General features: G+C 44.4%; 15 protein-coding genes across 43 annotated transcripts; 6 read left to right on the top strand and 9 right to left on the bottom strand.

The window, feature by feature from the left end:
* Nucleotides 1–4,383: 4,383 nt before the first annotated feature.
* On the bottom strand, nt 4,384–34,575 carry AGBL2 (AGBL carboxypeptidase 2). 6 transcript variants are annotated; one of them, XM_060277876.1, is made up of 20 exons: nt 34,442–34,574; nt 34,050–34,115; nt 33,483–33,543; nt 32,330–32,455; nt 32,000–32,188; nt 30,628–30,735; nt 30,183–30,333; nt 28,523–29,302; nt 26,992–27,151; nt 25,967–26,093; nt 25,344–25,444; nt 24,732–24,862; nt 23,626–23,692; nt 20,326–20,445; nt 13,692–13,835; nt 12,385–12,501; nt 10,152–10,218; nt 7,934–8,125; nt 7,170–7,221; nt 4,384–5,648 (listed from the first exon to the last, which is right to left on the bottom strand). In XM_060277876.1, exons 2-20 carry the CDS (start codon nt 34,074–34,076, stop codon nt 5,315–5,317), a joined length of 3,054 nt encoding a protein of 1,017 aa, XP_060133859.1. In that variant the 5' UTR covers nt 34,077–34,115; nt 34,442–34,574; the 3' UTR covers nt 4,384–5,314. The 6 variants fall into 6 exon arrangements, with proteins under 6 accessions (XP_060133859.1, XP_060133861.1, XP_060133857.1 ...); XM_060277874.1 differs by having other exon boundaries at nt 4,385–5,648; nt 33,483–33,546; XM_060277878.1 differs by lacking the exon at nt 32,330–32,455 and having other exon boundaries at nt 33,483–33,546; nt 34,442–34,575.
* A 2,914-nt stretch (nt 34,576–37,489) lies between these two features.
* Nucleotides 37,490–64,816, bottom strand: FNBP4 (formin binding protein 4). 3 transcript variants are annotated; one of them, XM_035126388.2, is made up of 17 exons: nt 64,566–64,816; nt 52,428–52,520; nt 50,425–50,561; nt 49,985–50,168; nt 49,522–49,669; nt 49,318–49,447; nt 48,213–48,554; nt 47,140–47,338; nt 46,416–46,540; nt 45,363–45,467; nt 44,648–44,781; nt 43,516–43,691; nt 42,559–42,872; nt 41,505–41,649; nt 41,155–41,411; nt 40,502–40,659; nt 37,490–38,832 (listed from the first exon to the last, which is right to left on the bottom strand). In XM_035126388.2, exons 1-17 carry the CDS (start codon nt 64,687–64,689, stop codon nt 38,742–38,744), a joined length of 2,862 nt encoding a protein of 953 aa, XP_034982279.2. In that variant the 5' UTR covers nt 64,690–64,816; the 3' UTR covers nt 37,490–38,741. The 3 variants fall into 3 exon arrangements, with proteins under 3 accessions (XP_034982279.2, XP_034982288.2, XP_034982295.2); XM_035126397.2 differs by having other exon boundaries at nt 46,416–46,537; XM_035126404.2 differs by lacking the exon at nt 45,363–45,467.
* A 2,338-nt stretch (nt 64,817–67,154) lies between these two features.
* NUP160 (nucleoporin 160) lies at nt 67,155–104,834 on the bottom strand. 2 transcript variants are annotated; one of them, XM_035126263.2, is made up of 36 exons: nt 97,851–104,834; nt 97,594–97,702; nt 95,963–96,173; nt 94,795–95,017; nt 94,329–94,413; nt 93,227–93,341; nt 92,804–92,962; nt 91,220–91,297; nt 90,734–90,831; nt 89,579–89,663; nt 88,802–88,870; nt 88,407–88,490; nt 87,881–88,051; nt 87,298–87,397; nt 86,132–86,297; nt 85,254–85,381; nt 84,988–85,148; nt 84,210–84,340; nt 83,958–84,028; nt 82,669–82,825; nt 81,162–81,231; nt 80,194–80,292; nt 79,377–79,496; nt 79,165–79,260; nt 78,950–79,044; nt 78,205–78,301; nt 78,018–78,123; nt 77,613–77,773; nt 73,621–73,681; nt 72,689–72,799; nt 71,934–72,057; nt 70,909–71,010; nt 70,262–70,403; nt 69,348–69,473; nt 68,703–68,807; nt 67,155–67,713 (listed from the first exon to the last, which is right to left on the bottom strand). In XM_035126263.2, exons 1-36 carry the CDS (start codon nt 97,951–97,953, stop codon nt 67,627–67,629), a joined length of 4,206 nt encoding a protein of 1,401 aa, XP_034982154.2. In that variant the 5' UTR covers nt 97,954–104,834; the 3' UTR covers nt 67,155–67,626. The 2 variants fall into 2 exon arrangements, with proteins under 2 accessions (XP_034982154.2, XP_034982163.1); XM_035126272.2 differs by having other exon boundaries at nt 104,312–104,390.
* Nucleotides 104,835–125,251: 20,417 nt separating this feature from the next.
* Nucleotides 125,252–158,814, top strand: PLEKHG3 (pleckstrin homology and RhoGEF domain containing G3). The gene is made up of 18 exons (XM_060277859.1): nt 125,252–127,823; nt 129,043–129,407; nt 130,215–130,315; nt 131,723–131,792; nt 132,057–132,103; nt 133,268–133,418; nt 135,134–135,265; nt 137,871–138,053; nt 143,289–143,381; nt 143,887–143,973; nt 144,651–144,684; nt 145,152–145,256; nt 147,849–147,920; nt 149,649–149,695; nt 150,738–151,037; nt 151,942–152,043; nt 153,374–154,829; nt 156,643–158,814. The coding sequence occupies exons 1-18, from the start codon at nt 127,760–127,762 to the stop codon at nt 157,452–157,454; spliced, it is 4,221 nt and encodes a 1,406-aa protein (XP_060133842.1). The 5' UTR covers nt 125,252–127,759; the 3' UTR covers nt 157,455–158,814.
* Nucleotides 158,815–159,503: 689 nt separating this feature from the next.
* SPTB (spectrin beta, erythrocytic) lies at nt 159,504–261,487 on the bottom strand. 8 transcript variants are annotated; one of them, XM_060277819.1, is made up of 37 exons: nt 261,314–261,487; nt 258,267–258,335; nt 223,470–223,668; nt 219,285–219,436; nt 218,220–218,393; nt 215,415–215,506; nt 213,454–213,534; nt 212,693–212,808; nt 210,172–210,284; nt 209,167–209,354; nt 208,181–208,298; nt 206,902–207,060; nt 206,366–206,668; nt 205,815–205,965; nt 201,897–202,767; nt 201,135–201,272; nt 200,262–201,018; nt 199,537–199,739; nt 198,121–198,211; nt 197,336–197,486; nt 196,765–197,024; nt 195,684–195,899; nt 195,113–195,202; nt 194,286–194,570; nt 193,993–194,123; nt 193,551–193,755; nt 191,753–192,127; nt 190,843–191,087; nt 190,302–190,461; nt 189,142–189,226; nt 188,779–188,975; nt 187,873–187,982; nt 186,591–186,669; nt 175,961–176,223; nt 173,166–173,339; nt 165,825–165,867; nt 159,504–164,567 (listed from the first exon to the last, which is right to left on the bottom strand). In XM_060277819.1, exons 3-37 carry the CDS (start codon nt 223,615–223,617, stop codon nt 164,400–164,402), a joined length of 7,092 nt encoding a protein of 2,363 aa, XP_060133802.1. In that variant the 5' UTR covers nt 223,618–223,668; nt 258,267–258,335; nt 261,314–261,487; the 3' UTR covers nt 159,504–164,399. The 8 variants fall into 8 exon arrangements, with proteins under 8 accessions (XP_060133802.1, XP_060133827.1, XP_060133808.1 ...); XM_060277844.1 differs by having other exon boundaries at nt 190,323–190,461; XM_060277825.1 differs by lacking the exon at nt 261,314–261,487 and adding an exon at nt 260,820–261,199.
* Nucleotides 261,488–272,742: 11,255 nt separating this feature from the next.
* On the top strand, nt 272,743–283,794 carry CHURC1 (churchill domain containing 1). Its single transcript, XM_035126138.2, has 4 exons — nt 272,743–272,892; nt 274,154–274,289; nt 275,596–275,666; nt 278,062–283,794. Exons 1-4 carry the CDS (start codon nt 272,854–272,856, stop codon nt 278,152–278,154), a joined length of 339 nt encoding a protein of 112 aa, XP_034982029.1. The 5' UTR covers nt 272,743–272,853; the 3' UTR covers nt 278,155–283,794.
* GPX2 (glutathione peroxidase 2) lies at nt 283,658–286,957 on the bottom strand. Its single transcript, XM_035126149.1, has 2 exons — nt 286,724–286,957; nt 283,658–284,018 (listed from the first exon to the last, which is right to left on the bottom strand). Exons 1-2 carry the CDS (start codon nt 286,946–286,948, stop codon nt 283,668–283,670), a joined length of 576 nt encoding a protein of 191 aa, XP_034982040.1. The 5' UTR covers nt 286,949–286,957; the 3' UTR covers nt 283,658–283,667.
* Nucleotides 286,958–293,833: 6,876 nt separating this feature from the next.
* Nucleotides 293,834–316,031, bottom strand: RAB15 (RAB15, member RAS oncogene family). Its single transcript, XM_035126126.2, has 7 exons — nt 315,332–316,031; nt 307,240–307,300; nt 302,974–303,034; nt 300,836–300,913; nt 299,475–299,564; nt 298,552–298,617; nt 293,834–297,792 (listed from the first exon to the last, which is right to left on the bottom strand). Exons 1-7 carry the CDS (start codon nt 315,489–315,491, stop codon nt 297,634–297,636), a joined length of 675 nt encoding a protein of 224 aa, XP_034982017.1. The 5' UTR covers nt 315,492–316,031; the 3' UTR covers nt 293,834–297,633.
* Nucleotides 316,032–324,927: 8,896 nt separating this feature from the next.
* On the top strand, nt 324,928–347,253 carry FNTB (farnesyltransferase, CAAX box, beta). Its single transcript, XM_035126113.2, has 12 exons — nt 324,928–325,125; nt 332,350–332,414; nt 334,680–334,752; nt 335,266–335,357; nt 338,163–338,309; nt 339,244–339,327; nt 340,338–340,424; nt 340,561–340,690; nt 341,638–341,770; nt 343,384–343,495; nt 344,015–344,129; nt 346,305–347,253. Exons 1-12 carry the CDS (start codon nt 325,003–325,005, stop codon nt 346,413–346,415), a joined length of 1,272 nt encoding a protein of 423 aa, XP_034982004.1. The 5' UTR covers nt 324,928–325,002; the 3' UTR covers nt 346,416–347,253.
* A 3,564-nt stretch (nt 347,254–350,817) lies between these two features.
* MAX (MYC associated factor X) lies at nt 350,818–369,259 on the bottom strand. 2 transcript variants are annotated; one of them, XM_035126098.2, is made up of 4 exons: nt 368,979–369,259; nt 360,500–360,607; nt 353,980–354,103; nt 350,818–352,085 (listed from the first exon to the last, which is right to left on the bottom strand). In XM_035126098.2, the coding sequence occupies exons 1-4, from the start codon at nt 369,012–369,014 to the stop codon at nt 351,898–351,900; spliced, it is 456 nt and encodes a 151-aa protein (XP_034981989.1). In that variant the 5' UTR covers nt 369,015–369,259; the 3' UTR covers nt 350,818–351,897. The 2 variants fall into 2 exon arrangements, with proteins under 2 accessions (XP_034981989.1, XP_060133774.1); XM_060277791.1 differs by having other exon boundaries at nt 353,980–354,110; nt 360,501–360,607.
* A 2,888-nt stretch (nt 369,260–372,147) lies between these two features.
* UNC93B1 (unc-93 homolog B1, TLR signaling regulator) lies at nt 372,148–387,712 on the bottom strand. The gene is made up of 12 exons (XM_035126079.2): nt 387,634–387,712; nt 386,959–387,059; nt 384,029–384,170; nt 381,118–381,271; nt 380,540–380,701; nt 379,583–379,712; nt 379,246–379,339; nt 378,590–378,714; nt 377,005–377,187; nt 376,637–376,910; nt 375,077–375,195; nt 372,148–374,576 (listed from the first exon to the last, which is right to left on the bottom strand). Exons 1-12 carry the CDS (start codon nt 387,641–387,643, stop codon nt 374,256–374,258), a joined length of 1,815 nt encoding a protein of 604 aa, XP_034981970.1. The 5' UTR covers nt 387,644–387,712; the 3' UTR covers nt 372,148–374,255.
* A 25,353-nt stretch (nt 387,713–413,065) lies between these two features.
* ALDH3B1 (aldehyde dehydrogenase 3 family member B1) lies at nt 413,066–442,388 on the top strand. 3 transcript variants are annotated; one of them, XM_035126030.2, is made up of 11 exons: nt 413,066–413,207; nt 424,886–426,113; nt 431,543–431,705; nt 431,817–431,927; nt 432,709–432,829; nt 433,230–433,315; nt 433,751–433,832; nt 434,189–434,575; nt 435,325–435,491; nt 439,443–439,542; nt 441,086–442,388. In XM_035126030.2, the coding sequence occupies exons 1-11, from the start codon at nt 413,198–413,200 to the stop codon at nt 441,277–441,279; spliced, it is 2,649 nt and encodes an 882-aa protein (XP_034981921.2). In that variant the 5' UTR covers nt 413,066–413,197; the 3' UTR covers nt 441,280–442,388. The 3 variants fall into 3 exon arrangements, with proteins under 3 accessions (XP_034981921.2, XP_034981913.2, XP_060133735.1); XM_035126022.2 differs by lacking the exon at nt 413,066–413,207 and adding an exon at nt 413,229–414,654; XM_060277752.1 differs by lacking the exons at nt 413,066–413,207; nt 424,886–426,113 and adding an exon at nt 427,256–427,339.
* Nucleotides 442,389–445,030: 2,642 nt separating this feature from the next.
* Nucleotides 445,031–452,777, top strand: NDUFS8 (NADH:ubiquinone oxidoreductase core subunit S8). 3 transcript variants are annotated; one of them, XM_035126009.2, is made up of 7 exons: nt 445,031–445,111; nt 446,717–446,780; nt 447,728–447,790; nt 448,085–448,174; nt 448,755–448,927; nt 449,559–449,687; nt 449,863–452,777. In XM_035126009.2, exons 2-7 carry the CDS (start codon nt 446,741–446,743, stop codon nt 449,992–449,994), a joined length of 627 nt encoding a protein of 208 aa, XP_034981900.1. In that variant the 5' UTR covers nt 445,031–445,111; nt 446,717–446,740; the 3' UTR covers nt 449,995–452,777. The 3 variants fall into 3 exon arrangements, with proteins under 3 accessions (XP_034981900.1, XP_034981879.1, XP_060133757.1); XM_035125988.2 differs by lacking the exon at nt 445,031–445,111 and adding an exon at nt 445,141–445,518; XM_060277774.1 differs by lacking the exon at nt 445,031–445,111 and adding an exon at nt 445,952–446,291.
* A 3,444-nt stretch (nt 452,778–456,221) lies between these two features.
* On the top strand, nt 456,222–481,506 carry TCIRG1 (T cell immune regulator 1, ATPase H+ transporting V0 subunit a3). Of its 9 annotated transcripts, none has more exons than XM_060277739.1 (21): nt 456,222–456,340; nt 459,708–460,287; nt 460,836–460,964; nt 461,840–461,918; nt 465,337–465,566; nt 466,720–466,817; nt 467,644–467,770; nt 468,023–468,105; nt 468,531–468,624; nt 469,749–469,961; nt 470,913–471,063; nt 471,661–471,800; nt 472,298–472,455; nt 472,557–472,647; nt 473,681–473,799; nt 474,192–474,405; nt 476,647–476,760; nt 477,092–477,208; nt 478,720–478,837; nt 479,556–479,727; nt 480,133–481,506. In XM_060277739.1, exons 3-21 carry the CDS (start codon nt 460,848–460,850, stop codon nt 480,212–480,214), a joined length of 2,517 nt encoding a protein of 838 aa, XP_060133722.1. In that variant the 5' UTR covers nt 456,222–456,340; nt 459,708–460,287; nt 460,836–460,847; the 3' UTR covers nt 480,215–481,506. The 9 variants fall into 9 exon arrangements, with proteins under 9 accessions (XP_060133722.1, XP_060133725.1, XP_060133716.1 ...); XM_060277742.1 differs by having other exon boundaries at nt 456,227–456,340; nt 459,950–460,287; XM_060277733.1 differs by lacking the exon at nt 456,222–456,340 and adding an exon at nt 456,348–456,462.
* Nucleotides 481,507–482,058: 552 nt separating this feature from the next.
* TBX10 (T-box transcription factor 10) lies at nt 482,059–491,831 on the bottom strand. Its single transcript, XM_060282136.1, has 9 exons — nt 491,733–491,831; nt 491,622–491,634; nt 489,877–490,138; nt 488,437–488,559; nt 486,465–486,621; nt 485,797–485,952; nt 484,486–484,553; nt 483,441–483,529; nt 482,059–482,333 (listed from the first exon to the last, which is right to left on the bottom strand). Exons 1-9 carry the CDS (start codon nt 491,829–491,831, stop codon nt 482,059–482,061), a joined length of 1,242 nt encoding a protein of 413 aa, XP_060138119.1.
* Nucleotides 491,832–494,543: the final 2,712 nt, after the last annotated feature.

Genomic DNA, 494,543 nt, shown 5'->3' with positions numbered 1-494,543 from the left:
CAGGCACTCCTGTCTTGCACTGCCTCCCGCAGTTTGGTCAAACTCATGTTCGTAGCTTCGAGAACACTGTCCAACCATCTCGTCCTCTGTCGTCCCCTTCTCCTAGTGCCCTCCATCTTTCCCAACATCAGGGTCTTTTCCAAGGATTCTTCTCTTCTCATGAGGTGGCCAAAGTATTGGAGCCTCAGCTTCACGATCTGTCCTTCCAGGGAGCACTCAGGGCTGATTTCCTTAAGAATGGATAGGTTTGATCTTCTAGCAGTCCATGGGACTCTCAAGAGTCTCCTCCAGCACCATAATTCAAAAGCATCAATTCTTCGGCGATCAGCCTTCTTTATGGTCCAGCTCTCACTTCCATACATCACTACTGGGAAAACCATAGCTTTAACTATACGGACCTTTGTCGGCAAAGTGATGTCTCTGCTTTTTAAGATGCTGTCTAGGTTTGTCATTGCTTTTCTCCCAAGAAGCAGGCGTCTTTTAATTTCGTGACTGCTGTCACCATCTGCAGTGATCAAGGAGCCCAAGAAAGTAAAATCTCTCACTGCCTCCATTTCTTCCCCTTCTATTTGCCAGGAGGTGATGGGACCAGTGGCCATGATCTTGGTTTTTTTGATGTTGAGCTTCAGACCATATTTTGCGCTCTCCTCTTTCACCCTCATTAAAAGGTTCTTTAATTCCTCCTCGCTTTCTGCCATCAAGGTTGTGTCATCTGCATATCTGAGGTTGTTGATATTTCTTCCGGCAATCTTAATTCCGGCTTGGGATTCATCTAGTCCAGCCTTTCGCATGATGAATTCTGCATATAAGTTAAATAAGCAGGGAGACAATATACAACCTTGTCGTACTCCTTTCCCAATTTTGAACCAATCAGTTGTTCCATATCCAGTTCTAACTGTAGCTTCTTGTCCCACATAGAGATTTCTCAGGAGACAGATGAGGTGATCAGGCACTCCCATGTCTTTAAGAACTTGCCATAGTTTGCTGTGGTCGACACAGTCGAAGGCTTTTGCATAGTCAATGAAGCAGAAGTAGACGTTTTTCTGGAACTCTCTAGCTTTCTCCATAATCCAGCGCATGTTTGCTATTTGGTCTCTGGTTCCTCTGCCCTTTCGAAATCCAGCTTGCACTTCTGGGAGTTCTCGGTCCACATACTGCCTAAGCCTGCCTTGTAGAATTTTAAGCATAACCTTGCTAGCGTGTGAAATGAGCGCAATTGTGCGGTAGTTGGAGCATTCTTTGGCACTGCCCTTCTTTGGAATTGGGATGTAGACTGATCTTCTCCAATCCTCTGGCCATTGCTGAGTTTTCCAAACTTGCTGGCATATTGGGTGTAGCACCTTAACAGCATCATCTTTTAAAATTTTAAATAGTTCAGCTGGAATATCATCACTTCCACTGGCCTTGTTATTAGCAGTGCTTTCTAAGGCCCATTTGACTTCACTCTCCAAGATGTCTGGCTCAAGGTCAGCAACCACACTACCTGGGGTGTACGAGACCTCCATATCTTTCTGGTATAATTCCTCTGTGTATTCCTGCCACCTCTTCTTGATGTCTTCTGCTTCTGTTAGGTCCTTACCACTTTTGTCCTTGATTATGGTAATCTTTGTACAAAATGTTCCTTTCATTTCTCCAATTTTCTTGAACAGATCTCTGGTTTTCCCCATTCTATTGTTTTCCTCTATTTCTTTGCATTGCTCATTTAAGAAGACCCTCTTGTCTCTCCTTGCTGTTTTTTGGAAATCTGCATTCAGTTTCCTGTATCTTTCCCTATCTCCCTTGCATTTTGCTTGCCTCCTCTCCTCCGCTATTTGTAAGGCCTCGTTGGATAGCCATTTTGCTTTCTTGCATTTCCTTTTCCTTGGGATGGTTTTCGTTGCTGCCTCCTGTATAATGTTACGAGCCTCCATCCATAGTTCTTCAGGCACTCTGTCCACCAAATCTAAATCCTTAAACCTGTTCCTCACTTCCACTGTGTATTCATAAGGGATTTGATTCAGATTGTATCTTACTGGCCCAGTGCTTTTTCCTACTTTCTTCAGTTTAAGCTGGAATTTTGCAATAAGAAGCTGATGATCTGAGTTACAGTCAGCTCCAGGTCTTGTTTTTGCTGACTGTATAGAGCTTCTCCATCTTTGGCTGCAGAGAATATAATCAATCTGATTTCGATGCTGCCCATTTGGTGATATCCATGTGTAGAGTCGTCTCTTGTGTTGTTGGAAGAGAGTGTTTGTGATGACCAGCTTGTTCTCTTGACAGAACTCTATTAGCCTTTGCCCTGCTTCATTTTGAACTCCAAGGCCAAACTTGCCAGTTGTTCCTTTTATCTCTTGATTCCCTACTTTAGCATTCCAATCCCCTGTAATGAGAAGAACATCCTTCTTTGGTGTCATTTCTAGAAGTTGTTGTAGGTCTTCATAGAATTGGTCAATTTCACTTTCTTCAGCACCGGTAGTTGGTGCATAAACTTGGATTACTGTGATGTTAAAAGGTCTGCCTTGGATTCGTATCGAGATCATTCTGTCATTTTTGAGATTGCATCCCATTACAGCTTTTGCCACTCTTTTGTTGACTATGAGGGCCACTCCATTTCTGCTACAGGATTCTTGCCCACAGTAGTAGATATGATAGTCACCCGAACTGAATTCGCCCATTCCCTTCCATTTTAGTTCACTGATGCCCAGGATGTCGATATTTATTCTTGTCATCTCATTTTTGACCACATCCAGCTTACCTCCACTCATGGTTCCTACATTCCAGGTTCCTATGCAATATTTTTCTTTACAGCATCGGACTTTCCTTTCGCTTCCAGGCATATCCGCAACTGAGCATCCTTTCGGCTTTGGCCCAGCCGCTTCATCAGCTCTGAATCTACTTGTACTTGTCCTCCGCTCTTCCTCAGTAGCATGTTGGACGCCTTCCGACCTGAGGGGCTCATCTTCCAGCGTCATAACTTTTATATGCCTGTTGTCTTTGTCCATGGAGTTTTCTTGGCAGGGATACTAGAGTGGCTTGCCAGTTCCTTCTCCAGGTGGATCACGTTTAGTCAAAACTCTCCACTATGACCTGTCCATCTTGGGTGGCCCTGCATGGCATAGCTCATAGCTTCTCCGAGTTATTCAAGCCCCTTCGCCACGACAAGGCATTGATCCATGAAGGGGAGGCATTGATCCATGAAGGATCAATTGATTACATTGATTACAAAGGACTTATTTCAGGCCTGCTCTTCAGTAAGCATTTGCAAGATCACTTTCCTAGTAGCAAGTCACTAACTACCAAAGCAAGTGCCGCCGCCGCCACTCTATTTAGTTTGCAATTCAAGTCTCATCTTACTTTGGACATCCTTGCTCTCAGGGAAACTGCCTAGACAAATATCAAGCATTCATTTTAAAGTGCTTTAATTATTATACCTGTACAGGAATTTTCCACATTCGGTTGATATGCAATACTACCAAAGCAAGTTATGCTTCTAGCATTTCAAAACTTCTAGCTTGTGTTAGAGAAGAGCTTATGCATTGTTGCTCAGCAGCTAGACTCTTGTGCAGTCTCAAAATGTAATATCCTTTCAGCCCATACCCAGTGTAATTTTCCCTTCATCATTTCTCCCTTTCCCACTTTCCAGAAAACAAGCCTTGTCTGTTTAATTTTATTAAATGTTGCTGATGCATATGCCTGCCCTTTTACAGAAAAAAACAACTAGTTCCCTCTCATTCTCAGAACAGCAGCAGCAATAGCAACAAGGAAAATGGAGTGGACAGGTGAAGTATTGAAACCAATACATCCCTCCCATTACTGAAGGAAATTTCCAAGGCACTTACATATAGGGAAAAGAGACAGGAGCTGACAGGGGACAAGGTAAAATTATAGCTGCATACAAGATGCATTTTAGTTCAAATACACTTTCCTGCCAGAATAATTGATTAAAAATATATGAAATTGTACTTTTCCTAGATTTTGTGTATTTTGGGACAAAAATAGGTAGTGAAAGAGTTACTTGACAGAAATAAATAGTAGCAGATGCTAAACTAGCAGATGCTAGTTTAATACTAAAGAGAGGAAGAGGGAAATGCATGTAGATTTGCCAGTCTGTTTCTCATTTGCAGGTTCAGACACATATTTAATGTGAGATTTCTTTGTTCCTTCCTGGATTATAATCCAAAATCTTCATAGTGAGAATTATAGCTGTATGGTAACACAACTGACTTGTTTATAACAGGTCATCAAAGTACATCCGAGTCCAGGATATAGTTTTGATGGATTCTCTACTACAGAAATAGTTTTTAGCTACATTATGCAAAATGAAATATCATTCAGTAGATTTCTACATAAATATGTTCCATTTGGCTGTGTTTTAGAACACTTAACAATTATTTTATGATAATTGGAAACTTAAAAAAATAGAGCTGCAACTTCAGTACCTTTACTATACTGTTTAATGTTCCACAAGACATACTTTTCACTCACAAAGAGTAACAGTACCACTTTAGAGGTAAAAATGCAACAAAACGTGTACCTGAGTATTGCATTTTTTCCTTGTGTAGTTCCAACATTACAGCAACAGAATTGTTTCTGTTATTATTGTGCGCACTGCTACACAATCATCTATTATTAATTCACATAGCATTTTTCAGATATTTACCCTTCATCATTAAAATAATAATTCATGTACACATTTGATAGGAAACTTTTTGTGGGGGCGGGGGTTTACTAAAAGAAAAAAATGGTGGAATGACATGCAACCTCAGTAAATGTGAAGTTGGGAAGTAATGGTGGAGGGTTGGGGAATGCGTGTCTGATGGTGGAAGTGGAATTTATAGAGAATTAGCATGAGGGAAAGGCTGTTTAACCCCTCACACTCACTGAGTCATCCTGTGCCCACTGGATCTTTCCCCTAAGCTAATTTTTGACCCTGATTTGGTGGGGAATAATTAAAAATAGCCATGTGAGGCATCTGCAGAGCAGAAGCTGCGGGCAAGAAGGTTAAGCACATCCCACCTGCCAATACTTCCTTGCAAGTACTTCCTACATATTTACCTTATGAATAAAATATAGGGGTGGAAATTATGTGTTCTCCCTGAAATGCATTGTACTAACCAAAGGTCTTAACGGGGGGAAAGCTTTGCCCTTTCAAATTAGTTAATCTCAGCTACAGACCTATAAAAATAAGACAACTGAAATCTCCCATCATCTTTGCCAATACTCCAAATTCTCTCTCATCATCAAAATACAGTAGACTTTGTGCCAAACATTTGTAATATGCCTGCAACAGGAGAGTGCCAGCTTTCCTTCTAACAAGTTAACTCTTTGTGAGTTATTAAAAGTTTATGGCTTCATAGGAGGGCACAAGATGTTCCTTGTGCACAAATTTTGCCTTTGGATTAGCCTCTCTGTTCTTCCGTAATGAATATTTTTGTTTAATCATGTTTGGATTTCCCCTGACTTTGGCATGATGTTCATTTTCAGACTTCAGAACCACGTGGTCAATTTTGAGTGGTTTCCATTTGTATTCTCGGTAGGGAATAATCTGTGACCTGCTTTGGTTCAGATTCCATAGGTTTTTGTTGTCAATAAGGCTATGAGATTTCAAAGAAAGACTTCGACGCAGCATTAAAGTCACAGAAGGCACTTCAGGATTCCACCACATGGACCTAAAAAGACGGTTGGGGGAGAAAAACAGTTATTTTAAATAATTAAATTTCGAATACTATATTGTAGATAAAAAGTGGTATACAAGCACTTGTAATTAATTAATAAATTGAGAGTGAAAGAAATTCATTTCACAAAGACATAGCAGGGACCAAGGCTTATCCACAACCTAAAGGTATTAGCATTTCATGCAGGAAAATGTCAGTTATGAGGGTTAGACTCTTAACTTGAGCAATTGTATTTAACATGTCTGGGGGGCATTGTTTGTTTAACACTTGCAAGGACCCCTGAATAGAATCAGGACCACGGTATACAGGGAGGGGAGGACCTTCTCCCTAACAACAGAAGCAGTTTCCAGGAGCAAATTTCATTTAGATTGCAACCCAGTAGAAAAAGGGCCCTGCCATGGTCCTGATCCAAACAAGTTTCCAGTGGCCATTTAACAAAAATCCTGAGACAAATGCAATAAAGCATAATAAAGCATGTAGTTTGGCATTGATTTCTGATTTTCATTCATGTTCTAACAGGTGAAAGAATACAGTACAGTGGCGGTTGTTTTACCAAGCAGGATTAGCAATCACTTGAGTGCTGACAGAGATTACTTTTGTGTGTCTCAACGAAGTAGCCTTTTATTTGTTGAATTATCATATAGCTCAAAGATAAATGAAGAGCAACTGGCCAAGGTTACTTTCAAAGTTTCACATTGCATTAAATAGAAACTACATCACACCACTTCCTCTTATCAGACCAAAATGACCAAATAACAGCAAATGTTGCTAGATACATTGATGGTGCAAGTAGATTAAGGGCCACCAACTGACTGATAATTTAGGATACTAAAACGTGCCTTTTATCCAATGTTTTTATTTGTACATATTGTATTGTTCTATCGTTGCTATGGCTGTTGGCTAATGTGAATAAAGTTTATTACTACTACATCGCACCACACATTAGCCACCCAGCCTCAATTCACCTAGTTTAACCTGATTATAATATTTATAATATTATAACACACAAACCAGGCAACAGTCACTGAGTACTGTACAGAAGATGCCCTTTACACAGCCTCAGCATGTACGTAAAGAGCATTCACATACACATAACTGTAAACCTAACACCATAAGTGTCTTGTGGCCTCTTAAACACTAAACAATTAATTATGGGAACAATGCATACACATGGTTTTCTTGGGGTGGGAGCGGGGGTTGTATACATGATGGTGGCTGTAAATGAGGTCCAAAAACATACAGATGAAATATTTATATGCAGTGTACTGTATTCCACAAAAGCTTATGCCACAATAAATATACAGTATTTGCCTTTAAGGTGCCACAAGACACTTTGTTGTTTTTGATGCAAAAGACTAATCCACCTTGCTTTCTGGAAGTACACGTAATATTTTCCTGCACATGTATCATCATGTAAGTAAACTGTTAGTGAAAAGGCCTGAAGTTAGACAATTAAATCAATGCCATTTCAAGAGGCTGTCATGGTGCCCAGGAGTTGTTCTGATCCGGTAGTACCTGTGTCGTTTGACTCCAAGATCACGAGGACATTTGGATGGAACACAAGTGCCTGTAAAGAAGTAAAGGGAAACACAAATGCCAGATCAAAACTAAATAGCAGTAGTGCATTTCTTAAGGGACACGGGTGGCGCTGTGGGTTAAACCAGAGCCTAGGGCTTGCCAATCAGAAGGTCGGCAGTTCAAATCCCCGCAACAGAGTGAGCTCCTGTTGCTCGGTCCCAGCTCCTGCCAACCTAGCAGTTCAAAAGGAGGTCAAAGTGCAAGTAGATAAATAGGTAAATAAGTTTACCTTCGGTGGGAAGGTAAACGGCGTTTCCGTGTGCTGCTCTGGTTTGCCAGAAGCGGCTTAGTCATACTGGCCACATGACCTGGAAGCTGTACGCCGACTCCCTCGGCCAATAGAGCAAGATGAGCGAAACAACCCGAGTCATCCGCGACTGGACCTAATGGTCAGGGGCCCCTTTACCTTTACCTATTTCTGGCTGGACTAAAGTCAGCAATGATGTCAATTTTCCTCAATGTCTTGGCTGATGAGAAGATTGTCTGTTTGTGATGGGTGAAATGTTTCACTTAATACAATGGTTTAGATTTGGTGTCTGACAGACATTCCAATTAAAGAGAACAAGTACCCATCTTGTCCAGCTTCACACCTAAATTTGTCGTCTTCATCTGGCAGAATTTTCTTATTAGGATCCTAAATGCTCATTCTGTCCCTTAACCTCACAGGTAAATTTGTCTGCTTAACTACCCCAGTCCCGTACCTGCATTCTGTTTCTCATGAAGTTCTCCATCAGGCTGTAAATGGAAGGAAAATGGGTGCTGTTTGATGGGTGACTTTGTGAGGCTCCGTCGCTGTTCTATTGATGGAATCATAGCTACCAGGAGCGGCTGGGGATCCTTGATCTTGATCTCACGTTCTATTGTTGGGGTGTTCTGCTTAACCAGAGTGAGTTCTACACAGTGGAAAGACACAGGTAAGATGAAGGAACCTGTCTTCAAAATATCCTCTGCAACCAAAAAGCCTATATCCTGCTACGAATTCAGTGCACTGCAAGATAAATGTTTGTGACAAATACTCTGATGTAGCTCAATATTGCCCCCTGGAGTGTCTGCAAAGAAAGATACGGGCAAAATCCAATTGTGGCATCCTGCTTCCACAACTGCCAAGTGGACTGAATAGCCCTGTTTTTTCAGTCACAATTTTAATTGCGATTCCATACCAATGGGTAGAGCTTGGTAGAATGCATATGGGCTGCCTGGGTTTCTTGCCCCTCCCTATACTCACTACTCCCATACCCTCCACTATCTTTTTCTTTTCTGGGCATGGGGTGGTGGTGGTCTGCATACCGTAAAAAAAAGAAAAAAACCCAGAAAGTGTACAAAAGCACAACAGCAAATATTGCCAGGCTTATTATCAAGTGGATGCCAATTCCCATTTTCTTTTTTGAATTTTTAAAATACCACTATCTTTCAAAATTGGTAAATGGGTCCTGAAAGTGCTGTACTGGCTATAAGTGAATGATGGCACCTAGAGACCCATGTTCCTAAAAGAGCACCTCTCCCACTATCAACCATCTTAGGCCCTACAACCAGTAGTATAAACTCTGTTTGTGGTTACACCTCTGGCTAGTGCCCAGTTGGTTGAGACCCATGTTGGAGCCTTGGTGGCAGTTCAGTATTTGTGAAATGCCCTTCTGAGTGGCATGCATCTGTCGCCCTCCCAGTACATTTCCGAGCACAATTCAAAGTGATGCTACTGACATTTAAAGCCCTATACAGCCTCAGCCCAGTATACCTGAAGGAGTGTCTCCACCCCCATCATTCAGCCCCTATCATTCACTGAGGTCCAACTCCAAGGCCCTTCTGGCGGTCCCTTAACTGCGAGAAGTTAACCAGGCAGTGGCACCCTTCCTGTGGAACGTCCTCCCATCAGATGTCAAGGAGATAAAAAACTACACAACTTTTAGAAGACATATGAAGGCAGTCCTGTTTAGGGAAGTTTTTAATGTTTGATGTTTTGTTTTTAATATTCAGTTGGGAGCCGCACAGAGTTGCTGGGGAAATCCAGTCAGACGGGTGGGGTATTATTAATTATTAACTTTCAGGTGGAACTTTAAAAAAGTTTCTGTATATCCAGGTATTTGATGGCTGAAAGACACTTTTTGGTAACCTTGAAATTATTAACTGAAAAGCAGCAACATGGTCACATCCACACTATACATTTTAAGGCACATTCAACAGACATTTAAGGCACAAAACATCCTCCAAAGAATTCTGGAAACTGTTGTTGACCCCTCAAGAGAGCTACAGATCCCAGCACCCTTAACAAACTACAGATGCCACTCCCCTGCTAGAAATATATGCCATCCTCTGCCTTGTACTTGGGAGTATACAGAAACTATTTTAAAATTCCTATTTATATATACATTACAGGCAATCCTCATTTTGCACAGGGGTTACATTCTGGATCCCCTGTATGTTAGTGGGACCTGCATAAAGTTTTTCACCCCATCCCCATTCCACTGTGATAATGATAGTTTAGTGACATTTTTGGGTCACATCTGGGTTCGGCATTGTGTGCTTGTGTGCAATCGCATGTCAGTTGGCCGTTGCCTGTACATGAAAAAACAGGTGCATTTCCATATATGTGCTCATGTACACCACTTACAAGTTTCCCTTAGATGAGAATTGGACTAGACTTTGATTATAATGTAATCCAGAGAAATTTATCACTTGATTTATATGGGCCTAGGTACAGTTGTGATTTGGAAATTAGGGAAAAGGAGTAAACTTTTGCCTTCTGTCCCCATCATGTTTATATATTTATAAAGCAATAATAGTTAATCATGGTGGCATGGTAGTGGCTCCTGTCTGCCACAACTTAAACAGTCTTTCGCCATAACACAGACATGTATACACACACACCCCCCCAAAAAATAAAGCAATTTTCTGCAATATGTGTAAGGATAGATTCCTCACCTTGATACTTCTTATCTATGTTTTCTTCTTGTACGGATGGAGAGTGTGACTTTTCTAGATTTCTGTTCTGTATTTAAAAAATGTAGAGAATAAATCAGTATCTGAATTTCTTATTTTTATATATGCCTCATATTAAAGTGCACCCTATATCTTTTTCCCCCACCATGTATGCACATTCATTGCCCATGTGTGTCCAGGCGTTGCTCACCAAAACATTTCAATACCCTATTTTACCTTTCCCGTTGATAAACAGACTTTCTTCTCTTCAGTCAACCAGGAAGATTGCCTTTGTCCTTTGCAAGGGTCTGTGTTCTGCTTTTGATCATGTATTTGTTTTATTCAATTCAAAAACTAACCTAAGCAATGCTGAAAAGGCTACTTTTCAGTATGGACTGATACTTACCTCAAACACCACTTTATTTTAGATCTGCCTTATGGGCAGCATTTTTTCTTATATTGGTTTGCATAAGTATAGGAAAGAGTATAGTACACTTGTGTACAACTATCATGTGAAAATCACACATATGTATGTTTTGCTGCATGTTGGGAAGCAGTGATCCCTTCTTTATCCTTTTCTAAGTGTTTTCATATTAGAAGTATGCACTCAAACCCAAGGGACTTCCATTGTAAGTGTTCCTACCCCATTATTTCCCTCCAGATATAGTTCAAGGGCATTTACTGGAGAATATGTTAGGTGCTAAGGTTTCTAGTACCCTTGACAGTAATGTATGGTTATTTTTATATCTTCTCATCTCTCTTTGGTGTGTCCAAAGTGTATTGATATATAACTGTAGGATTTTTCCAAAGCATTTTCAGCCCTCTATTCTTGTTAAATTTCCTTGGCAATATTAAAAGAGCTCTTGGTTCAACTTTGTAGTTTCTTATATGCTGTGATGTCAGTCATCTTTGTGATACCCTGTATCAGTGGTTTTCAACCTTTCTGAGTTCACGGCTCCCTTGACCAACCATGTTCTTTCTGCTGCTCCCCTGTGGAAGTCACTTACACTGGGGTTCCATTAAACGACATGCATAAGTGGGGGGTTTCCCCATTCTGCCCCCACCCCAATCCACCCTGCCCCTTTTTGGTGCCATTTTTGGGGCACGTGTAAGTGGAAACGCATGTGTCAACGGGAAACCAAGCAATGCCACTGCTCTGCAGGGCCAAGCTGATGCAACCCACAAGGCATCCCCAGCATGCCTTTTCCTAAATTAGTGTGCAAATGGGGGGAGGGAGGGCAAAACAAGATTAACATCAGAAGCAGAAATATTTTGTTATTGCAGGGAAGGAAAGCAAGAAACACAGCACAGGACACACATGCAGACATTGTCCTTTTCTGCAACATTCTCCCTGTCCTGATAAAGTTTGGTGACTGTCAAGGAAGAGGGGGTGTGCCTGTGGCGAGAGGTAGAGAAGAAGAGCAGGGAGGGATGTTGGAGGTAGGAAAGGGAAGCCAGAAGACACTTTCAGGGTTATTTTTAAATCCCTCCTTATAGAGTATACACACATCTAGGCACACACACCAGCAAGCTGTTTTGCTATTTTCTTGCATTGCTCAAGTCCTCTGTGTAAAACTAAGGAACTGTTAGTTAGTGAAGCTGAGGAGGATTTTTGTTGGGGGGGAGATTTTAAGAAGATAAACAGTCATGCAAAATTGTTTGCCCACTTTTTTGCTGTTGTTTTATTTCGGGAAGATAATGGGCTGTAAGTTAAAGCTGCCGGCTCCCCTGAATGTTCCTAAGGAGAGAGAGAATGCAGGAAGATATGAGTTACAAGTTAATGAAAGGGCAGCCCCCCAGGCTCTCCTGAATGTTCCTCAAGTCACCCCAGGGTGCCATGGCACACTGGTTGAAAACCAATGCCCTATATTAAATTCTTGTTATAGCTCTCTGAATGTATGGTCGCCAAGTAACCATTGAAATGGTCCACTGCCCAAATGTTATTTTGGTAATTAAGGTAAAACGTTATGCCCAGTGTGGCAAAAGCCACCTACAACATATGCACTCAAAAGGGAACAAGTTTATGCTTCAACACTTTATCCAATCTAACATTTCATTAAAGTATTTTTCAAAGATTTATTTCAAGCACATTCCTTTATTATTCGTATCATGGGTGAGTCTCCAAGATGAATTGTGTAATGCAGTTCTTTAGTGTACCGAGACACTTATAAATTTCATCCGAAAGGCACTGAGCATATGGTGAACTGTAACAGAAAATCAGATTCCACAAACCAACCTGACACACACAGAATAGTTGATTCATTTGCTTCTTCTTCTGTTCTGAACTGTTGTCTCTCCATGATCTCTGGGAAAGGCTATGATTTTTTTCAACACTTGGAGAAATTGTGCTTTCCTAAAGGAATTTAATAGAGAGATGGTATCTTGGCTCACTCTGAAATCACAGTGAAATGATTCAATGGGAAGCTGTCCAAGGTCTCTTAACAGAGACTCCTTATTCCACTCAAACAGGAAAAGCAGAGGAGAGTCGAGAAATTCAGAGGAGGAAACGGTCACACAGAGAGAGTCCCATTCAGCACAAGATACTTCGCACATGGTTGAAGGTTCAATAGCCTCTGCAGTTACAGAAGTGAACATATATCAATTTAATATTGTACATATAGGCAAATATGTATGCCTGCCATCTGATCAATATAATAAACATGAGTTCTGGAACATCATGCATTCTAAATCAACTCAAATAGTTGGATATGGGTGGTCTATTGATATAATATGCCTTGACAATTAGAGTTCTTCAAACACAATCCTTGCTAATGGTCTTAAAATGCAAAATAATAATGAAAATGTCCTTTCACCAATATCTTTTTAATAAAGTCCTTTCAGTGATTACTCATCCATTAATCAGATCAGGATGACCAACCAGCAGTTGGTGAAGAACATCAGCATGGTTTTGTCTGGGCCTCACAAGCTGCTACTAATGCTAACAGATTTGGAGTACAAGTCAGGGTGACACAATGGTGAAAGTTCATTGGCTTCCTCTTTCACAAGCAGAGATACAATAAAAGAAGTCATAATTATCTAATGCTATTTATGCTATTGCAGCAAGAAGCTAGTACCCTCCACTCCCCCCCCCTCAGTGGAACTTATTTGAATCCAAAAACTCCTTGTAGGTCACATCCACTCAAAACAACTCTTTCACACCTGCAGGGAAGGTTTGCCCCTTCCTATCATCTGACAATAAAGTCAAAGAAATTGATTTCCACCCCTGGTCCCATCTCCCTGTGCCATTGGCAAATGCTAATTATCAAATTGTCTTTGTCTATGTGATGAATCTCAGGCATGCCAAGCTGAGCGGGCTACAGAACAGGCTGATTGCCTTCCTATCTAATTACACCCTTCCACAATCTTCAGGAAATAAGAAAGCAGATGCCTCTTTTTGCTGACCTACAATGTGCCATTTAGTTGCCTTGTTTCAGTAGCATATTTAGGGAGGGTTACAGGGGGCAGGCCACCGCAGGAGGTGCTTGGCCGGTGGGGTGGATGTGTGCTCCTTCAGTCATCCTCCCTCGCTGTGCCTCCTCTCACCTGGCAACTAACTGTAGCTGCACTTTGCTGGCAGGATGGTGCCTGGTGCCCCGTAGCGATTCTGCTTCCCCTTTCCTTTGAAGATCCTCCTTCCCCTTTCCCCGTGAAGCAGAAGGTGGGCTGCTGCCCTGTCTGGTTTTGCAACTGTGTGAGAGAGAAAACCTGGAGAGAGGAAGGGGTGGGGGAAGGCTTCCCTCCAAGCAAAGTTGGAGTAAGCAGTAATGTGCACACAGCCCAGCCAACCCCCTTATTATTTTCCTCCCCTCGTCTCAGAGATCAATTAAAAGTGATGAAGAGATCAGATTACAATCTCCTGTCCTTTTTGGAAACAGGATATTTTATCAGGATTAAACCATTTAAATGGCAAGGTTAAAAGGTTAAAAGATAAGCACTTTGTATTGCTTCCTTATTGTGTGTGTGTGTGTGTGTGTGTGTGTGTGTGTGTGTGTGTGTGGAGAGGGCACCCTACATGTTTGCCATGTGAATACATAAAGAGGGCACTGTTGTATACAATCAGCTACAAAAGCAGACTCTCATTTACACTGAAATTAAAATACCATTGACCATTGGATAAGCTGAGAAATAGTGACTGGCCCAAGGTCAGATGGTCAATTTGTGCCTGATTGAATATCTGAAATTACATCTCTCCAGTCCTACAGAACAATGCTAACCCTGCCCTGAAGGATGATAAGAGTGGGAGCTCCACTGTCAATCTGAATTCCTTCTGGTTCCTGCAGTGAAGGGTGGATGGTAGGAAGGGCTATTTTCTTGAGGTTTTGCTGCACCAAGCTGGCACAGTAGAGAAACACAAATTGGATCTCTAATCTTAGTGTGCCTGTGTAGGATCCAATGGATTCTTTGGTTGCCCAGTTCAGCCTCCACTGGGCCCCATTCTGGAACTCTTAATGTGGTCTGTTGCTGGTCTTGAGTCGCTGGTCTCATCAATGGCTCCTCTTCATCTGGAGAGAAGTGACTAGTGAGGTGCCACAGAGTTCTGTCTTGGGCCCAGTCTTATTAAACATATTTATCAATGACTTGGATGATGGGCTTGAGGGCATCCTGAGCAAGTTTGCAGATGACACCAAATTGGGAGGGGTGGCTAATACCCCCCCCCCCCCAGGACAGGATCACACTTCAAAATGAGCTTAACAGATTAGACAACTGGGCCAAAGCAAACAAGATGAATTTTAACAGGGATAAATGTAAAGTACTACACTTGGGCAAAATAATAATAATGAAAGGCACAAATACAGGATGGGTGACACCTGGCTTGAGAGCAGTGAAAAGGATCTAGGAGTCTTGGATCTAGGAGATCTAGACCACAAACTTGACATGAGTCAACAGTGTGATGCAGCAGCTAAAAAAGCCAATGCAATTCTGGGCTGCATCAATAGGAGTATAGCATCTAGATCAAGAGAAGTAATAGTACCACTGCATTCCGCTCTGGTCAGTCCTCACCTGGAATACTGTGTCCACTTCTGGTCACCACAGTTCAAGAAGGATACAGTGGTACCTCGGTTTATTAACACAATTGGTTCCGGAAGTCTGTTCATAAACTGAAGCATTCATAAACTGAAGCGAACTTTCCCACTGAAAGTAATGGAAAGTGGATTAATCCTTTCCAGACGGGTCCATGGAGTACTCAACCTGAAGCGTACTTAACCCGAAGCATGGGTGTAATGGGTTCCGGAAGTCTGTTCATAAACTGAAGCGTTCATAAACTGAAGCGAACTTTCCCATTTAAAGTAATGGAAAGTGAATTAATCCGTTCCAGATGGGTCTGTGGCGTTTGTAACCTGAAAATTCATAAACCGAGGTGTTAATAAACCGAGGTTCCACTGTACTGACAAGCTGGGACGTGTCCAGAGGAGGGCAACCAAAATGGTCAAAGGCCTGGAAACAATGCCTTATGAGGAACGGCTTAGGGAGCTGGGCATGTTTAGCCTGGAGAAGAGAAGGTTAAGGGGTGATATGATAACCATGTTCAAATATATAAAAGGATGTCATATGGAGGAGGGAGAAAGATTGTTTTCTGTTGCTCCAGAGAAGCGGACACAGAGCAATGGATTCAAACTACAAGAAATAAGATTCCACCTAAACATTAGGAAGAACTTCCTGACAGTAAGAGCTGTTTGGCAGTGGAATTTGCTGCCAAGGATTGTGGTCGAGTCTCCTTCTTTGGAGGTCTTTAAGCGGAGGCTTGACAGCCATCTGTCAGGAATGCTTTGATGGTGTTTCCTGCTTGGCAGGGGGTTGGACGGGATGGCCCTTGTTGTCTCTTCCAACTCTATGATTCTATGGAAGTCAGGCTTCAGCTGCACTGAAGCTGATGGTGGAGAGGAGTCAGCTGCCAGGCTCTGTAGCTGATGGAGGTAGAGCTCCCAGATGATGAACAGTGAGAGAGGCAGCAAACTCAGTGACTGCCCTGGGCAGCAAAAGCCCTAGCTACACCACTGCCTTGTTTTGCATTCTTTCTGTATTGTCTTTTAAGAAAATGCATGTCTTTGAGTTTACAAATCATTTTTGTATGATATATTCTTAATTTAAAATATTTATTGCCTGCCCTTCATCAATGCTTAGAAAAGGACAGGCTGCAGCAGAAAATAAACTATAATCACCATATCAAGAAAACAATGAACAAACTCATAAAAAATGCAGAGGTAGCAAAAAACAAACAAAGAGAAAGAAAGAAAGCAGAGAAAGACATTAAACAAAACCAAAAAAAATTAAAATGCCTGAGCAAACAAATACATCTTAGCTTAGTGCCAAAATGATAGCAGTATCAGTGCATGTCATACTTATGAACAGTGTGAAAGCATGTGAATGAAGGCACACACAACACAAACATGGGAACAGTGCCCCATATATATATTGACACCCTAGTGTAGACACAACTATAAATGGAACACTTTGTGAAAGAATACTCCTGTTTTTTGTTTGACTTATGTATTTATTTTATTTGGTGTATCTAGTTGAAAATATGCGCCTTCTTAAACTGAGTCAGGCCTGTTTACTCTGATTGGAAGCAACTTTTCCTGGTCTCAGGCAGATCTTTCTTTCAGCCTTGCCTTGCTATGAGATTATTTTGCTGAAGATAATCAGGGATTAAATATGGAACTCTTCACATCCAAAGTAGATTGTAGTGATTTTCAGTCTACAAAATGCAATTATCCCCCATGCTTTTCTGTAGGGAGGGGGGATTATGACAGAATCTTAGGGTCATATCCAACTGTGTCACTCCTGCTGATGGAAAGCTCTTTGATTCAGTGGCTACTTCTGTCAAAGGAATGAGGATAGAACCAATTTAGGCTGATTCTACCTTCTTCCTGCAGATCCCTACATGCCTCAAAAATCTGTTCCAGTGGATTAGATGACCCTTTCAAACACTGTGTGCAGGTGGCATGGGTACTGTAGTGAAGGAATTGACAAAAAATCTCCCCCCTCCTCACTTGGCTAAAGCAAGCCTCCACTGAATTAAATAATCTTCTGTTATTGTAAGATATACCATTGAATACAACCTTTAGGTATGCATTGGATGGCATTGCTATATGTGCAACTGAACTATCTCCTGTCTAGGAAAAGAGTAGGCAGCCATTTATCAACAGTTGAAGAGAAACAGCATATCCACCATCCATTTTGAAATATGGCAACCCTTGCTACTATTATCATTACTACCACTACTAATTAATCACAATCTAGTTAATTAGACCACAGCATATAAGAAATGTTAACAGCTGTGTGCTGGACAGATGGATGATAAGGAACTATGATTAACCTGCTGGTGGTGCAAGGGTATAGTGGATAGTGCCCATAACATCAATGATGATAAGGAACAACTACCTTCATCCCCACTCTGCTTTGTAACCTTTAAAAATGTCACATTTATAATTGTGTGTTGTATTTTTTTTATAAAAAATAGGTGTAAGGTCTCCTACTGTACCCTTTATGTACAGATCATTCATATGACCCCTTAAAAAGAAAAATAATTATGTGTCAGACACTAACAAGGCTACTTGCTTCCTCACAGCAATCCTGTGCCATTAACAAACTTTTGTATTTCATACAGTTGAACTTTGAACAGTATTTGCTGTTGAAAAATGGGGGAGACACAGATGATCTCTGCTGTCACCTTGCCCTCAGTGCTTTACAATAAGGAAATACTTTTTGGAATAACTCAGCACTGCAGAGGCAAAGCAGGGAAGTTCCTAAAATGCTAGGTAGTGGGTGCCACTGGCTGCTGCACAGTAGACAACAGGAGGGTACCTGGAAGCTGGGCAGGCTGCCGGCAGCAGGCAAAATGGTGGTGGGTGGGTGGCCAGGCCAGAGGGAGCATGTATATTCTCTACTCCCAATCCACCTCCTGAGATAAAGGGCTCAGTGTGGCTAATAGGTGGGCTGCCTTACAAATCACAAACAAATTATAACAAAACAGTGATTGTTTCTGCAGAATACTGAGGCCCTGCCCAATACATTTTGCTACCTGAGGCAGAACAGTAAATGGTGCCTCTGCCACATTCATGGTGCTCTCATACACCTCTCATTCATAAACAGAGAGAGATAAGCCATCACTCCTACACACTGCTTAATTTCCAACATTATCTATTGTCCTGCCCTCATATTCTCTCTCACACACTAGATGCTTAAAAAAAAAAGATAAAGGACCCCTGGATGGTTAAGTCCAGTCAAAGGCAACTATGGGGTTGTGGCGCTCATCTCGCTTTCAGACCAAGGGAGTCCACAGACAGTTTTCTGGGTCATGTGGCCAGCATGACTAAACTGCATCTGGCGCAACGGAACACCGTGACGGAAACCAGAGTGCATGGAAACGCCGTTTACCTTTCTGCCACAGCAGTACCTACTTATCTACTTGCACTGGCATGTTTTCAAACTGCTAGGTTGGCAGGAGCTGGGACAGAGCAACAGGAGCTCACCCCGTGATGGGGATTCAAACCGCTGACCTTCTGATCGGCAGGCCCAAGAGGCTCAGTGGTACCCCTCTACAGCTGGGTTATGCATGCCCCACTGTTCACAGATACAATGTGAAAGATACAGAGCATGGCATATTGCCATACCCACACTCACTGACTTATGTTAACCACTGCCAAAGTCCTTCATGGTATTGTTTGACAACAGCAGCTCTCTCGCTCTCTTATTCCTCATACACTAAATTTCCAGAGGGGGAGTCTTGTGGCACCTTCAAGACTGCATCTGATGAAGCTGACTATGATCTATGAAAGCTCTATTCTGGTGCACGACAAGACTGAAGCTGGTCTGTAGGAACTGGCTGAGTGTGTGATTATATATAGTCTGCTATTGGGATAGGCACAGCTATGAAACATCATTGTCTGTATTTTGGCACACACACGTCCTCTCTCATTCCCTTCTTCCCTTTCACCTCTCAGCAGTTTCCTTATTTGGACAATGTTGCAAGGTCAAATGGCTTCAAGAGGAGGAGGAGTACAGGTAGGAAAGAAGAAGAGGAATAAGGAGTAAGAAAGAAGCGTTTTCTCTCAGTCTCCTTCTGCCACTAGGTCAGACTGGGGTAGGTAGGTGTATAGGCATGGGAACACACACTTCCCACCACTGCTGCCATGGACTTGCAGAAAACACAGCGATAAACCTGCTCATTCACTCCCTTCTGCTGCTCAGTTGAACTAGCACACTCTACCTGGAGGAGTGAATTGTAGGAAAACCAAAGGAACAGACAGAGGCAGGATGCTGCCAGCACCTCCACATTTTTCTCACAGGCACTCCCTCCCAGCTAGCAGAAAGTGGGAAAGGAGTGTTCAAAGCAGGAAGCAAGCTGGCTGTCGAGCCAAAAACTGACAAAGTGAGGTAGCTGGCTGAACAGCCAGATTTTGGGGCATGTAGGACCTCAAAAATCTTCCACTCTAAAAAGTGCACCTCCCAAACCACTACATGTCTTGCCCAGGCTAGTTAGTGCAGTCATGTCAATGATGAAGGACTGAGGAAGATGAGACGCTTCTGCTTGTCTTTCTAACAATGCAGCTCTACTAAGTTGTGTCAGTAGACAGTACCAGACAGCCAACCCAGCAAGCACTGGCAACCCCTGGCAGCCCAAGAAAGCCAGACCTTTCCATGAGACAATGAGTGACTCACCTAGATTTCTCAAGGGATAGCAGCACTGACCAGGCTTGCTGCAGGACAGTAGTGTGGTAAGTGACCAGTCAGTCAGTGGAGGCCTGGCTATGGCCAGTAACAGGGGAGTAGGAGGAGCGGCACCAAACTTAAAAGACGTATGGAGGCAGCGCACCACCAATTTACTGTGTAGGACAATAAAAAAAATGAGGGTGATGTGAGCAAAACTGGGGAGGTAAGAGTAATAACTTTGGGGAGGGGGGGGCTGTGAGGGAGGAGAAAAGGCACTGATATGTCACCCACGTCCTGAGGCAAGTGTCTCATTCAGCCCCATAAAAGTGTCAGTCATGAGGATAACCTAGACCATTTCAATAATAAAGGAATAATAATAAAAAACAACAACAGCAACACTCACTAGACAGAAAACTAGTGAAATATCCAAACAGTTGAATTGCATTCCATTGGGAAACATTTCTAGCTGGCTGTCCTCCTCCAGCAAAGGCACTTATCTGGTCTGTTTTAATTTGCCTCTTACCAGGATATCTTTCTTATGTTTTGGTGTTTGACTCAGAGTAAGTTTCTGATGCAACTCATTCCTTTCCTTCCTTGTTCTCAGTTGTTTCTTTTTCTTCTTTTTCTTCTTCTCATTAAAATCCTTCAGAGAATTAAAAAATAACAACAACACAATTGTGAAAGTATTCCCAATTACCACCTAAATGCGGTAAAACAATGGTTCTGTTTGCATGCTAAACTAAACTAAACAAGCATAAAGATTCTGAGAGGAGATTTCAGCAACTTTGCTTCTCCCTAGTCATTCTGCTAATAATAATAATAATAATAATAATAATAATAATAATAATAATAATAATAATAATAATATACCCCGCCCATCTGGCTGGGTTTCCCCAGCCACTCTGGACGGCTTCCAACCGAATATTAAAAACAGTACAGCATCAAATATTAAAAACTTCCCTAAACAGGGCCGCCTTCAGTTGTCTTCTAAAAGTAAAATAGTTGCTTATTGCTTTGACATCTGCTGGGAGGGCGTTCCACAGGGCGGGTGCCACTACCGAGAAGGCCCTCTGTCTGGTTCCCTGTAACCTCACTTCTTGCAATGAGGGAATCGCCAGAAGGCCCTCGGTGCTGGATCTCAGTGTCCGGGCTGAATGATGGGGGTGGAGATGCTCCTTCAGGTATACCGGACCGAGGCCGTTTAGGGCTTTAAAGGTCAGTACCAACACTTTGAATTGTGCTCGGAAACGTACTGGGAGCCAGTGTAGATCTCTCAGGACCGGTGTTATGTGGTCCCGGCGGCCACTCCCAGTCACTAGTCTAGCTGCCGCATTCTGGATTAACTGCAGTTTCCGGGTCACCTTCAAAGGTAGCCCCACGTAGAGCGCATTGCAGTAATCTAAGCGGGAGATAACCAGAGCATGCACCACTCTGGCGACACAGTCTGTGGGCAGGTAGGGTCTCAGCCTGTGTACCAGATGGAGCTGGTAGACAGCCACCCTGGACACAGAATTAACCTGTGCCTCCATGGACAGCTGTGAGTCCAAAATGACTCCCAGGCTGCGCAGCTGGTCCTTCAGGGGCACAGTTACCCCATTCAGGACCAGGGAGTCCTCCACACCTGCCCGCCTCCTGTCCCCCCAAAACAGTACTTCTGTCTTGTCAGGATTCAACCTCAATCCGTTAGCCGCCTTCCATCCTCCAACCGCCTCCAGGCACTCACACAGGACCTTCACCGCCTTCACTGGTTCTGATTTAAAAGAGAGGTAGAGCTGGGTGTCATCTGCATACTGATGGCTTGGCATAACATTTTGCCAAATCCAGGCTTGTGGTTTAGTTCTCTCCAGACTAACACATACCCTCCAACATTTGTCCAGTGAAAATAAGGGCATCCCATTCCATAATGATAATTTTACTATTTATACCTCATACATCTTACTGGGTTGCACCAGCCTCTCTGGGCTGCTTCCAACATATATAAAAACATAGTCAACATTAAACATTAAAAAACCTTCCCTATACAGGATTGCCTTCAGATGGCTCAGGAAACAGATAACTCCATACCCTCCAACATTTCTCCACTGAAAATAGGGACATCCTGCGGAAAAGTGGGACATTCCAGGATCAAATCAGAACCCAGGACGGTTTCTCTAAATCAGGGACGTCCCTGGAAAACAAGGACACTTGGAGGGTCTGCTAACCACAAGCTGCAACTAATTGTCTTATGGCTTGTCTGAGAGAGCTAAGGCATGAGCCTGGGTTCAAACAGCATGCTAAACCAAACTGCAGCTTAGCACAGCAGCAGAATGACCAGGGAGCAGCAAAGTAGCCATGGTTTCCCCTCAAACAGCTTGTACACCTGCATGTTCATGCTAAGCTATGGTATGGTTTAGTGTGATGTGTGCAAACCAGGCCTTAAAGTCCATTTCTGTTTCCTTCAGTGACCAAAGTATTCCTAAATTCCAAATAAATAATAATTTAGAAATTATTGAGATTGCTCTGTGGCATTTAGGCTGTAATCTTGTGCATACTTACATTTGAGCAAGTTCTGTTGAATTCAGTTGTATTTACTTCTGAGTCAACAAGCATAGGAAATACAGCTTATCTCCCAGTGTTTGTTGTATTTTTCTGCTCAGTTCTTAAGTCCCACAGTATAATTCTTGTTCTTTTGCACAGCATAGTCCTAATAAGTTACCTATCCAGGCTCCAATAGCAACCAGTACCAAGTTTTCTTAGGACTTGTACAAATTGTCATCTTCCAGAAGAAGACTGTTGCAGGCAGTCCAGATATCTTCATCCAAAATATAAGTTCGGCGGCTGCATTCTCCCAGGACTAAAACCACGCTACATTATTGGCAGGAAAATGCAATTCTCCTTCCAGTTCATGCATGTTTTACTCATAACAACTGCTATGTGGAAACAGGTCTCAAAGGCACCTCACAGAAAACAACTGACAAAATCAACTCAACTATGGTGTTTGTGTGTGTGTGATTTTTTAAATATTTAGAAACTGAACACTCCTTACTACCATGTTTTCCCGAAAATAAGACACTGTCTTAGATTTATTTTTCCTCAAGAAGACACACTATGGCTTATTTTCAGGGGATGTATTATTTTTATTACGCGTCCAGCCTCGCCTCTTCCATGGCACCCTCCAGAACTGCGCCTATCACTATGTCTTATTTTCGGGGTATGGCTTATATTGCGCAAATGCTTAGAAATCCTGCCACAGCTTATTTTATGGGTATTTCTTATTTTGGGGAAAACAGGGTATATCACTGAAGAACTAGGATATTAACGGTTTCCTTTAAACAGAAGAAGACAAATGGAAAGCACCTCCTTCTCTGGCAGAAATGCCTAGCCTTTTAAGGCATGCTTAAAAGAACTTGCTGAAATGTGTTTTCCAAAGACAGCCAGTGTGACTATACAATGTAGAATTTCAATTGCTAGTATCAAAACAAGCTTAGTATTGAAAAAACCATCTTTGCATAGATTACCAAACCACTAGCATACATTTCATTGACAATAAATTAGTACAAAAAGCATGAGAAAAATAAACTATAGAAAACAGATACAGCAACAAAATAAAAAAGCCTCATCATTTTTTCCATTTTTCATTAAGTCCTTTGAAATATGTGCATTTTTTTCTTTCAAGTAACAGAATTCACATCTCCTGTAATGATCTCTTTCTAAGCCACTGATATCAATAGCAACCCACTCTGTAGTAAGGTTAGTGTCCCCATTCCATTACAAGGGACCTGGATATTGAAGTTTTTATATTTCTCCAGGTAGATTTATTCACCAAAAAATGAATAGCTCTCACCTTCTCATCCATGTTGAACAAATGTGCAGGGGGGCCATCTGATGGGGAACTGTCTGAGCCACTTGTGCTAATTAAAGGAAAAGAAAACCATTGGTGTGATGCAGGGCAACATATGAAATAAGAAGGACCTCCAGGATCAGGCTTATCTAGTCCAGTATCTTGTTTTCACAGTGGCTGAACAGTGGCTGGGAAACAAGCAAGCAGGATTCAAGCACAAGAGCACTTTTTCCTCCTGTGGTTTCCAGCAACTGCTATTCTGCCTCCTGTGCGATATATGTGAAATAGAGATGATCCAGTTGACATTGTGTAGTTAGAATTTGAAAAAGCTTTTCATAGAATCCTACACCAAGGTTTCCTGGGTAAACTTAGCAGGCATGGAATAAGAGGAAAGATCCTCTTATGAGTCAGTAATTAGTTAAGAAACAGGAAGCAGAGAGTAGGAATCAGTTACCAGTACTCTCAATGGAGGGGCAAAGAAAGTGAAGTCCCCAAGGACTGGTATTGGAACCTGGTCTTTTTAACTTTTCCATAAATGACCCGGAATTAGGGTGAAAAGTGATGTAGCCAGCTTTGCTGATACCACCACATTGTTCAGGATGGTTAAAGAAAAAGGGATTGCATGGAGCTCCAAAAGGGTCTCTCCAGAGTGGATGAATGGGCAGTAAAACAGAAAATGCCCATTCAGAAAATTTTAAGCAAGAGTAAAGTGATGCACACAAAAGCCATGTTTGTGACACTAAAAGAACTCTTAAAAGGTTAGTGGCATTGCAAAGCCATGCTGATTCTACTTCAGATTTTTTTTTTTACTTATTCTTGTAACTTAACCATTTTTCCACCAGTTTTCATGGAACAGATGGTAAGCTAACTGGCCTGTAATATCCCAAATCACTTCTGATCCTTTAAAAAAAACTGGTATTACATCTGATCCTCGGGTATGGGGACTGATTTTAGGGACAAGTTACATATTTTTAAGAAAATTAGCAATTTCACATTCAGGTTTTAATTTGTCAATAAAGCCTGGAATGTCACCTGTTGTCATGTCAGCACTATTTCCTTGTCATTTCTCTAAGGTTCAGAGTCAGTAAAAGCTTGCAGATTTGAGTTACCTGGATTCAACATCTGATAGAGAGATGTCACTCCAAGTACCATCTATGTTTTGTACATGGCCCAGCTCTGAGAGCTTTCTCTGGATTTTTTGCTTCAGTAGTTCCTTAAGTTCAGATAGGCATTGCTGAAACTAAGAGAAAGGGTAGAAAGCATGAGCAAACTGCTGATTAAAAACTTACATAATGCAGTTTTTTGGTTGGCAAATATCTCATCTGAGCAGAATTGAAGCACTCAGGGTAGTATAGATTTGCTAACCATTTTGAGGTTTTTAAAACCACTTTCATGTTTTTTCTTACAATCAAGCAGTATATAAATTTATGAAATAAATAATAACTACTTGAAAATATTTGTTATTTCTTGCACATCTCAGATATACGAGCAGCCAAGAGGAAACTAGGAGCTTTGCTAAATGCATGTCTCAGATTTGTATCCGACCATGCTTCCATTACAAATCCAAATATCTCTGGCTTTCGATAGACACCTTTTCAAAATGTGAAAAGTAAAAAAGGCAGTATCAGAGGCTGGTCTCAGAAAAACAGGAAATAGTTAAAGACACTGGCTGGTCCATCATTGTCCTTTGATCCTGCTTATCAGTAACAGGAAACTCTCACCTTAGAACGGTCAGGGTCACAAAAGTCCAATAAGGTGTCACAGACATGGTAGCCCAGAGATTTGAGATCCTCATAGGTAAAATGAGAGTTATTATTATTGCCTGAGAAAGACAAACAGACAAGTAGTTCTTCAATCTTTAGCAAATTACTCTCCAGTGCACAACATCCAGCATGGGAAAAATTATATGCTGAATGTCTTTTAAAAACTATTAAATAGATTGATGATTGAAACAGAGGTTATAACTTAACCTCTTTCTTCCTACCTTTCTACCCATTGTTACGACAAGCCAGAAATTACACAGCATGATAATGGAAAAATAGATGTGATGGAGGTGATAATGGATAATGGATCAGCTGAGGGGAAAGGCTCTGTGTGCCTCTGTGAGCATTCTGCATGCATGTGTATGTATGTGTCCTGTGGTTGCAATAATGTGGGGGGGGGGGGGCAGCTACACTCACAGCTGCTATGTGATCCCTAGAAGGCTGGCCAAAAGTGAATGTTGACCCTTGGCCCCCAAAAAGTTAGTCACTCCTGTGCTACATCCCACTACTGTACAGCGGTATACCACCAGCTTCTCATTGACAGATGTCTACTTTGGTCTTGGACAAAAATGTACACTTACCCAGAGTTGTCCCACTGAACGTAGATTCCATAGTATAACTATTCACTATCCCCATTCGCCACATCACAACCCGTCCTGTTCCTTCTTTGCACTTTTGGACTTGAAACTTGCAGCTGTTGAAAGAAAACTAAACATCCAGATTGGTAAAAATAGATTGTATTTTTAGAACTAATTTATTATCTCTCTTTAGAACATAAGACGAGCCTCAAGGGCCCATCTAACCCGCAGTAGCCAAGCAGACACATCTTGAAATACTAGAACATCTTCTCTATTTACATTACTATATAGGGCAGTTCTTAGTATTTTAAAAATTCCTGTATATTCAACATATATTACTTCCCAGTCAATTCCTAAATTATCATCACCCAAGCCCATTTTATGTATACATTAACTAATCTGAACATCTAATGTTAGTCTTCAGACAGACAAACTTACATCAATGGACTTAAGCCCACTGATTTTAGTGAGTCTATTTGGAGTATGATTTAGCTGGATATCACCCAATGTTTTACTAATCTCATATTGGAACAAAATGAAGAGTTTGTTTGAAATTATATTTATATGCTGGGTCGTATTTCTTATATGGTGAGTATATCCCAAACTCTATATTTTAACTGGAAAAGTTGGGGATCGTCTTATACGCCGGAATATACGGTAGCTCAAAGCAGAAAAAAACAATCTAGATTCAATATGCATCATCTGCTGTCATATCACTTCAAGTGTGGAATGACTGAATCTAAATAATATAAGCCAGAATGTTTACTTCAGCTAAGTGATGAAAAATCAGTGCATTATAATGTAAATTGTCAGGAAGATAAAGCATCTTCCTATCATGAGAAGAATAGTAGGCCAAATATAATAGTCAGCTTTAAGGTAATTTATAGACACTCTCATTTAAAAACCCAGGACATGCTTTACTCAGAACTGAGTAAAGAAACTGAAATAGGAAAACACATTGCAACAAAAGGTAATTTCCAGCACATAATTCATAATGAACTAAGATATCCCTATAAATCATGCCCCACCTTGTCAGGAATATTCTTGCTTAGCATAAGAGGAAATATTCGTTCATGGAATAATCGCTCCTGTGCATATTTGTTGTTACAGCCATACATGAATATATTATTCTTCCGGCTGTGCCCATGGAAGTCACAGTACAACAGAACTTCACGTTCCTCAAGGACCCTTGCAGAGAAAAGGTATAAGCAAAGAAATCAAAACCAATTAAACATATAAATGGCTAGTTGGCTGCACACAAATAACCATACTGTTCTGTTTCTTTCCCACTGATGTGGAAGAATTATGTAGTTGGAACAAGTTCTAGAAGCATTCGTGAATGAATGAAATCCCTTAAGCTAGATCTCTACTTGATGCCTCATTATACAGTACTGTATAAGGTAAATAGGCAACCTGATCCTATGTTCCCAGTATTCCAAGCTAATGCCGCATTAATGTACAGTAGTTGCAATACCATGGAGTTGCAACAACTAAGCAGAAAGCACAGTAACAGCTGTAGGAACAAAAGAAACCACAGCAACACTGGCAGACATTCCCACAGCTTTCTGGGCAACTCTATCACCATTCATCAGTCACAATGTTGCCCACCAGTGTCATTCACACATTAGCCAGGCATGAAAAACACCATACAGCATGTGGTACTGGCACAAATGGCAAAATAACGTCATTTCCCTTCATTTCCTCACCCATCTTTCCATATGTGAATATTATACCCTCTTGGGCAAACTGTATGTGCTATGACATTCTTTCCTCCTCCAACAGCAGAAAGCTGTGTCCTACACACAGGAGGTACTCAGCCCCATACACAGGTAAACTCCCTTTTGGCAAAGGCCAGGCACTGCACTGCAACCATTGCCACTATTGGCCAAACACTCACGAGCACTATTGCCTTGCAGGATCACAGATACACAAGGAAGATCAGCCACCGCATCCACAGAGCTCCCCTGGGACCCCCAAGAGAAAAGGGGTAAATAGTTACTGCAGTCTCCCCCTTTCTCCCATGTTGAGGGAGAAGGGACTGAAACATGAACACTACTGTGCAGGTTTAGAGAACATGTGCTTCAATCTGATTATTGCTCTTTACTCTCCTTAGTTATAATGGAAGTAAGGAATGCTCTGTTGGACTATCATTGCATACACTACACAAAACTGCCATGGAAATTGTCCATGGACAGATCTCTGTTCATGCACAGCATTCCCCCTCATGTTCCCTATTTATGTTTCCCAGAAAAGACAAGTACTCAGTCTTTACAGTTGTCTCAAGAACTATTTCTTTTCCTTCCTGATCTGTATTTGCCAGCATTTCCAATACAAGAGCAGCAAACCATGATAAAACAATAAAAACAGATTAAAACACAATTCCAGTGCAGATTCTTAAACCAATGTACATAATCTTTTCAATTTGAAAAATATATATACAGATTACTAAAAATGCACAGTCACAAAGGCTCTATAATGGTTTCCTTTATGTGGTTCTGTATTTCACCCACTCTGCTCCCAGGTATTGAGATCCAGTTCATAAAATGGTTTGTCACGCACCTTTTGATCATGGCTCGAGTGTGCCAAATGCAAGGAAAGGATTCCTTCAGTACTGTTCTGTAGTTCCTGTTCAAGTCCCTTCCTGCCAGTGAGCAGCGGTAATTTCCAACAATTACTCCATCTGGGTTTAGCATGGGCACAACCTTGAATATGAAGAGATCCCGAAGGAGTCGAGCATCAGGGGAATCACTTAAGATGAAATCAAGGAATCCTCTCATCACCCACGAACTGTTTGTTTCCCCAGGATGAACTCTGGCACTTAGTACAATAGCTTTCTTTGCAGCAGCAGCAATGGCACTTTTGGATGGATTGGTAATAGTGAGGAGGTAGACTGTGTTCCCAGCAAGACTGCGGCACAGAGGGCGAAGTTTGCAATACTGAGAATAGAGTGGATTATTTACCAAAGTCATGAGGTAGTGCTGTAGATCTGTATAGGTGTAGGGATAGAAGTGAGCAAAATAACATGTATCATGGCTATGTGGAAAACGAAATGTCCAGGTGAGGCAATATAGGGTCTGACCATCTTCTGTGTTATATTTATAATATTTAATATCACTGCCCTCTCTCCTCCAGCCAATACCATGAGACTTGGCATCCTTTTCAGAGTACAGGAGAGGCTTCATCCCTACACTGTAGAGACTCTTGGCTTTCATCAGATTAACAATAGTGAAGCGATAGGTGACATCCTTTCTAGTATTTTGTACTCTGAAATAGTACCATTGCGTGTACTTGCTGGTATAAAGATCTGTCCGCAATGTGAGTTCATATTCATACTCGCCTCTGAAATGCAGAAATCAAGAAAAAATGCATAAGAAGCCATCAGAAACTTTCCCATACATGAAGGGAAATGTTACATATCATCAAAATTCTACAGACTAAGGATGATTCCAGACTATCACTATTTCCAGGTGGGGTTCAATCACATACAAAAAAAATTCAGGTTGCACAATTACAATTGATTGGGTGGTATATCACAAAAAGTGATATACCAATGCAAGATTATAGGAAAAGCTAAAGAGAACTGTCAGTTGATGACCCAGACTCAGGGTGGGGAATCTTTTCAGTCTAAGAGTAGGCAAGTCTAGAGGCAAAAATTGGCAAAACAAAAAAATGTGACTTACCTTTGTACAATACAGTGGTACCTTGGTTCTCGATCTTAATCCATTCCGGAAGTCCGTTCAACTCCCGAAACAGCTCAAAAACCAAGGCGCTGCTTCCGATTGGTTGCAGGAGCTTCCTGCACTCAAGCAGAAGCTGCATAGGATGTTCGGCTTGAGAAAAATGTTTGCAACCCGGAATACTTACTTCTGGGTTTGCGGGGTTTGGGAGCCGATTTGTTTGGCAACTAAACCATTTGAGAACCAAGGTACCACTGTACGCTACATTCCACCTGTAGAAAAGTTTCTACACCCGCCCCCCATCTCTCTCCAGCCAAGCAAGCAAGACAAATAATCAAAGTCTAAGGACACAGTTCAAACAAAAGCACTTGAGGAGGAAGCAGTGCAGGACCAGTGAAGGGTGGGACCAAAGAAGAGTGCCAGGGCCAGTTAGAGTCCTGGAGGGCTCTATGTGGCCCCAGGTTTGAGATTCCACACCCATCATAACCGTAATATTAAAAAGTTTTCCCCTTTTTTAGTTCCAGATAGTTCCTCTTACTCACACCCTGATGGCTTTCTGGAGATTCCCACTCTCAAAGCGTGATTCAAACAACAGCATGGTGTCTTCTGGATCTCTTAAGCTAACTGCAGCTGACTTGATAGGCTCTTTCGACCCTCCAACTCGGGAACCAGTGAAACAGGTACCCTTGGTTGCTGCAGAAGAGGAAGCATGGCTATCACTGACTTAGCACTGCAGTTTTGTCTCAATTAGCAGTATGTGTGCCAATTCTGCAAAACCAATTGTTAAACTTTACAAATTTGAGGCAGCTACTATTTTTATGATTAAATTGTTCACTATTTACAGTATAATAATTTCAGGCTGTTTAAAAAATCAGACTTCTGAGTTTACATTTTTCACACCTGCATTCTTGTTTACTGGAACAGACACTATATGCAATGTACTATATATTTTATTACAGTTTATTGTCAGTGCATGTATGCAAATACCTGGATCTATGACATAGACAACAATTCCATGATCCTCTCCCATTACTTCTGGAGCGATTTCATTTTCTGTTGGCTGATAGAAAGGTTCAGGTTCAGGAGGAACCCACTCTAACAAAATACACAATGACATATTTTCATTGAGGCCTTATTTGTACTTTTAGAAGAAAAAAATAAGACATTAAATAAGAATTGAAGTATTTCCCCTCAATCTCTAGTTGTATGGCAAGGAAAACAAATAAGTAGGAAGAATGGAATACAAATAAAATTACTTAATTACTTAAACTGAAAACTATATGTGCTGTAACATGAATTAGAGTAGTGATAGGAAAACCTTGGCCTACAAGCCAAATTAGGTCCTGCAGTGGTCCTAATTTGGTCTGTGTGGTTTGTCACCTGATGCCATGGTGAAGTCATGAGATTAACAGATGGGTGGCCCTGCCCACCTATCAAAGTAGCCATGGGAGATGTCAGGATTTGGCCCACTGGCTGGATCAAGTTCTCCAGCCCTGAGACTCTGGAGAAAGGAAAGCATACAAAATAAGAGCCAAATCAATGAAGGTTCTAAGAGATCGGACTCTTGGGGCTTATTTTATAAACATTTTCATTAGAGACCATTTGTTGATGTTTAGTCGTTTAGTCGTGTCCGACTCTTCGTGACCCCATGGACCATAGCACGCCAGGCACTCCTGTCTTCCACTGCCTCCCGCAGTTTGGTGAAACTCATGTTCATAGCTTCAAGAACACTTAGAGACCATAGTAATGATAAATCTGCAGATAATGCCAAGTTATGAGTCACAGCTAAGACATAGATTTCCCCCCACAATATTAATTTTATGACCTCATTAACTCATCTTATTAAATAAAAAGTGAGTGACATTCAATATTAAACTTACACTCGGCCATCTGGTGACAAACACTGAAATGGCAGTGTATTTGGCATCTTAAATACACTGATACCACTATTCACACATTATATTTTACATATTTTCCTAACGTAAGTATTGATTTCCTTGCTATAACAAGGGAGTGTGAGAAATGGTCTTAATTAAATCCTGCAAACATAATGGTTATTTAATCCACAATATGTTTATAACAACAAAATTGGGAATCTTATCTCCATAGAGCCAACTGAAATAATGGTTTGTTTGTTTGTTTTAGTATGGAAGCACTATGAAAACTGATTGAATATTATATATTCACATTTTTTAAAACTGCCCAAGAGAATCTTAAATTTACATTGTTCATTTTGGAGTGGGTTATTTGGATTTGTGCAAATGAAAAGGTATTCAGTCACAGTCCTTGAATAGCCAGAAAGCTTTAAAGCAAAACATTATCAACCTTGTAAAACATTGATTTCAATCCAAGAAATTACCAATGTGGTGGATATAATCCTTGATCACTTCGCATTCTACTGGCCAGAGTGGAGCCAACAGTGAATCTATATCATTGGGAACAGAAAAAAGATTCCGAGGTTCTCTCAAGCGTGGAATACCAGGCCCCTCTGGATGGTCAAACATAAGTTGGTTGCTTTTAAGAAGTGCAGGCTCCATCATAAGTGAACCTGAAACGGAAAAATAAATAATACAAAAGAAATTTATTTACAGATACCCAGGAGCCTTCAAGCTATGAGGCCACAATCATACATTTCATTCACAGCAAATCAATCAATATATTTCTCATATCAGGCTTACAGCTTACTTACAGAATGAGTTCTTGCTTGAATTATTTTCTGCTCTACCTTTCTTGTGGAAGTTGCCCGGCTTCGACACAGGGCAAGAACTCTTCCAGCTTTCAAGAGGCAAACTGGGGCTCTGAGGAACATTTTCATCTGGGGGGAAAAAACTACTATTAATGAGAAAAACTAGCTCAAACTAATATAGGCAAAATCAATTTATTTCTGAGCTGATCGTTATTGTAGTGAGCTACTATACTGGCAGGAAAAACCCATTGAATAAACATTTAAAACTAACATTATAGTATGAGGGCTACTTTTTATATGCTAGCAGCATAGCTTGTATGCATAGCTATCAGTGTCATCCAAATAATGAGGGACTATGGGATGCGGGTGGCGCTGTGGGTTAAACCACAGAGCCTAGGGCTTGCCAATCAGAAGGTCGGCAGTTTGAATCCCCGCGACGGGGTTGCTCGGTCCCAGCTCCTGCCAACCTAGCAGTTCGAAAGCACGTCAAAGTGCAAGTAGATAAATAGGTACCGCTCCAAGCGGGAAGGTAAACGGCGTTTCCGTGTGCTGCTCTGGTTCACCAGAAGCGGCTTTGTCATGCTGGCCACATGATCTGGAAGCTGTACGCCAGCTCCCTCGGCCAATAATGCGAGATGAGCGCCGCAACCCCAGAGTCAGTCACGACTGGACCTAATGGTCAGGGGTCCCTTTACCTTTAAATAAATAGGGTAAATAGGGTGAGGATTGTAGCCTAGAATGGCTACCCTTCCGAAAAAAAGTTTTTAATAAGACTTCTGTGTTTTACAGTCTGCATCACTAAATTACAAAGTTAATGCTGCTATTTCCCCAGCATAGTATCCCTCACTGCTTTTTTTAAAAGCTAACTAGAGACCAGACACTATTTCTTTTTACAACTAAAATTATTCATAAATGTTCAAAACATAAAATGAAGCAGTAGAGGTTCTGCTGGCTCAGAAAAATTGTTCCATTTATTACATTTCTATGCCACACTTCCTCTCAGAGTCCAGGGAAGCAAACAGCAAAACAATTAAAAACATTTAGAAATGTCTGAAAATTTTTCATAACAATCAATTACAGAACCTGATAATGGTAGATAAAATAAAACCAACCCACCCGTTTGGGACCCAATCCCAGATTGGGATCAGATTCTTACCTTTGAAATAGCCATAGTATTGAAGATGCTGATATATGAACCTTTCATATGGCTCTTTAAACTGCTAAGGAAGGGAAAATGAGCAATGAGCAAAATGAGCCTACTTTACCAAAACCACTGCACCCATAGCTATTTTATTTACTACATTTACACCCCACCTTTCCTCCAAGGAGCTTGAGGCAGCACACATGGTTCTCACCTCTCCCATTTTATCCTCACAACAACCCTGTGAGGTAGGTAAGGCTGAGAAAGTGACTGGCCCAAGGTCACTCAGCAAGTTGCATGGCAGAGTTGGGATTCGAACCCTGATCTCACAGGTCCTTGTCCGACACTCTCTAACCACTAAGCTACCCTGTTAAGTTACAATGCTGAGATAAAGAATAAATTCTCTGAGTGCATAGTATCTCAAAATGAACCAGACACAATCAAAGCGTATCATTCTAATCTCTGCTAAAGAGATCTGAAAGGTTTTCTAGCATTCCCACCAATCCTTACAACCAGTTCAGAACTACGAGGTGACTGACACCATCCAGCCCCGTACATTTTTGGATTGACTTTTGTACTGACCTCAGATGCTGGATCTGCCGGACACATGTCATTCAGCACAACAGCACAACTATCTGATGATGCCTCCTACAGAGAAACCGGGGGGGGGGGGAAGCGTTAATAATAATAATAATAATAATAATAAGCCTTTATGAAGTAGCCTCCTCTTCCACTTGACAAGAACAACAAAGGCTGGTTATTCTGCCAGTCTCCACCCATGAGATTTCCCGTGAAGTCGGTCTGGCGTTGTGTGTTTGTGAGAGAGGATAATTATGACAAAGAAGGGACGGGGGTATTATTGGTGGGGGGGGGAATGGGGGATGGATAAATACGGAAGAGGCTTCAAAGCAGGCTTTTATAAAGGTGACCTGCGCTTCCACGGACTAAGGCCAAAAAAAAAAAAGATATTCTACCTCAAGCGCCCGGCAACCCTTTCCGCTGACCGATACGAAGCTGAAAGGCTTCTATGGCGACACAGCTTTGGTCACTCACAACAAAACGCCCGCAGACGCACACGGGACCGGCGCGCGCGCCTGCTTTTCATAACCGTCGACGGGCTGAGCCAATAACATTCGCCCAATCTCGGGACGGGGGGGCAGGGAGTGGCAGGACTTGCTGCCTACCAGATATGTGACTCTTGCGCCTGCCCCCTGCCCGCCCCTCAGTGCTCTCAGGAGCGTTCCCGCCGCCCCGGCCGCCTTCTTCCCCTTTTCAGTCTTAACTACCACTACTCAGAGGAGGGAGGGGGCAGGGTATCCTAGCTACCAGCCACGCCAGAACCAGACCGGTTGGGGGTGGGACTAGCCGTTCATTGGTCCGTCAGTGCGGAGTGGCAGCGGTACGAGCCATTGGTTGAACTAGGACAGCGGCTCGCCTGGTGGTGTTGGGGGCTTTTTTCGTGCAGGTGGGGAGGGACCTCTTGCTTCTGCACGATCATTGTCGTTTCAGTCTTATGTCTCAGTCCGGGGTAGGTTGGGGCTATTTTGCGGGGTGGGGGCATCTGTTTGTCTCGAGAGACAATGGACCAGGTGTGTCAACTTGAATACTTGAGACCTCCGGATATAGAGCGGTATATTAATTAAATTTAATTAATTAAAAATAAAATAATGATGATAATAATAATATATGGGAGATAGTTAAGCCCCGCTCCACATAATCAATCACAATAGCGCGCGCACACACCATTTGAATGGCAATGCCCATCAACTTTTTTGTGTGTGGGGGGGGGGGGGAGCTGGCCCCCTCAAATATTTTACTGGGGAGCCTGAAGGGACCTCGGCCCCTAGGAGTTGGCTCCAATGCAATGAAGTGCATTGCTGGGAGTGAAGTCACACCGTTGGAGAAGCATAGCATTAGCAGCACCGAAGTGACTTCCCCCAGGGGAGCAAGCCTGGACAGTGTGTATAGAGGTCCTGGTCTGCCCAGACAAAACTTTGCTGCTGTAGTCCAATGGAAAGTTGAGCAATGTGTTTGGCACCAGCTTGGCTGCAAGAGTTGTAAGGAGGTTTACAAGGCACCATTCTACTGCCTTGGAGACTCCACGCCGGATAGAAACACTAGAATTGCAGATTTGGAAGGGACCTAGATGGTCATCTAGTCCAACCCCCTGCAATGCAGGCATCTCAATGAAAGCATCCACGGGAGAGAACCATTTTTTTATTGTTTTTTGGGGGGGCAACTGCTTCCCTGCCCACATTTGGTTACACCCATGCACTGAGCAAAATAAAGGCAATTACTGAGCAACAGATAAAGGAAATCTGCAGAGAATCATTTAAAAATAGATGCAGGAAATACTTAAACACTCTAATTTTATTCTGAGTGTTGTTTATTTACATTTCCCTTCCTATTACCCTGCAATTATGGAAACTTGCAGCAGAGTGTAGATTAAAGTGAGGAGCAGCAATTATGGTTAGATTGTATTTCTAATTGTAAAAAGACTACCTTCCCTTGAGACAGAATCATCCAGGTTTGAACTGCTGTATTACAGAAAAGAGCATTCAGACAGCATGAGCGAAAAAGTCAGGACTTTTTGACAAAATCTTGGGAGTCCTTTCTTCCTATGGGTTAGCTTCTATTGAAAAGTTTATTTCCTTCCTTTAAAAAATGAACTTGTAAGAAATTAGTTGTTAGATGACAGTAGAATGAATTTTAAATCAATTTCTTTGTATACTTGTACACTATGCTTTTTGATAAAAAGAGGAAACAATTTATGTGATTAAAATCACAACATTTAAGCATCATGCTATCATAACTACAGTTTTAAGCAGAAAAATAGAAAGAGATGGAATGCAGGGAGTGGGGAGTCAGTTACTTGGTATGCCACTGTCCTCCAGGACTACTCCTAATTTCCTGCCAACAAAAGCTAGTGGGAGCTCTAGAAATGATGGACCTTAGACAAGCCACTCTCTTTCAGCCTCAGCTCTCAATCTAAAAAATGGGGTTAACATTAATCTACTTTACAGGACTGTCTGTAAGTTTAGACTATGCGAAGTTTAAAGGTAAAGGGCCCCCTGACCATCAGGTCCAGTCGTGTCCGACTCTGGGGTTGCGGCGCTCATCTCGCTCTATAGGCCAAGGGAGCCAGCGTTTGTCCGCAGACAGCTTCAGGGTCATGCGGCCAGCATGACAAAGCCGCTTCTGGCGAACCAGAGCAGCGCACGGAAATGCCGTTTACCTTCCCGCTGTACCTTCCTATTTATCTACTTGCACTTTGACATGCAGGAGCTGGGACTGAGGAACGGGAGCTCACCCCGTCGCAGGGATTCAAATCGCCAACCTTCTGATCAGCAAGCTCTAGGCTCTGTGGTTTAACCCACAGCGCCACCTTCAAAACAAAAACAAGCCTTCAAAAAGTCTTCCATCAGATAACTTTAAATCCCTTCTGTTTACTACTGCCCTCCCTTTTAAAAATATTATTGGAATCAGGGAATTTAATTTCTATAATTCTATGTTTTTACTGAGCAGAGCAGTAGCATGTTTTTGGTATCAACTATTCCCCAACCAAGGGACCCAGGTGGCGCTGTGGGTTAAACCACTGAGCCTAGGGCTTGCTGATCAGAAGGTCAGCAGTTCGAATCCCTGTGACGGGGTGAGCTCCCGTTGCTTGGTCCCAGCTCCTGCCAACCTAGCAGTTCGAAAGCACGTCAAAATGCAAGTAGATAAATAGGAACCGCTACAGCGGGAAGGTAAACGGCGTTTCCGTGTGCTGCTCTGGTTCGCCAGAAGTGGCTTTGTCATGCTGGCCACATGACCTGGAAGCTATACGCCGGCTCCCTCAGCCAATAATGCAAGATGAGCGCGCAACCCCAGAGTCGGTCACGACTGGACCTAATGGTCAGGGGTCCCTTTACCTTTACCTTATTCCCCAACCACCTCTGTGGTATGTAACATCACATTCCCAAGCATATGTCATTGAACTTTACAATTAATACTGCCAATAGAGTAAAAAAAAATAAGGAAGGTTCTGAAGTATAAAAAGTGATTTTATTAATGTATATGTACAAATTTACAAAGCCAGAAACTGGAGAAATACAAACAGCGTTCAACCATAAATTGCCTTTTCTTTCATTTACAGAAAATCAATACCACTTGATTCCATTTTTAAAAAAAGTAAACAAGGGAAAAGACGTAATACATTTGACAGGTTGGATAAATATTAAGCCTGGCTTTAAATGTAGACAAGACCCTACTTTTGCTGGAACCTGACAAGAGGGGCTCAGAACTGAGTAACAGAGAAATGCTAATTTCCCCTCTCCTCACTGCTAATGGCTTCTAGTACGCATCCACCAAGCAGCAGTTATTGAGATGGGGAACAGTGCTGGATAGTGAGCAAGGGAGAACATATCCACCCCATGCCTTCACCAGTGAGCATTCAGAGAAGGAGCAGCTGATGCAGCAATGTGCAGCCACACAGCTGCTGACTGGCTCATGCTGAGCCAGCTACCCCCTACCTCTCTTTGCCCACCAATGAAGGCATTAGGACCAACCCACCAATCAGTGCTCAAGTGCTCAGTGGAGGAGGCTGAAAACTGCTTTCTGTCCCACCTCACTATAGCCACACCAATGAAACTATTAGCATGTTACAGCACCAAAATTATATTCTAGGGTAACATTACAGGAAAAATAGCTAGTCTGATACAGGTTCTAGGACAGAAACAAGAATTGATTCTATGAAATCTAGCAAGAAGAGCAATGCTACCAAATCCAAGGTGCTGGCAAACATTAGGAATGGAACAAGGGGTTCAAATCATGCAGAACTGTGTCTGTTGTGAAAAGAATGTGCATCTTTAATTTGCATGTTCTGTAATACCCAATTGCAAATGGTCATTATCTTGTAGGAATATTTCCAGGAAGTGGAAGAACACTTTTGGGCTTAGCAAGGAAGAGTCAAAATGGCAGGTTCCATTTCCAACTCCACAAAGTGCATTAATAAATTATGGTACCAGCTCTACCCAGGAACTGGACATAATGGTATTCCACCTTTGTGTGAACTGGGATTAGGAGGAGTTTACGACAGGAGTGGTCAAGCCTATTCATTATTTCATAAGCCTATTTGCCAAATACACCTCTAAAAGGATTCACAAGTCCACGCAATTTCTCTGTCAGGTCGTTCAACTGAAAAATATGTATCCTCAAAAAGTTACATTTATCCAACAGTAAAAGTTTCTGAACTGTACATGTGTGGTTAAAAAACAAAATAACAATGAAGTTGACTCATGTGCTTGAAGTAGCTTTCCGCTTCTTGAGTCGAGATCGCCAGTCATCAGGCAAAGCCTCAAAATTTGCATTTCTCTCTGCCATACCACTGTGAAGAACAAAACATTAGGATTGTCAGTCAGCAATGGGAGAACTAAAGAAATCAAGTTACAGGTAGGTAGCCGTGTTGGTCTGACGCAGTCAAAATAAAAATAAAAAATCATTCCAGTAGCACCTTAGAGACCAACTAAGTTTGTCATAGGTATAAGCTTTCGTGTGCATGCACACTTCTTCAGATACAGTACACTGAAACAGAAGTCACCAGACCCTTATGTATAATCGGGGGGGGGGGAGATGGGAATGGGTGATGGGCTGATAGGAGTGGTAAACCTGTTGATGACTGTTAACGACTGCAATTGGTCTGCAGGAAAAAGCAAGGCCTGAGGTGCTAAAGAAAGCTTGATCATGTATAATGAGATAGGAATCCTATGTCTCTGTTCATACCAGGTCTCTTCATGGTTTTAAGCTTGGTAATGAGTTGCAATTCAGCAACTTCTCTTCCAGTCTGTTTCTGAAATTTTTCTGTAATAAAACAGCTGCTTTGAGATCTTGTATAGAATGTCCTGGGAGATTGAAGTGTTCTCCTACTGGTTTCTCTGTCTTGTGATTCCTGATGTCAGATTTATGTCCATTTATCCTTTGGCGTAGGGTTTGGCCTGTTTGTCCAATATAGAGCTGAAGGGCACTAGTTGGCATTTGACAACAGCATCACTGGCCCCAACAACATCAAACATACCATCTCAGGACTATTTAATTGCTCATCTTCTAACATTGTGTATGCCATCAAATGCCAGTGTATCTGAAGAAGTGTGCATGCACACGAAAGCTCATAACTATAACAAACTTAGTTCTTCTCTAAGGTGCTACTGGAAGGATTTTTTATTTTTATTTTAAAGAAATAAAGATTTCTGATAATAGTTATTTTCCAGACTGTGCCCATTTGTGAATGCAACGGATCCCTCAAAGAACTTGCTTTCATATTTATGCGATACCCTCTTACAAAGTGCAGTATCCAACTAGCATGTCTTGCCAGTGCAAGATTTATGTTTGTACAATGGAAATGTTTCCTCCTGTCCCTGTCCTCTCCAAATCTTTCTGGAGGGTTGAGTGAACCCTAGAACAAATTTAGCAGGCACATGGGGGGAGGAAGAGGGGAGTTCTGTTATGCAAACATAAATCCTTGCAATGATGGGATGTGTTACATACCACCCACATTCACTATTATAACAATACATAGTATGATATAGCACATTAAATCCATTCTGCATATAAGGAATGTCACAGAATTAATAAATCACTTCATATGCAAGAGGAAACTCACTCTTTAAACGAATGCTGCAAGTACATAATATTTCTTTCTCTTCTGCCTCACATACAAGATTTCCCCCAAGGTTGTGCTGTGACTTCTGGAAATTAAGCCTACAAGGTTGCCTACTGAAACCCCCATATCCACTGTTCTGCGTGTGTTACATTCCCCATCTTCAATTTTGCCCAGTGCCCCTGAAAACATGACAAGACTCTCCAATCTTCCTTTAAAAAGGAACAGCTACAATTAGACCAACCTAAACCGTGCAGTGGCACAAGTCACTTAAACCAGCAACCATGGGCTGACAGTTCACACTGCACAGAAATCTGGAATCATTTACCTAAAGCAAATCACACTGGGCGATGCAAGGAGTGGGGTGCTATCAGACCGTATCTTGCAGTCTCTCTCATACCTGATTAACTGCTGCTGTTTCCATTCCTCAATTCTCTTCTGTGAGATCACGTCCCGATCCTCATCACTTGAGCTGGAGTTTTCTTCCTCATCCAGTTCCCGCTGAATGCTCTGCCACTTCTTTACGAGAGAGGGCATCTTTGTCTTTGTTTTTTTTTTCTGTGAGGAAATATTTAGCATGTTACCCTGGTGACTAGAGTTAGGCCTCCGTGAACTCTTCATTCTCACTCTCGTTTGGGATAAGGTAGGCAAGGCAGGAAGGAAAACAATGATTTTGCCCATTCTTTTTGCTTAATCTCACATTAGAGTAGATCATAAAAAGTGTTCTGGCCAGCAGAGGACAAATCCCAGCACAAAAGCCACAATGGCCCCCCCAAAAGAAAACAAACAGAACCAGCTTGGTATCTCCAAGGTGATATGGGGAGTTTGTAGACTCAAGAATCTAAAAAGAGCACCTCCTTCTCTAATGTGTTTCTGAAATCCCATCAGCTTCCAGTTTTGAAGCTGCCAAGTTACTCATTCCGTACCTATTGTCATACAAGATGTATCAGTTCTAAAGTCTAGCAGAGTAAAATAATATACATTTCAACCTGTATGAAGCTCGTCCAGTTTTTGGCATGTACAATGACAGGAAGTACAAATTTAAATACTCACCTTACCAGCTCTCCTAAGCTTTTTTGACTTCTCTGGAGGTAGTGTTTTGGGTGGCGGTGGAGACAGTGGAGGAGGTGGTGGAGGTGGTGGCAGCTGTTCTGTAGTGCTAGTGGCAGGAGCGGCTCCTTGTGTAGGAACTGGCTGTGTGGTGCTGGCAGAAAGACCAACAGGCACACTACACTCAGAATAGTTCATGAGTGCCGGCTGCGTTACTCCAAGGTAACTCTGTTGCAAACTCACCCCTGGGGTCTGAGGGCCTGTATACACAAAGGGGGGAAATGGGAATTATTTCGAAAACACTTTACCAGGGATATCAAGCAGCTAAGCAGAAGGATGTGGATGTTACTCACCCACACCTATGACTGACTGCCCGTAAAGCACTGGACAGCTTCCAATGGTTGCTGCTCGTTGCACCAGTCCAGCACTAATTTCAGAAGCTTTTCTCTTCAGAGATTTAGTGGAGAGAGGTGCAGATACGTTGGTCTCAGAGCTGGCCTGGAAGCAGACAGATGTCAGTTAGTTTGGTTCTTTTAAATAGCTTCTGTACATTTTTGGAACATGCATGTCTTTTCTTATAAAATTCCATGTAGTTTCAGGGAAATTGTCTTGGATGTGTAGGAGCTTTTACACTAACAAATCAAATCACTGCAAATTATCTGATGGGCAATTTTAGTTCTTGTGAAAAAGCAACATTCATTTCCTCTATCTGAAATCATTCTGTTGGCTTCTCACTTTGCAACATCACTATCACAGCATGTACAGGTGAAACTCGGAAAATTAGAATATCATCGAAAAGTGCATTTATTTCAGTAACGCAACTTAAAAGGTGAAATCAATACATGAGATAGATGCATGATATGCAAAGCAAGATATGTCAGGCCTATGTCAAGCCTTTACTGTAATTATTTGTCGTTAGGCGGGTCAATTATAAATGGAATCTAATTAATGAAATGTAATAGCGAGGTTTATTTTTGTTTTATTGTAACTATTTGTTTTATTACTGTGGAATTTCCAAAAGAAAGCATTTGTAAAAATTAAAAGAAAAATAAATAATAATAAGTTGTATTACTGAAATAAATGCACTTTCAATGATATTCTAATTTTCTGAGTTTCACCTCTATTTCCATATTGTATATGGGTCACACAAATCCGTTTTCTGACACACATTTTACAAGGGACTTTGGCACAAAACTTTAATGGCAGAAACAAACTACTTTTCATTTACCGACTGCTATAGAAGATTGTAGTGGAAAGTTTATGCTACAGGCGGCAAAGAGGGCAAGATGGTTTTACAATATAAAACACAAGAATTCAGCAGAAGATTCACAGGTCAAAACTGCATACAATCCATGCCTGATACTAGCTTTTATAGAACTGCTAGAGGGTCCATATGCACTAACTTACTTGGCTGTTGGCAACCGCTGGTCGGATAAGAGGTTTCAGTACAGCATCTTCCTCTGTTCCTGGTGCTGGTGGTTCCTCATCTCCGTCATCCTCCATCTCTACTTCCTGTATTTCCCCATCTTCCCCTGGTGGTGGTGGCGGTGGTGGTGGCGGAGGGGGTGACTCTGGAGGAGGGGGTGGCGGTGGTGGCATTTCCAAAGGTAAAGGGGGCTGAAGTACAGGGACAGAGGGCTGAAGCACAGTCCAAAATGGACTGAGAGGCACAAGAGAGGTAGCTGCAGCTTGACTAGAAAGAGGCTCTTTAAGAAGAGACCCTAAAATGAAAAGGGAAAAAAAAATAGAACATGTAGGGTTTTTTTAATTACCCCATACCTGCAAGAACTATTCACCCATCTTATAACTTTCCTTCCACCTGTTATGCTTCTTTCACAGGAGACAAACTTCCTTGGGAAAGTATTATAATGATCCTACTAACCAGCCCCCAATTTTAAAAACCAAATTGGAAAAACAATACAAGCAGAAAGAAATTATACTTCCCATGTCAATATGGCATAGCGGGTATGCTATATGAACCACATGCATAACAATTGGCAGAGATATCTCTAAAGTTGGATAAAGATGAGAGTGAGGAACTTGTGGCACTAGGAATATTGCTAAACACAGGGCCACAGGTCCTAACACATGACCACAGGGCTTGCTGGCTGTGGCTGATGGGCACTTAACACCTGGAGGCCAGCAGGTTCCCCATCATAGTACAGAAAAATGTTTTGCAAGTAATGCACTAATTTCAGTTCATCTCCACCTGGCTGAATACTGCAATACAAAGAAGGATTTCTGAGCAACTGCCTTTGGGCATTGAATATACTTACGAGAAGTAAAAACAAGGAGCCTACCTTCTTAAAAACATTATTCCAAATTGGGCTAACTTTCTTTTAGCAAACCCTCAAGGTCCAGTACCTGTAGTATTATCAGACGATTCTGCACCAGACTCCATTTTCTCCTTTAGTCCTTGTTTAGGAAGAGCTTCCATTTTATTCTCTAGGATTTGCCCCTCCTCTTCCTCCTCCCCATCTGGGAACTCCCATTGGGATTCGCCTGATTGTTCGTTAACATAGAAATAGCGTCTATGATCCCTAAATCACAAGAAAGAAAACAAGGTTTTATGCTCTCGCCCCTGCACTGACACAATGATATAGTCCTCTCCCGCGACAGCGGAGTGCTCTCACAGGAAGAACCTCTTACAGTAGGACTGCTGTTCACAAAGGCAACAAACAGCTTTGAGGAAGGATTTGCAAAATGGGCTTACTCCAAACTGTTTGCGCTGCTGGCTCTGTGATCACAGCCCTGACCCTCCACTCTAAAAGTAGAGGGTTACTGAAGCAGCTTGTGGCTGGTGTGCAATTAAAGGTTCAAGGATGCATTTTTAGGTAGTCTCAGGATTCATTTCCTTCCAGAATAGCAAAAAGAGAAACAGCCCAATTTATGAAAGATGGCTGCTCCCCCATGGACTGCTGCAGTCACATTTATGATACTCTTGGTGTCAGACATAGTGAATTGCTACTGAGAGGGAGAGGATCTGGGAGCTGAAAAACAAAAGAGCAAAGATTTCAAATAAACAAAAATAATCAAGAAAGCCAAATATAAGAAGAAATAGTTTGGTCTGACCTGCTGGCAGGAGACAGTTATCTTGTTCTTCGTTGAGATCCTCAGTGAGGGAGCTTTCCATAAGGACACAGGCGTTACTTGGGAGCGGAGTTCCTGAGATCCTGCAATGTGCACAGAGCTCTCGCATGCGCGACCCCCCAAGCCCGCCCTCCTTAGCGCATTTACACTCAAGAGTAAACACCAGCTCTGTCCAATCGCGGAATCAAATCCATTTCAACACACTTAACACAGACTTTATATTTCTCCAATTTTTGTGGCTGGCTGAAACTCTGTATGTGCCAGAGGCTCTCTGCCCGCTCAGCACCGCTAAGTGCAGCTGCTCTCAGTCTCCAGACAGATGACGGCACGTCGGCAGGTGGTGATGGTCACAAATCATGTCTGAGATGTCAAAGGTGAAAGGTGAAAAGGGGAGAAGAGTGCGTACCTGTCCCAGTGGCAGGACCAGCCTTTAGGGGCGGCGTTTATTTCATACTGTTTTAGCTGTTCAGCTGCATCTTGCAATTTGCGTTTGAGGTAGTTTCCTTGGAGAGCTCCTTCCCGCCAGTCTGCAATACGGGTCTATACCAAGCAGGCAAAGGAAAATAATGAAAAACATGTAGAGACAATTGGCCTCATGCATATCACTTTCCACTGAACTTTGCAGTTCTACACAGTGGGTGGAATTCAATGTCAGTTGTTGTATTTGCACACACATGACAGCCTGCCAGATGGAACCATCTCCTCCTCTCCTACCCCAATGTATGCTATTCTGTGGGTTCTACAGACCCCCCCCCCTGTGCCAATTTTGGGGGGCACAGGGGACATGCAAGGGAGAGGGCTGGGAAGCCCAGTTGCACAAGGAAAAAATCAGACTGGTTAGATGAATCTCACCCAATGTTAGAAGCACTAATACAAGAGTCAGCACTAATGACAGAGAACATGATGAGAACTACATATAGATCAAGAAAGCCTCAGATACGTTACTAGACTAAAGCATTCCGCTTGGGGGCCAAGGGGGAGGGAGCGGGAAGGAACGAGGAAGAGGAAGCCTGTTATCCATGCATAATACTTAAAACTTCCTAGATTCCTATCACACTGCAATGCTGCCAGTTGTTTGGCTCCCTATGATTAATTTTCAATAAAAGGTAAACTTTTGTTACCTCAGTCTGCAACAGTAGCATGTGGAAGTTAGAGATGGATTGTCTACTGATGCCCAAGAACTCCAGCTTGCTTATCAACATGTTGGCCAGCTCTCCAATCTGAAACTGCCAGAAGTAAAGCAAGCAAGGGGTCAATAATTTTGTGCTAGTCACAATGCACAAGGCAATTGCCATGCTGAAGTGTACAAGACACCATCTGTTTTAACAAAAAGAGGTGTGATCAGACCAGTGACTTACAATTGGCAAAAAAATGTGCCAAATTCTGAAAGTATGCTCTACCCACAGCATTAGCAGCCATTTTGCGGGAATACGTTGAGGCTATCTAATATTTTCTCTACCTTTAACTCAAGTGTTACACATGGAAAATCCTTATGGCCAATGCAACAATTTTCAATTTATTCTCACACAAGAAGAGACTATCCCATTTCCCAGTGTCAACATCTTCTAAACAGCAACACTTAATACAGGGATAATAGGTACAGGGAACACACAAAGAACTGAATGGCTGAATGTTATTTCCAACTAAATATTTCTGACAGACATTAACAACTGCATTTAAGTGCCACACTTTCCAAATTCCCATCAAGAAATACATTATTAGCTAGTAATACCTGACACACGTCACTAAAAAGCAGTATCAGAAGCACCCCTACGGAATAATAACCTAGAAGAATTTCAAAACTACTCTGCACAATAAAGCTACACAGCTTTGAAGTCTGATAGGGATCTAAAGGCCAATATAACCCACAAGAAGGGTGGCAGTTTCAAACTGAGTTGAACTACAAACTTCATGTGTACACATTCATTGTGTGCTCAAATTCCAGACAGTCCATATTCAATTGCATACTTTAGGTATCTCCAATCGGCGCAGCACCACCTAATCATGCCATGAAAAGGACCAATCCCTGTGTGGCAATTTCAACTGACTGAAGAAAAGATAAAGTAAAAAGGAGACAGAACAGAAGCCAACTCAATTTGAAGACATTTGGAACTGTGTGAACTGCCTCAAGTAATACTGCTTAGCTTTCACAGCAGAACCATAAACCCACATACCTTTAAGTCCTGCTCCTCATCTTCTGCTTTGAAAGTCCCTTGTGTTTTCCCTTTGTCTTGCAATTCCTCTGTGTCTGGCTCATTGTCAGAGTTCTGCTCAGCCACCTCTGGCTCTTCTTTCACTGCTGAACAGAAAACAAGAGGGGGTGGGGAGTGTTTGTAAGTCATTCTCCATTTAGTGCCCAGTATATCTTCCCTTTTACAATGGACTGGCATAGATAAAATGAATGATAGGCAACTTACTTAGGTAAAGGTGGGGAGGAGAATCCTGCCTTTTCAACCTACTACCGGTATGTTGTATTATTTTTTTCTTTAACACAAGAGGAGACCATTTCAGACACTGGATTGGAATTATTGGTGTGACCAATATCTTCCTACCTCAATCTTGGGGAGACACACCTAATACCCCCTTAAAAAACTTAAGGGTGGGATTAAACTAAGGAGCCCATCAGCAGAAGCTCTGGGCAAGGGTTTTTGCTCATGCAACGAGGCTTCCCTCTCCCCCTTGTCCCCTCAAATTGGCTCAGGGACGGGGCTCTGGAGAACGTGCAAAACAGCACACAGGGGGAGGAGAGGAGGGATTGTTCCATCTAACAAGCTGAAATGGTTGCACAAACAGAATGTTCATAATAGTGCAATGCTAAATTCCACCAATAGTTTCCCTCCTTAGTAGCACTAGAAATAACTGAAGAGCCAAAAAGGGTCCTAAGCAGGAGACTCTTACCTGCTTGTCCAGGTTCAGGACTCTCTTGACCTGTCTTGCTAGATCCTCGGCTGGTAGATTCTGGGCTGGCAACCCCAAAGAGCTTCCATTTTCCTTGGTTGGGTAGCAAACGTCGTGCTAACTCTGACTGACTTCCATCAGAAAGTGGACTGGAACCCGAAATACTCCCATCACCTTCTTCTAAAGCACGTAGCTCTGCCTATAAAGCAAAACATTATTTCAGTGCTGAGGAACAACTTATCTGTTTCTCTTCCTATTCCTCTGCATTTGTCTACATGTCGATTCTCCCCCTTCTATTTTACACAGCTAGTACAACTTCTCTGGACAGAGATTACTTCAGAGGCAGTAGGCTTCAGCATTGCAGAAAAATAAGACATTTATCTTTTTCATGAAGTTATCCTGTTAAATGCAAAGGTTCCTCCTGCCCAGAGCCTGCACTTGTTTAGAGACAAACTCAGGCTGCTTGTATAGTTTTAAGAGGTTGCAGATGTAGGATTTCTACTTGTGCACCTTTCTTAAACCGTCATATATTGAAAAGGAAGAATCAAGATGAGGAGGCAGGCAAGCAAAGATAGGATCAGGGCCTACTCCAGTTGAGCTGTCCACTCCCCACCGCAGGACCAACTTTACATTTTATATAATTCATTTGTTTAAGTATTTTAAAACTACTTTGAATGCTTTGGCAGAAAGGTGGTGCATAACTGCAATTGATCAATCTAAATTAAAGACCAACGGCAGGCCAGACACTACCTCGGAAAGAGAAACAAAAACACACACACACACACACACAATATAAAAAGTATGTCTTCTCAAAGGGTTACACTACTCAAACCACAATACGTTGTGACTAGAAAAGGCAACACCTCCTTAAGACAGCTAATGACTGTTGAAGGAAACAACATGCCTTGCCCCCTGCTGTTCTCAAAATTTCTGCATCATTTCATTGATTTGTTAAAAAATCCTGCATAGCCCTCAGTGAAGTTTCAATGGTGGACCATTTATCAAATCGACAGCAGAGAGAGAGGCAAATTGCTCATAGAAGAGTTCCCACAACTTCACTGCAAATGACCTACCTTCTTCCTCTCCAATACCATTTCTAGCTCAAGAGTATCCTGCTCCTCTTCCTCCTCTGCACTCTCCCCTGATTGCACCACACTACACAGGTCCTCCTGAGAAGGGTCTTCCCCAATATCTCGGTTGCCTTCCAGTTGCTGATCAGCAACAGTTGCTACTTGCTCTGGTGCCACATCATCTTCCACCAATGGATCCACCTCCTCCTTACAGATAACCTTCCGCCTCCAGCGCTCCTCTTCCTCCTTCACCACCTCAGGAAGTAGTGGAGCCAGCAGTGTTGCAGCCACTCCCTTTTTCTCTTCCTCGTTACTTGAAAGGGCCTGGATACCTTCATTCACTTCCTGTGAAGGCAATATGATTTTGCAACAAATCATTAGCTTCCTGGAGTCAGTCACAGGGAACACTAATAACCTACTTCAAAAACAAAACAAAACAAAACAACAGGTTTCTAGTTCTCATTCTGCAAAGTTTGTTAGTGTGTGTGCCCAGCATTTAACAAAGGCCCTGGAATCAGAGCTTCCAATGAGCAGGTGATGAGAATTGCTCAGATCATAAAGGTCCTGTTTTCCAGACTTCGTAATTGAAATCCTTTTAAATAGAAATGCCAGAAACTAATCGAGGAACTTATACATGCAAACTCTGTGCTCTTGGACTGAGCTATCCCAGTGTTTCTCAACCAGTGTGCCTCCAGATGTTTTGGGACTACAACTCCCATCATTCCTGACCACTGGTCTTGCTAGCTAGGGATGATGGGAGTTGTAGTCCCAAAACATCTGGAGGCACACTGGTTGAGAAACACTGAGCTATCCAATCCCTCCCATGCTTTTATGACTCTTTTGAATTATCCATATGCAACAAGACAGATCTGTCTATAATTTATTTATAAAACCCTGATAATATGACTTATGCTGTGAACATGCTCTGCACAAGAATTCTTGCTCTAAAGTGCATGCAGTTCATTCTTACTATCTTGCCATCTGGAAAAATAAATCAGATGCCTACACAGTACAAAACAAATATAATAGAGAAAGTGGGGTTGCTGTTCTTTATTCTTAAATTTTCATTAAAAAACAAGTATTTCAAGCCAGTCAGGCAAATACTAACCTTCTTCAATTCACGCTTCACAAGAGCCGCCCTACGTCCAGCACTGCTAGCAGCTGTAGCAACACCACATTTTCCCTGGGAGCTTAGGTCTGCAACCACTTGGCAGTTTTCTTCAGCCTCTGTCACAGAACTAAGAGAAAAGCAAATTCAGCAAGGGAAACTCAAGGAGCATCAATTCAGTCTCCTCTTCAGTGCCATTCTTACCTGTGCTGGTAATGCTCGATGCCCTGAACTTGTGTTGCAAGGTACTGGGGCAGCTCCCAGGTAACCTCATTAGTCTGAGTATTCCAGTAATAATAGCAGCCTGTGTTTTCATCCCAAACTTCTTGCCAGTCTCCCATTTCCACTCCAACTATAGGAAGAAAGCAAGACTTCAGTGAACATCCTCTCCAATCTGAGTATCCTCAGCTCTGCTCTATGTACCTAGAGAAGATGGCAATTATATCTTCTCTCATCACTCTCAATTGTTATCCCACCCAACATTCAGCAGCTGCCTTTAATAGTCCTTTGAAGGCATAGACCTGGACAGATTAGCCAGAAAAGGCTCCCAACTTTCATCTTCACACCACAACCAAATTACTTTCAGTTAAATAGATAAGACATGGGAATTCATGGAATATCTACCTTTGCAATGCCTCTAGTATACAAGCTATTACATGGAGCTCACCTCCTGACAGGGAACACTGAGTGTCATACTGCCACTCAGCCACCTGGTCTGTTCCATTTGCAGTTGCCAAAACTTGACTGGAAGCAGACTCCTTGGGTTCTGGGCGTGGAGGAGTTGGAGGTGGAGCAGTGGCGGGAACAGTGTTTGCAGCAGGCTGTGAAGGTGCTGTAATTGCATCTATTTCCTTTAAAAATACAAATAAGATAAAACAAGACATCATTTGACTGAAAAAATTAAGAGCATTTAAATATTTATCAATAACGTAGAAAGAGAAATTGTTCAACTCATACATCAAAGATTTAAAACATCTATCCATCAGTCTAATGTTGTACACATTTTCATGGAAATTGTAATGTATTGCTGTGAATATCTGTATATTCTACCCACGTTGAAACAACAGGATTAATTATTTAATGAACCAAAACACAATTCCTACTAACCGCTAGGAAGTTGGCCAGGGTACTGTCAATGTCTGTTGAGTTGTTGCCATTTGCATCTGTAGACTGTGCTGGTTTCTCAGACATCTCACTGTCTTCTTCATCGCTGTCTTCATAAGCACCAAGTAAACATAAGCCACCTAGAACAAAAAGTCAATGTGACCATAACTGAGATAATTTATTAAAATAACCTACACGTGATCTTAGCCAAAAGGCCAAGCCCTGAAAATTTGCTCCAGAGAGTCCTCCAGTTTTTGACGATGTAGGGGATAGGAGGAGAAAGTTTCATTGTGCAAGTGGAAGTCAGCTGTGCTACTGGAACAGCAAAGTTGGATACAACCAGTCTTGCAGACACTGGCACTAGTGTTGCTTTCCCAAGTTTCACCTCACTGCACAGAATACATTATCTGTCAGATACATCAGAGTGCCTTGCACTAGTGTCAAAATTCTTTTTTATCCACAAAAGCCAGTCCTGTTGTCTTTGCTTTATCACTAGTATGTGAAATAAACACTGGAAAGATGATTCCCAGGTTTTTCTTGTAAGAATAAACAGCTCATCTGCCCCAATTTTCAATGAATGGTTGCATGGAAAAATCTGAAAAAGCAGGCAGTAGTCCCATAGTCCTAAAATGACAAGTTCAGTCAAACATAAGTAGACTGAGTTTTTTTTCATATTAAAGATGGCAATGAGGCCAATATTCTTAATAGTTACAACCTTCTATATTAGGAAATCAGCCCTGAGTGCTCACTGGAAGGACAGATCCTGAAGCACTGGAAGGACAGATCCAATACTTTGGCCACCTCATGAGAAGAGAAGACTCCCTGGAAAAGACCCTGATGCTGGGAAAGATTGAGGGCACAAGAAGAAGGGGACAACAGAGGACAAGATTGTTGGACAGTGTTCTCGAAGCTACCAACATGAGTTTGACCAAACTGCGGGAGGCAGTGGAAAACAGGAGTGCCTGGCGTACTTTGGTCCATGGGGTCACGAAGAGTCAACATAGAATCACAGAGTTGGAAGGGACCTTGAGGATCATATAGTCCAACCGGCTGCAATATGCTGTTGTCCCATAAGGGGATCAAACCTGCAACCTTGGCATAATCAGCACCAAGCTCTAACCAACTGAGCTACGACTAAACAACAACAATGTTAGCTGTAATCTCTAAATCCAATCAGCCCCCTGTAAAAATGAGCAACAAGCCACAGTAAAGCACCCCTGATATTTCTAAGGTAAAACACAAGACAAAATGTCTGTTAATAAACAACTCTAAAGGCATCTGTCAGGCAGAGGTCAGCAATAAAACAGTATAGCAAATTATGTCAGTGAAGTTAACTCTATTGAAAGTAACAAAAAAAATTCAGTCCTTGTGGTCACAGCTACCCTTTCCAGTAAGTCTTGCCCCAATGAAGCAGTTGCGAGGATTGAGGATCTGTCTTCCCACCGCTCTCTAAAGTTCCTCCTCCCACTTCCTTCCCCAGCAGCCTAAAGCTTCATCATCTTATCTCTCGTTGCTCTGCTTTCCTAAATTCTCTGCATGTTCTGGGAGACCAAGGGGGAAGGGAGCTGCTTGCAGCAGGCAGGGGAAACTGCCTGCATTCTTCAGCAGCCTGCCTCATCTCTGTCTCCTGGTCCCCCTCCTTTCCTGCCTCTGAGTCTGAACTGCACTCTGCCACAGCCTCTTCCTGCTCACTAAACCCTGCTGCCTCTTCAGCTTCCGACACCTCCTCTTCTCAGTCTGCTCCCTTTTCTCCCTCAGACCACTCGTCATTGTCCCACCACCAAGAAGGCTCTGAGCCTTCTTCCCCTGGGGGTTCCCCAGCTGGTGCCTCCCACCATGGCTCTGCATCCAGCTAGTCCATGACAGTATCCTTCTCTCACAAGGATTTGTTTGTTGCTTTCACATTGTTCTTAAGATTGGTACACATCCACTGTATACCAATAACTTGACCTTTGTAACTGCAGGTTAAGTTAGTATTAAATGGGGAATTGAGAAAGGTATACTACCTGTTGGTTTGACAGCTACAGGCCCAAGAGGCATGCTAGCTTGAGGCGGGTTTGGGGCTGTCCTTGGAGCCTCTTCAGTCACTTCAAATTCGTCTGGAAAAATCAAATGCAAAGAAACAGATAAAATTGGAAACTATAGCTGATGCCTTCTTGGTTTGCTCATACCATGAAGAGAGTAGAAAAAGGGTCACAGGAGTGGGCAAAAGCTTTCTTTATATCTCAGCTCACTAAACTAAGATATGATGATCTGAATACAACCATTCTTAGAAAGGCCACCCGTAACACTTTATTTTAAATTTTCTATTACTGTAACATTTGTGAATCAAAAAACTTCCAAAAACAAAGCCCTACTTTTATCCCACAGGTCCAGCAATTAAAGTTCCCCCTTACAAATTCATTAACTAATTTAAAAAACTTTAAATCAGCAATTTGTTTATTGAACTGTGTTATAAGAATTTTGAGGTCATATCTATATATATATAATAATTGTTCATAAAACATGTACATGAATGTACAGGCACATGTCTGAAGCAGCACAGGAAGACAGGCCTTTCTGACACCATTTTGACTCTCTCTCTGACCAGGTGTTCCTCTGCAAGGAAGAAGTGGGGTGGGGGGAACCTTCTCATTGTCTCAGGAATTAAAGTGATAATCCCTGGCATCCTGATACCTGACTGCCAGACAAAAGGGTGTGATTAACTTGGCTGGGAAACAGGGAAATGTAAATATCTCTCAATTTTGTTGATTAGGTTTTGGGGGGCAGGGGGCAGGGTCCAGACTGCTCAGATTACTGCCACCAGACCTCCCCTTTCATGATGTACCTATGATGAATCTAGGGAGGGGGGTCTTGGGCTACACCCCTTCTGTGACATATGGATGATGCTTCTGGGGGGTGGGCTGAAACCAATTTCAAATTTCTTTTTAAGGGCAAGACATCTTTGTTTGGGGTTCCTTCCTTGTTCTCCTGTGTGAGAGGAAGGACCCTGTTGCAACAGCAAAAATAAAAGTGCCTTGCTTCGTACGTCCTGGTTTGGTCTCTGTTATTTGGTGGGCAGGAGACGCTTAAATTCGTCTGCTTGCCTGGATCCTTGAGCTCTCCCTGGGTCAAGATCCATTTCTCTGGGTTCATAGGAACCAGCTTAAATTTTACAACAATTTGGCGACCACTTCGGGGACCCAGTTTTGCCTTGAGCTCCGGGTTCACTGAGGAAGGGGAGCCCAGCGCGCCCTTGCCTCTTTTGCAGGGGGGTAAACCAACCTCAGGACCCGAGGCACTTGGTAGTAATTGAGAGTCCAAGCGGGACCCCCAGGACGAAGCAACGTTTAAAGGGACAAGGCTGTTTTTTTTTCAGGAACCAGTTGGAAGCTGGAGACAACGGGATTCGACTGAAAGGATCGGTCGTGAGTATTAAAAGGGGACACCTTGGGTGAGCTAAGAACCACAGCAACTAAAAATCTATTTCTCCACTTGGACTATCCTTTTCTACTCTCCTCTTTGGACCTTAGTTGCAGCAAGGCTGCCAGGCACAGTTACAAGGTAGAACTGAGGTCCAGGGCAACAGTCTTTACGTTAAACGCAGAGCTCAGAAAGACTGTCCCAGCTCCCTTCTGCCAAACTGAGCAGAAGTCTGAGCAAACTGTCGCTTTTCTACCAATCTGGGAATCTGGCTATCCCAGCTCTGTTTCCTATTCCTCTGCTCTTAATCTTCGGGTGAAGACGCCCCCCTGCCATGGCGACCTTTGTTAGGTATGACCCATGACCAGAGATTGCAAGTGCGCCCGTTCCTTTCCTACTACTCTGTATCTCTGTATTCCTCAGTTCCGACCTGACATTGCGTAGGCAAGCGTTCAGTAGGATATGAGTCTAGTGTGTAAGAGGCAGGGAAGTTGCTGTGGAACCCTCAGGCAATTGATGACCAGTGGGAGGGTTCCAATAGGGTTTTAGCTGCACCAGGCCGCCTAGTAGTTAGTGCACGCGAACGGCAGGCAGGAACACCACTAGGACGTGGGGGTGAGTCATAGACTCGGGAAGTTAAGAGTGTCCAGGAACAGGGTCGGGGACCCGAACTGCAGTATAAAAAGGCTTAAGTAAAATGGGTGCAACCCACTCTAAGGAATTCCTTTCCCAGACTCCCAACCGAGGCAAAGCACAACTGAGGCTTGGCTCCGGTAAGGACTTTGAGGATGAAAGTCCACTCCAATTCGTTCTCTTAAATTGGCACGAAATCCCCGGGGCGGACAAGCTTGAAGGGAACCAATTGCAAAAACTTTGTAAGAAAAAAACACTGGGTCCGCTTTACTATGGACCACCCAGATGAGGGGAAATGGCTACCAGGAGGTTCCTTTAACATACAGTGAATCTCCGCTTTAAAATTAACCCTGGTGAACTCTGAATGAGAAAAGTTTTGTGAGGAATCCTACAAAGTATGTTATGGTATAAAATTATATATGTTTGCATGTTACATGTTGTCTGTGTTGTCTGTGAAGTGTATGTGCGTCTGATCCTTGTGTCTGCTATAGTTCATTGTTCCCCTTAAAGTAAATGAGAGATATAATCCAGGTTTAGGAAATTAGGGGTTTGTGTAAAATTTGGCCATGACACCCACAGACTGCCTTTTTTAAAGCATGCATAGTTTAAAATAATATAATAATAAGGCAAGCTTGCTTAAATAATCTTATGTAAGGGCTTGATCAACCCAAAAACAATGGCAAATATTTAAAAGAGTGGAGGTAGTGTGTAAAGGTTTGTTTTAAAGAGGCTGTAGAAGGCCATTTTTTCCTCTCCAAAAGTAAAAAGAGGGGGCAGGATGAAGGAAAATAAGAGTAGTAAGTTTGAAAATGCTTGCTCAATGCTTTGAAAATATTTTGAAACTTGAAAATGTTCACTTCATGAGGTGTGCAAATGTTTGTTATTGAGAGAGGCTCTAAAAGGGAGTCTTCCTCCAAGTGACTAGAGGAATATTGACTAAAGGAAAATTGAACAGCTATTCCTATAAAGGTGAATTGTTTGTCAAAAGTAGAGCTTCCTTAGCCAGGAATTGTCTATCTGAGTCTAGTTTTAACTTCAATTGTGTTGGGCTCCTGATATCACCTCTTAAGGAAAAAAACTCATCTGCTAAAGGGTTCTATATAAAGTTGGTATTTTCATTCAAATCTTGTGAATCCTGTATCTTAGAGGGTTAGACTAAATGACCTCAGGGTCCCTTCTAACCCCCATTTTAGAGCTATGTGAAAGGCAATGTGTCTGATGTGGTGATGGGTTGAAATTCAGCCCAGCTCTGCTTTCTGGCAAGGAAAGATTATTGGTTTTCAGAGTTGGAACAAGAGTGTAATTGTTGTTTTTGTGGAGTGATTATATAAGTTTTTATCACTTTCTCTATTAAGGGTTAAAGTTTAAGCACATATGAAAGTCTTGAACATTTCCCAATCTTTCTCTAGAGAGTAAAAGTGGGGTGTATGTGCATACCTACCCCTTTCTGTACAGAAAGGGGGAGCGGGAAGGGAAAAGGGAGATTGTAACCTTGAAAATGTTTGTTTGTGAACTCACAATATTTAAGGTCTGTGTCACAAGGGAGCCATGTGCTCTGTATGTAATGTTTCACCATGTGACTATGGAATATGGTGTTCCTTCTAGGGAAATGTTATTAAAAGTAGAGGATCCATAGCCAGCAAATGTCTATCTGAGTCACTTTAACCTTGATTCAAATGGACAGAATGGTTTTAGTAAGGAAGTAAATTCCCTCTTAAACTGTTTATCCAATCTTAAGGTTTGCTAAAGGCTTCTATATAACGTTGGTACTTTTAATCTTCCCCTTCCTTATTTTTCCCTTAGTACACACATGTGCTTCCGTGATAGGGCATAGCCTGTGTTTCCTTCCCAGTCAGGCGTCTGTACTCAAATGTATGTGTATCCTAAGGGCAGTGATAGTGTTGAGATCCCCATATTTCAGAAGGGGTGGACTAGATTACTCAAGATCCCTTCCAACCCTTTCCAAACTTGCAAAAAGGAGGGAGAGAAAATGTGTTTGTAAGCACTGAAAAGTGAGTTTCTGTGTAAAATCTAACCCTATTTTAAAATCTACTCTTTCCCCTTCCCTTCCTTTATTCAGATGGTAATTTTGTCAAGAGGTGCAGCACTTTAAAAAATGGTACAATAGTCTGCCGAATCATGAACTCTGTACATGCACAGAGGCTATGTCAGCTTGAAGAGGAAAATAGAGGAGAAAAATGAGGTTTTAACTAAGGGGCGAAAAGGTTATAATCTGCTCATGAAATATTATTCAAATTTCTTAATGTAAAGCTTTGAACCACTGAGGGAAAACAACCTCATGTGTGTTACTGGTCCATCAAGGTTAAGTGGTTGCCAAGTTCCAAAAATCTTAACATGCCAGATTCTTTCCACAGGTATAAATAGCAGAGTACTACTATAAGTCTGTCTCTTGAGTAGTTTATAAATTAATTAAGAGGTTCAAGGTTATGCTTTGCACATGAAACTTAAATTTAAATTTCCTTATGTAAAAATAAATAGATAAAGAACCATTGAGAACCATCAACTGTTTAGAAGCTGCCAATTCCAGTTCAACATGCAAAACTCTGTACATTTTAGGAACATTTCCTGACTGATTTTCACATGAAATAATTTTCCCTTTCCAGCAGAATACTGAGATTCAGGGTGTGGAGAAATTCTTTCAGAACCTTAATGCAAAATTATCTCCCAATGGGGGGGGGGACGCCACCTAAACAAGCCCCTCCACACTTGGAAATTCATAGAAAATTGCTGTCTACCAGTTGACAGACTATGCAAACAAAAGGCTCCATTTCTTTCCTAGCAGGTACTCAGGATGGATACTTATCTCTCATTTGCATTTCACCCCGAAGCATTACCCTATGTTAATATAACCCTCCCTTTTCTAATGTAGCAATGATTGAGTGTTTTGCCAATTCTTTTCTTCCACAGCAAAAAAAAAAAAAAAAAAAGTGAGGAGTGAGGAGATACAAACAGTAATTTCATTTCTCTTTGGCGCTTCTCTTTAGCTTATAAATAATCTGCTTCCATTTATTATATCAGTTTTTCCATTATGTCTATGAAATTAATCTAACCATACTTGTACAACTTTAGATTGCTACTCTTTATTTTCATTTGAGATGCTCATTATTAGACTGATGTTTATTCAGGTACCATCTGTGTTTTTCCCCATAGAGTTCTCTTTTCTCAGATAGCACATGATGACTTTTAAGGTTTTTTTTTCCATTATTTTACCATTCACCTTCAAATCTTTAGGTTACAGTCCAATATTAACCTGTATGGTCTTTATAATGTCTTCATATTATTTGATAATAATTCTTTTTTTTTAATCTGAGATTTTTGTGTCAAGTCCATCTGAAAAAATTGTTGTTTGAGTGGTAATCTAAATATTATTTTGTTCTTATTTTTGATTTATTTTGCATTTCTACTTTTTTGTATTTCTACTCTTTATTTCTGTACATGTGAATGTAACATCTAAGTCATTCTTTCCGTAGTAGTAGTAGTAGTAATAATAATAATAATGATAATGATAATAATAAACCCCTAGGTAAAGGAAAACAGACTTAGCAGCTAACAACAGTAGTAATTATATAGAAATGTGATGAATAAAATACTTAATGCACCAAGATTTTATTGTTTGCAGCTTCCCAAAAAACTCCAGGAGATATTTCCACCCCCTTTTTCCCTCTTCTTCCCTTTGGCTTTTGCCCTTTCCTTCTTCTAACTGTGCCCTTAAGTACCCAAACCCTGCCCCTTACAGCATTCTCCTTCTACAGATGTTACTACAGACGCAATGATGGAAAAAAAAAAACCTTGAACCCAAATCCTCCGGACCACAAGACTTTTACCTGCAACAACAGACACCAGAGTTTTCAAACTGGCCACAACTATCTCATTCCAAAAGGATATGGGCTGATAAAGGGGGGAAAGTGAATTGCAAGGACATATGCTCTCTTTTGACTTCAGGACTCTGTGCCCTGTTAAGAGTTGGCCTCAGGATATGCAACTGATATATAATTATGTTTTATGTTACGTGATATTATGCAGAAACGTTGACCTATGCCTGACAAGTATATGTTATTTCCACAAAGGGGGGGGCATTTTTGTGTGTAATTGTTTTCATGTTTAATGTATAGTAAGTTATTGTATGGTGGTATTATTCCTTATACGCCCAATGGAGGACTCATGTTTTCTAAAAGATCAGGCTATTGCATAGTCCATTATTGAGATTTAGATCAATTTATGACCACATTTCCTTATCTCACCTGGCACTTTGTAGTGTGCCAGCCTTCTTTTTACCAAGAAGCAGTTTCAGGATCCATGAAAACAGCAGATACAAGAAGGTGTATATGCCTTGATTTACCAGGAATGATTCCTTATAGAATTAAATTGACCAATTTGGACATGTGCCCTTTTCAGAATGGTTTTTATGGGGCTGTATAAATTTTAATTTGGCTTCAGTTCTAATTGGGCAAGTGTATCCAAGGTGCAAGTAGCTTTCTTCCTTTAAGAGCAACTGGGCAACTCCCTACAGTGCAAGGCCAGAGCCTATAATAAAGGCCCATAGAAAGCCCAAGGCAAAGGCATCTCTCTCATGACATGTCCAAACCTGTGGCAGCTATGGTGAGTGCCAGGCGACATGGTCAATATGAAAGCCCTAAGGGGATTCACCAGGGATTGTTGCTGTTGTGCCACGTTGGAGGTGTGCAACCAGAGGAGAGCTAGCTTTTGACACCTGAGAACACACAAAAGGGTAAACAAGCAAACTGCACTTTCCAGTCAATATTGGTGGACCATCCTGTTAAGTGTAATACATAGACCATTTTTGAGAAATGCTTCTCCCAAAGTACTAAAACAACACATCTGGTTATTCTTTTGTGGGGCAACAATTTTTAAGAAAAATTATAGCCCCAAATGGGGAATTGTTATAAGAATTTTGAGGTCATATCTATATATATATAATAATTGTTCATAAAACATGTACATGAATGTACAGGCACATGTCTGAAGCAGCACAGGAAGACAGGCCTTTCTGACACCATTTTGACTCTCTCTCTGACCAGGTGTTCCTCTGCAAGGAAGAAGTGGGGTGGGGGGAACCTTCTCATTGTCTCAGGAATTAAAGTGATAATCCCTGGCATCCTGATACCTGACTGCCAGACAAAAGGGTGTGATTAACTTGGCTGGGAAACAGGGAAATGTAAATATCTCTCAATTTTGTTGATTAGGTTTTGGGGGGCAGGGGGCAGGGTCCAGACTGCTCAGATTACTGCCACCAGACCTCCCCTTTCATGATGTACCTATGATGAATCTAGGGAGGGGGGTCTTGGGCTACACCCCTTCTGTGACATATGGATGATGCTTCTGGGGGGTGGGCTGAAACCAATTTCAAATTTCTTTTTAAGGGCAAGACATCTTTGTTTGGGGTTCCTTCCTTGTTCTCCTGTGTGAGAGGAAGGACCCTGTTGCAACAGCAAAAATAAAAGTGCCTTGCTTCGTACGTCCTGGTTTGGTCTCTGTTATTTGGTGGGCAGGAGACGCTTAAATTCGTCTGCTTGCCTGGATCCTTGAGCTCTCCCTGGGTCAAGATCCATTTCTCTGGGTTCATAGGAACCAGCTTAAATTTTACAACAACTGAATAAAGCACTACACTAGTTGCTGTGGGCCCCCACTTGTATTTTTCAATTCAAAACAAACCTCTAAAAGTGGCTAACAGCATTTAATTGTTAAAATAAGCATTAAATACAAAATTTTAAAAACTAAAACAAAGGTAGCACAAGTTCAAAAATTCAGTTCTACAGCAGCAACATATGACAGTAAATACAACACCGTTAGATATTTGCCATAATTTGAATAGCAAAAATTCTACCATAACGAAAACAAAAGCAACATTTAAAGAGAGTAATTAGTATACCTATTTAACTAGCAATCCCAGGGGATAGGGAAAAATACTTAAGACACACTGGAATGAGATATAGATATAGATATAGGGAAACACTCTATTTAAGGCACAAGCCCCTATGCTAATTAGCTTTTTATTGCTTTTAATCAGTTTTAGAGACAGCAGCATGCTGCTAGAAAGAGCAAAACTATATCTTCAGTTTTGGCCAATTACAATCATAACATCATTTTTGGTAGAGGCATCTTTACACCACTCTAATAATTTCTTAGCAACTTGCCAGAAGATTAATTTTACTGTGCAATATATAAACAGCTGCACGACATCTAGTCACCTTCTCTCATTTTCATAGCACTTGAGTCACAACACTTTATTGTGGGAAAGCACAATCTTTGCCCCCAGTTAGAGTAATCATTGTTACTGAACGCTATGTAGAACCTGGTTGCCTGAGTGTTAAGACATTCCACCTTGGTAATTCCTGTGCTGTTGCAAGTGAGAAGACACAAATTCAATGTAGTGTTTTAATTATTGTGCCTGACCTTAAATGTGCTACTACAGAACAAAATCACTCATCTGATTCTATTCGTCTAATTCATCCCCTTACCCCCTACCCTACAAAACAGCAAGTCCTTCCTTCTGGACCCCATTAGCTGGGTTTTAACACAATCAACTTGACATTTTTCTTATGAGTTACTGGTTTATAAATACCCTTAAAAGGTAAAGGGACCCCTGACCATTAGGTTCAGTTGTGACCGACTCTGGGGTTGCAGCGCTCATCTCGTGTTATTGGCCAAGGGAACCGGAGTACAGCTTCCAGGTCATGTGGCCAGCATGACAAAGATGCTTATCTACTTGCACTTTGACGTGCTTTCGAACTCCTAGCTTGGCAGGTGCTGGGACCAAGCAATGGGAGCTCACCTCATTGCAGGGATTCGAACCGCCGCAGGAGCTGAGACCAAGCAACGGGAGCTCACCCCATCACGGGGATTCGAACCGCTGACCTTCTGATCAGCAAGCCCTAGGCTCAGTGGTTTAACCCACAGCACCACCTGTGTCCCATAAATACCCTTACAGACAGATAAATAAAATCAGTATCAGAGAAAGGTTACAGCAAATAAATAAGCAAGAATTCACAAGGCCTTTTCAGCTCAACACAATCATTTGGAATTCCCACTTCAGGAAAACCATTGAGGCAGTGAAAACCTGGTTCTTTATTAAGCTTTTTGAATAGTAATGCTATACTGTTTTTATACTGTAATGTATTTTTCTGCTAAGTATTTTATGGAATTTTACAGTTGTCCACTGCTTTATATTTGCTGCTTTTATTCATAAGCTGCCTGGAAAGCCTTCAGGGCTAAAAATTGCAGGGTATGAAGCAGAGTAAATAAATAAGAAAACCATTCTTACATGCACCTGGGAAAATCCTAAAAGAGTTTTCAAATAGGCTTTCGCTCTTGGGAAAATATATTATCAGTTCCTCCCAGCATTGTTTGCATAGCAGCTACTCTCTGTGGACGGCTGCTGCAAAACATTCTGCTCACATTGGTGTTTAAAGCCCTAAATGACTTAGGCTCCAAATACCTGAAAGGCAGCTTCCCAACAGACTATACTGAATATTAAGATTAGCAAGGGGGGCTCTCTTGGAAGTTCCGCTACCCTCAGAAGTGTGGGGAATAACAGTCCAGGAGAGGGCTTTCCCTGTGGCAGCCTCTAACTGTGGAACTTGCTTCCCAGAGGTTTTTCTCATATTGTTTCTGCCATATGCTGAAAACACACCACTTCACCCTAGGCTCTAACAGTAAAGTTATCTTGTTTTGTGGCACCCCCCTCTTTTGGTGAAGCTATGCTGTTTTGGTTGGAACAGTTTTCCTGTTCTACGTTTTATAACCATAAACATTTTACTTTGTTTTAATAACTACAGTATATAATTATATTGTTGTAACCAACCCTGGGTGTTTCTGGTGATGGGTTGGTAAGAAAACTTATAAATGTCTACACCCACAAATCAGTGTACATTGTGCTTTACAAAACAACACCCCCAACAGAAACAAATATAAATCTATTTAAGCTTGCAGGCTAAATAGCAATGGGGTGCATAACAATAGAAATTTTAACAAATAAATAAATAAGCTAAAAGATGCAGATTTAACTATAAAGATGCGGATGTTTCTATACGTGCCTACAACATCCATTTTAGATATCCCATAGCATATTCTGAAGCTACAGGGTACATACTAAAGCACATCTGGGTCTGGTTAGTGCTTGGCTGGAATGCCACCTGGGAAGTTGGCAAGATATAAATACAATACCGTATATATTACATAAATAAAAATAAGAACACCCAAGATTAAGGGGTTGTACATAATATGAACTATACTACACTGTACTGGTACCAGGATTGCTGTAGAGCACAAAGGAAAATGCATCCAGTCACCTGTCCAGATCACTCCCTCTCCTACCCACTCCACAGGCCACATTTGACAGGTGGGTGGGGCTGCCTACCTGTCAATCACCAGGCATCACAATTACATCAGATGACCCATTTTTGCCTACATAGTTTAGTGATGATCAGCTGATCATTGAGCCTTGTGGAGCACTATGCATAATGCTTGGCAGGCTCACAGCTGATTGTGTACAACCTGTGCACAGAATTTCCCAAGCTCTGACAATCCATTGATAGCCAGTGCCTGTGCAAGGAATATTGTAGGAAAAGCTCCTTTAAACCAAGCTCTGTATGTAATAGACATCAGATGTAGGGCAGGTGGGTGGCTTGGCTGAAAGGATCTGGTGGGCCTAACTGAGCCTGTGGACCAGAGATTTCCCACTAATGCAGTGGAGTAACATGGAGTCAGCATCCTCCTCCATCATACACCAAAACCCCTCACAATAAACCTGCTATACGAATATGCACAAGAGCACTACACTAATACCTATTGAAATGGCAGCATCAGCCCAAGCTAAAGTTGCACAGGAACCAAGCAGTCTAGGTAGAACAGCAGACTGAACAGGAACTCAAACATTGTGTCTCCTGTTCGGTAGGCAAATCCCACAGGCACAGGCCGGATCAAGAGAAAAAAAGGAAGCATCTATGTGGGTATTTTGTGTACAGGATAGAGCAGGGGTCAGCAAGGTTTGCCGGCCATGGGCCAGATCATTCCCACGGACAATCGTCTGTGGGCCGGAAATGCATGGACATGCACAGTACGATTCCGGAAATCGCTTCTGCGCATGCCCCAAAGCCGAAAATCGCACCTGCACAGAAGCGATTTTCGGCGTCAGGGCATGTGCAGACTCGGTTTCTGGTATCTGTGCATGCGTAGATGCCATTTCCGGCACCACTCTGTGAGTCCCCGTGCCGCACCAGTTTAGCGCAGCACGCAGGGGATTTGCCGAGCAGGCGGCTTGTGGGCCGGTTAAACTACGTGGGCCGGAGGTTGCCGACCTCTGGGATAGAGCAATCATCACCTTGGAGAACGAGAGGGTCATGACTAGAAATACAGCACAATCCTATGGGAATTTATCTGGAAGTTTAATTCCATTGTGCTCAATGATGCTAACTTCCAGGTAAGCACGCACAGGATTTCAGCTTTATTTATTTACACAGCTTTTGCTAACTAGATTAAAGGGACAATAGAATTAAGCTAAACGTATCGAACAACAAGAGCCCGGGAAAGGGGGGCGGGGTCTGAGGAAGCACAGTGAGTACCAACAAACCAGGCAAACCGACTAGGAGGCCTGGAACAAGTTAGGATCTCTCAGACTCAGGCTTCCCGTCTGCAAAATGGGCAAATGCAACGGCCCAGCTCATTCAATAGTGGGAAGGGCGACCGAGATTAAGAATGGAAAGAGCCCTTGGGAACCTCGTAAGATAAACAACGAGGACTAGGACAATGGTGTTGACAGAGTGGAAACGATGCGCCAGTGCAAGGAACGGGACCAGAAGGCGGCAAGCCGGACACACCCGGGTGACACGATCAACCACAGAGACTAAACTACTGCGGCGAAGGCGCCGGGGGTGGGAGGGGGGCTGACAGGCAGGCCTTATAAACTTAAGCGCCCCCCCCAAAAGCCCTGTGCTCTCGCGGTGGGGAAGCGCCCCAATGAGCGTCACAAGGCCTAGTATCTCTTTCAGCGGAAGCCCCGAAGGGATACGAAGCCCCCCGCCAAGCGCCTAGGCCGCGCGGCCTGCCTGCCTGTCTGCCTGCGCCCTCACCCGCTTCCGACGCCGAGTCCCCATCGCCCGGTGCCGCTTCTTCCCGGCCTCCGCGAGGCCCAGGCGGCGACAGCTGGAGGATAGGCCTGCGCCCGGCTGGCGCCGCCCGCGACTTCTTCCCCATGGCAGCTGCTCCGAGCCTCACTCCGCGCGAAGGAGGCGCCGCCAGAGAAGGGAGAGAGAAGACGCCGGACGAGGCGGAGAGAAGCGAGCGGCGCCTGGGCCTGCCTGTCCGCCGAGGGTGGGGCGGGGCGCAAAGGGTGTCGGGATGCCGGGGCGGGGCCTGCGCCCTGCGCCCACCCGCCTTGCCAGGCGCGACGTCTGTTTCCCTGACAAGGGCCCAGAGCGAGGGCAGGCGAGCGAGGGCGGCGCTCGCCGCTGAGACATTTCTTAGCGCATCCCTTCGGCATCCTTCCAAAGCAACTACTGTACTCTATTCCGAATTTAAAAATGGAAATCGTAATGCTGGTGGTCAACAAAAGAAGACTGTCTTAAATATTAAAAAGTGCAGTATAAACACCGACAATTGGGAAACACTTGCCTGGGAGCGCTCCACTCCAGTTGAAGAACAGCCTTTACCAAAGGTGTCATAGGCTTTCAAGACACCCAAACTCAGGACGCAAGGGAGAAAAGTGCTAAGAGGAAGGCACGCCGCTTGGCAAATCCACACCGCGATCAACTCCTGCCCGGAAACCAATGTCCCCCCCTCAGAAGGACGTGCGGATCCAGAATTGGCCTCCACAGTCACTTATGGACTCATTGTTAAAACTGTTTATGGAAGACAATGTTATTCGGCTACGAGTGATCGCCAAAGTAGCTACCGTACTTGCAAGGCAGCCCCAGATGCACCTACTCCTCATGGGTCTCACGAGGCTCCGATTACAGCCCCGGACATTGCTTAACAGTCAAAAAGAGTTAAAACTTCATTTTCAGGGTTCGTTGCATCCAAGCTTGAGCAAAATTGAGTGCACAAGAAGAGGGTATGGGCAATGGCGGTTCAAAAGAGGACAAGAATCACCCCTTAAAAATATATATACTTGAGTGTCAGCGATGGGACCTGTTGGGCTATTACCAAGGCTGTCACTTACACTGATGGGAGGTGGAACCCAACGTTTGGATGCCTACAGGTTCCTCCCCACTCTGATTTATATTCTTCCTTTTCTCCAAGTAGCATAGGGATAGAGGATGCCACCACTCTCATTTTGTCCTCTTATTGAAGTAGTGACTGCCTCGGGTCACCCAATGAGCCTCGTGGTTTTTTTCAGAGGTGAGGGTTGAACCTAGGCAACACAGCCCAACTCTCTTAAGCCTCTGCAGCACTCAGCAACATTGCCATTGTCCGTTTGCATTTGTAAAAATTAGCTACTTTTCAGGATAAAATACAATTGCATTTAGATGTTTGAGACTATGCATTGACATGTATGCATTCTTTTGCTGGGATTGCTACACAATTAACAGAACAGATAAAGGGAAAACTTTTTATTTAAGTAACAAACTTTTTAAAAAAGCGTTTGGAGAAAATGGAAGGTGATACGTGGGAGTGGCTGACTTAAATACACATCTTTTATTTCCGTGGAAATTAGCTCTGTGATAAGGATGTATGATTGTGTCAAGCCTCGCCCACTACTGCAGCATGGCATTCTATAGCAGGGTGGTTAACCTTGTGCCCTCCAGATGTTGCTGAGCTCTCATCATCTCTGTCCCTCAGGTATGCTGGCTAGGGCTGATGGGAGGTGTAGCTGAGCACAGGTAATCCACCCCTGCGCTATGACTTTGCCCCAGGGTAATGTAGCCCTTGGTCTGAAAACAGTTCTTCATGTTATACACTTTGAATTCCATTCTAGTTTTTACTGGTAAGAAACCAGCTAGAAAATGAGGCCCACATCCATGCTCAAATGCTATCTCAGTTGCCCAGGGGTCTAACTGCTTTCTTTGTTTTCTGAGCCGGACAAGCATATTGACAAGGCAGCTCCAGCAATGGTTCTCCAAAAAGTATGTGTATATGTAATTCTTAACATATTAGCACCTTGCAAAACAAGTCATAACAACTGCTTGCTGCTTTGGCGTCCATTCAGAGTCTATAAAAGCAGCAGGGCTCTGCTGGCTGTGATGCAAGATCACTTTTATTTAATAAAGCACTGGAAGTGGCTATTTTTGCATTTTTTACATCCTCCTTTGGTATCCCTCCATCAAGCAGGCACTCCTTTGGGCCTGCAGAGAAGGACAGTGGCCTCAATGTCACTTGAGAGAGCATGTTCATAACCCATACCACCAATACAATGACATCTTACCATTTGAAACTCAGATAATGCTAGCACCTAGTTTTTGTGTTGGTGATGATGGCATTTATACTCAAAGTTGCAAAAGAAATATTACACAAGTATGAAGCATTGACATTACTTCAGTAAATTTTCCACTGGAACAAAATTGTCAGTACAGTCAGGAATAGAAACGTCCAATGAGAACTAGTAAATAACTGATCATTATCTGTTCCCATTTCCTCCTTCAATGGAAATATCAGATCACACTTTCTATTTGTCTCCTATGGAAAGATGCACTGCAATATGCTATTGTGAAAAACGACACTGGATTTTTAAACAAAGTTTTCATTTTATTAAAGATAATTCAAAAAACTGTGACAATAAATACGACCACCATTAGCTCCCATATATAGTACAGTATAAGGAATAATTCAGTAGAAAGATGGTAGGAACATGCAATGTACAACCATGGTTTCATTGCTGGAAATGATTAGCACCCAGTTCGGCACAGGCTTAAAAGCTTAAATTTAACTCATCGTCCCCAACATATTTATTTTAAAAAGTCTATCATTCCCTGGTAGGGAATGTTTGGTTCATTGTGAAAAAATAGAATTTGTAATAATAGCACCACCAGCAGCGCACAGGGTTCCCTATGACTCTAGCCTATCCATGCAAAGCAAATGCTTCACACATACTTCATGCCAGTTATTTACATTAGCACAGTCTTTTTTTGTAGCTTTGTCTGAAGGGCCACCAGGCACAAGGTGATTAAGTAAAGTCACACAATCCAGGTCTATCTGCTAGTTCCGACGATACAGAAGATCCCGAGTTGCCTTATCAACCTGGTTTTGGTAGACTTCTAATTTCTCATGCACCTTCTGATATAGCTGGAAAGGAACAGAAGTACAATTGTTTCTCTGTTAATAGGTATAGCTGAGAGATTGAGGATGCAAGACATACAACTGCCCTTTATTGCCTTATACCAAATTTGCAGCCTGTACTGACTCCCAAAGCAGCTGATAACAATTTACTTTCAACAGAAAATGCTAAAGATTCCTGCAGTATTTTCTGACCCCCAGCAGTTGATTACACAGTTCAGGTTTCAACCTCTTCCCTTCAGAAAGCATTAGGGCAGCAGATGGAATTGAGGTCTAGCTCATGATAAACACATAAGCTTTATAAACTCCGATAGTCATGAAATGAGGGAAGAAAACCTGCAGCAGGTAAGTTTTATTATAGCATTTTGCGTCTTCCCAAGTGAAACTTAATTTGTGGTAAAAAAAATTGCTGGAGGATAGACATTTCTCTGTGCTGGTTCTTATACCTTTTTCAGGAGACTGAGTGCACAAACTGTTGTAATAAACAGTAACCAAAGGCATGGAGACAGATATAATTAATTTATATATGAAAACATTTTACTACATTCTGGTTCAACAAAAATCTTCATATGCCTCTTGACCTAAGGCACAATATTTGTAATCATATCCTATATATTAATATCAAACACATTCAGTATCAAGAAAGCTTGTAGTTGCCCCACTTTAACCTTATCCACCACCTTTTCTAAGAAGAGTGCATTTGCAGCTGCTTGGTAGCTAGTCAAAGCAATGACTCCAGGCCTGGTTTCTTGAGGAGTATCCACACCACTGCATTTTCATGATAGCAGAGACCATCCCTTACACCATGAAGTCACACCCTGGACCTAATCTGTCAGCCCAACCCCCCTAGGTTATATTTAATAAGCCAAGGATCAAAAGGCATATGGTCAAGCACAGAGCTGAAAGCACCTTGTGCACATCACCAGGTTACATACATTCAAAGTGATACAGTAAGATCCATAGCATGTTGATTTCTATTTTCCATCAGATATACTTACCACTGTGTTATGGCGATTGGTTGCATTTTCTTTTAGCACTTGAAGAAGCTGGTCAATTGCAGAATATGGAAGCCAAACTATTGGAGTTGTAGCTGATAATGGGAACTAAAAAGAAAATGAAATACAGCTGAATGTGACATTATCTAAATGAGAAACATCCCAAGTGCAAAACATGTAAAACCATTGTACATGGCAGTGGTGGGGGAGCTGGATACAGCATATAGTGATACTCCAGTCTGGAGTAACTAGGGCATGAGTCACTTTGGCCAGGTCTCTAGGCTGCCACATGGTCATCCAGGAGTACTCCTTGTCTGTGAACCTGTTTTTTTTCTTAGTTTTTCCATAATTCTTCAAGCTAGCTGCATTCCATCAACTTTCCTCATTTGTAAAAATATATACAGTAATACCTCGGGTTACGAACGCGATCCGTTCCGGATCGCAGTTCGTAACCCGAATAGTTCGCAAACCGAACGCGATGGGCGCCGCCATTTTGCGCATGCGCAAATCGCACGATCGCGCGGCTTATGCGCGCGGTGAAAACACTTCCGGGTTTGCGCAGTTCGTAACCCGAACTGTTCGCAAACCGAGGTGGTCGTAACCCGAGGTACGACTGTATAGTGGAATGAACTGAACAACCAATTGTACCTCAATGCCAAAGTAATGAGGTCCTTTCCCAAGTAAGGCATCCACATATTCCAGCACCAAATCCACAGCTTCTTCCAAGAGGTCATAGTTCAAATAGAGGCGGAGAAGTTCAGCAGCATCTACCATCTGTAGAGAAACAAATGAAACTGAGCAGACACTTACTGGAAAGTCTTTTTATATTTAAGAAGCTTAGTAGATGACAGGTAGCCCTCATTACTGGTGAGATTTATAGGAACCCAACACAAGACACACATAGCATACTGAAACATAACCCATTGCAGAGACTCTTGTAAAATTCTGGACTGATTTGTTTATTTCTTGCACTCAAAGCCAAGGCTAGCTTGCTTCCCTATCTTTTAGATCCCTGCGTTGCTTCCGATTTCTACTCCCTTAAACATTTGCAAATTATTTCCTTTATTTAAACAAAGGCTTAAAATGAAGAATCCAAATTGTTTACTCAGGTTGAAATGACTGGGCACCAAGGTAGATGTCCTACACCAGACAGATGGAGTGTGTTGCTGTTGGTTCTCTCAGAGGCTTTTGTTATCTGAAATGTTGGGCTGATATTTATTTTATTACACAAATTCATAAACCACTTCACAGCCTGTGGGCATCAAAGCAGTGTACAATAAAGTAAAATGCTATAAAATAAAAATAAGGTAAAATGCAAAAGTCACAAATTGTAACATCAAAGTTCCCGTTTCATTTACATTAAGAACATGCAATTTACTCACCACAGTGCAGATTTTAGCGCCTGAATTACTATTATTTGACAATTACTCAAGCTACAAACAAGTGTCACTGAAACTTATTTATCTCACTTTTTAAGCAGTCATCTAGGAAGTAATGAGCCAGCATTGTACATTTATCCTCCACTGAACACCAGCTTAATTTTGCACAGATCAGGTATTTACTTTGTAACTGTTGATAAGCCAGTTAGGCAAGGGCACTCCATGAGACAGCAACTTGTTGATTACACAGCGATGGTATGGACAGTTCTGAGACTTATATCTGTCCAGGTAGGAGGACAAAAGACGCCATGCTTCATCTGTTGCACTGCAACACAATTGGAATACCATTAACTACGTTACACAGATGGGTAGATACATGCATGTTTCTGGCTGCTCGTGAAATTCTCCATTCCTGAATCTATTGATGGTTCACAGGGGAGTCTATACATCCCCTCTTTCCACAATCTTGCTCAACTTTTTATATGTGAACTTGTGTTTTCTTCTGTTCTTAATTCAGTTAAGCCAAAGTTTCTGGACCCCTAGAAAGTGTTGCCATGTGGTTTTATCTGAAGTACAAGAGCCACTACAGGTTGTCCTTAACATCTGCACTTAAACCATCCGTCAAAATATACAAAGCAAAAAAGAAAGCATGAACGAACACTTTACTACTGCTGCTTCAAGATGGTTTGTTGAAGACTAAATGAAGCAGGACAACCACAACCCTGAAGTGCAATTTCTGGTATTTTATTAGCAAGAAATATTTATTTCCATGCAGATTTCTTGGACCACAAAGTACTTGCTTTCTTTTCCTGCAAAATATATCACAGTACCTGGTCTCCTTGGTTGTGATGACTGATGACAACTGATTTGCAGCTAGCCAATCCCATGCTTCTGTTAATGCTGTTTCCCCTCCAAACTGGAGTTTAATGCATCTGGAATACAAATAACCAGGCACACTTCAGATACTGTATGTACAATAGTAATTCTAATCCATTTTTTATTTTAAAAAACCTGATTGAATTCTTCCCACCCATCCCTGCTTTGTTCTAACAACTTTATTCTCTGGATTCTCTGGATGAGAAACAATCAAGTTCACCTGAGCAGGAAACTGAACCCTGGTCTTACTTTTCCAAACATTCCATCTTACAATTGCTCTGTGCTTCAGTTACAGATGCTGAAGTTAATGGCTGTGCTCTAGAACCCTACATATGCACCTGCCTGTGCTTGATAAGGAGATCAGTGAGCTTACTGAATGCTTCTACTATTCATGGAACATCTTTGCTTATTCAGGACTGTATCAGTGACTGTCACCCATCTTTAAAACATCCTGCCACAACTTTAGCCGCCAGCACAAGTGTCACTGGTTTAGTTGCTACCAAGATAGTTGGAATCAAACTGATACTTATGAAAATGATAACATCAACACAACAGGAAATGATTGAGAGGTTGTACAAACCAACCACAGAAGCTCAAGTGAAAGTGAAAATGTGTACTGGTGATAAAATAATACTGATGTACTTTGTCACATCTTGTTGTTACTGGACAAGTTTCAGGCCTTGATTACCCAGCAGTGTTTTCCAAGGATATCTGAGACCTTCAAGCAAGAGTTGGCAAAGGCAAAATGTGAGGTTATGAGCAAGGATACACCAAATGCTCTAGCCTCAATGCTGTCATAATCACTCCCACTTCATATTACATTCTCATATTACTCAGGCTTTGACATAGTTTTAAAGCAAGAGTGTATTCTTTCACTTAAAAAGTACGTACTTTCAAATCTGAATATACTTTTTCCAAAAGATCAATAAATATTTCACTACTCACATTATGTACTTAAGTCCAATAATATGTTACATACTTGAAAGTAAGACCCTCAAACACAGGTGTTAAGGGAAAGTTGTAGGTCTGGCAGAGAGAAATGGCAGTGTCAAAGAGACCAGCCTGCACCAACAGGGTTACCAGCTCCTTGGGGGATGAGTTTCCTGGGTAGATAACATAATAGAATAACATCATCTCAGCTGCACATATTCATGTTTCCTAATTAATAAATATGACATACAATTATACACTTATGTATATAAGTTGGCGATATTCAAATAACTTTTTGTACAAGCACAAGGATTAGCATGCACACAAAGGGATTTCCCCTTCTCCTCCCCCACATGTGTGCTGCCACCCCCAAATCCGCTCTGGAGTGCTGAGTGAACCCACAGAAAAGATTAAGGGGCACTTATGGAACTTTAACATTAGCACTCTGTTTAATACAACTCTCTCTATCTGCCACGATTGTATACAGAATAATTGCAGCATTCAGTTCTTATAGATGCAAAGCCACACACCCTGTCTCTCACAATTGAGTAGACCATGCCTGCTGTGGATAGGGGATCACAGAACACTAGCAGAATCTCCTCTTGCTGCACATGTAGCAGCAGCATAATAACAGTAGTGAGTGTGTGACAAATTAAGATTGGATTCCACATCCCACAAACAGCAACAGAGGAGGATGTGGAAATACATTTCTTGTGGGTTACTGATCTCCCACACACAGATTAAATTACTCACCCTCTGTACAGTTATTAAGCCAAGTAGTATGAACGTAAATCCTGAGCTTACCTGTAATAGCTGTTGTTGTTGAATCATGTTGTGCTAAAGTTAGCCGTATGCGAGCCAGCACACATTCTTTTTCCAAATCCTGCAGCTCCAAGATTTCAATCCGACTTCCCGCTGTACCAAAACAATCATTTATTTACAATGTGGCAACTTCAAGAGTTTACTATTTAGAATTTAAAGTAAAACCAGACAACATAAAGGCAAAATTCTGCTCTCAAGTGATGAACAGCTACTATACTAGCTTTCTTTTAGTCAACCCCAACATTTTACACATAAAAGATTTCCCACTAATCATCAACTTTATAAGGAGGCAGCTGATTAGCTGAATGTATTAAAGTCATCTGCAAATTAATATTTATATTTATCCTGATTTCCTATTTGAACAAGGACATCAGAATTTCCTTTGGTATTATCATGAATAGGATTGTTGGACCCTTACCATGAATGTTCTTTCTAACTAGGGCAAGACATCAAATATGCTGGATTATATCCACTTCAGCACTAATGAAAATACAGGAGTCTTCTTAACTTGGCAATCCTGTGCCCTTTTGGCCCTTCAGAATAGTGGTTGTATTTTCACAGCTCATACCTGCTCTGCCCCCAACAACAGCTCAGAGAACACTGTCTACTGCACAATTATTGCGATCAATTCAAAATACTGAGCTATGTGGGTAAGAAACCAGTGCACCAGACTCTCGCATCTCAAGGAGACATCCCAGATAACTAGCGTAACACAGATAAAAATATGTAGATAAGATATTGGAGGACAGGAAGGAACAAGACTAAAGGCAAACACCCTGCAAACATGAATCAAAACTACCGAAACATAAACTGGAAAGCAAGCAAGTCAGAAAAATTAAGCTGGTTGATCGGAATTTAAGAGTAGAAATTTGGAATTGTCTGCATTTGAGAAAATAAAACAGCAGAAGACTCACTTGGGGCAGCAGCACACTCTCCATCATGACTTCTCTTGGGGGATGCTCCTGGACGTTCATACTAGTGAGAGATATGATAAGCACTCTAAACAATTGGATATACAAATCTTCAGTCTCTACAACATCTTCACTAGTGTTTAAGCACCACCAGGATTCCGTCTATTTCCCCCAAGATTTCAGTGCAGAAACATGCAAAGTGACACCCTCAGTTTGACTTGCAAGAAAATGGCAAATTCTGTAGCTGGAATAAATTAAGCAAAGGAAGCAAACTTGCATATCTGCTTATTCTGCATATTTTTATTCATTGAACATTACTATGGGCAGAATTAAACTAAATACCGTGTTTCTCATATTATAAGACATGTCTTATATTAATTTTTTCCTCAAAAAAACACGACATGGCTTATTTTCGAGGGATGTCTTATTTTTTAATAAAGTGCACGCGGGCGCTGTTTGCCGGGCTTGTCAAGCCCAGCAAACAGCGCCCGCCGATCTTTGGTGACAGGCGGGGGTGGGGGGAGAGCGGAGCACAATCTCCGCTTCCCCCCCACCCCCGCCTGTCACACAGGACAGGTCCGAAGATCGGCGGGCGCTGTTTGCCGGGCTTGTCAAGCCCAGCAAGGAGCGCCCGCCGATCGTTGGTGACAGGCGGGGGTGGGGGGAGAGCGGAGAACGATCTCCGCTTCCCCCCCCCCGCCTGTCACACAGGACAGGTCCGAAGATCGGCGGGCGCTGTTTGCCGGGCTTGTCAAGCCCAGCAAGGAGCGCCCGCCGATCTTTGGTGACAGGCGGGGGTGGGGGGAGAGCGGAGCACGATCTCCGCTTCCCCCCCACCCCCGCCTGTCACACAGCACAGGGCCGAAGATCGGCGGGCGCTGTTTGCCGGGCTTGTCAAGCCCAGCAAGGAGCGCCCGCCGATCTTTGGTGACAGGCGGGGGTGGGGGGAGAGCGGAGAACGATCTCCGCTTCCCCCCCATCCCCGCCTGTCACACAGGACAGGTCCGAAGATCGGCGGGCGCTGTTTGCCGGGCTTGTCAAGCCCAGCAAACAGCGCCCGCCGATCTTCGGTGACAGGCAGGGGTGGGGGGAGAGTGGAGCACGATCTCCGCTTCCCCCCCACCCCCGCCCGTCATACAGCACAGGGCCGAAGATCGGCGGGCGCTGTTTGCCGGGCTTGTCAAGCCCAGCAAGGAGCGCCCGCCGATCTTTGGTGACAGGCGGGGGTGGGGGGAGAGCGGAGAACGATCTCCGCTTCCCCCCCACCCCCGCCTGTCACACAGGACAGGTCCAAAGATCGGCGGGCGCTGTTTGCCGGGCTTGTCAAGCCCAGCAAACAGCGCCCGCCGATCTTCGGTGACAGGCGGGGGTGGGGGGAGAGCGGAGCACGATCTCCGCTTCCCCCCCACCCCCGCCTGTCACACAGCACAGGGCCGAAGATCGGCGGGCGCTGTTTGCCGGGCTTGTCAAGCCCAGCAAGGAGCGCCCGCCGATCTTTGGTGACAGGCGGGGGTGGGGGGAGAGCGGAGAACGATCTCCGCTTCCCCCCCATCCCCGCCTGTCACACAGGACAGGTCCGAAGATCGGCGGGCGCTGTTTGCCGGGCTTGTCAAGCCCAGCAAACAGCGCCCGCCGATCTTCGGTGACAGGCAGGGGTGGGGGGAGAGTGGAGCACGATCTCCGCTTCCCCCCCACCCCCGCCCGTCATACAGCACAGGGCCGAAGATCGGCGGGCGCTGTTTGCCGGGCTTGTCAAGCCCAGCAAGGAGCGCCCGCCGATCTTTGGTGACAGGCGGGGGTGGGGGGAGAGCGGAGAACGATCTCCGCTTCCCCCCCACCCCCGCCTGTCACACAGGACAGGTCCAAAGATCGGCGGGCGCTGTTTGCCGGGCTTGTCAAGCCCAGCAAACAGCGCCCGCCGATCTTCGGTGACAGGCGGGGGTGGGGGGAGAGCGGAGAACGATCTCCGCTTCCCCCCCACCCCCGCCTGTCACACAGCACAGGGCCGAAGATCGGCGGGCGCTGTTTGCCGGGCTTGTCAAGCCCAGCAAGGAGCGCCCGCCGATCTTTGGTGACAGGCGGGGGTGGGGGGAGAGCGGAGAACGATCTCCGCTTCCCCCCACCCCTGCCTGTCACACAGCACAGGTCCGAAGATCGGCGGGCGCTGTTTCCCGGGCTTGTCAAGCCCAGCAAGGAGCGCCCGCCGATCTTCGGCTCTGTCCCCCGATGCGCTACGGCTCGGGGAAGCAGGCAGGGAGCTCCTGCTGGGTCCCGCGCCTTCGCCTCTCGCTCGGTCGGGGCTTTGCGATAGTGCTTATTTTCGGGGTATGTCTTATTTTTCACCAACCCTTAGAAATCCTGTCATGGCTTATTTTTTTGGGATGCCTTAAAATATGAGAAACACGGTAGTTGTGCTAGTGCAAAGATTAGTGCTAGTGCAATGTGATTCCCCTCTCTCCCTGTCCCCAAATCTGCTCTAGGAGGTTTGGGGAAACCTCAGAACAGACCTAGGGGTCATGTGGGGGGGGGCCGACGGGGGGATCAAGTTCAGTTGCACAAGGAGAAATCCTTGAGCTGATGGAACATTTTGCTGCATGCTACATTGAATATAACACCATGAATATTTATAATAGCTGTGTAACCATTTGCCTGCATCCAGGCATCACTTCTGGTTTTCGATCGTTCGGGAGTTGAAACGTTCGAGTTTACAGGCGTTCGGCTTCCAAGGTTCCACTGTACTAGACACGCTACATTATTTGTTACTGGGATGTCAGCAAAAGAATTAGCAGTGGACATACTGGCTGTGTTTGCACATTATGTTAAACCAATTTATGTTTAATAACTGTTTAATGTGAACAAGCTGCATTGTAGTGAACACTGCTTTAAAATTGCCACCGCTCCTCCCCCACCATACTGGGTGAGAGCAACAAACCACAAACATTGGCTTTTCATCTCACCTGAAGCTGGGCATATCGTTTGTTTCCACCAAATAAACCATGAGCAGTAAACAAAGAATTTTTATTTATTTATTGCTACTGCTTGTGGTTTGTTTAGAGCAGCCTTTCTCAATTGTGGGTCCACAACTCACATCCCTAGCTAGCAAGTCAGAGATGATAGATAGGAGTTGTAGTTCAACATCATTTGGGGAACCCAAGGCTGAGAAAGGCTGGTTTGGGGAGAATCACATCAGGGGGCTGGGTTTGAATGACATGACAAGTCAAAGTTTTCACTTTGCTGCTCCCAGGGCAGAATGACTAGGAGTGTGGGAGAAGCAAAGCAGGGATATCTGAGTACTTCTGTATGAGGACACTGCAAATCTGTGTCAAACTAGAGTTAAAAATGATTTAATGTGATCTGTGAACCAGGCAGTGTGACAGATGTTGCTGCTATCTTAAACAGACTTGCAAACAGCAGCCAAGGTCTTCATGAAATCCAGAATGTGGTAGCTAGACTGGTCACTGGGAGTGGCCGCCGGAACCACATAACACCGGTCCTGAGAGATCTACATTGGCTCCCAGTACGTTTCCGAGCACAATTCAAAGTGTTGGTGTTGACCTTTAAAGCCCTAAACGTCCTCGGTCCTGTATACCTGAAGGAGCGTCTCCACCCCCATCATTCAGCCCGCACACTGAGATCCAGCGCCGAGGGCCTTCTGGCGGTTCCCTCATTGTGAGAAATGAGGTTACAGGGAACCAGACAGAGGGCCTTCTCGGTAGTGGCACCCGCCCTGAGGAACGCCCTTCCAACAGATGTCAAGGAAATAAGCAGCTATCCTATTTTTAAAAGACATCTGAAGGCAGCCCTGTTTAGGGAAGTTTTTAATATTTAATGCTATATTGTTTTAATATTCGATTGGAAGCCACCCAGTGTGGCTGGGGAGACTCAGGCAGATGGGCGGAGTACAAATAATAAATTGTTATATTATTATTATTATGAAAGAGGGACTGCTAAAAATCAAAGTGAGATCAAATCTTGAAAAAGGGGGTGTTTCATACCACTGCACCAGAAGCTGGCTGAACTATCCATGCATATTCAGGGCGAATGAGCCGCAAACAATTAAGAGCTGCAAGATAACAGTTTGCTTGCTTCTGCAGTCCAGAGCGGGTACGGACTTCTCTGCCAAGGCGCATTCCATATTCAAACATCACTGTTCCCGCTGAGGAAAGAAATAAGACAATACAACAGTCACCTCTTCCCCAACTGAAATATAACAGCTTCAGGTCAGAACAGGCTTACAGTAGGAACTGCACGTGGGCGTGAGAGTTCTTCTTGGTACTGCACTCTTTCACCACATGCACAGACTGCTCATTAATGGGGAAAAAATCATCATCTGATTAATGCCACACGAATTGATATTTGAACAGGTGGGGCAATTTTCTCTTTTATATAATCTGTCATACCTTTCCGGTAATTATGGCGATATACATGGAAAGCATATAGCAGCTCATAGTAATTGTGTGTCATCAGATCTACTGCCCGAGCACGATATTCAATTATTCCCACAACCTATAATACAAATAACAGTTAGACATAGCTGAAGATTTCCTTATACCACTACCATACTGCTAACAAAAGCAGACCTTTTACCTCATTGTGGAGATTCACATAGGGGAACTCCACAAGATCCTGGAGCTGGGAGCGTTCACAGAGAACTACCACCAACTGCCGTAAACAATCCAGCTGCCTAGAAGGGAGAAAGAAAGAGGTAACTCTTTACTATCATGCACTGTGAATTCCGTGGACTGGATTTTCACATTTTAAAGCAGTGTACACATTTCAACAGTATATAAATGTCTTAAATTAGAAAAAAGACAGCTCTTCTTCCAGGTCATGTAGCCAGCATGACAGAGCCGCTTCTGGTGAACCAGAGCAGCACATGGAAACGCCGTTTACCTTCCCGCCGGAGCGGTACCTATTTATCTACTTGCACTTTGACGTGCTTTCGAACTGCTAGGTGGGCAGGAGCTGGGACCGAGCAACGGGAGCTCACCCCGTCGCGGGGATTCAAACCACCGACCTTCTGATCAACAAGTCCTAGGCTCTGTGGTTTAACTCACAGAGTTTTTTAAAGAGAAAAAAAAAAACCCAACCAGCACTAGATTAATAAAAATAATGTACCATATATTCCGGCGTATAAGACGACTAGGCGTATAAGACGACCCTCCAACTTTTCCAGTCAAAATATAGAGTTTGGGATATACTCGCCATATAAGAAATACGACCCGGCGTATAAGACAACCCCCGACTTTTGAGAAGATTTTCCTGGGTTAAAAAGTAGTCTGATACGCAGGAATATACAGTATATTAATGCCTAAAATACATGAAGTATTACCTGCTAGAATCTGGGTTATGGGTCATGGCTTCATATGCTTGACTGTTATGTCCTAAATCCAAGTGGTGTTTGAAAATGCATGTCCTCAGGGTAGCCTGCAATACAAATATGGTAGTTAAGCCATCTATAACCAGCTGGAAAATTAGTGTGGTGGCACAAACAAATGCTAGAGGAGAAGGGCACCCATCCCATAACAGGAAAACTTAATTCCTTACTTGGCTTCTCCAATCATCAGCTGCTTCTGTGATTGCTAAGGTAGCCAACTGAATGATCAGTTCAGGTAGACCCATGGTATCCAGAAGACGCAGAACCTAGGGAGGGGAATATACAGCCAAGAATGTTTTACTTGAACTAAATGTGAAAATGTTAAGTACATGTTATGCCACACCTTCTACAAGAAACGCTAAAAGCTTGGAAACAAAAATACCTTGTCATAGTACTGTAGCCGTGGGGTTGAAGCCATTTCAACATCCTCTGATCTAATTAGTCTATCCAAAAACTCCTCTTTTCCAACTTCTGAGGCTGCTTCACAGAAACAGTCCAGAGCCTGAAAGAAAAAAAAGCACTTAAACCAAGGCTTGGGACGAAGTTAGTCCGAAGCACAGAATAAACTGGGATAACTTCCATATTGTTTTGCTACAGTTATCAATTCTATACTGTATGTCAGGTTGCCAAACTTTTTAGGCCAGTGGTCACCATAGCTGCCATTTTTCCCTTTTCTCACGAGGAAGCCTATTCAGCATAAGGGAATTTCCCTTAAAAAAAGTGTTAGCTATGGTGGTCACATCTGGAATTCTAAGGAACTGTCAATAGCACCTGTCACAAAATGGCACGCAGGTGCATGCTATGGTTATCAAGTCATTACACATTATAACTCAACATGGATACCACTAAAAACTATTACTAGGAACGGTCCATGCAAGCACACACACCCCGCCAGAAGCTGCCACTGAAGGCCGGAAATTAACAGCAGAGCATCTGACTCTAGGGAAGCAGTAGACAGATTCATCTGAACAATGCCTAGATTGGTAACACTATTAACACACTTGATGCTTATTTTATATTTTGCTCCTTTTTTAGAACAAAGCTGTCAAATCTACACCACTCTGCAGACATCAAGCTCCTCAAAAGTAACTGAGAATCTCTCACTCCTAGCTATGACCACTGTCTAACTAACTTCTCTCCTCTTGTTTCTCAACTCAAACAATAAAATGTTTATGTGTTTTAGAGAAATAAGAATTTACCTTGTGTCCTTCTCCCATAACAAGGTAGCAGCGTCCCATCATAAAACAGCATGACCCCATATTCACATGGCACCAAGGTCCCAGAAAACGAATATATTCCTAATATACAAACATCCACTAATCAGACAAATTAATGTTATGTCTTACTTCCCACTATACTCAGACAGACACTGTTTAATGCACACCAATTAAAAAAGATGAACAGGCACGCAGCTAGGCTGGATTCTGATCTAGACTTCTAGGCTTGAAGCCTCTGTTCCTGTGAGATTAACTCTCTTCAAAGGATACTCCCAGTGGTATAGTGGGGAGAGAAGAGAGGCATTTTCAAACACCCCTGCCCCGCCAAAAAACCCTCTGCTCCATACCTTTGGGGGACCCTATAGAAAAACATGGGAGGTTGTGCTGTAACTGCAGGTGAGGGGGGTGAGTAAAAATGGCCTCTCCAATTCAGCCAGTGGGAACCTCTACTGGATTGAGAATCCCTTCCATAATATCCAGTTTTGATCCTTTTGCCTGATTTATATGGAACTTTGTTCTTACCACAAAATCTGGGCTACCTTTGAGTGAAGATTTTACTTTTTTTTTTATAGAGCAGCATGCTCACAGCATCCTTACCCGCAACTAATCCATTGCTTTGAACCAGTGCTAGTTTTCTTTTTCCAATTATTTTTTATAAATTTTCAAAATTATTATAAATATTGCCAATTTAATTTAATACAATGTTCCAAAACCGGCTTCCTACTCTCCTTATAAGACATGCCCAAGATGAACCAGTTACTGCTCATATTCTCAGTTAATCTCTAGATAACATCCCACCGTATGTACCAAATATTCATCAGCTGCCCCTTTACATCCCTGCGTACAAAACCAGGGCTAGCTTTCAACCAGGCTCCCACCTGATCTACTTAACTATTTTCCTTCTATCCTTTAAATATTAATGTAAAGAATTTCACAAATAAGGATCTTACCTGCAATTGAGCATACTGACAAGCCCCCATCAAACATTCTGGAAAGAGGAAGTTAGGATTGCTTGGCCACCTGAAGACTGTATAAGGAATATAGGTTCTTGAATGGATGACAAGACCATGGCTTAATTTTATGAACTTCTATCATATCACGTCTTCCTCGCCTTCTCTCTTCTAACTAAAGTCCCAAACACCACAATCTTTCTTCCTAGGGGAGTCACTCCACCCCCCTTGATCATTTTGGTTGTCCCTTGACTGTGCTGCAGTCTTTTGGATGAATCAACACCGCAAACAGCAGCTCCTCACATGTACAATCATAGGGATGCATGGGAACAGGAGCTGGTTGGAGAGCGAGGCTGTAGCATGCAGAGTTGGAGGGCAGGAACAGAAAGGGAGAAGATGAAATAGACAAGAGATGGGCAGTGCGGCAGGCTTAGTGTGAGGGAAGGAAGAGGAAGAACAGGAAGACAGGAGGCAAAAGGCAGACAGAGGGAGAAGTGCTTGGGGCTTCTCTTGTGCCTTCTGGTCCCTCCACTTCTCTCTCACACAGTCTCATACCTCAGTCCTCTTTCCTTGCTGCCCACCCTCTGAAAGGAAAGGGAGGGAGGGGGGATTAGCAAGTAAGATGAGACCTTTTTTTTAAAAAAAACAACCCAATAAACTGGAAAGAAAGGAATGGGGAAAAAGAGGGAAACTCACATAGGAGTGAAAAGTGAATGTAAAAAGAGCAAGGAGGAGCCTCTAGATCAGGGGTTGTCAACCTGGTCCCTACCACCCACTAGTGCGCATTTCAGGATTCTAGGTGGGAGGTAGGGGGTTGTACGGCACAAGCTGAATCCTTCCATCGAGCGCTGGTGGGCGGTAAGGAAATTTTACCATCAAGAAAGATGCATTAGTGGATGGTAGGTATAAAAAGGTTGACTACTCCTGCTCTAGATCATAAAATTGTGCCTAAAGTGAGGAAGCCAAGTCATGCCTCTGGAGCTATGGGCAGGATTTGGCTATCCAGCCCCATGAGTGGATGCCCTGCACAAAGACTTCACGCCTTGCCAACGGGGCTCCCCCCACAGGCACCCTCACAATTGGTTGGGGGGGGCGGGTCCTAGAGAACCCCCAGAAGAGCATGCAGGGAGGGAGGATACATCTGGCAAGCTGGAATGCTTGCGCAGGAAGAACTGAACGAGCACAATGATGAATTCTACCCAACGTCTGTACTTTACTTGAATAAAACTGAACTGTAACGCCCTGCAATAGAGGAATCACTGGAGCAAAGAATTTCAGAAATTTGCAAAGGAGAAGATTAGTATAAAATGTCAGTAATTGTCAGCTGGTTATGCCAAACTGTGCCACTGTCTGCTGATTCCGCCCCTATACTGCAACATTGTGTTTGGGGGCCCCCAGTTAATTTTTATCCCAGGGGTAGAAAGTTTAAGAATCCCCACACCAGAGGAACAGAAGAAAGCATAGCTTCTGTCCACCGTTTCAAGCAGAAGCTGCAACTGAAGGATACAAGAACTGCAGGAGATAACTGGAAATTGCAGAAAACATTTGAGGCCAACTCAAACTTGATTCATCCAAGGCTGTGTTAGGTGGAAACAGTTGAGATATTATGTGTTTTCGGGCTACTTCCTGAAAGAACAGCTCCACGATAGTTTGAGGGCTGGACACTAAAACAGATTAAAAGATGTTGTATGCATCAATATCTCCAAACAATGAGAAAATGCCATAAACATGTTTCTTACATGGCGTTTCAATTAATGGTTTCCCTAATACTAACTTCTATCCCTAATACTAACTTCTATCTTCCACTTCTAATAAATCCAAGTGGGGTGTAGGGAAGAAAGGCTGTAAGAGTGAGATGAGTGCCGCAACCCCAGAGTCGTCTGCGACTGGACCTAACGGTCAGGGGTACCTTTACCTTTATGGGCTGTGGGTGGCGCTGTGGTATATACCACTGAGCCTAGGGCTTGCTGATCAGAAGGTCAGCAGTTCGAATCCCCACGACAGGGTGAGCTCCCGTTGTTCGGTCCGAGCTCCTGCCCACCTAGCAGTTGGAAAGCATGACAAAGTTCAAATAGATAAATAGGTACCGCTCCGGCGGGAAGGTAAATGGCGTTTCTGTGCACTGCTCTGGTTCGCCAGAAGCAGCTTTGTCATGCTGGCCACATGACCCAGAAGCTGTCTGCGGACAAACGCCGGCTCCCTCGGCCTACAGAGCGAGATGAGCGCTGCAACCCCAGAGTCGTCTGCGACTGGACCTAATGGTCAGGGGTACCTTTACCTAATACTAACTTCTATCTTCCCCTTTTAATAAATCCAAGTGGGGTGCAGGGAAGAAAGGCTGTATACTTAAATGCCAATTTTTAGATTTTGCTTAAGATGTACAGTACTTTGCATTTTTAGACACACCAACTGTTCTGACAGCTAAAGACTAGATTTTCTAGCTATCTATATGATAATTTTCGAGTTTGAAAAATCTAGGCATAGGAAATAGGGCACGTAGGATACTTAAAATCTGGAATATCCCAACAAATTTAAAATAAAAAAAATCTAGCCTATGACTGCAGGTAAAGGTGGGTGGGTTAATGGTAAAAACGGCCCCTGAGCTATAGCAGTTTTGGTTCTGTGAGCAACGATTTCAGCACTATCTTGCTTTAAAGTATTTTAAGCTGAGCACTGGAGAACTGATGTCTATAAGCATGATTAACCTTTTAGCAAAGCTTTGTATTGTCACTTTTAAAAAACAGTAACTGAACATACTTACAACCAAAAAGAGACAAAAAGCTTTTAATTTCTTACCTAGCTTGAGTGGTGTTATAGCCGTAGAATCTGTCAGTTTTAATACAGAAAGATGCTGTAGGTTACATTCCCTGAAGAAACCAAGAAAAAATACTTATCAGACAGAAAAGTCCTGACCAGAACCTGCCCAAATTAGCTGCTTGCTATTGTCAAACAAAATGCCTATTTTTTGCTAATGGAAAAGAGAATGGCCAAGCCTACTTCATCCATCATTTTTATTACAAACTAGAAGTAAAGAAGTAAAGAACTTACAGTTCATCAACTGGAACATCTGATGCCAAGCGTTGACTTGCCCACCTGATCAGGTAATATGATAATATCAAATGAGATGTGCGATGCAGCAAGTTCTGTTGAGTATGGTATAGTTGGCCTCCGCCCAATACCTAAAAACACAACGTAAGTATTAGTAGTCTTTCAATAGCTGTCAGTGGCCAAGTACTTTCACATCATTCAGAAAAGATGCAAAAATCCTTGTGGTATTATCCTCCCCATCTCCATATAGACATTTATACCCCTGTTTTGATTTTTCTATAGCAATATCTTCAGGGCTGTCCCTAAGCAGTTGCTAGAAAGGAGAGGAATGAAGCCAACGAATATTGAAAGCAAGACAGCCAAAGACAGGAGTGCTATTTTAAGTGGATTGAATGGGACTGAAGGAAAATCAACCCAGAGCCTATCTAACTGAAGTAAGCAGCTGGTGGTTTATGTTGGAAACATGACATTACTATCTGATCTGAATCAACTTAAGCTCCTTCTTGTTAATAAGGATAATGACTTGGATTCAGATGTGCTGCTCTGTGACAAGACATGTTTTGGCCCCCAAGTTCTTTCCTGGCTGCCAAGAAAATAGTGCCAGCAACACAGTGCAGCCTGACAGCCAAGGAGTAATGTCCATTTAGCAACAATTGTAACCATTCCATTATTATTCAACACCCATTTTCTCTGGCAAGAATATGTATGCTGTTCAGTTAATGATGTAAGGATTGTACTGCTTGAGGTCATACAGTAAACTTTGTTCCAATATACTCACAGTATCTCCAAGCCGTAGCAAGAGCTGCTGTAAAATCAACAAGTCCCGACAAAGCAAAAAGCGAGTCATGGACATCTTGTACACACACCGACACACCATGTTTACTGTTGTGCTACTACCATAGAGCTGTGAGAGATGCATGCGCACATTTAGGGGTTGGACTGTAGAAAGAAAGGTGAGAAAAGGCAAATATATATGCACCTACCGACAGCTTTCACTTAATCAAAATGTTAGGGGGAGGTAGAGTAGAGCCACTGATCTCTCACCAATATTGAGTCCTCTTTCCATTTCCGCATCTGTCTCATAGTCCATTTCCCGGATAAGCATGCCAATAGCATCAATTGGGTTTTTGATCTCTTGCAATTTACTGTGAATATCCTCCATTAGATTCTCTCTTCAAGGAAACCAGCAAAATGTGTTAGGCTTAATAAAATATATTGAGAATTTATTCAGTTATGACGAAGTACACATGATACAGAAGACACACTATCCACCCTATTAAGAATGATATGTGGCATCCAACAACTAATTTTTCCACACATGGTCTCATGGGCTATGACACCCTAGGGTTGAGGGGACATGAAATTGTAAGATACAAGTAATCTGGAACAAGCTATTGCAATCAGCTAACTGTAATTTGCACACTACCTTGAAACAGATTTTAATAGGTAGTATTTTAATAGGTAGGATCTCAATCCAGCCTTGCAATTTATCCATTTGCCAGCTGACATGAAGCAAGTGCTTCGAGGATTTTAATAGGTAGTATATAAAAACTTTTTGTAGAAAAATGTGAGATTGAGGACATTTTTAACAAAAAAAGAAATTGAAGCACAAATCTCTCAGCTCTGACAGAAAAACAACTTAGGCCTTGGTGTGTAAGACCTCTTGAAGAAGGCAGGGCCTAAAATCTGGAAGGACATTTCTTCACAGGAAGGGTTATCAACTGTGCTTCCTCTGCCTTCTGAGGGGAAAGAATAGTTAGCCCAATTTTCTGAGAATTACAGCTACTAGAGCTTTGTGGCTAGAAATCACACACACACACACACACAAACACACACACATTCAATCAGCTAAATGCTGTAGAGGGAATGAGAAAATCATTTTTTTAAATAAATGGCCTACTTTGCTCATAGCCCATGCTTACGTGTCATTAGCAATCAAGTCATGAAGGATCTGTCCTGCAGCTCTCTCTGGCGGCTGGGAACGGCAGCAAGCCATTTCCATGGTTAGTGCCATCTCCACAGAAATTGATTCACCAATTAACCGAAGACACTGAACAAGACTCACAAGATCATGAGAAAATTCAGATTCTACAATAAAAAGGTGGTGTTTAGAACTTATTTCAGAGTATAAATATATATATTAATCACATTAAAAAAGCCAACTAAGTTGGAAAAGCAGGGAGAAAACCAGTTAATAGTATACTTTATTCTTGCTTGCACATTCTATCCAGGGGCAAAACACACACAAAAATGTTTAATTAGTGTCTAAAGTCAACAGGACACCTAAGAAGCACGAAGAATGAACTTCCCTAGTTATGTTACTCTCCCACAGTGCATGATTTTGAAACATCAATAGGTTTTGCAACTCTCAATCCAGCCTTGCAATTTATTTATTTGCCAGCTGACATGAAGCAAGTGCTTCTAGGAAAGTGTTCAGAAGGTTGGCGGTTCGAATCCCCGCGACATGGTGAGCTCCCGTTGTTCGGTCCCTGCTCCTGCCAACCTAGCAGTTTGAAAGCACATCAAAGTGCAAGTAGATAAATAGGTACCACTCCGGCAGGAAGGTAAACAGTGTTTCCGTGTGCTGCTCGGTTCGCCAGAATGACCCCGAAGCTGTCTGTAGCCAAACGCCGACTCCCTTGGCCAGTAAAGTGAGACAAACACCGGAACCCCAGAGTCGTCCGCAACTGGACTTAATGGTCAGGGGTCCCTTTACCTTTACCTAGGATATAACTAACTGAAAAGAACCAACATGGGCAGGAATCCAAAGAGGTGAGAAATTAGATCCATGAGCCCAGAAACCCTTTATGCTTACACTTCTTGAGCAAAAGCTCCACATGCTAGCATGGTAAAATGCTTTTAAAATAGAGGAGGGTTACCAAAGCAGTTTATTTTACATGTAAGTAAAGTTTTGTTTTGAGAACTTGGAAGTTCCACTTCACTAGTGCAAGCCTGATGTGAGTGGCTTTCTGGATCCTGGCTATTTATCAGAAAAATAAAACACTTTTTTTAAAAAAATGTAAAGACTATGTTCTAAATTCTGCTCTGCCGACAACATATTATAGTAGGTTTGTGCACTCTCTCTTACCATCTAAGCCAGTGCTCTCAACTTCATTCACCAGTTGTTCATCAAGTGAAAGGTAAAGGTGATCCATTAGGGAGCAGGGCACAAGAAAAGACAGGTGTCCCTGTGTGGGGAGAAGATACATTCATTGTTTGTTTTCAAACATCACAAAAAGATGATTTACTTACATGGAAAGCTCAAAGCAACATTCTGAAGGGGGGGGGGGAAATGCCCATAGCCAGAGTGGTCCACATTCTCAGCATCATAAATATTCAAAGATACAATGGCAAAATGTACTATAATTTAGGAAAAGCTCAAATTAGCTATCTTTTAGCAGCTTTCATTATTTTCAGATCCTTATTGAAACTACGGACCATCTGAATTTCTAACCAACATTTGCTCAGGAAAAAGTCCCATGTAAAACAAGTAAACCATATAAATTTGTATCTGTCACATTTATTGTATAAAATTATAATTACACACTACTGAGAGCTCTTGAACCTTAAGTCCAAAATAGGTAGGGTCATTGCCTGCCAGAGTTGGACAGGCCCATTTTGCTCTATGAAAGAAATATCTGAAATTTGCCTCTTTGTAACCTGATTCTCACCTTTTTAAGCAGGCACACCATGCTAGTGCATTGATTCAAGAGAAGTGCAAGTGGGTGTGAGAGTTCTTCTTGGTACTGAACACAGTAAGCATAGAATTTAGACCAAAATTCTATTTGCAGCTGTCTAAATACTTCTTGTGAGAATTCATACTCAGTCACATTTCCTTGGAACTGGAAAACAAGAACAAAAACACAGACCGAAGGTTAGCTATCCAAATAAGCACTTCTGCTAAATCAAGGATGTTGGCTGCTAATGGTATTTTCATCCCTCTCCTCTCCCCCATGTGCCCCCATAATTTGTTCTAGGGAGACACATGGAAATCCTAACCCTAGCAGAAGTACTTCATTGGATTGGATACCACCCTAAAAACTAGCATTACAACAGTCGAGCATTGTTTGAGCTATCTTAAAACAAACACATAAATATAAGCACAATTATTACAAAGAACCAATGAAATAAGATTCCAAGAATGAAGGTAATCTTGTTGAAGCGACAAGAGGGGCAAAGACTAAATGGACATCTTACCTCATTTTCCAGAGCTATTGTAATTTCTTTTTTCAGCTCATCCCAGGACAGGTCTGTGAGGTGCTCAGCTCTTTGAGAAAATATCTAAGGGAAAATTAAAAGATGTTTCTCACCATTAAACCCAAAAGCACACAGTGCCAGGGCTTACCAGATCTCATACTTGAATTCTAACAGCATGCCAAGCAGTGTCAAAAAGAATGTTCTATGTAGATGACTGCTGACAGTAGGCCACTGTAACTGTGAACTGGCAGAGCAGAGCAGAGCAGTGCTCTGCCCTTCTGTCTCAAATGCCAATCTTGCCATTTTGTGCAAAGTGAAAATCTTAATTGACTTGTTAGTGTAAGTTGTAATGGTTTTGCAGAAACTCCCCAACAAATGATGATGTTCCTGCTCACCTGTAAAGCTTTAAGCAAAGCCGCATTTGTGAACTGTCCAGGCATGAAGATGGCCTCTGTAAATGTTTCCTGTAAGAGTCAGCAGAATTTATTATTTCCCAAGCAGATAATGTGATTCATTTTATTCCCTTCCACTGATAGCTACGTCCAAATATTATCCCATGACTTATGTTCTAGCAACTGCTCAACTTCAGTTTAAATTACAATTTCCAATGTGCACTATATATAAACTATGTGAAATTGTTAATACATTAGAGCTCCACACATGCTGCCTAAACTTTGAAAGAAATAACAAATCAACCTTGAAACTAAGAGTAAAATGAAGTGTAGAAATTGTTGCACTGTTCATTTCTGAAACACAAAGTTTTGAACCAAAAAAAAATGAGCTTAACAAAACAAGGCATACTTCTGGTGGCCAAAGGAATCTTGCTTTCAGACACTTTGGGACACAAGAAGCACCAAGAGTAATATCAAGCGCGCGCGCACACACACACACAGAACAAAATTTACACATCAATTAGTCAAAGCCAAAAGTCTTGCACTTCAGACCAAACAAAATGCATGTTTGACACTACTAATCTAACATTTTTTTTAAAAAAAGGACAATGCCTTTTTTCAAAGATCCATCATTTCACTGGTCTTCCTTCTTAGCATCTGAGCACACAGATTTGTTTTTTTGATATATATGCAATGTTCATACTTTTAGGGATTCATACAAATGCTACTCATCTGTGTTTTGCCATTCAAATTCATAATTAATTAATTTGAAGAACACACCCTTGGGTCCTGGTCATCTCTAATATCCACTTCTTCAGGTGGCAGGGGCTGCACAGAGACTTGGTTCCACTGACCTGCAACATTGCTAAAACAAGACTGGACCATTTTAGCAAACTTTACATTTATAGTTCAAAAAATATTACTTCCAAGTAGAATAAATAAATATATATAACTATAAACCATTAAACATAACCAACGTCTTCCAGATTTTTGACCCATGACACCACAAACCTACAATTATAAACTAAAAACAGATGAATGGAAGTTTGTTGATGCAGGTTTCCCCTACATCAGGCACCCCCAAACTGCGGCCCTCCAGATGTTTTGGCCTACAACTCCCATGATCCCTAGCTAACAGGACCAGTGGTCAGGGGTGATGGGAATTGTAGTCCAAAACATCTGGAGGGCCAAAGTTTGGGGATGCCTGCCCTACATGGACAGGTGTGTATGCACACACAGAGACTATCATCGTCCCCTCCCCTCAATGCCAAGTGGGATATCTAAGGGACTGTATTTCAGCAGCTCTGCAGCTTTCCAAATCCAGTCGTTTCCCTCCCACCTACAAAATGGAGGGAAGTCTTCCTGTTTCTGTGATGTTGGCCCTGCCAGTCCAGTGTATGACCCTTCAAAACCACAACATCCCCAGACAACGTAGCTTCTGTCCATTTCTCCAAGACGGCTGACACATATAATTGCTGGCTGTTTCAACAAATAGCCTAAGAGCTCCTGTGACATGTCAAGTCTACCAGGAGACAGAGAAATCTCCTTTCCAATTTTCACCTTGCGTCACCACCTCTTAGCTTAAGCAGGTGTGAAGCATGAAACTAATTGCTTGAGCAAGCCTGCATGCTGCTCACAGCCCATCCTAAGTATAAACATGGCTCCCCTGATCTTTTGTCAACCTCCTTAGCCATCCAGAAATGCCTTACGCAGAACTATATGGTAACTCCATGCTTCATCAATAGGTATCAAATCCTTGTTAGAAGTGTCAGCATAGGTTATAGTTATTTTCTTTTAAGTATCTTTCTGCTATCTCTTAGTGTTGAGAGAATCTCATTTTAATGTGGATTCAGGGCTTAAAGTAACTTTTTGACAATTACTTTTTCCTCACCCACTTTACTGCTCATGGTTACACTATGGGTGGACAAAACTTACTGCTCAAAATTGATGTATTTCACAGTGGTCCTATTTTCATCATCTTGCCAGAGTGCCCAGATCTCAGCAGTAGTTAAGGAAAAGTCAACAAGGGTCTCCTAAGTTAAAAACATACCGCAATGACTGGATTGGAACAATGAATATGATTTTCAAACCTAAATGTACTCAAGGGAATAAAACTAAATAATAACAGTACAATGAAGAGAACTTAAATTTTGTTGAACCTATAAAAACTAATTTTTCTTTATTTATTGGTTGCAGACAAATACTGGGGCTACACACAGAAGATCCCATGGATCAGAAGTAATTGAATATACAGGAGGCAGATACACACATCCCTCTCTCTCCAATATCACATCATGTTGCTTGATCTCATATAGGATGGAAGATGGAATGGAAGACAGTACTCTACTGACCCCTATCAGTGCAGAGTGGATGTTTCTTGACAGACACATTCATTTTAATATAAATCTTATTCATTCCCACCTGAGAAGTGAACAGTGACGATATGTGATCAAGACTGTAGCGTTGACTCTCTGTGCTGACCAACTGGAAGACACAGAACTGCAAAAAATGATTCTGTCATTAGTGAAAATAAAGCTGTAAACTATTTTATCCCAGCCTTATATTCCAGTTCTCTAATTATAAACAGTTGGGCCGATGAGCACTTATTGTTCCCAACCCTAACCCTGCGGAAAGCCATCTAATTAGACTTTAATTTGATTTTGACTGGGTTTTAGGAGGTAATTTGATTATTGTTTGATTTTATACTAATGTTATATATCTGATGTTAGCCGCCCTGAGCCCGACTTCGCCCAGGAGGGCAGGATATAAATAAAATTTGTTTAATAATAATAATAATACCCAGTAATCATTAATGATGTAGTAATGACACTAGACTGTGAAAATCAAGTTGAACAGATGCTATTTAAGTTGGTTGTTTTGGACCCAGGTGGCGCTGTGGGTTAATCCACAGAGTCTAGGGCTTGCTGATCAGAAGGTCGGCGGTTCGAATCCCTGCAACGGGGTGAGCTCCCGTTGCTCGGTCCCAGCTCCTGCCCACCTAGCAGTTCGAAAGCACATCAAAGTGCAAGTAGATAAATAGGGACCGCTCCGGCGGGAAGGTAAACGGCGTTTCTGTGTGCTGCTCTGGTTCGCCAGAAGCAGCTTTGTCATGCTGGCCACATGACCCGGAAGCTGTCTGCGGACAAACGCCGGCTCCCTCGGCCTATAGAGCGAGATGAGCGCCGCAACCCCAGAGTCGGACACGACTGGACCTGATGGTCAGGGGCCCCTTTACCTTTAATGACACTAGACTGTGAAAATCAAGTTGAACAGATGCTATTTAAGTTGGTTGTTTTAGCACTTGTAGAGAAGAGGACAGCCTTAGCAATTAATTCACTTTTCATACTTTCTTTTTCTGAGGAGCAACAGGTTCCCTATGGAGATATCACAGGTGCATTTGAATTGGAATGCCTCCATGCTCCAGGCATAGGAGACATAGAACCCCTTTATGTAAGGTGTAATTTTGTCCTCTGCAAACACCTACATAGTGCTTTCCATTTCCTTTTTTCTATAGCCTTCTTCCCCTTACTTTCTTGTTTGCAAAGCTTGGAGAGCTAAGAAAACTGATACAGAAAACTGGGTTTGCGGCTCATCTCCAGAAAATAGTCTCCACGTTCCCCCCACCCCCCAAAAAAGAAAAAAAACTACACCAATGAAATATCTGCCATAGAAGGAAATGAGAAATTGTTCTTCCCTGGAACAATATATTTGAGAAGTCCTTCTGAAAGCACTCATCAAAATACATCTTATCAAGTATCAAGGAGCTATTATTTCCCCGTTTTTAAAGCAAAATACATTTGAAATTGTCAGCAAGCTCTCTTAATCCAGGATCAAAAGCTATGCCATTTTGTAAACGTCCAGGACTGGACAAAACATGCTAAAAATTATTGAAGAAAACTTTTCTTATCCACATAAACTCTGAAACTGATGGGTCATCCTAGTAGTTCCCTGACTCTCAACTTAACAGCAAATTAATATTCTACAAATATAAGACAATTCAAGTACCTGTCCTTGTCTGGGTGCATGCAAGTATACACCAATGTAAAGCCCCAGGGTTTCAGAATATGCCAGCTGTAATCTGTGTCCAGTCCCAGCAGCAAGTCTTAGGTCCTTATTTACAGGCACAAATTCCAACATATCAGCCACCATCAGGCACATTTGATCCTACCAAGATAAGAAGCCAGATAAGTAACACAATCTGCAAATGGGACAAATGTTTTAAACACGCCTGCCAAAACAGCAGCTTGATATACTAGACAGATACTTTACTGTGTGTTCCTTTACAGTAAAGGATACAGATCTGAAGGTTGTGCATGTTCACAGCAGACCACAGAAAAGGTAATTAATATAGCTTGCATATTCAAAGGGACATGTTGCCGAAAACCAACATTTGGAAAGTATCATTAGTCATTAGCATTTCACACTCACTTTGTAAGACCACATTCGAAGTTTATGATCCTGGTACAGTGCAAAGAGGAGGGCATCATGCTCACGACAGTGGACAGACAAGCTAACAGGAAGCTCCGAAGGACCTTGGTCTCCTCTGGAAAAAAATTAAACTAAAGTATATATATAATAAACAAAAAACAAGCACAGAATTTAAAAGTTAGAAGTGCCAAATCTTCACCTGATGTCATGGTAACATCATATGATTTGAGAGGTGGATATCACCACCCACCTTGTCAAATATGTCCCATGAGGTATAGGGAAGATAAGAATCTGGCGCACCAGTCACATTAGGTTCCCCATTCCTGGTTTATGGTGAAGCACCACCTTTTAATATAAAACCATACCCCTTTTAAGATAAAAGTTACAACATTTGCTCTTCTAAATATTCCAAGCAACCATCAATCACAATGCAGCCATTTAGCCTCCAAATTTTGATAGCATGAATTTGTCAGATTTTCGTTCCACACTTCCTCAGTGTATCAGAATTATCTCTTCACAACTCTTCGTTAGGCTAAGAGATAATGATGACCACCTGCTGAGTCACCTGGCTTAGTAGAGAATTTCTTACTTCCAGACCTAACACTAGCCACACAGGCTTTCTGAAGTAGCCATCATGTCTGGAAATAAAAAGGATGCAACCTTCTTACTAAAAAGTAGGGAACTGTGAAAAACAGTCAAATGTACATACTTTCTAACCACTGGACTATGGGCAGATTTGGAACACCTCTGCTACATGCATCCCTGGCCTTCATATGGAAAAGAAAAGGCTGACTCAAAACATGTTTATTCATTTTGCTTTGTCCAGATCTGAGACAACAGGAGCACTTTCAAGATTAACTTAATATGCTTATTTAGGAAAGAGAGCCACCTAAGAAAAAGCACATTACACTTCCAATAATTAATTACACTTCTAGACCTGACTGAAAAGCTAGGTACAAATGATTTTAGATAGCTCATTTGGTTGCTGAAAAGAAATATCCTCCAATGAATAATAGGCAGAGTGCTCATTCAAGCCTGTTCCAACTCTGCCACTGGCTACTGTAGAGACTTCAAGAGCTCTGTTTGCCATCAAAATACTAGCCTCATAGCTGTTGGCATCCAACCTGTAAGCAAGCGCTGCATGACTGAACTCTGTTTCAACTCCACGACTAGAGTTGAAACCATCCCTAAAAACAAAACAAAAATGATTTATTAATAATGCATGCATATATGGCACACAACAGTAACTAAATCAGATGAACAATCTTTCAGAAGTCCCATGTGGAAACATTCAAGATAAAATGACTACTGATTTGAGACATCAATTGACAATGTCCAAAATTGCAAAAGCAGGTTCTGCTGCTGTCTTTGTTCCCTTAGTTTAATCAATTAGTACAACACACACTTCTTGAAACAGTTTTGCGGATATGGGGAGTCAATTGCCTGATGCACATTAGAAAATATTTTAAACCTGCTTTAAATTCTTCTTCGATGTGTAATTTCTGAGATTTATAACTGAAAAGCAAAGCAACTTTAAATAAATTATCTAGATGAGCTTCTATACTTACCATGAGTATTGTGAGGTGGCAGATTAAGGACAAAAATCCCACCAGATGCAGATGGCAAAGCAAAGAGTGCTCCTCCATCACTGGTAAGCCAAGCTGCTGAAGCAGTGGAATGAGTTGACAGACCAGGGATTGCAGGAATCACGCAATAGTTAAAAGGATCTCTTAAATGAACTTTTCCAACATCTGTGAAAACTGACTGCACATGACTTTCTGTGATCAGCTCCTATTAAGAAAATCCCCAATAAGTTTAGTTATCAATAAGAAAAATAAATTTGAAGTACAAACATGGAAAAGTCAAATAGGAAATGCCTTTTCTATTCAAATTCCTCTTGTAACATATGACCTAGAAGTATCTGAAAAATGGTATCAAAGGAAACATTAGGCAAAAGCAGCTTATTCAGAGCAATCAACGGAACATAGGAAGATGCCTTATACCATGTCAGACTGTTTGTTCAGCTAATCCAGTATTGTGTATTTTGGTGGCTCTCTAAGATCTCAGGAACAGGACTTTTACATGATCTGCTCCTGTAATTCTTTTAATGGGAGACACCAGGGATTTAAGCCTGGTGATGCCAACAAGGGCTCTGTCAATGACCTATCACCCTTCTCAGTGCATTTTATCTTGGACAGATTACTTTCCACTATCTATATGTTTTGCTCCGTACCAAAATTTTACCCAGCAAATTGTTCAACATGAATTTGCAACAATAAAACATTTGAGAATTAGATTTTCTTTAATTTTCTATATAAAAAATGCAACCAAACATGGGGCCAAAAATACATTACAAAAAAAATAAATTACAGAATATTTCACAGCCCATTTCCAGAAAGGGTCAGTTTAGAATCTATAAAACCATATGTCCAAATCAGCAGCCTGCAGTTAGTGATTGCCCTTCAAACCAGAATCAACCCCTACACCATGAATGAGTTGGGTTCAAGGGTTAGCCATAGTTTTCCAGTTCAGACATCACAATCATCTATGATTAACATTAAATGAGAAAGAACCTAAACACAAGGTGAGAGACAAACCTGGGGCTCGTTTCTGACACTCCAAATCATAGTTTGGTGTATTACCTGAACTGAACATGTTATACAGTACTGTATATGCAATCACAATCCAAAATGATAAATTCGCACTCTTAGAATAGTTTGAAAAAAGGTTACTTACACTCCTGTACATCCGAGTGGGGTGTGGTAAAATCAACCTATGTACTGTCTGATTGGTTGAAATCAAGATAACAACATTATTCTGGGTCTCAAATATATGTACTCCTCCAGGTAAGAGGCTACAATTCTGAAATTTGAGCTGAACAGCATTGTTCAAAAGGTTTATATCAAGGGATTCCTCTACCAGTTCCAAGGTTGTACCTGATGTAGCCCTGCAAAAGAAAACAAATAAATACATATAGGAATTATAGGTTTACAGAGTACAATTCAACCCAGTATTTGCATGGTGGAAAGACAATGGCACCAAGAAGCAAATCTGAAGAGCCAGATATATGTGCTACCTGTTTTTCTATATGCCTTAGATTTTGCAAGCATACAAAGAGCATGCAGTGCACAACAGTGTACAGTGGTACACAAGAAGGTAAAGCAGTAGGTTGCCCTTCAGGGCAGTCTCGAGCCCGTCGCGTGCCTTGGTGCTGAGGGGCGGAGATCGCTCTGGCGCCCTCACAGGGTGCAGCATGGTTTCCGCCCGGCGCCCTGGAACACCACGCCACCGGGGGTCTACCTAGAGCCGGCCCTGTTGCCCTTCCTCTTCTGGAGGTCCAGGGAGGTTTACAGCACAATCATACTAAAACATCTCAATCAAACTATTTTAATACTGCAGCAAACACAAAATACAACTATGAGATTCAACATCACTTTAATCTTCTCCCCCTTTACAAAGCCAGAATGGGGAATATTTGAATAACTATACAAGACTGGGAATGAACCTAGTGCCAAAAGGCACAAACAGCTGGAGGAGTTGCTAGGAGGCAGAGATAGACACCATTGGGAACATAATTGTGTGATGCTACTGAGCTCCATGGTTAGATACATAGCTTCCTGTTGACCTAGCCCTGTATTTCACAAAGACAGTAAAACACTATAGCTCTATAGTGTGGTTCAAGAAATTTTGTGGGCCATTGCTCCTCAGTACAGCTTCATTTGCTAATTCATCCTTCTCACTTCCTACATAATCATCCAGCTGTTTCTTCAAACTGGTTCCCCATGCCCTAACTGTAATCCATATGACTTTCCATACACTACTGAGGTACCCATTCACACTTACAGAACTCTCTAATTTCAACTTCAATGGCCATTTTGCTGTCACATACAGTTACAAAGATTACTGCTCAGGTCACCTGTCATTCACTTTAATGCCTTAACGTTTTTTGTTCTTGACCTTTTCTCTGCATGCTTTCCTTAGCATACATCCCAAGTTTAGAATTCTATTCCCATAGAGCTACAACTGGTGCTGTCATACCATTCTGTTCTTAACTGCACTAGATTAATGTGCTTATTAAAGAGGCATTTTAAACTGTTAGCTTGCTTTAGTTTTGCTCTGGAAGAGCCAACGGCTCAAAACCAAAAGAAAAAGATCATCTGGTTTATTTGGGTATAGCACCCTAGTTACAGGCTAAACGGGATCAGGCATCAGAAGAAGATGCCTGAAGGGGAAGCCCGGCCAAAGCGGATGTCAGCTCCTCTTCACTCTCCCAACCTCTCCCAGCGGAGTGAGCGGGCAGGATCCGATCCATGGCACTGACTGGCGGATGAGCTGCAGAAGCAAGGCCACGTCCTCTGACCACTCACCAGTGGATGAAACGGTTCCTGGTCACAGACCCCAGCTGCGCATTCTCTTGGTACCAGAATCCTCCGGCGCTGTCGGCGTAGCGAACGGGCGTGACGGACGAGCCGCCGCCTGCGAGGGACAAGGCAAAGGAGGCACGTCAAACAGGCGGCTGGCAGGCAGGAGCAGCAGAAGCGTGACTTTTACCATGCGTGCAACAGCAACGACACCCGCCCAGCAACCCACGTCCGCCGCCCGCTCCCTGGCCGGGCGCCGCTACCTGCGAGGCTGAACACGAGCTCGCGAACCCGGCGCCGCGCTCCCCGCTCAGCGCCCACCAGCTCCAAATATCCCCGCTCCGGGAGCCCGACAGCCGCCGCCATCTTCCCTTCCCGCGCGCGGAGCCGCAGTGGATCACGGGATAGTGGTAAGGGGGCGCGGCCGAACTGAGTCTACGTTCGCGGTGCATCATGGGAAGCAGAGGTTGTCTGAGGGGTCTCTGTCCAGCGAAGAGCTTAGAAGGAGCGACTCCCGGGGAAGCAGCGCGGCCAGACGCCCGTCCAGTTAGACTCGGCCCGCGCTTCGTTTTCTGTTTTCCCCCTGGAGAGGTCTTTGTTATCATGTAAGGACTTACCGTAATCCTCAGGCTGCTTGTTGCAGGCGCAATAGGGAAGGGGTAATTTATGGAGCAAGTTTGGCCAACCTGGTGCCCCTCCAGACGTTTTGGACTGCATTTCCCGCCGAAACATCTGCTGGCTGGGCCTGATGGGAATTGTAGTCCAAGACCTCTGGAAGGCACCAGGTCGCCAAAGAATGGCAGCCAGGCAGACTTGGGTGAAAAATTAATTCAGTGGTGTAAGCTACCGAAGGGGGAAATGCAAGGAATGGCTTCACGGAGACGCGGGTCTCGTTCCTTCCGTATGTTGATTTGCAAGGTGTGCCGAGACACTTTTACCTGATAACGGCCTTTTTTGTATTCCACCTTAATGTAACCAATGCAAGTCTGCTTAGAGGCATTGTTGTTAGAAGTATCACAGTTTCTCACTGTAATAAGAGTTTCAATGTTGTTTTATTGTTAATTTTTTATTTAAAAAAATTACACAGGAAAAAGGAGAAACTCAGGTAGTTTAGGACATTCACAAAAAAGGGCCCTTGAGTTACCTATGACAGCAGAGAAGAGGACCATTCATTTCCTATCTAAAGTTTGCTATAGTTTGTTTAGGTCACAAAATGGTAGGGCACAATCCAGCCAAAGTTAAGCAGTTTTTTATTTCTTTAAAAAATTCAAATACATTTTAGAATTAAAAGAGAGAGTTTTGATTGAGGAAGGGTATCTTTGCAGGTAAGAAGCAGTAGGGCTGGACCTGCAGTGGTGCTGCCCGCCATGGCCGTCTGTGCCAGACATGGGGCAACACAAAGTTGAGGGCCTGAACAATTGCCCCTGTCCACCCCCACAACCATCCAGCCTTCTCCCCATGTTTGCTGTGACTGAGCATTAAGGACAGTGCCTATTGCTAAATATGTTCAGCAGGGTATATAGGCTTTCTAATACATCTAGACCCAGGTGGCGCTGTGGGTTAAACCACTGAGCCTAGGGCTTGCCAATCAGAAGGTCGACGGCTCGAATCCCTGTGACGGGGTGAGCTCCCGTTGCTTGGTCCCAGCTCCTGCCAACCTAGCAGTTCGAAAGCACGTCAAAATGCAAGTAGATAAATAGGAACCGCTACAGACAGCGGGAAGGTAAACGGTGTTTCCATGTGCTGCTCTGGTTTGCCAGAAGCGGCTTTGTCATGCTGGCCACATGACTTGGAAGCTATACGCCGGTTGCGAGATGAGCGCGCAACCCCAGAGTCGGTCACGACCGGACCTAATGGTCAGGGGTCCCTTTACCTTAATACATCTTAGGTGTGACCTCTGTATCCTTGGTAATCCTATGTTTTTAGGGACATTTATGAGAAATCTACATGACAGCGGTGTATATCAGGAAGTAGTATGATAGAACCAGCCAGTTGGTTTTAGAAATGCAGAAAATTAGTTCCCATTCATTCTACTATTCTACTAGTGTTCTAGAGCACTTCTTTCAATTCTGTTTTCTGCCGTTTCTGCTGTTTGCTCTGTTCACAGGAACAGCAGCCAGCCTGGGATATGTTCACCAGCAACATAGCTCCCATTGGCATGGTTATTGCCAAAAGTTATTGTGCCTAACAGCATGTAATGGGCATGACAGATGACATTAAGAAGGTGTGGAAGAATGATTTGAGTAGAGTTTGAAGATAGTGAATCCGAGAGTGTGTGGACTAACTCCTCCTCCCAGTTTATACACTGTCTTTGTGAGAATCCAGGAAGCCAACATTTAGAATTCCTCTAAATCTGCCCTACATGGCAAATAATGTGTTGCCATCATGCAGGTGGGGATGTGCTGAGACAGGATCACTGTTCTACATGTGGTGGAGCTATCCTTTTGCGAACAAGTTTTCAGAGGAAGCGTTCTTAGAGCTGGTTAAGATTACTAGCAAAAGACTTCAGTTGGACCAGTATTGGCACTCTAGTCAATTAAAAGTGAGCTCAATGAGGAAATTAAGCATAAAAAATTACTAGCAGTGGTATTGGCAGTGGCTCAATTAGAATTAACAGGCTGTTGAAAAGGGAATACACCTCCTACAAAACATGGTTTGTATGTTAAAATGTAGCACTGCCTGAGTGCTTCACACAGGACAGAGGGATTATTCAAGGTAAAGCAAAAAAGGGAACGTTTTGATACTATTTTTTATGGCTTCACTTCCATTTATTAGCTGTATTAATAAATGGACACCCTCCTTGCCCTCTGGTGCCTAATCCAACTTTGTGGCAGGGTTATCTCCATTCTTCAACATGATACATGTGGAAATATATTGTGCTGATAAAACCCCCTCATTATCTTCTGTAATTAGTAAACAAGTGTTGTTTGTTTTTGGTTGCTTTGTTTGTTATTAAATAACTATAAAACTCAATTAAAAGCAGTTTCCCCACCTTACCCAGTGCTTCGCTTCTGCTATTCTGGGAGCTGTTTCTCAGAACCAGGCTTCATAGCTGCCAAGTTCTCCCTTTTTTTAAGGGAAATTCCCTTATGCTGAATAGGCTTCCTCGCGAGAAAAGGGAAAACTTGGCAGCTATGCCAGGCTTTGGTTCTGGATGGTCCCTAAACTGCATGACACACATTCCAGACAGCACTACCATGAGCCAGTACAATCCCTCAGTCCTGACAAGAGTAATCTCTGGCTGGAACTAGGCACAAAACCAGCAGCTGGCACTTAGATTATTTCATCCTCCTTCCTTCTGCTGTGTGTTCCATGGCTGAAGATGTAGCTTTCAGTGGCATGGTCCAGCATGCCCTGCCTCCCTAAGTCCTTGTTGTTTTGGGCCTCACATCACCAAGATAGGCCAGGGCCACCAGCAGCTGCTGTGGGATGGAGATGTGGAGGACTCTGAATGGCGCTGTTCTGTCTGCTGGGAGCAGCTCTGCCTCCCTGGTGTTGGGGAGAGGTTGAAGGGCTGGGTCATCTCAAACAATACTTCCTTTCAAGCAGAAGAGTTGCATGAACAGCTCTTAGGCGGCTGTGGCTGTACAATGCACCCTGTCTTCCTATACAGAATGGCAGCATTATTGTGCCAGTCAGGTGGCTGACGAAGGCCTGCTTCTGGGAACGTAGGCACTAGCTAGAACAGTCCCTGGGCTGGAACAGAGACACAATGGTGGACCAGGACAGCTTCTAAGTGGACCACCTGTATTTCACATATCCTCAGGGAGAGGCAAAGGCAACCTTACCACTGGCTATCTCTGTACCTGACCAACCCTTTCTAGTTCCATGCTTCTCAAGGCCTGACTATCCATTGGACTAATGGGATAGGAAATCAGGTCTACAAGGGAAGCTGAGCTGCCAATGGCACACATAGTTTGCCCTACAGCATTTCAGCCTTTTTTCTCTGACATCCGTTCTGCCGGTCGTGATGAATGGGCACAAGTAGGTAGTGTTAAAAACTGAGATATGGAAGCTAGGAGCTAAATGGCACCTTAAACCTAGGTTATGGGCGCAACAATGGAATGTCTCAGCTCACTTTTTTATGGCAAGAATACAAATCTGGAAATGAATAAACTGCAGCTAAAATATTATGTTGCATTTTTCATATGGCCTAGTCCTTCCCCTGTCCTCCTCCTAATATTCTTAAGAGGGATTATGCTCCAGTCTTCAGAGTAGCTGGAAGTGAAGAGGCAGAAAAAGGTCCTTTCCTTCCACTCTGCAGTTTTAATCTGAAATCTTAGACAGTACTAAGAAATTGCCTGTTGCAAAATGCACCTAGACCTAGAACAATGGGAGTTTCGAACACTGCATACATGTTAAAGTTATCTGATGGCTGCAGGAGATACCTTCCAACTGAAAGTCACTTTCAGAGATGCAGAATCTGAAACAGTGGGTTTGCATTGCCTCTAACTTCAAGTCCTCCTCCCCTGCTGTTGTTTCCTCCTGGGTGGTATTGGGAGGATGGGAAAGAGATTATGGTGTGTATGGGGCTGTCTCCTTCTGCCCTGCCCCCTGCCTAGTGAGAGGGGATGCTCGCTTATGAATCAGAGTTTCCACTCTTGAAACTTCACTGTCACTACCCAATTCTATGCATGTGTATTCAAGGAGGCTTATACTCAGGTAATGGGGGGCCCTCACCTACTAACTTTTTGCTTGTTATGTACCTATTTATGTGAGCTTTTAGCTTTCCTCTAAGGAGCTCAGGGTTCTTCCACTCCCCAATTTATCCTCACAACAACTCTGTGAGGGAGGCTAGGCTGAGCAAGTGACTGGCCCAGGGATCTTCCTGGCTGAGTGAGGATTCTAATCTTTTTCTCTCAGGTCCGACCTAATATCCTTCCATCTTAGTCCACGACTCCGCATTCTTGAAAAAAAGCTGTATAAGTGAACAAGCTAGTGGGGCGGGTGGGGCAGATATACAATTTCCCCTGAGGGACATATTCCATTTCTTGCTGTGTAATTAGAATCTTAGGGACGCGGGTGGCGCTGTGGATTAAACAACAGAGCCATGGGCTTGCCGATCAGAAGGTCAGTGGTTCAAATCCCTGCGATGGGGTGAGCTCCCGTTGCTCAGTCCCAGCTCCTACCAACCTAGCAGTTCGAAAGCATGTCAAAGTGCAAGTAGATAAATAGGTACCGCTCTGGCGGGAAGGTAAACATCATTTCCGTGCTCTGCTCTGGTTTGCCAGAAGCGGCTTAGTCATGCTGGCCACATGACCCGGGAAAACTGTCTGCGGACAAATGCCGGCCCCCGCGGCCAGTAAAGCAAGATGAGCATTGCAACCCCAGAGTCGTTCGCGAGTGAACTTATCTGTCAGGGGTCCTTTACCTTTTAACAACTTCAGACCACTTGATAAGCTCACATCATGTGCCTTAAAGAGGCATTTTTAGCATTACAACATCTTTCTGTATTAGACAGTACAATCTTATACAGAAGTTGTGGAATCCAATACTCAAAATATTAATTTTTGCTGAATCAATCTCGGGTCCCAGGAAATATTCTGTATAGACTCTAAAGCAATTTTCTATTGTTTAGGCTATGTAATACCTTCTAATTCACTGTTCCACACTTCTCTAAGTTCCTGAATTTCTGCCTTACCAAAATCCATTAAGCATTTATAAGCATTGGTTATAGGTTTAGTTTTCTGTTTCTTCCATAGCCGTGGAGTCCGTTGTTTGACAGGCATTGCATCTCTGAGTTTTGTGCCAAACACAACAAAAGATGGATGTGAATGAGTGAAGTGGCAGCTGGCAGCTGTAATTAAAATAAATACTACAAGGTGAATATTCTGGTCTTCTATTGAAGTGGTTAACTCTGCATTCTCAGCTGAAATTGTATAAATGGTCAATAATAAGTAACAGGTTTTCCAAAGCAGTTCCCTTTGTCTATGTGACATTACTATAGTTTGGAAATGCTTGTGGAAACATAACATTTTCCAGCCCAATCCTAAGCATGCTTGGCTGGAAAAAGTCCCACTGATTCTAATGGGATTTACATTAAATTCCTGTTTCCTTTTTATTTTTAAATGAAGATTTAAAAACATACCTTATTCAAGTGAATGTACAGAGTCTATATCCAGCCACAGACATAGAACCATAACATCCAGATCAAGACATAAGGTCAAGCACATTATTATCCTCACTCAAAGTCCTGCCCATCTACTGTGTTGCCATTACTGTATTGACAGCAACGTATCTTGTAGCACAGGTGAAGTCTGACAAATTTCTTCTAGAACCAGTTTTTATGGACAATTGTTCATCGGACGAAATCTCTTGCAGCAAAAACGGATTTTTTCTAGCCACCTAAAAGGCTAAGAATTTTTTTTACAGCATATGCTTTCAAAGACTCCCATCCATTGAACCAGATACATGAAATGTTATATATGTACAACATGGTTTGAAGGGGGGTAATTATACACCGTGAGTTTAGAGTGAAAGGAAATACAGAAGAGTGCAATCATGCAATTAGCTGTGGTAACTCACAAAACAGTTGTTGACAACACAGGCGTCCTGTAATTGGTAAGCCAATTAACCCATATAATGGTTAAAAATTCGTCCTCTGGATTCAATCCACAAATTATAACATTTGATATATGGTTCGTTACGGCTAGTTTACTACATCCCGGCAGTTTATGTACTACTGTTATGCTAACGGAAGCTTGGCCCAACATAAAAACATCACCTTTGTTCCCCTTTTTTGGTGTGGCGTTCCATATGGAGGCGATCGTTAGCAGGTGCCTCCAAGTCCGACACCAGCAGGGTCAAGCCAGGGGAGCGTCTCCCCTCACCACCACCTTGTCCTAAATCTGGCACGGGGAGGGCAAGGCAGGCGGGAGTTTCGGGGCGGTGCCATTGCCCCGAGGTATAGCTCAGCAACTCCGACTTGCTCCGCCCGGCCTAGTGGCGCGCCCTCCCCGGGAGAGGAGAAACTGCGCGTGGCGGCGGCGGCCCAGGTAGCTCTGGGTTAATAATTACTAGGAAGAGGGAAGAGCCGCTTCGCTTCCTCCGACCGCGGCCCCTCCTTGCGGCTCCGGAGTCTCCACCTACCCGGAGCGTTGGTGACCCGCCCGCTCTTTCTTTCCCCCTTCCTTCCCTAAAAGCGTCCTTCGGCGGGGAGCTTCCTGCCTAGCCAGCTCTAATCTCAGCGGAGTCTTTCGTCGCGTGGATCTCGGACTGCTGAGCGCCGAAGCGGCTTGCACGGCTTTACGGAGCCCGGGTCAGTTTTTTTTTATAAAAAATAATAATAATCGGGTGGCTAAACTCTTGGAGGACTTTTTTGGGGTGGGTGGGGGGAGTGGGAATCGCTGGCTGCATTAAGTGGCTCTGGATCCAAACCCCTGGGACGGGGGTTCTCGAGTTTCTCTCTTGCACCGGAGACAGGATTAAGGACCGTGTGCATGCTCCGGACTGGGATTTGGCGACGCTCCTTCAGTCCCTTGTCTCTCGCTCCGCGTTTCCCTTGACACGGCCCCGGACGGATGGGCTCATCCGGACGCAGGTGCCTTCCTGCCGTCAGGGTTCCCACCTCGCCAGGGGATTATTTGGAATCGCTTATCCTCTAAAAAGCTTTGCCCGCCCACGCGGAAATTGGCTTGTGCTGCTACATATAATCGCGCGCTTCCCGAGTTGTTAAGGGAGGCGTGGACCTACGTTTGGTGCTCTCGCACGGCCATCTGTAAATAAGAGTTATTTCTCTCTCTCTCATGTCTCACCCACACCCGGGAATTCTGTGTAGACGGCTCTTGGGATCCTGCTGAGCCTGGGAAACGCGCGCGCGGGCGCAGTTGCGCCTTTCTTGATGCGCCTTTTGAGTTAGGCAAGTCAGTATCCATCCTCCTCCCTAAAGTACCACTGAAGGAAATCGCGGGTGTTTGCTTTTTCCCTTTCCTTAAGGTCCCTTGAGGCACGATAGTTTTCCATCCCGTACGTGCCTGGCTCAAAAGTAAGACCCGTTTTGCTCCGACGGTTTACTTCCAAGAAAGCAGATAGGGAAAGATTGCCGTTTAAATCGCTTTTAGTTACTCTTCGGTTGTACAACTGAGGTGAATTTTCCGACCCCTCCAAGCGAATTCTCATGGGTGGAATAGTGGACTGGAAAGGCGGGACTGGAGAATCTGAGGAATTTTGGAGCAATTCGCCAGAAATAATGTGGCCTAGCGGTGTATATGTGCCCTCAGCCACCGGGAGTGGTGAGTTTTTAACCGCAAATGGGAAATAATTGGGTTTGAGGCTTAAACTGTGTGTGTGCCCCCCTCCAGGGGAAACCTGATGGCCGTGTGTGAACCTGAAGAGAATGTGAATGGCTTTGGAATAGGAGGGAATTCGAGGCTGCCAGTGACCCCAGGGGGCTATTAGAGTGAAAACTGTAGCTCTCCATCCCCTGCTGTTCAGGAATGTTGTTATATCAGGAGATCGGTGCAGACATGTGAGTTGTTTCCCTAAAGCACACTGAACTGTAGCCTCACCCCTCACCTGACTCCTGCCTTGCTTCCCTCCTGCCCCTCCTCCCTCTGTGGGGGTGTGGGGGTGTCTGCTTGCTTAGGTTGGGCAACTCCCATTGTAAATTATTTAAGTCTCTGGCTTTTCAGAAATTTTAAAGCATGATTGTGTAGTAGCAGGTAGGGAACCTGTAGCCCAGCAGCATATATAGGGCCACAACTCCCACCAGTTGTCACCAGCATGGCTTGATGGTGAGGGATGATGGGAGCTGGAGTCCAACAGGATATGGAGGGCTGACCCCTGTTGCATAATAAAGGGGGGGGGGATGACCTCTCAGTACTGGGAGATTTTTGAGGACCTATACATAGGGAAAGCAATAACTACCACTGAACCAATAGAGGTCTGTGTGGTTTTTAAGTTCTTCCTTACACATATAATTTAGTCTAATAAGAGAAGTCCTTTTTTGCCTTTATTCTCTGAGACTGACATCTCAAATACTGTGGTGTTTTTTTTTACAGCGTTTCATTGAAATTATTTGGGACACCCCTCAATATGGTGCCTGAGTGTGCCCTTGTGGGTTGTAGTATGCAGGGTTTTCCTTTAGGTTCTGTTCCTGTGGGCTTCTCTTCCTGCTTTGCCGTTGTTATCATTATCGTTATTGCTCCTTTTATTGCGCCTTTCCTCCTGAAGCAGCCATGTTTGGCTGAGGCAGCAATGATTTAAAAAAATTCTAAAAATAGTTCAAAATAATATCTCAATCGGTTAACTCTGGGTTGCAACAAAACTTTATTTCAAAATGTGAGAAAGTAGCCAGAAAACCCTCCATGGTTTTTTTTAACCACTTGTGGTCTATGGGAATGAGAGGTCTTGCTTTTAGGTGCAGTTGTTTTAAAATGTTTTGATTGTCAGCCAACCCACTAACATCATGTACTACCCAATGTGTGAATTTCAACCTTGGAGGTTTTTGAGCTGTGTAAATGATGCACTGAGAATGCTAAAACTTGGGGGAGGGAAGTAATGCAATGAATGTAAACACATGCATGTGGAAGTAAGTCCTACTTCAAAGGCTCAAAGGAAAACTATGCATTCTGAAATATCACATGGTGCATCATTATTTGGGCCATGTCATTTCAGGCTGCAGATAAGGGGGTAATTTGTTTAAATGCTCTCCCATTTAAAGCACCTTCCTGTGTGCCTAAAGCTAGCATAGTGTGAATTCTCAACTGGCAGGGCATTCTTGGACATTTATAGCTTGGCTCTTAACTTCATGCTTCCATCCAGTATGTTTAGTCATAGGAATTGGTTATTATTATCCAAAGGGAAAGAGGCAACCCAAAATTCTTGTTTCACCGGTATTATTGCAACCTGTGGCCCAGGCCTACTTTACACTTTCCTTTTCACAGATATGCTGTTGTAACAGATAAGGAGCCGGTAAATTCATGTTTAGTTGATGTGTCTCCAGCAGGGAAGGCCTTTCCCAGCTTGTGGTGTTTATTGAAGTACATATTATTGACATGCACTGTGCAAACTGACACAGAGGCATTCTGCCACATGGTACAGCTTCAATCAGGTTTATGTCAAACACTGAAAATTCAAAGTATCCAAGGCTCCTTTTGCACATTCCTGGAGAGATGTGGTTGCCTTGGTTGCTCACAATAATGATAAAAAAAAACTTCTGCCCACATCATTGGGTTTTCTTGTTGAAACAGGGCAGAACTTGTCCCTGATAACCCAGCCTGAGAAAGGTAATGACAGAGGATGTCATTATGTGCTTGGCCATGTTGACTGATAAACCATAATTTGCCTTTGTTTCGCAACGGCTACATTTGCAATGGAGGTAAATGGCAGTAGGCTATTTTGATGTAACACGGTGCAGCGGCAATGGTATTGGGTACGGATATGAATAGAAAACATAATATTCATATTCTGAGTGAACTAACCAAGTCACATACCCATAAGAGAGCAATCCAATACACAAGAAGCTGCTATAAAGCATGCTGGTGTAAGTGAAGACAGAGTAAAGTTACATCAGATTGAAACGGTTCAGCAGTGGGGCTGCTGCTGAATGAGGTGGCCTAATGCTGGCAGAGGGAAAATGAACCTTTAAAATAGTTCTTGAATTACACCACCCTTTTTAGCTTTACCGGGTACATCACATTACCAGGTTATGTGACTGATCTGAACAGGCTTAGGATCCAACCTAATTTTCCCCTTTATGGTTCTGCCCATGTCCTGCCCCCAGAGCACCCCTTTTTCAGAGCATATGCCAGATTAAACTCCACTGGGTCAGCTGGGCCCTGGCTGAGATGAGATGGGGGAGATATAGCTGAGGATGAGGAAGTTAAGCTGATATAGCTTATCGGAACTTCCTTGCACAGCTGGATATCCACTGGATCCTCACCTGCTCATCTTGCTATGGGATTCCTTCCTAAATGACGAGAATATAATATATGTATATTCAACCTTTTCAGACCCAGGACACACTTTTAACCCAAATTTTCATTTCGGGACCCATTTCTTGATCTTTTACCATATATTTGCATAGTGGTCATGTTCCTATTGCAACCCACCTTAGTTCAGGTAGTGACCCACTAGTGCGTCCCGACCCACCAGTTGAAGAGCAAGTGATATGCTATTAATACAGATAGCAGCCAATAAACAATAAGAGATGTTGCTGATTCCAAATAGTTGAGGATGGTTAAAGTAAAAAGTTACTGTGAAGAGCTCCAAAGGGGTGTCTCCTAAATTAGGGGTTGTCCACACTTTTCTGCTTGTCCTGCTGCTTTCCCCTGGGAAAACCTGCTGTTTACCACTGAAGCAAATGTCCATCGATTGACGTCGGCAGATTGATGTTTGTTCCAATTCAGTGGTAGTAGTGGGTTTTCCTGGGGAAAGCAATGGGATAAATGAAAGGCTGTTTGGACCCATGCCTAGAAAGCATGGGGCAAGCGGAAGTGTGGATGAACCCTTGGTGGAATGGGCAGTAAAATGACCAATGGAATTCACTGTAAACAAGTGCAAAATGATGCACATGGGGGCAATAATAATAATAATAATAATAATAATAATAATAATAATAATAATATATGCTCATGGGGTCTGAACTGGAGGTGACTGATCATGAACGAGAACTTAGGCAGGTAGTGGATTGCTCAGTGAAGATGTCGATCCCATGTGTGGCGGTTGTGGAAAATAGAAATCTCATGGTGGAGATCATTAGGAAAGGAACTGAAAATAAAACTGCCATTATATAAATCTATGGTGCACCTACCTTTGGAATACTGCGTACTTGCCTCTTTCCCTCACCTCAGAAATGATATTGTAGAGCTGGAAAAGCGTTCCGAAAGGGGCAACCAAAATGATCAAGGAGACAGAGCAACTCGCCCATGAGGAAAGGCTACAGCACATGGAGCTTTTCAGTTTTGAGAAAAGGCAAGTAAAATTATGCATCTTGCGGAGAATGTGGCCACAGGAAGCTTTTCTTACTCTCTCATAATACCGCAACTCATGGACATCCATGGAAGCCGTATGTTGGAAGATTCGTGACAGCCCCCCCCCCAAAAGTACTTCCTCCCACACTCATAGATAACTATGGAATTCGTTCTCACAGGAAGCAATGATGACTACCAACTTGGATGACTTTTGAAGAGAGAGAAATTCATGAAGGATAAGGCTACCAGTGGCTACTAGCCACATTGTCCACTGTTGGAGGCAGCTTGCCCCTGAATTCCAGTTGCTTGAATTCATGAAGATGCGGTTGTGCTCAGGTTCTGCATTTAGGCTTACCTTAGGCGTCTGGTTGGCCACTGTGATGCTGAACCAGATGGGCCTTTGCCCTGTTCTAGCAGGCCCTTGTGCTCTTACATTAATGGCTATGTTGCATTTCCTTGCAAGGTCCTTCTTGCATACAAAGAGAATGCCCAAGTTAACAAAGGTGTGTTTGACAATTTAGAATCTCCTAGTTAAATGTTTTTTTCTTTCTCTCTCAATGAGCAGCCCATGAAAGTCCCTGGACTTCTCAAGAGACACAGATCTTAACTGACCCCAGTTAAGTTAGCAAAGATGTACCACACACATGATAATAAGTGTTGGAAATGCAAAGAAAGAGAAGGGACGTTTTATCATATGTGGTGGACTTGCCCCAAGGTAAAAGACTTCTGGGATAAGATTTATAATGAATTAAAGAAAATGTTTAAAGATACGTTCACTAAGAAACCAGAGGCCTTTTTGTTGGGGATTTTGGGGGGGGAGATACCAAAGAAAGAGGTTACTGTTTTCTTGTATGCCACAACAGCAGCGAGAATGCTGATAGCACAGAAGTGGAAGACGCAGGAGATACCTTCAGTGGAAGAATGGCAAATGAAAATGTTGGACTATATGGAACTGGCTGATCTGACCGGAAGACTCCGTGACCAGGGGGAGAAAGCGACAGAAGAAGAATGGTCAAGTTTTAAAAGTTATTTGAAGAAATGTAGTATTATAATTGATTAAGAAGATAGGGATTTTGAATGTTATTAGGAATTGTAGCGTAGTATGAAAGTAAAGTGAAGAAAGATAGAGGACGAATATAATTATAGATTATTAGAAAAGAGGAGTGAGATACAGTAATTTTAGAAATGGATAATGAGCTAGAATTGCTATTTGTGATTAATAGTGAATCGCAGTGAGTAGGGAGCAGAGGAAGTCGAAGTAAGAAGATTAGAATAAAGATTTAGAATTGTGATATTTTTCTTTTCTTTCTGTTTTGTATTTGTGTGTATATGTATTCCTTTATTTGTTTTTGTTACTGTATTGTTATTCTATTAATGCTAAAAGAATAAAATTTTTGGGCAAGAGACACAGATCTTCTTTCTCCTTCCCAGGTTGTAGATTCAGCTCTCAATGCAATGCAATTGGCTTTTGTGTACAAAGGCAGTACGGAACCCCTTCCGTTATATGGTTTATAAACCCTTTTCTTCTTCCACAGTGTGATTTGCATAGGCAAACACGGTACGAGCACCGAATCTCCAAGAATGAACTGGATTCAGAAATGTTAACTTGGCAAAAACAATAACTCCCGCTGCAGCTAGCTAGTAGGAGTGTGTGTGTGTGCTTGTGCATATGTAAGTGTGTGTAGGGGAGCTGGCACTGGAATTCCAGACAGGCTGGTGGCGGCGGCTGCTACAGCTGCAGGAATGACATTTTGGCCTCTGCTGCCCTTTGATTTCAAACTCTCTGCTCCATCATACTTTTCTATTCAGCTCCTTATCCCCTCCTCACTCCCTCCCTCACTCATGGGTACTGAGGAGTCAGAGTGGAAGAATGAGTTCTATGAAACCACCTTTGGCAGTGCTGTTTTTCAGAATTTCTTATGCAATAATGTGATTTGATACTTGGGGGCCCCTTCCCCCACAACGCTCATTTGGTACAGCATGGCTTGAGCTGTGCACTGTTGCTTATGCTGTGGTAAACTGAGATATAGTGGGCTATCCCATTATTGACCATTATTTTATTTTATATTTTTATTCCCGTAATTATCTGTTACAGAATCAGTGACAAAACCTTCACAAAGCAATTATTATAATTTCTGCGTACAAACATAAATAATAAAACATGACAAGACTAACAAAGAGCAGGTCATGGGTGGGGGCGGGAATGCAAAACACGAGCCTTCTTTTTATTTTAATTCCTTGGTTCTTTGCAAAGTCTCAAAGAAGTAACAGGCAAGAAGTGAAAGGTGTCTTCTGAAGAGTGATTGTGGGCAGTGCTAGAAGCTATCTGGACTTTCATCCATGCCCTGAACAGTGGAAATCATCTAGAAATGAATGTACATCTGAAAAGAGAGATCCTGAAACCTGTGTGATATTCTCTCTCTCTCTCTCTCTCTCTTTTTTTTTTTGCAACACACAAGCATATAGTATATGTTTAGCCCAGAGATGAGCCAGAACAGTGCAAGGAGGAAGAGATGATTAATGGGCAATGATAATATGATGGATAATGAAGACAATCTCTGAGGTTGGAGGTAATCCCTGGTGTGACTGTTAAAATCCTGCCCTCAAGTGTAGGATGTAGTAGGAGGGGCAGATCCTTAGTCTCTTAGTACTGTATTGATCATATAATTTGCCTTTCTTGCCCAGCTGCACAGTTATGAATTGGACACTTCCCTTCCTTTATTCCTAGTGTTCATCCTCTGCAGATGGGAATGGGCCTCCACTGTGGGACCGCTCTGGGGATCCGTTCTTCACACAGAGTCTTTGGGTGACTCCTGATGAGCTCATTTGGCTTTTGCAAGCAGCTGCCTCACAAAAATACCAGCTGTGCCATTAAAAGAGCCTAGCAGACAAGCCTCATTGAGTCAACAGTCACACCCAGCGCATTACCAGTCTGCAAGCGTGAGCATGCTCCCATTACTACGCTGCTTTGCACAGAAACATCCACAATCCCCAACTCATACACACACAGACGTAGGTTATTTGTAACACACTGCGGAGACCTGACAATTGCACAGCTTGTCTCCAACAGTTGATATTTGTTGATATTTCTTATATATCAAAATAATGTTATCAAAATAATGTTATGAAATATCAACAACCTCAGATATGCAGATGACACAACCTTGATGGCAGAAAGCGAGGAGGAATTAAAGAACCTTTTAATGAGGGTGAAAGAGGAGAGCGCAAAATATGGTCTGAAGCTCAACATCAAAAAAACCAAGATCATGGCCACTGGTCCCATCACCTCCTGGCAAATAGAAGGGGAAGAAATGGAGGCAGTGAGAGATTTTACTTTCTTGGGCTCCTTGATCACTGCAGATGGTGACAGCAGTCACGAAATTAAAAGATGCCTGCTTCTTGGGAGAAAAGCAATGACAAACCTAGACAGCTTCTTAAAAAGCAGAGACATCACCTTGTCGACAAAGGTCCGTATAGTTAAAGCTATGGTTTTCCCAGTAGTGATGTATGGAAGTGAGAGCTGGACCATAAAGAAGGCTGATCTCCGAAGAATTGATGCTTTTGAATTATGGTGCTGGAGGAGACTCTTGAGAGTCCCATGGACTGCTAGAAGATCAAACCTATCCATTCTTAAGGAAATCAGCCCTGAGTGCTCCCTGGAAGGACAGATCGTGAAGCTGAGGCTCCAATACTTTGGCCACCTCATGAGAAGAGAAGAATCCTTGGAAAAGACCCTGATGTTGGGAAAGATTGAGGGCACTAGGAGAAGGGGACGACAGAGGACAAGATGGTTGGACAGTGTTCTCGAAGCTACGAACATGAGTTTGACCAAACTGCGGGAGGCAGTGCAAGACAGGAGTGCCTGGCGTGCTATGGTCCGTGGGGTCACGAAGAGTCGGACACGACTAAACGACTAAACAACAACAAAGTCTCCAACAGTAATAGGTAAAGCGGAAGGTGTGTTGTGTTTGCTTTTAATTAGGGAGGCATTTACCGTGCATGAGAATTTAAGAGCCAAATTATTTCATGATAAAATGGGTGATCTTGATAGTGAGATCTAGTGTTATTATCTTTCCCTGGCAGGTATGGGATGATAGATGTGTTAAACGGACTGACAACCAGATCGCAAACAAGTTAAGCTGGTGGACTTGGATTTAGCACTGCTTAATCCTAATGCAGTATTTTGAATATACTTGTTTATTGATAGAATTGTTCAGGGCCATTCCACTCCCCAACCCAAACTGGGGATCCTAGGCCCAGAAGTGCCCCCACTATGTAAAAAAAATGAGGATGTGCAGACTTGCACTGGGCACAGATTGTATAAAACTGCTGACTGCAAGTATGGTGTTGAACAATATACAAATAGCTTAGAACATTCTAACAAAGCCTTTTAGAAGTTGTGGCAATGAAGTTCAATGATGCTTAAAAATAAGCTAGACTTGTCCAAGGGCCCAAAGGGGTAGCATCAGACTTCTGATGACCTGCTTCTTGAGAACACCTTTGTGCCATTCATAATTTTCTCCATTGTTATGTAACTGAAGAGGTAGACTGGAGATGATGCATTCAAACAGGGCCACCCTTGATTTTGTACATCAACTTCCACATATACATGGAAGTTGTTTCTTGTAGGTCATAGTAGATCACAGTGCACACAGCAGTAAAAGCTGCAATTTGCTGACAGAGCTAAATGGGCAAAGTACCAAAGTGAGATTTTGCAGAGTTGGTTTTTAAAAGGAGAGATCCCTTTGAATATACTGGATCTAGAGAAGTCCCCCTGAAAAGGTCACATTCCATGTCTGTTGTGCCTTTGAACTCATGTTGTTATGGGCTAATGTTCATAGACTGGTCTAACAGATGCAACTTTCACCTCAACTAAGAATTTTTCTGCTTTGTAATTTAAGGGTAGTTGCAGCTGTCAGTCTCTGCAAAATAATGGATCACTTGTTTGAGACAGGATCTTATGGTTAACAGGTACCAGAGCATCTTGCAGTTCACCTCCTGCCTTAAGGCAGGAATGATCACCCATCCACTCCTTGCATAATCCAGACCACAGTGTGCCACAAGCTTAGTGCCAGGGTGACTGAGGTGTCTTATGTAGACTGTGTAAAATTATCCAGATGCTTCAAGTTAGTGAGCCAAAGCACATATTGCAAGGCCTTCTAGTTAAATGTGATGTGGACTAATATTCCTTCCAAACAAAAGGATAAGATGTTCTTTAGTGTTTCAATAGGTTGTACATTTCTGTAAGTTTCCTTGGTATTTTGGTTGCTAAACAGAAAAATTTAACCTGGGGCTTCTCCATTCTGCTGATATCCTTTAGGGATGCATAGCAAAAGCTGAAATTGTTCCATGTGAAGCTCATTCTGCAGGGAAATGGAGAAATCTAGCTGCAAAGCCGGACTATTCAGCCTCCCCCTGAGATATAGGGAGTATAAAATTGAAGGCACTGACCATTCAAATCTTCCAGTGAAATCAGCAACAGAAGCAACAACCCCATCAGACTTCTTCTTTTTTTAAGAGGTTCTTGTTCATGGATCTTTGGAAATGCAGTTATCATTTCTGCACAAAGATCTCTTCAGTGGTGCCAGTAGCATTTGACAAAAAGAAAAAAGATTTTCATTGTGGTGCTGGTTTGACTTGGTGTACCATAGCAAAGGAGAACAGTGATGCCATCTGTCATCCTTGACTGAGGTGGGAATAGTAAGGGGGGTTGGGCTGGGCTGGAGTTTCCGCTGCTCCTTGCCAATAACTCTGACCAAGCTGGTTGTGTCCTGGAAAGGTTGCACACTGCTCTTAAGGGTAAAGTTAGATCTAATCTGGCTGGCTGCTTCCAAAGTAGCAGAGAGATTGAAATCTGCAGATTTTGACAGCCTGCCGGGAAAGGAGCAATGGCATTCTCTTCTCACGGGATGGATTTAGATGCAAGGGATCAGAGCTAACTAAAAGGAAGGAATGTGCATGAGGTATACAGATGGATAAGCAGAACCGGTATGCTGCGTAACTTTCCAGCAATCAAGCGGTCTCTGCGGGGGTGTAATCCTGGGTGGGTTGCTAATCTGCTCAGTGTATCTCAAAAGGTCAGGAAGAGCTCAGTGGATGTAGTGTCATGGGTGGCGCTTAAAGGTGACATGAAAAGGATTCTAAAAATTCCACAAAGGCATTTATTCTTGGTTGGGCAGCAGTGTCTTAGGAACATAATCAAGGTTTAAGCTCCCATGGTCACAGATCACAACCCACTGATAAAAGCATCTGCTTCAAAAAAAACACACAAACTTGTACCAGCAAAGGGTCTCCCTGCGCTTACAATAAGTCCATGAACCCACACCACTTATCAGCCTTTCTCCTCTCCCCTCCCCTCCCCTCCTGCTCCCTCACACTGGCCCAGTGAAGGATCAGTGGAAATATTTGGTTTGAATTCCAGTGCAAATATTTGTTTGAGACTCTAAACAAGCCTCTGGAAAGGTCTGTCTGCTGCTACTGTGCAAGCATGGAAAAGTAAAACTGGCCATAATCATCAAAGAAAAAGGAATTTCTTTAAACGCTTAAGATGAAAGGGCCCTTCAGACGAACATGGAGACCATTTTACAAAGCGGCAACATGCCAATATCTGCCTGGCTGCCACATGGGGACGTGGATGAGAAAGTTATTGCACTTTCTCACTCTGTGTTAGAGAGCTGGGAAAGCCAGGTAGTGATGTAATTCTCAGCTTCCTTTGGCAGTATGGTATGCAACCATCTTCCTTCCTGGTTACATGCACACTGTAGTAATTTACATAGTAACACAATTAGTGAAGTATGAACTCAGGATGAATTTAGAGTGCAGAAGGTGGGTGTCTGGCTGATGGAGGGGGGTGATTGTAGCAGGGGCCTGACCCCTGCCTGCTAAAGGGGAGGTTTAGCTAAATGGCTATAGTGAGGTTCTCCTCCCCAGTCATTCCAAACATGTCTTCAGAAGCAGTGTTGGCTGGTGCCTCTTGGGACTGGTAGTGAGGAGGCAGAGAGGCCAACAAAAGGTGCAGGCAGAGTCAGTGGACAGGCAGAAACAGCTAGTTCTGATTTTGCCCCCTAGATTCATTCCAGTTGAGTTCCACAAAGGTAATGCTGACTAAGCAGGAGGGAGCTGGCAAGCAGTGCCACCCCCTGGGCTGGTTGTAAGTACGAAGGGAGGCAGGCAGGTGGGAGCTGGCCAAGAGCAGTTTCTTTATTTCACAAAATTTATGTATCCCATGAATGTAAGAGAACCTCTAAGCGAATTACAAAAGTATAAAACATAACATGAAAATTATTGATAAACAGGTAAAAATAGGCATTTAAGGTACTCAAAAGATGATTGACATCACCAGTAGCTAAAACTAAATAAAACACATGTTGCTTCTGCATGTCTGGAAGTTGGGAGGCTGCTGGTGCAGTGCCCCGTTTGCCTTAGTAGGCCAGCCAAAAGAGTTGGGAACGTTTCCTGCCAGCCAGAATGGAGTCTGGAATTGGGAGCTGCAGGCAGGAAAAACAGTTGGCTTTTTTGTTGTTGTTCAGTGAGGGGCTTGGAGACCCTTGGTTCTTTCTGTCTGGAGACTACACCATTTCCATTCAGGCGACTGTAGTGGCTGGTTTAGAAACTTAGTTCAGATTGTGCCCCTAAGAAAATAAAAAGTAAGAGATGTGTGAGCAAAGGCCAGATGGAACGTCCACAACATGCCCTTCATCTGTGGCGTTGGTTCCATCCAGTTCTGGCAGGGATTTGATAAACATTAGCCTGCTGTTTGTGGTGAATTTCAGAACTGGTGAAAGCTGCTAAACTGGCTCTGGAAACGCTTAGTTTTTAGCAAAAAACAACAAGTAAAGGCCTTGATGGCTTTTCAATTTGTCCGCCTCATTGCAATAAAGGTCAAGCTGGGAACTGAAACCCTGTAGCCCAAAGAGGCTAGTGTAATCCAGGTTGGAAAAGCAGATATATATCTGGTTTATTTGTCCTCTCTGAAGGCTTCTGAAACTGTGAGTTTCAAGGGATAGGAGGGGGGAAGTATTAGTTGTGGCCGCTATTGCATAGAGCAGGCATGTCCAACAGGTAGATCGTGATCTACCGGTAGATCACTGGACGTCTGTGGTAGATCACCAGTAGATCAGTGGCTCCCCCCAAAGAAGCTAAAAATCTTTGTCTCCCCTAAAAAAAGCTCAACATCTTTGCCCTGCACCCCTAAAATGACCTGAACCACCAAAAAACAGGGTTTTCCTTCCTAAAAAAAAGCTCAGCGCTGCGTTCCTCTTCCCTAAAGAAGTTCAATAACTTCTATGTGAACCCCCCAAAACAGGGCTTTCCTTCCTAGAAGAAGCTCAACAACTTTGACCTGAACCCCAAAAAAGGGGGTAGATCACTGCCAATTGTTAACTCTGTGAGTAGATCGCAGTCTCTTGGAAGTTGGGCACCCCTGGCATAGAGTTTTGAAACTGCATTTGAACGGGAAGGTATTAAGAGTATATAATTGGAAGGATCAGTAGATGAATTGTTTCTTAATATGTCTTAACTGCCTTCTGGTATTCACAATTCAGGCAGGGACTTGTAGAGTGGTTATTATAAAATTAGCATAGGGTAACAGCATAAGGTGGAAGGCAGGAAAGTAGCAGGCATCTCTGCAACCAAATGAAGATATGGAGCAGTGGGGATGTAGTTACACTTAATCCCTCCCATTGCTGTTTATAACGTTTTAAAAAAGAATTAGCAAAAAACTCACCTTGGAGATCTAATCATGGATCTCTTGCCATCTCATCTAGTTTGGCCCTTGGATATGCATCTAGGAATGTAAACTGTGAATGTAACAAGTGTTTCAAAGAGGTACAGTCATACCTCGGGTTACAGATGTTTCAGGTTGCGCATTTTCGGGTTGTGCACCGCGCCGAAACCGGAAGTACCGGAATGGGTTACTTCCGGGTTTCGACGCTCACGCATGCACAGAAGTACTAAATCGCGCTTTGCACAGAAGTGCAGAATTGCGACCTGTGCGTGCGCAAATGCGGCGCTGCGGGTTGCGAACGTGCCTCCCGCACGGATCACGTTCGCAACCCGAGCGTCCAGTGTATATGAAAAGAGAACCTGAGATAGAATGGAATAGACCACATGTTAATATAAATGAAATTAATACAAGAATGAATTTTAAAATGTTGGGTTAATGTTACATGAATAAAATAGTACAGTTATATAGTTAAAGATAACTGTACTATTTTATTCATGTAACATTAACCTAACATTTTATTATTATATGTATAGTAATTCATTCTTTTTTAAAAATTGTCTACAATGCAAAGCTTATAAACAATTTATAAATATATTTTAAGAAAGAGGTACACCTGTTGGGGATGGGCTGCAGCTACCTGTTGAGTGTCTGCCTGGTTTTGCCCCTGTGACATGCATGAAACAGTCCTCAGGTGGTTGGCAGGCAGTGACTGAACACTTCTACTTCTGGTCCCATTACAGACAGGGCTCTCTTTGAATGTGAGTCCCAAAGTTTTTCTTTTTGAATATCTTTGCCTCTATTTGCAAATATTCTGGGGAACGTTGAAGCCAAAGGATTCCACCCTTCATCACAATACATATCCCACTGAAGCAAATAACTAAGCAACCTAGAATCTTTTGGCTCACTGGCAAATCTTGGTCTTTGATCCTGATTCCATGTTCTTAGCGCTGGAGAAATGTGGAGAATCTGACATGCTGGCAGAACCGGTTTCAAAAGTTTCTTATGAAACAATAACCCCCCCCCCCTCCCGGGTGTCTGCTGCCCTTTATCTTCCAAGTCTATGGCCGCTTTCATGTTAACGAAAATTATGGCTTCACTGCTGATTGGCAATTCAGGAGAAGAGTTCCATGTCCACATGTAAGATAAGGTGTGGCAGGTGCAGTTATAAGAAGAGAGGCCTCCAGGTACATTCCATGTTGTTTCAGTCATTATTAGCTGTTCTTCCTGTGAGTCAATACTGAACCCTGGACAACTGAGCTCTGTACACATCCTGCCCCCCATCCACAATCTTGTGGTTAGTCCCTTTCTTTCATACTGTTTTCCTGAAACCTACCTTCCCATTTCCTGCTTAAGTTAAACTGCACAGTTAGCCATTGCAGTGCTTTACAATAGGTACTTGATATTACGGTATTTGGATTTTACATTACTGTTATCCTTGCTATAGAGCTTGGATGATCCTAAACCTTAAAGGGAAAGGGACCCCTGACCATTGGGTCCAGTCATGACCGACTCTGGGGTTTGTGACGCTCATCTCGCTTTATTGGCCGAGGGAGCCAGCGTATAGCTTCCAGGTCATGTGGCCAGCATGACTAAGCCGCTTCTGGCGAACCAGAGCAGCACATGGAAATGCCATTTACCTTTCTGCCAGAGAGGTAACTATTTATCTACTTTCACTTTGACATGCTTTCGAACTGCTAGGTGGACAGGAGCAGGGACCAAGCAACGGGAGGTCACCCCGTGGCGGGGACTCGAACCGCCGACCTTCTGATTGGCAAGCCCTAGGCGATCTGGTTTAACCCACAGGGAAATTATCCATAACCCTTACATTTATCCTATTGTATTGGCTAGCTTATTAGGACTCTTTCGGCACAGAAGTTCTAGCTTCGGTATATGAAATAAGGGTAGATTAGAAATCCCATCTGACTCCAAAAATTCAGATTCCTGCCTGATTGACAAAATGAAAGTCATGCACAGTGATGTGGGGTTTTTTTTTTTAAGGAGACAGTTTTCTGGATAATTTTCAGATGCACTAAATTGATTGATTTAGAATGTGTATTTGACTTCTTTTTAACGTTTTGTTTACTAAACGTGTGCTATGTTGATTTACATGCCTACAAACATCTCAGCCGATTTTACCAGTAGCTAAAAGTATTTGAACTGTAATATTTTGATTAAGAAAAATATAACTGAAGGACACTTAGCAGTGCAATCTTATGAATGTTTGCTCAGAAATAGGTCCCCTAGTATTCAAGGGGGCACATTGCCAGGCTAAGTGTGCATAGGATTGCTGCCAGAAATGAGGTTCAAATGAATTAAAACTAATGCAAGGATGTACTTGGAAATTATTTTTATTAGAATACTGTACTTAAATATTTTTTACTAAACACATATGTTTAAGATACAACAACTCAATAGTGTATATACTTACATTGTTTAAGTTTTAAGGGAAAGGTTAAAGCACTGAGAGCTGCTAACATACTAATCTTAATACATTCAAAGAGCCATGCATCTTTATTTGCTGGGTTGTCTTTCTGTGATAATCCTACAGAGGCTCTTGTGGGGTGGCAGGGTGGGGGAAGGATCCCCCCAATTCACTCCCTTCCTGGCACAACCCCTAGTGCCATCTCCCAAGCTGGTCTGGGGGGTCCTGGCTTGAGGAAGGGGGAATTAGCAAAATTCTCTCTCCCCCACCCTTCAGCAGAAACATCTTGTGAGCTGAACTCTGCTGGCAGGAAGTCTGGAAACAAAACACACAGACATTTTTCCTAGGGGTCGTCACTTGGAAAAGAAAGTTAATTACCCCCTTGAATGTGCCTCATTTGACTGGTACTACAGTATATCCATTAACTATATTTGTAATGTTATGAAATAATGTAGTTTTAGAAATGGAAAATGTGTCACTGAAAAAATATAGGAGTGGGATATTTGCCACAATGGAAACTTTTCTGCCCAACATCCATGGATAGGTGTAGTATTACAGTGGAGTCTTGCACATTTTTGCAGAACTCGTAGATCCAACTTATTTAAGTTTCACATTCTGGTAATGTGGGTGACATCAGTAGCAATGAAAACTAGATAATACAGTTTTACAACCCAATGCAACTTCCTGGATTAAGTATTTATCTAGATATCTAAGAAAAAGAGATATTCCTGGTTGTTGTATTACTGGAAGTGTAAGAAAGGGAAGTTTCACATGCTGTGTACCCAATCTGAGGTGTGACCTGGCTTACTATCTGCTATAATGCTGGCTGTTATAATGAGATAGACCTATGAACTGAGAGGCATAAAAATTGCTGTTGGATTTTTTATTGACATATTGGACTTTGATACCACTGTGAATAAAGGAGCATATCCTGCTTCTTCTAAGCAGATGACAATGCTGCAACCTTCACTGTGGCCACAACTGGTATGAGAATATGCTATACATCATATACTCACTGTGAGATTGTCTGCACACACTGCTCCTAGCAATACTGTATCAGACGTCATCATGATCTTTGGGTTCAACAGGTTGGTTGTATGATCAGTGACCACAAAAACTTTATAGTGAAGCCACAAAAAGAATTGCTTCTTACATAATTCCTAGCCACTTGAAAACAAAACAATGGATTCACTAATCGGAAGTTTCGAGTCTGGCTTGGTGGGGGTGACTGCTAATCTTACATTATATCTTATCCACTGGGTGGTGCTGTGGCCTTTGTCTGGCTCTGAACCTCCTAAGCAAAAGGCAACAGAATTAGATGAAAGTGAGACTGGTATTTTTAAGGTCATGGGCACGTTCTTGCTTAAAATGTATGTGGATAAAGGATAGATGATTTATATAGTGCATCACCAGTTCGTGATAACTTGTAAGTTAGATTTGAATGGTGTTCAGCAGCTTATCGTGAGGAGTGAACCAGGCTATCAAGTACTTAGGCTTTCAACAAGTTTTGATAAATTCCCTCACCAAGGACTCCTAAGTATTGGCTTATATGTGGGAATGTTTGTTGAACATCTAAAGATGTTGTCGCATGTTTGTTTCATCTTTCATATACAACTTCACAAATTACATCATGTTGTTGGTGTGGCTGTGGAGGCACAAGGGTTGTTTTTCTGTTTATGATGGGAGTGTCCTCTTGTACAGAACTATGAGTGTATCTGGGAATTTCTGCTGTTTGTAGGACTCCTGTTCAAATAACTCAGCAACTTTCACTTTTCAATGTATGGGATGAGACACAATAAGAACAAAACGTGGCTGTTGGCAGCAGCCAGGATCTCTATTTGCACGAAAATGGAAGACAAGGATTACAGATTTCCCTATGGCATAAAAATGTATGGAACATTGAGATAGTGGGGGAAATAGTGCATAATTGGAATGTTTCCAAGGGATTGAAAACGCCAGAACATTTCCATCCTGTGTGAGGAGAGTTCATTTCTTACACTGCTACAAATAGCCTTCAGAACATTGTAGCGATACCAACACCTAAAATATGGCATACTGTATGTAAGGGTGTGTGAATGTTTTATATATTGTTTCTCTCTATTGTGATTTTGTATCAACTGAGAAAATTTGTTTATAGTCCCTGTCATCCCTGGTTAGGTTGCACTGTATGGTGTGTGTGTGTGTGTGTGTGTGTGTGTGTGTGTGTCAATAACAATGATAAGACAATGGGATTGATATTGGCTCCAGTGCTTCGGCAACTTGCTCATAAGTGACTTGGAGTTTGGAGTGAGCAGTGTGGTGGCCAAATTTGCTGAGGAAAACAAATTGTTCAGTGTGGTATAACAAGGGATTGTGAGATCCAAAAGGGTATATCCAAACTAGCTGAATGGGCATTAAATTTGCAACTGCAATTCAGTGTAAGCAAATGTAAAGTGATTTGCATTGGGGCAAAAAAAATCCTAACTTCACATATGGGCTGTGACCTGTTGGTTCCTGACCAGGAAAGAGATTTTCGGGTCGTGGAGCACAGCTCAACAAAAATGCTCCCAGTATGTGGCAGAAGTGAAAAAAGTGGATTCAGTGTTGAGGATTGTGAGGAAAGGGTTTCAAGATAAAACTGCTACTATCATATAATTTTAGCTAGGAGTATAAATCAGTTGGATGTATTATATGTTCTAAGATTGTTCTTTGAACAATCAGATACCATTTAACTTTAAAGATGAGAATTTTGCTCTACTTAGGTGTGGTTAAGTAAGACTAACCTGATATTTCTTCAGACATATTTCAAATGAGGAATGATTTTACTTTTTCAGTCAGCAGTATCCAACCTATTCAGTAATTGTTATTGAGTTACTCTGCAAAGTATCTAGAGAATTCCTGGAAACAAGACCTTTGGACAAATCAATGTTTACAAACTTCTTGCCTTACCTGGACTTGCTTTTTTTAAAAAAAACCTGTGAGCTTTATCTCAGCAAAAGTGAAAATAAAGATGCAAATGTTTTTGCTAGATAAAGTCAAGGTCTTGCAAGTTCAGCTTTCTGTTTCTATCAGCTCTCTTAATCAAATGCCTCTGAAAATTAATAAGGGGAAAATTTGCCTGCAGCATCTGGCTCTGGGATAGTTACTGCCTATGACCATGGAGGTTTCATTTAGCTGCCTTAGCTAATGGCTTCTGATTTATTCTTTCTGAATTTCTCCAGTCCTTCAAAAAAGTCACCTGAGGTAAAAGTTCATACAACAGGGTTCCATCTTCAGACAGTACATACACTGGTCAGACTTGAACCTACTGCCAATCAACTTCAGGGGTGTTCCAAGTTCTGGCATTACGAGAGTGTGAGAAACATTTATCTTAGTGTTGCGTTCTCACTCATATTTTATGGAACTCTTATTATCCCCCCTCCCCCCCCTTGAGTTTGTTGGTTTAGAAAAACAGACTTTCCTTGTAGGAAGGTGTTAGATGCCTTTGGTTTTAGCCCACAATCTGGTGCACACTTCCTTGGAAGGAAATCCCCTAGCAGAAATTGGGACTAACTGAGCAATCCTTTTGTTGAGTAATGCTCGCTGAGGGGCTTTAGCATATGGAAGAAACCCCACTATGCTAGTGGAACGCAATATATGCTGGCAGATCATTTCACTGGCCTATCTGAAGTATTCTGCCCGTGAACATGCTCTAAGAATGGGTAAAATGGGGTGAAGCCATGGGCAGGACAGAACAGCAGCAAAGGAACACAATTACAGTGGTACCTCTCAAGACGAATGCCTTGCAAGACGAATTTTTTGCAAGACGAATGCATCTTGCGATCTGATGGTGACTCGCAAGACGAATTCGTTTTGTGAAAAATGCGTCTTGCGAATTGCGGTTTCCCATAGGAATGTATTGAAATTTAATTAATGCGTTCCTATGGGCAAAAAAAAAAGAAATTCCAGTGCATTCCTATGGGAAACCGTGATTCGGAAGACGAATTTTTCGCAAAACGAATTGACTCGCGGAACAAATTAAATTTGTCTTGCGAGGCACCACTGTGTGCCATATTATGCAGTCCTCCAGGCCACACCCACACTCCCATCAATGGTGTAACTTTACACTAGCCTGGCTCAGGGGCGTAGCCAGGATCAAAATTAGGGGGTAAGGGGAAGGGCCAAGGCATGGGGGGAGGGGCCACAGTGGGGCAAGGAAAGCCATGGTCGTTCAGGGGTGAGGGGGCGCCAGGATCGGGCTGCTCCGACCCCCTCCTCCCCCTCCTCGACAGGCAGGATCAGCCTGAAATCGGGCTGCTCCGACCCCCTCCTCTCCCTCCGCGATCGCCGGGGCGGGTGGAGGGAAAGCCAGCCAAACGCTTTGCGCGGCTCTGGGGCTTTCCCTCCACCTGCTCCACAGCCAGTCAGCTAGAAGGGACGTCTCCCTTCTCCCTGGCTGGCTGTGGGGCGAGCGGAGGGAAAGCCAGCCAAACGCTTTGCGTGGCTCTGGGGCTTTCCCTCCACCCGCCCCACAGCCAGCCAGGGAGAAGGGAGGCGGCGGGCAGCGGGGCAGGCTGGCCAGCGGCCCTGCTTCTAGGGGGGGCAACTGCCCCTCCTGCCCCCCCTGCCCCCCCTGCCTACACCCATGGCCTGGCTCAAGAAATTTCCTTCTCATTAAGTTGAGTGGGAGGAGGGGAAATACCTTTCCCCACATTGACTCCTCCTACCCCAAAACACCATGTGCTATGCTTATTCGTGGTATCTGAGCTCTCAGTCTCAGCACATCACTGTAGATGTATAAATTCCACACAGGGAGACCATCTCTGGTGATAGGCCATGTAAGGTGGGGCTATATTTGCCTGGTTGTGTACACTTAGGGCTCATAAAAGGGAACCTTAGGGAGCGGAATTATGGGGAAAGGGCACATTGTGCAAACACCCTTTTTCCAGGACACACACATGGGGACTGGAGCACATGACTATCACTTCTCCTATCACCCCAACATGTTCCTCTCCTTTGATATATTAAAAATTGCAGAACAGCAGTAGAAATCAGAACTCTGCTAGATAAATTAAATAACGAAATAATACAGAAACCAGAAAAAAATCAGGGCAGCAGTTAAATTGTAAAAAAGGAAAGGGAGGGGAACCTTGTCTGGCTCTCAGATGAACAATAAATATGGGGCACAATTTTTCACACATTCAAAGGCTGAGCCCTTGGCATTTGGAATGGGGTTCTAGAGTGCAGCACTGGCAAAATGGAAGCCCTCCCTTCCAAGAGGATCTGCAGCTCTCTGCCCCAACAAATACCCTCTTCTATCTCTTGAGGCTCCCACTTTTGGATTGTCCTGCTCTGAAAAGTAATAGACACTATAGGCGTTGGTCCTTCAGAATGTGGGCTTTCCTATAAAGTTGTGCACATTTTCTGTTTAGTCAGTCATATGAGCTCCTCCAGCTAGTCTGCAAACTGTTGTCAGGTTAAGTGGTTCTTAAATAAACAGCACTTTAGCAGGGAAACTCAGGCCAAGCAGGTTCCCAGATACTTGGCCAGAAACACTTCCTTTTCTTTGGTTTTCACTGGTCTGCCTTTCAAGACAGCATCCATCCCTTTTGCATCCAGTCTCATGGCTTCAGCCTGCCCTTCTTGGATAGAATTTCTGCAGCTGTTAACCAGCCTTATGCCCTATGACAGGCACCCCCAAACTTCCAGGGCCGTCTTGAGCAGATCGCGCGCCCTGGTGCTGAGGGGCGGAGATCGCTCCGCCGCCCGCCCCGCCCTTGCAGGGCGCAATTGGTTTCCATGCGGCTTTGCCGCGCGGCGCCCTCCTTGCCAGGCCGGTGCCCAGCTTACCAGCCCCCCGCCGTGGTGCACTGCGCCACCGGCGGTCTATGTAGAGCCAGCCCTGCAAACTTCAGCCCGCCAGATGTTTTGGACTACAATTCCCATCTTCCCTGACCACTGGTCCTATTAGCTAGGGATCATGGGAGTTGTAGGCCAAAACATCTGGAGGGCCGCACTTTGGGGATGCCTGCCCTATGATATGAGCAAAGGCTCATGTCTTCCAAGTCATAAAATGAGAGGCCTTGGATTTTTTGTTGAGGAAAGCTTGTTGCTTCTAGTGTGGAATCAAATGAGGACGTCAATATTATGTCACCACATTCCAGTGCGTCCCTCTACACAAGGAACCCTTAATTGAAGGTAGAAGGTGTGTTGCCTGTCAGTGATGAGCTTCGGGGATGATGGGTAATATGTATGTTGGTGCATACAATTGGGTGCCCCGTGTCAGAGGGAAATAGGTCCACCGTGAAATCATGGGAACTCAAGGGCATGTTAAGAGTTAAGGAATTGTTGAAACTGTTCATGGCAGTGTTGTCGTGGTGTCTGCTAGCAGTGTGGACATCCAGCTCTCATGGTTTTTGCAATTGCAATGAACCAACTTTTTGCAGTTGGACCCCCAGTGTGTTTTTTAAAACTACTTTTAATTTTGGGTGTATTTTTTAAAAATCCAAAAGAGAAGCCTTTTCAAAAGAATTAGAAACTGAGATTTAAAAGAGCACCCCATTCTTGTGCATGTGTGACATTTAGTGGCAAACATAACAAGCATACTATTTATTTGAGTAGATAAGTTTGAGTAGTACACAATGCAGAAGTATGCAGTTACCTCTTAGAGGCAATTTTTATTGTTCTAAGTCTTCAGAAAGTCCCTACGAGGTTCCCGATTTCAGAGTCACTCAGTGTCAAATTTGGTAAAATCCCTTGGGATGAATGGCTTTATAATGCCATGGCTCCTAGGACACTTTGAGGGATGGGGAAATCCATGATTAGAGTCGGTGCTATTTTAGCAGCTTGCCAGCACGCAAAAGTGTTTCCGGACACTTCCAAGCCAGACCAGCTGTGTCCTCTTTCCTCCCTCTCTTGTTTATGTGGGAGGAAGTGTGTGTGTCTCAGCTGAAGTCCTCAGTGGGAAATGAGGAGCCAGATTTTGTTCTGGGCGTGGTGTTCATATGTAGGAGTGTTGGGGGGTGGGGGAGAAAGACGTCAGCAGCCTCCATACCTTCAGGGTTCAGAGGCCGTCGCCGCCTTCATTTGGCAGATTTGCCACCTGCAGCAGCAGCAGCAGCAGCACAGACAGCCTGGCAGACAAACGAGTGAGGGATGTTGATCTGGGAGGAGAAGAACACGCTGGAATGGCTTCCATCGCAGATTGTTAAGCTGTTTGGTGAGGAGTTGGGTTTTCCTTAATGAAAAAGTGACACACACAGCCCTCGTTCAGGTACTAGGACTTTGTGAAATGGGTCTAGGAGCAGGGAATGTTTCCTCCTGGCAGCCAGAAGGAATCTGGATAGAGATGGAAGTTACAGCGGCTGACAGAACACGGGCTTGTTGCCACTCGCTTGTCTACCTGCTTGGAGCTAGTGGAGAATGCCAGGCAGAGTTACGCTATACCTTTGAAGGACACTCAAAGTGCATTCCTGCCCTCCAATGAATTCTGGGCAATGTAGTTTGTTCAGAGTTGTTATAACTCTGTGAAGGGTAAATGACAGTGCCCAGAATTCGTTGAGGGAATGAATATGTTTCAAATAAGCTTTAAAAGTATAGTGTGTAGGAAGAGGCTGTGGCAGAGAGCAGGTCAGAGTCAGAAGTGGAGGCTGGAAAGGAGGGAGGCCCAGAGGCAGAGTGGAGGCAGGCTGCTGAAGATGCCAAGGGGTCTCCCCTTCCTGCTGTGATCAGCTCTCCTCCCTCCTGGTCTTCCAGAACATGCAGAGGAATGAAGAGGTCAGATCAAAGAGAGACAAGACATAGGACCCTCAGGACAGGAGGAGCCTTAGAGAGCGGTGGAGAAGCAAAGATCCTTCAGTCCTTGCAGCTGCCTCATTTGGGCAAGACCTGCTGGGAACAGTTGCTGTGACCACTAGGGCTGAGATGTTTTGTTTCTTTGAATAAAGAGTTAACCTCACAGACGCTTTGTGAGTTATTGCTGAACTGCTCTCGGCTTCCGCCTTGAGAACACCTCACTTGTGGAGTGTTCTGGGCACTTAGTCTTCAAGAACATGTTTATCATCCTTTCATATGTATAGTGAAAACCTAGCAGAAATCATTCATTTCATGAGTGCTTCCGTAAATATACATAACATTTATAGAGCAAAAGATACATGAACTATATGTCTCCTTGGAACATACTCCTAGATAGTACAAAAACTCTGCTGATATGTTTTTGCACCAGTTAATAGACATGCTTTATTTAGGAAATAGCTGAATTAGAAAGCTGGAAAATGTTTAAATCAATTATGAACAGCAGCCCTTTCATCCTGGTGGTTTTCACTTTGATTAAAATTGCTGTTCCCAGCAACTCCCTCTAATTTATGTGTCAGGTATAATTTGTGTAAGATGAACCTTAACATTTCAGGATTCCCTGACAAAACTTTCTCTCCATGCAGACTTCCCTCGGTTCCTGCTTACCCCATCTCTTGGCAGAGATGACGTGGTTCCAACTTCTGCTGCCTCAGCCATGAGCTCTTCAGAGCACCCTCTGAACTATCCGCCTGCAGCCCTGACCAATGCTAGCCACATTATGGAGGACTGGAGCGATGTGGCCCAAACTCCTTCGGATGCTACCTCACTGAGGGCTGGACTGCTGCACAATGCCAACAACAATGCCTCCTCAGGGTCCTGGCGAGGCCTGAAGAGCCCTTCCCTTTCTTCTTCTGTCTCCCATTCCAAACTAAGCTACCTGGAGCGTGTGGTCTTGGAGATTGTGGAGTCGGAACGCATGTACGTGCGGGATTTGCGAAGTATCATAGAGGTGAGCGTGCCCATAATGCTTGCCTGCCTGAGAGGATTGAGTTAATTCAGTTCACTGCCGCAGTGTGTTCTGTCATATAAGGGCCTCCCATCTTCTGATCTGGGCATTAAAGATGTCTTCTATCTAACCGTAGGAAAACCTGGCCTGGGCAGAAGATTAGGAGCAGGTGCCTGCAGGCCTTCCATCAGCCTTCAGGCCAAGAAAACCCCTCAGTATTTTACTGTGCAGAGTCCTTGTGCTTTGCCCTCAGCAGCGAACTTCACACACTGTTTCCCAAGTGGGAATGCACTGATCAATTTTTTTCCAGACACTTCCTGCCTGCCACGTTGCAGTGTGTGAATGCAGCGCATTGTGTGCACTGCTAGGGACCCTGTTTATTTGCATGCTATGGCTGAAGGGCCAGGTAGTTCTGGTGCTAATTATTTCCTGGTTTAGAGTATAGAAAGGGCTGTTGGGACACTGTTTAGGCTGAGTGTAGGGAACAGAGAGTGTATGGTGGGAGCTGTGGACTGTGGATTATATTGGGGGTGGGGGTCTGAGGCCCTCTTGATGTTGGTGGCCTCCACTCCCAATTAGCCCCAACCAACAAAGTCAACTGTCAGGTATGATGGGAGTTGCAGTCCAACAAGATATGGAGGGACCCAGGTTCCCCACACCTGGGTAATATGGGAATTCCCTAGAACATTGCTTAGGTTGCCATTCCCACCACCACCACATGTTTAGGTGGCTGGAGCTTGGGGCAGTCTGTCTTATTTGCTTGCTTATTTTGCTACGTGGCAATACTTATGACACAATGTGACTTGGCAGAATTACTTGGCGAAGATCATAGACACTCAAGAGCTGCTTCTACGGCCAGAACAAGTTAGTGCGCTCTTTGGGAACATCGAGGATATCTATGAACTGAACAGGTGAGTGCGATGTTTGATCCCTATGGCTTCACTGGCAACTGCCCCTGCCCCACCCCTTATCTTTGTATTTGCCAGAGAGGACTGAAAATCTGTAAGCACAGCAGAAGGTACCCCCTCCCTAAATGGTCACAGTCCTATCATGACAGTGGGACAGGTTGGCGGGTGGCAGGAGACTCACTTGCTTTGCTCTCCCTTGCCTTCCTGCTTTCTCCCTGTCTGCATAAGCTCCACTGACACATCTTAGGCTGCAGTCATAGAATCGTAGAATTGTGGAGTTGGAAGGGACCTTGAGGGTCATATAGTCCAACTCCCTACAATGAAGGAATCTCAACAGTCTCCCATCCAATTAGAAACTATACTGGACCCCTTATCCCAATATCCCACTTACCTGGGATAATCAGTAGAACTTCTAAGTAGACGTCATTTAGGATTGCATTGTTGTTCATGAGAAGCCAGCCCTGTGTTTTGCACATTGTTGAAGTCTGCCTTGGGACAGGCATTTTCCTGTCACCTCTTTGCCTTGAACTTGAAATGCTTTATACATTTTATGGAAGCTGCTAGATGCAGATTAGTGCCTACTGATTGTGTTATCAAGCTGATGTTGGCTGGAGGGTTGGATAGTGTGGGTGGCAAGCTTCTGATAAGTTCTGTTCCTCCCTTGACCCAGCTTCCCCATTGCTGGAAAGCAGGAGCCAACATTTTTTCACATTTAGCCAGAAGGTTTGTCTCATTCTGAAAGTCTGCAAAATAACAGCATGGATGTTTGACCCTTGGGGTTTATTTCAACAGTCCTGGGCAGACATGGCTGTGGAGAGGAAAGTGGAGAGACAGTGTTGGTCTCAGAGCAGGGAAGCAACATCCTTCCCTATATGATGAAGCACTAAGGAGAGGAGAGGTCACAGGGGCAGACTGAGTTCAAATTGCTCCCGGCTTACTGGGCGTTCTTGGTTTTGTTGCTTGTCTGTTATGTGAATTAGCTTCCCCTACCGAAATTAAAAAGTTCCTTGGGGCAGAAATGAGCTCATAGCTTGTCTCTGCGAGACACTTTGGACAGTGGGGGAATAGTTGCTGGAGCAGCTAGTTGGCCATTTTAACCAATGAGTGCCCCTCTTTCTGTGTAACTGCTGCCTTGTGTTTTTGGCTCCCTGGCAACAGTGGAAGGGCTTCCCCTGTGCAGGTGGGTGCTGTGAGTACTGTTCCCAAATCTTTGCATGCCTTGAATTTTGCTTCTATGTTTGGGACTTGGAGGGGAGGGAAATGTTTGCATTTTGCCTCCCGCATGTACCCATCCTGTCCCTTGAGTGCCTATGCTACTGATATGCTGTGCTTAGAATATGTGACACATGAGGCTTCACCATGTGTGTCTGTCTGACTCACTGATTCTTCCTTTTCTCAATTTCTGCTCAGTGAGCTTCTGCAGGATCTGGACAGCTGCCACAATGACCCTGTTGCCGTGGCAAGATGTTTTGTGGACAGGGTAAGGAGATGAGCAGATACTGTGTTGTGGTAATCTCTGACTGTATAATGGAGTGTCACAATTCTGCTGCACAAGCCCTTTCGACACCCTTATTGGGTGCTTCCATTGAAGGTATGAGGGCTTAAACCAACAGTACATAGGGTGAGGTTGGCATTTCTTTTATACAGCTGTACTGGGCATGTTTTGAGAGGCAAGCTGAGATTATTGCTAAGTGAATATCCAGCCATCTCTTACTGATTGCTCTTTCTCTCTCTCCCACAACAGAGTCAGGATTTTGATATCTACACTCAATACTGTAATAACTACCCTAAGTGAGTATCCTTTGCAATGAAGGGAGAGCTGGTTTCACGGGGCCTTGGGTGACCCTTTCTTCCCTAATAACTTAATCTTTTTACAAATAGAAACCTCTGGTCAGCCTTTGTGGAGCACAGAATAGTTTGTAGGTCCTTTTTTTTAAAGGCAGCGTTCAGTGACAAGATAACCCAAATCTTGCACTAAAAGCAGCTGAATTCTTTAGACTGTACGTTTTATATTGGGAATAGCCACTGTGGTACCCCCCACATGTTATGGGATTACAAGTCCCTTCAGCCTCAGTCAGCATAGCCTATGGTCCGGGCTGATGGGACCTGTAGTCCAGCAACATCTGAAGGGCAACATGTTGTTGTTTGTATTACAATGGTATCTTGGTTCTCAAACCCCCAGGGGTCCATTCGACTCCTGAAATGGTTCAAAAACCAAGGCATGGCTCCCAATTGGCTGCAGGAGCTTCCTGCACTCAATTGGAAGCCGTGGAAGCCACGTCAGGTGTTCGGCTTCCAAAAAACATTCACAAACCGGAACACTCGATTCCAGGTTTGCGGCATTCGGGATCCAAGCTGTTCGGGAACCAAGGTACCACTGTATTATTAACTAACTTTGTATACTCCCTTCATCCAAAGATCTCAGGGCAGTTCACAGCATAAAAATACAGAATAAAACCACAAAGCACCTAATGTTGGCTGCCCTTGATTTATATAGTCTAGTAGAAACAGAACATGTTTATGAAAACTAAGCAAATTTGCGTGATTTATATACATCTGCTTATTTTTCACAAAAGTTTCTGCAAGTCATAGCAAGAGGCAAAGAACCAGGCAAGATAATGAAGCCCCACACCCGTCCTCAAAGTTCTGCTCCAGGGGTCTTCCTCTTCTTTCCCTCTAACAGGCTGACTTTCCAGGTTTCCCCACATTCATCAAAGAAAATTCCCTGTAGGAGAAACAGGATGTGCTATGTTGCCAAAGTCTGATTGCTTCTCTCTGTTAGCCAGTGTGGCTGTCAGTAGCTTCCAGATCTTGTTTTTAGACCCTTGCATTGCAGTCCCTTGTCAGGGTGTTTGAACATGCCTGTCCATCAACTTATCTTCAAGGGAAGGTGGGAGGTTCTCTGCTTTGATTTTCAGTGCTATTCATTATACCATGATGGGTTTGACCCTCTAGCTCTGTGGCGGCTCTGACAGAATGCATGAGGAACAAACAGCTGGCCAAGTTCTTTCGCGAGCGGCAAGAGCAAATCCGTCACTCGTTGCCCCTTGGCTCCTACCTTCTCAAGCCTGTCCAGCGCATTCTCAAATACCACCTGCTCCTTCAGGTAATATAGCAGAAAGCTAGTTGTGTTGTCTGACTTTGCAGCTTTGGGATCTGTGCGTTTCACAATCTACCCATTTTGTCTAAAATTCAACCATAAAAAATTATGTGTTCAAGCAAGTATCACCTGTCTCTTAGAAGATGTATTGACCAGCAGTTAAGTGGGAACAGTCGAGAACTAATAAAAGAGTCTGAGTATTTGCAACTATACAAATATCCTCTGTGGGTCACACATGAGTAAATATAGATTGTAGGAATTAGCTATACAAGAAAATGGTTTCTCAAAAATCTCTGCATTTCAAAACCAACTTTATTTCTGTGACGGAATCAGATTTGTATGTTACAGTACCAGTGTTTATCTGCTTATGCAGAGATAGGAGACTTTCCCCACTTGCATTATATTTTTCATAATTCAAATACATAAATAACAACAAAATTAATGTAAAAAGAGCCCATCTGTCCCAGCACCCTGTAATTGGCACTTAGCCTGTCAGAAGCATATAGGCAATTCATCATACCACTAAAGCCTATATCTTCCTATGCTGATTTTCATAAAACGATCTTGATACTGTCATATTTTAACAACAATAGACATAACATTTGAGTAACTTAATGGGTGTGCTTTTTAAAAATATAACCACTGAAATGATTCCACCCCTGATCTTTTCTCCAATTAATATGGCCATAATGGGGTCACGAAGAGTCGGACACGACTAAACAACAACAACAACAATGGCCAAATCCCACACAATCCTTTGTGTAAATTAAACTTGTTGCAGTAAGTTACGATTTCTTACTCGTATTTATCCAATGGACTGATCCTTCAATATGGTTCGGAGGGAAAAGACCAGGTCTAATTGAATTAGACCTAGAATCTACCGAGCAATCCCACCATAGATGATAATAGTCACCTTTTTGTACTTCCATAGGTGAGTGACCTTTGTTGTTGTTGTTGCTGCAATCATATGGCATCTTGCCACCATGTTGAAAAAGTTTATTGCATTGTTATTTTTAAAGAAAGCATGGGACTTTGGTTCCAAAGATTCTCCCCAAAAACCTATGGAAATTTCACTGATCCAGCAGAAGTTTCCATGAAAGGGTGAAGTGAGCCGCTTCTACCTACAGCTCCCGTGCCATCTTCCTAATCTGTTCCAGACGGTTTCCCAACCCTCTGGAGTAGAGTTTTGAGGACTCACAGTGTTGCATAGGGGGAAGAGGGATCAACAGACATTGTCTCATACAACCCAAGTGTTCACAGAAGCTTCCCCTGGGATCAGGAAGCCTTTTTCATGAATGGAAAGGGCTCCAGTGGAGACAACCAGTATTTATGTCATGAGATTTATGCTTCTTAAGGCTTTGGGGAAGGGCCATAGTTCAGTGATATGAGTATCAACTTCAAAAGCAGAAGGTCGCGGGTCTAATCCCTGGCATTTCCATGTAGGGTTGGAATGTCCTACCTACCGGTAACTCGAGAGACCTGCTGCCAATCACTGTGGACAGTTCTGAACTAGGTTGACCAATGATCTGACTCACTCAGCACAATGGGTTTTTAAAAATGGCTTTAAGTTATTACTTGGCCTGACCCTTGTGTACTTTCCTGGGCCCCAGAGGTTAGTAAACTGGGAAGTGGTCAAGAGACAACAAACTGATGAAATGGATAGGTGTTGGAGAGCCTTACAACTCTTGGCTTACCTTCTTGGCTGTGTGGTTTTGTCCTAGGAGATAGCAAAGCACTTCGACATAGAAGAGGATGGCTATGAAGTGGTGGAAGAGGCGATTGACACCATGACCTGTGTGGCTTGGTATATCAATGACATGAAACGGAAGCACGAGCATGCTGTGCGCCTGCAGGTAATTTGAAAGGGGAAAGTTGTCCCAGGTGTGGCATTAAACATAGAGAGCTGTGGCAATTCACAAGTAAGTGTTGCGCATTCACACTGGCTGATGCACCAGGCAGTGGCACCTTTCACAACCCATAAAGGGAAATTCAAATTCCCTTAAATACGTATATGCAAAATGAAACTGACTTGCAAAACACGATGGCAACCATGTGTGTTATTACTATCTTTAGTGGTTTGCTCTCTTTCCTGCTGCTTCCTAGCACTACAACATTCCTTACCATGAAATGTTGCTAGCTAAAGGGATTTTTAAGATAGACCGAGAGATAAAAGGCATTTTTGGTGCAGATTCCCTTTTCCGCATTCCAGTTTGCAATGGCTAATTTCCCCCTTTTTTCAGACCTCAGTACACACATACACTGTGTTGTTTTTGCTGTGCTGTATCCCCCCCAATTATTTCAGTCACATCACAACAGCACACTTTTCAATGTCTTGTGCCATTCATTTAAGCCCTTTCATAAAATGTTTCACTTCATGACCCTTCCAACAATACCCATGGAGCTTAACATCAAGGAGATGTGACAAGACTCAAGCCTGGAAATCCCAGATGAGGAAGTGATTATCTGCATTTCTTTCCTGATGCTTAACAAGTTCAGGGACTGACCTCTAGTACTGAAAATCAATTTTTGGTTTGAGCCTTAACACAGAGTCCTGCAAATAGCCTCAAAATATCACCCCAGCAGGTTTTAAGTGCATTCCCAGTTTCCTTGCACTTCCTTATCCTCTCATCATTCCAGATTTTATTTACAGTATTCAGTCTTGCAAACACCCTTGTGAGGACTCCACCCTTATCAGCATTAGTGTCATGGAAATTTAATGAAAGTTTCCAAACATTGAATTTAATTTTTTCTCCCCTTGAGGTTTTAGAAGTGCATGAAGGTTGCTGCAGGTGGTGTTAGGCCTTACCTTTGTTTTCAGCCAATTAATTTATTTCTGCAGGGAATTTGAGCAAGGTGATGGTGGCACCCTATGGAAACAATAGGCAAGCTTTAAAATAAATACAGAAGTAATTTGAACTGGGGCAATCAATTCTTTAGTCATCTGCAATATACAGCGGTACCTCGGTTTAAGAACAGTCCTGTTTACAAACAAATCAGTTTACAGACTCCGCAAAACTGGAAGTAGTGTTCCGGTTTGCAAACTTTACCCCTGTCTACAAATGGAAACCAAACAGTGGAAGGGCACCGGATTTGGTTTAAGAATGGACTTCAGGAACGGATTAAGTTTGTAAACCGAGGCACCACTGTATTGGCATGAAAACACCCACAAATTGGAAACTACATAAGGATTAGAAAGAAAGAGCAAGTTACTAAAAATGAAGGGTTGCCACCTGTAGCGATTTGTCCAGAGCGAAGGAAGATGGTGGGAGCAAAATTCTTTCTAAATGACTATTTTTATGGGTTGGTGGTTTATATTACACAAGCTGTGGATCAGATTCTGATCTGTGGGGGCTGTGTAGCAAATCCTCCTTTACTAGGCTTCAGGCAAGATGCAGGAATTGCTGATGGAATGTCCTGTAATAATACCAGAGCTCTGGCTGAATGATTTGTCATGATGCCCCTTCTGGCTTCAACCTGTAACACTAGAACCCTCTGACTCAGGAACAGGGAATCTGTGCCCACGCTAAGATGTTGCTGGACTATAACTCCCATCATCCCTGAACATTGGCTGTGCTGACGGGGCTGATGGGAATTGGAATCCAGTTTGAAGGTGTACATGTCCTCAGAGGGAACATTGAGGCAGAGAGAGAAGCAGCCTTGAATAGTTCATTAGAAGACTGGTATAAATGACAGAAATATATAAAAATAGGGACTTGTGTTCCCTAGCTGCTTTGGTTCAGCCTCACAGAGTGACTTTATACAGGACTAATCTACCTTTCCACTGTCTCATTTGGAAGATCCTTCAAACCTTTCAATCTAAGTAGAAGAAAGGGACTAATATTTAGAATACTTAAGATTCCCTTCTTTAACTTTTGCAGATGAAAGAGACCCTCTGGGTATGAAACCATTCAGATCATTTTGTTTTTTGTAATGCTAGGCATTTATTTTCAAGACTGCTGTCAGATTTTGAAAATATTTTGAATGTTTGTGAAGGTTAAACAGTGGACACATTGGGGGGAAACTTATATTCTGAGTTGTGTTGAAATGAATGTATTCTGCAGGCTAAACGTATAGCATTGTATCCAATGCTGTCATTCCTCTTGTACAATGGGACTTCCCCCCACTCTGCTCTTATCTCCCCTCAAGCTTTCTGCACACACTCAAAATCTGCTCCAGAGGATAGGGATACCTCCTGGAGCAACTTTTGGGGACATGTGGGGGAGAGGAAGCCCTGTTGCCACTAGTGGAACACTTCTTGTGTGGCATTGGGTACTACCCACATACCATAAAACATTTCCCCCCAAAAAAATTCTCAAGTGGCTGTAATTCTGTCACAGCACAGACTACAACCAATGCTGGCATCTTCGTGACTCTGGGGTTGCCTTGAAATGGCTCCTAATAGGGATGGAAATATTTTACCTTTTTTCTGACCTCCCCCCCCCCTTTGCTGTTTTACAGGAGATTCAGTCATTGCTTATAAACTGGAAGGGTCCTGACCTGACCACTTATGGAGAGCTTGTGCTGGAGGGCACTTTCCGTGTCCATCGGGTCAGAAATGAGAGAACTTTCTTCTTGTTTGACAAAATCTTGCTGATAACAAAGAAACGGGGCGATCATTATATATACAAAAGCCACATTCCAGTAAGTACCGGTAGTCCCAACCTTGCAATTCTGTTCATTCACAGGGATGAGCGAATCTTTTCAGTTTTGGTTTCTGTCAATTTTCCAATCTTATGTTCAGTCATCCACATTTCCACATCAGTTTGTTTGTTTGTTTGTTTGATTGATTGATCGTTTACACTCCATGAAAATTCACCAGCATTTTAGTGTGAATTTCTCCTGATACATACGCATTTATGCAAAGCAATTTCCCCTGACCTAACATATTTTTATGTTATTTACCCTGATGTGTGTACTTTTATGCACACTTTGCCCTAATATTTGCATTTTTGTACACGTTACTTGGCCGGAGAACTGCACTGCAACATTCAGAGAAATGCGAATTCCAAAGGCTGGCTGAGTTTCGTTTATTTTTCAAGTGCAAAATAAGTAGATTCACTATTAAATGTGAACTGAAAAGAAGTTCATCTCCCCCTCCTCCCTATGAGTAGGCAGTGTGATTCATTCTCCCTCCCTGTTTTCGAGGGACCAGGAGGGCATCTTGGGTATCAGGGTAGGAGGGGGTGTGAGCATGAATCATTCTTTGTCACTTTGGAACTCATACCTGACAGCTGAAACAGATGTGAATTTATGATCCAGTGTAGAAGGCCCCAAGGCAAACTTTTCTCTACCTGACCTGACTCTCCCACTGCTGCTGCTGCTTTCCATCTTCCAGCACAATCCTAGGCATAACCCAGGAGGGGAGAGGGATGATAAGGGCATCTCTCAAAGGACACATACATGAGAGCAACAGTGTGAATTTGTTACCCTTCAAATACCCAGCTGCAAGAAAACGAGGAGGATTGTTCCACGGACACATTTGCATTAGTGAATGCAAAATCAAAGGAGTGGTGGCTTTTCCAGACTAATTAAGAGGAAAAGGGTATCAATGGGTGTGCTACTATTTCCACACAGCCAAAAGGGAGTGGGGGTGGGATACATTTTTCGTGCTACTGGCTTGTATATTGCCAGTAGTGCCTGCTGACCCCACAATGTGATGGTGTGAAGTGACTCTGCCCCAAATTTCACCCCTGTCTCCTCTCTCTTTAAAATAAAAAAAATTCCTTCAGTAGCACCTTAAAGACCAACTAAGTTTTTATTTTGGTATGAGCTTTCGTGTGCATGCACACTTCTTCAGATACAGTGAAATGGAAGTTTCCAGGCACTTATGTAGAGAAGGGGTGGGGAGGGGTGGGGATGGGGAGGGGGGATCACTCAGAAGGGTGGTGGAAATGGGTGATTGACTGACTGATAGCTGTTGATGACCGCAAACGACTGCAAATGGTTTTGCATGAAAAAGCAAGGGTTGAGATGGCTGAAGATCGCTTATCATGTATAATGAGATAAGAACCCGATATCTCTGTTCAAACCAGGTCCCTCCATGGTTTTGAGCTTGGTGATAAGTTGCAATTCAGCAACTTCTCTTTCCAGTCTATTTCTGAAATTCTTTTGTAGTAAGACAGCTACTTTGAGATCTTGTATAGAATGTCCTGGGAGATTGAAGTGTTCTCCTACTGGTTTTTCTGTCTTCTGGTTCCTGATGTCAGATTTATGTCCATTTATCCTTTGGCGTAGGGTTTGGCCTGTTTGTCCAATATAGAGAGCTGAAGGGCACTGTTGGCATTTGATGGCATACACAATGTTAGAGGATGAGCAATTAAATAGTCCTGAGATGGTATGTTGGATGTTGTTGGGGCCAGTAATGGTGATGTCTGGGTGTATGTGGCAGCAAAGTTGGCATCTGGGTTTATTGCAGGCTCTGGTACCAGTGTCCATGTTAAGTCTGGTGGTTGTATTATTGTGGGTGAGGAGTTGTTTAAGATTGGGTGGCTGTCTGTAGGCAATGAAAGGTCTTCCTCCCAGAGCTTGAGAAAGGGAGCGGTCATTGTCCAGGAGAGGCTGTAGATCTCTGATGATGCGTTGTACTGTTTTAGCTTGGGAGCTGTATGTGATGACTAGTGGTGTTCTGTTATTTTCTTTTTGGGGTCTGTCTTGCAGCAGGTTCTCTCTAGGTATCTGTCTGGCTCTGTTGATCTGTTGTTTAACTTCATCAGGTGGATATTTTAGTTCTAAAAAGGTTTGCTGTAGATCTCTTAGGTGAGATTCTCTGTCTGTAGAGTTGGAACAGATGCGGTTGTAACGTAAGGCCTGGCTGTATACGATGGATTGTTTGGTATGTTTGGGATGGTAGCTAGAAGCATGTAGATATGTTTGTCGGTCAGTTGGTTTTCTGTATAAGGTGGTGTCTATACGTCCATCCTGTATTTTTATAGTAGTGTCCAAAAAATGTATTTCTTGCATAGATTGGTTCATTGTTAGGTTGATGGTGGGGTGAAAGTCATTGAATGTCTGGTGGAAGGTTTCCAGGGTCTGTTGTCCATGTGTCCAGATAATAAAAATATCGTCAATGTATCGCAGGTACAGGAGAGGTTTGAGTGGGTAGGAGTTAAGGAAACGTTGTTCTAAATCTGCCATGAAGATGTTGGCATACTGTGGGGCCATGCGGGTGCCCATGGCTGTGCCGCTGATCTGGAGGAACAGGTCATCACCAAATTTGAAGTGGTTGTGGGTAAGGACAAAGTGGCAGAGTTTGGTAGCAAAGTCCGCTGTGGTTTTATCTGAAATGGTGTTCCTTATGGCTTGTAAACCATCATTGTGTGGGATGTTGGTATATAGAGATTCCACATCCATAGTGGCTAGTATAGTATTGTTAGGAAGATTGTTCAAATATTGTATTTTCCTCAGAAAATCTGTGGTGTCACGTACGTAGCTGGGAGCACTGATAGCATATGGTTTCAGAACAGAGTCCATATAGCCGGAAACACCCACTGTAATGGTGCCAATACCTGAGATGATGGGGCGTCCTGGGTTTCCTGGTTTGTGTATTTTGGGTAGAAGATAGAAAGTTCCTGGCCGAGGTTCCGCTGGTGTGTTTGTGAGGATCTGTTCTTGGATGTGTAGGGGTAGCTCCTTAATAATCTTGTTCAGTTCTTTTTTGTATGTTTGTGTGGGGTCTGAGTCCAATTTCATGTAAAAGGCAGTATTGGAAAGTTGTCTGTGGGCCTCTTGGATGTAATCAGTTTTGTTCATGATGACGACAGCTCCACCCTTGTCTGCCTCTTTAATTATAATGTCTGGGTTGTTCCTGAGATTTTCTATGGCTCTCCTTTCAGCATGGTTTAGATTTTGTTGTAAGCGATGGTGTTTTCTGGTCACATCCGTTTGGATTCTGTGGCGGAAGCATTCGATGTACAGATCTAGTGTGGTATTGCGTCCATCAGGAGGGGTCCATGTGGACCGCTCCCTTTCTCAAGCTCTGGGAGGAAGACCTTTCATTGCCTACAGACAGCCACCCAATCTTAAACAACTCCTCACCCACAATAATACAACCACCAGACTTAACATGGACACTGGTACCAGAGCCTGCAATAAACCCAGATGCCAACTTTGCTGCCACATACACCCAGACATCACCATTACTGGCCCCAACAACATCCAACATACCATCTCAGGACTATTTAATTGCTCATCCTCTAACATTGTGTATGCCATCAAATGCCAACAGTGCCCTTCAGCTCTCTATATTGGACAAACAGGCCAAACCCTACGCCAAAGGATAAATGGACATAAATCTGACATCAGGAACCAGAAGACAGAAAAACCAGTAGGAGAACACTTCAATCTCCCAGGACATTCTATACAAGATCTCAAAGTAGCTGTCTTACTACAAAAGAATTTCAGAAATAGACTGGAAAGAGAAGTTGCTGAATTGCAACTTATCACCAAGCTCAAAACCATGGAGGGACCTGGTTTGAACAGAGATATCGGGTTCTTATCTCATTATACATGATAAGCGATCTTCAGCCATCTCAACCCTTGCTTTTTCATGCAAAACCATTTGCAGTCGTTTGCGGTCATCAACAGCTATCAGTCAGTCAATCACCCATTTCCACCACCCTTCTGAGTGATCCCCCCTCCCCATCCCCACCCCTCCCCACCCCTTCTCTACATAAGTGCCTGGAAACTTCCATTTCACTGTATCTGAAGAAGTGTGCATGCACACGAAAGCTCATACCAAAATAAAAACTTAGTTGGTCTTTAAGGTGCTACTGAAGGAATTTTTTTTATTTTACTTCGATCCAGACCAACACGGCTACCTACCTGTAATCCTCTCTCTTTGTTTCACTCTTGCCAAGAAAGGCTACCCTTAATCATAGCTGCCAAGTTTTCCCTTTTCTCGCGAGGAAGCCTATTCAGCATAAGGGAAAATCCCTTTAAAAAAGGGATAACTTGGCAGCTATGCCCTTAATCTTTCTGTACATCAAACATTTATATATTTATATGTGCCACTCTAAAAGGTAAAGGTAAAGGGACCCCTGACCATTAGGTCCAGTCGTGACCGACTCTGGGGTTGCGCGCTCATCTCGCATTATTGGCCGAGGGAGCCGGCGTATAGCTTCCAGGTCATGTGGCCAGCATGACAAAGCCGCTTCTGGCAAACCAGAACAGCGCACGGAAACGCCGTTTACCTTCCCACTGTAGCGGTTCCTATTTATCTACTTGCATTTTGACGTGCTTTCGAACTGCTAGGTTGGCAGATGTGCCACTCTAGCCCATCTCAAAAGCACAGGAACTGATGACAACAACAACATGTACATTTGCAAGGTGGTAATAGATCTGTTCCAACCCAGTACAATTCCATTTGGCTGTTTTAAGCCTGAGAGGTGTATGCAATGGGTACTTTTTCTTTACTTGAATCTGTGTTCCTACCATAACCAAGTATGAAGATGCTTTGGATGTGCTGATGGGATCAAATTCTCTGGGGAAGGAGTGGGGAGAGAGGGTCAGTGGATGCTGGGGTGGGAGGGGGGGAGTGATGTTCTTTAGTTCTGAATACACTATGTTTTTCTTCTTTGTATTTTTATGTCTGTTCTAAAATTCAGTAGACTGCATTGTTTTTAAAAAGGAACTGACAACAACACAAGAATTGACAAACACGCCCTTATAAATATTATAACAAACCTTATAGTGTCTCCCCCTGTCCTTGGCCACCCAAAGTTGGTCAATTTAGAAGGTCTTTGTCGTACTTCTGAGGATGCCTCTCTGTTTATCCTGGCAGCCCTCGGATGATTCAGAGAGATGGCAGATTTGGGGAACTTTTGTTGTTGACGTTGTAATGGGTACATTGGTTTGACATCTCTCCCTCTGCTCCTCCAGTGCTCCTCCCTGATGCTGATTGAGAGTACACGAGACTCACTGTGCTTCACCGTCACCCATTACAAGCACAGCAAACAGCAGTACAACATCCAGGTGAGATAAGCCACTGTCCTTTATAAGGGGGTTCAAAAGTGATTTGGGGGTAAGGTGCGGAGATAGTTGGAAATGTGTGTTGGTGGCGTGCCTGAATAAGGGCAGGCGCTGAGTTGGGAATAAGAGGGCCTGTAACAGGACCTGAGAAAATGGGTCTTGATGGGTTTTAGTGCAGAGAATGCAAGTGTCAGGTTGTGTGTTTTGGAAGGAAGAGGATGTGAATGAGGGGTTAGGACAGTTTGGTGGTGCGTTGCAGTGCCAAGCTTTGTCAGTGTGTGGAGATACTGGTGATAAGAATGCCAGTTGGGGATTATCATAAGAGTGTGAGTTGTTAAGTGTCCGCAGAAGGTGGGGCTGGTGGCAAGGTTTGGGAAGGAGCCCTGGTGTGTGCATTTGCATGGTAACAGCAGAAAGAGTGGCAGCACTCAAAAAATAGCTGAGGTGTAGCTGAGGCAGGTGAGTAGTCCTGGCTTCCAAGCTGCATAAGGTGTACTTTTGTTCCCAGGCCAAATCGGGGGAGGAGAAGCGGGTTTGGACTCACCACATCAAGCGCCTGATTCTGGAGAACCACCATGCCATCATCCCTCAGAAAGTAAGTGGAAGCTCTCCTTCCTTCTCCTTGGAATGGATGCTGGAGACCCCATGGAGTTCTCTGCCTTTCGTTAAAACTTAGTCTGAGCCATGTCTCAAGAAATGTTCTTTTTCTTTTTTTGAATCAGAGGGGTGCTCTTGGAGGTGTTCTTTCTTCTATACCAGGCACCCCCAAACTTTGGCCCTCCAGATGTTTTGGACTACAATTCCCATCTTCCCCGACCACTGGTCCTGTTAGCTAGGGATCATGGGAGTTGTAGGCCAAAACATCTGGAGGGCCGCAGTTTGGGGATGCCTGTTCTATACACCTTTGCCTTTTCTTTACTCTTGAGTATGCTTGATTGGTTCTCTTTACTGAATCCTACCAAGCCCAGCCATATCAAGCTGGGCCTCGGCCTAGCAGCTTCCATAACGTGGGTAGGAGAGTTTTGGTGTTTGGAATTTTGCCTGCTCTTTTGTCCAACTGAGAAAGGGGCAACCATTGTGGTGGAATTTGTTCCTAGTGTTTGTTCCAGGGATGATGGGGCTGAGGGGAACCTCCTTCCTCCTTTCCTATCTCTCTGCTATTCTTTGGGGGAGGGAAGAGAGGTGGGAACTCCCCATTGCCTCAGGTTTCAGGATCCTGGATTTCCATTTCCTTTTCAGTTTAGCGCTAAGCCAATACCTTCTTTTCTTCAGGCCAAGGAAGCTATCTTGGAAATGGACTCATACTGTAAGTTTCCATTATTTTCTTTAAAAAAATAATTAAATTGTCCCAGTAGTTTGTTTTTAGAAATGCTCCTCCTGCTTACTGTGTCCTCAGCAGGGCAAGAAAGCAGATATGTCAGAATTTCCCAACCCAAGTCTAAGAATGTACTCTGCCTCGTGGGGTTAGGTTCTTTCACCTGGTTGCAGGAAGATTACACAACACAGAAATGAACAATAAGCGGAATGTCATTCTGAGATGCGATGCTGTATTGATGATCCAATTCTCTGTCTCCTGTAATTAATATAATTATTCACCTCCTTGGATTGCGAATTGAGCCTGAGTTTGCTTGCGGGAGCCTCTGCTGCTAAATGTAATATTCAGGGGATTAGAATGGTAAGGTGGTGTTAGCTTGGTTCATGCATGAGGGGGGTTGGTCATACCAAGGTGGGGGCAGGTAACAGGTTCTCAAACACTCCTGCTGCTTCCTTTAGATCCTTCTCGCTACAAATACAGTCCAGAGAGGCTGAAGAAGTCCTGGTCATACCAACCTACAGAAGACATTCCTCAGTATGGCCGGCAGGGGCGCCGGCAATCAGGTAAACAGGGGAGGGTATAGGGATGTACCTATCCAAGCAGTGGTGTGTGTGTGTGTAGCTGTTGTTACTGTATCCTGATGGCATACCTTGTGTGTACTGTTGCTGTTGACTATAGGGCAGAAGTTTTTGTTTTCTGTAGTGGCTTGTCCAGTATTCTGTTGATAGAAATTAATATTTGGCCTTGGAGCTTAGTGCAGCTGACAGGTGCTGGAGCATTTACTCTGCCAAGGCCTAATGACCTCTGGCACACCACAAGCACACACAGAATGTTCAGAGAACATACCTTTGTTTGTTCTGGACAGTTCTATGGGAATTTTTCTTCCAGTGTCACTGTGAACTTGTCACCTTTACTTCAGCAATACAGGAAGCACCATGAAGAATCAAAACAGAAAGGAGAACGGGTCCAGTGCTTACTGGTAGAATACTGTTTCATTTTCGTTCTACGCATTTTGGAGTGAAATACTCCCCCTTCAGGAGCTGTAGATCAGGTATAGGGAACCTTTGGCCCTCCAGATGTTTCTGCATTACAGCTTCCATCAACCTCAGAAACTATGTCCGATGGCAAGGGATGTTGAGAGTTATAGTTCAGCAACATCTGTTGGACTAAAGATTCCCCATACCTGCTATAAATGGAGTTAATGGACATTGAAATACTGATTCTTAAACATAGGATAATATTCATTTATACCATATACATTTTTACATACATAAATGCAAAATAAAAACTACAAAACATTGGTTGTCATAGACCATATTGAACTTTTGTTTTAAAAAACACACTATTCAACAACACACATAGAGCTAAAAAGAGGTCTTGTTTCAAGTAAGTAATAGAGCCTGTTCTCCTTCCTGTTTTGAACCTCCGCTTCAGAAATAGGTAATTCAGAGTTGGAACATGCCAGTAAACATCTCTGTACTCTCCCCTCACCTACCGTAGTCCCTCTTGCATCTGCCATCAGTAGCCTAAACTGTGGAAAAACTGTGGCAATGGCAACCTGACTCTTTCTTGGCAGCAAGGTGATGAATTGGTTCAGCCTTTTGATCTAATCAATCAGTGCTGCTGTTAGGACAAGTCTTCGCTGGCCTGGGGCTGATGGGAATTGTAGTCAAAAACATATGGCGGCAAACGTTTGGTAAATGCTATCCTATGCAATTTCCACACTTCCAAGAAGTATTTACCATTCTCTCACAACATTCAGGCCAATCTGCTTCCAAATTCAGGAGGCAGGGATAGGTGGACACACTGCCTTGAACACACGTAGCTGAGAAACTTTAACCGGGCTAGTCCTCCATCCGCAGCCTTGATCTGAGTCAGTATCCCAGGGTGTCCTTTCCCATTCCTTCTACCTGAAATCCAGGCTGGAAGCTGAACTGGGAAGTCTCCCACTGCTCCCTCTGACTGCTCTTCAGATTGTTGTGTAGAACAACCACCTTTCACCAATGTGTCAGGCAAGCTTGTGCAAGTCAGGGCAGGCAGGTTCCATTTCATTGACTCTCCTGGGTGTTGTACTTTCATACCAAAACATGGAAGCCATTCCGAATTCCTTTTGTTCCTACTTGACTTCTTATCCATTCCTAACAAAGGTGCTCTTGCTGTCAACAACTCCTTACACGGCATAGGTTTGGTTTTTTTGGGGGGGGGGGCACACACATCATGGCCTGCTTTTGCAACTCACAACTCTAGTAGATACCTGTTGGTTTCTGTGTGCTGGGCTGAGTTTGTGGCATGTAAAAGTGTGCTGAGGTCCTGTGTGCATTGTTTGATTCTTGATTACTGTGCCAAGAGAGAACTGCTGAGCTCAAGTCTTGGGTGCTGCAAGCCTAGACAGCTTCTAAAGAGAACTCACTAGAGGATCTTCTGAAGGGCACCTGCTTGTTAAAAGCAGATCGTTAAAAGGTTTTATCCAGGAGTGTTGAGAAAATGGGCCTCTTAAATAGCTATTGGGTGGTATTATGGACCTAATGTAGTCATGTTCATTAATTTCAACAGGTCTGCTCTGAGTAAAACGCAACGCAATATTCATGCCTGCAACAAGAGTGTCAAAACAACATGCTCTTTGTGCCCTGAAAATAATTTAGAATGGCCCAGAGAGCTGGAAGGAGACCCTACAAACAATCTAGTTCACACTGCCATTGGCAGCAGTATAGGACCGTACAGCATAGGTTCCTCTTACGCACCCCCCAGCAGCAGACAGTTCTTCTCTCCTAGCATCACCACCTCCTCCTCCTCCGTTTCCAATGGTACGCTTACCAAAGGAGGAAGGCAAGGGCAGTGGTAGCAGCATCTCTCTGGGTACCAAGCAGTTGCCATTGTACTTGCCCCCAGTGCACTGTTCTGGGACATTGTGGGCAATTCAGCATTGTGTTCATCCAAGTGGCAAACAAGGGAATCTGGGGCAGCAGAGGTGGCAGCGATGGATCCCCAGCAGGTGCCCAAGGATGCCGACTGCTGGCGCTGGTCCAGGTGCACCGCTGCACTGAGTCACAGCATCCCTAGTGTGGTGCAGGCCCCAGCAAGGCAGGGCTTTAGCAACGTCCACAGCAGAATGGTATTGACTCTAACAGGTATCTTATCTGTTATCCTATCCTTAGAGCCTTTCCGTGGCAAAAACACTGCTGAGAGGCTCCTAGATGGACTCGAGCGTAAAGGCCGCAGGAAATCTGGTGCGGGCTCCACTGATTTAGCATGTGGCATGAAAGGGCTCTGCCATCTGGTGTTGTGGGGCTGGGAGCAAGCAAGTGGAGCTCTTTGGGTCAAACCTTACTGCGGAGTAGCTTATGGGCTTTGCCTCCTGGACACGATGCTGGCTGAACATGCCTCTCAGTCTCCAGCAAACGTAATACAGTAGATGATGCTGGCTTTTAAAGCTCTATAGGCAGGGCTGTGTTCATTCCATGCGTTCACAAATTGGTATCTGACACAGAATTGCGAGAATCCCATTTTTCCCCTCCTCTTTTTCTTTTATCAACTATACTGCTACTGTAATTATATAACCTACATAGTTAATTTCATTTAGCAAAGTCAGCATAGAAAATAAATCACGTTCTACAAGGAGAACAATAATTCGATTAATTTGCACATGTGTCAAAGGAATGATACTAATTACAGCATACAGTCAACTCAATATTCAAAAATCTGATCACACCCATATGTTACACATCACCATTCCCTCTTCATAGTTGCTTATTTAGATTAATTCTACATTAGTGCATTAGTTAAATCAGGGGTGGGGAACCCTTTTAGCTCAGGGGCTGCATTCCCTTTTGGACAATCTTCCAGGGGCCGCATTTGATGGGCAGGACCAGAGGCAAAAGTGGGTGGAACAATGGCCGAACGTTACGTTTGTATAGTAGGCCAGTTTTGACGCACACTCCAGGCAAGCAAAGGGGCATTAGCATAGTTCAAGGACACAATAGCACCAGACACAGTAAATATGAAGTTCTTGTGGCTTCTGAAAATATGTGGGAAATGTCTTTCGAAATCATAGACGCCTAAGAAGGGCAAATAGGGCTTCAGGCACCTGGAAAATGGGACACCCTGTTTCCTGCCTGGGTTTTTGGCCTCCTTTCATCTTATTTGCTGCCCCCCTGCAGTCCAACTTGGATTGTCAAAGTGGAATAAATCCTGCATAATAAGAAACTGCTGAGTTTGCAGGGGGGAGGGGTTTGATTCTGGGCAGCAGAATCTGGATTTTTATTTTTATTTGCTGATGGGAGTATACACAGCCCCTTCTGTACAAGAGTGGGTGAGAGACAGGGCTCACTTTTTTAAAAAATGTGCTGGTTTATTTGGCCTCCTAGTTCCTTCAGTCTTGGTTGCTTACAAGCACAGATTTATTTATTTAAATTTAAACAATTTATATACTGCTTAACTACAATAATCTTTAAGCAGTATGCAAGGAACAGGATACAGAAAAGGTAAAAACCTGGTTAAAACTAGAAAATCAAACTTCAGTTAAATGCCTGTTGGAATAAAAATTTTAAAAGTCGTCTGTAGGCACTGGAAGTCCAAAAGGGAGGGCATTCCATAAAATTGGGTCCACAATACTGGACACACTGCTCTTTGTGGACAAGAGCCACACATCTGACCCATGGAGAACTACTAACTGGGACTCCCCTGAAGGCCTGTGATTGGGCAGGGATGGAGGGATTAGGTGGTCCTTGACAGATGAAAGACCGGTGATGCTGTTCTCTGAGAGGCTTGTTCTGCATAGCACAGAGGAGGCTAGTGCTGTTCTGCACTTCACTCAGATGCTTCAAGGTGTTTCCTTCTGGAGGGGCAGAGGTGGCGGGCTGAGGCTGGTGCTGGGGTTCTCCCCACCTTTCCTGGTATTTCTGGGCTCTGAACCAGCATTTCAAGAACTGATCTTGCAAACTTTCCTTTCATTGCAGAACCAACGAAACAGATTCTCAAGCAACTGAGCAACAGAGGTGAGTGGGTGTCCCCCTTTCCCACATTCCCCCAGCCTAGGTGGAAGAAGCTCTGTACTGTCCAGATTCCCCTGCCCCACGTTTACTTGACCAGTGTGGGTGGGATTTGACAGGTGCCCATCCTTATGCCAATGGTCACTCCTATCTCAGATTTATTACAGCTAGCAGTTTGGAGCACAGGGCAATTCTATATTGCTAAACAAGGCACCTTAGATGCTGAAAGGCAGGGATGGGGGAACTTGGAGCCCTCCAGATGTTGTCGGAATATGACTCCCACCAGCCCCAGAGAGCAAGGCTGGCGAAGGGTTGACGTTTCCCCACCCCTGCTCAAAGTGTGTGAGCCTGAATTGTTCCTTTACTCAGCCACCTCTTCAGCAGTGACTTCTTCCTGTTGCCTTGTGGCTGCCCCACTGCCTTCTCAGGGGAACCACAGTCGCTGGAAGGAACTGTAATAAGATATGTGATGTAAAAATGGCTCTCCGCCAGCATGTTTGTTGTGTCTGCTGCTTATATAGAGTAAGAGTGTGCCTGAAATGGAGATTGGGAAATAGGGAGGAAGACTACCTGGGCAGGGAAATGAGACCCCCCACCTTTTTCCTAATGGTCTCTTTTTCCCCCCTTCTTCTTTCTGTGCTACAAATCTGGCAATAGGACTAAAGGTAAGAGACAGAAATTCTGGAAGACAAAATAAATGAGGGAAAGGAAGAAGGGTCTTCCCTTTTTAAGGAAATCAAAGTCTGGGGTGACATGCGATGGGCTTTGGGTCCCTTACAAAAACGCCACCTTAAAGGTAAACTGCTCTGGGGTAAATGTTGGTGCAGGGGCCATTATTCATTTTAATAACAAAATGGCATTTCCCTCTGACCACTCCCATCTCCCATAGGGTTGCCAGTAAGCTTCCCACAGCTCTGAGCTGTGTGCTTCTGCTCCCATGTTGAGCAGGCAGTGATTGAACGCAGGTTGAGGAAAGGGCGCCCCAAGCGGTGTCTCTGCTGGTGCCCCAGCACTGGGGCCTTTCTAAAAGCCCCTGCTTGCCCTCACTTCACGTAGCATGCAGGCAGTGACGGAGCCCTTTTGGAGTTTGGGGAGCCCTCGCACCCCACCAACAGCTTGCCGCAGAAGCAGCAGCAGGATCGGCAGGCCCTTCCCCAGGAATCTCTGGAAGAGTTGGCTGAAAGCGATGGCAGCGAGAAGGATATGGGGCTGGAGGAAGAAGACGAAGAGGAGGAGGAAGAAGAGGAGAGGCTGGTAGGAACAGAGCAGGTGGCAGACTTTGCAAGCTCCTTGATGGCCGTCCTCCACTGCTGGCACTATCGGGCCAACGCTTTGCTTTTCTCCTGGGGCAGCACGGTGAGGTGCCCGTTCAACCCCTGCTGCATCTCCCTCCTGCATGCTGGCTTGGTGCATGGCTCGCGGCTGCCCTCTGTTCCTTCTGTGCCATCTTCCCATTAATCAGATGTGGGGCAGCCCTAGAGGTTCCCGTGTGGTTTCTTTTGCAGCTGTTTTAACCCTTCGGTGATACTACTGACTGACTTGGTGCTTTTGTGCAGTCCTTCATGAGGGCTAACAAGATTTGTGGCTTGATAACAAAAGAGGCTCGTTGGGTCTTACCATCTCTGTATCTGTGGGAGGTCCTTTTCCTGCCATTCCCTGTCCTCTTGCCAGGAAGGTTCTTCCACGTTAGCAGCTTGATAATGAGACAAAGCTAATGTTAAGCAGGATCCTCTTCCAAGTCCTGCTGCCTGTGCCATTGGACCATCCCTGGATCCAGCACTAACTGCGCACCTTCCAAATAGTTTATCAGCCTGCAGTTTTTAACCTGTGCACTCCGCCGGCCACACCAAAGTGCTGCAAGATGTGTATTTCATCCAGGAGCACTGCTCAGGAAAGCTGTGTTCCTGGATGAAATTGGGACTGGCTTAAGCAACTGCAAGGCTCCTCTGTGCCAGGGCAGCAAGGGAACCACAGGCACCAGCACCTGCGTTCACCTGCTGCTTGCAAGGCTGATGGATGCGACATCAGGTGGTTTTTGTTGCTGTGTCCAATGGCTAGAATATTGGACTTGGACCTGTGTGGGTACTTGTGATGCATTTCAGCTGTCTGGGACAAGCTACGATTTCTGACTTCCTCTGTAAAGTCATATGGTGTTTCAGAATGACAAATAACAATGGCTAGGGATGTTTGGCTGCTCTTGTCCAATGGCTCCTTCCCAGTAGCATGTACTCAACTCTCTAATGTTTCTGTTTCGGTTCAGGCCAAGAGCCACAAGGCACAGGAAAGGCCCAAGCAATACCAGTCGCCAGGCAGCAGTGGTGAGAAAATCAGGGTCGGGGATAATGTCTCATCTGTCCCAAAGGTGAGTGGTTGGCGGTTGGCAGAGGTGCTGTTTGGGGAAGTGCCGTTGCTCGGTGGGTAGAGCTCCCAGGTTCAGTCGCTGGCATCTCCAGGGAGGGGCTGGGAATGTCCCTTCTGAAACCCTGGAGAACCTTAACCAGTGAGATCACAGGTCCATCTAGGTCAGGACTGTCTGCTCTGTAAGGCAGTTTCTTACATTCCTTGGGGAGAATGGAATTTCTGCTCATGCCAATTTTGAGACAGGGAAACTCTTGGCCCTTCACACTAAAAATAGGATTCAAAGCCAAAGGCTCCTGGACATTCCACTTCCCAGAATACTCAGTTCACATACTGGGTATTCTATGCCATTGTCCTTTCCAATGGATGGTCCACGTTGTCCCCAGAAGATACGACATTAAAAACTAGCAATATTTCTGTCTGCTGTTCAGTCAACTTAGTGGTTGGTGTGTTCCCTGCCTTAGAAGCCAAACATATTTGCTGGGTTCAAGAGTTGGTTGCATTTGAGTAGTAACTATTAACTTAGCCCTTAAACTGTTTATCTGCAAGACCACCATTTTTTGGGTTGTGCGTTGTTGTAAAAATTTTGCAGAGCTACACGGCCCTAGAATTAAGTGGATCCTTGACCCAGGAAGAGTCCAGGTATCCTGGCAAGCAGACAAAGTTTAAGCGTCTCCTGCCCACCAAATAACAGAGACCAAACCAGGACGTGCGAAGCAAGGCACTTTTATTTTTGCTGTTGCAACAGGGTCCTTCCTCTCACACAGGAGAACAAGGAAGGAACCCCAAACAAAGATGTCTTGCCCTTAAAAAGAGATTTGAAATTGGTTTCAGCCCACCCCCCAGAAGCATCATCCATATGTCACAGAAGGGGTGCAGCCCAAGACCCCCCCTCCCTAGATTCATCATAGGTACATCATGAAAGGGGAGGTCTGGTGGCAGTAATCTGAGCACCCTGGACCCTGCCCCCTGCCCCCAGAACCTAATCAACAAAATTGAGAGATATTTACATTTCCCTGTTTCCCAGCCAAGTTAATCACACCCTTTTGTCTGGCAGTCAGGTATCAGGATGCCAGGGATTATCACTTTAATTCCTGAGACAATGAGAAGGTTCCCCCCACCCCCCTTCTTCCTTGCAGAGGAACACCTGGTCAGAGAGAGTCAAAATGGTGTCAGTCAGGCCTGTTTTCCTGTGCTGCTTCAGACATGTTTCTGTACATTCATGTACATGTTTTATGAACAATTATTATATATATATATATGACCTCAAAATTCTTATAACAGCGTTAAGTGTGCAAAACTTTTTTTCTCTTTTTGGGGGGCACGTTTTCTAGGCGCGATCAGCTCTCGAACTCAGCATGGTCTTAGAAGCTTCTCCCCTTAAGGAAGAGTACCTGGAAGAGGGTCCTTCAGACCCCGAGTCTGTGGGCAACCCAGAGCCAGTCCTGGCAGGCCAGTGGGGGACCCTGAATCAACAGCGTTCAGATGGCCTGGAGCCCACTGAAAATACCGAACTAAAGCCGCTTAGTAGTGAGGAGGAGGAGGAAGAAGAGGAGGAGGAAGAGGAGGACAGACGTGCACCCCAGACCAGAAGCATCCTCCCTTTCTCCGTGCTGGATCAGGCCAGCGTCATTGCAGAGCGCTTTGCCAGCAGCCTCTCTCGCCGCAGCAGCCTGGCACTCGAGGAGGGCAAGGGCCACTTGACTCCAAAGCAGGCTAGCCGCAGTGGCAGCGTCTTGAGCCTGGACGGCAGTGAGAAGGCCGGATGTCGCACGAACAGCACCACGGACTCCCTGCCGCAAGAGCCCCTGGGTGAGCCCAGCAGTGCCTGCAGCGGGGCTGCCTCGCCTGGACTGCTTGAGATGGACCATGCCTCCTGCAAGCGGAAGGAGTCCATGCTCTCCCATCAGGACCGGCTGCTGCTAGACAAGATCAAGAGCTACTACGATTATGCGGAGCACCAGGATGCCGGCTTCAGCGTCCGGCGACGGGAGAGCCTGTCCTATATCCCCAAAGGGATGGTGAGGAATTCCGTCTTCAGGATCAACAGCCTTCCCCAACCAGAGCCTGAGCAGGAGGGGCTGAAGCACAAGAGGCCGGGGGGCCCTGCCAGTGGTGGGGCTGGCCCCACGGCAGCCTGGGTGTTGTCAAATAGGCCCGCGGCTGGGCTACAGGCCCCCCGCTCCGAGGCAGCCTCTGTTGGAAGCCCCCTGCCCATCACGGAAGTGGAGTTCAGGCCACCGGCTGAGATGATTAAAATCTGGGAGGAGATGGAGAAGCCCAGCAGAGAGGGCCGGAGTAGGAGGCTTGAAGATGTCACTCGGCCAGGCACAGCGAACGGTCAAGTGCCCGGGGGCTCCTCTCTGCGGCACGCGGAGAGGCTCCGGGGCCAGGAGAACGGCTTTGACCTCCACGAGCCGCTTCTCATCCTGGAGGACGAGGACCTTGGGTCCATCACAGAGGAGTCGGTGGTGCCCTCGCCTGAGAGCAAGTCTCCCTTGGAGCGGGCTGTGCCTTCTAGGAAGCCCTGGAAGCTGGGCCATGAGCTAGGGGGCTCTGAGCAAGATCGGCATCTCCCCCGCTTGCACCCCCGGATAATGCAGCTGGCCCACCTGACGGAGGCAGAGCTGGCGGAGAAGGTGAAGAACAAGGTCTACCAGCTGGCCCGCCAGTACAGCCTCCGAATCAAGGGCCAGAAGCCTGCAGCACATAGGAGGCTTGCTGAGCTGGAGGAGGAGATGAAAGGCAATACTTTGACTGTCCAGCAGGAGGCAGATAAGAAAAGCAAGGGTATGTATTGGCCAGAGGGCACTGTGCTATCACAGGCAGGACCTCATTGTTCATATTATATGAATTTCAGCAGTGCCTAGAAACCACAGCTGTGAGCATAAATATAGGAGATTCATTGTGATTTATATTTTAAAGTTTTAGAATGATTAATGACTTGGCCTTTCCTCTTGGGCTCGTAGGAGGTAGTAACCTTCATTAAAAACACCCCGCCAGCAACATCCACCAAAAATAAAGATTCACAAAGTGTCAGATATAAAACAGTTGTAAAATATAATATATTGAATGTTTTAAGAGCCACGTTTTTTAAAAAATACTGAAATGTGCTTTTTACAATAGCAGTACAGTCATACCTTTGGGTTATGTACTTTCGGGTTGCGTACTCCGCAAACCCGGAAGTATTTTTCGCCGTGCGCACGATCTGCGCATGCACAGAAGCGTTCTGCACAGTTCGTGCATGCGCAGAAGCGTGCTTTCGCACTTGTTCGGGTTACGTACTTTTCGGGTTACGAACTGCACCCTGGAATGCATCGGGTACATAACCCGAGGTACCACTGTAGTGGATTCTGTTTCCAGAGGAGTTTATAATCTAGAGCAGAACTCTTTGACAGCCGGAGCCAAGTACCACTTGCTGGGCCAGAGCAATATCACCTGGGCAGGGAGGACACAAGAGGCAGTGCACACACCACATTTTTGTGGCTGCTCAAAATCACGAACCTGTGCTACTTTAACGGCAAAAGCCCAAGTGGATGGCCTGTTTTTCATACCTCCCAGCATCCTCAAGACAGCTTTCCATGCTCCTGTTTCTTTCCCTGGGGCAGCTGTGTTTGGTGAGTACTGTCCAACCCCTAAACCAGGAAAAAGCACAATTTGTAAACATCGTGCAAAGGGAGCAGATTTGCAGATCTGCAGATTATGGAGATAGAAAGAGACGTTCTGGGGAGAAAACTCTCTTTCCTGGCATCTAGGAGAAAGTTGAAATGGCCTGAACTGAAGGAAGGGGGCTCCGTCTCTCCATTCTGTTCCTACATTGGGCTGCACTTACTGCTGAACTCTGCCTTTTTCTCAGTGCTGGGGGAACTCTTGTCCCAGTGTATCCAGTCTCCTCAGAGCTCTCTCTGTCCTAGCCACACACAGCTTTCTCCTTCCCCTGGCCGCAGCCCTTATCCAGGCCTCCTCCACACCTTCCTCAGGTGCTCTTTCCTGACCGGAATGTGCCCTTGAAGTGTAATAATGCCTCTTTTCTTGCCTGGCTAGAGAGGGCAGGGGGGATTATAACAACCTCTGAAATGTAGTTTACAGTGCAAAGGTAGGAGTCGTTTCTGGCCCTGCATAGGAATGTTGCCCTTGAGCCGAAAAAGGTTTTCCACCCTGCTTTAGCTTAATTCAATTAATTCCATTGCTTCTCCCTCTATTGGAGAAGCCCTTGGTGCCCCATCCAGCTACTGTATATCTCTGAGATGGAATTGATGGAGGGGGTTGCAGAGGTGAACAGGGAGGGCTCTTTCTGGCTTGGATATATCTGAATACGAAAGGTTTCCACCAGGACAAACCTCCATCTCTAGGATATTTTAACAAGGGTCCTCACCAAAGTGCCCAAGAACTTGGCAATTCTCGGCTCCTCAAGCTGAACAGCCTCTGGGAGCCTCCTTCCCTCCTTGCTGTTTTAAAGGGAAACAGCATGGCTGCTGTTCAGCCGACAAAAATGGAGCTGCTGAGATTGGGGAGTGAGGGGAACCACCTTTGCAGCCCACCCACCCAGCAAACTCCTTGCCTCATTGCTGCCTCACTCATTCCTTGTTGGTTTTTCTTCTAGGCAAACGGAAGCCAGCCTTGACCCTCCCCAATACTTACGAGCAAGTATTGTTGCAGGAGGCCAGCCCACTGGCTCTCACCCCATCATCATCCTTGTCTCTGGAGAAGTCCCCCAAGCGCTTCTCTTTCAGCCCCTCCTCCAGCAGCCCGCGGCTTACCTCCCCCACCAGCAGCACCCTGTCTTGCAGCCCCCTCAGCCCCGTCGTAGCTGAGAAGTTCAACTGGCCAGACGTGCGGGAGCTCAGGTCCAAATATTCCTGTCCATCAGGGAATCAGAAGTGCAGGCCGCAACCCGTCAACAGGAGCCGCTCAGCCCCTGAAAAAATGGTGGACACAGCTGGTAGAGCTCTGGAGGAGCACCAGTGCTCCAAGAGGATTGTGAAGGCAGCGGACAAACCCCAGCAAGGGGGCATGCCAGGCTGCAAAAGGGAAGCTCCACTGGACTCCATCCCCCAGGGCCACGCCTGCCACGCGCACAAGGAATTGAGCGTTACGGCCGAGACCTCTCTAGAGGAGAACCGTCAGCGAGTGGTTGTCATGGAAAAGCTGCTGGATGTGACTGTCGATCCGGACGAGAGCTATGTGCAGATTCGCTCCCCTACTTCCCGGGAGAAGATCTCTCTCAAGGCCGTGGTGGAGAGGTGCAAGGCCTACCAGGACTCGGAAGAATACCGCAGGCGTGAGGAGGACCTCCAGGAAGCAGCTCCCCACAAAGCACTTCAGCAGGTTTGCCGGGAGAAAACAGACAGCAGCCAGCAGAGCCTGGTAAAGAACCTGAGGGAGAAATTCCAGACCCTCAATTCCAACAGTTGAGCTCCTATGCCTGTTGCTCCCATGCTGCTAAGCCCTCTTTTATGAACTAGGATGGTTCTGGAGTTGACGTCATTTTTCTCCCCCAGCTTCTTGAGAGGAGAAAGGATGGGTGACAGTCTCTTCTTCCTCCTCCTCCGGCCTGGATTTCCACCTGGCTCATTGTGCTCCAACCTTCATGTCCAGCTGCCTCTACCCTCTGGGAAGTTGCTGAGCTCATGGCTGTGCATTCTGAGCCAGGTGGTTGCTGTCCTTCGTTGGCCGCGCTGTTGGGAAGTACTCTTCACACGTTTCCTGGAAGCACTGAGAAGCTTCCCATCAGGACAGGCATACCACAAATCAGAGACTCCTTTGCAGCTACCCATACGGTCCACCGAGAAAAGGTGTGTCCTTTCCCTTCAGGACCAAATCCTAGCTTTGCCAAGCCAGAGCAGAAATGAATGAGCCTTCTGTTGCTCAGCCTCATAGGATAACCATAAGTTATTGTTCCAAATTATGTTTTGTCTTTACTTTTTTTATTTTTAAAAGCGTGATTTTACTGTGGCCGGCAGAGGGTTGATCTGTTCTAAGACTCCAAGTTTGATAGTATATAATCTTAATAATACTGGTTGTGTACACATTTCAGTCTGTACGCATTGTGCAATAACCACTTTTGACCAGAAAATGTGGCTGTGGTTTCTTCACTTGGAGGGTGGGGGGAAGGGGGGGGATTGCAGCCCATGATTTTTTACTGCAGAAGTAAGATTGAGAAGAGTCTTGAGCATCACATAGCTCTCTTAAGTTCACCAGTGGCATGGGCTAACACTAGTGTGGTTCTGATCCACTATAGTGCCAGGAGGTCTTAAAAGACCTGCACATCCCTTGGTAGAAGATTTATTCTGTTCACTGGTGAGGCTGGAAAGATCACTTCCCCCACCCCAACTACTGGATGTTTTTAGATCAAATTTCTCAAAGATAGGACACTTTGCCAAAGGAAGCAATGCAGCTCCACTAGAGGAGAGCTCTGTATGGAGAAATAGGAAGGTGCTGCACTTGCCCAGTCTTATTATCAAATGTTGGGTTGAAGGGTAGGCAGTGGCGGTTGAGAGATGGGGAGCACAAACACATTCTGGATTTCGGGGGCAGGATTCAGGGTGCAATGGTGAGGTTTTCATCAGCTGGGTTGGGGAGTATTTGAGGTTATTTCTCCACCAAACAGCAGAGAAACAATGCCCACCTTCTTAGGGGTGAGTTTCAAACAACAGAAAATGTCGAGGGCCTGCTCCATTCCTCTCTCTACCTGCCAAAGAATATCCCAGAGGTGCTTAGGCATAATCTCTGGACATGTTCAAGGATACTTTGCATTAAAGGCTATTCAAGATAACTTTTCGGGGTGCTCCCTTTTCTTCTCTAAGCTTGAAACGGTGGGTGTTCCAGGCAGCAAAATGACTGCATGGTGTTTTGTTTTTCCTTGATTTTGACAAAATGTATATATTGCTTTATTGTAAGAACACCTCTGAGGGGTTTACAAAAATATAAACATTTAAATTCTCAATATGGGGATTTTAAAACATTCAGAGCATTATTAAATACAACAGTAGCTGAAGAGAGATAAAACACATGTACCAGTAACCGCTCCATGTCTGGGTAGGCTTGCCTAAACAGAAATCTTTTAAGCAAGCGCCAAAATAAAATAATATAGCAAAGGTGCCTGCCTGATGTCAATAGGAAGGGAGTTTCAAAGTGCAGGTGCTGCAATATGAAAAGGTGGATTTCTTAAAAGTGCAGAAAAGGTCTTATGTTGCACCTGTAACAGCGGCAGTTCCGCAGATCCAAGCCATCAAGAGGACACATGTGGGGTAAGGTGATCCCGCAAGTAAACTGGTCCCAATCCGGTAAGGGCTTTACATACCAATAGTAACACTTTGAACTTGGCAAATGGACATCTAGAGTTTTGAGCAGAGGCGTTAAATGCAGACCCCTAGGCTCTCACACGTGTCTTTAACCATACTGCAGGTAACTGTGGTTGAGCCCTTAACAAACAGAAATTGCACACAAAATCCAGGAGCCAAGAAAGGTTTATTTGTTCATTTATTAGAAAAATGTTATTAAATTGCTTCTGAAGCACATTCTGAAGCTTTAGCTCTTTTCTTTGGACAGTGGAAGCACATTGGAGCAGGTGGAACTTGGTGCCTAGCTGTTTTTAAAAGAGTATGAGCCCCCAAACCCTATAAACCTGTAGGAGAGGTCCTGGGCTACTTTAGCTGTTCTCCGGATCTCCAAGAAACAGCCCTTGCTCTTCTGAAGCAAACATGTTCTGGGCCTGGTGCATGTGGAGCTCCCTTCTGACAGGTCCTGACCTCTGCATTAGTAGTGGGGTCTTGGAGAGCTAAGCCTGATGGAGGAGCCGCTTGACGGAAGTGAAGTTGCTTTAGATCAAGCTCTAAGAAGGAAGAGTTAGGCGCAGCCAGGCATGGGAAGACTGCAAGTTGCCAGACAGCAAATGGTTCCTACTTGGGAAATGATAACACTCCCTGGGTCTGTAATGGGTAGGAGCACAATGCAGCGAGACATAATGGCACACAGACGACGACTGCACTCGAAACGTGCCAAGCTGAAACCAAACAGAGGTTTGGGAGCACAGTTTATGGTGCTGTGCCCAAGCAAAAGGTTAAAGAAACGGGAGCAGAACAAGTACACATAAGGTCTGAAGCAACTTCCTTATTTAGCACGTAGCCTAGTATAGGGCAGTGGTCATACAGCAGGAATAGTCTCAAATAACATTTCAGCCTAGCTTTGTGTGTTTTCAGCTTTCTGAAAAGGAGCATTTTACCATACCTGAAACTCAGGAGTTGACAGGTGAAAATATCCTCCAGGAAGAGAAGGGATGACTGAACTTGCTAAAGCCAGAATGCTTATGAGGTCCCAAAGGTATATTCGTTGTACAATTGCAGTCGGGTAGCATGTTTAGTAAATATTTCTCTTCCTAGTGGCATTTGCTGGAGAATCGGCTCCTCCTAATTCTCATGTGCTTTGTTGCCTTAAAGAAAACGGTCCTCCTAAAGTTGCAGGATCCTTACTATTCCTTGCCTGCCTCACGAGAGATTTTCTTTTTTTAAAAAATCCCACAATGAAGTCAAAACCACCTGCCTTTTTTCTTTCTTAGTTGAGCCATTCTGTGCTCACTTCAGCAGGCTGATAAAGTATATCTCTCCTCTGTAAGTATGGATTGGAAGAGTGGAGAAAATACCACTTTGGGGGCATTCGGATTGGAAGAGTGGCAGGCAGTGCTTTCTTTTCTAGAAAAAAAGGTGTCAGTACTGCTCAGCTGCAAGTGGGGAGGCAGGCGGGGGGGGAACCCTCTGCATGTTCTCAGAGACATACTGCTCTTTCCCAATGCTGGCATCATCATTTGGGCGCCAATGAACAGGCTGACGATAAGCAGCCCGCAGGTTTTGGGCACAGCTTTGCAAGGTCACCAGAAGAATGCCGATTCCAAGCAGGCTGGGGGCTCTTGTTCTAAGAGTGCCCATCATTTTTGCCAGAGAAGAGTTTCCCCTCCCTTTTGCACCTTTGAGCTCTTCCTAGTAATAATCATCAGTACCCTGGTGGAGAGAATACTTCCATGTTTTAGCCTTGAAATGGAGCATAAAGGCATTCTGCTTAAATAGGCCTTGTTTCACGTGTGCCTAGCTAACTGCTTTCAGTGAGCGTAAAGGTAAAGGGACCTCTGACCATTAGGTCCAGTCGCAGATGACTCTGGGGTTGCAGCGCTCATCTTGCTTTACTGGCTGAGGGAGCCGCCGTACAGCTTCCGGGTCATGACTAAGCCGCTTCTGGCGAACCAGAGCAGCACATGGAAATGCCGTTTACCTTCCCGCTGGAGCGGTACCTATTTATCTACTTGCACTTTGACGTGCTTTCGAACTGCTAGGTGGGAAGGAGCAGGGACCGAACAGCAGGAGCTCACCCCTTCACGGGGATTCAAACCGCCAACCACCTGATCGGCAAGCCCTAGGCTCTGTGGTTTAACCCACAGTGCCACCCACGTCTTTATCTGCACTTTATCTACACCCCTTTATCTGCACAGGCTAGGGCAACATGCCTTGAGGATCAGTGCTGTGGCAAATTATCCACAATATTTAAATCTTTGTTGTAATATGCATGCTATATCACTGGCTAGTATCCTAACTGTGCAGCAACAGAGAAGTATTAGTGGGTTGACTCCTCTGACTGAGGGTCTTTATGGGCACTGCTTGCTCTTCCTCTGGAAGCAAGAAAGGCTTGTGGAAGCTTCTCCATTAGAACTAATGGGGCTCTCATGGCTACCTGCCTTCCCATCTAGAACCAGTCAAGAGTGTGGCACTGCTCCTCAGTCTTGGTGTTGCACTTGTGGCAAAACCAGTGGCAAAACCAGATTTAGTTGGCTCTAGCTAAGCCTACTGCAGGTCTCCTTGCCTTTTGCCCTATCAGCCCCCAATTGGCACCAGTTACCAGCATCATTGAGGGATGCTTAATTAGTAAGGCTGCCTGCTATACTTTTCAACTGTCTTCTCCACCTCCCCTTGCAATCAGCCCTGCACCTATTGATTAATTTCTTATTTTAAAACCCAATTTTGCAATATGTGGGTTATGGTACAATCTGCTGTTCAGCAGTCACCTACTTGTGCATCCTACTCTGAACATAAAAGGGGGAAGATCATCCTTTATGGCAGTGATGTTTTATAATGGCAGAAAGAAGGAGAAGGCTGCCAGCTAAGCTGTTTTATAACTGCACCGGTAATGTTTAGTGGGGTTAATGCTACCAGACTCCACAACCCGGAACAATTTAATTCAAAACCATTTAGCTGTATTGGATTTTCGAATGTAGCATTGTGGAAGAATCTGCTCTGCTCATCACAATAGTGAGGGAGCCTATTGTCAGCTACCCATTACAGCCCAGGAGATCTGGAAAAGTTTAGCACTTTTGAGACTTGACAAAAGGTAACATGTGGGAGAACCTCAAGCCTGAGCTGTTGGTACCTGCATCTATGACAGTAAGTGTCAAGCCAAGCCCTGCTTTTTCCCACAGCTGTGGGTGTGAGGCAAAGACAGCCCCCCCCCAATCCCCATCTCTTTTGCTTAAAGAGACAGTTTCGTAGCTTCCTTTTCGAGCAAGGAGAATCCGAACCAATCTGTGCATGGTGTTTACAGAGCCTGCACACTCCTGGAGTGATGATAATGGGATGCCCCTAGGTTAAGGCACTTTTTGTATGGTATATGGCACCCACAAAGAAAACATGATTTAGAAATTGCAATGAGCCCTAGGGGTGGGGTGCTCAAAAGACAACTGAAGAATGGGAGCCTGCTGTTTTCAGAATCCTTAGTATTACTATCGCTGCGAAGAGGCCGTTGCAGGAAAGGCAATCTCCAGGCTCTACTCAATGTCAAAAGCAATTAGCTCTCCAACAATATGTTCCAAAAGAGCAATACAGCTGAGCAGCCATCTGTCTTTGGGAGTGGGGGATGATGAATTCCTTCCTTGGATAAGGGGCTTGTGAACTTTATCATAAAGTCAGAGCTAGATGTGCCTGTATATATTTTAAACAGCCATTCAGACACCCACACATCACAGGCAGAGGTCTCTGCAGAAGGGAGCAGTTGGGATTAAGACTGCATTTACAGTAACTGAGAAAGCCACACTCCATTCTACAGAAGTGTAAGCAGTGCAGTGGATTACCAAAGGCCATGCTCGGGCACAGTGCATCCTCGGAGGGCTAAGAGAGGAGCCGTTTGCTTCTGGAGAGCTGAGCCAACACAGAACAGATGATTACAGAAAGCTCAGGGGAGGGGAGGGCACCTGGATTCAGCCTAGTCACAAAGTTAACCCCGGCATAAATATAGTGGGGCTGATAAAAATCTCAGTAATAAGTAATGTGGGGCACAATCCAGCAAAAGTTAATGGTGGCTAAAGTCCACTGAAACCCAACAGGCTGCTTCTCAGTGGGGCGTAGCTGCAACTAACTTCAGCTTCATTGTATTCCTAGTGCTTGCAGCGGGTGAGCAAATTTCCTCTCTTTCACACACACACATTTCTAACACGTCTCCATTCTAACCAACTTAGTGCAGAAGTCTGAATACGAATCATGTTCTCCTCTTTGGTTGCAACCCTGATTCATTTATAATATAACCGAGCAAGGATTCCGCCACCAACGCAGTGGACTCTGGGTGGAAGCTTTTGGTGAGAAAGTTCTGTGCTTTGTGACACGGTATTGTGCATGTGTGTGCGCGTACGTCGCAGATGCCCCTGCAAAGAAGAGCATCAGACCTGCTGAAAAGTGAAAACTGACTTCCGGCATGAGGGTTGGATCTTGATGCATGGTGTCCCTGTGCTATAGATGATGGTGAAATTCCATGTGACGGTTCTATTCCAACAGACGATTTGGGAAAGCAGCTTCTGGGAACCAGGGCTTTTGGCAATGAGCTGAGGACGTATTTTTTCCCAAGCTCCGAGATAAGCAGAATTGCTCCAAAGCCATCATGGTTTTTCATTCAGTTCCCTTTTGGGGTGGGCTAGGTTCCTGCTTCACTCCTTTCTTCCATAAAAAAGCCCCTGAAATCGACACGGTGTCTTCTCCCCTGAAGCAGTTCTTTGTTCACAGAGAGGTGTGCAAAGCATGATCACGCGCAAGGTCAGCCTTGCTGAACACTGCATTCCCAATGAACCAACCGAGGACACAACTCGCAGCTCTGCTTGCAGCAGGGATGTTGCCTTGTTACCTGAAACACTGGATTGATGCCCTGGGTTGGGGGGGGGGGAGAGAGAGAGATGGGGATGTGGTGGGAAATGAGAAGCAAGGCTGTGTTGTGGAGATGAGAACAGTGTTTTGAGTGGTGCCACGAGTGCCCAGGGACACTCAGACATGCAGGTTTCCCCCCGTTATGCACATTAGAACATAGGCATCTGGCTGGACCAAGCCACCTGTCTGGCTATTTCTTTTTGGGAAAGAAGCTGAATCTCTTCTCTTTGTCTTTCTTGGTCAGACTCACGTCCATGGTAGTGATGGAAGGCAGAGGCAGGCTTTGGGCCTTGGTTTTAATGCTTTGGGATTCGATTATTGCTGTGCTGAAGCCCTGAAGCCAGGTGTGCATCTCATCCTGTCAACAACAAAATCCGGTTTACACACACTTCAGTTGCCAATTGCTACCCAAAGCAAATGTTGCCAAAAGAAAGAAAAAAGACATTTCGGCAGTTTTGACTATGTACTTTCTACATTTTTAAATGTTTCTTCAAAGATATCCAAAATATTGGCTGATTGTGGCTAGCTGCCCAAGAGAAAAGCTGAGGGGCAGGAACACATTGAACTAAGGAAGGGAAAAAATGTTAACAGAACAATTCAAAATAGATTAAGAAGCCAGTAAATTCAATTACCAAGAGAATGATCAGTTCATACAAAAAGATTTATACGTCTGAGTAGACATGTATATTCAGCTGCAGTGCTCCCCCCCCCCTAAAAAATATGTTTAGGGGTACTCTCATTTTCCTTCTCATATTGAATTACTGCCACTTAATGAGGCCAAACTTAGATTCACAAAATGTTTAGGGTATGCATACCCCTGTGTCCCCTCAGAAAAAAAGCACTGCCTATATGTATCTGCTTAGAAGTGAGCCCCATTAAGTTCACTGGTGCTTACTCCCAAGTAAGTGGGCATACGATTGCAGCCTCAATCTCCTTATTTAAAAAAAGGTTGCGCATTAATTCTACTCACGGAACTCTACCTAGAGACCCATTTTATTTTGCTTCCCTTTCTATTAGAAATCAATATTAGTTGCTTTCCACACGGCATTTCAACCATCTAATGCTAGTATTTCTATATATGGCTGCAGCCATTCAGTTGGCTCTGAATAGAATGTTGAACTTTCCTGACTTCCCCAAAGTTCCAGGAACAGTCATTTAAAGGCCATTTCCCTTATGCGGAGAGAATACAGGAGACTCAAGGAGTTTTCCCTCTAATATCTGGTAATTCAAATATATACGTAGGAAGGGCAGTTGAGATGCAAGCAGACACACATGTGCTACTAGTCTTAATACACTCAGTCCTCAAAAAACAACCGCAAGCCCCAAGGTGGCATTTTGCTAGCCAGCTTTAGTAACTTAAAATCGTTATTTGATGAAATACAAACTCATTTTCTCCTACCCTATGAAAACCTAAATATATTCCAGCTCCTTCCCACACCGTCAAGTGGGTGTGACCCTAGCTGTCCTTGACTGCTGATTTAATGAGCAGTCATGGTTAGTGGCCCAGCCATGCCAAAGCTTTGATTAGCAAAACAGTATGATGCAAAGTGGTACATGGAAACAGTGACACATTTACGGTTCATTCCATAAGCCCAGGATTCACTACAACACCTACCTCATCTTTGCCATGGAAGAGCCATTCACTCCCGTTGCTGAGTCTGCAAAGTACAAGAACCTGTAGTCATTATATAATACACTTTTTAAAAAAGTCACCTGGCCCTAAGGGTGACTTTAAAAGGGTGACTCGAAGAGTTTGCTTTTATTGTCAGGAGGTCCACACAGTGGCGGGGCCAAGCCAACTGGGCGCCTGGGGCGGCGTGCGTGTCCCTGTGCCCAGGGGCGGGGCCAGCTAGGGCAGGACGCTCCACGGGGGCTCCGAGGAATCTGCCTGCCTCCTCCCACTCAGCCACCCTACAGCTGAGGGGGAGGCGGAGGGCAGACTGTTTGGGGCAGCGTGGAGCCTGTGGGTGCCCAAGCCACTAAGTCACTCCCAGGAGAGACGCGTGGCTCAGGCACGCTGCAGGAACCACGGTGAGTGCCACCTGGCATTTTGTCACATATCCCCAGTGGTGACACCCAGGGTGGCCCGCACCCACCGCACCCCCCTTCCTCCGCCCCTGGGTCCACACAGAGTGTTGGAAGGGACTTCAAAAGGTCATCTAGTGTAACCTGACATTGCAGAAAATCCACTGCTATAGCATCCTTGATAGGTGGTGAAATATACTCGGAGTCAAGAGTGAATTTCATGCTCTTTATTCAGCTCATAGTCATCAAGGAGGAGAAGAGAAGACGAATGGCTCTTTTCCCAAAACCATCTGCTTATATACATTATTTACACAATGGGCCTTGCGTGATTGGCTACTTCAGGGCTACACCTGTGGGCCAATTATATTGTGGATTGACTTTTGCCTGCAGCCTGATTGGCTGCTCCTACAGGCCAATCAGGTAGCAGATTCACTTCTGCCAGCCGCCTGATTGGCTGCTCCAGCAGGCCAATCAGGTTGCGGATTCACTTCCACCTGGAGTTGGATTGGGTAGCTCCCGCTGATTCTGAATCCTATTGTTCTAGGATTCAGCTCAGTACATAACACCCCTCCCCTCTAAGTTCCAGTCCTGCCCGGGAAGTTGCATTCGTAGTCCCCAAGGTCTGCTGGCCGCCTCCGTGTGCGTTGTGGCCTGGGGTGTTCCTTGGTCAGGGGTTCTGGTTCTGGCTCGTGTTCCGAGGCTGCTGGCTGTGCCGGGGCTGTCTGGTCTGGCGCCACTGAACCACTAGGTTGTAGCTCTGGTTCCGGTGTCCTTCCAGCCTCGGGGCGCCCCTCTGTGCCTACTGCTTCTGCTTCCTCTGCCCACCCCTCTCGCTCTACAGGCCTCACTGCCCTGCTGTCCCCTTGGGACCCCTCTGTCCCGCTCTCCTCCCGGGTTCCTCCTGGGAATCGTCGCCGTATCTGGTCGCAGTGGCGGCGCCAACATTGCCCCCCTTCCGTTAGTACCTCGTACGACACGGGACCGGTCACCTTGGTGACTGTGGCGGGTACCCATGCTGGGCCTGCCCCAAAATTCTTTGCATACACTGGGTCCTGGGCCACAAATGTCCGGGGGTTCCTGCCTTTCCCCACCACTACCTCATCCTGAGCTCTGTCGGGGTGAAGTCGGTCCAGTCTAGTTGCAAGGCGCCGGCCCATTAGTAATTCAGCTGGGCTCCGGCCCGTCGTTGTGCTTGGGGTGCTGTGCTGTGCTAGAAGAAATGCGGCAAGGCGGTATTCCCAGTCCCCTTGTGTCATGCGGCGGAGGCTGTCCTTGGTGGTCCGCACCATGCGCTCCGCTTGGCCATTGGTGGCAGGGTGGAATGGTGCTGAGCGGATGTGGCGGATGGCGTTCTGCGCTGTGAAGGTCTGGAACTCCTCTGACGTGAATGCGGTTCCATTGTCCAAGACGAGGGTGTCAGGGAGCCCGTGGGTCGCAAACAGCTTACGTAGTACCCGGATGGCTGCCGCCGTAGAAGTGGATGGTACCAGTGCGACCTCCAGCCATTTGGTGTAGGAATCCACCACTATGAAGAATGTTTTTCCCTGGAAGGGGCCAGCGAAGTCCACGTGCAAGCGTGACCATGGATGTCGGGCGGACTCCCAGGGCTGGACTGGGGCCCTTGGGGGATCCGGGCGGGATTCTTGGCAGGTCTGGCAGTGTTGGACCCAGGCCTCTATCTCTCTGTCAATCCCCGGCCACCACACATCACTCCTGGCAAGGGCCTTCATCCTCACTACCCCTGGGTGTGTCTCGTGTAGGGCTGTGAGGACCCTTTTGCGGAGGGGCTGGGGAACAACAACCCTGCTTCCCCATAACAGGCACCCCTTGTGGGCCGACAGTTCATGTTTGCGGTTTGTGTAGCCAGCGAATTCTGGCCCGGGGCTGCTGCTGGGCCATCCTCGCCACACCCAGTCCAGGACCCGGGAGATGACCCTATCTTTTGTGGAATGGTGCGCAACTTCTTGTGCCTGAATGGGTCGGTCGGGAAGCAGCTCCAGGGTCATAACCTCTTGCGCAGGCGCTGGGTCGGGGCCTGTTTCTGGTAGTGGTAGCCTGCTGAGGGCGTCTGCGTGGCCCATCGCCTTCCCAGGGCGGTGGATTAGTGCATACTGGTAGCCGGCAAGGAAAATTGACCACCTGAGGACACGTGGAGACAACACTTGGGGGGTCTGCTTCTCAGGGGCAAACAGGCCAAGCAACGGCTTGTGGTCAGTCACTATGGTAAAGGGCCGCCCGTACAAGAAATCATGGAATTTTTTTACGCCCTTCACGATTGCCAGACCCTCCTTGTCAATCTGTGAGTAGTTTCGTTCGGCTGCAGCAAGCGTCTGGGAGAAGTATGCCACCGGCACCTCTCTTCCATCCGGGAGTTGGTGTCCCAGGACAGCGCCGATGCCATAGGGAGAGGCGTCGCATGCCAGCACCACTGGCAGCCTCTCGTCGAAGTGTGCCAAGACCGAGTTCGAGACGAGCAAGTCCTTGACTGCCTGGAATGCGGCCCTTTGTCGCTGGCCCCACACCCAAGGGGCCCTTTTATCTAGGAGTCTGTGTAGGGGCTCCGCTACCGCTGCCTTATGGGGAAGGAAGGCATGGTAAAAGTTCAATAGTCCCAAGAATGACTGAAGTTCGGGCTTGCTCTTGGGCGCTGGGGCCTCACAAATGGCCCGTACCTTGTCACCGGTTGGATGGACCCCTTCTGCGTCCACCTTAAATCCCAGAAAGTCCACCTGCGGCACTCCCAGTAAACACTTTTCCCGCTTCACCTTGAGGCCCGCCGTCTGGAAACGGTGCAGGACGGAGCGGAGGCGGTCCTCAAATTCCTCTGGTGTGGGCCCGGCGATCAGTACATCATCAAAGAAGGGGGTGACACCAGGAATCCCTTTAAGGAGAGAGTCCATTAGATTCTGGAATATGCCTGGTGCCACGCTAACGCCAAATTGCAGCCGCTTTACTCTGAATGCCCCTCTGTGCGTCACAATCGTCTGAGCCTCTGCTGTGGCTTCGTCCACAGGCAACTGTTGATACGCTTGGGCCAAGTCCAGTTTGCCAAAGATTTTTGACCCAGCCAGGGTGGCGAGGACATGGCTGACCACTGGCACTGGGTATGCATGGGCCGTGAGAGCCTTGTTTATGGTGCATTTGTAGTCTGCACAGATGCGGACCGAACCGTTAGGCTTGACGGGTGTGACAATTGGAGTTTCCCAGGGGGCGTTGGGCACCGGCTCCAGCACTCCTTGCTCCACGAGCCGGTCCAATTCCTCGTCTATGCGGGGTTTCAGGGCAAACGGGACCCGGCGGGCCTTGTGCCTGATGGGTCGTACAGCGGGGTCTAGCTGTAGGGCAATGGGGGGTCCTGTATATCGTCCCAATGCCCCATCGAAAACCCCTGGAAACTCTTTGCATATGGCGTCCACGTCCACTTGTAAGCTAGTGCGGTTCACCCCGGTAACGGCTAGCCCCAGAGGTCCAAACCATGCCAGTCCCAGTAAGCTAACGTAGGGGCCCTTAACTACCAGCAAGTCCAATTGTTGCTTTCGCCCTCGATATTGCACCCTGAAGGTCCCCACCCCCATAGTAGGGACCTTACGTTTCTGGAAGTCCCGGAGGGTGAATGGGGCCGGCCTTAGTTTGGGACCCCCATTAGGGCACAGTTCCCTTAATGTTCGGGCCGAGATTATGGATAGAGTTGAACCCGTGTCCAGCTCCATGCGGCATGGGGCTCCCTCTATCTGTACCTCTATATAAATTTTCTCTGTGCTGGGATGGGGCAACTGGAATACCTGGTAGTCCGTGATCTCCGTCGAGTTGCCTTGGTGCATGGTGCCGTGTGACCTGGGGCTCCTGGGTCGGTCATCTGATGCTTGTCGACGGGTGAGTCGAGCCCGACACACCCGGGCGATGTGTCCCAATTTTCTGCACTGCCTGCACTCTGCGTTGCGGAAACGACAGGTCCTCCTCTCGTGGTTCTCCCCGCAGCTTGCACAGTTCCCTCCTTCTCGTCGAGGCTGCTGTGGTGTGTGTGCTGCTTGAGTGCGCCGCTGTACTCGGTGTACTTCCTCCCTGTCAGATTCGGATTCGTCGGTGAGGTCTTCGTGGTAGACCCTCGGTTGGGATGGCGGGGCCGGTCGTGCCTCTTGCGTTGACCTCTCGGCGGCTTCGGTTGCCAGGGCTTCCTCCAGAGCAATCTGGAACGTGAGGTCTTTTTTGGCGTAGAGGCGTCGTTGCAACATCTCGTCCCTCAGGCCACCGACGAGGCAGTCACGAAGCATGTTCTCCAATTCTGAGAAGTTGCATAACCGGGCGGCTTGGCGGAGGGAGGTCACAAACCCAGTTATGGTTTCCCCCGGGGCTTGCCGTTTTGCGTAGAAGGCATTTCGGCAAGCTACCACCGAGGGCTGTGGTGAGAAGTGCTCCTTCAGCCGTTCCATTATTGTTTTGTAAGAGACGGTAGCGACATCTCTAGGTGCAAGGAGAGCCCGGGCGATTTCAAACGTCTCCTCTCCACAGACGCTGAAGAATGTCGCCCTCTTCATGGCATCGTTGGTGACTTCTTTCGCTTGCAGGAGGAAGTTGAAACGGGCGGCGTACCCTTCCCAGTCTCCTGATGCTGGTTTGAATGGCGAGAAGCTGCTGTCGGTTGCCATTCTGGGTTCCTTGGGTCCTGGAGCTGAAGCCTGGATGCACGGTGCGATGCAGCGGTGCAGCAGGTGGCGGTGCTGCGGTGCAGTGCGTGGTGGCGGTCAGCTCAGCAGGATCCCACCTTCGTCGCCAGTGAAATATACTCGGAGTCAAGAGTGAATTTCATGCTCTTTATTCAGCTCATAGTCATCAAGGAGGAGAAGAGAAGACGAATGGCTCTTTTCCCAAAACCATCTGCTTATATACATTATTTACACAATGGGCCTTGCGTGATTGGCTACTTCAGGGCTACACCTGTGGGCCAATTATATTGTGGATTGACTTTTGCCTGCAGCCTGATTGGCTGCTCCTACAGGCCAATCAGGTAGCAGATTCACTTCTGCCAGCCGCCTGATTGGCTGCTCCAGCAGGCCAATCAGGTTGCGGATTCACTTCCACCTGGAGTTGGATTGGGTAGCTCCCGCTGATTCTGAATCCTATTGTTCTAGGATTCAGCTCAGTACATAACAGGTGGCTATCTAGTTTCTGCTTAAAAACATTTAATGAAGGAGAGTCCACACCTTCCAAGCTAGTCCGTGCCATTGTTTCAACAGCTTGTACTGTCTGGAAGTTTCTTCCTAATGTTTTGTCAAAAATTCCTTTAATGAATCATTGGTTCAGATCCTACTCTGGATCTAACTGGAGTTAACTGGGGAGCGGGAATCTACTCTATCCTTTATGTGTTGTTGTTTAGTCGTTTAGTCGTGTCCGACTCTTCGTGACCCCATGGACCATAGCACGCCTTTATGTGACAGCCCTTCAAATATCTGAAGGTGGTTATCATTTCACCTCTCAATCATCTCTTCTCCCGGCTAAACTCCTTTAACCTTTCTACAAAGATGACCCCTCAACATCTTTGTCACCCTTCTCTGAATACAGTGAGAAATGCAAATATGTGCTACTGCATGCTTTAAGAACCAAATCATTACAGAGTTGGAAGGTACCAAAACATCACCTCGTTTAACTCCCTTGCCCTGTCTCACAATCCAGTACAGTATGTGCAATTTGTGAAGAGGAAATGCAATGCATACAAACTGCTCAATGAACTAACTCTGCCCTGGGCTCATTTGGGAGGAAGGGCAGGTTATAAAGGTCATCATAAGCAAACAAACAGTTTGAGAAACAAAATAAAAAAATTCCTTCCAGCAGCACCTTAGAGACCAACTAAGTTTGTCATTGGTATGAGCTTTCGTGTCCATGCACACTTCTTCAGTTTGAGGTGACTCTGGCAAATAAGTGTTTTAATTATTGTACCAAAGTGCACTAAAAAGATCTGAGGCAACAAGAGAAGCGCACAATTAATAAAAGGGGGAAATGCTAGTGTCTGGAGGGCTTTCTTGTGTAACAGGCTGAGATGGGTTAACTAAAGAACATCTCAGTAACTCAAGCGGGGAAAGCTGCAGGAAAGCGGATTCAAAATTATCAAGGGGTTAGAGGGACACCCTAGAAGGAAAGGTTACAACATTTGGGGTCTTGGATGTAGTGGGGAGGGAGGGGGCAGCTGCCCCACCCTAGATCAAGTAAAACAATAGAAATACTTAACTGACCAATCACGTCAGTTCTGCCCCGCCAACAAAAATCCTAGCTGCACCCATGTTTGGGGTGGTGCATAAAAGACAAAGTGACGTGTGGTCCCCCCCCCCCATGATACTAGAAACCCAGGATCATTCAGTGAAACTGGATGGTGTTAGATATAGGACAGACAAAAGGAAGCACTTCTTCACACAATGCGTAGTTAAACTATGGAACTCACAGCTACAAGAGCTGTTGGTGGCTATCAACCTAATCTTTGATGTAAATCCCATGATGCACATGGGATAAGGCACACTGGCTGTATGCTGCCTCCAGGATCAGAGGCAGGAATTAGCTATTGTGCACATGCCTTGTTTGTGGGCTTCCCATAGGCATCTTGGATTCTTGGTTGCATTGTGGGAAACAGGATGTTGGGCTGGATGGGCCTGTGGTTTGATGCAATGGAGAGTTCTCTTATGTGTTCATCACTTTGGACTCAGTAAACATTTTCCAGGTTTCATGACCTTAAAATATGTGTTCCACTCTGACCCACACCTTGAAAGGCACCATTTCCCCAGATAACCTCTAGGTTGTTCAGACGGAAGATTGCCTATACTCAGAAAGCTTATCTTGCTAAAGGATCTACAGCAATGTTATGGCCAGAGACTGTCTGCCTTAGAGTTTGACCCAAACTGGCTCACGCTTGAACAAAGTTTTGGAAAGCTGTTAGGGGCCTTGCCTCAACTTGAAGACATGTTTTTTCTTCTTGTAACCAGCAGCTACTTCACAGAAGGCATTCTTCAGCCGGAAAGGCTCCTCTCCATGGTAAGGCACACCCAAGGCCAAACTTTTGGCATCCTTAAAGAAGGTCAGCTCACTGTTTCTGAGCACACAGTATAACGTATTCCAGGACCTGCCAAGAAGAAACACGGCTCAATAGGGGACACAAACTCTTCTGAGGCTGCATGCCACACTCCGTAACACAGCCCATTAAACACAACAGGACTCACTTCTGAGTAAACTTTTATAGGACTGTGTTGCATGACTCTTCCCCCCCCCCCCCAATCAGACTCAAAAGATTTTTTTGTTCATTCCTACCTCATTTTCTAAAATCAGAAAAATCTCTTAACTAGAATTTGCTATTAGTGTCTTTGGTAAAACTAGTTTTTTAAAATATCAGATTTAACTTTTGGTGTCGGAACAACATTGTTATTATTGTTGTATTCCCCAGGAGAGACAAAAGTTATATATACCTGAAGATGTTTTTTTAAAAATGATTTTTTTGTAGTAGGCAAAACCAAACCAAAGATCTTTCAGAGAAAGAAAAGCAAGAGAGACTTATTCCTAAGGATCTTTGTTCAGGAGTGTCTATTAAGGGAACAAAATGATACAGAACATGCCAAGACCAGCTTCGGATGCTTCTGTTCCACTAAAAATATCCTCTAGAGCAGATTGTGTGTTTGGCCATCTTTTTTTATCACTGTAAGTGGTCAGAGAATTTAACAAAAGAAACTCTATGGCCCTTACAAAGAATGACTAGAATCCAATGTTTGGTATGCAATGGTTTCACCGTTTGAAGGTGATACCCTCCAGAGAAAAGGAAACAGTTTTGGGCCCAGTTTGCAGTTTGAAATAGACCCACAATTTCTAGAAAATGAGGTGCAGTTTAATGGGAGGGGGCTGCATAAGTTGCCCCCTGGAAAATTGATGCAGTGTTAGGCAATGTTCTGCTTGCTTCAGAAGGGTCAGTTTGCTTCCAATATGTTCTACTTGTATATTTGTAAATACAACAAATATTACAAGTATGGCTATAAGTCTTCAGTGCTCTCTCTTCCAAAGAAAACTAAACTCTCTAGTACTAATCCCATAAGTTTCCACCAGCTGGGGAAGTGAAGAGTGAACGTTTAACAATAGCCATTCCACTTCTTTCCAGGGAAGGGAATAAACTGGGGGTACATTTCCAAACTAAAGAAACTGTTGAGGGCAGAGAGAGCAGCTTATTCTATTGGTTACAATAGATCGTTTCTTTCAAACCTAATTTTGGTAGACAGAGGGGACCCTGAGGCACATTGAATCATTGGTTCACATTGGGGCACATTGGCAACCTTGATAGCAAACCATCAGATCTGAGGAGAAAGTACAGAAAGCAGTACCAGAGTACTATTTTTTCAATGCCGTAATTGTAGAAAGAAAAATACATTTATGTATTCTGAACTGTGAGGGGAGGAATAAATTTTAGATCAGAAAGCATTAAAAAAGTTTATTCATTCCATGTGGAAGACAAAGCCTTTGTGTAACCTGGCGGGAAGGGATTGCAAAATACATGTGGTAAAAGAAGGGTCAGAGGAGTCTGCAGACAGAGTCAGTGATACCATGGATTGGTCTTCTCTTCCAACCTGTTACTCAATATGCTTGTTGGCTACTCGACACAAAGATGTGATGTACTCACCCTGCAGCTTTTTCTGATGATGCGGCACAAGTATATTACAGAGGCCACAGCATATTCCAACTATGAGACAGCGGCAGAACCAGCCAATAAGTGCCAGATCCCACCTGTTGGGCTAAAATAGCTCAAGATACTTGTAAGGACTTACAGCAGGGGTCGGCAATCTGCGGCCCGTGGGCTACAAGCGACCCACGGGGTCGTTTAAATAGCCCACAAGCCACCTCCGAACTGAGTCGCCCGCTTAGTGAGTCTCTATGCACGGGGGGCTCGCTTCCACGGCACCGGAAATCGCGTCTGCGCATGCTCAGGTGCCGAAAATCTCGTCTGCACAGACGCAGATGCTGAAAATCGCGTCTGTGCAGACGTGATCCAGCCCACAGAGCAATCTCTGTGGGAGTGAACCGACCCAGACAAGGTAAACCTTGCCGACCCTTTACTTACAGGCACTGTGGACCACACTTTGTTCTTGAATTTAAGGATATGCAGGGCTGACCTGTTCTTGCCTTTCTGAGCTGACCAGACTGGGCTCCTGCAGTGCTGTGCTTCTGCATTTGTATGCCACAAATGCTACAGTAATGCTAAGAAAAGTCTCACAACAACCACACTCGCTTTGGCCCCAATCTCCTCTGGAGCACAAAGGCTTTGCCAGTATGGGCCTTACACTGCAAGAAAGCTTTTCACTTCTCCTTTCCATAAAGCCCAACGTGCCAAGAACCTTTCACACATGCAGGGGTGGCAATGCTGGTGCCACCACCTATATAATCTCCATCATTTGCCTCGATCTGTTGTGAACTCATAGGATTTGACTTTATTTCATTTGTCCTGCAGCGGAGAACTACCTGCCTGTGGCCCCCAGCAATAGCAACTCTGTAAAGCAGCCTTTGTCAATGTGGTACCCTCCAGAAATTTTGTACTGTACTGCAAGTCTCACCAGCCTAGCCAATGGTCATGGATCATGGGAGTTGTAGTTCCAAACAATCAGAAGGCACCAGGTAGGCAATGGCTGCTGTGTATGTTAATTAGGGAAGCTGTTGCCAATTCTTCATACGAGAGACAAGCCCAGAAGCCATGCAAACATTCAACTGTACCTGTTCGAAGCCCTCTTGTTAGGTGCCTCTATATCGTGCTTCCGTCCTAGGTAGCCCTCAAGCTGTACGCTGTGAGATCTATCCAGCTGTGCAGGAAGGGTGGCTGTCTCATCGATCTCACTCACAGGGGTCTGGACCACTTTGAACAGGGATTCCTTTGTGGAAGTTTCCTCACCAACCACTCTGATCTCCATCTCAGGCAGTTTTTCCTCGGGCAGCTCTTCCGAAACCAATTCGTGATGTGGTTTCTCATTTTCTTGCATCTGCACGAGAGAGACAACTTGTTTAACCAAAAACAGAGCAATTCAAGATGGTGTGTGTTTCTGGCTTTTGCTCCATTCCACAGAAGGAACTGAGGGTCATAGACAGAGGCAGTTGACTGTAGTGAACAAATGCTGTACCATACCACTTCAGAGGGCAGGAGGGAAGCATATATTGGAATGCCCAACACCCCACACGTTCCCCTAGCACAGTAGTGGGGATTGCTTTGTATAGCCCACTCTCTTACTACATGCAGGGAGCTTTTTCAGAGGGGAAGGAATCAAAATATATTCTACCACGCCTATCACCTCAATGCTTTTACTCAAATTATGTTTGTAAAAAAGAGATGCCACTGCAGCCAAGTTCCTTCCTGTACTATTTGGGTACATGGAGAAGTGTGTGTGTGTGTGTGTGTGTGTGTGTGTGTGTGTGTGTGTGTGTGTGTTTTATTGCTTTATTTCTAAAACCAACACCTAAAATTTGATTGTAGATGCAGTGATCTCAGTGGATAACCTGAACACTGGGCTTTAAACAGCAATGCTAAAGTCACAGAGAATAAGTAGTTTGAACCTCACCCATCACACACACACACACACACACACACACACACACACACACACACTTTCCCAGTCCATGTCTGAGTGCTTTCCCCAGGAAAACCCACTCTTTGACACCGAATAGGAGCAAATGGCAATTTGGGCTTTCAGCAGATTGCTGTTTGTTCCAATTCAGCGGGAAAGAGAGGGGTTTGCAAGGAAAGTGTGGGGCAAAAAACCCAAAGAGTTCAGATCTGGATCTGGAAAGCTTGAACCTGTGCCTACAAATGCAAAGCAAAGGTAAGTGTGGATGAGCCCTAAAATCCTGCTGGCACATCATAAAGCAGCCTTTCCCAACCTTGTGCCTCCAGATGTTTTGCAACGCAAATCCTAACAGCCTGAGCCAGCAGGACCGTGCTGCCTGGGGCTAATGGGAGCTCTAGTCCAAAACATCTGGAAGGTACAAGGTTGGGGAAAGCCATCTTAGAGGATCTACAACTACTCCTGGGAAATGACCATTATTTCAAAGAAGGTTAAGTTTGTAATAGTCTACAGAAAGCAATATATTTTATGCATTGATTTACGTAGCTCCATCAGTGTGTATGGTATTTTAGAGAATATGAAAGGAAAAGCTGCAGAAGTTAGCAGAGAAGGAATATATGGTTGTTTCAGATACACATGGTTAGGCTTAATTAGCCGACAGGCTACATTATGACATATAATCATAGAGTTGGAAGGGACCGCAAAGGCCATCCAAGTCCTCCACCCCCCCCTGCAATGCTGGAATCTCAACACGCGGTCATCCATCCAACTTGAAACCATACTAGACCCTGCTGAGCTTTGCAAATGTGCTAGCAGTTTTGTTGCTGCACCACTAGGTGGAATACATAGGAAATAATATGTTTGTGCTAATGACTGTGGGCAGAAAATACTACTTCTGATGAGAGATTTCAAGTAAGAGAGGTGTCACCATGTACGCGTTATGGGAGGCAGTTCTGAGCATACAGGGCAGCAAGGCGGAGAGTCTTTTGAAGCAGGAGACCACCTTTGGATGATAGATTGTTGGGAAGCTGGACAGCTACTCATGCAATCCCTACTCATGACCAGCAGTCAACCACAAACCAAAGGACTGAGCCTGAGACAGATCCTAGTGCCCTCTCTTTTTCATCAACAATAACACCAGCCAGGCACATTATCAATTCACAGACAAGTCCTCCAACCATCATCCACCACCAGTACTTTTCAGTAATTTACCCTAGCTAAGTGGAAATCCGTAATGAAAAGGATGAATGGGCACAACTCAAACATTAATCCTGCAGAAACCGGTGGGCTCAGCTCTCCCACATATCCTATGTCCAGTTTTTCAGTACCAAACTACATGCCTGGGGAAACGATATAATGCAGCCTCCCTGGTATCAGACGTCAGGGCACCAGTGGAGTTTGCCTCTTTAAATATTTCCCTGACATACAAAATCTCTGATGCAGCATGTCTAGCTAACCAGCATGCCAGACAGGTTTAGATCCTGTCTTCCTTACACGATAGCACTCTTTGTGTAAGCAGTGTTTTTGCCACAAGGAAACACTTCATTGTGGAATTTCCATACCAGTATTATAGTGCCTTACAGGCTGTGCCATGCGATTTTTCTGAATGTGTAGATTGGCATTTACTTGCAAGGACCCTCATTCCAGATGCACAATGATGCTTTGGTTTGCAATGGTCCACACAACTGATGATCCTGGCTTGGAATCATCATAGGCTTGTCCGGCGTTTTAGATGTTCCACAAGATGTAGTGGTGGCCAACTTGGATAACCTTAAAAGAGGATTGGCTACATTCATTGAGGATCAGGCTATCAATGGCCATGTTCTACCTCCTCTGTCAGAGGCAGTGTATCTCTTGAATACCACTTGCTGGGCATCACAAGTGGGGAGGTTGCTCTTGTGCTCAGGTCCTGCTTGTGGGCTTCCCAAAGGCATCTGGGTGGCTACTGTGAGAGCATCCAGATGGGCCTTTGACCTGATTCAACAGGCTCTTCTTGTGTTCTTACGATTCCAAGCTGCCTAAATGGATCAGCTGTTACAGCGCAAGAGGGACAGAGAAGTGCTTTGTGTCAGTAGGGGCATATAAAGCCAGCGACATTAGGCACTTCTTGAGGCTTATATTTGCATCTCATACTGCCTCCACTTCAGTGGGTCAGAGGAAGCAAAAGGAACTGAGGTCAATAGTCCACAGCTCAGCTAAGAAGAGAGAACATATTGTAATGTCTCTGTTTTGCATGTGTGATCCCATAGAAGAGTTTAGTAGCTGGCAGGGAATGCAGAGATAAGCACCCTGCCCAAAGTCACTTTAGAAACAAGTTGACTGCAAATCTGTTCAGCCTGGTATTGCCTAGAAGTGATAATTCCATGGAGGACATTGTAGACCTACATCAGAATGTTAAGGGCCAACTAAATATTACAGGGGACAGGTAGATGTTGCTGACCCATCTCATTCCTGCCTCATCTTCCTGGTAATATTTGGTAAAGAACATAAGAGATGATGCCAATGTGTTCTTCTGCATATCCCTGCTCTCTACAAGTGAAAGTCTAAGTAAGGGCAGGGAAATAGTGACATCACTTTTCTTTTAACAAACATTACCGGGAGTTGTATGTTGGCAGGGAGTTGTCCTTGACATCCCAGTATTTTCTGCAATATATAGTTGGAAACCTAAAGTGGCTTCAGTTGTCATCCCACCTCTCCACTGAGCTGAGGTTTTGTTTGGGGGTGGGGGACAGTGGCTAGGGATCTCTTAATAGCTTATTCTCAGCAGCAACCACAATTCCCAGGATTCCTTTGGGGGAAGCCATGACCGCTAAACTGATATAATACTGCTACAAAGGTGTAGCACAGATATGCAGGGTGAGTCTCAGGGTTGTTCCTGCCCAATAAACTTCCAGCACCACACAAGTTACCAACATAGCTACACAATGTTGAAAGACTGAATAGAGGATGTTGAAAAGGGTCCTTCTTCCAGGTCACATCCGAAGTCCAGTTTACGCAGTTGTTTCATTCCTGTGGAAACTGCAGCTGCCGGTTTCACACAAAATCTATGGTGGATGCAATCTGAGCTCATGAGGCAACTTGTAAGCTGGTTTGTAATACCTGACTGCAATATTGCTCCCAGTTTAACATAAAATTTAAACCAGATGAGATAGAGTTCTTATATAGGTGAAACTCAGAAAATTAGAATATCATCGGAAAGTGCATTTATTTCAGTAATGCAACTTAAAAGGTGAAACCAATATATGAGATAGATGCATGACATGCAAAGCAAAATATGTCAAGCCTTTATTTGTTGTAATTATTTGTCGTTAGGCAGGTCAATTATAAATGGAGTGTAATTAATGAAATGTAATAGTGATGTTTATTTTTGTATTATTGTAACTATTTGTTTTATTACTGTGGAATTTCCAAAAGAAAGCATTTGTAAAAATTAAAAGAAAAATAAATAATAATAAGTTGCATTACAGAAATAAATGCACTTTTAGACAATATTCTAATTTTCCGAGTTTCACGTGTATTCAGCTGGAAAGCTAACCTGAGAGTGATTATTCAGTTTGCTAGCGCTTGGAGGGGCATGGTTCAGCCGTGGCCAGGAGCTTCACTTAGTGTGCCAGAAGCAGTCACTTCCAGAAAAGGGGGTATCTGGCCACTACCACACATACTTGGGACCACTCTATGGGAGGGTGCCTTTGAAAACTGTTCAGTAACTATAGCTGGCTCAGAATACCAGGCAATTACTAGAGGTCTTTATTTGGAGCATTTGACTGTATTGCTTCTTGCACTGGCTTGAGGCGTGTGTCCAAGCCCAATTCAGCCCTGGCTATAACCTCTAAAGCCACATATACTGTAGTTTAGGTCTGGGAAATCTGAAGGGCTATCTGCTCCCCACTCATGATTCTGCCCTCCTTTTAAGATCCTCTGGAATGCTCTGCTGTTCACCCTACTATCATCTAAGTTTGCTTGATGAGTACCTTCGTGGTTGTGCTGCCCAGGCTCACAGACTCCCTTCCCAGCCTTCAGACAGATAATTAAAACTCTTTTGGTTAAGATTTGCTTTTGTTACCGCAGAATAGGTTTATGATGGTGCTGTTGTTTGCAAGTATATAAGCCCCATTGAGGCCTAGTGGACTTACCTTTGCATAACTGGTAGAAGAATTTCCTTATCAACTGCATTTCCTTTGTGTTTGCAACATTGAGAACTGCAAGTGCATTGTGTGATTGTGGGTTTAAGTGCAGAGTATAATCATAGAACCACAAAGCTGGAACGAACCCCAAGGTAAGCAATGGCTCTAAACACGAGACTCAGGAGCCAACAGCATCCTTAAAAAGGTAAATGTAAAGGACCTCTGACAGTTAAGTCCAGTCACAGACAACTCTGGAGTTGCGGCGCTCATCTCACTTTACTGGCCGAGGGAGCAGACGTTTGTCCGCAGACAGTTTTTTGAGATCATGTGGCCAGCATGACTAAGCCGCTTCTGGCAAAACCAGAGCAGCGCATGGAAATGCCATTTACCTTCCTGCTGGAGCAGTACCTATTTATCTACTTGCACTTTGATGTGCTTTTGAACTGCTAGGTTGGCAGAAGCTGGGACCAAGCAACAGGAGCTCACCCTGTTGCGGGGATTAAAACTGCCAACCTTCCAATCGGCAAGCCCTAGGCTCAGTGGTTTAGACCACAGCACCACCGGCGTCCCTTAACAGCACCCTTAAGTGCCAGGAAAATATTGACAGTTTTATCTTATGCGTGTCTAAGTTCCATTAACTTCAATAGAACATTGCCAGGTGTGGCCAGGAGTGCAGCCTAAGGCATCTGTACTTGGACCACACAGCGTAACTACCCCTCAGCATGCATGCAACATTCAACCAGCTGTGCAGAGTAGTGCAGGTCAGCCTTCACCAACTTGGTGCCCACTGGTTGGGGTTGATGAGAGTTGTAGTCCAAACATCTGGCGGGTACCAGGTTGGCCAAAGGCTCTTTAGGTTATACTGGCTAATTCTGCATTGGCATCACACATTGAATGTAAAGCACACTGGTAGATCTGTGCTTGCGCCAGGTCAGAGAAATTACTGGCCTGATGCCAGAGGTAGGATTCTATTCTTCTTGTCTTCCTACCAATGCTGACTTCTAATGGAGCAGTGCTAAGGCCAGAACTTATTTTGTTGAGATCTTCAATAACTGCGTGGTATTTACCTTTCAGAATGTCAAAAGCTTGCCTTTGGGGTGGGGGGAGTATTTTCCTCACCATTTGTTGTGTGAATAAATTCTGTGATAAAAGAGCACAGGTGCCTATTTTACCACGTAAGCACGCTGTAGGAAACCACTGCTAATCAAGGCTTCCTGCCATGAGCACAACAACAGTGAAAGCTGTCTTGTCATAACATGGCAAGTTATAGGAATGATACAGTACATTCATTTAATCAGTTGTGACATGGCTTTTATGGCTATGGTGGAGACCCTGTGGTCCAATGCCTTGTCCTTTCGTGCTGTCATCTGCTGGCTGGCTGGGATTCCCGAGTGCATTTATTTTTCAGTGCTGTGACAGAAACACCTGAAAAATCTAAACCGTTTGACTATATAAACTACAGCTGTGCTTCCTTTTCCTGGTACCCTCTGCCCTCCTTATCTCATTGCAACAGGCCTTTTTGATACACCACAGTGAACAAGACAAGGTATGGAACAAGCTGCCCCAATGCCTGCTGGAATCCATAGAAACTCAACTTTGTGAACAGCTCCACAAAGACTTGTTTTCTCAAAAGTAGTTACTCTTTTGCAGGGCACCTTATCCAGACACTTGGCCTTTGCCACTGTGACAGTGATCAGCTATTCCACAGGGAGGAGCAAAGCTCCAAGACCTTAAATACCTGCAGAGAGTGGATGGTCACAATAAACCGGTCCCAGAAGAAAACTGATATTACAGAATAGTCAGTCCCCAGGGGACTTAAGAAAAATGGCTTCTGAATCGCCTGCGGGGGGGGGGAAATGCTTACAAGTGAGGGTTTGTTGCAAGCGTGTGTACTGAGAAAACAGTGGCTTCAAGTTGCTGCCTTCTTTTGTGATTAGCCACAACTTACTTTGCAGTGTGCAGCATGCATACCCAATTGCCACAAATGTCAAGGCCAGTAATTGTCACCAAGTTAGTAGAAAAGGCTGGATGGAAGCAGATATGAGAGACAAGCAGCAACAGCAGCAGAGATTCCCTTCTCTCTTTTTTGGGCAGGATGGCCTCCTTCAAAACACTCCTCCAGGATTTATCCTTAACAGCGAACCTGTGAGGTGCAAAATGGCTTGACTACTGGAGAGGCTGTTTCAGACAGGCACTTACTGCAGAGGTGGAGGCTTGGCATCAACTGATCTAAACAAAGGTTCAGAGAAGACACCAGTGCTGCTTGGCACCCTACTCCCAAGTATGGCCCAAAGCCTGCGGGGCAAGAATGGAAGGAGGCTCATGTATTCTGGGAAGAAAGAAGCAAGTATGCATGGGAAGAAGCATAAGAGGGGACGACAGGCACAGATTAAGCCCAGGAATAGTAGTAGTAGTAGTAGTAGTAGTAGTAGTACCCTGTTTCTCATATTTTAAGACATACCCATAAAATAAGCCATAGCAGGATTTTTAAGCATTCAAGGAATATAAGCCATACCCCGAAAATAAGACATAGTGATAGGAGCAGCAGCAATGCCGGCCGCGGCAGGAGGAGGAGGAAAAAAATAAGACATCCCTTGAAAATAAGCCATAGTGTGTTTTTTTGAGGAAAAAATAAATATAAGACATGTCTTATAATATGAGAAACACGGTAGTAGTAGTTGTTGTTGTTGTTGTTACTCCCAAGGAGTACTTTGGATGACTTGTCCATTAAAGGCACATTGAGGTTTTGTCCTCAGATATTAAGCTGGCGGCAACAGGACACAAAGAAAATTTTCAAGATATTGTAAGCAAGCTGCTTAAGGGGGAAAAAGAGCAGTAAGACTAAGAAGAAGGGGGAAAGTGAAAGAAGGCTGAGAGAAACAACGGCACAGAGAAGCGCAAAGGCTTACAGAAAGCAACAAAAGTGTTGGCAGAGTTGTGGATATTTTGGTGGACAGTGCAGGGATGAGTAAGAGTAGTGGAAAGAAGTTGGCAGCAAGAAGGGCCTGGCTGCAGATTATCTGATGAGCTGTGTGTCTTGCACTGTTAATGAGGAAGCACCTATCAATCATCATGTAGGAGGAAAGACCTGATTAGTGTATGTGGCGAAGACCGATCCTCTTGAAATGATGGCTTGTGCTTTCCAATGTAGATACTTGTGGAGTTTCTAGATGTTCAGATACACAACTGCCTTGGATAAATACAAAATGAAAACGGATGCGGATGCACACATGTGGGTGAGTGTGCAGGACTGAGATTACTGTGCCTTAATACTGTGTCTTCACACTCCAACAAATGAGCCTTTTTAGAACAAAGTAGAACATTTATTGGCTGCATTGTGCTTCTGTTGCTTAGGAAAACTTTAACTGCGTGTTTGGGGCTTATTTTGTGAAGCCACGGTGCCTCTGAATCACGTCGAGAAGTACATGTGGAAGGAGAGCTACTACCACATCTATCTGCAGTAACAAGCATCCATTTACAGAAGGGGTGGGGAACCCGTGGGCCTCTAGATGTCACTGGCCAATGGGTCAGTTTGAAAGGAGATGTGGTTTGGCAACATCTGAGGGCCATAGGTTCTTCAGACCTGATTTATAGCAAAAGTGAAATGCAACCAAAGAACTGCTTTTTGTTGGCATGTTATGCTGAGGTGCATTGCCACAGGTCTTCCTTTGTACCTGTGTGCCAGGGGGCACCATGCATAATAAAGTAAGCCCAACTTTTTAAAAAAAGAAGAATTAAGAGTTTCCATGAGTTTGGGCGCCTCTGATATAGCAGGGATTGTCCTAACAATTCATTTTGATGTTTCTGGAAGCACCTGTAAGATTAATAATATCACAGCTACATAGGAAGAAATCTTTTAGGTATGGTTCTTTCTTAGTTGATTTTAAGAAATGTCATAATCACAGCACCTTCACCATCATCCATTCGTTGCCCATGATCTTCCGTTTTATAAGCACAAAAAGCAGCCCACTTTTCCAGGAAGGCCATGGTCACTCTATAAATTGCTAACAAAGGCAGCAATGCAGACATGAATTCCATCTTGTGATTTCTCTTCACTAACTATAAGTGTATTTTACGCATTTCTGTAGGTTCAATCACTCCACTCTTCTTCTCACCAGGCCATTGCATTGCACCTACTCATTAGCGTTAAAATGTATTCTGATTTACGCATCAATACACCTGACACATTCTTCCCTTGCAAGAGAATGAAACTCGGATCCTAAGACGATAGAGCAACCTGGGATGTGGGCCTGAGTAGCCCATGCTGGAATTTTGCTCATCACTTTCTTTTCACCATGAGTACAACAAGGCCTATCTTGATTCCTTAAAAGGGCAGAATGGAATAAAGAAGAAAGCAAATGCTTATTAAAAACAATGTACAAAAAAAATACGTTGTTGGAGTGGCCAAGTTGGATACAAAGTCCCCAGACAGATCAGATCTTCTTTTCAAAAGGGTTTCCCAAATGCCTGAAAATATATATATATACATAAAACAACCCTCTCTTCTGGATACAGTTGGGTTTCAAATAAACATTTGACTTCTTGATCCATACAGCATTCGGAGCTGTGGGTAGGGAACAGGAAATACTCCACAGGAACAGCAGGGAGATCAGGTGGTGAATATCTTTGAAACATTCATTCATTTGATGCGGCTGGACTAATTAAAATCACTTGGAAGCCAGGAGTTTCTTTGGCTTCATATAGAGCTCAGGATCAGGCCTGCAAAGAGGAAAGTGCCTCAGGAATCACTCCAGAGAAGGTGGGTCAATGATTAAGCTAAGAGTGTTTGTACTCTTCCTCCACCTGACTTCACACTTTTTCTACAAGAACTATCAGATACTGTACTGTACCTACATCCAGAGCTCTAAACCCAATGTACTTCTGCACAAATGCCTTCCTCTACACCACTATTAAATGACCAGAAATCTTGTCTTCTTTTCCATCTAGCCACACTACTTATGATACCCTGGGTTTAAGGTATCTGACACCGAAACTATTTCAAAAAGCACACTGCTGGGCTTGTGTGTTGTTGCCAGGATCCTAACTGAGAAATGTGTGTAGTTAACAGACTAATCATGTACGGTCAAAACTGTGCACCTGCTATAAGTATTAGACACTGTCAGATACAGTAGCTCCTTCAATGAGAATACAGCAGCTCTCCAGTTCAAAATATATATGCAAGTGAGTCTATGAAGGACCTGTTACAGCAAAAATATAATTTGGGGGAACTCTAGAACAGCCTTTCCCAACCTTAGGTTCCCAGACGCTGCTGGACTCCAACTAACTATCAGCTCTACCCAGCATGGCCAATAACCAGGGATGATGGGAGCTGCAGTCCAGCAACATCTGAAGAGCATCAGGTTGAGAAAGTACATATTAAAATAGTAACATTAATCTTTATTTAACAGATCCATTTTGCAGATATACATATTGGCTCCAAATTTCCCGATGGCTCCAAATTTCCCAATGTTTACTCTATCAAAGAAGAAGACTGTGAAGAGCACTGCAAGTTAAAGTTCTAAATAACTGAACATAAGAGAATCCTTTTTCTCTTTCTTTTGCCAGAAAGATACATTTTGTGTATTTTTACAAAGATGCAACAAAACTGGATAACTGAATTAAGCTGTGGAGGTTTCCAGGAAGGAGGAACTAAAACTGATAACTGACCAGTGACGAGTCTTCTGCATCAGGAGAAATGGCATCTTCTAAACTTAACTCCTCCTTCTTCTCCCCCTCTTCTTCAGGCCTAAAGTAAACACAGAAGAACATAGTCCAGTATATAAAATGGAAACAACATGGAGCAGAATAAGTCATCCTCCCTGTACTATTGCTTGAGCAGAGATGCCCACTAATAGAGGAGGAGGTACCTTCCAGAACAGATGGGGGGGGGCTGCAGGATTACAGCGGTGCAGAGTGTGGAGCTGATGTTTCCAGTTGTGTAAATAATGTGCATGCAAAACCCAGAACTCAACCCCATACAACCAAACTCAGTAAGGAACAACAGCAACAAAGACACTAGGAATCTCAGCCCTAGGTTAAGTAGGATAGTTTTCACAGCCACAAGAGGGCAGCATCTCAGTCCTTTTTTTTCCTTTCCAACTCAGCAAAGATCAACTCTACATTCAGGAGATAGCTGTTGCCTCTGCCAATACACCAGACTCAAAAAAATAGTCTCAGGTTGCACTCCAGCATAGGACAGAAATGTTAATCCTAATTGTGGAATTACACCCCTGGGACATCAATTGATATTGTTCATCTTGAGAGCACCATCTTATTCAGTGTTATGAGAGGAGTTTCACTTATTGTGAGCCAAAGATGTGGATAAGGCAGTGTTGAAGAGGTCCAGCAAGCTAAATAATAATAATAATAATAATAATAATAATAATAATAATAATAATAATAATATATTATTTATACCCCGCCCATCTGGCTGGGTTTCCCCAGCCACTCTGGGCGGCTTACAACAGAAAAATGAAATAAAACAATTAAACATTAAAAGCCTCCCTAAACAGGGCTGCCTTCAGATGTCTTCTAAAAATCTGGTAGCTGTTTTTCTCTTTGACATCTGATGAGAGGGCGTTCCACAGGACAGGCGCCACCACCAAGAAGGCCCTCTGCCTGGTTCCCTGCAACTTGGCTTCTCGCAACGAGGGAACCGTCAGAAGGCCCTCGGTACTGGACCTCAGTATCCGGGCAGAACGATGGGGGTGGAGACGCTCCTTCAGGTATACTGGACCGGGGCCCTACATGATCTCTGGATCAGTGTCTGGAGGCAGTAATGGACTGGATGAGAGCCAACAAACTGAAACTGAATCCTAACAAAATGGAGATGCTGTTGGTGGGTGGTTCTTGTGTCTGGGAATTGAGGATGTGGCCTGTTTTTGATGGAGTTCTGCTGACGCTCGGGGAAATAACAGCCCAAAGGGCAACTTACATACATGTAACCTACCCCATCTCAAGTTCTGGCTCTGTCTCAAAGTCAAACTCCAGGTCTGTGGTCCTAGACACTTTGTGCTGCGAAAGGTCTTCTGGAATTGTTCTATTCCTTAGTAATTCAAGCTGAAAAAGAATATTTTTGAGAGATATTAAAGAACACACAGGGTGGGGTTTTTTTTTGTATAGGTAGATGTGAAAGAGGACACTCCCCATTCCCAGTTGCACCTGTGACCTCATTTTCATCTACCCCAGCCCTTCAGGGGTCAGTTTTGCCTTTCCTACACCTACACATTTTCTCCATCTTGCACTTCACTGTGCTATTTGCCTTTTATGTTGCCATATCACTGCTCTAGGGTCTAGCACTGAGAGGGTTACTGAGAGAGTTACTACCGGTAGCAGCCGTTAGGGTGCTATAACAAGCATTGAAACCAATGTTTCGGCCAATAATTCATTTACTGACAAATATACATATATTCATCTCCAAATTATTAATTTTTCAGCCTAATACTCTCTGCAGAAATATTCAAGAAAGAGCTTTATGAAAAGCTTCACATGAAAATAAAATGAAACACAAACTAGGCTTTCTAATAATACAGTGGTACCTCAGTTTTCGAGCAACTCGGAAGCCGAATGTTTCAGAACCCGAAGGCCGAAAACTAATTGCTTGCATTTTCAAATGTGCCTTGGAAGTCGAATGGTTTCCACTGCGCTCCCCCCCCCCCCAACTGACTTTGCCAACCACCCTTTGCAACTCAGTTGTCGAACGTTTTGGAAGTAATACGGTCTTCAGGAATGGATTACGTTCGACAACCGAGGCAACAGTTGGATCCCTGTATTCCCAACCAGCTTGGTTAGTAGGTTTCCATTATTGTTAACCATACAAAGTGCTGGCAGGCTCTTCCTTCTATGGGCTACTTACTGTGGTCAGACGCTGCAAGGCAGCAAAACGTTCTTCCCATGTGGCTGTGGATTTCTCAAAGGCTTCATGTCTTTTCAGTAGCTTCTCCACAGCATCCACAGTTTGCCCATAATCACCGCTGGAGAGATAGGGCTCCTGGGCAATGAGCCACGCCTCGGCCACTGAGGCATCCCTGGAAAACTGGCATACCTCGAGCACTGGTGTGTGAAGAGGAGAAGGGAAACCAGAGAGAGGGCCATGACACAGCATGTAGGATGCACACACATTGATGGCTGGGCCTTGCCCTACATGGAAAAGGGCCCACTTGTGTGGAAAAGCCTCATTCGAGTCAGCCCACCTAGGAAACACTCGTGGGATACTTACACAAGCGAAGCCAGTCCCAACGCCTGTCCCACTTCTCCACCATCTCCCTCCTCTTCTCTGCCAGCTGCATCAATTTTTCTTTTATCTAAAAGGAGAGGGAGGAAAGTTTTCTCTCTCCCTCCCTGCCACAGGTTTCATGGCAGTTAGGTTAAGTGCACAGAGTTTCCTGCTCTAATTATGTATAATGCTTACATGAATTCTGCTTTTCTTTCTTACAAGAAAAAACCCCAAGACAGCACACGCAGACAGCAATGATGACATGGGCAGATGCTCAAAGCTAAGCACACCTAAGCACACCACAGATTTCCCTCTGTGCTGGGTTGTGGACAGAAGGCATGGAATACCTATTAGATATTCACATAATATAGATGAAGTGTGGGGATTATTCACTCTGTAGTTCCTTGGGACAATTAAAACTATTGTGCATGAGCAAAAACACAGGCAAAATAGGGAGCAGCTCAGGCCCACTTATGCCATGGCAGCAGACCCTGTCTTTAAATGATAATTTGCTCCATGCATGTGGTAGGCACTGAACTGTCCTTCCTATTCAAGCTTTTTCCACCCTCCACAGCTCCTCTTCCCCCTCTTGGAGCAATGCACACACACACCATGAGGTTGCAGGCATGCACTGTGCAATGGAGAACTCCCTTCCACAACTGATGCCTACAAAAAGCTGGCTGCATTTTCTCCCTTACACTTTCCCCATCAGCTGATGGGCAGGAGAAAGAAGTGCTTTGCCAGCCTTTCCAAAGTGCCAAGCATAGGGTTGACAATGCCCCATGTTCTAAGGTTCCCAACTGGCTCTCAGGTGCTTGGGAAACTCACATAAGGGATTTTAACAGGTGGATGGGACAAACCACCCGTCACTCATATGATGACATAATGACTGTCAGGCAGGCTGTCCTGCTCATCTGTCACAGATGTTCATGGGAAAGGCTCCCCTTCCCCTAAACAGAATTCTGAATGGGTTGCTGAAAATGTCAGAAGGGGAGAGTGGCTGCTCTGTCATAAATGCCACTTGGACTCAGGGCTGAAGGAGGAAGCACCTTAGTTCCAGAAAGCCACTGCCTCCACCAACACCCGCAGGAACCTAAGGTGGGGGGCAGCCATGCTTAATGCAATCTTGCATATGTATGTATTAGTCATCTGTCACAACAAACCTTGTGCTGGGGAGCCCTCACCTCATCTGCAGCATGGTGTCTGCGCTGCAGCAGGGCTTTGCCAAGATCAAAGCAAGTGGTGAAGCTTTTCTGCCTGGTGTCTATCTCGGACTTTATGCCCTGGTGGTGTTTCATCAGAAGCTCCACAGACGAAACATCCCTTTAAACGGGGAAGATAATGGAAGAATAAACAAGCAGCAGAACATTACTAACACTGAGCGATCCTCAGCGGTGCTGAAAAGCCCAAGGACTGCTTCTCAAGTTGTAGGAGATCTCCTGAAAACCAGTCTCAAAAGGCATTCAAAGCCTGAATCAGCAAATATGATGTGCAACTGGCTTTCAGCCAGGATGGTTCCCAGAATGTTACAGCTCACAGGGCTGATTTTTTTTTAAAGGGGGGAAAAGATTATGAACTTGGTAAGCAGCTCTTGAGGCTTGCACCAGCATGCCAGGAACTGCAGTGCATATGGTTTCTCTAGCATCTGGGTGGGAAAAGAAAAAGTGGGGGGGGGGAGAGTCCATTCCCATTCCATCTTATTACCTGGGCTTCTCCTGTGTTTCAATCTGCCGGATCACACTCTCCATCCAAGATATGAGGTCCCGGACCATGCTGAAGAAGCGGAACTTCTCTGCCGTGTCAACCAGCTGAGCCCGCCGCCCCTCACAGGCAGTCAGCAGGGCCTTCCAGGCCTTCACCACCTCCTGCTCTTGCTTCTGAATAGCAACGGCCCTTTCCCCAGCATAGGCTGCCTGCAGGCGTACTGCCACCTCCTGGAAATGCTGAACCTGCCAGAGAAGAGGGAACTTTATATTGCAACCCAAGAGTGTATATGGTACTTCACACCTAAGACTAGGGTGACTTCCAGAAAACCTGTTTAATGGGCATTCAGCCTGATTTGTCTGCATCATTATCTAACACTTTCCTTACTATAAAAAGTCTCGGCTTTTGGGGAAATTTCTTTCAGAGGGTCCACATCAAGCGTCTGTTGTGCAGCCTGAATTTGTTAGATGCAGCAGAAGCCTGCTCAAAAATACCAGCAGTATGGAAGCATGCTGGCTATCAAGTCTCTCCCAGACATGGTTTCCTAATTTTAAAATGGAAGCACAAAGGACCAGTTTCTTAGGGAAACGAAAACATTGAGAATCTGGTTTGGGCTCCATAGCGCAATAAATCAAGTATGCCAGTTAAGCCAGAAGAGACTGTTTTCCTTATGTTCCAAAATCTTCCAAGGCAGGATGCTAACTTCAATCAGATCTGGAAAACGCCACTTAGACCTGTTCAATTTCCCTTTAGCCAAGACACACAGATGGCAGAAAAATGTGGAAGGTCAAGGACGAGTATCCCTGGAGTGCTCAAACACATATATTTCTTATCTATACCAGGGATTATACCAATACAGTTCCCCATGTCTTCCAGTAGTGAGCTATAGACCTGTAAGGTATGTGGTTACCTGCTGTCCCAACAAGTGTATGTCTCGCTCAAACGCTGTGTGCATCCTGTGGAAAGACTCTGCTGTGTTGACGTCCCGGCCCAACTCCTCCGGCAGCTCCTTGTGCTTCTCCTCAATGAGAACCAGGATCTCACCACCATCATAGAAGAACTTGTGCAGTTCATAGGAGGCAGCCAGCAGCTGTATCCTGGTATCAATCAACTCTAACAAGTCAGCCCAGCTCTCATTCAGACTGTCCTTCCACTCCGCAATCGTGGCAGCTTCCGGGTGGCCAGCATCAATCAGCTGCTCAATTATGAGATTGACACCGTCCACCCGCTCCTGCCCGATGTTTCCTGTTTCCCGGGTGAAGTCACGGAACTTATCTCGCAGTAGCTAGCCAAGAAACAAACCAGAAAGAACATGAGCATTCTAATAGGTCTAATCTCATTCAACAATGGATGCAATGTCACTTTCTGTAGATCCAGAAGCCATGTTCAGTCCCAAAGTACAACACGAGACTTACTTGAACACACACACGGGGGGGGGGGGGGAGAAAATCTGCCAATTTTCTCCTTTTTCTCTCTAGGATACCATATGCAAAGGAGGGTAGGGCTCTTTTATTTTGCATAGTGGTGTAAAAGAGTGCTTTTATTTTTCTGTTGGAGGATGTCATCCAAAATTGAAAAAGCCACATATGAAAGCTTATGCCACAAGACATTTGTTGGCCTTTAAGCTACCACAATGTTCTTTCTTGTTTTTTCTGCAGCACACTAGTGTGGCTGCTCTTCTGAAAACAGCTTACAACAGCCACTCTCGTCATAACAGACGCTCTCTTCAGACCTTAGCCAAGTGCAGGTATGTTGGAGTGACAGCGTCATGTGCTCCAGCCTGTCCCTGACTATCACATAGAAACATGGTCTGAAGGGGACTCCTAAGCAAGTTTGTTTGAGCATGCTTACAAGTCCCCCATGTGGCTGGGAAGCCTGCATGATCAGGGCTCCCAAGGACAGGGAGGCTTGTAAGCATGTTCAAGGGAACACATTTGCAAGCCCAATTGTGACCTTGCTGCTGAATGTGGTAAGGTCAGGAGTAGAGGTGGCAAGGTTGGCGGACACAGCACCATGTCTCCAACACACTTTTACTTTCCTAATATTTGAAGAAAACTATAGTGATTTCTGCACTCCAAGCTGCATGTTTTTTGTTATAAAAAAAGGTAGTGCCTATACATGAAAATACAAAAATATATATTAAACACAGGATCATTTTAACAGTTAAAAGGGAAAAAAGAAAAAAAGAGAGAATTAATATGTAAATATATATGTAATCAAGAGGACAAAATAAGAAAATTAAATTATCCTTTAAATTACTAAATAGTTTGCAACAGCCTATGTGGTTACTTATTTTCTTGTGCCTTATTGCACCAGTACATAGCAAGATTATTCCACTTTTTTAAAAAAATACTTGTTTGTTTGTGCCTTTACTCAATCTTACAACATTAGTTAACTATGCCATGTGGGCTGATTCCCATACCCTAACAATCCAGAGTCTTCCAGCATAAGAATAAATGATAAATTCCACTTGTAAACATGCAGTGGTTAAACCCTGCATACACCGGGGGTTCCCTGTATGTTAAATGCAATTGAATTTTAACACACCCTGTACCACCTAGCAGCAATGTTTCATCTGGCCACCACTGGACCGTGTGCAGTCAAATAACACCACTCACCACCCATTGTCCTCATCCACATGAGATGGGAGACTAAGACACCTGGCCACAATGGGCTGCCTAATGCACATTCTGACAGTGCTTGCTCACAGTGACATGGTCGAGGTCTTGGCCCATCTCTGGGGATGATGCCACTACATCTCTCTCCGCGATCCACTGCTCCAGGTCATCCACTTCTCGCTTCAGCTTGAAGAGGTGGCACATGTGCTCCAGCTTACGCCTGCGCTCCTCAGACTGGTCTTTCAAGCCCGCATACTGCTTGTCTACTTGCCCCTGCAGCCGGATTATCTCCTCCCTGAAAAACACCAAAGGAGCCATATCCTTGCCTGAGCCATATCGCCTGCCAAAGGAAGAAAGACACAATCCAGCAGATATGCAGTGGGCTGCCTTTCCGGAGAGCAAATGACAAGATATGGGATCTATGATGGGGTCAGTTGATACCACGCTCCACAGAACTTTTTTTTAAAAAATCTCCTCTCTGTTCTCTTCCAAAACTTTGAGAGACTGGGAAACAGCAACCAAACATACTTACCCTTCCGGGTGTCCAGCAGAGAGCAGCTTCTGAGCCCGGCCAGCCAGCTGCTTGATGTTTTTCCCGTACTCTTCTATGGACCTCTGCTGGCGAAGGTGTCTCTTCAGCATCACAATGCCGCTCTCTTCATCCTGGGAAAAGAAAACTCCTCCAGTTACTGATGGGATCTTCTCCTGCTCCGGAGTGGAGCCAACCCAGGAGTGGCCGGTCCCATTTCACTGTGCTGCCCCACCACTGCCCCACCCCCGACTTGGGGTTGTGGTAGTGGCTTCCAGCAATATTAGCACCTTTACCTTTGGCTTCTCATCAGTCCCCATATAGAGCTCCTGCTCGCTTATCCAGGCCTCTGCTTCACCAGCATCTAAGTAATATCGCTGGGCCTCACTTGCTTCTTCCAGGCGCTGCAACCTCTTTGACGTTTCCTCTTGCAAAGTGCTCCAGGAATCCCTCAGCTGCTTCAGGCGCTCTTCAGTATCCCGGAAGTCTCCATCCCCCTCCGCTCCAGCCAGCATGGCCTCCCCTCTGAAAAGGACGTCCTCAATGCGTGGGGCATGGCCAGCAATTTCTTTCTGCAGTGTCTAGCAAGGGACAGAGGCACTTTTAAGGAGGTTTGGATAAGATCAGAAACCCATTTGAAGGTTTCTGAGTAGTCATTAATAGGGGCTACTGACAACAATGTCTAACATGATGGCAATATTCAGGTCTTGCAGACTGCTGCAGAGGGAAGCATTTTGGCATCTACCTGCATCCCCACCCTACCCCCCGGGAACCCCTTTGACTCAGGGTTTGTACACACCAGTGTTTAGTGTGGGCTAGAGTCTGCCTGTGTCACCATTTATGAAGCATTGTCCACACAACATCACTCTCAAATCAAGCTGTAAGGGGAGGAGGCTTGGCAAGAGGGTGAGGCATCTGGCAGAGAGTGGTGAGTAGGCAAAGCTGGAGAGCTCCTGGTACATGCATATTTGAGAAATCCTCCCACTCCATTTGCTAACAGCTATTATACAGACACCACTGAACTTTTGGATGTTTGCAGCCACAGCCTATGTGTTCATTCCAAAATGCAATTATATTAAATTGGGGGGGGGGGACAAAACTCAGAGGTGGTGGACAGACTCACCTGCGTTTTCTTCGTAAGCATCTGTACTGACAGGAGGTTTGTGCCATGGTCAGTGGATTGAGCAAGAGGCAATCGCTCTTGTACCCAAAGCTGGAATACAGAAGAATGACTAAAGTGCAGGTACAGAAAAGTCAGGCTATATATGTGTATACCAGTGGGATGGGTGGGAGATGAAGTAACACTCGTATCTTGGATCCCGAACACCCTGGAACTTGGATGTTTTGGCTCCTGAACACCACAACCCGGAAGAGATTGTTCCGGTTTGTGAACTTTCTTCTGGAACCCAAATGTCCGATGGGGCTTTCACAGCTTCTGATTGGCTGCAGGAGCTTCCTGAAGCCAATCAGAAGCCACAATTTGGTTTTTGAATGTTTTGAAAGTCGAATGGACTTCTGGAACGGATTCTGTTTGACTTCCAAGGTACAACTGTATTACTCTGTTTATCTAACACAGACTGCCTATGTGTCTCATGGGGACCAGTTGTACTGTAACAGAGCCACCTGCCCTCTAAATTAAAGTAATAAGGTTGACTAGAAGCCTTTCCTATTAGCACATTCAGATGATTGCTCACCAGTTCATCATCCAGATCCCGGTCCAACTGGTATCGAGCCTTGGTTGTCTCCAGCTCCTTCCTCCTCTTACCCAATGGCTGCAGAAGATCCTGGAACCTTCTCTCAATGATCTCATGCTTGCCATCTACTTCATGCAGGTCTCCTCTGGATGGAGGGGCGTGAGACAGCAAGTCTTCCATCTCTTTCTTCCTCACATTTACTTGCTCATCTAGTCGCTGAAATTAGAAAGCCTCTATTAACTCGGCCATCTTGTCAAAATTTATATTTTTTGGCCATAGGCTTTGGGCTTGGTCACATATTTACAAGTTCCACCCTGACTTTCCATTCCCATTTCATTTCCTAGAAAAACAAGGACACCTTTTTTATTCACACCTGAGACTTGAGAGACTTGAAGAGAACCATCATGAAAACAGTAATTGAGGAGGGTTGGGCCTTTTTTTGTGAGGGAAAGAAAATGGTGGTCTCTGCAAAAAATGGAGAGCCCCTGTTCTGATAGCAAAGGTGATAGAATACACTGGAATCAGGGTGAAAAGGGATTATTGCGATATCTAAGGTCTTAACCACACTTAGATTCTGCCCTGCTCTTTCCAGGCACAAGTCCTAAGCTCCATGTCTGAGTGCTGGTTGGGGTTTTGGGATTTTTTTTGTCCTGGAGCTTTCCCCACCGAAACCCACTCTTTAGCACTCAATTGGAGCAAATGTCAAGTCAGGCTTTTCGTGGATTGCTGTTTGCTCCGAATGAACTTTAAAGAGGTGCTTTAACAAGGAAAGTTCTGAAGCAAAAAATGGGGGGGGGCAGTTCAAAAGCTGGTGGACAGCCCTGCCACACCCCCTAGTGGGGGCAGGGGGGTTGTTAACAGATAACCACCCCCACCCCCGCTGCCTGGCAGCAGGGATTTGCACTGACTTTCCAGATCCCGCTCTCTCCCCCTTGGCAATGGGTATCTGCATCGACTCCTCCCTCCACCCTGGAAGTGGTATTTGATTAAGTTTTTATCAGACTAGACCCACTGAAAATAATGTACTGTACCTAATTTAGTCAGGTTCGTTAATTGGCGAATGCCACCCCCTGTGACTTACTTTCAGGTTCTTCAGTAGGATGTTGACACTGGTGAGATCTTTCCCTTGGGCATCAGATTTCAGCTGCTCCTCCATCTCACTAATCCATGCACCAAGATCAGCACAGCTCTGTGCATAAAGGTCAGAGCGGTTGGCATCAAACAGGTGCTGAGCCTTCTCATCTGTAGTTGCTTGCAGCTTGTCCCAAAGCTGGTGCAGCTCCACTAGCCTCTGGGAAACAATTTGTTCATACTGGGGCTTCTGCTCTGCTAGCTTCCGCCCTTCCTGGAGAAAAGAGATAGGGGATGGGGGGAAGACACGGAAGCACTTGTCAGAGCAAAGGACTGGCTAAGAGGAAGGCCATCTATTTCTCATCAAGAAAATACAGAGTAAGAAATACAGGGTTGGCAGGAGATGGGTCTTTCTAGTCAACTACATGCAGTGCTCCAAGTGGTTGCAGGCGACACAACATTAGGTGGTGGCTGGATGAGGACAGGATAATGCTCCAAAATATCAGGAGTCACTAAGCTATAGAGACAATGGGAGAAAATTGCTGGGAGAGATGTCACACTACTCCAAGTCTTGCAAGAACTTGCCTCATCTATATTCTCTAGCCATCCTTGGTTAGAAGCAAGTTCTGCCATGAAAGACTGGTGCTTCAACCATTTGCTGTGCAGGTTCCGGGCTTCGTCGTAGGATATGTCTTGCGCTGTGAGCATCTTCTCATCAATCCAGATAGTAAGCTACAAACAAAGGAAGTTAATTACTGCAAAGGGAGGTTATAGACTCCCTTAACATTTTGCTAGTACTCGAAGCTAAGTGATAAATGCAGGTAAAATAATTAGCTAAACAAACTCAAGACTGTTTTGCTCATATTCTTACTTAATTCTCTCCCCACCCACCCACTTTTTAATGACTGGTTGTGCTTCTCCGAAGTACTTGGAATCATAGGGCTGAGATAGGGAATTTCTTTTTCCTGCTCCAGAGGCTAGGATCCAAGCCAATGGATTCAAGTTACAAGAAAAGAGTTTCCGACTAAACATCAAGAATAACTTTTGGACAGTAAGAGCTGTTTGACAATGGAATAGACTCCCATGAGAGGTGGTGGACTCTCCTTCACTGGAGGTTTTCAAGCAGAGGTTGGATGGCTAACTGTCATGTACGATTTAGTTGAGATTCCTGCATTGCAGGGGGCTGGACTAGATGTCCCTCAGGGTCCCTTCCAACAGTACAATTCTATGTTTCTAGGAACTGAAAGGTGCAGTGAGGAGTATTACTGCAGGCATAATCCAAAGTTATAACCACCATTTGGAGAAGGATAAATGCAGATGCACCTTAGATTGGTGGTAGCAGGAGTGGTAGGCCTAGCATCCTTACCTCCTGGCAATTCTGTAGGAAGTTCCGCAGTTCATGATTATCCTTCAGCAGCACCAAGGCCTCTTGAGATTTTGCAGTGTTTCTATTGTACCTAGAAACGACAATAGTGCCATTGTTAAATGGCTATTCTTTATTCAATTTATATCCTGGCCTTCCTCTCATTTCATATCTCAAGCACAGAGGCAGAAAATAAGAATCACACATCAATGGGGCTCAAGCCTTGTATGTGGTCAAAAACAGAATGCTGCTATGCAGGCTAGAAATGGGACAGCTCCGTCGATAGAGCATGAGACACTTAATCTCAGGGTTGTGGGTTCGAGCACCACATTGGGCAAAAGATTCCTGCATTCTCAGGGGTTGGACTAGATGACCCTTGGGGTGCCTTTCCAACTCTTCAGTTGTATGATTCTGTACAGTAATCACTGCAAGGTAAACAGGGCACAGCACAAACCAGGTAAACTGACTTCTCCATCCCTGCCTTATCTACATTTTTGCTCCTCCTCAAATGGCAGCTTTCAGTTTGGAACTGCAAGTTCAGACTGTTGTCATGCTTGTCTTTTATTATCCTGGTTAAAGATGTATGAATTTTCCTTTTTAATAGGACTTGTGGGGAGGGGAGGGTTTGCAGCTCAGAAAAGGCCTCCCCAGATCTCCTCATAAGCATCTCTTGTTTGGGGCTATTATTGCCTCAGAACAAAAATCTGGGTGATGGTTTTGCTCTGTTTGAAGATTTAACCAAATTAGTCCCTTTCTCTCTCCCCACACACCTTCCACACACCTTCTCCAGAGTGCTGTTCACTGTGATATCAGAGTACAGTGCAGTATCTTGTAATTTCAGGTAGGTGTTGGTCTAACGCAGTCAAAATATATTTTTAAAAATTTAAAAAATTAAATAATTGTCCAGTAGCACTTAAGAGATCAACTAAGTTTGTTCTTGGTATAAGCTTTCGTGTGCATGCACACTTCTTCAGATGCACTGAAACAGAAGTCATCAGGCCCTTATATATAGTGGGAGGGTTGGGTGGGGTTTTTCTCAGGAGGGTAGTAGGAGATGGGTGATTGACTCAATGGGTATGGTAAACCTGTTAGAGACTGTTAAAAACTGCAATTTGTCCTACAGGAAAAAGCCGGGGATAGTATGCAGATGATTAGCATATGTAATGAGACAGGAATCCAGTATCTCTATTAAGACCAGGTCTCTCCATAGTTTTCAGTTTAGTGATAAGTTGTAATTCAGCAACTTTTCAGTGTATCTGAAGAAGTGTGCATGCACATGAAAGCTTATACCAAGAACAAACTTGGTTGGTCTCTAAGGTGCTACTGGAAAAAAAGTTTTTTTAACAAATATTATTTTGTATCTTGTAATATAAGCAATAGTCCTGAGCTGTCCCGTTGAAACTCTTCTACGGAAATTACCTCTCTTGAATCAGCTGCACCTTTTCCTTGATTTTATCAGAGTAAATATTTCCTTCAGCCACCAGCTTGTTCCCACTGGCCACCAGCCCAGCAATTTTTTCCTCGTTTGCTTCCATAGTAGCAAGGAAATCTTCAAATTTTCGGATAGCAGCCTCAGATGCTTCCAAGGTGTCCGGGGGCTCGATGTGAGCCAGAGTGTATTCCTAAAGCAGATATTGAGGAAGAAAACAAGTCAATTATTTAGGAACACAGCACAGGAAGTTTTTTTTTTATAAAAAAACCCCTCTCTTCTGCAAGGCCTAAGGCCAATTCTAGTCCACAACAATCTGCAGCAACCATATGCATGTCAGCTAAATAGAAAGCACTTGAAATGCCTACATAAAATAGAGTCCAACTTTTGTAAACTGCTTGTATCAACTTGCCGCTAAGCACAGGATTCGGCTTTCAGCATACGTCAGGAAGACTTGTTTCTCTAATATTTCTCAATATGTGCTGAAATGCAGCTCTTGTACAGGAGAGGGTGCACAGCATGGGCAGGATTTTTCTGTGGCTGCCACATGCCAGCTGACAAGCTTTGTAAGACATCCAAGTGCTCAGATGGCAAATTCAACTACTGCTTCTCTGTAGAGCACAACACTTACGACACTCAAGCACCAGGATGCAATCTTGAGACACTAATGTAACATACATAAAAGTTATAAGATGCATGTTCCCTGCTGCCATACCTGATTGGTAAGAATGATTTCCACTTGCTTTGCATCTTTAAGAAATTCCTGGAAACCAAGACACTTGTTGAGGAATTTCTCCCTGCTACCCCACATTTTACATAAGGCGTTCCAGCCTGTATCCATCCCCTGAAGCCGCTGCTCTAGCTGCTGATACTCAACATCTGTCTGTCCTTGGGTCACTCTGTTTCCTATCCCCTTGACACTGTGGTAATCATCCTTGTGTTGATCAATTTCTTCCTTAATGGCAGCATGCTGCTGCAGGAGGTGCTCAGCTTCTACCAGTGAGTTGGGCGCCTCTTCTGAAGCAACAGCTTTTTGCGCCTTGAAGAGCCATGCCTGGAAGTCATCTAAGTCCTGCAAGAATTTGTGCAGCTTGCTAGCTTCTCCAAGAGAGGCCTCCTGGCTCTGCAACGTATTCTGCAGGTCCAGCCAGACTCCAGTGACAACTGTCAGTCGACTGTAGATGTCGTCAGCTAGGTCAGGGTGCTCTTCGGCTAGCCGGTGTGCTTCCTGCTGCAGGGATGCAAGCCGGGCTTGGATAGCCGCTAGGTCACGCTCAATGCCATATAACTTCCTCTGCATGGCAATCATGCCTGCCAGGTTTTTGCCAAGGTCCTGAGTAGATTCAATGACTTTGTTTTTTTCCAGGATCCATTTCCTTGTCTCCTCGCAATCCACACAGTAGTTGTGGAGGCTAAGGGCAAAGTCCACAGCTTTCCGCCTCTGAGCTACCATCTCCTGGAAGACTTTCCACCTAAAAGAAGCAAAGCAAAATGAATGAATGAATCATTGCATTGAATGCAGCAGAGATCTTTTCTTTAGCTCCTTCTTCTTCATGCATCTGTTTTGGTCCTTTTAAGGGGAACTTACCTGGCATTCAGACGCTGCTGACACTGCCTCACACTCACACTGCGTGGATGCCCACTTTCTATTAGTCCAAAGGCAGCTTGATTGACCCCTTCAATCTGAGAAGCCAAGTTGTTCATTTCTTGATCCAGAATATCAAACCTGAAATCAAGATCAGTTAATTAATTGAAAACTCAACATTTCCCAAAGATGCACAGTGGATAACTTCTAAAGTCCCACTTAGAATGTGTTGTCTTGGTCCTATTCCTCCAAAACCCAATTTGAATTATAAGGTCTCATGCCACATTTAGAAAACACATAAACTCGGGTATTGGGGAATGGAAATCCAGAGTAAAAAAGCCTCTCCCCATGCCCTTGTGGCCCTGAGTCTTGCATACATGGTAATTTTGCTTCCAGTCTATCTTCATATAGTACAGTATTGCAACACAGGAATACAATGGAGGAGGTTCAGGGCTCAGGCTGCTAAGGACTAGGCCTGACACACTGAACCTTGAATTAAGCCCTTCATCTGCACTTTAGTGCTATATTTTTGAGGTCATTTCATGCATAAGAAATCATGTTTGCCAGGGTAATGTGTAGTTCTTTACAAAGTGGACTGCAACCCACAAAAATGTGTTCCACAATTACTGTAGATCCTACAGTTGCTCCTTAATTGTCCCAGTTAATGTATGAAGCACTCCCTCCACACCCTTAACTTGTTTAGCTTGAGACAAATGTTCCAGACATCCAACACACACTGCCCAGGGAACAATCTCAGACATTTACCTGTGTTGCACGACATCCAGGTCCTCCAAGGTATCAGGAATCTCCATTTGCTCCAACCACTTCTCCTTCTCACTCATCCAAAGCTCACATGCATCTGTCTCACTGAAAACTTTGTAGAGATCCAAGGCATCCTGCAGCTTCTGCCTACGCAGATCTGCTAGGGACACAACTTCATTGTACATTGCCTGGATGGCCTTCAGTCTGTTCTCAAATCCTGGATCATCCCGAAACTCCATGGGGAAGTTCTGTGCTTGCCTGTTCAGGTTGTCCATGACTCTCTTGTTGTCTGCTACATCGTCTAAAAGGTCCCTGTGCTTTTTAACAAGGGCTAGAGTGGAATATTCATCATGCCCTACATCCTCACTTGACACCAGACGGTGGGCATCTTGCAGCCAGGCCATCAAGTCATCCGCATCAACCTGGAACTGGAAGAAGCTCTCAGCATCCTGCAAGTTTTTCTTGTGGAAAGCTGCCAGTTCCTGCAGCTGGGCCCAGAGGGCTTTCACTTCCTCAATCCTTCTGCGGATTTTAAGTGCACCAAAATGATTCTGAGCAATCATAGTTTCTCCCTCTTTGATGGTGTGCTGCAGGTGGGTTTCCTGAACACGCAGCTCATCCTCGAAAGCCTTGTGTTTCCTCTGCAAGATGAGAACGCTGGTCAGGTCTTTCCCATAATCCAAGGAGGAATAGATTTGATCTTTCTCTTTGATCCAGCTTTCAGCTTCATCCAGTTCCCAAAAGAATTTCCAAAGGCGCTTGGACTGCTCCAGGCGAGCTTTCCTTTCCTCAGCCAAAGCCATCAGCTCTCGATGGCACAGCTGCAGGTGGTTCACCCGATCCTGTATCACCTTTGGGTCACAAGGCCGATAACCTGCACAAGCATGTGTGGACAGAAAGCTACTATCAGCAGAGATGCATAATGCATTTTCCTTTAAGTCAGAAAGGGAAAAGGCACAACATCTATAAGGCGCTTTCTGGTGGTTTTTAAAAAAATGCTAGAGACAGCCCACCTAAAAGGTGGTTAAGTCATAGCTGCCAAGTTTTCCCTTTTCTCGCGAGGAAGCCTATTCAGCATAAGGGAAAATCCCTTTAAAAAAGGGATAACTTGGCAGCTATGGGTTAAGTAGCTGTGACATGAAGACAGGCAGCTATGTAGGGGATAACTATAATTGTGCTTTCCATTTGTTCATTGATTCTAACAAAAAAGCAAAAGCAGAGATATGTGCTTTGCAGAGCTTCAGAGGGACAATGCACACCACCCAAAAAATTAAAAAGGAATCGTTGCATGAAATGGTGGAGTACAGATCTGATTGGAGAAATGATGGAATTTGCTACTGAATTTTATTTTAAAGGGTTACATGAGTGCTTTCAAGCTTTAGATGCACAGTGGACAGACTCTAAATAGTTTAAAGTGGACTTTTAAAAAATGCCACATAGACCCTGGAGTGTAGGAACTGTGTCATTCTTCATTAGCGCCACCCAACAAACAGAAACAGATGAATTTATCAGTTTTGGTTTCTCTAAGTTTTTCATTCCCCCCCCCCCTTCTAAGTTTAGTTCTACAAATTTCCAAACACTTTGTGGAAAACTCACCAGCATTTTAGTGTGAATTTCTCCTAACATAGAACATATTTTCTTATTATGCACATATTTACAAAGCAATGTTCCCTAATAAAATGCATTTTTGCATGTTATTTTCACCAATACATGCATTTTTGTGCACGTTTTTCCCTAGTGCATGCATTTAAAAATTCTTCTTCTTCTTCTTTTTTTACAAAGTACTTGGCTGAAGAACTGCCTTGCAAAATTGGGAAAAGTTAGAATTCTAAAGGATGGCTATGTTTCAGCTTGCCTATAGCTTCAGAAAGTATGAATTATGTAGGTTCACCTTTAAACATGAACTGAATCAGTTTTCTTCCCCATCCCCAGTCACAAATACTATCCAGTAAGCTGCTGGGGTACTGGCACACACCCACATTTCAGCCAGCACTCCAACCCACACTAGTCAACCAGTAGAGGTGAGAATTGCATTTCTGCCACACACAATACATTGACATTCACATCCTGAGTAAATGTAATATTCCCTAAAGAGAAGCGCATCTTTTGAGGGAAGACAATGGGAAGCAGTACAACAAATGAGCAACAACTGTGTTTCTTGCACTGAAAATCATTATCTGGAAAAGCCTCCAATATCACCCGGACTCCACCTCCCAATCCTTCTTTCTACTATCACACCAGCTAGGGCCAAAAGGTAGCCGTGTGAAACCCCAGGACCCTGCAGTTTTCAAGGCAACAAGTGCTATAGTTTCTAGCTGAACTTAAGGGTCCTACTTATGAATTAATTTGTGCACCTTGGACCCGTTTTACTATGAATTCAGTCAATTTAAGGTGGAACAGGAGATGACTGGGATATGAAATATTTATTATTACGGTCGAGGACCAGTTCATAGAAAAATATAAAATACAGATAAAAATAAAATACTGTGAGTCCCTTTTGAAAGAACAGTTTCAGGGAGCATAACGTATAGATGACGCTTTGTGGAACATTTAAAATACATTGTTAATTATATATACAATGCTGAAAGTTTAACCCTTAAAATAGAAGCTGCAGAAAACTGAGCCTAACTCGCTCGGGTACCATATGTTGGGAAATTCAGACGGACTCGGGAGAAGGTCTGTGTCTGCATAGTTGGGCACAGAATCTGGCGACCACCCTGGTTATCTCCTGGTCTTTGCCTAGCAGGAGCATGTTGTAGAATTGCTTTTCCGGGAGGCTTACTAACCTCACCAGTATGGGATCCAGGATCTCCCTTCGAGCTTCTTCATAGAGGGGGCATCTGAAGAGGAAGTGCTCTGGACTTCCTATTTCCCCTAGAGGGCATACGCAGAGTCTTTGGGCGTATGGGATTTTTTTGTAAAGCCCCTCCAGCACAGGCGTGGGCAATGCCGCACTTCTGGCAAGTGTAAAAGCCCTTCTTGCGTTTTTTGACAGGAGAAAGGAGAAATAGGGTGCCGGGGCGGCTATGTATCTCTCAATTTCTCCAGATCTATATTCAGGACAACTTGGATGACTGGGATAGCTCCATCGGCAGAGCATGAGACTCCTAATCTCAGGGTCGCAAGTTCGAGCCTCACGTTGGGCAAAAGGACAAGACAACCCTTGCGGTCCTTTCCAACTCTATGATTCTAAGAGGACAGAGGCATTTTCTTTAAACCATTTTTTAAAAGGAAGAGGCAAGGATACAGATTGTCTCCCCTCACTCCTTCCCCTTTTATACTGAGGGCTTCTCACTATTTGGATATGTAGATTTAGCAAAATTAACTAGTAATTCAATCAGAGGCGGTAGCAAACAATATTTTGAACAAAATTGGGGGAAATTCGGAAATTATATGAAGCAACAATGTCCCACATTAAAATCCTGGATTCATTTCTAAAGCTCTGTACTGTATGTAAGGATCATAAAACAAAAGGGAACACAGGTGAAGTATAGAATGATGAGGAAGCAGTAACCAGCTAAAAACTTAAAGAGACCAAGATGAAGACCCGTAGAAGTATGAAAGGAGAGGAAATTTTTGTTTGTTTGACATGTTTATGAGATATATTTGGTGTACGTTTTATTTTAGTTGAATTTGATTGAGAAAAGAGACTAGACAGGAAGGTCTAGCTGAATTCTGTATTAGATATTAGTTATTTTTCAGATGAAAATTTGGAAGTATGATGATTTGTATGCAGTCTTATGTTTTGATTTGATACGTTTTAATTTGTTCTGTCTTGATTTGATATGTTCTGATTTAAATCTCAATAAAGTATGATAAAAAAACACTTAGGGCTTCTCAACTCAGAAATTATCATTTATCATTCACTCACTCACTCACGCACGGAAGTCATAAAATTCTTCTTGGAAAACAAACACCTACCATCTCCATTGGCAAATCTAAGGGCAGCTGCACTGACATCACGAACCTTCTCAGCCTGGATGACCATGTCCGCCTCCATCAGCTTATGCTTCTGAAGAAGGTATTCCACTTCCAACAGGTGCTTCCCAAATTCAGGAGACAGGAGTTTAGCCTGTAGGAGCACAAAGGAAGAATGTACCGTACCCTTTTCTCTGCCTCTGCTAGGGGCAGGCTACACATTATGTACAACCACATGTAGTGCAGCCTGATGGCAATTGTTATTTTAAGAAAAAGCAGCTTCAGAATGAATTGATTTTGAGCAGAAAAGTAGCAGAAATAAAGCTTAATCCTTTTCCTGCCTGCCATTTCTTCATTCCAAATTACCACACACAGCTTGCCTCCCTAGGGTTTATAATGCTGCATTTTGAACCCAGGGGGGCAGGGGGGAGTCACTTGGGAAGATAATCTGTCTTGGGGAAATGGCAGGCAAGGGGAGCACAGGATGAGCCTCCACCTCAATTTGCTGGCTTCTTTCTACCAACCTGCAGTGTTCCACCCAAGCCCTTCCTTACTTTCATCTCATCTATCCAGTCAATACTGTGCAGCATGTCTTGGAACAGCTGCTGCAGCTTAAGGTTCATCTCCAGCCGCCGCCGCCGGGCCTGCAGCAACTCCAGCAGGTACTCCCAGAGCTGCAGGATGTTGTCCTTGCGAGCATTGATGCGCTTGATGTCGTGGTAATTCTCCATCTCCAGTTCCTTGGCCACCTCCTCTATGGCCTGGACCCGTTCCTTGTAGGCTGCTGTATCAGTTTCAATGGCTTCATGCTTCTTCTTTGCTGCCTCCACAGCTGGCAAGTCATTTCCAAAGTTATCCTGCCCAAATTAAATTCGCCTTTGGTTAGCAACTGTGTGGCGGCATGTTGCCTTTTCTTGTGCATGCAATAGAGCAGAGGGTGTCGGGAGGGGGGCATGCAAAATTCCCCAGAAGGGATCTGGGTACCATTTTAAGCTGGTGCCAACTGAGTGCTTGTGTCCGTCCGTCCCCCAACATCCCCTGCTGTTTCTGTTGCCACCAGGCAGATCAGAGACTGGAAGCAGCACATTACCTGTGCAACAAGGCGCTGGTTTTCATTAAGCCACGTCTCCCGCATTGCTGCCTTGCGATCAAAGCGCCGGGCGAGCTGCTCCAGCTTCTCCTGCCTAATAAGCTCGTTCCTCAGCGCCAGCTCCCGTTCATGCTCTGCCTTCTCCAGCTTCTCCCAGGCCTGTGGAAATGTGTGCACACAGGAGAACGAGAATTCAGTACACAGGTACAGAATATACAATCAAGAGGCCGCAGCAATTCCTATGTAATGCCGCATCGTACATTCTACAAAGCATTCCATTCATATACAGGCTGCGCTAACCAACCTCACATCAGCAAAATGTTGCTTGGCCAGATAAAGAGCTATTGTTCCTCCTTGTATTTTTCTCTAAGGGATTGTTCTCACAACACTTTTCTCGTTTATGCAAGTAGCCCTGTTTTTTTTCCAGGCCCCTGCTCATGTGAACACACACACACACACACACACACACACACACACACACAGTGTGGCGAACTGAACAATAACAGATACTAGTTGGTAACAACTCTTATGGTTCCATCAAAACTCCCCCCCCCAAAAAAATACTACATTCATGGAAAATGCTGCAGACTATATATGTGAAAACCTCATTCACGTTTTATCATTGTCCATGTGAGCATTTATTCAGTGTTGCTAGAATGAATAGGAAAAGTATTGTACAAAGCAGATCTAAGGTACTTGATGGGAAACATATTCAGCTTGTGGTGTGGGATCACACCCAGCTGTCCCTGTAGCTTCCTCCTTGGTTTCCACATTAGCTGCTGATCACCTCTCTAATCTTGATGTATCGGGTTTTTTTGCTATGCAGTAGTAGGGATTGAACCATGGGTGATATGAGTCCAAATTATGTGCCCTGTTACTAACATAAGGCACTTTCCCAACCAGCCAAATTAATTAAACAAGAATTTTTAAAAGTTCTAGAAGAAAAGTCCTAACACTGAAATTCTCAATCTATCACATTACAGGTAGGTAGCCGTGTTGGTCAAAACAAAATTTAAAAATTTAAAAAAATCCTTCCAGTAGCACCTTAGAGACCAACTAAGTTTGTCATTGTTATGAGCTTTTGTGTGCATACCAATGACAAACTTAGTTGGTCTCTAAGGTGCTACTGGAAGGATTATGAACTTTTGTGTGCATGCACACGAAAGCTCATACCAATGACAAACTTAGTTGGTCTCCAAGGTGCTACTGGAAGGATTTTTTTAAAAAAAATTATTTTATCCCATTTCTGTTAACCATTTTAAGCAACTGCATTAGGTACCCTGTTGATGTCAGACACTAATTTTCCTTCATGAGGCGTATACACTTTCTGATTGTTGGCTCGCATTCTTGACTGGATGGTAAACAGCAGGACTTCCAGGTTCCCCTTCTCCTGAAACCTGCCCAAGAACACAGCAAAAAATGCGAAAACATACCTTTAAGTGAAGAAGGCACAATGAGCAACACAAGCAATGTCTATTAGTGTCACTGAGTATTAGTATGTTCTGAGCTCAGGCCATAGAAGCTTAATGGTAAAAAGTAGTGATATAAACTAATCATCTATCCAGAAGTCTAACTTATCAGCGTTTAGGGCAGTTATTGCAATTTGCATGCAGATGAATAATAAATAAAAATAAATAAAAAAGAATGACAGTGACAAAAGTTCTTTTAAGAAACTGGAACACAAACACCTTATAGCTAGTTGGCGTTGATTCCAACCTACACATATGCAATAGGGTCTTTGGGGTTGCAGCCTCTAAAACATAACACCGGCACTACGTGGTATCTTTTTCAAGCTACCACCAAGTTGTCACCTTTATGTTTAGAAACCCTTGCTTAATAGTTATAGAAGGGGAGGCATTTTTTCCCCTTTTCCTCTCTTTGAAACTCAAGGTCAGGGGATCGCTAGGCATTCACAAAGCAACATTTGCCAAATTCCTCCTGTCTGAAAGAAGAAGGAAGGCAGCAGAACTGCACCAAAAGAACCCACTGAAGCTGCATTTTATTTTGGCATCGTGACAAAATGTAATTCAGGGTGCATCAACTGCCTTGTTCCCCTTCAGCTTGGCTCCTCACTGTTATTTGTTACAGTATCATTAACATCATCATCACAATGTGCCAATCTGTACAGAAAGCCTCGGACCACAACCGAATGAGTCACAATGCAGATGGGGACAGTTTAAGCTACTGGGTGGGTGGGGGAAATGGTAAACATCAGCAAAAAGCTGGGGGGGGGAGATATCCTCCTTCCAGTTGACAGGTGCTTACTTGGGTGGTTTTTCCACTGTGCGGTATGTACTGAAGGACTGGAGCTGCTGCTGCACGCCTGCCAGAGAATTAGCAAACTTGCGGCTGTTGAGAATGGTAATGGTCTGTTCTATCCACGTCAGCAGGTCTGAAGCCAGTCCACTGTACTTATCGATCATTTTCTCAGTCTCCATCGCATGGTCCATTACCTGAGGAAAGGAATAAACAAAGTGTTGCTCCCCTGGCGCCTGCTGCTCGAGGAAATATGTCAAGCCCTGTTGTCAACCTACAGATCCTGCACATGGGAATCTTCCGCACTGTCAACAAGCCTGACGTTAGAAATTCTGGGCTGCAAGGCAGGCTGGAAGTCTCAGGCCTGTCAGGGGAGATTAACAAGAACCACCTGTCCAGCTGTAAAAGGAAGTGTGAAAATAGCAAGATGCCACCAAATGTTAAGGCAGAGGAACTAAAACCGAGTTATCACACACAAACTTCTTTATAACCATACTACTCCCTTATGAAGGCTCCTAAGGTTTGAGGGCGGGGCAAGGCAGATGGAAAAGCCACTCCCTGGTAGTTAACAGAGAGTCTCTCACCCCTCACTGGGAATCAAAGAGTAAAGCGGAATGGGGTATTTTTTTATACATTTGCTTTTAAATTATTGTAATGCTTTTGTGTGTTTGATGGATTTTTAAGTAATTTAGAGGCATTTTTATGGAAAGGGATGGCTATGTCGAATAAACAATAATACAATATTGTTCGTATTCAGTAATAACAAGTTCAAACTAGAATAGCTATGAAGAAGAGCTATTGAATGGACTAGCCTATACAGTATGTGAAGAAAGCCAGCCTAGCAGAAGAAGAGGTTGAGAAGTGGCAGGGCTGCCATTGCAGCAAATTACTGGCCGTAGTTGCTTTTCAGTCATTATGGCTTAGTAAGGAAGTACTGTAGTAAAGGAACTGTTTTCTGTGAGTGGAAAGGGGACTTGCCTGCTGTATGGTGGTATTATGTGACCATGCCCTTACCTTTCCAACTCTCTTCCCCTCCACAGCAAGCACCTTCATCTTGGAGAAGTAGTGGTAGAAAGCAACTACGTAGGTGATGATGGATTTCTCATCCGGGTTCTCCGTGAAGACATCTGAATAGAAAACAGAATGTCAAGAGAGCTCTGCACTGTGCCCAAGAGCTTTGTTTTCCAATTTGTAGCAGGACATCACAATGTAGCAGAGCGAGCCACCTCACCGCCCAGCCAACCTCAGATAAGAAAACAATGGAATGCATGGGAGGAAAGATAGAGGCATAAGAACTTGTTTTCCTAAATGGAATAATGCATGTAGCAGCCCTGACGCTCTAATAAGCAAACAAAAGCAAAATAATTACGACCTCAACTGTACTGAATTCCATGGAGAGGATATGTGATATGTCTAAAGGAAAGAGGTATGTGCCTTCTAACAGTACAACAACTTACTGAGGAGCAGGAACACTTCCCACAATTTCTAGGGGCAGGTGTGTCATCTAAACTGGATCATGGGGTTCAGCACCACTGTATTCTGATTTTAAGAAAGCCCTGCTTGGTAATTAATTAGCTGACTCATGGGCGTACCCAGCATGGGGCAGGGGGGCAGCTGCCCCCCCCCCAGAAGCAAAAAAATTTTTTTTTTAATCGTCCTGCTTCACAGTGGCTGCAGCTGAGCTGGAGACGCGTCAGGGTCCCGCACGAAGAGCCTGAAGCGGCTCAGCAAGGCGCAGTGGTGTCATTAGCTTTCTGGCTGCCCGGGGCGGCAAATCAGAAAGCATGCATAAAGGCTAGCGACGCCGCTGGGAGGAAGGGACCCGCGTGAAGGGAAAGGAGGAGCAATGGAGACAGGGAAGCGGCTTCCTCCTCCTCTCCGTTTTTCCCTCCCCTCCTCGAGCTCCAGCGTGAGGGCAGCATGGGAGCTGCGTCCCTAACCAGCCCAGCCACGGCAGCGCCACCACTTACTGCTCCTGCCGGCCACGACCCGACGCCGTGCCCAACCCCACTGGCCCCGACTCCGAGGGCTGCACATGGACCGCGCCTGGCAGCTGCAACAATAGCCCACGACGGCGCAACGCCTCAACAGCTCCCAGGTCAGCGCGCCCTCGGAGCGTGCAGCAGACGCCGCCACTGCTTCTGCTTGGGCTGCAGTGGCAGCAGGAGCCGCGGAAAGGGGAGGGGGCTTCGCAGCAGGAGGCAGAGAAGGCGGAGGGGCTCTAAGCCGCAGAGCCAAGCCTTGCCCCCGGGGAGGGACGGAGGGAAAGGAGGGCGGGCCTCAGCTCGCGCCCCCGCCGGGTCTGTGGGAAGCGGAGGCAACTCGAGCGCGCAGCTGCTCGGCTGCTCGGCCAGCCCTCCCTCTCTCCCTCCCTCTCCTCCTACTCAGGGGGGGCGGCCGTCGGTGGAGCTGCTCCCCACAAAGTGGAGCCCGGGGCCCCCCACCTCCCTGCGGCATGACAGGGTCTATTCGGGGGTGGATCCATTGCAAAACGCAGGTTTACGTGGATGGTCCCCCAACGCTGAGGGAAGCTCTATGGCCCACTGGCCCTATGCAACTGGCTCTTTGGACAGAGACTTCCCTCCAGACCCTTCTAACCGGGTACCCTGTTATTGCTGCTGCAGAGACCACCACCCAATTGAATGAAGACTATAGGATTCTGCCCAAGGCCTAAACCACAAAAGTTGTGACTAGTGCTAAGGGGATTTTTTTTAATGTACTCCACAGCTGTCAAACCAGGAGGAATCTGTGCTCCTCTCTGCTGTTGGGTCTACAACTCCCATCACTCCTAACCATTAGCTATGCTGGCTTTACAGAAAAACATTCATGGAGCACAACTGGAGGAATGACTTCCACCAAGAACTTTTTCATACTGTATGAAGCATGGCTGATTTGTGTCTATGTGCAGGGCTTAAATTATTTATTTGGACTTTTATAGCTTTCCTTTCTATTATTAAAAAATCAGACTGAATGCGGCTCATAAATAAAAATATAGGAAAGAAGGAAAACAATCTCAACAACAAAACACACATAACACATCATCATAAAACCCATGATCAGGAACAGCAGGCTAAAAATATAGCATCAAAGGCTCTGATTAAAAAAGGCATGCACCAGAATACAGAAATATTTAGAATAAAAGAATCATGGAGATGGGAGGCAGGAATCTTTGTCCCAACATGGGACTTGAACCCACAACAAAGAGATGAGGAGCCTCATGCTCTGCTGACTGAGCTATCCCTGTAACTCCCTTTCATTTCAGAGAAATGCAGCAACAGAAGAGTTTTTTGGTGGATTGTGCTGTGAGAGAGCTTACAGCTGCAAAAAAACCTCAGAGCTTTGCATCCAGCTTTATGTATACATAACTTCATGATATTCTATAGTCAGACATTCTGCAGCCAATTCAGAGGCTTCCTCAGGTGAAACACCATTTCCTTAGCACTTACGGACACTTCTTCTGTATAATTCTCATCTGCCTCGTCAGCTCAATTCTCAATTTTAAAAGGGCAGGCACAGAGCCAAACAACAAACTCACCTTCTGGGTCAAGAAGCTGGGTGATGCCAAGTTGCCGTTCTGCCACAATGAAAGCATGCTCCAAGTTGTGCCTGGCGTTCGAGTGCTTCAGCTTTTCAAAGTCAATCAAGTCAGGCCTAAAAATTAAGAGGACAGTGGGAAAGTTAAAGCACGCAGTTTGGTAAGGCCAACTTGACCATGCAAAAGGAAGTGAAAGCTAAGTTTACCAGCGAGGCCTGCAACAAAATGCTGCAGTGTGGTCTGCTCCTCTTCGGTGTCTCTGTCAGTGAGGTACTCCATTCTGTTCCTCCTCACATACAATTTCCCCCTCCTCCCCAACATTCAGAGTTATAGTCAACTAACTTTTATTCAGAATAGACCCATGGGAATTAATGGCCACAAATAACCTAGGACTTTTCATTTCAATGGGTCTACCAAAAAGTTGGTAGAATGCAAGTCTATTTCAGCATTCCATGATTGCTAGGCATGCTCAGTCCTCATTGGCCTGGGTTTTTTTGTGTGTGTGTTCATGGATCATGACGTTTTGGACACATAAGAAATGGCACTCACCTCTCAAATAGCAGAAATAGCAAGAATGATAACTGAGACTTATAGCAGACCAGTGGAGGAAAGGAGGCAGAGTTCATGGAGGAAAGATGAGGCCAAATGTGTGCACATACACTCACCATTACAAGGCTACCTCAGGCACACCAGCAAAACATTCAGGTGTCCATCAACCCACTGCACTTAAGTTCTCTGAAGGGCTTTCCCCCAGTCCTTACCTGTGCTTGTGAATAAGGGCATTGAATGCCAAGCCATCCTTCCAGCTGGATGTAAAATTGGTGACGTTAACATGGGGATAGCTGCAATACAAAGGGAAATAGGAGGGAAGAAAAAAGGATTTATAATTCAGTCCAAGAGATTACAAAATGGTAATCCAGTTGCAGACATTATTTTATATGAGGAAAAGCCTTTCTATAATAAGAAGAGAAAACAACTGATGCACAATTTGATTGGCACAAGTTACCTTTTCAAGCCACATTTTGTACTTTGGAAAACACCAGAATTAACTTTTAATTAAAAGGCAGATGTGGAAAATACTACCAGGCGCAGTTTGCATTTCAAAGTGCAGGTGCTGCTCCATAAAAAGAAGGATGTTTGGTCTGGATGGACAATTCTGACCATCCAGGTTTGGGGTAGCTCACATGGTTACCTCTGGATGTTGTTGGACTCCAGTTCCCATCAGCACCAGTTAGCATGGCCAATGGTCAGGTATGGTGGGAGTTGTAGTCCAACAACTTCTGGAAGGCACCATGTTGGCGGCTCCTGAATTCTGATCTAAGACCAGCAAAGACCAATTAGCATTCCATGGGATAGACAAGCTCAACCTTCCTTAACCTGGTGCCTTCTATATTTTTTTCCCAAATAATATTTATTGATTTTCTAACATTCTAAATTACAAAAATCCACAAAAACAAAAACAAGAAGAAAAAAAAACATTAAAAGGAATAAAAACATAAAAAAGATAAACATATCAAATCTAACATTTTAATTAACATTGTAGACTTCCTCGATTCCCCTCGCACTGGGTTCATTTTTAACTCCAAATTAAGCAATTTTCATTTATTATTTTACATCATTCAAGCATATTTTTTCATTATCTCACAACTATTTCTATTCTTCAATGCATCAACTATATTCCTGATGCCTTCTAGTTGCTTTGGACCATAACTCCCATTAGCCCCAACCAACATAGCTAGGAATAACAGGAGTTGTAGCTCAGAATATCTGAATGGCACTGGGTTGGGGAATGCTGACTGTGACACACAGGCTGTTTCCATCCTTTCTAGCTACTTCCTTCTATGCACTCCAAGAAATACACAGATATATGCTCCCTTAATCATATTGGAAGCAGATTTCCCATTTTTAAACGATATAATAATGACGAGGATCAGAGGTGCTACTCCTGCAATTGATTCCCCTCACTGTGAAAATGGAAATGTTCTGGCTCCTAGTTTCATCTGCACTGAGACAGTCATGTCAAGGTCAACATATCATGGGATGTTTTGGCTTTTTGCACCCTCCTGAAGTAGATTTTCAAGCATATAAAGTGATAAATAAAAAAAGCCCTATAGAGAGTTCTACATGCATTATCAGTCTACCCACAAATGACTCAGTTCATGGCACTTGAAACAAGACGTCAGCATGTGCAGTGGCTACATTACAGATAGAGCTGTAAGAGATGCCCTGCCTGGGATTCTTGCTCCCCTCCACTGCAATCATTTGTATACCCACCAAAGTGCAATGTTGCAAGACACTTTAAATATTTTCACCTTGTCCCAAACATAGGACAATCCAAAGGAGATTCCTTCAAAAATATAAGGAATCAATTACAAGGCCTAAGCCTTCATGAAAAGCGAAAGATACCAGGGTAATGGTGGTGGAGGGGAGAAAAGCTGTGCTTGGATTCTTTACAGAGAAAGGGGTCGTTGTGGCACAGAGGACAATTATAAAAACAGTCATATGTCCCATTTTAAAACAACCTTATGACACAGCCCTGAAAGATCTCTGTCCTTTGTGGTATACTTTGATGGAGAGTTTTAGTTATATCATTGGTTAAGAACTGAGTAGGAACATGGCCCAACCTCCTGGACCCATCCAGGTTTCCCTAGCTGGTTTTGCAGGCTTAAGCCAACTGGTTACAGTACATTTACTGAGTCATAAATATTAGCAGTCATCATACCCAGCAGTTTTCATTTGACACCAGAGTAACAATGCATCCTTCGCGGAACGAGTTTCCCGGCCTTCTTGAGTCTGAACAATGATGTCCTGGATCTAAATTGAAATAAAAAAATATTCCACTCTAAAGGCCTATCACTACAGATGCTTTGTGTATTAGTATGTGCATCTCAGGTTCTTAGCACACACAACTTAGTAAAGGTAACAGTTATCAGCTTTATTTCCTTTCACATCATTACAGCATGGGGGAGGGGGAATCTGCTGAATTTGCACAGTAAATGGATTATGATGCCTCTTCTGTTTTAACAATATTGCTATTCCAATGTGTACTTTGCACAGCACCATTTCCACTCCACCTTGAACACTATTATTTGTTCCAGGGACTCCTCTTTATTACCTTTTATTGACCACCCTGCTTCCCACTTTCAAGATAAATATGCTCCATATCAGGGGTGGAAGGAAAAAGGGTTGTACAAAATTAGAGATTTAATGGCTAGAGGGAGACCTATACAAGGAATGTCTTACATGACAAGTTTCAGGGTGTTAAACACACCTGGCTTAAGTTGTTACAGATTAGGTCGTTCCTTAAAAGGTTATTCAAGGAAGTGACTAGTCTGTGCTTCACCACGGTTTTTGAACATTCTGTTTCATACTCAAAGGGTTCTGCTTCTTTTATTTATAAACTGCGTGCTGATTGACTGCAAGAGGGGAAATGCAGATGGATTGCACTAGGTATGAGAATACGACCTAGGCACAACACTATATGAAGACCGCTGGAGTAAAATATGGGCAAAGCCTCCTATAAAGACCATTTGGGCCAGAGTCCAGGAGGCAGTGCTGAAGTGCTCTGCTGGCACTAGACTCTGGTCAAGCTCTCTCCCATCACCTTTGCAACTTCATCCCAATGTTGGTGGGACCGCAACAAGAGAGTGAGCTTTATACATTTAGGGTGGGAGTGTGATGAGCTTCTTGGCAAAACATTTCTGATGTCATTTCCAGAATTATTAGTCAACCTCTGAATCCAAGCCCAGCTTTGGCCCTTCTGTCACTAAGACACTGATCTAGACCCTACCCTTATTCATAAGGATCTAACCGCCATGCTGTATACCACTGCCCATTTAGAGATCAGCTCCTACTAAAAAGACTCCAAGGGACCATCTCCAAGGGGAAGTTCAGGATCTGGCTGTTTCTGCACATCTAACGCATCACATAAGGGTGGTTAGATTATCCACCACCGCACACTAAAGTTAAATTCTCAAAATTATTTATAACGTAAAGTTGACAATCCAATATAAATGTTATAATACAATGTAAAACTGTAAGACAGGCACACTTCAGGGCACCTATTTCTGGTAATACACCTAACGAAGAAGAAAAAACCCACCCTACCCTCAGTCACTGGTCTCCCAGTGATTCAAGCTGCAATCCTATGTAGCCCTAACGAACATAGTGAGACTTACTTCTGAGTAAACATGCATAGGTTTGCACTGAACAAGTTGCAAACATACCAAACATTTCATTCTTCTCCTGCCATCTTATTTGCAGTGTTAAAAAAAAAAGATGGATTCTCAGCTAGGGTGTTATTAACATTGCTGTTGCAAGAGAAGTAAGTATAAACTGCTGCATGTCATCTTTTGTTCTGGACAGTGCAGAAAGGCACAGTCTTGCTCCAAAAAGGCTTACACTTGAACTGCTTTGAAAACCACCAGCATCCTTTCATATCACAATGGGTCAGATTAGTACAACCAAAAAGGGATTAGCTGCTGCCCACAGCAGCAGTTGTATGCGTAACTTGTTTGCACAAGCCCCAGAACAAATAGACATGATCCAGCCTAAAATGACACCTGGGAGCAATTCTAGCACTCATACTCAGATTATGGGAGAGCCTTATCTCTGGCACAATGGTCAATGCAGCAGAAGTTGCAATACTATGGAAGCAACATTTCATACTTGAAGAAATTGTCATTGAGAGTTTCACTGAAACCTTCCAGTGGAGCTTGGGCTTCTGACAGTGATGGGGCTGCTGCTTTTATAATCAAAAAAGAGAGAAAAATTTCATGCTTTGGGAGCTCAAGAGTTGAGGAGTGTGTTTGCTCTTCCTTCTTCCAAGCCTCACAGCAGACTTTCCCATCCCTGGGTGGCGAGATCTCCCTGCTCCTTTCTCTGCTTTCTTTATGTCCTTTAGTGAAGTCAAAGAGTGCTAATGGCTACAATTCAATGGAGCAACATTTATTAACATACAATAAAAGACATGGCTTTTCCCAGTGTCTCAACAAATGTAACTGATTTGCAAAAAATGATACATGTAAAAATATGAGAGAGAGACACTGCACATACCTTTGTATATCAAGAAATCTTTAATAAAAATACTTCAAAAAATAAAAATAAAAGACATGGCTTCATCCATTCTGTAAAAACTCTACACTGGCAACTTGCTCCAGCCTGGAAGAATTAATTCTCAGCATATGACAAGCATAGGGTTGGCATATGTCTGAAATTTCCTGGACATTCCTAGAATACAGTCCGGGCGAAATCTGAATGTATGGCAACCAATGTCAACATTTCCCTTTAAAATAGCTCAAAAACATCATATATATTTTTTACCGATTTTGCAAAAAAATGTTCATCGACTTTGGACAAAACTGAAAAAAACATTTCTGTCCAGATTTTCACTTTCTGAAATATTGCAGCCCTAGACAAGCAAGAGTGTGGATCTGAAAAGCCCAACAGATATCACTGCTGTCAGAACATGATATCCTACTGATAACATCCTCTTTGTTTTTTCGTGGGGTTCTGGCCTAGCACTCACCTGGAAGCGCAGGATGATTGTCCAGATAAGGCCTAGCACCAGACGGTGATTGCCATCAACAATGTCATGAGAGCCCATGTTCTCCAGGTGTACCCGTTGCTCCTTGAGAAACTGCAGGGCCTTGTCTACGTTCTCCAGGCAGTGGATCCTCATGCGCCCCTTGGTGGGTTTGGGCTATGAAGTGAGGAAAAGGTGGTATTTAGTCTTCTAGGAGTGTTCGGCCATCACCCAATTCCCTGAAGGGAGAACACCCACATTGCATCTACTCTCTTTTAAGACACAAATTTTAATTCTTACAATAGCAAAAGGGGATCTCATCAATAGCGCAGACTCTAAACCTTTGCTAAAATAATGACAAATAGAAGGTTTCCAAATACTGTACGCAGAACATCCATACATTTCAGCTACATATTACAAAGTTGCCTACTAATTCTTCTCACCTACTTAAATGTGCAGCCTACTTTTTGTTCTCAAAAGCAAAAAATGCAAAATATAGTATGTGTATACGATATCTGATATTATACAACCATGGAACCAGAACAAAGCTCACTTTTGTGAGACCCAGTCCACAACACCAAAGAACAATCTTCCATTTATCTTGTTCTCCAATGGTCATCTTATCTCATCTAGATTACAATGTGCCATGTGCTGAAAGAAGGAGAAGATGAAGGCCAGCACACAAGGGATGGCTGTTGAAAAATGGCTTCCCAGTGCCAGTATATGCTGTGAAAAACCTGTAATCACAATCATTACTCCAGATGCTCTACACCAGGCATGTCAAACCTGCGGCCCTCCAGATGTTTTGGACTACAATTCCCATTTTCCCCAACCACTGGTCCTGCTAGCTAGGGATCATGGGAGTTGTAGGCCAAAACATCTGGAGGGCCGCAGGTTTGACATGCCTGCTCTACACACAATTTGCACCTTGTTTTCTATGCAGAAGAATAATTTTGTACTCCAAAAAGTATACTTAGGAAGAGCATGATTATTTTCCTTAGGGCAAGAATTCATGTATCTTATGCACTGTTGGTTCTATAGAAGAGCGAAAGTAAGAGGGAACTCTACCAGCAGCTCTCCAGAAAGAACCTCCAGCAGTTTGATTAACATCCTTCCATCTCTGAGGTCCATGTAGAGATCAGAAATGCGACAGGTCACACGTGCCAGGTGGGAATTCACCCATTTGGTGAAGGTTTTCTTCTGCACGGCTTCCCGCTCATCTGAAAACAAGAGAAGACTATCTTAATCACTGAACTCAAACACTCATAATAAAAATGCACACCCACATGAATTCTGTAAAGCTGCTGCATATGTGCAAACTCTGTTATGCGGTGGGAAATTTTGTATTCTGATAATCTCAATGATTTGTTTTTGTTTTAAAACTAGTCAGTTTCTAGGCCTTACAGAATCCAAGGAAAGTTTAAATGTTTGGACAGTATTTGGTAAGATCCCCAAAGCCAGACAGGAGCTTTATAAAGGTCAGAATTTAGTGCCCTGCACAATTCCTTGTACCTCCCCTATAACTATTATTCTCTAGCACTCAAGTTCCAAAGCCCAACTATCACTACTCTCCAGAATACCATTCTGGAGTTACAACATTTCAGCAGGCAGCTACTGGAGATGCACTTATTAGAAACAAAGCAGTATGGCTGCCCTGGGGGGGGGGGTTGCCAACACTGGAGTCTACTCTGTGACTGCAGCTGTTTGCATTTCCATTTAAGTTGTGTGGTGCATGTGACCCTCAAGGGCCCACTCTGTCACAGGGACATGAAGCCTTGAACTGGGAATCACATTGGCTGAGGCTGAGCCAATCAAGACTGCATGTGCTGACGAATCAGAACCACCTTAAGGCAAAGTAGAGAACAAGGCTCTGAAAAACTGGCAAATGTGACTTTCAGGCAGTGTGAAGCTCTCGATTGGCCAGGTCTGATATGAATATTAGGATTTCAGTATTAGGATATTGAACTTTGGTCCTTGCTTGATCAATAGTACAGTATCTTTTGCCTCCTGCCCTTCACACTTAAAAATACGTTGTCTGCAGTAAGAACAAGAGCTGTTTAAGTTATGTTCCTGAACTTGGCTTCTTCACTATTATACTTTTATAGACTTCTTGAAGCTGAGTTACACAGATCAATTAAAGAGAGAGTCCGAATTTGTTCTGAGAACTTTTTATTAGGTGCAGCATGTCAACAATTTGGCACTTACTCTGATGCTAATTGCATTTCCCAGGACCAGAAAACTAAATGAACAATACACAGCTCATCTAATTGCATCACCACTGTAATTTAATTTAATTTAAACTATCCTAGCCTTTCCCCTCACTCTGCCTCCCCCTCCTTTGTGTAAAGCAAGGAATGGAAGGCAAGAACCAGCCATGAAAGAGAAAGAAGCTAAGGTGCATCCCATTTGAAAATCAGGCAGCTTTTAGAAAGCTAGCTACTGGATACAGGGCTTGTGATGTGTCAAGCATCCAAGACTGGAATTTCCAAAATGTAATTCTCAAGTCATGTGTCAGAGTGACTAAAATAGCTATGGCAGTTACCAGAATCACTGATAACAGCAGGGTACTGTTTGAACCCATCTGAAGAAGGGACAAGCAGTGCTTTGGGGCACAGTAATACGCAGGGCTTATTGGACACAGTGTTTTAAATCATGGACCATGCCTAGAAATAGTGGAGGAAAGGTGAGTGTGGATAGATAAGCCTTCAGGCACTTCCTTGGCCTTTAAGCATTCTGACAAATACAAGGCACACCTGCCTGCCACTCAAAGAAAAATCCATCCCTTTCACCACTCTTTTGTCCTCACAGTCATGGTACATCATGATCACTTCCAGGCTGTCACTATCTTCTGGTTGGATCCAATCACATACTGGCAAATTCATATTGTGAAATTGCAGTTGATTGGGAGGTCTTGTTCAACAAACTCACTTCCCTAAAAGATGAGGGAGGGGTGGGGAGGTTGTGCTAAGGAAAGTGATGGGGAAATATACTGGAAAGTGCAGGATAATGGTTTGACACATCATCTAACATCCCTGCAAACAAACTGGAATGCCTGTTCATTAGATAGCCAACATTGTCTAATCTCCATGAGAAGAAATCAGGATAAATGTTCAATAAAAGAAGCACCCAATGTAGGTTCAGAAATAATTAACCCACGTCATTTGAACTTGCTGTGAAGCCACGCAGAAGGCATGCTTAAAGAAAACTTGTTTCTTAGGACCATTTTCAAAGTTATGATATGGCCAACTGGGTTTACCAAATGGTGTATTGTCAACAGGAAGCTTGTAGGCAATTCCAAATTATTGAGGAGCGTACCTGCAGTAAGCTATCACTGCTTCATTCTCCCATTTCCCCCAGAATCCCCCAACGCAGAATTCATTTCCCCTATTCCTCAACATATCTCCCAAGTTGTGCTAAGGAAACATTACTGCCTGTTTATTGCACGTTTCCCCTGCAGGGAGAAAGTGCATTTGACTAGGGACCCCCTCTAATTGCAGTAGATTCTTCCTCCCATCCACCCAACTTAATTGGATGAGCTCCAAGCTCCCAAGGGCTTAAAATTCTATTTAGCCAAACTGATGGATTCAAATACAAAAGTGAACTGGGGAGTGAGTAATATTTAGACAATATGATCTCAGTTTATTGTTCAGCTAATTCAGATTTTGTTAAGAGTCGTGACTTGAGGCACATGGCAGATTCAAGCCTTCATTAGAGGACCGAGGCTGCACATAAAGCATTAAAACACAGGCTGGGAACTATTATCCTGCACCCCAGTTATTAACTGAACAATTCACATGAAAATACAGCAGGTGGTTCATTGTATGGATTTCTTGAGCTGTGTTTCTACACTGCAAATGTGAGCTGTTTTGAGGATCATTTGTTAAAGCTTCATTGCCACTTCCAAGATCTACAAGCCTTAAAGATCTTAGGCCAGAAGCTGCAATAGTTAAACAAGTCTGAAGCTTGTTTAGATTTGTACTGGTGTGAAATTAGCATTTCGTATCAAGGCTGAAAAGGTGGGGTTTTTTTGCTAAAAATTAGAGATTTCAGGTCAGATATATGAATGACATGGGGAGAGCTTCTTGCTTTCATCCAGAAGGCTACCAAGTTAAGTGGCCACTCTTCTGCCCTTGCAATCTGGCCTGTAATATACAGCAATATCCCTTTAAATAAAGAACCCCTGTAGATTCAGAAACAGAATCTCCCACTGTTTCTGCCTCCTCTCTCAGTGAACTGGAAGGCCTTTCCTTGGCCAAAACATAAATTCCTACCACTTTCATCTGTCTACACTCAGCTTTTCATTCATTCTACACAGCTGTGTTGTGCCCAAAGTTATGCAGTTCAGTAAGTAATGTATATGTCACCTCACTTTCTCCCAAGTGCAAAGAAGCCTGTTAAAAACACTTAACAGTCTTGTTCTGCAAGCACTGGCTTTCCAGTTGCAAGACAAAGCTGTTAGTGGGTGGCTGACTTGACAAACCCACTTGTCTGTTCACCTTTCCCATTGCCACCTGCCTACTCAGACCTCTCTGCAACTGATTATTGGCCACAAAGGAAACACAATACAGCAATATGTTTGCTGCATACACCTTGTCTCTTGTTTTCCTTCCAAGTGCATGTGTGTAAGTATGTGAGTATGTGCTTGCAGGGTCTTGTAGCCATATTTCCCCAGCTGGGGGAAAACAGCAGCCTGCTATATAGCTACTTGTGTGTGTGAACTCTCTCCCCTTCACTCTGAGAGACTGCCCTTGATATGATGGTAGCAAAAGGGAGTGATGGATGAGAGAGGGGCAGATGGCCACAGCAGGTGAAATGTGGCCTCATTACTTATTTGCAAAGCTACATTAAAGCCTCCAAGATGCTCCGACACTAGCCTATGGTGAAGAATCATATAAGCACCACCTAACATAATATTAGGCTCTAAGGCAATCCCAGACAACCTGACCAACCCAAGCCAAATGCAACCTACCAGCCACATACATTAGGCTGCCAGAGTCTTAACAAAGCTCTTGTTTTTTCCTGCCTGCCTGCGACTACAAAAACAGAGAAGCCATCAATAACTTGGCAGACTGGTGCTTGGCAATTGGGCTGGCGGCATGCAGGTTGTGCAGAGCTCTTAAGAGGGCTGTTTGAAAAATGAAGGGATAGCAGCAAATAACAGACCCTACCAATGTGTGCTACTACTCAGTGAGGAGAGAAAAGTTAGGGATCAGCATATAAAGAAATGTCTCCATGAGGCAATGCCGTGGGTACCTGCCAGAGCTTTGATCCGAGATCTCTCGAACAGCCTAGCAGAACTGTTGTCATTGTCCAACTCATCGTCAGATGCGTCCCAGCGAGCGTTGATCCGACTGTACTGCTGCTGAATCTCCAAGTGATCAAAATCAGTGGCCGATGTCATAGTTCTGGGCGTTTGGCTGCTGTTCTTGTTTTAGTTAGCATGAAAAGGCCCCTGAAGGGAAGCAAAGCAAAGTGTTACCTCTCCCAGGAAAACATGTTCAGTCTCCCACTGCCACCAAAACCCACACACACACACACATCTAAAAGCAAAACAAGACACCTCAAGATAATTCAAGGAAGCTGCAAGCCACAATTGCCATTTACATATTTTTCTAACTCCCCGCTTCTGCACGTTATGAAATATTGCAGCAGCCACCAGCAGGATATTTGAATGCATCAGAGTTAACTGTGCCCAGTAGGTGGGGATATAACTTACAGAAAGATTGCATTTCGCATAGCACAGCCTGCCTTTGTGTGGAGGTTTCAGAAGGCTGAAAAACATTCTGCTAGTCTCAGGATTTACTTTGAAGTGGAATCGATGCATCCCATGTTGTATATTTTTCATGTTGTCCACACGAAATTGTCCTTATTCAAGTGGCAGCCTGTACTGGCGTTGTTCTCCGTCCTCCCAGCTTTAATTAAGATTCTCGGGGGGGGGGGGGATCTAACATGTTTTTCATTCATGTTACACAACTGTGGACGTACTGAAGCATATTGTGTGGGTTCTTTCAATGTGTGTGGGGACTATCCTCCCTACTTTCATTGGTGGACTGTTTGTGCATCTAGGCATAAGACACACACTTTCTTATTTTGTAACCTACTGTTTTGTTTGTGCAAGTCTGTTATATTGGAAAACTTATAGCTCGTTTTTTGTTTTTGTTTTAAATGGCAATGGACAGGTAAACAAATGCCTGTGTGCGTGCCTAAAATGGAACTCCTGTTTCTGGAACAGGGTAGGTGGGCTACTAGCGGGCTTGGCACGACACAGAAATGGAGTTGTGGACACTATCTTCTCCCAAAGGGGGAAATGAATTCACACTGGGAAGAACACAGGAAGGGGCTAGAGGGACTGGTCCTCTCTCTTTCTGACAATTCACATTTTCTGTCCTTTTTTTGGGGGGGGGGAGACGTAACATGAATACTGACTGCCTTCTTCAACCTTCTAAAAGAGCAGAAAGAAAGACTCAGACGATGCACACAAGCTCAAGCTATTTTGCAATCCTAGGCAAAATTTAAAACTTGATTTTCACCCTATACAATCTGCCATATCTTGTTGTATGCAAGGGTAGGAATTGTTTTCCTGCTGAAGGGATTTTCCTGCTTCAGCCCCCTTTCCCTACTCCAAGCGAATGGAGAAAACTTTGTTCCATTTGCTATGAAGCAACAGAAAATAAGCTATAATAATAATAATAATAATAATAATAATAATAATAATAATAATAATAAATTATTTATACCCCGCCCATCTGGCTGGGTTTCCCCAGCCACTCTGGGCGGCTTCCAACAGAAAAATAAAATAATTGATTAAACATTTAAAGCCTCCCTAAACAGGGCTGCCTTCAGATGTCTTCTAAAAATCTGGTAGCTGTTTTTCTCTTTGACATCTGATGGTAGGGCATTCCACAGGGCAGGCGCCAATACCAAGAAGGCCCTCTGCCTGGTTCCCTGCTACAACCAGCAAACCCAGGAAGGAGGGGTAAGGCAGAGGGAAGGATAACCAAGTACCAAATATTGTCACCCAGAGGAACAGAGCCTCTGTCTTATCTGCACTGAATTTGTTCACCCACATTAATTCCTCAGGTTTGTTGCTTATGTTGAAAGGTAGAACTGCATGCCATTCTCAGTAGTTTCACACAGATATTAAAAAGCAATGGGAACAAGATGAAATATTGTGGCACCCTGAATGCCAAAGGCTAGAAAGTCTATAGTCTCCCAGCACCACCTTCTAGGAACAATCCTTCACAATGATCCTACCACCACAATCCTACCACCACAAAGTACCCAGAAATATACCATAGTAAATTGCACTGAAAGTTATGTGAGAGGCCCAGGACAATCAACAAGGTCACACTCATTATGTCTATTTACTGATATATGTTGCCCACTAACACAGGGGTAGCCATCTGATGTTCTCAAGTTGTTGTTGAGCTGCAACACCCATCAGCCCCAGCCAACATGGTCAGGGATAATGGGAGTTGTAGTATAACAACACTTTGAAGGTATTACATTAGCTACCTATGCACTAATGCAATCAATACAGTTTTTATTCCAAAACCAGGCATAAAACCAATCCAGAAAGGATCTTAAATATCAGTTTAATCCATAAATGCATAGAGTAGAGATGCCACAATACGCTAAAATATGTTGCATAAAAAGGCATGTTCAATAACAGGAAACAGTTATGCTCACTCAATTCCAAATTGGATTCCTACCCCCTTTTCTCCAGGAATCAGATCAGCATTTCCTTTCAGGGTGTTGGCACTACATTCCCCCTCCAAAAAAATAAAAGCAAAACCACCACCGACTGTCGGAAAGAATGAAACCAAAACACCTGCTCTGGTAGCTCTAATCCGTCAAGGTGGACTAGATGCTTCTGATTATGCATTGCCAAATCAAACTGAAAATTTTGGAGAGGGGATGCAAATTTATGAGCCTTTAAATCCCTAATTTATAGCTGCTGACATTATAGTGAAAGCAGGGCAGCTCAAGAAATCCCTGTATCCCCAACAGTCTACAGTGTTACAGATAAACTGTCCTTATAGCATTACAATCTATACAAGGCCTTATACAGGAGAATGGACATACTGTACTCAAAACTTCCTCTTTCCTGAAACATCTGTAAAGACTGCAATCCTGGACCAAACATGCTCTTTTAGGTTTTCAAAACAAAACCAAACCAAAACATGCCACCAATGCTAAAATAGCAGCACAGCTAGCTGTTATTGAAGATTTGCTTCTCTCCCTTGGCACTACTGTTTCTTGTAATACCTGTGATAAACTGAGGGAAGATAGGACACAAAAACTGCATTATCTACTGTTACACTGCGTAGTTTATCAGAATTCATTTTTTCCACTTTTTCTGTTCAGTTTCTTTGGGATTTCCTTTGGTCATGGTAAGTGATGGAAAAATTTAAGAAAACTAAACTAATATGGCTAATTAATTTCTGTCCAAGTTCAACTCATAGTTCTGTACAATCCCAACTAATACAATCGACTGAAATCAGCATGATCTAAGCACAGTGTTATTTTATTTTTTATTACAGTGAGACTTAAAGTATGTTTCACTTTCTCTTAACTGTATCTTTTTTCTGCATGATGCTTCAAGCCAGGGGCTTTGCAGAACACAAGTAACACACATTTAATTGATCAGATCTTCTTAAGTGGAGAAATTGGCCCAGCAAACCTAAATGTGAAATTATGGCTAAGAGGCTATGTTTAAGCTGCTAATAAGGATTTAATGTCTCACACAATTTAGTAAGTGCTCATATGATCCACATTGCTGAGAGTATGGCCAAAAGACTAAAAAATTCTGCTGGTGTGTTAGTGTTCTTCAATATTCACCAGACAAGACCCACATTCCCAATGTATCAGACTGAAGGAAAAGTTACCTTTCAGCTTGCCTATAAGAGGATGTTCTCCCCCATTTTATCTGTTTACTAGCCAGATTCCCAGCAAACAATGGGAACCTGTAAGGGTGGGAGACTCCACGAATAATGCTTTATTTTCACAGTTGCCTCTTCCTCTGGGACAATAATTCTCAAGGTCTGCTCACAGCCGCACTGTGGATAACCACCTTGTTCTCCTACATCTACTGCTCTCTTCTCCCACTCTGGTTCGAGCATCCCATGGTTGCTCTCTACAGCTTCTATTTATCTAGTCTACATATGCACATATTCATGTGTACATGCACATGTACAGACATACTCCATGGCCCATATTCCAGGGGTTGGGGACCCGTGGCTCTCAACATCTCTGTGCCGGCTGGGGGATTGGAGCCCAACAACAGATTGAAGGCAATAGGTTCCTCACCCCTGACACACACATTTAGGTTGAAATTGCACTAGCATAATCTAGCACAGGCATATCACAGTGCACTTGGGGATCTTCCTTTGTTTCAGTGAGTGTGCATTATCACCACTTAGAAATCATGGGTCTCCTACTTTAAATGTCTAGCTGCTTGAGCAAAATATGTTAACCTTAACTTGCCTCTCTCAGATGCTGGTCCATATGACCAGACTCCAATATAACCCTACCGCTTATTGTAGTTGCCACAGCCAAACACTGTGTATTGCCCTTTCTTCATTGCCTGTCCCGTTCTCCTCCCCATCTTCCCACCATTTCTTTCACTATTACCTGTTCCACAATGCAGTTTCCTTCACCTTTTCTCTGCCCCTCAGGTGTAACTAAACAAGACTGAGAGGAAAACAACCGATTTCACCAATGAGAATTCCTACAACTCTCGCCACTCTCTGGTCATCCCTGAAGCGAACACAGTCTGGAAAAGCCTTCTGGGGATTTGCAAATCATCTTGGAGGAAACAAATGCTAGCACAACTGGCAAAGCTTCACCCCAGATTGTCAAGTTTCACTGAAGACCAGGCGGAGGGGAGAAATACCAAAGGGGATGGTATGAAGCAGACAACCCTGGGGAAGGAGAGGGAACTGGGCAAGAGAGCTATGCCTGCTAACTGTGACATAAGGAGGCCCTTCCACAAGGTTAAAATGTGTGTGTGTGTGGGGGGGAGAATTCCCAAATACATATAGTAACATGAGGGAAATGATGGGTGGGGTACTAAAAAGCAGATAGAATGTGTCTTTTCACAGGTGACATAAAAATAAGATTATAAATCCACCTTCCTTCATTAGTCATCAATCAATTAACCCCCCCCCCATACAATCACATTTAAAGCTGCATTTTTGCATTTCACACATTCACACCAACAGATGGAAAGAAGCTCAAAAATACTTTAAGTGGCAGGTATAAAATTTGTCTGACAGTCACTCTGTGTATTTCCCTCAGCCAGACCTCACAGGCAGCATAATAAAGCATAAACTGTTCTAACCCTATAAGGTGGCACGTACATTTTAATGCACGTACAATTTACTACAACCTGTCCTGTGATTATGTTTGGGAGAAAGGAATGAGAGACTGGACCTATGATAGCCTGAACCTATTACACTTATAATTGCTCCTCGGCTTTTGTTACACATGACATATATTTCCTTTTGACCATAACTCCTTTGAACACACAGCCTAAGGTGAGAGCCACAACAGTTTGAAATATCTCAGAAGTTCCATGTCACTTGATGGCAGCAGAATTGTAAACATATGAACAGGTGTGCAAAGGAGGAGGAGATGTGTGAGGTTGTCATGAAGACATTCATGCCAGCTTATAAACTATTGTCTCAAGTATTTGCTTTACTGTAGTTTTCCCCACTGCAGCTTTAAAGATGAAGGCAATACCCAACCGGTAGGGCTTGTTTCTCCTAGAACAGTGATGGCGAACCTATGACACGCGTGTCAGATGTGACACACGGAGCCCTCACTGCTGGCACGCGCCCCATCGGCCCATTCGAGCTCCCCCATTTGTTCTCCCGCTTGTCTCCGCTAGAGCTTGTCTCCGCTGTTAAAACCCGGGGTTCCTTTGTTGTTGTTGTTGTTGTTGCTCTAGCCAGAGATTGGTTTTTAACCCTTTCTGTGCTGTTTTTTTTTTGCGCTTTGGCAGACTATGATTGGGTGTAACAGTGTTCATCTTTTAACCCGTTCTGTGCTGGGTTTTTGGCGCTTTGGCAGACTATGTCGGTGCTGCATGTTAGTTCCAACAAAGGTATTATTCGTCATTTATTTCTGTTCCCTCCCCCCCAAAAAAGCGCAGCAGCTTTGGGGCATCCCCCCAAAAAAGCAAAGCAACTTTTGCACCCCCAAAAAACTTTGGTCAGCAGCTCCCCCAAAAAAGCTCAACAACCCTGGGCACTTTGTGATAAATAAGGGTTTTTTTGTTTGGTTTGGTTAAATAATTAGTTTTTGGTTTATTAAATACAGTTATATATTACAATTATACATTTTTGTTATTTAAACTATAAATATTGTGAAATTGTGGGGGGTTTTCTCGAAGTGACACATCACCCGAGTTATGCTCGGGTTTTTGGGCGAATTTTGACACACCAAGCTCAAAAGGTTGCCCATCACTGTCCTAGAAAATAAGTTGATGACTAAGCCGCTTTTTACATTCTCCATCACTTCCCATGTCAGCAAAGTGAGTCCAGGAGGAAAAGGTGGACACACAGACAGATGTATAAATATGGAAAATTGTGTAGATAGGTAAGTTATTTTTGCAAGATTCTCTCTGTCTGGTCAGCAGTTATGTATAGGCAGCTGTTCCCTGCTGTTGAGCTGTGTCTTCCTGTTAAACTTTTCTAGGCCATGTCCCCTGAAGTGGAGATTTTTCTGTCTTATGAAACGGACCAAAAATTCCCACCAGATAGAGATTATTTATATAACCACCTTTTCTGCCATCTTAAGTACTTTCTCTCCACCTTCTCTTATCTGTTTGCAGATCTTCAAGCATTTTAATGCCTTTGGCCTGGGCACAAAGCTCTCTAGTAAACACGCTCCCTGCTCTGACTTCCTTGCCAAACACTATTCTAATAATACCATCCCAGCTCCAACATTCCTGTCATCAGAGGATACCCGAGTGTTCAGATATTTCTGTGTACTGGAACTGCTTCTATGATCACTGAAACAGGACCCTAGAGCAGCCCTGAACAGGAAGTGAACTAGGATGAAATGTAGGACAAAACAGCCACCTGTGCAGTAAGGAAGAGGAAAGGTTTGCTGTCTCCACAGCAATTTATCAGAGCCCGAAGAGGAGTGATTTTCAGGGCCTCAACTTCAGGAAGGAAGGAAAGAAGCCAGGCGAGGGAATTCAATATGCTGCGAGCTGCTAGGCACTTAGTACTATCCGAGGATGTTGGGCCAAATAGCAACCCTCAGGCCAGCATTATAATTCCATATTAAGATGGCTGGCTGGCCCAAGAGATCTACTTATAAAAGTAAAGTAGGGGTAGGGAACTGGATCTGGCCAGCAAGCCAGATGGTTATCTCCCCCATCCATAGTGGGCCAAGTCTGACAGGTGGGGAGGGTCACCCACCCATCTTTGACCTGATGTCAGGTGACCTCTTTGGTTTTTTGCCCACACAAGTATTGTGGAGTACTTTGCAAAGAATTTCACTAGACCCTTGCAATACCCAACCATTAGTTGACAGTTAGGGCTTGTGGAGCACTGTTAACAGGGATTTGCGGGCACTGCCATTTAGCTGCAAAGTCCCTTTTGGTTAAGCTAGATCATTTAGTCCCACATCTGCTGTCACATATGACATCAGGTGTAGGGCGGATGGGCTTGGCTTGGTTTAGCAAAAATGACCTTGTGAGTCAAATGGGCATCCTCTACCTGAAGTAGAGCAAAGGTTCCTCCATATGGTCACTATTTGGGGGGAATGCATTTAATGTGGATTAAAGGGCTCTGTCATCCTGGTGCAACTAATTCACTTTTTAAAAAAGAACCTGACTTTTTGCAGTTTGGAAAGTGATGAGAAATGTGTTGAGAAGTGTGGGATGAACAAATGGCTAAAGGAAGACACGTGAACACCCACCCCCTCCCAAGCAGAAATGAATTATATAATTTTGCCTAAGAAAATGGTTCAGAAAATGCACCTGCTGTAGAATTCGGCAGCCAGATTGTTGACCAACGCAAGAAGATCTGAACATGTAACACCAATTCTGGCACAACTGCACTAGCTTCCAATTATCTCCACACTCAATTAAAGGTGCTGGTTTAACCTATAAAGCCTTATGTGGCTCAGGGTCCCAATAGAGTCTGCTGCAGGTTGCGTCTTTTCACGATATGAACACGGCAGACCTGGAAGTGTTTACTTCTGGGTTTCGCCGCACGCACACGCGCAGAAGCACTCTATTGAGTTGTTGCGCATGTGCGAAAGCGGCACTCGGGTTGTGGACTTTTCGGGGTGCGAACGGCACCCTGGAATGGATCGGGTCCGCAAACCGAGGTACTACTGTACCCTGAAAACTTCATCTCTTCACATGCACCAGCCCAGACCCTGTATTTGTCATCCCTGGGAGGCCCTTCTTTGTCTGCCCCTTCCGAGTGGTTGCTCCCCGTTGTGATTATCATGGCAAACTATTGGACAGTGGAAAAATCACTTTCCCATGTAGAGAAAGTTTTGAATTAGTTTTAAAGGATTTTAATGTTTTGTAGGAAGTATAGAACATGTGAGAGGATGAATACACGAACATTCAATTCTCAAGCTGGAGCCAGGCACACATACCCTCGAACATTTCTCCGATGAAAATAGGGACGTCCCATTTCATAATGATAATTTTCCTATTTTATACCCCACATATCTTATTGGTTTGCCCCAGCACTCTGGGCAGCTTCCAACATAAATAAAAACATAATAAAACATTTTAATAAAAACTATCCTATACATACAGGATTGCCTTCAGATAGCTCGGGGATTAGATAACTCCATACCCTCCAACATTTCTCCAATGAAAATAGGGACATCCTAAGGAAAACCAGGACATTCCAGGATCAAATCAGAAACCAAGACAGGAATGTCCCTGGAAAATAGGGACACTTGAAGGGTCTGAGGCAGTAGTTTTGGAGGAAACTGGATGCCTTGAGAGAGGCATTATTTACTTTGTCCCATTGTTACCTATGGTCAATCAGGTTTTTGAAAGAATCTAAAACCCTGCAAAACCTGTTTACCAGAAGTAAAAATGGGATGAACATTAGTCCCTCTCTTACTTTCGCTTCTTTGAGAAACCTATCCAGTAGAAAGAAAAGATTCTCAATAATCCAAAAAGTCAGTTGAAGAACTGAGCCACACCCACTCAAGGCATAACCTTGCAACTTAACCCAGCAGTGTTATCTGGGTTTTTATGCCTGGTCTAGCCTCTCCTCTAACCCCACCCATGTACATCCATGTGCAGGCATTGATAGTAGCACTTTGTGACTAGCTGTTGTCACGGGCAATGTACAGAAGTATAATTAATGTGCATTGGGAATGCTTCCTGCACTATGAAATTAAACTAATTAACTAGTGCTAATTAAATGGGGTATTAAAAAAACACGTTTCACTAAGTACACAGATCTCCATTCAGGATCCAGTGTCTCTTGGCTCCTTTTGCTGGGTGAGCAAATGGAGCCAAGAGGCACTAGATCCCGAGTGAATAACTTTGTATTCCAAATTGTCCCCTTTTCCTTCTTGCATCAATGGTGTCTCCAATATCCATATACTGCATTTTATTTTATTTTAGGGGTGACAGTGGAATCTTTACTGTTGATAGTCATGGAAGGTAGAGGGATACAAAGACAGGGGAGCTATGCACCACAGGGCCAGTGGTGGGAAGAATCCAAGAGTGCCCAGGACTAGCAAGGGAGGAACTCTTCCTGATCCAGATTTACTAGAATTGAGACATGAGAACATAAAATCACAATACAATCTTCAGAAATGTATTGCATTCTGTCCTTGAACCCAGCCAAGTTCTTTATTCCCAGTCAGGTCAGACCAGAGTTTCATAGCTCTTTAAGTTTAAAGAAACAAATTATTTTCCCATCTAAACTTATGACTTTCCAATATGTAATTCAGTCTGCTGGGTTCTCACAATCCATTGTTCCCCTTAAGAAAATTCAGATCAAATTATCTTTTGGAGAAAAGCAGCCTCCACCTATTCTCTTTAGGACATCTTTCTCAGTACTTTTGGATCGTGCACACGTTCCTGGCTGGCTCCAACCCATACTTTCAGTGGAATGCATTTATGCTACATCACTGATATGCAGGATCTGTGCAAGGCAGCTGTTTCATTCCTAGTACTGTACACACTGCACACACAGTGAGGCAGACAGGCACTGATACTCCTACCCTACGGGTTCCAACTATACAGTGTTCTACTTTTTACTACCAGTCTCCTTTGAAGACATCCTGTCTGCAACTTCTCTTTATTCAGAACCATATTTTCATTACCAGATCAGAGGTGAATCATGCCAGCCACTTGCCTTTCAAAGGCAGCTATGTTGTCAGAAATGAACAATGAAAGCCACACTCTCCAATGCATTTAAAGAGGAAAACTCTAGCTAAGATCACCTAGTCTATCATGCTTCTGTTCCTTTCAAGCGTGTCAGGACTTTGAATGTTGGACACCATGCTGAAAGCATCAAATACCACTGCCTCAAGCGAAGTAATTCCAAGGTACATGCAAGGCCCATAACATGATCACGTTTACTGAAGAGGTTCAGTGTTACATCACTCCAATCAGCTGCTGTTGGTGGACTACAGTTGCACAAGCACACAAAATGAACTACACAGAAAGGCTGCTTACCTCAAGCTCTCTTTCAGCCCAGAATTAGTTAAAGAAGTTTGTAGTATGCCTCTTGCAAACAATTCTCGGCTCCGTATACTTGGGTAAAGGCAGCAACAATGAATGACAACTGTCAAGTCTCTCTCCCCCCCTCTCTCTCTTTCTCTTTCTCTGTCTCTCCAGGCTGGCACGATAGAGAGGGTGGGGGAAGTATGTGCATGCCAGTGCAGGTCATTTGAAAGATATAGATAGCAAGTGTGTGCACATATATCTAAAATTGTCTGCAAGCAGCTGTTAGTTCAGAACAGCTCTAAGAGGATCAGGTTTTCTCCTGCAGCCCCAGCATGTATCTGTGGAGTACGAGCAGCAACAAAGACACTGTTAGTTTATACAGCATCTTTCAGCATGTGAAGTCTTGTACAACTGCCATGTCTATCCCAAAATAATCCAGTGAGGTGGGTTAGACTGCAACACAGCAACTTGCCCAAGGCAAGCTTAGTAACTCAGTGGTAATTTGCACTTTGATCTTCTACACTCAAATTCCAACTCTCCACCCACTTCACCAAATTTGAGTTAAGTAGTATAGGGCGGCCATTGTTGCTAGCAACAACAGGAAGAATAGGTTACCAGAAGCATCATAATAAGAATGATCTGCCGTTTTGGAGATAAAGCTTGAGATAAATAAAACTGAATGGCAACACATTAAAGAGTGGGTATTGCTAATTGGGACCCAGGTGGCGCTGTGGTTAAACCACTGAGCCTAGGGCTTGCCGATCAGAAGGTCAGCGGTTCGAATCCCTGTGACGGGGTGAGCTCCTGTTGCTTGGTCCCAGCTTCTGCCAACCTAGCAGTTCAAAAGCACGTCAAAATGCAAGTAGATAAATAGGAACCGCTACAGCGGGAAGGTAAACGGTGTTTCCAAGTGCTGCTCTGGTTTGCCAGAAGCGGCTTTGCCATGCTGGCCACATGACCTGGAAGCTATACGCCGGCTCCCTCGGCCAATAATGCGAGATGAGCGCGCAACCCCAGAGTCGGTCACGACTGGACCTAATGGTCAGGGGTCCCTTTACCTTTACCTTTATTGCTAACATAATGCTTCCACCATCCATATAACTATGCTAATATGAGGCTGATGGAAGTTGGAGTCAAACACATCTGGACGGCTACAGGTTCCTCACCTCTGGGTTCAACTTTTGGAAAGAAAGAACCAGAAATATAGAAGTCAAAGTTGGGAAGAAGGGCAGTGGAGCCTCAGGAGTGTTAGTCCAACATTTTAATTTTTTCTATTCAGCAAAGAAGTTGCCTATTCCCTCCCTTCAGCCTATCTATTAAATAGATTCTAATTCACGGGAGAGGAAAATTCTGCAGTGCCTCTTCTGTGTTGTGTTTGTAGCTCCTGCCAAGGGTTATTGCAGCCAGTGGTTACTTTTACCCTAGTAATCACTTTACTACTGCTGTATGAGAAAAGTTCAAGGCCATCTTTGCAGCAAATTTTGTTAAAGAAAGCCAGCTCTTCACCACCACTCTCAGCTGTCAGGGGGGCAGGGGGACCCAGATGGCAATGTAACACTTTTTTGTTGTTACCTGTGCCATAATTATAGCACGCAAAATGTCTGCACAATACAGTACTGTAAACTGGGGAAATGCACACCATGCCAACACAATTAGATGGGCAAGGCTAAGGCAGGCACAGGGGGCTCCAAAATGTGGGCAGAAGTGACTCCCATTGCCCATCCTGAATAGCATGCTCACAGTCTGAATAGGGGCTTCTGGATATACATGTGCAAGTCTCCCTAGCTGAGATTCCTGGAGCTAAGTGAGGTGAGGGAAAACATGCCTATTTCACAAAATGTGGAAGAAACATATTTCTAGGAAATTAATTGCCTTTTCTGTAGAAGAGACCTGATTTCCTGCCAGGTCATGTAAATCACTCCAATGGATTATACCAGTTATGGCTGCTTGGGGACAGAGCCTAAACCAAATAACTTCCATCTGCCTGCTGAATGGGTAGAAAGCAAGAAGCTCCACATTGCAGAAGGCTGGCAAATATAATCCCTCTTATGTACATGCATATAGCAGCAGCCTTCACATCATTGTTCCATTCATGGCAACATGTTCAGGGGTTAATTCCATGTCAAGTACTGCAGGCATCATTTTCTGAAGTGCACTGAAGAAATTTTCATACAAAATTTAAGCGGCAGCTATGTCAGCTATTTCAGAGCAGTTAATGAGAACAAAAGCCAAGGTTTTCAGCCACTCTGCTTGAAGAAGTGGGAATGCACATCATTTTCCATTGCAGGCTGACTGGGAGGTGCTACATCCTGTGCATAAGAATGTGGAAGGCTGTTTTCTCTTCTCGGCCACCATCCTGCACACAGTTACTAACAAGCTAACCCTACTGATTTCCAATGAAACTCGTGCATGGGTATCGGTTGAGAAGCATTATTACTTTGCTTTTACATAATCACATGAATGCCAGGAAAACACCAGGCAAGTACAAACATTTTTGTGCCCTATTTCTGTTTTGACAGATGTTCAATAAAACTTGTGAACTGCTTTGGGCTCAACATCCCTGGAGCATAGGAGCTCACAGTTGATATTTTAAACAGTTGCCAGCCACTCTTGGACGTTAAACTCCCTCCATCCCTCCTGACAACCCTTAGCACAATCCCATTAGCATGAAGGCTTTTCCATGTTGGCACCTGAAGCCTCTCTCCTAGCTCAATGCTTTTCTGAATGCAGACAGATACCATTAAGCACTCTACCATTTGTGCTGGCTCATCTAAAATCTGTGTTCAAATTTATTCCGCTTTCAATAACAATAAAAAAACATTATTCTGCTAAGCTGCACATTGCTGTTTTACAATTGTCAGCCCTTAATGAAGATTGAGCAAAACAAACAGCCAAAAATGCTTAAGTCCCTAGAAAGACTGGAATTAATTTTGAAACTCAAAAAGAAAGAAAGAAGAAGCATATACTACGTGCACAGTACGATCAGCGTCCCTTGATTTAAATATATCTGCTGTTGGTTTTCTCTTCCTCCCTTCCAAAACAAATATATTTAATGAACCAGTGCTAGAACATCATGTGGGGCCAAGGCAGCAGTACATAGCTTCCTGTGGGTGAGACCTAGAACCAGCCCTTCCTTCCCAGATCCTGTGCAGCACAGGTGTGGCATTCAAAAGCTGAAGTGCAACAGTGGAAAAGGCAACAATAATGTCCCTTTACATGCCCCCCTGTGAACTTTTTTTGATCCACGAAAGCCATTTCTCAAGTTAATGGAATAATTCAGCCACAAGACCAGCAGTAGCAGCAGCATAAATCACCACGGCTGCTATGCAGCTACATCTTAAGCCAATCTCATAGCATCATCAAGGACAGTAACTGTTTACAAGGCTAATGAAATGTAACAAAGGCTGGAGATAGAGAATAGTTTCATCAGAGAACTGAAGGCATTCTTAAAGAAGGGTCATTGCTTCTGGTGAAGATGCTAATTCTAGTTTTTGCTTCTAGTAAATAGTTTTGCATTGTTTCGTAAGCATTCTAGAAGTTACAGGGAACAAAATAAATGCATTTCGAGCCCCACATTGGGCGAACATTGCAGGGGGATTGGACTAGCTGACCCTTGCAGATTCTTCCAACTCTACAATTCTGTGAATCTATGTACCAAGGAAAGTGATGTCTATCTCAACCACTTCCAGCTGTTTAAAAACATTGTATTTTTAAAAGTTGGAGATAGCTATAGCTTGTAAGTCACATATTGCTTTGAAACAATTCACAATATATTTCAATAAGCCCTAAATTAGGGGTCAGCAACCTTTCTGGGCTAGTGGGCACATTTCAAATTTTGAGAGAGGGCTAGGGCGCTATTCACAAGATGCCTGCCGTGTGTGTGTAGCATAACACAAAATGGCTGCCAAGGGGAGCATGACAGAACACAAAATTAGAGAGACAACCATATGCTTACCATGGGAAGTCAGCTATGTCCCACTGGTCTTTTGGAGACTCTCTCTCTCTCTCTCTCTCTCACACACACACACACACACAGAGAGAGAGAGAGAGAGAGAGAGAGAGAGAGAGAGAGAGAGAGAGAGAGAGAGAGAGAGATTGTTGCTGCCAAATAATGACAGGGAGTATTCCCAATTCCAGGAAATATATACAAAGTAGCACACTACTCTCATTTTACAGAAATTGTTTAGAAATTATAGCATCATTCAGAAGGTACCTGCACATTTTATCCCACAAGGAGGGCTGGAGACTTCTGCCCTGAGGAAGCTCTATTTTGCACCTTCAGTTCTGCCAGTTTGGAACATGCGAACAGCAAAACCCCTCCATTACAGGGTTGTTGAAAGTCGGCACAAGAAAAAGCCTATAAAGCACTTTTTGCATACTTATATATTAATTAATAGGAATGTGAATGCGATTGCGAATGTGAAAATACCATGAGTAGTTTTAGAAGACTGCATTTTTCATTTGTATAATTCCAGGAATTAAGAACCACTGGCTGGCAGCAGGTTAGACAAATTCATATTCAACATAAAATATTAATTATCAGTAATACAGGTTCATTCAAACAAGGAGATGCTTGCCATAGTCATTCTACAGAGGTCAGCCCACCATTTCAAGGGTTGAGCAGTCCAAGCAGGGTTTAAAGATAAGAAGGGGCAGCAGGAGTAACCTATCAAAAATGAGCACCTGAATCAGCATATGCACATTTTATGCAAATCTGTCTTCTTTAGTTGTTGTTTTCATGAAGTGTAAATGGCTACACCATATAGGATTGCATGGCAAATCATGAACTGATATGTTCCCTTAAAAAGTTATACACAGCAAAATTCCACAGCCTTGGCATGCTGCATACTGAGTTTAAATACTTATGATCAGATGAAGTCTTTTCATTTCTGTCACAATCTTGAGTTTGTGGTTATCATTGGTATTGTTTTATTTCTTTGTTTTACTGGGCTGCTACCCAACCAAATTCTAACAGGATCCAAGTACTGTTGGCACTTTGGCTAAGACTTGGCATGGTATGCACTAGCTTTGATTGGATCCCCAAATTAACAGGGCCAATACAAGAACACTGTGCCACCTCAAGATTAACTAAACTCTTACTTCCTCAAATATTTTTGAAGGGCTTTAGTTAACGGCACAGATTAGTAGTAGTGATAGATTATTGTTAATTCCAGACTGCCTGTTTATTTAGCATCAATCCTGATTTGTGGGGCTCTTCTATGACATCAGCTATTTTTTTACTGTGTTCACTCTGATTTTTTTGCAGGGAGGTTATAAAGTATGACATAGCACCTAGCATGTGTTATTCCATATTTTCCAGTGCAGTTTCCCGGCACCTTCATTATTACAGAATTGTGTGTGTGTGTGTGTGTGTGTGTGTGTGTGTGTGTGTGTGTGTGTCTAGACAGGTTTATTGTGCAAGAATGCCAAATCAACTTTAATTATGCAACCCAAATATGTTTGTATGTAATTGAATTCCACCCAAAATAGTGACAGTCTGGAGCCAGGAAAGAGCAACCTTGATAGGTGTGTGATACACAGAGGGAGGCAAGATTGGAAGTAAATGTGTCAGTATTGTAATAGAGCAGGCATAGGCAAACTCGGCTCTCCAGATGTTTTGGGACTACAACTCCCATCATCCCTGACTACTGGTCCTGTTAGCTAGGGATGATGGGAATTGTAGTCCCAAAACATCTGGAGAGCCGAGTTTGCCTATGCCTGTAATAGAGCAACACACAAGTCACAAAGAGATGGAGAGTAAGCTTCCTGAGGATGAATGAATATCTGTTGTAGGACTGCTGATGCAGGGCTGGCCATTGCAAAAGCCTGACTGTCTAAAATAATTTTATCAAATACTTATCTATATATATAAAAATGTAAAAAGGACATGTGGGTGTGTTTCCACTTTTCACCAAAACCGCTCGACCGATTGAGGTGAAATTTTGACACATCACATGCAAATGTCTGAAGGATATAGGACAGGCATGTCAAACCTGCGGCCCTCCAGATGTTTTGGCCTACAACTCCCATGATCCCTAGCTAGCAGGACCAGTGGTTGGGGAAGATGGGAATTGTAGTCCAAAACATCTGGAGGGCCGCAGGTTTGACATGCCTGATATAGGAAAACAAAATTTAAAAATTCTTATTCTTCCAGTAGCACCTAAGGTTTCGACTACACCAGACCAACACAGCTACCTACCTGTAACTAGGATATAGGAAAGTTTGCTAAGACAGATGTCACACCTCCGCCAGATAAAAAACCCCGAAAACCCTGTTCCAGAATGCACCACTCAGCCAAAAGTGCATGCTGGGGAAAGAACCAGGTTACAAACCAGTGCCCTCTAGCGGCAGCTACACTGGTACTGCACCTATAAAACATTCCCTCTCAACAGCACCTTGGCTCCCATTTACATACTAGGCCAAAGCCTTTACAGACTAGGCCGAATGAAGGTACTGACTCGCCTGAGTGGGGGTTGGGGGGAGGAGGGGACGAGATAGGTCAGGACACGGTGGGACCAGTCACAGGGATGAGCCAGGGGTGGGGGGAGAAGGGGGCATGATACGTCATGAGTCAGGACAGAGCGGGGAATCACAGGGATGTCGGGGGTGGGGGAGGACACAGGGATAAGCCAGGGTGGGGGGGAGGGGATCATGGATCGGCACAGGGTGGGGGAAATCAGAGGGATGAGCCACAGCAACGCGTGGCAGGGCCAGCTAGTATTTTATATAAGCAGAGGCAAATCTGCAAAGTTAATGTCTAAATTTTGTTCGTCTTACTTTTAGTTCAACGTGGGTAGGACTCATCCTATTCTCCTTGCCCAGGAAAAAAAAAGGCAAGAGCAGCTTTTCCTCAGCTCTTTTTCAATGGGGAGGGGATTGTGCCTTTATTTGAGTAATAAGATTGCGTAAGAGATGCCAAGGGGATAGGTTGCAGCTGTATTATATATGCATACCATCTCCTTGAATAGAATCCAACTTTCAGAGCCTACCTCTTTCTTCCCTTGGATTAGAGAAACCCTGTTTCAGACATGTGTTTTATAATCTTAATAGGGACTTGTACTGTAACTCTTTTTAAGAAACCTGCATGAAGCTTTTTCTGAAACACACCAAGGTGGTTCATACGTCAAGATAAACCATGTTTTATTGCAATTGGAATGAGCTGCAGCAAGACTCAGGTTTGCACTCTCCCCCTTCCATCTCCTCTGTGGCTTTCAGTTTTGGTTAACCGTAGTGCAGCATTGTAATCTGTAAACTGTAACCTGCAGTTAATCTTAATCAGGCATAGGCAAACTCGGCTCTCCAGATGTTTTTGGCCTACGACTCCCATGATCCCTAGCTAACAGGACCCAGTGGTCGGGGATGATGGGAATTGTAGTCCCAAAACATCTGGAGGGCCGAGTTTGCCTATGCCTGATCTTAATTATGGTTTGTTGCAACAAACCAGTTCCATTATTCATGGTTTGAAGTTAAAGGCTCGCTACAAACAAACGATAGTTAAGATTAAACACAATTTTGCTTTGGATGAAATGACAAGCTATGGTGAATGTAAAGCAAGCAAAAGCTTCCTGAATCCTCCTTACAACTGTAACTGGACATTCAATTCTGATGGAAATCATTAAATAGCTCATACTGGTAAGAGAATTGGGACCAAACTAGAGAAGACATCATTTATGCAATTAGTAATAATGTGAATGGCGTTTTAATGTGAAAAGCTGATGTGAGGGCACAACACGGATTGAGAACATAGCACGGGGAATAGCGGGTCTCGCTTTGCTACCCCCATCCGCAGCTGAGATCCTGATCTAGTGCTGGCTCCCTGTGTCTGCTATTTTTATTGGTGGGATCTTCCATTTGCATAATGGAAGCTGTTATTCCTATGCACCCAATGCATGCCCCCATGATAAGGACTACTGTACAACATAAGGACTATGAGGAGTAAACAGCTAAAGCTACCCATAGGCCAGGGGTTTCCTGTCACTTGTTGTTTATTTTTAAGCCATTCACTCAGTTGCTAATTGCAGGAATGGTGTCTCATTTAGTTTGGCCCTTAAGTAGATCTCTGTTGGAAAACTATGCAAGTCAAACAGGTCTGTTACTTTCTCCACTTTGCTTTTCAAACCAATACTGTTCAATTAAGGATTCTCTTTGAAAATGTTTTTTCCTATTATTAGTATACTTCTTATAGAGCTTGACAGGGACTGAGAGGAGTGCGTTCCTTTGTACCTGACAGTTCTCTGAGAATGTTCAATGCACCATTTCCATTTAATATAGCTTGGGTTTCCCACAGAGCAAAAAAGGAAAACATTCTTTAGCACAAGAAAAATGGATGGTCAAACCATAAAATAGACAAAAAGTATTGGGACAGGGAGTAAGATTCTTCTAATGCAATTCCTTCAACTCATTAGATTTAATTTATGATCAAAATAAAATGAAAACAGGGATTTTAAATGCAACATTATTATGACAACACTCATATTGTAATTTATTAGTTGCTTTCTTTAGGTATGAAGATTAAAATACCCAGTTTTTAATTTATGGAACAATACAACACTATAAGATAAACTGCAATTTATCTTACTTGTTGTTTTTCTAATTCTTTTTTTATTTGAACATGATTTTTAATATGAATGCTTTAAAAAAAATGCTATTGCATACTCTGTGTTGAGAATGTGAAACGCACACTGTAAATTAAAGGGTAGCTTATGGTAGTTAATGAAAAGTTGCATAAGCTGCTAGTTGAAAGATAGAAAAGGTCAGGGACTAATTTGAACAATTTTAATCCACTTGGTTCTTCATATGCATAAATGAATAGCTTTCAGAAGGATCTCACACATTTCTCTAAACTTAAATACAATATGAAACTTTCTCACGGTAGTAATGGACCTAAGCATGCAGAAACAGCTCAGTCTTGAAGCCAGAGAAATTCATCTCACCTGTGAAAATAGTGCATACAAAGAGAACAATAACCATACTCTGGTATTATGCATAACATATAGCCTAGGAATCTCATACGGCAAACTCACACAGCAATTCCAGTACCAAAGCCTGTCATTTCTCATTGTTTACAGAAGGAGGTGTAGATTTAGAACTCTGGCATCATGCAGTAACCTGACAATATGCTTTAATCTCCACTGCATCCTTTCATCCCAGAGCACTTTACTTGCTAATGCATGTTGCACAAAGGGACCGCTTCATCCAGCTATAAGTATGTCTTCATCTTTAAGAAGACAGCATTCTAACTGCAGAGGAATATTTTATTATAGATCAAAATAGGAAACTATTATTATTATTATTATTATTATTATTATTATTATTCATCCTGAGGTCCCCGGGCAGGCAAAAAAACCTGAAGACTTATTTCACATAATCAGTATACAACCATAACTCTCAAATTATGATGGGGAGGAAGATGCACCACCCTTGCACTGGTAGAATGAACACTGCATCAAATGTGTGCTCAGACATGGAGGAAAAGAGACAAACATAGAACATGGAAAATCTATCTAAAAATATAAAAATTACAGACATGTCCACATTGTCAGGTTGCTCACCAGGACAAGTTGGTTTGAGCATTTCTCAGTGACCCTTGCCAGACTGCACTGGCTGCCAATCAATTTCCAGGCTCAATTCAAAGTGCTAGTTCTGACCTATAAAGCCTTAAAGGGCTCAGGACCACAATACCTCAAGGACCAACTCTGCTCATATCAACCAACTCAAACCCTGTGATCATCATCTGAAGCACTTCTTCATCTGTCTCCTCCACTAGAGGTCTAGAGGCTAGCAACACAAGAAGGGGCCTTTTCTGTGTTGGCTCCCTGTTTGTGGAATGCTCTCCCCAGGGAGGCTTACCCAATGCCTTATTACATATCTTTAGGCACCAGGCAAATATGTTTTTCTATAACCAGGTCTTTTGGCTGATTAAACAATCTACGGCCTTTTAAATATGTATGTATGTATGCCAGGGGGAGGGTTATTGGTTCAATTTTGTTCCTTTTGTTATGTATTTTGGGTTCTCTTCAGATGATATATTCTCAGTGTGCAAGATACACAAAAGTCTAAGCAGCAGCCGAAAGTGCAGCCAAGTCCTCAGAAGACTGCTTGTTCAAATCTTCCACTAGCAGAACACATTAGCTGAATTCGACCCATTACCTTTCCCCTAAACCAAAATAAATCTTATACAGTAGTTTTGTACAAAGTGTCTTCTTTGCATAAAGAAGTGTCTTTGCATACAAAGTGTCCTTTCTTTTCATTCCCCCCCCAAAAAAAACCCTCCCCCATGCAGAGCTGAAGTGTACATGACATGGGGCCAGGCAGACCCTATAATCTGAGTTATGATATTCACATGTGGGCGCTATGTACGGATGGTGCCAATTGTGCTGTGACAGCCTGAGCTGGGCAGTCATTAACACAGGAGGGAAATTTGTGCCAGGTTTGGGGTTTCATATCAATGTGGCTCTGAACTGAATGGATATGCAATCTGGCGTGTGTGTTCCTTGACTGTCAGAGTCACTCACAACTCCACCACATTTTAGTCATTCCACAGGCCTCTTTCCACTGGGAAAACAGCTCCACTGTCCGGATACTCTACCTTTTCACTAGCTTACTTATCATGGCATCAGCCTATCTAGTGTTTGCCAGTGTAGTGAGGTTTCTGCAGCCGGCAGATATTCAGTATAAGATTGCTCACAAAGCCTCTGAGTCATTTTGTTAATTTTTATAAGTTCTAAATATGGATATGTTTTTACAAAATTTATTAATTGCAGCAAAATCATAATAGCAAAGCACTGAAAACCTGCTGCCCTATCTCCTGTTTCAGGGCAGCCAAGAAATTTATTTGATATAACAGAAGTACAAAACATTTTATGGCTCTTGTACATTTGCAACTAATTATTTCACAGATAAGAAGCAACCCATTCATAAAAGACTGGAACGCGAATTCAATTTAACATTCATATTTCTTTTAAAAGGGGGGGAACTAAGGGAGAACAGTGTTCTTATACCCATGTCCTGGGAAATAGGTATCTGCGCAAATAATTCCTCAAACTGTGACCCTTTTATGACATTCATAAAATCAGAGTGACAAGCAAGCTCCAGAATGGTGCCCTCCAGATGTTGTTGAACTACAACTCCCATAATCCCTGGCTGTAGCTCATGGGAGTTAGAGTCCAACAGCTTCTGGAGGGCATCATGCTGGCTCACTCTGCTCTAGTTCAATCCAACTGGGAATATTCCAAATAACCCCACCTGGATTCAGGAGTTAGTAGACTTTGGAATTGGCCACAATATATACTGTATTGGTTTTAAGTACTGTACTGAGAAACAGCTACCTTTTGCCCACAAATACAAACACTTTCATCTGGCTCCCTTTCCCTCATTCTCTGATGCAGAGTTCCTAAGTGTTTCTCATGCAGAATCTTCAGACAGCATGCAATTCCATAAATAGCAACCAGCTCTGACCCAGGCCTCCACAGCATGCAAGGGAGAGACTAAGTGGTTTGATAATACGGTACCAGCGCAAATATAAAACACCAATCTTGGCAAAGCACCAGAAAGTTAAAGCCCATAAAAGTGCCGATTTCTTGGACATTCTCAGAGTTAAAGCCTGCGAGACAGACTCTACAAAATAACAGGCAGTTTTCAAATGTATGTTAAAATTGGCATGTACAAATGAGCAATCAGAGGCTTTGCTCCTTTTGGGAAAGGTAGCAGTTTTGGCATGCAACGTTCTCTTTGACCTCTTCCCCACACACGCCTGGATACTATGTCTCTGCACCATCTCAAGGTTTCTATCACAGCTCCACTTTCTCTTTTGCCACTCTACCATCATGCTACACTGCTATCATTTGATTGCATCAATAATGCTTGATTCAAGCCCAGTCCTGTTATAAATGATGTATACAACCTCAGAGGTTTGCTTTTAGGCAGGAGCGGGAAGCAGAGAACTGCTGTAATATCCCCTTGCGGCCTTTAGAATCAACATCTAGAAGCATGTCCCTATCTAGTTTCTGAAATACTTCAGCTCATTATTTAGGTTAACTTTTGTCAGCAATTCTCTGAGGACTAACAGCAGGTTTGGCCTTGGGAACAATAAATGCATTTTGGCTCAATGACAGCTGGTTCTCTTTATTTTTGGAGGAGGGGACAAGGTTGGGCTGGCAGTTTCAGCTTGTGTCCTAGACTCTGAGAAAGCCTTAGCCAGCAAATTACCCCTGACAAAGAAGTTAATATTGCCACCTCAGCAAGATGTCCCTACCCCTTCACCTCCCTGAGAAATCTCTACATTCCATAATTCTAGAGGCAGAAAGCCTCAACAATAGATATGTGGCAGCACACAGGAAGGTAACAAGAAATCAAGACGAGTGGATGTGAAAGCTGCCTGGGATAAAGTGTTTGCTATGCTCCCTCTGTCTTATCATCATCTCTCACAAACACAGTAGAAAAAGGAAAGCAAACTGTCCATCTGATAGTGATAATACGAAGCAAGATTACAAAATTCAATAGTGCAACAGGCTCAGGGATGGCACCTCAATTACATGCCTATGTTTCCTCATCTTGCATATAATGAAGTAGGCCCTTGGATATCTGTTTTATAATGATATTTGTGAGGATGAGAGACAGTTTGGTACTGCAGGGTGGCAACTTCCACCTGCCATCATTCCACCCTCCTGCCCATTGGAGCTAGGGAGCTGCAGAGAGGAGTTTATAGCCTTTGGGGTCTTGGTATGAATAGGAAATTGCTAGGTACTAACTTTGGAGATAATACGGAATATTATATACTGATCTATTGGTGTGCTTTACGCTCAATTAATTTTATTTACCTGTGTTTTAAATGAATTGTTAACTGTTCAATTGTTAGTGTTATGCTGTAGCAATATTATAGTTTTAATTTTGCATGATTGTCCTTGTACTTATGCACCCTCTACCTTCCACTCTGGCTAGAACAGCTGCGGCAGAAGACCCACTGTGCTGTGCCCAGCCCACAGCCCCTCTTGGGATTCCTCTACCCAACTACGACTATTAGGATTGGAGCTGCAGTTATATTTGGATTAGCATTTTCAGATATGCTGCTATTTGTTTTGTGGCACATGTACCTCAAAAAATAAATTAAAAATACTTTGAATAATGATTCTGTGATGAAATACAATGTGGTCATAGTAAACCCTCGGGGATTTGTCTTGCTTTTGACTCCTGGACAGGAATATGAATGATGTCCATTCTTTTTCCTTCATGACAACTCAATTTTTCTGTGGGCGCAGTGGGTATTGTTATTGTTTCCTGAATTACATTAACATACTTGTTGTATCATTTCTCCAAATATTTAAACTGCTTTAACTTCAGCTTAATAATACAAGTTACAGGTATTATCAGGGTATCTGAAGAAGTGTGCATGCACACAAAAGCTTATACCAAAATAAAAACTTAGTTGGTCTTTAAGGTGCTACTGAAGGAATTTTTTATTTTAATAATACAATGTATGTTTCCTCACAGTTCAGTCAAAGCTAGCAGTAATGAGGCACCATAAACCTTCTCCCTGAACATACCACAGTCTGCCATATCTTATTATATGCATGGAAATTTAGTCTCAATAGACAAGTATGCTAAGATGCATATCCCAGTGCTTCCCTGTATGTTAAGAAATACCGTTTTAAAGCGAATCTAATGTGCCCTTGAATCTAATGCACACCTCAGTTTCAAAACCTTGAAACCAATAAAGTATTTGCAGGCAAATGTAAGTGTGGCATCAAATCTAATGTGCACCCTAATTTAGCCAAATTAGGTCATTTGGCCCAAAAAGTGTGCATTAGGTAAAAGGACCCCTGACCATTAGGTCCAGTCGCAGATGACTTTGGAGTTGCAGCACTCATCTTGCTTTATTGGCCAAGGGAACCGGCATACAGCTTCTGGGTCATGTGGCCAGCATGACTAAGCAGCTTCTGGCGAACCAGAGCAGTGCATGGAAACACCATTTACCTTCCCGCCGGAGCGGTACCTATTTATCTACTTGCACTTCATGCTAGGTTGGCAGGAGCAGGGACCAAGCAATGGGAGCTCACCCCGTCACAGGGATTCAAATTTGATTAAAGGTAAAGGTAAAGGGACCCCTGACCATTAGGTCCAGTTGTGACCGACTCTGGGGTTGCGCGCTCATCTCACATTATTGGCCGAGGGAGCCGGTGTATAGCTTCCAGGTCATGTGGCCAGCATGACAAAGCCGCTTCTGGCAAACCAGAGCAGCACATAGAAACACCGTTTACCTTCCCGCTGTAGCAGTTCCTATTTACCGTGTTTCTCATATTATAAGACATGTCTTATATTTATTTTTTTCCCTCAAAAAACACACTATGGCTTATTTTCAAGGGGTGTCTTATTTTTTTCCTCCTCCTCCTGCCGCGGCCCACATTGCTGCTGCGCCTATCACTATGTCTTATTTTTGGGGTATGGCTTATATTCCTTGAATGCTTAAAATCCTGCTATGGCTTATTTTATGGGTATGTCTTAAAATATGAGAAACAGGGTATCTACTTGCATTTTGACGTGCTTTTGAACTGCTAGGTTGGCAGGAGCTGGGACCAAGCAACGGGAGCTCACCCCATCACAGGTATTCGAACTGCCAACCTTCTCATCAGCAAGCCCTAGGCTCAGTGGTTTAACCACAGCGCCACCTGGGTCCCTTTTGAATTTGATTACATTTGAGTAAATATGGTAAATATTCATATATATCACAGATACCAACTTGAAGGTATCCTTACAATTAATAAATATGCCCCAAAACCAAGATACTAGTTTACCTTTTGATAATGCTTTCCAACTTAATAATTGCTTAAGATTCTTTTAGTATATTTGGGCTAGCAGTAAACAGCATGGCAACTGGCACAACCCTTGCAGGTGTCAGGCATGCCAATTTGATGTGTGCGAAGCTCACAAATCCTTTCATTGTTTAGAGTGCAGACCATGGACAAGAATCCATGCAAAAAAACAGACACACAGAGAAGTGTTGGTTTTACCATTTGGCATGACAACAATTCTAGTCCACACATTCTTGTCCTTGAGAAATGCCTTGTGTATAACAAACTTTCAGATACAAGACAGCTGTTTCTTTGAATAGCCAGCTACATATGAAGCGTCTATTGCTCTCCATGAAGGGCATTCTCTTCCCCACATTTTTACATTATCATATTATGTTTACAGGAGCTAGAGATAAGTAGACAGCATATCTGTAAATTCCCAGGCTTTTTATTTATTTAATAGATTTAAATAAATAAATAAGCAGGTGGAGTCAAAATCTATTTATTAAAAAAAACGATACAAGTGATTATCCCAATCTTGAGGTTCTTTAGAAATCATAACCTAAGAAAGTGGGTTAAAGTCTTTTAGGTTAAAAAAAATGAAGTCAACTTAAGTGATTATGCAAATCACAAAACTATTTCAAAATCATTTCCAAACAATAACCTGAGTAGAATGTCAAAATATGAGGACAGAGTAAAATAGAACAAAATCTGCAAGGCACAAGTTTTGTGTCTTTTCTTATATCACAACAGGCACCTGATTTTCTTAATGCAGTGTCAGGGTTCAACTCTGACCAGAGCTCATACCAAGGTCTCTTCAGCTGGGGAGCAGATCTCTACAATGCTGATGATCCTGAGGAGCCACTGAATCTGGACATCCCTGACTGGATGTCCACCCCACAACACTGCCTGGATTCCTACACAGCTCTCAGACTCGCCCACCATCTCCCCCAAGGTCCACAGGAACAGAGAAGATGGTGAGCTAGGCAGGAACTTCAGAAATGCTGCTGCCAAAGTGCCCATATACCGTAATTTTCTGAGACATTACATGGAAGCACCTGCATGGATCATGGCCTAAGAGCCTGGAAAGGGTGAGCCTCCAGCTCCTATAAAAATTTCAAGGCTGAACTACTTCATTGCTGCAAAAGCAGATCCAGTCTTCCAGATCCGGAGCAACAACACTTGGCTGGATCTCATTATTCAAACATATGTTTGTTGTTAACACTGAAATACAAAATGATTGATTTCATTATGAAAGCGTAAATCATTTGAGCTGTGCATGTTAAATTGCCCTAGGATGGCTAGTGATGGTAAAGAGCATTCATTCTTTTGTTTTCTTTACCACTTAGTGCAAATACTCCTTTGTTTTGCTTTAAAATGAATGAATGCTTGTATATTTTAAAATACATTTTATTGAGAGTTGGGATTCAATAGATTTCTGCCACCTTCTTAAGAATTGTCTTAGAAAATTGGTTCATGCTTTAAAAGATATTTGGGCCTATCTGAGCAGCTGATGAGTCCAAGGAGGCTTAAGCCAGAAAGGACTTTGGGTTCTTCATAGGCCCTAGCTTCCAGATGGAGGTCATATATTGCAATTTTTGCTTGTGTGCATTTTAAGATTTGAAACCTTTCCAACCCAATGGGTCATTAGAAGAACTTGTAACTAAGAACTTTCACCAGTGTTTGATTATTTCCTCTTCCCTCACAATCCATTTTCACTTTGTACCATTTTAGGCTCTACACCTAAGGGTATAAACAGCCTTGTTTATAGTGATCTGGAAGCTGCCCTGGGAATCAGTTTTGGATGGAGAGTGGGATTTTTTATTAAAAAATAAATATTTTTAAAGACAAATCTTTAAATAACTAATTGGGCTCAAGAGCTACAAAATGACTAAACAGGATCTCAACCACACTAACTGATTGCCATTGTGTGCTGGTACAGCCTGTTTGTACCACTAGCAAGAGTAGCTCTCACAACGAAAGAAAAATGGGGTTTGGAAGATTGGTTCATACATGTGTCACACTTTTTCTATTCCATGAAAGCAGTTTATGGACCTGCTTCCCCAAAGAGATATTAAAAGTTTTGGTCTTTCTTTCTGAGAGGGAAAACCTGGCTAAATGTAAGTGTGCCACTTCTAATACATTTGAACTCAAAAGGTCTGAAAAACATTTATTTTATACTTTTTTAAAAAAGCAACTTCAGACAGCCTCAGATGGAAGATGCAACCTGTATACAATGACTTTATTTTATGGGGATTAGTATATGGAATCATTAAAAAGAAAATTGAATTCTAAGCACCTTTTGTGCTCACTGTGGCTAAGACTATTCAGTTCAGCTGTAAAGTGCAACCCTTTTTCCGATCTTTACTACAGTCTTATAATTGTCCAATGATGTTATGTAGCTCTTGCCTCTGCACTTTCCTTGCACAAATGGAAGAGAATAACTAGTATGCCTGAAATCCTACACACACTTATCTGGAAGAAAATCCCATAGAGTTTCTGAATAGTATAGGATTTGCACTGTATACCTGCTTACCTGGGAGTATGGCCTGCTTCACTGAATGGCGCTTATTTCTGCATAGGATTGCACTGTGCATTATTGTCATTCACAGCAATTTATACCTTCTGGGATCATGCTGGGCATGAAAGCTCATTGTAGCAGAGTTTCTGTGTGCATGTGTAACAGAATTCCATAGCACCACAGGCTATACTACAGGCACTTGCACCCCAAGGGGCACATTTGACTCCCATCTGGCATTAAAAGTTTTATTGAGCAAAATTAAGCTGGGAATTAATTAAGACTATGTCAAGACTTTCTTGTCCTGCAGAGCTTGTGTCTTTAAATTTGACAGGCGCTGGTCTAGAAGTGTTGTCATGCTGTTTGGTGCTGCCATCCCTCCCTCTTTGCATTAGTGTATAGTTTCATACCAAAGCCACATGCTACATTTACTACATCAATATAAATGCACTATTAGACCAACATCTCCTCTGGAGTACAGGGCTCCCTCTCTTTTCAGCCAAAAGGAAGTGCAGAAAAGTGAATAGAGTATTATTCTCATCTCTGCTCAGCTATCAAGCTCCCTAGGTGGCCTTGGGCAAGTCTCTTTCAACCAAAATCAGCGGGCAGTTTAAAGTTTTAAAAATGCCATCCAGAGTTCCTTGGAGGAAGGAAAGGTTATAAATGAAACAAACAAATTAATTAACAGACACATAGCTTGGTCAGACAGGGCAAGCAGGAACATAGGTAAAGCAATTAATCCATGGTGAAGGGTTGGATGAAACAAAGGTAGTCTCAAAACTCCTCTGAACTACTAAGCTCTCCCCTGTCCTATTAAAAATCAGTTAATTTTTCCTGACTATATTAACTCATCCATCATGGCAGTGACACTGCCCTACTGCAAAGTAAAGCCAAGGGGAGCAGTAATTTAGCAAACAATCCCTCTTGAGCTGCAGGAGTAGTGAGCAAAGGAAGCATTGGGCTAAGACCTGTTAATACACAAAACAGTTTCTCAGGAGCAAACAAACTGCAAAGCGGATATTGTAATTCTAACCTACATTCAGTACATTCCAAAAAGGCACACAGACTGGAGTGTCCTGTGTCAATTAATCTGCAACAGCATGGAACAAACACAAATGCTCCGCATACATCTTACACTAAAAATAGATAGTTACATAAAACAAAACAGCATCTCTCACACACATACACAAAATGCCTTGAAAATTTCCCCTTACACATACAACCGTCTCAGAAATTTCAGTGCTGCCATCTCTCATAATTTATATTACATGTCCAAATCTCTTTAGGAGAGGCTAGTAGAATTCCATTCCTGGAATCAAGTGTGCCTGCCTTCTTTTAATTTAGGGTCCACATGCATCAAGGTCAACAGATTCCATAGCACAGAATGATACGAACAACTGGTGAGACCTAGGCCGGTGTCAGTATGCTCAAAAACTCCACCCCGATGTCTCACTATGATTTTTAAAATCAGTCAAACACACCTCCTAGGTTTACCACCCGTATACTAAGCTAGAATTGCAAGAGCACATCAAGAGGTATTTTGGGTGGCTGCTCTTCAACTTCATCTGAAAAAGAAAATCCAAGTCTGGTTCTTTCAAGAATAGTGTTTTTCTTTCGTTCTTAGTATCAGCTCATTTCAGATAGTCAAGGGTTAGACTAATCAGCGAAAGTAGCTAGTTGATTTAATTGGATGGTTTTATAAACCTATTTTTACTTTTATATGTTGCTACCTGCAGTGAACCTTTGGCATGAGGTGAGCTACAATTCAATAGAAGGATTTTTATTATTTAAAAGTCCCTAACTTCACAGCATGTGGTATCGTACTTGCTTTGACGCAATGTAATTTCACCTCCCATAAATGATTCAGGATGAATACTCAACATACATAATAATGTATCTCAATTCTGTAAAGGAATTTAACTTCTATGTTCAAAATAAATTATGCAAACTAATATGACTCATACAACTTTTAACTTGCAACTCTGCTGCAGGATTTAATTTGAAACTGATTATTAAAAAAATTGATCCTGGATTTGTCTTTTCAAGAAACATATACTTTGGGTCCAAAGAACCATGATCAGAAGGAGAAAATATTGATAGTGGTGTTCTGAAAACTCTTGAACAAGTGCTAGCAGACTCCTCACGGTGTAGTGCCACAATGTATTGAGGGTTGTGTTACAGTATGAGCAACATGGTGAAGAATACAGGATGTAAACTCTACAGTGAGCCGTAACAAGGTCTGAAGAAAGAGCTTGTGCAACGTCACACAGACTTCTGATCTCATGCCATGTTCTTCATTAAGGCTGGAAATAGTGCTTCTGATTTCAGAAGAGAACTTTAAATTCATGTTCATGTGTGGTATCAGAACAGATAGGTGATGCTGATAGAAATGTGGCTTTAAAAAAATCGCTCTATAAGAGGAACCCATGAAGAGAACAGAAGCTCCAGATTGTGAACCCTTTGGGGATATTGCTAAGTAATGCCCAAAAGAATCCTTAACCAGAAGAGCTGCATTTAAAAAGAATAAATTTTGATTCCCGTGAATCCAAAACCTGTTTCAAGATAGAAAATGCTACACCAAATTCACCTTATGAGGAATGACTTAAGATTAAGAACTCAAGGTTTACCTTTCCATTTGTCTCTTTATTGGGCTAGACATAACAGTTAAGAGAATCATGTGTGCGCACATATGCACAAACAAAAACCTGCAAAACGACATAGTTGTGTTGCAGCAAATCATCAATAAGATCCACAAAGATGATTAATTAAGGAAGGGTAGCATCAGGGAATTTACAACACCAGAGGTAATTCTTCAAATGATTTTACAGTGGACAAGCAATTTAATGCAAGTTTCCAGTGCTGTGGTATAGTCAAAGAGACTAATGTGGTCTCTGGTTGTATTAACATCGAGTAATGAGAACATAAAACAATTTACCCCTGTTAATTGTTTACACCAGTGGCAAGATTCCATCTAGAATATTGCACAAAGTTCTGCGTTCCACATTTAAAAGAAACTGGAGAGATTACAGAAGATGCGCTAAAATAGTTAAGTCTGACAACAGCAAATGAAAAAAACTTTATTTTGCCTGTCCAACGCAAAACCACTTTTCTCTCTCATAAATATAGTAAATTGGATTAATCTATGACCCATCAAACCACACATTGACACAGGTCAATATCTATGTATGCCATCCCACCAGATGTTTTTGCAGCCTGTCTGGGGATGTAGAAGAGGAGTGTTGCCAAACATTTGGCAGGACACAATTCAAGGCTGGTGGGCTGTGTTTGACCTTATGGAACACAAGTTATGCTGGGCTCCATTAGGAAGCTCAGCCCGTTGATGAGATTAATGTGTATTTTCTGTACTCAAGTTCTACCAAGGGAAGTGATATCTAGTGCTTACAGATTAGAAATCTTACATGAGGCTCATGAAAGCTAGCAGTTAAAATATGTATATTATGATACATGAAGGTTCTGTGGCTGCAGTTTCCCTCAAAAACCCCCCCCCCATTTCTTAAAAAGTAGTCACAGGGTGTGGGGCAATTTGGATTTGGGATGTGGTAGGGGGGAAGTGAACTATTTAAACCTGTATTTATTCTAACCTCTTCCCAAGAATGCTATTGACTATAAAGAGGGAAACATATGAACACTGTGTACTTGTTAAGGCTTCCTCTTTGCACCCAACAGCACTTTCAGAGGGAAATTTGGATTGGGGCTGCAGCACACACACACAAACTGAAGTCCTAATCTTGCCATTGGTCACTCTCCCCTCCATTTTCCTCAAGTAAGGCCAGCACGTATATTGCTAGCTCCTGAATCCACCAACCTCTTGAAAACCATGGTCTGGCAATAAATTTGGAAAAGCTCAGGACAGATTTCCACCAAGATAGCCATCTATGCCTGCTCCAATGTCTAGCAACACACGTGCCCCCCCAAAGGTGTCACACTAGGTACCTTCCAAATATCACATGGGTGCTGATTAATCAAAAGGAGCAATGCATGAGGCATCCCTTTCAGATCGGGGTACATTTGATCCCCCACTGACCCCTGGAAAACCTGCAACTGACTTTCCTTACAGCTTTACTCTTGAGAAGATGAAAACACCTTGTTGTGAGTAATTCACATAGAAGCAGACAGGCTTGAGTCACCCAGCTCCATTTGTTTTCATTCTGTTTTGTTCAATTGTCTTCTTACCTTCTCTTGTTTATTCTTAATAAAAAGTCTAATATAATTTGACTGCTGGGGTTTAAAGTGTGTTTTTGCCAAACACGATGATTCTGGTAATTTCCCACATGTAGGGAAGAAGAGTGGGTTTCATGGGAAGGCAGTTGGAGGTGGATGCTAACAGAGGGAACTGGCTCGGAAATACAGGGTGTTTGTCTCAGGACAGCAGGCAGGCACCAATACTTCTTTGAGCACCCCAGGTTTCCCTCCCATGTGGAGCTGTAAGTCTGAAACAGCAGTGGGAGCAGCAACTATTGGGATATTAAGAGACAACCGGCCAACCCTTTAGGGCTGTTATGCAGCAGTTGCGCAAGGAAGGTTGCCAGCAGTTCTTCCTAGCCTTCTCCCCTTTTGTTACAACCACAAAAACACAGCTCAATATCAGAGGGAACACTTTGCACACAGATGGTCCCATGTTAAATCTCCAGGTAAGGTTTGGAGTGTCTGAAACCTTGGGCAGCCGCTGCCAGTCAGTGTAGACCAGGCATGTCAAACCTGCGGCCCTCCAGATGTTTTGGACTACAATTCCCATCTTCCCCAACCACTGGTCCTGCTAGCTAGGGATCATGGGAGTTGTAGGCCAAAACATCTGGAGGGCCGCAGGTTTGACATGCCTGGTGTAGACAGTAATGAGCTATATGGAGTGACAGTCTGACTTGGCATAAGGCACTTCCTATGTTCTGATGGGATACCCCAAGTTTGTTGTAGAAAAATTTTATTGCTCTGATAATAACTCAAGAGTTTGGCCCATGCTGGAAAGGGCTCCCCTGCTTTTAAGATTATTATTATTTTACATGCCCCTGAATGCCAAAACAGCTCTACAATGGACAGAGTGCATCAGGTGTGGATTCTCCAGTAAGAAAAAGCACACAGCACTTAAAGGAATGGATGTGTTGGCTAGCATCAGATTGGGCAACTTTGAAAACCAAATACTGTACAACAGTGAGCCAATAATGAAGGGCTTCTAGCTTTATCACACTAAATATGTTGGGTTGAGTTCAGACCACTTTTTGATTTACCTTAGTGTAACCTCAGCCTTATCTTTTTTTTTCTATTCCAAATACTTGTATCAACTCACTAAGAATTCAAAATTTCAAACAATACAGCTTCACAATCCTTTTGTACTGTACAATTCTTCTTTGAAAGCAGAAGAAAAGGTAACATTATTTGCCCAGCCATTTCACAGTTTCAGTAAAAGTTCACACTGTAGCATCTGTGAAGGAGTTCCAGCTTAGACAGGAGGCTCCAGCACATGGATCAGTATGGAAACATAAGGTTTTGGGGCCAGTCTCCTGAACCCTAAGATCAGGAGACAAAAGAAAACAACCTGAGCAGACCAAGCGATATCCAGATACAACTCTTCAACCAGAGTTTGCATATTCTACAACTCTAATTTCAGTATAAACCATATTGGCTAGAACCTGTGTTTGGTCTGAAAATGTATTTCCTCCTGATTTTCCCCCTGCGTTAACAACATTTCACAAGTTGATGCATTCCATATGAAAAGAACACCCACTTGCAAGAACGTCCAGCTGGGGAAACAGTGACATAGTCTGTCAAATTCAGGTTCAGTTCCTTCAATGCTTTTCAGGGCTAGCCTGGGAATCAAACTGCATAGTAACTTCTAATTATTTAATCTAGATTGTCCACTAATTTATGAAAAACAGTATTCAGAATATTTCCGTAAAATAATGTATTTATGGAGTACTATTATAGCAACAAATGTGATCTCCCCACCGCTACCAGCACCAATAACATACAAATTTAAGACATAACAAAATCAAAGGAAAGCCATAAGCATATGCTTTCATGTCCCGGTTCAGGAAATATTCGCCAAGGTTACATAAAACAGAACAGACACAAATCGCATCTACTTGTATGAAACATACTATTATATTAGCATGCCAGTTATCTCCAACTTTGGGGAAATAGTTCCTTGATAGATGGTTGCATGGCAGCTCAAAGCTAAAGTATGAGACTAGACTACAAACAGGCCTTAAAAGAGTTTCAACATGTTCAGTACAAAATAAAAAATTAGAAAGCAAGCCAACTCCTCCCCTCAAAAAGCCGATACGAGTTGGTATCTAACCAATATGGTTTTAGACTGATATGGTAGTAAACTACAGTACAGTATATGCATTGTACTAAGCTTCTTAAAGGAAGGGGAGGAGCCTCAACTCAATGGGAAGGACACATGCTTTGCCTGCAGATGATCTCCAGGTACAATCCCTGACATCTTCTGTTAAGAAACCTCAGGTGGCAGAGTCTGCCTGAAGCCCTGGAGAGCCACTGCAGCCTATGCTGAACCAGATGGACAAATAGTCTGCCCTGATATAAAGCAGCTCCCTATCTTATTTGAGAATGTGATGCTGCTGACCAACCCTAACCTACATACCTGAGTACTTTCTTATTTAAGGATACTTTATATGGAACATTTTCTCCTGAGTAGAGGATAAGTCACATACGAAATGGACCTTAGTCCCATCTCAATCTTCTAATACCAATAACTCCCTCCGGTCACAACAGCCACCAGTCAGGGAAAGAATGCCACAGAATTTGTCAAAATTGCTCCACTTCCCAGTTACAGCAGCACCACTGGAAGAAGCAAGGCTGTGTGATTGCTCAACTCCTGATGTGCCTGCCGTTTGCAAGGGGCCATGGATAGTGTCAGCACAGCACCACGTCTGGCACAGGGCAGTTGTGGGTCAGTCCTTTAGATTATACACAAACAGTGGTGGCACAAATGGAAAAGCAGAAGATAAGGATGAAAAATCCCAGGCTAATTTTGAGGTAGCTTATTGAGGCAGTGCCAAAAGACAGATGGGATCACAGGCAGATTTGATGCTTACTGTGGAGGGAGCACAAGATGGGCTGGCGAAGGAGGTTGATCTGGGCACTGCGAATGGCTTGTAGAGAGACTGCAGATACAACACAATGAAGAACAAAGCATAAGAACTAAGAATAGGATGTTTTTAGGCACATTATACACAATTGGTTGGTGAAAGAGAGAGAGAGAGAGAAAAATAAGCTAATAATAGCACAGCCCACAACGGTTAACAGATATTTAAGCTAAGAAAAGCAAGGGTATTTTTTGTAAGTCCCATATCTTTTGTCTCTATATTTCTACCCGTTCTCTATATTTCTGACACATCAGAGAAGATGCACAATTTGCAGAGATAGCAAGGAGTCAAATCGGTTTTTTAAACGTATTACCAAACAATAACAGTTGTCTTCTCCACAGACAGATAGTGTAGAAGATTATACATAAATCAGGCACTGAATGTCACACAAACCTTTTTCTTTATCAATATAGCAACAGCCTTGCTACTGGACCTTTCCTCCCTCAACAGAAGAAACATGTTTTTGGAGACTGGGAGAGAAACACTTACATTGCCCTTTTCAGTATAGATATTTGACTAAGTCCCAGACCAAAGATTTATTTTATAAGTTTTATGATAACAATAATTTATGACTCTGACCACCGATAATGAAAAGGTATGCAATGTGTGTGGGGGTGTGGGTGTGTGTTGGAAAAGGATACCTATATAATGCAGCCATAAAACTGAGTTAATGCTAACAGGCAGGCAGGCAGGCAGAAAGACTTCGTTCATCCCTGCTTTTACAGATTATTTTGTATGTTGTTATGAATTGTACACACACACACACACCACAAAAATAACAAGCAGAAGCTCAATTAATACAATGCATTAAATGGTGTATGCCTAAACTATTCTCCCTAATCACATTTACATGGGAACAAGTTGTCCTCCTCAATGTCACTGATGATTTCCCCTATGACATCACAGTCCAAGGCTGCAATCCTAAACTTGTTCTCTGGAATTACTTTGAAGTAAACATGCATAGTGAAATCCCTGAAACATCCACAAAGTGTATCACACAATTCTCTCATATTCAAGGTTTCTGCATACATTATTTATAACCACAGATATACTATTTTTATATCAATAGTTATTAATATATATTTTTCTAATTACCTTTACTTAAGAGAAAGAAGGAAGGCAATCCTAGGGTGGAAGATGACTATATTAAGAAATAGGAATTGCAATACCATTTGCAGACTGAGAACTGCTTGGCATCTAAACTGATACAGCCTTATAGTATAGTCACACCAATAAATATGAGCAAACAAAAGTTGCAGCCCAAGGTTCCCCTGCAGGCCAAGCAAGTAAAATACTGTGCTCTTCGCCCATTATTTGTCAGTTTCAAGCCTCTGCTGTTCTGAACACTGAAGGTGCCAAACCGAAGCCTAAAGCCGTTCGGAACAAACAAGCCCACATCTATATACAGATAGGTAGGTACAGCAACCACATTAACCAACATAAACAATGCAGATCACAATATGACGTTTAAGGCTTCAGCCTCATGCATCATTATGCATCTCTTTATTTATTTCTCTCATAGTATTTATATACCACTTGATGGGGGGTTTTCTACGAAGCAGTGACATAACAAAGTGCATTTTAAAAAAAATCTAGAAAAATGGTAAAAACTTTAAAATCAGATTTGGTTCATGACATCTTTGCTATGCCCTTGTGACAGAATGTATGAGTTATGGAATGATTTCTGTAGAATGTGGAGGGAGATAATTTGCAACTTCAGTTTGCTTACACATGCTTATTGTGAGGACAAACAAATTCCAAGGCTAAAAAAATCCAGCACATGAAATGCTAGCTCCTATTTAGGTAAGAAGTTCAATGGAGAGTCCTGCCCTGTGCAAAAAAAACCACAGGCTAATCGTTACTGGTTTTATGTAACATCAGCACAGAAGGCTCTGTCCTTACCTTGTCTTTACTCCTGTAAACACAAACACACTTTATCTAAAATTGAATGACGGAAGAAAGCCATATTTACAACATAAAAAAATGTCTTGCCTGCACCCAACAAATGATACAAATCTACTACAAAACCCATGCGACTCACACAACTCCTCTATGGATCTCCCCAAAACAAATAAGAGATGCTCCAATGCTGAATTCCACTAACTGAGTATTACAAATGTGTGAGACTATATAATATTGCATCACCTAGTGCTCCTTTCCAGGTTTGGGACATACATCTATACAGAGTGAAGCACGAGCAAAGCCATAAATCACATGTCTAAAGAGGTTCCAGGGAGCAAGTGTGCAAGAGGCAAATCCGGGAAGGGGGGGGGCTCTTATTCTGCTGTACGCAGCAAAAGCAACAAAGTCTTGTAGCACAAGACATTTATTGTCTTGAAGGCACTACAAGACACCTTGCAGGGGGGGGGGGGACGGTAGGAGCACAGTTGAATTCAAGCAGGCATGTTGTCTCCCAAGTCCTGAATCAATCACACATCGACGGCCGTAACATAACAGTGTGTGGGAGGAGACATGGTTAGGTGTCTGGCAAAGGTTACCCACCACAAAGGCTCCCTTTCGAGATTCCACTTCCAGGTGCGCTGCTGGGAATGGGACAGTTCCAAAATCTTGTAAGAGGCAGATTCACACGCTCACGCAAACTCCTAACTTTGCCTTCTCCTCAGCCCCATCGCTCCCGCGCCTTTCCCGTCAGCAACCTTGGCTCAGATCTAGTGGGCAGCCGAGAATCTTAACTTCTCTTCTCAGTGGGCCAACGCCAACCCCCTGGCTGTCAGCCTCGGAGAAGGTGGGGGGCGGCGGCAATAAGGAACTGCAAACCTTCCCCTCTCCTTAATTTCCCCCTCGGTGTTCCTCACCGCCACAACATCCGTTCGCTCGTATAAAAATCCCACCTGCTTGGGGTGGCAGATGCCTGCGACATCGCGACCTCCCCCTCCCCACCTTCTCCTCCAGCAGCCCGACCCACCACCTGCCCGACTCCATCCCTCGCCGTGCGCTCCAGGTGCCAAGCGGCGTCTCTCCTTGGTCAGACTCACCTGCTTAGGGCACCAGCAGCACAGAGCGCGGGGCGGCGGCGAGACCGAGACCCGCGGGGGCCCGGGTGGTCCTGGGAGCGCTAAGCGGAGCCGCCCTGCCAGCCGGCGATATAAATAACATTATCTGGGCCAGCAGGGACATTCCTGCCCAGGGACAGCTCTGCTGCCCGGCCCAGATAGCCCTGCTCCCTCCGGGGGAGGGAACAGAGGGAAGGGGGGGGAGGCAGGCAGGCGGAAAGGCGGGCGGGCGGGGGAGGAGGCGCCTGCCCTGCAATGCAGCACAGCGGCCCCCCCAGGCCAGCGCCAGCAGCGGCACCTGGCGATACCCAGCACAGCAGCCGCCGCCGCTGGTACCTGCCTCTTGCTGCTGTTGCCCAGAGAGGCTGAGAGGGAGTCCCTCTCCGTTCCTCCCCCCCACCCGAAAAAAAACACACCACCCTCACCCGCTCCCCTAAGCCGGGCGGTGCTCGGTGCAAGGCGAGTGTGTGTGAGGTCGCTTTCTCCTCAGTCACAGCAAGCCCTTGCACGAGGCGCTCCAGGGAGAAGAAGGAGTAGGGAAGGCGTCGCGCGCGCTCCAGACCGAAGAGCCACAAGCAAAGGCAGAAAGGGGCGGGGGGGGGCACAAATGGGAAAAGGCGCCAGAACCTCCTCTTTCTCGAGGCGCGAGCGTGAATGCCAATCTGTGAGGGAGATCTGCCACAGGCAGGCTGGCAGCGTGCTGCTTTGGCGAGGCGGGAGTCGCCTGGGATGCCCCGGGCAAATGACTGGGAGGGAGCGGGAGGGAAGCCGGTCTTGGCTCCTCCCGCCTCTCGCAAAAACGCGCGCCGCTCCATTAGGCGACTGACGGGAAAACGCCGCGGTGTGTCGCTCCCCCCCCTTCGCCTGCCCCACCACGCGCGGCTAAAAGGCCAGCTAGGGCGCTGGCTGGGGCCGTGTCCACGGCTGCTCGGTGGCCGTATGCCAGAAAAATAGCCTCACTGTTTAAAAATAATTGGCAGTTTTCCTCACGCACACCTGCCCCGCCCGCCCGGCTGTATCTCTGCTTCCCGCTTTTTTCTCAGCGAGTGGAAAATGGGAAGTTTACAGGTTCCAAGCCTCGCGCGCACCCCCGTGGGCTTTTGTGTGCGTTTTTTCGCGTTGCCCACCGAGCAAGTTGTCTCGAGAGGAGCTTCTTCCTTCCTTCACTTGCAGCAGAAACCCCAAGTCACGGCGATCGATCAAGCTGCGCTTCAGCCTTCAGATTGCTGGCTCTGCTGCCCTCAACAATCTGTTCCGCATAAGAACCAAAACGCGGCAGGCGGCAGAGGCAGCAATAGCTGGATCCCCAACGGTCCCTGCTGTACTACCACGAGCGCAGCAGCATTTTTCTGCGCGGCGAAACTGCAAGGGAAAGGCACACCGAGGACTGAAACGCTCCTTGACTCAACACGCGAGGCAAGAATTTAAGCAGGCGGAGGGACGCGATTGACTCACAGCTCGTAAGAGCTGCAGAGACGCTCGCGGGGATCGGACGAAGACTGAATCCGCTTTTCAGGTCCCGGCTGCAGCAGGATTGTTGCAATGCAAACTCCTGCTTCTCCCAAGTCAACAAATCCCGTTCGCCAAAAGAAAGTTGCTTGTGTGGCAGGCGGTTACCATTGACACAAACACATGGTTTGGTCCCATTCATGTCCTGTCGCTAAGACATGCTAGAGGAGGTTGTGCCTGCAGGAATTAACGTTCTTGATTTAGACGCTTTTCAAAAGTAAGAAACAAAAATTAAGGTAGTTATGTGCATAACAAAAATACTGGAATATTTTAAATGGAAACCACTGGAGCATCTTGACGCCTATTCAGGACCAACAAGCAGAGGAAAAGTCTAGGAGGAGTGGGCAAAAGATAGGCGGGGATCTGCCAGAACTCTGAGTGATTAGTAGAGGATCAGCAAGGATTCTGACTCCCAGTTGTTTAGGAATAAATAACTCAAGCAAAAAATTATCTCCCTTGCTCTCATCTAAATTAGGCTACTAATATGAAGAAAGCTTGGAGATTGGGTTTAAGAACTAGGTTTTTACAGGGGTTTTATAATTTACTCCGATGTGCCCTGTTCTCCAATCCTAAGGGTATGTTGTCCCACACTCAATACTATTTTGCACTTGGCTGCAGTGCAAAGATATTGTCAAGGCTGAAGTTTGCCTGCTCGTGGTCTGGAACACATCTTAAAAACACAAGACAAGCCCTCCTGGATCAGGCTAAAGTCCCATTTTTTTTCACATCTGCTTTTCTGGTGCTTATGGGAAGTCTGAAAACTGGCCATGAGCACAACAGCATCCCCCCATTTGCAATTCCCAGGAATTGGTAATCAGAAGGCTACAAGCTCAGATCCTGGAAACAATACACAGCAATAATAATAATAATAATAATAATAATAATAATAATAATACTTATAATTGTATTTATACCCTACCTTTTCCCCAAGAAAAACAAGAATTGCTAAAAACAAAAATATAAACAATTAAACATTAACAGAATTAAAACTATATACATATATAAAATCTGTTCAAAACATACAAATAATTATGATAAAAACAGCACAACACCAGCCCTTTCATTAAAAGCAGTCACTTTCCTAAATCTCGTTGGAGCAAGGAGGTCTTCACCTGCCAGTGGAAGGACAACAAGGAGGGAGCCAGTCAATTTTTTTAAGGGAAGGGGTTCCACAATCTGGGAGCAGTGACCAAGAAGGCCCTTCCCTGTGTCCCCACAAAAATGCCTAGTAACCATTTATGGCTGTGTCCACCATTAATTTGTCTAAACTCCTTTTAAATGTGATGTCTCCTCCTGATGCCTTCTCAAGTTCATAGGAGTCACTGCTCTGCCTCTTTGTTACTTCCAGTGTAAGGTGTTATTATACTCCTGGGTCTTGAGCAGGGTGGGAATCCAACAGAAGCACTGTTTTGGACCTCAAAACATTATCAGCATTCCCTCTGCATTTTGTAGGTGAATTAAACCAATTTTAGGGTATACTGTAATAATACAGTAATAACTATTTTAAAATGATTACTTGCTAATTTAAAAACCAAAGAAAGAAAAAATTAACGCCACAGCCTGATCACATTTAGTCAAACATTCAATTTCTGACTGAAAGAGTTGCCCAGAAGCAAGAAAAATCTGAATCAGTTTCTAATTTATTGTGGATAAGCTGCTATGGGGGCTTTGGAATTAGGTCGCTGGCAACTTACAGGCATTTACAAATACTGTATACAATATAGTCTGAGCACAGGTCGAGATTGACATTTTAAGAATACAACATGTGCTCCAAAAACTTATGCAGCTCCATTCCAGCTCTTTAACCCTCTGTCTCTCCAAATCTCAGGGGACACGGGTGGCGCTGTGGTCTAAACCACAGAGCCTAGGGCAGGGGTCCCCAAACTAAGGCCTGGGGGCCAGATGCGGCCCAATCACCTTCTCAATCCGGCCCACAGACGGTCCAGGAATCAGTGTGTTTTTATATGAGTAGAATGTGTGCTTTTATTTAAAATGCACCTCTGGGTTATTTGTGGGGCATAGGAATTCATTCATTATTTTTTTCAAAATATAGTCCAGCCCTACACAAAGTCTGAGGGACAGGGGACTGGCCCCCTGCTGAAAATGTTTGCTGACCCCTGGCCTAGGGTTTGCCGATCAGAAAGTCAGCAGTTCGAATCCCCGTGACAGGGTGAGCTCCTGTTGCTCGGTCCCTGCTCCTGCCAACCTAGCAGTTCGAAAGCACATCAAAGTGCAAGTAGATAAATAGGTACCACTCCGGTGGGAAGATGAATGGCATTTCTGTGAGCTGTTCTGGTTTGCCAGAAGCGGCTTAGTCATGCTGGCCACATAACCCGGAAGCTGTACGCCGGCTCCCTTGGCCAGTAAAGCGAGATGAGCGCTGCAACCCCAGAGTCGTCCACGACTGGGCCTAATGGTCAGGGGTCCCTTTACCTTTACCTCTCCAAATCTATTGTCCACCCTTCCCCTTGCTTACACCAATCACACCCCACCCCCATGAGTGAGGTGTAAAAGAGGCTTCCTTCTTTCCAGACTCAGAACAGGCTAGGGCTATTGACCAGCCATCATTATAAGAAAGGAGTTACTTGCCTGGGTCATTAACACAATCTCCAGCAGTCCAACTGGTTTAATCAGTTTAAAAGACCTCAGTCTTACAATGATAGAACCATGGAGTTGAAAGGGAAACCCCAGGAGATCATTTAGCTCAAGCTTCACTCCATTAACACTATTTGTAATCACTCCATAATTTCCTCATTAAATCCTTTGCAGCATTTTCTTTGCTTCAGTCATTTAGGTCATCAAAAAGAAAAAGTGTACAGTGCTCATATTGTCCCAATTCAGATTCAAACTTGTCTCGTTTCTACTAATGTCTCATTTTTGTTTGTTACATTGTCCAATTGTTCTATCTTAATGCAGGATTATCTCATAGCATAAAGAATCATTCATTCACAGATGACTGTCCGTCTTTCCATTCTTAGTTTTATAGGAACTTAAATAGACTTTCCAAGACTGGAGTCAGCCACCACTGGTCAAGATCATATAGACAGCATCTTAGTATCCTGCAGCCAAAGTAGTCCCATTTGTGTTCCTATCTACACCAGTATCCAGGACATGAGCTTGTGGACTGTGTGAGTGCCTTGCCCCACAAGATCAATCAAGAAGAGGCACATCTTTATCTAGCAACCAGCAATCTCATAATACCAAAATATTTTCTTTCAGATTAGTACAACAGTGTGATTGAGGCAAAAAAGTCATACACTATATATTTGCAATAAGTAGACAATAAATCTTGATAAGGAACTATGAATAGATTCAGATAGGTAGCCATGTTGATCTGACACAGTCAAAATAAATTTAAAAATTTAAAAATTGTCCAGTAGCACCTTATACCCAGAACAAACTTAGTTGGTCTCTATGGGACGCAGATGGCGCTGTAGGTTAAACTATAGAGCCTAGAGCTTGCCGATCAGAAGGTCGGCGGTTCAAATCCCCACGACGGGGCAGTTCGAAAGCATGTCAAAGTGCAAGTAGATAAATAGGTACCGGGAAGGTAAACGGCGTTTCCGTGCACTGCTCTGGTTCACCAGAAGCGGCTTTGTCATGCTGGCAACATGACCTGGAAGCTGTACGCCGGCTCCCTTGGCCAATAATGCTAGATGAGCACCACAACCCCAGAGTCGGTCATGACTGGACCTAATGGTCAGGGGTCCCTTTACCTTTAAGGTGCTACAGGACAAATTTTTATTAATTTTTTTATTTATTTGAACTATGATTAGATACTCCTCTTCAGAATATTTGTAGTTGTGGTCTATAGGCACTGATTCTAAACCCAGTGCTACCTTTATTAGCATTCTAGAATTGAAAACATACAAAATCATGGACAAATAAGCTTGTGGATAGGATAAATCAGGGCAGTTCAATGCATGCACCCCACAAGACCTTTTTTGGCAGTACTCTGGCAACATTGGGCTGCCTTCCTAAAGCTGATTAAGTGAGGCTCTGAGCTTTGGGAAGGAAGTGTGAGGCCTCTGACAGGGTCCCAGAGTCCTCCCTCCTCCTTCCCAAAGCCTAATTGGCTCTTTTCCAACTTTGGGAAGGAGGTATGAGGGCTCTAGGGGCCCTGCCAGAGCCTTGTGCCTCTTTCCCCAAGCCTGGTGCCTGGCTGGCTTAGCTGACTTTGGAAAGGCAGCGCTATGTGGGGGTGTTCATTTTTAGCCTCACCATATGACAAGGCAGTGTGTGGCCTGTGGGTTCCGTGTCAAAGTACTCTAGCAGCCCACTTAGTATGAAAAGTTGGATAGATTGCCCCAAGATAAATAGTGGCAAGAGCTTTTGCTAGCTAGCTAGCTATTTCAGACCTGTAGAACTGTGTGAGCTATTTGGTGAATGAGGCCCACTCCAGTATAGCAAGGACTTTCATAATGGGACAGCCATTTACATCTGATGTTTAATTGGGGGGTGTTCCTGTTTATTAGGAGAAGCAAGATCTATGGCTGTTTTATTTGTTATTATAGGCATATTCTCCTCCCCTTCAAGCAAATTCCCAGGGCAGTTGATCCATTTGTTGGAAGACAGTTTGAGCCTTCGGGTGCACTCCATTAACTGGAAGTAAACCCCACTAAACTTAGTAGGTCTTAATTCTGAGTAGACACTATAGGCTTGCACTACTAGACTCTCACTTTTTTTCCTTCAGAGTAAAAAAGAACAAAACCGTTGCACAGCTGCACTTGCTCTCAGGTAGAACTTATTTTTGTTACAGGTAGGTAGCCGTGTTGGTCTGACGCAGTCTCAACAAAATTTAAAAATTCCTTCCAGTAGCACCTTAGAGACCAACTAAGTTTGTCATTGGTATGAGCTTTCGTGTGCTACTGGAATGAGTTTTTTAATTTTATTTTTGTTAATGGCCCGAGCAGATGGTTGAAGGTAACAAATATGGTAAGGCTAGAGATAGTTTGTAACATGTACTTAAGTTAGTTATATTTGTACTCTACCCTTACTTTGTCAAAGGAGCTGATTATCTTCTTCTTCTTCTTCTTCTTCTTCTTCTTCTTCTTCTTCTTCTTCTTCTTCTTCTTCTTCTTCTTCTTCTTCTTCTACGATCACTCGTAGCCAAGTAGGATTGTCTTCCATAAACACGGTTTTAACAATGGGTCCGTAAGTGACTGTGGAGGCCAATTCTGGATCCACACATCCTTCCACAGTGGGGACATTGGTTTCCAGGCGGGAGTTGATCATGGTGTGGATTTGCCAAGCGTGCCTTCCTCTTAGCACGTTTCTCCATTGCGTCCTGAGATCAAGTTTCTTCAAAGCCCATGACACCTTTGATAAAGGCTGTTCTCCAACTGGAGCGCTCTCAGGCCAGGGTTTCCCAGATGTCAGTGTTTATACTACATTTTTAAAGATTTGCCTTGAGACAGTTTTTAAACCTCTTTTGTTGACCATCAGCATTACGCTTTCCATTTTTAAGTTTGGAATAGAGTAGTTGCTTTGGAAGATGATCATCAGGCATCCGCACAACATGACCATTCCAACGAAGTTGATGTTGAAGAATCATTGCTGCAGCAATGATGAAGGCTGCAGCATATAGGAATCTACCGGTTTGTTGTGGAGCTGATTATATTGTACTTCTGGCTGCTCTGTAAACTGAAGGTGCTATGGGAGCTGTAGCGAGCTGAGAGGTTGCTCCAGATGTTTTTAATAAAAAATATAACTTGTATGACTTATGATTTGCTGCTGCACAGTAACAAGGGGTGGAAACAGGCTATTTGCTAATATTGATGTCTCTGTCCTCTTCTATATAGCCTGGAGTCAAAAGCACAAAATGTCAGAAATGCTTCAAATATGACATTTAGTACTGTATAGCTTTTTTCCTTGAAGATATATTTCAGAACAGCACTGCAGAATGACTCAAAAACAATTTGCCTAGCCCTAAGGAAGCACAGACATTTTCAATTAAATAATGGACAGAATGGGAAGGCTATACTTTGTCAAAACTTCTTTCACTTTTATAATGAAAAGAGGGCTGCAGTTCTGTGCACTGTTACTTTGAGAGAAGTCTCATTAAACAATAGCTGCAATCTGAATCATGTCTCTTCAGAAGAAGTAAGTAGGACTTAATTCAACTGGATTTACTTCCAGGTAAATGGGATTAAGATTGCAGCCTTAGTTCTTAGTAAACATGCATAGAATTGGATTGTGCCTAAATTGATAGCCCTCAAAGTGACCCTCTTAGTACACTAGTTTCTGATACCTACTCAAAGTAAGTACCCAAAACTCAATGCACAATGAAGTTAAACAAAACAATGTTGATTTAAACAGATTTATATGGCAATATTAAAGTCAGTCAAGATGCTATCATCAAACATTTTCTTCAGCAACAGTCCCACTGACTTAAATTGGCTTATTCCAGGGCTGCGTATGCACCATACCTTTAAAGCACTTTCTCCCCCCCCCCTCTTGGGACCTGTAGTTGCTGGGAAGTGTAGCTCTGTGAAGGGTAAATTACAGTTCCCAGGATTCTGGGTGTGCGTATGTGCTTGGGAAATAGTTATTTTGATTTCCTGTAATTAATTTTTTTGTACTTCTAGCTGTGATCCTACTCTTTAATTTCTGTTGCTTTTATTTATTGTAATATTAATAAATAGCTTACCTTGAACCTTTGAGTTTGAAGAAACAGGCCTGTTGTCATGGCATGTCACTCCAACCATATCTGTGTTAATTTAAATCAAACAAGATCACCATTAAATCCATATATTTTTATTTAACTTGAATGTGAACAGGAATCCATGCATTCAAGATCTAACTGCAGGAATCTCGAGTGTTTTGCCACACACACCCCATCCTCACAGTTTTGGGACCAGTTCACAATTTGAAATGGATTAACATTAGTGCATACTTTCCTTCCATTTTAAGAGGTGTGGATGTGGAAGATAAAAGTCTCAAACTTTAGGTAACGTGCAGAGACCCTATGTCCACCAGATTAGTCCACAATATGTTGCACATCTGACAACTGGGCCCCAGTGCTGATGGGAATGTTAGACTGCCTTGTTCTGTTCTATCATGTCACTTTCTGCATTATTCACTCATAGATAGCAAATCCTTCAGGAAAACTAATGTGCTACTACATAATTATCAAAATAATTTAATGTGAGCTACAGGATAGAATTGCCCCTAAGAAATAACTACTGTGACCAACCAACCTCAAACGCAAGCATTTGGAAGCCTAAAATCTCAGCATTTTTATTTGCTTGACTTGTTTTTGCTTAATTAACATCTGGCAGTGAATGTCTATTAGCCAAACTCTGTGAAACTCATCAGCAGACAACAGCTCTGGCTGAAGCACTGCAATTGCTCCAGGAAACTCCACTTAAACTAACACTCAAACAATGTGTGGGAGAAGGGTAATTAAAAGCAGGGGTGGGGAAAACTGGGAATAAGTTAGTACCGGTAGGTCTTCAGAAGAAGAGCACAAAGTTAACCACCTTCATTTTTTTCAGTATTGGCATTTATGAAACAGACATTTTGTAATACAAACCTTGAGCAGAATGCACCATAAGACCATTTGATTTCCTATGAAAAGCTAACAGAGGCAGGTGTTAAATTTTATTATGCCTGGATTATGTTTCCCTGGAAGTAAGACCTGTGCAGTAGGTCTACCACAGGGGTGGGGAACCTCCAGCCCAGGACTAGACTTGGCCCACCAGAAGTCCCAATTTGGCTCATGAGGTAATTTTCTGTGGGATAACATTTGCTTGATGCAACCTCATATTAAGTTCCCATAAATAAATTGGAATGATTTCTCAATAAATCTAATCTACCCCTAAATAAATCCGGATTAATCCTCAATAAATATATCATTTGGAAGCGACTTTAGTTTATAAGCATGACGACAAGCACATTCTCTAGTTCTCTCTTTTAAATTAATAAAACCCAATTTGAGAGACAATAATTGTCTAAAAGTTGAGATAAAAATATGATAAATAGAAAGTATTTAAAAGATTTAAAAGATAAGCCACACCATGGCTTCTCCTCTGAGCCTGGTAATGTTGCTTAGGTATTTGGAGTGTGCATGGAGACAAATGCCTCATAATGTGTCTGATTACAGTGGTTGGAGTGTTAGGGAGCTAGCCTTTGATGCTTGTAGTACTGTATGATTATTTGGAGTGCTGGGAGCACCCCTTCTTTTGTCTTGGCATTACATTGTTTAAGAGGCTGTGGAAGAGGGTAATGGGAGCATGTTACCCATATTCTTCTGGTCGGGATTAAACTTTTATATCCTACTTCCCAGATCTGTGCTTTATCCTTTTTGAGCCAGGGCCACATTGACCCAGTTATAAATTTATGGTGTACATAGTTGGTACATAGTTGGGTGTTTGTGTGTGTGTGTGTGTGTGTGTGACAGATACAGCTTGTGGACCATAGGTTAGCCACTCCTGGTCTATCCTATGGAGCAAACCCCACAGCTGCGGCTGCCATTGTGTATCCTGGCCTCTCCCATTGGCTGCATGTCAAAGAGTGTTTTGCTTGTGTGGGACTTGAATCCTTGTCCCAGGGAGGTCTCTTTGCAGGCATTCCATCCAGGAATCTCTGTGGATGCTGTTTTGTGCACCTTCTTCTATATCCTCTTTGTGGTTTGCTTGCAAAACAGTGGCCATGTGAGGAGCATTAAGGGGATTTGAACCTGTGTGTAGGAATGCCTAGGGACTGTCAATTGTAGGGTCATTGAAGGCTGTGCACCACCAGAGTTGATAAAGTGGGGTACTGTGGCGTCGCACCATCTTGTGTGTTGTGATGCTGGGGTGTGTGCTGGGGGCATGTCTCCACCACCACCCCTGTGAATGAATAGGCTATGTGTAGTGTCACTGGCACAGTCCCAAAGTATTATTATCCATTTGTCCTGTTTTTATGTGCTTGTTCTTTGAAGTACCGGTATGTACATTGGAAGTATATTTACATGTTTTGTGGGTCTTATTGCAGGTTGTGTATATTATATAGGGACCGCACTGCATATGGTACTGCAGTATTAGCCAACATGGTACACACCAGATTAGTTGGACTCCCATTCCCACTAGCCCTGACCATCGCAACCAGTGGTCAGGGACGATGGAAACTGTAGTCTCAACAACATCTGAAGAGCGCTATGTTGGCTACCCCTGTTGTACTGTATCCCTTTTTTTGTGTGTGTGTGGGGGGGGGAATCACAAAACTATCCTCTTCTATTCATCACAGAGTTCAGTGGGACTTTTTCTGAGGTAAATGCATAGGATTGCTGTCTCACAGTCCGTGTTAAGTCTGTACTGGATAGAATTAATGAACTGATACATTCTCGTTCAGCAGTTTAGTGCTGGACTGGAACCAACTTTCTGAAGACTTTTTATATTTTTTAAGACATGGGGACTTAAATAAAATAAAATAAAATAAAATAAACGTATCAGCAACGGACTCGCCATCGGATGTTGGTTATCTAGATGTTGCCATTTGTTGATGTCAGGTTTGTGACTGAAAGCCTCCAACAGTTCCCTTTTTACAAAAGAGGGAAAACACTGAGGCGCGCGCCGTGGTTACCTATAAGAAATACCGGTACGTAACCCTTGGGCGAGTCAGTTATTTTATCTGCAGCAGTACATACACCTAGGTCCCATTTAAGCTCCATTATATATATTTTACTCGAGTTACGAGCGGGTAGTAAAGAAAACATAGTTCGCAAAAAGGCTGCGCGGCGCAAGGGTGGGGTTGGGGATATCAGGGTCTGCTGTTAAGACGCCACCTTCGCACCGCCGCCAGGCACCGCACAACGTTCCGCGCCCGAAAGATGACCTCACCTCCTCCTCAGCTCCGCGCACCTGCAAACCCCGCCTCCCCTCTCAACCACAGGCCCCGCCCACAGCCCAGACTCCTCCAGAGAGGAACGTTCGCAGTCGGGCCGAGGAAGTCTCGTTTGTTTCCTTCTTGTCTCTCGCGTGGACTGTGACGTCAGGGGACGCGCGGAACAAGGAAGCAGCTGCAGAGGCAACATGTGCGGGGGCTGCGTGAAGACCGAGTACCCGTCGAGGGTAAGGAGCGGGCGGAGGCAGGGGCGGGCAGCAGGCGCCCTCTCTTTAATGGCGTCTCTCTCCACAGGTTCACGAAAATGACACGCCCCCGGCTTGCTCCTGATCAGCTTGGCACCCGCCCCTCTACAGGCTGCCATGAAACCATCGTGTCCCTTTTCTTCCTTTATTGGCTTAATATAAGGCGGGCCTCGCCTCTTGAGCCCGTCGGAAGTGCTGCTCCGTTAGATCTGGGCAGCTACAGCCCACTCTCGCACACGGGGGTTTAGCGGGGGCTTCCAGGTCAAAAGGTGTGACTTGCAGCCGACAGTCCTAACCTCTACCCACTTTTTACAAAGTAAGGCCTGTTCCGCGCCCCCTCCTCGGTGCTATACTGTTCCCACCCAATATCTTCACCTTGGTAATGATTTGTTCGCTTTTAATTGGGACATCCGATGCCCCAGGCAGCTGCAGGAAGTCAGATTCAGAGTAGGTGGGTGGAATTGCGTTGAGAATGACTACTGTAATCATATTCGTGCAGAATACTGAATGGCGGTATTTTGGGTGGTGGCTGCACCCCAGTTTCCTGTCAGCAGGGTACAACTAAGTTAGCCTTTCCAGCTGTTTGCCATCACCCCAGCCACAGGGCCAGTGGTCATGGATGATGGAAATTGTAGTCCAAAATGTCTGGAGAGTGACAGTTTGAGAACATTTGAAATTCCAGAAAAGCCTCACCGCAGAACCCAGTAAGTGTCTAGGGTTGTGGTTTACAGGTGACAGAGTGGTTTTAGGTTATAATTTATGAATATATTTACATATATTATGTTAGGATAATTGAGAATATGTGTGCAAAGTAATTCAGTATTACTAGCCCCATATGATCTATGTGGATGGCTGGAGGGAAACAGACAGGCATTGGCACTGAAAGTCAGTGGCTTGCCTAAGACCACTAAATGTTTGCGGTTAGCCTAAAACTAGAATTGGAGAGGCCCAGTCATGCTATTAACAACTTTTACATCCTCTGTTAGAGCAAAACTAGATTTTACTCCTAGCATATAAATTGTGTCTGTTAAGTTCCAACTTCATTGCTAATGAAGGGATTTATATATGGGAAACTGTGTAGCCCTGAATCAAATCACCCCATTGCTGGTTTTTAAAAAAGAAAAAAACACATTTTCTAGTTGCAGAACTCCCATGTATTGCATAATTTGATGATTAAATGAAGCTGTTATAAGAAGAGAGCATTGGTTTCACAATAATAATTTTGTTCTTCTGAATGCCTTAGGGTAACACCTGCTTGGAGAATGGTTCCTATTTGATGAACTACGTGGGTTGCATTGAATGTAAAAAAAAGGATTTCGTGTTGATAACAAACAAAGTAGCAGAAGATGATGATGGAGAGGAAATTATCACTTATGATCGTAAGGAGGCTGAACTTTTATCAACTGTACAGACGTGCTCAGGGCTTAAGAGGCCCATTCCAGAAGCCTGTGTGTTGAAGAAGCACTTTTTATGATGGTTACATTTTCAAATAGGTGGTAGTGATCCACTGTGACATGGTGCTCACCAGGATACATTTTGCAGCTGATGGAGGTAGTCATTCTCAGTTGTAAGCGTAACTACATGACCAGATTCTCTCAGAATTGTGGCTGCTGCTGAAAGAAAACCTATGTTCCCATTTCTTTCTATCTGGCTCTTGGGGGAAATCTGTCTCTTGCAGTGCCATTCTGGCTACCAGCCCTCCTCTTATTTATTTCCTCTAGCTTCCTAGAATAGTTTCTATCCCCATCTCTTTCACCATGCTTGAAAGCTGCTTATTTATTTTGTTTCTTTATTTTGTTATTGAATTTATATACTGCCCTATATAATCTGTCTTAGGACAATTCACAGACTGAAATCAAAATATAAAACCACAAAATACATAATCAAAATAAAAACAACAACAACCCAATAACTCCCCCCCCCTTCAGTGAAATTGCTTGGAAATGTAATGCATGCATCTTTTGGTGATGATTGAATGAATGAACCAGTATTTCTCTTGTGTTATCTGGCTAGTGCCACTCTATAGAAACCAAATCAGCCATCTTCGAGTCATGTAGAGATGTAAAATTTTCTAAATAAATTTGTCATAAAATTGTGATGGCAGTGAAAGATTTAAGTTGTGATTAAATTAATTACCTAACTGCAAAGGCTGTAAAAAGCAACCGTGTTCAGCAGCCGTGGCAGTGAAAAGAAACTTGTTCTTTTGGAACATCATTCTAAGATTAGATGTATCTTTCTGGATTTTGCCACTTGGCTATTTAAACAATTTTAAATGAGCAACCAAGTGTCAAACTGCACTGTTTCCCCCTCCCAACTTCTCTGTATACCTCTGTGTTCCTACTCTCCTTTTTCGTAGCTACTGCTGCTACAATGGTTGCTTCTAGCTGGATGGGTGTTGTTATAGTAGCTACGTATGTGCAGCTTCTCTCCTGTCAGTTTGGACAGTGGTAGTGATAGAAAAAGCAAAGTAAACACAGTATGAGAAAGCATAAATAATGGATGTGCACCCCCACATCCTTATGTGTGTGGCTGGACTAACAAATGTCTTCCTTTGGATTCCTGTCTAACTGGGCGAATATATTTTTGAAACGAGGGATTGATTCAGAGCATGAGCATGATTGGGGCCTAAGTGGTCCTGCTAGCCAAGCTAATGATCTTTTCTAAATCTGTTGTTTTTCCTTTCAGATGTATGTAAGAACTGTCACCATGTGATAGCCAGGCACGAATATACTTTCAGTGTAGTGGACGATTACCAGGTAAAACGCTTGTGACATTCATTAGTCTCCTATAACTTGTTTGCTTGTTTTTGTTTTATGTTTCTGTGTCACTAAGATGCAAGAAGTACAGTCATACCTCAGTTTTAAGTACGCCTCGGTTTGAGTACTTTCAGTTTAAGTACGCCACGGACCCGTCTGGAACAGATTAATCCACTTTCCATTACTTTCAATGGGAAAGTTCGCTTCACATTAAGTACGCTTCAGGTTAAGTACGGACTTCCAGAACCAATTACACTCATACTTCGGGTTAAGTACTCTTCAGGTTGAGTACTCCGTGGACCCGTCTGGAACGGATTAATCCACTTTCCATTACTTTCAATGGGAAAGTTCGCTCCAGGTTAAGTACGCTTCAGTTTAAGTACTCCGCGGACTGTCTGGGACGGATTAATCCACTTTCCATTACTTTCAATGGGAAGTACAGACTTCCGGAACCAATTGTGTACTTAAACTGAGGTACCACTGTATTGGGATCCAAGGTTGCAGTCCTGTGCGTACAGATCTGGGAGTATGCCTCATTGAACATACCAGGATGTATTTTGAATACATAAGCACAAAATTGTGTTGTGTATAGTTCTAATATAAAATTTCCATCTCTTTGGGGTGGGGGGGAGGAATCTAAAGACCATGTGTGCTTTGGCTGACATGCTCCTGGTTTGTACCAGCTGCAGAATATGTTGCAGCTGCTACACTGCTTAGAGTTATTCATTCTTTCTGTGTGTGTTTTAACAGTCTTTCATTTGAGAAATATGTCAAGGCACTATGAGGTCCATATCAAATGACAGACTATCCAACAGATACTACCAAACTTCTTTGTCAGTTATGTTTTGCTGATAGCCTCTAATATAAAGATAGCTCTTCATGTTTTACATCATGTTCAGTGGTGATAAGTGCTATTGCTGTCGCTGTCCACATCCCCTCTTATAGCTGTATTTTTTTCCTTTTGGTCTTTTGTTTGCTTATGTAAACAATGTGTTTTCAAAATGTGTGCCGATGGCAGATGGCATAATTGCTTACATTCTGCATGATGTGCATAGCAGTATTTAGCATCTAGTACAGACTGTTGCTTTTTAGAATATCTGCTTTCATTGTATATGCAGACATGCAAGTTTCTAGCCCTCAACCAGTTGAAAGAAAAGCAAGGGGGTAAAGTCGTAGGTTTTTCCCCTGTGTTGGCCCAGGCCCACTCCGCACCCACTCACCCACACTGAAAGCCAGACTTTAGAAGAGTTGGTCAGCTTCTGAGCTGTATGTTCCTGAGTGCAACTTCCCAGACTGAATACAATGCTGTATCTCTGTCTCCCTCTGCTGGGTGGATATTGGATCTTTGTTAACATTCTCTCAGATAATTCATTAGTCCTTATGACTCGTGCACAACTGGTAGTGCTTATTAAATTTTCAACTGGATGGTTACACAACCCACTACTACTCCTGGGTCGCTCCCTGTACATGCTCCTCCCAGTAACAGCCACCACAGTTTCCTTTATAATACAATCCTCTCACATAGGCATATTTCTCTCTTTTTCTTAAATGCTGTCACCCAAAGCAGATGATAAAAAGATACGATCAGAAGTGGTGAGGGTGGGGATAGTGGGGAGAATGCAGATTAAAGAGCACTGATTATAAAGAGTCTTGGAAGATCTGGTGTGACTCATAAGGGCTTCCATTGTGGCTCCTTGCTTTAAGTGAAAAGTCTTGTGTTCAGTTTCTGCAGTTATTCTGCATTACCATGCCTATGTGCTCTCCATGGTTAAAAAACAAATAATAGAACTGTGGGTCAAGAACTGTTGAATTCTGCACTCTAGTTCTTGCAACAGTCAAGCAAATATGCGTATACTTACTTTTTTGTATACCTGGGTCTGGTATAATTCTGAGAAGGGACGGAAATATAGAAGCCTGCTTTTTTTTGTCTACTCTCCCCCTATTCTGGCATTGCCTGCAAATTTTAAAGATTGTATTTGTGACCATATGGAGAAGAAACTCAACAGGTTTTTTTTTTAAAAAAAACGAGATTTGAGGTTTTTCAGATGCTAAAGTCTACACCCAGTACTTCACTTCATTTTCATAGTGTCGCACCGTTTCTGAGCAGCTGGAATTGTACAGGCATGTCTTCACAATAAAAAAGAAAAAGAAGTATTGTCTCATGTGGAAGCAAGTTCTAACAAACACGGCTTCAATATGATGTGACATGGGCAAACTGCACATTAAAGGTCTTGGTTTGTAAAACAGCAGCATTCTTTGACGACCTGGAGACTTTCCATTGTAGTTTTCAACTAGGTAGATGCTAGATTAGCCTGATGTGGCCTGGCCCGTGTTATGGGCAGCAAGTGTTCTCTCTCACTCTCCCAACGTAAGTGTGTTTTGTCTCTTGTTCTAGGAATACACCATGCTGTGCATGCTCTGTGGCAGGGCAGAAGATTCTATCAGTGTCTTGCCAGACGATCCTCATCTGATGACTCCATTGTTCTGAGCCTCTTGTTTTTAGCCGATTGTATCATGTTAATTTTTTAACAGCAAGTCATGAAATATGGAATTTTTTTGGAGGGGGGATCCTGTTCAGCCCATGCAGAGTCAAGTGATATAACCCCCCTCCATGTTTTTAAGTTACAATACAAGCTGCTTACCTGTCCTCCTCTCCACGATAGGTACATACTGCTTCCTAAACTTGTAGGTGATAAAGAAGCCAATTTCCTCTGTGCTGGCTTTAGGGCCTAATTTTTAGGACTCATTGTCAGCTGGCTTTGGTAGGAGAAACAAAAATAATAATTCTGAGAGGGGGTGTTCTGCAGTTGGCTTCATGCAGAAATGATAACAGCATCTGAGGGATAATAGAAAATCTTCAGGAAAGAAAGTTGATGGGCAAGAACTGTTCAGAGTTTTCGCCATTTCTGTCTACGAGCTGAACTGTGTTTTGCTAGATGAATAAAGATGTTAACTGCTAGCCACCAGTGTGGAAGCATTTGTCCGATTTTGGAACTGCCCAGATTATTTCCTTTTCTGTGTCAGGAAAAGTCTTTATCAGTGTTATATATTTAGTGAATTGGCTCAAGTATGGCAGGTGTTGGGTTCCTTTGGCCTTTCTGATGTTGCTGTACTACAACTTCCATTATCTCTGGCCATTGGCCATGCTAGATGGGGCTGATGGGAGTTGTAGCTCAGCAACATCTGACGGGCCAAAGGTTCCCCACACAAAGGTTCCCCTAGTCTCTCTCAGGAGTTGTCATCTTTTCGTAGGGCCTGCAAGATGGAGCTGTTCCGCTTGGCCTTTGGACTGACTCAGTTTGACCCCGGTGTTACCCTCCCCTAAGGCTTTATCCTACAGATATTTAAATGAGGTTGCACTTGTAGATTCCTAATTTTAAAATTGAATTTTAACATTGTATTTAATCTGCATTTTAATTGAATTGTTTCTTTTATGCTTGCTTTGATATTCTTGTTGTTAGCCGTCTTGACTGGGAAGGGCGGGGGTATAAATAAAATTATTATTATTATTATTATTATTATTATTATTATTATTATTATTATTATTACTACTACTACTACTACTACTACTTAACACCTGAAGTGTGTTAGTGTTTTAGGTTAACACAGTTCTGTCCTGATTCAGTACCAGCCTGTGGTCCTTGTCTAGTTCTACCTGGCTTTGGTTGGGTTGTGAAATTAGGCGGGGGGTGGGGAGGATCTGGTGTGAGGCTGAGTAAAATGTGAAGTTGCCCTTCAAGAACAAAGCCAAGTGCTGTAACTTTTCAGCCACTGCTTCTGATAACTCTTGAGTATCAGCCTCTGGATTGCCCATTTTGGAAGTGTAATGTACTATATATTTTGGAAAGTTGTTTTGTTCGCTATGCATTTTGACATCAAATTTTGCATGGTGGTTTCTGAGATCAAGGAGCAGGTTTTCATCTGTGTTTGAAAACTATTGGATGCCACTTTGAATCGCGATAGTGGACTGAGCCTTTCAAAACTCTGCTGATTTTAAACACTGATTTCAAAGCAAGCAACTCTGAGGACAAAGGCTGCTAGTGCTTGATGAGATGGGTCTTTGGTGTGATCCAGCAAGACAGTTCCTGCATTCGGAATTAAAGCTTTCTTTAAACCCATGGTGATGGAACTATTTCTTTCCTAAATGGCTAACCGGACACACTAGAAAATTGCAAGGGTACACTGACAAGCTTCATGGCGAAAATAAAGCATATTTTAGCCATCTTGTTGGACAGCATAGTAGGTACAATACAGCTTATGCTTCTGTCCCATTGAAATAAATGAGGCAAATGAGCCTGAGCTACACCCATTGTGTGGGATTCAACCTTGCGCTATTAGGATTATCCCATCAGCACAAGAATTTTTTGCTTGCCAGATCGAACAATCCCCTCTCTTCTTTCCCTGTGTACTGTTCTGGTGGTTCTCCCAACCCCACAGTGCTGATTTTGGGGGAGGGAGGTGTAGAAGCCTTGTTGTGTTAGCAGGACTTCTTGTGCTGGCTCCTGCAAAAGCAACTTTTTAAAGAATGTGCCCCATTTTTAAATAAAGTGTTACACTAGCCAGCACTTCCTTGAGCAGAATTGCACATTGCTCTCCCTGCTCTGAAGGAAACCCTCTGTTCTTGCCACTTAGTGTTAGTTTCTTGGACCTGTATTGATTTTCATTCCTGGAAGGCCTGGCTAAATGGAGTCTGTAATGCGCTTCATAGATTTATTTATATTTTAGACTAAAAGGGGGGAGGGGTCTAGCAGGCCCTGACTCATTAGATGTCTGTGTTTCTTTCCTCTTGCACTTAAAGCACTTCAGGGGAAGTGCAACCAGTAAAAAATGTGATAGTGGCAGGCCCCTGTCTCCTCATTCCTGCTGAAGGACTTGCCATGAAATGCGGTGCTGTAAATACAGTAAACAGGCCTTGATTTTCTGAAGTGCACGAAGAAAACTACAGCAGCCACCTCATTCAATCAACAGCGCAAGGGATGCATTGGAAATAATGACCCTGCAAAGAACCGGGGCTGTGTTGATGTGCAAAATGCCCATCCTTTCTTTGTGGTCCGCAGCATACTTTTATTATTGACTAGCTGGCCAGGCCATGCGTTGCTGTGTCTCATCCCTGTGGTTCCCCCCACTCTGTCCCAATCCATGACCTATCCCGTCCCCTTCTGCCCCCAACCCACACCCAGGCGAGTCCCTACCTCCATTTGGCCTAGTAGCTGCAGTACGAGTGTAGCCTCCAATAGAGGGCCAAGGTTTTCTAGCTGTAGTACCAGTGTAGCCACCGCTAGAGGGCGCTGTATTGCAACCTCTTCTGCCTTCTACTGTATTTCCCAGCTTCCCCGGATATCCACTGGAGGGAGCACTTTTTTGTACAGAAATCCAGGTTTCTACGGTACCTGTGCTTGGTGTGTCATCTGGTCAATGTAAGTGGGTGGTTACACCCCCACATGTGACTTCGGTTTTTGTGGGCAAAGTTGAGCCCGATTGGGCAAGCGGTTGTGGAGAAAGGTGTGGAATAACAAACACGCACCTTCTACATTTTAAAATATATATAGATTTTTATGATTATGCGATACCTGAAGAGCATAGACTCTCCTAGGGTCATCCAGGTGGACAGCGGCAAGACATGGCGAGCGTTGAATCTCCCTCTTCATCCATCTGGCATTGTGACTCCTGTTAAGACCAGGCCTTGCTTTAAATGGAAGTCATGTTGCATTGTACAGCTGACCCAGTTTGCAAAAGCTGGTCTTGTTCCATACAGCATATTAAGATAAGCTGTATTGTGACGGGGGGGGGGGCATCTCTACTTTATAGTTTGTGCTGTGGCAAGCCCAGGTGCAGGGAAGCAGGGCTTATTTAAATGATCATAATGAATCTCAGCAATTAAATCTCCTGTGCAGGTCTGGCATACATCAGACTAGCCTCTCCTTAACTCTCCTTAAGCAAAAGGCATTTTGTCAAGACATACTCAGGTTTACCATTTCCTAACTCAGACATCTCCTTTTGCACCTGCTTCGTGCCCTCTCATTTACCTTGACTGTTTTTGGAGTGATTCTGCACTCCAAAATTCTGCTTTACCTGTGTGGCCACCTCTCCCTGGCTGTTTGGACAGAGTGCCAGCGATGGGGAGTGCTGCAGTCTGCCACTGTCAGATGAAAGCGGAGGGTGGTGGTGGTGGAGGAATGATAAACAGAACTGCAGACATTTCATCCGCCTGCAGAATTCATGAGACCAGGTCAGCGTTTCTGCAGTGGGTCCCAGGTGCATGCCCCTCAAACCCAAATCCTAGATTGGGACACTTCGCATTTTATTTGCCCTAGGTTAAACAGAGTAAATTATGATATAAAGAATGTTCTTATGAGATGGCAGAGGCTGATGGATGTTTCCTGAGATGTGCATAAGAGTATGGTAAAGAGTAGAGCAGGTTCTAATGAGTTGGATGTGAACAGGAAAAGCATATAAAGAGAAATAGCAGTGACTTAAATGGCTCACCTGAGTTCAGCCGGCAGGACAGAAGCAGGAGGTTTGGTACCGCTGAAAGCGATATAATCAGAAGTAGAGGTGGTAGATTCTATAAAATTAGAATCATAATTGCCTGATTTTCCCCTGGATTAGGAAGAGTTTCTGCCACCTGCATTGAGTGATAATGAGAACATAAGAGCTTTCTGGATCGAGTCTAGCCTTCTGATCTCACATTGCCGACAGATGCTTATGGAAAGCCTGTAAGCAGGAGCTGAGCATCAGAGCATTCTCCTCCTGTGGTTTCCAGCAACTGGTATTATGGTTTACTTTGGTTAGGAGCAAAACTCAATTTATTTGTGCTGCTCTTGCAATATGTGTTAACAAAGCTGGGCATTTTAATACTTCCTGCGTGGAGCTGGGGCAGCATGTAAATTTTCTAACCAGGTATAGTCCCAATACAGTATCTTAAGACAAAGGGGGCTGATAGAATACTGCAAGTCATATTTGTTAAGTCTATACTCTCACGGGGAGAAATCATGAATTGTGGCAGGGAATGCTTTTACCTAGCAGAGTTTAGGGTCATTTTTCATTTGAATGGTTGGAGCCATTGGGGGATGTGGAAGGACAGAAATATTAAGCTAATAAATGGCCCCCAGTGCCTGGTATTGTACACATACTGCTTTGTTTAATGCCACGATTTATGGGAAATGGGAATAAAAAGGACATCGAAGGCCAGAAATGGGAAAGAGTTGTGGTTTTTGGTTTTTTCAGCCTAGGAAGCAAAAGCAACCATTTTAAAAGTGTGTGATAAGAAAACAAGGGATTCTTCAACTCATTTATTGGACTTATGAAACAAGGAGTGCCCAGCAAGCAAAGGCCAGGGGATCAGCACCTTTACACCTTTCAGGCCCCCTCCATGGAGCTTTAGGAGGGCACCGTCACTCAGTAAAAGTCTGATGTTGGCTCTGTCAGGAGCTGGGAGGAAGCACCTGATATACCCAGAAAGAAGATGAGGGAGTTGGGGCGTGGGGGTATTTCTACAGGTGGGCAGGGAGGAGACACCCATGATCACAGCGCAGTGAACGTCAAGCCATTCTTATGACCCGCCTTGCTCCATCAAGACACTTAGAATAATCCAGTGGTGTCTGGTGCCCATTGGGGCCAAATGCGGGGAGATCGACAGTTAAGTGGGGCCAGGGCCAATGACAGACAGAGCCCACTAACTCTAGTTTTGCCTCCTTCCTTCTGAGTTCTACAAGAGCAAAACGGAGAAGGAAGAGGAGGAAGCTGACGGGCCGTGCCACCTCTCGGGGCATTTGTAAGAAATAAGGTGAAGGCAGGCTGAGGTTGCCCTAACGCAGTGTTTCTCAACCAGTGTGCCTCCAGATGTTTTGGGACTACAACTCCCATCATCCCTAGCTAGCAAGACCAGTGGTCAGAAATGATGGGAGTTGTAGTCCCAAAACATCTGGAGGCACACTGGTTGAGAAACACTGCCCTAACGGACCAGTCTCCACTGGAATAATCTTGGGAATGCTTGTTCTCTTATTTGGCAAGCTTCAGGAGGCGCTGGATGTCAGGCTCGATGTTGGTGGTGAGGAATCGGGGGCTGTAGCGCTTGAAAGGCTCGCCTTCGGGCCCCACCAGGAACTTCTCAAAGTTCCAGGAGATGTCATGGCGGTGCACCGGGCTCCAAATGATGAACTTAGGCTCCATCATGAAACAGGAAGGGTTGTCATCTGGGTAAGGAAGTTTGTCCTTCAAGTAGGCAAAGACGGAGTGGGTGTTCTTGCCGTTCACCTCGCATTTCTGGCAAAGGGTAAAGTTGGGTTCGAATCCGGACCCAGGCCGCACATACTTCAGGCTGTTGAGGATCTCTTCATTCGTGCAGTTCTCCTGATGGAGAGAAGTGGGAAGCACAATGAACATTGGGATGCCCTGTACAGATCAAGCTCAGTCTATTCCCTGCTGCACTTAGCGGAACCAGCAGAGCACTTTGGACGCAATCTTGCTTTGGTTCCTGCTATGCTCAAATGCATGGCTGGTTTGACTTATGTGAAAGGGTCTTCCTTGCAGGGGCTGAAGCTCATACAAGAGGATATTGCACAACATTCTGGGGCAGGCTCCCTAGAACAGATGTAAGAAACAAGGACTCTCGTTGCTTTCAAGGCAAGAGTTTCATATATGTGTTTATAAGCAATAATTGGTTTCAAATCATCTTACTGACAGTAAGAGCTGTTCGACAGTGGAATTTGCTGCCAAGGAGTGTGGTGGAGTCTCCTTCTTTGGGGGTCTTTAAGCAGAGGCTTGGCAGCCATCTGTCAGGAATGCTTTGATGGTGTTTCCTGCTTGGCAGGGGGTTGGACTGGATGGCCCTTGTGGTCTCTTCCAACTCTATGATTCATTTTGACCGGTGAGATGATTTTCCTGTTCTTTTAGCATATTGCAGTATCCCCCTCCCACAGATGCTACTAGACTCTAGAAGTATTTCTGGAATTGTAGAATACTGACTCTCAAGTTGGCTGGATTCTGTCAAGTGCTACGTGCAGTGAACTTTTTTTTTAAAAAAAAGTCTTTTGTTTTCAAACCTTCTTATATGGATCCTATCTGGGGTGACGAGGAGTGTGGGTTGCATGTGTGGCAGAGGAGCGGCTTGCCCCTCTGCAGCATGAGGCCACCAGATGATTGGCCAAGAGTGACTGTGGCTCGGGGGGGGGGGGATAACTAGTTATCTCTATTCTAGGGTGTTAGGTTTCCACAACTGGAAATAAGTGTGGTGCATTTGTGGTTCAGTGCCAAGAATATTTTCTCCTTGGGTAGGCTGGCCAATGGCATTTGTTTTATATTCAGGTCCTTTGTGTTCAGTGTTTGGCACTGAGGAAGGAGCTGCCTGCTGGAGACAGCACAGAGACAGTTTGAGAGTGTTGATTGGCAATGACCTTAGGTCTTTCTCAGTTCTGTCATTCTAATCAGGGCTACCTATTTTAGGTTTGCAATTTATAGAGCAATCCTGTGCCTGTTTACTCAGCAGGAATTCCTTGTTCAGGGGGATTTACACTCAAGTAGCAGCAGCCTTGGCGAGACAAACGGTCCTGTTGCAAATTGCTCCCATGTCTGCAAACATCCTTACAAAATCCTCATAGCTGGCTGCTAGACTGATGAGAGCTACTTCTACCATCTTCTCTGCTGCCTGCAGTGAAAGGGACTCGTGTTTAGTGTGCTAGCGCAAGCAAAGCAAAGTTTATCCCAGTACAAACAAGTGACGATGAGTAATTTCCTTCCTGGGCACCTGGCATGATGGGCAACAGAAATCTTCATATGGATTAAGGGCAAGCTCAGGAACTGATGCAAGTGCCAGGATGACAAATGGTGACCGAATTAAACTCTTGACTGATCCCTAATGAAAAAATAGATGCCTACAATGAAGCAGCTAAAAAAAACTGAAAAAGTAAAAATAAATAAATCAGTGTATCTAAGTTGATAGCAGAAGAAAGTATAAGTCAATCTTCGGATGGTACACACCTTCTTGAATCAAGCATTCCCCCCCCTTTTTAAAAAGGAAAATGGCCTTTAATATTTATAATGCAGAAGATTGGAAATCTAAATATAACATAAGTGATTGTATGAGCTTTTGTTACTGTTTATTAGTTTTTATAATTGCATTTTTTGTAATAGTAAGTTTAAACTGTTTTTAACACCACCCTGAGACTGTAGGGTGGGTAGAGTGTCATAAATGAAATAATAATAGGAATAGTAAAGACAATGTAACTGGCATAGATAATAATGGCTTTCTGGAATCATGGAGTGACCCAGTTTCCTCTAGCAGAGCTACACTTCCCTAAACCCTTAACAAACTACAGTTCCCATGATTCTTTGGGAGAAGTCATGTGCTTTAAATGTATGATGTGTACACAGACATTTTCTTATAAATTTCTACATTTTTGCTCCAAATAAAGCCTTTGTGATGCCTTTAAAAGTGACAATATTATAGGGTCATAAATATGCTAAATTACATGTGCATCTCTTAACAGGAGAGCCAGAATAAGTCTCAATTTATAGCAGTTGAATTGTTTGAATTGAATTTGAATTTTATTCACCTGGCACTTTGCTGCTCTCTTCTCCTGAGAATCCTGCAGGATTGAACAGTTATTCAGAAGTCACAGTCCAGAACTCTTTCAGATAAGTAAAATTATCCCTCCTACGCAATACACATGTATCTTGACCCTCCTGTGTGTAATATCTGCTTGGGAGCAAAGCCCCATTAAATTAACAGGAGCTGCAATCCCTCACTTCTCAAACCAGTGCGTATAGGATCCACAAAGAAATAATGATAGTGTATTGAAGAGAATGGGCTTACTTGATGGAGGAGCTGTAGCTCAGCAGAAGAGCATCTGCGTTGCATGCAAAAGGTCCCAGGTTCAATCCCTGGCATCTCCAGGTAGGGCTGGGAAACACCTGTCTAAAGATTTGGACTGCCGCCATGCCACCAGTCAGTGTCAACAATACTGAGCCAGATGGTCTGACTTTGTATAAGGCTGAGAGATGGAGCCATCTTTTGCCAGTCAAGGCTGGCCAAAGAGAGAATGAACCAGGTCACTTACCTGGTAGCCAAACTGGTTGCAAGGGAAACCCAGCACAACCAACCGTCGAGGGTATTTGCTCTGCAGCTGGTTCATCTGGGTGTAATCCCTCACCGTTGTGCCTCAGAGGGAGGCCACGTTTTCTATCAAGACCACCCTCCCTCTGAAGTTGTTGAAATCCACCTTCTCCCCTTGGAGGTCGGTGGCGTTGAGATCGTAGAAAGATTTGGCTATGGGAGTCATCATGGCTGCAAGCAACAGGGTAGCAGTGAGCCCCTTGCAGATACAGTGACTTGCTTAAAATGCTCCTCTGTGGGTTCACGCGATTGGCTGCACCCAGGTCCTGCTGGGATGGGCGGAAAGTGGAGCCAATGCCTGTTATTGATCCACCTCTTCACTGATTCGGAACAAAAGGCGCAGGTCAGGCCACGGTGTGTTCCATTGCAAGCATGTAGCTCAGGAAGGATATCCAAGCCACGGTGATACTTAGGCCAGCTCTCAATAATTCATGTTGCTTAAGACAAAGGAGTTTGCCTCGGAGAATGCCAGTGTGATCCTCAGGAGTAAGTCCCAGTGTGCTCAGTGGAGCTTATTCCCTCGAAAACGTGCTTAGCATTGCAGCCTGGGCTGGGAGGGCAAGAATTGAAAATGCAGCGGCTTGTTGCTTTTGTAGTAGCACTTCGGGATCATTAACAGAGGTCAGGACATAGTTAGGCTGGGCAAAACTATATAGGCTTGGTGCTGTATAAGTTCATTATGCAGAGTTCTCTGTGGAGCCCAGTGAAGGCACATTTGCAGTACAATATCAGAGTGTGAAAAATTGATGTGTTGTAAGAAATTGCTGCTGTTTTGAACCATTTATAGCAGGGCCTGATACCGTAATTGTTTCCTGTTGAATCTGCAACAAAGTGTTGCTGCGTGGAGTGCTTCTCTTCTGGGTTCCAGACACTCCATCTCTCCCACAGTTTTCCATCCCCACCCCCAACAGCCTATGAGCATGTCCACTGAGGTGTAGTGTGTGTGTTTTGAGTAATGTCTGCGTTTAGAGCAGTGGTTCCCAATTAGCTAATTACTGAGGACCTCCTATTTTTTCAAAAGCCAAGCCACGGACCCTTTTGAAAATTTTGTAGTGTAGCTAGGGAGCAGGGGGGCGGGAATCCCGGGTGGCACTTACATTGGGGGTGGCATGCCAGATCCTAAGGTGAAGAGCAAGTCCAGGCACCCCAGAGCCCGGTGCGCTGCTCCCGAAAGCAGCATAGCCTGGGGCTGGGCTCTTAGTGCGCTGAGCTGCTGCATCTCCCCCCACCCACCCAGCCTCCAAATAGCAGCTGAGAAGGATGCAACTGGCATGCACTGGCACCGGGAGTGGGGCTGGGCCTGCAGTGTGCCCAAGCCATGGCATCTCTCCTGGGAGTGAAAAAGCAGCATGGGGCTGGCATCCGCCTGCCACCTCCCCCTCAGCTGCCCTCCAGCAGGAGGGTGACTGTGAGTGACTGCAGGGTATCAGAGCTGCCTGTTTTCGCAGGCAGTGGTTGGCTGGCGCATGCACACTGCATCCTACTCAGCGGCCCTCCACGTGGAGGGCGCTGGGAGGGACACAGTTCTGGCAACTTGCCCCACCCCGGGGGCTTGCTACGCTGCTAACTCTATGGTAGTGACCTCTGCAAAGCAATTTTTTTTTAACAATTATGGGGTGGTAGCCCTTAGTAAGCAGAGGATTGTTGTTGTTTAGTCATGTCCGACTCTTCGTGACCCCATGGACCACAGCATGCCAGGCACTCCTGTCTTCCACTGCCTCCTGCAGAGGATTTTAAAGGTAAAGGTAAAGGTAAAGGGACCCCTGACCATTAGGTCCAGTCGTGACCAACTCTGGGGTTGCGCGCTCATCTCGTATTATTGGCCGAGGGAGCCGGCGTACAGCATCCAGGTCATGTGGCCAGCATGACAAAGCCGCTTCTGGCAAACCAGAGCAGCACATGGAAACGCCGTTTACTTTCCCGCTGTAGCGGTTCCTATTTATCTACTTGCATTTTGACGTGCTTTCGTATACTTAAAAAAACAAACTTGGGCTGAGCAATATCTCATTTTCAACATTGTGATATATCAGCAGCTAAACACGGTGATATTCTGAAATATCACAAGGTCTGAAATTGGGGATCAGGCGTGGGGATAAGGGAAAGAGCATTCATGGAGATTGGGCAGGTGGGGTGGGTGCAGATCAGGCGTGGGGATGAGGGGAAGAACAGCTGCAGAGATCGAATGGGTAGGGGGAGGAAAGGAAGCAGAGTCACCTCCACTGCATGGGTTGAGTGGGAGGGGGAGGGGATGGGGATCAAGCTGCCACTGTGGCTGCTGCTTTCCTGCTGACTTAAAAAAGCTGTTCCGCCTCACTCAGTGCCAGGGGAAGGTAGTGCCATGGTGCCTTGAAGCGAAGGCAATCACCTTTCCTGTTTTCCCTCAGCATGAGGGAAGGCAGCTCAAATCAGTAGCAATATCATGCTAGGAGCGATATATTGCTGTGAATTGCCAGGTCAAAATCGTTATCATGGTGTGATTTCAAAACCAATATAACTGATTTGTAAGAAAGACTGTACAACCTGAAAAAAAGAGACAAGGCATGTACTTTTGTAAACCAAGAAAATCTTTAATTAAAATATTTTTTTAATTTAAAAAAACCAGTTTTGGCCAATATATTGAAAAATCACACGGCACTAAAACAGACCATAAAATTTGTGATATTACCATGCAAAAATGACCAAAAAATAATTGGGGGGGAGCAAGGGATGGGGCCATGGACCCCCTGGGTGCATTCTGCGGACCCCCAGGGGTCCCCGGACCTCTAATTGGTAACCACTTGTTTAAAGAAAGGAAAATCAACCAGTCTTTTTGGAATAATAAGCTGCATCCAAACGTAAGTTTTATAAGACTTAGAATCATAGAGTTGGAAGAGACCACAAGGGCCATCCAGTCCAACCCCCTGCCAAGCAGGAAACACCATCAAAGCATTCTTGACATATGCCTGTCAAGCCTCTGCTTAAAGACCTCCAAAGAAGGAGACTCCACCACACTTCTTGGCAGCAAATTCCACTGTTGAAAAGCTCTTACTGGCAGGAAGTTCTTCCTAATGTTTAGGTGGAATCTTCTTTCTTGTAGTTTGAATCCATTGCTCCGTGTCTGCTTCTCTGAAGCAGCAGAAAACAACCTTTCTCCCTCCTCTATATGACATCCTTTTATATATTTGAATAGGTAGAGGGAGCACTATGCGGAGTGTCTGAAGCAAGCAGGAATTAGCATTGGAAGCCATGTGTCATGTCTTCTTTTTCTTTCTGAACCACCTCTCTGAGGTGTACTATTGAGATAGTCCATTTGATACAGTCTGCTGAAGATGTCTATGAAAGGGCCCCAGATAACAGTCACATTTGTCAGCCTTCCTGCAGCTGATGATACAGTTAATCACCACTCTCTCCCTATTCAAACGCTAATGATGATGAAGAACCTGCGTTTTGCAGATAGAACAAATACTGGGGGAGGAAGCAGCAGATTCTTTCTGAGCCTTTATGGCAAAAAGGAGCCATTGAAGTTGACTGCAAATTGGTCTCCCACAAGGCAACAGACTGGCAACTGGGCTAGTGAATTGACCCAACTCGGTAAGGACTACTAGCCTTTTCCTTGATGCTTATAATTACCAGGATAACTATCTATCAAAAGTAATAACTCTGCATTTGAAAGGGTGTGCAAACTGCCCCTTTGGACATACTGAGGGCACACACACAGTGTATGGTATATCATTCAGCTAAGCATAACGGATTAAAAAATATATTGTGAAGTAACAAGCTTTGCTATCTTGTTATGCGAGCAAAGAACATTTCCCCACATATATTCCATATGCAATTTGTATTGCTACAGGATTGAATAAATGAGCTGGGCTGGGGGTGGTTTCCAATTCTTTGATTGTAAAGAGAGGCTAATTGGGTGCTTCAGACCTGGCAGAGTAGATACAGTTTAGCAGATCCCCATACAGTAGTTAGTGAATTGCAAGCCAATGGCTCTTAATGGGTGTCTGCATTAATGGTTGGCAGAGATCAAAATGGGTTGCTCTTTTCCTTTCCTTTTCCAGCTTTCTCGATGTAAAGGGTAAAGGGACCCCTGACCATTAAGTCCAGTCGTGGATGACTCTGGGGTTGCAGCGCTCATCTCGCTTTACTGGCCGAGGGAGCTGGCATTTTGTCCACAGTTTTTCCAGGTCATGTGGCCAGCATGACTAAGCTGCTTCTGGCAAACCAGAGCAGCGCACAGAAACACCGTTTACCTTCCCGCCGGAGCGGTACCTATTTATCTACTTGCACTTTGACGTGCTTTCGAACTGCTAGGTGGGCAGGAGCTGGGACCGAAAAACTGGAGCTCACCCTGTTGCAGGGATTTGAACCGCCAACCTTCTGATCAGCAAGCCCTAGGCTTTGTGGTTTAGACCACAGCGCCACCCGCTGTGGTGTTCTCTATATATGCAGGAACAAATAAGACAAGAGAGCTTGGGAGAGTCTGAGAGCTCAGCCTGGACTCTGCAAATAGTATCCCTACCTGCTGCAGGCTCTCTGTAGGCACCATGTGGGTGCAGCATTAATATTGCTTGACACTGGTGTCACTTGCTTACCTGGATGGGGAGGGAACAAGACGTTTGGGGCCATGCAGTTGCACCACTGGGAACATCAGATTGGCTGGTGGTCAGCCCATAGCTCTGGCCTCACCATTGTCCCGCCCCAGCCCCAACCAGGTAAGCAGCAGCAACATCGGTGTCAGAAGGGGCAGTTTCACCCACCACAAACATGGCTGGGGTACAGTGAACTTCAGTATTTGTTGGAGTGGTTTAACTCTGTATCTATGCTCAACACATATGTTTGCAAATAAGAACAAGTATTATTACAAAACAATGGCATGCCTCCAGTACCCTCGTCCCAAAATGAGGCCCGGCCCAGTTAAGGACAACCCCCCTGAAACGTCTCATGGTTCAATGAAGTAGGGGTGTGCATAACAATATTTATCACGTCTTGTGTCAACCTAGAATAGATGCAAACCTTTCCCATAATAGTTTTTTTATTGACTGCTGAGGTCTGTTCTGAGAATTATAGCAGTGTTTTGAAAGGAAAAAAGAAAAATTACTTCCACTGCTGCAATGCACGTCCCCTTTCCAAAAACAGCTTGATAATGAAAACCTCTAATGAGAATCCTGCTTCTCCTGCCACGAGGAGGAGCAGGCTGAATTATTAACAGCTGGATCAGATTCCCTGTAAGCTCAAGTAGAGGAAGCTGGGGCATGTAACCAAAGTACAGAGATCAGATAATTTTCTGTAGCAGAGGAGGGAAGGGATACAGGGCCACTCCACCAGCACAGCTCAGACACCAGCAGCTCCTTCTTGGCTCCTTCCAGTAAAGTGTATCTATCCTAGCTGGCCCTTAGAAGAACGGGTACTTGAGCTTGCTTATTTCCTTCTCCCTCCTGATCAATTTTCATTTTGTGTTGTGCCTTTTAGAGTGTAAGCTTGAGGGCAGGGATTGTCTTGTTTTTATGGATCTGCAAGATGCGCTCTGGGAGCTTATTATTACTATTTTGCTGATAGCAGAGTAATAATAAAAAAGAATATAGGATGGAGGATCTATCTTAATGCAAGTTACCTCAGTGCCTCAGCAAAGCAGGCTAAGGATATGAAAAGCACAAAGAGCTGTTTTGTCTGACTCCAAACAGCTACATCAACCATGTGAAATCTGTCTATACTACAGACTACAAAACCAGATTCACATACCCCCTGCCTGAATTGAATGCATCAAATAGGGCAGACAGCAATACAGGCTTAGGGCCAGCTCAACATTCTTGTCTACACCTAGCTAAAACATAGCCTAAGAGCCGGCTGGGTGAGGCCAAAGGCCCATCCTGTTCTCACACTAGCCAACCAGATGCCTATAGGAAGCCCATGCACAGGTCCTGAGTGTTATGGGATTCTTCCCACTTGCGATTCCCTGCAGCTGGTATTCAAAGGCACATTGCCTCCACCAGAGGAGGTAGAACATCCACTGTCCAACAGCAGATGAAGCTACTGTAGGAAAACCTACAACATGCTTTCACTCTATTGAGAGAATATGGGGTGTGGAGGAAAAACTGGATGATGACTTGTTTGCTCTTCCTTCCTCTAAATTTGTAGTGTTGCAGGATTTAAAGATAGAGAGAGATAGGGTTTAACAACATGCCATTATGCTGCGCCATCTGTTCGAAAACATCTAAGCCGTGGTTCTCCTGTGGACCCAAAACTTCCATCACCCCTGGAGACTGACTATGCAGACTAGGGCCCAAAAGGTGTTCAGAAACATATAGACTAGATTCCCCACCCGAGTACAGTGGTACCTTGACTTACGAACGACTCGACAACTGAATTTGTCGACTTACAAATGGGGGTAATAACCACACGCTTACGAATGTCTTGACATCCCCAAAAAACCGCGGCGGTTTTACATAGGGATTTTTCAACTTATGAATTTTTAGATAGGGTTGCTTCGACTTACGAATTTTTCCCTTTCCAATGCATTCCTATGGGAAATCGCGTTTCCAATGGTGTTTTTCGGCTTACGAATTTTTCAACTTACGAAGGTGCCTTTGGAACGGATTAAATTTGTAAGTCGAAGCACCACTGTAAATTGATGCAGAGAGTAGCAGGTAGCTTGAGCTCTTTCAGTCTCCTTTTGAAGGAGGTATTTTATATTCCTCGCCACAGTACAAAAATAGCTGCAAATACATATATTGTTAACTCCAGGACTCTGCCAATTCCAGGTGGTCCCATGTGGGCAGAACTAATCCTTGCTTGTCACAATTTTTCTGGACAAAAGCTGGTTGCACTGGTGCATGTGCCAAGCTACATCCGTTCCACCCCCGGTTTGCTTCTTTGGCTCCTTTCTTGTGCAACTGAGCTGGTTTGCAGCATGAATTAAACATACCTCTATTCTGAATGTGTTCTCTACATAGGGAAGCGTTTGCTGTTTGACCTCCTGGATTTCACTTCAAGTGAGATTCTTAGCAGCAACACAGCTTCTTCGTTGCAGAGGACCGGGTTAGCCACCCAGCAAGGAACTAAAGCAACCACCAACCACTTTGAGAATCTTTATTTTTGTAAAGATCTTTCTTGTTTAAAACCATTACAATGACAGGTCATACAAGGAAACCCAGTCAGAGTGCAAAGTCCACAAATTACAGACACAGCAGAGGATTCAGAAAGTTCTAAGTTTGGCTGGATCCCATGACAAGTTTATATGCAACGGTTTCCGCTACAGACAGAATGATCCGTGACTCAACAGGACGGAGGGAGCCTCAGAATACTGAAGAGTACTAGATTCCCAGACTCATCCTCCCTTCCCCAAGCACTGGCCTGAAACCAAGAAGCACTTTGTGGCCTCCTGAGAGCACCACTCCAATCTGCACAGAGAAAAATCAGCATTGATTAGGGAGCTTTTCTTGCACTGAGTTGTCTTAATGACCCAGAATGCACACTATTAGCGTGGCTCATTTTGCTCAGTGTTGTGGAGCCAGAGGCTTCGTCAACCACTTGTTTGTGAGTTCAACCCAGTAAGAGGCCATTGCTGACTCTACATAATAAGGACTCCAGCTAATGCCATAAGCAGGGCAAAGAGCTTCTCACCTGCTCCCCTTTCTGGTCTTGTGTGTTGTGAAGATTACATTGGAGTCTAGTTTGTGCGTTATAGTTAACAGCATCAGCAGCCCAGCTTCTATTATATTGGTGGGATGTGGTCTTAGATCCTAGTTGGAGCAAGCGGCGCTGATGTGATGCTGAATTGCAGCAGGCAAGGAAGAGCTACAGTGGGGACATCTCTTTCAGCCCTCCTAGCTTGCAGAGCCAGAGATACTGGGAAGCCTCCTGTGCTCATTTCAGGAACAGAATGACATTCCTTCCAGACAGACCACCTTGAGGGCAGCTCTAGCAACAGAGCTTTAAAGAACAGAGTGCAAGAGACAGCCAGGTACCAGCTAAGACAACCACTCTCTGCAGGCAGCTAGCTAGCCACTGTTTTTTGTTTCCCAGTTGCACTGAGAACATGCCAAGTGAGTTATTCCAAGTTTCTCATCACACACATGTCTTAGCATGGCAGTTCTGCATGCTGCCACAGGCCTTCCACACTGTAAGTTTAAGTGGTCGTGCAAACCTGCTTTCTGCACTCACAGCATGCCCATTCACCTTGGGTGCAGTGCAATCCTGTCAGAAAACAAGAGTGGGTGGTGGGGGTGGGGAGAGAAGACAACACAGGCCACATAGACTCTCTGTGCAAGGATTGGCCCTCAGTCTTCATTCCAACCTCCTAACAAGCTAGGCAGACCAAAGCCAGTGAAAGCCAACAAGGCCTCAACCAGTCAGCACAACAGAGTTTGGGCTTACAAAAAAGCTCTTCCTTTGCTGTGGCCGACCCATTTCCCTCAGTCTCTACATGCCTTCTCTCTCAGGGCAAAGATGCCTAGTTCCCCACCTGCACAAGTCCTCATTTCATTGCATTTCCACCTGTTCTTACAGAATTTGGGTCCTACTACATCATGGCTGGGAGGAAGCTTTGGTCCTCCAGGTGTTGTTTGATTCCAGCTCCCCTCACACCATCACAGCCAGCACGGCCCTTAGGTCAGGGACGGTGGGAGTTGTAGTTCAAAAACTAAACAGGCTACCAGCTACGTGTGTCTCTTATTAGTGTCTACAATATCTCCAGCTTCACACTAGGTCTTGCAGGAAGCGGTCCCTTGTGGTCAAGCCGTTTCGTGCCTCTTTCTTCCCAGACCCTGGGACTGGGGTCTTCCCAGGGGACTGTGGCTACAGGAGAGCTGCTCCTGCCAACAGCAGGCACTGTGTGTAGAACTTCACTGTTTCCCCCTTACATTTCCAGTGGCTTGATACCTGTTCAAACCCACCCAGCACAAAGAAAGAGGTAAAACTGGTGGTTTTGAGAGTGGAGACTTTTTTTGGAAAAGCAAGGCACCCTTGCTTTCAGAACAAGCATCACAGTGCAGCCAACTTCATTCCCGCTACATGCTACTCCCCTTCCTCTTCTTCACCGGGTAAAAAGATTTTTCATCTGCTCCGAGAGAGAAAGTCAACAACCAACTGGAAGAGGAAGAGGGGAAATGAGCAGGGAAATGTAAATCAGTCTGCTCTCTGGTATGACCTGGCTAGGGAAGGGCAGATCATCACATTTTCTATCACTCAAATGGATTGTGCCTAAGCCCCACCCCCTCCACCAAAGGCAGCCTCTCTAGGCAGCAGGAGGACTTATGCACCACCATCCCACCCAGAAAGCCTCTGGTTGACACCCACCCTTTCTAGATCTGCAAATGTAGCCCATTGCTGGCACATACATAGGAAGGGAAAGGAGTCTTAGCCTCCCCAAGGTGTTGGCACGCAGGGAGCAGCTACTCTGGAGCAGGCAGGCGCATATAGATTAGAATTACCATGGCATGCTGCCAAGTGTCTTTAGGCCTCCCCCACCAAGCATGTCAAGGTGAGAGGGGGATGCTGGTACAACATGCAGGCAGGCAGGCTGGTTTCAGTTTGCTCGGATCAAGCCATGTTAAGCAGCACATGGCAAAAGAACCAAATAAATTGGATACCCTGGAATCTACCAGGCTGAGCTTCCAAGGAAATTCCTTCTGTGGAGGAACTTCTAAAAAGAGCCCACGAAAGGGTCTTGAGCAACCTCTTACAGGTTGGACCTCAAGAGTGAGAAGAAACAAATGAGGGGAGGCTCTATGCACAGATTACAGTGTGTTTCCGTATCAGCGCTTTGGTGAATAGTTGGGAAAGTCATTCCAAGTTCTACACAGGTGACACACAGATAGGGTGGGCTCTCTGCCTCCATTGGTGCAGGGATATAAGCTAAGCGGGTGCCTGATGTACCTGCACCACCAAAGATACCCAAGGGGAGCCAAGCGAAGATGCCCTACAAAATTTTCGAGTAAATGTAGAAGGCAAGGATTTTGCTTGGTGTGCAACACAAGGCTCCAAGAAGTTACAAAACAGGAGACTAGTTTGGCCCAGGAAGAAGCAAACATTCTTTGCAACTGGTAAGGCGAGTCTGAATTTAAAGCCCCAAATTTCCATCATCTTACCCCTTTCCCAGCAGGGCTAGACTCTTGCTGCTCCCAGCAGCTTACACTTAGCAGGGCAAGAGATGCCGCTGCGCACTTTGGAACAAGCCCCAATTTGGCGAGGTGCCGTGATGAGAGGTTGTTTTTTCAAAACAACAACCTCCAGGCAGCCAGGTATGTACAAGACACTGTATCCAACACAGCCGCAAAGCCCCAACCCTGCACAAAGCTGTGCAGGAATTGGGGCAGATGCTGAAATGGCAAGGCAATGTATGGGTGGAGGGGGGGTGGCGGGCAGATACAAACGGACAAGCCTTCAGCAGGCCTGCTATTGAGGGTGTGCAAGCAAACGGTCTGTCTGGAGGAGAGTGAAGGAAGCGGGACATTCCTCCCTCCTTGAGCGCCCTGTTCTCAGAGGACAGGCCTAGTTGCAGCCAGGCACAGAACCCAACCGGCTCAGCTGCCCCCTGGAAAAGGGCAAGGCTGCAGAGCACCTGGAGGTTGAGAGGCTGCTGAATAGGCCTCGGCTGCTGCGATCGCCAACCACAGCTCTTCCGCAAAGGTGGCGGGGTGATGTTCTGCGTATTGTGAGCCCCCCCCAAAGAGAGATTTGGATCCAGGGAGTTTGGGGGAACAACAGAAATCACCAATCAAGGAGAAACACCAGGAAATCCATAGAGGATCCAGCAGGGCAGAGAGTGGGCAGGCAGGCAGGCAACCAGAGACCAAAGAGATGGAGCCCTCTCTAGGTGGCAGCCTCTCTGCCTGCACTGGGGGACAGAAGAAAAGGAAGAGCACTGGGAGGCTTTCAGCACCAGCAGGTCTTGGGGGAGTGCTCTGTGCCCTCTGGCTTGCTTGCCTCTTCCTCCAGCTCAACCAGGTTCAGTTCATCAGTCGCATACGTGCGGAGTCCATCCAGCTCCTTCTTGTGGGCCTGCAGGACCAGCTCTGTCAGACGAGTGAAAGACTGAAAGAGATGAGGGTTGGGTTTTTTTTTTAAAAAAAGTGGGGTTTAGTACATAGCTTCAGATCAGCAAACAAGTCCACACAAGTTACTAGTCCACAACGTATTTACTAGAGTGCTTGGGTGCACATGTCTAAATGTTTAAGACATTTAAGGTACTTTTTTTAAAAAAAGACTACTTCTCAAACTTTCAGTTTGCAATTTTTATTTGCTACATGCATGTGTCAATTTACAATCCAGTTTTAAGCAGGAGAGTTACATGCATGCTTAAATATGCCCCACTGAGATCAACAGTGGGCTCCTGCTCCATCTATGTGTGAGTTTTGACACTAACTGCTAACATTATAACACATAGGGGCGTATCCAACGGACTCTATTTTCGCCAATTCTGCTGCCCACTGTAGTCCACTGCAAAGCCACTCTTGAGGGTATAGAGACCATCCAGAACAGGTATGGGATATGGCAAGAAAGGCTACAGTAGATGGGTGTGTGTGAATCCAGATACACCACCGTACGTAAGTGTGAGTACTTCTGAGATTAAATAAAATATATATGCTACATTTGCAACAATATATAGTGCAACATTGTTTTCTCTCCCAAAGGTGAGGTGCCTACTGGCTGCTATGGTCAAAAACTACAGGTGAGACCAAGGATTTTCCACCATGGTCTCTCTTTTGTTCTGTATCTCCACTTGCTCTGCAAAGGTGATACACTGGCTGCAAAGCACCAGACACCTGGATGTTCCATATGCAAAGTTCTTACCTCTTTGATGTTTAAGTTGGTGCAAGCACTTGTTTCATAGAAATCCATGCCATACTCCTTGGCCAGCTGGAAGACAGAAGTTCCGACAGCTTTACATACAGGTATAATAGTGACTGTCAACAGATTGTACAGATAGATCTGAAGAAACTAGAACATTCTTACATCACCACCTCAAAGACTGAGAAGATAACTTGTATTATTATTATTATTTTAAAAACAGGCTAGGTAACATTTGAAGTTTCTGAATTGGGAAAAAGAGCACTGTTACAGGCATAGCGTGTCTCTCTGATTAACCAGGGCTGGAAAAACTAGTAGAATGAAGTCCAGCTCCATACCCCAGTGCCACCTCTAATATAAACCCAGGAACACTGCAAAACAAAGCTTGTCTGTGCCAGAAGGAAACCAGCTCCCAGAACCCATTTCCACAAGTTCCTGGACCTTGACAAAATTTAACTGCTCCTACCATCTAGTTTTCTAGATCAGACTCTGCCCTGGTTCACACCCACAGCAGATGAGGCAATCAACCTGTTCCTGTCTATACCAGACTATGTGGGGGGGCTCACACAACTGCATGTGTTTCTGAACAACAACAACAGCGGAACCTATCATATAGCAAGAAGGGTTCCCGACAATGCCATTGTCTTATATAGAGGAATTCGGTTGTGGAGGTGTATGGGCCAAGATCCAAGCACAATGAAAGCAGAACTCACTGCACCGCCAAAGTTAAAACAGATTTAAAAAATGGAGAAGCCCAGACCACATTGTTATTTACAAGGCTGAGTGAACAGAATCAGCTCAGTGGCAGAGCACCTGCTTTGTAGATGGTCTGACCCACCTGGCACTGTCAGTTTTACTATATCATCTGCTATGAGTGAGGCTTAGGTCTCAAAGGAGAACAACTAGCAGCTACCCAAGATGCTTACCTGGAGGCCTTGCTCTTTGCCTACTTGCCTCTTCTCCTCCTCGTCTGCTTTATTCCCAATAAGGATCTTCTGGACGCCATCTGGGGCATACTGGAGAGAAGGGAGAGACTTTAGCCCATCCCAATCAGCATAGATTAGAAGCAGCATGCAGTAGTTAAAAACTGAGCTGTACGGCACTATTCAGACTTGGGATTGTCAAATGTACCATTCCTGTTGCCTTTTAACTGTTGCACAGGGCAGAGAATTTTCATAGCAATTGGCTTCTTCCCCCACTGCAACACAAACATCTGGAAAATGGCACCGCCCAACACATTTCTGATCTTAACAAAGCAATTAAAAGAATCACAGGATGGTCTTACAGAAAACAGAGCTTCCACAGACCAAAGCCAATCAAAGAAAAAGGGCAGCTAGAAAATCCCCCCAAACCCAGGGGCCAACAGAGTTGATTGCACATGCCCAACAGCATCTTCTTCAGTCCAAACCTGTTCATCTCGCTGTTAAGTTCACTGCAAAAGCAGATTACTTCAGTGCCAGTTGTGGCAGAGTGTTAAGAGTCACCATGTAAAAATATGCAACACCTTCACCAGCCCAGTGCCTCCAGGTGTTCTGGACCACAACTCTCATCAGCCCCAGGACTGGCTAAAGCTGATGGGAGTTGTAGTCTCAACACATTTGGAGGGCACCAACCTGGCAAAGGCTAATCTATAAAAAATTCCCTAACAGTGTAAAGGCAGAAAGTATGTGCACAAGGACACAAAGTTAGCACTCTGGCAGTATCCAAGATGCCTCCATCAGTTATTCAACAGCAGTGTATTTTATTTATTATTACATTTATATAGCCACTTATCAATAAATATTCACTGGATGTTTTACATGCAAAACAATATAATAGTTATTATCAAAAAAATAAACAGCAGCCTTTTGTGGCAGCAGAGATGGCATAATACAGCTCAGATTTAAAACACGGTTAAGGTTTATTAGATGTTCCTCTAGTTCCTGCATAATCTTCTAGTTAGCACTTGCTAAATACTGAGGAGCTTACACAAGGTAGAAGCCCTTTCACAGGAAATAAGGACACCCCAATAGTGTTATGCCTTTTTCAAGGACATCCGGATTGTCTGTTGAATTCCCAAGGCTATTTTAATCCTACAATCTCTAGATAAACCAAGCACCTAAGCCAAACGTGCTATTTCTCTGTTTGAACAAGGCTTCTCAAGACAAGAGAGTGCATGTATATATATATATACACACAGACCTTGAGCAGGAGCAGTTCATCCGATTTTGCCATGGCAACTTCTCCCACACTGGGGCCAACAGTCCCCAACAATAGGGGGAAGAAGAAGGGAGGCCCCCTTGCTTACCTCATCTACATCACTGGCCCATTTCATGATGTGCTGGTATGAGCGCTCACTGCTGATGTCGTACACCAAGAATATCCCCTGGGGAGAGAACCAGGTCAAGAAAACAGGATGGAGTATAACGTGCAACATAAACCCAAAGGTGAAATGACTTCTACTTAAAGGGAAGGTAGGTGTGTGTAATTGTTAATTTAATAGGACATTCCCTATGCACCCTCTGCCCAAGAATTATGCTGGAGGGTTGAAGAAGAGGAACTAGACATTTGGGGATTATTCTTTCTTCTGTCCTGTTAGATTCTGCATGCATCTGCATGTAGGCCAAACTCACTGTGAAACCTTCATGGCAGATGTGGCCTTTAACTACGACCGATAAACCAAAAGCATTCGTGTTTTGACAGTTGTTCCTACAAGATTGTTACAGAGCAGGCTGCCACCATGCTAGATAACAGACAACTGTTTAATGAATATGTCAGTCTTTCCCCCTGGGGACCTGGCTAATCAGTCTGCATTCCCTGCAGAAATACAGCAGGCTTCTTTGGCTGCAGTTTTACTGAACGCTCCTTATACGCTAGGCTTCATGTCTCAGAGATCTAGCACCACTATGGCTCAGGGCATCAAGTGGCAGGCAACAGGTGATCTCCAGGCAGCAGTCGGGGCAAAACATTTACCGTATTTTTCCGTCTATAAGACAAGGTTTTTTACCCAATTTTTTAGGTCTAAAAACGTGGGTCTTCTTATTCACAGAATATAGCACAGAATATATGCACAAATGGAGCTGCGCAAAGACACTGTACTGCGGTGCAACATTACACAGGAGGAGCTCGGCAATTGAAATAATATCCCACCTCCTGCGCCTTTAACATCAGTGAAACATCGCACCTTGCACTCCTCCTGTGCAACCTTGCGCCACCCGCACACAAATGGAGCCGTGCGAAGACGCCACACAGAAAAAACAGATCACACATGCAGCCACTGCCTGTAGGGCGGGCAGAGTGGGAGGAGGCAAGCAGACTGAGAATGTCCTGTGGGAAAGGCGCTGCCTCTCCAGTTGGCCGCAGCAATAGAAGATATCTCTCCCCTCCGCGCCTTTCCCGAAATTACTTTTGCCGAACAGGTCTGTGAGTGACTGGCTCTCTGAATCAACACGCTTGTTACTTTGGAACCACACGTTCTGGGGAATTATCAAGATGCAGACTTGCAGCTAGACCAGATGGATTAGTAGGAGGCAGAACTATCATTGCCTCTTTGCTCCAGTATCCTATGTGTGTAAGCTGATAGCTACAGCATATAGCAGAGACCTATTCAGTCTGCAATCTCCCATCTTTAAGCCGGGGCCAAAATCTGACCTGATGGCTAGAACATCCAACGTATTTTTATTTTTCCTCATCTCCTGCTTTGTGTACAGTTCTGGAGAATTTCAAAGCTTGCCAGTGTTTTGTGACATTCTGATAGGTCCTAAGAAAGGTATTGCACAAATGTGGATTTTTGGATTGCTTTCTCATGGGCCAACACCACTGCATTTTATGCACCAGTAACACTAAATTCCTAAAGTATGCAGATTGTCTTCAGCCCTTGAGGCCAGCTGGACTGCTGGCTTGCTGCCTTTCAATTTAGCTGAGGTTTAATGTTGGGACCCTTTCTGTGTTCCAGTGCTAACCTTTGTCAGCGTTAGCCCCAAAGTTGTGTGTGTCTCTGTCTGTCTCCAAGTAGGAACCTATGGTCTGGATTCAACTAAGTTGCTGCACTTGCGGAAGCTACTGCAACAAGATCCACTGGTGCAACAATACTACCCTTCCTCTCCCTGTGAACCCCCCCCCCCCCAAAAAAAATCTGCTTCGGAGGGTAGGGAGAACCCCAGAATGGGTGAAAGAGGGGAGATTCAATTCAGCAGGACGATCTCCTTAGCACGATGTTTAATTCTACTCAATATAAAAAAAATGGAGAGATTCCAGAGCTGTCCACCTCTGTCAGGCCACTTCCATGAATTTTGGTTACACTCTGCTTACATCTCTGGCAACAAATGAATTATGTCAGAGAAATAGCACCGAGGCAAATGCTGGGACAATTCCTGCAAAAGCCAGCTAGTCCTTTCCTGGTCTCTCCATGCTTTTTGTACTAAGTCTAGGAGAAAACAGTTTTACCTGGGCTCGCCTGTAGTACTGCTTCGTGATGGTCTGGTATCGCTCCTGACCTGCAGTGTCCCTGGAACAAAAGCAGACGTCTTTAGAGTTGCTCCAAGTTACACACAGACTGAGGGCCATGCACTGCAATTTTTATCCACATGATCCATCTGGACTGCAGCAGAGTTGGCGCTCACATGGACAAGGGAATTATTATCATCAGCTATTGGACTGTATCCAGCGCTGCCCATGAGCGAGTGGAAGAGACTTCTGCTTATGAAACAGGACTTCACCATCCTCTCCTACCTGCTGCAGCCCCTCAAAATCAGCACTGGAGCGTTGGGATAAGCTCCAGAGCAGATTTTGGCATGGGGAATGGGGGGGGGGAGAAGGGGCTGCAAGGAGAGGAAGGTGAAATCCTGTTGTGCAAGCTGAGGTCTCCTTGTGCAGTGTTGGGATTCTGCTAATCGTTTACAAAGTGCTTAGAATTTACTAAAGCACTGTCCAGAGATTAAAGAACAAAAGAGCCACTACCCACAGACTTACAAACTAAGATCCATGATGCAAGAGGGAAAAGGAAAAGTTGGGCATCAGTTCTTTAAGAGTTACATGGTAGTTCTTAGAGTGACTAGCTGGAACAGAAATAGTTCAGGGAGAAAAGGAGCCAAATGGTAACTGGCCTCAGCTGATGTAATGGACTGGGCCCCGTTATTCCAGATCGCCCTCTGCATTATGCAAAGTGAGCGATTGGATAGCCAGGAGCAGTTCTCATCATCATTACACAAATTCCTCCTCCTCACCCCTGCTAACGTAGCTGCCAAACACACTTCCTAACATGCAGCCTTGACTTTCTGCCACGTCAGAAGATGAACCCAAACTGTAGATTTGTGCTAAACTGCAGTCACGTCGTCATAAAGCATGATTAATTGTTGCTCTGCAGTATCATCTTATGACCGACTTGCTCTTTAATCCACAAATGGTCATCGTCACTAATATTGTCACAGTACAGGAACACACAGGATCACTTCAGCTATGGAGGTTTATGCAATTTGACTGCTCCCTGCTGGGCTGTTTTAAATCTACTCCTGTGAAGGCAATCGCATCTAGGGTCTTCCCAGAAAAGATATATCATTATTCTCATGCTGACATACAAGCATCCATGTCCTATTTTTAAAAGACTTATTTTTTGTTTTTAATTAGTTCTTAGAATGCTATCTAATACCCCCACCCCAGTATTTCACACACACACACCCCATTATACCTCCGTCCTCCACCAGTCCTCCACCAGTCACGGACTGTGGGTCGGGGGGGAGGGGTGGCGTTGTTAATCCGGGAGGATTGCTCTTTCAGGGCTCTGCCATCACCATCAATCACCGGCATTGAATGTGTTGGCCTAGTGTGGGGCACCAAGGAGGGCTTGGCTGTCTGGCTGGTGTACCGACCACCCAGCGCACCAGCAGCCACCCTGTCGGACCTGTTGGAGGTGGTGGCCGGCTGGGCCTTGGAGTTCCCTAACTTATTGGTTTTGGGGGACTTCAACATCCATGCCGATGCCACCCCCTCCTCACGGGTTCCGGACCTGGTGTCTTCCATGGCGACATTAGGGCTCTCCCAGTTTGTTTTGGGTCCCACACACCAAGCAGGCCACACGCTGGATTTGATTTTTGGTGCAGGTATAGATGTGATCATGTCCCCAATTATGGAAGTGCCATGGTCTGATCACTACGCTCTGAAAGCCAGGATTGACTTACCGCCTCTGCCCCGCTTGGGTGGTGAGCCGATTTGGGCTCGTCCGCGAAGGCTGATGGATCCTGATAGATTCCGTCAGGCTTTACGGGACCCTGCTCCCCCTGGTGGCTCGTTAAATGAGCTGGTCGAGAACTGGAATAACCGGCTCTTGGCGGCCATTGATGAGATCGCACCTAAGCGCCCTCTGCAACCCCGCCGAAACCGGGCCCCTTGGTTCACCGAGGAACTTCGGAAAATGAAGCGGGACCTCAGACGGCTTGAGCGAGTATGGCGGCATACTCGCGACGGAGCCTCAAGAACATCTTATAGGTCGCTTATGAAAACCTACGAGATGGCGGTGAAAGCCACAAAGAAGTCTTACTTCTCAGCTTCCATCGCATCCGCTAGCTCTCGCCCGGCACAACTTTTTCGAACAATCAGGTCTCTAACAACCCTTGAGGATCAGTCAAATTTAAGCACAAATTCGACCCATAGCTGTGAGGCATTTGCGAGCTTTTTTGCGGAGAAAGTCTTGACACTTTGACACTTCGCCGTGACCTTTCTGCCAATTTTGACCTCTGTAAACAGCTGGATCAAGGCGGGTCGGGGCTGCTGATTCTTCTAGATCTGTCAGCCGCCTTCGACATGGTCGATTATGAGCTTTTAGACCACCGCCTTGCCGACGTGGGGATTCAGGGTACAGTCCAACAATGGCTGCGTTCCTTTATCTCAGGTCGGGGACAGAGGGTGGCGCTAGGGAGGGGGTTGTCACCGCGGCACTCCTTGGTGTGTGGAGTCCCGCAAGGTGCAATCCTTTCCCCAATGCTTTTTAATATCTTCATGCGCCCCCTTGCCCAGATTGTCCGGAGTTTTGGACTGGGTTGTCATCAATATGCTGATGACACCCAGATTTATCTGTTGATGGATGACCGTCCTGCCTCGGCCCCGGACACATTGACCAAGTGCCTGGAAGCTGTGGCTGGATGGCTACGTGGGAGTCGGCTGAAGCTAAATCCTTCGAAGACAGAGGTCCTCTGGCTGGGTCGGGATGACATGGGGCGGGGGGGCCAACTTCCATCTTTCGCTGGGGCCCAATTAGTGTCAGCCCCTTCTGTCAAGAGCTTGGGGGTAACCTTGGATGCCTCCCTTTCCATGGAGGCACAGGTTGCAACCACAGCCAAGGTGGCATTTTTTCCATCTCCGCCGCATTAAGCAGTTGGTCCCCTATCTCTCTCAACCTGATCTAGCCACAGTGATCCATGCGATGGTCACCTCTAGGCTTGATTATTGTAATTCGCTCTACGCGGGGCTGCCCTTGAAACTGACCCAGAAACTCCAGCGGGTGCAGAATGCCGCGGCGAGGCTCCTTACGGGGTCCCGGCTGCGGGATCATATTCATCCAGTGCTTTACCAACTGCACTGGCTCCCGGTGGAGTACAGGATCAGGTTCAAGGTGCTGGTTTTGACCTTTAAAGCCTTATGCGGCTTAGGACCCTCGTACCTACGGGACCGCCTCTCCCGGTATGACCCACAGAGGACATTGCGGTCCACAAATAATAACATATTGGAGATCCCGAGTCACAAGGTGGCTAGGCTGGCCTCGACCAGGACCAGGGCCTTCTCAGTACTGGCCCCGACCTGGTGGAACGCTCTGTCCCATCTTTTCGTAGGGCCTGCAAGACAGAGCTGTTTTGTTTGGCCTTCGGACTGACGCAGTCTGACCCCACGGTTACCCTCCCCTAAGGTTTTATCTATAATGGTTTTATCTTATTCGTAGATTTTTAATTTTAAAATTGAATTTTAACATTGTATTATTCTGTTGTTTTAACTGAATTGTTTCTTTTATATTTGTGTTGATATTATTTGTTGTTAGCCGCCCTGAGCCCGGTCTTGACTGGGAAGGGCGGGGTATAAATAAAAATTATTATTATTATTATTATTATTAGAAACCAACACAATAAAGTGGAAAACTTATTGGGTCAAAGCCACTCCTATTGCATGAAAACAGAATAAAGCACCAGTGGTGCTGGGTAGGTACTAACACTACCTAAAAGAGAGAAGCATGTTTTTCTAAATAACAATAATAGTTTGAAATGGCCTGGAGCTTTAATCCACACCCTGAAAAACAGCCCCAGTCCCTATTCAGGCAACCACAGGAAGGCTACACTACACACATGGTATATAACAGCTTGTTACATTACTGCCCAGGAACCCAAATGGCCTCTCCCTCTCAGTCCTACTGGACCTCTTTGCAGATGATGTTCAATAACCACTTATTGATTCCCTGCTACTTTTGATAATTTACCAAGCACTTCATTTGGAGAGTGCTTTATAGTGTCTCTGCATGCTTCACTTTATGGCAATCTTGCCATTCACTTTATGGCTGAGTTACTTGCCATTCCCATTTTACAGATAAAAGAACTGAGGCTGAGAATGGGCAATTCGCCAAAGTTCTCACAATGTATTCACAACAAGGAACTCTTACAGTATCTGGTCTCCCAGATCCAGAGTTCAGCTCTCTGTCCGAAGATCTATATTGCAATAGCTAAAATCACTTACCAGATCTGTATTCGGACCTTAATGCCATCTACTTCTATAGTCTTCATTTTAAAATCGACTCCTGTGAATAACAAAAGCAAAAGATTAGAAGGGCAACGCCATCCCTACCCAGTAGATTCTGCTGAGTGCTATTAGATAATGTGATGTTTAGAACATATATATATAGACCCACAAATATCCATGTACGCGTTTCTCATGTGCAGCATGTTCCTTGGCAGGGCCGGCCCTACGGCCAGGCTGGGTGGCGCCGGGCCGCCAGGGGGGGCGGAAACGGGGGGGGGGGCAGAGGGATCCGTCGCACCACGGTGCTAGATATACTTAAGACAGCCCTGTTCCTTGGGAGTCCTGCTAGCAGAAGATTGTGCAAGTCCTTCCACTAGCGCAACACTTCTTCTCCCCATCCAAAAATTGGCTGCAAGTTGAAATGCTTGCACTGATGGAACAAATGTCATGGTGCTACATTGAATTTCTTCCCCAATATCTATCTCCTCTTCAATCTACTGCACAACCACCCAACTATGTGAATAAGCAAACAACATATTCTCTCTCTCACACACACACACAATCTAATAGTACATCACCATTGTTAAGGAGCTGGATCCTCCCTTCTCTGCTGAACTCCTCACCAGCAGCCCAACCTGTCTCTGGCCTTGCTATACAGCGCTTCTGAACTTCTGAGCAGTTGACATATTCATACAAACTCCGTAACACTACAGCAGTTGAGTCAGTAGCTAGGAAGAGCTCATTTTAATCAACTCAAGCTAGTGCTCTCACTCTGATGGTCACCAATCTCACAGAACTACGGGGTGAACACACCAAGCAGGCCTCTGGTTGAGGTCTCAGTGTGTGGGCAAGATATCACAGGTGCTGCCAGACAGCTCATAGCCTAAACCTTTTAGAGCAGGCATCCCCAGACTTCAGCCCTCCAGATGTTTTGGACTACAATTCCCATCTTCCCCGACCACTGGTCCTGTTAGCTAGGGATCATGGGAGTTGTAGGCCAAAACATCTGGAGGGCCGCAGTTTGGAGATGCCTGTTCTAGACACTATTTAAAGGCAGCCCCGTGCAGAGTGCCTTATCTGTGTCTAGTCTGGAAATACCTGTGTTTCTCCAAAAATAAGACACCATCTTATATTTATTTTTTCTCAAAAGAACACACTATGTCTTATTTTCGGGGTATGGCTTATATTCTTTGAATGCTTAAAAATCCTGCTACGGCTTATTTTATGGCTACGTCTTATTTTTTGGAGAAACAGGATAGATCACTGCGGCAAATTTTGTCCTGTGCAGAAATGGTCACCATTGGCATACCAGCTGAAATGGATGAAACACACCCCTAGCTTAAGGTTACCAGATTTTTTCCAATGAATCCGGGGACACTTTTCAACTTCCTACTAAATAGATGGATTTTGTCAGGGGACTGATTTGTAAATCTGGGGACTGTCCCCAGAAACGGGGACATCTGGTAACCTTACCCTAGCTACCGACACTACTTGGGCTTCACTATTCAGCACCCAAGCCAGCAGCATTTGCAATGCAGACTTGGGTTTTTTAGGGGAAGTGGAACCTCATCTGGCAGATATCCCAGCTCACAGCACCTCCACCTTGCCTGGATTTAACCTCTGCTTGTTCGCTCTCATCCATCTCAGAATGGCCTCAAGGCACCAGTTTAGAGTTTCTAAAACCTGATATCAGAAGATGGAAAAGAAAGACATAGAGTTCCATGTCATCAACCTTTGGATGACTTCCCCCAGTAGCTTCATGCAGCTCTTAAAATGCACGGAAGACAAAACAGAGCCCTGGGGCACCCTGAAAGTCATAGGGCACAGGGCAAGACTTGCCCAACATTATCACCCAAGAACTTCCATCATGGAACAACAAGAACAAATGTAAAAAAGTGTCCACTAAGTCCAATACCCAATAGTTGACCCAGAAGGATATTATGGTTGACAGATTTCCTGGACTTCTCAGTGGCTTTCAATACTAACAGGGTAGCACTCCTTCTATCCTTCCTCCAGAGCACATCATCCACCAGGGTGACCAAGGCTATTTCCATCCCAGAGCTGGGCCTGGCCATTGGTGGGGTTGATGACAGTTGGGAGTCCAACAACAAATGGAGGGATGCTGGCTGTCCACCTCTGGTCTAGGCCAATGTGGGTCATAAAGGAATAGTTTACTATACGATCTAACATACGTTGCCTTTGCATGCTCAGCCATGGTGTGTGTGTGTGTGTGGAGAGAGAAAGAGAGAGATTAAATAGTATAAAAACAGGACAAGAAAATCTTACTGGAGTAGGGAACATACCATGAAAGGAACCATGGGAAAGTACTAGTGAATTCACCTTAATTTTGTCAGAGGGAGATCTGACCTTGGTAGGCTGTGCAGCTTCAACTTATCTGTGATCCGGTCTAGATTCTTTTGAAGCCTGTTCTCCTCATATAAGAACAACAGCCCAACTCCCCAGTTCTCTGCAGGAGAGCCAGCAAAAGCAGAAAAGACCAAAGACTCTGTGTTTCTTTGAAGCTTCTACTGCAGCTGCTTGCCCACACCGCTGAAGAAGCAGGTACCTTTCAGCAACACGGGGGACTGCAAGATAAATGCCACCAAAGCGGCACACAGCTTCCTACGCAACCTGTCTTTCCAAGGTGGTGTGCCACAGCGCGATAAAGCTTGGCTGACAAGACACCTCAGCAGTAACGCTTATACGCAAACCAAGCAGCACCTACCTGCTGCCTTGCAGTATTTCTCTTCTGAGTTTGCCCTTCTTCTTGTTGCAGGGCAGGGTAGAGCTGCTTGAGTGTACCAGCTTTATAAGCCTTGCATGAGGCCTTCCTCATGTCAGCCATAGCTTACGAAACTGTGGCAATCAAACCCAGAAGTGAATCCATAAGACAACAGTTTTTAGATCCATGATTGGGCAGGTTAGAGGCTACAAAACAGGCAGTGGGAAAGCAGGTGCTTTGCATGGAAAAGGCCCCAGGTCCCCAGCCTGGAAAGGTGCTGCCTATCAGGGTAGAGAAGGCAAGACCAAGGTAGGTGGACCAGTGGTCCGCCTTGGTGTGAGACAGGTTCCTACATCTACCAGTGGTTGTTAACTATGAGAAATAAAGGTTAAGAGGCAGTATAGTTCCAATTATCAGAAACTGATTGCAAACCAAAAGGGATGGTGACCGTCATGCCTTGCTTATGAATTTCCTCCAGGAACCCAGCTAGCTTCTGTTGGGAGACAGATTGCTGAACTAGATGGACACTTGGCCTGATCCAGCAAAACAAAGCCTTGCATCCTGCACAAAAAGCTCCCTGATCCAAGATTAAGTTTATTTTCTCCTCAGAAAATTGTGTAGCTTTCTGAGGGTGACTCACATATCGTGCACGATTCACCAAGCAGGAACAAGTTGAAAGTGATCCTTTGTACTCCGCAAGGCATTTTCTACTCGCTCTGTGGTCACAATGAGAACTTCATTAACTTAACGCAGATGAGGACTGTGTGCTTGCGTCACCGTGTGGGAGAACAGGACCGTTTTGGAAATGGTCCACTGCTGGAGAAAATATAAACTCTAGGAGGAACATATCCCATTACATAGCTATTCATACATACAAGCTACCTGGCTAAAACCGGCTATGGTCAACCTGAGTGGGTTTACGTTCAAGCAGATCTATGCAGCAGGTCACACGAAGAAGAAGCTGTTCAAGAGAGGTGGCACTTCTGTTAACTAATCCAGAATGCGGCAGCTAGACTGGTGACTGGGAGCGGCCGCCGAGATCACATAACACCGGTCCTAAAAGACCTACATTGGCTCCCAGTACGTTTCCGAGCACAATTCAAAGTGTTGGTGTTGACCTTTAAAGCCCTAAACGGCCTCGGTCCGGTATACCTGAAGGAGCGTCTCCACCCCCATCGTTCTGCCCGGACACTGAGGTCCAGCTCCGAGGGCCTTCTGGCGGTTCCCTCATTACGAGAAGCCAAGTTACAGGGAACCAGGCAGAGGGCCTTCTCGGTAGTGGCACCCACCCTGTGGAATGCCCTCCCACTAGAGGTCAAAGAGAACAATTACCAGACCTTTAGAAGGCATCTCAAGGCAGCCCTGTTTAGGGAAGCTTTTAATGTTTGATGGATTTCTGTATTTTAGAATTTCTGTTTTTTTTTTGGAAGCCGCCCAGAGTGGCTGGGGGAACCCGGCCAGATGGGCGGGGTATAAATAATAAATTATTATTATTATTATTATTATAACTCCACTCTTCCACAACCTTCCTAATGTCCCATCTCAGGAGAATAGGGAAGTGGGGGCTGAAAACCCAACCTAGTGATAGTCTTCACTGCATACTCACCTGAATGAAGACCATTTAATACCTGATTTTCCCCCTATAAAGCAGAGTGGGGGCCTGTGGTCCTCCAGATGTTGATGGACTACAACTCCTATCATTCCTTACCATTGGCCATGTTGGCTGGGACTGATGGGAGTTGGCGTCCTACAAATATCTGGTGGATCCACCCCTGCTAAAAGGAGGTAATCTCCTTGTGTAACCACCATTGTGAGTAGTATATTTTGCTACAAGCCTACAAATGGGGTAGTTAGGGCACACACTGGAAGTGGAAGTGGCTCAGCCATTCTTTGTTTACTACCATTGTTCCCTTGGTACATTGGAAGGCAGCAGCATTAGCCAGAAGGTAGGCCACGATCTACTTGGTAGATCTCTGGGTGTTTTGCAGTAGATCATAAGTGTTTCTCAATTGTTTGATGATAGCAACAACTAAAAGGCTTCCCTCACTAAATTAAAGGGCTTGAACAAAGAAACCTTGTGGAGAAACCAGGAATGGATTTTTGCCCTGGACTGAATATGTGCTTGATTCTTAATGTGTGTCTGCCTTCCTGAAGCACTATTTTACACTTGGCTTCAGTTGGTGACCCTCAGATTCTACAAATTGTAATAAAGCTTAAAGCCTGTTCACTGGCCAGATAAGTTACTGGAAGAATCAGTGACTTATTGGAGGATATTAAACAACTGGAGGGGTAGAAGAGAGGAGAGACTCTGTAGCATATGGATGCAAATACATATCACGAGTGATGAATCGGGTGAAATTTGGAAAAGCATGATTTACAAGAAATCATGGGGCTAAGCAGAAAACCTTGCTTTCTTAGTACCAGAAGTTCCAAGAAAGCTTTTGAAAATCACAGCTTTATTTCTGTATGGACAATTTTCCTTTGCATAAGTTTGCTAGTAACAATGGGTGCCAACTGCAAACAAATATTATGCAAGCTTGGCAGTGTCAATGATTTTAGGTTGGTTTACTAAATATAAGAAATATAAACTTGCTAAATTAGACCACTCTCTAGAGCAAATGAACCTCCACCCCAATGCTACTGAACTTCAACACCCATCAGTCCCAAACAAATGGGATGACGGAGGAAGTTGGGAACTTCTCACTTTCCAGATGGATTCCATCATAAGTTTGCAAATACTCAAATCTGAAAATAACAGCTTCAATACACTCCACTAATAGCACTAATGCCCAACCCCCCACATGTGTGTTGGCCTTACTTGCAAGTCCTGTGCCTGATTAGGGCTACAGAGCTCTTTCAGATGGAGCAGTGTCAATATGGACATGCCCCAAAGCAGCTTTCTTCTCAAGCTGCCAGCCGCTGAATGCAAGCCTGAGGAATCAAGCCATAGCTGGGGAGTTTCAGGCCCAGAGGTCAAATGCAGCCAATCACACCTCTCTATATGGCACCATCTCTCCCCAGGCCACACCCCTAACCCTCCCAGCTTCACACTTTCCTTGAATACTTTTGACTGCCTGGAATGTGTCCTTGAAAACCTGCATTGCCTTTTGCTTGCCTGGATGGAGGATAGAGAAGTGTGTGCATGAGTGTGACAAACTAACTTATTGTATAGATGTAAAATTTGCATTCGTTGCTCCACCCACCTTGGCCCCACCCACTGCCATGTGTCGCCTGGACAGTTGCCCAGAAGGGAATGTGGCCCTTGGACTGAAAAAAAAATGTTCCCAACCCCTGCTATAGGTTATGCATGGCTAGCAAAATGGTAGAAACGAATGGTTTCAACAGGAAAACATCAACATGTTGCCCTCGGCAGGCAAAGTCAGAGGCAGGTGGGGAAGCTCAGCCACAGCCTTCTTTTACCACATTTCAAGCAACACTTCATTATCTCACCACCACCCAAAAAATCCTGCACAATCTGCAAGTTATTTTTGGACGTTCGCTACATTTCTTAAAATGAAAGGCATGCTAGTAGTCACACCTTCTGAGATGAAAGCTTTGTGCCTAATTTCAGAACTGTGGGGCCTGACTGAGGTCATGCTCTGGGAACCTCCATTCATGTTTTAAACGGTCCCTTTTTTTTATTTAATGTGTTTCATGACCAAGAGAGCTAACAGAAGAAGAGCTCTGCTGGATCAGGCCAAGGCCCATTTAGTCCAGCACTCTGTTTTCACAGTGGACAACCAGATCACCATAGGAAGCCAACAAGCAGGACCCGGGTGCAAGAGCATTTGCACCTGCAGTTTCTGGCAACTGGTATCCAGAGGCACACTGCATCCCACAGTGAAGGCAAGCCATTGGAGCTAGTGTGGTGCAGCTGTTGTGGCAGGGGTCCCCAACCTTGTGGGGCGCCAGGGTGTATTCTGGAAATCTAAGAAACTGTCAAACGCACCATAAAGTACCCATTTCACAGAAGAAAAACTGGTGATGCTCAGAACTGCCCCTCAACTGGCCAAACACCTACACTCCCAATAAATAAAATGAGGGCGGGTCGAGAGGGGGGGGAGCAGGCAATGTCTTTCCCAACCAACTAAACCCCCTTGCAAAAGCAAAGAGAAACCACCCAAAAATCTCTACTGCCTTGAGCTCATTGGAGAAAAGGTGGAATATAAATGCAAAATATAAAGGCCTGGTACTACAAACAGCTAAAACACCTGCTCTTGGCCACTTCAGATATGCCCTGCACATCACTCAGAAAAACGGGGCACATCCAATGTTTAGTCTCTCTTAAGGATGCTTTGCGTGTTATGTTCTGAGCTCACCAGCATGCTCCCACAAGTCACTCCTGTGTCTAAAAATAGAATGGGCTCATACAGTAGCTGCTTCCAGATTCTCAGCACACATATGTGGCTGCTAACACCCACAAAAAAGCAGATGCTCCAAAGAAGCAGGCATATTCCAAGTAATGGGTTTAGGCTCAGGTCGGACTTATCAGAGGGCTGTTTTTTTAAGAGCCCATGAGGAGCTGACATTATTCCCTGGGACCAGCATAGCCACTACTGAGGATTTCAGAAAGCAAAGCAAAGCAGGTCTGCCTTCCCTCTGGCTTTCTCTCTTCCATCCGCCCCCCCCACCTCCATATGACTCATGGTGCTATGCCTACCTCATATTTTCGAACAATGACGTCACATTTATTTTCACCTTTGAGGTGAGCTGGCATTACTGCATTTAGCAGCAGCAGCAGCAGCAGCAGCAGCAGCAACATGTACAGTGGACCGGAGAGCCGGGCGGTTATTGAACAAAAACTGGCTCCCAACACACAGGCAACGCAGGAGCCAAGGCCCGGTATTGGTGCAGCATCTAACAACAGGTAACTGGAAGCTAAGGCACTGAAAGGGGGGCGGGATTTCAGGGAGAAGGGGGTGCTTTTAGCGACCCCTGCCTTAGTATAGGGTGTCAGCTTTGCTTCAGGGAGCCTGAGCCTCAGATCTGAATCGCCCGCTCCCCCGGTTCCCTCTCGGGGCTTGCTATGGGCAACTGTGCAGGTACACTCTCATGTTAATCCGTGCCAAAGACGCAGTGTCTTTACGCGCGATGCAACTCAGCCACCCCTCCCCTCCTCCCCAGTCCAGCAGCGAAGCCCCCAAGGCCGCAAGTGTGTCCCACGGGGTCTCCCGCCTCTCTCGAGCCGGGCCCCAGAGGATGCCCTATGAAGGAGTCGCCGCGGCTTCCTCTTGTTCGAGGGCGAATCTCGTCGGCCCTCCTCAGCCTTTGTCCCCGCTCCCGGTGGAGACGGTGGAAGAGGCCGGGCTGGCAGATCCCCCCCCCCGCGACTTCTCTTCCTTCCCCACCCTACCAGCCCCGGCGTACCGATGGTGGAGATGTGCGAAGGGTGGAACTCGTTGTCGGTGAAGCGGCACAGCAAGCAGGTCTTGCCCACGCCCGAGTCCCCGATGAGCAGCAGGCGAAAGAGCACGTCGTACTGCTTGGCCATGGCGGGCGCCGCTCCGGCTTCAGCCCCGCGCGGCATCCGCTGCCATCCCAGCTAAGCGCGCTCTCCTCCGCCCGCGGCGTCCGTGCGCGTCTGGGGAGAGGCAGCCTCAGCTGCAAGACCCGGCGGGCGAAGCGAGGTGGAAGGAAGGAAAGAACGGTGGGAAGGAGGGAGAACCGACGCCGACGCCTCGGCTGCTGAGATCCGCCGGGGGTGGATCTCCAGAAGAGCGGGAGAAATTGAAGGCTGCCGAGGCGCTGGCGCCGGGGAGGGAATCACTTCCCCGCTCACGGAGCGACAAGCGGGGAGGTCTGCAAAGGTGCTCCTACTGCTCCCTATTGGAGAGCGCAGGGGAAACAGGGACGCGCAAGGCGGGCTCCTCGGACGCGCAAAGTCAGGACGCAGCGGCCGGCGCTTTTCGGGCTCATTTGCGCTCGCCAGCCAGCCGGCGTGCTCGCTTTGAACCACGTGCCTAACAACTAACAGAAGGGGCGGAGAAGAAGGGAAGGCGGCCAGCTCAAATGAAGGCGAGCAGGCCAAGCTGCGGCGCCTGTTGGCAAAGCCGGGTTGTGACCCTGGAACATACGGTATGCCGAGTAAGATGGGATGAAAAGCTCGGGAGCGGGCGCAGAATCACAAGTTTCCATCGCCATCAGTGCCGGATTTACGTTGAAGCTAAACAAGTTAAAGGGAAAAAAATTAAAGGAAAAAACCTGGATGTACATTTCCAAAATATAAGATAAAAAACAAATAAAATAAAACCTACATACAGCAACAGTGTTTTGTGTTGTGTAGGCTCCTATGATGTAAGTAATGGGCCCCACCTGCTGGCCTGCTCCACTGGTACCAGTAATTATTTCACTATTAACATACTTCTTAATTGTATTTCACCATTAATATACTTCTTCTTAATTGTATTTCAGTTCAACAATTACTTTGATAGAATACATATTTTGTTATGTGCAAATGCCTTCAAATCCCTATTAGGTCCATAAATTACCATATAGCATATATTCAACACTAAAAGGTGACAATTTGTTGTTGACAAAGGACAGCTGGACATATAAAGGGCCCCATTACCTTCAGTAGCTTAGGACTTCATCAAACCTACTGATAAATCCGGCCCTGGTTGCCATGGAAAACTAAAGAGAAATCCAGTTTGCAGGTATCGGGGATAAACGAGGGACTAAATTTCTCTGTGGTTATCTGCTCAGGATACACATTGTTTGCATGAAATTAAGGTTAGAGAGCTCTGTAACTTCTCAGTAGAATGTGTCCTTTTATTTAAAATAGAATGTGTCCTTTTATTTAAAATGCATCTCTGGGTTATTTGTGGGGCATAGGAATTCGTTCATTTTTTTCCCTTCAAAATATAGTCCGCCCCCCCCCTCCAAGGTCTGAGGGACAGTGGACTGGCCCCCTGCTGAAAAAGTTTGCTGACCCCTGGGCTATGGGATGCTGGCAGTTTAGGGGGTGGGGTGGAAAAACAGGTAGATGGAATGGAAGATTTTGGAAGAGAGCATGGCTAGCTGACTGGAACCTGAACAGCAGCACTCCACACTTGTAAAATTATGATTGCCATAGAAATATGAGTGTTGGCAATGATGATGGTGATGTTTGTTTGTTTGTTTGTTTATACATACATACATACATACATACATACATACATACATACATACATACATACCCTGCCCATCTGGCTAGGTTTCTCCAGCCACTCTGGGTGGCTTCCAACAAAATATTAAAAATACAATAAAACATCAGACATTAAAAGCTTCCCTAAACAGGGCTGCCGTGTGTGTGTGTGTGTGTGTGTGTGTGTGCACGCGCACTATATAATGAGTAGCATATAAACCACATACATACCCATTTAAATGAAAGGTAACTTGCAAGGGAGTGGGGAGAAGGAAGCATAAGCAGTTTGTTATGCCAAGACTATAATTCAGAAATCATTTATTAAAACCCTATGGATTGTCAAATGTTAAATGGTGTCTTTCCTGAACGATTGATTTCCCTGCCCAAATCAATGGCCAATCAATTATATAAGCAGTTACCCAAAGCTCTTGCTAGAAGAGATGTGAAATCCAACTTAATTTCACACTTACTGAAACATTTACGATCAGCAAGACAGCAGCCTTAAAATCTGTGCAATCCTGTAGCTTGTGAATGTCAAGGGAACTAGTTGACATTTCATGCTTTAGGAAATGTAAATATTTTATGTACATTGAGCACCTTGAGACGAAGGTCTGAGATTGGTTAGAACTGATGTCACCCATTTTGCACCTTTGCTTTTGTTTCCTTCTTTTCTTCTCTTAGGTTTGCCCCAGGTCCTTGAACTGACAGATCTGGTTTTTCAGTATCTTAATTCTATGCAAGCCGCCTTCTTAGGACAAAAGGAGAAAGAAACTTTTCTGTATGTGGCTAAAGTGCTGTAGCCTGTTTGACTAGGGGTGTATGTAAATTATAATTCCCAGGCAATGCATGTGAATGTAACCCATTCTAAGCCAACATTCTGCTTGAATTTTATTCCTTTTGCTTCCTGATTGATCTCTGTGCCTGTGATTATTTTTCTGTTAAAAGCACTGAGTATTGAAGTACTTTCCCTTAAAAGTACTGATTATTTTTATTTTTTGGCCTAGAGGTGGTGAATACACCCTGCGTGTATTCTAAGCAGGATGGGGTCTTCACGAAATATGCCATACAACAGGCATGTCCAAAGACCATTTTGGGGGCCTAATCCGGCTTGCCGGTCGATTTAATTCGGCCCCTGTGACAGTTTATTTCCTGGGGTAAAATCCAAAAAAAGCTCAAGAACTTTGGGGTAAAATCATAAAAAAGCTCAACAACTTCAATCCTAAAAAAAATGTTAACAGGTTGGTCCTTTGGTTGGCCCTCACGGCCCTCCACTTCATCAAATCTGGCCCTCTTTGAAAAAAGTTTGGACACCACTGCATAGAACAGGGGTCCCCAGACTTACCCGCCTTCGGGCCGGTGCCCGCCGCACCGATCACGTGGCGGGCCAGAGGGCGGGAGAGTGCGCGCGCAGTGGGCCTGAGGGTGGGGGAGTGCGCGCCAGTGCGCATGCGCACACCCATTTACTGGCGCGGTGGCGCGCTTCCAGGCCGGAAAAATCGCCGAAAATTGTTTGTGCGCATGCATATGGCCTCCCCCGACCCGGAAGTGCACCTCCCCCGACCCGGAAGTGCACCGGAAATGACCTCTTCTGGGTCGGGAGAGGCCCATACACATGCGCAGAAACGATTTTCGGCAATTTTTTTCCAATCTGGAAGTGCGCCGCCGCGCAGCGTGCCGCAAAAGCGGGCGGCGGCAGTGGTCGTCGCGGGCCAGATTGGGAGGCCAATTGGGCCGCATCCGGCCCGGGGGCTGTAGTCTGGGGACCCCTGGCATAGAACATCAAGGAGTGGGGAGAGAATTGGGCACTGTGGCAATAGAAAAAATAGATAATGACTTAAAATGTGGAAAAGTGGAATGAACAGTCTGGATGGGAGGGAGGGTTTTACAACACAGGTAAAGCCAAAGGGACCCTGGATGGTTAAGTCCAGTCAAAGGCGACTATGGGATGCACTGCTCACCTCGCTTTTCAGGTCGAGGGAGCCGGCGTTTGACAGGCAGCTTTCCGGGTCATGTCATATGCAGGACTACACAAAAGTAGGTCACATTGAGTTCAGTGGGGCTTGCTCCCAGAAAGTGTGAACAGAATTGTGGCCAAATTCAGTTGAAAGAAGTGGGGTTTTCTTCTGAGTTAACAGGATTTTGCTACATATGTAATCCGCTAGGTATGTGCTCTGCTAGCCAAGCATGAAGTTAGCAGCAGTGAATGATTGCTGATTTCAAGAGGATTCGGAATAAGTGTGTGATAATCAACATATTTTCTCCCCTTGACAAGTTCTTCCCATCCTGAGCTGCTCGTGGTGTTACTCCCAAAACAGCATCCTAAAGCAGAGGATCAGAGCTGCTAATCTACAAGTTACAGATGGAGAGCAGAGGCAGAGAAAAGGTGCAATATTTTATCAAGGCTGCACAATACATAGCCTGATAAACACATTTCTCTGTTTGTCATAGATCAACTTCAAGGCAACAAGGCCCGCCTTTCTCAGTACATATTTGTAAGAAGATTAAAAGGCAAGCAAACTCAAAATGACATCATTGCATTACATGATGCAAGCAAGTATTGGCTTACGCCTTAAGAAGATAGGGTTATATATCGGCAAAATTATGAGCATGGAGTCGTTGAAAATTATGAGCATGGAGTCATTGAATTGGCTGAAACTCTATGCACACATAGCTGGGAGTAAGACCTATTGCAAACAATGGAGCTTACTTTAGAATAAGTATGTTTAGGATTTCACTAGTGCAAATACATCTCTCTTTGGCATCTTAAGCTCCATAATGACTGACATGAGTGTTCCTTCTTTGAATCTGTCAGTACCCACGTCGGTTGCTATGGCAGATCACTATGACAGTGACCTCACTTCTGCCAAAAGCAGGAGTGTTCTCTGAGCTGCTCAATGTACACAGGAAGACTTTTATTTCTGTAGTTCAAGCAATATTGCATATGCATGAGCCCTCAGAAAATATACAGAGGATCAGCTTCATGTGACTAACAAGGTGTATGAGAACAAGTGACACCTTCCTTACATTGCTGTTCTATTTTGAATGAATGAATCCTTTCAGATTGTTGACAGGGGAGGAAACAAAGCAGATGGAGACTGCATGACAATACCTGTAATGCTTAAGGAGACTAGCAGGCCAAGGATACACTTTTATCTCAAACATTACATAATTGGGAAAGTTCCAGCCACTCTTGAGAAAACTATTAATGGGTTTATTTCAGATTATGCCACCAAACTTGAATGTAATCTATTCACTTTACTTACCGCATCTAGAACACTTGGTTCATCTTAGTCACCTGCTCTAGAAATGGAGACTATAGAAATAGAGAACATCAAGGCTCCTAAATGAAAATGCTAAATAAACTTGCATAGAAACACTAAAGTAGTCATGATTATGATTACTGCTTTGCTTTCTACACTATCATTCAGTTTGTAGGCATGTAATAACAAACCTGGCTGCGTGCTCACAGTCTGCACCTGCATTCGACATCCCTCTCATGTAATAGGCGCTTCTCATGCAATATGACACAAAACATCAACATTAAGGATAGCATGAAAGGAAGCGTCTTATTTTAACACTGAATTGCTAAATGGGTTGGTCAAATTTTATGCTATGCTGTGAAGAACAAACATGTCTGTCCAATACACATTAGTGTTGGGGGCGGATTTCTTAATTTTATTTTAAAACGGGGCAATTGTGTATAAACAAATAAATCTGTCACAGCTACTTAGGCTCTTTTTTACCACTACTTTAAGCTACTGTACATTTCATAAGCTTTTTTAAAAGTGGAATTTCACTATCGCTGATAAATTGTGTCAAGATGAGAAAATCTGTAACTGCTGAATAATCTCAGCCAGAGGAATTTCTATAATTACTTCATATTCACTTACCATAGGGCAGCGAAGGCTATCAGTGTCACTCATGTTGTAAATGTAAACAAAATTTGCCCTTATTCCCTTATGGGGTACACAAGAGCCCTTACAGAGTCCTTTGTAGGTTCTCCATTGGTAGGAGAAGATAACAGAGGCCAACCAGAGAATATTGAGAAGCAAAGCAGCTAGTAAGCCTGATCTTTATTAAAGCTGTTGCAACAGGGTGCTCCCCACACACACATGCACACAAAAGCTCATAACAATGACAAACTTACCGGTAGTTGGTATCTAAGGTACTAGTGGAAGGAAGATTTTTATTTTGTTTTGAATACCAATAATGTTAGTTACACCACCCATTTTTACATAAAACAGTGAATACCTTTCAACTGAACAACATTCATGGCATTTCTAAGCTTCTTGTTCTCCATGTTAAAGCAATGAGTTTGGCAAGATTATTGCACCTGGTCTGTCCCATCCTTCTGCTCTTGCTTAAGGATCTTTATATTCTCCAAAGTTTGTGTTATCAGTCTAAAAATAGAACACCATCTCTTACAGATTTCAAAATAAATGATTTTACCTTAGTCTACACTTTCCAATAAATTTTAGAATTTCCTCCTGTCCTGCTGCTCCAAAGTGCAGAAGTCACTGACAGGTAGGTGGCCCCAATAATCTGTCAAATTTGGCCCTTCAGGAGTGGGAAGATAAGAATCTGGCCTGCCAGCCAGAAAATGTTTCCCACCTCTTCTTTGAACTGTGGAGCAAAAGCTTCATAAACAGAACAAAACCTCTTTTGTTTTTCTTGAATTGCATGACAGCAGCCTGAATATGGACACCTTTAACTTGCTCAGCAATTTGGATCCACAACACATAAATAAGATCCTTTTGGATTGCAGGTCTATGGATTTATCCTCTGAGCCTTTCAAAACAATATTTGGTCCAGTTGTGTCCACTACTACACACTTCCTATTGATTGAATTGTACTTCCTGTGTCCCATTCTGTGAGAGTTAGCTCATTACAAGTCTAGATTATGCCTGTGCTTCTTTTGGGAGCTGTTGTCTCTGAGGCAGCGGTCAAGTGAATAATTTCCTGTACCATTGGGTTTATTGCAACATGGTAGGGGCATGCAGATATAAAGGAAATTAAAATATTGATTTGTATTTTTGTTGTAAACATGGCTTGAGCAAGTACAGGAGACTAAAATGTCTACCTACTTTAATGCAGACAGCAACACTTAAAGAACACATTTCTAATAAATACGGCTATTTCATCCTCAACACAGCGTTTTATTGGAGGAATTTAAAGACAAACAATTTATAGTTGGGTAGAACATAAACAAAAATGTTGATTTAAATATGATCTTCATGATTTAATGTATCTTAAGTGTACTCCTCACCATCTGTATGAACAAACTGGAGCACCATAAGATTTTCCTGGACTGTGCTTATACATTACATTGAAAAGATAATTCTTACTCTAATACCACTAATCAGTCATATGTTGGGAGGGGTGGATTAGGGATTTTGTTGTAGTAGTTTGTGTTGTATGTTTAAAAAGCACACTAATTCAAACATTAAAAGAGAAAGAAAATATGTTGATTTAAATGCACCACCTGCTTTTCCATTTCTACTATTCTGCCTTGAAATCCTTGTGCTGTACATCAATCAGTTTCTCACATGTCTGCAGCTATTTGCTCTGCCTGTTGGATTACAGTTCTACAAAAGGCTTCAAATTGTTCTGAGGGGATAATCAAATAGCCCTCCTTGTTTGTTTTGCAGCAACCATGTCTGTGGTCTTTAGCATCTTCTTCAATAACAGCCAAGAGCCTTGTGGCACCTTAAAACTCACATTTGCATTATAACACAAGCTTTTGTGGAATAGTCACTACGGTAGCAGTGCTTTTTTCTGGGGGGGACACAGGGGTACGCATACCCCTAAACATTTTGTGAATCTAAGTTTGTCCTCATTGAGGGGCAGTATTTCAATATAAGTAGGAAAAGGACATACATATTTTTTTAAGAAAAAAAGCACGTGTCACTAGAGAACACTTCATGAGATATGTGTAAGTGTTACCCTAAGTTGCAGTTTCCATCTGAATCTTGGAGAAGATGGGTTAAACTTACGGTATTTTGAAGCAATTTTTAAATTTCTCCACCTCTTTGTTTCTTTGGTTTGTTGCATAGGTTCTCCTCCCAGGTTTTCTGAACTGAGAGCTTGATTTGGTGTCTCAAATGAAGACCTTTATGCGCATCCCATGAAGACTGGTTCATTAGGGCAGATGGGGCACTGCAGTTGTAAAGCTTTCCTGTTCATAGAAAAAGGAAAATGCAGCTATTTTAAAGCTAATGCTATCACACAAGCTGGCCTGATTTTAGTCCCTTCATTTTCAGGAGAGGAAAAATTGGGAGGCAGATTTTCTTAAACGAGAGATGAATGTCAGCCCACACACAATGCCTATTTTTTTTGGGGGGGGAGGGCAAAAAGAGAGAGAAATAAACCAAGAACTAGCCTGAAGAGAACCACTCAGGACCCTAGGCTCCACTGCAATGAACTCAGGTTAGAACCCTACTCCCTTGTCCGCCTCAGTTTTTATCAATCTATTTCTCTCCAAGCGCACAATAATTCCCCTTTGTTGAGCAAAATCTCCCCTCCTCACATTTGAATGATCATAGCTAGTTTTAAATACGGGAAATGCAAGATAGGCATAAAAGGGGCAGAGCCATAGCTATAGGGGGGGCTAGCCAGGTTTTTTGTCCCGGGTGAAACCTCCAGAGGGGCGCCATTGAGGCTCCCAGCTTGTGATGTGTGTACGCAGATGCACGTGGGGTGTGTGTATGCCAAACTGGGTCTTTGACCTGGGTGAAAATGAGCCTAGTTTCACCCCTGAAAAGGGATTATTTAGCCCTCTAGCAGCTGGATCCACAACTAATACTGAGCTGCCCAGAGTGGCTGGGGAAACCCTGCCAGATGGGCGGGGTATAAACTATTATTATTATTATTATTATTATTATTATTATTATTATTATACAGTACCTGCTGATCTCTGCAGCATTGCTCAAATCTGAAGAGAACCTGTGCATGTGTGTGTGTGTGTGTGTGTGTGTGAGAGAGAGAGAGAGAGAGAGAGAGAGAGAGAGAGAGAGAGGAAGGGAGGGAGGGAGGGAGGGAGAGAAGGGAAATATAATGTATACTTTTGAAGCCACTACAGCAAGGATGGGGTAACCTGTGACCAGGTATTGTTAGGCTCCTATTCCCATCAGCCCCAGCCAGCGTGGCCAATGGTCAGGGATAACAGGAGTGAAAAAAACTGGGAGGCCACAGGTTCCCTAGGCCTATTGAAGTCGCGAGCAATGCAGCACTCTTAAACCGGCAAGGAGACTGGGAACAAAGCACAGTCATTGTAAGTAGGAGTTCAGTTTTCCATCTGGAGAGCAACTCTTCCCACACACCACCTGTCCACGCTGGAAAGGGAGAATTGCCTTACAACAAGCAGCCTGCCTAGAGATTTCCAGGAGCTGTTGTCTGCTCAGCTCACTCACGCGCTAACGCAAGCAAAAGCGGGCTAAAAAGCAGGGCAAGTAACTTGGGAACCCACTTCCCCTTTAAATAAACTGGTCTGTGAAGAGGGAGGAGAACTCCCTTTTCATGCCGCATGGAAAGCTCCAGTACCTGTAGTTACCGGTAAACTGGTTTGAGGGATCCCTCCTGTGCTTTTCCCAGCCCTTAAGCAGGGCGCATTGCGTCAGAGAGAGAGGATTCCCGCCTGGGATCACAGCGCCTAGCAGTCGCTTGCCGCATCAGAGGCCACATTTTAAGATTATAAACTGAAACTGGCGGGTTAAAATAGGCGCCACGTGGGGGCGGCAGTGAGTTACCGACTGTGCCGCCGGCGCTTCCCAGCGCGTTTGGGCGAAGCTGCTACAGTATAATAGAGCAGCGCGCTCGGACCTTTCTTGCCTTCAGCGAGCCGCCGTAGCCGGGCTAGAGCACACTGCCTCTCGGGCTGCCAGCCTCAGTCGCGCGGGCTGAGCGGTTTTGTGGGATCATGGCGGCCGCCGCTTCTACCCAGCCCGTCGCTGACAGGAGACGCTACCGGCGGGGCAGCACGGAAGCGGGCCGGGAGAGGCTGGAGGACGACGGAGTTCGGACCCTCACTTCAGCTGAGCAGGTGGGGCTGGGAGCCGCCCCCTCTTTCCAGGGACAGGGACTACAACTCCCAGGGTGCATTTCGCGGACGTGCGGTTTCAGGGGTCCGGTCTGTTTCTGTGCACGGGCGGAGAGAGAGCGATGCCCCGTGGCCGCTCTGTAGATCCATTGTGTTCAGTACAGTGGGAATCTCCAGGGTTGTGGGGTGGGGCTTTTTTGAGGTATATTATCTTGTTAAGATTTGGTTTAGCTTCTACTTCTCCATGTGCCGTCTTAAGTCCGTTTCAGGTAGTCCATTGCCCATGGAAGCTGATGCATTAATATGCTTAAGTCGCTTCTGGAGGCTCGCCTAGTCCTCCGCTCCTATGTTTTTTGCCATTTGTCTCCAGAGCTGTCCGCTTCCCATCTCACACGATGGAGTTCCTTGTCGGCACACCTTGGAGAACCGCTTTGCATCTCCTCTTTTCTTGTTTGAAATTTTGTTAGAGAAGAACTGTTTGTGGGGAAACAGGAGAAAAACGTGGTGTGCTGCTGGTGTTCCTCGCATTTTGTGAATTTGGACCCCACTTCAAAACTCGCCCTACCTTTGGGGAATCTATAGATTGGGACAAATGGAGATTCAGGGTGGTTTTAATAGTGGTGCTTCCCCATATCCATCAGCCAAACTTTCCCACTTCCAGCTCACACCTATTTGTAGTTACAGGCACACATCCTATTCATATCCAGAGCTTACTATATCCCTGCAACTTTCAAGTCTGCCTATTTGTATGCTAACAGAAGTGGTCTTAGAAAAATGTATTACTGTATCTATTTTTTAAAAAAATACAAGCAAGGTAACAATGGTTATACAAAGTGTTGGGTTCAAATGATAAGGGGTTCCATCCCACACCAGTTCCCTTTCCACTAGCTGCTATCTCTCACCATCCTTCTCACCCAGTTTTGTCATGGTCACTTTTATCAGGTTCGCCAATCGTGCAGACAGATCAAGTAATCACAAGTAGAATCCCTATGTGGTTCTTTCTTACGTAAGGTCAGAGACTGAATTGAGGGGTGCACAGTGACAATGATGTGCCTGTCTCTGTCCTCCTACACAGTTGGGTCTTCCAGTACCGGTACTTCAATTTAGAAATTCAGTGGTAGTGAAGAACACTGAATTTCTAAATTTAGGTACTGGAACACCGAACTGTGTAGGAGGACATTGCTTCCATAACCTTAAACAAAAAAGTTGTGAGGACTGATACATTTGGAACCAGGCAAAGCTTTTAACATCTTTGGAGATAAAAGGACTAGAATACTAATATAGTGCTTCCCAAGCTTTTCTATCTACAGTATTCCTTTAACAATTCAGACAGAGAAGTGGGTATTTTATACTACATCAATATTATAAACCTTAGTGATTAAGCATTTATTCCTGCCAGTGCCTAATTACTGTGACGCTTAGTAACTTTATGCCTTTATAAAACCTGTTTGAAATTTGCAAGTAAGCAGTTCCTGAGCCGTCTGACTGTTAGGTTTGATTACGGAGCATTGTTTGCAATGTTCAGGGGGAAGGTAGCCATAGAACTATGTGACCTTTGAAAAGTTGGTACTCTGTGGAGGATGATGCTTCTAAAACAGCAGATGATGGGAAGGCATCATCCTGATGTACATGTTTTGAGTGCTCACGGACAACAAGAGGTGAAGAGATAAAAGGCTTGAACTCACAGGAACAAGGGCATAGGCTTGGAATTCAGAGGTTGGGGGCAGAAGAGCTGCAATAAACTATCAGGACTCAGAGAGGATTCTGGTGATCAGCAAGTTACAAGGCTCCATAATATGGTGGGTGTGTTTTTAAACACAACTAAATGTAAGGCTACATCTTTCTCAATATATAGTGAAACACTCAGCAGTTTTGTTCTATGTATGCTGCTGCTGTGGTATTATATTGAGGAACTGTGTTTAAGAACGGTCAAGCAACAAACATAGCTGATTCACCAACAAACATGGCTACCCCTGTGGAATCAATCAAAGGCGTCCTTTCAATCACATCACAATTTTGTTGTGTTAGTGAAACGTGTGGATCAATTTACTGATATATTTTAAGCATTCAAGTTACCTGCTGAAAGGTCTCTGTAATTCAGTGATTATATCCTGTGGTTTGTTCTCTGTGGAAGACATCTTAATTATTGGCCAGGAGGGGATAAAGGGGGTTGAGCTTTAGTTAGTAGGGCATATCCAAGTTCTTCTCAGTTTCTGGAATTAATCAGTGAGAGGAAAGGCCTCTACCTGCATTTGGGCTGACTGTTCTTCAATGCTGGTTGGACGGTCATCTGACTTTGTGTAAGGTGACACATATTTTTAAGTGGGAAATGTGATAGGTATTGGTAGACCTGCTTCCTATGGTGATTGTGTGGTAAGACCTGCATATACTTTCCCTCAGACATATAGATAGCAAAATGGTAGTAATCCAGTATATTTTTATGTTCTTATGTTGTACACCACCTTGTTGCATATGTTTTATGTAGTATTCAGCTCACAATATTCACCAAGTCCACTGATAAACAGGACAGTTAAAAGTATTCCAAAGCTGCAAGTCTCAAACCACTTGTTATGTTAACTCCATTAGGTTAAAGCCTGTCTCTTTTACCATAACAAACATTTTCATTCATATTTCTGACATTGTGTTTTTTAATTGTGCAAAAGTTGGATGGGCGTGGCCAGGTATGCCCCTTCATAAGAATTGAGCTTTTTGGCCGAGGAAGACAGGCTATAGAAGACTGAGATTTAACAAACTTGTGTAAAATCAGAGCATAAATGGATAAGTAGTGTTAGATAGACACAGCTGAGTAGAGCACTTCCTTTGGTTTGCTTGGTTGTGTAAAAGAATTACACAGTAAATCATTTCCAGTTAAATCATGGAAATGACTATCCTAGAGTTTATAAGATTTAAATTATCCTTCTACAGTTGTTGTTGTTTAGTCGTTTAGTCGTGTCCGACTCTTCGTGACCCCATGGACCATAGCATGCCAGGCACTCCTGTCTCCCAATTTTGAACCAATCAGTTGATCCATATCCAGTTCTAACTGTAGCTTCTTGTCCCACATAGAGATTTCTCAGGAGACAGGTGAGGTGATCAGGCACTCCCATTTCTTTAAGAACTTGCCATAGTTTGCTGTGGTCGACACAGTCAAAGGCTTTTGCATAGTCAATGAAGCAGAAGTAGACGTTTTTCTGGAACTCTCTAGGTTTCTCCATAATCCAGCGCATGTTTGCTATTTGGTCTCTGGTTCCTCTGCCCCTTCTACAGTACTGGTTTTAATTAAGTCCTGTTAGTCATGGAAATACTTCATTCTTTGAAGTTCAACTGGCTGGACAATGAACAAATTATGATTATTTATAAATCTTGCTTAACTGATAGTGTCTGACCATCTTTTTCTTGATGGTCATGGTTTCTACAGCTGCAAAGCTGAGCAAAAGGAAGTTATGTAAAGTTTGACCCTTCCCTTCCAAATAGTACTCAACCCTTGAGAGAAGCTCTGAAATTGAGGAGAAGCCAACTGCCTTTCCTAAGGTTCTGGAAAGAAATTTGCTAAAGTCAAAGCATATGTGGCTGGCAAAATAGTTCTTTGTATTAGAAACTGAATGCATTTGATGTGCTGTACAAGGCTGTATTCACACCATACATTTAAGGCACATGAGCTACCCCAAATAATCCTGTGAACCGTAGTTAAAAGTGTTGTGAATTGTAGCTCCATGAGAGGTAAATCAGAGTTCTCAGGATTCTTTGCCGAGATGTCATTTGCTTTAAACATATTGTGTGGATGTAGTCTTGGATTTTGTGGCATAGCTGCCAAGTTATCCCTTTTTTTAAGGGATTTTCCCTTATGCTGAATAGGCTTCCTCGCGATAAAAGGGAAAACTTGGCAGCTATGTTTTGTGGCCTACTTCTGATTTTAGTTGCGCTTGCCACTTTCCACTGTTAAGACCAAAGCAGCTGAAATTACAGTCATCCAGTAAACATGATTACTAGTTGGATTTGCTTCCTTGCTGGAGGCCTGAGACATCCCTAAGGGGCGATTGCTGCTCATTGTCTCTCCCTAGAATCTGACCTTTAATGGAGAAGGGAGCACTTCTCAAATCCCAGACAGTGAGAAAACATTAGATACCAGGGCAAAAGAGCAGGAAAGTGTCAATTGAGGCTTTGAGGCCCCAATTAAGGTGAGCTGTGGAATAAGGATGTGAATGCTGATGTGAATTTCTTTGTTCATGTAGCCATAGAGTAGGAACACAGCATGAGCTGGTCAGAGACCTCACAAATTTCCCTGTTCTGTTGCTGTTTAAATACCCTGCTACCATACTTCACTCCTTCTTGCACTTCTTCCTCATTGTCTGTCTTTCAGTAATTCATTTACAGTGGTACCTCGACATCCGAATGCCTCGACTTCCGAAGGTTTCGACTTAGGAAGCCGGCAAACCTGGAAGTATTTTCGCCACGCGTGCGTTCTGCGCATGCGCAGAAGCGCAAAATTGCGCATGTGCAAAATGGACGCTTCGACACCCGAAGGTTTCGACTTACAAAGAGCGCCGCAGAATGGATCACCTTCATAAGTCGAGATACCACTGTATTATATTTCTATGCCTCTTTTCACACACACGAATCACAAAGCGGCATACAAATACAGTGGTACCTCGGTTTTCAGACGTCTCCGTTGATGAACATTTCGGTTTACAAACGCCATAATCCCGGAAGTAAATGCTTCGGTTTTCGAACACGCCTCAGAAGTCGAACATGCCACGTGGCTTCTGCTGAGTGCAAGATCCTGAGGCCTAGCTGTTGGCTGTTGAGTCCTCGGTTTTCAAACGTTTTAGAACTCGAATGGTCTTCCGGAACGGATTACATTTGAAAACCGAGGTAGCACTGTAATAGCGTAGTAAAACATCCCAGTTACAACATAAATCATACAAAATTATTTAACAAATCATCAGTAAAACAACCACAAGAAAAGTTGTATTATAGAATTCACAAAGCATTGCAGCACTCATAATCCACAAAACAATGTGAACATTAACAAACTAACAACCAAAAACAAAACTAAGCACTGTTGAATTCACACATACACTTTCTCCATCCCCATGACTCAGACTTCCACTCAGTTCATCAAAAGACGCATACATATAATGCCCGTGGCAGCAACTAGGGCTCTGAGGGTTGGAGGGTGGGGCAAGGCAGGTGGAATAAGTCCTTGCCTTGTCAGCAGAAAATCGCATCACCTTTAAGGTGCTCCTTACTGAAGTGGTGGTGTCTCACAAATAATATAGCAATGCACAGTGTTGGCAGACATTTAGTTATGGCAAAGGCGGCGGGCAAACTAAGGCAGAGCGTAAAGGTAAAGGGACCCCTGACCATTAGGTCCAGTCGTGACTGACTCTGGGGTTGTGGCGCTCATATCGCTTTACTGGCCGAGGGAGCCGGCGTACAGCTTCCAGGTCATGTGGCCAGCATGACAAAGCCGCTTCTGGCGAACCAGAGCAGCGCATGGAAATGCCGTTTACCTTCCCGCCGGAGCGGTACCTATTTATCTACTTGCACTTTGATGTGCTTTCGAACTGCTAGGTTGGCAGGAGCTGGGACCGAGCAATGGGAGCTCACCTTGTCGCGGGGATTCGAAGAGCTTAGCTTAATATATATTAGCATGGCAGCAGTAGGTTATTGGCCTGCAAGTTTCTCATTCCACAGCGAAACGCTCTCCACTCACTGTTGCCAGTTACGGTACTCTCTCTTTCTCCATATATATATATATTTATAGATGGAACAATGCACTAAAAATGACTCCATTCTATCCAAATGGAGTGCCTCACAACAAGATTTTGCAAGTGTTGTGTCCTCTGCTGCCTAAATATATATGTAATCTAAGCTAAGAAGGTGCTTAGTCATGCTGGCCACATGATCCGGAAGCTGTACACCGGCTCCCTCGGCCAATAATGCGAGATGAGCGCCGCAACCCCAGAGTCGTCCGCGACTGGACCTAATGGTCAGGGGTCCCTTTACCTTTACCTTTAATCTAATGTCTCCTATCATACCAACTATTGATTTTGCTCCCATGCATTCTGTTTGATGGTATGTTTCACTGAGGAGATGGGTGGAGGGCTTCATTATGTGTCTTGATTCTAGCTATGTGCTCTCAAAGGTGCTGAAACCCACAGTGATTCTTGGAAAGTGCTTGTGGTCACACACACACACACACACTGGATCAACCTGGGTTGTGCATACTGTACCGTGCTACATGGGTTGGGATGTCCTGGGAACAGAAGAGCCTTTTTGATTGTGTGCTGCAACACTGAACCATAGGCACATAAGAAGTTGCCTTAGACCAGGTCAAACCATTGACCCATCTATCTCAGTGCTGCCTATCTTAATTTTGGACTAGAGTCTTTTTCCTGGTCATACCTGGAGATGCCAGGGATTGAACGTGGGACATTCTGCCTTTCATCTGTGGCCTTTCCTCATGGGCAGCAGTTGTGTAGATGTGATATACTAAAAGAGCTATAGCTTGTTATTTATTACCATCCACTTCTTTTATGAGCCTCTGTGTTGTTTTTTTAAAACTGGAGCAGCAGCAGCCCTCTTGAACTCAGACACCCTTTTAACAATTACTTGCAGCTGCTGTAGACACTTTTCTTCTTGGCATGCCATGCCATATTGCTCCATTTGTGCTGTGATGGTTGTTTCTTAGTACAGTGGTACCTCTGGTTACGAACTTAATTCGTTCCGGAGGTCTGTTTTTAACCTGAAACCGTTCTTAACCTGAGGTACCACTTTAGCTAATGGGGCCTCCCACTGCCGCGGCGCAATTTCTGTTCTCATCCTGGGGCAAAGTTCTCAACCGAGGTACTACTTCCGGGTTAGCGGAATTTGTAACCTGAAGTGTTTGTAACCCGAGGTATCACTGTAGTGCTGTCTTCTGAGTGCAGAGGGGTTCTTGCATTCTGATTTTTACCTGCCATGTTTTTATGTTTCAGAAAATATTTTGCATACCTGTTACATATGCTGCATTAAATGTGTCCCTCTCTAATGTTTTATTTTGATATTTTGCAATGTTTTGTCTTACATGTTAATTTACATAGTAAATTGCTTTAAGACCTTTGAAAGTAGTGGTGTAGAAATTATTTTAACAATAGTAATAATAAATGCTAGCATATAGTGTTCTCTGCATCCTCCCCACCCATAATTATTATACCTCTTCTTTGTCCCTTTAACTTGTTGCAGACAAAAGTAGAAGATATAGTCCAAGAGGTCTTTGATGCTTATAAGACAAATCATCATGATGCGCAGTAAGTTATTGTGTCCATGCAATCTTTCCTCCACCTGCTCCATATTCTTGTTTGACTGCTGATTTATATACCCCATCTCAAGTTGTTCAGGAGGACTCCCAACTTTCTGGAGAGGCTTTTGGGGAATGGGGTGTGCGTGCAGGTAGCTGCAATAGTGAGGAAGTGCTGGAAGACTTTCTTGTGAAATGCCTTTCTTTCTCTTAGGATTCAAGCAATGCCTTCATACAGAGTTATGGTACACTCATGTTTACAATACTTTAGATGTTTCTGGTCATTCCATCACAAAATGGATATTGCTGAGGTGGCCCCCATGCCTTGCCTGCAGGTTAGCATTGGAAGGAAAGCTTCGACTGGCACAAATGGGAGCTTTTCTTCCAATACACACTGCTAGGGTTGCCATATTTCAAAATCCAGACAGAAGAGTTGTTGAGCTTTTTTTTTAGTTTTGCCCAAAGTTGAGCTTTTTTTGGCATATGACAAAAAAGTTTTCCAGACATATGGCAACCCTACCCACAGCAGATGCAGGGGCCTGATCCCCTTGCCAGGTCCAAATTGACTCCTTGGTTCTGCTGTTTACCTAATAAAAAATAAATAAAAACCACACAATTGCTATTGTGTGAATGATGTCGCTTCAATTTTGGCCCTTAATTTTGATAAAAGATGTCTCAGGAGGGACATGAGCACAGGTTTATGAAATTATGAACAGCGACTTCCTCTCTCTTCTCATCTTTGCTTAAATGGTCTTGCGTGTTCTCCCTGGTCCTCCCTGCTCTCATCTTTATCAGCTCCTCCTGGAGTCCTTTGCTCTACAGGTATCATTCTTCTAGGAATAACTTAAGAATACTTCCTCTATCAATCCTATCTGCGCGGTTTCCCTCCTGTCTCTCTCTGCACTATTACCATATGGAATTCAGATGAGATGCCCACTGTCTTGGATGGTTGTAAAGGAGGGTTAAACAAACACACATGGCTGTAGAGCAGTGTTTCTCAACATTTTTTGGGCCAAGGCACACTTGTTCCATGAAAAAAATCACGAGGCACACCACCATTAAAAAAGTTAAAAAATTTAACTCTGTGCCTATATTGACTATATATAAGGGTAGGAACAGAGATAACAATTGTGACTGGGGATGGTAGCCTTATTGTGGAATTATTATTGGTGTTGTTGAGTTGAGAGCTATAATCTTGCAATCACACACTTATCTATATTTTCACAGAGGGAGGCAGAGGGGAAGTGAAGGCAGTGAAAGTAAGGGGAGAGGGCAAAATAAGGTAGTGGGTGGGAGGGAGAAGGAAAGTTTTTCCTGGGGAGGGAGATATTGATGGGGAAGCGGAAGGGTTCTTCTGGTTTTGGCTTTTTGTTGCTTGTTTTCCTTTTTTCTTTATCTTTGTCCTGGGGGGGTGTCGGGGGTTTCCCTCTGGGGGGGGAGAGGTTCCCTACCCTCTCACCTGGGTTGGGGGGTGGGAGGGGCCCTCTCCTCCCTATCTTTCCCTTTTTCCTTTCTTCTCTTCCCTACTCCTCTTTGGGGGTGGTTGTTTCGGCGGCAGCAACGGCGCCAGCGGAATCGGGGCGTCCCTTGGCTCCCGGTGCCCCGGTTCTCCACGTGGCTCCCCGATGCGGTGATCCCTCACCTGGGGGGGGCTCCCTCCTTTTCCTCTTCTCCTGGGGCGGCTGGGGTGGCGACGGCTGCGGCGACGAGGCAGGGCTGTCGCGTGGTGGGAGGTCCCGGTCTTCGGAGCTCTTCCCGGCCACAGGCCGGGCGCCTTTGGGTTAGGTCCGGCGGGCTCGCTGGGGGGCTTTAGCGGCTCCCCGCTTGATCCGCCGGGCGATTCCGACGCCCACGCGGCTGCCGCGGAGTCTGCGGCCGCCGCGGAGTCCGCAGCCCGGCGAGTGTTCTCGGGCCTTGAGGCCAAGGGGTCCGTCGATCCTCCGGCCGGGCGCTTTCGGTGTCGCTCCGGTGGGGTCGCCGGGGGGGGCCTCCAGCGGCTCCCCGGTCGATCCGCCGGGCTCGCTTGGTGCCCGTGTACCGGCGGCGGGCTTGCTTGGTGCATGTGTACCGGCGGCGGCGGGTCCGGAGGCTAGTCTGGCGGCACGGGCACGCTGGTCGCTCTCAGGAGCTTCGCGCTGCTGTGCCGCGCGCCATCTTGCCTCGCCAGAAGTCTGTCAGTGTGCCGCGGAACAGCGGTTGAGAAACGCTGCTGTAGAGCACCTCCATGGCTTTATGACTCTCTGATCGTTTGTATATCTTTTGGCCTATCCTTCAGGTTTGTTTTGCAGCGAGAGAAACACTTCCACTACCTGAAGAGAGGACTGAGACAACTGACAGATGCCTATGAGGTAATCCCTTCTGGCTGAAGGAGTTTGTACTGTTTCCTTCCTGCTTATATTCTGTTAGTGGAAAAATATTTGATGATGGGTTAACATGATTATGGCTCATTATCCTTCTTGCTTTTTCTACCACTGGGGTTTCTTTACCTTTTCTCTGGAATCTGAGGTATCAGGGGACTTCCTTTACTTTTATAGGCCATAGAAATCCATTTTCCAGGAGCCACTTCAGTTGTAGTGCTGGCTCCTCTGGGGTTGAAAGCTAAATATTTGTTACCCATGTCTTTTGCTCTGTCCATTTGGGGATAATTGAAAAGAGGTTCTCATGTTAGCTCGGGATTGTTCGAATAATGAAGCTATTCTTAAAGAGGTATGTAAATTCCCTTCAAAAATTGGTGTCCTTTATCCTTCTAAACCTCTTACTTTCCAGTTCTGATTCGCCTTCTTTGCCTTCCTTTTGTTGGGGTATGGCAAATGCAGCTGTGTCAGCCATGGATTTTAACAGCTGTCGTTTTCTCTCCCAAGTGTTTAGATGCCAGCCGCCCATGGTTGTGCTACTGGATCTTGCACAGCCTTGAACTGCTTGAGGAACCCATCCCGGAATCTGTAACTTCAGAGTAAGATTTGTTTTATATTTCACTTCTGTTCCTGCAAAACACTTTGCCATTCATTCCGAGCATTGTTATTATGTAACTGCTGTGAGTCGTTGTTGAGAAGCTCAAAAATTATGCAGGCGGCTTCTGTTGATGTCTCAGAAACCAAAGATGATCTTTGGGCAGAGCTTTGAATTAGGTGTTTTCAGAGTTTCTCTTTTGTTAGCAAGCTACTTAGTAAAGTTGCCTATCTAGGCATTTGGAGGTAAATTCAGAACTCAAAAGCTTAGAGAAATAAGGACTAAGTATAACCTGAAAAAAACTTTCTGCTCCACTTTCTGACTTATAAATTATAGGAGAAATTAACTTCCATAAGTCTTCCTTATCTTTGCACAGTGTGTTGCCTCTCTGGGCTAACCTCCCAATGTCCCTGCATGATGCATAAGAGCATTTATTGAAATACAACAGTGCATTGTCTTGTTCGTCTTGCTCCAACAATGACCTCTCAATAGCTTTTTCCTCGAGTAGAAGCTTTTGGTGCATCTTGTGATCAGCAAAGATGGTGGCGGTAAGAGATCAGCTTCAGCCACTAGGAGAAAGAAACCCATTCCCTCTAGGGCAGGGGTTCCCAACAAAATTTTCTCGAGGACCCCTCATCGAGCCGCTATTGTGACAAGGACCCCCATTAATTCCTAATCCTAAAATTAAAAAGTGAGAGCCAAATTAAGAGTCTTTTTATATTTTATATTTATACGTTTTTTACAGTTACAACAGAGTACTCCATCAGTATACAGTTAGTTTTAATTTTCAGTTCTTAATGAGATGAACCACTTTTTAACCAACGGTCCATTTTTAACTACGCGAACTGTAGCTTCCGCGAAAAACAACGCTTTGTTTACAAACACTACTGTACTATTTTGCAAAGAGGCAGCGCGCGCCAGGGAGGAGGGAGGGGAATGGAGAAGACAGGGTATCTGCGCAGTAGTGCACAAATGAAGCCGACGCACGCAAAGCATCTTGGGGAAGTGAGCGTTAGTAGAATGCGCGCGCTGCCTCTTTGCAAAACAGTAGTGTTTGTAAAGCGCCACCTAACGGCATACAGCAGAACTACTGCCTCCATCTAATTCTAGTTTTGCGCTAGACTCTGCTCATGCAGGAAGCGGCCAAAACAAAAAATCTGTTATCATACGAAATATATTTAATATATTTTTTATTCTAATAGCATCTTGCGGACCCCTCTGGCATAGCTCGCGGACCCCTGGGGGTCCGCGGACCACCTGTTGGGAACCACTGCTCTAGGGTTTGAAAATCTGTATCTGCAGAAAGGGTGGTGGTGGTCAGGAGAGAGAAGGTTTATTGCATTTGAAAGAAGTATTGGTTGCAAATTGTTTTTCAAAGAAGAGAAGTTTTGCAATTTGTAAGGAGAGAGAGGGAAAATTAGTAAGCTTGAGTTCCTTTCTGCAGCCAAGGAATGATGTGTATAATGAACGGAATAGCAGGATGGTCACTGGATTGTAGTGGAGACAGACATTTTCACCCAGGAGGAGTTGGGTTGAGCAGAATTTGAATGGCAAAATTTTGGGAAATGTTGAAAAAAACCCTCATTTTGGGGGGGGGGGGCGGGAGTGGAATGATTTTTTGGGGGGAAATTGTAATATTTGTAATACTTTTTAACACCCTTTACAGATTTCAATTCACTTTGTTACTTTAGGAACATAAAATGTGTTCTGTATAACTTGGTTATACATTAAATTATCCTGGTTGGTATTTCAAAAGTTCAGATCCGTATCCAGGAGCTACTGTTGCTGCGAAATATAACCATCACAGAAAGGAGTTTCGTTCCTTTAATCAGCATGTCCAGAAGGCACTCTGGATGCTGTTTTGCAATGTTGTTGCCACCTACAACAAGATTTGTTGTAGATGAGTAGATTAGCACTTTCTATGACCTGCCCCCTTTGGTCTGGGGCTGGATGTGTTGCATTTCAACGTGTGACTACTGCAGTTACATTGCAAACATTTCCATATACACATATATTGCGTGTACGTTGATCTTAAATTAAAAGACTTGGTGGGGGGGATTCTTCTCAGTGTTACTTGTTTCTTAATACAGTAAGTAAAATGCAAATTACAGTACAGTACATCATTAAACAATGCCCCAAATCAATATTTTAAGGGTGGGGAGAGACAAACCCTAATTGATCGCCAAGGCAGCTTCTGTCCCAAAATAGATCAGGGGGAGAGCCTGGGAAAGGGCGCCTGTAACCGACCTTTGTGTATATTGGGATTGAAACAATAACAAACAATGGAATAGCATGGCAAAAGCGGAGGAGAATGCTTGTTCTGCTGTTGAGATTCAGCTAGATGGCTCTGGTGAGAGAGAACCTTCCAAATAGAGTCCAGGGGGTCCTTCGTGCAAGTGCAAGGCCTCCCTCGCTTTCTGCTGATATTTTCCTCTCCCGCTGCAGTTCTCCTGTACCTCATCCCACTTGTGATTATTGGGAGCAACTTCTGGTGTGTTGGGGGATGTATGTGGACCCGGCTGCCAAGGGAAGTGTGAGAGCCTCATTATTTGACTGGACTCCAGCTTCTCCAGATCCAACCCAATTCGTTTAGTGTCCGAGTGGTACATTCGCTTCAATTTCCCCCTTCCTCCTGCGCTATGTGGCAATGGACTGTGGTGTCACTGGCGCAGTGTCAAACACTGCTGCTAGTATAAGAGCTGCGGTCCTTATTTCTTAGCCCGGGAAGGCCCTGTGCTGCTTGTTTTGTGTTTAAATGCTTCTTGCTTATAAAAACTAATCTTGCCCTTGCTCTTTCATCTGTGCCTAGTGTGTGCCAGTTCCTGAGCCGCTGTCAGAGCCCCAGTGGAGGCTTTGGAGGGGGACCGAACCAATACCCACATCTTGCTCCAACGTACGCAGCCGTCAATGCTCTCTGCATTATTGGGACTGAAGAGGCATACAGTGTTATCAACAGGTAAAAGCGTAGGAGGGACCCCCTCCCCTCTACTCAGATCCAAGATATTAGGTGAAGCCTGAAGCATTCTTGACCAATGTCTGCGAGTACAGTCCCCCCCCCCTCAGCCTTCCTACTTGCTGAAGAAGAAAGGTTATCTGGTAAGCTGGGCAGGTGGCCCTTTCCCAACACAGCCTTTGCCACAATGTGCTGCTTGGTGTCTACATCCACCCCACCGCCTCCCGTCCACTTGTTGGTAGCTTCCTTTGCTTTGAATCAAGGAGAGCAAAGCTCTTCTTGGCGCTCAGGCCTCTCTTGCACTCCAGGACCTGAGAAGGGTTAGCTCTATATTTAGAAAAAAAGGAGTCTGGGTGGTTAGTCCAGGTTCATGTTTTTATTCTGGGTTCTGCGGTTCCACTTTCACCGTTAGGCATTCCAACGTACACCTCAGGCACGTCACCTTCCCATCTTGCACCAGCCAGGCATCCCCACTCAAAGAGTGGCAGTGGCCACAAGTCACACGTGGCCTGATCTAGTCCCATAGCGCACCATGGGACATTCGGTGCTGAAATGGTCAAAATCAGTCTCTGTCTGTGAGCTGTGGGTCCAAACATGCAGGTTGTGTGAGATGATGTATTTCTTTTATTTAGGCTTGTACAGCAGGGCAATGGAATAGCAGGTTTTACCTTGACATGAAAACACAGTGGTGGGGACAAAGTCAGAAGAAGTTGTGGAACCTACTTTTTGGGTGGGAAAGTTGGCGGGGGGCTCTTATTGGCTGGGTTGCTATAGGATATTATGACATGTTGGAGGGGTTCCTCAGCCAGCAAAGAACTGAAACCCCCTGGCCTAGATGATCCTGCAGCCCGTTTTCACTCATGTGGGTTGGCTCTTCAAGCATCTCATTTGTTTTTTTCCTCTTAATAGGGATAAATGTTCTCTATTGTTTTTTCAGAGAGAAGCTTCTGGACTATTTGTATTCCCTGAAGCAGCCTGATGGCTCCTTCATCATGCACATAGGGGGAGAGGTGGATGTCAGGTGTGTTGGAAATGTTTCAAGTATTTCTTTCATGTGATGCTAAGCAGCAGCTTAGGGCTCTGATGAAATTTTTGTGGCAAGGGTGTTCATAGAGAGTTTTGTCTTAGCACAGCAAGCATTCATCCTGTTTTGTAATAGTGCAGCTAAACTTCAGTGGAGGAATAAGATCCTGGCTTCTAATGTTAGGAAGATTATGGGAGCCATTATTTGCTTCTTTCAGCTGTAAGTGATGTTAAATATCCCTGGCTTCTCCCTCTAGGGGGCAGGAAAAGGCAGTCCTTGGCTGCTGTTCAAGAGAAGTGCTTGCATGTGGAAAGAATGGCAGACATGGCCAGAGTTTGTTTTGGTGCAGCAGATTCTAAAGCTGAAGGAGAAAATCTTTTTCAACTTGTACAGTGGCTTGCTGTGACAAAACCATTTTAAATGAAGCTCTGGCTCTTCTTTCGGGGAAGAATGTAATATTTATTTTTCTTCCCCTGGGATTCCAATGAATAATGTTGTGAGCAAGGCTTTTTCTGTCTTAATTAACAATATTGAAAGCCGCTCGGTATCTTTCCGTGGCTACTAATATAAATCTAGGATACCAGTCCCTTGGTACATCAAGGAAGGGAAGAAATGGATGCACTGGGATAAACTCTTCTGAATTTAGCTTCTGGTGTACCTTCCATTCTAATAACCTCATCCAGAGTAATTTTATTTAAAAACAAACCAAACATGGTCTCTCTCTCTCTCTCCCTCTTTCTCTTCTTCCCTCTCCTCCCACCCTCGCCAACATGCTGATTGAGTGCATTGAGCAAATGCCTTCTCATGGTTGCTCAGATATTAAAACCAAGTCTTGAGTATACAATGACTTAACTTCCAAGTGCTCTCTTTGTGACATTTCTACGGTCATGGCTGGGTGGTAGATTGTGCAGTTTAATATGACTGGTGTTTCCCTGACAGCAGTAGCTCGGCTTGCATCATTCTTCAGCCATGTTTAGAAGTTAAATAGTCTCATATTTAAATCTCAGGAGTGCGTATTGTGCTGCATCAGTGGCCTCGCTTACCAACATCATCACACCGACTCTCTTTGAAGGGACAGCGGACTGGATAGCAAGGTAGGAGAACACGTAGCTCTTGTTTGGCCTTGGACACCCAGTGCTTCTTTGGTTGCCTAGAGAACGAGCAGGAAGATATTTGTTGTATTGGGGACAAGAAAACATCCTGTGTTTTTGTATTTTATTTTTGAACTAGATGTCAGAACTGGGAGGGTGGGATTGGTGGCGTCCCTGGCATGGAGGCCCACGGAGGGTACACTTTCTGTGGACTGGCGGCGCTGGTCATTCTGAAAAGTGAGCACGTCTTGAATCTGAAAAGCTTATTGGTAAGTAACCATTTGTCAGCTTCGTTCAAATTCTCTCTGTGCTGCTGTTTCACCATTTGCTTATGGTTCAGATCCAGAGCTCCATTGAGCAGACCGCTGCTCATGGGCGGAGAAGTGAATTTTAGCATTCCCCGTAAAGCTGCTCCAGAGCGTCAGGGTACCCTTCAGAGCAGAACTGCGGGTGGCAGAGTAACCAGTGAAAATCCATTGCCTCTTCTTCTGCAAATGAAGGAACCCTTTGTGGAAGAGGCACTCTAGATGGAGTGCAGAAGGCACTGTCATGGGCATCTCAATGCCAAAACATAGGATCCCACTGGATTTCAGTATCTGGAATTGGGATTCCCCCTTTGCCCTGCCCCTTCTGTTCTTGCGCTCTCCCTAAAATGTCTGTCTGTACATTCACAGCACATATTCATAATCATTCCTTTGAGCTCTGCGTTAATTGATTAAAAGGAAACATGTACCATTTCTGACATTGTTTTATAAACTTGTGAAACCCCATTTTGTCTGTAACTGCCTTTCAATACGGGCATCCCCCCACTGATACGTGATTAGCTTGCATGTGACCATGCAGCACCGGGAAATAAATGAATAAATATTTGATTCAAACCTGAAATGGCAGGCTCTCGGGGCTATTCATAAGATAGAAACACGACCTCTTGATGTTCACCAACGCAATTTTTATCGGTTTGCTTGGTTGCCTCCTTGAGTTTAATTATCGAAAACCTCTTCATATTTTCCGTGGCATCCTGGGTATGTTAGATTTTGCTGCAGGAAGCACATGAAGCATGTAGGGGACGGGGGGACGGGTGTGTGCCCTCAGACTCCCCAAACTGTGCTAGGGGACTGCTGTTCTCTGTGGCTCCCTCCGTTGATATGTCTTCTGGGTGTAGCAGGCCCTGTGGCTGCACTGAGCAATAGTGATGTTTGCTTTCTCTCCCTGCTAGCACTGGGTTACAAGCCGCCAGATGCGTTTTGAAGGAGGGTTTCAGGGCCGTTGCAACAAGCTGGTAGATGGCTGCTACTCATTCTGGCAGGCTGGCTTGCTGCCTCTCTTACATCGAGCCCTGCATGCCAAAGGTGAGTCTGAGCACCACAAGCTTGTCCACGATTCCCCAGGTGTGCTGCCCCTGTCACTTGTTTCCTCTCACCCCCAAACTGTTAGATGTGGAGACTTTTGTTTGAGGAGCCTAGCGTGAGCAAAAGGCACAGAGACACAAGATGTGCTTCAGTGCAGCATTTGTATTCTCTGTCCTTGTGTAAACTAAAAAAATAATAAGAATACCTCCCTTTCAATGTTATAGTAGAACCGGCATCAACATGTCATAGGACTGAAAATAACAAAGCTGTTGGGGGACCCATGAAAAATGTCATTGTATCAAAGAGTGTCACGCCATTCTTCCTCAGTACTTGCCCTCCACTCCCCCCCCCCCATGTCCCTCATTCACCTGCTTTTTTCATGCTTACCTCCCTGCACCTTTATAGCCAAACTTTCCAACTCCACTTAACTGCTGTCCTTGAAGAGATTTTGCGAAGCTGATGGGCTGTTGATGTGACAGCTGCACTCTGAGAGGCAAAGGGGACCCAAGCAATAACTGCACTTTAAGGCAAAACCGTCACCCTCAACTGGGGTGGGTTTTTTTGGGGAGGGGGTTCCTGGGAGGGCTATTTATGAGCAGAAGTAGTGGATGCCCTCCTTTCTTGCCTCTCTCTCCACTAGATGCAAGAGGGCAATGTAATAGGTGAGATTTTAAAATATTATAATGGACAGTTGCTCCACAGAACTCTCTGTTTACAGATGTATCAGGGTATAATTTGATTTTAAAAGGACCTACTCATCTATGGAAAAATAGGGTTGTGGTTAGTTACTAAGCAGTATAGTCATGGCATCCATATGTACAAGGAAATCTCCAACGCTTTCCTCGCTTATTGAACGAACAGTGCTTGCTTGATGCTCTGTGATTTTAAAACTTCCTGAAATCTCTGGATGTGGCCAGCGGTCAGAGGACCAATCTGAAGCGATGTGGGGCATAATGGTTTGTTTATAAGCATATTTGTGCAGGGTTACCGGTTCCTTTGGCATACCAGCCCAGAATGCAGCTAAATATCCCTGTTGCGCTAACACTGTAGGAATTGGCAATGGTTTAAAAGTGACAATAGCGGGGAGCAGGGGTTATGTTGCTTTTAAAAGCAAAATGAAAGCACACTCTGCAACCTTCTTCTGTTGGACTTCAGAGATGGAATACTAGCCAGATAAACCATTTTGCACCGATGTAGGATAGTGTTTAAACACACAGAGAGGAGAGTTCTATTCGCAGGATGCAATGAATTTCTATTATTACGTTAACTGCCTCAGATGAACTCTGCCAGCGCATGCTCCTTGCGTGCTTCCCTTCCACCTTTCCTTGTCCCATCCCCTCCACAAGCTCCTGCTTGTTATCTGCTTGCTGTCCTCTTGAGAACACTTGCTTTCTCTCATTAGAGTAAGGAACAAGGAAATGACTGCCTGATAGCGAAAATGGAAGGCTTCGGTGAGGACAAGGCCAGGAAGTGGGTGGCCATAGCTCCTTCCTTGCGAAGCAGAAGAAGGGAGGGAGGGAGGGAATGCAGTCTTCCATTTGGTGTCTTCCTGTTGCCCTGCTCTTTCTCCAGTGGAAGTGTTAGCCTCTTACTGGGGTTTTTGTTCCTTTTAGGTGACTCTGCCCTCAGTATGACACACTGGATGTTTGACCAGGAAGCGCTTCAAGAGTACATCCTACTATGCTGCCAGTGCCCTGCAGGGGGCCTCTTGGACAAGCCGGGCAAGTGCGTGTTGGTCACCCTGAGGAAATTTCAACTTGTGGCTCAGCATACAGCAGGAATACCCATGACTGGGATTAAATTGACAAGCAGTTTTTTAAACAACAGAAGTACAGTGGTACCTTGGTTCCCGAACTCAATCCGTTCTGGAAGTCCGTTCGACTGCCAAAACGTTCGCAAACCAAGGCGCAGCTTCTGATTGGCTGATTTGCCCCGGAAACAATGCCGACAGCTGAAACGGACGTTCGGCTTCCAAAAAAAGTTTGCAAGCCGGAACACTTACTTCCAGGTTTGTGGCGTTCGGGAGCCAATTTGTTCAGGAGCCAAGCCGTTCAGGAACAAAGGTACCACTGTACTATAAGGTGAAAGAATATCACAAAGAAGAAGAGTACGGGAAACTAATCTGGCACCCAACTTGGGGCTTTGCGTACCCTGCACTGAAACAAATGGAGATTTTGCCCCAGAGGGTGGCTGAGTGGAACAGCTGGGCTTTCAGTTTCTCATTGTGTATGTTTCTACCGCCAGGTTCCGGGATTTTTACCATACCTGCTATTGCCTCAGTGGGCTGTCGATAGCACAGCATTTTGGCAGTGGGGACCTTCTCCATGAAGTAGTGCTAGGAGTGCCAGAGAACCGCCTGGTAAGCTATGCCAGGATGTGGCTGTGTGTGTCCTGTGTGTGTCTTAGGAATGAACCCAAGTAAAAGTGACACAGACCAGGAAGATGCTGCTCCGATCCATCCCTAAATCTGTTCTATCACATTTCCCATATTTCATCAATGGGTTTTTAAAGGAAATCAAATGAAATTTGCATTTATTTGCGTGTTTAAATATGGAAATTGCGACATAATTTGTTATTTCTGACCATATTTTCTCTCAAAATGCACGCCTTTGAACAATTTTCTCCTAAAACACAAATGCTTTCATATTGCCATTTAAGCAGAGACGTGCATAACAAAATTGGAGAACTGCAGAATCCAAAGGATAACTGTGTTCTGATCTGCATCTTAGTCCAAGTGGTGCAGAACAAGTCAGTTCATAACAGAATTTCCAATCACATACTTTTGAATAGGTAGAAAGTAGGCTAGTGCTTTTGAGGATGCCATTCGGCTGCAAGTAAATCCTGTCTGCAACTCATAATCCTGGAGATACTATGTGTGTTACAGCGGTGAATTGATTTCATTCACTTTTTTCGCCGCCTCACTGTGCACTGGTAATGGCAGCCTTCATTGGCTCCATGCCTTGGCATGAAGGCTGCTTTCAGACACTCCTGCTGCTGCTACTGCTGCTGCTAAGACTAGTGGGATAGGGCAGGGACTCTGAATCCCCTCCCTTCCCTACCCAGAGCCATGTTAAAAAGGTCTTCAGACAGAGCTGCCTCTGCTACTGAGGAAGGCAGGTGGTGACATTCCACAACCAACAGGCCTCAAGATCCTGTTGCCTCTGCATCTCCATAGGCCTGCCTCTTAAAGATTAGGGTAGAAACGTCTCAAATTTGGTGTGTGGTAGTTTTGGGTTTCCTTTATATTTTAACTCTTCTCATCAGGAAAGTGTTGCAGAAATTTGGCATAAAACCTTCGCTCTCTGTGACAGCCAAAGGCAGAAAAGGATACCACACAGTGGTTAGACACTGAACCACCCATACCTCCAGGTATAGGGCAGTATATAAATTCTAATAATAATAATAATAATAATAATAATAATAATAATAATAATCAGGCAGGACCAGAAATGGCGTTTACAGAGTGTGTGTGTTTGGTGGATCTGAGTAGCACACTTGCCACACCAAATAGTTTGCTGTTGTTGCAAGTTGCATGGTGGCTATGGATGCTTAATTTCACAGTGTTTGAGATAACAGGACTTGATGGGTTAGGAGGAAGGAGGTTTGGGATAGAGAGCAATGTGGATAAGGCAGAATAGGAAGTATAGTGAAAGAGGGGTGCTTGCTGAGGCTCTTGTGTCTTTCTGCGTAGGCAGTGTGAGCTCCAGATATGATTTCCTTTGGTTTGTGAGCTTTCAACAGGCATAGCCTTCCCGTTCTCTTCTATGACCCTCCATCCCAAGCCAGATTCTCCTGCTGTGTGGTATGCGTCAAGCATGATTACAGCCTTGAACTATGAACTTTGCTTCTCATTGTGCATTCCTTATTCCTCTCATGGGGAAAAGTCCCTCTTGCACTGGGAACATTTTGAAGAGAAGCATTTCCTTGTGAGATTCCCCCTGTGCTGCTGTGATGATGACGATGATGCAGTGAATATCTCCTCAGAGAAGCTTGAACAAGGCCAGCTCCAGGTTTGGGAGGTGGGGCTTGGCAAGATGCCCTTTCTGTGAAACCACCCCTTTCCTTTGTTGTGTCACTGCAACAGCTGGTAGGCAGGCAGTGATAAGGAACAATCCTTACCTCCAGCTAGAGGAGAGGGCAGGGAGAAAGGGTTTTGTGGGTTCCTTGCTGCTGTTGCTGCTTGCCCACTTGGGAGGCAGGTGGGCTGGCAAGCAAGTGGTGGCACAATGGGAAGGAGCGTGGGGTTGGTGCGGAGGCCTTGGCAACTGCTCAAGGATAATGACCCTTCAGAGTTGAAAATATGTGGATAACGTCTAGTAAACTCTCAAAAGCAGAGCTGAGAAAAACTTCAGTGGTCAGGATGCTGGGCTTCAGACTCCTGTAACTCCATACATACTGCCATGAAATATGTCCTTAAATAACCTGCTTTCATTAACTTACCTAAGTTGACAGACTTGGCTTCTCTTGCTATGGCACTGGTGAGAGTAGACACAGTTTCAACTTTAATTCCTGTTTGTTTCCTTCCCTCCAACAGCAGCCTACGCACCCTGTGTACAACATCTCCCCTGACAAAGTGGTGCAAGCCGTGATGCACTTCCTGAAGAAGCCTGTTCCAAGTACAAAGGAGGAGCCTGTTGCTAACTGAGAGGGGCTGCTGCCCGGGTGGACCCTGTGCAGTGCCTTGTCCTGCCGTTCAACGCATGGCACTGCAAGTCGTCTTGGTCATTGTGGGGGGGCCCTGGCCCTGGAGCTAACTTTTTGATTATTTTCAAACTGGGCTCAACTTTTGTGTGTGCATCTTTTGAGAGTTCTGCTAGCCATACCAAAACCTGATCAGTTTTCAGGACCTAGTAGCAGATTGGCTGTGTGGTGGCATACGGTTAGACATGCTGGCTGCTCATTTGTGTGGGACGCTCTCTCACCTTGCAAGCAGGAGCAGTTTTGGTTTTGAAACAATGCAGCATGTTAGTATCTTAAGCATTTGGCAAACCAGTTCTGTTGTTTCATTTGCACTATGCTAAGTATCTTGGGGGTGGTGGGGCCAGCTTCCTAATAGGCTGATTACTGGCCTAGCCAGAGTTGGTGCCCTGATCCCATACCCTTACAGGCAATATCTTCTGTCCATTTATACTCCCTGAAGCTATTCCAAGTACACTGCTAACCAAGACATGGGACTCTGGCTTTAAAATGTAAGCATATTCTGAGTTAATAGTGTGCACATCAACACTGTATTCGTTGTGTCAGCTGCTGGAACACATCCCAGGGGTGTTGTCTTGGATACCCCCCTTGTGTTAAGCTCTTTTCCATTATGTAAGGGGTGGTGAAGGTCTCACTCTGCATCGAGCAAAAAAGAGGCCACCGGCAAGATTCTGTGCAAAATTCTTCCCCTCTCTTGCATATTGGTACTAGCCTGCCTAGTGGCAGGACTGACAATGTAATAATGTTTGTGCATTTTATTAAACATAAACTAATTCCTTTCTTATTATCTGTCCAGTTGTGACCGTTCATAAAACTTTTTGATGCAATTGTATTTAAGGCTTTAATTTGTATGTCTGCTAGGAGGGCCCTTTGGTACTCGTCTGCATGTTTGGGAGGGAAATCACAACATTTTCCTTTTGGGACTGTACCGTTTGCAATGCTTTCTCAAGGCATGCTTATTAGCGCTTACTTCTAACCAGTGGTCTTGAAGCTGCACAACACTTCTGTTGAAGCTAAGCAGCCCTGATATTGAACCCTTCCTGAAAACTATATGTAAACTGAACTCTTGGAGGAATCAAAGAGGTAAACAATCCTAGCCTTTCGTAAGCAGAACAGACTAATACATAACCTGTAGAACCACTGTCATCCTTAATGAGTACCATAGTAGCCTCAACAACAGGGCTTGTGAGATTTTAGCTCCATGCAAGTAACCATGTGCGGTGAGAGTGGGGCTGTGTGCTTGCCCTGTGGTTGTCCCCTTGCATGGAGGGAAAGTCTGAAGCAGGGAAGGAAGCTGGTTTAATGGTCATAGGCTGTTTTTCTCAGCTGGAACCCTGAATACCCAGGGTGGCAGCTCTCACCGAGACAGCCTATATGTGCTCAAACATGCTTCAAACCTCCCCACAACATGTAGATAGCATGGGGCAGGGTGATATTGCTTGGAGATATAACACCTGGAAATTATAATTTACTTTTCAAGCAGCTGCTATTGTCTCCTTATTTTGGGATGAATATAGATAACTGTTAAGTGGTATCGCCACTGGAGGAAGGCGGGAACAACATATTGGAAGGTATTTTTCCTTTGTTTGCTCCTGGCTCCTCTTTCTGCTCTCTTCCTCTGTCCTTACCAGGTTTCTAACTCTCTCCTGGTTCCATATCTCTCTTTTCCCTCCTCCCAGCTTCCATTTTCAGCCTTTGGGAGGCTGGTGCATTCCAATGACATTTCTCTTTTTCTTTGGCACACCTGTACCTTGAGCTGCCAAGCCAGGCCAGGCCCTGCTAAAATAAACACGACACTTTTATACATGTGCTCAGGCAACAATCCTGAGCACATGTATAAAAGCAGCTTTGTGGGCCAAACTGGTACTTTGAGAGGAGAATTAAAGTGTGTTTAAACTGCTGAATGAAAATTTCAATCCAAGTTCAAGTTGCCAGTAGCTTGCAAAATTGCCAGGATGATTCTGTGTTATGTGCTTTGATTCCATGCAAACACGGAAAAGCTTTAGAATTTGGCGTTGGGTGGGTGCACAAATGAAGGCTGCAAGGATAGGTGGTAAAATGGCTGGACAATGCTTGGTGATATTTCTTAAGGCAGAAGGATACGAAGAGAATTTCTGGACATCAAGTGGATTTAAAGCTTTAGCAGTGTGTGCCCTACCTCTGATGCCTGAAAGTGGCATAAATCACAGCTGGAGGTGTTAGATGCACATTGATTTGGGCAATACACTACAAGTGTGTTCTCAATCCAGCTTTGTGGACTCTAAATTTGAGTTTCTTTGGTGCAAAACTTAGCCCTGCCTACCTCTTCTCTTGAAGGGATCATGGCTTCTTCATTAAGTCTTCAAAATCTTGACCAATCTGAACAGAAGACACGCTGCAAGCTGCTTCCGTGAGGGTGGAGGGGGAAGGCACTGAACAATATAACTTCCTAGGTAGTAGTGAAAAGGGTGCTTGGGAGGCAGGGTTGTTAAAAGCAACTTCATTCCCCTTGTGGGAAATGTGATTTCCAGGGAGATGTTTATGCATAAATAGCAGAGGTATGCTCTTATTGAAGAACTGCTGACTAGATGACAATTACTAGAGCAGTGTTGCCATCCACTGCAAATTAGGGTAATAATAGGTTTAATTGGTAGAAAGCTGTAGAACAGGAATGGGAAACCTGTATGTATCTTACCAAATGTTGAACTACAACTCCCATTATCCCTAACCATTGGCTCTGCTGGCTGAGGCTGATGGGAGTCCAACAACAGCGAGCGAGTCACAGTTCCCCATCCCTGTTGCAAATGTGACAAAGGGCAACTGGCTGCTATATAGGTAGCTTTGTTTGCACAATCAGCAATAGTGGGGTGGACTATAACCACAGCCATAAAGCTGCACTGATCTTTCTGTTCGGCAAAACCGCAGAGTGGTGTCTTCTTACTACTCCTTAATGAAGAAAATTGTAACATATTTTCATTGCATCTCAAGATGGCTAAACTTGCATGCAAGATGCTGTTGTCATAGGAACTTTTAAAATGGGATTGTCCCCATCTGCACTATGAAAAAGTACAGCCTCCTCTCTAGTGTAGCTTTTGGTCAGAGACTGGCCTGCATTCTAGGTTAGAACCTAAGGGACTTTTTGAGAGTCTTGAGTTCTACATGGTTTAAAGGGGGGAGGGGGAGAGAGCTTTAAACCAAGTCAAGAGCGAACCAGAGAATTCTGCCTGTAAAAAAAACAAAACATTAACCTTCCTTGCATGGCTGAGGTCACAGGGCGTTAAAGCTGGTCCTCTGCTGATCTGATTGTTACAGATCAAGGCCAGTTTCCAGCTACCAAGGAGTTGAGCTGCAAGAGGAAGTGCTTCCTGGATCCCTCTTCCTGCTTAACTATTGTTCTAGATGCCCCACCCCCCCACCCCTCTTGCATACGCCATCAGAAGCGCCATCAGAAGCGTGTGCAGAGATGGTGACACTGCTGCCCTGCAGCCAAAAGCCTGTCACCTTCTGAATTTCAAGAGGTGGGAAACTGCTAGCACCCATTTTGTGGCTTTTAGAACTGCACCAACAAGCCAGATGCTCTACCTTGTACAAAGCTTGTGTATGTCCAAAAATTGAGCAAAATCCTAGCAATGCCTCCAGTATGTCCTGTGCACATGGGGCTGTTGCTGAGAGTGCTGCCGCCCAAAAGGAGGAAGCACACAGGACCAGAAATGTTGCAATATTTTACATTGAAACTAGGAAGCAACCATTGCCATTTCCTGTTACATATGTGTGTGTGACATAGGACCACTTTAGCACCTGCTTGTTTTTTTTATCAGAATCTTTCTGCAAAGGTTTCTACTCATTTGGCCCAAAGAACCATTTCGAGATAGCACCATTCACTCCATCTTTCTTAGCTGTAGAAAGATATTTCTCACCATTATGTGGCAAGCTGCAGCTGCATAGATCGGGACACATGCTGCCCTCAAAACAAAGGGAAGCAGCCATTACACACACACCCATTGGTTTTAGGGTAGTATGTGCAATTGGAAACATGTAGCAGAGGCGATCTTTCTTATCCAACTAGAAGAGATATACCTGCAAAGCTCTTCCTTTATTTGATCAACTTACTAAAAGTATAGAAGCACTTTATAGTAACTCCCATGTATCAGCACATCGGAGAAGTGTGAGATTTAGAGATCTTAAATAAATGTTGAGTTTGCCTGTGAAGCCTTGCTCATAATTCTATTTCCTGTTATTCAACAGGTTAAGCCTTTTCTCACGTGGGAATAGAAATTCTTCTGTCCCTAACGTCAGAAAAGTAGAAGCAAAACTGCCAAGAGGCATACCCACCCCATCACTGTTTTCACAAAGACACCAGTACCACTCAAAAGGATAAAATACTTTTTTATTTATAGTCTTATAGTAAAGGGAAGCCTTAACTTGCAAGACAATTCTTGGGCAGTATGTACAACATACTTCAGTTCATGGAATAGACTCACACCTGGACAGAGACCAAGCTACACTTGTATACACTAAATTCAGAAAACATCACAAACAAGAGTGGGAAGAAGACAAAAATATAAGGTCACACGCACCGACACACACGCACACACACACGCAAATGCACACTCATGCACATGTGCGTGCACATGCACACATACACACAGTGGCCTTTGCTCACTCACAGCCTGTGCCCATTTAAGTCGTTATGGGGTAACTGGCTCATTTGCCAGAGGGCAGGAGGTCCACGCTTTGATGCAGTTATTAGTACCAAGTAACAAAGCTTGTGGTGTGTATTTACATTATAAAAGCTGGCTCTAATTCTGAGAAATTCATTAAGAGGGAAGAATTGATCATGGTATGAATCTGTAGCTTCACGTCACCAATGTCCGTAGCAAGAGAAGGAATCTGATCGGATTGAGTTTCCATAGAAGGAAATAAATACCAATTAATCACTTGCCAAAGTACAAAAAGGAAATCCATCTCCCTGCTTCACCCTGAATCCTGCACCATCCCTCAGGAGACTAGGGACATGCACTCGCATGGATCTGCATGATTCCCTTCCCCCACCAAGATCCTTCAGGGGACATTTGGCTTTGTTGTCATAAATAAACATATTTTGATGAGATAGTGACTGGTACAGCTCTAGTGAAAGGATGGAGGGGTCATTGTCACCACAGAGTCCAGGCAACCATAGACTCATGAGTTCATCGAATGGCCTGGGCGTTCCTGACACTAGAACTTGCAGCCATGAGGCAGGACAAGACAAAACTACATCCTGCTCCAAGCTATGGCCGATGTCTTCCAGAAGGTAAGCTGCCAAGCCAAGGGGTTGGGTTAACTCAAAAGGGGCCACATAGGGGCAAGGAACAGGGGAAGCTGCAGTCCGAGAGCCTCTACTAAAGAAAAAAAGGAAAGTCCTTAAGCAGCCAGCGAGTGTCTAATGGCAGCGGGAACAGGGGCCTCTTCTAGCTGGCCTCCATACGAAGCTTCTTCCGGCTCTGTGGCTCTTCCAGCTCAGACTCTGAACTGGAGTCGGAGCCTCCATCAAAGGCGGAGATGGTACTGCCCTTGGGATTGGTGTAGAGGCTGTTGTCTGAAGAGGAATAGTTGGCCTGCAGCTGAGCACTTGACCTTGCCTTCTCCAGGGCACGAACTAAAAGGCAAGAACAAGGATATGGAAATAGGCAGGGGAAAAGTAGATAACTAAGCTAACTATAACTAAGATTGGTACCTCTAAAGATGTTAAGGCCCAACCTGGGGGAAGATTGAGAAAGTTTTGGAAATATATCACTTTCTCCTAAGGTCTCATTAAAAAAACAGTTATAAGTTTGGGGAATATTATGGGAAATAAATTACATTTTTTCAGAAAGATTAGTGAAAGTAGTTAATTGCATTATGGGGAAATTCATTTGCGTTCTCCCTCTTTTGTTTGTCTGATAGGACTGAACTGAGTTCTACTCTGAGTAAACCCACTGAAATTAATGGACCTAAATTAGCCATATACAGTAATTCCAGTTTTTGCCATACTGTTGACAACTCAGCCCATGGCCCATATGTATGTCCTAGCCAGGACATTTAAGTCATCAATGCACAAGAGAGAGCCTTCTGGTTACACACAGAATGTAGAACTCTGTCTTGTTGAATGGTTTCTTTAAATATTAAGGTTCATTATTGTTTCACAAGATGTGTAACTCTTTAAAGGACAGAGTAAATATCACCGAGTTTTATAGCTGTGAAGCAGTATAGCAGGTGCTATTAAGTTGTGTTAATTAAGCTGTGTCAGCAATTGGGTATAGTATATAAAGAGCAGCATGTACCTCTCTCAGTACCCTGGTGAATGGGTCATAGATTTAATGTAAGAGGAGTTTTTGTTTTTGTAATTAAAGCCAAGCAAAATAAATTTTTGCGTTTCTTCATTGTTTCCTGAACGTGTGGTCTTCCCAGCACGCTTTCTGCAGCGCAATTAATCTGCTAAATACGCAACATGTCTTGGGAAGTTTGGTTCCATTTTTAAATTATTCTGCTGCCCATCAAAAACATTCATTTTTTCAGCAAGCTTTCAAGCTGCCTGCAAATTAGCAATGGCTGTTGGTTCACTGGCTCTTTAATTGTTTGTCTGTTGCTCTTTTACTCAATTGTTTCCATAACTGAATTTTGATTGTATATTTAGTTTTAGTTATGTAAGCTGCCTTGTGTTTCCTTTTGGAACAGGAGAAGTGGAGTAAAAAAAAAAAAATCGCAACAAATACCTGCTGCACTCTGAAATGAACCAGTGTAGTTCAGTGCTAGACTATGAGTCTTCCATCAATACACCTTTGCAATTAACTACCTGTTCCCGGTATCAGAAGCAGAGGTGCAGTGGAGTTGGGCTTTAAGATTTGTTAAATCCTGTGCTTGCATGTGTGTGTGTGTGTGTGTGCGCACACACACATCCCACACAAACCCCAGCATGGTGAAACTTGCTACTTATACTTCTGCTCAGTGGCAACCATTAGTCCTCCCTTGTGAGCAGCAACTTACCAGTCTGCTTTAAATATGTCTTTAATTATTCTGCTCGAGAAAACTTTGTATGCTTCAAAACAGGAACATGCCACTCACTTACTCACTGTTCCATCAAACGGTCCCACCATTATCACCATCCTGGCAAAAACCGTACATCTTAGGCAAGGGAGAAAGACTCCTCAGAGCAAAGCCCAATACTTGGGCTGTTTTGAATGACTGGATTCAATGGCTTCATTGCCAATGTGCAAAATTTTGGATCTTCTCACTCCAACCACAGCCTTACTTCATGGGTTCCCGATCACTGGACACCTTACAGCAGTCTTCCCCAACTTGGTTTCCTTCAGGTTTCTTGGACTAACTCCCATCAGCCCCAGCCAGCAAAGATAAGCAGGCTGGGAGTTGTAGACCAAGACATCTTGAAGGCACCAGGTTGGGAAAGATTCCCTGGCAGAGAAACACGGATAGCAGAGGGTTTTGTTGAGAGGTGGCACAATATCCTTACCCATGAGATGGCATATGGAGTGCCCTAATGCAGCCCCACTCACCTTGCTGCTCCAGCAGAGCGTTCTGGCGTTTTAAGTCATCAATGTCCTGCTGGTGTGTGTGGTTTTTCCGACGCATGTACTGGATGTACTCTGTGGCTTTATCTAGGATTTGGGCCCGGGATGCCTGTTGCAATAGTAGAAAAAAACACACACCAGATAAAGTCCTAGTTCACGTAGGCAGCAAGTCTGATATTCCCTTCTGCAGGGAGGCTAGAGAACTGATTCCTCAACCCAGTCCACATTTGACTTAGGTACAATCTTGAAGTCCATGTACTTGCAAAAAGTTCAGCACTAGTGAGAGGAGCTTTGAGACTCAGAATATGTTAACTGTTTTCCAATCCCACTAGACTGAGCTCCTGATTATATAGAATCAACTGTACTAATGACACCTGTTCCCAGTACTAAAGCAACAGCAGATGGACCAATCAATGAAACTCCTACAGGGAGCTATAGACTTGGATCATTCCCCATGCCAGCAATTCTGCAAACAAATCCTTCTGCTCACAAGAACTCCTTCAGTAAAGTAGAGTCTTCCAACTGCTATTCAGTATCCACAGAACAATCTGCTGTTTTCCTCCACAGAGATAAAGCAAAATGCAAATTATTCCCACATTATTGGCACCTGAGCTTAATGTTCCCCGACCACCAAAACAGACACTCAGATCACTTAACAGCAAAATTCAACACTGTGCTACCAAATCTTTGCTCACACAGTGGGACCCCTTGTTACCCATCCTCTAAATGGGTCCAGGGGGTCCCCGTAGCCCCCAAAGAAGATTTTGGGGCATGTAGGTGGAAGGAGAGGAACAGGAACGGGAAGGCCCATGGCATGAGCAGAAGTCCACTCTACTCTTGTATGGACACCACTGGATACCATCCTAAATTAATAATGCTGTGCTCTGCTGCACCTATACTTCTCCCGGCTTACGCTGGCCATAAAACTTGGCAGCAGCCTGAAGCTATACAAGGCAATTGCTTACCTGCTCTCGTAAATACTCAGGTTCGTAAAATGTTCTTGGAAAGTTTTTCAAAGCTGCATGTAGACTATATATGCATGCATATTTTTAATGCAGTACTCATATCTATACTGAAGTTACTGACTGGAAGACTAAAGTGGGATGAGAAATAAGGGCTGCTGATGGCTTCAACTGCAGACTGGAAAGAAAAGGAAGGAAGAAGAACCTAGCCTGAAGGCATTTTTGAGGGAAGGCTCTCTTCGTTACTGGATGCTGCTGGATCAGACAAACCTGCCCAATGGAAGGTCAAGGAGGCAGGCTGTACTGTCCAAAGGACTGGCTGGAACTGCTTTGTTTTGATGGGCTTCAATTTCCCCTTGTAAGTAGGACTAAAATTATATCATGTGCTCTTTATCTGAAGATGTTTTATGAAAGACATCATGGCTCTCATTAAAATATGTGAAGCTCAAACCTGGATAAGCAGCTATGGCAGATTTTAGAGGGCCAGGGTCCCTTGCACAGAAAGTTGCATCTATTTTACAAGATTTGTATACTGCTTAATTGTAATAACCTCTAAGTGGTCTACAGATTTGGACAGCAATACTTGAGCTCAGTTAGGTATTCAGTAGCTTCACACTGTTCCTGAGTGGAAGGAGCAAGGTTGGCAAAGCACCCCCCATCACCTGTAAAAAACTGTTTATTAAAGAAAGAAAACGGAGAAAGAAAACACAAACAAGGCCTATTTTAAAGCACCATTGTTAGCTAAACAGCTGCAAAACACAAAAACAAGGCTGATATGCAGTTAAGTTTTAGTTTCATTTTCAAATTGCAAACATTTAAAGGAGGATATTTATAGTGGTGCAAAAAGATGGCAGACAAGACGCAATAATACATACCGTATATTTATATTTAATTTTTGAATAGTCACAATTGTATTCGCCAACAGAAATTCCTGTTTTTAACTTTTTTCTGGTTTTTATAACAGGAACACACAGCTCTAAACTAAAGAATAATGCAAGCACAGAGAAATATAGTTAGGCAGTCATAAGCTCTGTGGTTGGGTTTGGTTTTTTTTAAAGTAAAAATTCTCATGTGGCACCAATGACAATGTTCTTTCTCAGTTTTAAAAAGGATCTATTCCAAAAGGTTGAAAGTATTCTATATTGCCATCTTGGCTGGACAGTGTTGTATGCCAAAACAAAAACCACTAGTTCTATACTGTCCACATAACTTTGTTGTCAATTTAGCTATAGTCTACTTTTCAGAATTATATCTGGTACCTGCCACCGTCAAGCTATTTCCCCTCCGAGACTTTCATCATGTGAGTTTTGTGAACAACCCTGCTTATATGTAGATCTCGCCCAGCTTCACTATGTTCTCATCCTGCCACTAAATGTGTTGTCCCTCTCTACCAGTGCTCCATCATAAATACATGAATATATCATAAAATGTGCAGCATATATATTGACCCACATCTATCATTTTCTTTCTTAATATTTCCTGACACTGTGTATAACCTGGCAAAAGTTAGCTATTATATGTCCCACTGAGTTTGGTGGACAAGTTAAGTGTGTCCTTAACCCTCTCATTAAAGTTAATGGGACTTGGAAATACCTTTTTTTTTACTGGAATTTGCCCATTTCTTCTTCTATTGATGGCTGCAGCATTTCTTCAGAATGCAATTAAGGTTGGGCAAGACAGTCTCTACAATTAGCAAATGAGAAACAGTAGCAAATATGTCACTTTTAGTAATTAATCCAAGTGACTCTACTTCCCCCAGCACCTGCATGCATCAACTTGGTACTTTATGGTTCATGGTCCCAGTATAATGAAACATTTCTTCATTGTCCAGCCTGCCCTACTAAGTTAATTTTGCTTGCAAAAATGCCACTCTCCAAGCCAGTCAGAAGATCTTGGTATGACTTTCACTATGTGGCTCTGCCTCATTCCCCATATTGCAGATGTGGGGTTGGGTGGTGGGGGACATACCAACTGTTGTAAATATGAAAATTTGATAATGCATATGAAGTGCTTTAAACACTTGAAAACATTATGTAAATGTTATTTGTTATTATTGCTACTCAGTTCAAATTTTAATGCAATTTGCTTTTTAATTCTCAAACCACTGCATGTGCCATTTCCTAAGTTCTTTCTAATGAACTACTGTTGTCAACATGAAAAGCATATTCTTCTACAAGTGTTTATGAATTCTAACCTAGGAGACAATAAGCTCCCATTATTGTTTATTTGATTGCTCTTAGCATTTTGGAGGAAATTTATCACAAGCTTATACAGCAATAGCATATTTTCACTTAGTTTATAGCTGGTTTTCAGCTAACCTGGTTGCTGAATCTCCTATTTGCTTCCAGGTTGTTCATTAAACTTGAATTGCTTACATCTTCTACAATAACCTGCTTTTTCGCTTTCTAAAAAATAAATAAATAGAAGTGTAATACAGATTTTCATCAAATTGCATTCCAGTGAAGTATCCTTCCACTGGAGTCAAGCTGGAATGAAGAAAGATTTAAACACAGACAGGTTTAAATCTTTCAGATTACCCTTTCAGATCCCAGTCAAAGAATATGGATTTGAGAGTTATTCATTGTAATGCAAAGTTTAAGAGCCTTGCCTTATTAGCAGCAAGAGCTTTTCTGCTCTTGAAAACAGAAGCTTGCCAAAAGCTTCAACATAGCAGGCTGCCCTCAACTAGAGACAGTCAACTCCTCTGCTCCTTCTTTGATCAGTGGTGGGACCTTTTTAATTATATCTTTTTTTTTAATTATATCTGTGTGTCAAGTTGAAACAGCAAAGGTGCAGACACAAAACCATAATGTTAAACCCTGAACAGTTTATCAAAAGCAATGTAGGACCCCAAGCTAGACTTACTTTTAGAGGTTGGGTTAAGCTGGCAGGCAGACCATTATCCCTTACTGAAATCTAGACAGGCTTTAAAATGATTATTTATGCCCAACTAGTAGCACTAGAATGGGGCTTGCCAACGTGACACCAACAAGCGCACATGTGTCTGAAGAAGTCTTCCCTGACACCCACAGGGCTCCTTTGATTTTCCCCTTCCCACACGGAAAATAGGCTTGAAAGAAGCATCCTATTTTGATCAACAGTATAGGTTCCAACATATGTACAGTGTGTGAGATATTCCCTTCAACAGTTTATCGAATTTGCAAATAAACCCAAACCCCACATGTTTAGTAGGCTTTATACTAGAATGTGGATGTGCATTAGAAAATGCAGTCAGATGTTCATCAAATAAATTGTAACTAAAGTGTTGAAGTGGTAAGATACCACTGTTAGGGTTCAATAATAGGCTTACGTCATTGTTATGTATTAAACAGAAACTGGTGTTGACCCCGTGCTGTCACTGCATCCCAGATACGCAGAACAATATAAGCAGCACGGCTTTCAAATATTTTGAACTCCAATGGAGTTGACATCACCATAAAGAAGCCCTGCCTATCAATCTCCCCAAATAGGGCATAAAATTCCAGGTGCTTTACTCAGAAGCTTGCACTAACCTCAAAGGCGAATTCAAAAAGCAGGGCACATATTTTAACTAACATTCATTTATTTATTATTTAGAAACATTTATAGGCCACCTTTATGAGTCAAAGTCACAACAATTTAGGCTGTGTACATGCCATACATTTGAAGCACATGACTTTGAATCCCCCCAAAATGCTGGCAACTATAGTTTGTTAAGGGTGCTGGGAATTGTAGCTCTGGGAGGGGTAAACTACAGTTCCCAGCATTTGGGTGGGGAACCCTGTCCTTAAGTGTACATAGCCTTATAGAGTAACACATTAAATACAGAAATGTATCCAACATTAGTCATACTTGAGTAAACCCACTGAAATTCACAAACATGCCCAAAAAGGTTGAGCGATGTCTGGTTTTCAAAATGATTTATCACCAGCTAAGCATTGCGATACACCATGGGTAGACAAACTAAGGCCTGGGGGCAAGATCTGGCCCAATCGCCTTCTAAATCCGGCCCGCGGATGGTCCGGGTATCAGCATGTTTTTACATGAGTAGAATGTGCCCTTTTATGTAAAATGCATCTCTGGGTTATTTGTAGGGCCTGCCTGGTGTTTTTACAGGAGTAGAATGTGTGCTTTTAGTAGAATGTGTGCTTTTATTTCAAATGCATCTCTGGGTTATTTGTGGGGCATAGGAATTAGTTCATTTCCCCCCCAAAAAAACACACAGTCCGGCCCCCCACAAGGTCTGAGGGACAGTGGACCGGCCCCCTGCTGAAATAAGGGTGGAATTATGTAGAAGTGAATGGGGTAATGTCCTGGGAACTGCTACTAACTGATACATTTAGTTACCTTTAACATACTGTTGCAACTGTTATTTTAGGGTACAGAGCAACAAGGGGTGGCAGACATCATGAGAGAAGCAATGACAGGCTTCACAATTTTCCATACATCACAATTTTTTACATAGCACACACACGCATCGTGATTTGTGCTATGTCGCCATGTTCAATATTATGAAACTTTTACCATAATGCGGACTTCCAACCAATTTTGGACAATGTATTGATAAATCACCCAGCCCTAATAACCAATTTAGACCAATTAATTTCAGTGGGTCTACTCCAAGTAAAAGTTAAGCTGGATACCATAGTAAAATAATAAAATACCATATAAACAGACTATACCACAGCATTAATAAAAACCTGAGTTATGGCAGCTTTGCCTACATAACCCGAGTACTAAATGGGTGTGTCTTGACAATGTCTAGGACAGCGTCATCAGAGGTGACTGCACATAAAAAATGTTGCCCATCAAGCTCAGTACCTTGTACTGAGCTTCTGCAGAAAACCCTGTAGGTATTCTAACCAATGGTGATTAACAGAGCACAATTTCCTCATTCCTTTTTCGAACAGCCACTTTAGCACTAAGGAAAGCTAAAGAAGGGCAAGGAAGTCAACCTTCACACATTCTCTGCACACCTAGGGCTAATTCACACAATCACTCTACTCATGGGTCTTTGCTTGTTCTCAAGACTGAAGGACGCCAGTCTCAACTGTTTGCCACAAGCCTAAACTGAAATTCTACATGCCAATATTTCTAAGCACAGATTGGGGGCTCATGGCAAATAACTGAAAACATCCCTACACTAAAAGCAAATTTTAATGTGGGTGAAGCCAACACAGATGACTAATCACAAGCTGAGATCCAATGAAATGGTCCTACATCACCCTCATAAAGAAAGAGGTAGATGGATCAGGAAGAAGCGCCATCTCTTCAGGTCTGTGAAGCCACGTGGTAAAAGACTTTCCATTATTTAGAAATGCTTGATGGAAGGGTAAGTTACTTCTCACAACAATATTTCATCTTCATTTTACTATTAGCTTTCTGAAGCAGCAGAAACATTTCTATATGCAAACTCTCTGGGACCTTTGCAGAAGTACCTCCTAAAGCTGTGTGGCACTGGCTCCTTCCTGCTCAGAAACTTAATGCAAAATGGGACTGGGATGCAAATCCTTTGTGATTGACAGAACCCAGGGGAAGGCCATCACTTCTCTCAATAAACTCACCTTCTCTCCCTGAAGTGATGGCACAGAGTCCCGCAGGCTGTGGAAACTGTCCTTAATGTGGTCCCTACGTTTGCGTTCCAGTGCATTGTGGTGAGCACGTTTGTCAGCCTAAGAGACAAAACAGAGAACAAGTACAGTATTAGAATAATCACTGTCCCAGTGGGCAACAGGGCATGTGGCTGCCATTGAACACCAGCCCCATAGATTACGGAGTACAGAACAAAAGTTTTGAATCAAAACTCTGCTAAGAGGGAAAGAAACAAACAAAGGGTCAGCAGAAGAAGCATTCAAGCCTGTTCAAGTCCAGAGCAAGCACACAAAACAAGTATGATTAGTAAAGAGGAGGGTGGGCTTTTGCCTTGCAGCAAGCTGCTTGGTCAAACTCATCTGCACATGATTGGTCAGAAAGACCTATGTGACACCTCCTGGACTAGAGATTATCTGTCCCCAAAGAAACCACTAAGAATTCAAAATATGCTCCATGATTCACTAAGGACGGGAGTCAGAAGACCGTTCCCAGTAACTGCACTACAGAGAGTCTTCAAGGGTAATTGCCAAAGCACTGCAGGAAACATATGGAATATCACCTTATCTGTTCATAGTAAAAAAGAAAAGATAGGACTACTTTGTTTCGCTATAGCACCATAGCTGAACATTTAAAATTCAATGTCGTTCAAAATCCAAAGCTAAAAATCCAAAGCAAAATCCAAAATCCTTCAGGAAAAACACTCATTTCTGTTTAATTTAATCCCTCTCTAATTATGAAGACTGATTAAAGAAAAATAAGGTATGTCGGGAAATGCAGTGTTTTCACAGTGTGCTTTTTGGATAGCTTTTTAAAGTATTTCTGAAGCACATCACATTTACGCCATCTCTGGCTTCCTCTTCCTCTTTTCTGGACTGACTACTGATACCCTTTTGTTCTCATTGCCTTTTAAAGGCAATTCCGGTGGCACACTAAACTCAAACTATGATTAATGGAACCCCACCTTTCAAATGTCAAGGCAGCCTCCAGTCACACAGGTTTGGCAATGATCCCACACCCAGCTCCAGAAATTGTCTGCCAGATGTAAACAGACACTCTGGGTGTGGCTGGACCCCAAATCCAAAGCACAAAGAACTTCTTTCTGTCTGTCATAGTTCCCTTTAGGTCACCTTGTTAGAGGAAGAGCTTGACCAACAAGGAGTGGTCCAATCTTTTCCTCTGACACAGGTCACTATAAAGTCCCAAAACTTTGTGGTGGAAAAGTAGGAGACACACAGGTCACTTGGCTCTGCCAGACAGTTGCTACTTTAAAAAACGAAAGGAAAGCAATAACAAGTTCAAGGGATACCGATGATATTTGTTGTCAGCCCATCTACAGTTATTAAACTGTGTGCATCAAGAGTGCAAGTGGCAAGCTAGCTATGGTGAAAAGGCAGACTAAACTCCAAGTTCACATACACTATCTTCAGAGATCTCAAGCCAAGAACTGGCCAGCAGCAAAATGCTTCAAGGTTAGCCAAAGAAGAAAGTGACTCAAATCATACCAACATGTAGAAAAGAAAAAAACCATCATCCTGGAAAAGGACTAGGACCCAAACTCGCTAGTGTCCTATGGTGTTACTTAAGGCTACACCAGAAAAGAAAATGTGCAATTTAGTTAAGGTGTTGAGTAATGTGAAAAAAACCACCAAATTGTTGTAAATATAAGTCCCTATGTTATTAATATGCCCAATGATGCAATTTAAGAAGATGATCTTCCATAGCTGCCAGCTTTGTGGGCATCTGAAAAGTTAATGCAAAGCAGTTGCATATGTATAAAGTGCTGCCCAAATGACTTTAAGGAGATCAGGGAAGTAGAGGAAACTAGAAGAGCCTCAAATCTGCTCACACTAGTTGCCAAGTGGCTGCACTGGTCTCTAAGATTACATAAGAAGCCATGAATATGACCACGGTAAAAATAGGGTAAAGAAAAATATACTGGTGATATTATCTGCATCCAGAGGAATAAAATAGAGGAGGTTTAACTCTACCTGACACACTGCACTGTAGTCAAGTTACCAAAGTGCTAGTTGCAGACACTCTCCCATACAGGAGTTAATTCCGAGGTGGTGTGATAATGATTACTGGTTGCATATATAACACCACTTTCTTCCAACCAGTCCAGCAAAGTAGCCACAGAATCTTCCCATGGACCACAGTAGTTATAACTATTTCCAGCTACCCTTTAATGGCCATGTGTGTGCTTATAACAAGAATCTACATCAGTGTAATAACTAGGATTTTAATTTTTTTAAAAGAATTTTATAGAAGCCTAAACAAATAGACATAAAAAGGTTGCAAAATAGCTGGAGAGTGCCCAACACAGAGTCATAAACAGATATGATAGAAGGCCACTGCCTAATTGTCCGCGGTTCATGGGGCAGTACTGCTAAAATTATTAGTGCCACTACAAATGTTAATTCTAGTTACATCAATGCTGAGATATTCTAAAATTTATGTTATCACATGTCCATTCTGGCAATTTTATTGCATGCTGAGCAGTGTTAGAAATTAGGCAGGTGCATTTTGCTACTGGTGCAGGTCCAATTGTGACCATGTGGAGATCTCCGGATGCCAGGTTGGTGACGTAACATCTCCATCTGGTTGGCCTCTCCAGCTTTCTTAAGCAGGTAAGCAAAAAAGCTTATTTATTGCATTTATATCCCACCTTTTTCTCCAAGGAGTACATGATTCAGCCCCCTCTCATCAATTCATCCCTACAACAACAATGTGAGAATCATAGAACTGTAGAGTTGGAAGGAATCCTGAGGATCATCTAGTCCAACCCCCTGCAATGCAGGAATATACAGCTGTCCCATATGGGGATCAAACCTGCAACTCTGGTAGTATCAGCACCATGCTCTAACCAACTGGTGAGGTAGGTTAGGAGGCTGTGACTGGCCCAAGGTTATGTAGTGAGCTTTATGATTGAGTGGTGATTTGAACCCTGATCTCCCAGGTCCTAGTCTGACATTCCAACCATTACACCTAGGGTACTTCTACTATGGGGCAGCTATATAAATTAAGTACCCGTATATTCCAGCGTATAAGACGACCCCCAACTATTCCAGTTAAAATATAGAGTTTGGGATATACCCACCGTATAAAAAATACGACCCGGCGTATAAGACAACCCCAGTCTTTTGAGAATATTTTCCTGGGTTAAAAAGTAGTCTTATACGCAGGAATATACAGTAGGTAAATAAATATGCAGAAAGCAAAATATCACTTGGAGGAGGATCTGAAATATTTTTCTTGAAGCTTGAATTTGTTTTATTCTGGATTGTTGTATTTGATGTTTTAGTGTGTTGTAAACTGCTTTGAGATTTTTTCTTTAAAATATAAAGCGGTATAGAAATGAAATGAAGAAGAAATTCCTTGCGGGTGAAATGGTGCCTAGATATTGAGTTGTGGCAACTGTAACGTAAGTTTAAGGTGCCATCTGGCTTATATATGTGAGTTTCTAACATTGATGCTGATCTCAAAAGCGAATTCAACTAGCTAATTTCACCAAGCCTAAACAAGTATGTATTGCCATATTTAGGAACTATTACATTAATTTAAAGGCAAACTATAAAAACATTGACCATTGAAAATATAACCCTGCTCCCCATTTCATAGCTGGTACATTTCATTGGTTGTTGTTGTTGTTTAGTCGTGTCCGACTCTTTGTGACCCCATGGACCAGAGCACGCCAGGCACTCCTGTCTTCCACTGCCTCCCACAGTTTGGTCAGTTTCATTGGTAGTTCTGGGGAATTCTAAGGAACTTAGAAAACCAATGTAATGCACGTGAGCTATCCTTTTTCTATTAAGAGAAGCCCAATATCACAACTATGGCCAAGGTGACACAGATACCATTGGTTGTAGTATGCTAAACGTCGCATTTCCTCAAATCGCTTTGTAACAACGAGCCCAGTTAACAGTGGATATAGCACCTGGCCCTACTGTAACGTACTACTGGCAATAATTCAAAGCAAGTGAATTGCATTTAGGAAAGACTGCCAAATCTAATCCAATGAGTTCTGGCTGGCACATGCCAGACTAAATGCCGAATAAGGATAGCAAGAAAACACTAGCCTCCATTCATCAGAGTACGGTGGCCCACTGCCATGCCACTCTCCATTACTACCTCATCAGCTACTTTCAAAACCATTGGACTGTCCAGGAAAATATCAGCTCCTGGCAAGGAAAGAGGGCTGGGGAGAAGGAGGAAACCAATATTCTTCTGTCTTAATAGAGAGTCTCACAGTTAGAACTGTGTGTAATGTACATGAACTCATGGATAGGAACCCATTCAAACCAGAAAAGAAACAGTGGAATTTAGCTCTGAAAAGCCAATCTTGGTTTTATAACTTGTCTGGAGTCAGGCAGCTGAATATAAAGGAGGGAATCTCAGTCTTTTATTCAGGTAGGTATGTTAAGACAGATCATGAGTTTGACAGCAACTAGGCCCACACTGAACCAAATGCTGGGGAAAGTCCTTTGAAATCTAGCCATAATGCTGCACATTGAAGGCTCAGTCGTTGGCAGCTGAAAATATGTATTTATCACATCACAATGGGCATTTGGTAGCCTCACAACATTCTGCTTTATCTCAACCTGAAGAGACAGTTCTCAGAAGAAGCAACTCTTACAGGCAGCCACAGCAGCACAATAGGCTTTGAACCACATGCGACAATTGTGGCACACAGTAATTTTACCCTGTTCTTCTAAGTAGACAAGACTCAAGGCATCAAACAGTCACCCATCCAAAAACTTACAGATTAACATAGTGAGCTGGATGTGACTTCATAGTTTGTTTTCCATACTGCCCTAAAACAGGACTCTTTGGTCTTTACAACAGGGTGGGCTAGCCTATGGCCTTTGAGATGTTGTTTAAGTCCAACCCACATAAGCCAGAGCAAGCATAACCAATGGTCAGGAATTATGGAAGATACTGTGCAACAACATGGAGGCCTACTTCTGCTTTATAGTGCCCCAGTTATCCCCATAAAATATAAAATGCTAGAGAAAATATAGGTAGCCACTAGGGCTGGGCGATGTAGCAATACATGGTCCAAAATCAGTTCAAAGTACTCAGATAATGCAGGCAAAGCTGCCAGAACTCAGGTTTTTATCAATGCTGTGGTATAGTCAGTTTTTATGGTATTTTATTATTTTACTGTTGTATCCAACTTAACTTTTACTTAGAGTAGCCCCACTGAAATTAATTGGCCTAAGTTGATCATTAGGGCTAGGCAAGGTATCAATAAATTGTCCAAAATCAGTTGGAAGTCCATATTATGGTAACAGTTTCATAATATTCGGCATGATGATATATCACAAATTATGATGTGTGCATGTGCTATGTAAAAAATCGTGATGTGGGAAAAGTTGTGGTCTTGGTCATCGCTTCTTCCATGTTTCCAGTCTTCCCTGTTTCTTTATACAGTCGTACCTTATAAGTCGAACGGAATCAGTTTTGGAAGTCCGTTCGACTTCCAAAACCAAATTGTGGCTTCTGATTGGCTGCAGGAAGCTCCTGCAGCCAATCAGAAGCCGCGTAAGCCCCATCGCATGTCCGGGTTCCAAAAGAACATTCGAAAACTGAAACAATCACTTTCAGGTTTGTAGCATTCGGGAGCCAAAATGCCTGAGTCCCAGGGCGTTTGGGATCCAAGGTACAACTGTACTATAAAATAACAGCTGTAACAATATGTTAAAAGTAAATAAAACTGTATGTTTTAGATTCCTAAGTAGTAGCAGTTGCCAGAGCATTATCCCATTCACCTCTACTGTACAATAGTTCCATCCTTATTTCAGACATCGCTCAGCCCTACTAGCAACTGAAAGCATGTTTCTCAGAAACATGACTTTTTGGGACAATATTCCCAAATTTCTATATGGTAGGTATGTTTTCCTGTTTAGCACAACAAGGAGGAAAAGCGTCTTACACCTTGATTTGTTAAACTGAGTAAATATTAAGCTGGACCTCTGTACATTCTCTAAAGCCAGGCAATTTGAACTGGACAGGCATGTACAACAGCAACTTAGTTTTTCTCAAGGCGGATTAGTATTCATTATTAAAAACCAGATTTTATATAACATCCTTTAAAACTGAATCCTAATTTAATACAAATGTTAAGCTCTACACTTACAATCTCTTAAAACTAAATCATGGCAATCTTTTAAACACATTTACTGTTAAAAAGGATGCTTTTCTATTTAAAGTGCATGGAAGAATACATATAAAGGGAAATACCTGTATGTATTTTGGCAACAAAAACAACAACAAAAACCTGATACCAATCATTATAAATACATGACTTTTTTGTGGCATCCTAAGGGGCACGGGTTTGAATGGTTCCAGCATAGGAGTTACTCCTGTTTGTGGAAGGAACTGAGATTTACTGGAGGCTCCTGCTGGAAGGTGGGGTCACAAAGCCTGGTCCCCAATCCTCTGGAGGAGCTTTTCAGGGGAACAGAGGAAGTTGCAGGAAGTAAGAGCCTCCCCATCCTTCTTCTAATGGGAGTTTTCATATTATGGATATTTTTGACAATCAGCATGGACATTCACTTTTCAGTGAAGTTTCCTTTTTGCCCAATAACTAATGTTTAATGGAGCAGGTGCAAGTTTGCAGCCAACCTGCACTGCATGGCTGAAGGTTTTGGATTATACTGCTGGTTTGTATAAAAGCTGTGTTTAGCTTCAAGTCAATATGCTTTGCTATAGAAACTAGTCGGTATGTATGCTTGTTCAGTAGACATGTGGATTTCAAATAGCAAACGTGACTTAAGTTTGACATTTTTTCTTTACAATTTAATTAGAAATCAATCCACCCTTTTTCTAAAATGCTGACTATACATTAAACACTACTCTCCTTTGCACTTTTATCCACACTCAACAAGCAAAGTTACTTAATTAAATTCCTATAGAGGCTGTAGTATACCAGCATCCTCAAGTTTCTAGTGCTACAGTACAATACATTACAAGAAACTCCAACAAGCAAAGGCAACACAGAAACCCCCTATCACTGGCTGTTCTGCATAGTCACAAACAAAGCTGTGCATCATAGTGTAGATTTCAAGAAGAAGGCTTTAACCCTGAAATTCGCTTTTATTATAAATTGCTAGGGATGCTAGAAAGCACATCCAAGTAGCATGCACACACACACACACACACAAATTAAATATTCAACAACTGAGTCAGAGTAAGCTGCTTTGTGGAAGTTTTCTGTAGAGGCCAGCATTTCCACTATAATCCACTAAGGAGATTAAACACCAAAATAAGAGAATTCCCAGCTTCTCGCTCATTAAATCCCCTGGCAGCAGCAGAAGGAGGGGGGCTCTTCCACAACCCTCTTGGAACCTTCAGCATCCTGCAAGCAGAAAACCCTTCAAACGTGAAGCCCCAACCAAGTCTTTCAAAGACAGAGCACTTTGCTGCCCTAAAAGGTAAGGCTACATACCAGGGATATACATTTTAAAACACCCACCCCTGATTATTTGTGGATGTGTTTTCTCCAAAGCCCCTGCTCCTCCAGACAGTGTGTATTCGTCTCCTCCAGTCCCCCAAGGAAATAAATAGTGCTACAGGTATATGCTTTCTGCCAATGTAGGCAATTCCCCTCTACAGTATACGACTCCATCACATGCTGACCTGGGAGGCGGGATGCAGCTCAAGGGTGAAACTGCCAGGGCTCCCATCACAGCCACCCCTCCTCACCCCACTGCAAAATTGTGGTTTCGGCCTTTGCTGCGAACCATCTATATTAAACACGACAATGGCTTCTCCCTGCCCCAGATTTTCTTGGCCTTCAGCCCATAGTGCCCCCCCAAAAAACTCGGAACACCTCGTCCTTTGCTTCCCCCTCTAATCCCTTCGCCTCCCCCCACCTCCAACCACCACCATCACTACCCAGCCAGGCTGCACGAGGCCTAGATAAAAGTCTCCTCCCCTGGAGCCCAGCCCAGGAGCAGCTCCAGCCTCGCCACCGCCACAATCTCTCCCAAACAGGTGTCTGTCTGTCTGTCCGACCCCAGACGCAGACGCCCCCCGCCCCTCTTCCTCCCCCTTCAGGCGAGACTGCGGGCCAGGACGAGGCGCCTGCCAACAACACACACAAACACCCCACACACACCCCGCTGCTGCTGCTCCTCCTCCTCCCCGTCAACTCGGGCAGGGGCTCCGGCCGCCGGGCCTCTCTCTCTGCCTGAGGAGCCGGGTGGGAGAAAGGCCGCGGGTGGGGACCGGGAAGCGGGGCCTGTGAAGAGATAAGCACCGGGGGCTGATACCTCGGTTGCTCTTCCTGCAAAGAGAACGGAGGACAGAGAGACCCGTCCTGCACAGACGGACAGAGACCCGCGCGGGTGTCCCTGTCGGCGCACCGACTGGCCTACCGAGCAAACGCCAGGAAGGGAAAGAGGGAGACCGGGGAAGGGGAGCGGGGAGGAAACGCCGCGAGAGACTCACGTCGCTCTCCACCTCGATGTCATCGTTGTCGCTCATGCTGCCGATGGTGCTGCCGTCGCCCGGCCGAGCGGCTCGGGGGCTTCCCTGGCGCGCGCTGCGGGCCGAGCCGCGGAGAGCGACGAAAACAGCCCCCGCGCAGCGCAGCCAGAGCAACAGCGGCGGAAACAGCGGCGGCGACAGAAACAGCGGCAGCCTCCGCCTCCACCGTCGTCGTCTTCGTCTCCGTCTCCTCCTCCTCCAGCATCAACGGCACACGCACCTCGTACTGCACGTGACTGGCTGACCCCGCGCCGTCGGCTCGCCCTCACGCCGTCGCCTCCGATTCGCAGAGCATGCTGGGGGATGGAGTCCGCCTCGACGTACTGCGCCGCAGACGCCACGCAGCTCCGAACTATACTTCCCGGAAGCCTCTAGGCAGCAGAGGGCCTTTGAGGTCACTGCTTGCGCTTGCGCAGTGCCGGCCGAAGTGCATTGTGGAGGCCGTAGTCCTCAGCAAGAGGAAGGACTCTGCTTCCCGGCAGCCTAAGGAGGGGACACGTGGATGGGAGGAAAGCGAGCACGGTCTATTTAAGCATCATCTGTCTCCTCCCTCCCCCCGCCTCCTATTGACTTTTTTTTTCTTTAAAGAGCGAATAGTGTTATTCTTAGGAAGAGGAAACACCACAGAAGGCCACTTCTGGTAGTTATCTACATAAGCCATACTGGGTTGTTTCAAGGCAAGATATCAGTCAATACATGGAAGGAAACGAACCAAACGTTTTAAAAATGGTGACACTCAGAAATCACCGAGGGAGAATTTTGGTCTCCCTGGATATTCTGTAACAAACTGGAAAAAGGAGATACAGTACTTCAAAAAGGAGATTCCAACAGAATGGCTGAGTTTAAATTCATTTGTAGATCTGACACTCTGGCCCAATTGACTGAGAATGGCCATTTCATTGCTGAAGGTCACTCTTGTTTCTAAGTGTTTACGATTTTTGTTTTCAGTTGTGTGTTTTGGGGTATTTTCATATTTTTTAGGAAGGCTCTTCTACTCCATTACATTTGTGTAGCTGAGATTAGTACATTGGCAGGATCTGGGCTGCCCAGATGTAGAATGTTACCTGTAGTACTAAAAGCCTCACATAAAACATAGTAGACAAATGTACACTCACACATTTGTTGGCAAACCCTAAACCGCCAAACAAAAGTGTTTCATACAGTTAGTCTTCATAACCAGGGTTGACTTTTGCACAAAAATATGAGTCACATTGCTCCACTCCACCTGACCCTTAACCACCACTCCCATGCAACACTCTTCAGGGAGATGTGGCCTCTGTGCTGAAAAAGATCCCCTGCAATAATTTTAAAGTTCGTTCCCACATGGTATCAGTACAGATGAAGGCTAGTCTATAAATATTCTTAATAATAAACAAGCCCATAGATAAATCGCTGCTGAGCTGCCCCTACAATTGTGAAATGGCAAAAAAGACAATCACGGGAATGTATAATCGGAGCAAAAACAAAAACAAAACTATGCCGTGATAAATCCCTGAAACGAGATTGATGAAGTGAATAATACTAAAACTCAACTAATGATTACTCAAAGAAACATAATAGGTTTAAACTTCCCAAAAGAAACTTGATATAGAAAAGACATGAATTTCCCAAAGTAACCTCTAAATAAAGTAAACCTTGATGAGGGGCCGTCTAAGTGACTCGTTTCACTGGAAAATTTCTATCTGTTTCCTCAGAATGAAAATGTTTAGGGGCTGAGGTTTCCTTATAATCAAAAGTAAACAGGAGCAGTAAGCTCTGAAAAGAATTGAAAATTACATAGCAGTCAGGGATAAACTTCCCCAAGATAAGACTATAGTTGTTTAAACTAAAGGTTAGCTAACCTATGGAACAATTCAACTAATGAATATAATTGCGCTTAGGAAAAGATTAAGTAAAGGGCTGTAAAAGCTCTCCTAGTTGTGATGCCATTGTTCAGACTGCTGGAGGGTGTTTCTGATTCTTGGCTTATATACTGAGTGGAGCTCCATTTCTTAAAGGGCTAGGAACAATTAATTGTCTTAGGGCATGTCAAAGTACACTTACAATAGTAAAATGCAACAAACTTACATAGTGCTGGTTCTAAAATGCTCTTAACATAGAGAGACTTCTAGAGGCCTGAGATTAAGATGCAGCATCCTCAGCTGTTGCCATTGGCTACAGACTATCTGTGACAACCCAAAGAACGTGGCAACCTAGTGAATTTAAATGTGGACCTTTTACTCTTTCCCAACAGAACACAGAAAGCAACAGCTGTGACATTCAGCATTGCCCAGTCTTTTCCACATGGAGGATGTGAATTGGCAGATGGACAAATGTGATCATCTGGCTGTGGGATGCTATGGAGTGATAAGGCAGCCCTGTTTAGGGAAGCTTTTAATCTTTAAGAAATTAGTGTATTTTAATATTTCTGTTGGAAGCCGCCCAGAGTGGCTGGGGAAGCCCAGCCAAATGGGCAGGGTATAAATAATAATAATTATTATTACTTGATGAGAAGGATCACAGGTTGAAAGTGGCTGATATCCATGGTAAGGAACTGGCTGATGTCTGGTGATCTACGTAGCAAAAGCTGGCAGATATTGGTGGATGTAAGCTGGTGGAGTTCACATTCGGAAGCCCATGGGTGTCGGAAGGCTGAAGGAGGCTGATATTTGGGGATGTAAGTTGGTTGAAATTCACCTTCAGAAGCTGGTCAACTAAAGCTGGTGGACGTTTGTGGATTAAAGGCAGGGCATGAACGTGAATGAACGCAGAGTGAAATATGAGTGAATGTGTCTGCTGGAATTATTTATGGATGTTGGTTGGCTTATGCCTGTGTGTGTGTGAGAATGGAAGGTTTCAAATATGGTCACGTGAGTGTACGCATGTGAAAGGAAACTGGTGGATATTCATGAACAGATGAAACCTGTGGAAGTTGGTAGGTAAATATTTTTCTATATACATTGACTTGTAGTGTCTATTCTATCTTTTTATTCAAAGACAGATAATGGAAGATCAAATACTTGAGTGTATTATGAGACTTGCCTCACCCATATCAGCAAACATGAAAGGTGGGTTGCAAATATTTTTAATAATTGAAAAAATTTACGGCTGAGGTGCCCCCAGAATTTTCACTCAGGGAGGCTGTGCTGATGTCTTGTCAGCTGTTGCTGTTAGCTACAGACTGCCTCTGATGCCACAAAAGGACACGGGGCAGTTAATAGGGAAGGGAAGGGGAGGGAAGAACTCCAAGAGAATGCGGCTGAAGGAAAGCTGGGGTAGGACCAGCTGGAGGAACAGAAGGGAAATCAGGGTTGGCTCCTTCCTGTTTACTTGAGTTGCCAACTTTTTGGTCTCAGGATTCCCATGCGTGTCACACCTACACAGATGTAAAACATAGACGTGCCTTTCAATGAGAATTCCTCGATCCCAAATAATTTTATAAGGATCCCTAGGGTTGGAAAAGTTCTCCTTTCATTGAAATATATTTGCTGCATCTCTTAAGGTGTTTGCTTCAAGTGAACCTTTATTAATGTATTTTATTTAAAATCATTTAGAAAGAGTTTCACCATTCAAAAAAATATACAGTGTTGAATTATACAATGTAGAAACACTATAAACAACTAAAACAAAAATACAAAACCAGTAAAACAGTAGTATAAAGGCATATTAAAAATGATAAAAACGGGCTTTGAGGGATCTGAAGCATATAAAAATAGGATCCGATCTTAAGGATCAGGAAAAGTGTAAAGTGATCCTTTACAATAATGAATATTCCTGGTGTAATACAGTGACTCACTGTCTGAGGCACGATGAGCAATGAAGATTTGCGTTTGAATCTCACCTCTCACTCAAGAGATTGCCTTGGGGAGGATGTTCTTTCCACAGTGCCCCTACTTCTTCCCTGCCCCAAATATTTACAGTATTGCCTGATTTCCTTTCAGCTGTCAGTGTTATGCTGAGGATTAAACTTGGGTCATGCACCAAGAGGACAGGACACTGTCTTGCATCCCTTCAGGCCACTGGACTATCTAGCTCTGTGTTGCCTTCATCTGGCATTGCCAACATGGTCCCTGCAGATGCCATGGTGCCCACAATACCCTGCCAAGCTCCCCTCTGCCCCCCAGTTCAGGATTCAAAGTCTAAGCTTGAGGAAGCCACCGAAGATCCTCTCCTTACCAGGGTCGTCAAACCCATAAGGCAACCTGAAATCTCGAGATGACTGACTCAAAGCCTCCTTGCACTTCCCAAGCACCTGGCAGCCAGTCAGTGATGTGCAAAGTGCTTCCCATGTCCTGCACTCAACGCTTCCCAAGCACAAAGATGGAAAAGCTGCCCTCTGCAGAGTGTGACTGTATAAGTTCCTCATGGAGAACCCAAGTCATACAGCCAATCATGTCGCATCTTTACCTGCCCTGCAGCTGACATCAGGTGTGGGGCAGGTGAGTACAGTTTGGGGAAAATAGGCCTCATGGGGAGAAATTGGGCCCTGGCTTGCAACCAAAGAGCAATCACTGCATAGTGCTCAGGAACTGTGCAGTTGGAAGTTCCTGCTAAGTCAGACAGCTGACACACAGCTGCTGCCAGTCAACTTTTATGCCGAGTACAATTTATCAACGGTTGAAGACAAGGTTCTTTATTGGTTTATCATGTGAACACTGGGTGTCAAATGAGCAGGATCAATTTTGTTGCAAGGTGGATAAACTTGCATATTATCAGAGAGAGAGAGACAATACCCACCAGCAATGGGGCCAACTGTGATAGGCCACAGAAACATCTTCAGGAGCCAACCTACACAGCAAAAGAACTTTTGAAAATGTACCAAGACTTTACTGCCATTTGTTTCTGAAGACTAATAAAAGTAATCCCCCTTCTCCCGACCTCCAAGGGCTTAAGCATCTTAAGCGTTGACATTTCGTACCTTGTACTTATTTCTCACAATCCACCTAAACTGTTCCATAGGGAGATGCCTGGATGTACTGTACCACCCACAGTCTGAAGTTGGAGATTACGAATCCTGCCACATATTAGGCAGGGGAGGCATGAAGAACTTTTGTCAGGAAGTGTGCCTTTGAAGCTTCCTTCTCTTCCAACTGGAGCTGAAGTGTCAGGAGCAAGGTAAGGAAATGGCTCAAACACAGCCTGTGGTCCCAACAAAGTTGAAACATGGCAGAAAGGGGATTCAAGCAATGTAAATAGGGCTGATGCCTAAGGCACCTGAGATTCGTGTCCCAACCCAGACAGGTGAGAAAAGGGCAGGCACTAACCCACATTCTCTCCCCCTTCCCCTCCCAAGGCCTGCTCATAGGAACATCTGTTCCTTCGGCGAGGTCGATCACGGAGGCCACTGGGTTCCTCTCCTTCTGTCTCTTCCTCAGAGGAGTCACTCTCCTTATCCTCTTCCTTCTCAGAGCCAGTCTCATCAGAGTTGTCATCGTCCATGTAGCGGTAGCCCCGCACCTTGTGACGGGGCTTGGGAATTTTGGGGAGGCGATAAGGGATCATCTGGGCTACTTTACGCTCCATCCACAGGTAAGATAATACTGCAGCTACCAGAGTAGCGAGCAGGATGGATAACTTTGCCTAGAAGGAAGAGAGACTCCATCAGTTCTGCAAGTTTGACCTAGGTAAAGGAGAACTGTCACCTAGGCTCCTTCTATTATCCTTTTCTGCTTATTCCTTCAAGTTCCTTCACAACACTACTGGCTTTATATTTATTCTCTTATTATCCCCAGGCCAGACGAACTCTCCTTTCAAATTACAGGTAGGTAGCCATGTTGGTCTGACGTAGTCGAAACAAAATTAAAAAAAATACCTTCCAGCAGCATCTTAGAGACCAACTAAGTTTGTCATTGGTATGAACTTTCATGTGCATGCACACTTCTTCAGATACTTCTGTTTCAGTGTATCTGAAGAAGTGTGCATGCACACGAAAGCTCATACCAATGACAAACTTAGTTGGTCTCTAAGGTGCTGCTAGAAGGAATTTTTTTATTTTGTTTCTCCTTCCAAAGTCATCTTCATACCCCCACCAAGAGCCAGAGAGGTCAAAGAATTCATGCAATGCCAGGCTTCCCACTCACCTTCATGGGCAGTCCAGACCAAAGATAAACAACAAAGATGGCTATGGCTTGCCACCAGTGATATATGGTGAAGACGAAGTCCTGACGCTCCTTGTCTTCATAAAGTATCCCCAGGAGTGCTGTAGGGAAAGGGAAGGGGACAGGGATGCAGCAACTAGATTCAGAGACTATTAGCTTTCATTGCCTATCTTATTCTTCACAATCGCCCTTCACCCATATGGACCTGATAACCCTTCATGATTCTGAAGAAGCAGACTGTAATCCAAGAAATCTTATGGCATAATACCGTGTTTCTCATATTATAAGACACGTCTTATATTTATTTTTTCCTCAAAAAAACACACTATGGCTTATTTTCAAGGGATGTCTTATTTTTTTCCTCCTCCTCCTGCCGCGGCCAGCATTGCTGCTGCTCCTATCACTATGTCTTATTTTCGGGGTATGGCTTATATTCCTTGAATGCTTAAAAATCCTGCTATGGCTTATTTTATGGGGATGCCTTAAAATATGAGAAACAGGGTAAATGTGTTAAGCCTTCTAAGGTGCTACAAGACACCACTGCATTATTTCTGCTGGTCTCAGTACAGACTGATTTGAAAGGAAAATAATGCATCTTATAAAATGCTCCCCTCCAAAATGTGTAACAAACCATGGAAAAATCTCTTTGGGGCAGTTACTAGGGGTGCTCACGCATGACCAGTCTGTAATGCGTGTACACAAATGAGCTGTACACTCACACAGTTGTTGACATGTAATGTTCAGCTGTGTACACAATAGATCAACAAGCATACAGTGTTTCACATAGACACTTGGACAGATGGAGAAACCACTTGCATCTGTGTTGAGTGCCATGTGTGAACAAGTCCATTATTTTGCTCTACTAGTGATCAATGACGCGGTCAAGGGAGACTGAAGTTCACAGAAGACACTACCTGCCATTCAAGCAGTTAGAATCGTGCCTCTTGCAGGTAACCAGCATCTATCACACCATTTCAGAGAGTTGTTGTTACCATGGTATTGTCCAGCACAGCTTGCTGTACCTCCTAGTCCAGAGGAAGCCAAGGTGATGTCCTCCAGATGTCATTGGACTCCCAACTCCTATCATCCCTGGCCATTGACCATGCTGGCTGGGGCTGATGGGAGTTGAGAGTCCAACAGCAGGGCACAGCATTGGCTACTCCTGTCCTAGTCTATGGAAGGTACAACAGCTACTACCCCAGGTGCAGGCACTGTTTGCAGCCTCTGCTTCGCATGCAGAAGGTCCCAGGTTCAATTCAAAGCATCTCCAGGTAGGATGGGAGAGAACTGTGGCTGAAAGCCTTGGGAGTTGCTGCCAGTCCCTGTAGACCAGGGTTTCCCAAACTTGGGTCTCCTGCTATTTTTGGACTACAACTCCCACCATCCCTGGCTAGCAGGAACAGCGGTCAGGGATGGTGGGAATTGTAGTTAAAAAAAACAGCCAAATTTGGGAAACACTGCCATAGACAATAGTGATGTAGACAGACTGATGATCTGACTTGGTATAAGGCTCCGACACAAAAGGGGTATTGTTTTACTCACAGCTGAGGCCTGTCTTGTTGAGGGCACTACCAAGACCCCAGAGTGCAGCTACCAGATAGAGCAAGGCTTCTTCACCCAAGCTATGGGCCTGAGGTGCCCAACAGAAGAGGCCGATCAAGAGGATGGCATGGACCGATGCTCCGGCAAGCAGGGGAACTTGGCGAGGCAGACACAGCATAGAGAGACCCAGGATGGAGCAGACAGCAGAGGAGAGTCCATAAGCGGTGAGGATGTACGCCATGCGCTCCAGGCCAATGGAGCAGACACCATAGTTCTGGGAAGTGGAGAGGAAGGACCTTTTGGTTAGCACGGAGGAACTTGGGTGCCCAGCCCTTCCTGTCTCCAAACCGAGGAGGACTTTGCATTACCAGGGTGAAGCCAGTGCAGAAGAAGACCACCTCAAATCCACTGTAGATGAAGAAGACAATGAGGTGGCGCAGGCGGTAGTCCCGCATGTGCTTGAAAGGCAGCTGGAAGATGTTGCCCCAGCCAATGCTGCGCAAATCTATCTCCTCTGTGGGGCGATAGGCTGAGCCACACAGAAGCAACACCTGCGGAAACAGAAAGGTGTGGCGCTGAGATATCAGAAGCTGGGCAAAAATGACCAGGGCTCTCCCTATACTCTCCTTGTTAAAATGAGGAATGGGGGCACCTGTGACCTTCCACATGATAGCAGAACTCCAACTCAGCCCCAGCCAGCATGGCCAATGGTCAGGGATGATGGAAGCTGCAGTCCACAAATTATAAGGAGGGCCACAGATCCCCCATCTCTTCTGGGAATGTTTAAGCATAATTTTCTGCATTGTCCCATCACCTCCCCTGCCAAACTTAGACATTGGCGGCAGCCTGTGATGTGAGGCAGAGAAATATGCAACAAGATGACATCAGAAGTATTACAGATGGGGCAAAGAGAGCTCGACATGGGACTGCTGTTTTCAAAGGCAACCCAGTACAGTGGTACCTCGGGTTACAAACGCTTCAGGTTACAAACTCCGCTAACCCAGAAATAGTACCTCAGGTTAAGAACTTTGCTTCAGGATGAGAACAGAAATTGTGCTCCGGCGGCGCAGCGGCAGCGGGAGGCCCCATTAGCTAAAGTGGTGCTTCAGGTTAAGAACAGTTTCAGGTTAAGAACGGACCTCTGGAACGAATTAAGTTCTTAACCAGCGGTACCACTGTATCCTTATTAATTCTGCCCCTTGCAAGGTAAAATAAAGAAATGCATCACATTTACAGAGACCAGAGATTTTGTTCATTCTTCTCCTTTAACCTCATTTCCCTCTATATTAAGGGACAGTTTTGGTATGGCTGCATCTTTGTGTGGTACCACCTGAAAGCTCTTACCTGGGTCCACAATCCAGGTGGCTACAGTAGTAGTAGCAGCAGCAGCAGCAGCAATGCTTACCCTATGCTCCAACCCATACAGGTGGAGCACCCATACCCAGCTAGGTAAAGACAGAGGCAATCCTAGTGTGTGGCTGCTGCAGATATACAGGTCAACACACTGATCCATAGTTATGTTTCCGGCTGCGACATATTCCTCAACCTGCCTGGAATGCAGCCACACAACCTTCACTGTCAAGAGACAATATCCTTCTGAATACCAGCTGCTAGAAACAGCAGGAGGGGACCGTTTGTTATGTCCATGCCCTGCTTGCAGGCTTTCATAGGTTAGCGTATGTGAGAACAGGATGCTAGACTAGATGGGCCACTGGCCTGATCCAGCAGGCTCTTCTTACGTACGTAGGGGGTTCAAGAGGATTGCACCATCACGTGCACAATGAACACATTTGCTTTGTATGTGATTTACCTGCCAACTGTGTACACATTTTAGGGGCAGAGGAATCTGGGTTGCAGAATGTATTGCTTTTACTACCGATTTCAGGATGACCACAAGCATGGCGAGTTAATCCATGCCTTTGCCCTTGTGCTTTTTTGTCCCTAGCTTCATACCAGGAGCATGGAGAGGAAGGCCACTCCCATGAGCACACTCTCCACTGTGATGAGCTCATTGCTGCGTGGCAGCTTCTGCAGAACTGTGGTGTTGAGCCCTGTGAGAATCCCATGGCTCTTGGTCCCTGTAAGGGGGAAAAACAGCACTTTCAGAGACCACAGGCCTAGTTGGGAGAGGTTTCCCAAAGATTAGGATCATGGGTATAAAGGGCAGGGGTGGGAACACTTATTGCCCAGAGGTGGCTGTGTATGGACAGCTGGAAGTTGCATGCCAGTGGATGAGGATATAGACACAAGTTGGTAAGGCCTAGACCATTCAATGACTCACTTGCTCCAAGACACTCCCAAAGAAATTTCTCCAAATCCCTCCATCGCCCTATTTTCCCCATTCATTTTTTTCATTAACTGCACAGGTGATTTTGTCTGGTAACCCAATCTCCTCCCAACACATAGGTAACTTTACAACAAATTCCTCCTTCAATCTGCCCCACCCCCAAGATCTCCGAGAGGCAACTTACATTAAGCTCCATTTGCTCAAGGAATGGGGGTGGAGGTAAATGGCTACCTTACAGCAAGTCAGCCAGCAAAACACCTCTTCTGCATGCAAGACAGATGCTCTACCCATTGAGCTACAGCCCCTCAGCCAGGATACTCACCGCAGTGCTGTACGCTGGAGAGCGTGTGGTTCAAATCAGAGAGGTGCCCCTTTATGAAGAAAAACATGGGAAACTGGGCACAGACAAAGCTCAGCTGGAAAACAGGGCGAGAGAGAATGTAAGATAAACCAACCATGGGCAGGACAGAGAGAGAAACCCAACATGTGCAGAGAGTGAGAGGGCACCCCCTCACTGAACTATATCACCGATGGCCGCCATTTCCCAACAGACAAGGAGAGACAATGGGAATACACACACACACACACACACACACACACACACACACCCTGCTCCACCCCAAAGGTGCATAAAAAAAACCTTTTAATAGAGCTCTCACATAGAAGATGGCATAAAAGACAGTCTGGAAGCCAACAATGTAGGAGTTGTAGGCCCCACGTGGTGCCCTTTGCTGCTCCTGGACATGTTCCAACTTGTAGTTCGCATATTCATAGTACTTCTGTGCCATCCTGTTGAGGCAAGTCAAACATATCAGATGACCAGGTGAGTGCAACTAGCTGCCCACCTGCTCTCTCCAGGACACACTCTGGGCCAGGGTAGGGAGCCTGTGGCGCTCCAGATCTATTTGTTTTATTCATTTTTAAAAATATATATATATATACACTGCTACACCACAAAAATACATCAAAGCACGACCGAATGAAAACCATACAATAAAAGCATAACAAGTCAAAAACGAAGGTCAGTACAGTCGTACCTCAGAAGTTGAATGGGATCTGTTCCAGAAAATGTTCGGCAACCAAGGCACGGCTTCTGATTGGCTGCAGGAAGCTCCTGCAGCCAATAGGAAGCTGCGGAAACCACAACAGACATTCAGGTTCCAAAGAACGTTCACAAACTGGAACAATCACTTCCAGGTTTGCAGCATTCGGGAGCCAAAACGTACGTCTTGCAAGGTGTTTGACTTCCGAGGTACGACTGTATATTTATTTATGCTGTGAGATGCTCCCACCACCCCTATGCTGGCTGTGGATGACGGGAGCAAGAGTCTAAGGACATCTGGAGGGCCACATGCTCCCTATACCTGCTGCAACATTCCTCCTCCCATGGAAGCTGCCAAGAAATGCTTCTGCAGGTGGGTGCAACCAAAACACCCGAAACCCATTTACCACACTGATGATGGAACACCTCAATGCCAACACCAGTTGGGAATTCACAATATTGATAGGGAGAGTCACTGAGTGACCAGAATGGTACTTATGTATGCTAAGGGCCATGCAAAGATACTCGGGGAGGTCTTTCAATCTAGTGTCTTTCCCTTCTGCAACAGGCTCACCGGGTGACATAATTGCCCATGGAGGCCCAGAGAGGTATAATGGTAGCCCCGATGGCCACGGCCGATGGCACCAAGGTATAGTAGCGTTCCCAGTAGTTGGTGGAGACAAAGAGTGTGTAGACACCCACGGCCAAGAACAGCATCCATTTGGTGCCAAAGAATCTGGAAAGACAAAAAAAAAAGAGGTCTGTGTTCTGGGCAGAACGAAATGTTTTAACAACTGTGAGATTACTCAGTGTTCCAGCTACCTCAGGACACAGGGTTCAGGTTTTTTCACCCCTTCCAAAAGAATGGCGCATCCACACTGAGGGTTTTTAGCACTGCCCACTGATTGTTCTCCCACTATAAGCTACATAATCTTCCATGCTTCAGAAGGTGCATTCCCCCCATCTCTTGTCATGTTTTTGCTCACTTTGGGCAGGGTAAAGTGTGAGAAGTCTACAAGAAAACCCCTAGCATGGGCGCACGCAAAATTTGCATTCCAGGCCCAGCTCTCCCCCACCCCCAACAACAACAAAAAATGAATAGCATGAAGAGTATTCCGAGGGGGTGGTCAGGAAGTCAGACCAGAGGAATACCTGATGAGCATCGGAGTGTAGAACAGGGAAACAATAGGTGTGACATTGATGCCCATCAGCATCTTGCTGTCAATGTTCTGTAGTTCCAGGTTGCTGTATTTCACCTCTCGATACGTCTCGTCATAGTGCAGGATGAGCTGCATCTGCAGCAAGCCTAGGGGGGATCGCAGGGACACTTAAGAGTCGGCACAAGCTTGTTCACTACAGGTACCAGACTGCTAAACTAGCTCCCCACCCACCCAAGGGGGGGAAAGCTAACAGGGGCTGATGAAGGCTCTCCTCTCCAAGCGGCAGCGAATATTCAGAGATTGCACCAGGGCTGCAAGATATAGTCATGTTCAGAAACAGAGCTGACTTGTCCCTCTGCTTACTTCCTCAAAGAGTTCAACACCAAACTGAGACCCACACCATCCAACAGGACCAAGTGGGTGAAATTGTTAAAAAGACATCCGTTTTAAAATACTCTCGGAAGCTGAGGCAGAGGCCCAGGTTTCATCAGGATGTCAACCATCATAAGCTGCTTCTCCTCCCTGCCACTGGATCTGCTCCTGTTAGATTGGTAGGATGGTGCTATTCTGTTATTCTGCTGCAGAGGAATAGTAGGATGCAACTTGCACATCCTGCTCCTTCACAACAAGGTAAGGTCCAAAATCTTTGGATCTGAATCAAATGTGCAAAATGAAAATGAAAACGGATAGTGCTTCCTCTGGGACTATGCCACAAGGATGCCCTTGTGAGGAAGACAATATATATTTTAGGGCTCCCACATAAAGATATACATTCAGTTCCCTAAACATCAGTGTCACCTCCATTAATTAACATGTACAAGGACCATGGAAGTGAAGAGAGGTTTCAAAACAGTGTTGTTTAGTGGACTGAGCCCCTAAAAACCAAGCAAATCAACACCTGTAATCCTAAAGGGTCTTTATGAACTACAAAGTAGCACTTTCCTCCATTTTATGAACTAACGGGTGTGCTACATGCAATGAATCACCACTAGAGATTTAAGTTTGCAACAGGTCACCATTTCGGATTCAATTTTATCACAGCAAACCAACACTTTTCTGTTGGGTTTTGACTTCTGCAACTTCATCTTGAACTGAAAGAGGAAATAAAGATTTCACCCAAGCAGATGTTGCAATCCTGGCTTAGAGACCAGAAATATTGCAGTCGTAACGATTGTGGCACTATGTAAGGAACCCACGGCATCATGTCCTGGGCTGGTATGAAATAGCTGTGGCCAGAACAACAGGAAAAGTACTGAGTGGTCACAGGACTGGATCAGCTGCTGAAAACAAAGATAGGGAACCGAACCACAAGAAACAGGCAGGCAAGAACACAAAAAGAGCTCATCTGGATCAGACCGAAGGCTCATCTAGTCCACCATCCCCTTTCCTGTAGTGGCCTCTGGGAAGGCCATGAGCAGAACATAAAGCACAACAGCACTTCTCTACTCATGTACCCTGAAACGCTATTCAGAAACAGGCTGCTTCTAGTCCTGGAGGTAGTTATGTAGCCATCATGGCTAGTTGCAACAGATACATTTATCCTCCATTCATGTGTTTAATCACCTTTGAAAGCCATTCAATATGGTGGCCATCACTACATCTTGCGGTAGCAAATTCCAGAGTTTAATTATACATAGTGTGAGGAAGTACTTCCTTTTGTCTTCCAATATTCAACTTCCTTGGATGGCTCCAGCTTCTAGTATTGAGAGATGCAGAAACACCTGTCCGTTCCAAATGGTTGTCTACCTGTATCTGCTCTACACCTCAGCAGGCTATAACCTCCCTATGGTGGTGGAGTCCTGCTAATCATCCACTTTAGCCAACAGATCCTGGAATTTCCCATCCAGCTGCCTGGTCCTTCCATGCCTCACTACCCTGTTTCTCATATTTTAAGACATACCCATAAAATAAGCCATAGCAGGATTTTTAAGCATTCAAGGAATATAAGCCATACCCCGAAAATAAGACATAGTGATAGGCGCAGCAGCAATGCCGGCCACGGCAGGAGGAGGAGGGAAAAAAATAAGACATCCCTTGAAAATAAGCCATAGTGTGTTTTTTTGAGGAAAAAATAAATATAAGACATGTCTTATAATATGAGAAACACGGTATACCACTAAGTTTGGAAGCTGCAAGTTGCCTTGAGACATCATTATTTCATCATTTATATACCGCTTAATTGCAATGACTTCTAAGTGATGTACAAGAAGCTCAATATAAGGCAAACATAAATCTTGTTAAAATGATAAAACCAGAATTCAGCTAAAATGCCCGATGCAGTATATTTTTTGAAAAAGTCTTCAGTCAGCACAGGAAGTTCAAAAGGGCGGGATCCTGCCTGATCTCAACTCTGCAAAATTAGGTCCACAATGTTGGATGCACAGTTCCTAGTGGATACAAGCCATGTATCTGAACCATAGGGGATAACTAATAGTTACTCCCCTTGAAGATCATAGAATAATAAAATTGTAGAGTTGGAAGGGGCACCAAGGGTCATCTAGTCCAACCCCCTGCAATGCAGGAATCTCAGCTAAACCATGCATGACAGATAACCACCCAACCTCTGCTTAAAAACCTCCAATGAAGCAGTGTCTACAACCTCCCAAGGGAGTCCATTCCATGTCAGTGATCAGGCAGGGATATCAGGGATCAAATTATTTCAAAAATAAGTATAAAATAGCTGTTGGGAAAGTCTTTTCGGAAGGCAGCCCTGGGAGCTGCAGTTTTCAGGACACCCACTTTTACATTTTGCCCCAGAATCTTGGCAATGGATCAATATGACCAGAAAAAAGTTAGCCACACCTGACCTAGAGGTATAGCTGGACTTGCAGGTAGATGAGCATCTGATGCAGACTAGGCTATGAGTAGCAGCAGGAGATGAAGACGATGAAAGTGTAGCATACCTAGAAAGACCCCGTAGGTCAGCATTCCCCCCAAGCTGGCCGCCAAGAGGTTCTTGATCACACCAAAGCGCTTGCGGCGGAAGTATTTGCTCTCCTCCTCCTCTTCGTCATACTCGGCGTGAGCCCCCACAAAGTCATCCAGCTAAAGACAGAAGCATCACATGGGGGTTAAGAGAAACACCCTGGTAACCCCCTCCCCCCGCCCATGGCCAGCATGCCACATATCTCAGAGGGAGAGAGAAAGAAATGAGGGTCACTGTGATGTAGTGGCTAGAGTGCCAGACTAGGAGCTGGGAGACCAGGTTTCGAAGCCCCACTTAGCCGTGAAGCTCACTGGGTTAGTCCCTGCCTCTCAGTCTAACCAACCTTGCAGGGCTGTTGTGGGGGTTAAATGAGGAGGCAGGCAACCGTGTTCACCACCTTGAGCTCCCTGGGCAAGAAAGCAGGATATAAACGCAATAAATATGTTTAGGGAAATTTTTAATGTTTGATGTTTTAACGTGTTTTAATATTCTGTTGGGAGCTGCCCAGAGTGGCTGGGGAGGCCCGGCCAGATGGTCAGGGTATAAGTATTTTTTTATTAATAACATGCATGCATGCATGTTGAAGAGCCAGCATATACAGCAAAAATAAAATAAAAAAAATTTAGCATGTTGATTTGGAAGGGCTTCCCCCCCCACACACACACATCAAAGAAAGCAAGCCCCTGTTCTTTTGCTCAAGGACAATGCTCATCCAGGTTGTGTGGTGGTGTTTTTCTCCACCAAAAGAAACAGTGGATCTGTATTTAGCTTCCATGCAACGGACAAGGAGAAGAGAATTTTGCTGCAGAAGGAAGGACTGCACACGACTCCCTGCCCTTTTGTTTTTAATCATGAGAGACGAGCAACTCTAATTTGAAAGAACATCTGCAGAGGAAGGATTGCAGTTACCTCTCCCGCTCCCGCCCCCCGCCCCCTTCTTTTTTAATCAAAGGAGATGAGCAATTCTGAAAGAACATCAGCAAACGTGATGGGGCTGCTTCTTTTTCATGGTAGGCTATTATTGCTGCACAGGGTGGGTTTGCTGGTATTTCCCTTTTTTGTGGTTGTTTCTTTATGTGCAACACAAATACTCCAGTTACTTGCATTGGGAATGCTGGTCCTACAAACAGGTTCACAGAGCAAGCATCAATGGGGCTGGTGAGGACCAGAGTGGCACACACAGCCAGGCAAAGCAGAAGGTGGTGGCTAACTTCTTGAGCTGAGGGGCTCAATGACTGCATCCCTTGGGGGATCCCCAGGGCTTTGGATCCATTATTGCATTTTGCTGCTGGTGGTGCTGTGGTCTAAACCACAGAGCCTAGGGCTTGCCAATCAGAAGGTTGGCAGTTTGAATCTCCGTGACGGGGTGAGCTCCCGTTGCTCGGTCCCTGCTCCTGCCCACCTAGCAATTCCAAAGCACGTCAAAGTGCAAGTAGATAAATAGGTACCGCTCCGGCGGAAAGGTAAATGGCATTTCCGTGCGCTGCTCTGGTTTGCCAGAAGTGGCTTAGTCTTGCTGGCCACATGACCTGGAAAAACTGTCTGTGGACAAACGCCGGCTCCCTCGTCCAGTAAAGTGAGATGAGCGCTGCAACCCCAGAGTCGTCCGTGATTGGACCTAATGGTCAGGGGTCCCTTTGCCTTTACCACAGCAGAACAAATCTCTCTCCCTTCCCTCCAGCAGTGACAACAACCCTTTCCACTGGCAGAGGCGAGTGCAATGCATCCTAACCACCACCACCAGCAGCGTTTATAAACAAACCAAACTGTTTAATTCTTTCATGAAACAACATGGGCATTCAGGTGCAATAGGGGTGTGTCTTTTATCATCTTTGACATCAGGTGTGTTTGCCAGCGAATGCCCATTAACACTTGCAAATGATATTCCGCTCATAAGATCCAAGGGCAGAAGCACCTACTGGGTGAACATGTCTTTTCTCAAAATGACAGAATATTGCAGCTCAAGTGTTGGGGGAAAGACAACATCACTGTGGCAAAGCACTTTATTGGAAGGGAAGGAAGCCAGAGATCTTTGCAACCACTGAGGGGAAAACTGCACACGCATGGTCCTAAGAAACAGCTGTGAAGCAAAGTCCTCCCAACTATATTACTGAAGTCAACAACATTCCTTCACTCTATTCTTGTGAAGGGAAGCCCAACAAATATTATTCCCTAACAACAACAAGAACAAATTACTTATACCCTGCCCTGCCCATCTGACTGGCTTGCCCCAACAACAACAGCAACAACAACAAATTACTTATACCCTGCCCTGCCCATCTGACTGGCTTGCCCCAGCCACTCTGGGCAGCTTCCAACTTAATATAAAAAGACAGCAAGACATCAAACATTACAAACTTCCCGATATAGGGCTGATTTCAGATGTCTTCGGAGCATGCCACTACTGAGAAGATTCCCTGTAACTTCACTTCCCTGCATATGAAGCTGAAGGATCTATCACTGTGCATGAGTTCAGGAATAAGTTCTTGACAACCAAGGACGTACAGTATTTTATTGTTTCATTAAAAAAAAAAAACCTTAAACAAGCACATCCAGCTCAAACTTGCCAGAAAGCTGACTACAAAAGTAACCCAGGCTGCAGATTCTACAGCGCTTCTCTAGAGAAAGCCCCATTTCATTCTGCAGGACTTCATGCGGACCATTTATTTATTTATTTACTTTTCATTTCACTTATATCCCACCTTTCCCCATCTTATCCTCACAACAACCCTGGGAGGTAGGCTAGGCTAAGTGAGCGAGCTCCGTGGCCCTGTGAGGACGCAAAACCTGGTCCTAGTCTGACACTCTCTTAACCACTGTGCAGAACTGATTGCATTCTTAAACGCATTGAAAGACAATTTCCATCCCTTATGAATACTTTGCTGGGGAGTGGGAGGGTCCTCTTACCTGAACCTCTGGGCCATTCAGGATAGGGCCATTTATGACGTCGATCCCCTGGCCGTCGGGGGGCGGCCCGTGGCCCGGCGCCTCTTCGTACACATTGCCACCTGCAGGGAACACACGGCGAGGGGGAAACGAAAGCTAAACACTCCGCGCCTCCCTCTCCCTTCCCTCGGGGCTGCAAACACCGTCGCAGACTCGGGGGTCCCGGAGCAGACCAGCAGCTCCCCCCTTTTTTAAAGAGAGAGAGAGAGAGAGAGAGAGAGAGAGAGAGAGAGAGAGAGAGAGAGAGAGAGAGAGAGAGAGAGACGCCCTCCACGTCTAGACCACGTCAAGTTTTCTGCTTGCACCGTTTTACGGCTTACCGGGCAAAGAGAAATACACGAATATACAAACGGAACTAAAAAAAATAACTAGATCTTTCCTTCATCGGCACTGACACCGATTTCGCGCCGAGACAGGTGGCGGTTATGACGCTCGCTCCACTTTGGGAGAAAGCCAGGGTGCTAAGATAAGGAAAGTCAGAAAGTTGTGCTAGGATAAAACGAGATTGTAGGAAAGAGAAGGCGCTTCTACAAGCATGCGAAGGGGAAGCGGCGCAAATTCCCGGGTTGTTTTCCCCACCCCCACCCCTCCCGGGTCCTGATCCAGCTTCCCCTCCCACGCAAGGATCAATTATACCTGGTTCCATGGCAGCTCCAGAGGCGTCGCTGCTTCTCAAAAAGTGGATGGTTCGCTGCGCTTTTCCGGCTCCACTGGGGTGGGCGGGGTGGAGAAAGGGAGGGGGCGAGCTCTTAAAGAGGTAGGAGTATCAGAAAGGCAAGCTAGGAGAGTGGATTCTATATGTATGTCATATTATACACAAAATAAAAAATTCCTTCAGTAGCACCTTAAAGACCAACTAAGTTTATATTTTGGTATGAGCTTTCGTGTGCATGCACACTTGTGCATGCACACGAAAGCTCATACCAAAATATAAACTTAGTCGGTCTTTAAGGTGCTACTGAAGGAATTTTTTATTTTGCTTCGACTCAGACCAACACGGCTACCTACCTGTAACTAATATTATACACAGTAAGCGTGTGTGCAAAGCGGTTTCTGTGCTTACTTACTTAAAAGGCTGCATTAAAACATTGAAATAGTTCGCCTAAAATACTCTTGATAAATTGGGGGCAGATTACTACTACTACTACTTTTAATACTCCTGCCAACCTACCGTAGCAGTTCAAAAGCACGTCAAAGTGCAAGTAGATAAATAAGTACCGCTCCAGCAGGAAGGTAAATGGTGTTTCTGTGCGCTGCTCTGGTTCACCAGAAGCGGCTTAGTCATGCTGACCACATAACCCGGAAGCTGTCTGTGGACAAACGCCAGCTCCCTCGGCCATTAAAGCAAGATGAGCGCCACAACCCCAGAGTCGTCCGCGACTGGACTTAACTGTCAGGGGTCCCTTTACTTTAAATACAAGTAATTACAACAACAACAACAACAAAATTTTATTGCATTAGCCAGTTGGCCATAGCACATAAAGGATCCAGGCGGTAACCTATTATACAGAGAATGTATCAAATACACTTGCAAAGCAACGAATACAAAATCATGCTATATAAAACAGGGTTTGGTAAAAACTATGACACATCATGTGTGTTTTGTCCTTTGCAAAATATTTAGAGAGATCCGAGTCTAGAGAAAGTTAGCCTGTCAAAATAGCCCGACCTTTGACTCTGCCCGTGTAATAAGGGAAAGATAGAGGTACTTACAAAAACCGATTTTAAAAAGGCACCTATTATTCTTTCCCATCCATTTCTGCAGCCTAGATATGCAATGCAAATATAGATACGTATATAGATACATGAAATAGATATGATTAGAATGGTCATAAAATTAAAACACTAACAACGCAGGAGGCATGGGATGGAGGAAGAATGGGAGGAGAGTAAGATGTTGCAGTGTAGTCAGTTGCTGCACCCTGGAGTTGTGTATCTCCCTCTCCTTTATCACAGTACAGTACCTTGACTACTGCAGCAACTCAGCCCCACTAATCTTCAGGAACAGTGTAACTCAGCCTTTCTCAACCTAGGGGGACTACAACTTCCATCATCCCTGACCTCTGGTCCTGCTAGCGAGGGATGATAGGAGTTGTATTCCAACAACACCTGGGGCTAGATTCTAACCCATTCTTTTCCCCTGATCCAGGGTCCCTGCTCACAGTCCAACATCCCTACTTTGCAGTAGGCAAAGCAGCGTGGGCATCTCCCAGGGCAGGATAATTCCTACCCCATTCTATATCAAACATTTTACTGTGGAGATGAGCACATATTAAAGCAGGAGTAAGACATCTAACTGGCTAGCAGCTGTCAACACGGTGCCCTACAGATGATGTCGGGATCCAACTCCCCTCTGCACCAGCAAGTATGGCCAATGGCCAGGGATTATGGGATCTGGAGTCTAGCAATATCAGAAAGGCACAACATTTGCTTTCTCTGTAATAGAGAGATGTATGCTGCAAGGCTCAACCATTTTTCTCAAAGTGAGGCTCAGCAATAAAGCTTTGTTTTCTCCTTCATCTCTCAATTCCTAACCCCTCCACACACACACACTCAAAAAGCCAAATCTTTCATTCATTGTACACATGTAATGCAGGAGCCCAAGCAATTGGGATTTGTCCATCACTGGGGTTCCTAGAAGAGTTACTGTAGCTTTAACAAGCAAAAATCCAACTGGCTAAATTCTCTCCAGTCTTGCTTTATACCAAACGAAAATTTTGCCTATAGAGTATCTCACTATCATATTCAAGCATGGGAGTCCATGCCAGAAAACAAAGGTGCCCGCTAATCTGGCATGCTCGCTTCTGCACTTGGCTTGTAACACATAAGGACTATTACCACAGAGAATGGCTGTAGCTTTCTCTTCTTCCCTAAACCTTTGCTTCTGCCTTCTGCTCCATGTGCACCTGATCATGGCTCCTTCCTTCCCCCTTTTCCTTGCTGGGCATGCAAATAGGTCTGAAAGGGGACAGGGGTGCTGATGCAATGGCTGCTGATGACATGGTCTATTTTCTTCCCCAAACTTTCTGTTTTCAAAAGAAAGCTGCAAAAGGTGAAGAAGAGGAGGCAGAGATGTGAGGCATTATTTAAGATGCTGCAGTCTTATTATATATCAGTTGTGGGGTGAGCGGGTCCAGTAAGGCCCAGCAGCAGGCCTCCCTGCTTAGCCCCTGAGCCATTTCAGTCAAGCCACACCCACCTGCCCTACATCAGACATCATGTATGACATATGTGTGGGGCAGGCAAAGACATGGCTCCCTGCTGAAAAGGGAGGTCTCCACGCACCACTGATCATCTGATTGTTGGTATTGGCAAAGCCCTGCCAACAATCAGATGATAAGTGCTAGCAAAACCCTGTGCCTTTGCTAGGGTGGTTTGATTTCAAGTCACATAGGCAAAGGGAAACATCATGGGGATGTCAGGGGGTTGATAAATGGGCATCCCTGCCCACCTATCAAAAGTGGTCAGTGGGGTTTGGGGGACCTAAGAGTCCAGCCCACTGAGTGTTCCCCACCCCAGTAAGGACAGTACAGACAAAGGATTCTTCCAGGGTCGTCTTAAGCATACCTGGCGCGCTGGCGCCGTGGTGCGGCGGATCCCTCTGGCGCCCCCGCCCCATTTCCCAGCGCAGCGGGTGGGCGGGCACAGCGCAGCTGCCGCCTGGAGGGCCAGAGCCCTGTGCAACCCAGCCTGGCCGTAGGGCCAGCCCTGGGCCAGGGGGCACTGCCCGCCCCCTGTTGCGACGCCCCTGCGCGCGGCGGAGGCAGCCCCAGCCCCGCGCGCCTCTGGAGAGCGGCCTGAAGCCGCTGAACAGCTGAAAGACATGCCTGGGGTGGCCTCCGCCGCGCCTCTCAGCGGGCGCAGCGGCGCCCCTGGTGGCCTGGCACAGCGGCGCCCCCGGACGCAGGCCTAGAGACGGCCCTGGATTCTTCTTCGACACAAATGATTCAACTAAAGTTTCTTCTGCATTCCATCTGCCCTTACATTCAGCTATCATAAATCCCAGGATAATATGAATGAAATTTGATTTTTTTAACAAGGGAAAGCAAATGGTTATCTGATGCATGTCTCTCACAGCGATCCTGAGTGAGTTCACCACAGTGAATAATGACACTTCTGCACAAGTGGAGCTCAGCTTTTTGCGGACACTTCAGCCACCTGCAAGGGTGAGTAGGTGGAAATGGTTCATATAGGTTTCATTTTCTCCAAGTTCCATTTCTCCTGTGTGTGCTGCACACTCTCCAAGTTCCCTTTTAACTTCTGCTTTTAAGCACAGTCATTCTGAAACTTTCATTTTCAGTTCTGTATACTTTGTAGGCAATGTGATAAAAGGCTTTTGTGGACATTTTATTTCAACACATTTTTTTTTATTTGTAAGTTGCACTTCCTCTGAAGGATACCAGGGTGATGTACACCAAACATATGAACAAAATACAATAGAATAGTGTTAAGCACACAAACATAAACAAGTTGCAGATCATTTAAAACAGCAATTCATATACTGTATTGTATTGCAGATGAGGAGTACACCTCTTGTCTATCAACTTGTGAAACCCTGGACAAATAAGCATTATTACGGTTGGTGTCTGAAACCCAACAATGTGAAAGACAGACATACCATGGCAGCCTGGGGTGCCTTGAATGAGGTTGTCACAGGAAACACTGGCCTCTGTCCCTCTTTCCTTCCCTCCTTGTTTCTCTGCCTCCCAAAGACTTGCACAGCTGTTTGTTGCAGCAGCCCTGGCTACAAGCTCCTCGGGCAAATGGTACCTCTGGGGCTGGCCAGGGGGTGCTTCCCAGGCCCCTGAGGGACAGTGTGAGGAGGAACCTCTCTTGGGGTCAGGAGGGGGCAGGTTAGAGACCAGGGGTGGCAGCAGTGGCTGCCCAGAGAACTCCCAAAGAGACGGGAGAGGAGGCTGAGAGAACACTCCGCAAGGGAGGGTGTTTGAAAAGGGGTGAGGGGCTCCTGGCTCTGCAGGCAAACAGGATGACATAACTGGGTTCCTGAGCCCCACAGGGGTACCGCAGAAAGAATATAGTTGGTCAAGGGTGCCTTGGACTGAAAAAGGTTGAAAACCTCTGCAAGGGGAAACCATGGAGAAGACCCTTCTATGCATCCTCTCACCTCAAATCCTGATAGGATCATGAGCAGAGTTTCCAGCTTCCCTGCTGATCTTGAGATCAAATTGGCTGGTTTTTGGAGGAGGTATTCTGCAGGTATTTAGGACCCAAGGTTTGTAGAGCATCACAAATCCCCAGTAGCCAGTGCAAAGCTTTGAGGAAAAGTGTTGCACAATTCCATCCCACTGCCCCAGTTAATAACCTGGCATCTGCATTCTGCCCTAGCTGAAGCCTCTGACCATTTTCATAGGCACATAGACAAGCATACAGTGGTACTTCGGGTTCCAGACGCTTCAGGTTCCAGACGCTTCAGGTTACAGACTCCGCTAACCCGGAAGTAGTACCTCGGGTTAAGAACTTTGCTACAGGATGAGAACAAAAATCATGGTGCGGCAGTGTGGTGGCAGTGGGAGGCCCCATTAGCTAAAGTGGTGCCTCAGGTTAAGAACAGTTTCAGGTTGGACCTCCAGAACGAATTAAGTTCTTAACCTGAGGTACCACTGTATTGCAAAAATCCAAGCAATAGATCACCAGAACTTGAGTTATTGACAGCAGGCTATCCCAGTCCATGAATGACTAGCTGGTGAACCAGACATAGCTGGAAATAGGCCCTGAGCCTCCAGTGACAATTGTGGATAAAGAAGTACCTCCAAGCTGCAAATCTGCTCCATCAAGGGAATGCTACCCCATCCAAAATGGCCTGTTTCTCCAATTCATTGATGAAGGAACTGCCTATCCACAGTACCTCTGTTTTATTGTGATTATTCAGCTGGGATTCTGCCAGCTCACCCACCCAGGTCTTCATTAAGTGCCTAGTTAAACTATGGAACTATGAGTCTCTGCTTTCATATGTAACCAGAACAGTATAGAGCAGGACACATGGAAGTATCTCTCCCCATGCAAAACTTAAAATTTAATCCTTCCTTAAAAAGGAATACTAATTTTGCAAATTTGTTTAGAAGTAGGCTTCATTTGAATACTCAGGACCAGGGTTTTAATGTCCTATTTAAACCTAGTGCATCACTGTAAGAGAAGGGAGATAGGCAGACAATTCATTAATTGACAAATGGAGCAACTCTATTATATACTGGTGCAACAAGGCGCAGGAAAACAATCACCCATACATATTACTAGAAACCATTGATCAGGCTATAGGCTAATATAATTTGCTTCTCCTAAATTAAAATAATTAAAATGAACTTAGCATTTCACAAATGTTGTGCTTCTTCCACCCTAGGCTTTGGTAACAGCATGCTTGAGATTCCACAGGTGCAATGTGCATAAGGTAACAACTCTAGCAGTTGTAGCAATTAGCAGGATTAGTGCAACCATTCAGGAGACCTAGTACAGTACAGTACTACAGAAATTCATATGTAAACCAGCCACTAGAGGGAGTAAGTGTGCCACATAAATTTTAGCCTTGTTTATGCATGCTCTTTGGGACGCTGCGAGTTAAACCACAGAGCCTAGGACTTGCCGATCAGAAGGTTGGCAGTTTGAATTCCCGCGACTGGAGTGAGCTCCCATTGCTCGGTCCCAGCTCCTGCCAACCTAGCAGTTTGAAAGCACCTCAAAGTGCACGTAGATAAATAGGTACTGCTACAGCGGGAAAGTAAACAGCGTTTCCGTGTGCTGCTCTGGTTCGCCAGAAGCGGCTTTGTCATTTGTATGCCGGCTCCCTTGGCCAATAACGTGAGATGAGCACCGCAACCCCCGAGTCGGTCACAGCTGGACCTAATGGTCAGGGGTCCCTTTACCTTTACCTTTATGCATGCTCTTAGAAAGGACATGTGATGAGTCTTATCTTCTAGTGCAGTATATCTCCCCAACCTCCTAAATCTAGCATAAGGGTTTACCTGAGGCACCTGCCAAAGCCCGTATCCCAGTAGAGACCCCACTGCCAATCCTGGGAGCCTCCTGGTCTGCTGCTTCTCCTCCGTGCTGTTGCCTAATTCACCTGGTCTACATGAGTAGGTAAGCAGTGAGGGGAAGGAGCAGTAACCTCTATGTCCCTTGTCCCTTCCCTCTGGCAGGGGATTTGGACTGGGCCCAGAGGCAGATGCAAGCGGATCAGCAGAGACAGCAGTGACAAGATGCGGTCTCACTCAGGGGTCCCTGAAAATGTGGAAACAATTACAGGCTCTGCTCCATAGTAAGTGTCCAATCTATGTTTTTGGACCTTTACAGGCTACATTTAGGGCAGGCATCATAGCTGCCAAGTTTTCCCTTTTCTTTCGAGGAAGCCTATTCAGCATAAGGGAATTTCCCTTAAAAAAAGGGAGAACTTGGCAGCTATGGCAGGCATCCCCAAACTTCGGCCCTCCAGATGTTTTGGACTACAATCCCCATCTTCCCCGACCACTGGTCCTGTTAGCTAGGGATCATGGGAGTTGTAGGCCAAAACATCTGGAGGGCCGCAGTTTGGGGATGCCTGATTTAGGGCTTAAAGGCAGCTGCAGAGCAGGAAAAACATTCATACTTTTTGTGCTTTCAGAAGAGTTTCACTTCTGATTGCCCCAGGATTTGTCGGAAGTCTCTTCAGAGGATTACCTTATATTGAACCCTGGGGAACAGAGTAGATTAAAGAAAAAAAATCTGATGATCAAAACATGTTTGCTTCCACAAATATGCCTATGTCCCTGCACCCCAAAGCTTTCCTAAGTACTTTGCAAAAAGGGTGAACAATTGTCTCGGCATTAAAAACCGCATTGGCAATATAGCCGAGGGCGGGCCGCCTGCTGCAAAAGTCTGCACGTTTGACTTCCATGTCATAAAAGCAAACTGGATAACACTTGCATGAATGTGAGGATTGCCAGGTCACTACCGGTGGGTGTTCTCAGTTCATTTTTTCTGTGCTGCTGTTTGTGAATTTCCTGTGCCTGGCTTAAAGCAGCAGTTTATAGGATCCTTTGTCGTTCGTCATCACTTAAACACAGGCACAGTGTAAACATATGGCTTAAGCTTTATGATTATGCTTTTGCAATTAAGGTGTTAAGACCTGTTCCAGAGAGATGTGGGTTCTAATGTAATATGCAAAATATGCACCTTGTTGTGTGCCTCCCTAATCTCTGAGCTGTGCGAAATTCGAGGGGTTTCAGGCTCTTACCCAGGGTTCAGTTCGTGTTTCCTCTTGGAATGAAGGGCAGTGGAGACTGTGGTGTCTTTGGGATATATGGTTTATTCACACATATCTGCAACCTGAGCCTTCTGTGATGTAGGGCATGCACTCTCCGAAAGGATCTTGTTTCTCCCATGGATTCAGACAAAATCAAACATTGCTCTCAGGAGTTGTTCTGAACGAATCACCAGCTTGCTGCTTTACCTCCAGGTCATATCACTGCCACTTTCAACTCTAAACTCAGGCTTTGTCCTTCTAAGTATCTCTTGAGTTGAGGCAGGGCCCCCACTTATTTGTCTTCTTTTATATATATATAATAATTTTTATTCAATTTTTCCAAATCAACAAACAAAACAACAATTTTTTATACAATTCATCTTAAATTCACCCATCTCATTTTGCTCTGCCGAGCTGTGACTTCCCTCCCTCCCTTCACACGGTTTTCTTATTTACTCATATCTTGCAGTTCTTTATTTCCCTTACTTTAGTCAGTTTGTAGGATTTATTTCAATCCTGCAAGTGTTTTTAAACTTCTACAGTTCTTCTCTATATAATCCACAAATTTACTCCAGTCTTTTTGGAACTTTGTCTCTCCCTGGTTTCGGATCTTGCAAGTCAGTCTTGCTAAGTCTGCATAGTCTATCATTTTCATCTGCCACTCATCAATCATTGGTAATTCCTGAGTTTTCCATTTTGGGGCCAACAATGTCCTAGCCGTGGTTGTCGCATACATAAACAGTACTTGATCTTCTTTCACAATCTCCCCTCCCATAATTCCTAACAAAAATGCCTCTGGTTTTTTGGGAAAGGTGTATTTAAATATCTTTTTCAATTCATTATATATCATTTCCCAAAATCTTTTCACTTTATCGCATGTCCACCACATATGATAAAATTCACCATCTTTTTCTTTACATTTCCAGCATGATTTACTACTCATTCTGTACATCTTAGCCAATTTTACTGGTGTTAAATACCATCTATACATCATCTTCAAAACATTTTCTTTCAGGGCTGTACATGCTGTAAACTTCAGTGTTTGATTCCACAATTTCAACCACGCATCATATTCAATATTATGCCCAAAGTCTTTTGCCCATTTTATCATCACATCTTTTGTCCACTTATTTGTCTTCTCACACAGTCCCTTTTGTACCTTTTTTCCATTAATGCCTTATATTTAAACACTTGCTGGGTCCAAGGGATAGAAGGATCTTCCTTCCTTCCTTCCTTCCTTCCTTCCTTCCTTCCTTCCTTCCTTCCTTCCTTCCTTCCTTCCTTTCTTATTAAAGATTTTCTTGATTTACAGAAATATATGCAATGTCTCTCATAACATTTTTACAAATCGGTAATAAAAGGACCCCTGACTGTTAGGTCCATTTGCAGACGACTCTGGGGTTACGGCGCTCATCTCGCTTTACTGGCTGAGGGAGCTGGCGTACAGCTTCTGGGTCATGTGGCCAGCATGACTAAGCCGCTTATGGCGAACCAGAGCAGCGCACGGAAATGCCGTTTACCTTCCCACCAGAGCGGTACCTATTTATCTACTTGCACTTTGACTTTCGACCTGTTAGGTTGGCAGGAACTGGGACCGAGCAACAGGAGCTCACCCCATCGCAGGGGTGCTGCTGACCTTCTGATCGGCAAGCCCTAGGCTCTGTGGTTTAACCCACAGCACCACCTGCATCCCTTGCCTAAGAGGTAATACAAGACAATCATTTATTAAAAAATGGGATACGTATAAGAGATATCTACAGAATAATAACAGCGGTACAATATTTCAGGCAGCATTTGAATGACCCTTGTCTAAACGAACTGTTAAGAAACAAGCAAAAAGGTGCAAATTGTTGTAGGAAAGTATTTGAAAATACAGAAAGAATAAGGTAATAATGATAAGTACATTTATCACCAGGAAGGTTACATGCATCAGGAAATGATATGAAGTCTATTCTATGTTAGCAAAAAGATAGGAAAAAAGAGATTGCATAAATTTAATTTAAATTCAATTTTTGTAAACATATTTAAGATTATTAGTATATGATTGTTTTCATCTTGGTATATTCTGTATGTTATCTATTAATTCCAATAAATTATTTAAACTGGGGGGAGGGAGAGAATTAAAAAAATACATCTTATTTATTTACTTTTTATGGTTAGTCTGAAAACCCCATACTTGGTAGCTGAAGTGGTCTGTTGATGACTCAGTCTTTAGATTGACCTCTTCTAAGTTTTCCAGGTGGTGGAATGGTAGGTATTTTAAAGGCGCTACTAAAACTTCTCTGGTCATGAGTCACTATACAATTGCCGGAATTGGCAACCTGATAATAGTGCTCTGTAAGTGCAGAATTATGGTAATGTCTTCAGGTGGGTGTGGATTAACATGCATCAGTCTATGACTACTGCATATTAATGTTTATTGTAATTGGCAGCCAGCACTTACTCAGCTATTTGACACAGAAGCTGTTGTACATTTCCACTGCTACTGAATGTGAAAGTTTTTTAGGATAGGTTAGGTGACAAGGTGGTGCCAGGGGGAAGGACTGCTGCAAAGCTACAAACCAACAGAAATTCGTATGATGGCAATTTTTACTCATGGTGATGGCAACAACAGTGGTTAAATGGCTGAAACGTGGCTGTTTCATCTCTCCTGTAAGTCCCCTACCATGGGCTGAATAGCTGTGATGTCATGGAATGCATCTCAACACATGATGCATGTGTCATTGACAGAATGTTGGAATTGAAACAGTGAAGATCCTGTGAACTACAAGAGAGCAAAGGGGCTAGGATAACAAGAAAGTGGTGTGGAAGTAAAATTCAGCATACTGTAGTTTATTCCAGGATCAGACATCACAGAAACTGAAACATAAAACTATTAGAGCTCAGATTTGAATTTAGCATTGCCCACCCACCACACTCACAAGGCATCTTTTCCAAGTAAAAGTATATAAGTGAGTATGTATCACACAAAGTGGAGACCAGTGATCATTCATAAGGGATACAAGTGGACTTTTTCCTTGTGATCGCAGTGGTGTGATTAATTGCAAATGGACAGTTCTTCATCATTGCCAAAAGGATCTTGAGGGGGTGGGATGGGGAGAAGTTATCGTGAAGAAGAAGAAGAAGAAGAAGAAGAAGAAGAAGAAGAAGAAGAAGAAGAAGAGGAGGAGGAGGAGGAGGAGGAGGAGGAGGAGGAGGAGGAGGAGTTTGGATTCGATATCCCGCTTTATCACTAGAACAGGGGTCTGCAACCTTTAAGACAAAAAGAGCCACTTGGACCCGTTTCCGAAGAAAAAAAATAAACTGGGAGCTGCAAAACAGGGACATAATTAGAAATCAGAGGGCCCCATAGCAAAATTTGCTATGCCCAATAATCAATGCCCCAAAATGCCATAGAAAATTATTCAGGGCCCCAGTGTACCATAAATCATAATCAGTGCCTGATGTAAATAATAATTAATAATGAGGGTCCAATGTCATCCTCGTCATTATAAAAATAACTTTGAGTTTGGGCTGCCTTGATTACTGGGAACATAGCTGCCAAGTTCTCCCTTTTTTTAAGGGAAATTCCCTTATGCTGAATAGGCTTCCTCGTGAGAAAAGGGAAAACTTGGCAGCTATGACTGGGAATGGGCACCAGCAACCACTGCCTTATGAGTTTGGGCTGCCTTGATTACAGTGGTACCTCGGTTTATGAACACAATTGGTTCCGGAAGTCTGTTTATAAACTGAAGCGTTCATAAACTGAAGCGAACTTTCCCATGGAAAGTAATGGAAAGTGGATTAATCCGTTCCAGATGGGTCCGCGGAGTACTTAAACTGAAGCGTACTTAACCCGAAGCATGGGTGTAATTGGTTCCGGAAGTCTGTTCATAAACTGAAGCGTTCATAAACTGAAGCGAACTTTCCCATTGAAAGTAATGGAAAATGAATTAATCCGTTCCAGAGGGGTCTGCGGCGTTCGTAAACCGAAAATTCATAAACCGAGGTGTTCATAAACCGAGGTTCCACTGTACTGGGAATGGGCACCAGCAACCACTGCCTTATGAGTTTGGGCTGCCTTGTTTACTGGGAATGGGCAAAACTCTGACTCCCTTATTAGGACACCTGTATGGTTTCATGTGTGTTGCTCCCATCAAGTGAACTTATAAAATTTCCTCATATTGAATCAACCCATTGATTAATACATCTACCTCAATCTCCTGACCAGGCCGGCAGGAGGCCACAGGCAGGCCGCAGGCAGGAGCAGCAGCAGCAGCAGCAAACACGTGCTCCGAGCCCGCAAGCCTTTTCTGCTGCTGGGCGGGAAGAAGCGCGCCCGTTTTAAAAAATAAATAACTCTGCCCCCGCCACCCGTGAGCCTATTGGCTGCAGAAATGCGGCGGGGAGGGGCTGATGCAGGGAGGGGGCCGACCACGCTCCCCGGGCTGCTAACGTCACCTTGCGTCCTTTTTGCACAGCGCACGTGCACAGAGGAGTTGTGGACTCCGGCGGGCGCTGTGTGGGGCGCAGGCGCACAGCGCGCCGCCGCAGCTGTGTGCTCCGGCGGCGGTGGGCACCGCGCAAGTGTCTGGCGGGCATGGTGGGTGCCGCCACATGGCTCAGGCGGCGCATGGCTCGGACGCCTCCTCCCCTCGTATCCGCTCCGGAGCCGCAGCAAAGGTGTAAAAGAGCCACATGCGGCTCCGGAGCCGCAGGTTGCAGACCCCTGCACTAGAAGGTAAATGGCGTTTCCATGTGCTGCTCTGGTTCGCCAGAAGCGGCTTTGTCATGCTGGCCACATGACCTGGAAGCTGTACGCCGGCTCCCTTGGCCAATAGAGCGAGATGAGCGTCGCAACCCCAGAGTCAGTCATGACTGGACCTAATAGTCGGGGGTCCCTTTACCTTTAAGGAGTCTCAAAGCGGCTAACATTCTCCTTTCCCTTCCTCCCCCAAAACAAACACTCTGTGAGGTGAGTGAGGCTGAGAGACTTCAGAGAAGTGTGACTAGCCCAAGGTCACCCAGCAGCTGCACGTGGAGGAGCGGGGATGCAAACCCGGTTCACCAGATTACGAGTCTACTGCTCTTAACCACTACACCACATTTCTTCCATGTCCTTGCAGATGGCAGTGAACATGGGGGTGATGTGCATGTGCAACCCTTACCTTTGTCTTTGTGAACTACAACTCCCATCAGGCCCATCCAACACAGCTGGAGATGGTGGCTGGAGATGGTGGAAGTTGTACTCAAAGACATATTCTGGGCATCAAGCTGACAAAGTTGACTCCCCCACCCTGAACCTCACAATATTAATGTAGTGCTGCATCACAATCCTGGATTTACAAGAAATTTGAGGATGGGGGTAGGGGAGCAAAAGAGAAGGCAGGTTGTGCAACACCAGTAGCCATGGCATGGGAGCGAGAAGTGGGCGGGGGGGGCACAAAAAGCAGAAATGTAGTTTTAAATAAAAGGATACATTCGACTCATGTAAAAACACGCTGATTCCCGGACCGTCCGTGGGCCAGATTTAGAAGACGATTGGGCCGGATCCGGCCCCCGGGCCTTAGTTTGCTTACCCAGGCAGTAGAGGTTTGAATAAAGCAGGGATGGAGTTTCATGCAAAAACACTGAGTGAGTGTACTGTTTATTTCAGGTTCTCATTTCACCTGATTAGATGCTTTTCTTTGTATTATGGATCACATATGTAATTGCCCACTATTTCTCTTTTGAGGGGGCGGGTGTGTTCCTTTAGCCCACCAGTTTCAAGATGGGTCACACTTGAAATGTACTGTGTCTAAAGGGACTGCATATTTGTACCTTTGGTTCTAAAATCTGTATTTTTATATTTGAAAATAAATATCAAGCAAAGAAAAAGGGGGATGGAGGAACCCAGGGCAATGTTATTTTAAACAATAGAACAGGTTTGTGTAGAGTGAGCAGTGGGAAACACTGACATGGGGAGTGGCAGTTTAAAACAAGATTCGTGTGCAGTAAAACGGGAGTTTGGAAAGGCTTTGTTATGTTAGCTTTTTGATGTTAGGTTCTGTACTGTATCCACCTCTGCTATTTCTCCCTGTTAAAACTGGTTTGTTTTTGTTTTTTAAACAACAACAACAACTCGGTGTTCCTCTATCCCTGCTTTTTTCAAAACTCTGTCATTGTTTAAAACCACAGTTTTCATTTCAGTGCTCCTCCATCCCTGCTTTATTCAAACTTCTGCTGTTATTTGATTACAATGAGAAGGGAGTGATACTGAAAGGAAACAATTGGCTGTTTTAAACTTCTGCCTCTCCCATTCCTCAGTTGCCTCATGTGAGAGAGGTAAAGCATGCCAAGACCCCAAATATTCTATAGTTGTTGTTGTTGTTTAGTCATTTAGTCGTGTCCGACTCTTCGTGACCCCATGGACCATAGCACGCCAGGCACTCCTGTCTTGCACTGCCTCTCGCAGTTTGGTCAAACTCATGTTCGTAGCTTCGAGAACACTGTCCAACCATCTTGTCCTCTGTCGTCCCCATATTCTATAGTACCATCCCACAATCATGTATTTCACTCCTGGTACCATATGTTGTCTTCAACATGAAGTTCTAGATTCAGTTTCAGACTTCAGAATATATACTTTTACAAGCAAACACTCATGTACTGTATATACAACATCCATCAGCTGAACTTAACATTCTCTAACTGAATAAGTTGACAGGCTTGCTCCTTAAGATTCTATTCAACTTTAAGATACAGTAGGATGTATCAGTATGGTGTGTTTGTGCAGAGGGGGCTGCAGAATAGGACAGAGGTGGAATAAAATGGGGGGGTCTGTGTGCAACAGAAAGTTGGGGGAAAGGGGCGAAGGTGATAATGCAGAAGCGGCTGCGCCATAGAAGAGAGGATAAAGCATGGAAATGGGGGGGTGATCTGTGTGCAAGGAAAAGTTGAGAAAAATGAGGAGCATGGAGGGAAAGGGGCCCCTACCATTTAGATCAGGGGTCAGCAACCTTTTTCAGCCGTGGGCTGGTCCACCGTCCCTCAGACCATGTGGTGGGCCAGACTATATTTTGGGGGGGAAAAGAATGAACACATTCCTATGCCCCACAAATAATCCAGAGATGCATTTTAAATACGCAAAAGGACATATTCTACTCATGTAAAAACACGCTGATTCCTGGGCTGGATTGAGAAGGCGATTGGGCCGCATCTGGCCTGAGGTTCCCTACCCCTGAATTAGATCAAGTGAGTTTGCTGCTCCAGGCAGCAGATTCTGAGTGTTCTGAAAGGACAATGAATCATTATTTACTTTGTCATTATTATAATAAAAAGAAAATATATGAAAGAGGTGCCGAATGGAATGGAAAAGCAAACATAGCAGAGCTTTCTAAAGGATCTTCAAGAGCACTCTGATAACTGAAGGCAGCCTGAAGGGAGGCTTTTAATAGATTACGGTATTTTATTTTTCTGTTGGAAACCCAGCCAGATGGGCGTGGTATAAATAAAATAAATTATTATTATTATTATTATTATTATTAAACTGAACTTGGGATACCTAAGAGAGAGAAATATTTGCATTAGGATGGAATGATGGTCCAGGGCCCATATGTCACTTAAACTGTAGCAAGCTCCATGACATCAGTAAGACGTCCACAGCAAGAATAAGGACTAAGCATTAAATATAAAGACTTAATTATTCACAATGAGGACAAATGAGAGCATCAGAATAACTTGCATTAATCATCACATGAGTAGTAAATCATCTGCTCAGAGAATGTGGTGTAGCCAGCCGACAAATTTTAGCAAAGGGATGTGGTATGTTAAACTGCACAGGATCTCCTGGAGTTTCTTTGCTTTCCAGCATTCAGAACTTCCTTCTCACTCCCTGGCCCCTGTCAGACCCAACTCCCTGGATATTTATTTGCATGTTCATTTCACCAAAGCACAAAAAAGATTGTGTGTGCACGCCTGTGCGTACACACACACACACACACACACACACACACACACACACACACAGAGCTCTCATTCACTGATCCCCCCTACCTAACCAAATATTCTCATGTAGCTTACACAGATACATTATTGCAACCAAGGCAAATTTAATTCAAGCCAGACCTTGCCACAGTTTAGCCCAGGATACAGGAATCACTACCGAGGGTAAGGGTGAAGGATATGTAAATTCAAATTTTCAGGTTTTTTGTCCCCCCCCCCCCAATCTTAAATCCAGTTCTTCACATTTCTGAAGTTTTGGCATTTTAAAAAAAATCTTCATGAAAATTCATCTTAATTTTAGTGTGAAATTATCCTAATAAATCAATTTTTAGATGCAGTTTTGAGATTATGTGCACAGGTTGGTAAGCAATTCCCCCTAGCATAATGCATTCTTGCAAGCAATGTAAATGATCAGATTATTTTTTATGCAAACTCTCTCATAATATAATGCATTTTTGTAAATTCAGATAAAGTTAAATTTTGAAGGGCGCCTGTGCTTCAGTTCCCATACTATTTTGAATTTGATAGATTTGCCTTTAAATGCAATCTGAACTGAATTTCTCCTCTATCCTTACTGAGGGGGTAGAGATTCTTCCATTATCAAGGGGGTTGTGTCTGGAATTCCAGCTGTCAAACAAGAATACAAATGTTCTACATCTCCTCCACTTAGGTTCTGATGGAGCAGCCACATCTATTTTGCCCCCCCCCCATTTTTTGCCTCCAAATATTTTGATGCCAGCCTGGGCACCAGAAACAGTATCTTGGGAAGAAACAAGGAAGAGAGCATATTTCTTTTCCTACTGACAGTGCTTCCCGTCTATCACCATTCTGTAGGGTGGATTCAAGTGCAGAGTACACATTTAGGTTTGTGCAATAAAGCAGTGTGGCTGGGGGCGGGCACACTGGGCACCACTCACCCAGGGGGGAGGCACTTACCATAGGGCCTGCAGCGCACCTAAGCCATGCATCCATCTCTCCTGGGAGTGGCACAGTGGTTCGGGTGCCTGCAGCCACCACACTGCCTTTTCAGGCAGTGTGGGGTTCGTGTCAGCCCACTGCCTCCCCCTCAGCTGGAGGGTGGCTGAGACGGGGAGGCGGTGGGCAGACTGCATGCAGCCTCTGCCCAGAGTGCCCTGCCCGGCTCACCCCGCCCCCATGAACAGCTTGCCCCGCCCCTGGGTGCCCAAGTAGGTAGCTATGCCACTGGTGCAATAGAAGTGAATTAAAACACTATTTCACCTTAGCACAGCAAATCTTCTTTTCTGGAAAAAAGAGAGACTTTTTGCAGTTGGGGTGAAAAATATGGGGTGAATGAATGAACAGTGGGAAGATGTATCAAACAAACAAACAAAACAAGAATAGAACCACTGCTCAAGCGAATAAGGATTAATTCAGAAAAAGATGTTCATTGTCATGTTATCTTCCCACAAATAAATCAAAACGAAAGCTCAGTTAAGACTGGACATAGTCTAACCATAAGGTTTGTGACACAAAATCAGGAGGAATGCTGAATAAACAGATGGCCCTTAGTTGGGGTGTCTGATTTTGACAGAAAAAAAACACCCTTTAGGGAAAGGTAAGTGCCTCTTCCCACATGCAAGCTCTCACAGATGTCAGTTTCTTCCCACACTGCAGCACTGGATTACAAAAGCAGCGGGGAGGAAGAACAAATATTGATGCCAATGAGTTTCACATAAATTGGGGATCATCCACCTCAAACCAGAGAAAATGTCATGGGCATCCCCACCCCAGATGTTTCCTCCCAACCTGAAATTGCTCCTGCGCCATAATTAGGCTTGATTTGTTTAAAAAAATCCTTTGGCCAAAGGAGGGTTTATCCAAGCCTAATTTCAACGGAAAGATTGTCCCTGTTGGTTTCAGGGAAGGCATTTGTGGGCACATGTGCACCACACTGGCCACCTATGATGTACAGGGTGCAAAACAGGAATAATAATGGCCTTGTTGTGAGGTTGGAAGCGATAAGAGTCAGAAAAACACTTTGAACAATTCAAAGCTGGCCAATGATTAATGATTTTAATCCATGGGTAGAGGCTAAACCCAAGCGTACACTGAGCCAAACACCAGTAGCTTCTTTCTTTCAGGTGACTTAGCTTTCCCAGGTTATGTACTGAGTCATGCTCGATAGCATCTATATGGTTACGGTCATGAACAAACCTTTAAGAGATGCTGTGTGTGTGTAAGATCGTGGGGCCATTGGCTCTCACCATGCCCTCAGCAATTACCTAAACCAAAGTTGGGATGAGCCCTCATGAGTCAGCTCCTCCTCCTTTTTTTAATATAGGTATGTATATCTTAAATTTTTTAGACCACACCTTCATCCACACATGGATTTCATGGTAGCATCCACAAAAACAGCCATACAATATTAAAACGAAGAATCAAAACCAAAGCAACACAGTAAAGACAAAAGTAATATAGCAGAAGCTAAAACTACACAGCACATTTCTCTAGTTGCTCTAACTAAGGGTGGTATAGATCCTTCCTTCCCCCCCCCCCCTTCCCAGCAACACCCATCCAAAAAGAGGTTTTGCGTAAGTCATCTCTAAAATTATCAATGCTGTGTTATCCATAGAAAAAGAAACCTGTCACTCGTTTGTACATGTTAACAGGAGGGAAATGCTTGACTTTTGCACAAGTGGGGCTTTAACAGATTTGCAAATGTCTGTAGCAATTTCTGAGCCCCATGTGTTTTTTTAAAAATACTTACAGAATGTATGCCTGCCACTGTTACAGCCCTGTTTAGGGAAGCTTTTAATGTTTGATGGATTTCTGTATTTTAATGTTTTGTTGGAAGCCGCCCAGAGTGGCTGGGGGAACCCGGCCAGATGGGCGGGGTATAAATAATATATTATTATTATTATTATTATTATTATTATTATTATTATTATTATTATTATTAAATAGCTGTTCTGCGTTTCAGCCATCTTGTTGTTGGCACCCGTGGACCTCCTGGGGTTAAGTCAAACCACTGTGTTAGCAGCACCTGTATTTTTAAGCAATTTATGACAAAAGTCCAGTGCTTTTTAAAGGGGGGGTACTCAATGGTACACAGTACCAGCACCTTTTGTTTGTTTTTGTTGTTTAAAAGTATGGCACTTACTGTAGCATGGTAAGTACTGGCACATATTTTTTCTAGGAAAAAAACACACTGCAAAAGCCAAAACTAGTACTGTGCAAATACAGACTAGATATGAAGTGACTGCTACTATTAGTGTCATAGTAAGTAAGTAAATAAATATAATAATTTTACCCCAGTCACCTCCCTGTACAGTGCTGCCTTCACATGTAAACTCCCATAGTCTATAACTGCAACCCCACTTTTGTTTACAGCTTTCTTTTCAGACATACGTAGAAGCATTCTTTTTATACTGTGAAATCCTTTACCTGCTTTACCACATGTTCATAAAATAATTTAATCTCTCCCCCCCCCCACAAAACCCCCCTAACATAAATGAGGATCAACGTATGTGGTATGAAGACAAGTCAAATGGACAAAAAAGCAGGGGAACTATCATGGTTGCTTAAAGACTACAAGAAGGAATTATTTCAAGCTGAGTGAGCCAACCCATTTTTCATGCAGGAGAAAGCAAATTGCAAGAAGGTGTTATTACTGAGGGAAGTGTGGGGTGATGAAAAAGCTTTGCTCGGAAAAGAACAAAGACTGTGCAAGACCCTGGGGGCACAAATTAACCTAAGGAGATGGCAGCCAACTATTAACATCCGTAGACCTGAAGTTGCAACAAACAGTTGCAAAAGTTGGAACAGAAAAGGAATAAAAACAACTTGCATCGGTTTGCAGAACACAATGTCAACTTAAAAGGCATTTTGTAAACCAAGTTACGGTACTTTATGAGCAGATTTTGTGCAAGGTAATTCTGAAAACAAATTAATGCAAAAATTACTGTGAGTTCAGTCCCTAGTTAAAAGATATGCTTTATGGTATGGACTGATCTCTAGAAAATAAAGTCAATTGTCCTTCCAATATATTTGATTCACTTGCATAGTGTTTACAAGCCTTTCTCTTAATCATTTGTTTATCCCATGTTTCCCTGTCAGTTTCCTAACTGCAAAAAGCCCTGGACTCCTTTGGGAGGAAGGGTGGGATATAAATTTAATAAACAAACAAACAAACAAACAACATTTTTAAGGGGGGATTTGTTGTGTTAGTGTGACAGAGTGCCTTATTCCACTTTAGAGATCCTTATGTCATAATTATTCCCAGGGCTTTTTTTTTCAGCCGGAACACACTGGAACTCAGCTCTAACACCCATCAGGTGGGTGCCATTGCCATTCTAAGAGAACAAGGGAGGTGTTGATGGTGAGTTTCAGCGCCTCTTTTTTTGGAAAAATAGCACTGATTATTCCATTTTCAGTACTGTTTGCAGCTGCAAAGGTTTGGGTTTAGCAACTCTGCTTCATCTTCAATCAGTGCATAAACTGAAATCCAGTAACTTTTTATACCACAAATGTTATGACTTATTACTGTCCTGCTTTTGTTGCACTATATCCTGTCCAGATGGCAATAATGTGTTAGCATTGGGGAAGCATCATAAAACAACTGCTAAAGTGGAATAAATCCAGCACGAATGCATTAATCTTTTGTCGAGAACATCTTTCAGAATACACCTGCTTTAAACTCCAGTTAGGAGGCCCCGCTAAAGTCTTGCCTTCGAATGAGTCATGCAAAATACTGGCAGTCTTGAGGTGACCATCAAGGCTTAGCACCTCATGTTTGCATGAAATGTGCAGTTAGTCCACAGACCTGAAGGGGCAAAGGTATGGAGCAGACCCTGCTGTGTTATTACCTCAGTGCAGAAATGCACTATGGATAGCATGAGGTGGACTTCCTTGAAGGGGTGTGACTAGGGACAGGATGTTTATGCATCTATATTTATATCCCTTTACTCATCATGCATACATGATATGTGGCATTTCCTCAATGAGCTTCAGAACTCCTGAGTTACAAGAATCACATAACCTTTCTTTGGTGGCAGTGGTATAAATTTTCTCTACAGAGAACTTCTGTAAAAAGAAATGAATGATAATTTTATTATTTATACCCCACCCATCTGGCTGGGTTGTGTGGCTTCCAACATAATAAAAACACAGCAAACTTCAAACACTTAAGACTTCCTGATACAGGTGTTCAGGTGTTTTCAGAAAGTTTTTTTAGTTGTTTATCTGTTTGTCATTTGATAGGAGGGCATTCCAAAGGGCGGGCACCACTACTGAGAAAGGCTGCAAAGGGCCTAAACCATAAAGTTTGTGAACAAATAAAATGCATTAAGTGCCACAGAAAAAGTAAGAGGTTCATGGTGAAATTCTCTCCAATGCCCAATACCCTGAGCAGCTATTATTATTGTTCCATAAAGCAGCATGAGAATAGCACACTTGGCCAGCCCAGTTTTACATTCTACAAAGTCCAGTTCTTAAGTTTATTGTTCTACCCAATCCCAAGATATGCTTGTAGCAATAATATTAATAAAATACAAAACATCCACCCATAATAAAAGCCAACCTCCATGATGTAAGAGAGAGAGAAGATACCACAGACACAAACAAGCTAGCTTAATTTCAAATTAAACCTCCGAATCTCCCAGCCTGAGAGTTCTTGATGCTACCCAGTTATTGCTGTTTTGTAACACTGCAATTGGCTTCCCACTGGGTCACATTATTTCTCAATGCACATCCTGCTGTTTCATCCACATCTTTGGGCTCCTCCAAAAGGCATATTTATTCAGCATTCATCCTGATTTGCTTAAAGAAAGACTACTCAGATGTTACACAATTGCAGTTGATGGGGAGGTCTTGCACAGCAAACTCACTTCCCCATAATACTGATTTTTTGTGTGTAATAAGGACAGGAAAATGCACTGGAAAGTATGGGATAACACTTGTTTTTGATGCAACATCATCTGGTGCAACACCATCTAACCTCCCTAACCTCATTAAACAGCCGACATAATCTAATTACCCTGCCATCAATGAAGGATGAATGCTCAGTAAGCAGGTGGTCTGGAATTGACCATGGAAAGAGAAACACAACAGAGACCTGTAAGTTGCTTGCATTCTTTCACTGCTGCTCCTCGATGGAGAGGAGAGTCAATACTGTGTAGTTTGCAAAGCCCATTTTTGCTATGGTCCTGAATTTTCCAAGCCCAGTGTTGAGGTGTGCATTTGTGGGTACACAGATAAACAACAGGCAGCACAGCAGTGGCCATATTTAATGCTGTATCCTGCCCTGGAACCTTCTAGTGAAGGTTAAGCTATAATTCTGATAATAATAAAGGACTCATCATCATCATCTTGCTGAGAGCAACAGATCAAGCTGCTTGCCACTCTTTGTTTATTGGATACAAAGTTTAAATTGTATTTTAATTTTTATAGGGCGATAGCTTTATTTCTTGTCTGCTTGTGAATTTTTATGAATCATTTACAGTAATAAAATACTGACTGAGGCCAATTGCTTTAAGCTGTTTTGAGCTGCTGTGAAAAAAGCTGGGACATAATCTCTAAAACAGATTGATAAATAGGGTTTCCAGACTCAATAGTGGACAGGACTTCTGTGCCTTTAATTGCCCTGCTCTCTTTTGAGTCTGGAAACCTTAAAGAGAAACCAGCAGACCCTTTGTTTAATTTCCAAGCAAAGGGTCTGCTGGTTTCTCTTTAAGGTTTCCAGACTCAAAAGAGAGCAGGGCAATTAAAGGCACAGAAGTCCTGTCCACTGTTGAGTCTGGCAACCCTGTTGATAAAATGCAGTTCACATCTTTTTCCCATTGCCTGTAGTAAAAAGGAAATGTACTTGAAGGAAATGTGCAACATGTGTACTTCATAAACCATAATTAAACCCACTTCAGTAACCATAATTTGAACCTTGCCTTTCAAGATTGTTTAATCAACAATAACCCGCTAAGGCTACAAAAGCAGCTTTTAATGCCTTTATTTCTGCCAGTACTGCAGGACATCATAAATCATCCAAGGCACTGAATACATACCCTGCTGTTATAGAAAAGCTATGTAGGCTGTCTGGTGAGTGCAGCAGTCTTCTGCCTTTTCAGGTCTGGGAACCATTTTCAACCCAAAAATGTATTTGGAGACCAATGTTTTTCTTTCTTTCTTTACCATATGCTGTTATACTAGTAGTGTTGCAGTTGTGACCCACTGTAGATCAGGCATTGACCCAGTGGTGCATTCTGACCCACCTAAAAAAGACCACTTTTATTTAAACAGTAGTCAGTTGACTCAAGGGACCTATTACACAGAAAGCAATAAGCTGGTCTGAGTCAGTGTTTTGAAATTTGAAAGCATTTGCTCCCTGATAAGCATGTACAGGCTAGGCTGCTTAGTTGGCTAAGGATCATTTTGGAATGAAATACTGATCTATTCGATTTGGAAGGATATAATAATGCATTTGGCTGGCATGCTTACTTGTGGTATGATAAGGTGAAGGCTTTAAGAACCATATAATTAGAAAGTCATTGTATAATGTATGGACTTGATATAAAGATTTATTAGAAAGAAAAACACCTAAATGGATTTCACCTTTGGAGGCTAAAGCACATAAAAGATTGAAAATTGGTTTTCAATTAGAGAAGTCAAAGTTGGAAACAGAATTGTTGGAACCAAAAACAAAAATACTTTCCAGAATGTATAAGTTATTGCTTGAGTGGCATACGAAAGATGAACAAACAAAGAATGTTATGATACTGTGGGCAAAGGATGTTGGACATAATATTTTGATGGAGGATTGGGAAAAATTGTGGAAACAGAATTTAAAATTTACTGCGTGTAGTCTTTTAAGAGAAAATATAATGAAAATGATGTATAGATAGTATCTTATACCAGTAAAATTAGCTAAAATGTATCATAACCAAGATAACAAATGTTGGAAATGCAAGAAAGAGGAAGGATCTTTTTATCATATGTGGTGGACTTGCCCACTAGTAAGGGATTTCTGGGAGAAGATTTATAATGAACTGAAGAGAGTGTTGAAAAATACATTCACTAAGAAACCAGAATCCTTTCTATTTGGTATAGTTGGGAAAGAGATTCCTAAGAAAAATGTTAATTTTTTCATGTATGCCACAACGGCGGCAAGAGTGTTACTGGCCAAGAACTGGAAGACTCATGAATTACCGACAGTGGACGATTGGCAAATGAAGATGATGGAGTATATGGAACTGGCTGAGATGACCGGGAGAATTCGCGACCGAGGAGAAGAAGCGACTGAGGAAGAGTGGAAAGACTTTAAAATCTACTTTAAAAAATATGCTAAAATTGTATATTAAGATTAGATTTAGAAGTGTATAGAAACTGTGGATTTAGGAATTATGTGAATATAAACAGACGCATGAGAGATTTGAAATTGTAAGAAATTTTTAACAATGAATTGGAAATTGCTAAAGATAAGGAGAAATGAACCGCAGATGGAGGGAATGTGTCCTGTCCCCACTCTTCAATGTCATTATATTTTAGAAATATTCCTCTAGGGGATTCCTAACTTTTCCACAGAGAGGAGTTGAATATTTTTTTTGAATTTTCAGTGGCTAAGGGCAAGAAACAGAGTGGTCTTGGGAAGCTGTTCTATTGCTGTGTACACATCATACATTTAATCCACATTCTCCCCTCTCACAAGCATTCTAGGAACTATAGCCCTTTGAGGGGTAAACTACAGTTCCCAGGATTCTTTGGAAGAGAAATGTGTTTTTAATGGGTTTTACATGTATGGTGCGTCTGAAACCTGTAATATGCACACATGTATTGATGTGCAGGAAAAACATTCTATAAGATACTGCTGCTTAATCTTATAATAAGAATGAAGTTTTCTTGGGGAGGAAGATGGATTGGAGCTGTACTAAAATGAATGAAAAGAACAGCCATGGAAATACATTGATTCCTTACACCCCAGTCACAGGAATACACTGTTCTGTAGTGACTTCAGATTATCTGGAAAGCGTGACCCTGCTTTTTTCCAGGCATTCCAGAACTGAGACACCATACCCATCATGTGCTGTCCAAGTGCCACATATACCTGAATCAGCCACGATAAGATTATTGTGGTTTCTAAGTATACAGCAAAAGTGTCACAGGGTTTCCAGCCCTGCCTGTTGCCTGCAGCACAGGATGCTCATTAAGAGTCCTCTTCAAGCAGATTAAGACCAAAACTCTCATTATGTGCTGAGAGATGACACCATCTAGCAGATGAAATATTTTCAGGTGTGCAAAGAGCAGGCAGGGCTCCTGTGCAACGTGTAGGCTTATGCCTCAAAATAACAATTAATGATGACAGTGATGATAATCCAAGAATCTCTGCTTGCCAGTAGGGGTGTCTGCTCCAGAATGCATCTCAAGGAATAGAGAGAGAGAGAGAGTAAAATAAAGTAACTTCCAGGCCAGAGGTCCACAAAAGGGGTACCACTATTACCTGGGCAACAATGAGAAATGGGCAAAGAAAGCTACGTTCCAACTTTGCTTTGTGTGGGGGGAGAAGAAGAGACATGTCCTTCTCTTACATTCAGGTCACCTCCTTCAGGATTGTTCTGCAAAGGAAACAATAGTGTCTGAGGGAAAGGGGGTCTTTCTTACACTTAGGGTCCTATTGCCTTCACGTGAATTCTCCTGCCTTCTAGGATGTGTCCATGCAGTTCCATAAGACCAGCACAGCCTCCACGTGCCCTTTTATGTGTTATCCCCACCCTTCCAGTCATATCCTTTGCACCACTTATTCTTGTGGTTTGGGCAGAGGCCCCGCCCCTTTCTCCTCCAGCCCCAATCAGCTGCTAGGTGGCTTGGCCAGCACCCAATCACCTCCACTAGAGATGAAGGGCAGGAAAAACAAAGAAGCAAAAATGCGCTGAGTCAAAGATAGTTCCCAGAGAAACAAATAAGGTCCTGAGGCTTCCTCCCATCAGTAGCACCCAGAGCCAGCCAAGCATAAAGAAGCAGGAAGACAGGCTGAGGATTGCAGCAACAGTAGCAGCAGCAATGGAAAGAGGTACAGTACTACTATGAATGTTGGTTGGATGAGATCCAGATTTGTCCCTCTAGGGGGTGCTAGTTCCATCCCATCTTCAAGGAATTGGATAGCTGAGAGGGCAAGGATAACAACATGTTCTGCCTGCATGTTCAGATCGGCACATCCCTAGTGTTGTCAATGCCTGAGGGGATGTTGTGTACAGAATGAGTTAGCGAAAAGCTACAGATAGCGTATTGGTGCTCTTGCATCGGATCTGAGAAACGCAGGGTGCAACCCTGGTTCTAGACCAGGCATCCCCAAACTGTGGCCCTCCAGATGTTTTGGCCTACAACTCTCATGATCCCTAGCTAACAGGACCAGTGGTCAGGGATGATGGGAATTGTAGTCCAAAACATCTGGAGGGCTGAAGTTTGGGGGTGGGTGTTCTAGACACTGCAAGGCCCCGAATGTTGCTGTATCTCAGCTTCTGGTTTCCATCTGTAAAATGGAAATAAGAAGCTTTCCTCATAGGATCATTGTGAAAAGAAGCTTCACAAGGAAATGTTGATGTGTGACCTGTGCCTTTGGCTGAACTGTATAGCTAAGAAAGTGTTGAAGATGTTTGGCCAGCAGGACATTTGACAATGACAGCTATTTTAGCAACCGTTTTTACAAAGCCATATAGGGAGTCTGAAGGGCCTTTTCAGTGGTGGCTCCCAGCTTGTAGAATGCGCTCTCCAGGGATCTGGCACCATCTTTATCCAGTTTTAGGCGCCAAGCAAACCCTTTTCTCTATTCCTGGCCTTTTGGCCTTAATTTGAAGAATAGCACTGTGGTGTCTTTTAGTGGGGCAGGGCCCGTAGTCCTACCTTTTCGTTCAGCTGTGCTTTTAGGCTTTTTAATATGTATTGCTTGAATTGTAGGTTTTTATTGTTGCTTTGAATTGGTTTTAATGTTAGTCCCCTTGAATTAATTTGCAAGAAAATAAACTGGCAAATATTAACATTAAAAATAATAAAGTGTCTGGCCTGTATTAGGATTGAGGCAAGTAGCAACCTACTCTATCAGAGATCATGGTAGTTCACAGCATTGAGTGCACTCTTCAAACCCTCTGGCTATGCAGGGGTTCTGGGCAACCTATCACTAATAGTGGCTTTTATTCTCATGCTATGGAAGTTACTTGAACAAAGGAAAATTCAAAAATCTACTGAGCAACAGCGACTTTGAGTCACATGATGGATTTTGCTGCTGTGATGTCCCTTAGCTTCTCCCTCAGAAAACATCACTGGGACTCCTTTATCCAAGACACGGTGGAAAACTTTGTCTGTGAAACGTTTGGGGCTCCTGGGATGAATGTTGCTTGAGCCCCACGAGGGATGAATGCTGTTATTCTCTGTCTACCAGAAAAAGACAAATCTAGAACCAGACCAAAAGTCCATTGTTAGAAGGAAAGCTTCCACTGTGAGCAAGAACAGCGATTTCTGGGGTAAGGGAACTAGTAATTACAGTATCTGTCTTCCGCTCCCTGTATTTACCAGGGAAATGGTATAATCAAAATTAAAGGCAAGATTTGACTAAACAGTTGCGCTAGCAAGAACCAGCACAACAAGCGCCACTAGTACAGTGGGATTTTCTCCCCACTCCTTCCCCACATCAGATCTGGGGGGTCAGGATAATAGTGTGAAAGGGGAGGATAGGGGAGATTCCCCCATCAGGGAAACAGAGATAGAATCATAGAATCATAGAGTTGGAAGAGACCACAAGGGCCATCCAGTCCAACCCCCTGCCAAGCAGGAAACACCATCAAAGCATTCCTGACATATTGCTTGCAGTGACTGAGCAATTTCCTAGCACTTGTTTTGATTCTACCCAATAGTATTTCCCTGCAAAGGATGTTGCAGTTTTATAGAATTTTTTCAGAATTTGATCTCCTTACTAAAAACAGAGAGTGTGTGTGTAAGCATACAGCAAAGGCAGAGAACTTGTTGCCCTCCAGGTGTTGCTGGACTCCAACTCCCATTAACCCCAGTTGAAGGATGAAGGATGATGGGAATTTTAGTCTAACAACATGTTGGAGGGGGCATACGTCTCTCCTTCCTGCTATAATAGGTTCAATGGAATCTGTATACTAGGGAGGACAACTGAAGTCCCATTGGCCAAATCTGGCCTCCTGGGTGGTGTTATGAGGGAAAGAGGTGTGTGAAGGAGCATTGTGTGTGGCAAGGGGATGTGGCAACCTGCCACATTTAGGAGGGGAAGTTTGGGCTTTGGCCTGCCCCTCTCTTGCCTGAAGTAGTCTTAAATTGACAAAAAGCTCGCTGTATACATTGGGAACAGGATTATTGCATTGCAGGTGGTTGGACTAGATGACCCTCGGGGTCCCTTCCAACTCTTCAATTCTATGGTTCTGTAAGTTATATGGATTCCCAGACAGCTCCCTGTTTCTGAAACAGTCTGGTTCGACAGCAGTAGAAAAACATACAATCAGAATACAATACAATTATATTATCTGTCTTATTAATCTCTGTAACTAAAATGCAGGGTGTAGATCAGGTGTCAGCAAACTTTTTCAGGCATGGCCCGGTCCACCGTCCCTCAGACCATATTTTTTTGGGGGAAATATGAACGAATTCCTATGCCCCACAAATAACCCAGATATGCATTTTAAATAAAAGGGCACATTCTACTCATGTAAAAACACGCTGATTCCCGGACCATCCACGGGCCGGATTGAGAAGGCGATTGGGCCGCATCCAGCCCGTGGGCCTTAGGTTGCCTACCCCTGGTTTAGATACATTTAAACAGATAACCAAATGGTAGCAACTGAGTTTGACAAGTCCAATTAACCACATGAAGTATTTTCATTTCCAGCAAAGGCAAAGGTGGAAGACAGCTAATTTGAGCTAATTCACGGGAGATTTGAGACCTGATGTAAATAGTAAAGACACTGAAGGCTATCACATGACATTTTGCCCTTGCCACAGTTCCCCAACTACAAAGCAGATGTGTATCTGACATTTTCTTTCAGAGATGTTGAATTTCTGGGAGGAATTCAATATCACATTTTCCCAGTTGTTCTGTCAGCTTGCCAAGTGGAACAATCTCCCCTCTCCTCCCCCATCATGTGCTGCTTTAGGGGTTCCCTTGACCCCCCAAGTCATATTTGTGGGGGGCACATGAGGGGAGACAGTGAGGAAACCCCATTGTATTAGAGGATACTCTTGCAGTCCTCTGTTTTTGTTTAAAATACTTTTAAAATGGATTGAGTCTGTACTTGCATGCATTTTAAAAGGGATGCTGTCAATGGTGGCAGTTTCCATACATGCCTATATTACATTTGTTGCAACAAGAACACAGTTCTGTACTTACGTATTGGCAATACAGGGGTACCTCGGGTTACCGACGCTTCAGGTTATAGACTCCGCTAACCCAGAAATAGTACCTCAGGTTAAGAACTTTGCTTCAGGATGAGAACAGTTAATCGTGCGGCGGCAGCAGGAGGCCCCATTAGCTAAAGTGGTACCTCAGGTTAAGAACAGTTTCAGGTTAAGAACGAACCTTCAGAACGACTTAAGTTCTTAACCCTGAGGTACCACTGTACTGAGGTAACCTTGAAACAATTTCTGATTCCAAGGAAATGTTTAGATTCTGGATACCTAGCTTCCAGTTAAGCAGCTGGTTGTTGTTGTTTTTACCGACTTGGTCAACAACATATGTCAGTAAACTCTTAGGTCATATTATGTAACAGGTCAATTTTATATTGGAGTACGACTAAGCTTTAAAAAAGGTTTCTGAAACTGTCCGTTACAAAAAATACTGCATTGTCCAGAAAATTTGATTTGATTGGGGTTTGTTTTTGTTTATAGTAAAATAGCAATATGTAACCCTTCTCCCCAATTTAAATAAATGTTTATATAGATAGCCAGATGTGAACTGCACAGTAGCCATACAGTTTCATTTCTACTAGTTTATTTTTTTTTTAAAAAAAAACCCTTGAGTTTAACGTATGAATTTATTGTTTTATACAATCACAATTTGAAGACATAACTAGAACAGTACTAAAAATGTGACATAGGAACTGATACGAACAGAATTAAAACAGAAAGTATGAATGCCTTAAATTGGGGTGTCATTTTTTACCAGAGTGGCAAGAACTGCTCAGGTAGATACAGTACAATGCCAGCTTTGTGGATCACACTGCTCTATGAACCAAGGTACAAGCTTTATTTGCCATGGCCCCGCCGAGGCTGCAGACAACACCCACAACCTGCTAGATTATTAGGTAGCATGGTGTGAAAAAAAGAATACTATTTTAGCTCCTAAATGGAACAAAATAGCACAGTAAGCTAGCACTGTACAGGGGAAAACCTGTTGAGTCACTTCTGACAAGGCATAAGGAGGTAATCTGAGTAAAGACATTTACAGAAGGAAAGGTATGATGATGCTTCCCAAAAATGACTTCGGTTCATTTAATTATCTCTGCACCACTATGCATGCTATTTATGCTACTTTACAATAGTTTTGTATGGTGAGGCTGTTTTGACATGTAGGTTGTATAAACCAGAATGCCCTTGATTTTCAGAGGAAGCTTCACTTGTTGTCATTTTATTTATTTACCTAAGTTTTTCCAAACCACCTTTCACACTGAACCTTCCTTGCACAAAGAAAAACCACCAAAATTGATTAGCATACATAAAAACACAGACACTCCCTATCATTAAGGCTGAGCCAAAAACAAGTTGTAATTAATCATAAATGCTATGAGCCGGAGGAAATTTGGAGCACGGTGAATTATGCCCGCCCTTTGATAGCCTACATTATTTGCACTTAGAAAATCAGATAACATGGCAACCACCAATCTTGATATATTATCAGATATGCATCGGCACAAACTCACCCACATCAGGGAGAGAGAGAGAGAGAGAGAGAGAGAGAGAGAGAGAGAGAGAGAGAGAGAGAGAGAGAGAGAGAGAGAGAGAGAGAGAACCAGACCCAGTTATAGGGGAAAATGGGCAGTTTGAAAACTCAAGCCATGGAAAAGTTATGTTAGATGATGTAAAAAGTGACAGATAACAACATGAAAAGTGGTTTCATCCAATACTAGTTATATTCAGAGGAGACCCATTGAAGTTAATTCAGATGTCGTAGGTTCATTCATGTCCATCTGCCCTGAGCAAAACTTAGTACTGTAGGAAAGAACTCAAATAAATTAAGTAGATTAGGCTCCCCTATAATTCCAGACTCTGATCAAGCAGACCCATTTCTTCCTCTGCCACTTCCTACGGTACTATTTTGCACAGAGTATTCACCAATGTTTCTAAAAGGAAATAATAATTCTAAAACACGGAGACCCTATTCGTGACAAGTCATATGAAGTTGTCAGTGATTCCATAAATATCCCTGACGACATTCTTAGCAGGGAACTGATTGGAGAAGTTGCATGAAACATTTGTGCCTGAAGGCATCATCACAGCACAAAATCACTGAATTTTAGCTTCAAAAACAGATAAACCCTCTATCTAGGTTAGAGATAGATGATCTGTTAATGTGAGTTTTCTGAGTTTCTCATCTTAAATTCGGTTCTCCATATTTTAAAATAACATGAAAATTTGTCAGCATTTTAGTATGAGTTTCTTTTCTATACACATTAATTAATTAAATTTATTAGTCACTTGTTTTGCCACAGCAACTCAAAGTGACTTACAATATTTTAAGGAAAAAACACATACATTGAAACTAGCATTTAACAACTCTGTAAGCAGTTTAAAATAATATACACCTTTTGCAAGCAATTTCCCCATATATAATGCAATTTTGTTTGTTCTTTTCATAAATATATTCATTTTTATGCATACTTTGCCCTAATATATGATTTTTTTGTAAAAAAAAAAACCTGGTTGAAAAACTGCACCATCAAGTTCAGAAAACTGCGAATTCCAAAGGATACCTGGTGTTGCGGCTTTCACATTTTTTCAGAAAGTACAAATTTGGTTAGTTCTCCTTTAAATGTGAACTGAATCAGATTTCTTCCCCATGCCACATCTAGATGTAGGACTGCAATGAGAGTCAGACACATACTAACCTCAAAGAGCTACATGGGAAGGATGAGTGCTTAGCCAAAAGTCACCTGTGTCCAAGAACCACCCTCCCCTCAAGTGGTTTCTCTTTTAAAACAAACAACTTTACAATCTAAATCCATTTTTCCTTTACAAACCAACCATCCATTGAACAAAAACTCAGTAGTGAAGAACCACTGCCAGTCAGTACAGACAGTGCAGAGCTAGATGGACCACTGGTCGGACTCAGTACAAGACAGCTTTCTATATGTCCCTTGTGTTTGTTTGACTGAATGGATGCCTCTGGTAGGAGAAAAAGAAAGGCAGTTTTTGTCTATCCCCCTCCTTCTATAGTCCCCAGCGCCCTCTGAAAATTAGTCTCAGAGGGTTGGGTGAGAGCCAGTGTGGTGCAGTGGTTAAGAGCAGTGGACTCATAATCTGGGGAACCGGGTTCGATTCCCTGCTCCTCCACATGCAGCTGCTGGGTGATCTTGGATCAGTCACACTTCTTTGAAGTCTCTCAGCCCCACTCACCTCACAGAGTGTCTGTTGAGGGTGAGGAAGGGAAAGGAGATTGTTAGCCACTTTGAGACTCCTTAGGGTAGTGATAAAGCGGGATATCAAATCCAAACTACTACTCTTCTTCCTCTTCTTCTTCTTCTTCTTCTTCTTCTTCTTCTTCTTCTTCTTCTTCTTCTTCTTCTTCTTCTTCTTCCTCCGGAATATGGTGGAAGGTGACGTTGGGGCCTCAAGGGGGAAGAACAAATCATCACCAGCAGCAAAATTGTTTCCCTTTTTCATTAGCATAAAAATCTGCAGGATCAAAAGTCCATTTGTGAGCACAAGCTCACTGGATTCCAACAAAGAGCAGCAACTGGATTTCACTCATAGGGAACAGCATGCCAGAAAGCACAGTATGAGGAGGACACTAAGGGGGCTAGCAGCAGATGACATGAGAGGAAGCAATGACTATGCTGAAAATGAAGGCCAGGGAGTAGCATTAATTCATCCAGGCATATTCATTGCCTGTTTACTCTTGCTTTGCTGGATCAGATTAATGTCAACCTGCTCCAGTACTCTACTTCCAACAGCAGCTAACCAAACACCTATGGAAGCTCACACAGAAGAAGCATGGAGGTGATGTCATTGTTTAGAACCAGGTTGTATCCAGCCACTGGTACAGACCAGAAGCTACACCATCTTTGAACCATCAAGGCTCCATTTAGTGAACATAACATCGACAAGACTTGACCTCCATGAATTTGTTTTGTCCTGGTTTTTTTTGAAGTTGCTTTTCAAAGCCATCCAAGCTAAGGGCCAACATGATGTTTTGTGGCAATGAATTACACAAGTTAATTATGCTTCTTACCATCTGTTTTGTAGCACTTCCTTCCATGTGTTTTTAACACCAGGTGATTACTTGCTTCCATGTGTGAATCAGCCACCCTGAAATTTCAGTGAAGACAGTTCATGTATTTAGTTGAATTATTGATTGAACATACATATTGGAGCCTTATATTTCTTTCTCTTTGTATTTGTATACCACCCCAGTATGCCTGCAGATGAAGGTGCAACCAGGAGGCATTTTCACTGGAGTAAATAATGATAAATATGTGAATCAGTTCAAAGAAAACTTCCAAAGGAAGGAGGGCAGGTTAGATGCAAAACCTGTTAAGGGGAAATGTTTAATGCAGAGATGGGGATCCTCTGGCCCTCCAGATGTTGTTGAATTCCAGTTTTCATTAGATCCAGACAGCACCATCAGTGGTCAAGGATGCTGGGAGCTGTGGTTCAACATCTGGAGGACCACAGGCTCCCTGTCCCTGATTTAAGAAGAGAATTGACAGGGTCATAACATTTGAAGGAAAACATGGTTTTAGCCAATGCATTAACAACCAACTAGAGCAGGCATGCACAACTTGCGGCCCTCCAGATGTTTTGGCCTACAACTCCCATGATCCCTAGCTAACAGGACCAGTGGTCAGGGATGGTGGGAATTGTAGTCCAAAACATCTAGAGGGCCGCAAGTTGGGCATGCCTGAACTAGAGGAAGATACAGTAGGAAGAAGGCCCATGGCACTGTATCGTGTTTTCAGGTTATCAGAAGCAGTGTTTAAAAACATTTAAAACATTGGTCTAGGGGAGAGACTACCAGAAGGATGGGCAAAGGCTTTAGCAGGAGATCCAGAAAAGAAAGAGTAGATATTGAAAAGGAAGACATGATGTTATTGTTGTGACAGCACATGAGAGATAGGCAAATGGAAGAAGGGAGTCAAGAGATGACCTCAGTCTATTGCATGAGTTCCCTCCACTACTTTAATGCAGAATGATGAGACCAATTACATCAATTTATGGATCATAGAAGTCTCAGATTCAAGGAAGGGACCCAGTCTCTCCTAGTTAGACACTTCCTTCATACTCATGCTTTGTTTCCTCAAGACAAGTTCGGCCAGTTCTAGGGCAGTTCTAGCCAGAAAATCTGAGTCAGCTGCGACACATTATGCAGACAGTGATCTTGTTTTAAACACAGAGTTAGGACACTCATTGCTCACTGCCAGCCCAATAAACAAACAGATTCCTGAGGGGTCATTAAGGCCCCACTGTTTTTCAATAAGTGTCCTTCACATATTACAGTTTTTATGTGTAGAAGTAAACACACACACACACACACACACACACACACACACACACACCCTGTGTCAAAGGCAGGGGTCTCTGAATTCAGAGCTCAAACCCCCACTTAAGAGCCCATGGAGTCAGGCTCCAAATCCCAAACCCTCATGCTCCAACTGCAGGCGAGTGGAGGAGAGTACCCAGTTATGAGCCAGCTCTAATTAAACCAGGAATGAATTCCAGAATACTCTGATTAACCTAGGATACCGACTCATACAAGGGACTTCATCCTAGGCTGAACACGTTGCATGCACTTCCTCCAGGTGACCATTCTGTGTGTTTCCTATGTTCACTAGCAACCAGTAAACATTGTAACAGGCACACTTATTTCTTGCCGAAATGAACTGCAAGGCAGGAATTCACCAAATCGTAAAATTGAAATGTAGCTCAGAGAGGGCCTGAGTCAACAGTGCAAGGGTGGGCAGGGAAAGAAAGAGAAATTGGCTCATTTTATGTATCCTTTGCTTTTTGAGCTGTTTTGGGAGTACCAGACTTTTGTGTGAAGGGAATTCGTGCTCAAGAAGACACTTGAAGGGGCAAACACGCTCAACAGAATGACTTTTATATAATCACAACCTGCTAATAGTGGAGGCTGGCTAATGGGAGTTCCCTCAAGTTGTGAAATTCCCTTTTTTCCTCCCTACGGTATATAGAGGAAAAAAGAGAGGCTCAAACAGTGTCCACATTAATGGCTGTCCAGTGCCAGGGAAAGACCTTTCTTTTCTTCTAGGGATTGTAATGTTGTTTTAGCATCATTTCCAGACCTTGTATTGATATTCATTATGCAAGTCTCGGCTGTTATGCTGATTAATTTATTTTGCCCTGTGCAGTGAGTTAACCCTCTGTCATTTTGATTAAAATAAAAAAAATTCCTTCAGTAGCACCTTAAAGACCAACTAAGTTTATATTTTGGTATGAGCTTTCGTGTGCATGCACACTTCTTCAGATACCCATGCACATGAAGTGTCCATGCACACGAAAGCTCATACCAAAATATAAACTTAGTTGGTCTTTAAGGTGCTACTGAAGGAATTTTTTTATTCTGCTTCGACCCAGACCAACACGGCTACCTACCTGTAACTCATTTTGATTAGTTCACCTCCATCATTTTAGTGTTGTGCTATGGTTTTTAGGTTTGATTAAGTCAGTGGTTCTCAAAGGATGTGGTGCGCCACACTGGTGTGGCAGGAGAGGATGGCAAGTGTGGTGGGAAGATTCAAGGATAATCAAAGAAACGTTTAAACATTTCAGTGAAGTATAGTATTGAATCAAAATGTTCAAATATATTAAAGGATGCCATATAGAGGAGGGAGAAAGGTTGTTTTTTGCTGCTCCAGAGAAGCGGACAAAGAGCAATGGATTCAAGCTACAAGAAAGAACAGGCCCGGCTCTATGTGTAGTCCCGGTGGTGTGGGGTGCCAGGGTGCCGGGCCGGCAGGGGGGGGGGCGCTCGCGGCAAAGTCGCGCGGAAGCCGTGCTGCGCGCTGCGAGGGCGCGGGAGTGATCTCCGCGCCTCAACGCCAGGGCGCCCGACCTGCTTGAGACGGCCCTGAGAAAGAAGATTCCACCTAAACATTAGGAAGAACTTCCTGACAGTAAGAGCTGTTCGGCAGTGGAATTTGCTGCCAAGGAGTGTGGTGGAATCTCCTTCTTTGGAGGTCTTTAAATAGAGGCTTGACAGCCATCTGTCAGGAATGCTTTGATGGTGTTTCCTGCTTGGCAGGGGGTTGGACTGGATGGCCCTTGTGGTCTCTTCCAACTCTTCCAACTGGAGAGCCAGTGTGGTGTAGTGGTTAAGAGCAGTAGACTCGTAATCTGGGGAACCGGGTTCGTGTCTCCGCTCCTCCACATGCAGCTACTGGGTGACCTTGGGCTAGTCACACTTCTCTGAAGTCCCTCAGCCCCACCCACCTCACAGGGTGTCTGTTGTGGGGGAGGAGGGGAAAGGAGATTGTTAGCCGCTTTGAGACTCCTTCGGGTAGTGATAAAGCGGGATATCAAATCCAAACTCTTCTCTTCTTCTTCCAACTCTATGATTCTATTTTTCTATGATTCTATGAAAATAATATTTTTTTATTTGCTGAATATGGATAAATCTTCTCAAAATGGGAGCAAATGATATTGATGACAATCCTAGTTGTGTTTCCCAATGATCTTTCTTTCTATCTTTTTTATTATAAATATATTTCATTGATTTTAAATATTGTATCACAAGAGTACAAAAAAAGCAAACACCACCCGCGAGTTAGCAAAAATATATTATATAGAAATAAGAATAATTACCCAAAAATAAATATTAGTTATAAATAAAATACAGTTCTTCCATACTTTAGGACTCCCATCTCTCTCCGCATGGGTCCTTCATTTCCTCATTAACTGCATTATATTATAACAATTAACTTAGGCTATATTGTCTATATTCTTTATAATATATTATATTGCGGAATGTATATTGTCCCAATGTACAGTATTTCTTTCTTATCAGTAAAAAAAAATGATGTGGCATGAAGTAAATTTTTATTCTGAAACAAAAAATTAAAAAAAATCCTTCCAGTAGCACTTTAGAGACCAACTAAGTTTGTCATAGGTATGAGCTTTCATGTACATGCACACTTCTTCAGATACCATACTTTATTCTGAAAGTATGGCCCAGATAAAAAAGTTTGAGAACTTCTGGATTAAGTTTGTTTTAAAACAATAAATGCTGTTATTTAAATAAACTGCACTACCCAGAGAACTCTGGTTATGGGGTGACTCAGAAACACCATAAATAAATAAATTGAGGCACTGAGCAAGACAAGCTGCAAATGTCTCCTGAGAATTTAGAATTATTTTGAGTCCATAGACATAACACCAACGCAAGCTAAGAACCACCTGAGCCAGCCCTGCACCTTTCCTTGGGAAGGTTCAATCATACCCAAAGCCAATAGGAATTTCTGCCAGTCAGAGAGCACACTTGACTTACTCTATTTTCTTCTCTCTTTTCAGCTGGAGAAATAGTGCAAAGTGTATTCTCAGGACAGTGGGACCTAAGACAACAGCGCAAAGTTACAGAAATTACCAAACAAATTGAAGGTATGCAGAGCACAGAAGGTGCAGGGGCGCAACCACAACAACACAAATTCCAGGAAATTCCTCTCCAAAGTGATGCAGGACAAGCAGGGAGCTCTGGCGCTTCAGGACAACAATGGGGCTTTCCACGACAGTCAAAGAGCTCTGGTTCTTCAGGTCAACCAGGGAGCTCTGGCTCTTCAGGACAACAACGAGGGTCTTCAGGACAAGCAGGGAGCTCTGGCTCTTCAGGACAACAATGGGGTTTTCCAGGACAGTCAAAGAGCTCTGGCTCTTCAGGTCAACCAGGGAGCTCTGGCTCTTCAGGAGAACAACGGGGCTCTATGGGGCAAGCAGGGAGCTCTGACTCTTCAGGACGAGGGTCTTCAGGGCAAGCAGGGAGCTCTGGCTCTTCAGGAAGAGGGTCTTCAGGGCAAACAGGGAGCTCTGACTCTTCAGGACGAGGCTCTTCGGGACAAGCAGGGAGCTCTGGATCTTCATGCCAAGCAGGGAACTCTGGCTCTTCAGGACGAGGGTCTTCAGGGCAAGCAGGGAGCTCTGGCTCTTCAGGACAAGGGTCTTCAGGGCAAGCAGGGAGCTCTGGCTCTTCAGGACGAGGCTCTTCGGGACAAGCAGGGAGCTCTGGATCTTCATGCCAAGCAGGGAGCTCTGGCTCTTCAGGACGAGGCTCTTCGGGACAAGCAGGGAGCTCTGGATCTTCAGGCCAAGCAGGGAGCTCTGGCTCTTCAGGACGAGGGTCTTCAGGGCAAGCAGGGAGCTCTGGCTCTTCAGGACGAGGCTCTTCGGGACAAGCAGGGAGCTCTGGATCTTCAGGCCAAGCAGGGAGCTCTGGCTCTTCAGGACGAGGGTCTTCAGGGCAAGCAGGGAGCTCTGACTCTTCAGGACGAGGCTCTTCGGGACAAGCAGGGAGCTCTGGATCTTCAGGCCAAGCAGGGAGCTCTGGCTCTTCAGGACGAGGGTCTTCAGGGCAAGCAGGGAGCTCTGACTCTTCAGGACGAGGCTCTTCGGGACAAGCAGGGAGCTCTGGATCTTCAGGACGAGGCTCTTCGGGACAAGCAGGGAGCTCTTCAGGACAACAACAACAACAAAAAATCCAGGACCTTCCTAGTCCAAGCCAAGACAACAAGGGCGGTGAATTATCTAGGTAAGGAATGGGCACTGAGAGGACAAGTTGTAAAGAATATCTTATGTTTACTGGACTCTTTTTTCTGTTCAGTTCAGGTATGTGTACAGTACATAGTGACAACTTCAGAGTCTGAAGAGGATACACAAATATGTCACACTGCACCTGGATTCTGTGCATATTTACCTTACGTACCCGAAAATTGTTTTTTTAAGGAAAACCCAAAAGTTGGAAAATCTGGATGTATAACAGCCCTATCTTAACAGCATACCGGTAGCATTGCATCCCACAAAGGGGTTGGAAAGAGGGAGAGAGAGCCAAGTGTCGGATTGGGACTCAGTTAATACAACCACCTCTCCCAAAAGAGACTCTGTACCTTTAACTGTGATATAAGAGGCATCGTTATCATCACCAACAAATGCAACTTCCTCCTTTTACTCTATCTGTGTACTTGTAGAAGTTGCTCATGCTTAGTTCCTATACATGCAGCTTTTGCCAAGAAAAACTGTAGCAACCCGGCTGCTCAGTTAGGCACTCACTAGAATAGTCCTATGAGCATCACTTTCTCACACCCTTATTTTCCCATCTGTAAAAATGAGAATAATAACAACTAAGTTCATAGTTCAGTTGTGAAGATAAGCAGAATAACAATTGTAGAAGCACTTTGCATTTTAAAGGCGTCATTGTTAGTGTGAACTTGTCCCACTCAATGGAAAACTACTAAAAAATAATTTACAGCACCTAAAATAATTTACAGCACCTAAATGCATGCTAATTATGTATAAAACAGCATTATATGCAGAGCTACTCATAGGGAACCATACCATGAAATACACAATCTAGACTAGACCCTAAAATAGAACTTGGCTCTCTGGAAATCTTAATATTTCTTAAGGTAGGTTTTTGATCCTTGCGGCTTGGGAAAACATTTGAAAATTGGTGATTAATGCCCATGAAAGATTCAGGCTGCATATGTACATTTGAAACACACGGCCCATGAAAAAGTTTTTTCCTGGGAACTGTGGTTTAAGCTTCACAGAGCTACAATACCCTGCTTCCTTCACAAACTCCAGTTCCTAAGAAAATAAAAAAATCCTTCCAGTAGCACCTTAGAGACCAACTAAGTTTGTCATAGTCTCTAAGTTTGTTGGTCTCTAAGGTGCTACTGGAAGGATTTTTTTATTTTGTTTTGACTGCGTCAGACCAACACGGCTACCTACCTGTATCCAGTTCCTAAGATTATTGGGGTGAGTGTGTGCCTCATAGTTCATTTAAAAAAGAAAACGAAAAGGTGGACTTTCAAAACTGCATTCCCTATGCCTTGCTGAGTTCCCTTCTCTCCACCTTTCTCACCTGCTGCCCTAGCCAACATTTTCCTTCTTTTTGTGTCCTGCACCATCTAAATCCATGCCAAAATATTTCTAATGGATTTGTGTGTTTGAATACTATGGAATACTACTGTAAGAGCACAGAATGCAAGCTTACCCATTCATTTTAACAAAAACGTAGAGTTTTTTGCGCAGTCTACATGCTGAGTTTTGCATTTTATTCATGTGCTTTGAGAAATGGGGTTGCATCCAACTGCATTTTGCTCAGAATAGGCCCATTGAAATTATGGCAATGGACCTAAGTTAGTCATGGTTATTGAATTCAATGGGTCACACCACAATGCAGGTCATTTGGGCACGTATATAATTTGTTTGCAACGTATGCACTTTTTACATATGGTAGTTGCCTGTTGTTTTCTATCCATGCCCAGTGCTCCAATTCTATACAAGAAGCATAATAGGTTGCTGCCTTCCTATTATAAGTGAACCAACAACAGGACTGTAGGAGTCACTACAAATTTTGGCATAGCAAAGAAGCCACACTGTTTATCTACCCAGGCACACTGTTCTAGTTGTTCCAGCCAGTTTCTACAACCATCCCCAGTGTAGTTGTAGTAGTTGTTGTTGTTAATTGAATTTCTATACCACCCTTCATCCAAGGATCACAGGGCAGTTTACAATATGAAAACACAAAAATACATAATGCAATATTGGGTTGCCATGGCATGGGTGATTTGTTGAGACTTCTTCCAATGCAATTTGTTCTTCTCCACAACCATCATGAAAAAACTATTCAGATGAATTGATTCAGAGTGGACCCATTGAAATGAATGAACATAACTGTTAGGTCCCTTTATTTCTACTCTATGTAAAACTCAGCTGAATACCACGTGAAAGGTTTATTTACGCAATCAAAGGTTTGCAATGGGGACGTGTCCTGCAGTTTGCTCAATAATTGCATTGCATTTGCCTTACCTGGGTCAGCTAGTTCCTCTATGTGTCAGTCAGCTGATCTGCTGAGATACACACAATTTGTGTCAACCAGGGCATGATTTCCCTTTGAGCATGGACACAGCCCTGGAATACATGCAATCATGTTAAAACTAGTGAGCACCTGCATCTGGAAACAGGTACAAAGGGTTTTTTAAACTCTCTGTACTAAGTATCAGGGAAGGGTTTCCAAGGGTGACAATGTGATCTGAAGCCTGGTTTAAATTTAAAGCGCACGTTGCTTCGGTCCACAGAGAGATTATAGTATGTGTTTGGTCAAAGGACTTAAAAGGAAGGAAGAAAGAACAGGCAGATCAAGACTGCTAGCTCAGCTGCCCACGCCTGGAAGCGTGAAGCCAGCCGCAAATCAGGCACAATGAAAGTGGACTGGCAAAACTGGTTTATGGATAAGCACTAAGAAAATCGCCACAAACTGGAAGATAAACCAAAACCCAGGAGATCCATGTGACACTTTTCAATTAGGTCAGCGCAAAGGATTATTTAAAAGCAGTTTGATTACAATGATGAACCTGAGCCAGGAATCTAAAGCACGTATTGTCCTCGAACCACAACAACTTGTTCTGCTCTCCAGCATTTAAGGAATTAAAAGTTCAATGAGATTCCCACACCAAAAAAATCCCAAGAATCCCCAGTAATCTTACCTCCTCATTTCCTGTATTGCACAACTGCCCTGCAAGAAACTTTCTGGGATAATCAGAGGGGAAAGCTGGGATGGAGATTTTCCCCATTCCTCTTTCACTTCTCCACTCACCTTTTTAGGGTTCAAACTGGCAGTCTTCCTGTCAGCAAAAGCTGTCCAATCAGCTGCCGGGAAGCTGAGACAAGGCCAATGCTACTCAGCATGACAGGACCGCATCCATGCGACCTATACGTCTCCAAAGATGTTGCAGCAGCAAGTGCCAGGCCAGGTCTCAGGGTGGAGCCTATTCAATGGGAAACGTCAGAGATGGAAATAGCTCAGGAAACAGGATTTGTCTTTTTAAAACGTTGTGCATTTGGACATTCAGGGATAGATAGGGTTGTTGCTTTGCTCTGTGCACTGGGTTAGGTTTTTGGAGGTTGGTCAACATCTGTTATTCACAGGTTATGATACTCCTCCAGAAGTCAGACCGGTCCTGGATCACAGGGTGCTAAACTTTTTGCTTTGCTTTATCCTGCAGAAAGTTACAGTTCACCGCACCCTTAACAAACTAGGATTCATGGGATATGTATGTGCTTTAAATGTTCTGTTCTCTATTCTAGTCCTTCCACACCGTCTTGTGCCACCTACATCTCCTTTCTTACAGAATAATAAAATCACAGAATTGTAGAGTTGGAAGGGTTCCTGAGGGTTATCTAGTCCAACCCTCCTGCAATGCAGGCATCTCAGCACACTGTTTCCCATCCTGTTTGAAACCATACTGTACCCTGCTTAGCTTTGAAATGTGCCAGCATTTTTATTACTGAGCCATTACTGTTGGAGTCTGTCCAATCAGACAAGAAGGGAGTGGGTGCAGGCAGTGAAGGTGGACCATTTGATGAACAAATCCAGCATGGAAAATTCAGCTCAACCGATGGGCAACATGGTGTGCCTGTTGCAGTGTTGTAGTGTCTGTGCACACCCCATTGATAACCCCCAAAGTAGCTGAGAACATGCTGTAGAGTAGACAGATTCCTTTACTTCTTGTTGCAGTGAGTGGCATTGAATGCTAGTCCTACACAGAGTAGACCCACTGAAGTGAACAAACATGACTCCCATTCATTCATTTCAGTGGCTCTGCTCTGTTGTTGTTGTTTAGTCATTTAGTTGTGTCCGACTCTTCGTGACCCCATGGACCATAGCACGCCAGGCACTCCTGTCTTCCACTGCCTCCCGCAGCTTGGTCAAACTCATGTTCGTAGCTTCCAACCATCTCGTCCTCTGTCATCCCCTTCTCCTTGTGACCTCAATCTTTCCCAACATCAGGGTCTTTTCCAAGGATTCTTCTCTTCTCATGAGGTGGCCAAAGTATTGGAGCCTCAGTTTCACGATCTGTCCTTCCAGTGAGCACTCAGGGCTGATTTCATTAAGAATGGATCTTGCAGTCCATGGGACTCTCAAAAGTCTCCTCCAGCACCATAATTCAAAAGCATCAATTCTTCGGCGATCAGCCTTCTTTATGGTCCAGCTCTCACTTCCATACATCACTACTGGGAAAACCATATCTTTAACTATATGGACTTTTGTCAGCAAGGTGATGTCTCTGCTTTTTAAGATGCTGTCTAGGTTTGTCACTGCTTTTCTCCCAAGAAGCAGGCGTCTTTTAATTTCGTGACTGCTGTCACCATCTGCAGTGATCAAGGAGCCCAAGAAAGTAAAATCTCTTACTGCATCCATTTCTTCGCCTTCTTTTTGCTAGGAGGTGATGGGACCAGTGGCCATGATCTTGGTTTTTTTGATGTTGAGCTTCGGACCATATTTTGCGCTCTCCTCTTTCACCCTCATTAAAAGGTTCTTTAATTCCTCCTCACTTTCTGCCATCAAGGTTCTGCCATCTAAGTCTGCTCTGGACTTAGCCCAATACAATCCAGTGCAACCCAAAGTTATTTTGACTTGGAACAGATGAAGCAACTATTGCTAATGTGTGGTCTGTCCAATGAGCAGCCAGTTCTTAGTGGGACTCCTTTGATTCTCTGAATGTCACCCTTATCAGCTGAGTTTGTGAGGTACCCGGTAGTTCCTAAATACCAGTCCCTATTGTGTGTGTGGAATATGCATACCAGCCCCAACGTGACCCACACCCCACTCCAGAACACGAAGGAAAAACATTTCATTGACCCTTTCCTGATGTACAATAGGGTTTTGTGCATCTTGTTCCTCCTACATTAATAGGACGAGAAGCTGTTGAGCAGGAGATGATTCTTCCCAGGTAGGCACACAATAATAAACAAAATAAGGAAAGCAGACACCCATCAAGGATGATACAATTCTGGGGCATCCTGCTTTAGGGGGTGGTGTTTTCATAAATGATCCATGACATGGGGGTCTTGCAGCAGCTCTTCAATCTGCTTTGGGTCCATACAATGAAAAGTGATATACACAAGCCTCAAATAAGTAAAATAAATAAATGAGAGCACCTGCTTTCTCTCCAGAATGAACCCCTACGCTGGCCTTGTGGACTGCCTGCGTGCCACCTGGCTGACGGGAAAGACACGTCCCATGGAGTATCGGAAAGGGCAGCTGGAGGCACTGAACCGCTTCCTGGAAGAGAGGAGGTCAGATCTTCTGCATGCCCTGAACCAAGACATGCGAAGGGTGAGTGTGGTCATCCAGGTCAGAGGAACCACAAGGGTTATGGCATGGTGTGGCTCTTCAGCCCAGAATGGACTCTGCTCATGTATTTTCTTTCTTGTGTCCTCTGTACAGCCCCATTTCGAAGGGGATGTCGCTGAGGTTGCCTTCACAAGGAGTGAGGTGAACAATGCCCTTAACAACCTGTGCTGCTGGATGAAGGATGAGAACGTGAGCAAGAACTTGGTAAGGAGGCCGAGTTGAGAAAAGAGGAAAGATGACCTCGTGTGTTAAATGGGGAGAAAAGCCTAGAAGCTGTGCTCATTAAACTGGGGGTGGATCTTGTATCTGTGCAGTGTCCTTTCAAAATGGTTATATGGATGTTCTATTCGAAGGAGTCATTTAACTGATTCTCTATTATCTATCTCTCTATCTCTCTATCTAATCTAGTTACAGGTAGGTAGCCGTATTGGTCTGCCATAGTCGAAACAAACAAACAAAAAAAATCCTTCCAGTAGCACCTTAGAGACCAACTAAGTTTGTTATTGGTATGAGCTTTCATGTGCATGCACACTTCTTCAGATACCAGGTATATGAAGAAGTGTGCATGTACACAAAAGCTCATACCAATAACAAACTTAGTTGGTCTCTAAGGTGCTACTGGAATGGATTTTTTTATTTTGTTTTATATATCTATCATCTATCTATCTATCAATCATCTATCTATCTATCTATTATCTATCATCTCGATCTATTTATTTGTATGTAAGATCTCAAACTGGGGCCTCCAGCAGCTGGTCTCCTAGTGCTTAGTTCCTGTGCCAGCAGCACTCACATTCCCACTGGTTTAGTAAGATCACGTACATTGCCCCATTTTAGCTATGTTGACCGAGTTCATTTTCACACTAAAAATCAGCAGTGGCTGAAATGCACATTTCAGGCTTTCATTTCTACAACTCGCTTCGCTCTTCTTCACTCTGCTCCACTTGCTTCATAGATTTTTGTGTGTGCCTTCACTTCCCTATAGGCCACCCAGCTTGACTGTGCCTTCATTCGCAAGGACCCGTACGGTGTGGCCGTCATCATTGCACCCTATAACTACCCCATCCATCTTCTCTTGGTGCCTCTTGTGGGGGCCATCGCAGCTGGTGAGTGAAAAACCATCAGAGGTCGTCCATCTAGTGCTTCACAGCAGAATCCCCACTGGCATGTCCCTTTTTCCACTGGTCTCTCTACAGAGGCAGCGGCTGCCGCTGCTTGTTTCCAGGCATGCTGTAGTCTTTCTGTCTCATGTCATTATGGCAGTGGTGTCCAAACTTTTTTCAAAGAGGGCCAGATTTGATGAAGTGAAGGGCCGTGGGGGATTACCAAAAGGCCAACCAAAAGTCGTTGAGCTTTTTTTTTAGGATTATGATTTTACCCCAGAGTTGTTGAGCTTTTTTTAAAGGTAGTAAACTGCCACAGGGGCCGGATTAAACCAGATTATGCCCCTGTAACGGACTTTGGACCTGCCTGCATTATGGTAATGTATCCCTTCTCTCCCACCAGGGAATTGCGTGATTGTCAAACCCGCAGAGCTAGCCCGCCACACCGAAAGGCTTCTTGCCGAAGCGCTGCCTTGCTATCTTGACCCGGTGAGTTCCTCAGTTCCATCTTGTTTTCTCGGAGCATAACCAATGCCAACTTACATGCCTTCTTCCTGCTCCTGAGTATTACAGTTGTCTTCCTTCCCCGGTGTGATGGGTATTGTCAAGTGGCGGCACAGGGGTCACCACTGAACTATCTCTCAGGAGGATGGTGGTGATGATGGTAAACTGAATTGCATAAGAGGAGCTGTGCTGGATCTAGTCCAGGACTCTGTTTTCCACAGTAGCCAACCTGATACCTATGGGAGGTCTGCAAGGGAGGAATGAGCACACCATCACTTTCCTGCCGTTGTTCCACAGCAACTGGTATTCAGAGGTTCACTATCACTGATCTTGAAGAGCAGCACTCTTCATAACAATAGCCACTGGTAGCCTTATCCTGCATGAATTTGTCTAACGTGAACCTTCTCTTTATTTTAACAGGAAACCTTTGCTGTAGTGACAGGTGGCACTGAAGAGGTAACCAAACTACTGGAGAACCAGTTTGATTACATCTTTTTCACAGGTGATCTCTTTTTTTATTAAAAACAAAAACAAAACACACCTCAATTTTTATTACCATCACCCTTTATATAGTGCTTATAAAATTAAAGTATTCTCATAAGCCACATCCCAACAGAATGTCAGATTTCCACTTTTTTTTAATAAAAAAAAAGCATACCTTGATCTTGGAAACTGCAGTAAATTATAAAAATTAAATATGGGCTATGTTACTTATTTCCATAATTCATTTTTACACGGATTCTTTCTTTAAGCACAAGATTTGGGGTTCCTTGGTGCAGAATGTGAGGTGGGAGTTTGGGAAGTAGCGACCTGCGTATCTCTCTCGTGACTCCCCTAAATCTTGCCATCCCTCTGCAGGGAGTCCCCGTGTGGGAAAGATTATCATGACTGCAGCAGCCAAACACCTGACCCCATTGACTCTGGAGCTGGGGGGCAAAAACCCCTGCTATGTGGATAAATGCTGCAATTTCCAGAACGCGGCCAACCGAATTGTCTGGGGAAAGTTCTTCAACGCTGGCCAGACTTGCATTGCGCCAGACTATGTGATCTGCACCATTGAGACGCAGGAGAGGCTGATGCCCTGCTTGCGCCAAGCTATCCGTGAGTTCTACGGCGAGTGCCCCCAGGATTCGCCCGACTTTGGCCGTCTGATTGACGATAAGCACTTCCGCCGTCTTCGAGCATTCCTGGAATGTGGCCGAGTGGCCATTGGTGGAGAGTCTGATGAAAGTGACCGTTACATTGGTGAGCAAGTGACCTGCTGATGGGGAGCCTGGGGTGGGGAAAATACCGGGAGACCCTCTTTGATATCTCCCCCCCCCCCGTTTTATTTTTGACATTTACAGTGGTGCCTCGCTTAACGAATGCCCTGCTTAACGAAATTTCCGCTTAACGAAAGGTTTTTTCCAGTGGAGGTTGCCTCGCTAGATGAATTCGTTTTACGAAAAATTCTTCTAGCGAATCGCGGTTTCCCATAGGAATGCATTGAAATTCAATTAATGCGTTCCTATGGGCAAAAAAAAAATCAAATAAATTCCAATGCATTCCTATGGGATTCGCTAGACGAATTTTTCATTATAAGAAAAGACCCGTGGAACGAATTAAATTCGTCTAGCGAGGCACCACTGTATATCCTATCCTTTCTCCCAAAGGAGCCCTTGGAGGTAAACAATGTAACAAAACAGAATTAAAAGATATTTAAAACATTTAACAACACAAGAAGAGGCCTGCTGGATCAGGCCAAAGGCCCAACTAGTCCAGCATATTGTGCTCACAGTTGCCAACCAGGTGCCTATGGGGAAGCCCACAAGCAGGTCCTGAGCACAAGAGCACTCAACCCACTTGCACTCCCTAGTAACCGGCATTCAGAGGCATGTTGTGGGCCTGGGAACTATGAAGTGCACCCTTGGGTAAAATGAAGGCCATGGCTGAATGGGAGGGCATGGGAGCAATCCGAGAGTATAACGTGTCTTGGTGCAATCTTCTGCCTGCAGCCCCCACTGTACTGGCTGATGTGAAGGAGTGGGAGCCGATCATGCAAGAAGAGGTCTTTGGGCCCATCTTGCCCATTTTCACCGTGGGAGACTTGGACGAGGCCATCCACTACATCAATAGAAAGCAACGCCCACTAGTTGCCTATGCCTTCTCCTGTGACTGCAAGGTATGCTTTAGGGTTAAGGTAAAGGGACCCCCGACCATTAGGTCCAGTCGTGACCGACTCTGGGGTTGCGGCGCTCATCTCGCTCTATTGGCCGAGGGAGCCGGCGTATAGCTTCCAGGTCATGTGGCCAGCATGACAAAGCCGCTTCTGGCGAACCAGAGCAGCACATGGAAACGGCGTTTACCTTCCCGCTGTAGCAGTACCTATTTATCTACTTGCACTTTGACGTGCTTTCGAACTGCTAGGTTGGCAGGAGCTGGGACCGAGCAACGGGAGCTCACCCCGTCGTGGGGATTCGAACCGCCGACCCTCCGATTGGCAATCCCTAGGCTCTGTGGTTTAACCCACAGTGCCACCCGCGTCCCTATACTTTAGGGTTAGAGCTCTCCTAATCGAAGAAGTTGGGGATAGTTACAGGAATGTGACCCAAGCTGGCCAACAGCCAGAGAGGTGTGGTGCTGCTTTCAAAATCTGCTTATGCTTGGCTGAATCAACATTCGTATAATGTCCACGAAGCAGCTCCCAGCAGCATATCTCTGCATGCCCATAGTGTTTAAACGGTGCGCCGGTGGCAAAGAGGCATGTTGGACTCCAGCTTCTGTGTGACATTCAACAAGTGTTTGTGTATATGGTAAATGCACAGCCCGATGCTTGTTTCTTAAGACATGAATTCCATGGAGGTAAAGGAGACTTAGCTACAGCATAATCCTATACATGTTTATTAAGAAACGTGTATGGGCTTACTCCCATAGAGGGTTGCAGCCTTGTTCCCCAAGTAAGTATATATAGGATTGTAGCCTGAACAAGGAGCAAGCTATATTTGCCCTATGAAAATCACATACCAGTCAGCACCAAATTCTGACAGCAGTGAATTTGCTCTGACCTACAGACATAGAACATGAGGTTGTTTGTGGTTGTGATGGACAAGGATACAGATGCATGCCCACTAATCCTTTTTTTAAAAATGCAGCAAAGTATACATGGAACAAGGACCATAAAGTGGTGCTACAAGTAATCTAGTGTACAGCTATTTGAAAAATACTATTTGAAAAATAGTTTGCAGAGCAGTAGTTCAGAATTTGGTCTATGGACAACTCTCTTCCTATTTATTCCCCAGCCCCTTAGCCTAACATTAAAAGATGATCACCAAGTGACAGAAAGTAGAGCTGAGGATCTAGGGCCCTCAAATATATTTGCAGTGAGTGAGGGTGTGTGGCTGAGAAATGCTGGAATGCCTTGCTGGTGTACTTGAGGTTATTAACATATTTAGATAGCTGTGGCAGCGGAGACTTTAATCATCAGGCTTCAAAGCAGCTCACACCTACACCAGTTATTACGTATATCAGTGGTATAAATCACACAGAGGCTTTCGGCTTCTGCACAAAAAATAGTGTGCTCTGTAAAACCGCCTTTCAAGGTAAATCCTTCTTCCAAGCCAGAGTTGCTGGTAAACAGCAATTCCTGCACTCAAGTAGCATGAATATTGGGAGAGCTTTGGATGTGGGGAAGGCGACAGTGTTAGTGTCCGATATACTTCCTTGGATAGTGGCTCTGACATTGCAGTACAGTGGAACCTCGGTTTATGAACACCTCGGATTATGAATTTTCAGTTTACGAACGCCGCGGACCCATCTGGAACGGATTAATTCACTTTCCATTACTTTCAATGGGAAAGTTCGCTTCAGTTTATGAACGCTTCAATTTATGAACAGACTTCCTGAACCAATTACACCCATGCTTCGGGTTAAGTACGCTTCAGGTTGAGTACTCCGCGGACCCGTCTGGAATGGATTAATCCACTTTCCATTAATTTAAAAGGGAAAGTTCGCTTCAGTTTTTGAACGCTTCAGTTTATGAACAGACTTCCGGAACCAATTGTGTTCATAAACCGAGGTACCACTGTATAAATCCATTCCCCCACCTATCTCCGAGATTTTGAGCCCTCTATTTCTTTTTTAAAGGAGAGGGAGTACCCAATGCTTTGTATCTTTTAGTTTTAAAAGATCTCTGAAGGGTGTGCACCCCTTTTGTCTGGTGCTAGTGCAAGCGCTCTCTCTCTCTCTCTCTCTCTCTCTCTCTCTCTCTCTCTCTCTCTCTCTCTCACACACACACACACACACACACACACACACTTTCAGAATGCAATTTCTTGTGCTAGCCAGTGAGTGGAAAGGTCTTAGACTGCATGAAAATTCTAGAAGCTAACTTTTGTGCAGGATGAATGAATAAAGAATAGCTCAATTTCAAAAATTTCGTATGTGTCACATGAACAGTGACAAAATGGCCATTCCAACACAATTCTATGCATGCTCACATGGAAGTTAGTTCCACTGAATTAAGTGGAGGCTTATTGTGCAATCCAAAGTGGGAAAATCTTCAAGGGGTCAGACACGCTCGTGATTTACCCCATGCAACATCCACAACATCCAAACCCCTCCTAGCCAGCAGACCTGGTGGTTTGGATTGCTCTTTGCCTCTCAGGAAAATCTGTATAGGATTTCAGCATGAATTTAATGTGCCACAAGTTGTTTTTGTTCAAAATTTCAGTTCACGTTTAAAATAAACCACCTTATTTACCGGTAAGGGGGAAAACCCTTAAAATGTGATAGATGGCATAAGTGAATTAAGAACCCTATACAGCGCATGGGAACAATCCGTTGGGAAAAGTTATTATACAAATGCCATTGAAATGAATGGAAACTGTGCCACAGTCCTAGTGTCGGTTCATGTCCCAGATGTGTACAGTATATTTTTCATAGGGGCATATGAAGCTGGCTTATACAGACTCAGATCATTGGCCCATCCTGCTCAGCATTGTCAGGCAGGGATCTCTACCTAGAGATGCCAGGGATCAAACCTGCTGAGACTTTCTATATACAACTTAGCTCTGCCGCTGAGTTGAACCTCACCCTCCCAGCCCCAATAAAGGGTCTGCACTGCATTGCGGCAACACCATGTTTGCCAACAAGGATTTGCTGGGTAGTGAGCTGCGGCCGATCCCAGATCCCTTGAGACTTGGCTTGTATCACAAAGCCTTGTTTGCTGAATTCATTCACCAAATGGGCACTGAAAACAATTGGATGATGTATCTTCAAAATGTAATATGGGCTACTGTTTTCCTGTTTGGGGTGACTGGGCTGCCTCTGAAACGTAAGCTCCTGCCGCAACTGCTGCCAATGGCCAGTAGATGGTGCTAGTGCAGCAGACATCTATTATTTCATTTCAACATCTATTTGTATGCACATTTTAGTTCTTCTGTAAACTTTCCCACTCACCTCCTCTGCTACCTATCAGAAGCCTGAGTTGTATGCAATTTTCTTTTTAAGAATCCAGACTCTGAATGCAAGGGGACCGTTTATTAACAGAGGACTGCAACTCCTGCAGCGTATCAGCTGTGCACACATCTCTTGCAGTTCCTTTAGGTTTAGCGAACTTCTAGAGTCTGGACAGTAGCCCCAGCATTTGATCTTGCATCCTTTAAAAGTCAGAGCACCTGCTATGATTGTCATAGGGACACTACTGAACACAATCCCCCCTGGATAGCTCAGTTGGTTAGAGTGTGGTGCTAATAGCACCAAGGTTGCAGGTTTGATCCCCACATGGGCATATGCCTGCATCGCAGTTCACAGATGATTTGCTAGACACTGTCATCAGTACAGAAACTTTTAGAAAGGACTAAAAGAACATGAATGGAAAAAATTTGTCGACTCACAAAAACAGACAGTACTCAGTGAGCACTACCTCAGTGGGTAAGGGACTTTCCATTTGGGAATTTGAGATGCAAAATGTCAATAAACATCTATTATTGGAGCAAGTTTGATGATACAGCTCTGAAGAAAATAAATGGCTGGAAGTGTCTCTAATTACAAAAGCTAAAACCTGTCAAACCCCAAGCTTGAGGCTACCAGGGACAAGGCCCTTGATATTCTTCTGCTTTTTCTCTCTCCATAGGTTGTGAACCGCGTATTGGATTGTACAAGCAGTGGCAATTTCTGTGGCAATGATACCATCATATACTCAACATTGGTCTCCTTACCATTTGGTGGCATAGGTATGAATTGTTAGGATCTCTTACTCACTAGTAGGACCCTGGCAGAGACACATGCCCGACTGGCATGTTCCCTCCCTCCTGGTCGATCGTTCGGGAGCTTCAAAAGCTTTCTCCAGCCCGAACATCACAGCGACTGATGCCAACAGACATCAGCACACTTACGAATCCGCAGAGTTTGCGCAGTTGCATAACAGAACTCAGTAGCTCAGCATTTGGCCAATTTATGTTTATTTACATAAAACACACACGGAGCACTGCAACATGGCTCCCTCTCTCTCTAGCATCAGACAGCAAAGAGAAAGAACAAATAGTCCCACTTCAGGAAACATCCTGTTTCCGTCACTTCCCACTGTGGAATGTAAACATACACTGTCATGTGATAGACAACAATCCCATGAATGCAAACACGGGGAATGAATCCAACATGAATAAGGCCTTTCTCCCCCATGTTGTATCTTTCCCTTACCTCTGCACATGGTTCCTCCCAATTTGATACTTCTTCCTTTCCCATGGGTGAAGGCCGAAGGCCTCGAAAGTTTCTGTACTGCTCTTGGTGCATTTGTTGATTACATCCACAAAATGCAAAATAGAAAAGAAAAGGGAATTAACTGCAAACATGCACCCCAGTGTGCCATTTAGAAGCTGTAGTCTGGGGATCTGCTGGCAGGAAGGGCTCTAGGCTTTGAACCCTTCCTTTACCAAATTATAGCAATCCTTCTGGGTTAACTTTGCTGTTGTGGGGCTGGAAGAATCACTGTTCAATTCAGGCCAGGCACCAGTACCTCTAATTCTAGAGGTAGTAGTTGCTTCATAGTAATACCGGTAGGTACTATTTGTATACATACATATTGCACTTTTGCAGCATATACACCAAGATAACCATCTGTCTCCATAGGAATATGGCGACAAATTTTTGTACTGTATTCAAATCTGCCAGTATGCAGCGTCTTCTTCCCCTCCAGTATTCATATAAGGCAGGCTTAATCAAAGGAATGTGTTTCACATGTCCAGCACAATCCTATGCATGTTTACTCATACATTAGCTCCATTATGCTGAAGTCTTGCTCCCAGGCAAGAGTGCAGAGGCCTGCAGCTGAATTTCTTTACATTTTTTAAAAGCTGTCATGGTTATTATTTTTTATGTGCCACTCCGTGAATCATTTTCACTAATGATAGTAAAGTGGGAAGTCTGGCTGAACATCAGAACAAAGTATCCAAGTTTCTACCTGTTTGCAGGTAGAATCAGGTAATAAGATACTAGATTATCTTTAGTCAATGATTTTAGGTTGTCATGCATTGCCAAGTAGGTTCAAAACCCTGAAAATGCCTTGAAGATAAACATCAAGGGCTGTGATAAGGGAACTCTTTATGAGCACACCTGCTGCAATCTGGCTTAGAGAAATTGATAGTAATAATAATAATGATATTTTTTTATAATTCATACCCCACCTATCTGGCTGGGCCGTGCCCAGGTTGTTGGGCAAACACTAGGCTTTTGCCAGGGAGCAGGATCTGAACTGTATGCTTTCTTCTTCTGTTGCAGGATACAGTGGCTTAGGCAAGTACCACGGCAAGTTCAGCTTTGACACATTCACTCATCAACGTGGTTGCCTCTTGCGCTGCATGGGAATGGAGGCAATCAACACCATTCGCTACCCTCCCTATACCGAAAGCAAATTACAATTGTTGGTCTCCGTTCTTGAAGTCAAGCGTAAAGGCATGTGCACCTTGTTGTGAACTCCATGAATCGCATATGCCTTCTGGCCCCAGGAGCTGCTAAGAAAAATTTAGCTGCTGGAGACAGAGAAGATTGTTTTATCTGGCTCTCTCCTCACCTCCCAATAAGGCACTTGCCTAAACTCTTATCTCCTGGAAAAGCTTGCCCCGTTATCTTGATTACTTGATACATGCTCTCCCACCCCTCCCCTTTTTCTGGTCCCCCCTTTTGGTCAGTCCAATACCTAGCTGGTGGTTATATTTAAATGTCATACAATGTATAGGACCACCTACTTCAGTTAGCTAAGTACTTGCAAGGTTTTTGCAGTAGGTAAAATCAGAGTTTACTTTCCCTTTTAACAGAGTTTTATGAAGCTAATTACTGATTTAATGTCCATGATCACCAATTACTTTGTAAAGACTGGTGAACACTGTACACTGGAATAGCTTTCCTCACAAATATATCTGTATGATTTCTTAAGGAGTGATATTTTCATGGGTGAAAGTAGAGGCTGGTGCTTAAACCAATTTAATTCCAAGGAGATTCAAAGTTAAATCCATGCAACTTGTTGTACAGCCAAATCTTCTTTTAGTTCTATACCCTCAATGCAGTCATGGCTATACCCCTTCTAGTACAGTAGTACCTTGAGTTACAAATGTCTCAGGTTACAAATGCTTTAGGTTACAAACTCCGCTAACCTGGAAGAGTTACCTCGAGTTGAGAACTTTGCCCCAGGATGAGAATGGAAAATGTGTGCCGGTGGTGCAGCGGCAGCAAGAGGCCCGATTAGCCAAAGCATGCCTCTAGTTAAGAACAGTTTCAGGTTAAGAACGGACCTCTGGAACGAATTAAGCTTATATCTAGAGGTGTCACTGTAATCACAATTCTTCTGATATCCGTTTCTGTACATTAGCCACATCCTTAACTCAGATTCCTCATCCCATCAATAACTTCTGCACTAGACAATCCTAAGCATCTGTACTCAAAAGTTAATTCCTACCAAGTTCAACGGGGCTTGCTTGCTAGTAATTATGCTTATGAATGCAGCCTTATTAACACTGCTTGCATAACCGAACATTTTACAAGTAAATGTTTTATTTCTGTAATAAAGATCTTGCATCAAATCTAACCAGTTGTTTACTTGTATTATTTAAATGGTGCCATCAGTATACTTAGCATAGTAATTTCCTGCCCCAAGGAACAGAAAGGGACCAGTAGCAGTACTGAGTGAAGAAATCATAAATGGTTCCTAACAAGGAAATTTCCATCCAGAATGTCTGCTTTGTATTTTATTTTTGCAGGAACTATCCACGTTATCAGGTTTCTTCATCAATAATAATGAATTTTTTTAATAAACTGTCATTCTCTGCATGTTCTCAGATTCCAAGTTTTCCCCACCTTTTCTCCACTCCACAGAGTAAATTGTAATCAACTGTTTTGAGGGCAGGTTGTATTTCCATGCAGCTTTTGAAACCCTTCCTGAAAGACAGCCCTCAATGTGGGTTGCACAGTAGGAAGCTGCCCATCATTCACCTGTAGTTATGATCACAGCTACACATATGTATATGTGTGTGCGTGTATTTATTCCTATTTGCACTACATACAACTGGAAATCAGATATGTGCCTATTTTGTAATTAAAGCTTTTGTTTCTTCATGCAAAACTAAAACTGCAATTATATATTATTATGATATCCCACCTTTCCCCCTGACAGGGACTCAAGGTGGCTTACAGCTAAAATAGGTGGGTATATAGCTGTTTTTATGTGGAAATAAGGCCCACACTACCTATTTATATAAAACAAAAGGTATTGGTATACTCTTGACACAACTATCTTACTAACTGGTTTGTATGGGTATTTTGAAGAGGAGAAAAGATCATACCAATACGAAATGATTCAATTTAGCAAGGTACTCTGCAATTGGCTTCAAGGCAATCTTATTGAAAGAGAGGAACTTCAAAAGAGAACTAATACATTAAACCATTGAATTATGAGTAATCAGGAGGGACTGTGTTAGTGTGGATAGGGCTGGACAATGAATTTTTTATCATAGATGTTAACTGGCTTACCAACGTCAAGATGTTTTTTTTGCGAACAGTCACTTGCAATAATATAATAGCCCCATACCTTCTACATCTCCTTTTGTTCTGACTTCGCTTTACAATACCCCCAAGGATTCATGCAATTGCTGCAACTCAGGATAGCATTTCATAGAATCATAGAGTTGGAAGAGACCACAAGGGTCATCCAGTCCAACCCCCTGCCAAGCAGGAAACACCATCAAAGCATTCCTGACAGATGGCTGTCAAGCCTCCGCTTAAAGACCTCCAAAGAAGGAGACTCCACCACACTCCTTGGCAGCAAATTCCACTGTCGAACAGCTCTTACTGTCAGGAAGTTCTTCCTAATGTTTAGGTGGAATCTTCTTTCTTGTAGCTTGAATCCATTGTTCCATGTCCGCTTCTCTGGAGCAGCAGAAAACAACCTTTCACCCTGTTCTATATGACATCCTTTTATAAATTTGAACATGGCTATCATATCACCCCTTAACCTTCTCTTCTCCAGGCTAAACATACCCAGCTCCCTAAGCCGATCCTCATAAGGCATTGTTTCCAGGCCTTTGACCATTTTGGTTGCCCTCCTCTGGACATGTTCCAGCTTGTCAGTATCCTCCTTGAACTGTGGTGCCCAGAACTGGACACAGTATTCCAGGTGAGGTCTGACCAGAGCGGAATACAGTGGTACTATTACTTCCCTTGATCTAGATGCTATACTCCTATTGATGCAGCCCAGAATTGCATTGGCTTTTTTAGCTGCTGCATCACACTGTTGACTCATGTCAAGTTTGTGGTCTACCAAGACTCCTAGGTCCTTTTCACATGTACTGCTCTCAAGCCAGGTGTCACCCATCCTGTATTTGTGCCTTTCATATTTTTTTTGCCCAAGTGTAGTACTTTACATTTCTCCCTGTTAAAATTCATTTTGTTTGCTTTGGCCCAGTTGTCTAAATCTGTTAAGGTCATTTTGAAGTGTGATCCTGTCCTCTGGGGTATTAGCCACCCCTCCCAATTTGGTGTCATCTGCAAACTTGCTCAGGATGCCCTCAAGCCCATCATCCAAGTCATTGATAAAGATGTTGAATAAGACTGGGCCCAAGACAGAACCCTGTGGCACCACACTACCGGTAGTCACTTCTCTCCAGGCATACGATGGAGCAAACTAGTCCACGGAAGCTTATGCAATTTGTTAGTTTTCAAGGTGCCTCTGAGGAGAACACGGAGATGGCAGGGAAGAACTCGGTATGCTGCGCTGAGCTCGTTGGAGGGGTGTGTGGAGAAGGAATACAGTAATTAATATAATAAATAAATAAGATTTTTTAAACAAAATGTACGCTTCGATCCACCTCGATTGCTAGTAAAAGTCTACGCTGCAGGGATTTATGTTTATGTTAGTAACCGCTCCGTGCTTCCCAAACATGGAAGTGGATACCTCCCAGCAGCAAGAACGGCAAAAGCGGAGACCGGCAGCGGTACCATGCAACGCGAAGATAGGATTCCATGAACCTTCAGCAAACCATCTCCACCAATCCCTGTGGACTTTTAAAAAGCTCGCAGCCAATTACGTACTGTTATTGTCCGCGTCATCAAGCCACCCTTTCCCCAAAACATTCCGCCTCTTCCTATCCTTCCATCCAACCAACCAACCAACCAACCAATCAGGAAAGAGATCCCGCCTCTTCTCAGGGCTCTTCTAGCCAATGAACGTTCAGGGAAGCGGCGATTGGTCCCAGTTCTTACTCCCGCTAGTCGCCGGCTTGGTCGCTTGAAGCGGAGTTGTGGTCTCTGTCGCGGGTGAGTTCCTTGGCGTCCTTCTTGACGCTCAGTGACGCCGGGCCGAGCGCGCGCTTCCCCCCCCCTCCAGGCTCCTGGAAATTCTATCCGCGCGAAAGGAAGGCGAAGGGAGGGAAGGGGAGAACGGAGGCCGTAGCGGCGCCTGTGCGCCGGGGACCTTCACGGGGGCGCCAAAGGGCATAGAGCTACGCATGCGTGAGGCCGGCTGAGGTGGTGACGGCGCATGCGCCTGGTGTGCCTTGAAGGAGCAGGCAGGGGGACGTGCGCATGCGGATTTATTTTCCTCCTATGGCTGAGGGGAAAGGCCGAATTGGCACCGCCCAAGGGGCGGGAGAACAAAAGCCAAGGCTCCGCCCCTGAATTCCACCTCGATCCCTGCGCCCCACGTTGCGCTTTCGGTTGCCTGAGTAAGTGTCAGCAGCACCCTCCCCAGGTCTCGTCGTCTACGGCGGGAGGGCCGTGCTAGGCCCCGGCGGGCAGGGGATTCCCTCCCGCTAAGGAGCAGGTGGCGCCTCGCCTAAGTTCCAAGCTGCCGGAGGTGCGGCGCCCCTGGCTCTGGGATGCCTCTGATCGGGATTGTTTTAACATTTAATATAGCAGCCTGTGGACTCTGATAACTTCCTGACTGGATTGCTGCAGTGTGTGCTTGGTGGGGCTTCCCTTGGAAGCTGTCCGGTGACACAGTGAGGGGGGACCGTGTTACACCCATTCTGAAAGTGCTGGACTTGCTGCTGATGAACTACGGGGCTCAGTGCGAGGTGTTGGTACAAGTGTACAAAGCTCTGAGTGCTTTAAGACTCCTGTGTATGGCTTCCCCCGGCACCTGTCAGCTGGGTTTTTGCAGTCTGCAGGGGAGCCCAGACTTGTGGCGTCCTTGGGGAATATTGGGGCACCAATATTTTGCACTGCAGTTCTAATTTTGTTTTTAATGTTGCATTCTTATTAGCCACACTGGGCTCTCATGAGAGAAATGGTGGGGTGTAGGTAATAAAATAATATCTGAATGACTGCTGTCCTTTGTATTTTCAAAGGGAAAATAGTTATTGCTTCCCTGGCCAATAAGCCTTCAGTGCAACCTGAAATTTTCTTTGTACCTTTCCACAGTCTAACCCAGTCAACAGTGCAATCATATGTGTGGGTACGTAGAAGTCTCACTGTGTTTGGTAGGGCTTATTTGCTAGTAAGTGAACATTGGCTTGTGTAATAATCCTACATACGGTATTATGCTTAGAAGTAACAGCCGGTTTGTTCAATAGGGTTTACTTCCAAGTAAATGTGTATAGAATTGTATGCTACGTCTGCATAATGCCACCATCATTCTATATTAAGATTATGACAAATTGCAGATGAGGCCTTCTTCAACATGTCCAAATGTCCAAAAAACAAAACAAAAAACTTTTAACATCCGGTTTGTTTGAGTTCTGATGAACTTGGATCACTTGCAATTTTCCTGTGAAATATTTTAATTCATAATATGAAACACAACTGTGACTGCTGGATTAACAAGATTAGGTAACGGATTTAACCGGATTTAACTGACTTGATTACTGCCACCTTCTTTTTTTACAATAATGTTTTTGTTTTCCTTCCTTGTTCCCTTTACAGAGGAGTCCTAGACTCAGGTTGAACATGCCTGTGTTGTGGATAATGCGCCAAGCTTCCCGAACAGGTAGGCTGCAACAAAAAAGGCATTTGAGTTCAACGTTGGCATTTGATCAGAATCCAAGAAGGAATATTTGTTTATTGTTGTTGTTTAGTCATTCAGTCGTGTCCGACTCTTCATGACCCCCATGGACCAGAGCACGCCAGGCACTCCTGTCTTATTTGTTTATATAGACCATAAATCCATAGAAATAAAGTTGCAATGACTGATGCTGTCTAATATCTTTGAAGAAAAAACAAAGGGAAGTCTACCATGGGTGATGAAAGTAGACATCTTCTTGGATTTTGAACAACTTCTCTGACACCTCTTATGATAGTATATTTAACTGTTTTGAAGAAGTATTTTAGGAAAGTCCTCCAGTGTTCTGGCTGTCTTCTAGTTGGATTCTACAGTTGAATAACCTGAAGGGAACAATACGAATTCTGTGCACACATTGTGGATGCCATTGTTCTTGTGCAAATCCTGAAGCCTGTGTGGTTGGAACTTAATTGTTTGTAATACTTTCGTAACACAACCTTTATGGTCTACATCAGGCATCCCCAAACTGCGGCCCTCTAGATGTTTTGGCCTACAACTCCCATGATCCCTAGCTAACAGGACCAGTGGTTGGGGAAGATGGGAATTGTAGTCCAAAACATCTGGAGGGCCGAAGTTTGGGGATACCTGGTCTACATAAACCCCAAGTGCTTGAGCCAATTTTGTAGCCTTGGCCTGCTTAAAGGCACAACATAGGTTTTTGAAGTGCTTCTGGTAGAATTCTCTGGAAAGGTAATTGCATAGTTTCATTTCAAAGTGTACATGTGAATTCCAAGATTATGGACCTACACTGTATTAGAAGTGGCATATGAATCTGAATAAATAATGGTGCTGTGGTTCTGTGCTCCTTTGGGACTCTGGGACTAGTGTTTCTACTCTTATTTAGCATGCTGTCCAACCTTTCTGTTGTTCTCTAGGGACTCCAGTATGCTTAAGTCTTACCCGACATCTCAGCAACACAACCCCAAGAGCTTCCTACAGTAAGTACATAATGGTGTTCTGTCTGTCTGAACTACTTGAAAGGATAATTTAGATCATTTGTTTGTAGAGGTTGGTCCTAGAGGCTCTTCTTGGGGGCATAGATGTGAATTTTGATAATATCTGCATGTCCCCAAAAGTGACACCACACATGAACGTTTGGGCATGGATGTTTCTCTTTGAAATCTTTGTTTTAATGAATATTAACATGGGAAATTCTTCGTAGGAATGTATTACAATTAAATCTTTTATGTTTTTGGACAGCAACAGCTTACACTTTTCTGTTTTGGCTGCAGAATATGTAAATCTAAGAGAGGAGCCAACAGACATGAAATCCATTACTGACAAGGCTGCACAGACTGTCCTATGGACAGAACTTATCCGAGGTGAGAACCAGAATGATGGTTGGAATGGCTGAGCTGGTAAAGAAGAGAAACTAGTTTTGTAACTTCAAGCTGTTTGTCCGAGTGGGCATGAAGGGGAAGACTCTAATATGCAGTCCTAGAATGGATTATCCAGAGAGCTGGCAACCTCCTCATATCCATGGTCTCCACAGCAGTTTTGTCTTGAAACATGACAAGGAATTATCATCTCATGCCGACTGGCTAACTGTAACTACAGGCAACTCTCAATTTACACATGTTCAATTGGTGTGCTGTGTCTTTCTCCTAGTTTTTACCAACATTATAGCTACATGGGAAAGTGGAAATACTGTAGTGCCCCACCAGGGCATTATTTGCCATTGAGCTGGTACCTGCTGGTAATTGTGGCTTGTTCTAGGTAAGCAGGCAAGCTGTAGCACTGCAACAAACAATTGGAATATTAAATGTAGTTTAGTTCTAGGTAATTTATTTAGCAGTTAAATAACTGTCTTAAAATTTGTTTGAACTCTGTTGTTGACATGCTCCAAAGTTTGAGGGTGAACTGTGTATTTAAATAAAACATCTGCTTTGTCGTATCCCTCAGGCTTGGCTATGACCTTGAGCTACCTCTTTAGGGAACCGGCCACCATCAACTATCCCTTTGAGAAGGGTCCCCTGAGTCCCCGCTTCCGTGGGGAGCATGCTTTACGCAGATATCCATCTGGAGAGGAGAGGTGCATTGCCTGTAAGCTTTGTGAGGCTGTTTGCCCTGCTCAGGTAAGGTCCTTGCTAGCATCTCTTTGCTTCCTTTCTGATGTGGCAGGTGACATTTGTAAGCCTATGGAAAGCTGCAAGCCATCTGGGAGATAAACTCTCACACAACCTGTATGGATTGGGTAATAGGCCCGATATATAGTCCTGTTCAGATTCTGTTTGTGAGTAAATTCCATATCCACGGGACCTACTTTCTTTATCTGAACTATGTGATTGTCCGTTCTCTTCCATTTGCATGCAGCTGGTAGCAAGAAGTGAGATATTTTGTCTACTTGGTGCTACAATGCTGGGATAAAAATGGCAATCACTTGCTTCTGCTACACATCCATGCATGCACACACCCTTGCTGAGCTAGTGCTTGAAATAGTGCTTCCTTTTTGAGCAGGATGGTAGGCTCTTCTTGAACTACTGTGTTCACTGTGACATCCCTCTAAGCTTGGGTCTCTTCTTTTCCATGGCATCTTTGCAGTTCTGTTGAATCCCTGAGCCTCTTGATTGCAAATGAGGTTGCCTTCATTCCAGCAGGGATAAACTTGCTGTTGCTTCTCCTCTAGTTCAGCATGGGTTTTCAAGGCTTCTATAACTGGGGCTTGGGGAATGCCACATGTGAGTTGCATCTCTTTCTCCCTCACAGGCAATCACCATTGAGGCAGAGCCCCGTGCTGATGGCAGCCGCAGGACCACTCGCTATGACATTGACATGACCAAGTGCATCTATTGTGGATTCTGCCAAGAAGCTTGTCCCGTTGACGCCATTGTGGAGGTGAATGGGCTGGGTGTTTTCAGGCTAATGAAGAGGTGCTGTTACTTTTGCCCACTTTCAATGTGTGTCTAGAAGATGGAGCTACTCAGAGAGAGAGAGAGAGAGTATGCAGTATGGACATGTCTGTGTGTACATGTAATTTTTATTTGACTTCAACCTCCGTTCTGTTATGCAGGGACCCAACTTTGAGTTCTCCACGGAAACACATGAAGAGCTTCTGTACAACAAGGAGAAGCTGCTCAACAATGGTGACAAGTGGGAAGCTGAAATTGCTGCTAACATACAAGCTGACTACTTGTACCGGTGATGGAGCACTTACTACAACCCTACCACATCCTCACCAGCCGAAGCCAAGTCTGCAATAAAGGGCATGCACTCATTGTTTGTCTCCCTGTGTCTTGAGAATGAGGAAGACATTGTAGGCAAACTTTTTGAAGATAATGTAGAATGCAGAGTCCTACTTGGAGAGGAAAGGATGAGGGGGCACATGATCCATCTTTTCTTTTAATGTAGGAGTTTTTATTGCTGTAAGGGGGGAAATTTAAGAGGCAGTGTAAGGGTGTTGGTCTGGGAACAGTTGATGGATAAGGTGAGAGAAAGGAGAACCTAGATCTGTTTTTAGACCTTTTTTGTTGTTGGAAAGATTATTTACTCTTATATTTCAGGTAGTGGCCTCAAACTTTTTGGACAGGTGTATATATTTGGAATTTTGGGTGTGTGTCATTGGTGGAATCACAAAATGGCTTTTATGTTGGACCTGGCTCCTATTTCTGGTAGGGGCCCCAAACACACTCCTCAGACTCTGTGAACATGCACACACACAAACTGCACATAGTTCCCATCTGCACAAATTCCTGTCCTTTCTCTCCACCTTCCTGCCACCAGTTGGCTTACCCAAGCTTCTTCATTTCTCACCAGCTAAACAGCAGTGACGGGGCTCCCCCCCTTTTTTTTACAAGGCAAACAAGAGTGTGCTGCAAAGCACTGGGCTCCAGCTACCACTTGTCTTCATCTCGTGGGAATGCACTTGGGCCCATGTGTGGCACTGAGGCAGTGTGGGAAGATGGCAGCAGCTGGAGGCCAGCGCTTCACTTTACAGTAAGCCCTGGGAACCACTGCATTCAAAACATTGTGGAATCAATTCAGATATTCTGGAAAACTTGTTAAGGGTTCCATCAAGGTTAGAAACATGATGCAGGCAGAAAGCTACCTTTCTCCAATGTGGGCTAAGCAAGAACCTTCCCCACTGACAGAATACCTTTCCTCATAAAGTATGTTTTCTCACATGAGAGGGAATTTTAAAGAGGTAACTTACCTCCCTCCACCTTGGTGCATTCAGTTTGGAGCAGTTGTAGGAATCCTATACTGTTTGTAGGAATCCTATACTGTTTGTATTGGTTCTGAATAGAGTTGAAAAAGCTGTTTTTGTACTAAGATAGCTATTGCTCAAAGCATTCTTATCTCTCTATTCTGTGGTGAAAGCTTTATCAGTACTTGCTTGTTTAAGATATACCTGGGTGGATAAAGGAGGGACATGTACTCAAAACATAAAAATGTCTTGCTTTGAGAAGCAGGCACAACCTTCAGCTACAAGAACTCTTGTCTGCCTCTTGCATTTTGTTCAGTCCTAGAAATCCTGTTCTCCAGGCAGAAAGCATAGTCTTCTTTTGTTCACATTGGTCTGCACCACTACTGGTCTGTAATATACTTATGGGGGTTCCAGCAGGCCTCTCAGAAGCTGGGTTGCATTATCTCTGAACTCTGAAAAATTTAAGCAGCCTTGAAAAACAGAAATATTCTTTCTCTTCCACCCCCACCCTCTCTTAAGGATGGAGCCAATTTCTTCTGCTGTTGGAACATGATCTGAATTGTGTTGCACATTGAATTCCTGTTCTGATGCCGTGTTGTCACGTAGCTTTTATTTCTGTTGTGACAGAGCACCCACCCTAAATTCTGGAGGCTCAGGGTCGTGTTAGGATTCACTGGCCCTGTGGAACAGTAGCCTGTATACCGTATTTTTCCGTGTATAAGACTAGGTTTCCCCCTAAAAAATAATGTCAAAAATTAGGGGGCATCTTGTACTCTGGGCCATCTCCCTCCTATTCTTCAATCTGAGTCCCCAAAAATAGGGGGCGTCTTAAACATGGGGGTGTCTTATAGACGGAAAAATGCAGTAATTTTCTTCTACCAACAACATCTTTAAAACTATCAGCACTTAAAAAACAAAGATGTGACTTACGAGTAGGAATGGGGAAGGTTGGAATAAAGCAGTACTGGTGCAAAGAGGGGGGGAAATCCCTACTTACAAACATTGTAAGCGTGTTGATAACAATTTACTATTGATAAGCGTTTGATCTCAAAAGTACACTGAGATCTGCATATAATTGTTTATCACAATGCTGGCTTCTCCTGATGCACTGATCATAGCCAGGAGGAACAATAGCCTCCTATCTGCATACTACTGTTTCAATCAGTTCTATCCAATAAGGTCTGCATGACCTGCTAGTTCAGTCTATAGTAACCTGCTTATCTCAAGATTCTTCCTGTAAATGCTTTCTCTTCTCACCATCTCTTGTACAGGACAGGAAGCTTGAAACACTGAACAGTTGAAGGGTGCCAGCATGAGGCTGGGGGAGGGAGGAGACTGAATGCTGGGAGTGGGAAGTTAGTTGCCACCACATTCCAGGCAGGAAAAGGTAGATCGCTGTGTATACCTCCAATATGTAGGAGAAGCTATCTGATTAGTGACAAACATTTCCTATACTGTACTGTATTTCCACTGATACGTTTTTAGTGAGGATGAATCAGTATGTATAACCAAACCTGAAATAGTATTTGAGACATGTCACGGGATAAAAGGAACTAAGAGGGAGTCAAATGCTTTTCCATTGGAGAAAATGAAACTTGTAAACCGGGCAGCTGGTGCTGTATAAGTCCCCAAGCAAGCTGGCATTTCCACATGTGTAGTTTTTCAAATCAAAATGACCATATAATCTCTTAACGTGGCGTGGATTTTATTTAGAGCAAAGTTCAGTTGAACTACCTTGGTTTGAACATGTATATGTCATTGTATAAAGGATTGTCATGATGGATGTGGACAATAGTGTGTTGTTTATTTATAATAAGGTGGAGGGGGCTAGTTGTCACAAAAGCTGCTGCTGAATAGCTCAGGGCTACAGTAGCACAACCCTAGTTCAGTAGAGCATGTTGTTAAGTTGTGGACACTTCTTAACAGGCACCTGAGGCATCTGATTATTGTAAAACAAATTACAGTGCAGAACATCTGAATATAATTGCTCGACACAGTCAACATTTCTATTTGAGTATGGCCCCAATACTCTCTTCTCTTAGGTTATTTCCAGCTCAGCCCCCATCAGTGTACCTGTGAAGCTATTTAGCACCACTGCTTTACACTTGCATGTCTATCCACTTTAGACAGATCCATTGGAGCTTTCATTCATTTTATAGTCCCTCATTCTGAATAATGTGATGTTGTCAGCAAATTGGCCACCTTGCTGCTCACCCCCAACTCCAGATAAATTTATGTATGTTGAATAATTAGCGATACTGGTTCTTGGAGAGAGATATTTCTTATATTCATGTGCTGTGGTTCTGTTTGTCCAATTAAATGTACCCCTGACCATTAAGTCCAGTCGCGGACGACTCTGGGGTTGTGTGCTCATCTTGCTCTATAGGCTGAGGGAGTCGGCGTTTGTCTGCAGACAGCTTCCGGGTCATGTGGCCAGCATGACTAAGCTGCTTCTGGCGAACCAGAGTAGTGCACGGAAACGCCATTTACCTTCCCACCTATTTATCTACTTGCACTTTGTCGTGCTTTCGAACTGCTAGGTGGGCAGGAGCTGGCACTGAGCAACGGGAGCTCACGCCATCGCAGGGATTCGAACCACTGCCGTTCTGATCGGCAAGCCCTAGGCTCTGTAGTTTAGACTACAGCGCCACCCGCGTCACTTGTTTGACCAATTACCAAGTCCATAAAAAGGATCTGTCCTTTATTTTTTAGCATGTCAGAGGTTCCTTCTTGCTGTATGGTATTCAAAGAGCTTCACCTACGCCAGTGTTTCTCAACCTTTTTTGGGCCACGGCACACTTGTTCCGTGAAAAAAAGCACGAGGCACACCACCATTAAAAAGGTTAAAAAATTTAACTCTGTGCCACCCTATATTATAATTATGACTGTAAGAAACACTTGCCAAATATTGCTTTCCGTTGGGTTAGTGTCGTTAATTGGCGGCCGCCAGGCACGTGACAATGCAAATCGCCCTTCTCGTCGCGGCACGTCGCGGCACACCAGCCAGCGTCACGCGGCACACTAGTGTGCCGCGGAACAGCGGTTGATAAACACTGACCTACGTTATATCATAAATGGAATAGTCCTGCAACACACGTGTTAGTATCCCCCCCCCCCCCATGTTGCAAATAATTGCAATATAAGCTAGGACTGGCTGGGAATCTCCAGCCTGCAGGCCTGGCATGCCCAGTAGAATTTGCCATTTGGACAGTGGGGTATTTCCCCCCCTGAAACCATGTAATAATCAGGTAAAAATGCAGGATTAACACCCTCCCCTCTCATTGTGCACCAGCTGATTCATTGGGTTATGAATAAAAACTACTAATAAATGAATGTAGCAGACAGGGAACATCCCTTGTGCACAGCAAGTCACTAGTTCAATGTCCGCCACTTTGTGAAAAGTTGCTTGAGGGATTTTTCATATTGTTTGGCTGTCATTTCTTTTTATATATTACAATATTTTTATGTTTATACCTCACCTTTCCTTTAAGGAGGGTGTATATCGTTTCCCCCATTTTATTCCTGCAACAACCCTGTGAGTTAGGTTACTCTGAGAGTGAGTAACTGATCCAAGGTCACCCAATATGGGGTTTTGAACCCTGGTCACCTAGGTCCCACACTGGCTGTCAAATCTCTCTCTTGACAGTGCTATTTTTCTAGAAAAAGAGGTGCCGTAACTCACCACGAACACCTCTTTTGTTCTCTTATGGCAATGGCGCCCACCTGAGAGGTGCCGGAACTGAGTTCCGACGGGAAAAAGCCCTGTCTTTTGATATTGTATCTGTGGTGTGATGCTAGCCGCTTTGGACTTCCTTTTTAAATGAATGCACAATTAAATTCAATGAATAAATAGCTGGCTCTCCAGCGTGCTCTGCATTACACAAGCAGCTCCCACTGGTTTGTTGGTTTGCGTCTACGTAGTTTGAGTGTTGCAGGCGAGCAAGAGCAGAGGCCTCCCTCCATGCCACATCCAGGCCCGCAGGTGCCCAGTCTAGGCAGGCAGGCCAGAGATTCCTGCAGTTTTTGCCATTGCTGGTTCTGATGCGCTGCAGGCTGTCAAGCACATAACCAAACCCTTGCCGTGTCAAGGAGGTGGTGGGCATCCTTGCACAATCACGTCCTTTTGGGCATCGCTCTGTCTAGCCACGGAAAGCCCACGGACATTTTCCTGGGAGTAAGCCCGAGAGTAAGTTCGAAAGCACGTCAAAATGCAAGTAGATAAATAGGAACCACTATGGCGGGAAGGTAAACGGCGTTTCCGTGCGCTGTTCTGGTTTGCCAGAAGCGGCTTTGTCATGCTGGCCACATGACCTGGAAGCTATACGCCGGCTCCCTCGGCCAATAATGCGAGATGAGCGCGCAACCCCAGAGTCGGTCACGACTGGACCTAATGGTCAGGGGTCCCTTTCAAGGGCGTACCCACCATGCGGCATGTTAGGGCAGCTGCCCTACTCTAGAAGCAGGGCTGGTGGGCAGAGGCGGAGCACAGCCCGGCGGAGCACGAGTTCGCCATTCCCGCCACACTGCGCCGCACCCTCCCTCCAGCTCCCCGGCGCGCCCTCAGGCAAGGCCAAGCGCGGCGGGGAACCAGGGAGCGCGGCGCGGTGGGCGGGAACGCCGAACTCGCGCTCCGCTGGGCTGGGCTCCGCCTCCGCCCACCAGCCCTGCTGCTAGGGAGGGGCACAGCCCGGCGGAGCGCGAGTTCGCCGTTCCCGCCCGCCGCGCTGCGCCCTCCTTCCAGCTCCCCGTCGCGCCCTCTGGCAAGGCCAAGCGCGGCGGGGAACCAGAGAGCGCGGCGCGGCGGGCAGGAACGCTGAACTCGCGCTCCGCTGGGCTGGGCTCCGCCTCCGCCCACCAGCCCTGCTTCTAGGGAGGGGCACAGCCCGGCGGAGCGCGAGTTCGCTGTTCCCGCCCACTTTGTGGCCCCTCCCCTTCCGTGCCTTGGCCCCTCCCCTTGCCCCCCCCTAGTTTTGATCCTGGGTACGCCCATGGTCCCTTTACCTTTACCTAAGCCCCGCTGAATAAAAGGTGCAGGCTCTGGGCTGCACGTGGGATTTGGCTACTCCAAGGCGGGGAACAGATCAGCCTCCATTCTGCTGGAGGGGAGGAAAGTGCCTTTCCCTCATCTGCTGGGGAGGCGAAAGGGAACCAGGCCACCGACCTCCCCCATCTCCTCTCTCCCCCTACCCCCACCCCCGGCCTCGCTGGAGCAGCAGGAAGTTGCTCGGAACCGCGTGCGGGGAATCCTCTTGGGGCGGGACAGATCTCAGTCCTTCCTGGAAGAAGGACAAGCGCTTGTTCCGCGCTTCGAGGCGCCCGCTTGCTTCTTCCGCCGCATCGCGAGGTTGGTACGGCGCCTTGCCGGCCGGCCCCACCCGTGCCCTACTTCCTCCGAGAGGCCTTCCTCCTCCATGCCGGGCTGCTCTTACTTCTCGCTGCATCCGCTGCCTCGGAACCGGCCTCAAGGTCTCCCCAGAAAAGCAGCTTCCCTCCGTTGCGCCTCCTTCCCCTGCCGGGACTGATCCCCCAGCACACCCCGCTGCTCTTTGTTCCTGGGAGGGACGGAAAGAGGCGGCGCTCGGTTTAGGGGGCTTCCCGCAGTGGATCAGCCGCAGATCCGGAGGCAGCGGCGCAGTCCGCGCACCAGTTGTGGCTGCGGGTTGGGGAGAGTAGGTAATGGTTAGGGGCGAGAGCGTGGATTGGTTGGTGATCTTATGGGGTGGGAGTTGTGGGGTTGCTCGAGAAGGAGGTTGGCGAGTGGTTCGCGGAGGGGATCTCTTGGCCTCCCTCCATCTGGGTTTATTTGAGCCGGGGGTCGGGGAGCACATCTAGCCGGGCCCCTGTTTTTCTTTCTGGGGTGCGATAGTGCTGGGTTTCCTCATCCGCCCACGTGCCTGAGCAAGTCGAGGGGGAAAGGTGATTTCCTTCCGGAAATGCCGTCCTGCCTTCACAATGGCCGCGCTGGTGTGCAGCTGTTCTTTGAGGGTGGCGGTGAGGGTGAAAAGAGCAGCCAACTTCTGCTTTTTGATGGGCTTCCAAACGCAGTTCTATAGCTGGATTGAGAATTTGGGGACTGGATTGGATCTGGTTCTAGATTTTCTGGGCGGGGGTAGTCAACTACATATACACCATCCCCCCCCCCCCACACACAAAAAGAAAGAATCGTGGGAAGTGTAGTTTGTGTAGCTCAGTGTGCTGTAAACTGTGGTTCCCAGAATACATATGGGGAGTGTGCTTTAAATTCCGTATACATAGCCCAAACTTTTTCAAACACGGGTTATGTCTACTGTATTCCCCTCGCCCCCACCCCCAAATCCTAGAGATAACAAGTGGTGAAGTTGTATCTTTTTGTTAGGGTATGTTCTTCTGATGCTAAAGGTCCTCACAGAATGGTGACCTCACAGAACCTCCCTTACTTTTTTACAACTTCCACACTCAGAATAAAAAAAGATTAAAGACAGTGCTTTTTTTCAACCATGAAGTTATTATAGTAAGTGCCACACTTTTAAAGAACCAAAAAAGGAGTGCTGGTACTTTGTACCCTTGAGTACCCCCTGGAAAAGACACTGATTAGAAGAGGCATGACCCCTTAAAAAAAAAGGTCGCAGCACTTGTTTTTCACTTTTCCATGCCCTCTTCTTTTTATTTTTATATGATTCTATAGTTCCCAGAATTGGCACAGAAGAGGGGTTGATTGTTAACCGCTCTGAATTGTAGCTCTGTGAGAAAAACAGAGGTACCTAACAATTCACAGCACCCTTAACAAATTACAGTTCCCAGGATTGTTTGGGGCTAGCCATGACTGTTTAGAATGATACTACTTTAACATGTCTATGCTGTGGGCTGTACAATTTGGGAGGGGGCACACCTGTACACTTCTATGTTCATCAAATAAAAAACACTATTTTGCTTATATCTTTTGTTTTCTGGGACTAACACAGCACAAAGATGGGAAAAAAATAATGCATGAATTTGTACCTGCAATCCATAATCAGAAATAAAATGTTCAGGTGGTGGAATAGTCATCTGGCACTCATGATCCAGAGTTCCTTTATTTTAAGTCTTGTTATGTTGCACAGTGTTTTTTCTGTGTAGTGTGGGAACACACAAAGTTCTGAGAGAGAGAGACAGAGAGAGAGAGAGAGAAATGTGCTTCTTAGACACCTCTGGAGACTCTACGCAGGACCTCACAAGGCCTAATACTCAGCAGGGAGTGCCTAGGTCCAGGCATCCCCAAACTTCGGTCCTCCAGATGTTTTGGACTACAATTCCCACCTTCCCTGACCACTGGTCCTGTTAGCTAGGGATCATGGGAGTTGTAGGCCAAAACATCTAGAGGGCCACAGTTTGGGGATGCCTGGTCTTCTGCCAGTAAATTAATAGATCCCCTCTGGGACAGGATTCCTTCCTTTTGGGAGCTCTGAAGAAAGGCAGTGTTCATTGTGTGCACATACTGTCTCTTGCCACTGCAGAATTGTAACAGAATACATTTGCACCTATGGCACTTCTTGACCAGAAGTTAAAGGAAGAGAAGACTTGCTCTTAACTAAATATTTCAATTGTTAATAAAGGGATGGGGAACCTGCGCCTGCCAGATATTGTTGAGGCTCCAGGTCCCATCGCCCACAGCCAGCATGGTCAGTGCTCAGGGATGATGGGAGTTGTAGTTCATAAATATCAGGAGGGCCATAGGTTTTCCACGCCTGTCCTTATATAAGGTGCACCCCCCCTTCAGTAACATCCAAACAGTAATCAGCCTGGAGTCAAGGGGATCCTCAAAGTAGCAGATAGGTGCTTGGGGTGAAACTAGGCCTACATGTCTTGGAGGTGATGCTTTGATGGGATTGCAGGCTACATGGGTGGGAGGGAGAGACTGAAAGTGGTGAGCCGGCAAGTTTCTCAGGGGGAAAATGGGAAGAATAGTGGCTGCACATTTTACCTCATAACTTGGGTTCCATAAATGCTAGCAATTTATTCTTACGAAAAGAGGGAGCGGGGGAGAACTAGGAATCTGGGGGTTATGGTTCAAGGGGACAGGAGTCCAGAGGACACCCATCGCCCTGGACACCCATGGCAGGGTGCCCTGCTAGGAATATGTAGCTTCTATAGCAAGAAATTGCCTTATGCAGTTTGCTGACCTGGAATAATATAATAATAATGATAATAATAATTTATTATTTGTACGCCGCTCATCTGGCTGGGTTTCCCCAGCCACTCTGGGCAGCTTCCAAGAAAGATTTAAAATACATTAACATACTAGATATTCTATTTAACCATAGCCTTGCAGTAGTGTCTGTGGTCTAATGCAGTGTTTCTCAACCTTTTTTGGGCCACGGCACACTTGTTCCGTGAAAAAAAGCATGAGGCACACCACCATTAAAAAGGTTAAAAAATTTAACTCTGTGCCGCCCTATATTATAATTATGACTGTAAGAAACACTTGCCAAATATTGCTTTCTGGTGGGTCAGTGTTGTGTATTGGCGGCCGCCAGGCTCGCTTGCACTGAGCTTTGGGAAAGAGGAGGAGAAATAGTGCTTTCTGGCGGGTCAGTGTTGCTAATTGGCGGCCGCCAGGCACGTGACAATGCAAATCGCCCTTCTCGTCGCCGCACGTCGCGGCACACCAGCCAGCGTCTCGCGGCACACTAGTGTGCCGCGGAACAGCGGTTGAGAAACACTGGTCTAATGTACTGTATTTTGACTGTTGGTAGGTCTTCGTAGTTTCTCCAAACAAGCAAAGAGTTGCGGGAGGTGACGCTCTTCAGCTATTGCTATTGTCGTCTCTTTGCAGGGGAGATTAGCTTTCTCCCAGCACAAATGATCCACCACCGAGGTTACTTCTCAGACACTTCTAACAATGTGGAAAAGAAAAATTGAGAATGAAGATTTGAGGGGGAAATGCGATTTTTTGACTGACCACCAGATCTTGCCTATTGCTTCCGCTTCTCCTCAGGCCCAGCTGATGGCTGTAAGGATCTCTCCCCTGTTTTGTCCAACCTGAGTACCGCAGTGCTCTGCCACCTCGGGACATTTTGACCTCTCAGTGAGCAACTTGGCAGTTCTGAGTCAGGCGCCTGTTGTGAAACGGGAGGCCGGGTCTTGCCCTGGAAATTGTATCGCAATCCCACAGCTCAGACAATCCCACGTGAGTCAGCAGAGTCTGGGCTCCAGCTGCAAGCAGTCAGGCCCTCGAGGCTGCAAAAGACACAACTGGAAAGTTGCTGCCTGCGGAGCTCCTGCAGGACTGGCCCCATCTTCCTGCCATCTTTCCCCTTCGTGAAACACCTAGAGGTAAGAGAGAACCCTTTTTGCCAAGTAGACTTAGGGGGCTTTTGCTGCTACTGCACCCGAGCTTCATGTAAACTCTTCCTACATTCTTAGTGATGACCTTCTGTGCCCTCCTTCCTGAGCCTCATTTTGCTGGTCTGTTATTTCCCTTCTAATGGGTAACCTATCCCCTTCACTGTCCCTGAAGCCATCTTCCTTCCTCTGCACAATCCTGTTCCTATTCCCAGTCATCAGTTCATTGTAGTAGGACAGTTGTTGATAAGGGGAGGGCACCCCAAATCCCTGTCCGCCTTCCTGGTCCTAGTACAAATGAACACTAGCCCCTCAAGGGAGGTGATATGTGTGCTAGTTCCATTTGGGCCTCATCAGCTCTTTTCTCCTCTCCCTTTTAGGACACAGCTATACAGCTGCAAATAAAACCTTTTAAATGTGTTGTAAAGTGCAATATACAAATGTGACACTAGATGGCAAAAGTGAGCTATGCCAAAGTTAATGTATACTTCTAAACTTTTTTTTAAAGCATTTTCACAGCGTTTTAAATATGTCTGTAGATTCCACCAAACATGGGCTCCATGTTCCGCAGCGAAGAGATTTGCCTGGCCCAGCTCTTCTTGCAATCAGCTTCGGCATACAGTTGCGTCAGCGAATTAGGCGAGCAAGGACTTGTGGAATTCCGTGATGTACGTGCAAGAGGGTTTGGGGAACCTTTTTTTTGGGGGGGGGGAGACATACTAAACAAGCATGTTGTAGCCATTTTCATAGATTAAGGGGTTCAGGATTTCCCTGTCTTTTACTGCTTATTTATTTAAATTTTAAATTATTTTAAAAAATTGTTTTGGAGGCAGGAATCCCTAAGCAGTTTACAGAAATTATAATAAATAAATAAAATACAAATTTTCTTACAAAAAGTACATTTAAAATCCACCCTAAATTCCAATTCCAGTGCCCTTGGTCATTGTGACGATTTTATAGGTTGGTATTGTTTTTCCATCATCCAAGTCTCAAAAAGTCTTACGACAGTAAAAAGACATAATATACAAATTTTAAAAAACAAATTGAACACCAGAAATTTAAGACATCAGAAATATAATGACATGTCTTTGCTTTTAAGTTCCCTGTCTGAGTGTTTTTTCTTTTCTCCATTGCTTTTCCCATTAAAAAACCCTGCTTTTCACTGCTGAATCAGAACAAACAGCAAGTAAGTAAAACTTTATTTATTTGCGTGGCCTACAGGCCATTGCAACAACAAACAGCAAATCTGCGGAAAATCCAAGTTGCCGTTCATTCCAATTCAGCAGAAATGCCAAGAAAGCGCAGGGCAAAAGGTAAATGTGGATGAGCCCTAATAAAATGGTCAGGGAAACCTGGAGAAGATGGTAGAATTTGGGTGAGATAGAGAAATGGATGTTTTATACCTGGAGAAAGGGTCTTTTATGTCATGCAAGCCTTAAGAATGGGTCAGCAAGCAATGGAAAATTGGACCGCCTGGTTTCCAGTGTTATCTGCGCAATCCTTGGCGGGCTCTTCACTAGTAATGTGCTTCTTTTCCTTCCAGCTGAACCCCCATGTCAGCGCCTTCCAGCGACGTTTTGTGGGGGAAATCCGGCGGTGTGAAGATATGGAGAAATCCTTCAGTGAGTCGTACTCCTGTAGGGGGAAGGGGAGGGCTGTCCTCTTCTGGGTGGCTTGGATGATGACCTTGCCATCGGGTCGGTGACAAAAATCTTCCGAAGACGCCCCCCCCCCCCAGGCCAGCCATGTTGCCACAAAACTGCCTTACACACTGCCAGAAGCAGTTAGAAGACTGGGCCAAGTTTCTGGGCGTTGAAATTGCATTAGGAAATCATGAGACTTTTGCAAACAATGCAACATTTTAGATGTAATTTCTGGTTTCTGGCTGAGGATAGTTGCACTTCCTCTCTCAGCCTGTTTTTACTGCCCTTGTTCAAACTGAAACATCTGTAAAAATGGAGAAGGGGTTAGTCAATTGGTGCATTGGCCATCTGTGATAGCTGGCTGCTATAATTTGAACTTCTTGCCCTCCACCTGCCTGTTGTGACTTCCTGTTTCTTCTTCCTCATTCTTCAGTCTGTAGCATTTGAGGGTGGTTTGCAGATTCCATATTTTCCTTTTCTAATGTCCTTAGCTGATTAAGATCTCATTTAACATGTTTGACTTTTTCTGGCACTCAGAACGTTTTGGGAAAGCACTAAGAGCATTTTGAAAAGCACATTGTGTTACTATTACATGAAACAAACATATCTCAAAAAGTTTTTCCAGTAGTCAAAAGTTGTTAATGTGAAATATTTGATTCGGGGGGGGGGGATCCAATAAAGCACATTTGCTGCTACTACTAATATTAAGCATGCATATGGTGCTTTCAAGAGTTTAAAAGTCCTCGTGTATTGTTTGGTTCAGGGCTGGGGTACCTTCCCCAGTCAGCCATATTTCCTGGGGATAATGTGGGCTGCATATATATATAATATATACAGACACACACACAGGGAGAGAGAGAGAGAGAGAGAGAGAGAGAGAGACGCTTGGTGCAATTTGCTTGGGGAGGGAACCCCTTGTTTGTACCAAAGGGGGGAATTTCCCCAGTGCAAATGGGAGCCACTTGGGCCCAATCCAGAGTGGAAGTCTGGCACTGGGTGGGGGGGCCTTTAATCCTTAACTGCCCACTGTAATCTCAATCTAGATTTGTGGCTGCACAAGTGCAGTCTGCATTGTCAAAAAAAGATTAATGTGATGCAAATTGCCGCTGTGCCCCCTTCCATTTTGGTTCAGCACTGAAGCAAGGAGTAAAGAATTAAAGCCTCCTTATTCCCAAACAGCAGGATCCTGATTCTTATTGGGCTGTACTGGCTGGGGAAGAAGAGTAGCTAGCACAGAAGCTGAGGAAGGGGCAGGGTGAGGGCTAATAGTAAATGCCCCCTGGGCTTGGAAGGTGGTGATGAATGATTAAATTTCTATCGTGCCCTTCTTCCCAGCAGAGCTCCGAGCAGCAAACATCAAAATGTTTAAACAGTGCAATTTATACAAACAATACAATGTTTGTAATTTTAGGAAGCAATCTGCTTTTGCAAAGCAGGCCTTTTCCACAGTAAAACAAAGCAGAGGAAACCTTTTTTTTTCTTACTTTAGGAAAAATATTTCTGCTTACATCCCTGGGTACAGTGTACTCTGCAAATTCACAGTGCTGTTTATGATTAGATGCTCTGGTCACCACCTACTGTGCCTCCTGGATTCAGTTGCAGCAAACGAAAATTACAGTATACTGGTTATTTCTGACATCCTGTGCTCAGCTTAGAAGAGGCAGAAGCCTGCTTCTTTCTTCTAAATGGAATTTTTCACAATTTCATAATGATGTTATTCTCGTAATTGCAGAAGCTGGTGTATTTACCCTGTTTCTCATATTTTAAGACATACCCATAAAATAAGCCATAGTAGGATTTTTAAGCATTCAAGGAATAGAAGCCATACCCCGAAAATAAGACATAGTGATAGGCGCAGCAGCAATGCCGGCCACGGCAGGAGGAGGAAAAAAATAAGACATCCCTTGAAAATAAGCCATAGTGTGTTTTTTTGAGGAAAAAATAAATATAAGACATGTCTTATAATATGAGAAACACGGTAGGAAATTCCTGACTTTCACAAGCCTGAGAAATAAGTATAAGAAGAGCCCTGCAGGATCAGGCCAAAGGCCCATCTACTCCACCATCTTGCCCTTACAGGGGCCAACAAGATGTAAATAGGAAGCACACAAGCAGGAGGACATGAGCCAAACAGCACTCTCCTCGCTTGTGCTCCCTGGCAAATGCTATTCAGAGGCATTGTGCCTCTGGCACTGAACAGAGCCGTTGTGACTAGTAGACGTTCTTGAACCCACAATCCTGAGATTAAGAGTCTCATGCTTTGCCAACGAAGCTATCTTGCTATCCTCCGAAAAATCTTTCAAAGCTATCTTTTAAAGCTGTCCAAGTTGATGACCATTGCTACACCTTGTGGGTAGCAAATTCCAAAGTTTAAATATATGCTGTGTGTCTTTGTGCGGTACATCTTTAGCAGGCTTGTACAATGTCCAGCCAAATGCAGCTATACCAGGGTCGCCAACCTTTTGGGGCCAGTGGGCCCATTTTGAGAAAGTGCCGCAATCCCCTGTCCCAAAATGGGTGCCGTAAGAACACGGCGTAACACAAAATGGCTGCTGCATCTGAAAGAGCAGGAAAAGTGACAGCATCAAAAAATGGTGTCAGCATGCCCCCCCATCAGTGTGGGGAAAAGGCACCTACACCAGCCTCTTTCAGTCGCAGAGAGAGGCTCCTTGCACCTCTCCTCCATTCAGAACAGATGGCAGGGTGAGTGTCCAATCCTGGCATCTAATAAAATGTGGGCATGCTTAAGAGATTAGTGTTTAACGTAGGAGAGGTTGAGTACAGGTAGAACCAACTGTGTCCCATGCTCTGGATCTTTTATTTATTTATAGATCTTTTTTGTTGAGTTTTACCGGTACATTACAAATTTAAATTCAAACATTAAACATCATCATCATTTAGGATTCCCTGAATCCTTTGACTCCCCTCCACCTTCCATGGTTACCATTTTCAATCTTTTCCCACTGCTTCACATACTGGTATTTTATCTATTTTTCTAAAATAGTACAGTTTTACCTTAGTTTTTCATACAAGCGTTACTTGGATCCTGCCAACGTTTTTGGTTGTTTACAGAGTTCTCTTAGACATGTTGTAAATTTCCCCCATTCCTTCTTAAAGTTCCTCTCTTCCTGGTTTCTGGTTTCCCCGGTCAATTTCGCCATTTCGGCATAGTCCATCATCTTCATCAGCCCTTCGTCTCTGGTCGGGACTTTATCTTCTTTCCATCTCCCATGTTCTGGATCTTTGAGGGGATATGCACATCACAAACTCTTTCAGCCGAATGTTTTATGAACCTTGGGAGCAGAGGACAGTGCCAGGTTCTCCTCCTCCTCCTCCTCCTCCTCCTTCTCCTCCTCCTCCTCTTCCTCTTCCTCATGTTTTGAATCTCCCTCTCCAGCTTTCTTAGCACAGCAAGTGTGGAAGGCAGGCCTGACACTGACACCCCCTGAGGAGAACCTGCCGGCTCCTCTGGCTCGGGATGCCCTGCAGATCCAGGAGCAGTCTGAGCGGCTGGCGCTAGAGCTGAGGGAGGTGAGCCACAACCGTGAGAAGCTGGTTGGCCGGCTACAGGAGCTGCGGGAACACATTCAAGTGCTGCAGGAGGGACAGCGTTTCACTGGCCAACTGGTAAGTGAGTTCTGCCCCTTCCGCTTCCTGCTCCATCAAGACTCTCTGCTGCGCTTGGTCGAGAAAGGGATGCAACTGCAGCCAATTGGCTGAAAGTTAGATCAGGCTTGCTGAAATTTGTACATTGCTTCCCACAGCGGGGGGAAAACAACTTAAGAGCAATTTTCTCAAACGCCTTGGTACTCAAACAACTTAGAACCCAAATGCTGCAAACCCGGATGTACGTGTTCTGGTTTGCAAAGATTTTTCGGAAGCTGAATATGTTCTGTTTTGAGTGTTATGCTTCCGTTTTGAGTGTTAAGCTGAGGTCAGTCTGTTTTTGCGGCTCTTCGTTTTTGTGACTGGGTGGAACCCAGTTCCAGCTACTGATTGATTGTGTGACTACAGTACATTGTTTATTGTTTTCATTTTATGGATCAATGGTCTCATTAGATAGTAAAATTCACGTTAAATTGCTGCTTTAGGGGTTGTCTTAAAAGTCTGTAACAGGTTAATCCATTTTGCGTTACTTTCTATGGGAAAGCACGTCTTGGTTTTGGAACGGACTTCAGGAATGGATTAAGTTTGAGAACAAAGGTACCACTGTAACGGAAAGGCGATCCTTGAGGCAATATGGAATAAAAATATGCTTTAAAAATATTCATTTTTTTTTGCCAAAAAAGAGTGTTTCACAGTGACAGCTAATACTACTACTACTAATAATAACAGGCTTAGAGTATCAAGCCCGTTGATGATTTTCTTATTTGCTGTTCTCCTAATGCTTTAAAACCACTTGAATATTATTTGACAATATCTGAGTGGCCTGTTGCTTTAAGAAAAACGGATCCTGGCACTCTCTACTCCTTCCCTCCCTGTGCTCTGTCTTTTGAAGCAGTTTTTTCCTAGCTGGATTCAGATAGAGCAAATGAGCTTGACTGAAGAGAAAAACTCCTTTACATGGTGGAGCACAGCCCAGTTAGGAGGGAAGAGCCTCACCTTGCCTGCATGTTTTAAACGTTTTGTTAAAAAAAATCACCTTGACTCCTCCCCCCATGACTTTTTTTTTTACTTGAATGAGCAAATACATTCCTGTTGCATTTAACCTGACCCTAGCTAACTATTACCCCCTAGATTTTATTACTGCAGGCTATCTCACAGGCTGTTTTCCCATCAGCAGGTGCCATTAGCATCACCAGCTCGCCCACGAGCCTTCTCTGACCGAGAACCTCTGCTTGACCCATCCGTGGCACACCGGCTTGACCTAAAAGTAAAGTAAGTTGCGAGGGGGATGGGGAGGCGCGGGTCATTCAGATTGACAATTCTGTACAAAGCTTGTCAAGTAAACCAAAGCCATTATTCCTGAAGTGAGAGCTGATGTAGCCTAATGGTTAAGAACATGAAGCAGGGCATCCTCAATTCAGTTTTAAAAAATCAAAATGTCAGTGTCACAATCTCTTATGTGGCCTTGCATAAGCCACTATTTAACTAATAATAATTGTATAATAGTCAATAATGATAATTGCAGTGGGCGGTTCTGCTGGGGAAAGCACTTAAGGAATTCCCCATACCTGTCCTCTCCCTCAGTGCCCCCTAAATCTGCTCCTGAAGGTTGAGGGGAAACCCACAACAGCTTCAAGAGGCACACAGGGCGTGCGCAAGGAGAGGAGACGGGGGAGGTGTTCCATTGCACAGCCCAAAGTGCCTTGCACTAGCAAAACTGTTCAGCTGGACATCGTCCAGTATTAAAAGTAACCAAAATCCAGTATAAAATTTTGTCAGCAGAGATTAAAACAGCATGGAAAGTATGACAAGGCTTTCTGTAACTGGAGTGCCACCACTGAGAAGACCCTTTCCTCAGTTGATGGGGGCATCTGAAGAAGGAAATCTGAAATTGACCTTGGTTACCTAAGGTGAATGCTCGTCTAGCTTCTAGGGTTGTTAAAGGGATTACTATGATATCTTTATGAGGCACTTGGTAGACTACAAATGCAGTATCTAGATGCTAAAGGCTTGTTATGTTGCCGCAGGGCACTGTGTGCCCAGCCTCACATGTGCAGTTTCAGTGTGCATTTTGTGTGCTCTCCCCTTTGCTCTCAAGCTTTATCGCAGGCGTGATCCACCCATGGCGGGTGAATGTGTTTGAACGGCTGCTGTGGCGCGCATGCCGTGGCTACCTTGTGGCCAACTTCGCTGAGATGCCGGAGCCCATGGAAAACCCAGCCACGGTGAGATGAAATGAAGAAAACGGGTGGGTGGGGTGTAAAATGGCTGCCTGTGAGGGGTGGCAGGCAATGTAGAGGGGTCTGTGGGAGGGGGGTTGAGATACAAGGCCTGAGTTTGGGTGGAGCAGGGTGTGGCACAGCTTGGGAGGCTGCAAGTACACTCTGTCATGTGGCTTGGGCTGAAGGCCCGAATGGTCCTTCTCCTGCTCCTCTCAAGTGCAGAGGTTTCTGAGCAACCTGTCCCCTCATGTGTAGGGCGAGAGCGTCACCTGGGTCATCTTTCTCATCTCCTTCTGGGGGGAACAGATTGGGCAGAAAATCCGCAAGATTGCTGACTGGTGAGTGCTCCTGGGTGGCGCATGTTCCCTCTGATGTCTATTGATGCTGAGTAACACCCCTCATCCGCCTGCCTTGGTCTCCTCCTGCTCGCTTGGTCACCTTTCCCCCCCTGTTTGACACATGACATGCCTTTTTACCTCCTCAAGAGGCCTGCCAAACACAAACCTTCTGAATCAGTTCCTGTGGTATGTGCCTTGCTCCAGTGGTGTCTGACAGGCCATGGGGCTGAAGAGGAAGTCAGACACCGACTATCTTCCCAATGCCCTAAGGCAGTTCTGCCCATCTTCACACAACTGGCCAAACTACCCACCATCTTTCAACAAAATGCTCCCTCTGCTTCTCTGTGTTGCCTCCCGCCACCTCCACCCGCCAGTGTGTTTGCATGTGCCTGTGTGTATTCACTCTGTGCTGTGTCCCTCCACAGCTTTCACTGCCACCTGTATCCTTACGCCGACAAGGAGGCTGAGCGCTTGGAGACACTGTATAAACTGCGCACTCAGATTGAAGATCTGAACACGGTAACGTGATAAGGGCTGCTTAGGGTGGTGCACGGGGCAGGCTCGAAATTGGGGGAATGCTGTCAGAGGTTTTTTTTTTAAGAGGATCCATGGTTTCCAGTTCTGGGCATAGCTGTCAAGTTTTCCCTTTTCTCGTGAGGAAGCCTATTCAGCATAAGGGAAATTCCCTTTTAAAAAGGGAGAACTTGACAGCTATGGTTCTGGGGCAGGAAGGGAGATTGCCTGGGTGCAGTGGTGAGAGTATATCACTGCAGATGATTAATTTCTTTTTCAGATTTTAAATAGGGGAGGGGGGTGGTGTTTGTTAATTGGTTTGCAACTGTTGTTGTCATTTCATTTGCTCATTTCTTTATAAAAAAAGAAGTGTCTCACTGTGACTTAGCAGCAAAATATGAAGAGGTGAAATGATTAAAATCAAAATCAAAATGACATACAATTCAAAATTCTTAAAATGCCCCTTCAGCCATGCAATAAATTAGGACAAGTCCTACCCCAAACTACTAAAAGATGAGCATTGCAGAGGCTAATTAAGTCCTCGTCATTTGAAACAGGATCACGCCACTTTGAACAGACATGGGAACTGGAGGTTTAGGGCACTTAAACCGCTCAGAGTTGTAATTCTGTGAGTTTAACAGTCAAGCTCTCTTCCCAGGGAATTCTGGGAACTTTCGCTCTGGGAGGGGAGTAGGGTTCTCCTAACAGCTCTAAGCACCCTAAACAAACTACAGTTCCCAGGATTCTTTGGCAGAAGCCATGACTGTTTAAATTTGTATGGCATTGCTTTAAACATATAGTGCAGGTGGGGCCTTGAACGTCCTCCTACCCAAGATTCTGATTTCTCTGGGCGGGAAAGGCCAGTATATTGGTGCAAGTGCTCCTCCCTACAATGGTTTTCTCCGCTGCATTCATGCAGAGTGTCACACTTCAAAGCTGCAACCACACTCTGTACTTCCTGTGGCCCCATGTGCAGCCACATTTCCAGACTAGTAGCTATAAGCAGCGCATTCCATTGCTAAACTGATTCCTTAAAAAGCGAAGTACTTTCCTTCCTAAATCCCCCTTTTTGCTCCAAGTCTTCGACGGTCTCCCTCAGTTCTGCCTCATGTTGCTTATGAAAAAAACAGGTCTTGGGCAAGACGGAGCAATACCTGGACCAGCTGCTGCAGAAGGTGCTCTTGGAATTGCCTGCTTGGCAAGTGCGGATACAGAAGATGAAGGCCATCTACTTCATCCTCAACCAGTGCAGCTTCAACATCACCGACAAGTGCCTCATCGGGGAAGTCTGGTGTCCTGTCCGCGACCTCCCTGCTGTGCAGCAGGCTCTGCGTGAGGGATCGGTATGTGCCACAGAATATCGGCTCCCTTCTGCTTCTCCTTCGATGTCCCTTCCATTTCATGTCCCCCTCCCCCTTCTTTTTCTACGCCTACCTGTTTGCACAAGTAAAGAGCAAAATATTTTGAGTCAGGGGTTGATACATGTGCTTTGGCCCCTCCCCCCCCTGGGTTGGGCCAAAGGAAGGTAAATAGGGCTCCCAGCGGGCAGTGGCCAAGAGATTTTGCTGCCTGAGGCAAAGGATAAGATGGTACTCTCTCCCCATTCCATATACAAAAGTCCACCTTACTGGCAGGTTGACTCATCCTTCAACACTGGTTATGGGACAGTGTCCTCCACTGCGCCTGAGGGCAGCAGGGTAGCTTAGGGAGCACAGGATCAGGGTAGCTTCTGGGGCTCTGTGGGAACAGTAGGGTGGAGCTGCCATTCCTCTCTTGCTCCCTAGGATTTCATGCCTGAGGCTGCTACCTTGGCTTGCCTAATGGTAGGGCCAGCTCTGGGCAATCCAGTCGTACCTTGGAAGCCGAACGCCTTGGCACTCGTACGTTTTGGCTCCCGAATGCCGCAAACCCGGAAGTGAATGTTCCGGTTTGCAAATGTTCTTTGGAACCCGAACATCTGGCGTGGCTTCCAATTGGCTGCAGGAGCTTCCTACAGCCAATCGGAAGCCACACCTTGGTTTCCAAACGTTTTGGAAGTCAAAAGGATTTCCAGAACGGATTCCGTTCGACTTCTGAGGTACGTCTGTACATTGGTAATATATTGAGACAAATTTAGGATAAGGCAATGTTCTTCTCCCTCCCTCTCCCCCTCCCTCTATCTCCCTTTCCCCACCCCCCACTAGCCAGGACCACCCCCCACTGCATGAATGCCTCTCCTTTTTCAGAGCTCTGGGGCAAACCAATGTACTTGATGCTACTGAACTGCCCAGTTTGACCCTCTTTTCCCCTTACAGCACCGCAGCGCTTCTGGGGTGGAGTGCTTTGTTCATCAGATTCCCTGCACTGAGAGCCCCCCGACCCTCATTCGCACCAACAAGTTCACTGCCGGATTCCAGAGCATTGTTGACGCCTACGGGGTGGCCAGCTATCAGGAGGTGAACCCAGGTGAGCAGATTTGCCACATCCCACTCTTGACCTTGCAAGGGGCATGCACAGTTGCTCAGTGGAACGTCCTCTTTTCGGCGAAAGAGGGAGGGCACCAGGGCATTGCTCACTGACCTTTGGGAGATTGCTCCCAAGAAAGGAAGGCTGTGTGTTTTCTGGGCTTCCTGGCTATGGGACAGAGAGAAGAAGGAGGAAAATTAGAATGGGTCTTGTGGGTGGAATTGTCTTCATGGTTGGCCAGGAGTGGAGAGTTTGCCCCCCGCTCCAAAGATGCCACTGAACTACAGTTCCTATCAATCCTGACCAGTAGCCATGCTGGCTGGGGCTGATGGGAATTGGAGTCCAACGACATCTGGAGTTGCACAGGTTCCTCGCCCCTGCTGTAAGGCAGAGCAGGGCGAGAGTGGATTATATATTTTTATATCCTACTTGATTAGTATCAATAGATTAGATGCTTTGCAGTTCAAAGAAAGGAGGGGTTTTTGATTTGGGGCTAGGTTAGGTGAAATGCCAGTCAACCCTGTGGTTTTTTTTGTGGGGGTTGCAAAGGGGGGTGTTTGCCTCATCTTCCTATCTGACGCTAGACCTGCTTTGCAGCTCCCTATACCATCATTACCTTCCCTTTCCTGTTCGCTGTCATGTTTGGGGATGTTGGCCATGGGCTGCTGATGTTCCTCTTTGCCCTTTGGATGGTGCTGGCTGAGAACCGCCCCAGCATGAAGAAGGTGCAGAATGAGGTGAGCCCCATATTGCGGAAGAGGCAGCAGGTGGAAGGGGGATACGCTTTGGGTGGATGGAAAAGGATCACATGCTTTCCACAATGCACCTCGGGATATGTTTTTATTTTATTTAGTACCTTTATCTCCCACTTCTTCTCCAAGGAGCTGAGAGCAGCATGTATGGTTCTCCCCAGTCCTGTTTCTCTAGAAAAAGAGGTGCCGGAACTCACCATTGTTCTCTTGTTCCCTTGTTCTCGTATAATGGCAATGGCACCCACCTGAGTTCCGGCTGAGAAAAAAAGCCCTGGTTCTCCCTCGCCCCCATTTTACCCTTGCAAGCAACCCTGTGAGGTAGGCTTAGAGATAGCGACAGGCCCAAGGTCACCCAGTGAGATTCATGTCCAAGTGGGGATTCGAACCTGGGTCTAATCCAGGTTCTGATCAGCCACACTAACCACGCCAACTCTCAGAGATTTACCATCTCGCCAAACACACCCTTGTCTTCCTGCCCCCAGATCTGGCAGATGTTCTTTGAGGGCCGCTACCTCATCCTCCTGATGGGTGCCTTCTCTGTCTACACTGGCTTCATCTACAACGAGTGCTTCAGCAAGGCCACCAACATCTTCCCCTCTGCCTGGAGCATCGCTACCATGGCCAATCAGTCGAATTGGAGGTACTGACTACTAGCCTATGTCCCAAAGCAATGCTGGCGGCCTCTTCTTTCATGACGGCTGCATCATTCTCATATGCTGAAGCAATTCCTTCTCCTTACAGCGAGGACTTTTTAGCTGGAAACCCTGTTCTTGCTCTGAACCCCAATGTCACGGGAGTTTTCAAAGGTCCTTACCCTTTTGGGATAGATCCGGTAAGTACTGCAAGTACTGTTTCTCAGCTTTCCCCAGGCTGGTGCCCTCCATGGGTTGCAGTGCCCATGAAGGCACCGGATTTGTGAGGCTGCTTTAACTGATTTAACCGTGCGGGACCGCTGGTAATTGATGTTTGATGTGTGAAGGTCAGATAAGGGTGTTCTGTGGGGTGTTAGAGGAGGGGTAGGTATCTCTGGTGGAGGACACATCAAGCCGCTTCTGGGTAGTTCATCCACCATTGGTCCCCACCCTGCACTCAACTCTCACATGTGGCTCTCAGCATGTGACAGTGGCCACACCCCGGGTAATGGTTCAACCACACGAGGGTAGCCAATGGGTTTTAAACCCTCAGTGGGTTAGGGACTTGCATGCAAATCCAGAAGACTGAGCGGATGAGACCAATAGTGGCAAGGAAGACGGTTTCTGCATGTGCTGTAGAGGGAAATGGGGGGCAGATCAGGCTAATCAACCTGGGAAGGTAGCCCAATTAGGAGAAGGAAAGCTGATCCTTAACCTCCGTTGCCTTGCGGGATATCTTCAGGAGAAGAAAAAGCTAAGGAGTAAACCCTACACAAGAGCGGAGTCCCTAAGGTGGTTTGGATGGTGCCTTATATGCCTCCTTCTGGCAACTCCTGTAGCTAAGCTGGTGCCAAACGTATTGCTCTGGTTTGCTTCGGAGCACATCAGTGAGACTGACAGGTGGGTCTGGGCAACCCAGGACCTCCATACACTCTGCCCAGGCTTGGACCCTAGAGAGGTGCTAATGCAGCAAAAACAACATGGCAGGCAGCAGTTACGAGAAGCTGTTCTCTCATCCCCTCTTCTAAAAGAGGTTCACACTGTGTATTGGTTGCAGCCTTCTACAACCTGGTGTAGTTTTGGACTACAATTCCCATTTGCCCTTAGCCAGCATGTCCAGTGGTCAGGGCTGATGGGACTCGTAGTCCAAAATATCTGGAGGACACCAGGTTGGGGGAGGCTGGCTTATCATGTATGCGTGTTCTTGATTCTTCCCTTCCACGCCTGTGTCAGATCTGGAGCCTGGCCATCAACCATCTCACCTTCCTGAACTCCTTCAAGATGAAGATGTCTGTGATCCTGGGCATTGTGCACATGAGCTTTGGGGTCTGGCTTGGCATCTTCAACTACATGTAAGTACTGGGCTGGTCCTCCACCTGCAGCTGCTCCTGCGAGGGACGCGAAGGACCCCTTTGGCGCCATTTCACCCATTGATTCCTGCCAAAGGAATCCTGTCTTGCTTCCCACCAGCAGATAGGGATTCAAAAAGGGGATTAGACAAACACATGGAAAATAAGGCAATCAGTGGCTACTAGCCATGATGGCTGTATGCTACGTCCATTGTTGGAGGTGGGAAGCCTCTGATGTAGTTCCTTGAGTGTCCGTAAGTGTGCAAAGGGCTGTTGCACTTGGCTCCTGCATGTGGTCTTCTCATAAGCATCTGGTTCCCAGCAGAGATCTTCTTATGATCCTGACACATTTATTCTCATGCTCCCTCTGTTATTTGCTCGTTTCCTTTTTACAGCCACTTCAAGAACTACTACAAGATTCTCCTGGTTTTCGTTCCGGAGATCATCTTCCTGCTGGCGCTCTTCGGCTACCTTGTAATCCTGATCTTTTACAAATGGCTGGCGTATGACGTCTCCGATTCCCAGTCTGCACCCAGCATCCTCATCCACTTCATTAATATGTTCATGTTTTCAAATGATGCCAGCAACGTCCCACTCTTTAACCACCAGGTAACATCTTGTGGCACTGTACTTTATCTGTTGGATGTCTGGCGGGTGTTGACATCCAGCTCCTCGGGTGTTTCTTCCCCTGCTCCTCTCCCCCATCTTGTTTTGGGGAGGGAAATGTTCAGAACTTGTAAGGCTGGCTAAGACGGAGCAAATCCAGTAATCAAGGGGCGGGGAATCCTTTTCAGGCTGGGAGACACATCATCTTCTGGGCATGCCAGTGGTGGGAGGGGCGAGAGGAAAATTGGGCTGAGTAGCGAATGTAAAAATCGTGTCTTTGTACAGTAGGCTTGCTTTGACACATATGTCTCTCTGCATACCTGCCAAGTTGCTGTCGGAGAAATAAGGGACCGGGCGGAAGTAGCAGACCGGAAGTAGCACTGCCGCCATTTTGGAACTGGGCGGAGCATGCTCAGAATTGACTTTTGATGCTGCTTTGCCAAGTTCCAAAATGGCCGCCGCGCCAGAAGTCGCACTGCAGCCATTTTGGAACTGGGCAGAGCAGCATCAAAAGTCGCTTCTGAGCATGCTCTGCCCAGTTCCAAAATGGCCACCACACCAGAATAAACTGGGGGGGGGAATTCCGTTTTTTCAGCTAGGAACAGCTGGAAAAACGGGGATTTCCCGGAGAATACGGGAGACTTGGCAGCTATGGTCTCTCTGTGTCCTCCATCCATACAAGTAAGAGGCATTGTTAGAGAAGGGCACATTCCAGACAGGCAAAAAGACTTGGGATGTGAAGCCACACAAGGCGTGTGGCTTGGGGAAACTTCTGATGGCCAATAAAGAGGTGTAGAGGCCCGCATTTGGCTCCCAGCCCTGAGGTTCCCCATCAGTTTACAGCAGAGTGAGAAAATAGACTATACCCAGATAGTGGGTTACCCACATTATCTACATTACGCGGTGCCCCAAATAACATTGGGTGCTGGTGGGCTTATAAGAGAAGTTTATGGGAAAAGTCAGTTGAGGTGGCTTAAGCCTGCTTCACTCAAGCATGTTTATCATTTGATAGCCTGCCATTTGATGAAATGCTGCTGAATCTGAGAACTGTCTTAGTTGAAATACACTGTGTTCTAATGCGAAGGCTTCATTGATATCTGATGGGTGCTTCATAAGGGCAAGTCATCACTTGATGTAGTCACTGAGTGATGAATGTGCATGTGTGAATCAGCCCTATGCAAGGAGGCACAGACCCACAAGGTCACCAGCCAGTTGGGCCTGGGGGGGTGATTCCTTTCAGACCTTGAACACAGCGATCAGTTGCAAACCTGAACACGAAAACAAAACCCAGCTGCTGAGGTGTTCCCTGAAAATGTCATTTGCCTGTCTCCTGAAAATTTTGCGCCGTGTTCAAAATCCCAAGTCCATTTTATGTCTGAAGGCTTTCTGTGATATTTATTTTATTGCATTTGCTCTGCTTTGAAGTTGCTATTTGCCTACACAAGCAATTTAAACTTGCTGGAGTAGTCCAAATATTACAAGGGACTGCATTCTTGAGCTTTTACTGAGCAGTGCCTCATTGAAATACATAGAGTGCTAGTCACATCAACTTGGGTGGGTGGGGAGTTGGGCACCTTGGGACAAATTACCAGGTTTGTCTCCTTTGTTTCCCAGTGACAAGGCACTTAGGTGTCACGTTTTGTTTTGCTCAGTTGTAATTTTATTGACAAGACTGCATCATAGAGGGGCTGAAGACTGATTGGGAAGCAGAAAGGATCCTCACCAACCAAAACCCTATAGGATGGGAGCTGAAGTAGAGCAGGGAGAGGAGATGGTGGGAGAAATGGACACCATAGGCATATCCCTTTTCCGGGTGGTCTGAATCCCAAGACTGGGCCTGCAATCAGTGTTTCCTTTCTGCCCAGTGAGATCAGGCGTGGTCTGTGGCTTTGTACTGTGGCTGATTATGATGATATTTCTGTGTAGTTATTTAATGATTTGTTGCAATTGACCGTCTTGATATTATCTCATAATACTATATCCAAAATGGATTCCTGAATTTTGCTAGGTTTTTGTTTCTGTTCTGTTTTGAACTGTCCAGTATTTTGAATTGTTCAAGGTGGCAGTGTGGTTTCGGTGTGATCCCCCCCCCTCATTTCTGTGGGTTGCAAACTACCTTAAATGCGCTAATATAGAAAGGTGCCATATCAATTTAGAAAACTAAATTAAAATGAACTTGGCTTGCTCCCAGCCTGCCTTTCTTCTGGCTGTTCCGACTTGCAATATCTTTCTCTTTCACTCCAGGCCCTGGTGCAGACCGTGTTGGTGGTGGTAGCCCTGGCCTGCGTGCCTGTCCTGCTGCTGGGGACCCCCTTGTACCTCTGGAGCCAGCATCGACAGAAGGCCTCTTTGTCCAGGGTAAGACCCCTCTATAGGACTGGGCCTGGGGCTGCTGTCCAACCCTGCCTTTCTATATCTCCCCCTTGTTGGGTCAGGGTCTGTGCAGATATGCATTGAGATCCTGGTACCACCAGGAGCAGGGCACTAAACTCGAGGGCTGAGTCTGGGGATGATCTCGGATGGCCACCTAGATGCCACAAGGGAAGCTATGTGTCATGGGAAGGATTCTTTGGAGGACCAGTGCCACTTTTAACCTTGTGGGTTCAGGATTGTGATGCGTGAAGCCCTTCTGTGTGCAAGGCCGTCCATTTCCCCGCCGCTGACCAATGTGTTTGTGGGATGCTTACAGCACAATCCCTCCAGCACTGAAGAGCGCCAGCCTCTGCTAAACTGCGAGGAGCCGAGCAGATCTGTGAACGTTGCTGAAGATGATGTGGATTGTGCCAAATCCAAACAGGAGTTGGAGGTAACTTTCTGTCCTGGAGGTCAGGATTCTGGGATGTGATTCCGATTTTCACCACTGAAGTGAATTATGCAGAAGTTGCTGCTGAATGCAAGTGGTGGTGGTGTTTTTTTCTGTGTAAATTTAGATTCATTTGGTAAAAATGGGTGTGGGGATAAGGAAAGTTGGCAAGTAAGGGAGTAAGGGAGACCATAAACACATAACGATTTGGGGCTGGCGCTGTTTCAGTTGCTATAAAAGAAAGGTGCATGGGCCTAGAAGCTACACCTTCTGACCTGAAAGGTTGGAGTGAGTTGGTGGTGAAGCAAATACAGTCATACCTTGGAAGTCGAATGGAATCCATTCTGAAAGTCCGTTTGACTTTCAAAACATTCGAAAACCAAAGCGTGTCTTCTGATTGGCTGCAGGAGCTTCCTGCAGCCAATCGGAAGTTGCAGAAGCTCTGTCAGATGTTCAGCTTCCAAAAATAGTTCACAAACCGGAACAGTCACTTCCGGGTTTGCGACGTTTGGGAGCCAAAACGTTTGGGAACTAAGCTGTTAGACTTCCAAGGTACGACTGTACGCTCTTCATATGCTCTAGAGCCCCACCCCCATTTCTCATTCACTCGCACCTTCACCTAGAAGAAAAAAGATCCCAAGGAATGAACAATAAATCCAGCTTTTTTGGGGGTGGGGCAAATGGAAGGAGTTAGAAAAGTAGTCCTCTGTTCTGGAGGCTCTGTCTAGATCTCCTGAATTCCAGGCCACGTTCAGAAGCAGTTAGGCTTGTTCTACCTAAGAACAAGTCCTCAAATATTGTGCCTTTGCAGGGACTATTCACGAGAGCACCTTCTTAAGACCTCTGTTATTGAGAGAGGCTACACAGGTGAATTGGAGCCTGGATGAGGTTACAGGGGATGCCCTCTAAGAGCAACCTGCATGGACTCTGCTCAGAACCTTTCTTTGCTGCTGTTCAGGGTATTTAAAAAAACTAAACTTGGCTGAAAACCTCCAACTTGTCATGGCATCTCAGATTACCATGAGATGGAAATAATGTTGAGCCTAGCAGCACTTCACTGGAATAAAAGGCCAGGATCTCCCATGACTCTCTTTGCAGGCTCTTTGAGTGTGCAGAAAAGGCACCGGTTGCTGTTTTTAAAAACAAAAACAATCTACCAAGAAAAATGCTCAGAATTGGGAGTCTGGCTTTACTTAGGAACATGTTTAGGCTGAAAAGGCTCTTCTCATTTGCAGAAAGTTCTTAAATAGAGTCCACATATGCTCTCCAGGGCTGAAGAACCTGTTGCCCTCCAGATGCTGCTGAACTACAGTTCCCATCATCCTTTGGCAACTATTGGCTGTGTTGGCTGGGGGCTGATGGGAGCTGGAGGGCCACAGGGTTTCCCAACCCCCTGCCATATACTCTGGAAGCAGCTCATGGAGGAGTGGGCTTTCATTTGAGTCCCTATGCTGGTTCAGAGTATTAGACTAACCCTTGCCACCCCACTGATTCTTGCCTTTCCCCCCCTTCAGTTTGACTTCTCCGACGTGTTCATGCACCAGGCAATCCACACCATCGAGTACTGCCTGGGCTGCATCTCAAACACAGCCTCCTACCTCCGTCTCTGGGCTCTCAGCTTGGCCCATGCACGTGAGTTTCAGGGGCTGGGAGAGGAACGGGCAGAAAGCAGGAAGCACGGCAAGCGATTTGGCCAAATAGACCTGGGGGAGGATGGTGGGCAATACTGTATGTTTTTTTGGGAGATCTCACCACATGATATAGGCATCAGGCCCCATTCCTGCAGTGTTGGGGGCTCCCTTGCAGCCACTTCTAAAAGCTTTTGAGGGACTCTCTCTGCCCAAGCATGTTTGTGCTGTGGTTTAGATTTTTTTAATGGCAATATCTTAAGTCTTCAGACTGGAGCTAGCAATGTGGATTGCGATTGTGGGATGCTTGGATTTGTTAGCTGCCTTGAGTGTCTTTTAAACATTAGGTGAGATATGTGTTTTTAAAATAAAAAATGCATTTTTTACCTGGTGGATGTGTCCTTTAGTGAACAGGAAGGGGTATGTGTGTGTGTGTGTTAGTGGTTGGGGCTTTACATCAGTGCTAAGGGTAGAATTCAGTGATTGTTCTGTCAGCGCAAGCACTTCTGCTTGTCAGATGGAACAATCTCCCTTCTCCAAGCCCCCAAAGCTGCTTTTGGGGCTGGGGGAAATCCCATAGCGCTAGCAGGACTAATTGTGCTGGTTCCCAATAGTGCAACTCCACAGCTGGATCCAACCTTGGGTGGTCTGTAAGGGAGGAGAAAGGCTCTTTGGCTGCTCTACTGCTCCCTGACAAGTCCTGCACCCATCCTTCCCCACAGAGCTCTCAGAGGTCCTGTGGACCATGGTGATGAGGAACGGCCTCCACATGACAGGCTACAAAGGTGGGGTCCTCCTCGTCCCGGTTTTTGCCTTCTTTGCGGTACTGACTGTGGCAATCCTGCTGGTGATGGAGGGGCTGTCGGCTTTCCTGCACGCCCTGCGTCTGCACTGGTGAGAGACACACATGTATATACCCACTTTCTGTCAGTAAATCCTGTGCGAGAGCCGCTCTCGCACTTGGCTTGCTGCCCTGGGCTCTTTGGGGCGGGAATTCGGGAGATAAATCCAGTCAGTCAATAAGACTGCCAGGTGCTTCCACTCTGAGCACTGAGACCGAGGTGGGGTTAGGGGTGTGGGTGATAGAGGACTCTCCTCCTCACGAGGTCAGGAAAATTGTTCTGTGTGAGAGGAAGGGACCTGGAGTGGCAGAGTTTATTTCTCCTTCCCTCACCCAACTGTGAATCAGGCCGGGACCTGCCTGTTTCAGGGATTGTGTTACTACTGGGATTAGTGTTACAAGCTGAGAGCAGTGCTTCCGGATCTCGACTTGACCACTCTTGTGCTGTTGTTTTTCAGGGTGGAATTCCAGAACAAATTCTACACAGGCTCTGGGTACCGGTTCACCCCGTTCACCTTCACTACAGACACCTGGGACTAAGAGAGAAAGGACTTCTTTCTCCCCAGAGAGCAGATGTACTGTGTGCCCTCATGAGCCAATTGGCTTATGCTGTGTTTTTTTACATGAGCGACTGTCTCTTTCTTCCTTTTTTTTAACCACTTGTGCCTTGTGTCTGACTGGAATGTGTGGCAGAAACTTCTTTAACTCCCCTGACACGCACCTTTCTTGGGGAAGGAATTACCTGCTCTGTCCCCATCTGTCTGCTACAATTAAAGTGAGGTCCTTTGCTGCCTCACTGCCGGAATATCAGTATTTAGGATGGAGTTCCGGAATTCAGGGTTTCTCAAGCCACGTTCCTTCCAGTTCTTGATCCTTATGACTTGCAGCTGAACCAGCCTGCCTTGTGCATATCTCTATAGCCGTTAAGAGTTGCTTCTGGGAAAGAATGGGAAGCGGCCTTAAGGAACATCAGAATATGGATACCACTCACTATATGGGCTGCTAAGTGGCACTGTCTCTCTTCTTGCTTCATCCCTGTTTGCTGGGGTGCAGCCTTTCTGATGCACATCAGAGGACAAGAGGCTCAGCCCCAGGCACTTGGGCCTTCTGCTTTTTCTAAATTTACATTCAGTTGCAGTTGGTGTTGTCTTCCAGGCCTGAGACTCTCTTGTTTCCCTGATGGAGAGCCTGGAGTTGACATTGCATCAGCCAATGCATGATCTGGGGTTGCACATTAGAGCCAAGCCCTCTGTGCATGCGTCTTTTTGAAAGGACTGTCTACCTGTGCTAGCAAGCTAGTGATATGCTGGGAGCTGATGTGCCTAGCAATGCCTGACTTTTCCTCATTCATGCTCTTGTTTTTCCAAATGCTAGCAAAATCCACCAACAGCTGGGGACAACAGCTCTGTACAGGTGGAACACGGAGACTTAAGTTGCCAGGGGCACCTACTATAGGGGGCTCTGGGTATCTGAGCACCCACAACAAAAAAATTGTGGGCATCCACACTGCAGGGCCCCCCCATCACTTTCTGAGGCCAGGGGGCGCGTGTGACATCATGATGTCATGCTGCATGTGATGTCATGATGTCACGAGCGCTGGGCACCCATAACCTGGCGCCCCAGTTGGCTCCCCTGCCTGGATTGCATAACAACCTTCCTTCATACTGAAGGCACAGCATGTCATGGGCAGGACTCAAGACTCACACTGCCATTTAAGAGAAAGACAATGCTTGTGAGCAGGCTGCTGAGAATTCTGTGCTTCAAAAGCCCTCATAAACTCTTTGTCGCCGTAGCTACCAAATCCCACAATAAAGACAAGATTCTTAACCTTCCCTGCATTTTAATATTTTCCTCTGAGTTTATTTTTGATGCAAAGCTGGTTTAGGATTTCTGGTTTGTAGAATCGGGTTTTCAGCCATTTTTTCAGTGCTGTGGGGTTTTGGAATTGGGGGTCGAATTGCTTTACAACGAGCTGAGGAGCAGAAGCAGTTCGGAAACAGCCAGTATCTCAGCCAAGTATGTTTCTTACACCTCACCAAGCTTCTGCTTGGGATCTGCACCCCTCTAAAAGGAGACTGATACTGTACCCAGCCTCTGTTAACTGTTTAATTGTCCATATACTAGGGGACAATAAATTAGAAATTACGTTTGCCTTGGGTGGGGAAGAGGGAAGGGTACCAGGGCTTGAAGGTACTGTCCACAAAGTGCCCTGGAAGGTAAACAGAGGAATGGACGACCTCCTTAGCAGGCAATGCAGTGATGGCTGCTGCTTGAGGAGAAGGTGGACCCTGAGGCTAGTCCCTGGAAAATAGGTTCAGTCTTGGGGCAGGTGTGGGGAGAGAGAGGAGGGAACTGCCTCATCTGTCCACTCGATCTCTCTTCCTTCACTGTTCATAGTCCCCGGCAGTGTAGATGTTGAGAGCGTGGAAGCTGGTGGCCCGGCTGCTGGGGAGGGCGTAGGGTGTTGCCCGGGAGCGGGCTCCCACGTAGATGCTGTGATAGGAGAGGTGCTTGTAGGGCAGGGCCCCTGATGCTTCACTCAAGGGTCGTCGAGCAAGGCACATATCGGGGAGGGTGGCAGGGGTGACCAGGGGTGGGTGCTGCAGCTGGGAGGCGTCTCTGAAGAGGGAAGGGGGGAGGTGATGATTGCTGGCAAACCCTAGAAAAAGAGAAGGGAGCTTAGAGCTGAATGACTTCCCTGGCCAGCCAAAGTCAGTCCCTACACAGCATGACTCACTCCTGGAAATATTTAAGTCTGCCACTTTTTTTTCCTGATCCTGCCAACTCGGTCCATTCTGTTAATCAGAATGGAGAAGGCTAAGCCATCAGGGACGGAGAAATCTGCTCCAGACTTCCACCCCTGTGGTTTACCTCCATTCAATCTCACTAAGAGCCCAGGATCTCTGCAGACTATGCCATGGCTTATACTATACCACGGCAGCTGCTGAAAAGCTTCTCTCGAGTGGTTGTGGCTTCATATTTGTAGCAATACCGTAAGTGTACACTAACTGCATGGTTTGGCCTAGGTCATGTGGTTAGTTTCTGTACCAGTGGTTCTCTCAGTGCAGATGTGGCACCCGTTTAGAAGGTAACCATGCCACCTTGCTGAACAATGTAATTGCTACTCGCATGTTTTACTGAGATCTCACAGAGCACTGCATGAATATGACTACACTGCAGTTAGGGGGGAAAAACACCAAACTGCATATGAAGAAAGGCATATTGAGCAAAATATCCAGAAGATCATAGGGTGAGCAAGGGAGATATTATTTGTTTGTTAATAGCATTTTTACACCACTTAATATTTCAGACATCTCCAAGATGTTATGCTGCATGTTTTTGTGTTTCTGTGTTGTAAACCACCCTGTTATCCTCAGATAAAAGGTGGTATAGAAATAAAAATAAATAGAATTAAAATTAAATTAAATGAAATGAAGAGAGATGTCAAAAGATAAAAAGAGCACTGAGAAGCTGCTCCCTAGTCACTGGAAGCCCTTTGCAGCATTCTCTCATTAGAAATTATTGCATGTATGATTCTTAGCTAATTTTTGCACACATAAGCACCAGAAAAAAGAGCAACAGGAGAAAGTTGAGATTATTAGCATCAAACATTTAAGTTTGAGAAAAATCTGGACCAAAGTCATGATGGTGACCAAAGTCAAGAAGGAGACCCTGCCATCTCTCCATAGCCCCATCATGCCCTGTGCCTTCCCATGGTGTTCTCTACATGCAAGGCTTACTTACCATTTGCTTTTTTTCACCTTACCCTTTTCTGTAGTTTCTTGAACCTGGGCTAAGGGAGCCGCACCCCCATTCCGAGATAAGCAGCCTAATAGTTGCCCTGGTGAGCCGGGCCTAGGCAGAAAGACAAGACATGCACTTCATTGGTGATGGGCTTGTGGAAATAAAACACACTCAAATAGGATAGGCAGAGCTACGGTATAGAAGTAGTTACTGGGAGCAGTCCCAGACTTGGCAGCTTCTGTGCTCACTACCATTATCCCTCCCATCTCCTTTTGCCCCACTTGGTAGGGTCGCTGGATGCAAAAGAAGGCAGGGCTCCTGCACCTTTGTTTAATAGCTGTGCAGAAGGAGGCATTTCATCCTGTGTAGGTTGCTACACATAGGTACCAGAAGTCCCTCTTCTATGCACACATTATGGGGCCACAAGCCTTGTTTTCCCTGGCATGTGGCCACCCTAGCTATTCAGGTGTCACACAGATTGTCAACACATACTGGCCGAGAATTTCCAACCCAGAGGTCCCCCCCCCCAAAAAATGCATCTTCTGCCTGTCTTCCCTACTCCGAGTAATACTTCTCTAAAAGTGCAATCATATATAAACTTACCTGGTAGCAATCACCATTGTATTCAGTGGTGCTTGCTTTTGAGTAGACAGGCTTAGCAGTTGTGTATTAATCAGCTTGCCATAAGTGACCAGGAATTTCATGTGAGTGAGTGAGTGGGCTGGTGGAGGGATGGACCTCTCACTTCCATTGCTAGTCTGCTTGGTTTCCATGCTTCCTGTGGAGGAAGGGAAATCTATCCCCGAGTTCTATTAGCCTGTTTGGTAGAAGACAACTTTGATTTTACAAGCCTGCTTAAAAGGCTTTGGAGGAGCAACCAAATGGGAAACAAAGGCTGCTGGTCTTAGCCATCTTAAGGCTAGTAACTTTAGTGGGCCTGTTTACAAGGATGATGTGTATAGGATTGCAGCTGGAGAATTGAATTTGCTCTGTTTGCAGCTACATCGCATAAGAGGCTTATCCCTCCACCTGTATTTGAGAAGGCAGCGCCATGTGCGGAGACTTACCAGTCATCTGGCTCACACTCCCGGAACCCTTTTGCGAAGGGGTTGCTAGCAATTTTCAGCTGTGTGATCTGCCGAGAGAGCAAATGCGTTTTCAAGTATGTACACACATTTCCCCTGCCGCCCCCTCTCTTGCTATAGTAGAGCTGTTGCTCTCACTACTGCCTGAGAAAGCAACACCAGCCATGATGTTACTACTGTGGTGCATCCCGATCATAGCTGCCAAGTTATCCCTTTTTTACAGGGATTTTCCCTTATGCTGAAGAGGCTTCCTCGCGAGAAAAGCGAAAACTTGGCAGCTATGATCCCGATCTATGTCACGATGCTATGAAACTTAAGCACACTGCTGGGAGCTCTTTGAAAGAAGAGCAGGATTCATATATTTAGCATTCAATCCCAGGGCATAGTGTTGAAGCTAAGCAGGTCTGGGTGTAATTAGTACCTGGATAGGAGACGACCTGGGCACTACAAGCATGCCACTTTGGATTCTATGAAGGATATAGGTGGGATATACAAAAGCGGAATGGATATTTGTACATTTATTTGTCCATGTATGTTCACTTTTTATCATTCTGTGATAAAAAGTGTTGGTGACTTAAGGCTACCCAATGAAAGCCATGGCTGAGTAGGTTTACAGATAACACCTCCTCAGTTCACAGCTATCTCTAAACATTACACCACATTAAACAATTAAAGGCAAACATTGTACAGTGGTACCTCGGTTTAAGTACACAATTGGTTCTGGAAGTCTGTACTTAACCTGAAGCGAACTTTCCCATTTAAAGTAATGGAAAGTGGATTAATCCGTTCCAGACAGGTCCGCGGAGTACTTAACCTGAAGCATACTTAACCCAAAGTATGAGTGTACAGTAATTGGTTCTGGAAGTCCGTATTTAACCTGAAGTGTACTTAACCTGAAGTGAACTTTCCCATTGAAAGTATTGGAAAGTGGATTAGTCCGTTCCAGACGGTTAAACTGTAAGTACTCAAACGGAAGCGTACTTAAACCGAGGTATGACCTTAGTAATTAGTATGGCACCGTAATAAATTGTAGTAATTACTACTAGAATTATTAGTAATGTAGTAATTATTACTACAATTGAAGTAATTATTACGGCACCGTGAAAAATGCATTAGGAATGCTGCACAGCTTGGATTGCACAGCAAAAGGTGTCAGTGTATGTATAGATCCGTTTGCCAGTCTCCACCAGCCACGCTTAGTCCTGTACCAATCCTGACTCTCTCCAATAGGCCAGCTCTCCCATGTGACACTGACCAGTGTCATCAGAGGGCTGTGCATGCGTGTTCTCTCACCCGGTGGTTCTGATAGGCTGTCACTGCCATGAACTGAGTCTCTGCGAAGACGAAGGACTTGAAATTCTCCTGGGCGTAGCGCTCGCTGTCTGGACGTGGATCTACCACCACCACATGGAAGCGTGGCTGGTACCTGTGCATGGAGTTGAGGATTATCTGTTGTGATCAAGGCAAAGCGACATTTCAGGTGGCTGTTCAATACATGGGCTCTCATTTAACAGCTCTTGTTTACACACCCAGGAACATCAAACGACTCCCACCCCATGCCTGTTCCACATGTAAATGTATCCCCTGGTGTACATTAACAAATCCTGAATGGTTCACAGTGTAAGCGGGGAAGTCCCATAAATACACTCACACTCTTGCAAGTTGTTTTCATTTTAAGCAGTAGGAACATATAAAGCTGCCTTATAAGGAAGTCTCTCCCAGCCCTACCTGGAGATGCCAGGGGCTGAACTTTTAAATACCACCAGGTTACATTTATTATGTTATATACGATGCATATTTTTCTGCTCGCTCCCATTTTTCTGAGATAGGAAAACTTGCAGGGAAGCAGCGTTAAACCCTGATTTGGTTTCCCTCCCTTCAGGTACAACTAAGTACAGTGCCACCTAGTGACTAAACTCTATACTGACAGCATATGTCAAGACACTGCACAGTTAACTTACATGGCCATTGTCATCCATCAAGTTGTTGGTGAGCTTGAGCTTGTCAAAGGAGACAATTTGCCTCATCCACTGGCCTCCCTTGGCAGGGGAGTCAGGGTGGAAGTGAACTCGGCCAGGTGTAGCAGGATCTGCCTTGCCAGCTACCAGCCAAGCGGAGCTATGGAACGCATACCTGCAGGGGAAAGGCATTATGTTGAGGCAGGCCCCGATGGAGGCCCTGTGAGAGTTTGGAGTGTGGGTGGGTCTACTGCTTTTGCCTTGGTGTGCAGCTATATATAATTTCAAACTACAGTTAAGGCGGAGGGATTCCAGTTTGTTTTGTTGTGATAGAATTCAAGCATATTTTTTATGGAGCATTCTACAGCAAGAAGCAGGATTCATCTATAGCAAACATTCAGATTGAGAGGCTTAACAACCACGAAAATTTCTGAACTCAAGCATTTTCAGTGCAGGGAACAGCAGAAGCTGCAAGGTTAGAGTAGCGCAAAAGGAAAATAAATGGAGGGAAATTGGAATCTTTACATGCGGTACTGCATATAACACTTTGCATTTTATCCTTCATGTACATCACAAGTTCAGAGACCCATCTCGGCCACCATGAACTAATTCCAGCCCAATTCCCTGTATGTTCTTGGTGGGCAACTAACACTGGCAAAATGTCACATTGGTGAGCTGTATTTCCCTCACCCAAAATGGCCTGGTGGTGCCAAGTGCCTCTGGGATTGGCAACAGAGAGCCAAACCTGGCCAGAGGGTTAATGCTTTCCTTAATGTAGACAGTGCAAGAATGTATGCTGTTTTCCTGCAGAAACTTTCCACATGCAAATCCCTTCTACCTATTATGCAGTACAGAAAACCGCGGTTTTGTCTGTTGTCAATAGTTTATCAGGGTTTTCTTCTGGCATTCCCTCTGTAGTTTCCTCTCCCCTCCAGTCTCACACATCCTTACTCGCCAACCCTTAAACTCGCTACAAACTTTCAATCTCCAAACAATACGAGAAAGAGAAATAAAAGAAATCAATCAATCAATCAATCAATCAATCATGGCACTATTAAAGATAGTAAAATTAATTTTAAACCTCCCTCAAATAATTAAGTTGCTTTAACTGATAATAGTCCTTTTATGTTATTGTAACCCACCCTGGGACCTTACGGTGAAGGATGGGGAAGAAATCTGATAAAGTAAGTGTGTGTGTGTGTGTGTGTGTGTGTGTGAGAGAGAGAGAGAGAGAGAGAGAGAGAGAGAGAGAGAGAGAGAGAGATGTCTACTCCAAATCTCTACATCTTTTTGTGTTTTACTAAACATGTGTCCTGGCTCAGAGTGCAAGGGTGGAGTTGACTATATTCCAATATTAGGCTGCTCTCCACCCCTTCGAAAGGATCTAAATAGCACACGGTTCCCATTAGGGATAGTGGTTAATTTGTACAATTAGACTTCCGGTCCGTCGCGCCGGCCAGAGGACGCAGAGGACAATTAATTCCCACATGGAAGCTACTTCTCATAACTCTGATGTGGTCAAGGGGTTACTGTGGGGTAACTTATTGATGAGGGAGGTAGTACTTTTAAATTTTGTTATTTCCTTTATTACTACATTCCATGGCAAGATTTGAAACTTGATTCTGGAACAGAATTTCAGCTCAATTTAAGGCTTGTTTCAATTAACACTCTACACAAAGGGCACATATTTTTTTAAAAAAATATTATTCCATTCATTTGATTAACGTAGGAACCTGTACATATCTGGAATACAACAAAACAGCCAACTAGTAGCTCCATGTAATAAATCAACATGTCCCCTGCAGGTTTAAAAAGTCAGGGTGCCTCAGTTCAGAACTCGCTGCTGCTACCTCTGAATTTATAGAAATCCTTCCATTAACACTTATCAGGCCTAGCCACACGCCATGCCTTCTGGGTCTCACTGGGGCCTAGCTTGCTCTCGCTGGCTGGCTAACTAGCAAAAATGGCTCCAAACTCATTGTCCCAGATACCATACCGGTATCTCTTGTCATCCAAAGGCACGAAGTCCATGAGCAGCACATAATCAGCCAAGGGATCCATGCCAGATATCTTCACCTGGAAGGTGGGGAACATCCTCCTGCCACAGGGAGAAAGGAGTTTAGGTGATTCTGCTTTCCCACTGCCCGCTAACCTCCAATTTACCCAGGGTAGGGCAGGGGTAGCCAACTGTGTGTCTTCTAGATGCTGTTGGACTCTCCTCAGTCCCAGCCAGAATAGCCAGTGGTCAGCGATGTTAGAGACTGGCGACATCTGGAGAACATCACCTTGGCTACTGCTGATGTGCAACAGGGATGCGGGTGGCGCTGTGGGTTAAACCACAGGGCCTACGGCTTGCCGATCAGCAGGTCGGCGGTTCGAATCCCCATGACGGGGTGAGCTCCTGTTGCTCGGTCCCAGCTGCTGCCAACCTAGCAGTTCAAAAGCATGTCAAAGTACAAGTACTGTACAGGTAAATAGGTACCGCTACAGCGGCAAGGTAAACAGTGTTTCCGTGTGCTGCTCTGGTTCGCCAGAAGTGGCTTTGTCATGCTGGCCACATGACCTGGAAGCTGTACGCCGGCTCCCTCGGCCAATAACAAGAGATGAGCGCTGCAACCCCAGAGCCGGTCACGACTGGACCTAATGGTCAGGGGTCCCTTTACCTTTACCTTTTACAATAGCTTGAGGCAGGGTAGGGATGGGACGCAGTCCTTAGAGCAATGGTTCAGGGTTTCTTGCCCATTGTGGTGGGAAGCCCACCTCAGGCTTTGTTGTAGGGGGCACAATAAACACCCTTGGATCACACTTTCCCTGATGGTACACAGTGTTGTGGTACAGTTTGTAACTGCAGGAGTTTGCTCCATTTAAATAGCAGACCTGCACATTGTTTTGGGCTGTGGTCCTGGGAGTTGTCTGAAAGATAATCTCCTTCCCTACACTCCTGGACATTAAGAACAGCAGAGGGGGCTCTACTGGCTGTTCTGCTGCCCTCAGAAACTCAGGGTGGAGATGGTCCAGGAGAGGACATTCTCAGCCGCAGCCCCTAGGTTGTGTAGCTACCTCCTCATATAGGTGCGCCTGGCAACTCGGCTATACAATTTCCAGCAAATGCTGAAGAGGCACCTCTTCACCCTGACCTTTGACACTTGAAATATATAGTTTAAATGTCTGATTTTGGTGTGTACCTTAAGGTGAAGGCCAGGTAAATAGTAAATAAAAATAATGCCGAATGCCTGAATAAACGGGTATTCCATTATACAGTGCACATTATTAAGGGCATTGTAATTTGGTGTTACTCCTAAATGTTAGACTAGTAAAAGCTAATAAGGATTATTGTAGTTCCTGTTTAGTCACTTTATAGATCAAAGCTGTGTTTCTAATCCTCATTCCTTGGACCAAAGAACATTATACCTACCGCCCTGCTTTGGTGACAATCATCTCAGTGCCAAGGCTATTGAACTCCTCCCAGAGACTCCTCATCTCCAGTTGCACAGTGACGCCAGAGACACACTGGTTTTTCCTGGCCAACTGGGAGCTGACTCCTTGCTTCGCTGCTCCCTCCACTTCATACTGCTCAAACTCTGGCGTTGTCGCCAGCAGGCACGGTGCTCCCACAGGGCTTGGTGAGAAGGGGCAGCCATCAGATGTCAGTACACTCAGGCTTGCGGCAATGAACGCTGGGGATGGAGAGAAGGACAACTGGCATAATGACTATATTATGACTATGTATGAACACAGGAGCCTGCATTACAATGAGTCAGACCTTTGCCCCATGTAGTCAGCGCAGACTGAAAGCAGCTTTATTAGATTTCAGACAAGGGGATGTTCTTAGCCCCACCTGGAAAAGCCGGGGATTGTACTTTTCTTTTTCTTTTTTACTTTCACAAATAATATTCATTAAGTTTTCCAATTTAACAATCCAATAAAGACCACCGCTCTATAAGTGGTTTACATTAAATGATACAAAAGAATCATGAATAAAAGCAATTAAACAGGCTTTAACAACAATAGACATAGTATTTACAGAATATCTGGAGATTGTACCTGTGAGCCTTTGGCATGCAAAACAGATGCTCTACCACAGAGCTATGCCCCTTCAGCTGTGACATGAACGACTGTAGCTCAGGAACCGTCTGCCAAAGGAGGGCGCTGACTCTGAGGCTACTCCTTCCCTGCAGTTGCTTCAGGCAGAGCCATAGCTATGGCGGGGGGCACTAGCTAAGTTCTTTGCCCTGGGTGAAGCACCCAGAGGGGCGCCATTGAGGCTCCCAGCCTGTGTGTGTATGCAAATGTGCGTGTGTTGGGTGTGTGTGTGTGCCAAACTGGGATGAAATAAAGCTTAGTTTCAATCCTGGCTTCAGGGATACAATGAGGGCTCAGCCCCCCAAAATGACTATTGGAGGAGAGACCTGGGCTCAGAGGTATCACATCAGAAGGTCCACATGTGTCTTTGAGCCTAACTCTTTCCTTCTTCCCAGTCTGCAAGGGGGGTGGCGGTAGATGGCTGACTGGCCTCTCTAGAGTAAGGGCTCATCAATGCTTTCCTTTGCTCTGAGCTTTCTAGGCACTTGTCTGGGCTTTCCAAGTCCATCTGGGTTTTCTTGTCCTGGCACTTTCTCCAGGAAAACCTGTGCTTTACCGTTGAATTGGAGCAAACAGAAAGCCACGGAAAACCCAATTACCGTTTGCTCCAATTCATTGGTAAAACACCAGGGGGAAAAAGCAAAGCAAAACAAAACCCTGCTCGGACAAAGACCTGGAAAACTGAGACCTGTGCCTAGAAATGTGGATGAACCTTAATTCTGCCTGGCTTAGAAGCTCCCATGCACCCATACTGTGTCTCCTCAGACCCATGGCTAGTACCTGCTGCTGAGGACACTTTCCAGTGGCACGAGAGAAGAATATGGCTGTCCTGCATGCTCCAGGCAGTTTAGAGAGGACACCAGAGCCCAGTAATCCAATGCTCCACCCCACTGACACCCCACCTGACATCTAGTTTGGTCCTGTAACTCACTGCCAAGTCTAGCCCTCACATATAACAGGGACTGGTGATGGTGGTGATTCTACTTCAAGCAGCAAAATGTCTTGGGTCTGCACTTAATAATATTGCCACAGGACTGCAGTCTGCAGCAATCAGTGTAATGGGGCTATGCCACTCACCTAACCACCCTGGCTGGGTCAACAGAATACCAGCACAAACGTGCCAGTGGAGCCCATCTGGCACTCCTGCCAAAGCATCTACACCACCCGGGCATTGTCTCTGCCCCTCACCATCTTGGTATGCTGCAGCAGCTCAGCCAGAGGGAGATCAGGCGAGTGGCGCAGCCTCACTGCCCTGTCCACTGCTTCCGGCTGCAGTGCTTGAGGCATGAGGTCCACAGGAGGCTTATGGCAATTTGTGGAGGCCCATAGCTTAACACTCCAGTGGGCAACCAAAGTCCACTGCCCTCCCAGTGGACCAGCCTGCACACTAAGATGCTCCACAGCTAAACCTCAGTTCTGTCTCTGTCCTCAGGTTGCTTTGAAAACTCCAAACTATATGCTGTCCTTTCTGCACAGGCTGAATGGGGGCTGGGAGGAGGGAAAGAATACCTTCTCATGTATTTTCTTAGCCATGCTTAAGATCAGCTATTGAGAGGCAGCAGCCCAGTCCTTTAGCCCAGGCTAAATGTATCCAACTGGGTGCAGCCCTTCTTTTGTAATAATAATAATAATAATAATAATAATAATAATAATAATAGTTACAGGTAGGTAGTCGTGTTGGTCTGAGTCTAAACAAAATAAAAAAATTCCTTCAGTAGCACCTTAAAGACCAACTAATTTTTTATTTTGGTATGAGCTTTCGTGTGCATGCACACTTCCTCAGATACCTGATGAAGTTATCTGATGAAGTGTGCATGCACACGAAAGCTCATACCAAAATAAAAACTTAGTTGGTCTTTAAGGTGCTACTGAAGGAATAATAATAATAATAATAATAATAATAATAATAATAATAATTTATTATTTATACCCCGCCCATCTGGCCGGGTTGCCCCAGCCACTCTGGGTGGCTTCCAACAAAATATTAAAATACAGAATTACAGAATCACGCAGTTGGAAGGGACCTTGAGGGGTCATTTGGCCCAACCACCAAACCTAATAATAAAATGGAAATTGTTGAGCTGGATCTGATCCATAGTCACAGCCGTGTCATTATAGGAAATCACTATGATGTTCTAGAAGTCACCCTAGAACTTCTGGAGGTTTCTCAATAATTCCCAACCATTAGACCCGTTCTCTCCCTTAAAACTGGTAGTATTGTTACAGGTCTAGATAAGAGGCAAAGAGACATTCCTCCTAGGAACTACTGGGGGGGGGGGAGAGATTTCAACCTACAAGTCACACACATCGGGGTGCCAAAGAACTACCAGCTTCATGATCCAAGTACTTAGCTGGAGAGCAGCTCATGGAAAATTTACCTGAGAAGATGTAGCTCTTCAGCTATGTTGAATGGCAAGGCAAAAGAGCCATGAATGCAAAGCTCCTAACCCACTTTAAGGAATCGGGAGGGCTCTACAGATGTCATCAAATGCCCAAAGAGAAAAGTAACAGGATCCAGAGCACCGATGGATGCGTGCCTGGCTCCTGCAGTGCCAAGCAGGCTTTACCTGACATTGCCCGCGATGCTGGGATGACTCTGGGTTGTTTGGTTCAGCTCGTGTCTCTCTGTCTTGCCACGTCCCCCTTTGCAATGTTCTGAATTGAACCTCTGGGATGGTGTGAGCGGTTTTATTTTCCTTCATAACAGCGTTGGGGGGCAGGAGGTGGACCCACGTCAGCCAAGACTTCCACTCCCTCCAATGGGAAGCAAGATGGGGAAATGGGTGGATGGGGGAGAGGCTTGGTTGGGTGACATGGCAAGACCAACAGCGCTGGAGGCATTTGAGTATCTACACGTACATGCAGCAAATAAAATGCACGGCAATTAATGAGTAGGATGAGCAGGTGGCCGGGAGCAGCAACCCTGGGACCACATCCTGGGCCGAGACAATATTGCTGAAGCCGGAGGGTTAAAAAGGATAGTGGGTGCAACAGCTTTAATTTGTTGTCAGTGCTGCTCAGTGATCCTCATAAAAACCAAGGTGGAGGTCTTGAGTGACAGAAGGGTCAAAGTCTGTAGCATATAGACAAGAGGAGACGAGGCTCTGGGTCAAGTTGTATAGAGGAGGGTTGGTTTTTTTGGCAGTACAGCTTTCCTTACTGCTGGAGTTTTAATGGCATGATGAGATGCCCCTGCTAAATCCCCCTTCTGTGTAACTGTTTAGGGCGCAGGAACTCCCACCATCTTCAGGGGCACAAGAAGCTGCCTTGTACCGAGTTAAGACGAGCCGTTTGATGGAGGCAGCTTCACAAACCATAGTGGAAAATGCTCTCTGAGATGCCTCCCCCTCCTTTAAAGGGGCTGTTTAGTGAGATGGGAGAGGAAGCATGTTGGGGCATGGGGAAGCCATGAGGAGCGGGGCTGGGGTCAAGCTGTGAGGTGTAAAGCGAGGAAGAGTTGGCCAGGTGTGGGGGAAGAGAGGTTGGCAGTAGGGCTGGCGGGTGGAGCAAAGCTTACAAAAAATAAGAAGAATAGTATCTGTACATTTTGTCTCATATCAGACTCTGCCAATGCTACACAAACATACTTTTTAATGAAAGCTGGGAATCTGGAGATTATGTTTCCTCCGGGAGGTACAACTGTCCCCTATTTTCTCTTCCCCCCCCCCCATGGATCCCCACTACTAACACACAAAGCTCCCCACCCCTCCTCTTCCTCATGCCCTCTCCAAGCATGCAAATAAGGATGCAAGAGCAGTCGCTGCCTCCATTTCCCTTGCCCTCTCCTGCTGGGCCCAGAGGCAGAGGGAAAGTGGTTGGGCAGTGGCAGGAGTGGCAAGGAGGTGCGCTCGCTCAGGGGGCAGACATTGAATGAACCCACATGTGCATGCGACATTGAGGGGCAGCTTGCATTCGCCAAGAAGCCATCCCAGATCAAAACTTACACAGTCAGTAGGCTGGTGCGGGAGCCATCTTCCCTTCCTCTCTTCCTCTCCATGC

This window comes from Zootoca vivipara, chromosome 1 (assembly GCF_963506605.1).
Source record: "Zootoca vivipara chromosome 1, rZooViv1.1, whole genome shotgun sequence".
Classification (NCBI taxonomy): domain Eukaryota; kingdom Metazoa; phylum Chordata; class Lepidosauria; order Squamata; family Lacertidae; genus Zootoca; species Zootoca vivipara.
Note: the sequence above shows the minus strand (reverse complement) of the source record. Positions and strands in the feature narration are given on the sequence as shown.

Excerpts from the sequence above, each read along its gene's own strand:
- AGBL2 (XM_060277874.1), bottom strand. The coding sequence starts at position 34,076 with ATGTGTCCGGCAGATCCAGCATCTGAG. Across the intron at positions 24,863-25,343 it reads GTGACCCTGACCGTTCTAAG|TTTCAGCAATGCCTATCTGA; the intron begins GTGAGAGTTTCC and ends CCTTTCTCTTAG. Across the intron at positions 7,222-7,933 it reads TCATGAGAAACAGAATGCAG|GCACTTGTGTTCCATCCAAA; the intron begins GTACGGGACTGG and ends ACTTCTTTACAG.
- FNBP4 (XM_035126388.2), bottom strand. The coding sequence starts at position 64,689 with ATGGGGAAGAAGTCGCGGGCGGCGCCAGCCGGGCGCAGGCCTATCCTC. Across the intron at positions 42,873-43,515 it reads ATCGTCTGATAATACTACAG|GGTCTCTTCTTAAAGAGCCT; the intron begins GTACTGGACCTT and ends TTTTCATTTTAG. Across the intron at positions 41,412-41,504 it reads GCAGTCAGTCATAGGTGTGG|GCCCTCAGACCCCAGGGGTG; the intron begins GTGAGTAACATC and ends TTGTGTATACAG.
- NUP160 (XM_035126263.2), bottom strand. The coding sequence starts at position 97,953 with ATGGCGGCGGCTGTCGGGCTCCCGGAGCGGGGATATTTGGAGCTGGTG. Across the intron at positions 88,871-89,578 it reads GAGATGACCAGGACCCAAGG|GAAACATTTACAGAGGCCAT; the intron begins GTGTGTTCTTCA and ends TGACTCTTACAG. Across the intron at positions 84,341-84,987 it reads TGCTACGGCTTGGAGATACT|GTATTGGGCGGAGGCCAACT; the intron begins GTGAGTATATTG and ends TTGTGTTTTTAG.
- PLEKHG3 (XM_060277859.1), top strand. The coding sequence starts at position 127,760 with ATGTTGATCTGGGAGGAGAAGAACACGCTGGAATGGCTTCCATCGCAG. Across the intron at positions 127,824-129,042 it reads GCAGATTGTTAAGCTGTTTG|ACTTCCCTCGGTTCCTGCTT; the intron begins GTGAGGAGTTGG and ends CTCTCCATGCAG. Across the intron at positions 135,266-137,870 it reads AGCATGCTGTGCGCCTGCAG|GAGATTCAGTCATTGCTTAT; the intron begins GTAATTTGAAAG and ends GCTGTTTTACAG.
- SPTB (XM_060277819.1), bottom strand. The coding sequence starts at position 223,617 with ATGACATCGGCCACTGATTTTGATCACTTGGAGATTCAGCAGCAGTAC. Across the intron at positions 202,768-205,814 it reads TAGATTTGCCAATGGAGATG|GTTATCGGCCTTGTGACCCA; the intron begins GTAGGTGTTTGT and ends ATGCTTGTGCAG. Across the intron at positions 165,868-173,165 it reads AAACATGTCTTCAAGTTGAG|ACTCAGCAACGGGAGTGAAT; the intron begins GCAAGGCCCCTA and ends TGTACTTTGCAG.
- CHURC1 (XM_035126138.2), top strand. The coding sequence starts at position 272,854 with ATGTGCGGGGGCTGCGTGAAGACCGAGTACCCGTCGAGG. Across the intron at positions 272,893-274,153 it reads AGACCGAGTACCCGTCGAGG|GGTAACACCTGCTTGGAGAA; the intron begins GTAAGGAGCGGG and ends TGAATGCCTTAG. Across the intron at positions 274,290-275,595 it reads GGAAATTATCACTTATGATC|ATGTATGTAAGAACTGTCAC; the intron begins GTAAGGAGGCTG and ends TTTTCCTTTCAG.
- RAB15 (XM_035126126.2), bottom strand. The coding sequence starts at position 315,491 with ATGCCGCGCGGGGCTGAAGCCGGAGCGGCGCCCGCCATGGCCAAGCAG. Across the intron at positions 300,914-302,973 it reads AGTACTACAGGCGAGCCCAG|GGGATATTCTTGGTGTACGA; the intron begins GTAAAACTGTTT and ends TTCTCTCCCCAG. Across the intron at positions 297,793-298,551 it reads CCAACTTAAACATCAAAGAG|TCTTTCACTCGTCTGACAGA; the intron begins GTAAGAACTTTG and ends CATCTCTTTCAG.
- FNTB (XM_035126113.2), top strand. The coding sequence starts at position 325,003 with ATGGCGGCCGCCGCTTCTACCCAGCCCGTCGCTGACAGGAGACGCTAC. Across the intron at positions 341,771-343,383 it reads TCGAGCCCTGCATGCCAAAG|GTGACTCTGCCCTCAGTATG; the intron begins GTGAGTCTGAGC and ends TGTTCCTTTTAG. Across the intron at positions 344,130-346,304 it reads GAGTGCCAGAGAACCGCCTG|CAGCCTACGCACCCTGTGTA; the intron begins GTAAGCTATGCC and ends TCCCTCCAACAG.
- MAX (XM_060277791.1), bottom strand. The coding sequence starts at position 369,014 with ATGAGCGACAACGATGACATCGAGGTGGAGAGCGAC. Across the intron at positions 360,608-368,978 it reads ACATCGAGGTGGAGAGCGAC|GCTGACAAACGTGCTCACCA; the intron begins GTGAGTCTCTCG and ends TTTGTCTCTTAG. Across the intron at positions 352,086-353,979 it reads CGCTCTGCTGGAGCAGCAAG|TTCGTGCCCTGGAGAAGGCA; the intron begins GTGAGTGGGGCT and ends CTTGCCTTTTAG.
- UNC93B1 (XM_035126079.2), bottom strand. Across the intron at positions 379,713-380,539 it reads ATGGGCAATTATGTCACCCG|GATGGCACAGAAGTACTATG; the intron begins GTGAGCCTGTTG and ends TTGCCTCAACAG. Across the intron at positions 376,911-377,004 it reads TCTGCACTGGCTTCACCCTG|AACTATGGTGTCTGCTCCAT; the intron begins GTAATGCAAAGT and ends TCCACTTCCCAG.
- ALDH3B1 (XM_035126022.2), top strand. The coding sequence starts at position 414,549 with ATGCTGTTATTCTCTGTCTACCAGAAAAAGACAAATCTAGAACCAGAC. Across the intron at positions 414,655-424,885 it reads CAAGAACAGCGATTTCTGGG|CTGGAGAAATAGTGCAAAGT; the intron begins GTAAGGGAACTA and ends CTCTCTTTTCAG. Across the intron at positions 433,833-434,188 it reads TGATTACATCTTTTTCACAG|GGAGTCCCCGTGTGGGAAAG; the intron begins GTGATCTCTTTT and ends ATCCCTCTGCAG.
- NDUFS8 (XM_060277774.1), top strand. The coding sequence starts at position 446,115 with ATGACTGCTGTCCTTTGTATTTTCAAAGGGAAAATAGTTATTGCTTCC. Across the intron at positions 446,292-446,716 it reads TTGGTAGGGCTTATTTGCTA|AGGAGTCCTAGACTCAGGTT; the intron begins GTAAGTGAACAT and ends TTCCCTTTACAG. Across the intron at positions 448,175-448,754 it reads ATGGACAGAACTTATCCGAG|GCTTGGCTATGACCTTGAGC; the intron begins GTGAGAACCAGA and ends CGTATCCCTCAG.
- TCIRG1 (XM_060277739.1), top strand. The coding sequence starts at position 460,848 with ATGGGCTCCATGTTCCGCAGCGAAGAGATTTGCCTGGCCCAGCTCTTC. Across the intron at positions 468,625-469,748 it reads AGATTGAAGATCTGAACACG|GTCTTGGGCAAGACGGAGCA; the intron begins GTAACGTGATAA and ends TGAAAAAAACAG. Across the intron at positions 469,962-470,912 it reads AGGCTCTGCGTGAGGGATCG|CACCGCAGCGCTTCTGGGGT; the intron begins GTATGTGCCACA and ends TTCCCCTTACAG.
- TBX10 (XM_060282136.1), bottom strand. The coding sequence starts at position 491,831 with ATGCCTCAAGCACTGCAGCCGGAAGCAGTGGACAGGGCAGTGAGGCTG. Across the intron at positions 488,560-489,876 it reads ATTGTCACCAAAGCAGGGCG|GAGGATGTTCCCCACCTTCC; the intron begins GTAGGTATAATG and ends TCCCTGTGGCAG. Across the intron at positions 482,334-483,440 it reads TCAAGAAACTACAGAAAAGG|GGTTTGCCAGCAATCATCAC; the intron begins GTAAGGTGAAAA and ends CTCTTTTTCTAG.